A 570,576-nucleotide genomic window follows, 5' to 3' on the forward strand; every position below is an offset into this window, starting at 1 on the left:
CACTGTCCAACATCCTGGCTTACAGTTTTTCCAAGTTGGTATCTTCATAATCGTGCCGGTGGAAAGGCTAAATCCCACCAGAGCTTCATCTTCCCTTCTGGAAAAATCACTTTATTTTCTTTACTAAAGAAACAAAGTTATAGCACAGAGGAAAATCCACAAAAGAAAGAAGGAAATATTTGATGGCTTCAAGGAAAATTAAGTCCGGGTTGATTCACAATTTTATTATTTTTTTTTTGCTGGGCCTCTACTGACTCACTTTCTTAGGAAATATCACTCAAAATCCTTACTTTCTCCACCATGTTTCCAAATTTTTTACTATAAGCTTCTGCACCTGAGCAGAAAAATAAATCACAATGCTTTCAAACAACTCTTTCAGCATAGATTCTCAGGAGTCTTGAGATAGCAAATTCCAAATGAAAACAATGAAGCATCCTGTACTTAGGCATCTGCACACTTTTTGCTTTAGTTTGGCTTTCTTTTCCACCCCTGAATTATAGATCTCCAGGAACATATTAAACATTAATCTTTTTCACTGAGTTACAGGTTCTGAGCTTGACAGACTCAGAAGAACATTCACTTTGACTCTGAAAATTTGATTCCCAATGAAGATGGTAGAGATTTGCTACCAAAGGCACTCAGATACATGTTTCATGCAGATAAAATGACAGAAATCAATATGTGCTATTCTGATTTTGAAACCCTTGCCTCTGGTAGTCTGAACAAAAAAGCAAGGCTTAATCAATCCAGCCTTTTCACTTAGCACTATAGATGGTTACAGAGGGCCTGAGAAGTTGGTGTTTTCAAAATCTTCAATTTATTTATTTATTTATTTATTTTGTTTAGGGTGGTTTCTAATTTTGCAGGTCAGTTTTCTTGGTTACAATAAATAAATGAATAAATAAATAAATGTTCATTTTAAAACCCACAACAGAGTCTCTGCACATAATAGTCATCAGAGCTGGCTCACTGATGGGAGACAAATGGAAAATGTAATTTCAAGATAGTTATTGTTCCAAGTTCTCTTTGCAGTTTTGTCCACTAGGGAAATAATATAACATACTTCCTCCCTTCATATGTTTGCCTGATACAGTGCCTGAAAAGCCATGACTTAATTTCATGTCATTTAATTTTTGTTAAGGTCTCAAAGATGGAACATTTTAGAGAATAAGCACTTAACTAGTTTGCACTTACGTAAATAAACAAAAAAATAAATAAATAATGTTTTTATTACTTTTACAGATTTTATGCTTTAAAATCCTAATTGTAACAGTTTTTGCACCTTTTGAAGTCGACACCTTTGCTTGTGTCTTTTTTTAGATACAAATAATGAGCCAGAAATTATTAAGAAAACACTAAGAGGGGGGTAAAGGCAGAAAGTTGGACAGCTGTCCTCTCCAGCACTGGACGCTGTGAAGTAAAGCAGGCCCTCAGCTCAGCTCTGTCCCTCCTTCCTTCCCTTCCCGGGACAGGGGCAGCCTGCCAGGCACTGAAAGCACAACTTCTCACCACTTGGGGCAGCAAAATCCAGTTCTTGAGCTGCTTTCGTAGTTGAGAATGGCATCTCTTGGTTGCTCCTTGGTTTTCAATGAAGAAAAAATGTAAATCATCTGTCTATACAACTCAAGCAGGTCAGCATTATTTACAGTACTGATTACCTCATGAGAAAACGAAACCAAAAACTGTTTCAGAGAAAACAGCAGTTATGATTAAAGGAATTGAAAATTGAGATGAATAGGGACCGAAAAGTTTGGGAAACGAGCAGAATAAGATGCAATAAAACACATATAAAATAATAAATAGTACAGAAAAGGCAGAATGGGAAGTAATTTTCCTGTAGTTTAACCTGTGAGGATTCATATGAATGCAAAGCCTGCTCAGATCAAACTATGATCAGTATTAGGAGTAACTTTGAAGGAACAAAAAAACCTTGATCACTTATTTTTGTTTCTTGCAGTAGTGAGAATTAGGGATAAAATCTATGACAGAGGTTAAACTGATCCGTAAGTATCTCTCATTGGGGTTTTAGTCCTCACTCTAAGCTGGCCACATGGTCTGAGGGCAGCATGCTGGAGCCTGGACCATGTACCACAAAGTTCCTGTGTTCAGCAGAATAAAATCCGGTCTGCATGAATGGCAGACACTGATTGCAGTGGCCAAAAGATAACGACCACTAGCCCTAGTGGAAAAAGAGCTGTGGTGGCTCCAAGGGTGCTGACAAATGCTGACGAGGGCCTGAGGAATGCCTCTGGTCCTGCTGGGTGGGTGAGTGATGACGAGGCCAGGTCAGCGTGCTGACCTGGAAAATCCTGAAGCCTTGACAGGGAGCTGCCTGAAGCCAAGGTCTTCAGCTGCACAGTCCTGAGCAGCTGCCAGATGTCCCCTGGAAGGAGAATGATGCTTCTCCCTGTATCACCGATGCAGATACTCAGTACTGCTCTGAGTAAATGGCTGCTCCACATTCTGTGCTCAGCTTCAGAAATGGAGGCACAAGCAATATAATGTGAACATGAGCCCATGGGCTGGCCACACAGGAGCTGCTTGTGCAGTGAACTCTGAGGCTCTTGCACTGTTGGAATTGGCTGATTAAAACAGACCTCCAGAGCTAGGCAGATGCAGAGTGCTGGGGGTGACGTGTTAGTCTGGGGTGAACTGATGCATTCAAAAAATGTTAAGCAATGGTACACAAAAGTGCTGGGATAGTATGCCAAATGGGAAAATGGAGGTCAGAATTAAAAAGTGGGCAAAAGCAAAACTCAGGTATCAAACAACGTTAATAACAGTGATCATAGAGTCGCAGAATCATTTGGGTTGCAAAAGGCCTCTAAGATCATCTTGTCCAACCTTTAACCTAGCACTGACAAGTCCAGCACTAAACCATGCTGCTCAGTTCTACATCTACACCTAGTGAAAGCAAGGAGAGGGTCTTGTAGCATTCCAACAAACTGCTCCCAAATGCACACAAATTGTTTGACACAAAGACCTTTGAGAAGTGACAGACTTTGAGCTAAGTCAGAGAAATAAGCTAGAGCTTAGCACCCGGCAGGGTGTTGGAGGGAAAACACAAGGAACTGGAAACCAAATAGGCACACACTGCTTTCCCAGCAGGGTTGAGATGGTCAGCGAGGCACGGCGAAGGGAGGAAGATGGCAGGCAGAAAGGAGCATGCAGGCAGCGTGTGCCACCCTGCCTTTCTTCCACCGGGTAGAAGTTGTGAGGGAAATCTGTGTCCTGGGATCCAGGAGAGGTAAAGGGCCATGGGTGGGGTGTGTGTGAGTGGACAACACCGGACCGGGTGCCACGGGAGTTATGAGGGGAAATGGCCAGGGTGGGAGAAGAAGCGTAGGGATGGGATAGAGGCAGAAGGCAAACAAGGACAGGATGGTCTGATTTTTGAAGAGGGATGTAATACACTTTATTCACGACTAAAACACTGGCTGTAGGTGAGGGCAGCCAGCGGATGGAGCGGTGTGGCGGGGTGCACAGCCCCCTCACCCACACCTCGCCCAGCACCTCAGCACCACACACCTCCCCCTGGCCCCCAAAAGGAGCCTCCGGGCGGCCAGGCGGGCCCGCCAAGCCTGCGGCAGCACCCGCACCCCGCCACCTCCGCCGGGGGCAGCCCCAGCCCCGCGGCCGGCCCGTGGCGGAGGCCGCCAGGGGGCGGGCGGCGAGGGTGGGTGCGGGCCGGGCCCATCGATGGGGGCGGCCGCTCTGCGCTCGGCTCCTCCGCCCTGCCTCTCGGCTCTGGATTAGCGAAACTGGCGACGTGGGACCGGGCCGGCCCCGCCGCGCCCCGCGGGGTGAAGCCGGGACTCGCCGCCCGCCGGCAGCGCCGGGGCTCCGCGGCTCCGCTCCCGCAGCCCCGCTCCGCGCCGCCCCGCACCGCCCCGCACCGCAGCCATGGCGCTGCGGGCCCGGGCGCTGTACGACTTCAGGTCGGAGAACCCCGGCGAGATCTCGCTGCGGGAGCACGAGGTGCTGAGCCTGTGCAGCGAGCAGGACATCGAGGGCTGGCTGGAGGGCGTCAACAGCCGCGGCGACCGCGGCCTCTTCCCGGCCTCCTACGTGCAGGTGATCCGCGCCCCCGCCGCCGAGCCGCCGCCGCCCGCCCGCTACGCCAATGTCCCCGCCGCCGGCTTCGAGCCGCTGCCGCCGCCCGCCGCCTTCAAGCCGGCACAGCAGCAGCAGCACCACCAGCACCAGCAGCAGCAGCAGCAGCAGCAGCAGCAGCAGCCCCCGGCGGCGCAGCAGCCCCCCGAGCCCTTCCCGGTGCCGCCCGCCGCCGGGTACCCCTTCCCTATGGCACCCTACGGCGGCCCCTACCAGCCCAGCCAGGGCAGCGACGACGACTGGGACGATGACTGGGACGACAGCTCGACGGTGGCGGACGAGCCCGGGGCGCTGGGAAGCTCCTACCCCGACTACGAGGCTGCGGGGGGCGGCGGGGCAGCGGGGCGCTACCGCCTGTCCACGCGGTCCGAGCTGTCCCTGGGGTCCCGCGGTGGTGGTGGAGGGGGCGGTGGAGGTGGTGGACACGCAGCCGGACACCCGCACCCGGCTGGTGGAGGAGCCAAGAGCTCGGCCACGGTGAGCCGCAACCTCAACCGGTTCTCCACCTTCGTCAAGTCCGGCGGGGAGGCCTTTGTGCTGGGCGAGGCATCGGGTTTTGTGAAGGATGGGGATAAGCTGTGCGTGGTGCTGGGGCCGCGCGGCCCCGAGTGGCAGGAGAACCCATACCCCTTCCAGTGCTCCATCGAGGACCCCACCAAGCAGACCAAGTTCAAGGGGATGAAGAGCTATATCGCCTACAAGCTGGTGCCCAGCCACACCGGGCAGCAGGTGCACCGCCGCTACAAGCACTTCGACTGGCTCTACGGGCGCCTGGCCGAGAAGTTCCCCGTCATCTCCGTGCCCCACTTGCCCGAGAAGCAGGCCACCGGCCGCTTCGAGGAGGACTTCATCTCCAAGCGTCGCAAAGGCTTGGCCTGGTGGATGGACCACATGTGCAGCCACCCCGTGCTGGCACAGTGCGATGCCTTCCAGCACTTCCTCACCTGTCCCAGCACGGACGAGAAGGCCTGGAAGCAGGGCAAGCGCAAGGCTGAGAAAGACGAGATGGTGGGTGCCAACTTCTTCCTGACCATCAGTGTCCCCGCTGGCCCTGGGGCTGGCCTGGACTTGCAGGAGGTGGAGAGCCAGGTGGACGGCTTCAAAGCCTTCACGAAGAAGATGGACGAGAGCGCCCTGCAGCTCAATCACACCGTCAACGAGTTCGCCCGCAAACAAGTCACTGGCTTCAAGAAGGAATACCAGAAGGTGGGGCACTCCTTCAAGTGCCTCAGCCAGGCGTTTGAGCTGGACCAGCAGGCCTTTTCGGCCGGCCTCAACCAAGCCATAGCCTTCACTGCGGAAGCCTACGATGCCATCGGGGACCTCTTTGCAGATCAGCCCCGACAGGACCTAGATCCCGTGATGGATTTGTTAGCGCTGTATCAGGGGCATTTGGCCAACTTTCCGGACATCATCCACGTCCAGAAAGGTAACACCCTTACTTATTTTCTGAAATTATAGTTTAATGTATCAGTGCCATGCAGGCAGAGGTAGGAACCAGGAGCTAAACTTTCTCCACGTATGGCTTGTTGGCCTTGGGTTAAACTTTTCAGTGTTTACTCAGGTAGTCTGTTGCTAAAAATACACAAAACACATCAGTGACAGCTTTCATTCTGTGCCAAAGGTCTAGACTTTGTTGGGATTTCTGTTCGTCAGAGGTTACTGAGCATGACTGTGTGCCTCTGAAAGAAACCACATCTACCTGTGAGGCTGATACATTAAAGATTAATGAGCTTGTTTACAACCGTCGGAGATCAACTGGTATGAAAACATCTATTACTCTTTTACGTATGTCAGGTATCTTAAATCTCTGATCTAGCAGGTAATAGATAAGTAATCTGAAGATGCAGATACTCCAGCTGACCTTATTGTTGGAAGTGTTACATGCATTTTGCATGTATGATGGACATTCAGATGAGAAGTTTAAAGCTGTTGGTGTTTGTCAGTTTGGCTGTACATTAAACTCCCTTTGCACCTTTGTGAGGACAGTGGTCTGCCGCAGTGTTCCTAGTTGAGGTTTTTCATCCTTTGCCCTTATTATCCTGAAGAGATGTTGCTCATGTGGTACCCTTTCGGCATCTTTCTACCTGAAACATGCTTCTGAGGTTTGCATTGCTGTTTGTTTGGCACTTTCTGATCCATTAGGGGAAAGAAACTCAGAAAATGAAAGAATCATCTGCTGTATAACTAGGGACACTCATTCAGATAAATACAGGTTTGTAGCATTGAATAAGTGTAGATGATTTCCCTGCTGTGAGGTTAATGCTATTCATGCGTTCATCACTGTTGTGAGAAGAATAGCCCATCATTCATCCTTTTTCCTGTTATATCGCTGATCTATGGCTTTCAACTCAAAGATCAGAAGTAAAGAGACCTAGGAAAACTCCACCTACGCTGTACAGAAATTCATGTATGTAACAGTTGTACAACAAAATGCAAGAGCTTCTTCACTGGAAATTATTTTCGAGATTTATAAGTGGTGGTCTGTATCCAGAGAGGCAGAGCCTTATCTGTGACCCACAGTGATTCAGTCTTTCATGCCTTTATCTGCCTTTTTCAAGGCCTTGAACTCTTGAGATTTTTGATGAAATGGTTGGAAGAGTTTTTACAACATATCAAAAAAGGCAGGCTTTCTGTAGGTGCACACTATTGCTAGGAAAATCTGAGGAGGCAGAGTTGATAAAGTGATAAAGTACACAGCTTGTTTAAGAAAGCAAGAGTTTCATTTCAAGTAGAAGCACCAAGTTCAGATGTTCATTCTCTCGAATCTTGAAAATTCTGGGTGGAAACTTAAATAATTGCGATACTATTTTGAAGAGAAAGCTGAAAAGTGCAGTCTGACCTTTGAGAATTTGCTCTGCTAGCTGGTGTGGCATTGTGTTCTGATAACAACTCTCAAGTACTTTAAATTTGGAGAGAGGCGAGACCCTGGCAACATTTCACACTTGGGAAGGAGAAAGATTTTTTTATCAGGTGCAATAAAACAGCAGATGATATACACTATTTAAATGTAGTCTTAAAACTTTAAGATAGACTATAGAGTTTACTCTGAGGAGAGGATTGGGAATAATAAGATATGCGCTTGATTCAACCCGTATTGCCTTTAGCTTGCACATCTCTATTTCACTTTCAGTTGTGTTTGAATTTGCACTTACAAGAAGGCTTACCTTCTTGAACCAGGGAAAATTCATCTAAGCGAGCTTCCACCATAGCAGTGCAGAAGTATGATGACATACATAGAGCTGATGCGGTGCCAGAAGACTGTGCTGGAGCTGGTTGGAGAAATGTACAGCCAGCCTGCCTTCACATGCTAATGCTCCAGCACCTCTGAGCTAATAGAATATTTTTCCTGGTGCATATTTGCAATCAGAAAATGGCTTGGGTTTGAGAGTTTGGTCTCCTGAGTGTCTGTATTCATGACAGGAACAGGGTTAGGGCTGGGTTATGCATTTGCTGCTTTTGTTCCCTGTAAAGAAGAGACAAACTAGAAGAGAAAACTGACTATTTCTTTTTTCTTCTCCATTTTATGGCTGTTTTATTGCTCTTAGCAGTTATTTCTAACATGGTATAACTCTTCAATTCCAAATTGTAAACTTCAGATAAAAACATGAACTGTGTGGTGTTCTTACAACATAAGACCTTTCTTTTAAATTTATAGTCCGGGACAGCTGCCAGTATGTGAGGATTATTATTGTCTGTGCAGACCAAACAAAGATCTGTTGGTGATAATAGATCATCTGAAAACAGAGTGGATGTGTCTTTCTTTCAGTGTTTTATTTTCTAGTGTACAACTTTGTGCAGTAAAATAACCCAAAAGTGCCTTTAGAGGTGGCAGAAACAGCAGCCTTTTGATACATTGCCAGCATGGGCTTGGCTTTAAGAAGAACTCTAAAGTTATGCTTCCTCCATTTTTCTCTACATAGTGCAAATGGATTGTCCACTTGGGGTAAAAAGCGAAGCCGTTTCTAGACTCCATCTCTGTATCCCTCTAGACCTGAGAAGGACCAAAAAAATAAAGGCAGCTATGCCCCAAACATGTATCTGTTGGTAGAACCTTAGACTGCCTTGTCTTGTTAAGGGTTTGATCTACTGCGGATAGTTGAACAGCTGCTTAATGTGACTGGAAGCGTGTTTTGTGCAGGAGACTGAGAAGTCAGCGTGTCTGAGGTTTTTCAATAATTTCTGCAAAGTTTTTTCTGCAAAAAGAAAGCCGAAGAATCTGAACTAGAGGCAAGAATTTTCTTCCATTTGGCTGTTACCTGTTTGTCTAAAGTTATGAATCAAAGACAGGTAAGCCTGCTGTTACGTTGTCTGTATCAGCAGGGAAATGGGTTAAACATGGTGCTTATTCCTGCTCAGGGATCCCGGTCTTTCTGCCTCCCATGCTGAGGGCATCATACGTGATATGGGGGGTGCAGGGAGTGATTGTCATTTTGGTCACTTAGATAAAGACGGAAAGCCACGGGAATATGTTCAACGTGTTTAATAGTACAAGTATGTGATGGAATGGTAATAACTTCGATAGGAGATATAGAGATTCCTCTCTCTCTGCCTTCTTGATGTTGAGCACTGTTCCAAAAGAGACAGAGGAGGGGTTCGAAGTGCTTTTCTCCCACAGTCTAGTTGAGGACCAGCTTGGCAGTAGCGTTGTGAGAAACCTTTCTTGGTTTTGTGTGTGCACCTGTCCAGGTCTGAAGCTTCACTGAAACAAACCCTACAGTGAAGAGCACACCGAGCTGGAAATCCCACGTTTCCATTGGGAAGTGCTTGGCATGAGAGTCCCACTGAGACTGGCAACAGAGCATTTCAGTCCCAAGACATGGTTTCCTTACAAATGGTTGCTCTTTTAGACGTTTTCAAAATAAAACTGAGCACTTAGGGAAAACTGACATTTGTAGAGGTAGGTGATGGCAGAGTAGTGTATCCGAGCCTCTCAGCACCCAAATACTTTTACAAGTCTAGCCCTCATCCACAGGGAAGTGCACATAACACGCTTACATTAAAGCTTTCCTGTGCATACCTGTGTGTTTTGGAATAGAGGATCCAAGTGTGTTAGACAGCTATACTTGTACTTAGTTTTCTTTAGCCTCTGGCAAAACATTTGTAAAAGAGGAGTGTTTAGTTCATGAGGCTTAAAACCAAAACTGCACCTTTACTTGTCTTCTTCTTTTTGCAGAACTGATGTGCCTTTCAAGAAATGCTAGATTCAGTTGCTTTAAGGTTGAGAGAGAAGAAAAGCACCCTTCCATCTTTGTTTCTGTGCATTTTAGGGTCTAGTTGTGGAAATTCCCTAGGCATTCTTGGCAAAATAATTCCTACGTATTAATTGCTAGAGCTTCACTCAAGTGATGAAATCTTCTGACTTCCATAATCTTCAACCTAAATGTTTGCTGCAGGCCCATGCAAGTTCAGGTTTGGGAAGTTTGTGCACATGTGAGAATTTGAAATAGTGTGTGAGTGTATGCTGGTGCTGCAGTTCATGCGTGTCTGGCTATCTTATCTTGATACTTGCTTAGTGAGAGTACAGAAGTTAAGTGTTTTTTTTTTTAATTTGTTTCTGTTTTTGAAGTCTTTCTTGAGGAATTACTATAATTGGCATCTTGTTTTCTGAAAGAGGAAGAAACACTGGCTAACTTGTTTCATCTCTGCTTTCCAAAATTGTTTCTTTATCTTACCATGATGTTGTTAACTTCTGGTACAATTTTTGCAAAACTGACTCAAGAAAGTGTTTTCTAAATGTTTTCTGAGATGTAGGCAGCAATTAATTTCCTTAGCACACCAAGATCTAAAATAATTATTTTAAAAAATCTGAGTGACCTTACCCATTTTCTTCTTAATAAGTTTGTGAAAAATCAAATGGGGCAAATGTCCTTACCTGGAGCAAAGGTCATCCTAGACGTTGGCTATAAAAATGCACTGGGTGTGCTTTTAGAATAACAAAATTTTAGGTGAAAAAACATTCCAGATAGTAATGCATTGGAATTTCAAACATGGAAAAAAAACAAACGGAAAATTGGAGGTCTCCATAACATTTTCAGCAGTTCTTGCAGGGAGGGGAGAAGGAAGAAGTCTCTGTTTGTCCTTGAATGAATGAAACTGGTTGGAATTCACATCTGAGATTGTATAACTCAGTGTAAAAGCAGTGCCTTTCTTGCTTGCTTTCTAACCTCTTAAGTTCAGTGCACAGACTTGTATTCTCTTGTAATCCTTGCCAGATGCCTTCTGTAATGATAAAAAGAGATGGGTACCCACCTTCCATCTATTTAAGATGAAAAAGAACAGATTTCCCTAGGAGGATGACTGTTGTCACCCCTCTCAGCTTTTGCACTGCTGTTACAGGAGTGATGTAGTATTTGTCTACTTGCTCCTGAATCACCCAGTCTGAACCTGGTGGTGTTTGAAAGAAGCCCGAGGGAAACAGACTTTTACATGGCTAAACCGTGAAGGAATCCTCACTTTCAGCAACAGTATAAAATCACAGCTTCCTTGGTCTGTGTAAATCACACAGAGGACAACAATAAGCAAGACTACAATGGAGCAATGCCCTTACTTGAAGGGGATTAAACAGAAAGAAAGAAAGAAAAAAGCTTGTGTGTCTTATCTGCCAAAAAAATGCATGGATCTTGCATGCATTGTTCTTTTCTTTTTCCTCCCACTCCCCAGTCTCTTCTTATCTTATCTTTCTAAGTGAGCAAGATTCATGCAGGTTTGATGTTTCTCTTCCCTGGTACCTTTTGGAACCTCTCTTAGCTTGATATCACACAAACTTTATGATGGCAAGACATTTCATAGGTGGTAAAATCCCAGTGACAGTTTTTCAGCAAACAGCTGGTAGCAGAGGAAGAAGATCGCTGTTCCACCTGTGGGAAGGACTGCATGCAGTGCTGCACACCAGCACGCCTGTATCCACCAGGCATTCACTACCAGCAGGCTGGAGAAGTTTTGACCAGAGCTCACACCTGCATTTTTAACCACAGGCGGTAGACTCCAAGCTCTTGTGTTCTTGCTTGCCACAAGAATTAAGGCTCTGCCTACTGGGAAGACCTCCTGAATGGCAGAGAGAAGAGGGTAGCAGGATGTATATGTATATGTATATGTATATGTATATTTATATATAAAAAATGCCTGTCACCATCTTGATACACGCTCTTGGGAACCACTCTGATGGCAGGGGTAAGAACAGGAGCTGGCCTTTTAGTATCTCAGCACTTCTGTTTTCAACTAATTTTAAAAAGGGAAGAAAAGCCACAAGACTACAAGATAAGAGTGCAGATATTAAAGAAGTAGAAATTATTTTGTAGAAGGAGGAAGCAGTTTTATTTCAAAGACTATGCAATAGCTTTTCAGGTTGAAGTTTCTGAAGAATCTGTATGCTAAGAAAGGGTTCGTTGTCCTCTTATGGCTGGGGAAGTGTAGGTCATGCTAGAAGGACTTCTATCAAAACAGGGATGACCAGAATTGGTAGACTGAAAACAGAAAGCAACTCCTAGAGCTTTTCCACGTATTTGTAAGCACATTATCAAAACCAAACAAGCTGGCTGAATTTTCTATTTTTGCAAGTCACCTTTGAAACAAGGACACGTTTCAGCCTTTCCAACATCTTTTCCATGACTTCATTGTTAGACTTTGTTTGAACAGTTAAAATGCCAATTTAATGTGTGCAGACTGTATAAACTCATCCAGCTGGTACCTTACTTATTTTGATTTGCCTGATTCAAATAGCACAGAAACTGAAATTTTAATTAAAGAAATGAAATCACATTTGGCTGAGCCCCCAAGATATTAGCTTTATCAACAGATTTGAGCAAATAGCAAATGCTTTCTACAGTCTTGTTTATATCTTTCATGAAGGCCACAAGGATTTAAATAAAACAAAACAAAACAAAAGTTAAAAATGCATTTAAAACTTTTGAGTTGGTATTTCATGAAATCAGTAACTATATATATATATATGTATATATGTACATTAAAGGTCTGCTCAGGTCTTGACTATGCTTAGGCCTTGTCTTGGGCTGTTCAGCTTATGCTTTAGATAGGCATGCAGCACATATAAATAACTTCTGTAACAGTGATGAACTGAACCAGCCTTTTTATGCCTGCATGTGATTCTTTCCAAGCAATTGTGAAAGCAGATTAATGCGGTTATTGGGAGTTTACACTGCATTTTCTCCCTGTGATGAAAAACAACTTACTAATCTATTTTTTTCAGAGTTACCATTTCGAATCCTAGGCATGGATAGCTGTTCCAGCCAAGTGACAATATAATGGAGAAAAATCCATTTTACCAAATTTCATGATAATGATGCCATGTTTTCAGTTTGCTTTGAGTTTAGGTAAGTCAAGGTGCTCAGAGGAGTAGATCCCATCCTCCAAAAAGGCAGTCAATTCTCTTCTGCCTCAGTAATTCTATAATTCTTTCTATACATTAGAATATATAAATATATTTATTTACAGTTTTAATTAACATATAATACAATAGTATCTGTTACAGAATTTTTATATATGATGTGTATATAGCATTATACTATGCTATTGTAAAGCTCTGTTTTTATATTAGATTGCAATCGGTTATATTAGTGTTGGTTTGCTTTGGCTGTTTATACTGCAACAAGGAATCTCCTTCCTGTCCTCACAGAGATGCTGCAGCATTCAGGTTTCTAAGGGAGAGCATTTAAGGTGCACTAGGGAAAAAGTGGAGCTGGATCTGCGCTTAATTTGGGTCTCATCTCTTTTCATATGAAGTTACGTGAGGTGGCTCTGCATGTTTTATTGTTTGCTGATCCTAGGACAGTCGTGGAACTATGCAGATGATGGTGAACAGTCAAATACCATAAACTGTGCTCACCTTTCGCATCCCTTCAGTCTTTATGGAGAGCAGCATCCAAAAGCAGGACTTGCGTAGGACCGCAATAAAGCAGGGTTATGAGAGGAGGTGAAAACTGCATTTATACTGGCTTTACTTGACAATGTCATATGGATACTGCTATGCTGTGTAGCCTCTATTCTCATGTACACCCACATCCCATAAATCTCAAGAAATTTTTGAGGTTACTGTTTAGTATTATGAAGCCTACATCCATTTTGATAATTACTTGTATTCATCTTCTATAGATCTAGAGGAGACATTTCTGCTCATATGCTGCTAACCAATTGTACTGAAAATTAATTTCTTATGTGTGTACAACATCGTTTCTGATTGAGGTTGGTTTTTTTTTAATTAGGCATTATGAACAGGGCATTTATAAAAGCTGTTAAGATTTAGTGGCATTGTTCTGGCAGGAAAGTACCTGTTCTGAACATGCTGAAGGGGAGAATCCCATGTTCAGAAACTATGATGATTAAATTGTAAAAGGCATCTTAAATTTTTGGAAAAACAAACATCTATTTGGAAAGCCATCTTGGTGCCACTCTTAAATGCAGGCTTGCATTTAAGACATACTTAAAATCACTGTGAGTTTCCATCTCTGCACTCCTGCCAGTTGCAATCACTTACGTTTTCAAGTGTCCACCCTGAAATAGTTCAGCATGAACTGCTTTTCGAAGGGCAGATGTACTGCCTTTCTAACAACCAGCCTGATCTGTGGGGTCACTCCTTTCTATAGCCTGCTCTGTAGCATCAGCTGAAGTGCTGTCAAACCTCCTTAACTTGTAGGTAGGAGTGCTGAAAATTACAGGCTGCCTTTGAATTGGGCAAAACCTGTGTCACTGAATGTTTGCCTCTCAGGCTGTGATGCACAATGCTATGTTTGTAATAATGGAAAGCCGTGTACACAGTTCAGCTGGATTTTAAAATTAACTCATTGATTTTATGGGCTTTCTTTCAGACATTGCTACAGGTACTTACACAGTCAGTAGAAATACTTGTAAACATATGCTGCAGTGGCTACAGTAAGGTTGTTCATTTGCAGAAAACATTGTCTGCATACAATACATCTAAAATATATTCCTTTTAAAGTTGCTATATTCAGCATTTAGGAGAAGAAAAAAAACCAACACCTTTCAACTGATTTTGCATAATTTTTGCCTTCGGTAGTGTAGCAGTATGGGTTTCCTTTTTTTAATGGTAGGCGTGGCAGGCCTGTTGTTCCGTAGTGTTTCTTCCATTTATTTCGCCACCTTGCTCACACCCCCTGTTGTCAACTGTTTTAAGGGCAAAGTGTGGCTTGCAGCTTGTATAGCAGTGCGCTGTAGCTTGGCTCAGTGAAACGTTCTTGCTGGAGATGCTGGATTTATCTGGAGGACTCTAGAGCTGAAGTATGCATTGCCAATGTGATAACGGAAGTATTTTTTCAGTAGCATAAACATTTTGGAGATTCTGAACATGCCTAGAAATGATTACAGCCCTTGTTTCTCTGGATTAAAAAATGGGCTGTGTATACTCTTCTTATGTGTGTGAACACCAACTTGCTGTTGTACACAGAGTGATCTACAGCAATTTAATCAGACCATAAATAGGGCATTACTTAAAAAAAAAAAAAAAAAGATAGCAGTTAGACATGTATAGTATCCATTAACAGTACTAATTCTTTAAAATAGAGTGGCATTTGACACTGTGCATTCTATCACCATCATTAATCACTTATATAGGAAGTAAATCAATGTCTATGTTTAAAACCACCAGATAAGATCAGCATTTGTCATGTTTCTGAAATCTCTGGCAAAGACTTTTATTTCTGCATTGTGTAGATTAGAAGGTGACTTTATTTTCAACTCTATTTTATCTCTTGAGTGACAGCTTTTGATGAGCTTTGTAACAGGATAGCTGGAAGAACAAATATTTCTGTCTAATAATGCCACAGTCAGTAAGCGTTAACCTGGATGTTAGCAGAGACCTACAATTTGTGAGCCTAGATTTATAGGATAGTACTATTTTATTCTGATTTTTTTTGAGCAATGGGCAAAGAAATAATGAAAAATCCCTGTTTTTTGTTTTTGTTGTTAGGTTGCATATCCTAAAAGCATTATAGCCATGTTCTCATATCTATACAAAAACCTGTAATACTAAAATGGTTGTAATTTTATTTTTGCATTTTTAACTCATTTTCATTATGAAAAGTAGAACTTTCTTCAAATAGTTTAATAGTTTTACATCATCAATAAAAATATCACCATTGAATTAGCTTGGTTTTGAAAATTGTTGATACTTTTAGAAAATACAAGTGACTTCATCCTTTTGCCTTTGATGTTGAAGATTGTTTGCTTTGTTATGTCTGAAACACTAAAATCAGATTTCAAAGTAGTGAGCCATTCCTTCATTAGTTTCAGTAATGCTACATTTTTTCCTGTGACATTCTTTTACACAGTTAAGTCTGCTGGAGAAGCCTTCTGTTTTTAATTTCAGGCAAATTCCCATTATGCTGCACTCCCTTCTAAAACTCAGCCAGAAAATGTAAAGAATTTGCAGAATCTTAACTTAATGTAGGCTTCTTTTGTTAATCTGTGCTCACAGCATTCTTAAGCAAATAATCCATCAGTGTAGTACAACCTCTATTCTGCTACACACATTTCTGTCGTTTCTCTTCGAATGGAGAGAGGGGAAGCTTAGGGGTTTGCTTCAGAGCAGGGTTTCACGTTAGGTGTAATCTTGCGCGGTGCTTCTGATCCTTCCCTTGTGTTGGAGCGAGCAATTGCATAGCCGTGGGCTGAGCTGGATCGAATTGCTAAGCCATCGGTAAAGCCAAGCCCTCCAGGCCCAGAGCAGCGTTAATTGGGTTAGTCATCTGAGTCATCCTGTAACAACATCTCTGCTAGCTGCGGTGCAAGCGGGACGGCCACGTCGATGGCTTCGCTTGGCAGCAGTCAGCTGGGTTACGGAGACGGCTCTGTCTTCCACCGGGTAAATCAAAACTGTGGCTACGTGCACGTGGGCTGCCCGGGGTTTGCCTTTTCAAATCCTTAGGCAAAGAGCTGTAATTAAACAACAAATAAATGCAATGAATAAACATCATCTGGTCTGTGGTAAGAAAAGTGTAAAATCATTTCTAGTTATTTTTTATGCTTTTATGCATCCTTTATGAAAGCTGCTACAAGCCGTGTGATGTGTATTGTTTTCTCACTTCTTTTTAGAGGTGGTGTCTCAGAATAGAAGTAAAGCAAAGGGAATTGTTTACGTTCAAAGTTCTCCCTTCAGTATCGAGTAGCATACTTTAAAGGAGACATCATTGATGCCTACTGCTGGGCAATTTAATATGAAGGGCAGCTGAATGGCATGGAAACACAAGTTATTTTTCTTTCTAGCAAGTGATGCACCAAATCGGATTTCGTAGTTTGCAGATGGTAGGAAGACAAAATGAATTATGTATGTATGTATCACACAGGTAATTTAATTTTCACAGGATCTATCAGGTGAAACTGCTGAACAGTTTTCTTTGTCAAACTTCTGAGTTTCAGTAAAGAACACAATGTTTTCTGACTAGCTTTCTTCCCTCACGAGAGAGCCGTTTTTCAGAGGAACCTTTGTACTTTGACACAAACTCTTCTGGGAGGCTGGCGCACCGAAGCTTATTGGCCAGGGGACTTCTCAAAGGAGGCATTCAGGAGTCTGCTGCCCTTTGTTTTTGCCACGCTTACCACTGACACAAAGGCCAGAACAATCGTCCTCCCCAGATCTTTTCTGCTCTGCCATCTATTGTCTTTTCAGGTATCGTTTCTGAGCAGAGTGGGTACAGATTTGTGTTCAGGGTGGCTGGTGGCCACATGCCGTGTTCCTGTCCCTTGGAGCATCGCCGCTTCTCACCTGTGGCACCAGCAGCCGTCATCATGCAGGGGCAGAGCAGAGCAGAGTGGGGCGGGCACGAGGCTAATGCCTCCCTCCCACATTAAGGACCTGTTCCAAAAAGTAGCCTTCTGCTTAACGTATCAAGGACAACCACAGGAATAACTTCTTTTTTTTTTTGTCTCATGTATCTTCTGCAGTTATTTTGCAATAATTCTGTAACTGGAGGTATAAAGAATAACAAGAATGTGTGTGTTTGAAAGGAAGTCTTGCACTATCATAACAGTTTATGCATGTGTCAGTTATCTCACTACTAGTGGAAGAAGGCTGTTTGCTGCGGTTTAGCGTAATCCATCACTAAAGTGAAGAATGTATTTGAGCATCTGTAGTCAGAAAGGCATTACAAATACAGGATCTAAAAAGCTATGTAAAACTTCTACATGCTAGGTGAGTTTTTCAGTTCAGTATTTCCTGCTGAGGTACTACAGACGGTGATATATGGGTGACTTAGCAGATGATACGCGTTCCTGAGAGCAACAGTGAATTGCAGACCTCCAGACCCCCACAGATCCTCGCTGCTGCTGCAAGTGCCATGTGTAAGTGACACCGAGCTGACAGGCCTTTGTGCTTAATACCATATTGCAAGCCCATACATGTATGCAGTAGTTCTGTATGAAGTTAAGTCATTAGCATTACAGCAATTTTTTAGCTCATTTTCTGAAAAGAGGAATACCTTTCTGAACAGCATCAGTAAGGTCTGCTTGTATTTTTTTAAGAACTGAGCAAGCCCAGCCATGGGGCAGGTGTCTGCTGTACCAAGCACTGTACAAAAGCAGAGCATAAGGGGGGCTGCTGCCCCAGAGATTCCCCTTTCTCTTGCTTTGTCTTCATTTGGATTCATAACTTCAGATGCAGCTGAGGTTTCGCTCCTGAGTACTGCATACAGAACTCCAAAGCTGATGTCCAGGTGCTACTTGGAGGAGAAGAGGAGCTGGGCAGTTGGAAGCTGGTCTTCATGAGCTGAGCCCCGAGTCTTCTGCTTTCTGTTCACGTTGCAGGTTGCAGCATGGGCTGGTGTCATGCACCCTCCGCACCAAGAACCCGGGCAGGGCTGGCTGCTGGCAGGATGATCATGTGCAGTCAGTTGCAATCCATTCCCCATGCATGAATGGGAGCTTGGGGACACACATGCATCTGCATGATGGGATCCACTTTTACATCTGTGTACCTGTACTTACAGGGTGAGGGGAAGTGAGTACAAGCTCATGTGTAGGCTCAAACCCACCCTTGGTTCACTGTTCACACATGCTCAAAGCATTTCTGAATGTAATAAAACTGCAGGTGATAGGAAAATACATTGCTTGACCCAAACTTGAGTGTTCTCAGGTTCAGGACTTTTTTTTTTTGTTTTACTTTCCTGAATGTATTTGATTCTTTCTGCCTCATTGCAACCTCATGCTTGCATGGGAGCTTCCTGACTCAACACACTTCATTTTTTCCTGGTAACTCCTCAGCACCTATTTAAGTTGCTGTTTATACAGCATGTTTCACAGCCTGCAAGTATTTGTTTCTAGCAGGAATTTTATGTTGTCCGTATCTTCTTGGCTGCAAGTATTACTATAAATGTCCCTTATTAAATGTGTTCATGTAACCTAGTGTTGTCTAATCTCAGACTTCAAAACAAGTACTGAAAACTGTGAGTTTCTAAAAGCCCTTGACGGCAGTCATTGAGCACCCCTGTCTGTTTAACATCAGGCTTTGAGCAATGAAAAATAGCATTCACATCTGCTTTTCTCCACCTTTAAGGACAGAAATAGATGTAGCACAGCTTTTTGCAGTGTCTGTGACCCAGGCCTTCTTTGTTGATTGAAAGCTGTCCCTGACCACTGGAACCTGCTCTCCTAACAGAAGGGCTTTTCATCAGACCAGAAGCTTTAAATGCACGGGCAAGTCGTAAGGGAATCTTTAGAAATGGAACAAAACAGAAATAAAATAAAATAAAAAATATATATATATAGAGAGAGAGAGAGACAGGTTTTTTTTGTTTGGTTTGTTTTGTTGTTGTTTTTTTTTAATATTTCATCCCTGTTGGAACAGTTTATTGGCAAGTATTCTCCCAGCAGGAGATATTCAGCAGGATACCTCTTTCTGTGCCTTCTCCTCCACCCTAAAATGTGTGGTATCCTTTTTTTAGGGCTGCCAGAATTCTGTGATAGTGACTGTCCTTCTGTTTGCTTGTCTTTAAATACACCTTGCTTTTTTGGATTATCCAAACCAGAGCTTGACGTTTGGATCTATGAATCCAGGAGCTGGGGGAATGGAGCAGAGCAGCCCAGGTGGAGGGAGCTGCATCCAGCTTCAGGTGCTTCTCCAGGTGTGCCTGGCCGGAGGGGCTTGCTCAGCCTCTGCAGGGTGCGGGGCGGGAGGGAAGGTGCAGAGGTGCCAGGCAGACAGAGGAGAGGGGTGCAGCAGCAGCTGGGAGGACGTTTTGAGAAAATGGGAGATGAAACATGGTGTGTTGCTGTTAGTGAAGGTGCTTGCAAAGTGGTGTGATTTTTTTTTCCTGAGGTTTACTAAACTAAGGCTTGCAAGCTTCAGTAGATGATGAACAAATTAGAAATGGTGTTTTAGAATAAATGATTGCTTACCTTTTAATGTAAAGCATGTGGGTTGTTTTCTGTTTTTTGTTTTATTATTATTATTATTATTATTATTTTCTCTGTGTTTGGGGAAGGTTCGTTGATTGTCCTAAAATAACCTAAATATTTCCCCCTGTGAAGTTATTTCAAGGTTCATTCTTTCACTGTTAATTCAGGACTTCATTTAGGGTACTTGAAAAAAAATAGTAAGAAATTTGTGTTCAAGTATATGTATAAACTCTTGTTATACATCACTGACTTCCAGCTGTAGTCTGCCTAGACTTTATAGTGGAATTTCCTTTAGTACCAGCATGAAAACACGTGCATTACAAGAACAGTGTTAATGGTTGGAAGTTTTCCCCTTGGATTCCTCTCCCTAATTATAAATATTTTTTTAACTTTTTTTTCCAGAAAAAAAAAAAAGTGACAACATATAATATTTATAGTCTCAAGGGGTTTAGTGTGTTTGGTAATGTATGGTTGTATTGATGTAAAATAATTTGAAGATTATGCTCACTCCAGAATCTAGTTATGCATTCAGCTGCTGATGCTGTAAAATTTCAGTATTTTTTCTTCCAGTTTGGTCATTCTAGAAATAACATCTAAAGCTATTTCCACACATCACAACCAAAGAGTTGTCATATTTATTTAACCAGCTCCATCTGGCTACCAGTTAAGTCACAAATTTCTTTTTTTTTTTTCACAGCCCTGTACAGATTCCTGCAATGCAAACAGAATGCAGAGGGAAAAAAAAAATGCCGAGTTGGGTTTTGTTTCCTGAAAGCAATGTCCTTTCTGTAGAACAGAGGATTGACTGTTTTTTTACATCGTATCCTGCCTCCCAGATTATTTGGTCTTTGAAGGGGAAAGCACAGATCTTCTGGCGCGGCCTGCTGTTTGCAGCACTGCCTGTGTTTTTTCAGTTTTGTTTTTTTGGGCCAGGCTGGAGATGATGAGGTCAATCGGTTGTAGCAGCTAGTGCCAAGCTTTCGGCCCTCATGCCTGAGGGCTGTGGCATCGGGAAAGGTGTGTATGGGCCAGGCTGCACCAACCACCCCACATTGCCCAATACCTGTGCTTTCTGTGGAGCAGTCTTTGGTCTAATCTTGTCATGCTCATGACTTCCCTGCTGCCCTAGCAGGAATGGTCCATGTGGTTCGTACAGACCAGAGAGGAGTTTTTGAAGCTCCCAATAGAGAACACATACTGGGACTGAAACAAATTCTTTTTCCCCAGGTCCTCTAAATCTTCTGGTATTTTAACTTGCCTCTAGTAAGAGCACAGTGACACAGTGGTTAGGCATTGGAACTGGCTGAACGGAGAAGTGGCGGAGTCCCCATCCCTGCAGGTATTTAAGTGATGTATGGTTTAGTGGGGAGGCTCAGCAGCTCATGTGGACAGTTGGACTCGGTCATCCTGAAGGTCTTTTCCAGCCTCGATAGTTCTGTGACCTTAGAGATGAGACAAGGGACAACCGCACCAGGCTGTGAGAAATGCCAGGGTGATGGGTGTCCAACTAAACAGGTAAGGAAAAGATAGAAGGTGACATGACTGCTGCTGAACACTTTTTGCTGGTGAACGGTGTTCGTTACAGAGATTCAGGCTGACAAGAAGATGAAATTGGAGGTCGTCCTCCTTAAAGACAGAGGTAGAGAGTCTCCTCTGTTAGCTTGGTTCCTCTGTGAGCTTGCTGTAGGGAGTACAGAAATGCATTTCTTAAGGCAACGTAAAGGGAGTCCTGTTCATGAACTGTAGTCGCTTGTATGATGTGAAGCGTAATGTGAAAGGAGAGAATCATTTGAGACATTGCAAGTAGCTGAAGGAACAAGAAACTTGTGTGATCATAAAAGTTTTGACAAGTGTTGTATCACTAGCATTTTTTTGAGAAGATAAAGATGCATTGATCTGACTGTTCTTATGTATATGAATAAGGTACATTCCCAGGGCGGCAGTGGTCATGGCACCAAGCCTGCCAGAGCTCAAGAAACATTTGGGCAATGCTCTCAGACACATGATCTGATTGATCTGGTTTTACTTATTTATTTATTTGTTTGTTTATTTATTTATTGTGTCATCCTTCGGGGACCCAGGAGTTGGACTCGATGAGACCCTTCCAGCTTGGATATTCTATGAAGATACGTATGTGATATCTAAGGCAAAGAAGTTGCTTTTATGGGAAGCCGAGCTCATGAAAATGAACGTTCAAGATGCTTCTTGGTGTTCTGTGTCACTATACGAGTCTGTTCTGGTGATGTTGTGGTTTTGTAGCGTGTGCTTTAGTCAGCTGTGTGGAGGAGGAAGGCTACCAACCTTTTTGTGTGTTCTTTTTCAGGCTCTTCAAAAACTGCGTTATCTCTATCTGGAGTCTACAACTTTGAAACAAACTCTTAGATTCTCTAGTACTCAGTGTATTTTGGGGTGTCTGTATTGTAGAAGCAGAATGGTATACTGTTATTTTGTGTATTCAGATCTCCTTTTGATGTTTCACAAATGTTGTGAAAGTATATGGTGTTTCACAAAGGTTTCTCAATGATGTTACTTTTCTGGTGTTTATGTAAGCTTAAATCTGACTTGTTTTGTAGTGCTTTTCTCCACTGCTGGTGTATTTATCAGTTATTCTCTGAAGGACACCATCTGATTTCTTAAGATTATGAAATAAGCATGTTTTTCTCTTACTGACCTTTGCAAGCTACTGTCATAAAAATTGCTTTATTTTTTAGCAAGATATTTTGTTCTGTGATTTTATTATTTGAAAGAACTTTTCATTCATATAAACACACATATGACTGCATTCAGAATGAGCCTTATACAAATCCTTGTTGTTGCTAAATGACCTGTTAAAGTGCAGTAAAGTCTAAATTTTTCCTCACAGTTGTACTCTTGTGCTTTCTTCTTTACACAGGAGCCCTTACCAAAGTGAAGGAGAGTAAGCGGCATGTCGAAGAGGGGAAGATGGAGCTCCAAAAAGCAGAGGGCATTCAAGAACGCTGTAACATTATTTCTTTTGCAACCCTAGCAGAAATTAATCATTTCCACAAAATCCGTGTGAGGGACTTTAAATCACAGATGCAGCATTTCTTGCAACAGCAAATACTCTTTTTTCAAAAAGTGACACAAAAGCTAGAAGAAGCTCTTCACAAGTATGACAGTGTTTAATCTCTGAACATTGATTTGTGGACTTTGCTCGATTTGAACATGACTTAAGCAGCAAAGCAAACATCGCTGCTGTTAAAGAGCTATTGCCAGTGGTAGGTGGTGGTACAAGGATGGTTTGTGTTCACCTGGAATCCCGGTTTAATCTCTGATATGTAGGAAGGAAACAGTTATAGGGCTATGTAGTAGAAACAGTACCACACGTTGTAACTAAGTTATACTGTGTATGCCTACACTACCATTGTAACTTTTTTGAAATAATGAGTATACTATTTGCCTTATTGCTTTTTGAAATACGGTATTTTAGTGCATACTTTGTAGACCTCAAAACCCTTTGGGTCTTTAAGGAAGTTGGCTAGATAAGCCTGCTTCAGATGCCTTTTTACTTTCCTAGATTTGGATTTCCTAAATTCAAACAATTCTCTGTTTACAGACTCCTACTAGAGCAGCTATGTGATTCTGTGCCTTTAGACTCTATTTTTCCTTTTCTAGTAAGTCACATTTTTATGATTGAATGAATGAAGGGTTGATGCCTATGACAGGAACTGATAATGAAACCTCATATTAACTGGAAAAAAATCAGCTGCCATCCAGTTTGCACAGCAAGTACTGTCTTATGACAAATGTTGGCTCAAAAAGGAGAAATTAAATCTATTCACACTTTCCTTGAAAATGGAGACTACTTGTTACATGTACTAGGATGTTAAGCACATATACAAATATACACCATTGAATTCCCTTTCTGAAATGAATATTACAGTGAGGGTTTTTTTTAGTATAAAGCATTACTGTGAGTGGAAATTTGAAGAACTAGCCTGATAAAAATGATGTTTATCAAGAGGATATGAATGCAGGCTATGTGGCTAGAACATTTTTTTCTTAAACGTAGAAAAAGATCTGCTCATTGCTCAGTTGCTGATTCAGTTTAACTTCAGACTTGCATCTACATTGCCGGTTGTCTGAGTTGAGACTCCACTGTGATTCATTAGTTTACTCGGTTACAAATTTTCAGGGATGTTCAGTAATACAAATGATCTGAAATAAGTCTTGGCTGAACTGACTTGGAAAACAGGTGGCATTTTTATGTTTATAACACTCAAGAATTAACAATTGTCTTAATTTTTGTATAAATATTTTTGACAAGCAGGGTGCATTTATATGTATGTAAACACTATCTTTTAAGGAGTTTTCTGGCTTATTTCCCTTGAATTAAGTCTGAAGTCTGTGTTTATAACCTATTGGTTCCCTTCTTAGAGGTCAGTATGAAAGAGGGTTTTTATTTATCCTAGTCTTTTTCTCTTAAACAAAAATAACAAAACCTTCAAAGGAAACAAAATGTTTACTTTTTTGTTTTCAATTAAATTAATCAAAGATAGATTAAACAAATTAAAGCCTGGAAAAGGAAGTTAAGCAACAGTTAAGTTTAAGTACAAATCATTCCTCACCTATGCAGCAGAAATGTACAGTTCTTTTACTCAATCATGTGAGATTCTGTAGCTTAATCTCACACCTCTGTTTCAGAGGAATAAATGTAAGAATGTAGTTTTGGGTTTAAGATTTGCCCCCAAATGCTTGGAAGATTGCTATTTTGACCACTTTGCATTCAGCAGTGCTGCTAATACATACCCAAAGAAACGAAATACAGAGTGACGAGGAAGAAAAAACAACAGTGTTTGTAAAAGGACAATCAGTGAGGGAAGAATCCATTTGCAGGCTATTGAAAGAACGCTGCAAACAGCAATGTTGACTGTAAAATAAGGACCATAGTTGTAGGGATGACTTGCTCTTTATCTTCCTCATGGTGTCTTGTTCTACATTCAAAATTCATCACTTCCCATAACAGCTCTTCCCACCAGTGCTCCAACTTCCCACATACTGTTTAATTACCTGAGACAGCAGTGAGCCGGGTTTGAGCTGTTCCGTGGCTTACGTTTGCTTAAGCCAGATAGCATTTTGTTAAATGACTTTGCAGTAATTAAACCAGGCTACAATTGAAGTAATTCTGTATAGAGGTATTAAGACCTGATTGATCTTGGTCCAGTTGAAGTATTTTAGGAGGTTAGTATTAATGAAGTGTACATGCCCAGGGAAAATTAAGCTGTGATATGTATACATAAAACATTATCAGACAGGTACAGTTTTCCCAAATAAACTGTCATGGCCTTCACCTTACTTTCTGATTTGTGAATTTTCGGGGCAGAGGGAGAATAGGGGTGCTAATTTTTTAAACTTGATGTACCAAAATGCTTGACTGCAGTCCTGGATCTGAGGTGTTGCAGAGTTTGAAAAGGTATTAACACATAAGCATCTTGCTTTTATTCTCACTTAGAGAGCATTGGAGTTAGGCAGATGTAGGGAGCCAGAACTCAGTTCATGCTTACTGCACTCTGTGAGATCTACCGTTTTAGTTTTACTTGGAACCAAGTGTCACACTGACCACCCATGCTGACGGACTACTGGATGGTGCGATCTGAGGTCCGAATGTACTCTACAGGAAGGGGAATGTATATTGTGTGGGACTGTGGAGGTATCGAGGGAAATCTAACAAAACCTCTTAAATGAATAAATGTGGAAGAGAGGAAATGAGCTCCATAACATAATGTTAAACGCATTTGTTTTATTCCATTCCTGTAATTTGTGTTTGATGCATTACAATTTTTGTGCTGATAGTAATATGTGTCTGTTATATTTACTGGGAGTTTAGGGGGATTAATTGAAAGCTGCAAAAAGATTCACTGATGTATTGGTTTCTGTGAAAGTGCTGTATCCAATGAAAAATGTAGAATAAACCCATCAGTGGAATATAGCTACTTAAAATCATCAGCAAGTGGTGAGTGAGTAATGTTTCTTTCTAATTAGAGGCTTTACATTTAGAAATTAACAACCTGTGAAAATGATTAGATATGTTTGTGTTGTAGCCCTTATGCTGTGTGATGCTTGCAAAGAAAACGGTTGTCTCTGTATGTGACCTGTGCACATTTTCTAGATATACCCCACCACTTTCATGATCCCATGGCAGAGTACATTTGTTTTAGGAGCATTGCACAACCCAGCTTAGAGAGATCAACAGTAAAATTGTGATGCTGAAACATTCAAGGCAAGCACCAACAAAATCTGGAAAAAAAATCAGTGGAAGTATGTCACATAAAATTCATATGCTTTTATAAGATGCTAATGAACCGTGTACACTGAAAATACCTACATTATTTTGTGAGGCACAGGTATCTTTTTTGTGAATTACAAGACGCTGTTTGCACTACTTTATTATTTTGCCAAACTTTCACAATTCCAGCCAATATCTTCCATGCTGGTTGTCTGCTCCAGCTTGAATTCTTCAGGGAAGCTTAAAACTGTTCAGCTATTTCTGAGAAGGAGATCATAAAAATATAAAAAATTTAAATAGGTTTTTCTTCCTCTTAGACCCTTTGGCTGAAAAGCTTTAGTTCTCTCATACTTTGGAACAAGGACTTGAAATTTGGCAGACTTGTTACCTTTTGCCTCCTCAGATACGCCTTGCTGCACAGTGAAAATTTGCCCAAATATTTCAAAGTTAAACTAAGGTTTCTTCAGACTCACTTCTGCTAAAGTTTGACAGATAATTTTTCTGTAGCTCCCATTTGCTTCAAGCCATTCTTGATGGCTTTGTCTAACCTCAGGCAGCAGCAGCTCCATGAGACTTTCTCTGTCATCGTTTTGTCCCTTCATCTAGAAGGGGCTGAGCCTTCGGAGCAGAAGCTGAGCAAAGAAGCTCTCAGTAGGTCCTGGTGTTGCTGTTCTTGGTACCTGGCTCTGGGAGGAGAGAAGCAGCAGCCTGGTGTGCAGGTTGGCAGCTACAGCAATGTGGACATTGGAGGTGATGTGGGGAACACATGGGGACAAACATCAGGGAAAGGCTACGGCAGAAAGCCTGTTCCTCCAGTCCCTCATTATACCTTGGGCTTCCAAAGTGTCCTGGCCTTTTGCTGTCACCAGTGAGCCATAATAAGCAGATGCAAAATGGGTAACTTAAGTTCTTCTGGGGTTGAGGATGGCAACAGCTTGTTTTTCTCATTGTAAATTACATATAGATAACTTCATTTGTGCAGTGGTCAAAGCTCTGATACGATGGTTGAAAAGTTTTGGCTGTTGATAAATTCTGATAATTTGGGGACTGAAGGATTGTGCTGGAATTCTGAGTATCCATACCACTCTTTATGTTCTAACTAGTTTTAGGAGTCTGCACACAACAAAGTTAAATAACAAACAATGCTAAGTTTGACAAATTATTTAAAAAAAAAAAATAAAAATTACAGTTGCCTGTGTAACTAGTATATCAAGGCACACCTTGATACACAATCACAGGAATGTTTTTCCATCACTTCCCTGCCTGTTTTGAGTGCATAGCATATACAGAGGTCTCCTGGCCAGTGAAGGTCTGTCAGGGAGGGTGTTGTCTGTATCATTCTTAACTTTTTTGCAGCATTAGTTGTACTGTGTGCAGTGAGATAGAAAGGTAAGGGTCTCCTTCAGCCTGCAGAGAGGTGCTCAGAGAGCTAGACTCCATCCCTGCCTGCACCTATTGTATGCAACGTAAGCTGCAAAAATCATATGAAATACCAATTTTTGTGTAAGTTTGAGATTAAACCTAAACCTCAAAAAAGTGCTCAGCATTCACAGTTTTCACTGCAGGTTGTGGACATTCTGCTTTGAGTAGAGAAAATGCTACAAAATGCACAGCTCAAGGATTTGTTCTCTAAGCAGAGCACCACAAGTTAGAGGACGCTTCTACTCTATCAGCTGCAAAAGGGAAAAGTAAACCCAGTTCATTTTTCTGGAATGTTGCTAACAAGTTCCTTGAAATAGTATTTAGACACTGCATTATTAAGTCAAAAAAAAAAAATCAAAACCTCATAAGGAAATTAATACTCAGTCTTCAGAATGAGGTGTGAGTATTATTTGGGATTAAATAAGCCTCTAGAGGAAGCTCACTCAGTTACTATTCATACAGTGAACTGAAAGGAAGGCTTTAACAGGAAAATCCTGTGTGACTGTGTCATTGCAGCACAATTTTGATGCATATCCACAGGAAAGCTGAATTGAGTGGCATGGGTTACCTTGCTTCTGTCATTGCCTTGTTTTTGAGATACTGCTTTTGTAGCTTCAGTAATTTCTAACACAATGCAGTATAGTAAGTATTATACACAAGAACATAAACTGAGTAATATGTGTAATAAATACAAGTAGTTTAAGTTCACTGTATTTGGGACATACACAGTTGGCAGCAGGGCTCAGGCATGCATGAAATTAACACAGAAGACTTTTGGATACAGTAAAAAGCTCTGATTTAAAAGTTAAAAGTCATTCTTATCCAGACTGTCTGATAGCTGTGCTGCTTTGCAACCCCATTTAAAACTAAGCATTTAACATGGTTCCATTTTGAAATCCAGGGGAATTGTTTTTTTCTGCTTGACTCCACTGGGAAGAATATCAGGCTCTCCCTGTCGACACAGTGCAGCGTTCCTCTCCTGTGCTAAGGTACAATTCAATCTAAGCCAAAGATTTTAAAGTTCCCCGTTATAAAGCTCTTTCACATAATTTTAATAAAAATCTGTGGCTGTTTTAGGATGTATGAAATTATCTTTTGAAATAAGGAATCTGAAGGAACAAGGGTTGTTTTTTTTTTTGTCCCCCTTCTCTCCCCCCCCCTACTCCTGTCCCCTTGTAGTTTTAAAAAAGCGTTTCCAAGGAGCAGGAAAACATCCTCTGTCAGAAGATAAAATCGGGAATTTTTAATTTGATCTTTTTTCTTTTTCGATCTGTATGATTGACCCTAACAGCTAGGATTTTATTGATAGAATAACTGCAGGTGAGGAGAGTACACACAAAAAGTTAAAGAGGGGAGGTAGTATAAACTTCTATTTGTAGTGAGTACTTCTCACAGTTGGTATTGATTCACTCCATGCTGTTTTTTAAGATTCTTATTTTCAGGAGGGGGAAAAAAGGCAAGAATAAGTTCTCTTACTAAAAATCTTTGTTTGGGAGGGAGGGAGGAGGGGGATTGGCCACCAGTTCTCAGGTATGAGTTGTAGGAGGTGGTTCTGTTCCTTCTCTGACCTTGAGGAGCTCTCAGCTGTCTCAGGAGGGCGTCTTGGGGATGCAAGCAAAACAGCTTGTTGTTCAGCATCCATAAGGTGAGCTGCACCAGAGGCAACCTGTCTGCTGCCAGTGTGTTGCACCAGTTGGGTAGCTACTGGATTCAGGCAAACAAGACTGAAAGGTGGCTAGACACTAACAAAAGCCTGACTACAAGCTCAAGTGCCTTCTTTAGCAGAGTCTTAAATTTCAAAAATATAGCATATGCCTTATTATTATTATTTATTTATTTATTTATTTATGTCCCCCACTAGTTGAGATGGCACAGGTTGAACCCTGAATAAGGCAGTGGCTTATGCATCCATCTGCACTGTTTGCGCTGGGGCTGTTGCCCTGGCTCTGCCTGTCTCCCCTTCCAGGTGGATGTGGTTTTCCTGGCTTAGCTGTCCATAGTGTAGAGGGATGAAGAAACACACCAGAGTTCACGAATCGATTACTCACACTTTGAAACACAGCTAAAGAATGTGTCTGGCTGACAGGGTTGAGCAACATGCATCCCGTGCCTGGGGGTGGGGAGGGAAGCTCACAGTGGTAACCAGATAAAGGGCAGCCTCTGCATCCGGGAGCATTGCTCTCAGGACTCCGCTGGCCAGAAAAGGCTGGAACTTGTTAGGGCAGGAGGACAGGAAGGAGGAAGCGATTTTCTCTTCCCATGCAGCCCAAGTAGGCAGCAGGCTGGGGAGCAGTGTGCTGATGGCCAGGGAGAGAAGCCGGAGGATGCTGCGGGTTTCCATGTAGGCCGCACTGAGACCACGAGTGCCCACCCAAAGGATGAAGCTTCCTTCAGAAAGCAGTTGTGGCCACTTTCTCGTTAAAATCTATTACTGAATAACCACTTGGTGTAAAATACAAGAGCAGCCCTGGGAGCAGAAACTCCTGGCAGTACATGCTCAGGGCGATGGGCCTCTAGGTCAGGCTCTCAAAAACCAGCCTCCCTTTGCACTCTTCTCTGCACTGGGAGGCAATGAAGGAAGGAAGAGCCCTGGCCAGCTCTTCAATCACAGATATTGCTGCTGAAGGTGCCCACCTGACAGAGAGGACACCAGACTGCGTCCCAAGGTTATAAAAGCATTCATCTGAAGCCATAAAGGAAGGATGTAGGCTCCCAGAGGGGCAGTGCTGGCCATGACCCCAATGCTCAGTCCCTCGTGGGCTGCTTCTAGGTGTCCTTTTGCTTGTCTTCTTTGGGACTGTGAATGCAAAATGTTTTTGGAAGCCAAGTCGCCTGACACAGGGGTCCTCTCCTCAAGCTAGGTACCCCAAGTTAGACTTAAAAATCTGCATTCTTTATGGGATCTGGCCCTAACGAGTTGTCTACTTGGAGGCTCAGGAAAATTTGTCCATATTAGATCTAAAGTAGATTAGCTAAACCTTATTAAAGCCTTGTGTTCATGTTTTCATTCAGAATTAATGTTATTTCCATTTGGCTTAATTTACTCAGCTAATGAATTAAAGCAAATTAAGTGTAATTCAATTCTGAACAAGAATGTCCACAGCTCCAATAACCTAAATTCACATCCCTAGTTGACAACAGCATACTGAAAATTCCTGCATAGAAAAGCCCCCAGATAGTTCACCATATATTCTGGGATTTTTGCAAAATCTGAGCACCTTTTCTAGACTGGGATTGCAGGCTAACCTCTTTCTAAACACCACTTCCTCACATGAAAGGTATGTCCTGCATTCTGCCCTTCCCACCACCATGCCACGCTTCTGCTAATGCCCTGCTGGACTGCATTCCCACAGAGCTGTCACCATCCCCGCAAAACCTGTGGTCTGTGGCTCTTGGCAAAGTGGGCTATGAGTGTGGGCAGAGGTGACTTAAATTTTTCCTAATTATTGGTGCACCGGTGATGTTCTGTCTGTAGCAACTCTGTTTTTGTATAAATTTGCCTTATAAACATCTCTTCTGCATTCACTTTTTTTACTCCAGTTTGGCATGTAACATTCTTAATTGGAACTTACATTAAGTGTTCGTGAAACTTTTTTTTCAAGCTTTTACGTGTCGGATACTATTTTGTGTCTTGTGTATAACTGTCATTGAGATGTTGTTTCAGTGGTGAATCTGAAATCTTTCTGAGTTTATTTTTAATTCGTGCTCAGTGATTGGCAATTTGAAAGCATTTTATTTAATTAGCAGAATCTAATTGCATTTTGATTAGCAGAACCTAATTTCTATCAATAAGAAGGGAGATAACCCAGTTTATATATATATATATATATATATATATATATAATTATTTTATTTTTTTCCCCATCTCAAGGTCCTAATGAACAGCAAGCACCCTAGACCAGAGGTGTGTCCCAGATTGCAGGGCAGTGATGCAGCAAAGCCAACGCACAGGAGTGAGCTGCAGAACTTGAATGTTTGGGACTACATTCAAGGAGGCAATTAGGCACCTAATTCCCAAGTTATGTACTTCAAAAACCTTCATCAGCCAATGCTCAGTCTTGGAAGCACCTAATCCTTAACCATTCACCTTTTCAAGGCTGAAGTACTTTGGGCTGTTGCAGGTGCACTGCGTGCCTCCTTGAATGTTGGCTTGTATGGCCAAGCAGCTCATTGCTTAATGTGAGACTCACCTGACACCCATCAGTGCAGATTAACTGGGTGCTTCTCTGTCAGAGTTCCTTACAGTTATGATGGTTGTGCCTGGTTGTGGCCGTCTAAAAGAAAACAAAGTCTAGATTAAAGGGTACTTAAGTGCTTGCAGTGTGAACTATGCTGCTCCTTTCTTTTTATACATCTGGCTCATAGCATCATAGCAAGCACTTTTATTGATTTTTCACTTCCTTCTCAATTCACCTTCTTCAAGATAGGTCTTAGACTAAAACTTTGTGAAATGATTTCTCAGAGTCTTGGGAGGAAAAAAAAAAATCATGTTTATCAAACTTATTATCAAGTAATTACTAGAACTGCCAAGCACAGTGTGATAACTAGAGTAACACCCATTATTTCACATATGAAATGTGGTGACTTTGCCTCATGCTAACTCAGACAGCAAGTACTTCTGAAACCAGTGACCAAAATTTCAAATGTTTACAAAAGGGAATTTCCTCTAGAAAGGTTTCCAGTCTGTCTGAGGACAATGCATGTTTGAAATGTTCTTACTGAGTACAATAAAATAAAATAAAATAAAATAAAATAAAATAAAATAAAATAAAATAAAATAAAATAAAATAAAATAAAATAAAATAAAATAAAATAAAATAAAATAAAATAATAAAATAAAATAACTGAAGCAAAACAAATTCAAATTCAGGTATACCTGCTTGGTCACTGACATTACACAGAATGAATGAGGGCCATTGAGCTGTTTTCCATCCAGTTTTCCTTTTGATGCTATCATTCAGAGGGGTGCAAATGAGCATCATAGTCTTAACATAGCTATAGACCACCAGAGGTTTTGTTGGCTATCATGTCACAACCATTAGAAAATGGATTAGAGTAAAAGACAGGTTCTAATCTTGTAGGTGTGTATTTATAAGATATTAGAAGGTTAATTATTGGCGTGATTTGAATCGGAGTCTGCCCCTGTGCCAGAGGGGTGTTGATCTGGGGGTCTCTGAGTTCTTGCCGAAGTCCACTGGTGAAAAGGGCTTACTGTCCCTCAGCAGCAGGTAACACCTCTGTTTTAACACTGGATGAAAACAAATGCGATGGACACACTTGCTTAGCTCCTGTGCACATTTGTTTAGCAACATATGTTACAATCATCTGCCAAAATAAAAATAATCAATCCATGTTGACAGCAAGACCTGTCAGCTTGGTTTGTTGGATATTTATTACCCACACTGCCAGCAGGCAGCAGATGTACAGTATGTTTCTATTACTGACTAATCACTGAATAGGAAGACAAAAAGGCTAAATGAAAAGAAAACTAGATGAAGCATCTCCTCAGTTAGGTGGTAACTCCGTGTCTTAACTAGAATTCCATACATTAACAACACCTCCATACATCTATATCCCTCCCTCAGTGCTGAAATTTTAAGTCGCTTAATTGTTCTTTTCTGTTAATTGCTTCGCGACTGACAGGCTTTGAAGCAAGTGGTGCATTTTTCTCTTATCATACAAGCTGGAAAAGCGCCCAGAGCATTAGCTCATCAGCCAGCCATTTGTACCTGCTGCTCTCTGTCTGCTACTACTAAATATATGCTAATGATGCTATCTGAATCTTGGGAGAATCGGGATGAGTTTGTAAATTGTGCTCATGCCAGGAAAATGAATGCTACTTGCAAAGATGACAAAGAAAGCAGCTGCTTTTAGATGAGATGAATCACCACATTTCATATTACTCTGGGGTAATAAATTATATTTTCTCTCTTGAATTCATTTTTTATGGAAGCATGAGTTATGTGGCAAATATAGCATGTGAGAAACCTTTCAAAGCCTTCCGAGATGGAATAAAAATAATCAAATTTATTATTTTTTAATAGACTTGTGTTTAAACACATGCAAGCTTGTTATGTGTTTCTTTTAGAGGTCTTTTCACATATTGCATTCTAATAAGAAAACAAAGGCTTTTAAATATTTTATAAGGTGGGTTTGTTTGTCTCCTGCTCCTTCTTCTAGCTGTTAATTACAGGGGTCTTTTCAGCAACAGAGTTCTGCATGTCTTAAATGCATATGTATAAAATACATTCAAAGCAACTGAATAATATGACAGCAAACCAAACCAATTTGAAATTCTGATGTGATGTAAAGTAATGCAGACTATGTTGTGTGTTTGTTAGGAAAGAACAATTTACGTTAATTGCAATTAAGACAGAGTTAAAGTTTTTTGAAAGACGATTAAGACGTGCAAACAACAGGCTGAAAATATGGGTGCTGCATTTGACAAAAATGCAGAAAAGACTTGGACTGATGAGTAGAAGTGGGGATTATTTTGGGAAACACTGTAATTACACTTTCTGTGGTATTTCTGGGATGCCAGGACAGGCCATGCCCTTCCACAGCGCATTTCCCTTCCCTCACAAGTAAATCTGGGATGGAAAAGGTGAAGAGAAATGCTCAGAGAGGCAGAGCAGGTTTCTGGTCCTTGCTCTGGTCGGTGAGTGGTGGGCAGGCAGATCTGGTGGACCAGCTCCACCTGCCTGGAGCTGGGTGGCACAGGGCACCGGGCTGCCCTCCCACATGATATCCAGCAATTTCAGCTCTAGACATCAAGTCCTGTTCCTGTGAAGAGTCCAAAACGTACTGGGCCAGGCAAGCTGATCATGTGATCTCACAGTAACACTTTTCTCCAAAGTCTTAATGCTTTCTGAGTAAGTCATATGATTTCTTTCATGTGATAAACCACTGGAATTAGAAGCTTTATTTATTTATTTATTTATCCTTGCTAAGGATGGAACAACATGAAAGGGTTTTGAAATATTTATATTTAACCACATGAGACTTCTTCAAAAACAGTGGCCTAGACTATATGCTGAAGGGGTGACTAAAAAAAGCAAGGAACATCCAGAGGGGAAAACTGAGTATGCCAGTTTCTGCAGGGCATATTGCTGCTCCCAGAACTTCCCAGGCCACGCAAGTACCACCACAGCTTATGGTCATCTTAGACCACAGTCATTTTTTGCAAAAATAGCTGAGCTTTACCTCTTAGAGACACAGCACCGCATGGATTTTTTGAGCAACCCATCTGCTTAAAGAAATTAAGAAAAGAAACCAGATATTGGAAAACATGTTTTTGGATTAGAAAATCTGAGCAGAGGACATTCAATTTCATGAAAGTATCACAAATAAGTAAAGCAGGTCTTCATTGGAGATGGCTTTGCTCAGCACCATGAATCCCACTGCTCCACTTCCCTCTCAGCTGTGTCTCCCCCTGTTTTCAGGACATCCGTGCCACCTTGGTGGTCATTGCTCCTGGATGTAGGGTACTCCATCTGCACAGGGCTCTTCCCAAACCAGCATTTCAGAGGGTGATTTCTGCTTCTGTGTTGCAGGATTTGGGTCCTGGCCACCTCTAAGTGAGCTTTTCCAGTTCCTGCACGCACTTCACAGCTGGATGATGATACTCAGAAATGTTTCACAAACTGAGTAAAAGTATTGCTATTGGAGAATTCTTATGGAAACACAAGTACCTCCAGAGACGACCACATTTTGTCTATTTTTTGTGTAGCTACATTTTGTGTAGCCTTGCACTGTAGCACTGCCTTCTAGTAAGAGGCTGTAAGCTTTGCAGTGAATTTGCAAGACCTTCAGGCTGAGGCTTGCCAGGCTTGTTCTGTCTGAACTTCTCTTGACCTGCCCCAACTTGAAGGTCTAGAGGAGCACAGGAAGGGTGACCACACCTCTAAGAAATGGGACAGAAACTGAGAAATATATGTGTTGCAATTTTAATTCTATTACTGCTGTTATTGAGACATTTTCTGTACAGAAATGCTCTAACTGCATTATTAGTCTCCCTGTTTCTGCCATAACTTATTGACTAATAATGATTCATGAATTAGACTGATAAGATTTACATTAAAAAACAATACATTATTCCCATTATTTATATATATGGCATGCTTCCTCTTCGCCCACAAACAAGACTTCAAATGCAGCGGTTTGTTATTTCACACCCACAACATGAAAATTTTATTGGCATTTTGGGAGTGCCTAAGCCGAGACGGACAAGCCCTCTGAGTTCATTGTCCCAGTACCTACAAAGTCTGCATGGCTACACAGAACAATTGTCCTCTAAAAGCTATTTGCCGGGTCTTTTTTGTTGTTGTTGTTGTGTTTTTTGTTGTTGCTGTTTGTTTGTTTTTGTTTTGTTTTGTTTTTGTATGTGTGTTAATTCATTTGTAGACCCTGTTTCCCAAAGAAGCAAAATATTTCCTGTCTTGAACCACCACAGAAAACCACAGCTATTGGTGAGTATGGGGGCTGCAGGTGGAGAAAAAGAGAGATTTGACTTCAGTCTTTTGGGCTGGGGATTCGTAGGCAAGCAAAAAAATGAAAATAATCACATTGATCCTTGTCTGCAGTAATGGGAGGATATGAACTGAACATCCCTGGGAGTTGCCTGGCCGTGACCTTCGAAGACAAAGTATTTTGTCTCTTCCCTGTTTCTGCCCCAGGAGTTGTCATCCACAGGAATACCTCAAGGTCAAAGTACAACTTTCTTACCAGTAAAAACAAGATGCTGAAGTCACAGTGGGGTGACCAACAGGAAATTTTGGCCACGTCTGAAAGAGCTGCACTTCCATTTGGGAAAAGATGTGTTTATATGTTAAACTGAGTTCAACTGCAAGAAATACTGCTGTGCAGCTGGAAACATCAGAGGACCAGAGGTCTGTTTGAAATGTCAGGGAAGAGTGGAAAATTCATTACAGCTTTGGCAGAAGGAGATGGATGTGGGAAGAGAGGGTTTTCATTACAGATACCGTCTGATGGTAGCCTTACCAGGAAATAACTGTATATTTGTATTTTTGAAGGCAGATTTCCAGCCTAATAATGCTACTATTGCTGTCCTTTGAGAGCTGCTATGCCTCTGAGAATGCCACGCGCTGCGCCGCTTGCCATAAAGGCACAATTGTGCTGTCATGCAGAGTGAGGGCTTTGCTCAAACAGAGCACATCACCACGCAGCATGTACGTGGATACAGACACGCATGCAGGGTGTGCAGGCAGAGTGCAGAGCAAGCTTACAGGGAAATGAACCTCTATTTCATATTGCCTTTTATGTTGCATAAAATATCAGGGCCACAGTTTCAAGTTATGAATGCCTACACTGTTATATCCACATGTTCACTTCCATTTGGTGCACTTTGAAAATAGCTACATGTGCAAAATAAATTCTTATGCATAATAATTGTCACCAGCAGATGTTTCGTGCACCATTCTGACTACTGAGCAACAGCTCCCAACAAATGCAGAATCCTACTGCACATCCACCCACTGCACAAGTGCAGTTTTTTTTTCTTTCTTTTTTTCTCCAAGTATGCGTATAATTTATATTTAGTCCTAATTTGTAGTTTCCTAGATTTGAAGTTAATTACTTCATTCCATACATATGCCAGAAGTCCTATACACAGCACTTTGAGAAAGCACCAGATTTGAATACAGTACCTTCAGGATCAGTATTCAATGTGGTGGGTTTAGACGTTTTTCTCAAAAAAAAAAAAAAAAAAAAAAAAAAAATCTGCTTGTATTATGATCTGAAGCAGACATCTAGAATGAATACATGCCATCTAGCCTGAAACACATATTTTCCATCTATATCAACTTTTGAAAGATTGGAAGATTTTGACATACTCGCTAAATTATCATTATCTTTCTCTAAAGCTGAAACTGAGATGTATGCAGGTACAGTGAATGGTATGAAGAAAACAGAGTATGCCTTGCCATTGCACTTAGTTGCACTGCTGAGTTAAATGAGGTTTTTATTTCATAAAGTTGTGCACTAGTCAGATATCTGAGTTAATTTCAAAGAGAGCAAGTTTCAATGGTGACAGATGCAAATATGCATAAACAAAGCATATCTTTAAAAAACAAACAAACAAACACATACACACACAAGTTTTCCAGGCCTGGATCCACAGCTGAGGATTTTTTGGATTGGAAGAAGTCCAAAAAATATTGGGATACTCCTTCAACAATGCAGAAAACTCAGGCTCTGCTCAGTGAGTCTGACTTTGCTCTACCTATGAACCACTAGGTAGCAAGTCTGCTCCTGGTAAGGGAATGGAGCTTGGCATCAGACACAGGTGAGCCACTTCTAGCTCCAGCAACTCAGCAGTTGGGGATGAATCACAGCACTACAACTGCTAGGAAAATACAAACAACAATTTGTAATTTGTAGCAAATGGATCTACCTGCTCTGCATTTCACAGGCCTCATTCCTCACAGCATAATTAAAATTATCAGCAGGTATCTTACTGCACTAAGTGGAGGGTGGCATGCAGAGAAGAAGAAGGAGGTTCTGCTGAAGGCCTACTCATGCTCACTGCAGCACCCACACGGACCTCACCAAAGCTAGTGTAAGAAATCTGCAAGATGCATTTAATGACTAATTTACTAAGTGAAATTTTTGCTTATTGATACTTCTGTTGAGAATATCCATTCTGAATATTTGGTCTCCCCAAAACAGATGTTCCGTGAAGACGTGAACTGCATGAAGTTCAACAAGGCCAAGTGCCGGGTCCTGCACCTGGGGCGCAATAACCCCAAGCAGAGCTACAGGCTGGGAGATGAGTGGTTGGAGAGCTGCCAGGCAGAGAAGGACCTGGGAGTGATGGTGGATAGTCGGCTGAATGTGAGCCAGCAGTGTGCTCAGGTGGCCAAGAAGGCCAACGGCATCCTGGCTTGTATCAGAAACAGTGTGACCAGCAGGGCTAGGGAGGTGATCGTCCCCCTGTACTCAGCTCTGGTGAGGCCGCACCTCGAGTACTGTGTTCAGTTTTGGGCCCCTCGCTACAAGAAGGACATGGAGATGCTTGAGCGGGTTCAGAGAAGGGTGACGAAGCTGGTGAGGGGCCTGGAGAACAAGTCCTACGAGGAGCGGCTGAGGGAGCTGGGCTTGTTCAGCCTGGAGAAGAGGAGGCTCAGGAGGACCTTATCGCTCTCTATGGGTACCTCAAGGGAGGCTGTAGCGAGGTGGGGGTTGGCCTGTTCTCCCACGTGCCTGGTGACAGGATGAGGGGGAATGGGCTTAAGTTGAGCCAGGGGAGTTTTAGGTTAGATGTTAGGAAGAACTTCTTCACTGAAAGGGTTGTGAGGCATTGGAACAGGCTGCCCAGGGAAGTGGTGGAGTCACCATCCCTGGAAGTCTTCAAAAGACGTTTAGACGTAGAGCTTAGGGAAATGGTTTAGTGGGGACTGTTAGTGTTAGGTCAGAGGTTGGACTCGATGATCTTGAGGTCTCTTCCAACCTAGAAAATTCTGTGATTCTGTGATTCTGTGACATCAGTGGCTGCTGTAAGAGGAGCACACCAGGACAAGCAGATATAGCAAGCCAGGACAGAACCTGAGTCATGTAATGCTTTTAGTGTAATCTGTGCTGACAATTAAAATGTGTTCTTTTTCATGGCTACATAAAGAAAAATGTGAGTGTTTTCTCTGGTATTGCAGTTAATGTATGGGGAGTGTTTTAGAGGAGCATGAATATTGCAGGGACTAGCAAATATTAGGTACCAGCTGACCAGTTTCCTGCATTAATGGATTAGCTGCTCTCCAAACTGAACCTCCTGTATGAAAATAGACACATTTGTAAAGAGGTTACTCAGCAAATTCTACATTTTCAACAATGAAATAAACTGTATGGGCAAGAAACACCTTCACAAATCTTTGCAGTGTTTGTGTTGCAATAGCAGACAAATATATGAGGGAAAATTGCATCTACAGACATTGCTAATTCCTAAACTGAGTTCTTGGAAAAATTCAAGGTTATTTCAGATGGCTTTATATTTTGCTTTTTGGATGCTCTAACTTTTGGCCTCAAATAAAGGGGAAAGCCTAAATTGCTTTGTTGTTCATGGAGCATGGATTTAACCTTATATCTTAAAGTGACAATCTGTGCAACTTTGGGGAAAGAACTGCATGGATGGAGGAGGAAAGAGAGAAAAGAACCAGGAGAGAAAAATATTCAGGGGCATGCACTGTTCAAAACCACATTCAAGGACATGGCCATTGCCTATGACGAGGTATTAACAGGCTGATGAATACATTCATTGCTCTGTAGTGCCTGTTCAGAAATCATATTTTGTTCCTGACAGAAGTTTTTTACTTCCCCAAATATATTTTTCCTTGAAGTTTTTCCTCACTTCATAATTACTGAAATAAGACAGGATGGGAAACAGAAGTAGGAACCTTGCTTGGTTAAGGTGGCTGGCAATATCTCTGAAACCACAGAAGTTAAATGCTCAGAAACCTTGGAGGAACAGAGGACTTGAACCCGTTTTTTTTCACTTGGGAGTTCACTAATTAGAACACAAATCTAAACACTTCTCAAACTTTGCACACTTGAAATCTTTCTTTGAATGTCCATAACAAGTTTGGGGATTATTTCAAATTAGATGTGCCAGACTATCATAGTGCTCAGCTGTGCTGTGTGTTAAACAAGATGGTAGAGGGATTAGCACAAGCAAATGCAACCACAACTGTTATAGGTTTCAAACCCTTATATTTGCTCAATAAGGTCACTGTGCCAGTGCTGAAGTTACCAACAGAAAATTTTATACTTTGGCAAGAATAGACATAACTAAATAGAAACAACTCCAACCAAACAAACTCTGCATTAAACAACATTTTGATGAGCTCAAGTTGTCATAAGAAGATATTTTTGGCTGTTTCCTACGTTAGCTGAGGAAAATGAAAAACTCACTCTGTGCTAAATGAAAAAATCTTTGCCTACAGGCAGAGATGCTCTTGGCTCTTCTTTACCCTGGAGGGAGCACAAGCTGCCCTCCCCTTGGCCCTCCATTGACAGGGAAGAAGGAATAACTTCATGATGAGCTAAAACTTGTTGCATCATGGAGCAGAGGGCGTCATTGTGCGGGTGGGGCAGAGGTGGTCAGGGGACAGTAGAGCTCACAGCAAGAAGCAGATCCTCCTGCCTGGGCTGTAGAAGGTCTTTAGTCCTGTAAATTATGTCAGCCTGGTCCTCTGGCCCACTGGTGAAAACCTCATCTTGTATCGGCCAATCTGAAGCTGAGGAGTTTTATAGACCTGACTTATAGGCGTATGGCATGTGTATTGTATGGCATGTAATGTGAGAGATAGGTATGGTTAGATTTCCAGCTGTAGATGGGAGCATTTTCAAGCTTAAAGATGAGTAAACAAACAGGAAAAACAAACAAACACACCAAAAACCACACCAAAGGTCAAGCAAATCAGCTACACAATAAATTCAAATAGGGCCTTTTACGGGAGCACAAGAATGGGAGCTCACCTGGGCAGAGGAATGAAGGGAAAGAGGCTCTAACACCTGCAGGACAATCTGGCTGCCTTCAGGAGCCAGAGCACTTCTGCTCCATCTTGTGCTACAGATGCAATCACATCTCCCCTTACATGCAAGTGCTTGTTTCATGTCGATTAACACATACCTCACTACTTAAACTGTGCCTGGCTGACATGTATACAGTCAGACACTGCAGAGCGTGGGGGGGTTGTGCCTCAATCTCTCTTCTGCTTCTTGTGATTTCCTTTTGGCCCTGTATCCTTCCTGCAGTATCTGCAGCTGGAAGGCTCCTCTGCTTGGAGCAGCATTTCCCCAGCACTAGAGAAGGAAAAGGAAACCAAAATCAGGATTCAGTTTTTTTTTTTTTTCCTCTTGTTTGTTGTGTCCCCGTGACCATCTCAAGTGACCTCAAACTTTGAGGTTGCAATTTCTTATCCTTTATCCAGAACACCTCATTTGGCAGTAACAGAGAGGATGTTTCCAGACTGGTATACAGAGCTAAGCCAGCTCACTGACGGGTCATAGAAACCCCATCACTGCCTGTGAAGAGCTGCACACAGGCAGAAATATCTCCTAGAAACAGCTCTCCTTAGCAAATTACAGCTTCTTTGCAGCCCCAAGAAGTTAGCAGGTCTTTGTTCTGCTCTCTCTGAATGGCTTCTTCCATTTCGGCTCACTGCTGCATGGGAGCACTCTGCCAAGCACCTGAAATTCCTGCCATAACCAGCCCTCTTTGAGATTACCATTATTTTACAAATTCTGGTTTCTATGTCAATATCTTATCACCAGAGCCCTGTCCAGTACCTACAGAAAATGGTGACATGACAAGACTTAAGTAGAACTGAGAAAACATTACCTCATTACTTCCATACAAATCCACCATATTCAGGACTCGTGTAAGTCCATCATATCTAAACACCTTGCCTAGGTGAAGTACATGCAGAAGACTTCAATAAATACATAAATAAGACACCAGCCATTCCAAAATATTTTATTCCTTGAAAATATGAATGCAGCACTGAGAGCACACTGCAAATGAATACTCTTAGTAATGTATATAGCAAGGGTGGGACTATACATATTCACAATGACTATTTCAAAAGAGCTTTAGTATGTTAAGGACATCTGTGGCTGAACACAAGAAAAATGTCAGGAAAGTCTTGACACTAACACTTCTGCCAGGATGAATGAGGGAAGAAGCGAGGCAGTGTAATGGAAGGAGTTAATTTCTTTCCAGGTTCACAGAACTTGACCTTTTTATGTGTAGTTGGCTGTTGGCACGCAATATAAAGTTGGCATGTGAAGAGAACCCTAGGATCCAATCTGAAATTTGATGTTACCTCAACTTAACCTTATTAAAGCAGCTAAATTCACCTAAAGCATATCAGATTTTACCTATAAAGCCAAAACTGCCGTATTTCCTGTGCTCTTCTTTAGTACCTTTGACACTGATTAAATTCTGCCTGGTAGACAAGCAGACCCAGCTGACGGAAGAGCTATCACACTCCCTATGAAACCACGAGAATTTTTCTGGCTGGCCAGCACAGCTAACAAAACATCTGGCACCAGAACAGATCCAACATCTCAGCAAAGACCAGGCGTGTCGCTGCTCAGAGGCAGATGGGATCCATCCCCCTACAGACTGTGAAAGCCCTTTTTCAACAACAATTGGTGGAGATGAGCTCACTTCGCTGACAGAGCACTGGTCCAGACGAACAAGGACCCAACAGCTGGCTTCCATGCCACCCCTGCTGCCAGCTCAGCAGGTACAAAAGTGGCAGGACCACTCTACGGAGGTGAGGGGCACATCTGGAGAACATGGGTCCAGATGCAAAGCTGTGGAGGAGCTTGTTGGCAGGCTGCAGAGCTGCTTGCTCTCTGGAAGCAGGGATGCTGTTGGATCAGGGATCCACAGGCAGCTCTGGACAGCTGAGCTGGGGTTTGTAGTCTAAATCTTGCTGCATTAGTTTTGCCCACACAATGAGGCTACAGTAAGTACCATCTGTAAAAATGGTGAGGCTTTACTACACCCTATTTCTGAATCCTGCCTAACGAGAGGGGGGGTACAGAGACCAAACCCCCACCAGTGTGCACTGAGGCTTCCCCATGGTGGGAAGAGTCAGCTGGTAACACCACTGCTAACACAGGATGCCAAGCTCGTCAAGGACCAAGCCAAAGCCCAACATTCAACTAATTCACACTTCTTTAAAGAATGTTCCATTGTGGTTTTGTCAATGAAGGGAATGAGCTGAGTTTTGAGGAAAGATACTTTAAAAGGAGCCTATTAAGATACTCCTTTTGGATGGGTTTCTATGACAGTTCCCTGAAAAAAAATATTAAATATGAATACATATTTAAATATAACTTTACATACAGATTATTCAAAGAAAGAGTGGCCTATGAACAATAAGGGTTATCAGTTAATGTTAAACAAAGGATAATTCATGTAATTGCTTTTATGGTGTGTGTAATACTTCAGGCAACTGACTAGGAGTCATGATACAGCTGTCTTTTAAATCCATGCTCTAGATAGGAGACAGACACAGGGGATTTGTGATTTGGTCATGCTGTAGAACAGTCAGCTTTTGGCAATTGGATGGTATGTTGTTGATTATGTGCATGATTTGTCAAATGTTTGAGGCATCCAGGGAGGGGAGAGCTTCCAAGTCATTCAGAATATATATTGGGTTGACAATAGAGAAAAAGTCAGAGGAGAAGCAATACCAGCAAAACCAGCACAAACAAGAAGACAGTCTACTGAGGAATATGTTTTTTCTGAACATGTTCAAAAACAAGGTGAATGTGTCCTATTGAAAGGGAGTCTACAGAGAGTAATTTCAAAAGATGTGGGAGAAGTTCATTTCAGTGGAGCCACCTCTAGCAAGCAGAAGGCTTACAAGCACGTTCAGGATGTAACCAGGCATAAACTCAATCAGACAGAGTACCCCATCACATAAACTTGGCTGTGCAGCACTGTGGTAACCTTACTCTGGCACACAGAGATGAATGTTAAAGATTTAGCTGCTTTTTGGGGCTACTATAAGCTACAGCTGCTGCCAGAGGCACCCATGGAGTTGGGATCTCTCCAAGGCACGTAGTCTGGGTTGATTAGTGCAAGGAGTGAGGATGTTGCACATCTTCCTTTTGCATTTGGTTTTGATTGCAATGGTTGATAATAAGCAATAAAAAATAATAGCAATAATAAGCAATTAAAACAATCAGTAAGCTTGCAGGTGAGGTGAATATAGGCGTGTTTTGAAGCATATCTTATCACACAGTGCAATTTGATAAGAGAGCCAGAGGAATTTTTGTTTCCAATAACTTCAGTTAAGAAGGATTTGCATACAGACCCTTTACAAGGAATATTTCTGAATGGGAGAAAAGTGGTGCTGTATGGAATATCTTTGCATATCATCAAGACTGTAACACAAGGCTAGGACCATATAATGGACAAAACCAACGGATTTCATACAGAAAAAAAGATCTGTCAAATTTGTTTTGTCCTTTGAAATACCATGTGGAAACTCTCATAACTGTGGAAGAACAGAGTTTGACATGGCATCTGTGATAGACTTGCTGCTTAAAAAGAATTATGCTCCTTTCTTGCCACATATGTAATACTGACAAAACATTTTTTTCTTTAAACTGACACTGGCTTCCCATTCTGATTTTCCTTCTTTCCACATTCAAGTGGAATTTCCTTGCCAATAGGAAATCAGTACAAAATCTCTCAGCAGCTGGAAAAAGTAATTAGAGAACAGAATTAGGCAATTTTAATGTATGGAAGAACAAACTCTCCTGGAATCTGCCTGCTAAAATCTTAGCTTGCAACTGCTTTCATGTACTGTTCTTGCAGTGTAAGTAGGACACGGAAAATACGACAGTCATATGAAGAACGGAAATTCTAGCTAGAAAAGTTTTTCACATTTTGAAGTTTAACTTCATCTTAAGCTGGATAAAAGCCCAAAAATTCAGGTTTCTTCCTAGCGAAATGCCAAAGCATTTTCCAAGCTGCTAGGTTTCAATATATTTTACTTTTTAAAAAGCTGTTCCAAAAAGACAATGAAAACAACTACGTCTTTTCCATTTTTAAACAATTCCAGTGTACTTCGTTTCCTTTATAAAGGACTTTGTTGCAATTGCACATTTCAGAGCAATGCTATTCCACAAAGTCCCTCCAGTGAGCTCTAAGCAGATCTTTTATGTCTCATTGCTCCGGATTTCCCCAAACTGTTGCTCACTACAACTGGGGCAGGGGGGAGGGGAAAAAAAATGAAAAGAAAAAAGTGGATCCTTACAGTGATTTTAGTATGTGCTTAAGAAGGGTCTTTTCTTAGTGAATACCCGTGTGGTATTTTGAACATTCTGGTTGGCTGAAATATAAATACTCACATAATTCATGTTCCTGCCATACGAAGAAGCTGCCGCCTTGGCAGCCCTGGAGGCAGGAAAAAGAGAGACGGTGCCATTGAATGCTCTCAGCTGGGCTGCAGCCAGTCTGGTCCTCAGCCAGGCACAAAGGAACAACTCCCACCACGGCTGTGAGAGCCCTGCACGGAGCAGAGACCCTGTCCACATTGCAGCCTGCAGCAGCACCATAGATACTGAGGTGTGGTGTTGAGCAATGTGCAGCTGGTAGGCATTATTTATGGACGATTTAGCAAATTAGGCTAACGATGCACATGAATGTTGGTGCAGCAGGAGGGCTTTCCCATCAGAGCTGTAGCCAGTGGCACAGGATAGATGGAGACTTGCAGGGGCCTCCACTGACCTCAGAGGGCTCACAGGGGCAAACAGGGATACCGGAGTACCTGGTTTGGCAGCACTAGCTTCCATGAGTACAACACTCTTTGCTAATAAAACGTTGACAGCAACAATTTCTCTGTTTGCTTTGCATCTGCCACTGGCATTTGATTAGTGGGTATTTGGTCATATGCATCTTTGAGATTTGCCTTGTGTTGATGGAAAAATAGGAAACAGGTCAATCTTTTAAAATACTTCAATATAATAAAACATACATCCATAAAACTGAAACAGCAATATCCCATTGCCATCAGATGGGGGACACTCTAAACGCCTCAGGCAGGCACAGTCTGACAGCACCAGCAGGAGCAGGGCTGCCAAGGGTGAGAACAGCCAACCTTCTGTTCCTAGATGCAAACCTTTTGCTCCTGACACATTCCCCCACGTTGCAATGGTAAGTGTGTAATCTGCTTAGTGACTGTGGTGATCTCACACAGGATTTTAAATGGACTGGGTTGCAGGAAGACTATGACCCAGCAGAGTTTTTACTTTATCCTGTCTGATGGATTGCATGTCCCTGTGAAGTAATCCAGTTTGAGTGAAATCCAGCTGGCTCAGATCTCTTCTCGATTAATGAGTTCAGTTAATATGTCAAATGAGTAAGGTGATATGGAGTTATGCTAGAAAACAAAAGAAAGAGAGGTTTGACACCAGTGGTAACAGAATTAGCTAAATAGCATTGGCCCAGTAAACAGGTTTTGTGATGTTTGTAAAAGTCATTGAAGGAAGCATTTGCTTTCATCACATGCTTTTACAAAACAGCCTAAGTGGTTAACAAATATTTTTCCTGAGGACTTGGGCTTTGGCAGAAGAGGACACCGTCTTGTTACTGGTCACAGGCTTCTTCCTGCAGCATGGGAAATGAATTAGAATCAGGCAGTTTGTAGACAGGCAGCAGTGGGATTGGTCTGGGCTGGCAGCACTGGCATGGCACAAGAGGTGCCCACCCACGTTTGCTTTGCATGCTTGCTTTTGCCCACCTGTCCTGGTGGACACGCAGTGCCCCATACCATTGTGCTGCTAGTTGACCCCAAATAACTTCCTATTCCCTGCATTAGTCTCCAAATAAAACATAAGAATCTTTTCATATCATTTCACTGCCTCAAACAAACAATCCCAAAATACTACATGCTGATCTGGGAGATGCCTAAAATCAATGCATTAAAATTGCTGAGGATAAGAATAGACCTAAGCTTCCAGCGCTCCTCCAGATTTTAGACGTTTGCTCCAGGAATAATTTCTAATGCTGCTGTATCTGAAGAAACCCGATCTCTAATGATGTAGAGAATATAAAGCAGAACTAATATTTCAAGTGGGAAGATTTTTTTTTTTCCCAAGAAGTGTACAGGCTGAGAAACAATCCTTGTCTAGGGAAGTTTGGACTTCCAAAAAAGAACACAGTTAGAGATTAAACAAAGTGTGTCGGTATTCTTATTCTTGAGTTTATTGAAGATTTTATTCTTTGAAATAAAGTAACTTGCAAAGAGTAGATTAAATGTTTGCCAGTATGTATACACATTACACTGAATGTGAAATAAAGACTACACAGTCATCTGCTACATTTAGCTGACAACTGCTGCTTATCTACTCCCAGTTTGCCCCAGTTCAGTCAGTTCTCCTACTGGCTATCCCAAGATATCCAGCTGGACCTGCTGATGGTTCATGCACCCACCAGCAGGAGACATGGCTAAATCAGGCTGGTCAGAAGCCAAGGCAGATATCAGCCTGGGACAGGCACATCCTTACACACAGTTTTCGGTATCCACAGAAAAGTTGAGGTTTCCAGGAAAGATGAGTTTTATCATCAAGTAGAAGTTACAGTATTTGTCCAATGTGTAAGAAAGAGTATCTTCTACTACTAATTCTTTTTAGAGAAGTGTACTTTCAAGATTTCATTCTTAGTTATGCCAGTTAGTTGCAGGATATAGGATATATATATATATATATATACATATATACTATTTTGGCCAGCAGGAATGCTGGAAACATTTAAGACTAGTCTGACTGCCAAAATAAAATGTCTGTTAGTGTTATGAATCACAAAAAGATGCTACACAATCACTGAAGTATGATAGGTTAGCACAAGATTTGATTAGAATGAATCTTACATACGATCTCCCAGTAATAATTATTCGGATTGCGTTTGCTAAAGGTAAGATGATCTGAGCTCACGATTTCTTACTTACAGGCCCCACATTTTTTGTCATTTCCACAAGAATCCTCCCCCCCAAAACAAAACAAAACAAAACAAAACAAAACAAAACAAAACAAAACACTTACTCTATTTCAGAAAACTATTTTACTTGTATTAAGGTCAGCTTGGACTCAAGTTGTGCTTTGTAAAGCAGCTATTGAAGCCCAACAATTCCCCCAAATTGTCAGATTTAGGAAAGAACATTCAACAGAACATAAGTTTTATCAGAGAACTTTTTTTTTTTTTTTAAATGCTTACATAATCTAGTTACTTTAATTAAGGAGGACTCTCTCACAAATTCCTCATTATTAAACTATTTACTCTTTAATCCCTTTGTAAGTTACTAGAAATCTTCTGTTCTGCTTTAAATGGCAAAAAGCACCTTTCAACACCAAGGCAGTAAATAAGTCAAGCTCTCACCCTAAATCAATAAATTGTTCTTTATGGATGTGCAGGACAAACCATACAGCTGCAACAATATCATCAGCTCAATACCCCAGCCACCCCAGCCTTAGGCTGTTGAACCCAGCCAGTGGTGGAGGGAAAATAAAAACGATTAAAGTCAAGTCATCACTCTCTTCATCCTCCCTCACTTTCCTCCTTCAGCTGCTTCTGCATTAAAGCCGACAAAACATTGAGTCATTAGACAGCTGGCATGCAGAGGCCTGTCAGCTTATTACTCGATGTTATATATGTCTACAAGACAAATATGAGGATAAAGCCATATCATCTGCTAAAATTGTCTTCATCTAGCTCCTGTGAAGTCACAGTGACCCATGTTTTAGCTCTTAATAACTACAGGGGCCAAAGGGTTATTTTATTTTCATCGCCAGTACATGTTGAACTGTGTTACCACCTCTCCACTGCCACGGTTACCCACAAAAATGGGCTCAAACTTGCCCATACATTAAATATATATACATTATACATTGTCCATGTATTGCCTACTATCCCTTGTACCTATTCCATTTGTTGGAGCTGTTCACTTAGTGTCAGTTGAGAGGAGGAAAGACCTCTAGCCCTTTGTTACGGGCTTGCTCAGTGCCATGTATGACGCTGGAGCATGTCAGTGCTGCTGCAGTATGAGCAAAGGGGGATTAATTAAGAACCTTAGAACATGACCATGAACAAAACAGCAGCATTGGTTTGGAAACACTCTCAATAGGAAAAACAGAAACTACTAAACAAGACCTTTTCCTGCTGTGAAGCATCTATTGTGTTTCATTTACATCTCTCAAATACTCCAGGGTCTTGGATTTGCTATATAGGATATTTACGCTTGCCAACTGAGCTGAGAAGACTGAGTTTTCAATTTAATGATCATGGGAGAGGGGGTAGTAGAAGGTTTCAGTTCTCCACTCACTCTCATTTAGTGTTTGTGTTTTAAGAAGAGACAGGTTGTGATCAAAATACAACTCAGGGGATCATGCTGATCTCTACTGGTCTACAGAGGACCAAGGTAACAAAGTCTGTAGCAGCAAAGACACCACACTTGCTGTGTAAGTTCATATATCACCACATTTTTTCTGCTTTCTAAATTCCCATGTTGTAATATAAGTTTTGCACTAAGAATTTTAGCAAGGGCATATCAGATGCCCTAATGGCAGAAAATAAATCTGTACACTCTATGTGAATATAACTCAAACTCTGGATCATATTTTTAATGCAGTACAGATAAAACAGGTTTGAAGCTCAAATTTTACAGCCCTCGAGCCTAGTTGTTTTTGTAGTAGGAATACAGAATTAGATACCTCTAAACACACTGATCTGGAAACAGTCCTCATAACAATTCCTTTTACTAGGATATAGGGTTGCTACTAACAGTATGGAATTCCTAAAAAGAACAGTGAGCAGAGACCCAAGAAGCCTGAACTAAATAAATCACTCCTACATAGGAACTAAATCCATGAGGTGTCTTTGCCAAGACATAGTCTAATGTAAAATTTTACTGCTTTGTCCTGTAATAAATTTTAAATGCCTTAACCGTGAGAATAGTGCTACTTAGTCACAAGGTTATTTTTTTAAACAGCATAATAATTTTCAGTGTTATGGAAGATGTGCATCTGGTAAGACTTTCGTTTATTGAAATAGTTGCTAAAACTTCTCAAGACACAACATAACTCAGTCACTTCAGTATGCTCATGAGAAAAAGATCTTTATGGAGCTTCACAGATTTGAAAAACTTCAGAAGAAAATTTGGAGTTTAAAAAAGTTAATTTAAAGGTGAGAAAAAAAATAAAGTGAGATCTATCATTAAATATAAAAATTCATTCATATAATAACAGAATGTTACAGAAAGATTAAAAGACTAATTTGAAATGAGATAAAACTGGTATTGAAGTCATATTGCTAAAATGGCTGGCATCCTAAGTAGATTCACATTCAGCCTGGTAATACCAGCACATTAGATCACTTCTGTTTAGTCATAGCTTCACTGTTATCTTCACCAGTTAATTACACAGAGTAATACTCAGTTTCACTTCATTCAAAAGAAACCCCTCCCATCTTCTGTAATGTTTGTGTGGAAGAAGCCAAGTCTTTCAGGATAGGCATTTTGTTTGTGAAAACATCGTTTATTTTCTGCCCTAGTTCTGGGTAGGTTTTGACTTACCACATTAAGAATATGATCATTGCTGTTACAGAAAGAAGTATTAATTCCTTCTTTATCTCCCCAAATGTACTTATTAGCCTTTCATGAATAATAGACTGTTTAGTAAAGAAAAAATATGCTCATGTGTGTGACTAACTTGGCTGAAAGCACACATTTAGTACTCTTTCTAAAAATACTAAAGTGTTTAGCTAATTGAAGAGTTGGCTTGAAATCTAGAACTTGAAAATTAGTTGTAGATCTATGAAAATACTCCACTGCCCTTGGGAAAAATGCAGAAAAAGCATATGACTGTCATTAAAAATTTTTCTATCCCTGCCCTTTTCCTACAAATGACCACGCTGTTTTAATATCAGAACTAGTCTTCCTAATTCCTACACCTTACTTTTTTTGTGTGAATATCATTCATTATTTTCCCTGTGACTGTCTCTCTGTGTCTGTCAGCTCCTGTTTTAGTTTGGTCCATTACTCCTGGGCACATCATATCCACAGCAGTTCTTTGGTTTACGACCTTCCATGATGACCTTGTAGGCAGCCTGTAAGCTTGTAGTCAGCTTTGGTCCCTAGGCTATTAACTTTTTAAAATGTATGCTCACATGTTAAATCTTTCAAAAGTTTCTAGCTGGAGGAAATTCAAGGAAGAGTAGCAGCAGTACATCTTGTTGCTGCTTCCAGCTTTTGTGAAAAAGCTGCCCCTAATGTTGCCCCTTTCACTTGTGAGCACAACTTTTTGCTGCAGGCATCAGTCAGAGCACAAGCTTGGGAAAGGAAGCCCTGCATGGCTGGTTGCAACACACAACATATCAGAGGAGATGTGGCTTCTCTTCATCCCTCCTTAAAGGATCCTGTAATCTCCTATGAAGAAAGGCTGAGAGAGCTAGGGCTGTTCAGCCTAAAAAAGAGTATGCTCTGGGGTGGCATTATTGCTTTTCAGCATTTAAATGGAGCTCATAAAATAGATGGAGAGCAACTTTTTTGTTCAGTCAAATAATAACAGGACAAGGAGGGATGGTTTTAATCTAAAGAAGGTGAGATTTAGATTAGATGTTATGAGGAAATTCTTCACTCAGAAGGTGGTGAGGTTGTTGAGAGGCTGTGGATGCCCCATCCCTGGAGGTGTTCAAGACCAGGTTGGATGAGGCCCTGGGCAACCTGATCTAGTGGGTGGCATCCCTGCCTCTAGCAGGGGGGATTGGAACTAGATGATCTTTAAGGTCCCTTCCAACCCAAGCCATTTTGTAATTCTATGAAAATTACTTCCTCAACCCAGTGTGGTTGAAAATGCTGTCTGTGGAGAGCAATTCTATCAAAAGGACAGGGAGGAAGAAAAAAAATCTGCAGAATATATACCTAACACCTATTTACAAAACTAAAATACTGAAGTGTTATATCCAGAGTATGTGTATGTAAATAATCTGGATGAGCTCAGCAATGCTGGATGTTTCTCTATTTAAGTATCAGGCTTGTGAACGCACTTCCACACGTGTGACAAATAAGTTAACAAAACTGTAGACTTGTCAGCTCTGTCATCCTCTCCTTGTACATCAGATGCTCTGATTCATTCATCATCTTCATTGCCCCTTGCTGGCCTCACACTGGTAGAGGTCTGCTTTTCTTGTGCTTAGGAGCCCTGAGCTGGACACAGCACTCCAGGTGTGGCCTCTTGCAATACTCTGGCCTATAGCCACTATTCATTTACAATTCAAGGACTTGTGAAGAGTTCAGTCTGAATGAAGTACACAGACTTAATCTTATTAACCTAGTTTTAAGTGTTGGAGCTGTAGAAACAATAAATATAAGCCCTAGGGCATCATTAGAAGATGAGTCAAAGGCTATGCCTATCTGCCAAAGAAAAGAGGGCCAGGAGTGAGTCTGAATGCTGGCAGCCTAATTGTCTACACTGATTAACATCTGGCTCAGCTCAGGGTTCCTCCAGCCAAGTGCCTCCAAAGCAAGATTTGGTCACAGGCAGGGAGATGACTGACTCCAAGGACAACTCCCAAAAGACAAGTCAAATGAAGTGGTACCTCAGAGGCACCAAACAACAGTGTTTGCTCTTCAGTAGGAGACTCTCAAGTGCAAGCACCACTGGCATCTCAACTCACAGTGCGGTTGGGATATTTGTTGGCATCAAATCTGCTACAGGCTGTCAAGAACACCTGACAGGAAAGGAGTGAAGAAGCTCGTACTTCTGAGTCTATCCTAGACATGACTAGCGTGACTCATTCCTTGTTTCTTACCACCTGTTCAATCAGATTACATTTTAAATAATTACCAATTACTAATTACTCTTTTGTAACCAATCATGTTTGTTCTGAGCAGAAATTGGAAATGACCAGAAATTTAATCATTTTTATAGGCCTGTACCCAGATGTTAAGAGTAAAATGATCTAGACACAAATCCCCAGGTATTTGTAGTATGTCTTAAGAAGGTATGACAGGCACAGCAATTAGTTCCTAAAATATCCTTCAGCCAGTTCTTCGTTTTCAAGCTATAGTGTAATACTGAAGTGAGAAGTTAGAATCAAAATAATGTAGCTGTAACTCCAGCCACAACATCTACAACTTCTATTTTCTAAATATGTTTTCAGACTGCAGTGCAGTTCTGGTTATCACATGCCACACCCCAAAGGCAATCACTGTTTTCTAGCACTTGCAAAGTCTGGTAGAAATGCTAACAAGCTTTGAACTCTGAAAAAGCAGCAAGCGTAAACTAAATTAAACAGGAAATTTCCCCAAGAACATGAATATTGGTGGGAAAGGGTTGAGAAAGGGAGAGTAAACTCTTTCATTCTGATCCCTGCAGGGAAGGAGGTGATATTTTCCTAACCAGAAAGCACACATTCACAGAACTTCCATTTCTTTTAAGCCAACTGCTGTTTGAGTCAGGAATTGAAAACTGAAGTTTCAAAGAGCACCAGTATCTACAAGCTCCTTATCCAAAGGAGCAGTGATTTTGAATTCTCAAGGAGTCAGAAAATGGATAGGACAGAGAGATGCTTTTTGGAGGCATTTCAAAGAAAGTTCTGGATCTTGCTGTGGTGTGAAGGCTTCTCCCAAGGGAAAATTCCAAGTCTGTAGGGTAAACAGGAGCAGTGCTGCAAGCTCACAGCATGATGGTTTTAAAGATAACAAGTGTGTCTAGAGATCTTCATTGATAAACATCCTTTCTGCATCTATAGAAGCAACTATTTACCCACTAGCTAGCTGATTGATTGAATCAATCTTTTCCAAAAGTCTTCCCTTTCACATAAGAATACAGCAGGTCACCATTCAGGCCTGCAGTATTTCTCTTTGCTTTCTCCTTGCTTGCTTTTAGACATAACTGTAAGATCCTGCTTGAAAGACCTTCAATCTAATTTGCTTTATCCACGGAGTAATCACTAAGGACACATGGTTATCATGCTGTGGACTGGCAGTCAAAACAATTCAAAAAATAACACCCTCAAAACCATGGCACTTTAACCACCTCGAAACAGAGAACCATGAAGAGGAGGAGGTTTGGGCATCCTTCCAGCAAAGCAGAAGGTCATTCTTAGAGACTGCGCCTATTGCATCATTTGGGCATCATAAACTAAAAATGTGCGTGGGTCTGAATATCAGAAGTTTAGTCTGCATTCAGGAAAGAAAATGACAAGAATTGTTTGCATTTGTAAGCAACAGTATTTTAGAAATGGCCTAAAAAACAATAAAATAGGCAATGATGTGAAAATGGGAGCTGTATGGTGCTATAAACGAACAGGCAGCTAGTCCTGAAAGGTGAGCAAACATTCACTTTTGCAATGAGACTTGGCACTGCATGTACCCAGCCAATAAAAGGGCTCTGTCGATATTGTTTAAAATATGACATGGACAACATTTTGTTTTGTTTTGTTTTTCAAAACTTATAAGAAGTGGAGCTTCTGAAGAACAAAGAAAACAAAGGAAATGGAGAATTTGAGGCAAATGTCTGTGAACCAGCAATGAAGAATAAGGCTTAGGAAATTTCAAGAGGAAATGAAAAATAAGAATGAAGAGGTAGAGTAAAAAAAGTTTGCAAGAATGAGAGGTGAAACCCTGACTTTCCTGCAGGCCAGAGAGCTTACATCATTGGTTTTAGCTGAGCCAGGAGTTCACTGAAGGAACACTGGAGCTGCTAGGAGCCCAGGCAAGATTACCTGATGGAGGAAAAGATCTGAAGCTAACCAGAAAGACTTAGTGTGCTAAAAGCCCTGAGGACAGGAAAAGCATTTTGAGAGAGAATGAAGTTCTGCTGTACAGAAATTTTTAGGACTAAGAATGAGAAAATAACTGCTACTGGCTTCATCTCTATAATCTGCTGTCCTGCTGATGCACTATAGTGATTTGAGGAAGAAGATACCTGGAACTTTTTTTCATCCTGGGTGCTACACACAGACAGTAACAAAATTTCAACCTATGCTTGGGACAGGCTATGATTTTAGAATGTCTCTGAGTAGCAGGTTAGTAGTTGCATCAGTTAGAAACAGCTTGGAAAAAATGCAAAAGGAAAGGGAGCAGGTAGGTCTGAGGTGGTGTCTGGCTGCACACTGTTCTGGCACTTTAGGACAGGCAGAGATATCATTACTTGCAAGGATACCTGCAGAGGTATCATTACTTACACAGCTGAAGCACTTAGGCTTTGCAAATGCAGGTGGCAAATGCACACGTTTCGGGATGTTGAAAAGCACAAGCATATTTGCAGATGGTCACCAATCTGCAAAGGAAGGAAAATTGCAGAAGAATTTATATGATGTTACAAATGTAATTCGTATATTCATGAAAACAAGCAAACAAACAAAAACAATAAAATAAAAAGAAACAAAATCACTGCAAAGACTGGGTAACATGGTAGCCTTGAAAAGTTTGTAATTTGAGCATTTTAGAACTTTTATTTATTTAATTAATTATTTTCCAGCCTGAAACACTTTTTCTGCTGATTTTTTTGTCCATTTCTTTGCTCAGTTAATATTTCCAGAAAACAGTAGCGAATTTAGTTTTATTGTGCAAGTCAGTCGGCATGCAATTTGAAAATATTTTGAAAATATTTTGTCCTTTTATTTCTACTCCTTACTAGGAACAAATATAATAACCTGCTTGGATCTTTGTAGAGTTAAGAGGGTAACATCAGCAGAAAGAACTTGAGCATTTTTTTTTATATATTTTTGCTCTTAAAAAAATCAATACAAGGCATTAACAGGTCATTAACATTAAGGTCATTAACATATAACGAGATGACAGTGATGATATAAGCTTGATTTGAGTAACAAGATGATCTGACCAGATAAAAATGAATTTCAAAAACATTATAACAATAAAAGAAACAGTCATCACAACAATAATAATAACAACAACAAAAACAACCTCTCTGTGTTAAAACAACTGAATTATCATATATACCTTACACTTTCATTAGGTTCACACTCTGATTCAAATGATCTGAGTTTCAAATTCAGAGATTTTGTGATGTAGTGTAAGTGTGGACTGTCCAGTGTTAATTACAAGATATAAATTATATTCCTTCTTGCTATTCTTGTAATTCTCTTGTCAAAAAAATGTTAACAGATTATTTTCCACTCAATTTTATTGATCACAGTCTCTCTGATGCATTATGGAAAATTAATTCATTTTAAAAAGTTACTGTGGTTTGGCTAAGAGAGAGAAAGTGTTTTTCATGGCATCTATCAAACATTTTCCTCTCTGTTTAACAAAAACATTTACTGGAATTTGCACAGAAGGAAAAATGTGCCAAGCTAGAAGATAGATGGTTGGCAGAGTGCTCAGTACATGCATTGATGCAGGAAAGATTGTTCCTTTTGTGAAGTGGTCTAGCTCAGACAGGAAAAAAGAAGAAAGGATGAAAATATCCTAAGGACTTCTCAGAGTTTTAATTTAAAAGGGAATCTGCTTTAAACTTTTCAGTATTTCACATGAGTAAAATTAGCTCTTTGCTTTCTATCAGCCTGTACCCTACCTTTAGTTTCCAGAGTCTCCTCTGGGCACAGGCTGTCAGAGCAGCTCAGCTTTGAGCTGGTAGAGGCTTGGGTCTCTGAAGAACCTGGCAATGGTGGACGTTAGCAGAGGGCAAAAGGTATCTTGGTGGGCAGCAGTGGTGGAACACGAGAGCTGCAGCCAGACTAGAAGCCGGTACAGACTTAAACTGGGACAGGGTTTGCAAGAAGGTTTGGAGGGCAACTGATACAAGTGGTACAGCTTCTAGACTGGGAGAGGTTGCAGAATGGAAACCTGGAGGATTTGAGGAGTAAGGGCCTGGGTCAAGCAAGAGAGAGAATCAAATGTCCTGGACAGCACAGGTGGGACCTGGTTTTGGGGAAGGGATAGACACATTAGAGCTTAGCTTTTCTGATTCTCTTTACCATCTTCCTTCTAGCTTTTGGAAGCACATCAGCCTCCAAAAGAGTGTCTTGTTGCTCTCTGACTTGCAAGTTTTACTAGTTAAAATAAAGCCCATCAAAGAGCCAAAGAGTGTTATATGAAGTTATTGCAAATTCAATGCTTAAATTTAATTACACAAATATGGACTCAGCATGTTTCCAGAAGCACTAAAAATTGCCTATTAAAATATTTTTTTAAACTATTGAAAGTTTTAAAAACTATGTAAGGACAAATTTTAAAAGCATGATGAGTAGCCAAAACCAAGCATCCCAAACACCATCTTTCTTTCCACCCATAGTAACCCTGCGGTGTCCATACGTTTTTGTTTCTGCTCTCAGTCTAACAGCTTCCAGCAGCCTGATGGCTTTGTAATAAAGTATACAGAGTCTTTGCTAGCTCTTGAGGACATCTGTTTGTTCTTTCAGCACCTCTGAGGCTTGGCTGCGGCTTGCTCTTTGCCACAGACAGGGCTCTGTAACTGCTGTAATGTGCTGTGGCCTCCCCAAGCTCTCCATTCCCCCGCTGAACCCTCAGGTCTCAGAGCAGTCACAGTTTCCTCCCCATGGGTTTATCTGACTTCACAAAGAGAAGCCAAAAAGGGCAAGTGCAGCCCTGCTGCTCTGCTGCTCAGATGCACTCTTTTAATGAAAGCCGCCACACATCATACACAGAGTAAGCTGTGAACACACAAAAAGAGTGACAATATATAATTTATCACGTTTACCCTGAGGTGTGGTGTATTTCCAGTATACCAAAGACCCAAGGAAATGATGTGGCTGAAACTCATCAACCACTACAGCAAACTCATACCAAACCAAAAAAAACAGACACACGCTTACCACTCACAGCATTTCTCTTTGAAAAACAGCCATGCCATATCTGATTTCTTGGTCATAATCTTCAAAGGAGGAAGTTGAAATAAGCATCTCAGGTACTAAAATCCTGGATTGTACTGAAAATTATGGACTCAAGAGAGATACTAGTATAAGTATTTGTTATGACCTTCCTGATTTCCCCCCTGTATCACTCAGGATGCAACTGCACATTTTTTCTACTCAGTTGATGTAATTAAATATAACTAACAGCAGTCCTGTAGAGCCTGAATTTAGCTTAGATTTAACTGTTTTCTGCATGTGTCTTAAGGAACCTTGAGTTCAAAAGCCTTTCCCCTTCACTACGACAATTTGAGGCTACAGCAGAGCCAATCCAACAGGTGTAAGGGAAGGGCTTGCTTTGCCATCACTGCTCCTAGACTGAGGCTCTGGTGTTTGTCTGACCCTTCCATAACCGGACTAAACCAATCTGAGGTGTTTTTTTTTTTTTAGTTAGTTTGTTTGTTATTCAATTGTTGAATTTAATTGCTTGGGAAGAATTAGGCACAAGGTGATAGGAGAGGTAGAGCAGCACTTTTTGTGCCAGTGAGATGTTGGGTAGCCTTATTCCATTTCACAGTAGGCTACAATTGGTATCCCAGTCAGATGAAGGATACTGAATCTCTGTACGATCACAGGAGAGAAGAGGGTGATTACCATAGCTGTATAAGACACTGTCAAGACAAGTGGTGATCTGAAATCTTCAGATCAAGAGCAAAACACCCAGAAGATGCTCCCCAGACAAGCATGTCTTTAACAGACAAAAATTCTGTGGTCAAACAAAGTGATGTAAGAGGTCAAAGTGTTCTAGTAGTTATTCTGGTCCTTTAAAAAATGTAAGACAAAAAGAAGTAAACAAAACAGTCCTTTGCTAGGACCCTGGATTTTAATTTGGACTTAAATCTGGTTTTGAAGCATCCCTCCACCTCTGCAGTCTTTTTGAACTGAAAAGACAGAAAATTGTTCCAGAAGTATGGGCTTCTAGGAAAAAAAAAAAAAAAAAGAAAGGCTTTACTCACCATCTTAGATGAGACAAAATGGCTAATACCTTATATTATGTTTCAGGCAGAAGTTGCTGTTCTAGAACTGCTTTTTTCTTCTCCATCCAAAATGGCTATTGGAAAGCTTTTGAGTTTAAATATTGCATCAACAGTGGGTAAACAGAGCAGCTCTTTGGTCCTGGCATGGGACCAGGATGAGGTCAGATTTGCTACAATAACAAAAACTGTCAGAATTTAGAAAATGATTTAACAGTGGCAACAGTATAACTGCTGGCACTGGCTGATTGCATGCAAAGGCAGCTGTACCATAAGAGTCAGGGCATTAATTTTATTGCTCTTTGGCATTTTCTTTCTTCAGCTCTTTATATACCACCATTTCTGTGGAAGATTATTTCAGAGCAGACACTCTGTACTAGACCTAACCACATGGCTAAAGTTATTTCATTCAGGATTTAACTGGAAAACACTTTCTACTCTAAAAGATGATGGGAAATGGGACTTTAAATCATTTTACCCCCAGACCAATATAGCAAAAAGAATCCTGCAGTGTTAAGCTCCTGACTTCATTTTTCTCTGAGTGGTGCTGCTCTAGCTACTACTTAGGGTCCAGAACAGGCTATTCACAGTTGCAATAAAGTCCCTCCCTGTGGCTACAAACAAAGTTATTTGCCCTCCCTCACCTTTGCCAGCCCAACAGGCAAGCACAGTACCAGGGCATTGGACTTTGCACTCTCTAGCAGTCAATACTTTTATTTTTAAAATTTTATGTCTGTTTTTTGAACTGCTTGGGGTCCTTCAAGCTCCCTCCCCCCGTTTCTGTAGGAGTCAAAATGAGCATGTTGTCAGTAGGTATGGACAGGCCTCCAGCTGTTTTCAATTGATGTCCTAGTACAGAATTAAACCTTGAAACAGAGCAGGCAGGACAGCATGAGTCACTGGGAAAGGACAGGAACACGAGGGCAGTTTAAAATAGTTTCTTTCTCCCAAGAGTGGTTCGTTTCAGAGGCCAGCTGCAGCACAGCACTTGTTAGTGTCTTCAACCTGAAAAAGGTTGTGAGCCTTGTCTTTTGGGCCCTGTCTTCATACTCAATATATATTTGCTGTTCTTCATTTTCCCCAGCTCTACATATCACTATCATTTTCCTGGATTTTCCCTTTTCCTCCATTGTTTACTTCCTTACCTGTGTTGTAACAATGAGAAGTGCCTGGAGATGTGTTCTAGCCACATCCAAGCCTGTACTGGGGAGCTATATAGCTGTGCCCCCCTGGCAGGGATCTAAGATGTGCTCTGCAGATGCACTGATGTGGACTCCAGCAAGGGGGTCTTGAGGACTACAGGGGACTACAGAGCACTCTAGACAGACCTATGGTTCTTGCTGACCAAAATGATTGTAGACGGAAACAGCTTCTGTATGAATCATCATGACTTTGTTCTGAAGTACTTTTCCTTAGAAGCAATGATGTATAGTCTAGCTGTGCTCAAAATAAAGCTTAATATACCTATTTCAGTAATTGAACATAACTGAAAAAAAAAAAAATCTGCTGCAAACAAAGTTAAGAAATAGCATTTTAGAGTTTGCTAATATATATATGGATGTCAGTCAATCATAAGATGGCACAATGACAACTGAGTTTGTTGTGTGTATAATTTTGTTATTCTGGATTACATCAAATCTTGACCACATACAGTGAACAAACTTAACACTCCACAGCTAATGCTCTTCCAAACTCTGAACCCAACCACATTCTGATAAGTGTGCTATACACAAGCCACCAGCAAATTCACAGTGTTTTGCACTGGTTTAATTTCAAAACTTTGAAACTGCTGCATGATCAGAGTGAGCACTTCCTACAATGGTTTGAGTAAAATCAAAGTATGATTAGTTCAAACCCAGAGATCCTTTTTTTTTTTTTCTTTTTTTCTTTTCTTTTTTCTCTCTTTTTTTTTTTTTTTTTTAGTTTTTGTTTGTTTGGCTGGTTGGTTGGTTGGTTTGGTTTGGTTTGGTTTGGTTTGGTTTGGTTTGGTTTGGTTTGGTTTGGTTTGGTTTGGTGTGTGTGCATGTGTGAGGATTTCCCACTGCTCACAAGGGCAAAGACTTGAGGTGGAAGAGGAGAAGGATGACACTTCAGCTTTTTAATTTTCAGCCATGGTCACACCAAACACAAAGCTGTGCTCTGCTGGACAGGACAAGTGAGACCTCTGACCATCTTTTGGCCAAGCCCATGAAGGCTGGATGTAGGACTCCCTGGTCCTACCAGCAGCCAGGGAAGAGGACAGGCTGCAGGGCTTGAGCACACTGATTTTCCTGAGCTCTGATGTATGGGAAAGGCACTGTGGAGGCCTTGGGGAGCCTGCTGCTAGCAGGGAGAGGGGAAGCACAATGAAAGAGGAGGACTACACACAGGAGGGTGGAAGGAAGGACTACAGCACCAGGAGGGAAGTGACCTGCCTTCACAGATGGGCCTCGGAGGTAGTAGCAGCAGTGGGCCTGCCTGTGGTGGGTACTGGTAGTATTTAGAGACGAGAGGTTTAAATGAAGCTATTGGGAAAGGGGAGGACTGAGTGAGGCCTACAAAACACCCTGTGAAGGAAATTCAACCAGGATCTCTTGTATTAAAGGAGATGGGAGCAGAGCCCAGCCATGTGGGAAGATTTCTGGGGGAGGCAAACAGCACAGGGCCTTGCCAATTGCAGAGCTGTGGGCGCTGAGGAGGAAGGGTGTCTGTGGGCCTGGGCCCCAGCCACCGCTTCAAATCTGTGTGGAAACGTGGCCAGGTGCAGTGGGACAGCCAAGCAGCTGTAATGTGCTCTGCCTCTTCCTAACAGACCTCAAACGCCGATGCAAGACTTCTCCCCGTGCTAGCTTAAAGCTCTGGTTGAGCCGCTCTGTGCTTATTCAGCCAAACTTTCAAGCATGTGGTTAACTTCTGGGCACATGAGTCAGTCCCTGGGACTCCGGTGGGACTAAATCATGTGCTTAACTTTTAATTTGTGCTCAGGCACTTTGCTGAACAGGAAGGGGATCTCCTATGTACTTGAGGTTAAGCAAAAGCACTTCAGCACTTGGCTGGGACAGGACTAACTCAGGAGTCAGTCTGCCGAAATCAAGACCTCCAGACTCACTGAAAACAGAAAGAAATGAGAGAAGAATTAGGCCCACTCTTTTTATGGAGCTTTTCCTGCTGGTTGTATCTGTTGATGTCAGCAAAAGCTGAGATACCTAAAAAACAAAACAAAACAAAAAACATTCATGCTTGTTTCAACATTATTTAAGGGATAACAGAAACCAGGAAAGGAGACCACCATTATGCAACTTCCTATCTTTAATAATACTGTATAAAAAGGCCAGCTCTGATATTGATCCTGGTTTCCTTCTCTCATTGCTGCAAAATTTTCATAAAAAACATTAATCATCACAAGTATCATAAACTAGAGGTGTCACTGAAGGTGTACACTGATGCAAGAGAAAGGAGAATTTGGACTGATCTTTACAGGCATCTGCTCTGAGCAATTCATGCTGTTGATCACAAGCATCCAAATATTTTTGTTCTATTTATAAATAAACCAAGCCTTTTACAACTTACTTCCTGGTAAAAATGTGGTTTTTAAGCCACAGAAATCCTTTGTATCATGTGTAGAGCTCATTCTTCTGGGAAACTTTGTCCACTGCCTATTGTATACTGAATGCTTTGTTTCAAGCTTGCAGAGGTTCTGGATGCTTCCATCCAGTGTTACTCTGTGTTTAACAAGTATTTAAAACCCAGAGCATGTATTTGTAGCAAGAATGAGAATTTGTGGCTGTATGTCAAGAGCTATTGAAAAACAGAGCCTTCCAAATGCTAGGGGAGGGGAATTGCTGCAATTATCAGCAGGAAACTTATGGAGGCCTGAAATAATAATAGGAATAATAGAAATCTAAGTATGATTTAGAAATGTAAATAGTTTTCCGTTCCAGTTCAGGGCAACTGCAAAATCCTATTTCAGATTTTTTGTTCTAAAGTTCCAAGAACATGGCTATATATTTCAGAGTTTCTAGGAAACTGTAGTCAAATATCTCAAGTGGGATGCAAAATTCTGACTGTTTACATACATGTAAATAGTAAAGCTATTAATGTGAAAGCCACACTCTCTCAAGCAAGTAAGCTTGAATAAAGACCAGCTAGTAGCCATCATGACATTAGTTTTATGCTTTTTGAGGACAGCAGGAATCACTGGGTGTTTTCTAGGGATAGTGTTTTGTGCAGACACACTGCGTATATCACACGCAGAAGCACAAACCATGAAAATTTCAGATCATTCTACTAGTATTCACTCAACAGCTGTCTGGGAATGCACAGACTCCTAGGTACTTCCTTTTCCTCTGTCTTAAACTGGAAGATAAAAATATACTCACTGTGATATGCTCTAAACAAAAGTTTCAGTATGATTTTTTCTTTCACTGGTGTCTAGCAATATCACTATATATGCTGGTGTACTCCTTGTTAGGTTCACAACTGAATATTGTATGTCTGCGTGGTGAACATTATATTGACTCATTTTAGCAGCCATTTGCTGCTCATTTGCACCATTTATAAAAACAAGTCCCTTTCTCCCCCTTTCAGAATTCCCATTAAACATTCAATGATTTGGAGTCCACCACCTTTACTTTCATCATTTCTACAAATGCATTAAAACTGAATTTTGAAATGAGATTCACAGGGCAATTAGAGGACTGTTTCTAGACTGGCAGTGGAACCAATCAGTTGTCTCAGAACAGCATTGACATGAAATTACACTGACATAATTTCCAACAGCAAAAGTTTCATCCTTCTTGAGAAGAAAGTGGGGTATGGTTGCAGCAGTAACCCCCTAAACTTCAACTGAGACAGATGCAGCATTAGACTAGAATGTCCCCGATTACTTGAACCAAATGCCTTGTTTAAATAATTTTGAATCTTTTTCTTCAGGAAGATTACACATCATGGAAAAGCTGGTAGCTGACTGTCCTGGTTTCAGCTGAGGTAATTTTATTCATAGTATGACACTTTGTTTTGGATTTAGGATGAGAATAATGCTGATAACACACAGATGTTTTAGTTATTGCAGAGTAGTACTTACACTAAATAAGGGATGTTTTAGCTCCTTGTGCTGCCTTGCCAGCAAGGAGGCTAGGGGTGCACCAAGAGCTGGGAGGAGACACAGCCAGGACAGCTGGCCCAGGCTGGCCAAAGGGATGTCCCACACCATGTGGTGTCCTACTGAACAGTGTGGGGAGTTGGCTGGGGGTGTGTGAGGGGAAGCTGCTTCTTGATGCCTTGCATCAGTCAGTAGGTGGTGAGCAATTGCATTGTGCATAATTTGTTCTGAATAAGAATAAGAATAAGAATAAGAATAAGAATAAGAATAAGAATAAGAATAAGAATAAGAATAAGAATAAGAATAAGAATAAGAATAAGAATAAGAATAAGAATAAGAATAAGAATAAGAATAAGAATAAGAATAAGAATAAGAATAAGAATAAGAATAAGAATAAGAATAAGAATAAGAATAAGAATAATACCTTCCCTTCCTTTTCTATTCTATTAAACCTTTTTTATCCCAAACCAAGGGTTTTAGCTTTTTCTGATTCTCTTTCCCATCCCACTATAAGGGGTTGAAGTGAATGAATGGCTGTGTGGTGTTTAGCTGCCTGCTGGGTTAAACCACAACATGGAATAATAACTACAAATAGATTTTTTTTCTTTCCTAATCACATGGTCTTACATACAGCACTGCAAAGGTAACATTCAGAGAGTAGTCTTTTCCTACTAGATACATCAAAGCCTATTACTGGATTCACACTCTACCATGACTGCTCCCATTTTTGTTGCACATGCAAGACCTTGAAGTAGACAGGACCATTTGGGGCATACCGTAGCACAGGAAGAATAGTCAAATAATAGCTCAGTTCCCTGAGTTTAATTTCATTCTGTCTTGTCCTGCTTCCTTACTGTGGCTTTTGCTTATAGGCAGGCAGCCCTTTCTCAGTGAGGTTCCTGTACCAGTCACACCACTTGGCAACAGAAGGAGCAGATGCTAGCATTTCCTATTCTATTGTTGGCTTAGATGTGTGAGGCAAAAAGCACGGAGTGTTTTCCAAAGCATTTCTTCAGAATTTAAATTACACTATTAGAGAAATTAATATAAAATATTGGTACAACGTCTTAGGTTTTCCAAATAGCATTCCTCAAGGACAGAGTACTGGTAACAAGTAACAAGTTGCAGTAAACTTATGTGGAAGGTGTTTAGTTTCTTCCTAGGTGAACTTTGCAGCTGCTGTGTATAGCAGTTCTAAAACATGTATTAGAAGGAGAGACTGGTGGAATGTGGTTTGATTTATTGTATTTTGCTGCATATTGTATTTTGCAGTTTGATGTATTTTATTTTGCTGTATATATGTATATTATTTTTTTCTCTATAAGAGAGTTGCCTGTTACTTTGTAAAAAAATATCTTTTGCTATGTAATGTTCCCTCACATTTTTTACAATGACATCCTGACTATCTTCTTTCTACTAATTTATTTATTTATTTATTTTTTTATTTTTTATTGGCAGTGTAAGAATGAGGTAATGAGTTGGTTTAACTTTGACAACTATTATCAGAATGAAATCAAGGGTGCAGAAATAGTGGTTGCTAATATAATTCATAGCAGGTGCTTGCATCCTAACTTTCCTTATCACAGCATCAAAGAAAATGGTTTCAAATTTGGATAAACTTCAGTTACAGAATAAATATCCTTGTTCTCTCTGAAGACCTATAGGCCTATCCCTTTGAGATAATGAGTAAATTCTTTGAGGAAAAGCTTTAAAATTATAAAGGAGAAAAGGACCAACTTCAAAAGGATGTTGCATAGAGGTAGGAAATGCCATCATCCATCCTCTCCAAATTCTGTGTACATTTGGTGCTAACTGTAAAAATTTCTTCCTGTAGTTTAAAGCTGAATAAAATTCCCAGTGAAGTCATTCAATAAGCTCCACAGTGTCAAATCCAAAGCAGTAAAAGTAAATATTATTTCTTCCTGTCCAGGTCAGAGTCTTTTACTTTTAAGATAAGCTGCTTAGGACCTTCATTTTTATTCAAAATTCCCCAATGAAAATCCTTCCAAGCACACTTTTGGCTATTTAATTCAGAGGGAAACGTCATGCATAGCTTAGAGCTGATGCACATTTCCCTTGCTGGTTTCCTGCAAGCCTGTCAGTTCCTTAAGGGATCATTCACTTTACAGCATATTCAACCTCTGGTTTGTTAATCACACAGATAATATGGAAGAACATTAGGATCTATCTGAAATGCAAATATTTTATCAGAGATTCTGAAACACTAATTGAAAAGTTTGCAACCCAACAAAGCATTCAAGTATATATACAGTGGAGAGAGTATGCAAAATTGTGATTAACCACTCGACTAAAGCCTAGAAGTCCTTCTCTGAACAGGTAATGGTACCAGTGACTTCAAGTATCAGGTCTGGCTGCCTCTAAACAGGTGCCTGTCATCACTTCCAGATTTTCTGGCTTTTACACCAAGTTCTTAGAGCACTACCAGTGCACAGCATCACGTCAAGGCTGGAAACAGGCCAACAGCAATTTAGCTTTAAGCTAACAAAGGCAGGAAGCGGGGAACATAGGCTTTATCTAAGCTTGCTGAAACATGCTTCCATCAATGTAGTGTTGAAGAAGGGGAGAATGTTGCCGAAAACACTGAGTGACCTTAAAAGGGAAGTTGGTGTTACTTGTAACAGGAGCTAGAACCCCTCCTTTAAAAATAGAAGTAATGAAATTTGTCCAGTTAATTCTGTAGATGCATTTTTAGGCTGCATTTGTGTTTTGTATCATATCACTGAGATATTCTCGCTTTGCATGCCTGGTATGTAGATGGGATCTGCTTCACTGCTTTTGCTGATTAGATAACAAAACAGACTGTAATGAAAATTATAAAGCTCAAGGCTATTTGTAAGAGCTGGTTGAATTCTTTCCAATGAATATTTCAACAGGATTTAATCTAAGATCCGCTTTATAAATTATTCACAAGCAATGTAATTCTTCAAAAGGATCTAACATGTAAATATCCTAGAAAAAAAGTAATGATTAATAATTAGGAAAAAAAAATAATCTCTCTCTCTTTTTTTTTTTTTTTTACCTTTCCAATTCCATTTCCCTTCTATTTCTGCTCAAAAATGTGCTTAAAATGTGAAATGATTTAATAGCTTTTTATTTTTAAAGGTAAAAAAATCACACAAAGAAGTCTCTGAGTTGATGACGACAAAAATAAGGGGAAACTGTTCCCTTTCCCCACTTTGTTTCTCAAATGAAGCAAATTATTTAAAATCAAAGTTGCTTTTCCTCCACAAAAACAGGAGCACTAAGAGAGTGCAAAGAATTATTTTATTTTATTTTATTCTTTTTTATTTATTTATTTTTTTCCATCAAGATTTAAAATACACACAGAGTTTTTGGATAAATCCAACCTTCCTGTTTAACAAGACATCAGCACAAAAAGAAATCCCTGGTACTGGCTGCATCTGCCGTTCACAGTAATTCACAAGCTCCCTGAGGAAAGAGAAGTCTTTGTATGGCAACCCATAGTTTTCAGAGAAGACATTGATCCAGAAACTGCAGGACTGTACCCAAGCATCTGCCTGGGTCCTTACCTCAATCTATCAGCTTATCCTGAACAAGTGAAGCAGTCACGTTTAGATCTAAATAAAATGATACTAGCAAAATCTCTGAAAATATGTACATGGAATTACTCTGAATGTGTTTTCTCAATTTGGAGACATGTTTTAGTTGCATTTTGTACTTTAAAAATTGATTGTACTGAACTCTATTCAATTTGAAATCGTGGTACCCGTTGGCAACTGTGCTGCATTACATCAGTACCCTCAAAGGAATGTAAATCTAAAGGCAGAGACCACTTTTTGCTGTGGTTGCAAAGCAGCTGTCAGGGACATTGGGAGCTCTGTGCCCTGCCTATTAGACATAAACAACTGCAATAATATGTGCTAGACCTTCCCTTTCTCAAATCTTTATCTACTGGATAGAAGACATTACATACATGACTTTGCAGCCAAATGAGAGGCAGTTTTGAGGTTAATTAAGTGCCTGGTCTTTGAATTATATGTCTTTGAAGGATACTTAGCAGAAAATAAAAAGATTCTACTAAATATAAGTGCATCGTTGCTATTAGGTCATGGATCCTCCCTGTCACCACTCCTTCCTGGAATACTCGTGTCACTGTGAATTCATGATGCAGAACTGGTGTGTCACAGGCTGCTCTTTGCCAAGATAAATGTGTAATCCTATACAAGTGCACAGCTGAGGTGTCTGGGAACTTTCCACAGTAAAATATCTTCTATATGTGATTAATGATTTCTCTAATCATTTCACTCATTTGTCCTCTAATTTGCTGATAAATTACATTACACGAATTGCAAAAGCAAGCATTTTTACTCATCATGCTTTGCGTAATCAACAACCACCAACTTCTCTTTCTTGAGCACGTTTCCTGTCTGTGGAAATTACTATAGGAAACATTCTGTGGAGACTGAAAAAGCCTCAAACGGCAAGTGTTTGCAAAGCCATCAGGAGGCCCTTGCTGCAGCAGGGACCCCTCTTTACAAAGGCTTTGATGGTTTGAGAGCATAACGCACGACTGCTGTGCCATGGTGGTGGCTGACCAAGGATCTGCTGCAGTGCAACAGCTACTGCTCAGTCACTGCTGTGGGTGGTGTTGGAGCAGGGGCTCCATGTTACCTGTCCCTGCTTTTCAGAAGAAAAAAAAAATCCTTGTTCATGCTGATGGTGTATGAATTCAGGAAGACTAGAAGTGTTTGGATGTGTTTGAATTTAACTGAAACATGGAGCTAAACAGTCTAGTAAAAACATATTCTGTTATTCAAACCATTTGTTCATAATCAACATAATCTAACATCTCTCAAGATGCCAGAACTACAGATGACAATAATTAGCTGAAGTCTCTTTCACAGAGGGTTAACTTAGTGCATTTTACTTTTCTTTTGCCATGTAACTCTAACAGAAAATGAATGTATGGGGTATACTGCAATGACATGGTCAACGCATGTTCACATATTACTCTTCTACAGGTTGTTCAAGTGTTTGAAATCTGGTTTCTCTACTGGAAGTTTACCAGAGCTTATCTTCTGCTTGACTATTACAGAATTTGGCCACAAAAACAAGGAGTTCTCTGGGCTGTGAGGGACCTCTGGAGCTCATTTAGTCCACCTCCCAACTCAAAGCAGGGCCAGCTTCAAAGCCAAGGCAGGCTTCTCAGCGCTTTTATCAGCTGAGTTTTAACAGTCTCCAAGGAGGGAGATTCCACAGCCTTTCTGGGAACATGCACCAATGCTTAATAGCACTCATCATGAGATTTTCTTGCCTTAGATCCAACTGAAATTTGGATAGGTGCCTTTTCCCTCTTGTCCATTTGCTGTGCTCTTCAGTGAAGGGTCTTGCTCTGTCTTGCTCTAAAAATTTCCTTTTCATAGCTTTGTAATAAAGACTTTTTTTTTTTCCTTCAGGATGAGTTTTGAAAAAATATTATTTTCTGTACATACTTTTTGATATGCAAATATTGTTAAAATATTTAAGAATACTTTCATATGTTTCATAACTAACCCTATGTTTTTCATTCTGTGATGTGTCTTCTATAGTTATTCTCAAGAAAAATACTTCCTGAGGACTGCTTTTAATTCCACTTTCCTTTGCCTTGCCATCTGTATTTACTTGAAATGCCTAGGGTGAATTGAAATTTATTTGTAATATTGAGGATAGCTCAAGTCTAATTAAAGATTTTAAACTCTTGTTTTTCCATTTTAACTACATTAACTAATGTTTTATCTAAAGAGAAGTTTTTTGCTTTGTCTTCTTAGCTCATATATTTTTTTATTTTTTCTGAGGAATAAGGCTCTTTTTCAGGCCTGTTCTACATGCAATGCTGGAAGTAGCAAAAAAAATGGCAAGAGTTAAGTAGTAAGTAGAGACTGTTCTCTCCACAGCCTCTCTGTAACTTCTATAACTTTGGAAACAGTTTGGAAGCTGGTGTTATTAAAGATTGATAAAACTCCTGGAGTACTAGCATAAAGTTACACCAAAACAAACAAACAAACAAAAACAACAGGAAACAAACAAATAAAAAACACTTTATATTAGCATAAGCTACTCTCTCTTTCTCTCAGAGGTAAAATCTGAGTTCCATACTCCAAAAAAATATTTCTGTCTATCAGGCTGGCTGTTTCACCTCTATGCCTTATCCTCTGTCTATAAAATGAAAATCGTCACACTTCCCTAACATATCTAGCTACAGTATGGAAACATTCATGATATTTCTGGGAACCACAGGTATTATAATTATGTTGGAAATGAGTAATAGGAGAAAGGAAATGATCTGACTCTTTCTTTTTAAGGCCAGAAACAGCAGCAATAATTCTGAAGTTCATTCTAAGACAGCTGAGCTTCTGAATTTCTAAGTGTTTTTCAGACACTGAAATTCACCATCGCAGTTTGATCGCCACCAGATGCCAATGTGCTAACTTTGTCTGGTCAAATTTTACCCAAGGATATTCTTGGACCACAAGACTTCTGTGAGCATTTTGAGCTTTCTGATTCAGGGTCAGTGTCAGTCTTTCAATTTGTAGCTAAACCTGGTCACTGAGGCCTGAAATAAAATCTAAGCTCCTGGAGTTATGGAACTTTATTTATTGAACTACTTCTGTACTATAACTTTCACATTGTATGAAGACTACTGGTATCAGAAATGGCCATGATATATAAGTTGGAGATGAGTTTCTTAGCACAGATATTTCAATCATTATAAATATACAACACAGGAGAAAACAAACAAATAAGTAAAAACAAAAAAAATTAAAAAATTCCAATGCCCAGGGCCAAAATCAAAAGATTACTCAAAACACACCTGATGTGCTGTGGCTGATAATTATTAAGGCAAATTTTTATATAATGTGTCTTACTGTTAAGGTTGTCTCATGCCTCAAATGAAAATGCATATGTTTGAAGTCCTATTGATTTACGCAATAACACTTGCTTCTCAAAATTTCTCTGCTAATGACTCATCAGAGTATGATCTCAGAGAAGAGCAGAGGCAGAAAGAGCATTGTGGCTGCAAAGGTGAAGGCAAGTTACTGAGGGAGATGCAGGGTCATCCATCAGTTGTTAACAAAGTGCTCTTTACATGGGGTACACATGGTGTGTAGGAAAGGATGCAGTGCCTTTTCTCCACCAGGGTATCTTAGAAATGCAATATGGGCAACCAATCAAGCAGTAAAGTATTTTTCCTCCTTCCTAAGCCGTCTTTTATGCAAATAAATTAGTAATCCTCATGATGCATCTGCAAAGCCATAGCTTTGGGCTGCCACTAGGTAAGACACCTCTGACTGCTGAACCACAGCTCTATGTTGCCTCCTTTACGCTGCATGGGAGAGCTGAACTGGGGCATCAGGCAAGTTCGAGGACTGAACAAGGGAAGGGGGATAAGCACCCACCAGCCACACCAAGGACGGAGAGGGGAGTGGGATTTCTTCTTTGACAGGGATGAGCTGTTCAGTCTGCTCAGCCCATTGCATGGAACACTAAGCTGCTGTTCAGCAAAACAACTTAAACTAGTGACAGCTTGAGCATGAGAGGACAGATCTGGTGTCCTCCACTGCTATTTTCAACTATGGCAAGCTTCTAAAAGAGCTAGACTCTTTGACACAAAGTGCTGACAAAATTTTGCCACTTTATATAAGAATTTGTCTTAAATAGAAACTGACTGAGAACATATATTGGAGTCAGAGAACTGAACTTAGCTGGCCTATTTATAGGAATGCTTTGACTTTTAAAAGTGTTGGATTTTGGTAATTGCTCAAAAGGAAGGATGTGTGGATTTTAGGTGTTGTGGATACCAGTTAGCTAAGAAGTGTGTTCACAGCAGGCCATACATCTTCCATTCACCACTGTCATCAACAAGACGATGGAAACTTCAGGATCTGACAATGAACTTCGTTTTTTTTTTTAAGTACAATGACCCTGATCCTAAACCTCCAGGTACCACTGTTCCTTTTTTCCCTCAACTTTAATGATCAAACACTTTCCTTGGAATACACAGTTGTATTTCTAAAAGGTAAATAGTGCAGCTTTCAAAGCTCCAGGCAGAAATACACCTCCATGAACCAAATACCTTGAACTAAACATGCAGGGAGTGCCATGCTTTAGTTTAAGTCTTGCAGGAGCTTGAAAAGATAAGAGCAAATGCAGCTCTGGTCCTGCCTTTCTTTCTTACAAAGACTGGTGAAGTGGTACACTTGTGAACATACACCATGAAGAACCAGCCTGCTAGTGTGTGACGCTTAGGTCAGATTTAATAAAATGTGCTTGCACCACAGGGTGGCTCAGGTGGTGTGCAAAGAATCAAAGAGAATTTCTTTGGGACAACTAGCCCTACTAGCTCAGGGGAGCCAGCCCCAGAAAAGGGGCCCTGAGGCCCCCCAACCCTCCTGCTTCTTCCACGTGAGAGCATCTTCCAGGCTGCTCCCAACACAGCCTCCTCTGGCCATGTGTGGGCCACTCCATCACAGAGGCTCACGGAAGTCACAGTGGCCACCACTGTCCTGCCTTTCCTCTGGGCCCTATAAAACCAGACCCCTACAGCTGGCCCACCATTCGCTGAGTTTTGAGGATCTCTGACAGCCAACTTGTGTGGCAGGAAGAAGAGCCAAAGCAGCAAGGCAAGTGGCAGGCCTCCTCGGTGTGAGGACATCAGTGCAGTCCAAGGAAGCACCGAGAAGGAGTGCACCTAACAAGAAGTGTCATGGGCAGAGGGATCGCGCCTGTGGCACAAAAGACACCAGTGCCCAAGGGACATTTGGTGCCCAGCCCAAAGACACTTACAGGCGGTACCACTGGCACCGCAACGATGCAGGGAACAGGCTGCCCCCACAGCTGTACAGTGACAGGGGGCCGGGGCCTTCCCGTTGGTGCCATGGTGGCATGGAGCGAAGCCAGGAGCATCAGCTGGACGCATGGAGGAGAGACATGCCTATTGTCCAGAGTACAGCGTGGGACCCAGCCACGGCAGTAAACCAGACGGCAGTGTTGAAACCATGCATGGAAATGAAGCAGACAGTGGCATGGGACCTATGCGTGGAACTGTACGACCTCTTGGTTCAGCAACCTGTCCTGAAAACATTCCAGATGCAAGGCATCCCATTTGGGCAGTCCTGGGCAAGGACTGGCTTGTCCTCCTGCCAAACACTGTGGAATCCATGGAGTTGGTTCCACCAGAAGATATGGAGGAACCGATGGAAGTGGATCCACCTCGGCCAGACCAGACCTCTGACTACCCCACCATGTCTTTGCTTTCTGCCATGCAAGTGCACCAACATTGTCGTATGAGTGCCCGGCGAGCTCCTTACTCGTCATGCAGACTCCATCCCAAGCATTAGCTTGGAGCTGCCAAACACCATGGACATCCCACAGGCTTATCTGCAGGATGTCCAGGCAATAAAAAACTCTGTTGCCAATTCTCAGGGGTTGTGTGAGTGCTTCTTTCCCATCCCCCAGCCCTTGTGCAGGAGGCGGCATCCCTTCTGCACAGAGCCTCAAGGAAGAGCACAAGAGAGGACCCAGGTCCCTTTGTGCTGCTGCACTGGGGTGACAGGAGGAGTCCCCAAGGGCCACCATGAGCCTTTAGCATTTGTGAAAATAGAGTGAGGGGTGAAAATAGTAGTGTGTAAGCGATTATAGATGGCTAATTTCTTATATTAGGAGTGAGTTTCTATATCTGAGTAATTGGTAATGACAGACATGGAGAAGGTTGAGGTACTTGACAATCTCAGAGTGCCTCCAACTGCACTGGTCGACAGCCTTCCCAAATCTTTAATTTCCATGAACCCATAGATGGAGGCTGGGTGATCAAAGTCCCACCCACTGTAAGTGAAGAGCAGGTTTGAGACCACCTGACGAATCTAAACAGGTACAAGTCTATGGGACTTGATGACATGAATCCCAGGGTCCTGAGGGAACTGGCTGATGTAGTTGCCAAGCCTCTTTCCATCACAGTTGAAAAGTCCTGGCATTCGGGTGATGTCCCTTGTGAGTGGAAAAATGGAAACATCATGCCCCTACTCTACAACAATTAAAACAAAGAATTGAACTAAGAGCACTCCAACAATTACAACAATTAGGAAACATTTCTTCTCAGAAAGAGTGGTCAGGTTTTGAAACGGGTTGCCCAGTGAAGTGGTTGAGTCACCATCTCTGGGGGTGTTCAAGGAAAGATTGGACCTGGTGTGTAGGGACATGGTTTAGTGGGTGACATTGGTAGTAGGGGGCTAGTTGGACCAGGTGATCTTGAAGGTCTTTTCCAACCTTAATTTTTCAATGATTCTATCATTCTAACTCTGCTGCTTTACTGTATATTTTGGGCACCACTGAGCTAACTGCTATGGCTGAAAATAACCCCTTCCCAAACACACTTAGGAAATACCATCCCTCATCTTATGAGCAGAAAAAAGACATCATCTCTCACAGAAGATTTGCAGGCATACATTACCATGGCTGCTGAATATATCTCAGACTTGCAAGATTTTATAAAATTTAAAATTACCCCAGCAAATTACAGATATTTTTGGAAGATGACAAGAAGTCAGTGCATACAGGTGCAGGTGCAAAGTAACTGTGAAGAGTGGTTGCTGGTTGTTGCCAGCTGGTGAACTGCCAAAGAGTTTGACACATCTTGCACTTGGGAAATATCTACTCCAAATGTGGTGGTACAGACTGCTCTGTTAACTGTGTGAAACAGTCAGCTAACCGATTTTATCACAAGATGGGAGCTTTCAAAGAGCTTTCATTGACATCCATTCCTCTCTCTAGGATTATCTTTGTTACTATAATGCAAATATACTCTGGCTATGATTTGCATGAATCTCTCTTGATGTGGCCTGTTGTTGTGAACAAGATGTTTCTCTGTGCATCATCTAAAGCACAGAATATAGGCCAAGTGTTTCAGAAGTATATTCATTACTTCACATAGGGAATTGCCACAGTAAAATATTAAATACTGTCAGGCCAAAATAATAGCTACATTAAGGTCTCCATTGTGTCATCAATCAAATGCAGATGTCCCAATTAATATTATGCAAACTCATTATTTTGCCTGGAGAATTTCTGGCAGCTAGGGTCATGACAGAAACTGCCTCCTAGGAAATAAAGGATAATCAGGCTAGAAAGGTTCAAAATCTCCTGAAGAAAAATTATAACTGTCAATTTAAAACACAGTGCCATAGCAATCTCTAAAAAAACTTTTATTTAAAAAAAAATGGGGGGAGGGTGGAATACGGGGGGAACGTGGGATAGACTCCAAAAGAGCTTGGCAAATGCAGCCTAATTAATGTGAAACACAAAATAAAATTGAGGTCTAATGTATTCCTATGCTTTTAAATTTCAGAAGTTGCATAATATACAATTCAGAACTGATCAATTTTCTTGTGGAATTAAATAAAAAACATAAAATATGATTAAGATATCTTCCTTGGCTGTTACCAAATTCTGTACATGCTACATAATACACTTAATTAAGAGCGGGGCATGAAAAGCAAACTTCTTCCTCCAGGGCAAGTGGAACAGCAGCAGATCATCTTGCTTGAAGCTTGCAAATGAGCATGTCTGCAGGTGAACAGATAAACCTGGGCTTCTTTTTAGCGCTAAAGAAGAGAAACACATTTTAGATGTAATTCACCTTGTCTATCTGAGGAAATAGGTAAAATAAATCCTATTAAATCCTTACCTCTGTCTTCTCTGTCATCCACGACTATAGTGACAGCTTAGAGACATTAACTTAAACCACAAACGAGGTGAGATAATTTTCATCCACTATGACTAAAATGTTACCAGGTGTTCAAAATAACTATATCAAGTCTTGAAAAATCAAGTCCTAAAATACAAAATATTAAGTATTCAGTAAGGGGTTTGTCTACTTTTACCTAAAAAATATTCCTCTGGCCTCTCAACTTGATGTCAGTAGGTGCTTGTTTGCTCTGCTATCTCTGCAATGTAGGGACATTAGCTACTGGATGATTAGAAGAAACTTCGCTCTTCACATCTAGCTTTCTTTGGGAATAGGAAGAATTCACTGAAGCCAACTATTCTATGTGGACTGAACGCACACAAACCAATGGGTTCAGATGGGATGCATCCACATGTGCTGAGGGAGTTAGTGGGGGTGATTGCTCAACCACACTCTATCATCTTTGAAAGGCCCTGGAGAACAGGAGAGGTGTCTGAAGACTGGAAGATAGCCAGTGTCACTCCAGTCTTCAAGAAGGGCAAGAAGGAGGATTCGGGAAACTACAGGCCACTCAGTCTCACCTCTGTCCCTGGAAAGGTGTTGGGACAGCTTGTTCTGGAAGCCATCTCCAAGCAATTGGAAGAGAAGAAGGTTATGAGGAGTAGTCAGCATGGATTCACCAAGGGGAAGTCATGCTCGACCAACCTCGTTGCCTTCTATGATGGCATCACCAGCTGGGTAGATGGGGGGAGAGCGGTGGATGTCATCTACCTTGACTTCAGCAAGGCTTTGATGCTGTCTCCCATGACATCCTGATAGCAAAGCTGAGACAGTGTGGGATAGAAGAGTGGACAATAAGGTGGGTTGAGAACTGGCTGACTGGCCGAGCTCAGAGGGTGCTGATTGGTGGCACAGAGTCTGGCTGGAGACCTGTAATTAGTGGTGTTCCCCAGGGGTCAGTGCTGGGTCCGGTCTTGTTCAACATCTTCATCAACGACCTTGATGAGGGAATAGTGTCTGCCCTCAGCAGGTACGCTGATGACACAAAGCTGGGAGGAGTGGCTGACATGCCAGAAGGCTGTGCTGCCATTCAGCGAGAGCTGGACCGGCTGGAGAGATGGGCAGGAAGAAACCAAATGAGGTTTAATAGGAGCAAGTGTAGAGTCCTGCACCTGGGAAGGAACAACCACACGTATCAGTACAGGCTGGAGGTGACGTGCTGGAGAGGAGCTCTGAGGAGAAGGACCTGGGGGTCCTGGTGGACGACAGGTTGACCATGAGACAGCAGTGTGCCCTAATGATCAAGAAGGCCAATGGGATCTTGGCGTGCATTAAAAGGAGCATGGCAAGGTCAAGGGAAGTTATCCTCCCCCTCTACTCTGCCCTGGTCAGGCCTCACCTGGAGTACTGTGTCCAGTTCTGGGCTCCCCTGTACAAGAAACACATGGACTTTCTAGAAAGAGTCCAGTGGAGGGCAACAAAGATGATACGGGGCCTGGAGCATCTTTCTTATGAGGAAAGACTGAGTGACCTGAGTCTGTTCAGCCTGGAGAAGAGAAGACTGAGAGGGGATCTCATCAATGTGTATAAATACCTGAGGTGTGGGAGACAGAGGGATTTGGCCAACCTCTTTTCAGGGGTTTGCGGGGACAGTACAAGGGGCAAAGGCCACAAAAATGGATCACGGGAAGTTCTGCACCAACATGCGAAAGAACTTCTTAATGGTGAGGGTGACAGAGCACTGGGACAGGCTGCCCAGGGAGGTTGTAGAGTCTCCTTCTCTGGAGATTTTCAAGGTCCATCTGGATGCCTACTTGGGCAACCTGTTTTAAGGAACCTGCTTTGGCAGGGGAGTTGGACCCGATGATCTTTCAAGGTCCTTTCCAACCCCTACAATGCCGTGATTCTGTGATCCACCTGGACTTCCTATTACAGCTAATGGTACTAGTGCCTTCAGTGTTATTATTTAGACAACTCTGCATTTTCTGTATCTTTAATAAAGGAGACAAGTTCCCAATTTCTTTCACACTGCTCTTCTTTTAAAGTTGTGTGAAGCCAGCTGGCCATGCAATCCACTGACAAAACAACACCTTTACACAGGTCCAGCCTCTTTCATTCACTTATCCTTCTATTTCCCATTGCTGTTCCTCCCAAACCACCTTGATCCCTCCCCTTACATGCCTTTGTTTCCTTCCCTGAATATCCTGTAATCTTCCCCAGCATCCCCTGTCCCCTGGCCATAACCCCTGTCTGTGTCTGGGGAGCCTCTCCCACTGATTCACTGTGTAGGATTTTGGTTTAGGGAGAAGAAAAGAGACATGATCGTGTACTTTTAATTGTCTATGGTTTAAGTAATTAATGTCTTACTTTAAATTAAATCCTTAAAATTTTAATGAAATTTATAAGCATCAGACTCTACAATCATCTTCCAAGTTAAAAGAATTAGAATGGGTTTCCTCCTGCTTCTGAAGCTTAAGACACTGTGTGACTTTGATAGCCAGTTACCAGTCACAAATAGCAAGAGTTTGCATAAATTACCCAAAACCAGACAGAGAAATATCTACACACACTGTATTAGTCATGCAATTACAAATGAGTAATCTACTGTTGAAATAATTTTTGTATGTGTTTAGTCCCCAAACAGGAGTGCTACATGCATAAAAACCTGAATTATTTCAAATGAATAATTATTTGACTAGCTCTAACCACAGCTTAGTGAATGAAACACAGAATGTGATTATCTTTACAACTGGACAATATCATATGCTGTTCCATCAGATGAATTAGTTACTCAAGCCTGTTACAAGAGATGTAAGAAAATGGGGCCATGCTATCAGTCAGTGGCTGAACCACTGGGCTGGTTGCCATTTCACCGCCTTCATAATAAATCCAAATTCTTCTGCTGCTGCTTAGCATAACAATAAAGCCAATCAATTTACCGGCACAGACAACCTTTTTCTAGATTTGAATGTGCAGGTGTCATAAAGTTACTTTAGAGAGACAACTAGCTCAGAAAGTATCTGCTTGCCTTATTTTTGTTAAGCAGAGCCTATTTCTCTAGTGTGTATAGAGGAAGTAGCAGTCTTATTCCCTGTGAAAATTACTGAACCAAACTGTCTTTCCCTTGTGTCTGCATCTCACCCTGCAGCACTGAAAAGGAACAATTAACACAAGTGTCACCTTCAACATCCTCAACAGAGAAGAATTATGCTGTGGCCTCACTTTTCTTTTCCCTCTTCCTGTAGAAAACATGCCCATAATAACATACAAAACTACTGCAAGGTGTGCTCAGATGCAAGACTAAGTAGCCAGGTGGTAACGAAAATGAAAACACCCAGAAATTCACACTGCAGAAACTACAACCAAGGAGGTTACAGCTGCGAGGTCATGCCGATGCCTTTGTATTGGGTTGGGCTGTTTCTTTCCTTTGGGGGTCCACTACCTAGATTCCATAGTCGCACAGAAGAGATTCTGATAAAAGAACTCAGTCTCTTTTTCATTAGGTTTTATATACTGCTTCTTTAAAAGATTTGGAGGTTCAAAAGCTCATCTTGGCTAAATGCCACAGTGGGTGGATTCCCAGCTAAATTCTTCAGGTCTGTAGTGATTTGAGCTATTCCTAATAACCATAATACAGCTCTTGAATTTTCATCTGTTGTCACAGACTTGCTTGTTCTTTGTCAAGACTTACAGTGTCCTAATACCACGGTCAACATCCCTGCTAATGTTTTGTTCTTTGAATGAGGATAATCCTCTTCCATTGTCCCTTCCAATACTTTATTCTGGCATTAGTAATATGCAAATACTAAGTGAAGATTATTATACTCTATTTTTGCTGGCTGTTTCCCTGAGAAATGTATTCTATTTATGGGACATTTAGACACAGCCGGTTCCAATTTTCCTTTTCATGCATAGCAATTTGGGGAAGCCTGCCATATTCCTGTATGTAAAAGCAATCATGCCAGGCTTTTGTTTCAGAGCGCACCCCAGCCTATGGGTCCTTTCTGCTGCCTGGGGAGCTGATTCTTGTGTTCACTTGCCAGATTGTCCTCAGCTTCCTCAGCAGATGTTTCGACCCCTCACTGGGGTCACGGCCAAGGATAATACCAAGAGGGAGACAATACTTCTCAAGCCTAAGGCCTGTTCTCCTCCCACTATTCTGGAATAGGAGTGTCCACACATGGAGTTAATCAAGGGTAAGTCCCAATGCAGACAAGCCCTCACACTAAATGTACCACTCTAAAAGATGCTGAGGCCTCTAACCACATCCTGGGTACGTTGCTACAGGCTTCCTCCGCACCGTGATTTTATGCTGCAATCTAAACCTGAGCATTCAAAGTTAACAAAGATGGAACTGCAGGTACCCAGAGATCTGCTATTAACTTCAAGACCTTATGACAAATATTAATGTGATAGCTGTCATACTTCACATAGCCATATAAAAAAACCTTTGAAAAACTAACTAATTAATCTCCACAATGCTACTGTAGAGAAGATTATCAAATCATAAAGAAGATTATCAGGTGTCTCACACTGCAAATGTTTCAAAACTACATTTAACCTCTATATGTGGATATCAGGAAAATTATGATTTATCTTTTATCTTTCTAGCTAAGCTAACAAAAGAGAAAACAGTAAGTTTTCTGAGTTTGTTTTTTTTTTATTATTATTATTTTTTTTTTTTTTTTTGTGGGGAGGCATGGGGAGAGATTGGGAAAATGATTCAATGTGACGACCCTCTAAATTCCTGTGGGACTCCATGAAAAAAATGATACTTTTTCTACTTTCAAATTTCTTGGACAAAATTAAAGGCAAAGTCCCAATTTCAATTCCCAGTTGCTGCTTTGTAAAACTGGAGTAACTCCACCAAAACCATTGGTATTACACTAGATTTATGCTGCTCTGAGATCAGAATTTGGACTGCAGGCTTTGTGGTCACTGCTTGAATACAAAGCTTTTCAACTTAAGAGTTTTGTAATCCTTTCTCCCAGAATTCTTTTCAGATGAATTTAGGAAGGCACTTCAGACAATGTTGCATTTTTCTTTTAAAAATCTGTGTTTTAGTTAGTGAGCAAGTGTAAGTGTAGTCTTACAAGTACAAAGTAGAATAAAAATAGGAAAAGGAATTAAGAAGTCTGAGTAACTTTCCTTTGTTCTTTCACCAATTGCTAAGATAGCTGGATTTGCTCAGCAAATGCTGGCAGTGGAATTACTACCCAAAAAACAATCAGATAAAGTTCAGATAAACTGTCTTTTTCTGCTCATTTGTCAGCACTTGGCAGGGGTTGCATTGGAGAAGCATTGTCTACAGGAGCATGCTGGGACCTGGCATTTGAAGGTCCTTCAGTTGCATCATCTCTGAAAGCTTGGTCACTCCTGTAGGTCTCCTTTGCCTCTTCCTCCTCCTTGCAGCTTCCCTGTCACACCCCACAGTGGCCACAATCTGGCTGTGCAGGTTATGTCCCACCATGGTGTTCTATTCCAGACCCTCTTTCTGGCACCAGACCTGGTATCTGTCTCTGGCCCAGCCACAGGCATTCTTCCCATGGCAGGTGAAGAACTGTCTTCTAATTCATGGGTACACAATTATCAGGATGTGGTCAAAAGGCATGTAGACTTTCCTGTGGCCCTCCTCTGGATGCCAGCAAAGCAGATGCAATGGAAGAAGACCACGTAGGCTGAGCTGGTGATGGTGCCCAGGCAGAAGGGCCATGAGCAGCCTGCCCTGCCCAGTGCAGCTGGGTCATGTTGTCCATTGCAGCAGAGTCACTGTGCTCCAGAGCTTCCTCAGTGCTTATGCTGCGAACAAAATAACCTTCACACAAGGGATTTTTATTTCATTAGTAACTACTACTACTACCTCACCAACTTCTGAGCTCTGATTTGGGTACTGAAAGTAAAAAACAGAGATCATAAACAATCATTTTTCTCCCAGCTTTCTAGTATCGACTTCCCTTATGTTCACCCCAGAGCACATTCAGATGGACCCAGTACCTTTGGTGAGGTGACAACTGGTACAACAAGTCAAATACAGAAGCCAGAGACACCAAGGGAAACTCTCATGCCTGTACCAGGACAAGGCTGGCATTGGGCAAAGGGGCCTGGGCAGAGGGAGCACTTGTGGCTCTGGGGGTTATGGTATTTTGCAGGTACTTTAAGATTTCTGAGGAGGGAGCAGGACAAAAGTGTTTGGGGCTGATAAATGTTACAAGGGCAAGTTTTTCAGGAGCTTGTGGAAGTGTAAGGCTCATACCACAATGTCCTGGGGAAGGCCTAGATATGGGGAAACGGGATGGGTCCAGCCAGATGAGTGAGGAATCAGTGTAGAAAGAGAGAAGGAAAATCATAGACTCATAAGAAAGTTCAGGCTGCAAAGAACTTCAGGAGGTCCCTCACAGTCCCTGCCCACTTTCTTACACAGGGGGAAGAAGAGTTCTTGTGCTCTAAGGAAAACATCCTTAATGAGTTGCCTGCTCTGTCCAGCTCCTTTGTCCCTAAGGACAAAGCTGGGGATCTCATCCACTAAGTCTTCAAATAGGTCAAATTTCGCTCTTCAGAAGTTCAGGGCACTGACTTTGCTCTTCACCAGGCCCATATTCCTTGAGATCAGAAACTTAACCAGAGAGTGGTCACTGCAGCCCAGACAGCCTCCAGTCTTAACCTTCTTAATGAGTTCATCCACACTGGTGGGCACCAGCTCCAGTAACACTTCTCCTCTCGTTGGTTTGTCTGGTACCTGAATCAGGACTTTATTTTTAATGCATTCTAGAAATCTCCTGCATTGCTTACAGCCTGCTTTGTTGCCTTCCAGCAGACATCTGGGTGGTTGAAGTCCTCCATCAGGATGTGAGCGTGCTGAGCATGATGCTTCTTGTAGCTGAAGCAAGAAGGCCTCATCCACAGGCTCTCTCTTTTTTTTCCTGAAAAAAAGCCTTGCTCCACCTTGTCACTGATCTGCCCATTGGCAAGGGAAGGCTGCTCTGAGGTGCCCCCAAACCCTTCCCTTCTCCAGGCAGAAGCAGTCCCATCCCTCAGGCTTCCCTCAGAGGACAGGTGCTCCGGTCCCCAAACCTCCCAGTGGGCCTCTTCTGGGCTCACACTAGTTTTGCAATGTCCCTCTTTGATCCAGGAACACAAACCAGAGGATGCAGCATCTAGGTATGGCCTAAGAAGTGCCAAGTGAAGGTGTTTATTGGACACAAAATGGAAGTGTGCACTCTCCCCATCATGTCCTCCTTTTTTTCCTATCCCAGAGACACAGGCAGGGTTTCAGTGGGACTCCCCAGCATATAGGTTGACCCAGTGCCATTGCAGGCAATTTACAGCAAAGTGGAGGATGTACCTAATGTCCCTAGGCCTTCAGTATCTACTGAGACAGCAAGATCCTGTTCAGAGTGATCAGATTCAAGAACACCATGGACATCATCACTAACTCCATTTAAATCCACGGGACCAACCACAGGAAAAACAACAATTAATGTTGTGTCAGGGATAATAAAACATCCAAGCATACCAGTGTGCATTAATCATGTATCCACTCATTTCAGGGTGTTCAGATAGGAGAGGATAACTATCAATCCCATTTATTTTTTGAAATCTCACTAGTAGGAAGTCACCTGACTGATACCAATCATTTCATTTCTACTGTGGAGACAAAGTCACAAAGCCCTCAAAAATTCTATCTTGAGACTTCAGCAGCGGCCCAGAAATTATTTATACTTTTTTCTCTCATGTTTGCCCTCTCCCTTACACACACATGCTCCACCCAGATCCCATGAGGCTATCTTTAGACTTACAAGCAGTTTGGATTGTTACTCAAAATCATTGGTTACTGTTGTTTTTATTTTCAAGTCCACCCCAAGAAAACAAACAAACAACAACAACAACAACAACAACAACAAATAAACACTGTAAGATAAACTTCACTTTATCAGAAACTATTAAAAATCTGTAGATGTCAGTGTAGTTTGTAGGCTCGTGAGTTTTCATAAAAGCTCAAGTTGTTTAACATCAAAGTCTTTTTTTCATTATTATTATTATTTATTTTTCTGGAAGTTTTAGTCCCCTGTGGTATCCTGCTATGCAGTAACATACTACAACTGGATGCAACAGAAGATGGATGAATCATGGCAAAGATTGACAAATATCACTAATGAAGAATATGTATGAGCTTGTTTGTACATGGACCCCTAGGTCCACACTGATTACAGGATTTAGGAAAACAGGACCTGTCAGCCTGTCATGATATGACGTGTGTCCATTTGGTAATCATGTCAATTCTTGGGTAGCAAGCATGTTATCAGAGGCTCAAAGGAAAGCAGTCATTGAGCTTTGCAAATTGCCAAAGTTTGAGTTAAGTTTTGCATGTTGATATAATTCAAGATAATTTGAATAAGTCATTTTTCAGATTTTCTGGTATAGATACTATATTCATGCCATGACATAGGCCCTTTTAACCACACAGCTGAGTATTTATGTACACAAAGTGTTTTTTCAGAATAACATATGACTAAGCATTTAAATTTTAGTTTACTAAGCCGAAAATTTAGGTTTTAAAGACCACAGAGTATCTTCCCACATAGTGCAAGCTAAGCTTCAATGGTGTATTTCCTAAATTATGGAAGTTGTCTTGCTGCTTTGCTCGGCTCCATGCATCTTACAAAGAACAACAATATCTCTCCTGTGGAAATAGATGGTCTCTGCACACATTTTAATCTGAGGTGTTCCTGTATGACCCTGTAATTTTAATGACTTTGATAAGAGCTCGATTCCTTCATTATTTTTTTTTATTTTTATTTTTCCCTTGGGAAATCTACACTAGTTTCCAACATCTGTTACCTCTTGACTCCTTGGGAATACTGACTGATATCATTAGTTTGCACACATCAATCTGCCAGTCAATCTGTGCATGTCTCTTCCCCATACTTTCATTCAGTAAAGTGACCTGTTCTGTACTCACCCTGGAGAGTGGGATAAACCCTTCACCTGCACCTAGCACAGGGGCAGCTAGTGCACTTCTTTGTGAGAGGTGATTTTTCAGGTCAGTTCCACAGTGGAGGCCATGGCCCCAACAACTATGAAACAGTTTTTGCCTCCAGGAAAAGTGAATGTGAAGCATCCTACCTTGACCAGTTCTTGCTTATCTCTGATAGCAGATCTGGAGGAAACTGGCTGAATGACAAAAGTTAAATGTATATTAAAAGTATATATACACGTATATCCAAGTCCGTCAAACACAATAGTTTTATTTGCAAGTGGAAGGAAGCTCTTCAGACTCTCATTTTGACAGTGTTTTAAGTGGCCGTGCATTTTACAGAAAAAAAAAAAAAAAAAAAAAAAAAAAAAGAAAAAAGAAAAAAAAAGATCTGTGTGCTGCAACTCATGCCTATTCGATTGGACCAGCTCACTGCCACAACATCCCTTACCAGCTCATTGCCACAAACTTCCTTTCAGAAACTCTTGGGTTTCCTTCACACAATCTTATTCCTGTCATGGAAAATAAGTGCCTCTTAGATGCCAGCATTTAGATATAATGATGATAAATGCTATTCAGAGGATGAAGGCATTCAGAATATACATGATGAGGGAAAAAATTAGGCCCTTGTCAGTTATGGTGATTCAAAGTTTCATAGTACTTTTAAAAAATCATATGTATTCATTCTTCCATGGCCAAAATTCAAGTTAGAAAGCATGTTGTCAGCTTTTCAGACTGGAAATTTTTGCCTTCACTTCCTTTCACTTCCTTTTCTCCCTAGTGTAGTACTTCCAGTACTTGCTCAGTCCCATCCCAGAGGTGGTTGAGGGATGATACCTCGCATAGAGGTGTAGCTTGTAGCTGAGTTATTACTCCTGCAAATGGTAACACAGCTTCAATACAAACCACACCTTCCACCAGATTTACCCCTAATATACCTTCATACATTTTGTATACCAAAGCTTTCTGCCCTAGAACATATCATTGTGTTTGCTCTATCTGCATCTCTAATTCAAAGCCAGGGTAGCAAAGGCACAAATAAATGAAACAGGTCACTAGAATAGGTCACTAGAGGGAGAGGTGGACAGGGTGAGATTCTGTAACACCACATGCCAGTGATGCGCTGGAAACGCCTATGTCCAGTCAGTCTCAAATGGTCTGGAAGAAAAGAAGCACTTTCTCTCATGCTCCTTAGACCTGATTTTTTGTTGCCTTTGCCCTTGTGGTCTCCTTTATATATTGATGTTTGACTGTGAAGTTTATAATAGAAACTCTTAGTTTAGCACTGAGTGCCCATACTACCCCTTAATTTCCCCAAGGACCAAGATAGCTGCTCAGCTCTCCCTTTCATGGTGTAGTAACTCCCAAATTTATCACTGGTATGCACTGCCCTGTGCTCTTCTCATTAGATGCCATTTTTCAGACAAACAATGCCTGTTGCTCCCTCAAGCTGCCCGGATGTGCATTTGTGTAGCCCTGGGAGAGTTTTGCAGGGGGATCTCTATCTAGTGCTACTTCTACAGGGCTCATGTTGCCAGAAATGTCTCAAGCCCTCATCAGCAAAGTGGGGCTTGATGATCTTGAGACTATTTCAGATGCTCATTGAGGTGGGGATTGTAAAGTGTTTTTATTGCTTAAATGGCGTTGCAGTCTGAGAGATGCTAACCCCATTGAAAGCTAATTATAGTTCTCTCAAATATGCAAAGGAAATAGAACTAAAAGAAAAAAACACGATGGTATGTAGATGCTACTGGTAGAACAGCATGCATTTCCCTCTATTGTGATAACATGAATACAAAAAATGACAGTTTGACAGACATCAGCCATAACATGCTTCCACCAGTATCTCCAGGCTTCATGGTTATCTGCTTTTATTTATCGATGCTCAGAGATTACTTCACAGTGACCTTTTTCCACTGCATTTTGGAGTTTGCCTTTTTTCCTGCCATTTTTCTCCTGGTATTATTCTTCCTGTTATTTTATTTATATTTTTTTTTCCTTGAGGCATTCTGCTATCTACTCATTGCTTCATACTTCCTCCTTATTCACCCCCACGCTTAATTTATTTTTTTCCTTCCTCTCTCTTATTTTTCTATCAATTTCCTATGTACTTCTAAGTTTTCTTTGCTTCCCTCCACATTTCAGCCTGTTGTCTACTCATAAACTTTGAATATTTGGCATCATGATATGAACGTGATTCATCAAAAACATCTAGAAACAAAAACAGTTTCATCCTCACAAGCAGTCCCCTCATCTGATTATGACAACAGTTTGCTACTACTCACCACATTTTATTTTCCTGAAATAGAAAATCATTCCAGCTACGAATGCTTAAGTTGACCTAGCACAGTTTCTCTCACCTCGTCCCTCAGCACAGCATCCTTGGCTACTTCCTCCCTCCCCTGAGCTCACGGGGCTGTGCTCTGACCCAGGGAAGATACAACTGAAGCAAAGATTAATTTTGGCCCAAGTCAGTTCTGTGGCTGGGTGCAGCAGACAGTCTTGATAAGCACAAGGGCAGAAGTGGGGCATGAAGAAAGAAAGCCATCAGGAGGGGTGGGTGGCAGTACCTCCCCAGCCAGCTCTGAGGCTGCAGGGGAAACTTGTGCCAGTTGAAACCGATGATGACACCAAGACACTACTAAAAATTACTTTGTGCCTTGTCACCATCAGTAGATATGTGAGGAGACTGAATTCAGGTCCAGGACTCCCATTTCTCACCTAAAAGCTATGGGTATTCATTGCAATGTTTCTACTTTTGTCCAATCCCTAGTCAAGGCTTTCTCCAGTCTCAGTTAGAGTCACAAGCTTCTCCTCTGCTATCAGCAAACCACATTGAACTTATAGTGACTTCTATCAGCCTTGCCATGTTTTCTCTGATATCTCTGTGCATTATATTCTGGCTATTTTCTGTATTTTCCCATTTACTGTCTGCACTAGTACAAAAAGGGACACCTCCACTAAATTCCACAGACTTAATGAAAAAGTATATACAGGCTTAATGTTTGCATTTGAAATCAAGTGAGCAAAACATTTTTATAGTGTATGAGAAATAACTGCTCTAGCAAGCATTTTGTTTTGTTTTACTTGTTATTCTCTCTCTCTCTCTTTTTTTTTTTTTTTTTTTTAATTAGAAATCAAGACATCACACCTGTTTTGTTATCAGCCAGACTTCCAGTGAGTTCACTGGGGTCTAGAGTCCTTGCTACGGACAGATGCAGAGACGTGGCCAACCACAAGCACTCCAACAGTTCACTCAGTAGACCTACTGAAAGTGCCTATAAGACACAATCCATCCCAAACTGCCAACGTCCCAGGACTTGAAAATGTTATATTATTACATCCGCAACCCGAGATATTTTTGCAGCCATCATGTACTGTACAGATGTATACAAATAATATTGCCTAAACCGTCACTATGTCCCAGTAGGTCCAGCAACACAACATGGCACCCGAAGGAGCTTTGGGCAACCACAATGTCAGCAGGATTAGGTCCTTTCAGAATGGAAAACACACTAGAATTATGCTCATATGTCCTTAGTAATCAACAGATACCCAGCAAACAACAGCAGAAAACAGGACAAGCCGGAAAGGAAGGATCACCCTTAATCCACTGCTTTGCAAATGTGCATTGCCATAGACAAAGAAGAGTTCTTTCTCTTACCAAAAAGGACACATAATTTTCAATTACGTGAATGTGTGTGTACTTCTAAGAGGCCATGAAATCACAAATGAAATAGTAAGTCCATATTTATTGTATATGTCTCTACATATATGTGAAATTTGTAAGGGAAACACTGTATCCTTTCAGAAATAGAAGGAGAAAAAAGAAATAAAGGGAAAAAAATGCACTTTCAATGCAAGTCTGTGCATTGAAAAAGACAGAAATAAAGGGACTGGCTAAGATCCCATTAGGGGAAGGGTCATGAGCTGGTCAGGATTTCAAGTGCCATCCAGTGTTCAGCGATTGGCAGTGATACAGTTTTGCTGTTCTGCAGTTGGGATTACAACTGGAACACTTCAATACCTGGTGGTTTAACTTAATTCCAGGTTAAAGCCAATGAGTAAAAATGAGTAAAAAGTCATTTTGCTTTCCCATATTTTGTGACTCGAACCCAAATCACCAAAGGGAATGAATGTATACTGCTACGGCCATTGTAAGATTCATCATGTTTAGACTCAGCTCAATACTGAACAGGTTCAAAGACAGCCTTGTGAAATGATTGCACCAGATCAGGGCTCAGCTGCATTGTTAAAAATATACAAAACACCTCCCTTCACTAAGCATTCTCTATTTCTCCTTTCGGTATGTATAGAAGTTCAGGCTCCAGAGCTGCCCGGTCACATGCACCACATCCAATGGAGTAGGCGTTGTTGGTGGGCACTATTTCAGTGAATGGTTTAAAGGCAGAGATCAACTGTTTAATTTTCCAGTCTTTATTGTTTTAAGTCAAACCTTCTGTAGTATTTTAATCTACATGGTATCTCTTCGTACCATGTAGACTGAAAAATTGGCATGCTTTCAGACACAGCACTATGAAATAACCCATTCTCAGGTGTTATCCGGTGCTTTTAAAAATCATTCATTCCCTTCCCAAAGCTTTGATCTGAACATACATTAATACAATTGGATGAATATTTAGGGAATGTTTGATATATCTGCCAAGTCCCTCTTTACAGAAACCTTGCTTCAGAGATTTGGGGATGGTCGGAACAAGTCTGATGCTTTTTTAATATTTATGTGACACGTAGCTGATAATATTTAGCAGCTCACAGGTAGTTTGCCATAATCAAAATAAATGTGTTTTTCAGAAGACAGCAAAACAGACTCTTCAGAGTATTGCTCTGTGGCCTCATTTAGTTGCCACCTGCATGCAACTTCAATGTTTTAACATATAGCATTTAAATTCTTTCAAACACAATTGTGCAAAACTGTCACTCTGTGAAAGATAAAAGAAGGAAGGAAGGAAGGAAGGAAGGAAGGAAGGAAGGAAGGAAGGAAGGAAGGAAGGAAGGAAGGAAGGAAGGAAGGAAGGAAGGAAGGAAGGAAGGAAGGAAGGAAGGAAGGAAGAGAGAAGAGAGAGAGAAAGAAAGAGAGAAGAGAGAGAAGAGAAGAGAGAAAGAAAGAGAGAAGAGAGAAAGAAGAGAAGAGAGAAAGAGAGGAGAAAGAGAGAAAGAAAGAGAGAAAGAGAGAAAGAAAGAAAGAGAGAAAGAAGAGAGAAAGAAAGAGAGAAAGAGAGAAAGAAAGAGAGAAAGAAAGAAAGAAAGAAAGAAAGAAAGAAAGAAAGAAAGAAAGAAAGAAAGAAAGAAAGAAAGAAAGAAAGAAAGAAAGAAAGAAAGAAAGAAAGAAGGAAAGAAAGAAGGAAAGAAAGAAGGAAAGAAGGAAAAAAGGAAAGAAGGAAAGAAAGAAGGAAAGAAAGAAGGAAAGAAGGAAAAAAGGAAAGAAGGAAGGAAGGAAGGAAGGAAGGAAGGAAGGAAGGAAGGAAGGAAGGAAGGAAGGAAGGAAGGAAGGAAGGAAGGAAGGAAGGAAGGAAGGAAGGAAGGAAGAAGGAAAGAAAGAAAGAAAGAAAGAAAGAAAGAAAGAAAGAAGAAAGAAAGAAAGAAAGAAAGAAAGAAAGAAAGAAAGAAAGAAAGAAAGAAAGAAAGGAAGGAAGGAAGGAAGAAAGAGGACTTAGTAACTTTCCCTATTTTTCTGGAAAAAAAGGTGGGGGGAGGGAGGGGGAGATTAAATGAACTTGCAGATTCTAAAGACTTTCTGATTTGCCATCTAAAAGGTATGTTTACTCCTGTAGGCCAGGATTTCTCTTTTTCACTTCAGACCTTCTAGTAGCCTACTTTAAAATGACCAGCTGAAAACCCCAGAGAATTTTTCTTTCCCCTTTCTGCTGATACATTTTTGAGTTGTGTGTGTTTTCTTTCCACATGGGGAGTTCTAGTATTTAACATTGCATTGACTGAAACTTGATTTACTTAACTTTTTATTTACAAAGGTTATTATTTTCATGTTTCTTATTTGTGTCACTGGAAATAAATGATGCATACATGTCAAGAAATATTAACCAAAACAAATATCACAAAAGTAAAATTAACAAAAATATTAACCAGAACAACTATGCAGAAAGTTTGGATAACATTGTTACCTTGTTAAATACAAACAGCAAATGTTTCTGTGGTAGAAAGCTGGAGCTAACCAACTATGTGTGATAAATGAGGAACTTTATTTTTCTAGCATTCTGGGTGGTAAACATCCTGAGGAAATTGTCAAGAATGGTGTTGTCTAATCATATGAAATGGCAAGTCCTGTGAGTTTGGTGCCTCAGTTCCTCATAGTGAGACAGGAATGCTTGTTGTCTGATTTTACCTCCTACAGGATGTACTCTACCTTCCTTGCTCCTGAACCTTATCGCACACAGGTAGCCTCTGCCCTCATGGCAAGACTTGGCCATAAAAATCTGCCAGCACTGATTGCCTTATAGGACAGGGCCACAACATTTGTAAAGCATGTGGCCAATCTTCCTGAGCCTACAAACTGCATCCCAAACTTTCCTGTGTGGATAAGTGCCACAGAGTCAGAGGTTCAGGAGGACAAGTGACCATACCAGGGAACAAGGATATCCTGGACGGGTTTTGAAGCAGGAGCAATAATCAGGGTTGACAGCTGCTCAAATGTTGTAACTGGAGCCTGGGACAGAGCCAGGTTGCATTGCACTGTGCAGGGTGTGCAGGTGGACTGGGAAGCACTGGCCTCACGACATTCTCAGCCTCACCTTGTTCCATTGCTGAAGACGCAGCTGGGAACTCAAATGAGCTCTAGGTGGCAGTCCCACCTGAACTGCTTGAGAGCTGCCAATGGCTGAAGAGATCACTGTAGGCTTTCCCTTGTTCCTATCTGCTCAGTACCAGAAATAGAAGTAATGTTTATCTTACTACATTAAAAATAGCAGCTGCTAGTTTCATTGAGTCATAAATAGAGTAAAACCCAGGAAGATGCACAGGTTAATGCGCAATGTGAGCCAGATTTCCGTTCAGATTGTATCTTTGCGTGGTCTGGGCTTTTAAGGTCATCGCCATCTGGGAAGCGATATAATTCAATTAGAAGATTCACTTTGACTCAGGACCTCATTTATCTCTTAGAGCTGGCACAATAAATCACAGCTTTGTGAGCAACAGTACAAGACAGTTGCTCTGCCCTCCACCTTGCTCATTGATCTGCCTGAAAAGAATTCATCTGTCTCCAAGATCTGGCACTGGTCTTTGTTCCCCTGGCAGTCTGGCTCCAGGAGCAGAAGTCAGAGCCAAGCAACTGAAGTAGAAATAACACCTAGTAGGAAACAAGTCATTTCCATGCAACTGGAAATGTATGTGCAAGTGACCAACCATGTGTAACCAGAAATTGTGTTTGCGAATAAATAGTTCAGGCACTGTTCTGAGTCTGAGTTTGTTGCTGGTGGTGGGCCTCTGCTGAACAGCGGTGCATTGAAGCTGAGCTTAGTGTTCAAACGTGGTTGAAAAAGCACAGCAGTGTGAGTTTACTGCCAATTCTAAAAAGAGCTTAGTAGCTGAGCATAGAATTCTCTACACACTCTACCTTTTGGGGCTGGAGGGGTTATTTTGTAGAGAAAGTCATGTAGGTGGGATTAGCCTGCAAATCGTCTCTGTCAGCAAGTACATTTTCACTTACAGGGATTCTACATGAGACAAAGCACTTGAATTTAGTTTTTTTTGTGGATTGTTGTGTCTCCATTCCCTTGTCATGGCCAAGACTACCTACTTTGAAGGTTGCATGGCATTCAACATGCCTTTATACAGATCTAATGATGTCTAATAGATAAGGTCCTGAACAGACTCAATTGACTGAAAATATAGAAGGGCAGCATAGACTTGGACTAGAAAGAGGCAAATCAGAAGTGATACTGTAAACACCAATAAACTTACACAATGAGATTTGGGATTAGACTGTTCTCTTTTTCTTTTTCTTATTATCTGAACAAAGTACAGTTGTGGAGCTCCTCACACATTTTCTGGAACAGAAAACCATCACAGGCATTTTTTTTTTTTTTTTTTTTTTTTTTTTTTGGATACAAAAGCACTCCTTTGTCTCTGAAAATCCACATTGTCTCTGAAAATCATCCACAAACTGTTGGAGCACATGGACAAATACCTTATGAGGTTCCTCTCTTGATTTACATTTTCAGTAGTTATCCAAGATCAGCCACTGCTGGACACAGAATAATGGAGTAGATGGATCTTTGTGCCAGTATGTTACATGTCTACATTCTTAAATCACTGTTGCATTGGTGTGTTGGAATTATCCCACTCTTCATAGATATCATGCATCATACATGCACTCAGTGTGGAACATGGCATCTTAGTAAATTGGTGCTAACATGGAAGAAATGGGCAGAATTTTTAATGCTATTGGTGTGAACTGCACACCCAAATGTCTCAAAACAGTCACACAAGAGAGAGTTTTGACATTAACATTGACATGCTATGCCTCTGTCAAGTATTACACATTTTCTCTGTAAATGAGTCTGTTTACTCAGAAGGAAACAGGTTTAGAATAAGAAAGGCCTTGTGAACCTCAGGGATAAATGTGATTTCTGGCATACTTACATTCAAATGGCACTCCCTGCTTTTTCAGTTTGTGTAATGCTTGAAAATCAATATGTCACTTTATCTTGATAAAGGCTAAGTGCAGATAATGGATTAATCAGATTATTGGGCTGTGATGAAAATGGTCCCAGGAGAGCACAGATGCACAAAGATGCATGCAGGTTTTGGGACTGTCCAGCAACAACTGAAAATACTTTGATTTTGTTATGCAAATCATGACTTTTTAATGTAGTGATTCAGCAAATGATTTACAGTGGAGTTTGGGATGCATAATTAATATTGTGTTGGGTTTTTTATTTGTTTGTTTGTTTGTTTTGTGTGTGTGTGTTTTGTTTTGTTTTGTTTTTGAACATCAGTGAAGATAGATAACTACTCAGAGTGCCATTCAGTGTATGAATGTCTCAGCCTTCCTGAATTAGCACTTTAAGCACTACAGGTATATAACAAGAAGCACTCTCTTCATCATTTGAAGCAATTCAGACACTGTGCCCTGTGTATGAAATCAGTGTGCCATACAAACAAAACCACAGAAGTCATTTAAAAGCATTTTCCAACACTGCTTCCTGGTTTACTGTCTTTAGTTTATGATCTGTGAACTCTTTCTATCATACTCACAAACAGAAACAGAAGAGCAAGACAGAAGAAGAGCAAAATTCCCTCTAAATGAACTGCGTGTTCACTGGAAAGACTGGGGAGCTAGGCAAATCAGAAAATCAAGTAGGATTAAATTGTGCCACCTCAGAGAGAATTTACTAAATACACCATTTTCTCCAAAAGCAACCCCTGCTTAATTCAAGGGACCAAGAGAGTGAGTTACCAATTAATTCAATACTACTGCAACTGCACAGAAGCAGGAAGGGGTGCGCTGCGCTTTTGTTAAGCATTGCTCAATAAGGGAAGCTGCATATGGAAATTAATTCCTTCCCTGCATTTTAGCTGTTAATGCATAAACCAGCACAAACATTCATGACCTAACGTCTGGACAAGGAACTTTCATGCTCTCTCACTTCTTTCTTTCAGTTTGGAACTCGTGGCTTTTTTTTTTTGTTCATGCTCCTTCAAAATACCATGACGAATGGAAGAAAGAAAAATAAATTTAGGCAGCTAGTGTAATGTAAAAGTTCTTTGATTTGTACCTTTTAGCATACCAAATGTATGCACAGTCAAATTCTAAGCCTTGATAAATGTGAAGGCAGGTTGAATATTAATTTTAAATTTTTAAAAAATTATGAATAATTTATAGACAGAGAAGTTCCCACATTGGTCAGATGAATGATTCACAATGAATAATTCATCCAACTCCATTAAATAATTTTACATCATTGAAACCCCTATGCCAGGCTCCCAGCTGTCTCTTCAAAAATCTGATCACTCTCAAACAATGCAATAACTGCAGAATTAATTCTGAATATTTAAACCATACTTTTAAACTTCTGTACCTAGTGAAGGACAGAACAGGCTGGTAGGGGATCAGGAACTGTATGTATCAAGTTCTTTCCACTGAAGTGAAATAATCTGAATTCCCCAGGAAACGAAGACGAAACGATAAAGAAGTTCTTCATTATCAAGCATGGGTCAGCTTTACTGTCATCAGAACTGTTAACACTACAGGTGTACCTGGTCATTCAGTTCAGTTGTGTTTAAGTGATCAACCTCTCCTTGTTTCTACAGGAACTCACTTTATCTGTTTTCTTCTACCTGAGAAAAATTACCTTAAGAATAGTACTTCGTGGTATTGAATTCATTGGTAAGTCTGTTTCTTTTTTTTTTTTTTTCTTTTTTTCTCTTTTTGGCAGGTTAATGAGAATGCTGCCAGAAAGCTGAATTTAGTGCAGACAGCCCTAGCAGCACTTGTGACTTGTGGCAACTGGGAGGATCTGGTCTTTATTTTGTCAGAACAACCACTCGCCCCAAGGATTATGACGTTTCATTTAAAAATATATCAGAGCAAAGCCATTAGGTTAGTAAACAGTTCCTGTTTGCTAGCAGAGAAATCTCTTCAACTTTACTCAGCATTTTGCATCAGATGGTGTATGGTCACAATCTCAAATTCCTGTTTATTTTCAGTGACTCAGCCTTTTCTCCTTTTTCTGCCCTGAAAACAAGTAGTTTCACAGGACTCATTTTCCCTAGACAGAGTATTTGTGAGCAACAGGGCACAAGTCACTTGTCTTCCTTGCTCCTCAGATTGTGACAACTACTCTGATCACTCGTTTCTCTTACTTTCTTCACACTTGCTGTCCTTTACTGCATACCTGACTATTCGACTTCACAGATACAAAAAATATGAAGGCCATTTCCTCCTTGTCTTGCATAAGAATTTAGTGTGAGAAATAAGCATCTAGCTCAACATCTTTTAAAGGGAAGCTAAACTGTACATGAGAAGACGTATTTTTGAAACAGCACACTGAAGCAAGCTATTGTCCTGGTTTCAGCTGGGATAAGTTAATTTTCTTCCTAGTTGCTGGCATAGTCTTGTGTTTTGGGTTTAGGATAAGAATAAGGTTGATAACATCCTGATGCTTTAGTTGTTGCAGAGCAGTGCTTATACAAAGCCCATGTCTTTTCAGCTCCTTGTGCTGCCCTGCCAGTGAGGAGGCTGGGGGTGCTCCAGGAGCTGGGAGGGGACACAGCCAGGGCAGCTGACCCAAACTGACCAGAGTGATGTCCCACACCATGTGGCTCAGAAATGAAACTGGGGTGACTGGCTGCGGTGGGGATGGGGCATTGCTCAGGGTCTGGCTGGGCCCTGGTCAGTGGGTGGTGAACATTTGCATTCTGCATCACTTGCTTTGCATATTCTTTTGTTGCTGTTGTTGTTGTTGCTGTTATTCTTATTCTTCTTATTATTATTTCTCTCCCTTTTATTTCCTATGAAACTGTCCTTATCTCAACCCAGATTTTTTTTACTTTTTTTTTTTATTATTATTATTTTTTTCCAGTTCTTTCCGCCATCCCCCTGCAAGGGTATGAGGAGTGAGGAAATGGCTGTGGTGCTAAGGAGCTGCCTGCTGGGATAAACCACAATAACTATACATGTCTGTGAAGCTATTGGTATTTTATATTCTCCTCTATCACAAGTAACCCAGTTTAGACATTTTGTCCCTGTGTTATGTTGATGTGAACGCCCTGTCTCTCTTTCTCTCTCTCTCTCTCTTGTGTGTGTGTGACAATAAACAAAATCCCAGCCTGGTTTTATAAGAGGAGATCTCCTTGGGGACCTTGTACACCAGCAGAAGATGGGGCTATTGTTTTCTGATTCTTGATGACACTAGAGCAGTGCATCACACAGCTTTGAGCCACAGGACTCTGATGTTTCCATGTTGTAACCTCTTATAGTGCCGTTCTCCAGTGCACAGGGGGAAAAATTCTCTTTTCAAAAAGGCTTAGGTATTTGGAGGCTATGTACTTATATATTGGGTCCAGGAACTCAGGCTCACCAAAAAAGTTATGTGAAGGGGATCTGTCTTGTGTTGTACTTGCTATGTGCTGCATTGAAGTATGAGGCAAACACGGTGTTTGCTAGACCAACGCCATGGGATGTTCCCAGGCACTGGCACTTCATGTTGTTACATCACCAGAATTGTCCTCAGCAAGGCTTTGGTGCAAGACAACTAAAAGACTTCCCAAACTTCCTACACATGGCAGTTTCCTAGGCTATGAGCCTTTCCTAGGAGAGTGTCCCAGTTGTGGCCATCGTGTCTGGGAAGGCAAGAGGGGTTAAGAGTATGTGAGCTCTCCTAAGAGAAGTGGCTCCTGTTCCAGGTAGAGATCTCTGTCATGTTTAATTTACCAGAATAGCTGCAACCACTAAGCTGAACTCTTACCTGATTGCTATAATTGAGATCTTCTGATTTTAGTTACAAAATCTGGTGTCTATAGGTGTTACTCTGGCCCCTAAACCTGCTCCAGAGGACTCCCAGAACAGCAGGTTACACCCTATCACTGTACTGCCATGCTGTCTGCAAGTCTCCCCACTTAACACTGGGTTAAACCCAACCTTTCCATCTTCCTTCTGAAGTTGACGCAAATGATGAGAGACCTTCTCTCTCCACCAGCACCTTCCACTGGAACACCAGAACGGCTAACTGCACCAGGGGGATTTGGGAGCCCCAGCACACAGCTTTCTGGGCAGCTAACACAGGAAATTGGGACTTGCCTTTGGAAAAAAAATAGAAACACTGACAAGTTATTGTGCCTTTGGAATGAAACATAAAACTCATTTTTCCTGGATGGGAAGAGAGAACAAATGCAGTCAACAGCAGCATGATCCAGTGAAGCCAATTTTGTTGATTTTTTTTTTTTTTTTTTTTTTATGAGCAGACTGCATATACAAGATGAATAATTCTTAGAAAAACTCAGTGGATGGTTGCTGTTTTTCAAATTTTGCTATACAGCTCTTTAGGTCCAATTGTGGCAAACACTCTTAACAACTTGGCTTAACACAACAATGCTGTGCAACTTTCAGAAAAAGGGAGTAGCATGAAGATAGTCTTCTTTGGTCACTTTCTCATTCACATAAATCATCAAGGATTCTATAGAAATAAATAGATAAAGAAAAAAAATGAGAATAGAAAAGGAGTAATTTATTCTTTGTGCACTTCCAGAGTGCTTTGTTATTTAAACAGCTGGTCATATTTCTTGTCCTGATCATTTCCACTCTCATTTTTTTCCCTCTGTGTTTCCCTTTCATTCTTTAACCCTACATCAGGCAAAGGAAAAATAAAATTGAGAAGGAGAGGTCCTCATGGAACAACTAGGAAAGCAAAACAATATGTGGGTGGAGGATGGAGGGAATGCACAACAGTGGATTCAGCTGTAACTTCATGCAGTTTGTAGCCTTGCCTTTCCAGACTGCCCAGCAAAAGGCCACATTGCCCAACTTGGCTTGTTTCAATGAAAGAAAAACCCATGACTCTTGCAACCAGGAAATGTTGACATAATGGAGTTACTAAGAAAACCTAAACTTAGTCATTCTCCAAACTAGATGCATCACAAGTTAGGTTGCACAAACATTATTCACATTACTACCAACTGTTCTTTTGTCTTGACATGGACTGTGACAATCAGGCACCAATTTTTTGTTGGTGCGTGAAACAAAGCAGTATCTTCCTTGAATACATTGAAAGGAAACATTGGGCCTGTGGTATGGATGTACCCTGTGAAAAGAGAATAGGTTTATGGCAAGGAAGACTGCATTGCAGAGAATTGCCAGGAGAGGTTCAGATATGGATGGATATCTTATTCCTCCAGCTGCTATTGTTAATATGCATCTAAAGAAATTTAAATGACCATGAAGAGACATTAATCTTATATTCAAGAATTCTCTTTTAATATCAAAAGCCTGAACAATTAAATGCCTTTAAGCCTACACCACACTTTGATAACTAAAAGTCATCACTGAAGTAGTAGTAGCTGGATATATGGAAGACTGAATCAGTTAAATGCAATTACATAGTTGGATATATGTTGTATGAGGTCTCTGTGTCATGAACTGAGGAGAGGAAAGGAAGAATGAGCTGCATTATTTGACAAGGATGAACAAGGCAAGGACAGGAATAGAAAAACAGATAACAAATGTGGGACCTTACAGAGTTTTGGTGTTATGGGTAGCTTCTTCCCTTTGTGGTGGGAAAGGAGGGGGTGAGTGTCACTGCGGGCATGGGACCATCTGCGTGCAGCACGTTGGTGTGGTTTGTGTGAGCAGCAGTGGGAGTGAGAGGTGCAAAGGCAGGACAGCTGAGCCTGTACACCTGCCTTTGCATCTCAGCCCAATGCTAAGCCACCTACAGCAACCTCTGCTGTCTGACCAGTTCTATCTGTTAGTTCCCCTATTTTCAGCAATTCATTTTCCATCATCTCACATTTTCCCAAGAAAGGAATATGGCCAAATTACACCACTTTATACAAAATAAATAACTCGAAAAGTTTTTTGTTTTTTGTTTTTTTGTTTTTTTTTGAAAATGTTAACATATAAAGCTTTATAACAATTCAATGAAGATGAAGGTTCTTACTCAGAAGTGAAAAATTTGAGGCAAAGATAAGGTTTTTATTTAACCATTGCTTCTTAACACCTTCATTTCTCAGGCTCATTGCTTTCTTGTAACTTCATTTTTAGGGTCAGAAAATGTGTGCAAATGATCCCCCACTAAAGCACTTTATCTAAAGGCGTGGACTAAGTCAATGCCAGTTAGGATTAGAAGCCAGGATTTCTAAAATTTTGATCTTCCTGTTTAATTATCTCTATTTATCTATTCTCTCCTTTTCAGATCATGCAATCACAGGGGAACCAAACAGCTACACATTTTGCCCATCATGTTAAAACAATGAAATACTTGGGTTCTATATTGAACTGGCATGTGAGGTGTATATGGACAAAATTGGAGTTGCTTCTTTTCTGTTCCTGCATACTGTTAAACTTGAGTCCTTGAATAAAAACATCCTCCATTACTACATCAACTTCAAATGAAGTAAGCATGAATTAAATAGAAGGTATATTCTCCTGTGACAGTAAGTGACCACCAGTAATTTCTGGGTAATGAAAAAGATAGGTTTCACGGTGGAAAGGTCTCGGACAGGACTAACCACAAGCATGTGTCATTCATTATTCACTGTGAAGCTGAAATAATAAGGGGAAAGCTAGTCTGCCTTTAACATTTCAAAGCCAAAGGTCATATTCAAAACATTTTCAGGTTATTAGTAAAACTGAGGTTCTTACATCTGCTATAACCCCCTGAAATATAAATACTTTGCCCTCTCTATATATGTTAAAGTACACAGTTCTGGACATTAGCAATGTAATCCAGGCTCTTCAGAGTGTTGAAAAATATCCCTTTTGGAGTCATTGTCTTTCTAATTGAACTGCAAAAAGGTTTCTTCTGGATAGCATTACCATCAAATGACTCTAAAAAGCATAAAACTACTGAATTACTGAATCTATTTAAACTCCACTCAGAGATCAGTTAGAAAACCCACTACAAATATGTTCTTCCTAAAAATAGGTTTTTGCTTCTAATTTGTGATTTCTGTGTTAAAAGAATTCTCTCAATTGTTTTAATCTCAACAGTTCAACTATCACAATTTAAAATAGCAATGAGGAAGAATAAGTGAGCTTTTTTTAAAAAAGTATCATCTTGCCTATGTAATTTGTGTCCTTTAATTTGACAAGTACATTTATTTCCAGACAAGGAATCTCAGGACAGGCACACAGCACCCATCATGTGAGGTTTAATATTAGAAATACAACAATACCAAAAACTTGGCATTAGGGACACTCAAGATGCTTCTGTTTGCAAATTAAATAAATCAAACAGAAAACCTCCATAGTTTAATGGCCTAAAAAATTAAATTAACCCCATTCATTATGGAAAGGTTACTTACACTGCTTATACCCCAGAGATTCTGGTCTCTTTACCGATTACTCTGGTAATTTCAACGATAGGGACACCTGTTCTCTGGACACATGGTTCAGGCTACCATCCTTATTTCATCTGGGACACTAAACAGCAGCCAGATGGCTGCTTGTTATAAGCCTTTTAGGAATTTGAATCCAAAGTGGGAAACAAAGTATGCTTTTCTGAGTTTCCCCAGAGAGTGAGCTGCATCCATACTGTGAAAATCCAGTACAAAACAGCTTAAAAATTTTCCTCATGTGAAATGGACATTTTTTAGCCTGACTTTGTAGGGTAATAAATAAGTTATTTTGTGAATAAATACCAATGTCATTTCATTTTCAAAAGGATTATTAATTTCTTCTGTTTAGAAGTGGTGAAGCACTTGAATTGTGTCCAACAGGGCAGGAGGAGAAGAGCTGTGCTCTTGAAGTACTGCACTGTGAGTACATTGCTGGACTGTGACACAGGCAAGTGGTTGTAAGCACAAGGCAAATTGACTCTTTCAGTGTAATCATTAATTAACAAAATCCAAAGCAATTATTAGGCAACCTTTCCCATTGTGCTTTTTCCTTTCCAAATCAGAGCCTTAGTAGATCGAGAAAAACATCTGGGATGACACTGACTATGTGCACCAGGGCTCCCATTTAAAACCTAAAGCATCTTCAGTTAGGCATCAAAATCCTTAGCAGGATACCTGGACAGTAGTCAAATTCAAAGATGTGAAGGGCATACTATACCTCTTTTATGAATTCTGGAGAACATCAAGACAATTTTGCTTGTCAGAGCAAGGTGTGAACTAGGCAAGAGCCTCGTGAAAGGCTGCACTTTCATCCTACCACTTCAGAAGTCCATAGTATATTCAGGGAGACGATTCCCGTCATAGGTGAAGTCAGAGGCAGGAGATTGTCAGGGTGGGAGAAATGGCAGATCAGGAAGGAGGGATGTGTTCGGGAACTGAGATATGCCACCCTGTTAATTTCCTCTTCCCCAGACAAATGAGGTGGGCAGGATCCCTTTGCTTGGCTGCCGCCATTCCTTTTTCCAGCTCATTGTATCACTAGGGCACTTCTGTTTGACAAGGCTTATCATGAATTCATAGATTTTAAGTCTCTAAGCCTATTTAAGTCTCTAAGCCTGTTTAAGCCTGTAACTCTCTTGGAGCTACAATACATATTCAAGAAAGACTTTCAGGCTTAATTTGAAGGCTTTTAAGTAGACACAAGCAGGATGACATTCCCAAGTACATTTTTGCAATGGTTAAGTTTTGCACCCAGAAATGTTTCCCATCATTTCTTCACAGTCAGCTTCATATTACTCTGCATTTTTTGTTTTGTTTTGATTCTGTGAAGAGTCACCTGTAGTCAGAAATCTCTTCTCCAGAATTGTAATCTTCTAGGCCATCATCAAAGCAAATGACTTTGGTCACTTTTTGTCTGTGAAGAGAAAGCCTTCTCATAGTCTTCTCATAAGAGCGTGAGGTTTGATTTCCTCAGGTATTCCCCTTCACTAAATCACCCTGTTTTAGATTCCTTTCCTACTTTAACTGTATTACCAAACATGCACAACAGCATTGAAAAATCTGCTCCTTTCTGCTCTTCTTAATCCAGTACTGAGATAATACTTCATCCTTAAGCCACTTCAATGTTCTTCTGCTTATAAGGTCAAGGATTATCCTTGTCTTTGATCTAATGCAAGACATTGCAGACCAGGTTGAACAGCTTTTTTTGCTGTCACCTATAGTCATCTGCAGTTCCTGGTCAATGTCACTACTTTGTAGGAGACAAACTCAACTCTGACTTATAGTCTTCCTTCAAACACAGTTATGTTTGAAGCTGGTTGCAGGTTTTTCAGAAGCTCAGTCTCTCAGTATCAACCTTTATTGTGTTTACATGGCAAGGTTTTGGTAGAGGGCGGCTGCGGGGGTGGCCGCAGTAAGAAGAGCCCAGCAGCTGCCCCATGTTAGATAAGGGCCAGTTCCCTGGGAGAGAGAGGAGTGAGAAGCAGCCCTGCAGCCCCCAGGTGAGTGCAGCAGGAGGGCAGGAGGTTCTGCAGGCAGGCAGCAGCAGTTCCCCTGCGGGCTGTGCAGGGAGAGGCCCCTGGTGGAGCAGGCTGTCCCCCTGCAGCCCATGGGTCCCACATGGAGCAGATCTCCATGCTGCAGCCCGTGGAAGAGCCCCCAGTGGAGCAGGCCCTGGGCTGGAGCTGCAGCCCATGGAGAGGAGCCCACGCAGGAGCAGGGGGTCTGGGGGGAGCTGCCCCCACCCGTGGGGGACCCGTGCTGGAGCAGTTTGCTCCTGGGGGATGGATGGACCCCGTGGGACGGAGCCGTGTGGGAGCAGGTCTTGAAGAGCTGCTGCCTGTGGGCAGCCCCCGCAGGCTCATGTTGGGAAGGATGGCATCCATGGGAGGGACCCCACAGGGAGCAGGGGCAGAGAGGGACCAGGAAGGAGCGGCAGAGATGAAGCATCAGGGGCTGACCACAGCCCCCCTTCCCCATTCCCCTGTGCCACTGGGGGGAGGAAGTAGGAGAGGGTGGATGAGAGGAAGGTGGTTTTGGTTTGCTTCTAGTTTTTCACTTGTTAGTGATAGGCAATAAATGGCATCAGTCTCCCTATGCTGAGTCTGTTTTGCCTGTTAGAGAGCACTGTTAGAGAACTGTTGAGAGATCTCCCTGTCCTTATCTCAACCATTGAGCCCTTTTCATCGTATTTTCTCTCCCTTTCCCTTTGAGGAGGAAGAGTGAGAGTGTGGTTGTGGTGGAGTTCAGCTGCCTAGATGGGTGAAACCACCACCAAGTATCACAGGGAAGAGGAGAAACTGTAGCAGCATGGTAGCAGTTTATCTTTGACAATCACAGAGAACACATTTTAGAACTTAATTCCTCATTCTTCAGCCACCTACAAAACACCATTCTAGCATATTGCTTCTGTGTAGCTGTTTCACACATTTCAGTCTTTCAATATATGCAACACTTGAAAACTTCTTTGAACTACAAATCTCCTTCTTCATTTTTAGCCTGGTTTGCTAAGGGAACAACCCCTGTGCAACTGTGTCATTTACCTGTCTCCCAACTCCAATATCAGTGCTACAGCCAACTTCATCCAACTTTGAAAGGGGTGCAGAGATCTATAAGACACTATGTTCTTGCAAACTCCATGAAAAAGGGCAGCTGAAAGGAGGAAAGAAGCCCTGTTTAGTATCTCCTGGTGAGTGAAACACATGGTCAACTCAGCATCCTCTCTGTTTGAAGAGGCAGCAGCCATCTGGCCAGCACATACACAGATTTTGGCCAATTTGGCAGGATGGGTAGCTCTGTATCAGCCAGAGAATACACCGAAACTTCACTGTGCGAGATACGTAGGAAGAAGCTGCAGGTGAGCCTGCAGAAGAGCAGGGGTCTGTAAAACACAACTCCATGGGAAGCTAGGCCTTGTTCATCTTGCTGTTTGTCATCTTTCAGTTATTCCTTTTAAAGATATGACCATCTTTTTTCATGAGGACAAGGAAAGGAGAACTACTGATAACTTTTGGCTACAATGGCAGATCACCACTGGTTTAGTTAGTTATCATACAACAAAAAAAGGAGTATCAGTACAGATGAGAAACTAGAAAACTCCTTGGGAGCTGACAAAACTCCATGAAAAGATGACAGCATTATACTAATATTCTGTGTCACCTGGCCCAGTGCATACTGTCACCACCTCACACTGTTGTTGCCATATGCAGATGGCTATGCAGCGTGCATGAAATATCTGAACTGACCAAACTTTACAGCAGTTTTCTATTAAATATTGCTCTCATTACACTTGATGAGGGACCTTTCTTTCCTTCTTTGTGCTCAGCAATATTGTCGTTAATCTATTTGTAGCTTTGACACATACAGCTGCTTGTATCACTTCCAAATTAATAGAGAAACAGGTTTTGAAATACCCTGACTAGAGCAAACTGTTGGGAAGTCACAAGGGACTTTGACATTGAAACCAGCATCTTTATAATTCTGTGATTCTATAATATTATTTCTATATTCATAAAAGCAGCTTCTAATAAAAGTTATGTCTGCAGCAAGGACAGGCAGTGTTCTCTTAAGGCTGTCTCCTGTGTTTTTAAAAACAATCCAAAATACCTTCTTATGAAGTGGTCCCAAGGAAGCTCAAAACCAGCATGGATTGAATGAAACTGTGATTTCATACTGCACACATCTGACAGAGAGAATCTGCTGTGGTAGATTCACATCTGCTGCCAGCTGAGCTCTTTTATCGGGTGTTAAAATAACATTAGAAGCTGGAGCAGCAATGGGAAAACAACTTGTCAAGAAAGAAGCAGGCATAGATTAATATAACTCATTAAAACTGGAAAACAAAGTAAGCATTGTTGCAAAAGCAATGGGAAAAACTGTCTGATGGGTAACTGCTGGATGACAGTAAAATGTCAGAAAAAGTGCTTTGCATGAGACCGCAAGGAAAGTTGTGATATGATTTCTGTGAGACTGTTTATCTGAAAGTAGAAAACAAAAACATCAAAAGCTGTAAAACAATGGGTAAAAAAGCCCATTAACATCTAAGGGCAGTTCTCCCGAGAAGAACATTTATGCAATGCCTTTGTGAGAGTGTATTTGAATGCTCAGACACCGCCACTCTGGCAGTTAGCATTTTTTTTTTATAATAAATAATAAATTAATAAAGTCTGCAAGCTAGTGGGTTTTCAGGAGGAGGGGAGGTGACAGTCAGAGAGGAATAAGATTTAAATCCAGATTTCCCCAGTGGTACACGGATGTCCCAGTCACTACATGTATGAAAACCATTCCTACCTGCCATCACCACCACTTTCTTTGAGTGTAGGGAGTTTGCAAACACAGTGGAAAGGGAGTTTGTATTTCACTTCGTTACCCTAGCCAAGGTGCAGACTACATCAAGAGGCCGAGACTTTGCTTATTCTTCAGCTGCTGCATTTATATGCCCAGTAGCAGAAATAGGACTATTGAGAGATTTTGGGACATATTATTGCTGTCTAGCTTCATTGTCACTCTTGCACTGGTGAATAAATTTGCCAGAATGATGAAAAATTCAGGTCATTTTCTACACTGAATTGGTAGTCCTGGGCCCCAGCCCAGAGTCAAGTCTAAGGCAAGCCCAAAGACTGGCCAGTGTGATGGCAGCCTCTGCCCAGAGCTTCATGCATGCTGATGTGTGCCGTGCTGTGCTGCACAGTGATGATGCAGCAGGTGCAGTGACACCCTAGTCCTTTTCCTGATTTGCCTCTAAATGAACCATAGAAATATAGAATCATTATGGTTGAAAAAGGCCTTCAAGATCATCTGGTCCAACCATCACCCTACCACCAATATCACCCACTAAAACATGTCTGTAGGCACCAAGTCCAAACTTTTCTTGAACACCCCCAGGAACAGTGACTCCACCACCTCCCTGGGCAACCCATCCCAGTGCCTGACTGCTCATTCTGAGAAGAAATGTCTCCTCATTTCCAACTTAAACCTCCCCTGGTGCAACTTGAAGCCATTCCCTCTTGTCCTATCCCAAGTTCTCTGCAAAAAGAGGCCGACCCCCAGCTCCCCACACCTTCCTTTCAGGTCACTGTAGAGAGCAATAAGGTCTCCCCTGAGCCTGCTCTTCTCCAGACTAAACAACCCCAGTGCCCTCAGCTGCTCCCCATAGGACTTGTGTTCCAGGCCCTTCACCATCTTTGTAGCCTTTCTCTGGACATGCTCCAGGGCATCAGTGTCCTTCTTGTAGTGAGGGGCCCACAACTGAACAGAGTAAGCAATCGCTAGATGTTTCTCTTTTTTACAGTGTATGTGGTAAACACAGAGCAAAATCCCAGCATTCACTCCTGTTTCACCCCCTGTGACAGACTTCTCTGGGCTGGGTTTGAAAGAGAAACTTGACACAGAGAAGTCACTTCCAACCAGCCAAGCTACCAGTCAGCTGTGTAGCTGCATGAGTTTCAAACACTGTGATTTCCAAAGGATGTACCAGTCCTGTGTGTCTGCCTGGGATGAACAAGAAACCAGGCCCTTTCCTGTGCCTGGGAAGTCTTTAAGGCGGGCTGCAGAGGCCCTGCGTCAGGCGTCTCCTTCGCTCCGAGCCACGTGCTCATACGGAAGCCATTAGTCACTTGTGTCACTTGTTCCAGAGTGGTACAAAAGGTTGAGCTCAGAGCAGTTCTTTGTAAATATAAATGCCTCCTGGTAGAAAAACAAACAAGCAAACAAAACAACAACTTCCGTTCCTCTGTGGAAACTGTAAAAATGGAAATAAAACAGCTTCATGAGATACTTGCTAGATCCACCTTTGGCATTTCTTAAGTATGTGATGTCAGCATAACCAGTAGCATGACTTCCCCATGTGGTACCCAAGGGATATTTCCAGCTCCTCACTTCCCACAGAAGGGCAGTCCCAGTCTCACCAGACTCTCTGGAGGTCACACAAACAACCAGCTTCATCATTTTTGCTTTCATGTATGGATGGTATCAATTGCCAAGAAAGAAATGCATCTATATTTCTCATCATCAGGAAGGAATACAATGAAGGTGGTTATTGCTACTTATTTTAAAAAAACTCCACTGGGAGACAGAGTTGTAGAAGAGTTGGTCTCCTTTTTTCCCAAATGAATAAAGGTTGGAGAAGTTGCCAACAGCAGCCCTGCCATTCCTTGTCAGCCTTGGGGGGATAGCTACAAAGCCTTTCAGTCATCAGAGTATTAGGAACTTACTGTTACAAAATCTGTGCGCTGGAACTGCTTCTCACGGAACTCTTATGTAAGGAAAAGGAACGTGTATTGTGAGCAGTGAATATTAAACCGTGTGACAGATCCATAGTGGAGACATAAATGCTCTCCCTCAGCAGCCAGAACTGTTTGAAGGAAATGGCAGTACCCACAACTGACCAGGGCAGACAGTGTCAGTGAGGTAATGGGCAAAGATGAATTTGGATATGTAGACCTATTAGATCCATAGCTCATATCTCTAACACCTCAGAGGTGACACACAGTTTACAAACAAATTATTACAATTTCTTCTGGCAGAGACTCTGATGTATGTATATGATTATATATTCTTGTTCTGGATTTGTGCTAGACCTTCCTCATAATAAAAAAAGAGAGAATAATAATAATTAAAAGTTTTTAAAAAGCACAAAAAGGAAGTTAAAATCTAAAGCAGGAACTGGGTATGTCTAGGTTTCTTAGCAGAGAACTGCCTTCTGGTCACAGCTGTCAGCCTGAGAATTTCCCAGCAAGGTGGAAGTGGGAAATCTGTGAAACCAGAGTGAAGGAGCTCTGCTACACAACAGCCCCTCCGAGCACCTCCTTCCCCTGCAGCTGTGCTCATTGGGGCACAGGAGGGGACCTCTCCCTGATGCCTGAAGCACTGCAGAGAGGTCTCACAGAGCAAAGACTTTGCCCTTAGTTGCTGCGAGGGACACCCCAAACCCTGTTTTAGAAACTTCAAGGTAGCTTGGAAACCAAAGAAATGGGAATGGGGTATAAAGTGTCTTTAAGTGTAACTTGTGGATTCAGATTAGGGCTGGCCACATCTCCATTCAGAGGTGACCAACAGTTAAAACCACTCTGCTAGCTCTTAGGTGGCACACAGAGCAGTACCGGGCTTCTGAGGCCAGATCCTATACTTGGAGGCAAGAACCACCAAACAGATATCCCAGCATCCCAGGAATTAGCACAAAGGGGAAAGGCTAAATGATCCGAAGTCCTACAACCAGGAGCAAGGTGATTTAGGGTGGGAAAATTGGTAACTTGTCTCACTGATTCTCAAGCTGCAGCATTCCTAGCAGCATATAGGATCTTGGCTGGATAATCCTGTTTGGCCAAGAGATGGTATGAAGTAGGGAGCTATTTGATTTTTCCAGCTAATTTGTACCACTTCTGCTTACTTCTACACCTGATCTAATTTTAGTCCTAGAGCTGATCTTAAACAGCATTTTGTGCAGCCATGTGTAAATGTGAACAGTCCTCAAGCTACTTTCATTTCTTTTGGGGGCAAGTTCAGGTCCATCTCCATCTGCGTTAGTTCAGTGCTCCATGTCAGGACCTTTATCACCACACTTTCAAATACCTTCCAGCATTTACAACTAACAAGAGTTACCACAGTAATTGTGATAACAATCAGTCAAAACCTCAGAAAAGTTCACCCTGTTCCTTTCTGCACTTTGACCAAGACACTGGGAACACTGCAGCTCTATTTTTAAGGCAATATTCATGCCAACAGGCTTTAATATCTGTTATACCCTCTCCGACCCTGCTCAGCAAGACTGGGCAATGGTTATATAAGGAAGGATTTTAGTGATGTGATCTGATGAATCCCCACAACTGGACTTCTTGACAGCCAGACCCCTTTATAAGTCAACATTCTGTATGTTCATGCCATGGCAGGTTTAATTCAGCTAAATCTCATGTAAGCTGCAAAGAGATGCAGAAAAAAGAATAAAAAATAAAAAATAATTTATTTTCTTTCCTTGAATGTCAAGAAAACTTGTCATCTTGATTCTAGGTCTTCTCTGGCAGTGAGGTGACTTCCCCAAGCCCTGTGGCGTGTCGTAGCTCTCTTCCCACAGGCACAGCTCAGCACACCTGCTCTGCCTTTCAGACAAGCCCATGGCTCTGCTGCTAAAAGACCTTCTCTAGTTTTAAAACTTCCCGTCTACCCCAGCAAATGCACTTCTGTCCTGTCCTCCTAGCTACCCAACTTTAATTAACATCTTCCCCAGTGCTCCCTGATAACAAGGCAGCTTCCCCGGTGGCTTTGCATGTCTGAAACCAACTTCCTATGTGTCTCTGCCTTACCGATTCACCCTCATTTATACATATTTGAGATTATCCTTGTATAGAAAATACTTTTGATGCTTCTGATTATTTTTAATTTTCTCTCGAATCTCAGCAATATGTTTTTCTGTGTTATACACAAAAGTTGATATGTAAGATAAAGTTTAATCAGTCATCTGCTAATAATTGAACTTATTTATTCTGATCTATTGCCTCTACTCTTTCAGGAAGCTGTGACGCTCAGTCCGTTCCATACCAGTGCTCAGTCAACTCAGTCTTCTTTTCTCCCCAGTGAATTTATGAGATATGACGCCTCTCTGTGAAGCCATGAAAATGTGATGCAGCTAAAACCTCAGTCTGCAAACAACTTCGTGTTTAGGTAGTGGTTACCAGCACGTAAAAAGCATTACCACAAAAATAACCAAGAAGCAAGACTGGAATTGAGGAAATGAGCGTGCAAAGCAAGCATTTCACCATACCGTCTCCCTACAAACAGATGTGAAACTATAGATTTCACCAGTTGCAATGAAAGAACATTTTGTTCTGGGACTGCATTTGGGATACACAAGCTCTGGCAGGAATGATTGTTTCGAACAAGTGAAGATAAATTAATAGAGTTTCCATTGAATATGCCAGGACAATTATTTTCAGCCCATTTAAAAATATTCACAGAATGTACTTCAACATAACATCACGAGGGCTGACTTGAAAAAAAAAAATGGTGCAGGCAGAATGTAGGCCTGTAGCTTAGGACACTGAAGTGTATTCACTACTGAATTTGGTCTCTCAGGTCTTAACAGGCTATTGCAGCAAACGCTGCAGCTGGTGCTTATGGATCTCTACGTTTGCTGACAGTCAAGGAGCTGCAGCATGGTGCAGGGGAAGCTGCTGTCCGGCTGCCACCAAAATTTCTAACATTTCAAAAAAGAAATTCCTCATCTCAAGTTACAGAAACAACCACAAACCATCTGAGTTCTGATTAAATAAAAATGAGAAACAGCTCAAACAAAGCATTTCATGTGGTAAGTGGGCAATAATATCTTAATTTAGTATCCTGAAGTTGGGATGAGTTTTATTGTAAATTAAGTTTAAAATTGTATAAACCTAAAACACATAATTGTTCAAATTGTCCTTCTTCCTCCAGTTTAACAATCCTGCTCTGGTATAACTGGAGCAGAAGGTTTATTTGAACAATATCAGGCCTCTTCATTGTTGAAGTCAATCAGATCAGCATTTTCTGACCTAAAACATTCGAAGAATGATTTATAATCAGCTCCAGTACTGGGCCAGGACTCTCACAGTGTGAGCTCAGATGCTGAGATCTTCCCCAGAGAGGCAGCCAAGCAAGATGCACACCAGTTTATTCTGTAAGACCAGCTGCTTAAGTTTTCTCAGTATCTGGTTAGACACTGGACCCACAATTAATAGTAAAACAGCTCAGTAATTCAGCACTACTGAGGCAAATGGCTGACAGGTCATGAGAGGCTTCTCTACTGCCTTATGAAAGAGAGACAAGACAGCACTAGCATATTAACATTTAAGAAACTGATATTTTAAGACCTTCTAAACATGTGCATTGAAAGAGAAACAAAAAAAAAAAAAAGGAAAAAAAAAAAAAAACTTTAATCCTGAAATACACCCAACACAGTGCTGCCTGAGCCAGTTCAAACAAATGTGTTAATTTTGATGTTATGTTCATGCCAGTGCTGAATGCAGCCAGGTGGATGCATGATGAGGTTTCTCTCCTTTTCCGGCCATGTGCATTATGTTAGAGGCACAGTGCTGGGCACAGCACAACACAGACCTCAGCATGTGTCTCATTTAAAAAAGAAACATCTGAAAGCACATTAGAGCACTGTTACTGGCAGTGGGATCCTGTTCTCTTCTTGCACCACAGTACTCTGTAGGTCTTCAAAGAACACACAAAAACCTATGTGTGTGGATTATAAACAAAACAATTTATTGATTTTATATATATTTTCAAGGCACTTTTTTGCTGCAATTTAAAACTCCATTTGGTAAGAAAGGGAATCCTTCATAAACCACATTTTCAAGAAATAAAACACACAGCTGCAGGACTAAGGAAACAACCAAAAAATTCAAACCAGATCTTGACCATAAACTAGCTATGTTCCTGGAATCACAAAAGGAATCCATAAGTACAAATCATTTGTTTTCCAGAAGACTTTTTTGATTGATAGTTATTTAGGAAACAGAGGATGAGACTTGCTCATTTAGAGTCAACAAGAAGAGACAGGCACCTCAGAAGAACAGCTCACCTCACCTGTATTAAATATCTACGTTAAAAAAAAGATGAACTCTCCTCTTCCAGAGACTATTCTGTATTGTCCACAGGGAGAGCTTACATGAAGGCACTCAATTTTTTTAATACAGACTCAGGATACAATATTAAAGTAAAAAACATACATAATTATCAAATACATTTTGCAATATAACATTTTATATGAAAGCCAGTAATCACTGATACAATATACTTTTCTATATAGAGTTCTCATCAGAATGTTCCAACGTATGGCAGGTATTATGGCAAAGCTGTATCACAGCAGCACCAACTGAGAGAGCAAACTGGTTGCTGGTACACTTCACTGATGAATTAGGCCTTAACATTGTTTTTAATAATTGGAAAAAAAATTTTTAAAATCTCAGTGCTTTTGAAATTGAGCCAATACTCAAAATACAACTCCATACTGCCTGATTTACTTGAACATCTGTTGACAGGCAAAAGCATTTTTTTGAAATAGAGAACAAGGGTTTAATCAATTACGTTTACATAAAAAAGAGCCAGCACAAAATCTGCAACCTTTTCAGCATTTTTCATGTAAAATTTCTTGCTCTAAACATATAAATACAGACATTCAGCAGGTCCATTCAGTTCTGGAGTTCTAAATCCATTGCTGTTATTTTGATTCACTCAATACTATGTCATGATCTCATTTTTTACCATTATCATCATTACTGCAGACCGATGTTACATCTCCACTGCACAGTAAACACAGCAAGTTTGGGCTTCATTGTCTTTACAGTGATACACACTTAGCAACATATTTCACTTCCACATTTATATTCAGCTTTTCAGGGGGCCACGGGACTTTGTCATCAGACTCCAGCAGCCTTATTTTGGTACAGCGTTGGAAACACATCACTTAGTCTCACGGAGTACGATACCTCTTTTGCTGTTGACAGGAAGGTCTCAGTGGTAGAGAAGTGTTAGACATGCTTCTTTAAGTGTCCAGGAAGTGTTGGATTATAGTTCTTTATTCCTCGTTGTAGTGGAGCCTTGAAGAAGGTACAAAGGGATCGGGTTCCTGCTACCAGCTAAAAGGCTTTGGAGGAAGGGTTTTGCAAATGCTCAGCTGACAGCTGGGATCTGGAGGAAGCTGCTGTTTGCTTGGAGCTAGCAGAAGAGGTCTCAGGAAATGGCTGGAGATGTGCAACTGCACCTCCACAAAGGATGCTGGGGTGTTCTTGCAATAGCTGACAGTACCACCGCTCTGACTGAGAGTTTCTAAAAACAGTCCCAAAGATTTTCTTTGGAAAAGTGGAAAAAGTCTATATATAGAGTTTTGTAACACAGGGCTGCAGCAGTCCATCTGGGACATCTCAACATCCCAGCCTTTTACACTGGCAGTGCTGGGTGAGCTCAAGCCTGCTTACAATGGCACCAAGGAAAAATGGTAATGACAGATAAATAAAATTGTGTATTCAGGTTCAAATGTATTTTAGTCTGAGCATACAAAGGGTTCACATCCTTACTCACTATTGCTGTACTAACTCAACTAGCTGAAGATGTGTCCTGTATATTTCTCATAGACACTGACCTCTCTCCTGGGAGTGGGCTCTGAACAATGCATTGTTTCAAAATGCGCCAACTGAGGCTGCCTGTGGCAGAGGGAAAGATTAGAAGGACTGCCCCCACTGCTTGTGTGTTTTGTTCCTGGGACACAGCAGTAAGCAGTGACTTAGTCTGGCCTTCCTCATGGGTGAAAATTTCCTTCAGCTGAAATATATAAATGTCAAAAACATAATCAAGCAGCAACAACAACAAATAAGTACCATGAAATGAATAGCACCAAGGATGTTCAGTCCCATACATTCACTCTACAAAAGCAAGACCGGCAGTACTTGGGCTCAAATGAAAATGTCATTCCAATGTGAATAATAATAATGCAGCAGTGAGACACCTTGACATTGAGCACAGTGTTTTTACAGGCAAGCTAATTGGAAGCTGTAAAGCAAAGTACAAAAATAGATGAGAAGTTCAGTGGTCAATTTGTCCTCTGAAGTCAACAAGAATTTTGCAGTTTTCAGTGGAAGAAAGAACGGACCTTAACAGGAGGCTGCATATCACTACTGAGGTTGGATTTCCATAAATATAAAAATATCCCCTTTACAGAGAAATTATTGCACATTTTATTAGCAGACCTAAATTAGAGTAGGTAGTACTTGTCACAGGGTATAAGGCACATTTGATCTGCATTCTAGGAGATGAAGGGTAAATTGTGAAACTTCAGAAGGGAGTATGTTTTTAGTCACAGCATTGTTTCTGTCTCTAGTTCCTCAACACATGCTAGTGTGCAGCAAAGGACTTGATGCTGCTGTCATCTAGCTGAACTCACAGACTCCAGAGAGAGTTATGCTTGCTTCACTGAAGGCAGAATTTAGCCCTTAGTCAGGAATATAAAATTTGATACGCACTTCCAGATATAACCTAAGGCTAAAGGTAATGCAGCAGACAGGCTGTCAGATACATTGTTTTTGCCATGTGGATTAGAGGTCATGGATGCATTTTACTAGTCTGCAGACATCAAAGACTAGATTTCAGCAACAAATAAGGAAAACAAAACAAAACAAACAAGAAAAAAGCAACTAACAAAAAAAACCACCTCATAATGTTTTACCAGAACACTTATCCACTGCCACTGCTGTAAATTATTGCTGAGATGAATTCTAGATTTCAAGTTCGCTGACGCAGATGAACACTTGGCGAAATAACACAGCTTTGTTTCTTTAGTACTGGCCTTTGAACAGCCTTCAGGTCAAACCAACATTAAAGAGATTAGCACCTTGACAATTACTTGTAAAAACAGTTGAAAGTTCTTACAACAGAAATGACAGTTCAGGAAAGTACACAAAATCTTTATAGCAAACTTAGTTCTTCAAAATAATTATTATGTTAAAATATACATAATCCACAACAGAAGGTTCTACTTTATCCCTGTCAAGGGAAATAAGAAATATTGTATACACAGGATGCACTCAAAATCTACAGTGACAAATTATGCACTGACTTAGGTAGTAATCTTGCTTAAGTATGAACTGGAAATCTTACTTTATGGCCACTGTAACCAGTAAGATTTTTATTATTATTTTGCAGGTATTTGGGTTTTACCTAATAAACAGTGCATCATTTGACTTATAATAAATAAGCATAATAAAGAACAAATTACATGTCAATAGTGTATACTCTCTTTTCCATGCTACCTCAATTAGCATGACCAAAAGCGGCCATGAACTACACCCAGTACTGATTGCGCTTCAAAGTTGGGTTTGTTCTTCGACAATACTGGATCATTTCAGGATCAAGGTTTAACCAGCTATTTTGCAAAGGCTGTTCTACAGTTGGAGAAACCACCATAGGAAGTAGCTGTTCATGTCTTACTGCCATCGGTGTCGAGGCTGTACTTTGCTCAGCTCCCTTCAAGAGAGGGGTCACCGTAACAGTAGGCACAGTCAAGCTTCGTTCCAGACAACGACCTGGACTACTAAGGATTACATCCATCTGATTTTTGACAAGTGGTTTTGCCTTCTCTTTCTTCTGACACATTAGCAAAATGCACACAGAAATAACAGCAATGATGAGCAGCACAGACACCACGACCAGGGGGATAATGATGTACCAAGAGTTGCTGCTTTCACCTGCTTGCTCTCTGGGACTCTTGGCATCAGCCCAATCTGTGGTCTCAATCCCTGCAGATCCCCTCGTTCCCACTGCTAGGTTTAGCAATGGGCCTTCCTCATGTAGATTTCCCCAGCGATTCTGACCTGGGAACATGATTGGGACGGTCTTCTGTGGTGCTACTGTGGGTTCTTCATTATGGGAGGAAACTGGTGCATCGTCCTTTGAGGTACTGTGGATTTTTAAAGCGGTCGTACTGGTTATGACAGGCACTTCAGCTGTAAAACCCTGCACAAGCAGAGGACTGTATGGCACTATGGAATACTCAAAATGTCCGACAGCAGGCTGAACATCATCTGCCCTGAGCATAAATGTGAATGAGTCATTTAAGAGATCAACACCTGTCATATTTGCATCTATGTCAAGAAGCACAACACCTCTATCAATGTCAGCTTGGGTGAATGTCTGAATATCTTCAAACTCTGCATCATTCACAAACCTTTTTTTTACAATCCTTCCATGAGTTGGGGGCACTAGCACTTCAAATCTAGGATTACTGTTTGTTAAATTAGCTAGCTCAGAAGCATCCAGGTCACTGCTTCTGAATTTATACACAGCTTTATTTGAAATCTGCATGTCAGATACAACTTGCACTAAGGGCTTCATTCTGATGTTCAGTACTTGTCCTGTCAGATTACTTTCTGCAGTGAATATCATAAACTCCAGTACTTCTTCGAACACAGTGAGATTTGTCAGGTGGTACGACAGTCTTCCTGAGTACAAATCTGCTTGCTCAAATTTACTAACCTTCTCGTTTCCAATCATCAGGTGCCCATTCTTTAGAGGCTGAGTTATTTCATACATGATATTAGCGCTCTTTCCATTTGAGACAGCTGAAAGCTGCACATTAGTAATAGTGACAGATGTCTGGCCCTGTGGAAGTGCAACATTGGTAAGGTTGACCAGGACAAGAGCGATTGGTATTACTTCAAGACTGAAAAGTTTGTATAAAGGACGATGTTTACCATCAGTCACACTGAAATAAAACACGCCAGAGGAAGAACTTCCATCCTGTACAAACCAAACCCTACCATTGTCGATATCAGCTTGTGTGAAATCCTGTACAGAAACACTGAGATTGCTCTTCATTGCTAAATAACCATTATTGGGGTTGCTAACTATGGTGTATTTAAGCTCAGCTGGGTTGTTATCTAGGTCTTCAACTTTCAGATTCTCTGACCCCAGCACTGACACATCTCCCTGCAGGACTCTCAAGTGCAGCCTTTTAGTCTTCAGTTCTGGAGCTTGGTCATTCACTGGAACAACAGTGATATTAAATATCTCCTCCAAAACTTCACTATGGGGCTTTGTTGCAGACTTGGTCTTTAGGTTTAACCAAACAGCAAAAGTGAAATTGTCACTAAGTGATTCAGAATTATCGTGCATGTACACAATTCCAAATTTGTCCAGGATGTATTGGGAGAAATTAGGTTTTTCTTTTGTAACATTCCTTTCTCCGACAATAATCACACCATGTAGGGGTAAAGATACAACTTGATACCAGACTTCATACATGGAGCGCTGTACCTCAGGTAGCTTTATCAACAGATTTGAGGCATCTAAATTTGTTTTGTTGATTAACACTCTACCTCCTTCCTGGACTATGGTACCTAGTAGAAACAAAAAGAGATTCTTAGAAACTGACTGTTTCATAGCTGCAACATTTCAGAAATTAGGTAATGTGTTTTAAAAATTCATGATGCTCAAAAAAGAGACTACGGAATCACATATTTCTCTTTAATGGTATCCTCGATTCTCAAATGTCATGGCTAGAAATATATTATCACTGTTCTTAAAATAGACTTGCATATAAGAGATTACATATTCTATTGATCATAGAGCATGATTAAAGAAATATCAGTATCTCAAAGCTCCAGATGACTCTTTCATTATCTCTATTGTTACAGCAAAATGGAGGATACCAACTACAGCAGTAGGAAGAATCTAACGTAGGTGGTTAATCGCATTTTTAAAGACGCAGTGATGCAACTACTATCTACACTATACTCTGTGATGAAAGTATTCCAGTCATTTGCTACCAAAGAAAAATTATCTTTCGTTTTTTCTCATTTGTTCATTGGAATGCTGACAGATCCTAAACAACCAGAAGGCCCAACCAGCACAGCATCTTTACCTGTATTTGCTAGAAGACGACTGTTCCGACCATGCCTGGTAATTTCATACGAAATGACAATATTGAACACCTGGAGGTCCAGAGCTGACGGTGGAGAGGAGACAGTAAACGTAAAGAAATCTTCTGCACTCCAGCCAGCTGACTCTGCATCTAAGTGCTCATACATGATCACACCTTCATTCACCTGTTTTGGGGTAAAGATAGCAATAGGTATACGAGGAGATTAATTTTAAATACAGGAGCATAAGGAGAGAAAAAAATCATAAGACATTGTTCAAGGAAGGGTTTTGTAGCTTAGCTCACACACAATGGCTGTGTATGTAGCTTATATTATGAAGTTATTTTATCCTGCATTTCTCCGTTTGAACACACTCAGTGTTGCCAGACAAGCCTAGTTGAAAAACAGATTTATGCTAGATACAACCACTCATCTGTTCAGACCAAAAACCAAAAGCTAGTATTATCATACGTGATAATCACCAGCTGAAACTACACCAGAAGTTTAAGATCAATACCTTCATACACTGACACTTCAGTAGGATTCCTAAGAGTCACAAGACTAGAACATTTGCTATTTCTCATTCACTATTTCAGCTTTGCTTGATAATTCATTCTCTGACCTCAAGAAAAGACAGCTACCCATTAAACCTTTCGCAGCTTCCCAGGCACCTACTGACCTGGCTTGCCTGTATTAGTTTGTAATTGCCAAAGAGATCCCTGTCTACGATGGTGGCAGTTTTAAGTCTACAACTTGTAACATGGGTTACACAGCTTTGCAAACAAACTGAAGGAACTTATTAGCACATGTTCCCATGACATACGCTTGAAAGGTGTGAAAAAGAAATCCAAAAATCCCTGCTGCTATCAAGGATGAGGCACTTAAGCACTACAGAATCTGTAGCTACAGACAGAGCTAATCCTGAAACCACTGAAACAGCCCCCTCCAAGCTCACCAGGGAACAGGCTTCCAGAGGCAAGTTTTCTCACCAGCTTCAAAACTGTCTGACCATACTGCCCATAGAATTCAGACTGATGTGATAAAATCCTACATGCACGTCAACAGGTTTTCCCTATACTGATTTAATCCTTAATGGTTATTATGGGACAAAACACACAGAAGTGGTATTAAAATGTTGTGCTGCTTCAAGACAACCTTCCAAAGCATGCCTCTAGGTCTTCAATTTGGAGAAAGCAAACTAATGTAACAAGAATAGGCATGACATCCTATAAATTCAGCAGTGTTTAGTTATCAACTGTTAATCTTTCTAGTTTTTATACCTTTTTTTTTTTTTAGTAAGTCGCAAGTCCATGCTAATATCTGCACTGACAAGAAAATGGAATTGGTTAGCATTGCCTTGTTTACCTCTGAAATGACTTTAAATGTAATGATGACATTGTGGCTTGCTGCAAGATGAAAACTCTTCTAAGTTATCATAGAACATACTGTCAGAGAGAAAAAACAACTCATTGAATTTAAAGAACAATTAATTTCCTTATATTGGCTACAAAACAACTGTTCTTGAAAAACTTCACTGGAATGTAATACTGATTTCAGCTTCTTCTTCTTTTTTTTTTTTTTTTTTTGGCCACAAGGCAATAAGACACTGGACATAAGGAAGATGCACCTCAGCAAAAGTAATAAATTTTTTTTTAATCTAGCTGCATACTACTTTTCAGAAGTAAAATTCCAAGTTCTACAATACAGAATGGAGCCAATGAAGACAAACAACAAAACTAACTCAAAAACTTTCAAATTAAATCAGATTTACAAGCCTTTTATTACCAAACAGAAACTGAAATTCTTATTCTCTGTGTAATGGAGAATATACAATGCTTGCAATATCATTGTCATTTTTTCACTGATATTTAACTTCATGTGGCTACAGCACACTAGACAGTGGAAGTTTATTTTGGATCTTTTTTCTTCCCCTTACTCCTCATTCTCTGCCAGAACAAACAGTGAGCTGGTTAGGACACCTTAATTTTACCTGCAATAAATCACTTAGTTCTACTTGTTTGAAGTGAAAGTGGCCAATACAAATACCTCCAACAGAGAAAAGACACACACACATTATTACATCTCAGATCCTTACACAATTTACGAAGTTCAAAGCAAAGTTATCTACACATTAGTAAGAATTAAAGCTATAGAGAAAAAGTGGCATGTTCTGACATGGCACTATCAAATAAACATATGTAGATCATTATCTGTAGGCAAAGAGATCTGAACTTCAAAACTCTACCTGAAAGATCTTGTCTGACATGCCTAACTGTTTCACTTAATGCTCATAAAAACCGTTCATTTTAAGAACAGAAGGAAACAGTGTCATTAGTCAGGTTGTTTCAAAGTTTGGTAGGAACTAATAAGAATGCCAACTTTTTTCTCAGTCTTGTTGGTCAAGTATCTGTTTCTAAACAACAGATTTTCTCATTATTTAATTTACCAGGTCAAACAGTCACTTTTTAAATCTGTAAATGTAGATTAAATCGAAATTGTTTCTTATTTTTTCCTTCTGTAAAGTCAGATGATCGAGCTCCTTTTATCTCCCTTGCTAGGATTTTCTGAGAACAACTTACAGCGTGCAGAGCACACAGCTCCATTAAGACTCAGCGCACAGGCGTAAGTCATCTCAGTTGCAGAAGAATGTTTTCCATCAAGTTACATGAGCTGCCATGTTTTAGCCATTCAAGTGGGGGACCCTGTATCACAGTTAAGATTCTTTAAACACTTAGTATCACAGCCAATCAAGCCAATAAAAGTCCTCTTGGGGACACCCATGAGGACTGTGCACAGCTGAAATGAATCTGTTACTTGGAGTTTTCATACGGCACAAGGCTACTTTTGGCCTTCTGCCAAAAAGTCAAGGCTTCCAACCTCTGACTGCCGGTTAATGGCACCAAAACAGCTCTTCCCAAAAAATACTGTTACAAGCAAAACAGTGGAAATTGCCAAGACTCTGCTAGTATCCAGAGAGAGGGGAACAAAGGCTCTTCTTGCATTCATTACTACATGCCAGATATTTAATGACACAGCAAATCTGGGCAATCGCACTGATGGGTCACATATGCTCAGTTACTAAACAGATATAAATGGACCAGGCAAGGAAAAAGCAATTGGGATGCCCTTTGAAGTAACAATCTACCACTGAACTATCCAGTATAAAGTAAATGCTTACCATAGACTGTGTAAAACTGAGGATTTCCTGAGTGGTATTATCAGAATTTACTCTGATCAGCCTTCCAAGTTTGGGGGAAGTTACAATCATAAAAGTTATAGTTCTGTTTCCTGCATTGGTCACATCACTGGTTACAGCTTTCAGATCATGTTGTGAAATAGGTTTCCTGGAACCTAAAAACCAGCAATTAAAAGTAGATTTGCAACAGCAATTTTTCACAAAATGGTAAAATTTTATATGTACAAATCACCCTTTCATCTAGTTATTCTATTTAGCATTTTAATAATGTTTTGTAAAATCATCAGGTTTACCCTTTTCCAGTTACTTCCAAATCACACAACTCTTCCACAATGAGTTCAATCAAAAAGCACATCAGTATAAAGTATCTTTGTTTTACAGAAATGGAAAGGTACAGTTATCTTCAGCACATGTAATTGGTAAATTCTTGTTTCTGCAAAGGCAACCCGAAGTAAAAAGTAGTGCATATATAAGAAGCCCTGCCCCTTTTTTTACATGTCTAGAACTGAATTTAACTCCAGCTGAAGTGACCGCTGGCAATGTATTTAGCAATCCCAGTTGCCCACAGAAGGCTGGTTGATTTGGCTGAGAAAAGCCTTAACAAAGCACATTTTTTAATGAATGCACCCAAACCAAAATAAATAATTATCAAAAACTTGAACACTTAATTAATACGAAGGACAATTTTCATTGAATGAAGTTTAAAAAGTAAATACTGAATTAAACAAATAAGAAGGACACTGCACAACAGAAATAATGGCCTGAAATAAAGTATTATTAAGATGGATGGAGGACTGAGGGATTCTTTTAATACACAGCACTGCATTAACCAGTGCCTTCTGACTTGAAGATTATAAAGAGCTTTCTGGAATTTAGCCAAACCATGACAATTTTTGACATAGCTGTGACAAAAACATAGTTTCCTATAATAAAATTAATAATAAAATTAAAAATAAAAAAAAAAAAAGACTGGTTTAGTGATTTTTTGATGTACTGTTTCCTGATGATATACACTCAGAAAACTACAAAGGATGTTAACTAATACTTTTAGAAGAGCAATAGATTCACACAGTCCTGTTCCCTCTGAGCCCACTTCTGCCTCCCTTTTTACATTTTTTTTCCTCATCAACAAGCTTTTATAGGTATCAATGCAGAATTTCAGATACTAGCAATACATATCCTTCAGGTTTGTATTATCAGTCTATCTCCACTTAACCTCGGTGTTTATAGATGAGTAAACCAAAATAAGATCTTTCTCCTGTAAAATTTGGAGGTGGGGGAGAAAAATCCTTGAAAAATCCTCTCACGCTATCCAATACAAGGAGTCTCCCTTCTTTTCTCTCTACTGTTCTCCCTCTTCCGTGTGACAGGCAGAAAGGGAAGCATGACCACGTGTTCAGACTACACCAGATGTGATCAGGAATGTAGAACAGAGAGCAAAAGTTCATCAGACCACGCGTATCTGCAAACAGAGTTATTTCTCAATAACTTCATTTATGCAAATCAGGCCCCAGTGCCATAACAAATTGAGACAGAGTAAATCACAAACATGGTTACGCTGTACTGCTGGATATACCTGCTTCGAGTTTTCACAAAGCCCCTGGTCCTTCCCAACGGCCCTGACCTCTCTCAGGAGCTGTGGCTTGACCATGAGGGACTTCACTGTGCAGCAGAGGCTGAGATACCAAGCAGGGCCATGGACACTGGAGTCTCCCACACTCTCCTGTGAAATGGGAACCTCCCCATATATGACTGTCTCCTGTGAGTGGTGAACATCCACACTGAAAATGGGTGAGCACTTTTCTCCTGAGACACCAATAACCTTCTCCAGCACCTGCAGTGGTTCTGCTCTGGTCCAACACCTCACCAGGGAAGCGACAGTTATTTGCCAGCCAGCAGAGTGGGCAAAGCAAAGGGAAGTGAGAGCACAGCCTGCCTCTTCCCCCGCCTAGGAGCTGAGAGGTCACAAAGCAACACCACCCAAATTCTGCAGAAAGGATCAGAGACAGGGGATGGGTGACAGAGTAGGGCTAAGCTAATCTGTACAAGCGGAACACAATAGTGTAAGGCTGTTATTAGTACCTAATAACTTTGGCCTCTGTTTTTTCTGCCAACTTTTACAACTGGGAAACTACTCTGGTATGAGCATTCTGCCTATCACTACTAAATAGTTATGGATCATCATGTGTGCTGACCAGCCTTGGCAGCTCTGCTTCTGAATACCTACAAGTCTTTCCTTCTCTAGGGACAGCTCATCTTATTCCTTCTTCAGTCAATTGCTTCCCTGAAGAGAGAAAATCTTCACGTTCTAGTTATCTAGCATACATAAGACAAACTCATGTATCTACCCGTCAGCTTACTGAGCTCACTGAATAAAATCATCTGCTGTTGGATAGAAGAAATCTCTAAACCATATAAACAAATCTGCTATATTCAATGCGAAAGAAGAGAGCAGTACATGCTTTTATAAAATTGCAAAACAATATGCTTGAGAAAATAGTTTATACCCAGTCATGAAAACATGGCAAATTCTTCAGAAAATATTCAAGTTTTACTTCCCTAGAGGGAAGGTTCTTCAAGTTGTCTCTTAACATTTCCCACAGTGCTATAAAATATAGCTAAACACTGGCTATTGTCTTTATGTGTGGGGGTTAAGCAACCGGCACCATCACTGTTTTAATTGTCATTCCACAGTGAGCAAGTACCACTGAAACCTGTACAGCTCCAGAATGTCTTTAAAAATATCAGAAAGAGAACAGGTACAAAAGCTAGCAGTACTTTTTAAAACCAGTATAGGAATTCTGCTAACTCAAAGCAAGCAACTACTCAGCAGAAAATGTAGGCTTGGATAAATACAGCCTGCAGCGCTGAAGGAAGCACTGTATCTTCCAAGCTGGAGAATGGATAGAAAATCTAGAAACTATTCCCTCTATAGAAGTATCAGGCACACTTTTCTTACAATTATCTTTGCTTTAAGAGGGAATTTCTGTAAATCCCTGTGCCTGAGGCAACCTTACCCACTGAAATCACAGATTAATAAGCCTTTTAAGTGGATTTACGTGAATCTCATTTATATTGACTGAAGAAGATCATGCTGCTACAATCTCATTTTTTGTTGCCGGTGTTTAAATAGCTTTTGCTGCAAGCCTTTGTTTATGCAGTTTATATTCAGGAAGTCTTAGAAAGTGACATGCTCCTCTTCTGCATGAAATTAATGAATCAAGACACAGATTAATACCTACAGAGATTTCCCATCTCCCTGTGGCTTCCAAGAAAAAAGAAGGCAGCACAAACATGAAGTGTGATACAAGATGTTGCTGAGAGAAGGCTAATCTTTCTTTCTCCTTTAATTCTGCAATTAAAGTCAGATTACTAACTCAATGAGGGATTACTCTTGCTAATGCAAAGCAATATATGACTCTGGTGAGAATCTCTGTATTCATCAACTCCTGTAGGAGTACAATTTCTTCAAATATAGTACTTAGCAGCTGACACAGCTTGCTGCAAATGCATGAATACAAATTTAAACTGTTCAATCTTTCTGATCCATCAGTGAGTCTCCGCTGCTCTCCGTAACTCTGCTCAAACAGTAAGAAAGTGAACTAGAAACCTGGTGAGCTTAAGTGTGCTATTCAGAGTTCGGTGGACACAAGCTTCACTGTTTTCTCCAGGCAAAAATCCCAACCACCTAAAACAGCCTGAATACTCTAAGCAGCACTTTGCACCTCTAATTCTATGAATATTATATAGAGCTTTTAAATTAATCTGAATGAGGAATGTTGAGAGCTTAGGCAGACAGTGTTTATTGTCACACTGTGCTTATATATTTTACTGCCAAATTCCATCATCCCAAGCACACAGGCATATCAAAAATGTAAAGACCATAAAATAAAAACATTTGAAACAACATAACTGTTCTTTTAAAAAGCACAGAGATAGTTTTTTTTTTCAAGTACAGCTATATATGGTCACCTATGCAATTTTATCAAGTGGACAAAATCATGATAAGGTGTTAAAAACAGACCTGGAAAGACTCCGAGTCCTTTGTTCACTTCAAGACTAATGACTAGAGTCCGAGCTGTGATGCTAAAGATCTGTCGTGGTGCAAAGTTCAAGCCATCTGTTACCTGAAAATTGAAGCCTCCAGACATGGCTCCTGTAGATAACAAAAGCATAAATTTATTTAATTTTTAATCTTATTTTATTTTTTTCGTAATTATTTTTTTTTATTATTATTTTTCTATTTTTCATCTGAACACACACACACTGGACACCTTTTGCTGTAGGCTACAAGTGAAATAAATGCCAAGTCATTCTAAAGCAGTTTTTGATCAGCAATTTTGTGTCTTAACTAGAATTGCATAAATTCAAAATGCAGAGAACAGCACACAAATGAGGAACTCCTGGCTATTACTTACACTGAAAGCCATATATACCACAGCTACAAATAAGCAGAGTGCCCCTTCCCTATTTCCCTCACTGACCTCAGCAGACATGATACCCAGTTAAACTTGGAGAGACACTAGCTCCCAAATTTTCTCCTCTTTTTACATCTTAGGAAGGACCCAAGCACTTAAACAGTCATTTTTGGCATAGAAGTAATTTTGGGAGAAAAATAGAATACTAGAATACACTTTCATTTCAATTTACATTTAAAGGACTGGATCAAATCACAGGTTGTTTGCTTTGCTTCTTTGCTCTCCTTCAGCTTTGTTGAATAGGATATGTTGTGACAGCTTAAATTATTTCAGAGGTTATGTTTACTCATAATAAATGCACATTTTTTTCTTTAATCTTAAGACCTATATGTACTTTGGCACACAGTAATGGCAAAATATCTCCAGGAGACTGGGCAGATTCCTGTAAAAGTGCATCTTTTAAAACTGACTTACTGAGGTGTATAGTGCTTCCTAAGACTGCCTTTATGTTGACGGTGCCCAGGGTGTTTAACCAGGTAGAAAGAGAGAATGAAAAATTAAAATATTAACTGTTGCAAATGGCTATCATTACCCTCCTGCTTGTTTTGCCTAATGCAGCTATGAGATATTGCTACATGAATATGTATCCTGAAAGTGAAATGTTGCCACGTATTTAAATTTAAAGATCAGAACTCCTTGCCTAACTCTAAATCAACCTATCAGAAGAATCAAATGTGGGTTCTAAGATTATAGTTCACAACTCCCCTAGGCTCCTCTCACAACTCCTCTTATATTCAGCCAGGCACCAAAGCAGCTCTGAAAAATCATGCCATACTGTTTTCTTATTTTAAGTCTTTATTCTCTAATGTTTTATTTTCATAAAAATGCACAAGCAGTTGCACATTTAAAGAGGCACTTAAGAGTCTACTAATTGCCTCAAGTTGGTCGAAAAAGGCTTACTCAGCTTCACTTGTTTTTTTTTGGCTAATGTAGAGCAACTGTCTGATTGACACAATCAGACATTTTGTCATTGACAGAGCCAGGAAGAGAACTAAATCCTGCTGCTACGGCGGAGCATGTATTGTTTTAACACAATTAATTTTTAAAGGGATATCTGATAGAGGTGATAAAAAGGACACCAGAATGAGTGTTGTAAAAACTGCACTGAGAAGACACTGAGGCTTCAGAACTGACAAGAGGTCATTTCAGTCCTGCCCTAAGAAAAAACAGCGGCAGGGCCTAAGGGCAGACCCCAAACCGCAAAAGCTGTGCAGGATCACCCTGGAAGGAAGCGAGGGTGGAAAAGGGAAGGCATTCTCACACGGAAAGAGTGGTACAGAAAAGGAAAGGTACGATCTGGTTCTGCATTATGCAATAGCAAACAAAAGATTTAAGGGGAAAACCTAAGAACAAAGGGGCCGATTTGAAACTCACAGCAGACAATAAGCAGCTTGATGTAATTCACGAGACAGCAAAGATGAAGGGAAAAAGTTATGAAGACTAATGTTAAAGGCATAAAAGCAATCTTTCTTTTGTACTGTAAAAGACCCTGAGGACAGAGAGTCAGTGCCATGTACAGTTAAAAAAACCCTCTTACAGCTGGAGCAAGCAATGCCAGTGGGTGGAAGAGCCAGTTCAGCCGAGAAGATGCTGCTCTTCCCCTTGGAAAGGCTCACGGCGAGTAGGAAAAGTAGAAGCCAGGCTGGGTTCTACTGAACATGAAATGGGCGCACTTCCCAGGAAGCTCATAGGCAACAGAGGACTGAAGATGAGGGACAGAGCAGCTGAAAACGAGGTTAAGAAGCATCGTGACACCAACAGGTAAGGGAAGGCTCCAGGACAAGGCTGGGAATAAGATTAGCATAGCAAGCACACTTAAAACAACAGCCCAGGTTGAAGGAGGAAAGAAAATCTCTTACTGAGGAAGGAAAAGAAGTGAAATGTCAAGAGTACTTTCTGAAACACTGAAGGTGATGATGCTGCCAGAGCAGTTGCAAGAGCTGATGCGTGACCTGGGCAATTTTACATTTCAGATTTACTGTACATCCCACACTCCCACTCACTGAAAAATGAAATTTGCTATTGTTTTTACTTTTGTTAATCACGATTCACTTCCTAAGGCTACAGATGTGCATTCGCCCTTTCTGGAACACAGAGTGAATTCATTTCCTCACACTCAGGCTACCATCTTCCTACCACCACTGAGGTTCTTACATATCAAAGCCTCTGCTGGAACAACATAAACAGCTTGGCTCACTTTTGCTATGTTCTTGACCTTTCATCTCCTGACCAAATTATTTGAGTAGGATAGTAACAGCTCACCAACAACTGGTTGTAAAGCAACTTCAGCAACACATGCACTCAGCAAGATACTGCACTGGAAGAACACTTTAGAGTGCTTTAACCTGCAGCAAGCCTCAAGGAGCCACAACACAGACCTGGAGAGACTGCAGGACCCAAAGGAGCCCTGGAAGTAATTCCACCTCACCCTAGGGCTGGTGAGGCAGTTCTGGACCTCTTCCACCTCCTAGCCCACAGCGGAAGGTTTATTCCTTCTCTAGCACCAACTTTCTTCTTCCAGCTGGTACAATACAGTAATAGAGCTGGGGCAGGAGAATAGCAGCTCCTGCCTCATAAAAGCCCCACGTGTTCCTCAGACTGGAACCCCACTGGGAAGTTAATTCCTGCAGCTTCTCAGCACTGCCACTTAAGGATCCAGGAGGCTGCCCTGACTTCTTTCATATGGCCCACATATTCTTTCTGTAGCAGCAGCATGAATAACCCAATCTCTAGCTCTTACCACTGGCTTAAAAGAGTCAATGGTTAAAGCTGAATTCATTCACAGCCTTAAGGGAGGTTCACATTACCCAGGTGAGCCATGACTTTATTTCACAGAATCACAGAATCACAGAATCACAGAATTTCTAGGTTGGAAGAGACCTCAAGGTCATCGAGTCCAACCTCCAACCTAACGCTAACAGCCCTCCACTAAACCATATCCCTAAGCTCTACATCTAAACGTCTTTTGAAGACTTCCAGGGATGGTGACTCCACCACTTCCCTGGGCAGCCTGTTCCAATGTCTAACAACCCTTTCAGTGAAGAAATTCTTCCTAACATCTAACCTAAAACTCCCCTGGCTCAACTTAAGCCCATTCCCCCTCGTCCTGTCACCAGGCACGTGGGAGAACAGGCCAACCCCCACCTCGCTACAGCCTCCCTTGAGGTACCTAAAAAGAGCGATAAGGTCACCCCTGAGCCTCCTCTTCTCCAGGCTGAACAAGCCTAGCTCCCTCAGCCGCTCCTCGTAGGACTTGTTCTCCAGGCCCCTCACCAGCTTCGTCGCCCTTCTCTGCACCCGCTCAAGCACCTCCATGTCCTTCTTGTAGCGAGGGGCCACATTTGCCCTGAGCTCCTTAGGAACATGAGGGTACTGTGACATGTCTGAGAGACTGCCAGTCCATGAATAACTCAGCAGTGCACCAAGACTAAAAAAAAAAAAATAAAAATTGATTATCAATGACAATGGTCAAAAACATTGATTTTGTATCTCTGCAAGCTGCATGGTGATGTTCCCTTACTGCAAACAAAGGTTTCAGTTAGGAGACTGCTATCAACTGAACCTCTAGTGCTTCTTCCAACAGAACACCAGGCTTTCTTGGTGAGCATACACTTAAGTGTACGGGACCCTTCCTGTCTAGGTTGTGAGACCATGGATCACATAACTAGCCATCTGAGATTTTTGTGACATGAGAAGGAGATTCTCAAAGGATTACCAACACAAATAGACCGAATAGGAGCAGTATACTGTCAACAGGTGGTATTTTTTGAAACTACATACCATTGTGTACAAATAACAGCTGCCCTTCCAGTATATGAGCCTGAGTAAAATTAAGGATGCTTTTGTTTGGTGAATCCTTCAGAGCCAAGTGCCCATTGCTAGGTGGAGTAATTGAATATATCAGTTCTGATGGTGAGGAGTCCTTATCTTCTGCAAAGAGGTCATCAGCAGTTATTTCTGTGACTGAACCCACCCAGACCTAGAAAAACAAAAAGAAATAAAAAATAAAGAATAAGAAATGCATGCATACGAAACACAGAAGATAAAAAAATAAATAAAAATAAAAAAAATAAAGATTTATGCTGTACAGCACTAGCAGCTATGACAGATTTCCTTACTGTCCATCCAAATTTCTGATCCTGGACTGGAATGGTTAATGCTGGCATGTGGTTTTCAAAAAACAAGATCACAAAATAAGACAAGCACAGATATACTCCATCAGTTTTGGTTTTTGAAAGCTGAAGCACAAGTGCTCTATTTGTCAAGCACTACCCAAACTCTTACAAACATAACAAAATTGTATTTTGATAACTGAGTCAAGCAGTTCCCATCCAACACATACACATGAATATTGGAGTCATGTACTTCACAGCAGTCACAGCATTCAATACACTCCACTTTCACTAGAAAAAAGAAGAAAGAAGAAAGAAAAACAGTCCAAGGTCAGCACAATCTCTAATACAATTGGAACACTTGTTGCTGCATTATTTCCTTTTAACAGTGCACTAAAAGCCCTTTTTTAGTGTACCAAACAAAGTGTACCACAGAGATGCTCAGTCTGGTGGCAGAGGAAAGAACCATCACCTCTAACAGCTGCTTAGCACTTTGCAAGGTCATGCAGACAGACAAAATAAATAACTAGTATTTGGGAAGATACTACAAAACCTAGTACTTATTTCTAGTAAATCAACATGCTTGGTGTTTTTTGTTTTTGTTTTTTTTTAGCTTAAGATACATACAAACTGACAGATCCTTTTTTTTGAGCAGAAAGAACTAATGTCTCAGATTCATTCACATCTCACTAGATCATTTATTTGGAAGTGATAAGCAACAGCTCACTTTGCTCTTCATCTCTTCTCTATATAGTTAGAATATAGACAAAAGTACTAACAAAGGACAATACGTATTTATCTCAAAATATAGTGAAATTTCTAAATATTCAGAATATCCATGTCAATTCTTTCCATTTAGAGTTCATATCACAGTGTATAATCTTAAAAGTCTGGGTTTTTAACAAACTTATCCTGAGGTTCAAAACACATATTGCATCATTCCTCTCTGTCTTCCGAGGGCCTCACATAACAAATATTTGGTAGAAACATCATACCAAGTGATTAAAGAGGAAATGTGATCCTTGAAGAACGGGCATTTTACTTCTGTCAGAAACAAAATCATCAGCCAGATTTTTCCTTAAGTATCAATACTACTTTTTACTAAAAACTATGGATGAAACCCGATGGTGGTTTTTTTTTAAAGCCACTGGGATTTTTGCCATGACACTTCAATAGAAGAAAGATTTTGGCCTAGATTGTGTCATAAAACATATTCCACAGGAGAAGAGACACTAAGATGAAACTATATATTTTCTAATTAGGAAAATAAGTTTGGAAATGTATGTGTTACATTTTGTAGTGGAAAACATCTTGCAACCAGGAAATTGTTATTTTCTCCCTTTAAATATGTATTTCTCTGAAATGCAGTTACTAGTATCTAAGTTTGATAGAAGATGCCACCTGTGAAAACACAGGATGAGAACTAAGCAAAGTCTGATTGACCAAAAGCAGCACCAAATGCGTACATCAGTGTCACTGGTTTCATAACGAGACCCTTTTGACTCATGTCAGCAGCACTCAATTCTGCACAGAAAGTAAGATGTCACATACAGAATATGCAAACACATAAGAAAGGACAATGCAAATGTTATTGCATATGACTCGGGTTAAATGGAAGTTCGGAGAAAAAAAAAAAAACTCTTATTAAGGGAAAAAATCAGCTTTTTTACCTATAAAGCCAGTGTTTATTGCAATTGTTCCAGCACACTAACACACAATGCTTTTTAAAGTATTGTACATGCTGAGGTCCTCTGTGACCTGTAACATGATCCTCAAGGAATGAAAGGAGATACAAGAGCTGGAAAGGGCTGGAGGGAAGCGGACACTCAGTGCTGCAAGTACTGTGCAAGTGGCTTACTTTCCACTGCTGGGATCAAGCCCTCCTTGAAGAGCACCATGAAAACTGTATCTGAACTTCTAGGATGTAGCAATACACTAATTGTGCATTTGCCTAACACATTCCACAGACCTGGTCCAAAAAAGGGTTCATGACCCTGCCCGCTGGGAAATAATCCATTCTGCTCTGCTTACAGCATTCAGCTTGTTAGTTATTCCTTCCGTGCTACATACCCCACCAGACAGTCTATATTCACAGCCATTTTAAAACTCCAGTAAGTGAATGATTTAAAGAAAATTAAAAAAAAAAATCAGTGTTTGATTTTTTTAAAAAAAACAAACCTATTGTTAGGAAAATATGGCCCTCTTGTGGCAACGAGATGATGCAGTCATTTCAGAGCATCACTACTGAAAAATATGTTTAAATGCAGAAACAAATGGAGCAAGTAAGGCCAGGATACTGATTATCTTAGTATTGTCACATTACCCTTTCCTGTCCCCGCTACAGCAAACAAACAAACAAAACATAAAAACAACAATAAAACCAACCAGAATTTTAGGAGATGATGCATAAAATACTGTATATGAATCCCATAAGCATTTATTGTTTTAATGGAAAAGCTATAAAATAAATGCAAAGATTACTAGCATGCACAACAAAAGCTTTCACTAGAATAAAACTTTCTGTATCTCACCTGTTATGTTAATGTAAATACTTCAGCATGTCACAAATTCTCAGCCAGAGGTTAATAAATAAATAAATAAATAAATAAATTACTTTCACTTCCTAAAGAAAACCATAAACAACACGAGAAATATTTGGTTGTGTGTCCTTCTGAAACCCTCTGTGGTGTTCATAACCTTCACATACACAATGGACACAGTGGTTTGAATAAGGGATGTTACAGATGCCTCAGAAGTACTGCTTTTTCTAGAGCAATGCACAGGTTATTACTCAACATTCATTCACCACTAGCAGCATCGCTGAGGAGCAGAGTCTGCTTGGTCAGCAAGCACCATCCTACACAGGAATGCCCAGCTCATCTCAGCATTTAGCAGCATCATGAAAAATCCATTTTCTCCCTCCTATTTGGGATGTGTGAGGTTGCTTTGAAGAAGGATGATCTTAGTGTATTCTTCCCAGTACGTAACTCACCTGCCACCTTTATTTCAGCATGTACATGCTGAACATATCCAACATATGTGCATTATTAGTACACACTTGTAACAAAACTAAAGCTTATTTCTCAGCAAAAGCTTACGCACGACCGGCAGACCACAGGCACAAAGGCAACATCACGGCTCTGGATATGCAAACTGCCTGCACAGCAGAGAGGACCAGCTTTGGCTAAGTTCAGCCGTGTTATCATTGTTCTTGTGAAGCTTGGACTTAAAAGCCATTTTTAGAAAAAGTCACGGGATGCACTGCAGTGCACTACCCTGCCTCAGTGCTCTAAACAGACGGCAGTTCAAAGCCTGCACTGTACCAGAGGGGAGACACAGAAAGAGATCAGACTGACATACATCCTCCTTGTCTGCTACTAAACATTACCATGTGCTGTGCTGTTATCTACAGGGTACAAATGTGATTAATTTAAGCAAGGAAGATTTTACTTTACCACTTGAATGCTTGTGAAGACAGTTTGTCCTTCTACCAGCACTGTCTGCATAGGGTAGGGTGCCCTGTGCTGTGGGCACCTGCAGATTATCACAGGTTTGCTGCCATCACTGTGAAGATGGATGGTACTACCACTATCGCTGCTTAAAAATTACAGCTTTTCTCCTGAAAAAATGCTGCATACACAACTCAAGGCTACAGTCACCTCCACAGTAACCCATTCTACCTAAGCAACACATGACTAAACATGTAAAATCAAATGTATGCTTTAGGTGCCACCAATTTTTAAACTGCAGCACTGGGAATGATGCAGCCTCAAAATAACCTGATGGGGAAGCGGGGAGGAAGGGGTATGAGGAAGAATGAGAGGATAAAAGAACAAAAGAACAAAAGAGAAAGCAAAAAACAAAAAGCACTGGAGTGACAGTAGTGACTTTTTTCATCACTGGAAGATTAAAAAGCCAGCTATGGTTATTAAGAGCAAAAAGCATAGCATCAGCCTACAATTTTATAATTTTCTTCAGTAATTGGCAGGGGGAAAGAACTAGAAACAAGTTAACACGTGATTTTTCTACCTCACCATATCGAACAATAATAGCTTCAGTGTCTGCAGTAATACCTCAGTGACCTCTACCAGCCTAGATTTTCACTGACTGCATTGTGTTATTACATAGTTAGGACTTTTTTAAAGGATGTCAAAGTCTTACTAAGGGAACATTCCTGTTCTGTATCAGGAATACCCAACATGTAGTTAATTAGCTAATGATGTGCAAGTGAGAATGCTGGTCCCTTCTCCTGTTCTGTCCTACCGGGGGTTCAGGGAGGAGCAACAGCAGGTTGCACCTCAGCAGGTCTGTCCCTTCAGTATATTTAATAGCAAGATGCACACGAGCTGATAGCCATGAAAAGGCAACAGTAAGATATTTGTACTCATTATCAGTACTCTTGGTACTTTTTTAGCTGTCTTTATTAGCAGCCCTGAAGACACCCTGGCAAAGAACACAGAAACACAGCAGTGCTCAAGGTAGAAGATGCCCAACCCCAAAAGCCCTCTGTTAGCCCAAGAGACTTCATGTATCCATGAAGTTACAAAAAAGCTCAGTGGGCCCTCTAGATAAACTTAGTCTGCTTTACACTACAGCAGCAGAAAACATTCCTCATGACCTCCCCTAAACATTCCTCATTCTTCACCCTAAACACAGATTACCCATGTACTGCATCCCTTTGTTACAACTATTTGATTTAAATCCCAGGACTGCATTCCAAGGAATATTCCAACACTATTGCACTGAATATTCCAATAGACACAAACCTCACATTCTGTTAATGAAAGCAAATTCAATGATACCAGATCAGAAATCAACATTTTAAAATGATGACAAACATACCTGAAGAATTCTGTTAACTTTTATAACAGGAGCTACATCATTTACTGCTTTAACTGTTACAAACACAGTCTGGGGCAAGCTTTGTTTCCACAGTTCTGTATTATTCACCATAACAGTAAAATTGTCTGTCAGTTCCTCACTGTCATCATGAATGTAGTAGATTAATTCTTGTTCCACCTGAAAAACAGAACAAACTGAAAAATGAGGAAGCTAAGAGAAAATAAATGTGATGTTAAAAAATAGAAGCTTGTAAATCTAGTCATGCCCATCTGGATTTATAGCCTTATAACTTTTTATGACTTCCAAGAATTCATTTGCACTCGCCTTCAAGGAAAAATGGAAAACCCAATCCCACTGTATTTACCACAACATTTCCTTGGAGTTAACCAAAAATAGTGAGTAGTAACAGATGGTAACTTATACAGTTTTGCTTCTTAGAACTAACAAACTGCAAATTAGGTTGTCATGCATATACACATTCTCTGTGAGCAAAGAAATAACTTTAAAAATATATGTATTGTTTCCACTTCCCTCCTTGTTCAATCTACATACCATTTCCTCTGGTCAGCTCTTTCCAAGACGTACCCACTGCCTGCCTTAGGTTTCTGCAGTTCCATCTCTTACCTAGAGTGAGTTGCTCATCAGTTTCTTATGATTATAGCACACTGGTATGTGTGACCAGTGGCACACAAGGCAGTGATGCAGTAGGCCACTAAAACTGGCCGCCTACCTCTCTACACAAATTGACAAGAGAGCAACTGCAGCACTAACACTGCTACAAGGCCAGAACAAAGCTCAAACTCATGCATCTCACCACCTCCCACCAAACCCTCCCACTTCAGACAAAAATTCACATTTAGTAATACAAACAAACTAGAATCATTACTACAGTACAGTGAATATAAATGCATTACCTGTTTTCTGGTAAATTTGGTTAACTTTATTCCAGGAACACGAGAATTTTCAATATACCCATGCTTTGGCTGCTCAACTAAAATAAATTCACAGCTGAGTCCTGCAAAGTGTCTACTAGAAATTTTTAGATAGTCTTCCACCAGGGCTTTTGAACCACCTTCAATTACTGTGAAGTTCTGTACTTCCAAGGGAATCACTCTGGGAATGATGTCTACAGAGACTTCTATTCCACTCACTGTTTGGACACCGTTGGTCACATCCAGATAAAAATGGTCGTGTAGTTGGTCAGGAACTGTCTGCACATACTGAACCTTGCCCTCATCAACATCCTGCTGTGTGAAGGTCAGAACTGGCTTTTGGTCAGCACCAAGATAACTTCCTTCTGACGAAAATTTCCGAATGTATCCATGTACTGGAATCTGTCTTACTGTGAACACAATCTCAGATGAAGAGCTGTTTTCATGAGCAACCTAAATTTGAAAAACACACCCCAAGATCATTTAAACAGAAACACAAGAAATTATTTAATTATCTTCTGAATTTCTCATTTTTAACACTGGGATTATCAACCTAATTTTTGGCATCCCTGGTTTGGTTACAGGTATATCTGCACGTTTCTAGTATGTAAAAATTCTTTAAGTACACAAGTGTTAAATGGCATGGGAGTGTTTTGTAACTCTGAATATGGTTTGTAAATTGTAAAAGGACACACTCTGTAGTTAACTAATTGCCTGTAGACTTGTTAACTGTAGACTCCTGCTTGAAATGAAGACTTCAGCCAGCACAGCAATGTGCTGCAGCAGCCCCCTCGTGGTGGTTACTGTAAGGCTACATGCAAACAATAGGGAGGAAGGTATTAACCAACAAAATACAATCTCTTGTTAATGATTTCATGTTTTTAAAGTCTTATATACAATCCTCCATGTTAATGGAGATAGCTCCAAATGGAATGAAATGAAATCCTTTCTTCCTTGGCATATTCCACCAGTTCAACTAATGACCATACATACAAATGGTTGCCACATCTATAGCAAATAGTAAAGCATCTACAAATATTAACTTTCTCAAGCACCAGTATGTAACAGAGTCAAAGACTACAGTCAGTCCTTCTCTTTCTTTAACATAACTGATTTTCTTTCCTAGGAATGGATGTTAGCTAGTGTCAGTGTCCTTACAGAATCAAGCATCCAGAACAAAGACATGCTAGTGAAAACCAAAAAGAGTTAAAAATGAAAGACAGTTTTGGTGAACAGAAAGAGTACAGATGCTGCAATCGCTGAGAAAGCAGAGGTGAACACTCCCTACAAGATTGGAGAAACAGACAACACAATTAACTAACTTAATACAGTTAACTTACCTGCAGCTTTCCTTTACTGATTTTAACTGGTTTTCCTTCTTCAACTAAGAGATTGTTATTGTTCACAATCCTCGGTGGCCACTGATGACTTTCCAAATATATGCGAACATGTACACCAGCATCCAGAAGGACATCTTTAGCACGGACTGTAAAGTTAAATGTGTCAATAAGGTTGTTGCTGTCATCATGCCTGTAAGTCACGTATCCCTTTATCAGATCAAGTTGAGTGAAGGAATCTGTCACTAAATTATTTACAAATATTCTTCCATATTTTGGGAAAGTGGATATCTCGTAGGTAATCTCATGATCATTTCTGATGTCTCGGTTTGTAACAGCACTTAGATTAGCTGTTGTAACAACTTCTTCTTTTCCTTTTTGAACCAGCAGGCCCGTATTATTTGCCAACCTAACAAAAGGATCAGTGGCATTAACTTCTAGGAGGAAAGACGTATAGTGCTTGCCATCTGTCACAAAGAGCACAAAACGCCCAAAATCTGCACCACGGTGTATAAACAGGACTTGCTTTTGCTCCAGGTCTGCTTGCTTGAATTGGTAGAGCCTGTGCAATGTATCATTTGTTAGCACCAAATCCCCATTGGAAATGCCACGTCTAGTGTACAGCAACTGTCCATCGTCAAAGTCAGAATCAGGATCGTGATAGCAGAGGTCTGCCAAAGTTAACAACCGCTGACCATTTCTCACTACGTTAAATACTTTATCGACTACACGTACTGGTTTTTCGTCATTCTTCAGCTGGACAGAAATGTTGAATCTAATTTCTACTGACAAAGATCTTGCTTCTGGATCAAAGTTTGCCCACTCCCCTGGTTCTTCACTGAAAGCTCTGACAAGGAATTCATCAAACACTGTCTCAGAATCATCATGCACATACATAAGGCGCTTATCACTTATATCTTCACTAGTGAAAGAGGTGAGATTGTCATTACTCTCAAATGAACCTGAAAAATTAATGAGTTTTAATTTCCCATGCTTAGGAAACTTTAAAACTTTGTATTGGAAAGTTCTATTATCCAGTGTTTGCACAAACAATTTGGTGCTTGTTATTAATTCTCCTTCACCTTCAGTAACAGTCAAGCCATTGTTAATCAACAAAACATTTCTGAAATCTGATTTGATGCAGACTTCGAATTCGTAGAAATTTGATTCCAGATATTTTGTTGAAATGAGGAATTTAAATGAATCACGTTTGTCTTCATGGTATCTACTGATTAACTCATACGCCACTTTTTGATCAGTAATATCTTTCTGGCTAAAGACTGAATGTTTTTTCAAAGGCTGGTCATTAAGCAGCATTTGTCCACTCTTTGGTAGGGATAGCAGTTTAAAATGAAGCTCGTCTTCAGGTATTTCTAGATCCGCAAGCACAGCAAAAAGATTATCTGAATTCAGGTACTTCTTTCTTGATTTTTCAATTTCTAGAGGAGTATATTTCACTAAGCTGTACCTTAGCCATTTCACTTGGACTGGAAACACATATTCTTCACTGATTCTGTTTCCTATGCTAACTCTGAATTTAAATTGGTCAGTCACATTGTCCTGCTGAATTTCTTTAAAAGTGCTACAGTATCTCACACGGCTGCGCTGAACAGAGCGTTGAGAAAAAGAGCTGACTTGCTTCCATTCCCTGCTTGAATGCTGTCTTTGGACTTCCCCAAACTGGGGCGGCTCTGTGATCTCGTACCTTATCTCCAGCTCCTGCAGGTTGGCATTTGTTTCAACAGCCAGATGGCTAGGTGTGATCAGAGCTGCAGCACCCTGCAACAGTCTTATTCCTGAGCTGCTGACAACTTTGTAATCCAAAGGAACTGCCATGACACGTAACACAACAGTGTTGCTCACTTTCTCACCATCACTTGCCCTCAGAACAATCCTCGAGTTCTTGACACCTGTGTGAACAAAGAAAATATTGCCTTTCCTTAAGTCCTCGTTAGAAAAAGTAGCAATAGCTTTTCCAGGATGCTTTGAGTTTTCTAAAAATCCCACATCTGCATTCATACTTCCAAGAACTGAAAGACTGAGGTCCAGAGGATCTGTATCATTATCTAACACTTTTATCAGGTCACTAGTCAAACGTTTCTTTGAGTTCTCTAACAGAAGAAGTACATTTCCCTCAGGCAGTGTGATCTCAGGAGCATCATTTACTGGAATGATGGTAATGTCAAACACATACTGCTCATTTCCTTGCAAGTACGGGGGCAGGGTGTTTCTGCTGCTGGCAGAAATAGAGAAATTAAAATGATCAGAAGTGTCCTCCGAGCCACCATGGACGTACAGGATCTTCCCTTGCCACAGGTCCTGCACAGTAAATGCATTTACTTCCTGCACAGCTTCAGCATCCAATTTCAAGTTCCCATGTGAGGGTGGTTGCTTTATTTCAAAAAGAACTTGTGACTGATGGATCCCAAGTTTCTGAAAGTCTAAGTTGACTTTAATATGTTTAGATTCAAGTAAAGCTTGTCCACCCTCTTGCACAATCAAGTTACTCAGAACTAAAAGGTGACTTTTATCTCCCTGGCCCAGTGAGACAGAGCTTTGAGAAGACATGGAAAATGTGGGGGCTGCTTTCGCAGTAGGATATTTTAAAGCCATCTGTAAAGAAAGATTTGTATTAAAAGCACTTTCCGTTTCACATCCAGCTGAAATGTCCTTTGTTACCAGAACATTCTTCAGAGATTTCTTTTCTGAATTGACTTTTAGGTCTCTCAAGCAACCTTTGAAGGACCCTCCTCTGGCATACTTTCCAGACACTGAGGGTAGCTCTAACTTAATTGCTTCTGATCGTGTACTGTCATCTACACCACCTACAAAGAGAGACCCCTTCAGAAGCAGCTTGCTTTGTGGAGGGAATGATTTTTTCACAGTTTCTTCATCCAATGTCAGCTGTAAATATTCTGTGCTAAATTTCAGCTTCACATAGTGCCAATGACCATCATTGACTGGCATACGAGAGGAAAGCTGGGTTCTACTTTGATGTCTTCCAATACACGCTTTAATTAATCCATCTTCCATTTCCATTGCAATGAAATTTCCTGCTTGCCCAGGATGATAAAGCAGCAAGCCACGTGCAGCTGAGGTTTGCAGCGCATACTCCACGACTCCCTCACCATCAACATTCCACAATGGGAAAGAAACATAAGATCTGGAACTGAAGAAACTGATGGGTTCATCTTCACCTGCAAAGAATTCATCACTGCATCCCACCGAAACTTCATGAATACTTTTAAAGCCAGGAGAAGGTCTCAGGGGCATCAGGATGTCTAGCTGATTAAATGACACGTCATCAATACATCCTCGGAAGTTGGGCAGTGCTCCAACAAGGTCAGGAATGTCAAGTTCACTAGTACCACCTACATAGAATCCATGATCAATATTTAAGTCGTAGAGAATTCCAGGCATTTTTGCACTTGTTCTATCATGCTTATCAACTACCAAGGCGATGTTATCATGTTCATGATGCAGTTCAACCAGATGCCAAGCTAAATCATTCAGCTGAGATCTTTGCTGAGAACGCAGTACTCGTTCCCCCATGCCAAAGTTAATTCTCAGCTGCAAGAGACAGAATATTAAAAATACATCAAAATCCAATGTCGTATTTTTTACAGTCATATATTCATATAGACTTGAACAGTTACTTTTCATAAATTTTCATATTTATCGTATCGTTTATAAAATGTAATTGGGAAAAAAAAAAATCCCATTAAAATTCAGTCTGGGTTTACCTGTCATCACAACATTGACTTGTATAATTGCAGAAGAGGGAATGAACTACACTCCAGTTCTGCTGAGACCAACAACTCCTGAGAACTCTTGTGACAATAATGTTTCAAGAACTTGCCTTGCAGAATAACTATTATTTGGAACCAACATTTCTAAGATGCTAACAGCATTAAATCTGAAATGTTGCCCTTACTGAACCCTCACGCCTTGAACAGCGATCTTGATCTTAAACCTAGAGATCTAAGAGGCTTCTAGATAACTAGCTTTTTAATAATTATCATTGTGAGAAGCACATACCATGTTTTGAAATTATCAATTATATTATACAAATTTTCCATTCTTTTTAACATAAGCTTCAGGAATTGTTACAGACAACAGCTTAAAGAAAACACTAAATAGAGGCTATGCATTTCTTTTTTACCATAGCCACAAATCTTACCTGCACCCTTCCTGACTGTAGCTCCATCAAACAATAATCTGTCTTTCCAGCTGCAAGAAAGAGCATTCCATGTGGCTTGCTTGTTCGAAACCGCAACTGTAAAGTTGTCTGTGAGGATGTTTCTGCCTTCTTCAATGCCACATAGCTATCACCATAAAATGATACTAAAAGAAAGGAAAACAAGCAGATTTAGGTACACACACAGAATCTCGTCTATACATATATTAAAAACTCATATTAACTCTCTCTATATTTATTTATATATGTATAAAAATAGACCTCATATATTAAATTCATCCAGTTCAAGCAACTGGGTAAGAGCCCTGTGGCCATACCAGTGTGAACAAGAACTGAATATAGCCCATTATAGTGTCTCCAACAATGATCATGGGGAATCATGGCAGAAGCATATTTAACATCTTCCTTCAAACACTGTCCTAGTTTCCAATTATTTTTCATTTCTGATGTTTTCATGAATTTGTCACAGTCTGCCTAAGTGCCACAGGATTTCTCCCTGAAGTACTCCTCTGGTTTCTCTTTGGCCTCATGTAAACATCTTCATCTTTAAGATGTTTCCCCATGTCTCTGTCAGAGACATCCTCTGTCACCTCTGATGAGAAGACCCACAGGTCTCCTAGCGCCTGCAGAACCATATCCTTTCAAATGCTCCCATCTGTCTTTCAGGCTGAAGAGTCCTAGCTTCATCTCTTGGTTCCTATATGCAGCCTTCAACCATCCCTGCTGTCCTGTTGCCCCGTCACTTGGTTTTGTACAGAACTCCTGCAATATTTCACTCTCTTCTCCCCTCTTTACTGCCCTGAAGTACAGTAAAATCAATTAACTTCCTCATTTGACTACTCACTGCCTTTGCCATCTCCTTTATTACTGTACTGAACAGCACAAATTGCAAGAGTGACTCCTGCACAGCTCAGCTGTTAACTTCTCTCCTATGCAAAATATCATTTACCCCTTCTTCCTACCTTTTAATCTAAAACTTATCACTCAGTGCCATTTAGAATAACCAAATATGAAGTTGCAGAGAGACAACATTTTCCAGTGTGACACTGGCCAACAGTTTGGTGTTTAAACTGCACTTCCTTAAAAAGAAAAAAATAAGTGTAAGCTAAAGCTTTTGCCCTCCACAAAACACTTCAGCGTCAGAATCCATCACTGAAGGTGGGACTGGAAACTCAACATCAGCCTAGGCACTGATCCAACACCAAAGGAGATCTTGGGCCAAGACCACCTACTGTGCCTTGGCGTGATTTCTGCTTCAGTACCCACCAAACTAGGCAGCATGTTATTACAATACAGGAATCAAGTTCATCTTTTAGAATGATTTCTGGCTAAAACCACATTATGAGTGACCTCAAAATGACTCCAGTGCCACAGTTTTAGAAAAGGGGACATTATGTCCTGCTCCATCCGATGTCACTTGTACCACCACGGAAAATAGGTGGAGTTCAACCAACAATACCATCCCCGAAAGCTCCCTTGACACCGTAACACATGCATTCAGCATATCATACAGGAAACAATTCCTTCAGACTGCGTGGGCAGACAATCCATTTTGCAATGTCAGTCCATGCCCCAAAGGGAAAAAGAAGGGTGGAAGCAGCTGAGAGTAAGAGTTTGATCTAGCTCAACTATGATTTCCCTTTGTGGGTATTTCTATGTGCTATAGATACAACAGAACAGAACAGCTCAGTTGGAAGGGACCCTCACAGAGCATCGAGTCCAACTGCCTGACCACTTCAGGGCTAACCAAATGTTAAAGCATACTGCTGAGAGCATGGTCCAAACACCTCCTGAGCACAGACAGGCATGGGGCATCAGCCACCTCTCTAGGAAGCCTGTCCCAGTGTTTGACCACCCTCATGGTAAATAATTTTTTCCTAATGTCCAGTCTGCACCTCCCCTGCTGCTGCTCTGTGCCTATCCTGTGCATCCTGCCATCAGGTAGCAGGGGGAGAGACTGGCATCTCCCAGCACAGATACACAAGGCCTCAGAAAACAGAGGTCAAATCATGTGGGACATAAATTTAAAGATCTGCTCAACCTGAGCTACCGGCTAATTTGTGGTCCCCATCTCCCTTCTTTCTCCACTTGAGCACACTCCCAACTCTGATTAGAAAAAACACACAGGGGCTACAAACCCTTCCTAATATTTCTATCACGACAAGTTACACTTACATGAAAACCGTAAGTTTTGAGAATTTTGTTTCAAGTAATTTTACTGAGTATTCCCGAACAGCTCCATCCGTAACAGCTTTCTTAGACGTAAACACAAGAAGCCAGGCCAGACACAGCAGAAGGCTTCAGAATCACACAGCAAGGACTTTACTCTTGTTACCCTGCAGAACCATTAGGCTGGCTCTTTGACCTTTCACTTAGCTTCTTCTCTCTGCTGTTGAAAAGATTACTGAATTCAACTACACTCTGCATTGCTTTTCTCTTGGTTTCTCTCCTCACTGTGCAAAGCAATCAAAGCCTCACCTCTTTTCCATTTCCAAAACTAATAGCCTCCAAAATGTACCTACAAGAAACGACCTCAAACAATCCACACAGTTATTACTTGTGTAGTGCACAAACATCCAAAACCAAAATCAAGACTAAAGACCTAAATGAAATAATGCTTTTTTTTCCACATTTTTCTGTATTGCTCATTTCAGACTCGATTTCATGTCTTCTCAGCAATGTATAAGGACAAACTGATCTTGGAATCGCAATCCAATGCTCACTTCATAACTGGAAGTAATTTAATGCAGGCTTCACATTGCTCAACACCTTTCAGTCTACACTGTTGGCAGGAAACAGCCAAATCCCTGCGTATCTCAACCATATCTTTCCTTACCTTCTACACTCTCGTCCCAAAAAAAGTTGTAAGAGAAGGCTTAGGCTTGGACCTGTAACCCAAAAAGGATTTTATATTCATGCCAGAGGTTTTTCAGTTCACGTCAGTTGAAAAAGAGGGGCATTTAAAAGATGCTTTCCCTGCCACCTTTTGTATGAAAAACTTGAAATACACGATTTGATCTTCAAGCAGGGAAGAAAAAGACAACATTGCCATACAAGAGAGCATTTGGACAATGTTTTTGTCTTCAAAGTGTTCAGGAGGTATCAGTAAAAATACTTCCAGGCTTTATGAAAGTACAGCTTGAAGCCCCATTAAATGCCCTCAGTGATGCAATTTGAGGTAAACAATGAGAGACACCTTCAGACTTAATGTGCTTCTGCTGTAACTAAGATGAAAAAAAAAGGGAATGAAACAACATGAGGGCCTGGCAAGGGACAGCAAGAGAATGGGCAGCAGCAGCATGCAGGGTGTAAAGAACAATGGAGCCTTACTATGTCTAACTGCTTTGTTTTTTCTTCCTGGTACTGGATTGCAGAGTTGTACCAAAGGATGTGATAACCACCAAACGTCCCTAGATGCAGGCTGAACTGCTCCTTCTACACTGTGCAGGTCCCAACTTTTTTTCTGTTAAGCTAGAGGCAAAACAGCATGCAACCTCACGCACAGATATAATAGGAAGGCTCCACCCTGGGAGAGAATTTGAGTGATGGAAGCAAGTGCTCAGAGACTATGAATACCAAATTTAAGCTGATGTGATATTAATAACTTTTAAAAGCTCTGCTTCTTCTGATTGTACAGCACAAGTGAAGACATTGAAAAGGCAGATGCTTTCAGAGAAAGTGTACCAAATTCCATGTATCTAATATAAGAAAATTCTTACAGCTCTCCACCAGAAAACAAAGCAGAATGAAGGATTAAATGCATCTGCAAGTATTGCACGTGGTCTGCACTACAAACATGCCTAAAGCTGGCCCACAGAAACAAACAACCTCTCTAGCCGCTTCCAGGTAACAGAGCTTCACATCCAGGTCCAAGAATCCAGCCAGTGCACCACCAGAAGAGATGTCAGTCCTCCCCAAAGTGAATTCCATAGTGTCCAAAATACCGACTCTACTCCCATAAGATTTTGTAGCATATTTTAGCGTATTTTGTTTGTGCTGAGGTAGCCAGAACCATTTATCAGAACAACTGGAGTGAAGCAATTCATTCACATGCTGCAAGTATCCTTTCCAAAATTTTGTGATTTGTGTGTTTATTTTCATATCCAGTTGTATTTCCTTTCACCTCAAAGCTGCCATTAGTACGTCTCAAATCGCTGTGACTACAGGAGAAGCCTAATACAAGAGTACATAAAAATAATTCAGAGAAATAAATACTGGGCTCCAACACCATTACACAATTATTTAAAAGTTTGTTAGTAATTTATACTAAACCTTTTGAATTATACACCTGCTGAGTGATGTGAAAAAGATGATAAATTAAGATAAAGTGAAGTGTTTGTTAAATGAAGCAATCTTCACTGAAAAATAATCCATTCAGGCAGAATATTCTTACTAACATTCACCAACATGACTAACAACTTCTTGCAACTTTTGGAAAGGTTTACATATAATTTATAATATATCAGTGATAAAAATCACTATTTTTAAAAAATATAATACAAATAGTAAAAGAAATAACCATTACAGTAAACCATAGGTTTCATGGAGTTCTCAAGAGCTGCATCAAGTGATAAGAGAAGAAGAAATGGCCTTAAGTTGCACTAAGGGAGGTTTAGGTTGGGTACTAGGAAACATGTTTTCACTGAAAGGGTTGTAAGGCATTGGAACAGGCTGCCCAGGGAAGCAGCTGAGTCACCATCCCTGGAGGTCTTCAGAAAACGTGTAGACGTAGTGCTTAGTGATATGGTTTAGAGGTGGAGTTGGCAGTGCTAGGTTAAAGGTTGGACTAGATCATCTTAGAGGTTTTTTCCAAACTAGACGATACTCTGATTCTAGATCATTCTGGTTATTCAAAGCTCACTCAAACTACAAGCTGGAAAAATAAAAAATGACAGCAAATACTTTCTTAAAGTAATTTCCCATTTGTTTTTTGCTTCCGATAGGTAATGAAGAAGAATCAGATCAGTAGCTGATTTTTCTCACATTCCTGATTGAAACCTGACCTTATGTTAGAAAAACTTATTGTCTGTGTGTCCGCCCATTAAAACTAGATTGAACAGGCTTAAGAATACCAACCAGAACATCATTAGCCTGATGAAATGAATAATACCCTTACACAGGTGTAATCTGATATTGATGATAATGCTCTTTTACAGTGAATCTCAATGTCTCTCTCTCTTGCAGAGAGAGGAAAATGTGAACCTCTTTCCAGCCTGATTCAGCAGCACTCACTAGTAGTCACCTGGAAAAAAAAATCACAAAACATATCCTCACAATTAAAAATACACTCCTGTCTTCTTCATTTGATCTTACAGCTGGATGGAACCATATTTAAAATATTCCATTTTTAACCAAGAACTTGCTGCATCATAGATATGATCTAATTCAACCAGTGAGATGGAAAAACATTATAGGCACCACTGAATATCTTAGGTCATATGGCTTGCTTACAGATCTTTGGTGGGAAACTGGTTAAAAACCTTGTTCTAAACAAGGGGGAGAGGATATAAACTTTAGTCTCTCAGCATTCAGGTGCACTTCTTCCAAATATGCCTGATGATTAAATTACATGGAGATATTCATTGCTTCCTTCTCTCTTTAGCAAGGTTGCCTGAACGCTTTTGTGGTACTGTGTCTAAAAAGTACAAACATATTTCATTATTAAAATGCTTGTGTTCTGCTCCACTTGAAAGGTATGCAAAGATCACACCTGCACAAGCAGCCCAGGGGTGATCAAAATATTAATCAGGAGAAAAAAAGGAAAAAAAAAAAAAAACACAGAAGCTGTCAAACTGCACTTTGGAGGATGCATTTATTAAAGACCTGAAAGCAGAAGACATTCTGATACTTACAAATACCATGGCATGGGACTGTTGGGTTAATGTTGGAAGTGCCCCTTCCCAGATCACACAGTCTAAACTACATTCTCCAACACACAGTCCTGATACTTCATAGAATGGGAGTTTGGTTAATGAAATCTTGCTATGAGGACAAACAGAAGAAAAAATGCAGCAGAATGACAGAAAGCAAACAGAGGGCCAAAGGATACTTCATAATGGAAAAGTACAACTTCTTTTGCTTCTTATTCAAGCTAGTAGCAGATGACATCGACAGCACTTCAGGGGCACAGGAAGAATGGACATGGAAAAGGACTGCCAGATTTGCTGGGAAAGCCATTTACAGGTAATGTAACCATAGTGCTGAAGTGAATTCTCAGGGCTGATTCACACTTTACCACTGGTAGATTTAGAGTTAGATTTTGTGGGTAAATCAAATGCTAGTAAGAGTCTGCAAACCTCTGATTCTTGCATGTAATGCAAAACGTACACAGTGAGACACATCCCTGTGTTGCATCCACATGTGCTTCACACACCAGATTTCCAGATAAAAGATAGTCCTATAGCTGAAGCGCTGAACATCAAATGAACAAAGGTAAAATGTTAATTTCTGGTTCCATCAAAGAAACATGCCAAAGAATTCTGCGAACCACTTAACAACCTAATTTCAGTTTACTGCCTAAAAGTTGTTAGCGCTTTGTTTTCCTTCCATCCTCAAATTGTTTTTCAGTTCCTCTCTAAGATCTTTGGGACAAGAATCTCTCTACCTCTGAGCATGGCTACAGTTATAACAGCAACTGTAGTAAAAAGACAAGAGCTAGATTTTGACACATGGTCCTGGTACAGATGCCAGCCCACATGGGATGGTAGAGATCTGCACGACAGCTCTGCTGAAGCATCCTACATTGCTGCACTTGGGCTAGCACAAGCAGCAGGCTGTGATTCTGACATCCTACCTTGCAATCTGGAAATGTTCCCTGCAGCCCTGTATTTACCGTGCACTGCCCGGAATGCTGGGCACGGACAGCTCTTACCACACAGTGAGGCATGAAGTGGTTTGTCAACTTCTCAAAGTACTGTTTGCAAAACCATACTGGTTGGCCTGAATTGCTGCCAGTAAAATCACTGACAAACCCTTAGACCATGACATTTATGAAAATGCTACTAGCACTAGAGAAATTTCAGTGGCAATCTGATCTCCCAGACATCTGTGATAACTGAAATAACTGTGAGCAATAAAATATCCTCCCTACTCTGCATACAGACTTCTTGTCCATGAAACCTGCAAGAACACTGTTTAGAGCACCATACATTGAAATCCTCTTGCAAAAAGACAAGGGAGGTATAAGAACTGAAGACTTTTTTAAATTACAATTAAACATTAGGCATTAGTTCCTAACTAGTCTACTGATCTAGAGAAAACATTCACAGTACAGTCATAGACAGTGAGACACTTGTAATTTTTAAGGAAAGGGAGTTATAGCAATTAGTTCCTGTCGCATGGGATTGCAAAGCATACTAGACAGGTCAATTCTGCAACTGTTCACTGGTCAAATATTGAAGTGGATATTTAAATAGCAAATCTGATTATCATTCCTTGGTGCTGTAATTACAGTTCACTGGAAGATGAAAACAAAGAAATTTCAAACTTCAGCTTTTGGCTGTGCCAGTGGTTTTGGTGACAGCTCTAGAGTAGCACATCTATTTGCACCACCGTCAGGAAGAGCGGCGGGCCCTTGGCGTGTGTGGGAAGCCAGACATCAGCTCAATTTGGATGCCAAAACCCGGCACCCGTTGTCACTGCTTGGTAATGAACATCGAGGCTTCTTGCAAGCCAAAACGGGGGAAGGAACCACAGGGCATACCCTTGCACATGCCGTAGAGCTTTTCTCACGGCACGTAACTTCAGTCATACTCACGACTGTTAAAAAAAGAATTTTACGCCAGTTGCTTGCTATTTGTTTGTATTAAAAAAACTCTGGGACTCTGTCAAGTCCCGGCATCAACCCTGCAGCTGGCAAAAAGCGAATCATGCCTCAGCTGGCAGGCTCGGCCTCCCCTTAGCAGAAACACCTTCCCCTCGCCCCCAAAAGCTGCTGCTGTCGAAAACAAAGCTATTTCTGCACGCCTACCGCCAGGTAAGCCCGGCTGCTCCCACCACAGGCCTCACACTCCGGGGGCTGGGTGCGGGGCTCGCCCCGCCGCAGCCCCCGCCCGAGCCTCCAGCCCCGCGGGGCGCCCCTCCATGGGGGCTCCCCTCCCGCAGGCGCAGCCCCCAGCGCCTCCCTCCCCCTCAACCAGCGCCCTGCCGGCCTGCCCGGAGCCCGGCGGCTGCCCGCGGCATGGCGGCAGCCCCTACCTGCGCGGGCCGGCCGGCCGGCGGCCAGCAGCAGCAGCAGCAGGAGCAGCAGCGCCGCCAGCAGCGGGGCGCTGGGCCCGGCCGCCATGCCGCGGACCGGCCGGGCAGCACCGCCCGCCCCGAGTAACCGGGGGCCCGGCACGGAGCTCGCCGCCCTCCCCCTGCCCCCAGTCCCGCCTCCCGCTACAGAAACACGGCGGGGGCGGCACCGGGAGGGTTGGAGGGCCGGCCCCGGGGCTGCCACAGGCGTCCTGTGGAGTAGGGGTGGCTCCTCGCGGTGTGTTCCCATAGTTTTGTTTCACTTCAAGCACTCAGGTGTCGTTGCGGGGCTCGGCGGCGGTGCCCGGGTTGTCCCAGCAGAGCACAGGAGGAGAAGGGTGTGAAGCCCTGTGCAGAGCACTCGGCGTTGTGGTTGTGTCCAACACTTCTCTCAAAGTCTGCTGCCATCACTGCATCCCTCAGGCTGGAAGCACTCACGGTGGTCAGCACACAAGGTGGTCAGCACTCCCACATGTGGCCTTGTCCCCACGCAATTCCAAGCATCTGTTCTGGTGTCCCCTCCAGATCACTTCTAACAAGATCATAGAAGGTTGGAAAAGACCTTCAAGATCATCACGTCCAACCATCACCCTACCACTAATGTCACTGTCACCCACTAAACCACGTCCCTAATCACCATGTCCAACCTTTAGGCCCCCTTGGTTCTCCACCTTTAACCAGCTGTCAGGATATGTGACCCATTAGCCACAGACCTGGGAATAATTAACTATCAGACCCGGGAATGGATGGCACACACAGCCCTGGTGCTGTAGGAGAGTTGTATTAAGCACACCATGTGGCTCAGTAAGCATTTCACCTGTAATTTTTATGGTTTCATTTTGTTTCAAAAATTTAGTTTTGGATTGCTAATTCTCTGATGGCACTGTATGACTCGGATCCTTACATCTAAAATTGATAAACTATGGTTTTTGTACTTCAGAAAACTATTTAAGTATGAATAAATTAAGCCGTACACTGATCAAATACTCTAGTGAGGGTGCTATATGCATACAAGGAAAAGAAGTCTGAAATGGACGTATAACAGGTAATAAACAGCACATCACAGTGCCTTTAAAGTCCCTTCAAAGAACAGAAGGAAGTACTCTAGATATGTTGTACTTGTACCCTTGTAAATACTATTGCCTTTTGTAATTGTGAAATAAGAAGTCTTATCTACAGCTTTCTTACTAATTCTTTTTGTACCAGATACGGGCTATAACTACAATCATACTTGCATAAAGAAGTAAGTCATATTTTGTTTTAGAATGAATATACAGCAGTTAGACAAAACAAAGTGAAATTATTATAAGCTGTACAGAATTTAAACTAGACAGAGGAAATTCTGCATTTTGCACCTTATCAGTGGTGCCCTGTACTTGAAAGCACAAGGTTCTAGTTTAATTTTTTTTTTAAAGCATACTTGAACTACTTGTGTATAAGCCACTTATCATACTTAATTCAAATATGCAGACATACCCTTAGTTGCATACATCATCCATGCCAGGAACAGCCTTGCAGTCATAAAATTTTCTCTGATATAATCAGCTGGCAGGGTGCTTTCTAATGTGTCTCAACAGGTCAGTTGTTTTTTTAACTTGTTACTCCACTTACACATAGAACTGGAATTTGTGAGATGAAATGTTACACTAAATAAGCAGAATAAGTAACCTAGATAATATTCCAAGGCTTCAGAAATAAGAAAAGTTGTGATGGAATGAATCTCTTCTGGGTCAGCCGTCTGGTTCCTCTCTTCCTTTGAGGTTTGTAGTCATCATTTAGTCTAGATTTTCCTTAGAAATTTTTGGCAGGCTTTGCTGTCTTCACAATTTTAGAATAATGTACTTGGGTGGAAGCCATGTCCGGTGGGAAATCATAGGGAGTGATCTTCACCCAGATATTATTTAACAGATTATTAAAAATCTCAAAGGCAGAGACCTGATAAACTTATTTCTTTTCAGACTGGTGCTCTAAGAAGATTTGTGCAAACCTTGAGAAGGAGATTCTAAAAATGTATCAAGAGAGTCCAAGACGCAAACCAGAAGGTCAAAAGCAAAAAGGATATAACATGGAATAAAGATCCATAATGTGTCTGAAGCTGGAAAAGCAGGACTGCAGGTGTGTGTCCGTGAAACTCTGTGCTTCTGATGGAAAACCTTGGGGAAAAAATTGCTTTTGCACTGACCATGTATTGCACAGGTATGACAATGTATCCCCAGTTAGGAATATTTGTCTTCTCTAACTAGGTTAGAAGAAAGGTAGTGCTGAGCAAGACATTTGGATGAGAGGCAAGAGACAGGTAAAATGGCAGTATCCTGTACGTGCAGAGGTGTAGAACTAGACATTATTTTTAAATACTTTGTGATTCGTGTCATAGGATGAAATTGGAGGACATGATACATTTGTTTTAAGGTATGTACAATTTAAAGTCTATTCCACATTGTAGTTACACTGATATAGTCACAAAAATATACTCAGTCAGTTAATGTGGTCTGTACCTCTACTGAGTAACTCTGCAATCACTGAACTAATTTTGTCATTAAATTGACATTTTTTAGTATGCTCATTTTGACATTACTTCTTGTCCAAAGAAAAGTAATCCACTCTGATGTATGAGAAAGTTCAGCCTGGAGAAGAGAAGGCTCAGTGGGAATCTCATCAATGGGTACAAACATCTGATAGCAGCGTGTGCAGAATAAGGAGCCAGACTTAGCGGTATCCAGTGGAAAGATAAAAGGCAAGGGGCAACAAAATGAAATAATGGAAATTCTATTTAAATACAAGAATCTTTCTCACATTGAGGGTGGTCGAACGCTGGAACAGGTTTCCCGGAGAGACTCCATCCTTAGTGATGTTCAAAACTTTGTAGGGCACAGCCCTGAAAAACCTGATGTAGGTGACCCTAGTTTGAGAAGAGGAATCGGACAAGATAGCCTCCAGAAGTGCCTTCCAGCCTCTGCTGTCCTGTGATGCTGTGACTCAGGCAGACACTTCATGGCCATGTAAAACAGGTATTAAGAGACTTCTGAGAAAAGAAAGGCCACATTCTGACAAAGGCCCAAGTGACCTATAGCTTTAATCCACATTTTCTTATGTCCTTCAGGAGTTCCCAAAAAGTCCTACTTGTTTTCAGTGAGACTTGTGTGTTGTGTTTTTTTTTTTTTTTTAAGAAGTGTAAATCTGAATTCTTCTTTGATTTTAAGCCTTGCATCCTTAGTTCCTGAAAAGCTTTTATTTATTTATTTTTGTTTATTGGTAGGTTTGGTTTGTTGGTTTGGTTTGTGTTTTTGTTTATTTGTTTTGTTTTTATCATCTTTGGCATTTATTACTTAGGATTTTTTGTCTTCAAAGTGCAACAGGACTTGTTCTCTAAACGAATTCCTGGTCATGCAGTCAGACGGGCAGAAATCCAGTATGTAATTTTTTCTGTTTTCTGTTTGTTCTTCCTCATCTGTAGGATTGTTACTGTATGCCAAATGGATATCCTGTAGTCTTGACCTCCATGTGGAATATTTCTGTGAAAATACAAAAAATTTTCCAGCTAGTAAATAGATTCTTTCCTGTTAGTATCGGAGGTAAGCTTGCCTGCAGGTGACAGTCAGTCAGTCTATCGGTTAAAGCAGAATGCGTGGTATTACTGAGCTCTATAATACCCTGCACATCATTTCCTTTCTATCAATTCCTTTCTATCAGATTTGGTTGGATAAAGATTTTACTGAGAAGAAAGCAGTTTCACGCCATACCAGAAACTACCTTAGAAATTAGTTTCTATTCAATTTTCAATGAACAATACTCTTTGCAAATTGCTGCTGCAGCCAAGACTTTCTTAGGGTCCTCATAGGTTTTAGACCAATTTCAGAAGCCAAAACTGTCCCCAAATTTTGAAGAAAAAAAAATATATATCAAATTTCGTTGGTTTTGGTTAAATTATGCTGATATGACAGTAGTGTAATTATAACAAACACTGAGAAGACAAATATTAATTATTCTGATGGGAAAGATTGAATGCTGCCTGCAAGCAGTTAGGAGATGTTCTGCCCTAATAACTTCAAGATTTCCTGCTAAACAGAAGAAATTAATAATCTTTAGAAAAAAACAGTGGAAAATGAATAATTTATTGTGTTAAAATGGCTTTTTTATTATTATTTCAGTCTTAATTTTAATTTAACACTGTATCAGGTGGCAAATATTCACTTGGATTTTCTGAGTGAGGGGTCAACACTGTGGACTGAAGCTTTGAGGCATGTTAGACACAAGTTACTGATGTATGCTCCGTAGTCATCAAAAACAGACACAGACACAGAACTCTAGTGGTCCATGCAGTTCCATAAAGAGCTTGGCTGTAAAGACACTAGAGGGAGTCCTGAGGCTGCAATATAATCTTATTCCTGTTATTTCTTAAGTAAATAGTACCTTATAAATAAAAATGTTGTTGAAATACAGCTTCTGGGAAAAATGAAGAGGTGGTTCAATTCAAGTAGGATCAAATGGTATTCAAATTCTAAATTCCAAGTTTTCCAATGATTCATTTACTAAGCCAAGTGAATTTAAAAAGGGCATGGTTAATAAGGACTTTATTTTTCCAGTAAAGAGAATATGTAAAGTCACCATTCAAAATGGAGTAAAAGAATCTCAGATTTTTCTTCTGTGAATTGTCTTACCAGAGATATAAAATCTCTCTACAAAATCTGTGCTCTTCTTGTAATCCCTCATTATCTTGTGATCTTACACAAGTTAGACCATGTAAATTTTCAAGCTGGCAACTGAATTCATATTTACCTTGAAGATCAGGTTACATATTTATAGTAAAAATAATTTTCCAAGAAGTGCATAGGTGAGTTGGGAGCACAAGTTACTGTGGGATGCTGATCCATGCATATTCCTAAACCACTTCAGCAACTTTGACAATTCTGTTTTAGGTGTCTGAAAGAGAAATTTGTGTGCACCCAGAACTGCCTGTCCTCAGTTGCTCAGAATGAAAGTTCATCCTGTGCCAGTGAGATAGCCTAAAGCAAGGCAAGATGCTGTGTTCTGTACAAAGGAAGAGGGTAGTGTTGGCCTTTCTTCCCCTTGGTGGCTCATGCATCAGACCAAGATTTCTTAGCCTGCTTCAGGTATTCTCCATATAATCCCTGCCCTTTCCAAGACATCACAGAGTGCTCAGGTCTTGCTCCTCTCCTGATGTTGGGTGAGCTCTATTAGAGAGATCTGAAGGTATGTTCAGTAATAGATCATCCAGGGAACAAAAATACTCCTCTGTTTCAGCCAGAGTGGCACAACATGAGAGGCTCAGTACAGGAGGCTGCAGCTGCTGTTGGGAGGAAGATGTTTTGCTGTTGCAGGACACACAAAAGTTGGTGGGATGACACTGGTGGGCATTGGTGCCCTTCGTCTGCAAAGCAATAGCATGCCATGGAGAAGTTCTTAATGGTAGTCCTCCCTGGACTGTTTACGTGGTCAGCCCAAAAGAGATGTAGTACTGTTACAAGAGCAAGAGGAAAATCACAGCCACCTAGCAGGCCTGCTGCTGTGCTTTCTCTCTGTTGCTAATCAGGGGTGTGGGCCTAACCATTCTCCTCCTCCCCATTTTTTTCCTGTGGATAATAAGGTCCAAGTAATCAGTTTGATTCTGTGCAACAGGCTGTGTGATGGACCTGCTGTCCTCATGTTCATGCCTAAACTGTTATGGCTGCTTCACTACCCCAATGAAAGATGCACCTCCTGACAGTACACTACAGTTTTAGAAAAAACATGCCATGAAGAAGCATGAGTTTGTATTATGAGGCTGCTATGCTGTAGCCTCTGCTTTAATCCCCGTAGGGTATGTGTCAGTGAACACAGGGTGCTATATATGTGGTCTCTTCTAGTAAAAGATCAACCATAGTGCCAGATTTATTGCAATGGCTGGGTACTGCAGTGGTTTCACCCCTGCGGTAAGGGTTGGGGATGCTCTCCTGACAATCCTGAAGAAGCTCCAAGAGACAGAGCGTGGCTATGAGCAGCTTTGGAATGGAGGACCATTCAGGAGCTAACAGGAAAAGGTACGTGTGTTAGGTGCCTTTCTTTTGGGACACTGGATACCGTGTTTGGACAGAATATCTTTACATCATCGCAGCCCACCCAGCCTACTGGTTCCCAAAATCAGGTCCTTAGAAAATCCGGTATTGCTATCAAAGGGTGGTAGTGATGGCAGCTGAATTTTGGGGAACCAGCTCAAATTAATTAGGCATAAGAATCTGCCCACCCAGAGTTATTTTTTAAAACAGCAGCTTAAAACTGCCTCCTTTTTGTTTTGATTTTGAGTACAACCTCTAGTCATTTCTTAGCAACACGTTTTCTTAATTTACAGGGTACACTGATGAGTATATTAGTTTGCATAATAAGTGTTATTGAAAAATCTGTGATTATTAAAACAGATGTGGGAATTCATTCAGTGTACTGAATGATGCAGCATCTTTAATTTGTGTTGTTTTTCTTGTTTGTTCAGTTTCAGTATGTGGAGATGTGTTTCTGTATCTCAGATAGTTACAGACATAACTGCAGGAGTCTGAACAGTCACACTGGCATAAAGAAAATATTTATTTGCCCCAAGTTCAGTGTTAAGTGTTGTAGTAGAGTGTCCTCTCCTCTGCAGATCCATATGCAAGTCTCAGGTCATTTCTTTTGAGGGAACCTGTGTAAAGCTTCCAACTCCAGCAGTTTCCCCAGAGAGAATCTCTCAGAACTGGGAGTCCTGAACCAGGTCTTCACCCCTGTCTGCCAAAGCAAAACAACCTGCAGCCAGCCAGAAGTCCAGCAAAAGAAAAACAGAAAAATAACTACAGCAAAACTATGCAAATAATCTTAGCACAGGGAGAAGACTAAAACTCAGCCTTTGTGTAGGTCAAAGGAGGGAGAGGAGCTTGAGGGGATGGTGCTGAAGAAAATGCTTTCATTCCCCTGCCTTCAGCACACTGAAAGAGAGAAGCAAATCCCCAGAGAGGGCCTCAGTTCCAGGGCACTGGCACGTGGACTCCCTCAGGACATCTGAGGAAATTAAGTTATTAGGTTTTAGTGAAAAACATCATCTAATTCCATGGCATGGCTGATTTAGTGACTACCTAGGGATCAGACACTGCAGCAGCCCATTTACAAGCAACATGTCAGAATGCTGAATAGAAGTAGTGAAACTGAGAAGAACCTTTCATATAGGTTTTCTTTTAAGTTGTGGGGTTTTTTTCTTTCTTTCTTTCTTTCTTTCTTTCTTTCTTTCTTTCTTTCTTTCTTTCTTTCTTTCTTTCTTTCTTTCTTTCTTTCTTTTTCTTTCTTTCTTTCTTTCTTTCTTTCTTTCTTTCTTTCTTTCTTTCTTTCTTTCTTTCTTTCTTTCTTTCTTTCTTTCTTTCTTTCTTTTCTGATACACTTTGCTTCACTGATTTCTACAGTTTTACTAATCTTTTTGGTTTCTGAAGGTTTTTTATGCTACTCTGGTTGATCAGTAACTTTGTTGTTTGTAACTCTTCAGCCAGACCTTTACTCTCTAGGAAAATCATTTATATTCATCTATACTGACCTGTTTTTCTCATTTGCCTGTGCAAACAATCCAAATTCTTCCAATAATGGTAATGTATCTTTCTTACACCATGTGAATCCTAGATTAGTGAGAATTGTCCTCAGCATCATTGTTATCCTGTCTACACATCTGGTGCCTTTGCAAGCGCTGCTTTTAACATCATTAGAAATGAGTGTTGTATTTACAGCCATTATGCTCTCATACTCGCATGGCTCCCATTCTTGTCGCCTATTTTAAAAAGTGCATTTGCAAATGTATTTTGTATGGCTTTGCTTTTGAAATTACTTACCAAATGGCAGCTGTAGTAGGTTCACACCATTACTATGTAGAAAGCTGTCTCTTTCTGTAAATCAATACCCTCTGTTGATAGTAGCTTTTACATCTGAATTGGGTTCCTGTCGTGCATCCATTTTACACAACTGCTGCTGGGCTTGCTAAATTATCTCTGACTCATGCTAGGTATTTTCACAGTCCTCACAGTTTTGACTGTTTTGCTCTTTTAAAGCACTTGCACTGGAAGTAATGAGGACTGCTCTTTATTCTGTTGGCCATGGGTACAGAATAATGTTGGCTGTGGAAGCATAACAGCATAGGATGGAAAGGACCACCTGGATCATTAAATCCCAATCCCAACTACTGCAGACATTACCTCATGTAATAATCTCTGTTTTTCATTTATTGAGCTCTTTCTTAAAAACATTCAGATGGCTTGGTCTCATCCCTGTCCCAAGCCTGACTCCCCCTCTACAGAACTGCCACATGACATGGTTATCTTCATGGTCTGGAAACTTCTGATTTTAAGTTCCTTACAGGCAGCTGGTATCTCGCTTATGCCAACACTGCTTTTTCATCAGAACAGTTACCAGCCCCTTGGTGTTGAGACCTTTCCTCAATGTATTTGTAGAAAGCAGTGGTTTCCCTCAGCCTGGCTGAGCAAGCCTTGCTCACCTAGCCTCCTCTCGTAAATTTGGCTCCCCGTACCCTTGCCGTTATCACCCTGGTGGCTGTCATCACCCTGCTAACCAGGGGCTGCAGCTTTCTCTCCCTGTGCTGATAGCCATCTCTCCATGGCAGGTCAGCCCGATAGGAATTGCCAGACTACAACCATGCTTCCCTGTGCTGGATGTGTGACGCACCATGGGGACTGGCGTTGGCCTGGTGCCGTGGTAGGATTTAGCACACTTTTTGCAGCAACCTAGAACCCGTTTAGTACACAGTGCATAATGTGCACTATTGTGCCTCTTTATTCCTTAATGTTTGGACATCACCATTTATTTCACATGCATTTTCAAAGCCGTGCTGTTTGCTTTTTGCTGTATCTAAATTAATTGCCTCATTGCAATTTTTTCTCAAGGACTCTGCCAGTTCTCCTCTGTCACTTCATCATAAACATTTATTTACCTTGGGTAACCAAAGTGCTCTGGTAAGCAGTTGAGAAACAACTGTAGCCCAGTGGGTCAGGGAATAGTAAAATAGTAAAATGGCAGACTGAAATGAGGTGTGGGGGACTGAGTTGCAGAGTAGACTGTATGTAGATCAGTATCTAGGTTTTTAATATGCTGGGGATATGTTTGTGCAATGCTTTTTATATATGTTTAGGTTTGCCACAGAAGTGAACTTGGAAGAGTGGGATTTGAAGGTTGGGCTGGTGGCTTGGTGCCAAGGTGTTTGGGAGCAGGTGAGAGGATCCGGGAAAGTACAGGAAGGACTTTGACTGAAGAAGAGATAAGAAGAACATCAAAAAGAAGGTTAAATTAGCATCTTTGATCAAGTAGACACTACAAACTCAGAGATGGATGTCCTTGAGTGGGAAAACAAACAATAGTACTGAACTAAAGGTCTCCTAACACCAGGAAAAGCATTTTCATTGAGATTGACAGGGCTGGGATTTAATCCAGAAAGTTTGAATCTTGTACATACAGAAGCAGGGAGATATAGCAGGTCTTGAGGTGACATGGTCACCAGTAAAAGCTGATTCCAAACAGCTAGAGATTTTGCAGGGTGGAGGGACAAGTACTTTCATAGCTTCAGTTTTTGTCACTTTGTGGCTAACTTGTTATCTGTTCAGGTTTCTCAGTGTTTCCCAGCCAGGTCAGTTCCTCGTACAAAGAAGAATGAGATTGTTTTAATTTTTAATCCCTTAATTTCCTTAAGAAGGAGGAGATCGGTTTTTAAAGCCACCTCTTAACACTTCAAGCATGTTTGACTCATCCTGTCTGGCAGATCCTTCAGTGCCCTAATCAACCCGCTGCGAACACTTCGTTCTGGTGTGTGGTATTCAACCCTGAGAATACACTTTGGAAGCAGCCTGGTTATTGTATCCCACCCCACCGTCCAGACCATCTGAATAGGAGCCAGTTCACTCTGCGTTGTTACTACTGAGGAATGTTTTAGTGGTTTGGGTGGCCCTGCGGGAGCTGGGAGGGAGTAAGACATACTCTGAAACCAGCATGAGTTACAGTTTTGGATAAGCAGAGACTTTCACATCTGTAAATGGTGGCAATGGTACCTACTCCATTTTATGGAATATCTTGAATACTAAAGATAGTGTTCCTGTAGTCTGCTATGGGGGATATACTGGACTCTAAATTCCTTCCCCGCCTTATGTGTAAGCAGTTGATAACCCTAACAATCGCCTGCCCCAGTGTCAGGGCACATAGTTCCACATCTCCTACACACCTGCCCAGCCACCCATTCAGGTAGGGGCTGCATCTGCTCCAGAATCAGTAACACTGTTCTGTTTTTTTTTTCCAGCTGAGTCCGATCACATGCCATTCTGTGCATCTGCTCTAGGCTGATCGCTGATGGAAGCTTATTCCCTTGCTGTTATTCAGCTAGGAAAGTTTGGCACAAAACAATGTATGGCAAAAAGATCTTCTGAGAGACATCAGGTTTCACCCTTGAGAGCTGCCACATAGCCAAATCACCTGTCTGTGTTCACGAAGGACTGCTTGTATAAAAAGAAATGTGAACGCAACCCCTGTCTGATCAGAGGTGATGGCAGGATGAATCTACAATGCCTTTCAGTGTAAAATATTGATCAAATAGAGTGATATTTAGTTTTTCTTTTCATCTTTTACTGGTCGTCTCAGATCTATGTGGTCCTGCTGTTCTTCAACTAGTCCTTCAAGGTTTTAGGAAGACAGGGATTGCTTTTCAGTAGTTTAGAAATGATAGCTCTCATCTGCAGTCTTTTCCACACTTTCCAGCTGTGCTCAACCGATCAGTAGCACCATCAGCATTAGTAAAACCTGTGTCCTAGTTTTAAACTAGGTCTCTAAACTTGCAGTGACAACCTAAACAGTAGGTATGGTCCTCCCAGCCAGAGCAACCTATGGATATGCTTGCTGAAGCAGAAGCCTGGACACCCACCAGCACTCTGGACTGCAGCATCATACCAGTGGACCTGAGTTAGCGCTGAGAACAGAAATAGGGACAGGTGAGCCGAGTGCTAGTATTACATCCTGAACTGTACCCAAGCAGCTTTGAAGATATGTCCACTCCCTGAGACAGTTTCAAATGATAAGATTCTTCAGATCAGCACCACAGGAGTCACAAGCAACCAGAGATGAATTATTTCAAAACAGAGACAGTTGGGTGCTCATGGTCAGTCCAACTTCTGCAAGAATCAGGGAGGTCTGGAAAGGGTTGTGGGTGGTGGGTAATGAAAATAAAGAGAAAGAGTTGTTGACAAGGAAAAAAAAAAAGTGTAAAGGAAAAAGGAGCAGAAGTGAAAGAACTTCTTACTTGCTTGTTTCCTTGCTTCCTTCCTTACCTTCATTCCTGTCTGCCTTGAAGGTACTAGATATGTGTGTGGCTGTGATGTAGATACTGGGAAGAAGAGAAAACAGAAGAGGTTTCACTGATCATTTATTTCTACTGTCTATCAGCATCTTCTTTAAGGCCAGGGTAATACAGAGAGTTTATAATTATTTCCTAGGCATTCACAGTCCTGTCTCCCTTCAAAAGCACGGAAAGTCTGTCTGCTCTTCCTTACATTGCCCATGAAGTATGATTTTCTGAGGCTCTAGATTTGTATTATTTGTATAGAAGAACAAAACTTTTTATTGTAGCATACTCCAGCCATGCTTCTTCTGCAAATACTTTAACTTTTAAGCACAGCATGTCTGGTTTATTTTGGCTTCCTTACACTTTTTTGCCCAGGATATGAGGAAAATAGACATGCATCTCCACTGCGCTCTTCTCAGCTCTGTGTTCTCAGCACACAGCTGTGCAATTTGCTGGAGACAAGGTTGCTTCTTCTGGCAGGGTTGATCTTATGCTGCCAGTGAGACCCCTTTGAGGCAGATATTGACCAAAATGTCACAAAACTAGAACAAGTTTTGTTTTTCCAGTATCGTCCCAATTTTCCCATTAACAGTGGCAGAGGTCAGCCAAATCTAATACGATCCCTGCAAGAACATCTCAAGCCTATCTCCTTGTGTGGGTGTTTCCTACAGGATAGACTGCCCATGAAGACTGCCTGACTCCCGCCTCGCTCGTACTCGTGTGGCACCACTGAATCCAGTCGAATCCCACTGTTCAAAATCCACTGACAACAAGAGCAGCATCCAACCCCCCGCTGCTCTGCGTTTTACAGGTCTGAGTAATTTTTTCCAAACCGCTTCTGACTCCACTTCAGGACTATAAAACTGATGCTCATAAAATAAAATGCTTGATAGATCAAGTGAGATTTTTTTGTAATTCTTAAAGAGTGAAGAGTTTTGAAAGAAAGCAATTGGTTGCTTTCCTTTGTGTGAATGCGGTTTTTCATATGGAAAAAACAGAATTAGTCATTTGATAGCTGACATTTGAATAGTGTTATGTTGCAGATAGTCATTTTTCACTCAAATATGGTGTGGAGGTTTTTTTCATTAAAAAAAAAAAAAAAAAAAAAAAAAAAAAAAAAAGCCACAGCTTTTAGCCCTGTGATCCAATGAAAATAATTAGAAGTAAGAAAGGGAATCCCTATGGATTGTAGCAGTCCAAGTTTCTTTGACTTCACGAGTACCTGCTGTTTTGACCATCAGAATCTATTGTAAAAATGTTCATAACATTTGGTTTTACTCACAGAGGTAGTTTTAATCCTTCACCTGATAGTCAAACAGGGATTTTGCCAGTACAGGCAGAGTTGGAGCTCTATTTTGCAATTGCTCAGAAGCCTCTAAATGCAATGTGACTTCAAAAAAAGACCCAGTGAGAGCATTTCTTTCCCTGATATATAATCTTCTCTGTATGATATTCCCACATCTGTGTAATAGTCCTCAAGAGAAAAGAAAAACAAAGGGAAATGCACTTATTCTATTATTCACGTCTTCCGACAATACCACCATGCAAGGCTTGAAGCTCTCTGTCATCCAGCAGCAGGAAGAATTTCCTTAGCGCTTCCAGCCCTTTTTCCCTAAAGTGTTGAGCATCCACCAGCTCCTTCCAGCTCCAAATCAAACCACTGTGTGCTGAGTTGTTTTCAAAACCCAGGCAATCTGTTCACCTGCTGAGAGAATGGCGTTAGGAGTTGTACACATCGAAACCAAAGGGTATGATGTCTTGGAACTTAATATTCCCTGGCGGCTGCTGTTTCAGATGTCCAGATGAAGCAATTGTGGTATTTTGACTGTTTACCACCTCCCTCCTATGTTAATTTTCAGTGGAAGAACTTGTGTTAAACTTGCAGTTTGTCAAAGACACCACAAAGTCATCCAGTATTTCTGCTTTTAAAATTAAGTAACTGGTAACTGACTGGTGAGGATATGCACAAGCCAGCACAGATGTGGCAGGCACCAAATCAGTATCAGGCAAAGAAACATTTGTAAATGTGAATGGAGATGCTGTGGGGATCATCTAGACTCATGAAAAAGAAAGTCCAATAATTAATCACTGGAATTTGAATATTACAGTGATTTGCTTTTCCTTGCAGAACTTGTGCATCAGACTAATAGGACCCCAAGGCCAGCTGAGATAGAAACTGACTGAGTTTTGCTCCAGCAAATGCAGCAATGCTGATTTATCCCATCTGAACATCTGAGTTGGTGTTGCCATGTGTTACCATGGTGGCAAAGGTTTGATCCAGACAGCTAACTGAATAACATAGCATGCTGGGGTTTAATTCTTATTTTTTCTAGTAGTACTAAGTCAAATTACAGATCCTACCCGTAGAAAAGAAAGAGTTTTCTTTTTCTCTTTGTCTTGTTAATATTACAAGCAACAGCAAGAGTAACATGAAAAAGAGGTACAGAAATACTGAGACAATATTTTATGAGTAACTTCTACAAACTTGCATTTGTTGAGATACAGCCCCACAGCAAGCTGGGATGTTTGGCCACATTTGTCTGCAAATATTTAGGTGTGCTCCAGGATCTGACACCTACAGCTCATGGCAAAAGATCAAAGTCTTAGGGTATTATATACTGTTCATTTACCAATATACGTGTGATTCATTCCTAGTTTTCTGATGACACATTCCCCTCTTCTCCTCATCTTGACTTCTACAGATGTAAATCAGAAAATATATGCAGTCCTTTCTCAGAACTGGTTTGATACCTAGGAGATGTTCACTAGGTGTTTTAAGAAATTCATAGTAAGCATGCAGGGTTGTCACATTGTTTTTCCACTACTGGGGAATAATGCTTAACTTGAAATAGTTTCTCTCTCTTTGCTAATGATTTTCTGAAAAACACTGAAAACAATCAAAGAAGCAGTTTTCTCTGAAGTGTTTGTTTCTTCTACAAATGCTTGCAGAATGGTGTGAACTATTCGAGTTTTCAATTCTGGGACTAAATAAATAAAAAAAATGTGGAAAAGTGTTTTGGGTCTACCTTGAAAAAACAAAAAATGTAAGCATAGTGAAATAGAGTTGGTCTGCTTATAGCATAAGGATGTTGAAGCACTTCTAAATACCAAGCAGATGAGTTTGCAGACTTCATTTACCACAGAAACACTAATTTCTTGTTTCTCAGGGGCAGGAGGGATAACAGGCAGCTTTAAAACATGTTTAATTGCATTTAGCTGAGCTTGACCTTAAGCATGCCTTTCAGCTTTGGTTTTTGATCATGACAAATAATCAATTGAAAGAATACTTTTAAGAACTCAAAAGCCAAAAATAACACCTCTGCTGCCAACACCACCTCCCTTTCCCATCCAGCTCTGAAAAGTACTTCCTTTCCTCTCTTTCTCCTCTATCCAGCCATGTCTTCCACCAAGCCCTGAGGCTGGAGCCTGGAAGCACACAGGAAGGCAGCTGGGGAGGGAAGAGATGAAAGCATTTGAGGTATGGAGAGGATAGAGATGTTTTCTCTTGATCCTTATATACTTTCTAAGCATCCTGCCTGCCTTAGAGGGGAAAGACAGCTTATCTGCCAGCCACTGTTAATTTCTTTTAAACCAATATCCTTTTCCTAGTCCACTATTTGGAAAATGGTGAAATGTCTTGAAGTGCCATTTCAAAAGAACATTTGAAAAATGTAATACGCAAACTTTTTAAAATACGGGTCTTGAATTTTCTAGAAGTATTGAAATCATCTACTTTCTTTCACTCTGAGAATCCACCTAAAATGTGCAGATAGCTCCATCCAGCCCCAGCAGTGCCTTTTTTAACAAACTGGATTTCTGCAGCCTGCTCCAGTGCTTTGTCAGATCCCAAAAGTCATCTGCAGCCTACCAGCCACCAACGTACATCTTGATAAATCGTGTTTTTCATTCCATGTGAACTGGGTTTTGTTCTTGTTTATACCCAGCGGTATAAAACAGCTCCTATTGTCCATTGTTCCCTTATGTACTTTCAGAAAAACCTGTTTGTTGCTGGCAGCCTTCTCTTGGAGGAATGTGATGCAGAGCACAGATAAAAGCACGAGCATCTGTTAAGATGATTGGCATTATCCTGACAACAGTGTAAAAATCATCTGCTTGGGATGGCAAGCAGGCACAAGACAAACAAAATCAACATCAGCTTCAATTTGCAGTGAGTATGATAAAGCATATGGTGTAATTCAAGGAGGCTGTACAAAGCTTGTTGCTTATTTCCTAGACATCCTAGTCATGGCAGTCATGCACACGCTGATTCATTCAGCAGGAGCTGACGCTTACATAGGTGCTAAGCACCAAAATACTTTTGAAGATAATAGCATAGATAAAGGCAAAAAAAATAAGTAATAATAAAAAAATCTTCAAATACTAGTCCATCACTGGGAGCTTTAAGGAATGTCTGTAAGTCCCAGATGCTGGTACTTATCAGGATGAAAGTGTTGATGCTTTATTTCAGCCCTGAGTGATGGAAGAAAGTCTTCCACAGTCACTGGTGCTATTTCAGACAACACTAAGAAAATTCTTGATGTTTTCACATTCAGGCTTTGACCTGACCTGACCCTGCTTAACTTTAAAATCTGACAAGCGTAGTCTGGAATTATGTTTCTGTAACTAAGGATTGAATGCAATTTTAAATGCTTTAAGCCTTTTACTAAAAATGCTAGTCTTCTATTCAAGACTCATTGCTCTGTTTGGGTTTTGCATAGCTGATTTTGCCTTGGCATCCCTAAAAATGTTTCTGTACGGAAAAATTGCTGCAAATTGACATCCTATGTGTTGTTTTTTTTTTTTTTTTTATATATATTTCTCTGTATTTTTAATGAGGAAGTAAGAAGCTTCACTCCTCTCTGCTGAAATTCACTGTGGTGTTTCTGCAATGAGATTTTCTTCTATTTGCTGGCTATATTCAAAAACATAATCTTCCTGAAAGAGACCAACTGTTACTATTCCTTACAATCTCTCCTCCTCACTTAACATAAAGTGTTTTATTTTCGGTTTTGTAATATGAAATGCAACAAATCATTTCAGATGCTTTCAACAAATATATCAAACTCCCTACTGATGTCCCTAAACATCAGTAAGTGCAAATAGCTTTGGAAAGCCTTCTGCAAGAACCCAGTCTCCTGCACCACCATAACTGGATCAAAGTGACATGACTGGCATGCAGAAGAGGGAAAGACTCTCTCCTATCACTGATGTTTCTCTGTGGGCTGCATGGAGATATCAGGTTGATACTTTGATAGATTGCAATCTGTTTTCAGCAGCTGACCCAGACATAACATCATCATTTCCTGATTATATTGATATGTGTTTCTATTATTTGCTTATTTTGCGCCTTGAGAAACAATTCCTTTTTGTTGTTCAACTGTAAACAGCATTGCAAGGCCTCATATTAAATCATAATTATTTACCATGCTGTTCACGCACCTTTGTCCCTGGGGAATGTGGTGACGTGAATTTACAGGAAGATCGGGGTATTTCTCACCAACAGTTTCCTGTTATTGATATGCTTTTGTTTAGTTGTGATCTTTTTTTTACTCTTTCAGGTTCTCAGGGGAAAAATAAACAGGCACACGACATTAATCACACTCCTCGGGTATCGTATTGGAGGTCTCACAAATATTTGCGGTGTGGAATTGTGAACTGGGCTTGGATCTTTCCAAAGCACCAGTGACTGGTTGTTATTCCTTCTTACTGAGTCTGTTATTGTGACAAATGATTCCAATAATTCTTAAAAATTCTTTTGTGATCGTGTTCCCTTTTAGGAGCCAATGAGGTTCAAAAGTTTATGAAGACAACCTTGAAAGTTTTGCAATTGTGTCCTTTTAAGAGATAATACAGGTCGTGTGGAGATACAGAAGTAATTCAAAAGTCTAGAGTTCTTTCAGAAAATACTAGCAAATGTGGCCAAAAAATGTGTTTTTCAAGATGCTTTGCAAACTTCTTTTCTTCATAGATAAATGAAGATTTTAGTTGTGGAGAGCCCATTTACTTTCTACGGAAAGGTAGGATATAAATTATATTCACTAGCATGTCAAAAGGCACAGCATAATAACCAGGGTAGTAGCACACATATAACACATAAATCTTAAATCTTTCTGCACAATTTTTGGCTATCCTACTTTTATTTCTGTCTCTGTGGACCTGTGGTGCACTCCTATCCAGTGACCTTTGTGTAGTATCGTGATTTTGCAATACAGAGTTATAGCACAGCAACCAAGAAATTTAATATCAACCCAGAGTTTGGAAAGTTTAGATTTTTTTTCCTTGAAATGATTGTAGAAATATTGTGGTAAAAGGCAAAATGGCAGTATCTTCCACAGAACCCACACAAGCAAGACCACCGAGGGACAGATAGATCTGCTGGCTTGGCCAGCAGATTCTTTTGAGAAGTCATTCAAGGAATATCACAAGCAGCACAGTAGCTATTCAGGTTCACTACCAAAACCTCAATGTTTTATATTTTTGGTTCATGTCTTGGTAAGTAGCATCTTTCTGAGAAATTGTGTTGTAAGATTCAGAGCAAAATATTGCAATCAAGGCTACAAGTCCATATTCTATTAGTGTCTGCAGATTCATCATGTTTGGTGCTTACTGCTCTGCTTTAAATGAGGGACACTATTATTTTCCTGCACTACTTCTGCTAGCACTACAAACTACTAAGGATCGGCCAACAAAAGCTGTACGTGATAAAATCAGAAGAAAAATCCATGTTACACGATTTCATACATGTTTTTTTTAAGTACATTGCTGTCTCCTTTCAGAGTATTTAACTTCTAGATCACATGTAGATTTTATCTAAATTCTTTGAATACCCACTTTTACTCCTTCCAGAAGTCTAAGTAATGCAAAAGGCTCTGTAAAATGTTCTCTATGGCCATGCACATTAAGAGCACAGTCCTGCTTCCACTGGATTCTTGTGTATTTGTCCTCATCTGTAAGCTCAGCCAAGTGTTATCTGGCCACTTCACAGATGAGGAAATTCTAAGAAATCTCAGGTTAAAAGGTTATTCTAGTTGTGACATCTCATCTGTAATTCCAGGCCTTGAAAACAATTTGTTTCAATTTGTTTCAGACGTATTCTCTCCCAGCAGTGACAGTTTAAGATTTCACAACCTGAGCAAAAGAAACCTTTTTCTTTCTGGAAACTCCCACTCGAAAAAGAAAAAATAAAATAAAATTTTGAAGAAATCCACAACAAAGCTTCCTATCTGTTTTTGTTCTCCAAGCACATTTATCGCTCAAACCATAGGAGCATGCATTCCCACAAATGAAATTCTTTCCATCCTCAGTAAAACTCACCACTGACAGAGGAACTCCCACATGCACCAGCAAGCTCACCTCCTCTCTTTTATATCACACTTGAAGACCTTGTTTGCTTGGAGATACACATGGAGACCTCTAGACGGGTTCTCCTTTTACTTTCTCCAGCATGTTGCCCTTTTATTAGCACCTGTTCAGATTTCTTCTTAGTTCCATGGTCTCGCTATGGGTGAGCAATAGCATGGTCTGCATAAAATTGTGGCTTAGCGTTTGCTTCATACAGTTGAAGTGTCCTTTAACCTGCCATCAGAGCTGATCAACCTGGTGAAGATGGACTGCGTTAAAATGTTTTACAAATGAATGAAATTCCATATTCAGTTGTCATATCCGCAGTTACTCACTCTCTGAACGCTCAGAGTTTTAACACAGTTCTTCCTTCCTCGGTAAGGGTTTAAGATAGGAATCTAGATCTTCTATTTAAGTTCCAGACAGGACGGAAGGAAGTCGGAATTACATTTCATCCAAGAAGTTTCAGGCTCTTCGTTCCTCCTGGACAGAGTGTTTGGGGTTGATATTTGGGCCCAGTCCTCAGTAGAGAGGAAGGGAAAGGTTGCATCATTTCTCTGAGTCACTGACAATTTTGTTGTTGTTCTTGCTCTGCGGTTCTTGTTCTCTGCTAGCTACCTCAGGAGCCGTTGCCACCAAGATGGTGAGACTAGATTGTACTTTGCTATATCTCTACATGGTCTGTGATGTAGGTATTTTTATTGTCTCTCTGGTGATTTTTTGTGATTATTTTTTCCTGCCATGGTCAAAAGTTATTTCTGTTATTGCTAAGTGTCTTTGGGAAGCAGAGACATCAGTTATGATCATGACAGAATCATAGCACCAGAGGGGAATACCTTCCTCTCTGCATAGATGCTCGTGGCCACTTTGGTTGGCTTTGTTTGACCAACTGTTTGCTCTCATACATGTACCTGTCACACTTAGGAGGAAAAATGATCTAGAAAACTGATGAAGGCTAGAAGGTATTTGGAGGGCAATGACAGCTTACTAAAAGCTTACAAGTCTCTCCTGTTTCCACAGTTCATTATCTTGTGGGGAAAGATTAACTTCACACAGGATGTACACTTATCTGTTAAATCAGCTGCTTAAATCAGTGTTGCCCTCATGATATTTCTTCACCATTTCCAACCTTGGTATACCTACAAAAGTTATTTTAACACAGAAATGAAAAGAATATAATGGTATATATCTAAGTTGAAAGTTTTGAATGGTATTCATGTGACCTAGCTCAAACAACTGCAGGGTGTCAACCTATGGCCAATCTATTCTTCTGTTCTGCTGAAAATCGGTAAAGAAGAGTGAGTTCTGAGCTATCATTCCTCTCACCCTCTAGAGGACATAAAAGTAGGTTAGAAGAGCGTGTGTAGATGTCACAGCTCTGATGTGGGTTTAGGAGCATAGAGATATAGCATGAAAGCAAATGAGGTTGTGGCTGCAGCTATATGGAGGTTTTACACACAGAAGTGTTGGGTGGAGGGGACATCTGGAGCACCTGAGTCCCATCCACTCCAGACAAGGCTCACCATCACTAGATCAGGTCATCCATAGCTTTGTGCAGCCATCTGTAGACCTAGGACTAACGCACACAAACTGGACACACCATTGACCTCTCTTAGTCCCTTGGTCTCCATAGCATCTCTCTGTTCAGGGTGTTAAGTCCCACCCTGGTTCCTCTAAGTGTATGTGTTTTCCCTTCCTCTCATTTAAGCAGTTTTTCAGCACTGCTGTTTTTTTGTTTGTTTGTTTGTTTGTTTGTTTTTTGGCATTGTTCAAGTAAGTGTGATTTAGCTGTGAACTCAAGAATACAGAGGTACCCAGCATAGAAACGTGGATATAAATTCATTCTGCTCTGTTTAAGGATTTCAGTGATCTCGGGCCCCCAAAAAATTTCTATGATACTCTGCCAGTTTTAATGCTTAAATGCAGTATTTCCAAATAGCATCAGTTTTAGCTGAGAAAGGAGAACATGGGTCTATTCCAGTCCGAGTGCTGAAGACATTTCAGCTGTGGTGATGTCCTGCCGATTTATTTAGCTAATGAGAGCTGAGCCTTAGCAATTGGGATATTGACATAGAAATGACAGTATTTGTGTGCAGATAATCTGTCCATTGATACCAGAGATGTTAATGGTGCCCCACACTTGTGAGCTGGAAAGTACTCTCGTCTTATGGAGGGAAATGTGCAAATACTTTTTAAAGTTTCTCATTTGAGTAAGGTTTACAATACTACTTATATGCTTAAACCTTAACACACCAGTCAGAGATGGTCCCAATGGAGAGCTGCACTGCCAGCCACTTAGGTCTACCACAGAGAGTCCATTTTTAAAACATAAAAACCCACTCTCTCTTCTCTTGCAAAATATTTATTCTTGCTTTTCCTAAACTTTGTTTTTCTCCAACATTTTTCAGATATTGGTGCCAATGTCATTTTACAATGATTCTGGCTCTGAGTACAATATATTAAACTCTTCCTTTCCACACAAAACAAACAAATGAAAAGAGAAACAGAAAATCCTTTATCTGTTGTCTTTTTTTTTTTTTTTTTTTCAAAAGTAAATAGTTACCCATTGTTTTATAACCACAAATCACTAGTGAATGTTACCAAAAACATTCTGGGAAAAATGAAGGACAATATAGATACCGCTAAACAGATCTTAGTTTAAAAAATATATATGTTATCACAGTAATATGCATTGATTTTATTTATAGAACTTCCCTTTAAAGCACAAAATATAAATTTGCACTTACAGGGAGTTATGTTATGATACATAGATATATGTTTTTCATTATTTTTTCACTGAATTTCACATAAAATTCAGGAAGCCACTACTGAAAAAAAATGCCCAGCAGTATCCAAACCTGCAGTGTTCCCAGAACCCTTTGCTGCTGATTTCAAGGAAAAATAACAAACTGATAAGTCATAATTTCAATGTTGCATCTCTTGTTGATTCTTTGCTTGATCCTACCCACTTTCTCCCATTGTATTTTGGATTCTTGTGATGCCATCCAGCCAAAATCCAACTTAAAGAGGAGATTTAAACCAGCATGAGCTAAGCAATTCATTTCAGCAGAGGTTGTACAGTCCCAGGGAAGTTTGCACAGGTAAATAAATGATTTCATTCTTAATGACAAGAAGAGAGCAGAACACTTGGCTCTTCCCCTTGGAAAACAGGCTTTGTTGGCATTATAATTTGATCAAATTGCCACTCCACAGTGGGCTGGTGCATCATGGTAACATTGGCTCCAAGCCTGAAGAAAATTGCCAATAAAAGCCTTAATAGGTATGCAGTTATTCCGGAAAAAGTCTCCTGTCAGCAGAGCTTATTCCACTTTCAAACGGATTTCAACTATGCCAAGAAAAGTACTCTCTTGCTCAGGTGAAGAGATGGTGCCAGTATTGCTGAAACAAAACACCTCTGAGGTGTAGATAGCCGTGTAGTGTGCATGCATTACATGTCCATGAGGTGAGCCCCATGGGAGGCACACAGCCCAGTCGGTCCCCTGCCAAGAGATGCAGCCTGGATGTGCCTTAAAGCACATCACAGAAATATGGTCATCCCCTGCACCTGCTCTGTCCACAGCCTGATGGCAAAATCTTTACTTAGCTTGGTTGGTTTGTTTTGTCTTAAGAGATGGCTTCAGGTGGACTTCAGAAGGACCCACTTGTCACATCCCTGCCAGGCTGCTCAGATGGGTCCTCACCCCGCAGCCCACATGCACAAGAGCACTGCTGTCTGCGTTCACATCACCCCACAGCAGTGCCCAGACACTGCAGAGGTGGCACCTCCAGCCCAGGAGCAGGCACGTGGGACCGTGGGTTTGTGGCACATAGAGGCAGTATGCTGCGTCTGGACGGTAACACCTCTGCAGCCCTCATAGCTACACCCAAAGCACTTCAGGAGGGTTGTGAATGTGATGCAAGGGGGGAAGCATGGGTACAGGTTTGGGAAGCATATTTGCTTGTTTTTATTTCTCCCCAGAATATCAAGGATGGGTGAGTATTCAGTGGAAGTCCATTTTCTTCCAAACTTGGAAATACTCCACAGGATTGGGGATTTTCCAAAATTCCAACTTGCAAGACACAAAGAAAGTTCTTTTCACAAAATGATGCCTCATTTTAACAAAATAAGAGGTAAATGACAAACCTCAAGCAAAAGAAGACTTGCTGTTTAGTTGGTAATGTGTGTCTGAGTTCAAGCAAGGTGTCTGGCTTTTTTATTTTTATTTTTTTTATGTACTTTATTATTAATAGACTATTTCTCAAATATAACTTTTGACTGAATCATTTATTTCAAACAGGAGGACATCATGGGGCTGATGAAAACATTTGAAAGTGCTAAGTGTAAAATCAGAAAGAAAAATATTTACCTTTCATGAGGACATGATGGCAATGAGAAGATTCTGGAGACATTTTCAGCTGCTGCTTGGAAACTTGGCACCATGGCCAAGGGACTCATTCTTGTAGTCTTTATTCCCCTGATACAAAGCTGCACTCGGCCTTCTGTAAGCACTCATGGGGAAAGCACTGCAGAAACAGACCCATTTGTTCTCAAGAAGAAAAATCCTAACATGTTGGATTCAGTCAAAAAAAAAAAAAAAAAAAAAAAAAAAGACAATTTTCAACATCTCAAGAATTAGCAGGAGACCTGAGTCTGTTTCCAGCTCTCCCACATCCGATGGGTAAACCTGGCTATGATACACCAGGATTTTAGGTCTCACTTTCTTTCTCTTTAAACAGGAAAGGGAAATGTGGTTTAGAGATAAAGATGCAGTTATTATTCAAGAGGTAGATATAGCTATTATTTTTTATTACCAGTGCAGGACACAGTATTTTCATGATACCATTAAAAGCTTTTCAGCTTCAAACACTGGCTCAATATTTTTCTATTTTTTTCTGTTTTCTTTTCTGCATGTTCCAGATCATGGAAGGAAACTTACCCTTATCAGGAAAAATTGGACCAAAATAGAATAAAAAGTAAACATTTTAAATTAAATTAAATTAAGGTAAATAATTTAAACTTGTGGTGTGAGAGTGGAAATAGATAATGATTTTTAGACTATGATGTCTTTCTGTTGTTCGGAATTTGAAGTGAAGGAGACATTTTTTCTGCTGACATTACTTTCTCTGCACCTTGGAAAAACATCTCTGGTGATAAAAATATAAAAGATCTTTTTAGAGCAAGAATTAGAAAAAAATGTCAGGCAGGAAGAAACAAATTAGCATAGTAGAGAGACTGAATTTACTTTAGCACAGCAAGAGGCAAGAAGAGAACATTGAATAGGATCCTGAAGTGCTCCTGCAATACAGACAATAGTAATATAACATTATCCATACATGTGAACATACTGCTAGCCTGATTTTTCTTTTTTTGACAGCTCGTGGTATTGAGTCATGGAGGGAATATCAGGAATATTGAATAAAGATTATGAGCTATAGATGTGATAAATCCCCATTCATGTTAACTTTTCAAGTGTATGTATCCACACATTTGCATGCTCAGCTAATGGGGTTAATTCGTGTGTGCTTTTGTCAGAGAAGCATGGGTTTGAACAGCCCCACACGGGACTGGGACTTCTTTGTACTTCACTCCATAAGCTCACAGGAAGACATGGTCTTTGTCCCAAAGCATTTTAATGTCTACGTAGAAACAATGGCATGAAACAAAAGGAGGGAAGCAGAGAGGGAAAGGGACAATGAGGTCTCGCAGTTACGTGAGTCAACTCCATGTACAATAGAATTGACCTGAATCATCTGAAAGGCTCCTCGGGTAAATAGCTTTACTGTCCTGGGATGTGTCCGGGCAGCTGTTGCTTTTACACAGCTTTGATGGTCTGTCTATTCAGTTTTTGTTCTGATGTGGAGGATGGAGGATGTTGTTTGCCTTGTAGAAGAAGGAGACCTGGTTTTGAAAAGGGAAGTAGGACTTCCAGGTTTCCATGCCACTGCAATGGTTTTGGGAAATAAAGTGAAACATTGGACATAAAGTGTTTTTTGCAGCATGTCTGATGACTACAACAAGAACAGATACTGTTTTTATTATCTGTCCTAGACTTTTCCATCTCTAGAGTCTCAGCAGGCTCAGAGATATATTTGGACAGGGAGGATATATTGGACAGGGATATATTTTGGAGTAGAGAGGATCCTCCTGTGATTTAATTTATATTCCCCAAGAAATCAATAAAATTTAATTGCAGCTGACAATTAGCAAAATTCATGTATACCTTCTGTCTTATCTAAAAGCATATTTGTGTGAAGAAATGCTAGTCCCAAAATATCTATGTGAACAAAAATGTTTTCACATGAATCTTCCTGGAGAAACAGTTGTGTAAATGCACAAGCCTGCTAGAAACAAACTTCTGGCCAGAGCTGAAAAAAGCATTCATGACTCTTTTGCAAACTTACTGAGCCGAAATAAATCAAACCAACATTATCCATGTCTTGCTTAGAGCTTCTTCATTAAAATTGCAAGGCTCTAAGATACAGAATAACTACACATCCTTCACTCTAATCAAGTCCCCCATGCCAAACCATAGAAAACAGAAGTCAGACTAATACACATCCTTCTTATTATTAAAGTATTGGAGGTTTGCCTCACAAATGTTCTGCAAGTACTTCGTGGAAGAGCATAATCCAACACAAAGGTCACCAGCTATAACTATCTGGAGGGAGCCCTTGCTCTGGCACAGGGTACCATGAGTGGAACAGCTGGTCTCCTTCTTCCTCGGTTTGCCATCTGCAATCTGTAGTGCCTTCCTGTCTATGGCAGGAGCAACAGGGAACACTAGCAGTGGTGAGATGCTCATGAAATTTTAAAGGAAGCACCATAACATGGTGAAAGGCTTTTATTAACCATCACACTCCATGCTGTAATTTTCATATGTAAAATGTTCTTGTCTGGTCAGCACAGTCTCATCTGAGTTTCTTTATAAATTACATCGGTGCTTTTTAGAGCGCAAGAGCTACAGGTAGCTCATTTGCTATTTCTCTGTATGTGAGCGCTGCCAGATGAACTCTAAATGCTTCTGTCTCCTTCCTTATTAAGGATGCTATTTATAGCCCCTTTGGCTGCATTCCACCTGAGGATCAGATTGTTTACATAGAGTGAGGATATATTGTGTTTTTCTAAATAGAGAGCACATTTTTTTGATTCATAAAAAAAATTCTTTTCCCTGAATAACATAATGGACAGATCGTACTTCTCACTTCTGGCTGAAATTCCAAGGTGTTCCAGAAAAAAAATGGGATAGTAAGGATATTCAAGTGCACGCGGGAAAATAAAGAGTGTCCAAGTAATAAACACAAATAAATACACATAAATGCAAGTAAAGGTCATTTATCTCAATCAAATGTTTAACACAGGTTTTTGGTTGCATTTCTTGCATCAGGTCCTCTCTTCTACTAACAATATATGAAGTTCTGCACAGTTTCATCTTTCTTAGGCAGTGCTACTGATCCCATTATTTCTTTTTCAGAAATTTTGCTGTTTTCTTTTTTGGATGCAGGATGGAGTTAAGACTTTTGAAGATCTACAAATCCAAATGGAAAAAAAAATGATAGATGGTGTACAACATTAAATGGCAGTTTATGTGGATATATAACCTATTATATCTTTCTTTTTTTCTTCCACAAAGTTCCCCATGTATTACAAAGGTAATCATGTCTTGGAAGAACAAAAGAGTCCCTGTATGTGACATGATATGCTTTTTTCCTTTTTCCATTGTTTTTCAGTTCTTCAGCTTCCCTTCACATCACAGGGAAAAATATTACAAAGGTAAGAGCTATTCTCTCCATCCCAGTGTTTAAAAACAAAACTTTAAAAAAGTAAAATAAAAATAAAAATGAGACATTTTATTACTATGGTATTGCAGCAGTTTCCAGGATAGTAACACATGGAGTGGGCATAAACTCACATGTTTAACCAAGTAGTGAAAACGTATCAGCCAAGAGAGCTGCTTTTGGCATATCAGTTTGATCCTAGGGAATTAAGTGTCCTAAGAAGGAATTCTTATCCAGTATATCGCAAGAAAGGCCAGTGTGTGGTCATTGAGCCAGTTATAGGCTCAGGCTTATGCGGAGAATTAAGTTAATTATCTTCTCACCTCCCATTAATTCCAGCCACTGCTGCATCACACAGTTGCAGCCTGCCCCTGGAATGCAGCCTTTTAGCTGCCTTAAAGCCTGGTCTTTTCTTTCCATTACTGCAAAGTTAAGAGCCTAAAGAAAAGAAATAAAGGTTTAAAAATGAAAAATAGACAGGAAGTTTAAACTGAAGTGGCTAGAAAGGGAGTTTGAGTACCCACCACCCTGAAAAGGCACCCACAAAGCCGAGTGGTGGTGCCGGGCTGGTTGGCAAGGGGGAGCAGGCCAGCTGCAGGCCCCATAGTTGAGTTCACTAATGTGCTGTGGGCAACTGGGAGGCTTACTGGGATCACGTCAAAGAATGAACACTGTGGGGCTGGGGGTTAAGGTTGGGTGGTGCCTCTTTCCCAGATAAATCACGTCAGATACCAGAAAAACAAGGGTTTCCAGGAAGCCATCCTGCCTTGGACTAAAACTTGTGCGAAGCTGCAGGTGGGCCACTGGTTCATGAAGTGATCAGGCTGAGGGCTGCCCAGCCTCTCCTCTCACAGCCAAGTCTTTCAGGGCTGTTTTGGGGCACAGCACAAGCATCTCTGCCATCTCCACTGGTAGGTGCCATGCAGGATGGTTCCCTACCTTCTTGTTTATCTTTTTACCTGGTCACTGGAGAGACTGACCAGTGTACTGGAGAGGTCCTGGGAAGAAGAAAGCAATCTATTTCTGGACTGGACCCATAGGTCTCATTTTTAGTCGTTAGTTTTCTCAATTACTGAACAGTAAGCTACCAATATATTTACTACCTCTTACCTTTTTTTCCCCCCGACGTGTAAAGGCACTAATAAGTATGCTGCAATGCCATATAATACTTTCTATTCCAGCCTGTACCATAGGATGTTGCAGACACCATTATGGTACAAAGAATATACCATTTTAGAGTGTCATCTGAAATTCACAGAGGAATAAAAAGCCTATATCCCTTCCACAATTCAAATAATATATCAAAAATATATTTCCAGCATAGACCAGCTTTTAATGACAAACAGCCTTATCAGCTTAAACTGTGCAAAACATCTTTAATGCACTTTTAAGTTCAATTTCCTTGTACAAATACATTCACACAAGTGTTGTTAGACATATCACTGCCTAATCACCGGAGTGTGATTAACAGTATAAATTTGCCTCTGTGATCTACCCAGACATATGCATTAGAGCAAACACACTAAAGTATATGTTTTAGAGGAAAATATATTTATTATCACCTCTGTACATACTTGATATCTATTTAAATGGACTGTCAGGTCACAGCAGTGTTTTGAAGGTATTTCCTGACACCTGCAGAGTTGGTAAATATTTCCTGTTTTTGTTGTGTCTGTTGAAAATAGGAATTTTACAAGCTGGAACAGATAACTTGACAAGTACCATGATCCCTAGTCTAGCAGGTCTTAGTGTGGTTTCCACTGGGGTTTGTGACTGTTCAAGGGCTGGACAGTCCTTGATTATCCTTGGGCTGACAAAATGGCATGTTGTTGCTTTCTTGCTCTCCCAAAATAGGCACTACTGCTACTCAAGCACAGTCATTTGTGTATCTGTGTCCTGAGCAGCCACCAATGATACAAAACCCAGCTGTGTGGCTTAATTTTTGCAGAATGGGTGAGTATAGCAATTATATAGGTGATAATACAGCAAGATCTCTGAAAGCTGAAGCATTCTTTCCTGTCTCTCAAGCAGTAAGCACGCTGTGCATTTCCGGGTTAGGCAAGATGCTCCGTGTAAACAAAAAAAACTGTGTTTGGACGAAGAACAAGGCAGAGATTTCCTTAACTTTATTAGTATGCTGTGCTCCTGATCCTCCCTGATCCCCTCCCATTCACCATGCTCCCAAACCAGTCGCAGTTCAGACTCACGTGCTGGCTCCCTTCTCACTTTTGAACGCTGTCAAGTAAATACTCAACTGAAATTCAGAGCAGGAGTTAATTGTGCATAAGCTGATCTTCACTATTCTAATGAGACTCAATTGATCTTTTCATGAAACAACAAAATTCACATAGTACTTCTGCTCTCGGCAAACGCCAGGCATATAAAAGTATTATATGATAAATTAGGACAGCCAAAATCATATGAACATTACTTGAAAAAAATCTTTCTTCCTCACAAGAGAAACATCTATTTTTGAAGAACAAATAATGGATTGGAATGCCATTGAAATCCAAACACAATATTAGTATGTTCCTGAAAAAAAAAAAAAGGTACAATACTGAGGGAGAATGCACAAGAGCCCTTGCAGCTGTGTCACACTTTCCTGTTTGTTATTTTTAGTTTTCTATTCCCGCTTTTTATTTTGGGCTTTGCTTTGCTTCCTATGCAGCTTCCCTTTAACTCCTGTATAGCTCTTTCTTACATATTTCAGGCACATGGCTTTTTTTTTCCTATTTTTTTTTCTCTCTTTTTTTTTTTTTTTTTTCAAAGGAAACCCAGGCAGTACTGTCCAGTTTCAGGAACTTATGTTTCTTTTGGCAGGGGTCGAGTTCTTAGTTTTCTGAAGGCATTTAGGAAATTTACATTGCTAGTTTTCAGCTTTGAACGTGATAAGGGTTTATAACCATAAGAAAAACATCAGCTCACAAGGAGAATGCAAGTCTGCACTTTGGTATGTCCTGGTCCACTTTGCACCTGGGAAACTGATGGCATCTGGACCAACATTACAGTTCCAGGACAGCATTTAACAAAAAAAGGAACAAAAATGGGTTCTGGTTTTAAAACACTGTATTATGATTTTTTTTTTCTTTCTTATTTATATATTGAAGTATTTGCAATCTTGTACAGACATATAGCTTGTCTTAGCACAGGAAATGTTATCACCCCTTAACATTGTACTACAAATATCCCATTTCTGAGTAGTTTGCTTTCAGGCCAGGATCTATCCACACAGAATTTGTTAAGAACATCAGTTGATGCCTAAAAAAGATATTTGAGGGGTGGTGGGTGAAGAAAAGACTTTATTTCCCTCACAATAAACTTAATTGCAGGAAAAGGTTTATGAGTGTGCACAAGTAGACTCAGAAATCGGTAGCCACTTGTTAAAACCTGGAAGATTTTGAAATTGGTATCATGATTTCTAGGACTTGGCTCCCAACAGAAACCGAAAGCTTGGGGCTGGCAATATTGATACTGTCCAACAGTAAGTATGAAATCAGAGTACACAGAAAAGAAGTGAAAGTATCTGCTTCCCTCCTGAACCTTTCCTCCCCCTACTTTAGAAAGCTTTTATTGATTGCCAGGGTGGACACAACCTAAGCAGAAGGTGAGATCGGACTCAGCCAACTCATAAAGGCAAATAATGGGACACCAGAAACCTGAAAATTTCACACAGTAGGTGCACAGTAGCTGGTCTCAGTTCCGATATTAGGTAAAGTAGAGCCATCTTTCAATACTGCTGCTCACTTCAGTGAACAGGATAATGCAGGAGCGAGTTAAAATGGTCATACTAGGACAGGCTGAAGATCCGTCTAGCCCCATATCCTCTTCACAATGGCACTTAGCAATCTCACATCCAGACAGACTGCCATTCTTTTTCCCATCCTGGGTGGCACCTACCAGCAAAGGTGGCAGAGATGCTTGTGCTGTGTGGCAAAACAGCCCTGAAAGACTTGGCTGTGGGAGGAGAGGCTGGGCAGCCCTCAGCCTGGTCTTCATGAACTTCATGAACTGGTGGCCCACCAGTGGGGGTTGGTCTGTTCTCCCATGTGCCTGGTGACAGGATGAGGGGGAATGGTCTGAAGTTGTGCCAGGGGAGGTTTAGGTTGGATATTAGGAAGAACTTCTTTACCGAAAGGGTTGTCAGGCATTGGAATGGGCTGCCCATTGAAGTGGTTGAGTCACCATCCCTGGAGGTCTTTAAAAGACGTTTAGGTGTAGAGCTTAGGAATATAGTTCAGTGGAGGACTGGTTAGTGTTAGGTCAGAGGTTGGACTTGGTGATCTTGGAGGTCTCTTCCAACCTAGATGATTCTGTGATTCTGTGGGTGTGCAGTGGGAAGCCAGTACAGATGTGAAAAGAAAGGTCAAAAGATGAAAGAGTAGAAAATAGAGAGGCAGGCTAAGAGCCCATGGTCCCATAATCCTCATTTCATCATTTGCATCATTCCTTCTACGACATTAATTTCACTGCCACTAGTACCAGCAGGTAGAAGTTTCAAATGATAATGGGTACAATTTTCTTCCATTATAATTTCACGTTGGAAGCTATTGTGTGTGGATCAATCTCTCACAAGGGCAGCTGAAGAAATACAAAAGAATTTTATAAATTGGATGGAAAAGAAAAGAAAGCATCCTTAAACGGTTTGCAGATGTCTCCCTCCTTCTCCTTTCATCCTTTATTTGCTACGTGTGAATCTATAGGTTACATCCATACGGTAAATCAAACAATGCCAGGGAATCACAGCCACTGGTCCCTGGCGTGGCAGTGGCCTGACCTGTGAGAGGGCTCCCAGACCTTTCCTGTGCTCGGGGATCAGCCAGGGAGGGACTATTCCCAGCGAGCAGCCTGGGCCCAGACACCTTGTGTCGGAGGTGGAGGTGGTTGAAAGACAGTGACACAAGCCATTCTGGACACAAGCCATTCCCTGCCACTCAGCTTCAGCAAAGAATGGTCCCAAGCAAATTCACTCAAGTAGATGCAGGCAATGTAAAAGTACTTCTATGGATTTGGGAGCAAAACTGTGCTGAGCTTGCATGCGTAGTGGCTCTGCCATCACCAATCTTACTCTGTCATTAATGGATAGACACAACAGTGATGCTTTCAGTCATGTTTGTTTTTTTTTTATTGAACAATAATAACATATACTTTTAAAAATCAACCAGCTTATTAGATTTACATTCAAGAACTCATAATGTCATTTATGACACTTGCAAAATAGTAATAATGTATGCAAATATTTACTACATTCTTTAAATAATTCTCTTCAGTCTGCTGAAGGAACATGGTTTTGATCCTGCTCTCACTGAAATTGAGAAAAGATTACTTTTTATATCAATAGATGAGAAGCAATATCGTTGCCTATAAATATCCCCAGATAATATTATGCTCTCTCTATCTCTCTACAGGTTAAAATGTGGTATATGCTAGTTCAAGATTTGTATTTATGTTTCTTGGACTGTCATGGCAAGAGGACCTGTGCTGCCCTACTGATGTCTGGATGTTCGCTGCTGTTATTGTCCTTTTGTTCTGACACGGCGCGGCTCAGTGCTTCCCTCCCAGGTGAGAGCACACTGCTTTCACTGAAGCTGGCTTTGCATCAGGGTTTGGACTCTTGAAAGTCTTTGGAGTTTCCTGTTCATAGTTTTAAGGTGTGTTTTGAGACTCTGCACCAAACCTTGCCTGTGGTACTGCACGCTCCTTCTCTCACTGAGGTCACTGCCAAAGCTCAGATTGCTTTCAGAGGAAATAATTCAATTTAAACTGCATTTCCAATGAGCTTGCTCTGCCTTAGGTGGCAGTTCATGCAATCCAGGTTCACTCAGATATAGCTGCATTCATTTCCATTGTGTGAGGATCTGGTTGTCTCTAAATGTGTTAGAAAACCCATCAAAGTGTAGATTATTATGTTACAAATTCATAATCCAGTTTGGGCTGAATGATGGACTGACAGTTCCTACAGCACTCTAAAGTAGATAAATTATGGGGCAGGAGCCAGTGACGAGGATGGAAAGTACAAAGACCCACTTGCTGATGTCTGGCTTTGATCCCAGGCTTCCCCAAGGAATGCAAGCATTGCCTTAATGGCACCAAAATAGCTGCTTTATCGAAACATATACATTTAAATAATGCTAAACAGTTTTTTTTCTTTTCAGATCATCCTCTACAAATCTGTATAATTTACTGAGCATCTGTTTCTCTGTACAGAATTTAACTTTAGAAATCTACCTTAATACAATATATGACTGCAGTATCTCAGCTAAGTTTTTCATAATATATAAATTTAAATGCTGTGTGTTTTCTTCCTGAAGAAAGGTGTATTAATCTCCAAGGGATTGTCACCAAATTTAAAAAAAAAAAAAAAAAAAAAAAAAAGGAACAGAAAATTATGGGTGACTAACATTGGCTTATTTCATTCACACTTCTGTGCTCCTACATTGTTATTTATTATTCTTGTCAGTGTGACTCAGGAGGGGCATTGCTTTCTATCCTGGCATTTGTTGATGTGCATTTCTTTTGCAATAGTTGCACACACCCAAACTGTCCACTGAATTCGGTGAGAGCTTTCCTGGCCTGAGGCTGCAAGAATCAGCCTTTGTCATTATTTAAATGAATTGTGTTGTGTCTTTTTTTTTTTTTTTCAATATTACTATACATTCAGCAATCCACAATATGTTTCTCTGCTCAAATACTTATCAAAACAAATATCAAAAATCATATACACTGTACAGTCTATTTTTAAGTAAACATTTTTTCTCATGAAAAACAGAATCACAATTGGCCTTCAGAGGTTACATTTTCATATGATATAGATCTACTTTGTTCTTAAAGTGTGTTGTTGCATATTCAATAATCTGTGAGAAATGCATTCACTTGACAGTCTTATTAGCGTCAGTAAATATCAGCGAGGATTTAGCCATTTCATTACCGGAGACCGAATTGCTTTCTCCTTAACAAATTCCTCTTTTACAGAATTGCCATCCCCTGATGCCATGTCGTTCTCTGAAAATATAATTAAGAAAAAAAATAAATAGTAAATTTCATAATAATGAGAAAAATAGAATATTTTCCTGCAGCAATGTTCCTGTCTTGGGGAACACCTAGAAAAAGGTCAGTTGACAACTCTTCTTGCAGGAATCAAGCTGAATGCCTCCAGTTAGCCGGTCACAAAATTTCTGCTAAATTATGGCACAAGGCAGATGTGTTTTCTAATAGTTTAAGCATAAGGCAGGTGACCTGAGTTCAGTTTCCAGTTCTCACTGTAACACTCACATGTGACATGGGACCAAACCACACATCCTCACAGGGATAGCTACAGCAGTAAATTAAAGATGCCTGCAGCTATTCTCTGGCTGAGGCCAGCTGGCATACAATAGCTTGATCCATGCCATTAAGCCCTCTTGTGCTCCAAAAAAAATAAAAATAAAAAAGTAAAAGATATCCCGTTTGTCTACTGGAAGTGGTTCCTGGCTCACGCTAATTCCTGAGCTGCGGCTGAGGCTGCTTGGCAGGGCTGGCTGGCCTGGGGCAAAGCACGCCAACTGCTGCCCTACTGTTTGACAAAGAAGGTGATCACATTGCAATACACAGGAACACACTTTGGCACTCTTTAATTCACTAGAGCATATGTAGCCACAATGCCTATATAAATTAGTGTCAGAAACTCATCCAATTAAAATACAGAAGCATTCACAGCTGTTTTAATTAGCTGAGAATCTGTTCTGGGTTACAGAGCTGACTCTGAAGACCACAATCAAATCAAATCTTGCATGGTCACCCCATGAACTATAGCACACAGAGGTCCTGGTTCAGTGATGAACTTCTGAGGGACAGATTTCAGCATAAAATCTTTATATGGGTGAAAAAGTTCCGTTTGTTTCCATGGGGTCAGGATTTCATCCTGGCTGCTATCAGGCAACGTGGTGAACACTGAGCATGCTGAAGGCTTGGGAGAAAACTCGAGGAAGAGGAAAGGGGTGGAAGCACCGAGGAAAACAGGCTACCTGGGAAGATCTGGAGTATAGACTAGGCACAGAAAAAAAGCAAGACAGGAATGATTTTCATGATGTCTTAGTGCCTAATAATAAAGGCAAAAGAACACAATCACACAGGAAAATCAGGAAGGATCAGGACTGATCCATCTTGCAAAGCGTTTTTCAGAAATCCTTTTAAAAGTAGTAGGAGCATAGGCTCAAGCAGTTTGTTTCTGTCTAAGCTTTTCTAACTAAAGAGTGGGAGGAAGATAAGTACCAAGGCAACAAACTCTAGATACTTTAATATAACAGGAGAAAATCAAAACAAGGCAAACAAACTGCAGCAGGAGGAGAAATATAATTCAAAAACTTTGGGATGAAATTTTAAAGAAGACAGTAAGATCTAGGATTAAGTCTCTGATATTTATTTAAAATGCTTGTATTTCTTTTCATTTTGATTGTGTTTAAATTTTGGGTAAATACAGTTTGGTTAGATATACCTCAGTGTCATCAAGAAAAAGAGTCAAAAGAGGAAGAAAAATTAATCACAGCTATAAAAAAAAAATATATTCCAGCTTTTCCAGCTTTTCACTTCTTAAAAAAAAAAAAAAAAAAAAAAAAAAAAACTTGAAAAATCTGTTACAGGCTTCACAAACAGTCTTAAACATAATAATTTATTCCAAAGATATTGGAATAATTAAACTAAGGCATTTCATAAAACAGCTCATTGACATCTGAAAAAGTAGAAAACTCTGTCTTCATGAGAAAAAGGTATTATTTTTACTGTATATAGCTGACAGTGGTAAAATAATCTAGTGAAATTGTATTTGGATTTCATCTGAACTGGCTAATGCAAGTCCTAGCGTATCCTCCCTTTGCACAGGTGGCATCACACTGCTAGTACATTCAACAGCTGCAAAGTATTTTGCCCATGTTAGGAGTTCAAAATGCTTTTACCATGTTTTACAGCTCACATAAATCTTTGCCTTATGTTTAGAGAGCTGCCAACAAGGGAAAAGAAAGAAAAAAAAGAAAAGAAAAAAAAAAAGCTATGTAGCTTGTGTTGTTAGCTGTTTGCCTGTTTGCACGGGTCCACCAAAGTACACACCACTCATGCACAGCATGCACAGCGTGCTAATAGATCACATACAAGGCAATTTCTGCTAAAATCACCTGCCCCACCAAGTCTTACCTGTGTGTGAAATTATTTTTCGTCGATTTGGAGGCTTTGAAGCAGACAGCTGAAAAAACGGGAACTTCAAGCACTTCCCAGTTACTCTGTCACAGATGCCAGACGGGCAATTGCAGGTTTTCCTGCACTCCATGCCGTAGGTACCGTAGGGACACTCTGAAAATAAAATTAAAAAATAAAAAAAAATAGAGAAGGCTGTATAGCACTGCAGTCATCAGTGATCCAACTCAGCACTCTCAATAGCTGGCCTGCATATAATAGCTGGCCTGAAACTGCCGTAGTATTAAATTGCAAATATAAAGCAATATGCATATGCGAACATGTAATCACAGAGGATGTCATTAAAGGATTAGCATTGCATTTAGAGAAGAACACTTCCAAAAGTTTCTGAGCCCACTGCTTGGGCACAACATTACCTAACCTGGGGGACCCGCAGGACTTGGAGCTGCCAGCGCCAAGGCTGCCTGCAGCAGGAGCACGGCACCAGCTGGGAGACAGCCACTGGCATGACCCCGAGGAGCTCTCCAGGGTGGCAGTGCATCCTCCTGTTCCCAAACCCCGGCAAGGTGAGGAACGCTCCCAGGGATGTGCAGGGATGTGCATGTATGAAAAGACTACTCAAAGGTCTGCCTTCCGCTGGCCAGCAGCAGCAAGCTCACACACATCTCCAGCCTAGCGAGCAAGTGTGCTCAAAAAGGATCACGGCACTAAAAGGTCTGTCTGCTGATATACTGCATCTGGCCATGTACTGCCCCATTTCTGACCTCCCATCCCTGAGCAAGCTGGCAGAGAAGCGCCAGAAGGCAGATGTCAGGTTGTAAACTAAAGTTACTTGGCAAAGATTAAATCAGGTGCAGAAGGTTTGCCCCATCCCATGACAGATATAGATTGCTTGATAGGGGATGCTTTGCCTGTGCTAGATTGTGTAATGCTTCAGAGTGTTTAAGCCTGGTGTCACAACACTTTTCATCCTCTCTTTTTCTGTTTTCCTCTCTTTTGCTGTTTGTACATTTCCAGGACCCAAGCTTAAATGATGGAGACAAGGAAAATCCAGTTCCAGCATTCTCTTTCCAAACCACCCAAGAAGAGATCATCCCAAGTGGTGTTTGGGGTGTAGCAGGAGAAGGATCTGTATGCTCAAACTATACTTTCCAACCCAGGGTGTATGGTCACCCTAAATGAGAAGCCCCAGAGAGTTTCCCTTTCAAGTCCTAAAAGCAGATGAATTCTGTGTTAGACCAAGGATCCATCTAGCCCATGCTGCCACAAAATACTTCAGAAAAATGATGATCATAGCACATACGATACTTTCCTGTCATGACTTACCACATGTGACACCTCCCTATCACGTCTTCCTTTTCTCTCCCATTTCAAGCTCTGGGAATTCCCAAACCAGACGTGGTTTCTGTGCATTTAACATCCCACAACACAGTTGTCCTTCTCTGCCCAGTTTCCTCTTGAATCAATGCAAATATTTAGTTTTGCTATACAACCTAGACTATCTGGAAGATCAGGCTAATGAGGCCAACATTTGACAGTTCTCTGCATGCCCAATGGGTATACATTTGTAAAGGAAAAGCACTTTAAAAACAGCCAGCTCCCTCCTGGGCACTGTGCAGTGACTCCCTCCAGCCCAGAGGACCTCACTGAGCTTTGCCACCTTCCCCAGCAAGGGGGAAGCATCCCAACAAAGGATGCTCTTTGATCTGCAGTTTGTCCACGTAAAGCAAAACCCAGATCCTGACCAAAAAAAAAAAAAAAAAGTAGTCTGCTTGTGCAGAGTCCTCCCTGAAAGACAAGCTGTGAGGGCTGACAGCATGGGGCATTAATCTGCGTGTTGTGGCTGCTCAGCCACCCAGCTCAGCGATGTGGGTTGCAAAACTGGGCACAACAGAGTGGAAAAAAGCCTGAGTCCACAGTGCTTGGCTCCATGTGCAGTAATCCTGGCATTGATGATGCTTGTCAGGTCTGGTGAAAATGAGAGATCTGAGTCAATTCTGCCATTCAAAGGTTATGTTCAGCAGGAGCCTGCTCCTACGTTAATTAGCAAGTAGCCTACAGTGATTTAAGGGAAACAAGAGCAGACTCTCACTGTGACAGAAATGTCTCAAACTAAGAGTCTATTTACAAATAGAAGGACAGAGTACCTTTCTTTCTTAGTCTGATTTGGATGATAATAACATTGTTACTGATAAGAATACGATACACTCTTATAACACTTTTTAGATAAGAACCACCAAAAATATTAATTAATACTCAGAAAACTGCTCAGACACACACAGGGCATACTCTACACATTCTAGAATTAAGAAATTAAAGAAAAGGTTAACTTAACTTGTAGACAAATAGGTTATTTGTCTACAACTCTAAAGTAAATCAGTCACATGCCATTAGAGAGAATCCAATCACGCTCGCTACATAAATTATTACAAGCATGAAAGTTATTAAAATGAGTGAGTGATCTACTATCATGGTTATAAATGCATACCTAAAATAATAATACTTGGTCTGATGAAGTTCACATAGTTACAGAAAGAGATTGCAGTATCTCAGAGCTGATATCTCAGAGCTGATCAGAGTGAAAATCTGTATATGGGGAATACAAGCTTTAAATACCAACTTAAAGTTTAGCTATGGCTTTATTGAAATCAATGAGAGAGTTTTCATTGACTCACTGGGAGAAAGAATTTTACATTTTCTACAGAGCTTCCAAGACTCAGCTACAGAGATTCGGATCTCATGTCTCTCAGTGTTGCTTTTTTCCCATTTCAAGCTTTCTATTGAAAATACATTTACATGAGGATATTGAAAAGTACAGAATAGTTCAAAAAACTGTTAAAAGAACTAGAGCTGGTACCTTGCACTGCAGCATTTTTAATAAACTGAAGATCAGTCAGCTATCTCTGGAAAATACTATTTTGGTGGGTGCACCAAAGGCACTATCTTTATGCGTAAATTCTAACCTTTAGAGACAAGAGGAGTGTTTCCAGTTTCACCCTCAAACATGCACATTAATACATTTTTACATGTCAATGTAAATAAACGTGTGCTTTATGCAAGTCATCCTGAATGATTTTTGCAGCGTCTGGTCCTAAGTCATGCCTTGTGCTGAGACTATTAATACTCCTAACATTTAACTGCCAAAACGCCTCTGTGTTTAAGGAAGTTATTCAGAGGCATATCTGTATCTGCTTACTGAAGTGGTACACGAACACAGGAAAACTCACTGCTTCCACGCTTTGCAAAGCATCAGCTTTAAAAGCTTTCCTCCTACCTCTCATCAGCTTGATACCCCCTCTCCTTTAGAAGATTCTGCTTTTTGCACAGAACAACAATAGCTCTTAACTGAAAAATGCCGTCATGACAAAAGACATCAGCATGCAGCCTACCTGGCGTCAGCTGGGAGCAGTGGCTGCCTGCTCCTCTCCACTCCAGCTCCTGCTCTTTATCCCTGCCTGTCATGCAGGAGGGTCTCTGCCTCCCCTGACCACATCCCCAGAGCAGCTGGGTACCTCAGAGGCAGGAGTGAATGAGACACGACAACGTCCCGTGGCAAGGTTGGACGTGCAAGATTAAGGTCTCTGCAAGTTACACAAAGGCACCCAGCCGCTCAGCAGAAGGGTCAGGACTAGCACCTGTGTCTCCAAAGTCCCAGTCACAAGCCTTATCTCCGTGCACACCCCATCCAGATTTCCTCACAGGTGTCCCCAGGTCTAAACAACACTCTCCCATCAACAAGGCTGTTCCTTCCTACGTGTAACACCTGTTAATACCAGCAGGTATTTTTCACTTTCTTCTTGGCTAGGGGCCTGTTTCAGACCTTCCAAGCAGGAGGCAAGTCCTACAGGTCGGCTGCTGTCAAACTGCCACAGCGGGTGCATGCAAAGTGAAGGTCGTTACCTTTGCAGATACCAAATTCATCACCAAAGTCATCCTCCTCAGTGTAAAACTGGCACTTCAGCCCCGGGCCACACTTGACACCATCCATACCGGAGACGGTGCGGTAGCAAGTCTCCCCCAGCGCGGCCGCGCACACCCTGCAGCAGCCGCAGTCATCCAGCACCGTCCGCTTACAGCGCAAGGTGCTTTTGCACGCATTGCTCTCACAGGGCTCAGGGCAATCTACTGCATATTTTGCACTCCAAGCGGTTCCAGCGTGCATGGGCGTCAGCAGGAGTGTGAGCAGCAGGAAGACCTTCATGTCTTGCGGGGGTCAATGCTCGGTCCCAAAGAGCAGGTTTTAATGTTCAGCCCGGTGCCTGGTGCTGAGGGAAGCAGCAGTACAGAATCCAAAGCAGTAGCTGCACACATCAGCCTACAAGTTTATGAGCTTTATACAGCGTGTTGCCCACATGCTGCACCGTCGTCAGCTTCCTCAATCCGGCAGCGCTGCTCCTGCCAGCCTCCCCTGTTTCAGTTTATGAAATCCAGGATGAAGGTTGGATTAGCACTCTGCTGCCATCCAGGAATTGAAAAGCCTGAGCTGATGTAATCTGTTATGTTTAGTTGGTTGTTTTGCATGAGGACTGAAAACTCTCTCACATCCGTCTCAAATGCTCAAGGACGTCTGCCAAAAGGAAAGAAAAAAAAAAAAACACACACAACCAAAAAAAAAAAAAAGAGAGAGAGACAAGTAGGTTGCATACCTTCCTTCAGGACAGGGATGGCTCTGAGGCGGGCGCTGCTGACAGCACCGCTCTGCCCTGCACACACAGCTCCTGCGGCCAGAGGAAAATCACACCGACTCGCCTTCCAGCTGAAAGGATAATTTTGCAAAGAGCAAAGCTTTGCTTTCCCCTTCGAGGGGAGGTGGGCAGTTGCTGCAAAGCACAACATGAGATCATGCCATTTAATGTCCGAGTTGAGATATTTCAGCACCGTTTTTCCTGCCTGCTCTGAAATGGTACTTTTTAATAAGTATTTAGGTAGGGATGAATTAAACATTTCACTCAGAGGTTATTGCTAGAAACAGGTCAGACAGAAACCAGGATTTTGTGGGATCTTCCGCAGGAAGTCGAGGAAAATGGTCAATGGGATGCCCCTGACCTCACAACCAAAGGGGGAAATCCCCATCTGTCACCAATACCGGCTGCACAGCCCAAATGTGGATCCAGAGGGACTGATTCTCCCCTCCTTTACACTACCTCTACCCTGACCAAGCTCTGTGGGATGCCCTGGTGTTGCTCCTGAATGAAACTAATGTAAATAAACTGAAAATAAGCCTCAATTTCCCCTCAACCCCTCTTAGACTTCTTTCACGCTGCCAGAGACTTGACAAGAAACAGCAAACAAGCTAGGAGTTCAGCACAACAGACAAGCCACCAGAGAGATGGAAATTTCTGCTCTAGAGAAAGATTTGCAGGAAAGGAGAAAAGGAACAAACCTAATCATAAAGAAATCTCTGAACAGTAAAAATTGCTGCCACCGAAGTTACTGGGAAGAGAGTCAAAGTAAACTTGTAGGTGGCTAGCTTGCCGTTTGGGAATCCTGCATCTTGCGTGGGCTGAGGATGCTGCCAGGAGGCTGCCAAATAGAAGGAAAGGCTGGAAATATGCTGGAAATACAGGGGATCAGGAAAGCCTTTTCTTCATGAATGCAAATGTTTATTGATAGGTCCTAAACAAAATGCTTGACTCTTCTGCCTTGAGAGGAGGCAAAGAAAACCAACATATAGTACATTGCATTTTAGGAAATGTTTCTGGTATATATGGTATATGTGGCCATAAGGGAGAAGAGAGGAGAGGAGAGGAGAGGAGAGGAGAGGAGAGGAGAGGAGAGGAGAGGAGAGGAGAGGAGAGGAGAGGAGAGGAGAGGAGAGGAGAGGAGAGGAGAGGAGAGGAGAGGAGAGGAGAGGAGAGGAGAGGAGAGGAGAGGAGAGGAGAGGAGAGGAGAGGAGAGGAGAGGAGAGGAGAGGAGAGGAGAGGAGAGGAGAGGAGAGGAGAGGAGAGGAGAGGAGAGGAGAGGAGAGGAGAGGAGGAAGTAATAATTCAATAAGTAATAAATAATAATTCAGTACTTCTAGTCACAGTGGGCAGATGTAAGAAGTTTACATGCCTGTTTTCATACATAATTCAAGATGACAAACAGTGAGTTTAAAGTGTAAAATTAAAACATCAGGGCTGAAGTCTCATACAAACTACACGAGTTCTACCGGTAGCCATGAAGAGCAGTAGTAGAAAACCTTATCTTCAAAATTGCATGTAGCTGTCCTCTGGGAAGGGAGGGAAATACTGTAAGCATGGAAGTGAAGACTGCAGCTAAAACTGTGGGGAAACAAAAGTGTAAGATTATAGCAGGGAGATAAATCAGAAATGGATGTACTACCCTTGACCCCGTCACAGTCACAACACAGCCAAAGCAGGGCAGTCGCCATTTCAAGCCTCATGCCTCAAACTCTTTGCAAGGGTGAATTAGCACAAAGCAGCAGGTTGCATACTCAGTGCACAAGACCTTACTAGTCTGGAGCAACCAGGAGCATGAACTGTCTCCCTTAAGTCACTCCCTCAAGTTAATTCACACCTGCCCTTAAATTCAGATCTGCTTGTTCACTAACAGGTAACAGAAGAGTGTGCAGACCCATCCACAAGCGCACTTTGCCATTTATGCCTGGTAATAAACATCAGCTGGTAAAATCCTTTTATGTATGTATGTTTAGGAAATGCTCCTTGCATGAACACCAAATGAGATCTGAAAGGGCAGCATTTCACATTTGGGTTTCTCACAGGGAAAATGTCCTAGGGAGATGATAAATAAAAAAATTACACACAGATGTGGTGAGGAAAAGAAATCGTAAAAGAAATCAGCACACTCCCCTAGCAACAAGCCAATATTATTTGGAATAAAATGGAAACTGCATTCTGTGCTTGGAGCTAGAAGCCAAAGTAAATTATTACAATGGATCAAAAAATACATGTAATGGAAGAAAACAATATGAATAGATAGAGGTCTGGCTAATACATGAGTGTCATAGAGAAAATAATGATCTTCCACACTGTCCACTGAGTTGTGAAATAAATCCTGTGTTCAATCCCTCTGGTATTAGTGTTTCTTTGTTGTTTTACCTGTTCAATCCATTAAGCTTTTCTTTCCAATGAACACCTTGATCCTGTAAAGCCCTGAACTAAGTTCTCCCTTGAAAATTGCTGCGATGGGAATTAATGAAGCTTCCCCAACTATCAACAGCAGAAAAATTGGCACCATTATTTAACTTGTGGTATAAATATACTTAAAATGTGGGAGATTTTCTGGATCAGATCAGATCAGTGCTAGAAATTTTTCAAATTTACAGTACAATTTGTCTTGCTGCCAGTTTACATCATAATTACATCACCATATATAAGGTTTGTCATTCCTGCTGGAAGCAGGAAGGGTTTCAGCCCTTAGGTCTGACAGGGAACTGAGCGACCACAGCTTCAACATCAGTGAGCTGTGAACTGTGGCTCCAGCTGAGTACTTCAGAGCACAATTTTTCTACTTTGCTAATTATCCATTTCTTAAGCAAAAGCAACTTGTGTGGGGGTCTCAAGGTTGTATTTATACCTTATGAGAAGTCTGACCCACTTGTTAAAGATAATCATGAAATGACACACCTTGTGACACATGATTAACCTGTGGCTGATACACAGAAATCTATCCATTAGGCCAATACTCCCAGGCTTAGTTCATTTTACTCTTCAGATCGAGTATCCATCACTTCTAACTTAAGTATTTTGATCGCTGCAGTCATCCAGCCTTTTGAACATGTAAAGTTGGGATAAGCAGGAAGTATTAATACCTCCTTGAACATTGGAAAAGGTTTAACACATGACCCTTGTTGCTGATTTCCAAAAGGCAGTCCCTAAACTAAAAATATGATACCATGCATTCCTGAATGATCCAATGTTTTCCCAGGCTTCCTTTACAAAAAGACATAAGCACAATACTACACCTCAAGCAAAGATTCAAAGGGAAACACCGAAAGGAAGCTGAGCTGCAAAGTCCAAAATAAAAAGCCAGAAATAGGAAGTAAAAGATAAGAATCAGGAAAGTGAGATAGCAGCAAGGACTCCCCTTTGTATGATTTCTTTTCTTGTATCTTTTCAATGAGTTGCTAATTACTCTTTGTTTCGACTGTAGCATGGCAACTGGGCTTCACTCTGGTAAAAATAGATGCTTTGGGACATTTCCTACTTGCTGTCGGCAAGAGGTATTTACATCCTTTCTCCAGGCAGACCAGGTGCTATGCAGAGAACTGGGCAGACTGGACACCTCTACGCAGACCTCAGTAGCTACTACAGAAATGGCTGGATATGGTAGCATTATCTGCAGAGATCCTCAGGAGCTACAGCCATAGCATGTTCAAAGCATATTAAAAGCAAGCCCAGTCTGAGAAATGGAAGCCAAACTGCATGGGGAAGCAACACAGCTCTACATAACTTTTTGTCTTTCTATCAATTAATTTGTGAATTAAGTCAAATAATTCCACTGAGCTTGGAGAACATATTTAAGAGACCAAAAAAGAAGTATATCAGAGATGTGGAAAAGGTCTACTACATGGTAACAGTGGTCAGCATTCTCTGAGGCAGGCATGTCTAGGTTTGTCACACAACATAAATATGCAGTTGAATTGGGAAAAGTTAATGAAAAAATGTGTTGTTATTCTTTCATGCTGAAGTCTTTATTTGCTACTTTAAAACCATCTACATTTCCAGGGGAAGAAAGGCTTCTCAGTACTGACCATTTCTAAGATCTACAATAGTTAGTTTCCTGAAAGTATGAAAAAGTCACATACCTTCCCTACTTCAGAAAATCTACTTCACTGGATATAATGCTAAATTTGATCCTTCACAGCCCAGACTAGAGCCTTACCTTCACTGCCTCACCACCTCATCAAAAGTTTTGTCAGCAGCTTTCTCCTGTGAGAAACAGCTACATGTCCACCTAGGAGACTGTGGCTTTTCCACAAAGAAAAACATCTCTGCTCCTGTTCATAGGAACTGATTTTCAAGCACCTAGGGTAAAAAAAAAAAAAAAAAAAAAAAAAAAAAAAAAAATCTTGGACATGAATTTCAGGTAAAATAAACCAGTATGTCAGTATGTGAATAATGGTTCTTTGCATGTTTTACTTAGGTGCTCAGGTGCATATATTTTGCCCTTATAGTACACAGTTTTAAACATGAGATAATGTGTGAGAGATTTTGCTTCTTGCTATTTCATAGAAGTAGCTGATGTAGGAATATACTGATTGCTGTATTGCCATGCAGGAGTTCACTGTAACACAAGAATAAAACATGAGACTTGAAAAAGTGTTTTAATTAGATTTTTTATGATATAAATGATAACACAATGGTCAACAAAAATGGCATATATCATGAATTTTATTCTTTTCCTACCTGGTATGATCTGTAAATGTATTCTCATTTTACCAGTATCTGACAACTAATCTGAATTCCTGGCTGAAAAATGTTTGTTCTTAGCACCTGTGCAGAATCTCAGTGCAGCACTTGGTTTTCAGGTCCTAGCTATAAATTTCAGAAGCAAACTTTTTAGGATTGGTGGGGCATATCTTTTTACTTGTAGCCCAAGCTGATTTTGGTCTTTGTTCTTTAAGAAAAAAAAGCAACATCTCTGTACACAATGATGGGAATAAAACCATACCTTAGACATTAGTGTGATTTCTGCTTTTCTGTACTAAAACACGTTTTTGAAAATTTTGTTACATTTAAGCAGTGTTATTGTCTTACAACATTAACATTTATGAAAATGATTTAGCTATGCTTTTATTATAGTCGAGACTATGTATATTGACTAAGTAGCTGTTTCCTGTAATGAATGACAAAGCTATTAAAAGCTCAGCTCATGCTGTGCTCCTTGGGATGCCAACAAGAAAGTCTGTGGTCATACGTGTGAGATGTTGTTACTTGTTGTGTTTGGGACAGGTGTCCTCATGAGTTAATATTTCCAGGCAGTATTTGCAATATCACTGGGACCTTTCCACTGGCAGAGAAAAAAAAAAAAAAAAAAGAGCTAATTCATTTAGATAAGCAATACGATGAAATGTTTATCAACCATTTTTTTTTCATTGGGAAGAAATCTCTCTTCCTTTTCATAAGTACCCATCTTTGAAGCATAAGCACTTACAAGAATAATTAGATGATCCCAGAAAGGCCATAAGAGGAAATCAGCATCTCCTAGGTGATAAAATTTCAGGGAAGAGGCAGCCAAAGGCTGAAAGCAGGAAGGACACTGGTGGGAGCTATTAAAGAAATTTCCATTGTGATACATGCACCTTCTTTCCCTAGGATAAGTGGCTGTTTTTATCCCTGCTTCTCTCTGCCTCACAATCTTTTCATCTCACACTTAGCCCTAATTCTCCTGTTTTTCTTCAATGCTGACATTTCCTTCTCTTTATTTAAATGTCCTCTCTCTCTCTGTTTTACAGCTTTATTCTTCACAAGTCTACTTATGCCACATGCAAAATATCCCCTAAACTAAGAGTGGAATAAGAATATGCCCTTTCAGCCCATCTTCACTGTTTTCTCTTGCTCAGTCATCACACTTGTACACATCTTGGCTAGCCATCCTGAAGCTTCTGAGAATTTGGACTACCTGGTGCAGAGCCTTCTTCAAGCAGGAGAACATTGACAGTTGTTCTTCAGGCATTTCCATGTTATATGCAATTGATATCTACTTCAGCAAACAGATTTGGACACAATTTAAATGAAAATCTTGGTTTCCATGAAAAAGGGTGCCAGTCAAGGTCTTGCAGAACAATGCCCTTGGTGGGACCTAGCACCAAGCAGGTCAACAGATCCATTTGTTTCCCCAAAGAGTTAGCAGGATTTTCATGTATGCACATGCTTCCTACATCCTTTGTCTTTTGCCTCTTTAATCACATGTCTGTATTTTCAAATATTTGAATACATTTCCTTTTTTTATTGCAGTGCACATATTGTGGGTGAACACAGATGCTCATGACATAACTGTTCTGCCAACCATTTCACTAGGGCCGTGATTTCACACAACGCTTTCAGCACATTATGATCTCCTCTGCTGCAAAGAATGAAAGCCAGTTCAAAGCTTTTTGTGTGTGTGTGTTTTCCCCTCAAAGGAAAGGAATGTTTGCAAACAAGCTCTAATTAGAAAGCAATGAGGGGTAACAGCTGCACATTGCCTGTGATAAGTTTGTGTTTCATTAAACAACAAAACTGCCAGAAAGCTTAGAATTATAAGCCATAAACCTAAAAATGCCTCATCACTTCCAAGTCTATTTTAGCTCAGATCTCATTATTTTCTACCTTCTTAGTATATTGCTAAAGAAAAAGTCTTATCACTAAGCAGTGTTACAAGTGCAGAACACAACCCTGTGTTCTTTTTCAGACAAACTTGCCTTCTGCTTCAGCTCAGGGAGACCTACTATTCTAAATTTGTGCCTAATTTTAATTAATTAATTAATTAATTAATCAATCAATTAATATTAAATTAGTGCATAAATTCTGGATTGACTTTAAGATGATTTTTTGTTTACGGCTATTTATTTATTTACTTTTATTATTATTTACTTTTATTTATATAAAGAAAAAATTTAATTCAGAGCTGAAAACCTCCTTGAAATGAATTGATTTTCTTTCCTCACTGAAAGAATATACAAAAAACTTAAGCACTGGCCTATTTTAACTACCGTCTAATGGCAGGTAAAATATGTTCAAATGAACCAAAGCAACTTTGAGTGGGACTTCTTAGAAATTTGGTAATTTATACGCATTTATATTCCTGCAACATATTTGAGTGAATGAAATAAAATATTGTGAGTTCATTGCTTTACTTTATTCATAGATCAACTCAAATTATTTAATCAGAAACTTGATGTTAATTTTCAGTCATATAATCAAAAGCCCAGAAGCTTAACCTTTTAAGGCAAATGCTTGGGGAAAAACAAATAAATAGATGGAAAGATAGATAAAATTAATTTTTAAAAAGATTAAATTATTCAAAGCTGCAGCTATTTTCCCAAATTATGAATCTGCCAGGTTGAACATGTGATTTCTGCACAGAGGTATACTCTTCTTTAGCTTTATTTTTTGAATTATCACAGACGACCAGTTAGTTTAGCTTCCCGTTGCTGATAAACTACATAAGCCTGCAGCGTTTCTGAAATATTTTGCAATCAGAAATATCAGAAATTAGATGATTTATACAAAATAGTACAGATACCATTCAGCCCCAAATGCTGTATTCCAGTTGACCCCATGAATCCTTTTCACGGTGCCAGGGGTTGATCTACAATGTGACAGACTGCAGACATTGTCTGGCTGTTGGGTTATCTCATCCTGCCTGTCAAAGGGGACCAGGAGAAGGCCAGCTACTGATGGTTATTGACAGGAGGAAGCAGCCCCAAAGCTGTGGCCCATGAGATATTCCCTGATATGGATCCCATGAGGGCAGCTTGGCCAGAGATTGGCAACAGTATCTTCAGTTCTACCTTAAGTGGTTTATTCTGTATTCTAAAATGTAAAAAGCTTTTCATTTCATAAAGCAACGCTGATAAGAAAATGAGCTTGTTCTCTACAACTAGAGGGAAAGGACATTGTTGTTGTTGTCTACTGCCTGTTGTAAGTGCATGAACCAGGACTCATGAATGAGTGCCCGTGCCCATTGAAACCCACCTACAGTCACCAGCAGTATTTGGCTAGGCAAGTGAATAATTGTGCACTCTCTGTGAACATTTGTTACTTCAACTCTGCTAAGACCAGTGCTAGGACAGGACTGTGGTTTTTGGAACAGGTTGCAAATGCCCTGGGGTGAAAGCCACATCACTGTCAGCATGGTTCACTGCTATTTGAAAATGCCAAGGCTTTTGCATACAAGATAGTCCTCCTTCTTTTCAAACATCTGCTTTTATCTGATACCAAGGGGGCTGAAAAGATGATTTATGTGGCTTTGGTAATGGCAGTTCGAGATATGGATGTTCCAAGAAACCTTGACATCAGATTCTGATAGGTAAAGTCCCCTACATGATTTCAAGATAACCTGAGCAACCACGTGTCATTTATTCATTTAAACAGAAATCGTTAATTAACTACTCATGCTACTCATGACTAATAATCTTGATTACAGTAATTTACGAGTGATTAACATTTTTTTTTCATTTTCTGAATCACGTTAGTTTTGATTATTACTTGTCTTTTCTTTTTTTTTTTTTTAATGTGGCTGTGAAGAGGCTTGATATTTTATCTAAATAAAGGCTTTGTGACAGTGCGTTCATAGGGAAGAATTCTTATTTTTTACAAGCAAATGCGCATATGAATGAGATTTGTGAAAATCAACTACTTATTCATTGAATCTATGTTGTGGTTTAACCCAGCCGGCAGCTAAACACCACACAGCCGTTCGCTCACCCTCTCCCCTCCCTCTATGGGATGGGGGAGAGAAATGGAAAAGTGAAGCCTGTGGGTTGAGATAAAGACAGTTTATTAAGACAGAAAAATATAATAATAATTATAAAAATAATGATGATAATAGTACTACTACTACTAATGTGTATGAAAGAAGTGATGCACAATGCAATTGCTCACCACCCGCTGACCAATGCCCAGCCTAACCCCGAGCAGTCTGGCTCCCCTCACCCCAGCTAGCCCACCCTATATGTTGCTCAGCATGACCCCAAATGGTACGGAATACCCCTTTGGGCAGTTTGGGTCAGCTGTCCTGGCTCTGTCCCCTCCCAGCTCTTGCTGCACCCCCAGCCTGCCCGCTGGCAGGACAGAGCGAGAAGCTGAAAAGTCCTTGGCTTGGTGTAAGCACTGCTCTGCAACAATTAAAACATCAGCGTGTTATCAGCACACTTCTCATCCTAATCCAAAACATAGCACTCTACCAGCTACTAGGAGGAAAATTAGTTCTGTCCTAACTGAAACCAGGATAACATAGTATGTGCATTTGGAAGTTGCTAAGATCTGTTAGTTTCTGTTCTAATTTTGATTAAAAATAAGGTTTTATCTTTCTCATGGAGTTGCACTTTGTTGTGACAAGGATGTGGGTCTTGCTGCAGCTTTTAGGATCAATCACATTTTTTCTAATTGGTGGCTGATTTATAAGGCACATTTCACATCTAATTTCAAAGGCTTTGAAGCAACCTGTTCCATGGTAAATTTAACCTACATGCATTTTGATACATATCTGTTATTACATATTATTAGTAAATCCAAAAAGAATTTCTTCAGAAGTTTGTGAGGTTATAAACATATTGGAATGGAGGTATCTGAAAGATGTGCCAAATCTTTAATAAGATGAGGATAAATTTTGGAAACTGGTAAATCATGACTAAAAGATATTAAGCATTTAAAAATCACTTGCTATAACTTGTCAGCCTATGGTAAACTGACCTATTCAGACTTTGAGTGTCTTCTGGGTTTGTCTTTAATTCTCTTTGGTAAATATCCAAGAAAATTATCTGGAAAATCTGATGGTTTTGTTTGTTTTAATTCTGTTCTCTAAATGTTTCTTCCTGATGCCAGATTAAGGTGCCCAAGATGAAAGTTACTTTTATTAGCTTGCTAGACAGGCAGGTGGTTCTGTAGCCAGAAGATAAAACAAAGACTTAGACTAGAAGCTGTGGAGGCTATCCATGCTCCAAACACATCATGTTTTCAGGAAGCAGCATTTGTTGACAATAGATAATGCCACCCTCTATACTGAGAACTAGAAGTTTGTTTAAAGAAAAAAAAATTATTCCCACAGTAGACATAAAATGCATTAGATGCACAGCCAAAACAAGTACAAAACATCAGTCAGTACTGCCCAGTACAAAGGCAAGGTGGCAGAAGGAGCTATGGACTAAAACTAACTAGTATGCACATCCCTGTGAGATGTGTGAACATGAGTTGTCAGCCCCCTCTGTTGGATAGAGAGCTATTAACCATATAACAGCACAGTGTGCTCTCTGGCAGCGCCATACATCACATGTCAGTGCCATATGTCATGTCATGCATGGTCTGGTCAGCCTTAGGGGCTGCTGTCCATGCCCAGCCATGACTACGTGACAGGTGATGAACAACAGCTCGGATTCCTTAGCACATACTCCTTAAGAAATGCTGCTTAACCTGAAGACCTCAGTAAAAACAGAAACAGTTGCAAATGTAAAAACAAGAGTGAACTCCGGAGAGTCTATGTGTACTCAGACAAAGTTAACTCAGCCTAGACCTTGCTGCAAAGTGCAAGGGAACCTGGTCCTGGCCTAGGGCAGAAGGATTCCTGGGACAGGACTGCTTTAATCCACTGTGAACTTTCCAGTAAAGTTAAAACCAGATAGTATGGGAGACCTCGTCCGATGTAAGCTGGCAAGAAATGTGAAAGGGGACACCTCACAAAAACCTAGAGATTAGTGTTGATTTGTGACAGGTTGAAAGAAACAAGACTGGATTCCTCCTGCTGAAGGAAAGTGGAATTGCAAATGCTGTGCTGGAAACCTGAAATCTTCAGTAATCTCCAGCACAAGCTGCTAAGTATGAGCTCCTCTCAGTTGAATAAGAGCATAAGCTTAATTTCTTCAGGCTTCATGGGTGTTTGCTATTGTTCAACTGGAGCTACTTTCTGTGGCTTTCCTGTTTGCAGCTCAGTTCTGTGAACCACCCAGCAGAGGTTTCAGCAGCAAGTGATACTAGTGGCCAAGCAGTTTAGCCAAAAACTCTCAGCCATCCCTAAACCTTTGCCTACCCTGTGCTGCAGGGTAGTCAGCTTTCTACCATGTGCTTTCACTGTAGTTAATAAAATGCAGAATTGCAGGGCATTTTGCTTCTCTGCTGCAAAACTCCTACCACAGTACCTGGCCCACACTGCACATAACCCAGAGGGGCTTGTGGGCAGGAACTCTAGCAAGCCACGGGGATTTGAGCCCCTATAACGAGGAAGACGTTTATCACCTTGTTTTTTCTTGGGTGTGTTGACACCCCACAAAACTTTTACAAAATTGCATTCAGTTTCAACAACCAAATTGATGGGTGCTTGTGAATATACAGCTTTCTGAATGTGGGATACAAGTACTACGGCATAGGAACATTCAGCCTTGCGCCTGTTACACAAAAAAGATGAGGCACTGATCTATTTATCTGCATGCAACTATGAGCATGAAAGCATTTGTCTTACAAAAGCAAACTGCTTATTGAAAGCAAGACTAGGTCTGATATTATATGTAGACACATTTGAGTGTGTATGCATATAAAACCCAGGTGTACATGTACTACCCAGCCCCTAATCCTCATAAAGCAACCCACAGGGAAATTACATTGATATAACTGCCAGCCAGGGAGTTTTGCTCTGAGAACAGGCAGTAACCTCCAAATTGCAGCCATCAAAGTGTACCATAGACTGCAGTACAACAGTATCCCTCCAGCAGCAATCCCTCCAACTAGGCTATATTGACTTACTCTGTGCATGGCAATGGTAGCCATGTAAGAACTGTCATGTAAAATGAAAAACTATATTGCTCTGAGAGCAATCACTTAGCATAAAATGGAGAATAGTTGTAGAGGCAGCAGGATTTATCTGACTGTGGTGTTACTTGCAGTATAGTCTGTAAGCAAAGCCAGAGAGAAACAGTTTATAAGAAATATCTGTGGGACTATTACTATTTCCGATGTAATTTTAGGTATGCTATTTTTGCTCATTTCCCTCCACTGCCTCAGAGCTTAGTACAGCTTTGCCGCCTATGACTAGTCAAATTACCTAAGCAGCAAGTATGCAATGACCAAAATCCTAGCCAAAAATGAGTGATTTTTCTAATTTCTGCCTTAGCAGATTTCAAGCATTTGCAGGATGGCGGGGTTGGGCTGGCTATAACTTGAGTGAGCCCCACGTTTGGGTGGCTCATGATGTCAGGGGGATTGCTGGTTACACTGTGCTGCCCACAGACATCTCCCTGTGGACTCCAGGACTCTCTCTCCAGGACTTGGACCTGCAGTGGGCCCAGCTCCATGGGACAAATGACCATGGGTAGACTGGGGAGGCCCCAGGGACTGCTTGGGGCAGTTAAGGTCTGCTGGATCCCTCTGGGCCTGGTGGCAATGCCCTTTCACTTGCTAAATTGTATTGGTGTAAATGAAGTAAAGAGATTATAGGGGATCACACATACAGTATCTGAACTGGAATTAACTGCTGGCTTATGGTTTCCACACTGTATCACTTCAGTGAATCTATGACATGGTCCTGGGCCCCTGCTTGAGTAGGAGTATTGGACCAAATGGACTTCAGAGGTCCTTCCAACCTCAGCCTTTCTGATATTACCCATCAGTAGCAGAGATAAGACTACTGTAAGGGAAATCCTTGCCTTTGGGAGATGAAACACCAACATTACTGGGCTGTGGAGTGTGAAGAGTCTCCTGTAGAACAGGAAGTAAGATATCCTTGCTGTCATTTAACTTACAAAGGTAAAAGGGGCCAAATTATTTGCAACCTCCTTTGGGGCCTTCCAGACAAAAAGTGTTAACAGCAGTATGCTATTCTTTGCATTTTAATATCATATGCCTATTTTTTCCATTTTTTCCCAATTTCCATCTGTGTTCAAAGCCTCAGCAAATTCATTGACATCTTTTGACGAGTGTCCATGACCTTCAGTGAGAACTGGATGAAACCCCCATAAAACTTATAGGCAAGTTTCATTACACCATTACAGATCACCAACACGGCTTTGAAATGTCCATTTGCTCCTTTATTTGCATAGCTTTTACAAGACAGCTTTCCTTTGCTCAGCTAAGTGATACAGCTGTTGATCAATAACCAAGGCAACCACACTGAAGTGCTGTAGTTATTTATTTGTGCCTCTGAAAGATCTCAGAGTTTACAGCATTTAATACAATAACCAAAGAACCAGAGAAACCCGGCAGATTGTCACTTCCAAATGCCTGGCAAAAAAAGAGATCTTGAGAATATTTGGAAGGACATGGGAGAACAACAAGCTAACCACAGGCTTATTCAGAAACACACCAGGTACTTCTGGTATCAGAAGTTTACTGAAATCCACATCAAAATCACTGTGCTTTATTTGTTTGTTTCTTTTTTTTTTTTTTTTTTAATAGGTATTATACAAGCACTATATTTTTTTTAGAGAAATATAGTTATGCTCATTACAATGAACAGTAATGCTTTTTTCAACAGACAGTTGTAATTCTTTCTTCAACTGTGAAGAATGGTATCATGAACCAAGATCTGAGAAGAGATGATTTTGTTGATTTGAGCATGAAGAAAGGGAGGAAAAATAACCTAGAAGAAAAATGTAAATTATTTTTTTCACACTAACAATGTAAGATTAGCTGGAAAAAATATTTATCAGCTTATTATTTTAGATCTGAAAATTAAATTAGCTAAATATTTAGTAACAGTTAAAGTATATAGTATTGGAAAAAAAAAAAAGTCAAACTGACGCGTTTGAACATTTCAAGTTTTTTTACTAGTTTTTCTCATTCAGTAGACATTTCATTAACTATCAGTCTGAATTTGAATTTTTCTGTGAATACACATTCAAAAATATTGTTTTATCCCAGTCACAATGGAAAAGATGAGTAGTACTTTCCCATCACACCAAAAAATAGGGTGAAATCCAATACAAATTGTGTTGTCTAAGAGGCAGTTTCCTACTAAAGATTAGTAAACATTTTATTTATACAAAAGGGAATATTTTCAACTTTCTCATAAACCTGTGGTGGTGTTAGTAAAGGAGTAAAGCTAGGACCTACTTTGTAAAGTTGGCAGTGTAAGGCAAAATCTAGTTCTAAAGCACAGCACAGTATCTATTAAATCTAGTAAATGTCTGGCCTTTCTTACGGCACTCTGTTATGGGAAACTGTTTCTTTTATCCAGTCAATATAGTTTTTAGTCAGTCGTGTGTAAACTCCAGGCAAGTGTCCTTTAGGTCTTTTTTTACAATTTTCTCCAAAAGAAACAATCCCACTGTAGTGACCACAACAGATGAGCGGCCCACCAGAGTCTCCCTGAATGAAAAAAAAAAAAAAGAAGAAAAAAAGAAAGAGAGCTATCAATGTGTTTGCTTCTATCAAGAGGAAAAACTGATAAAATAAAATAAAATAAAATTTAATAAAATAAAATAATTTTTATTTTTAATTTAAATTTTTAATGAAATTTTAATTAAAAAATAATATTTAATTTAATAAATTTAAATAAAATAAATTATGTGTAAACACATCATTTTGGAAACATTGCTTCTGACCTGTTCTAACCTATGAAATGCATCAGATGGCGTAGGGCACTTCAGGGGAGTTGGGTGAGGTATGAGGTGTGTGGATGCTTGTAAAGCCTGATGGAGTCTTTGGTGTAAATGTCGTAGACCAGCACAGTGCTATTATAATCTCATTTCATTTTTTTTCAGTTTGTCTTTTTTATTGTTGTTATAAATTGAGTTACACTTCCGTAGCAACTGGCCTTTCTGGATTATCATAGAATCATAAAATCATAGAATTAGGCACAGAAAATGTCAAAAGGAAGATCTAAGCAGAAATTTTGAATGTACAGTTAAATTTGTACTATTTGGATGGGGACATCTGGAAAGGATCAGATGATTCAGACTGAAAGTTCTTCTGTCCATCAGGTACAAGTGGATTCTAAGGAGAACAGCTTGAAGAAATGCACCTGAATTCAACTGAGGTAATTCCCAGGCTCAAAGTCCCATACTCTAGATCTTGTTTTGTACAGTGACCAAAACTACCCAAAGTTTTAACACTGCTTTTTCGCAGCACTAAAATGTCTTATGAATGTTTTTAAATCCTCTATTAATCTGGTCAGTTTGCAAAGTGTCTAATGCTGCTTTGTTCCTGGTGAAAAGGAACAACTGTTAAAAGCACATCCCCTCATCTTTGTAACTGCTTCTTACCTGGCAAGCATCGCTCCTTCGAAACTTCTTTCTCCCTCTAGCACACAACATGTTGCTGGTTATTTTCACTTCTTCTTTAATATACTGTTTTTCACAAATTTTTCTATCAACAATTTTAATAGTTGTTTCCTGAAGACATTCTGATGGCTTTCCTGAAGATGTGACTCCCCATCCAGCCACCGTGCACTCTGTGCCATGTTTGATATCTTCAACACATTCAGGCAGATGCAAAGGTTGCACATATTTATTCAGATTTGCCACACGATCCAGCTGCAGAAAAAACAAATAAATAAATAAATAAATATGCTTTTTCATGCAGAGAGGAAGGAAGATATATATCACTAATTCAGTGGGCTAAATAGTCTATTTTTATATTTTTACCAGCATTTTCTCTCCTAATAAACCACTTTTCAATATTTAGGAACTGATTCTGAACTTGCTTGCACTTCTGTGGATCCAGAAGTACTTTCCTTATGTCTGTATAGCAATTCTGTAACCACGGCAGCATTAATGAGTTCACACCCAGATTTCCCATTGATTACAGCAGGAAATTAAAAAACTATGCAGGTTTCCTTGTTAGATCTGTGTCCTGTTCAAGAACCTAACATGCCACTGAACTGCTGTGTTGAAATCAGAGCCTGGTGTTTTGCTGACATGCAGACAATTGAAATGGACCAAATAACAAAGATGTAAATAAAAGTCATAAGCAATTAGACGCGACAGCAGAGACCTAAACTGTGAAAAAGTAGGTCTTGAAGTCTTTAGACTGACAGGCTTTTCCTCTGAGAGACTCAAAAGCGCTTAAATGATTCAAACCTTATATGTTTTGTTGGCCTTTATGTGACAGATTCATCCTTCAGCATAGGCCAATTAAAGTCTGTAAATGCAAACATAACAAAACATGATCGCATATCCTCAACACATTTACTAAGGACTCGCAGCTACAGAACTAAGCTTATTTTCTGTTTTACACATGATCGCTACACCACGACTGATTTCACAGGTGCTTACATGTTTTGCTGAATGGTTGTCAGTTAAATAATTCTGGCTTTATACATTATTTTTTTCAAAGGAACTACAACAAATCAGATGTTTATCTCCCTCCAAAAACATGGATTATTGTGTCATATGCTGGTGGAAATTTCCAAAGATAGAAAGTTTATCGCTAGTCACTTAACACTCCACCACAGCAGAACTGTAGTAATGGGAGGTGAGCCCTGGTGCTACCACTATCCCTGTTACTATGTCAAATTCAAACCATGGATTTTATGCTATTTTCATCATTCTGGAACAGAGCTGTAACTTTCTGCTCTAGAAATAACATTTTCTAGGGATCCATTTTGGTATAGTGTTCATGCTCATCAAATAACTTGGGGTTTCTGATAAGCTGGTGGTGGACAGAGGCACAGCCAGTGAAATGAAACTGCCTGTCTTTGCACTGAAGTAGATGAAGAATTGTTACTGACATCTGAGGGAAGGGGCTTCTCATACTTGGACAGCGATAAGTCACTGAGGACACAAACGGCTGTAAATGCACCAGCTAGTTTCAGAAAAAGACATTGCTAGTTTCTTTCCTGTGTCATTACACCAAACTGGTAATAACATCTAACTATGAGAAATCAGGTTCAAGTCATCAGATCTTTTTCCATATAATTCCACCAATTATTTCAGAAGAGTGGTAATATTCTTAATATGGTGCACTGTATTAAGAGCTGTAGTACTCTTAGTATCAGTTACTTTAAATATACATCTTGTCTTTCCTGTTAAAATAATTCTTGATTAACAGAACATAATATTAAAACATAGCCTGAATGTAAGTCCATATGTGGTTTCTTAGGCATTGTACAGAAGTCATGACATTTCTAAAGATATAGCAAGATGATCACAGAATCATAGAACAGCTGAGGTTGGAAGGGACCTCTGAAGATTGTCAAGTCCAAATACCCTTCAAGCAGGATCACCTAGAGGACGTTGAGCAGGAACAGCGGGATTTGAGTACCTCCAGAGAAGGAGACTCCACAGCCTTTCTGAGCAACCTGTGCTCTGTCACCCTCACAGTAAAGAAGTGCCCCCCCTTATATTCAGCTGGAACCTCCTGTGCTTCAGTTTGTGCCCATTGCCTCTTGTCCTGTCTCTGGGCACAACTTAAAAGAGTCTAGCCCCATCTACTCAACACCCTCCCCTCAGATATTTATACACTTTGATGAGGTCTCCCCTCAGTCTTCTCTTTTCCAGGCTAAACAGGCCCAGCCCTCTCAGCCTGTCCTTGTCCGACAGGTGCTCTAGTCCACTCATCATCTTCATAGTCCTCCTCTGGACTCTCTCCAGTAGCTCCACGTCCCTCTTGTACTGGGGAGCCCAGAACTGGACACAATACTCCAGGTGGGGCCTCACCAGGACTGCACAAAGGGGCAGGATCACTGCCCTTGGCCTGCTGCCAACACTCTTCCAAATGCAGCCCAGGATCCCATCAGCCTTCTTGGCCACAAGGGCACAGTGCTGGCTCATGGTCAGCCTGCTGTCCACCAGGACTCCCAGGTCTCTCTCTGCAGAGCTGCTCTCCAGCAGGCCAGCCCCCAGCCTGTACTGGTGCTTGGGGTTATTCCTCCCTACATGAAGGACCCTGCACTTGCCTTTACTGAACTTCATGGAGTTCCACTTGGCCCATCTCTCTATCCTGTCCAGGTCCCTCTGAATGGCAGCACAGCCCTCTGGGGTATCAGCCACTCATCCCAGCTTTGTGTTATCATCAAGCTTGCTGAGGGTGCACTCTGTTCCATCATCCAGGTCATAGATGAATAAACTGAACAAGTGTGGACCCAGTACTGACCCCTGGGGGACACCACTAGCCTCCAAGTAGACTTTTCACTGTCCTCCTTGGTGGCTTTGGACTGGCCCTGAAACTGATGGTACAGGAATCCATTCCTCCAGAACCATTTTGACCATCTACAGATTTTCTGTACAGACACTGGACACCCTATTCAAAACACCCATGGCTGACTCCATGTGAATCTGAGTGCTGCATTAATGGAGTTCTCACTGCAGGCACACACGGGGCATGAGCTAGGATGAGCCAGGAGCCGGTACTCAGCAAATCCCTGTTCCACACAGGCATCCAGGATGATGGTGTCAGCTAACACCTTTCCATGCCTCATTCTACAGCATCCTGAGCCTTTTTCACTGTGTGACCACTCTGTGCTCCTAGAACTGAATTCTTCTATGTCTTTATTATCTGGACTTATACTTTATGTGGACACACAAAATAAATAATATGTTTCATCCCCATTTTCACTCAGTCCAGCACAATGTATCCCCTCGGAGTACAGCTGTGGCCCAGACTCTATTGTATACATCACTTCAGTACCGCCTTTGATAACTGACAAAATGTGATTTGGGTTTTCAGAAGGGTTGCGGCAGTGAGTACATAAAAGCGAGTTTTACAACTGAATGATCTTGAAATGTCATTGTTGCTCAGCCTGCCACTGATCCTGTAACCTTATCTAGATTAGTAGAACCAAAAGCAGAGTTTTCTGAGATGTTGTTAAAACAATATACTCTAATATCAAAGAATAGCCAAAATGATCATCAGCAATATTCATTTTGTAATAATAATAAAAAAATAATAATAATTAACAGTACCTTGAGGAGCATTATATCATTTGTCTTGGAAGACTTGTTAAACTGGGGATGACAAAATATATTCATAATCTTAAATATCTGCTGTTCTTTTTCATGTATGGATGCTCGGTGGGCTCCAAGAACAACTCTGGATTCTTCTTTTTTCAATCTAAAACTTAATGAAAGTACAGGAAGATATGGTCACTACTGGAACAGAGAGCAACATCTCTCAAGATAATCAAAAGCTGTGTAACACAATTAACAATTCCATTTTACAACAACTTATTTAAAAATATGGAAAGATACTGTTCATTTTGATAGCTTGACATGAGCTTGTGTTTTCCTCTACAAAGTAGCATTTCTTTACCTTGAATATCATTTAGTAAAATAACTGCATGATAGCTGACCTTCAAAGGATTCCAGAGTTTTGAATTAATGTCACAGAAAAGCTTACTGACTTTTTAGGAAAAGTGTCTTGCACAAGGATTGCTGTGGATTGCCAGTGGATTTATGATCTAATCTTGCAAAGGATTGAAACATGTCTGGCTAATAACACAGAGGTTGTCTTACTGGCATCAGAGTGATGTCAATACACACATCAACACTCAGTATTCATGCTTAACATTATACATGAAGGTAAGTGTGAACATCTTTAATATTAATAATACTTTTGTCCTCAACTTCACCAAATGCAGCTCAGCCCAAGAAGAAGAATGGGTGTTGCCTACTTCAAGACACCCCTGAAGAATATTACAAAGTAAGACTGACAAAACCCACAGAAAGTTATACATCCAGTTTCTGAGGACAGCTAGTAAAAGTCAAGCAACTCATAAATCTCCCTCTCTCCTAAGATCTCTGAGTGTCATCAGAAACCCATTTATGCATGTCTGTCTTTCTTGCTCTTGCCTTTCTCAACTTAATGCAGCCCAGTAAGAAGATGCTGCCAGAAGACACACTACTGGGTTCCTGTGCTTCATTTTCAGAATACAAACTCAGTACACACAGGACAACTCTTTCAAGCCAGAATAAAGACTTTATCAAACCAAAAAAAAAAAAAAAAAAAAAAAGTTATTTTCTTCATTCTAGCTGTATGTCCCAGTGAAAGATATAATTTATTTATTTGTATGTAAATTTTTGCTTGTGAAAATGACTGCAGCCATGGGGTATCCAACCTGGGGAAGGGATGCTTGCACCCACATTTGAATGGTCAAAAGGACACGGCTTCTTGTCATAGTCACAGCTCTGGCATTTAGTTTTTGTGCACCCAGTCAGGGCATTTACAGTGAAGGGAACAGTGGTTACATCTAACTCGGCTTCATCTCAGGGTGTTCTAGGCTTAGTCCCAGGCACAGTGGTAAGTTATATACACTTTGCAATATATCCCCTTCTCTAAGACACTGCTGTTTCAAGTGAATGATGCATTGGGTCTGTTAACAGCACAGTCAGTGTCCTGCAGCACTAGCTAATCTGACTAGAGAAGGAAACAGTCCTCAATGCAGATCAGTAGTTAAGAAACAACTTAAAGCAGGATGGAAAGAGAGAGAATTGCAGCTTTACCAATCCTTCAATATCCACCTTTCATCACTTACAGGCTTGCACACCATGCCCCACCTCTGCGAAGCGTTGTGACTGCCGCAGCATAAGACACTTACGTACAGTGTGCTGCTGTCAAAACCCACTGGTCACCCACCAGAGCTCCTCCACACACAGTTGAATTCTTTCTCTGGATGGCAGCCATGTAGGGCCGGGAATGGGGAGGCACAGGGTGTCCTCCGATAATGTCACTGCAGCCATCTGAAATGCAAACGAAGGGTAATTTATTACTTACGTGTTATCCAGATGAAGTGGGAATCTGGATATTTTTATCCTTAGAGGACCACTTACATCTCAGAGGTAGGATAACAGCAATTAGAGAGAGAAGAAGAGCTAACAGCTGGCTGGTCATAGCTGTTACTTCTTACTCATGAGAGCATTGTAAATTACAGTACTGTCTTTCTATTTAAATGTTCTCTACAGGATATGGTGGTTAGTACGTTTTATAAAAAGCACTCTCTTGAAGTTTCTTTACTTCCTTAATAGTGCATTGTGTTAACTGCAGCTCAGTTTCTTTAGGTTTTTTCTTTGGGTTTCTTTAAAACCTGTATATTCCTTGAATCCCCACCACTCATCAATTCACATCTCACAGGAACTTCAGCAGACCTCCATGTGTCTGACACCAGAAAATAAATTACTAAGACAATTCCTGAGCATTATATGGGATGAATGTGTAATAAAACTGTAGCATGACAGTTAATTCAACAACTCTTGCAACTCTAAAGAAAGGCAAGTGAACAAATGAGAGAACAAACAAAGGGACAACCTGAAAAGGATTCACAGAAACTGAGAGGGAGAACTCAGGACATGTGGAGTACAGAGTTCATTCCCAAGCAGTGGGCAAAGCCAGCAGCAGCAGCAGCCATAATCCTCTACAGAATTATACTGTCCAGGCAACATTTTCAGTTGAAAGGACAATGAGGATTCATACATTAAGTTTAGGAGAGCCACTGAGAACTGTCAGAAATCTGTTGGTTGATAGCTTAGGAATACCTCACACAAAAGACAAGCTACACATATGAAAGGCACAGCAAATTGTTTTTTTCTTAGTAATAATTTCTAAGGGTGCAGGGTTCAGATACAAAAACCCCAAGAGCATCCAAGTGTCAAATGCAGACAAAATATCTAGTCAGTGGTCACAAGAAAAAAGATTAAAAGACACAGTGGTGGGAGAGACTTTACTGTGCTAACCACTCTGTCTGCACCCATGTTTTTCACAGAGTGCTGGTAAACCACTACAAAAATAGCATGTAATCAGATCAAGAACTTAAAAAAAATGAATAAATTAAATAAAATAAAAAATCTGTTATCTTAAGTACCCTAGAAAAGAATCAGAAAGCAATACGTCTAGCTCTCATTGATCTTATTTAATTCAAGAGAATAGCAACTCTGAAGATTGTTGAATGAAATTGATTATAAAATTGAGATGTTTATTTCTATGACATAGAATCTTACTGTAAAAACGGAAAACATGTATACAAGGCAACATTACATATTTTGTATTTCAGAAAACTCTTCCAAAGCTTTTTTTAAAATAAAACACATGACTTTCAGAATTAATCAACTCATAAAAGGACTAGCACTAGTTACCCCAAAGTCATTCTCCATCTTCAAGCTAATCCCAGGACTTATTCACACACCAGAGGCTACCTCTGCAAATCAGTGCTTTGGCCCAGAGGGTCCTAAAGGCATGATTAGGTTCAAGTTTTTTATGGCTTTACCCTCACAGTGGCTTAAGTGGCTGGCTTAAAAAACACTGCAAAACCTACAGCTACAGAGAGACTAAATGGGCAGCAGCCCCATGTTCTCACCAGGCAGGACAAGGCCTGAGCTTCCACAACATAATACCTGATGGTGCTTTATTTCTGTCAGGTACACACAGTTTTATAGGCGTGGTGTTGATTCTCTACAAAGCTTTGAGGACTCTCTAAATTAACTGTGCTACTATTTTTTTTTTTCTGTGATATCACACAGCAAATAGGCAAAAATAAACCTGGAGTATTGCACATAGATGAGACAGATGAGACAACAGAAAAATACTATGACACTGGTATGAAAGAAGAAAGTGAAATAGGAATTCTGAGTAGAAAAGAGTGTTCAGAGCAAGAAATATTGTCAAGTTGAATAAAACTGAAATCAAAATGGGGAGCAAGATGAGAAAAGAGTATTAAGATCAGTAGGTAATGTATGGTTAAACAAGACTAAGACAAGAAAATTTCTAAATGCAAGTCATTTCACCATAACAAACCTTTAATCCCAGATCTTGACCACACTGAATATTCAGTCAGTTCAAAAGATCATCCTATAAAAGTTAATATAAACGTGGTCGTCTTTGCTCATTTGTTCTGGGGACCTGCTGTTCTCAGGTAAACAAACACAGGATGCAAGTGACAACCATTTTTTCCCAACCTCTTCCAGCTAACTTCTTAGCAACTCACTCCCTTAGTTCAACTCCTTTCTTCACATGCAGGACCCCACCTTGCCAAGACCAAGTGCCAAGGCAGGCATGATCACACCACTCATAGCAGTGAAATAGCAGTGGCCCACACTTTACCCTCTTGGAAAAATTTGCAAAAATTAATCAGCTTGCAGAGGGAGCCAATAATACATGGTGGTTACATTGTGAAGTGCTTTGTGTTACAGGAACGTGTCTGCTAGAGTGTGGGTGCAGAATGAAGAAAGCCAGTGTTGCTCATCCCTAGGCATGAGTGACAAGCTCGGGATATGTGCTCATTGGGAATCACAGAATCACAGAACCACAGAACTGAAGGGGTTGGAAGGGAGCTCTAGAGATCATCTAGAGATCATCGGGTCCAACCCCCTGCCAAGGCAGGTTCCTTAGAGCAGGCTGCCCAGGTAGGTGTCCAGATGGGCCTTGAATATCTCCAGAGAAGGAGACTCCACAACCTCCCTGCGCAGCCTGTCCCAGTGCTCCATCACCCTCACCATGAAGTTCTTTTGCATGTTGGTGGGGAAATTCCTGTGCTCCATTTTGTGGCCATTGCCCCTTGCCTTGTCCCCGCAAACCCATGAAAAGAGGTTGGCCAAGTCCTTCTGTCTCCCAAACTTAAGATATTTGTAAACATTAATAAGATCCCCTCTCAGTCTTCTTTTCTCCAGGCTGAACAGACCCAGGTCTCTCAGCCTTTCCACATAGGGAAGATGCTCCAGGTCCTGTATCATCTTTGTGGCCCTCCACTGGACTCTTTCCAGGAGATCCCTGGCTTTTGTACCAGGAAGCCCAGAACTGGACACAGTACTCCAGGTGAGGCCTGACCAGGGCAGAGTAGAGGGGGAGGATCACCACCCTTGACCTGCTGGCCACGCTCCTTTTAATGCACGCCAGGGAAGATGGAGCTGTTTAGTGCAACACTCGTGCTGACATCCTTCAGAAACATGAATGTGCATTGGAGAAATTTAAGATTTCCTCATTTTCTTTCCATACAGAAATTATCCCAGACAAATAAAGGAAGAGATTATTATTATTATTACTTTATTATTTATAAGAATAGCTGGGTTTGAAGCAAAAAGGAAGTAAAATCTCCCATTTATTATGGAAATGCTTTAGCCACTGGGCCATTACATATAAGATGGGTTGTTATTGCATCTGTGCTTCAAGAAGAGCTTGTACACCATGCCCCCCTCTCAGAGTCAGAGAAGACACCCCAGCTCTGCCTCGCTATGCTCCTGGTGGTGTGCCCACTCTGCACTGTTCAACTTGTGCAGCTGGAGGCTCTGAGAGGTATGGAGCTTAGGTATAAATTGGGCTCCTATATTGGTCCCCTAAAGTTGTTCTTGATGTTTGCCTTTAGTGGCACAGGAAGCAGCATGAATGAAAACTAAACACGGTTACCAGGGAAGCAAAATTATCCAAATGACTGTGTATGAGCTAGGAGACAGAGAAGTATTCAACAGTCAGAATGGAGCTGAAAGTGACCCATTGACCCATGCATAATGCCCATGGGAAAATTCCTCAAAGGCAAAGGCTAGAAATAGAAGCTGGAGAGATTTGTTCTTTTGTTCAGGCAGTAGTTTCCACTGAAAGAGTGGCTATGCCTCATGGGCACAGCAGGGGGAAAGAACAGAACATTTTGCTTACATGTTTCAGACTTCTTGAAGTCCAATTGCTTATGCAGCACAAGAACTAATAAAAAATCTTGACTATGCACTCAATGGAGAAAGAAGTTTTGCTCTAAGGTTTCCTGCCATTACACAAAGACTGAGAATATAATCTAAACTTGACCATAAATTAACTTATTGACACGGCCAAAGTAGTCCAGCTGACTTGTTTACCGTACGGAAAAAAATATCAAATTTTCAACCTCATCTAAATGAATTACAAGCTGAAGAGGACACTGACAAAAGCATTTGGGTACAAAAGTAGAGGCTGATTATGTGCTTGTCAATCTGATCTTTAATACGTATGCAGTCAGTCCCAGGAGTATGTGATAGAGGTAACACTCAGAATGAGCTTTCACATCTAGCAGTTATTATTTGTGCAATCCCAAGCACAATACAAGTACAGGCTGGCCGAAGAATGGATTGAGAGCAGCCCTGATGAGAAGGACGTGGTAGTTCTGGTGGATGAAAAGCTCAACATGAGCCAGCAGTGTGTGCTTGCAGCCCAGAAGCCAACTGCGTCCTGGGCTGTATCAAAAGCACCATGCCCAGCAGGGTGAGGAATCAGAGAATGCCAGAATATCCCGACTTGGAAGGAACCCACAAGTATCATCGAGTCCAATCCCTAGGTCCACACAGGTCTACCCAAAAATTCAGATCATAGGGCTAAGAGCACAGTCCAAACACTTCCTAAACTCCAACAGGCTTGGTGCTGTGATAATGTCCCTGGGGAGCCTGTTCCAGTGCGCGACAACCCTCTCAGTGAAGAACCTCTTCCTGATACCCAGCCCAACCCTCCCCTGTCACAGCTTGACTCCATTCCCTCGGGTCCTATCGCTGGTCACTGAGGAGAACAGATCGGCGCCTGCCCTTCCACTGCCCCCTGTGAGGAAGCTGTAGGCCGCAGTGAGGTCTCCCCTCAGCCTCTTTTCGAGGCTCAGCAGGCCAAATGACCTCAGCTGCTCCTCATACGTCTTCCCCTCAAGGCCCTTCACCATCTTCATAGCCCTTCTCTGGACACAATGAATGTGTATGTGGAGGTTGGAACTAGGTGATCTTCAAGGTCCCCTCCAACCTGTGCTATGGCTTTAAACTGAAAGAGAGATTTAAATGAGATAGAAGGAGGAAATTCTTCACTCAGAGGGTGGTGAGGCCCTGGCACAGGCCGCCCAGAGAAGCTGTGGATGCCCCATCCCTGGAGGTGCTCAAGGCCAGGCTGGATGGGGCTTTGGGGCAACCTGGGCTGGTGGGAGGTGTCCCAGCCCATGGCAGGAGGGTGGAACTGGGTGGTCTTTCAGGTCCCTTCCAACCCAAACAATTCAGTGATTATCAAAGAGTAGTCTAGACAGCATATTCATAGTTCTAATCATCAATATAAATGAGGTGTTTAAGAATTAGATAGGATATTTTTAAGGAAAGTGTATACAAACAGCTAAGAAATTACAACAAAATTGTCGTTAGAGATAAATCAGAGTGCATTCAGAGATTGAAAGAATATGGACAGGCCATAAAAAAATTGTGTTTAGATGGTAGGTATAGATTTATCTGACTATCCTGAAAAATGTCTAGGAATACTTGTTAATGTTTTGTTCTGTGTTTCCCAAATAGTCTTTCCCTGAAAACAGACCAGGTAACAAGAAGATGATATATATAAAACCTCATTTCTCTACATATTGCACCTCAAACAAGAATATGTGAGGATTAATCCCTGTAGATGTATGAGTTTAAACAGGTCTGGGTTTAAGAAGGTATTTTAAAACTGCCTATTAAAATGGCATAAAGTCAGACTTTATCACCTAGTTTTAAGTGATGAATGAAAGAATGGTACCTATGTCACTTGGTGATACCATGTTCAGGGTAACACTGAAAAAAGGGATGCTGACAGTGCTTGAACTGCTGATAGTTACCAGGGGTGTACAGGTAGTGAGGAGAAAACTGAAAGAAAATTAAAAGCTTGACATGGGTTGCAGTGTATGGACCTGTCACTGTGTCACATAGCTTACAGTTTCTCCAAAGGGCTACAGCAGTCACAAAAAGCTCTGTTATCTCTAAAACTAGCTCTGCTTCTACCGTCTTCAGAAAAATCACCAACAGCTAGCCTGTGCCCAGGGAAGAAAATAGCAAATTTGAGCCAGCTGTCTGTCCAAGATCATATGTGAGTAAAAAGCACGTCAGGCTGAGCTCAAAGATGTGACACAGCCAACATGCAGAAGCTTTCTGCAGACTGAATGCAGTGCAGCTAAAGTCATCATGAAACCTTCCAGGCTGTGTAGTAATGACAATTCATTGGATTTAGCTAACTATCAGAAATTCCAAATTTTTTTAATATTTTAAATTAAATTTTTGATGGAAGGTATTGCTGTATCTGTGTATATATTTGGAAAGGAAGGAAGTGAGGAGCTGTGAGTCCAATAAGACTTATTGAGTTTTCATCCAGTGGAGATCCAATGGTTGTAGTTAGCAGAGCCTGAGAAGTGATTCAGCTCAGATAAACAGGCCTCTAGCAGCTGATGCACTGAATATCTCTGCAGCATTTCTTCAGTATATTGACTAGGCAGACTTCAGAAATTTCCTTGCAAGCTTAAACTACAGATGATGAGGCCTGTGAGCTGGGGCTGACTGATATGGTCTGTCTCAGATCAGCAGACCCCTATGAATTTTTTATCCTCCAGGTCCTCACTCTAGACTACCCGGAGGTGTCTAGACTGGAACTAAACATCTTCATGTGGGCAACTGAATCAAGCTGAAATTTAGGTAAGACAAGTTCCACTGTGTAACTTGATTTGTAGTGGCTTGCAAAGATTCGCTCTGATGCTCATATTAACTGTCCAGTAATGCTACAGAAGGAATGTGAAAGAAAGGAGATTTTGTCTTCACACCACAACAGATGACGCAACTTCTCACTCGCACCTCCACTGCGAGCTATGTTGTTGGGGAGGCTTTTCTTTTTTTCACAGTTACAAATGTCAAATACCCTTAAGAGGAAAAACAAAACCCACATCCTTTTTGTTTTGCTATATATTGCATAGTGAACAGAGGAGAACAGCAGCTAGTAACCATGGGAGCTTTCTTTACCTTGTCGACCTCTGCTGCTGTCATCCTCCTAGTAATTCCTGGAGGTAAGTACAAGCTTAGACGTTTTTGAAGGCAAATGCTGATGCATGCAGTTCCACTTAAGCAAACGTGCATTAGCATAAAGAAAGTAGTTGCAATTGTTATTGTGGTTCTTACAATAATAGAAACCTTTGTATCTCTTTGAGCTTAAATACAGAGAAATTAACATGATTTTTTTTGATCTTTCTCTCTACAGGCATGCACTTATATGATTTGCTTGGTTTTCTGCTTTTCTGACAAAAACGTTCATGTGATGTTACTTACCATATACAGCCCAGTTCCCAAGAGTCTGTGTAGGACAGATAATGCACAACATTTATCTGGAGTCAGATTTGGGGTTCTTACAATGACAGCTAAGAACTTAACCATTGCCATGAACATCAGGAAAATAAATCTGTGCAAGATCAATAATGTTGTGGTGGGTTTGGGGTTGTTTTTCTTTGTTTGTTTTCTTTTTGTCACAGCACTGACTTAATTTTGGTCCTACTGAAACATACAGAAGTAGCACTGCTGAGCAATCTTAGAAATCTAGCCTGAAGACCAGCATTGTGACACACATACATACCTGTGTGTCTGCGTACTCTGTGATTACATAAAATGTTCTTTTCCAGGAGACTGCAGTGTCTGTCAGTATTTGTTAGCCCAACTGTGTGTATTGTGGCTTATTTTTATTTTTAGGTTTATGTGTGGAAATAATTGGAGGAGATGAAGTAAAACCACACTCAAGACCGTTTATGACCCTAATCATAAGAAACAAAACAGAAGTTATTTGTGGAGGAGCTTTGATCAAGCCAAACTGGGTGTTAACAGCTGCCCACTGTCCTTTGTAAGTTTTTGCTCCGATTTGGCGATTGTCATTAGTGAGTATTTGTTTTCTCTGTTTGAGAAGAAAAGATCATATTGCTGGTGGTTGTGTGCAGGTAGGTTGATCATGATCATGTTCTGACTGCTATGTTTAAAAATTATATTGACAACTGTGCTTAGGTGAGTAAAAAATACTGAAACAAGGTATACTGTTCTTTCTTGTTTCTAAAGAGACATTTCTGAGTTTCTAGCTGCAGGCAAGCACAGAATACCAACACTGAAGTGGTAAATCTGGCGGAAAGACCCATGCCTGTTTTCTCAGTCACTTGGCGAGAGCACTGGCCAGTCTAAATAGCTGCTCAGAAAACAGAAACAAATTCCTGTCATTTTATTCTGCAGAAGACACACTGGGCAGCACAGAAAGACAACATGCAATTACAAAGGAGCAAAACATTCTCCAGACAGATGACAGGAATCACTTAGAAACCTCTGCTTTACTGGATGCGTTGCTCCCTCCTGTCTGACTCACGCCGTACACGGCTATTTGGCCCAGCACATTCTCCCTGCCAGGAGAGATGCGAGGTTCAAATCTCACATCCCACCCATTGCCTCTGCTGGGAGCACTGGAGCTGCTGCTGAGCCAGACCTCACACAGGCTCTGTCAGCAGCCTGCCCAGGAGCAGTGAATTGCTGGGCTCTGCAGACATCAGAGGCTCCTATCCATTTCTCCTGCCACCAGACAAGGAGATCTCTACTACCCAGGCAGCATAGGGCCCAAAATCAGTGGTATCAAGATATGGCCACTGTATGGTGATTCCAAAAGAGATCTCTCTGAAGAAAAAATGCAGGATGTAATCAACATAATGATGCTCAGTGAACAGTCACACAGCCCTTAACAGCTGCAGGAACAGGAGCAACCATGTCCTGAGGGTTTGGGTTGCTGCAGGAAGAGGCATCTGAGGGCCAGCCTGCTCTGACAGGTTTCGCCCATTAGGCAGCTGCAGGCATCCAGCTCCCAAGGGAAACAACAGGGATAGGTTCCCAGTCAAGTACCTGAGCCCTGTCTGCTCTTGGCAAATTGAAGGTAGAATAGCATCAGTTGTGATTCAATGAGACACTTTCATTAACTACTTGTAAAACCGCGTAATTTTTTACATTTTTCTGAATTACTCCTGCTTTTCAGGCATGAGAAAAGAAATTTACAGCACCACATTTATCAGCAACGAATTATGGACTTGCAACAAGTGAATCCAAATAACCATGTTGTCTTTCTCCTCAGGGATAACAGCAAGGATGAAGTTGTTCTTGGAGCTCATTCAAGAAAAAGAAAAGAAAAAGAAAAACAGGTTTTTAAGATTGCAAAACTAATTCGCCATCCATGCTACTGGCCTGAAAGATGGGATCATGACCTTATGCTGCTGCAGGTATGTACTTACTTACACGTCACTCAAGGAATATGCATCTCCTATGATGCACCAGTTTCCTCCTTCTTGTGAGGAAGGGAAATCAAGCACAGGAGTTTCTGATAACTGTTTCTGCAAATCCAGCTGACTGGGGAACTGGGGATGCAATGGGGACTAAGGCACTCAACATTTCCTGCAATGCATGCCAATACTCAAAGCAGAAAAATTCTGCAGCTTGGCCTACATATTGCAATTCCTGGCTTTTCCATGGAATAATAAAGAAGCATGTGAATTTCATTCACAGAAAGCAGCATGCTTCAAATGTAAAAATAAATTGTCTAAAAACCATTATGTTCTGACTAAAAAACCGTTCCATTAAAAATTTCTCAACTCTGATTTTCTTTTTTGCCAGCTTCACTTATTGCTGTTATTTTGCTCTAGGCAAACAGGCCCAGATTCCCTCTTCTTAGGTACCCCCCAATGATATGAGTGCCAGGGAAAGGAAATAAGGTCTTTTCAGATGTAATGTTTCAGCAGACATTGAATGGGTTTTCATAAGACAATATATACTCATTTTCTTCATTATATTACCTCACTGATTACATAAATCCCCTCACAATCAATTGATGTATCTGAAAGACAGGTTGCAGTAATCATTAATTGCCATAATGGGATAGATCTAACTTTCAGGTGTCTCTGTTGAACATAAAAACTATTTGCTATATCTTCCACAGCTTAATAGAAGAGCAAAACTTAATAAAGCCGTGAAACCCATTCGCCTGCCTACCTCAGGTGATGATCCCAAGCCAGGAACTGTTTGTAGAGTAGCAGGATGGGGAAAAGTTACAAATGAATCCAAGGACTTTTCTGAAACCCTGAGGGAAGTCAACGTCACTGTCATTCGCAGAGCAACTTGCAATAGTGCAAAATATTATGGGAACAAGCCTACTATAACGGACAGGATGATATGTGCAGGGTCTGAGAAAGGCAAAACGGACTCATGTCGGGTAAGTATATTTACATATATAATCCCATATACACATAGGTTATATTAAAAATAAAATAAAATACTAGCATCTACAGACATAGGATCTGCCTATCCTCAGCTCAAAAAGGAATGATCCTAAAACTGAGAGAATTTATCAGGGCTTTTTCTTCTAGTTTAAAATCAAAAATTCATCATCACGTATGTTGTTTTAATCCAGGCAAGGCAGATAGCTGTTCTTTTCTGTATTAAAATGTTTTTTGATAGAAAAATCTCTACAAGCCCTTTCTCAAGCAGCTAAATTCAATGGAACAGCTTCTCTGACACCAGAGGGCTTTGGAACAGATTTTGCTAAAAAAAAAAAATAAAATATGACTGGATGCCACGTCAAATGCAAAACTTTGTAAGAACTACCACATTTTAAAAGAATTAAATAAGAATTAAATACTGAAGTAACAATACTACAAAAAAAAAAAAAAAAAAAAAAAAAAAAAAAGAGTAGCAATTTCTAGACATCTTTAAAGGTGTCTTTCAAGAAGAAAGTGTCCATTTTTTTCATTTCCCATTCATTAAGACCCACTATACATTGGCACTGGATTAAATTTATTCCATTTAAATCATACTTGAAAGATCACATTGAATTCTTTTTTTGTTGTTGTTTTGTTTTCCTTTGGCTAATGAAAAATTAAAAGCTTATCTTCTAATGAGAAAACAAGAAAAAGAAAACACTAGCACTGTCTATGATTTTATTTCCACTGTGGAGCTGGACTAAGTTTTATGTAAGGGAAGGATTTTTTCACTTTTATAAGTCTGAATAACAATTTTTGTCCTTTCTTTTCCAGGGGGATTCAGGTGGACCTTTAATATGTAAAAATGTGATGAGAGGCATCACTTCTTTTGGGAAAAAAAATATGTGTGGTGCTATTGGTGCTCCTGGTGTCTACACTCGCCTCACAAAGCAATATGTTCAGTGGATAAAGAAAACCATAGGGGGAGACTTATAGACTGGCTTTTGACCAAGCAAATTCCTACTTCATACTTGCATAGCAAAATCTAGTTTTGAAATATACTTTTAAAACAGGTTCATCTTACTGGTAATAATGATATTCCCATGCAGCTATTCCCATGCTGAATTTCCTAGCTTGATGTCCTTATAGATGAAATAGCATACATTTATTTTCAGGACAGATGTCTTTTTAATAGGACCAGGACACAGAACACTCTGCTAGAACAGCATTTGTAGCTTACACTGCCATAGAGTCTATCTGTGACTCAGGCTTCCAATGTCCTTGTGTTGCATGTTCAAACTGAGCCCTACCTGGATGAGTACATCTGAGCAAGAATCTCATCCAGCCGTTTGTGTCCTCACTGCACATTGAGTATATACTGCTCTCTTCTCTATCTTGACTTCTGCAAATAATCCTAAGTGGTAATGAGATGCTAGGTACAACACCAGACACCTGAAAAACTTGTTAGTTATTTGGCAGAAGATCTCCTGATTATATAGGTATAGAGGACTGACAAATTTCAGAAAATTAATTTTCAGCAACTGTTTAGTTGAACTTCTGACTGCGGGATATAAGAACTATTTCCTAACTTTCATGTATTTTTCTATACCTCATCCCTTCATGTAATCTGCATTTAATAAAGAAACAGCAATAAAACCTATTGTTTGAAGCTGTCCATTTATGTGGAGCACAGTGTCTGCTGCAGTACAGATATTCTGTGCCCATAATGTTTTGGATGTGCACTATGTTCAAAGAATGAAACAAGGTCAGCAAAGTTATACTAAAAGAAAAAAAAAAAATAGCTGAAAAGCCATCTTCTCTTTGTCGTTTCCTTCAATGGCAGAAGGTATCTCAGCTGGAGTATTGATATGATAAAGCACTGTTTGTAGCATTTAAAAACAAAACAAAAAAAGAATCGTACTTTTGTGGTTTCACTACTGCCATTGACAGACATGCAGTGAAATTTCTGAGTGCTTCAGCAACCTCTTGTCAAAAATCAAACAGACCTACTGTGAAAAATGTTTCGCCCTATTTGTATATTAACAATCTTGGGTATTTACAATGCCATGAACACCATAAGTTTGTTTCATTGGAAATAGGCATTAGCTAAAAGAAAGCGGAGCACTTTCAAAATGTGGAGCAATCTTGTATGATTTTAATTTTAAAAATCAGTTGCTGTTTTCAACATGAACGTATACATCACTTATAAACACAACACACAAAGGTAGAGATTAAAACTTTTTACAGGACTGCCTCCACCTCACATCTTGTTGAGAAGAAAAAGCAGTTTTGTCACAGAGAATAAGGAAGGGGAATAAGGGGGAAAGGTTTAAGCTATGGGGATCTCTATTGAAATTTCTGATGCTGAACGTCTTCATCTTCTTTTACGTTTTCTGTCCCTTACAAATATTACACAAACATAATTTCTAACATACCTTACTGTTATTCCTAAAAAGTGATTATGTATGTTTGGCCCATGGGCTGTAAACACAAACAGGCACGTGCACAGACACAGGAGTATGCATAAGCACAGAAACAAGGCAAAGCAGTGAGGAGGTTTCTCAGCCAAGGAAGACTTCATCAGTGAAACTGGGAGTACAACTTGGCCACTGACTCTTACAGAGACCCAAAGTAACACCCAAAAGACTGTTGCCAATTCACAAAAATAAGTCTTACTTCTTTACTTTACACTTCACCCACCTTTTTCACTGTCCTCCTTTCATAATTTTCTTCATCTTACTGCTTCCTCTTTGGTCTCCTTCTACCTCTTGTCTGGAAGTTACTGTAAGCATCCTTTCCAGCAGTGGAAAATCTGAATACAGATCCACCACAATGGGATGCAGCCCATAGGAGTTTATGTATTTCAGTAGTAGTTAAGATCAGATGTAGCAGTTAAGGAAAATCAGCCGATAACTTTTTGACAGGCAAAAATTTCCACTCATTATGAGCTGGGAGAAACTAACAGGTATAAAATGCACTACATAAACCAATGCAGCATTTATCTGAGTATCACAGAATCACAGAATTGAAGGGGTTGGAAAGGACCTCAAAAGATCATCAGGTCCAACCCCCCTGCCAAAGCAGGTTCCCTAGAGCAGGCTGCCCAGGTAGGCATCCAGACAGGCCTTGAATATCTCCAGAGAAGGAGACTCCACAACCTCCCTGCGCAGCCTGTCCCAGTGCTCCGTCACCCTCACCGTGAAGAAGTTCTTTCACATGTTGGTGCGGAACTTCCCGTGCTCCATTTTGTGGCCATTGCCCCTTGCCCTGTCCCCACAAACCACTGAAAAGAGGTTGGCCAAATCCCTCTGTCTCCCACCCCTCAGGTATTTATACACATTGATGAGATCCCCTCTCAGTCTTCTCTTCTCCAGGCTGAACAGACCCAGGTCTCTCAGCCTTTCCACATAGGGAAGATGCTCCAGGCCCTGTTCATCTCTGTGGCCCTCCGCTGGACTCTTTCCAGGAGATCCCTGGCTTTTGTACCGGGAAGCCCAGAACTGGACACAGTACTCCAGGTGTGGCCTGACCAGGGCAGAGTAGAGGGGGAGGATCACCTCCCTTGACCTGCTGGCCATGCTCCTTTTAATGCATGCCAGGATCCCATTAGCCCTCTTGGCCACAAGGGCACAGTGCTGGCTCATGGCCAACCTGTCATCCACCAGGACCCCTAAGCTCGAGGCTCCTCAGAGCTCCTCTCCAGCAGGTCGCCCCCCAGCCTGTACTGATGCATGTGGTTGTTCCTTCCCAGGTGCAGGACTCAACACTTGCTCTTATTAAATCTCATTTAGTTTTTTCCTGCCCATCTCTCCAGCCGGTCCAGGTCTCGCTGAATGGCAGCACAGCCTTCTGGCGTGTCAGCCACTCCTCCCAGCTTTGTGTCATCAGCATACTTGCTGAGGGCAGACACTATTCCTTCGTCAAGGTCATCAATGAGGATGTTGAACAAGACCAGACCCAGCACCGACCCCTGGGGAACACCACTAATTACAGGTCTCCAGCCAGACTCTGTGCCACCAATCAGCACCCTCTGAGCTCGGCCAGTCAGCCAGTTCTCAACCCACCTTATTGTCCACTCTTCTATCCCACACTGTCTCAGCTTTGCTATCAGGATGTCATGGGAGACAGCATCAAAGCCTTGCTGAAGTCAAGGTAGATGACATCCACCGCTCTCCCCTCATCTACCCAGCTGGTGATGCCATCATAGAAGGCAACGAGGTTGGTCGAGCATGACTTCCCCTTGGTGAATCCATGCTGGCTACTCCTCGTAACCTTCTTCTCTTCCAATTGCTTGGAGATGGCTTCCAGAACAAGCTGTCCCAACACCTTTCCAGGGACAGAGGTGAGACTGAGTGGCCTGTAGTTTCCCGGATCCTCTTTCAAGCTCTTCTTGAGGACTGGAGTGACACTGGCTATCCTCCAGACTTCATGCACCTCTCCAGTTCTTCAGGACATTTCAAAGATGATAGAGAGTGGTTTGGCAATCACCTCCACTAACTCCCTTAGCACACGTGGATGCATTCCTTCGGGGCCCATGGATTTGTTTGCACTGATCCCAATCAAATGGTCCCAACTCACTCCCTTGTCAACCAGTGGGAGCTCTCCATTTCCCAGGCCCTTTCTCCTCCCTCCAGGGTCCAGGAGTCCCGGGGGGGAGTCCTTGAAGCAAAGACTGAAGCAAAGAAAGCATTTAGTATCTCTGCCTTCTTGGTGTGTCCCGTTACCAGGACACCCCCCTCATTCAGCCAGGGATCCACATTATCCCTAGTATTCCTTTTACTGTTTATATACTTAGACAAACCCTTTTTACTATCCTTTATCTCTTTTGCAAACTTCACAATTAGTCTTTTCCTGAAAACAGACCAGGTAACAAGAAGATGATATATATAAAACCTCATTTCTCTACATATTGCACCTCATACAAGAATATGTGAGGATTAATCCCTGTAGATGTATGAGTTTAAACAGGTCTGGATTTAAGAAGGTATTTTAAAACTGCCTATTAAAATGGCATAAAGTCAGACTTTATCACCTAGTTTTAAGTGATGAATGAAAGAATGGTACCTATGTCACTTGGTGATACCATGTTCAGGATAACACTGAAAAAAGGAATGCTAACAGTGCTTGAACTGCTGATAGTTACCAGGGGTGTACGGGTAGTGAGGAGAAAACTGAAAGAAAATTAAAAGCTTGACATGGGTTGCAGTGTATGGACCTGTCACTGTGTCACATAGCTTACAGTTTCTCCAAAGGTCTACAGCAGTCAGTTATCTCTAAAACTAGCTCTGCTTCTACCTTCTTCAGAGAAATCACCAACAGCTGGTTTAAGTCCAGTGGAAATTTAATGGTCATAGTTAGCAGAGCCTGAAAAGTGATTCAGCTAAGATAAACAGGCCTCTAGCAGCTGATCCACTGCTGTGGTTTAACCCGGCCAGCAGCTAAACACCACACAGCTGTTCACTCACCTACCCCCCTCCCTCTCAAGGATGGGGGAGAGAAACAAGAAAACTGAAGCCTGTGGGTTGAGATAGAGACAGTTTATTAGGACAGAAAATATAATAATAATAATAATAATAATAATAATAATAATAATAATAATAATAATAATAATAATAATAATAATAATAATAATAATAATAATAATAATAATAATAATAATAATAATAATAATAATATGTACAATAAGAGTGATGCATGATGCAATTGCTCACCACCCGCTGACCAATGCCCAGCCTAATCCTGTGCAGTCCAGCCCTCCTCCCCGCGGCTAGCCACCCCTATATGTTGTTCAGCATGACCCCAAATGGTATGGAATACCCCTTTGGGCAGTTTGGGTCACCTGTCCTGGCTCTGTCCCCTCCCAGCTCTTGCTGCACCCCCAGCCTGCCCGCTGGCAGGACAGAGCGAGAAGCTGAAAAGTCCTTGGCTTGGTGTTATCACTACTCTGAAATAATTAAAACAGCAGCACGTTATCAGCACTCTTCTCAGCCTAAATCCAAAACATAGCACCCTACCAGCTACTAGGAGGAAAATTAATTCTATCCTAGCTAAAACCAGGACATATATCCACCCCTTATTCCGTATGAATTATGTCATGCTCAGGTTACACCCTTTCCAATACATTCCAGTTGACCAACATTTTCATTTATAGTATACAGAATGTCCACTGAGTTTGCATAGTCCATGACTGACTTCAGGCTCCATCTGTCATCACAGTCTTTCAGGGCAGAAGAGATGGTGTGTGACGTTGGATTGTCACACGTTGAAGTCCGTCCTCATTCCATCACATCACTTTGCTTGTCCAATTCTATCAAAATTCATTCATCTGTATCTGCATGGTTGTTACAGCGATACCATTAATAGGAAATTGACATATAGGAATCATGGTAGTGATGACATACCATATTATATAATAATTAACATAATACAATTCTACTCATGGGCTATTCTTACCCAGTATTAAATCCTCTTAAGGTGCACATTGGACCTCCCAATTCTTTTGCATTGCCCACCAAGTGCACCCAGGTCCCTGAGCAAAAGCAATCCCACAAATGGTTTTGCCTTTTCCTGAGGCAGGAGTAGCCCAGACTGTCTTCCCCAGCATGTTTCTTACATGCACTGCAGGATCCTTATCCCCTTCTGCAGTACATAACAGGTTTGGTTGTGCAGGTCCAGCTCGGTTGGCAGATCCCCTAGTATTGACTAACCAGGTGGCCTTTACCAAATGCGTATCCCAATTTTTGAATGTCCCAGCACCCATTGCTTTCAGTGTAGTCTTTAACAGTCCATTGTATCGTTCAACTTTCCCGCAGGCTGGTGCATGATAGGATATGTGATACGCCCACTCAATACCATGCTCTTTGGCCCAAGGGTCTATAAGGTTGTTTCAGAAATGAGTCCCATTGTCTGACTCAATTCTTTCTGGGGTGCCATGTCGCCATAGGACTTGCTTTTCAAGGCCCAGGATAGTGTTCCGGGCGGTGGCATGAGGCACAGGATATGTTTCCAGCCATCCAGTGGTTGCTTCCACCATTGTAATTACATGGCACTTGCTGTTGCGGGTGTGAGGGAGTGGGATGTAATCAATCTGCCAGGCCTCTCCATATTTATATTTCAGCCATCGTCCTCCATACCAAAGAGGCTTTGACTGTTTGGCTTGCTTGATTGCAGCACATGTTTCACAGTCATGAATAACCTGTGCTATAGCGTCCGTGGTCAGGTCCACCCCTCGATCACGAGCCCATCTGTTTGTTGCACCTCTGTCCTGATGGCCCGAGGTGTCATGGGCCCATCGGGCTATAAATAACTCACCTTTATGTTGCCAGTCCAAGTCCACATGAGCCACTTCAATCTTAGCAGCCTGATCCACCTGCCCATTGTTCTGATGTTCTTCAGTAGCCCAATTCTTTGGCACATGAGCATCTATGTGGCATACCTTTACAACCAGGTTCTCCACCCAGGCAGCAATATCTTGCCACAATGCAGCAGCCCAGATGGGTTTGCCCCTGCGCAGCCAGTTGTTCTGCTTCCATTGCTGTAATCACTTCCACAGGGCATTTGCTACCATCCATGAATCAGTGTAAAGATAGAGAACTGGCCACTTTCCTTGTTCAGCAATATCTAAAGCCAGTTGAATGGCTTTCACTTCTGCAAACTGACTCGATTCACCTTCTCCCGCAGTAGCTCCCTCCGTACAAACTTCTGCCACATGGGTCGTGTACACTTGATTTCATCTGGATCTGTGGATGTTTGTCCGAGGTCTGGGTCCTCATAAATCACCTCCCGTACAGCTAATTCCCTCAGGTACTAGATTCCCATCTCCACAGTGGTCCACTTGCCTGGTAGACATACAAGTTCTTCCTTGAAGGGATACCTTTCCCTCACAGCTGACAGGAGATGCCTCCAGAGGCTGTGAGATCGTGCTCCATCTCCATTTGCTTTGTCAATGCCTGCGTCTCTAGCAAGGGATCCCAGCCACCTGGCTTCCCCACTCTCTAATTCCACACAAGTGGCTCCAGTGTCCCAGCACCAGAGAGGCCAGGTGACAAGCTGCTCACCTATACAGTGACTGAAAGCTTTTCATATATCTTGTAGCTCAAACTCGGATAGGTTTTGGCTAGATACTGTTGTTTTTGCGACATCCTCATCTTCATCCTCCTGTTCCTCTGATGGCTCGGCCTCACCTTCTCTACACCTAGACCTAGCAGAAGACTCTCTGTGTTCTCAACGACCTGACTCTCTATACCATTTTTTCACCTTGGTTATGGGTGCAACTGATACTAGTACAGTTTGTTTCCCTGGCTCAGCCGTGGGGCCCATTTTAAGGCTTGGAGTGGCCACTGGGCCTGTCTCAGAAGTTGAAGTGGCCACCAGGTCTATCACTGGGGTTATATTGGCATTGGGTGCAGCTTGGTAAGCATAGGCCAAGCCCCAGCACGTTAGAGTGATTTCTGTATGTCTGGTACTGCCAGGGTGATGCCACACCTTTTTCAAGCACTCTACCACTTTTTTAGGATTTTTCAGTTGTTCGGAGGTAAATTTCCAAAGCACTGCAGGTGCCCACTGCTCTGGATTCCTGCCCATATCCTCCCACTCTCCCTGCGACTCATAACTATCCTGCCTCAGGACAGATCTCTGGATGACACTCTTAAGTATTTGTGTAACCTTGGACAAAACCTGAAGTGCATTCAGGAGACGTAACAGTGAGAACATGCTGGTCTGAACACCCCAAGAATATTCAAAGTTTTGGAAAGCTACCACAACTCTCCTGGAGGAGAAAAAAGGAAGAGTGAACAAACGGGAAAAAACATCTTCCCCTGACCCCTCCATAGATTGGCTCCCTGAAGAAAAAGCATGAAAGGTGTAATTATTAATAGTTTCTGAGGTAGGGTTCCCAAAGTATGGAGTGGATGACAATGCTGAGTACAAATACCAGATTAGTCTCATGGCTGGTAATTTTATCATATCGTAAGCCAGTATTACATACTACAGCAAAATAATAACCCTGTACAAAACCCCAAAAGTGATAATCAACATGACAGGGAACACACACACTAAGTAATGTGCTATATAACTCAATTCAGAAAACAGGCACAGCAGACTTGAGATCACAAAAATCGGCATTGTGATTAGTAACTATTAAACCGAAGTAATGCTTATCAGAATCTTGTTTTAACAAACTCTGGTCAGATCTGTCATTGCCTCAACCCTTCGCGCCCCACGTTGGGTGCCAAAAGGACTGCTGTGGTTTAACCCGGCCAGCAGCTAAACACAACACAGCCGTTCACTCACCTACCCCCCTCCCTCTCAAGGATGGGGGTGTGAAACGAGAAAACTGAAACCTGTGAGTTGAGATAGAGACAGTTTATTAGGACAAATAATAATAATAATAATAATAATAATAATAATAATAATAATAATAATAATAATATGATAAAACAAGTGATGCACAATACACTTGCTCACCACCCACTGACCGAAGCCCAGCCTAACCCCGATCAGCCGGTCCCACCATATCCCAGCTAGCCCCCCCAATATGTTGTTCAGCATGACCCCAAATGGTATGGAATACCCCTTTGGGCAGTTTGGGTCACCTGTCCTGGCTCTGTCCCCTCCCAGCTCTTGCTGCACCCCCAGCCTGCCCGCTGGCAGGACAGAGTGAGAAGCTGAAAAGTCCTTGGCTTGGTGTAAGCACTGCTCTGCAACAATTAAAACATCAGTGCATTATCAATGTTATTCTCATCCTAAATCCAAAACATAGCAAACTACAAGCTCCTAAGAGGAAAATTAACTCTATCCTAACTAAAACCAAGACATCCACTGAATGTCTCTGCAGCATTTCTTCAGTATATTGACTAGGCAGACTTCAGAAATTTCCTTGCAAGCTTAAACTACAGATGATGAGGCCTGTGAGCTGGGGCTGACTGATATGGTCTGTCTCAGATCAGCAGACCCCTATGAATTTTTTATCCTCCAGGTCCTCACTCTAGACTACCCGGAGGTGTCTAGACTGGAACTAAACATCTTCATGTGGGCAACTGAATCAAGCTGAAATTTAGGTAAGACAAGTTCCACTGTGTAACTTGATTTGTAGTGGCTTGCAAAGATTCGCTCTGATGCTCATATTAACTGTCCAGTAATGCTACAGAAGGAACGTGAAAGAAAGGAGATTTTGTCTTCACACCACAACAGATGACGCAACTTCTCACTCGCACCTCCACTGCGAGCTATGTTGTTGGGGAGGCTTTTCTTTTTTTCACAGTTACAAATGTCAAATACCCTTAAGAGGAAAAACAAAACCCACATCCTCTTTGTTTTGCTATATATTGCATAGTGAACAGAGGAGAACAGCAGCTAGTAACCATGGGAGCTTTCTTTACCTTGTCGACCTCTGCTGCTGTCATCCTCCTAGTAATTCCTGGAGGTAAGTACAAACTTAGACGTTTTTGAAGGCAAATGCTGATGCATGCAGTTCCACTTAAGCAAACGTGCATTAGCATAAAGAAAGTAGTTGCAATTGTTATTGTGGTTCTTACAATAATAGAAACCTTTGTATCTCTTTGAGCTTAAATACAGAGAAATTAACATGATTTTTTTTGATCTTTCTCTCTACAGGCATGCACTTATATGATTTGCTTGGTTTTCTGCTTTTCTGACAAAAACGTTCATGTGATGTTACTTACCATATACAGCCCAGTTCCCAAGAGTCTGTGTAGGACAGATAATGCACAACATTTATCTGGAGTCAGATTTGGGGTTCTTACAATGACAGCTAAGAACTTAACCATTGCCATGAACATCAGGAAAATAAATCTGTGCAAGATCAATAATGTTGTGGTGGGTTTGGGGTTGTTTTTCTTTGTTTGTTTTCTTTTTGTCACAGCACTGACTTAATTTTGGTCCTACTGAAACATACAGAAGTAGCACTGCTGAGCAATCTTAGAAATCTAGCCTGAAGACCAGCATTGTGACACACATACATACCTGTGTGTCTGCGTACTCTGTGATTACATAAAATGTTCTTTTCCAGGAGACTGCAGTGTCTGTCAGTATTTGTTAGCCCAACTGTGTGTATTGTGGCTTATTTTTATTTTTAGGTTTATGTGTGGAAATAATTGGAGGAGATGAAGTAAAACCACACTCAAGACCGTTTATGACCCTAATCATAAGAAACAAAACAGAAGTTATTTGTGGAGGAGCTTTGATCAAGCCAAACTGGGTGTTAACAGCTGCCCACTGTCCTTTGTAAGTTTTTGCTCCGATTTGGCGATTGTCATTAGTGAGTATTTGTTTTCTCTGTTTGAGAAGAAAAGATCATATTGCTGGTGGTTGTGTGCAGGTAGGTTGATCATGATCATGTTCTGACTGCTATGTTTAAAAATTATATTGACAACTGTGCTTAGGTGAGTAAAAAATACTGAAACAAGGTATACTGTTCTTTCTTGTTTCTAAAGAGACATTTCTGAGTTTCTAGCTGCAGGCAAGCACAGAATACCAACACTGAAGTGGTAAATCTGGCAGAAAGACCCATGCCTGTTTTCTCAGTCACTTGGCGAGAGCACTGGCCAGTCTAAATAGCTGCTCAGAAAACAGAAACAAATTCCTGTCATTTTATTCCGCAGAAGACACACTGGGCAGCACAGAAAGACAACATGCAATTACAAAGGAGCAAAACATTCTCCAGACAGATGACAGGAATCACTTAGAAACCTCTGCTTTACTGGATGCGTTGCTCCCTCCTGTCTGACTCACGCCGTACACGGCTATTTGGCCCAGCGCATTCTCCCTGCCAGGAGAGATGCGAGGTTCAAATCTCACATCCCACCCATTGCCTCTGCTGGGAGCACTGGAGCTGCTGCTGAGCCAGACCTCACACAGGCTCTGTCAGCAGCCTGCCCAGGAGCAGTGAATTGCTGGGCTCTGCAGACATCAGAGGCTCCTATCCATTTCTCCTGCCACCAGACAAGGAGATCTCTACTACCCAGGCAGCACAGGGCCCAAAATCAGTGGTATCAAGATATGGCCGCTATATGGTGTATACCTCAACCCTGCCTGTTCCTGGCAAATGGAAGGTAGAATAGCATCAGTTGTGATTCAATGAGACACTTTCATTAACTACTTGTAAAACCGCGTAATTTTTTACATTTTTCTGAATTACTCCTGCTTTTCAGGCATGAGAAAAGAGATTTACAGCACCACATTTATCAGCAATGAATTATGGACTTGCAACAAATGAATCCAAATAACCATGTTGTCTTTCTCCTCAGGGATAACAGCAAGGATGAAGTTGTTCTTGGAGCTCATTCAATAAAAAGAAAAGAAAAAGAAAAACAGGTTTTTAAGATTGCAAAACTAATTCGCTATCCATGCTACTGGCCCGATCGTTTGGATCATGACCTTATGCTGCTGCAGGTATGTACTTACTTACACGTCACTCAAGGAATATGCATCTCCTATGATGCACCAGTTTCCTCCTTCTTGTGAGGAAGGGAAATCAAGCACAGGAGTTTCTGATAACTGTTTCTGCAAATCCAGCTGACTGGGGAACTGGGGATGCAATGGGGACTAAGGCACTCAACATTTCCTCCAATACTCAAAGCAGAAAAATTCTGCAGCTTGGCCTACATATTGCAATTCCTGGCTTTTCCATGGAATAATAAAGAAGCATGTGAATTTCATTCACAGAAAGCAGCATGCTTCAAATGTAAAAATAAATTGTCTAAAAACCGTTATGTTCTGACTAAAAAACCGTTCCATTAAAAATTTCTCAACTCTGATTCTCTTTTTTGCCAGCTTCACTTATTGCTGTTATTTTGCTCTAGGCAAACAGGCCCAGATTCCCTCTTCTTAGGTACCCCCCAATGATATGAGTGCCAGGGAAAGGAAATAAGGTCTTTTCAGATGTAATGTTTCAGCAGACATTGAATGGGTTTTCATAAGACAATATATACTCATTTTCTTCATTATATTACCTCACTGATTACATAAATCCCCTCACAATCAATTGATGTATCTGAAAGACAGGTTGCAGTAATCATTAATTGCCATAATGGGATAGATCTAACTTTCAGGTGTCTCTGTTGAACATAAAAACTATTTGCTATATCTTCCACAGCTTAATAGAAGAGCAAAACTTAATAAAGCCGTGAAACCCATTCGCCTGCCTACCTCAGGTGATGATCCCAAGCCAGGAACTGTTTGTAGAGTAGCAGGATGGGGACAAACTCAAAATAATCTCAGAAAGTCTTCTGAAACCCTGAGGGAAGTCAACGTCACTATCATCAGCAGAGAAACTTGCAATAGTGCAAAATATTATGGGAACAAGCCTACTATAACAGACAGGATGATATGTGCAGGGTCTGAGAAAGGCAGAAGGGACTCATGTCGGGTAAGTATATTTACATATATAATCCCATATACACATAGGTTATATTAAAAATAAAATAAAATACTAGCATCTACAGACATAGGATCTGCCTATCCTCAGCTCAAAAAGGAATGATCCTAAAACTGAGAGAATTTATCAGGGCTTTTTCTTCTAGTTTAAAATCAAAAATTCATTGTCACGTATGTTGTTTTAATCCAGGCAAGGCAGATAGCTGTTCTTTTCTGCATTCAAATGTTTTTTTAAAAAAAAGTCTCTACAAGCCATTTCTCAAGCAGCTAAATTCAATGAAACAGCTTCCCTGACACCAGAGGGTTCTGGAACAGATTTTGCTAAAAAAAAAAAAAAAATAATAAAATATGACTGGATGCCACGTCAAATGCAAAACTTTGTAAGAACTACCACATTTTAAAAGAATTAAATAAGAATTAAATACTGAAGTAACAATACTTAAAAAAAAAAAAAAAAAAGTAGCAATTTCTAGACACTTTGTGCCTTTCAAGAGGAAAGTGTCCATTTTTTTCTTTTCGCATTTATTAGGACCTGCTATACCTTGACACTGAATTAAATTTATTCCATATAAATCTCACTTGAAAGATCACATTGAATTCTTTTTTGTTGTTGTTTTGTTTTTGTTTTGTTTTGTTTTCCTTTTGCTAATGAAAAGTGAAAAGCTAATCTTCTAAGGAGAAAACAAGAAAAAGAAAACACTAGCACTGTCTATGTTTTTATTTCCACTGTGGAGCTGGACTAAGTTTTATGTAAGGGAAGGATTTTTTCACTTTTATAAATCTGAATAACAATTTTTGTCCTTTCTTTTCCAGGGGGATTCAGGTGGACCTTTAATATGTAAAAATGTGATGAGAGGCATCACCTCTTTTGGGAAAAAAAATAAGTGTGGTGCCATTGGTGCCCCTGGTGTCTACACTCGCCTCACAAAGGAATATGTTCAGTGGATAAAGAAAACCATAGGGGGAGACTTATAGACTGGCTTTTGACCAAGCAAATTCCTACTTTGTGCTTGCATAGCAAAATCTAGTTTTGAAATATACTTTTAAAACAGCTTCATCTTACTGGTAATAATGATACTCCCACACAGATATTCCCATGCTGAATTTCACTATCTTGATGTCCTTATAGTTGTTAGTTGTTATGTTTTGTTGGCTTCTGACTGCGGGATATAAGAACTATTTCCTAACTTTCATGTATTTGAAACCTCTATACTTCATCCCTTCATGTAATCTGCATTTAATAAAGAAACAGCAATAAAACCTATTGTTTGACGCTGTCCATTTATGTGGAGCACAGTGTCTGCTGCAGTACAGATATTCTGTGCCCATAATGTTTTGGATGTGCACTATGTTCAAAGAATGAAACAAGGTCAGCAAAGTTATACTAAAAGAAAAAAAAAATCAGCTGAAAAGCCATCTTCTCTTTGTCGTTTCCTTCAATGGCAGAAGGTATCTCAGCTGGAGTATTGATATGATAAAGCACTGTTTGTAACATTTAAAAGAAAAGAATCTTACTTTTGTGGTTTCACTACTGCCATTGACAGACATGCAGTGAAATTTTTGAGTGCTTCAGCAACCTCTTGTCAAAAATCAAACAGACCTACTGTGAAAAATGTTTCTCCCCATCTCTTGGGGACAATCTTGGGTTTTTACAATACCATGAACACCATAAAAATGGTTTTTATTTTGCGTTGCTTTCAAGTTTGTTTCATTGGAAATAGGCATTAGCTAAAAGAAAGTGGAATAGACCCCCCTTTAGGTACTGGAAGGCCACTACTAGGTCTCCCTGGAGCCTTCCCTTCTCCAGGCTGAACAACCCGAACTCCCTCGGCCCGTCTGCTCTGGACTCACTCCAACAGGTCCATGTCCTTTTGTTGGGGGCCCTAGACCTGGATGCAGGACTCCAGGTGGGGTCTCAGGAGAACAGAGCAGAGGGGAAGAATCATAGAATTTTCATAGAATTTCACAAAATGTCACAGGTTAGAAGGCACCTTAAAGGTCACCTAGTTCCAACCTCCACATACACATTCATTGTGTCCAGAGAAGGGCTATGAAGATGGTGAAGGGCCTTGAGGGGAAGACGTATGAGGAGCAGCTGAGGTCATTTGGCCTGCTGAGCCTCGAAAAGAGGCTGAGGGGAGACCTCACTGCGGCCTACAGCTTCCTCACAGGGGGCAGTGGAAGGGCAGGCGCCGATCTGTTCTCCTCAGTGACCAGCGATAGGACCCGAGGGAATGGAGTCAAGCTGTGACAGGGGAGGGTTGGGCTGGGTATCAGGAAGAGGTTCTTCACTGAGAGGGTTGTCGCGCACTGGAACAGGCTCCCCGAGGACATTATCACAGCACCAAGCCTGTTGGAGTTTAGGAAGTGTTTGGACTGTGCTCTTAGCCCTATGATCTGAATTTTTGGGTAGACCTGTGTGGACCTAGGGATTGGACTCGATGATACTTGTGGGTTCCTTCCAAGTCGGGATATTCTGGCATTCTCTGATTCCTCACCCTGCTGGGCACGGTGCTTTTGATGCAGCCCAGGACGCAGTTGGCTTCTGGGCTGCAAGCACACACTGCTGGCTCATGTTGAGCTTTTCATCCACCAGAACTACCACGTCCTTCTCATCAGGGCTCCTCCCAACTCCTTCTTCACCATTCTAACCTCTAATCTAAATTCCCCCTCTTTTAGTTTAAAACCATTCCCCCTCATCCTAACATTATCTGATTGGGAAAAGAGTCACTCTCCATCTTTTTATAAGCCCCCTTCAAGTACTGAAAGGCTGCAGTGAGGTCACCCCAAAGCCTTCTCTTCTCCAGGCTGAACATCCCCAGCTCTCTCAGCCTGTCTTCACCGGAGAGGTGCTCCAGCCCTCTGATCATCTCTGTGGCCCTCCCCTAGACCCGTTCTAGCAGATCAACATCCTTCTTGTGCTGGGGGCCCCAGCCCAGGACACAGCACTCCAGGTAGGGCCTCACAAGGGCAGAGCAGAGGGGCACAATCCCCTCCCTCCACCTGCTGCCCACCCCTCTGTTGGCACAGCCCAGGACGCAGTTGGACTGCAGGCACACACTGCTGGCTCGTGTCGAGCTTTCTGTCCACCAGAGCCCCCAAGTCCTTCTCTGCAGGGATGCTCTCACTGGGTTCTTCTCCCAGTCTGTGCTTGTGTCTGGCATTGCCCCAACCCAGGGGCAGCACCTTGCACTGATCTCTGCCTCAGTCTGGGTCTAAACATGAGTCAGCCACATGCCCGTCCTGATCAGAAAGCTAATGGTCTTGTTCTTGGCTGCAGGAGGCAAAGTTGTGCCAGCAGGTCAAGAGAGGAGATCACGCTACTCAGCACTGGTGAGGCCACCTACAGCACTGTGTCCAAAGATGTGGACACACTGAAGAGGGTTCAGTGCAGGGCCACCAAGATGATGAGAGAGGATGAGCCTATGAAGAGAGGCTGAGAGAGCTGGGACTGTGCAGCCTGGAGATGAGGAGGCACAGCGGGGGGATCTCAGTATGTATAAATACCTGAAGGGGGATGGGAGTGTAAAGAGGACGGAGTCAGGCTCTTCCCAGCAGTGTTTAGTGACCAGATGAGACAGTGTGCACAAACCTGTTTCCATCCAAACATCAGGAACTTGCACTTCCTCACTGTGTGCATGAGGGATCTCCTCCTTGGAGATCTCCAAAAGCCACCTGGACGTGGTCCTGGGCAGCCTGCTCTGGGTGTCCCTGCTGGAGCAGGGGCTGGGCCAGATGGACCCAAAGGTCCCTGTCAGCTTCAGCCCTTCTGGGATGCTGTGCTTCTGTGAACCACAGGCTACACACCTAAACAGCAATGAGCTAAAAATATACCCCATTTTACAGGGAAGAAGTCAAGGTTTCACATTTTGCCTGATTTCAGATGTTAAGATCTCAGAATGAGGCAGCCATGCATGAACATTGATCTACCAACTGTGTGTTCTATGCCTGTAAGTATTCAGAAACAAACTAAAAGTTTAGTGAAGCAGAAGCATGCTACCCACTCAAGTCCTCAAATTTCTGTTACAGCAAGATAGATATTGGCCATGTGAAAGGAACTGACAGTAGATGAGACCATTTAGAAAAGAAGCATATCCAGAAAAGGCACCTCAGTATATGTTTAATTTGTCTCAGATTACAGAATCACAGAATGTTAGGGATTGGAAGGGACCTTGAAAGATCATCTAGACCAATCCCCCAGTTAGTCACAGTCTCGAGTTTAAATACATGTTTAAATGCTTTCTTAGGCAGGGTCATAGAACAGAGCTACTGTGCGCATGCACACACACAGTTTCAGATATTTGTTTACTGGCTAGTTCTAGAGAAATCGGTGACTTCTCCCACTTTTAGGTATTGTGTTAAAATATGTCCAGGGCCAACACAGCTTTACAACTCATTAATGAACAAGGATAATTAACTAAGTACTGAGCACTTCTCAGTCTGAAAGTAAGGTAGTTTTTTTTTTATTTTGACAGATGAGCATCCAATAAAATATGCTTGAGTATTAACTAGCTCCTTCTCCACCACAACTCCATCCTCTTTCTTTTGTTTGGCAAACCAATATCATTTATGTACCATCATAGGAAGGAAAGAATTTCTGAGGGCATCCCAGAAATATATGAGTAAAGAACTGAATGTCACTGTTTTTTTTTTTCCCCAATCATAAATGTAAAAAAAAAAAAAATTACTTTTAACCTTAAAAAAAAATGGTGTTTTGAATATTTAATTCATATTCTAAATGTTTGATAAAATCAGCTGCAGGAAACATGCTCATATTAGAAGACAGGCACAGTATAAGTTATTTCCCATTCTTAGACATCTTCATAGTCATTTCTAAATTGATAATCAATGTTCCCATTTTCGAGCCTGTTCTGAAGACCAAGCGAGATGACCACGGAAACCAGTAACTTGGTGGCAGATGTACTGTAAATTAGCAACTTCTTAGGCAAGAAAGATGAGTGGTCTCAACCTTCCAGACCTAAAGTTAGTGACCACGTGACTTATGAACGGCAGATGAGGTTTTAAGAATGATGAGAACTAAAGACATGACAGTTTCACATTCATTTCCAGTGATGCTTATGCCCCTTTAACGTTGCCTGTCTCTTCTCAAGCTTTTTGTCACTGCTTAATTTTCCATTGACTGACACTGTATCTTCCGTTTTCTCCCAGTTCATCTACAAGAAATACTCAAAACATATTTAACACTGGGGAGTGAGGGGAAGGGGACAAAAGCAGTATGGGTTTCTGAGCTCAAAGGGTTTTTAATACACAAAAGTAAGAGTGAATTTTTATGTCTTTGTCCCCTGCTTCTCTTCATTCCCAATAATGAAATCAAAGCTCAAAAGACATCTGTGGTTAGAACATGCTTTCAATAGCACTACTGAGCTGCACCTGAATAGCAATGAAGACCAATCCTGACATCCTTACTTAGCTGTTGACAGTGTACAGGTCTTATGCAGACAAATAAAAGTCCAAAAGGTCTGGTTCTTGTGAGCATTAAATAAAATTCATACAAGAGTAGCAGCTGCCAGGTTTTCTGACACCCAGAATTAAACTGGTACCCTTAAGGGATCAGTGAACTAAGTGCTGTGTTTGATCCAAACAGAATACTTCTTTGGCAATGCCCAGCTGGCTTGTTAGCCAGTTGATTACAACATTATGCATATTAATATAATTATTATGCAGTTATTTATATTTTCAAACATCCATCAGACACAGTAGGTGGGTAAAAGAAAACAATTCAAAATCCAATACAGACAGTATTTCTAGTAAAGTTAGTTATCATTAGCACTATGAAAACAATAAAGAATTCCAAAGAAAATGTTTCTTTTTAGTTAGAGTCATATATTTAGCCAAGATCTCTAGAAATATTTAGACAGATTTTGTACCATGATCTATGTGATATATGGAACAATCCAGTCCCCTGGACTGGTATCTGCTGATCCCAGCCCTTGAATGACGCAAGCCAATTTACACAGCCTGGCATGCAGAGACATTAAAATCATGTAAAATAACTTACAAGAGTTATAGCTAAAGGCAGGACCTAAGACTTTATGTTGGCACTTGACAAATGGTGGATTCCATCCATGCTTGCTAGTTTAATGAAAATAAATGATGTTATTCTTCAGAGTTAGAATATTTTTCCTCTAGGCTAAGAAAGACAAGCTACTAACATTTCATATGATGGATAAAAGCAAAAAATTGCTTTACTCTTGGAAAAAAGAAAAAAAAAAGATACTATCTTTTGCCATGTTTCAATTGGAAGGAACACACATATTTTGAATTTTATTGAATGGATGAAATACATTTAATCATTTGCTTTCAAGGAAAAGAAGTCACAGGAATGAGCTCTAATAACCATTATAAAAAAACTTGCTGTTGTGCTTGCTCTTCCCAGACTCGTGGCATTTCCACAGACAAGCTATCCCATCAGCCGCAACTGAAAAGAGCCTGCTCTGGTCTGGGCTCAGGGCTATATGCAGGACTCTCCCTTTATGACCTGGAAGACAAAATATGTACAAAAAATGCAAGATATAGCACAGTTTTACAGAGAGAATGTCTATCACTTTTATCACACCCATCCACAGCAGAGGTTGTGCTGCTTTTACTGCATCGGGTTGATGTGCTTCACAGGATGTGTAAAGATAGCCTTTTTTATAGAGTACTTTCACATTAAGAAAGAACTGAAGGCGGTATTTTCTTTTTAGGGACCAAGCTTTAACTGCCAGTATTGCATTGCATTGCAAAGTAATTTCTGTCACAGAAAAACATTAAACCTGAACTCATGATTCTCCACTGCATTTACAACATCAGTCTCATCTGTGTTTGGTAATGTCTCTCACTCCTGAGCTTTCCCATCTGGCTGCACATGCTTTGCAGACAGTTTGCAGCTGATCCAACAATCATGAGATAGTGTTTCCAGCTGCTACGTTATTACTGTTAAAAGGATTTTTTAACAGTGATCCCAATGAATAATTTATTGAAATTGAGCACATCTGAGTTTGTCTGCAGTTGTATTAAACTTTGGCAGCTAGATACTGAAAGCCAGAAGCTATCCCAGCCTGGCAGCACAAATAATGTACAAAAGGCATTAACAAGGTTAATGGTTATACATATATATAATAATAACCATATATAATGGTTATTAATAAGGTTATACAAGCATCTCCCTTGGTAGAAGTAACTGACTTTAGAAACAAAGAAAGAAAAACTGTTTGGTATTAAACTGAGACTACTGAGACCTGTATTTACCTCATTACTCTGCCATAAGCCTTTGTGTGATCTTACGCAATGCTAGTGCTAAGGTTTTAGGCACAAAGGGGCATAACGAATCAGAAGCTTTTCTATTTTTACTTATTGGCTTCTTTGGGTTGATGAGTTACTGATGGTCATATAGTTGAGGTCATCCTCCACAGGGGAAAAAAAAAAAAAAGACACTTTTGAGACATAGTGTCTCTCACCTAAAACAGACAAGATGAACCACATCCTAAAAAGAAGTGTGAAGGTGTGAAGAAAGTCCTGGGTGAACAACTTGAAGGAATATAGATGATCTTCGTACCCACATTCTCCATGAACACAATGGGGAAATAATATTAATCCTCAGAATGATATTATGAGGATAAGCATGTGAAGACCTGTAAGGCCCTCTGACACTGTGGAACTTACCACAATGGTACCTGATGAAGATCCACAGGAGTGTTGTAGATGGCCAGTCTGCCCTAACTTTGTGAAGCTGCTGCAATGGCTTTTTGACTGAAAGGAAGTTTCTGCTGTCCTAGTGCTGAGAAATATGTGTCCCACCTAAACTTTGTAATCAGAGTTTCAATACCACTACTAAATTATTCCAGCAGATATTTTTTGAGGCTTTGCTCCTTCTTAAGATATTGAAGAGTACACAATCTTTGTCAATATCAAGGACCAGGAGTTTGCAAGCCAGAAATTTCCTTTCACTGTCTCCATTCAGTGTCTGTAGCAATTCTGAAGGAGCAGTTGCAGATGTGGCCTTTGTAAGCATCCAAAACTATTCACAATACTGACTGAAAACTAATTACTAGTTTCAGTCAAAAAGAAGAGAAGAAGGATCAGAAGAAATCAGAAAAGTTGAAATTATTCATTTCCATATTTTCTGAGTAGAGAAGGCTGGGGTTTTATGTTTCAAGATCACATCCAGGTACTTTTCACAGCAATCACATGTTTTGGTTCCTTATGTGTTTTCTTTGATCTAAAAGAACTGCTCTGAGGGAGGACATTTATATCCAAAATGCATTTTTTTTCTAGTGAAACTAGAAACTCTAATAGTTCTATCAGAAGCATATCAGAGATGGGCTCTGCAACAAGAAGGTTACTATCTTTCACTCATTATTCTGTTCTGAATATGTTCAGCAATAGGAAGTACTAAAGTACTCAGCAGTAGTTTTTGATGCTTCACCTGAGTACTTTCAGGATTTTCAGAATTTGGCAGGATTCAACAATGAAATTCAGTTACAATTTATCTATTAATTTCTTTGGGTGTAAGACTCACGTGTTGAAGAGTGTTTGAGGCTGATTTTGAACCATGTCATAATCATCCATTACAGTGTTTTTTTCTGAACATATTTTGATACATTTTAAATTGTTTCAAGCATTCACTTGCTTACAATAAGTTAGTAAGTCTTCATAAGCAGAAATATATCTGTGTAAGAGCAATCTGGTCTTTTTATTCAATAAAATTATTTTAAAATAAAATTATTTTCTTTTGCAGGTGAAGTAAACTGAATCAGAAACAGGCTGATAACTAACCCTCCAGCATCAAGAAGTTAGCAACATCTTTTACTTATATGGTAAACGTTTTACACCATACACTGTTCTCAAAGGTAGATCTAGGTTTTCTTTGAAAAACTACATTCAAGAAAAACTACACTCAAGAATTGAGAAACCTTAATGCAGCAGTTAAGACTAATGATCATGTCACTTTCCATATTATTTCTTAGAATATCACATGCAATTATCTGCAATTAATTATTGCAAATTATTTGAAATTATCTGCAAATTAATTATCTGCAAATTATATGCAATTGAAAGAGACATAAATATCCCACAAATTAGTAGGGATAAAAAAAAGCAGCACAGATAAGCAGCACAACACAAGGATAATCTGTAACCAGATAAACAAACGTCTTTGCTGACCTCTCTTCCTTTTGTCTTTGTTTTGACTATTCTTTCATTTCCCCTTATAGTCTAGTACTGAAGTCAGGTCACTGGTTCCAAGGACAGCATGCCAGTATAGCACACATCAGAAATTTAATAAATGCCCTCAAATGTAATAATAGGGTATAAAAAGCATTTGTAAATATCAACTATGTCTGTCAGGTTAAAAATGCAAAGCTTCATTTGTTATATCTTGTCGGTGAGTGTGAAAACCAATCATACTTGAGAAAATGCAGCCATGTGCAAATTTGTGCTTTCCTTTTAACTTCAGGTTATCTACTGGATCACTTCAGCTAACACTGGAACAAATAAAACACAATGCATCTGACTGACAGCAAGCACCAGCAACAAAAAAGGCTTAGTGTCAAAAAACAACTGTGATATGTAGCTCTGCAGCTTCATGGACCAATACAGAGTTGTAAGGGAACTCCACTGCATGTCAGCGTGGCACAAGGGAAACATGCTGCATTACATTGCTTCACAGCTAAAATCATTAACTAAAACTCAGACATAGAGATTTATTTCAAACTTCATTTTGAAGCTGGTTCAGTATCCCGGCATGACCAGCTGTAAACCAGAAATCCCACTTCTGGTTTGTTTTATCTAGAAGGCCATCAGCCTACAATATACTGGCAAAAACACTCAGTCCAGGCCCAGAAAACCTTAGGGTGAAGACACCCCCAACATCCTGCACCTGGGGTGGCGTCCTGGTTTCAGTTAGGACAGAGTTAATTTTCCTCCTAGTAGCTGGTGGGGTGCTATGTTTTGGCTTAGGATGAGAAGAGTGCTGATAACACGCTGATGTTTTAATTGTTGCAGAGCAGTGCTTGCACCAAGCTTCTCGCTCTGTCCTGCCAGCAGGCAGGCTGGGGGTGCAGCAAGAGCTGGGAGGGGACAGAGCCAGGACAGGGGACCCAAACTGCCCAAAGGGGTATTCCATACCATTTGGGGTCATGCTGAACAATATATAGGGGGGGCTAGCTGGGGTGAGGGGAACCAGACTGCTCGGGGTTAGGCTGGGCATTGGTCAGCGGGTGGTAAGCAATTGCATTGTGCATCACTTGTTTGTACATATTATTAGTAGTAGTACTATTATCATCATTATTTTTATAATTATTATTATATTTTTCTGTCTTAATAAACTGTCTTTATCTCAACCCACAGGCTTCACTTTTCCATTTCTCTCCCCCATCCCAGAGAGGGAGGGGGGAGGGTGAGCGAACGGCTGTGTGGTGTTTAGCTGCTGGCTGAGTTAAACCACAACAGGTGGCCTTAGAAATGATAAGAGAACCCCATCATTAAAACCAAGGAATTTTACAGAAGCAACTTACACCGTTATCTTAATAAGTCAACCTTTACAATTCCATACATCTGGATTCTGTGAATGAATGTATGCACGTAGGTAGTGACAGGAAGTGTGGGCGACTGCTCTTTTTAACTTTATTTTACTTAAAAGTATAAGGTTTGCATTTGTGAAAACATGTTGATTAGACAGGAAGATAGCTAATTGAAATAGTTAAAACTATTAACTGAAATACTTGCCATAGAGTTCCAATGAATTGACAAGCATGGGATACTCCCACATTTTCATCTGATTTCCAGGAAGGCCTTGTCCAGTCATCAGTTCACTGGTTTTGGGTAACCAGAGCAAGGAACAAATCTATTGCAATGTAAAATAATGTTTTAGTTTTCAGAAAGGCTTCATATACACCATCCAGTAGATCTGAAATGTTTTCTACAGTATTTAAACAAGCTGAGAAGTAGCCCCAACAGAATATTTACTTATTTAGAAGGATCTTTCTATTTCTTGCAATACTTGAAAGCACAGCTGTTTTATTGTCTAAATGTGGTAATAGCCTATCAGTATAAAACCAAAGCCCTTTAAACACATCTTCAGCTAAGTTGTCATAGCTCCAGGAATATCAACAGTTATGCTGCTTTATTCCAGCCGACAATCTGTTCTTCTGTCTCCTAATATGCAAACTCCAGAGACTGATGTTTGCCCTCTGACTCTTAGACTTCTCCCTACACCAGCACTCTGGGATGTTTCCTTCCCACTCAATGTTCTCTCCTCATAAGAGTTTTGGCCAAAACCATCATTGTCACTACGGAAAAGAAGATAAAAAGTGTCTGGCTGTGAGACCACCTCCTCTTCAAGCACTTCTGTGTGGAGACAGAAGTGGTGAATTAAAAACAACAAACTGCTTCTGAGTCCAGCCATACACTGCAGTGCCGAATGTAGCACAATGCTACAAGAAGCAGATCCAGAGAAAATCCTGCTGTTCCTCTGTCCGCAGAACCACCCTCAAAGTCAGTGGGAGTTTGCCAAATGAGCACAGCTATACAAGAAGAGCATAGCCTAAGCATGCAGACATTTCATCATTTCACCTGAGAATCTGTAGCTGCACTTTGGATGATTTTCTCACGGTTTATGTCCCAGACACGCAAAATCCCATCTTTCATTCCACCCCCTGTAGCAAGGACTTTGGACTGCCAAGGACACCAGTTCATAGCCTGAGAAGAAAAGAAAAAAAAAAAAAAAAAAAAAAAAGGAAAAGAAAACATATGCCAGAACAGACTAGGAGGTTAGCTCGAAAAACAGAGAATAGATTTTGCTTAAAAGCCTAACTGGAAAAATGAACTGCAACAAGCACCCAGAATGTATCTTTTCTGTTTTTTTCCACCCTATATCATTCTCCTCCTTCCATATACACGCAGAATGTAGGATCCCAAACCTCCAAGAACTCCTTCCTTTGACATTGCTTCACATTAGCACCCACTCCATCACACAAGCCCATTACACTCTAGCTTCTCTGCTTCCCCTTCACAAGTCACAGAAGTACCAGAAGAAGCCAGCGGAATACAGTCTGACTTACTGTTTGAAAAAGCCATCACAGAAGCTTCAGTAACATGGCCTACAGGACTTAAAAGAAAGATGGCCTCTTCTGAGTTATTTCCTCAATATGCCTAAGGCCAAGTCTCTACCTGAAGAAAAGCTACTAAGAACTGATTTCTACCTATTTCAATAACCTTCTCTAACCCTTTAACATCAGTGCTTCAAGCCAGACACAGAATTTTCTGGGAGGATTAACAGTTCATAAATGCTAGACTCCCCCTTACTGCTGATACCTGTCCTGTCTCCCTCACAGATTGGGACTTTATAAAGTTGGAGAATCTAAATTGTTCCGTTTCCAGTTTCTCAGTTCAGATCCTTTGTTACCAGCAATCATACCCTGAAATGAGAATATGATCAGGATGTCAAAAGAAACCTCACATTTAAAATAATTTCAGCAGAAGGAAGTTCTGAGAGACTTTTCCAGAACTCCTATTATTGAAAGGTCTTGTTTGGTAAATTTTAAGTATTGTGCCACTGAAGTTTTCTGCGCAGGATAGAGAAAGAGGGGAGCAGGCTGTAGGTTTCATTGCTATTTGATATAGTATTTACAAAGGCCTACTGATTTGGTAACATTTCCTAATCAGTCAAAGCACTATCAAACTTATCTGCATGAGAACTGGTCTGAAAATTAACTGCATTGGAGTCAGGAGAAGAAGCCAACAGAAATCCAAAGAAACTGAAATAATCTGAAAAAATCCGTAACTGTTTACATCAACAACATAATTTCATGAGATCAAATACAAAAAAGAAGATGTTCCTCCACCATATACCTTAACTGCTGAAGAGTGAGGTATGGTCTTCAATGGCTGTGACTGCACTTTCACACCAGGGTCACTAGGCCAGATATTCAACGTACCATCATTAGATCCACTTGCGAGCAGCTGGTCGGTTAGCGACCATTTCAGGCTGCAAATGCTTTGTTTGTTTTGGCAAAGAGTCCCAATGTGGTGCTGAGCAACACGAACATCATGATGATGAATAGATCCTAGTCGTGAACCACTGTAAATGAGAAAAAGACAGCTTACATTTGATGTTAACGACAACAATCTACCTCATCATATTCATGTTTCTTCAGTGGTTTCAGAAGCAAACCACATCAGAGCAAAGCATGCATGCAGTACAACAGTACTTTGTCAGGGGTGGCTCACAACAGAAAGCGACAAAGCGGCTGCTCGGAACCAGCCAGGCAAAATACCTGCTCTTCATCATGGTTTTCATTTGCCTGAATCCATATTGCAATGTATGCCTGCTTGTTCAACAGTTAACCACTCAATGTAAACTCTTTCCATTCTTCAAAAGAAATATTTTTGCAACATGAATTTTGCCAAGGCTGGATGCGACTCCACGCCTAACAAAGAGGCAGTGTAAAACTGCACTGGCCTGGGAAAAGGCTTAGGAGTCACTGTGCTCTTCTGTCCTGTCCCCCCTCTTGGCCCCTTTCTCTTTCCCTTTTCCAGGTTGAATGAAAGTCTGCACCAGTCACCTCTACCTGTCACAGCATATTTCCCCTCTTTGTCTGACACTGCTGCACTAGTTACCTGTTAGAAAATGGGTGCATGGTTTTATCTTTCCTGAGGGTCCACTCCCTCAGGCCGTGCTCTCCCACGGGTACCATGGCCAGAAGAGTCAGTCTACCAAAGGAAGGAAGAAATGCCCTGTCTGGAAGCACAGCTACTGTTACAGTTTATCTCCTGGATGTGGGTTTTACTCATCAGTGGTCACTGCCTTTCTAAGGATATTACCTACATTAAACATATACCAAAACCTCCTGCTGGAAATTAACATTTCCTGTTCTGATGACACTGAAAAAATCAGCAAATTCAATACCTACTTTCTGGGTATCCAAGAAACATGTATCTGACATTACTGCAACAGATCCATTTCAGGCAATAACGACTGGAGACCTTCCTGTACCGACTCTTAAAGATTTCTCAGATGCAAGTAGAGTGATTTGGAAGCTCTAAAAATGCACAAAGTGACTGAATGCCACTCTATTGTGCTTGGATTACCTACCTGCCACGCTCTTCAAGTCTACAAAAGTCTGAAAGATTTCAACCAAGCAGTGCACTAGTGAATATTAAGCACATCTTTATGGAAAATATCTGTAAATATACATAGCAGTATATGCATTATATGCAAAGGCATGATCATTTCTCTCCTGAAGCTTTGTATAGATTTTTCCTCCTAAATAATAAGCATTAATTCTAACCAAAAGAGATGAATTGAATGGCCAAATTAAGGTTTTCAGTGACTGTAGTGGCAGGAGTGGGAAGGAGCTTGGCTCCCAAGAATCCTATTTGAAAATAAAGTTTTTGATTTGGTATAATAAAAAATCAGAATTATTTGCTTTTGACAAAGAAGATAGTATCTGTTTTGCTAAAGACAAATAGAAGCTAATAAAAATTTGGGACAAGTTAATTTGTAATACTGAAATTTGTTTAGAGGTTCATTATTTTGAGGATGCAATTTTTAACCACAGGAATTAGTGTGCAATCCCAAAGTATCAACTGTTGATATTGAAGTTTTCTGTAAGAATTGTGCTTTTATTTTAGTTATAATGAATACTAATTCCATGCCTTTTTATTTTTTTTTTAATTTATCATATGGATTATTTTAACTGTGCAGTAATGATATGGTTAGATTCAGACTTAAAAAAAGAGAAATCTGTTATCTGAACCTAGACTATCAACAATAACTGTAGTTCACAGATCCATGTTGAATTTTATACTCATTTTCTACTCAGAGAGATTTGTAATGCTTCTGTTGTTTTCACTCCTTTGGCCAAGCTGAAATGCACACTGAAACTATTCATTACTGTTACAAGGTTATGCCACTTGGCACTGGCAGGTGTTGAAGCTACACCCTTGTAGCTTAGCCCACCACAGTACCTACTTCTGCAAGAGCCACCGCACTTTATTATCTGCTTGATTATCTGGTATCCTTGTACCTCACTCCATCTACCACACCCAAAAGCCACAGCATCATATGAAATCAAAATAAAACTACCTCTAGCGTTCTTATCAAGAGATACTTTCTTGAGGTTAACAACAAAGTTAGTCAACCTTTGCTATTGTTTCCGTGTTGCTATGTAGCTAAAAAGACGGGTGCTGCCATGATATCAATGGAGCCTAAGATACAGGCCCTCTCCCTTGCATTGAGTAGGCTAAGATTTTTGGAGCCCAGACCCGCTGGAGACAACACCATTTAGAGCTCAGGCTTTTCACAAAACTAGAACCATAGTCTCCACATCCTAGTGAGATTCTGCAAGTGCTGACAGTTTTCTAGAAGAGTGAGAAGAAAAGACTGAAGAGGTGGGATAAATTCCTTTTGGCTTCTATCCTGCCATTAAGGAAACCTATATTATTCCTGCAAAGGCTGTTAAGTCACAGGATATATCACCTACAAGCAGAGCCAACAAAAACACCTAAAATGAAAGCTTGACACTTGTCTAAGTGAAAGCATCAGGATTCTTTCTGGGAACATGCTACACCACCCACCTGCTCAGAATATAATGATTCCAGCTCAGAGCACCAACTACAGACAGGTGACCAAACATATTTCTCAACCTCTTTTTGGTTTCAATGTCCCACAGCTGCCAATCCAAAACAAACAAAACAAATACAAATTTAAGAGGAAAAATATACATATATACAAATATATAGTTCTCATAATTTGCATGTAAACCACTGCCCAGTTCTAGTTTGACATAGGGACAACTTCAAGCTCATTTATTTCACAACTAAGACAAGAAGGAGTATTTTCAAATTTTACTGTGAGAGAATGTGCATCTCTGAGATTAAAACTATTTATTTATATGGCAGTGTTTGGAAGTGCATGTTTGAATGCACTGCCCTTCAGTACCTTCAGACTGCTGACTCAGAATTGCAGCAGGTAGATCCCCATATTTTCTAGCATCTCAGTCAAGGTCCAAAAAAACCTTTCAATAAGAGGACTGCTCTGTAACAGCAGCCTGAGGTGTATGGGTATAATCAGACTGAAGTCAAATTCTGCATGTAAGTGTGTGAATCCATAAAGAGAATTTTAGCTGAAGTTCTAAAGGCATCTGTCACTACTGGACAGATCTCTTCGTAAGAGATGTACAAGAAAGAATAGCCTGTGCTGAGAAAAAAATAATTTAGAGTTCCTTTTACTTTTGGAAAAATTCTGACTCTTTGGACAGCTGAGTCATTAGTTCAGTCACCAGCTCTTTAGTAGCTTCAGAGGCTCCATGTAGATAATAGTGGATAGCATCTACTTATTCAATAAAATGCATGATAATATGGGATAAGTGCTAAATATTGTCTCCAGAAGGGTTTTTCTGTATTTCCGCCAATCTTTCTGTTTTGTTTCAATTAAAAAATATATATATATATATATTGTCTTGTGGCTATTTTAGCTAGAAATGGATAAAAGACTAAAAAAGTAAATTATTAAGTACTTGCACTTCTCCATCACTAGTGCCAACTGCAAGGCAAGTTCCTTCTTTTATCCAAGCCAGAGATGAAATGTATTTGGAACAGGAATTCAAACCAATGCTTTCAATGCCTTGAAGAGTTCTTCCATTCAAGATGTGTGCAGCAGGTCCTACAGCAACAGCAATGAGATTTTCAAGGTTCCAGTCCAGTATGTTCAGATCTAGAAGAAAGCTACTAAAAATCACTGCAAGAAGGTTGTAGGTAGGGGATGGGAGAGAGGCGCATGGTTTTGGGGGAGAGGTGTTGTTGTTTTGTTTGTTTTTTAATAGCTATGGGAAAACTTCAGGACATTGTTTCTATGAAACCATTACTAGCTAGTGTTTGATGAAGACACCAAATGAGAACTAAATGAAGGAGAGTATTTCTAACAAGCCAAGGTCTTCATCAGGCTAGTGTCCACAAGCTGGTAGGCTTGTACAGCAGAACATGACTGACAGATTCCTCATCATTTTTTTTGCATCTATCATACTCCATTTTGGATGCTCACATCACTCTAATTTCTGCCACCAGAAATGAGGGTTCTTCATCACTAGCTGTTTGCCAGCTGTTTGATTAGAGTCCTGGTTGCTGCAGTCAGAAATAAATATTACGAAATCATTTCCAAAGACTATTTATGCTTAATCTTGGGACACACTTTGTGCATAATCAGTGTAAATCATCCAGGTAGAAATCCAGCCTCAATCTGCATGCAAATAAACCTTTGTCCTGCTCACAGATTTACATTTAAAGAATATTTGTAAGGACATGTTAAAAGTTGAAATAAAAAAAGCACAGGGACACTTTTTAACACTTTCATATACAGGGTTGTTAGAATGTCAGAAGTGTTAAGACACATATTTGGTGCTTATATTTATTCTATTATTATTATTATTATCATTGTTATTGTTATTATTATTATTATTTTATATTTGGTGCTATATATTTAGACCAGAAATCCATGCATGTTCAGGTGTAACTTGTGTATGCTTAATTTTTGCCTATACATCACCAAACATGTAAGTGAGAATTTAGTTCAGAAGGTATGTGTCATCTAAACTATAGACAACATCAATGATGTCTCCCTAAACCAAGAGATTTCAAAGTCTTCTCAATAAACCTGCTGCTGTATTAACAGTCTGCTAGACATCCAAAGCAGATATCTGAAATGTCCTTAGCTTAATTAATAAGCAGGGATAAGTATATGGGTTTGACTTCAAAGTTGTATTGATACATTGTATTGCTGAAGAAAGCTGCATGAGATCTAGGTGATACTGATTCTTGGGTTTGATCGGTCATCTCTACATCCTGAGTCAGGCAGTTTTCAAAGGTGAAATGTTATTAAAAAAAATTACATTATGCATAAGTCTTGGAGAGTTTCCATTTGATCTGAAGGGGACACACATTTGCCATCTTTCTAGATGCATGTATCAGTATCCCCAACCTCTGCAGAAGCCTTTGAATAGAAGAAAGTAACTTACAGTAATCATCGCGCAAACCAGCAATATGAAGCCTCACTTCTGGCTCCAATGGCATGGGTGACTTCACAGTGGTAACAGCTCTAAACTCATTCTGTGTCCTTTCTTGACATCCTGTATTTGAAGATGCACCATGCACAGTTCAATAATGCAAAATGCCACCAGTTTTTCTCATGCCTAAGCCTTTCACACTGACTATATTAGACTGTCCATTGTCCACAGCATTCCCAAAGGGTTTGATTTATCCTGTGTAGGCCAAAACACTGCACACAAAAGTAGGTGAAAGCTACCTTTTAACAACTCTTTCAAATCTCCATGGATGTAATTTGCTAGAGTGAAGAATAGGGTCCGCTATATTTTATTTAAGTTGTCTCACAGCTCAGTGCAGAACATGGTTCACTTTGTCTTTGGTTAGCTTTCTGTCAGAAGTTGTTATTACCAGTTCATATGGACTCTCCCACCTCAAAACCCCCTCAGACAGCAATTAACCTTTTTGCTTTCTGATGTTAATATCACGTTAAAAGGTCTCTCCCACCAACAGCTAACCACAGGAAAAGGTTTTTAATGCACACCCACTTTGATCACAGCACACCAAGCTTGTGACAATGCAAAAGTGAGAAACAAAAGCAGTAGCAGTAAAAAACAGGTATGAGCAAACAGAAGAGTCAGCCCTTGTGGTCATTGTCTACGGTACGCTGCAACTGTTAAGCATTGTAGGAAAAGATCATTAGCACCATGAATCATTTAATGCTACATTTTTATGAGTAAGAAATTGTCTTTCTGTAATATGCAGAGAAAAGAGCTGGAGACTCATATTTCCGCACTTTCCTCTGTTTTGACTTCATTTTTGAACTATTCTCCAGAGAGGAATACTTAGAAAGAATGCCAAAAGCTTCAAGGGCAGAATAGATTATCTACCTTGACAACTAACCTTTTCTGTTCAAAAAAAAGTCAACACTCACAAGTTTTTGCACTCTTAACACAAATACATGCATTATCATCCCACACAGAAGTCTTATCAATGACAAATTGCGGAGAACATTTCACACAGTCCTTTCCTACTTTGTCCTTAGTCTTCTTCCCTAATCCAAAATGAATTTCTGCCAAACAACTGTTTCTCCTCTCAACTGTAGCACCTCCCCCCTAAATGAAGACTGTAGATTAGCAAGAAGTAGGCCATGGTGATTTTTTTCCAGATCTAAGTCTGTGGAATTAAAATATCAAGCAGGATTGCAGGAACAACTGAGTGTGAGACCTTGCTTGCCCTATGCAATATGTAACACTTCTTCCTAACACTAAAAATGGTCTGATATCACTGAAATGAGATTTGTCTGTGCAGCAATATATATTTCTAATATCTAGATTCTGGGTTATTTTTTGAAAATTTACTGTTTCTGAACCCAGACAAATAGAACAGTTCAGGGAAGCTACAGCACTTAATTATAACAGTTGGAGAATGACAACTTTTGACACAATTTGAAAATGATTTTCTTCTTTAATATTGGTAGCTGGGATTAAGGATTGAGATAAAAAGGATGAAATCATCTGTGTAACTCATTTCAGCTTTCTCTTCTCTCATATGCAATTTATCTACCCCAAACTCGTATTGATACGATTTCAGCTCTATTCACGTGTCCATATGTGGACACGTGAATGTGCATAACAGACTTTCTTATTAGTGGAAATTAAGCTTTATTACACCATTTTGTGTTATTTTGCCTGAGTACTAGAAGATTATCACTGGTTTTTGATAGGATTTCAGGTCTCAAATGCCTATGTCACTTCTCAAAACAAGACTCAGGAAGAGGTAAGTAGTCATCACTGGCATGTAAGACCACTTGATCAACAAGTAGGTATGTGGAATAAAACCCAGTATTCCTGATATCTATATTCATTTGCCATTAAGAAAAAATACTGTGACTATTCCCTATGCTGTTGCTATTGACTGCTATGAAGCAAGTTTTATGTGCATGGAAAAGAGTAACAAATGAATATACACCGGTCTCTCACATGCCCCTGAACTTCTTCCACATGAGCTGAACTCCAGTCATATAGAGGTTGTTTCTCACTATTTTTACATGAGCATGAATCAATCTCTGAATGGAAGGAGTCCAGCACAGAAATAGCCAGATCACCAAAACAAATTACCTAAGACAGAACACAGTAAAATTTTGGTTTGGTATCTCATAAAGTATTGCATACCCAAAAAAACCTCTGGGAATATCTGTATTATTTGACAGATTAGATTCTCACATCTCACCCAGCTTCTAGTCCCCTGATCATTCACACTCTCTGTATGCTCATTCAGTCCTAGGATATTTTTGGAGTGAACTAAACTAATCAACTCCCAGTCAGATGAAACCAGAAGCAATGCTGGGGACAATCTGTTCCAGCTACCTTTCCCTACAGGTAGGTGCAACAAGAGTCCACTATCTCTGTATGTTTTAAACTCTCATGTACCTAGAAGTCCATCTGATACTTATCACATTCCCTATCTGAAACTCAAAAGTCAAAAGGAATTCATGTGTCTGATCGTGCCCAAAGGAGAGCCAGGTAAAATACTAGGTGTTAACCACAATGGAAGAGGTGGGTGCTATTGCTTCAAAGGCAGTGGCAACTGAAGGAGAAGTAGCCTGAAGCTGTGTACATCTTAGCCACTTTGTATTATTTTGCAACACTTTTTGGAACAGATGTTTTTTTTCATGGTAGATGCAGCCTGCTCTATCTTCCTGTTCGGTGTGCATGGGGGTATTTGCTATAGTGGAACACAGGAACATACCTTTCCAGATGCAACTGCTATTTTCACAAACCTTCATGTCTACACTTTTGACCATGCTACATCCAACCTCTTGGACCACTGGAAGCTGAGTAGAACATTTCTGCCAATACGTTGGAGTGAAAAGATGATTGAATGAAGAAATGTAACAAAATGTATATTTAAATATAAAGGAAAGCATAAAAATCAAAAAGACAATATTTTTTACACGAAAGTTTTAGAATGACTTGACTCTTGGATGGAAGGTCAGTTAAAAATACACAATACCACTGTCCAAATCATATGCTCTGGCTAGAGTTATCATTTTTCCTTCCATAAAACACCAATTCACTGCTAACAATCATACAAATTCTAACAAAGCTGTTTGAACAAGGCCATCTTACCAGTAGAAAAGTTCTCAGGCTCTGTATGTGTACATATCACCTACTGAAACTTAGTGCCTTCTTGCCCTCTTTTAATTCGTATCGGCCTAATTTTAGCAGCCTACAATGATAGATTTTCTACATGTAGGCAATATGTCTGATGCCTCAGGCTTGCTGATCAGTTTTGTAATGCATACATTGCAAGGTCCTTGATGCCAACATGAAACCTACTAGAGTCCCCACTCAGGCCAGGGTCCCGGAGTCTGGACACCACGATCCCATTTCTTAAACAAGTATTAAAATTTGAATCCACAGGTGCTAAAAATATAAACAGGGTGTTATTTATATAAATAACAGTTATTTATATAAAAATATAGACAGAGGAATAATAATTTTTTATAAAATTTCCTTGTGTGTCAGAGAAACAGATAATGCAGCAGACAAAGATAAGAAAAGTGAGATCTGACATGTTATTGGAACTCTTCCCTTAAAAAAAAAAATAGATTAGGCCCTAGTTAGGTTTAGGCAAAATCAGGTAAAGGCTCAGATCAGTCCCATGGGATATGAATCCCTACACCAATCTCTAATAATATGCATTTCTTCCCAATGTTGTTTCACTTAATTGAACACTCTGATGTTAGTTGTCTGGTCTGTAATTCATTATTTACAGTCAGGTGGAAGTGCAGCTGATGTTTTTACCAGCCACTCAGTATGCTCTTTCTCCAGTGTCTGTGAAATCTATCTTTCCAAACACATCCAGTGTTACTCTTCTTAAAAACCCTGTTGTAATCATGATAAGAAATGTCTTAAATAAATATAACTGGAAAAAAAGTTTAGATTTTTATACATCCCATCTGTTCTACAGCAAGCCTTCAGCTCTGAGAAGCACTTTTTGCATGATTTATATAGACAGCTTGGCAGAAAGCTAATCAGATTGCTTGGATCTGTGTCCCTCTAAAATAAGTACAGACATTTCTATGGAAAACCTATTGTGTGTACAGGAAAGTAATCTTTTGGCCCACAAGGAGACCACACACATTCACTGGAATGTGAAAAGATTTTATCCCACAATGTTATCTCAAAGACCCCCACATCACACTTACAGGAAGTTATTGTGGTCCTTGATGTAAAACTCTGAATATCTTAGTTCTAACTCAACTTCTGCTGTCAGTCACAGTATAATTCTAGGTACTGTAGAGATGAAAGACTGACACAGAAGAGTGAAAACAACAGCATGCACATACATCTTTAAAAATTCATTGAAATTTAAGAAACGAAGTATGTTTTACAAATATTACTTCATAGAAAGTTTTTACCTTCTTACAAAAAGACTTCACTAAATTTCTTTGTGAAGAAATATTACTTTGTGAAGGAAAGTAATTGCCCTGAAAAACAGGTTTCCCAGAATGATGTAGAAAGCATCGTTCCTTTGCAACATTCAATAACCTTCATGAGTACAAGTATTAAAAGATAACAACCAATAAGCCTGTTAGCCCAGCTATTCTGATACTAATTTTTCTTCTCAGAAGTTGATCTTCACACCCTCACAAAAATTTCTCAATAATATTAATAAAAAATTATAAACCAGTACAAGCAAGGACATTGAGTATGCAGCTATGAAGCATCCTTACTCAACAGTTATAGTCTAAATGTAATCACTTGAAAACAGCTGTCATGGTCTTCAGTACTGATCTTACAACTAGTGCAATCAAGGAGAGGACCAGTCAGAAAAAAGCATTGTGACTGACCATAAGTTTACAACTTAATATACAAATAGTTGCAATCAGATAGGACTAAAATCAGGAGGTAGCTTTGAGGGTAATGTTACGATAATAACTTTTCCTAACACAGATAAGTATCACTGTGATTCACGTGAGAAAACGATTTTCAAGAAGTTAGTTAGCGGAAATGGGTGGGTGTCTGGTGCAGAGGTTTATTAAAGGTGACCAAACAGCAGCAGATATAGCCCACAGAGAAAAAAAAATGTGTGAAAGGTTTGTCAGTGTACACTAGCAAAAATGAATGGATATAGTGCACAGCAATAAAAAGCAGCACCAAAATGGGAGGAGAACTGAAGTCTTTATATCACATGGTAGAGATTTCTTGTGTTCATTCATCTTTGGCCAAGAATCATTAAACATTACTAACTAGCCTTTGAGTTTCTATTGTTGTGATAAAAAACATTATTCACAGAAAGCTATTTTTTGGCAATTTTTTACAGCATCTCACACTGTCTACGTGACCAAAAGAACCGCAACATCCTGCACAATTGAAGAAATTATCTTCTTCATGCATAGTGGTTATTAAGCATGTGAAAAACTGAGTCATTCATGGTCTTTATGCGCATTTTTTATAATATAGGTTTTCCCTCTGAGGTCACAAATGCATCTTGAGGGCTTCATTAACTTGGTTTCAATTTTAGTTTGCAGGACGATAGGCTGACAGAAGGGGACAGAAACTGAATCAAACAAATGATGAAGCTATTGTTCCTGTCATCTTTTTAGCAAACATTTCCTAAATGGATCTCCTCTTGTTAATGTTCTCCATGTTAATAAGGCAGCATCTGCACAACAGGTTCCAGACCAAAGATAGGGTTAAAGAACACATCGGGAAAGCAAATATCCTACCTGTGCATTTTAATGTTGTGTTGCGTACCTGTTTCTTTCCTATTTTAGTTCTCCTGTTATTTCTCCATTCTAAGCCTTCTGCAGTGTGACTGCAGGGTAGAGTCACAGTAGTTTTCCTCATGGAGAGTTTCTTAGGCATCTGAGGTGTCACTGAGAAAAAAATAATTTTAATGGAAACATTTTACTCAAAACCATACATAGGGGTATTGTCTAGAACTTTTCAGAAAAGCATATATTTTCTAGCAGCAATATTCTCAAAGCTGACCGGCACACTAAGTGGGACGATACAAATGCTGGCATTTGAGCTAGTCAGTCTGCTCTCCCTTTCCTTCAGTGTCAAGGAAAAGAAACAGATGCTTCTATAGCACTGTTCATCTTGTCCTAAAAAAGACATCTAAAAAAGATCGGATTGGTCATTCCCTTTATAAACTGTATATATTTACTTCTATAACACATATCTATTGACTGGCTACACCAGAACCTACTCCACACAAAATCAAAGTCTGATTTCCCACAACCATAAAGGCTTTCACCACTGCTGGTGATGCAAGTATGCAGTACTTTCTGTTCTAGAAACCACAAAGCAGGGAAAAATTCAGTTTAGAACATGAATCCAGCTTTCGAACGTGAATTTCCCAGAGCTGGGCATGCACGCATTATGACCACACTGTTGAAGAGTATTCTGCTCAGCGTAAGATAGAATGGCACTTTGTCTCCAACAACCGTGGCCTCATAGGAATACATCTTGTACAGCAACAAGCACCTTTTATTTGTTTTCTAAAGATATCCATGATTAATCACGAAATGTGCCTTGTTTAGTTCCCTTGCCCTTCCAAGAAATTCTTCTAGTACATGCAAGACCCTTCTGGACTTTACCACTGCTGGATGTGGGAGTGAGTTCAAAGGCTTATTTAGTTTTTCTTCAGCTCCCTCTGTTGTTGATGGAGGGAAACTGCCTCTTCCAGAGTCAGTTCTCCAGACCTAAGTCCTGAAAGTACATGTATGATCTGCGCTCTGAATGACAAACATGCCTTACCCTACGGTATGTTGAGAATAAGTGTCTACTGGCAGACAGGACTTTTGTCAATACCTATAGCCTTAGATATTGGAGGGGAAACTAACACAAGGCACACGTCTCCTTCAGTGGGTCATCACAGAGTATACACAACACCACATCCAGGCATGCAGACTGGTCGAAGTTCTGCAATTGTAGACAGGTCTCGGGTAGCCACATGCAAGGCAAAGGGCGACCTTATCGCACTCTACAGGTACCTTAAAGGAGGCTGTAGTGAGGTGGGAGTTGGCCTGTTCTCCCACATGCCTGGTGACAGGACGAGGGGGAATGGTCTAAAGTTGCGCCAGGGGAGGTTTGGGTTGGATATTAGGAAGCACTTCTTTACTGAAAGGGTTGTGAGGCATTGGAATGGGCTGCCCAGGGAAGGGGATGAGTCACCATCCCTGGAGGTCTTTAAAAGACGTTTAGATGTAGAGCTGAGTGATATGGTTTAGTGGAGGACTGGTTAGTGTTAGGTCAGAGGTTGGACTCGGTGATCTTGGAGGTCTCTTCCAACCTAGATGATTCTGTGAAAGGAAAGAAGTATGCAAGAATTCTCCTACTGTCCTGCCAGCTATGGATAGCTTTTTGAGGTGCAAAGGTGCAGCAACAGACTCTGAGCACTGTTACAGCCCAGTGCAATTTAAATCCAGCCACACACACACCCCAGTGTAAAGGCAAAAAGGTTTATCTGTAACAGAAATTACTTGGCTGGGGATGAAGTTTTGTCTTTTCTTTTGTCTTTTCTTTTACCCTCACCCCTGATGTCTACTGTCTACTGTCTGCGTGACCTACCGTCCTAGTCTGCCTGCACACTGCTAACAGCAGGCCTGGCTTTCCTCTCGTTCGCTGTCAGCAGTGTAATTCTGCTGAAAGGAAGCTGGCCCTGAGCTCGCCCTGCCCGGGGAGTGCTACACAGACTGCAGCTGCTGCACGCCACAGCCCTTGTCCATTGGACATGGGGAAACGCCATCCCACAGAATTACCCACATGATGCCATCCTGCGCGTGAAAATAACTCTTTGCCTGACCTGGAGTCTCCCCAGGTGTGTCTGCGGGCTGGGCCCCCCCAGGGGCACTATGGTGGGCCCTGCAGGTCCTGCTGGGCTCCTCAGCGCGGCCTCCTGCGTGCAGCTGCTGCCATCTTGTGACAATGGGGCTGCTCGCCACCGGGCCCCTGGCCACCAGCTGCTTCTTCATGGAGCTCTTAAACCTCGCGTACGTCGTCCTCTCTGAGGCGGCGACCTGCACAAGTGGAGGAAGCCACAACACCAGGGTCAGACATCGCTGAACATTGCTCTGTCCCCTCACGCTGTTGCAAATCTGCGTGGGCTCGGCACAGCTCTGAGCAGCAGGACATGGCGATGGGCATCGGGGTGGCTACACGGTACACAGCAAGTGATGGGATTTACTTTGCCCACATCACACAGGGGATGCAGCAACTCTCAGCTGCAGTAGAGTAACACAGGAGCTGCTCAGGAGCAGTCACAACTTTCAGGTAGCTGATCAGCACAATATTTACCTTTCCACAGAGAAATACTTGTTAAGAACTGGAAGGATCTAAGTATAAGTACATAAGGTGTGAGGAGAAAAAAAAATGGAGAAAGAAAGAAAGAAAAAAAAAAAAGAAAAAAGAAAGAAAAACAGAAGGAAAAGGGAAAGGGGTAAAGGGGAAAAGGGGAAGATGGTGAAAGAGGGAAAGGGGGAAAGGGGGAAAGGGGAAAGTCCTATTTTGGTAAGTAACCCCGAATCATTTGACAGATAGAGACAATATCAGGTAGAGACAATAGATAGAAACCTAAATAAGGGCTGGCAAAAGTTCAGGTAAAATTTGAGATGCAATTCTTGTCACAGTCACATAGAAAGTCTGCAGCACAGAAGAAAATCAAATTTGTATCACTCATGCACTAGGATACAGCACTGACCTTAGAAAGACCCAAGACGTTTTCAGAGGTTCAGTTTAGCATCTTTGGGCTGGTCTCTCATGAGATAAAAGCATTCAGCTAACCTATCTTAGCTGTCTGGTGATTCAAAGATCGAAGCCGAAATTCCTTTAAGTGGTATATTCTTTATTGCAGCGCTGGATGCACGGGGGATCTCTCCACCTATCGTGCATACCCAAAGCAAAAAGCAGTCTTGAATTTATACAATCAATCTATCAATATTCTACAAGCACCTACACATATGCATTACCTATCCCCGCCTTCCCTCGCTTCTCATGCTAATTAGCCTTTTGGCACCTTGCGCCTGCGTAGAGCCTTCCAAGAATTGTGGGCAGGGGTCTTTGGGACGTGGGCAGGGGTCTCTGGGAGGAAGACCCCGAGTCTTCCTCACAGTGTACTTTTCACCTTTGGTCAGGAATCTGCTGAATTGGCATGTTTCTTAATTGCGAGAGCTGGTTGTTGCCAATTCTTCCGTTTGTTGTATCTTTATAATGAATTCCAATGTCCAGTTTTGAGATTTATAGTCCTTACGTTTGTTTCTCTGTCCGTCTGCCGCTTCCTTATCATGAGTTTCAGTGTCTTGTTTCGAGATATACAGTCCATGTCTGGGGATTGTCCTTGCCTCCCCAATGCCTCCCCAATACCTCCTTAATCAATCCCCCCTTTTCTTTTCCCATGCAAATTCTTTTGCATCAGATACTTTCATTATTTACAGTAACACAACAAAGCAGGCATCTAAACAACATGCACACAAATATTCCTAACACTACTAATGTGATTAGAGCAATGAACACTTGTCTCAACCATTGGAAATTGGGCAACCAAGAGGTTAACTTATTCCATATTTCACTAAAACTCCACGAAAGATCATCTTTACTGATATCATGTAGGACCCTTGTCTGCTTCCATATTTCTTCCAGGTCGGTAGAGATCCTTCCACTCTGATCTACATACACACAACAACTTGTGTTTATTACTGTACAGACTCCCCCTTGAGTGGCCAGTAACAAGTCTAGGGCCATCCGATTTTGTAATACTACCTGTGATAAACTAGATATCTCTTCTTGTTGAGCCTTTATAGCATCCAGAGTTTTGTTTTCTAACTTCTCTATAATTGCAGAAATATTAACTATTGCCTTTTCCAATTCACTCACTCCTAACCATGGGATAAACCATCAAACAAAACTATGAAAAGCGGTGTGTCTCTCTATCAATGGATTGTTAATTTTTCGTCTGATTCTCCGCATATGATTTCTCAAGTAACCTCGAGGCACTACATCATGTACTGTCATATTGGGGACTACCGCTCTAAGAGTGCAAGTTCCCTTCCAATTCTCAGGCAAGACCTTACAGGCTGTATCATTGCATAGCCAATACCACCCTTTTCCTTCTGGTACTGGCCAGCTGGTTGAATTTGCCCAACTGCTAGTTGTACTAATATCAATTTTTCAATTACAAGATGTCTGATTCCCCACATAAGTAGTACCTGTATTTATACAATCCTGTTTTCCCATACCCTTAGGCGGGTTACACCTTTGTACACATACATAGTAAGATTCCAACGGCACGAAGCTACTAACTTCTAGTTCCAAAACTTCTTCATATTTTCGACCCCAAGATGTGTTTTCCCACAAATTAGTCCAAGATAAGTTTGCAGGCAAGGGAATCCCGATTAACGATACACCCTTATTCCCATGCTGTGGCAGATGGGTGCATACCCAACAGTTCGTCTTATTAGTTACTTGAGAAATTGTTTGTATTAAGGTCAGGTGTAAGTTCTCATCCCAAGTTGCCCACCCCGAATCCGAGAACCGCACCTCTGCAATCATTAGGATCTGGAAAAACAGAAAACTTTTTCTGGAAAACTTTTGTTGGTCCAATTGGAGTGGTGGTCCATATCCTCGCCAGGGCCTTCTTCACCCTTGAATTGTGGATCCAAGCTGCTTGCTCCTTAGTTTTAATGGCGGTATGTGTTGTCAGTAATACTTGGTATGGTTCCGTCCACTTTCCTTCGATTTTTCCTGTACGGGTTGTCCTGAAAAAGTCTTTATATATATATAATCCCCGAGCTTAAAGGGGTGGATTGGTTGATCCAACCCTCTAGCCCTGATCCCTAAAACAAATTTATGTACTTTATTTAATTGTTTCTGAAGTTCAGTTATATAAGCATATAAATATTCTGATCCTAACTGCGTTAGGTCCTCTCCACTAAATAGAAATTGCTACGGCCTTCCATATAAGATTTTGAAGGGACTCAAATTCCCTTTTATTCTAGGTTTAACTCTAATTCCAAGTAATGCTAAAGGGAGGGATTGAGGCCATGACAAATTAGCTTCTTATCCAATTTTAGTTATTTATTGTTTAATTAAATGGTTCATTTTTTCTACCTGTCCACTTGCCTGTGGTCTATAAGGAGTATGCAGTTGCCAATCTATCTTTAGAATCTTACTTATCTGTTCTACCACTTGTGCACAAAAATGTGAAACTCTATCAGAAGACATTGCTACTAGAATCCCAAAGCATGGTATTATTTCATTTAACAAGACTTTAACCACTTCTCTTGCTTTGTTTGTTCGACAGGGAAAGGCTTCAGGCCTTCCTGAAAACGTGTCAGTCAGAACCAGTAAATAATGATACCCCCCTTTTCTAGGGAGTTCTGAAAAATCAATTTGCCACTGTTGCCCCGAATAATTTCCTTTACCGATTATTCCAAATTTTATTCTATTCTTGGTATTGGGGTTATTGTGTAAGCAAATGCTACATTGTTGAGTTACTTGTTTTATCATATCGTCCCACTAATGTCTGACTCAGGCTCTTATGCAGTGTGCCAGCTCCTCAATGCGTTTTATTGTGTTCTGTAAGAACTATGGGCCATGTCAAACTAGAGGGTATTACTATGTGGTTATCTTTTAAATATACTCATCCATCTGGCTTCATTTTACCTTTCAAATCTTAATTAATTTTAAGTCTTCTTTTGCATAATTTGGATATAGTTTGGATTTTACCGTCTGGTATCAAAGACAATGCCTTCACCTCAGTTATTTCAGCTGCCTGCTTAGCCTCTGCCAATCGATTTCCAATTTCAAAATCGGTGTTCCCCTTTTGGTGTCCCTGACAATGCATGATAGCTACCTTTTCTGGTTGTTTTACAGCCTCTAACAATTTTAAAATTTCTTCAGCATACTTTATGTGTTTTCACTGAGCGGTCAGCAATCCATGTTCTTTCCAAATTGCTCCATGAGCATGTACCACGCCGAATGCATATTTAGAATCTGTCCAAATATTTACCCTTTTTCCAGCTGCCAGTTCCAATGCTCTCGTGAGAGCAACTATCTCCGCCTTTTGAGCTGATGTTCCAGGGGGTAAAGGCTTAGACTCGATTACCTGCTGAGTAGTTGTTATAGCATATCCAGCTTTACGCTGTCTTTGCGTAACAAAACTGCTCCCATCCGTGAACCAAGTTTCTTCCGCATCTTCCATGGGCTCCTCCTTAAGGTCTGGTCGGCTGGAATACACAGTCTCTATAGTTTCTAAACAATCGTGAATCACAGGTTGTGCCGGAGCATCACTAAGAAAAGAGGCTAGATTCACAATATTAGTTATCACAATTTCCACGTTGTCCTGTTCTACCAATATTGCTTGATATTTCAAAATCATCAATTCTTGTTTAAGTTGTTTAAAGACTTTTTGTGCTTCTCCAGTCCAGACTAACTTTGACTGGTTAATCTTTATCAATTCACATAGAGGCTTTACCAATAGTCCATCATTATAAATCCAAAGGCGACACCAACCTGTCGTTCCTAAAAAGGTTTGTAGCTCCTTTACCATTTGAGGTTCTGGAGTTCGGCAAATGACTTCCTTATGTTCAGTTCCTAGTTCTCGTTGTCCTTCCGAAATTTCAAATCCCAGATAGGTCACACTTTGTTGAGCCAGCTGGACTTTCTGTCAAGAGACTTGATATCCATTTAAACCCAGAAAATTAAGACGACTTATAGTCCATTGAATACAACTCCCTTTAGTCTCGGTAGCTATTAAGAGATCATCTACATATTGTAACAAAGCACCTTCAGTGTCCGGAGGTATCCATGTTTCGAGTTTCCTTGCTAATTGGTTTCCAAAAATAGTGGGGCTATTCTTGAATCCTTGAGGTAGTAATGTCTACGTAAGCTGCGTCTTTCTGCCTGAATCGGGATTTTCCCATTCAAAGGCGAATAGGTTTTGGCTTTCTGTGGCTAAGCTAGGCAGAAGAAGGCGTCTTTTAAATCCAGTACGGTAAACCAGACTTGACTATTCTTTAATTTAGTCAGCAAAGTATAAGGGTTTGCCACTACTGGATGTATTTCCTCAGTGATTTTATTTATGGCCCTCAAATCCTGAACTAGCCTATAGCTTTTTCATCTGCCTTTTTAATTGGCAATATGGGTGCATTGTATTCTGATTCGCATTCAATCAATAATCCATACTGTAAAAGTTTATTAATTATCTCTTTAATTCCTTTCCTATCTTCTATCCTCAAAGAATATTACTTAACCTTAACGGGTTTCTGTCCTGGCTTTAATTTAATAATTATTAAGGTCACATTTTTAGCTCTTCCAGGGACTTCAGTAGCCCACACTCCTGGACATACTTGATCTGTGATCTCTAAAGGTATTTCACTTTTAGGGTCAGTTTGTATCAGTGCCAAGCTTAACATATTTATTAGTTGTTTTTCTCCTATTCTTAATTCCATTTTCCCTTTTTCAAAGACAATTTCTGCTCCTACTTGCTCTAATAAATCTCTACCTAAGAGTGCCCATGAGGAGCTAGGCATATATAAAAATCTGTGTATGCCCCATTGTTTCCCTAACTTGTACTTCAAAGGTTCACAAAAATAAGCCTTTTCGGTTACACCTTGTCCTGGTTTCAGTTAGAACAGAGTTAATTTTCTTCCTAGTAGCTGGTAGAATGCTATGTTTTGGCTTAGGATGAGAAGAGTGCTGATAACACCCCGATGTTTTAATTGTCGCAGAGCAGTGCTTATACCAAGCCAAGGACGTCTCAGCTTCTTGCTCTGTCCTGCCAACAGGCAGGCCGGGGGTGCAGTAAGAGCTGGGAGGGGACAGACCCAGGACAGGTGACCCAAACTAGCCAAAGGGGTATTCCATACCATCTGATGTCAGGCTAAACAATACATAGGGGTGGCTAGCCGGGGGGAGGGGGCCGGACTGCTCGGGGTTAGGCTGGGCATCGGTCAGCAGGTGGTGAGCAATTGCATTGTGCATCACTTGTTTGTACACATTATTAGTAGTGGTACTATTATCATCATTGTATTATTATTATTATTATTATTATTATTTTGTCTTATTAAACTGTCTTTATCTCAACTCACGGGCTTCACTTTCCATTTCTCTCCCCCGTCCCAGAGAGGGAGGGGGAGGGTGAGCGAACAGCTGCGTGGTGTTTAGCTGCCGGCCGGGTTAAACCACGACACATCTTTTACCCTAACATAATAATTCTGTGAAGGCATTAATGCTTGATTTAGAACTGAATACGTTGCCCCATATCAATAAGAAATTTCACTTCCATTCCTCCCCTAGCTTCATTATAACCAGTGGAGGATCCGCTAGGGTAGATTCCCCAGGTCCCCGTTATTCCTGTTGAAATCAGGGGTCGATTACCCTAGGAAAAGGCTAGTCAATTTGTCCTCCGAAGCCAGGTCCAAACCGTTTTGTTTTATTTATTTATTTATTTATTTATTTTCATTACATTTCAGAGTTGGTCCAAAAATTCCATAGGGGTTTCTTTTAGACCTTGTTGGAAGCATATTCTCAATTCCCAATTCATCCAGGTTTTAGTATTTACTTAACCGTTCATAATTTTCAGGATGATTCGGGTCTTAGTGGGGGTCGGTCAGGGGAATGCAATTGTCCACAGTTCCCTGAGCGGTCCCATCGGCAATCTGAGCTCGCACATGAACTCAGGTTGTTTTAAGAGTTAACTGTTTTTCTGTTTCTGTGACAACTCTCTCAGACCCATTGTGGTCCCTTTGCCCTAAAGGGCTAACACCCATGATTTTAAGATCTCTGCCTCGGGCAGAGGCAGAACTATTAACATTCCTACATCCTCTTTCCCTGCTCATTCAACTTCAAACACCTTTAACACTTTCAACAACCCTTTTAACACTTCCTTTATCTTTCTCCAGCCTGTACTTCTCTAATGCCATCATCAAAGGCTCAGTCAGGGGCCAACTTAATTCCGTACCTTTTCCCACCAAGATGCTGAAACATCAGTATACAACATTTCATCCTGTTCTGCTTCTCAAAAAAACAACATTAACTGTAGCAAAATATTATAGTTTAAAGTTCCATTTAGGGGCCACTTTTCTCTACATTCCAGCTTATAAAGCGGCCACCACTGATTACGATATTTTATCAATGTTTTCCTGTTCACACTTCCACCGGCAGATCCTCCAATATCCTTCCAGTGACTTAAAACACAACCTAACACACTTTTCTTTAAAATTTCACTGCTTGTTTGCCCCCCCATTTTCCAGTTTACACTTTCAGAATACACATGTTACTTGCAAAAGCGTATCACAAAACGTATCACTCACAAAAATACGGGCACGCATTATCTTTCAGTAGCGATGTCACAAAACTATTACTATTACCAGGAATATTGCCAAAATCACAATAACAATAGTCAGAGTCAAATTCCACATGCGATAAGTCAGAAAACCGAACTGTGTAACACCGTAACGATATCTTTCTTATAACAATGCCACGAACCTACTATTACCACCAGGAAAATAGCCAAAATCGCAGTAACAATAACCAGAGTTAAATACCATACTCCATGAGTCAGAAAACCGAAATAGACAACACAATTCCAGATGGACCTTAAAGCGAGCTCTTTCCTTAAGGTCCCCAAATATACTTATGGTGCTTACCACAAAGTATATACCAAACACTGCCTCGCAGAAGATCACCTTCTGACTTACAGACAGTTCCAGATACAGATAGACCCCAAGGTCCCCAGATATACTTGTGGTACTAACCACAAAGTATATACCAAATACTGTCCTGCAGAAGTCACCTTCCGACTTACTGGACAGTCCCAGATGACCGGTCTACCAGAAAACCAAACCAGAATAAAGAATATACTCACTTACAATGATGGGGTCCTTGTCTGCCTCCGCAGTGATCCGGTGAGTCGAGGAGTCCCTCCGGGAAATCCCGGGGGTACCCTAGGGAGTCCTGTTCCCAGCGGGTCCTGCGGTCCGGCAGAGAGGTTGTCCCATCTGGGATGCCAGATTGATTCAAAGATCGAAGCCGAAATTCCTTTAAGTGGTATATTCTTTATTGCAGCGCTGGATGCACGGGGGATCTCTCCACCTATCGTGCATACCCAAAGCAAAAAGCAGTCTTGAATTTATACAATCAATCTATCAATATTCTACAAGCACCTACACATATGCATTACCTATCCCCGCCTTCCCTCGCTTCTCATGCTAATTAGCCTTTTGGCACCTTGCGCCTGCGTAGAGCCTTCCAAGAATTGTGGGCAGGGGTCTTTGGGACGTGGGCAGGGGTCTCTGGGAGGAAGACCCCGAGTCTTCCTCACAGTGTACTTTTCACCTTTGGTCAGGAATCTGCTGAATTGGCATGTTTCTTAATTGCGAGAGCTGGTTGTTGCCAATTCTTCCGTTTGTTGTATCTTTATAGTGAATTCCAATGTCCAGTTTTGAGATTTATAGTCCTTACGTTTGTTTCTCTGTCCGTCTGCCGCTTCCTTATCATGAGTTTCAGTGTCTTGTTTCGAGATATACAGTCCATGTCTGGGGATTGTCCTTGCCTCCCCAATGCCTCCCCAATACCTCCTTAATCACTGGAACCAGGCTGGTTTTCAGATCTTTTCCCGAAGAAGGATTTAGCACATTTCTGATTTCTGAATCTTCTCATCACCAGCATGACACGCTCATGGTGTTATATTTAATGTTACACTTAATTTATTTAGCCATACTAAATTAAGATCAAATGACAGATTTACATTTCTTACTTTTAAATCCATACGTAAAAGGCAATTCTTAAACAAGAGGGTCAGAGAAACTGAATAATACCGAATACAAGACTGCTTTTCAGTTTAAAGGCAATGTATTAGGGCAACATGTGAAAGTATCAACAATAGTAAGGAAGCACTGCTAGTGTAATAGGCTTCAGAATCATTGTTGGACACTTCTGTGAATATTTATAGTATATTTTGTTATTTTTTCATTATTTCTGACATAATGTTCTGTGCAAATTACAAGCTATCAAGATGTAACTTGAACTCTAGCATCCTGCATGGATTTTCTGAAATCAAACACACTCAGACTTGCTTTTGAAGTCAGCATTAGCAATCTGTGCTTGCTTTCTGACTACAGCTTTTTTCCTTTCATCAGACAAGTCTGCACCTTTTCCGTCCCCTCTACTTTAACTCTGAGGGCTCACTGCCCGGCAGACATCAAGCCTCACATAACCCCTAGGTCAGAAGACACATCCATATAAATACTGAAATTTCATAGTATATCACAAGCATCTCTCTGTATAGAACTGTATGAAACACTTTATAAAGTCTTGTTAAAATAAATGAACATGGACCTTGGCTATTTAGAGAACGTCGTAGAAACTGATGAACGTACCATTATGGTATTGTACAAATCAAAGGTAGTTGAGGTGATATCTAAGCCCACAAAAACCAACAGACACCCAAATTCCAGGTTTCACCTTTGCAAAGTCCTGTTCTATTTTCATCCCTAAAAAGGTACCCTCTGATTGAAGGAAAAAAAAATAAAAAAGGAGTGAAAAGAAAAACAAGAGGCTAAGGCTAGTTCAGACTGGGAGCAAAAGAATGTTAGACAAGCAACAAGGATGTTAGACAAGCAACAAGCAGCAAAGATGGAGATAGCTTAGAAAAGCCCAAGGACAGAAATACTAAGAGAAAAAAAAATGAAAATGAAAGCTGACAGAAAGGCAATAGCAAATGGACAGAAAGAGAGAAAGAAAACCTAAACAAGACATGAACAAAGAAAGAGAAAATTTTGTTTTTTCCACGATTTGTCACCACTACATGTCAATGTACCTTCAGAGACTGACAGCAAGAAGCAAACACCTTTAAAACAGAAAACAATTAAAGGCAGACAGACAAGTCACCAGAGGTGCATGGCTTTTAAGTTGAGAGTGTCTTTCACAATTGCCTCGGCAAAACATCATTGGAGCTGCATGGCCAAGGTCTGAGACTCAGGTAACTCATTTTGCCCTTTTGCATACCTTGCATCTTCTTATCTCCCCATAGCTAGCAGCCAGGTAGGCAGTAGCAGTACAAAAGCAACCTATTTTCCATCATGTTTTGTGTCCCCCCAATTAAATATATATATGTGTGTGTATGTATGTATGTATTTGTGATTTTCTTCCCTTTTGCTAACCTATAAAGAAGGTTTTCTCTCTGCTCATGTGCTGCAAAACAGTTTTACAAAGCTGCCTGTGTCACACAGCATCTCATGCAAACAGGCTTCTTCAATACTGCTCTCCTTGCTAAGGTCAGGGGCACCTGATGGGCCAAGGAGATGTGCTAGAGCTGCATTACAGACACATAAACGAGGCCCCAGGCAGTTCTCAGGACAGTGTACAGGCGAACACCGCAGTTACTCCACACAGCTCAGCCAAACAGAGCAATCTGCATCGCTAGGTGAAGCAGCACACTGTTCATTCAGTTCTTTTTTCCTAGCAGGAGGCATTTCCCTCCTCTACCGAGCGCCCTGGAGCCCAGCAGAGGCACTGTGAAGTGAAACATCTGCTTCGGCAACAGGGACAAAACGAGCAGCGTGTCCTTTTTAGTCTGAGTTGCAAGTTTCGAGTTTCAGCTCCTCCTTCGCATTCCGGGCCTGCCCTGGCTTCTCTCCCAAGTGTTTCGAAAATGGAGCCTCTCACAACTACTTACCCTCTGAAATATTCAGTGCCCAAAGCCAGGGTCTTTGTCGTTTTTCTGTCGATGGTTTTGTGTACTGCAGTTCTCTGCATACTGCAACTCAGATTTTTTAAACCTAAAACCAAAGATTTTTATTCTTTCGAAGTCAAGGATTCACGAGGAAGGATCGTTTCATTGGAGAAGTACAGAGGGAAAGTAAGTTACAACTTCATTTTATCTTTTTCTTGAATCTTTACTGAAAAACTGACATCCATTGGTAAGAAAACAAAAAGGTTGATTGTGGGAATTTACAGCAGAGATTTGTCCTAACTTCCTGTTATGTAAACAGTAAGCTACAGATAATATTATTTTTTTTTAGTCCTGCTTCCAGAATTAACTATTAGAGCTAATAAATGAAGAAAGAATTACTATAAATCAGTATGATATAAGAATGGAATTTGTGCATTTTAATCTTAGTTAAGAATGATGACATGTTGCATTGAATTTTAGACACTGATCTGAGAAATACCATTTTAATGCCTGCTCTAAATATCTGTTGTTGTTTTGTTTTTACATGCTTATATTTAAACAAAGCTGACAGTTTAAGTTTATCCATTTATAGGATGTTTAAAGAAGGATGTCTCAAAGTAAATACCTCCAGCAGCTATCACTCTTATCAGCTTAATGAAATTATGACCAGAGAGTCTAGCTCTCAGGTAGGAATAGTGTGGTAGTGCGCTTTGTCACGTTAAGATTTAATTGAAATCTCTGTGCCATCTCAGGGTTCTTCCTCAATGTTCTGACTTTATTTCTTCAAAGGCAACTTTGGTTGTAAACGTGGCGAGTTACTGCCAGAACACAGACAAAAACTACATCGCCCTGCAAGAGCTACACAGGGAGTTTGGTCCCTCCCACTTCACTGTGCTGGCCTTTCCCTGCAACCAGTTCGGAGAATCAGAGCCCAGCTCAAGCCAGGAAATAGAGGCTTTTGCCAAAGGAAACTATGGAGTAACTTTCCCTGTTTTCCACAAAATCAAGATCCTGGGATCAGAAGCAGAGCCCGCGTTTAAATTTCTAATAGGTAACTATTTTCTTTGGTATATTGAGCTGCCTCTAACCACAGTATTCACCCTCCAGTCCTGTAGGAGTTTGTTTGACAGGCCAGGTCTGAGCACACATCATAGCCTACGGAGAGAAACAGGCACTATGCACACATTTTGCACACATTTGTCTCATTTTAATGTGGATATTGAGGAATACAAAGGTTAGAAGACCCCGAAAGCATCTGTTTCTCCCCACTGAGGATAAAAACAGCTTACTGTGACCAGCCCAGCTAGAAACATCCAATCTGATGGATGTGTAAACCAGAGTGCAAAGACCCCACCTACAAAATTCTGCTTCAGATTATATGACATCTGTTGGAAAACAACTTTTCTTACAGAGAAAAATGTAACTATGGGTGTCTTAATATTACTGGAAGATACAACATAAATGCATACAGATGAGAAGATTCCTTTTTTAGCAAAGAGCAACCAAGAGCATACAGTAGGATATATAACCACTAATTTGCATTAATTTATCTTGTGACCTTAGGGCCCAACTTGTAAAATGGGCTTGCACTGTTGGGAAGCCCTGTTAGAGTAAACATTTACTGAGCCTCATACTCTCATAAGCAAAATGAAATTCTACTTAGCTGACCAAGAAGCTCACAAACCTAAATCTGACTTAAAAAGCCTTCCTGAATTTGCCTCCCTGAATTGAAAGCCTCCCCTGAGCTTTGGCCAGGTATTTGATCCATACTAAACACCAATATTATGAAAGAAAGGATACTTAGGACATAACCATCCTCTATAACATATTTTTAACTAGAAAATGGGGTAGGAGAAGGCCCGAACTTTTATTCCACTTCCCTGCCCCAGACAGGATCACAAGTACCTAACCAATATTATAGGTGCTTCTCCAAACTATTACAGTAGTCCTGTAAAAAACTCCAGAACATCCCAGCCTGTTGCAGTTCTTCACAATCCCTTGTCAGAAAACTCTTTCAACATCTAAATGAAACGTCTCACACCACTTACGCCTATTGCTTCTTGCTGTATTCTCTGTGATACCTTTTATGTTCTTGAAAATGATTATCATGGCCCTCCTCACTTACGAGCCTTTTAAGTGGTCGGCATTATCACTGCCACTGTGTTTCCTCCCACCTCCTCTTAGGCACGTCACCGAAGACGTCAGGTAAAGCCTCATCACCCTGAGTTGCCCTGATGTCCAGGGGAATTTCTGAATGCATTCTGGAGGTGCTTCTCAGTTCATTATAGAAGAGACTAGGGCAAGAAGGTATCAGAGTTGGGTGGGATGAATCCAGGCCTCAGACTCAGATTCTAACTCAAGTGCAGTCAGCGTCAGGCTTTAATACCTACACAGAAACAGGACTGTTACATCCACACATTCAGTTCTTACTTGATACGCTGTTTGCACAAAGGGAGAAGGATCCTCTAGTACTTAAGTATTTTGACATAAGGTCTTTCTTTTCCCGAGTTCCTTTGCTTCATAAGAAATTCCTGTGCATCTTCAATTAAACAAGCAACTGTTTCCTTAATTTGGTTGTCTAGACATTCAGAGGGTTGAACATCTCCATGCTACATCCCCTTCTCACTGTGACTGCTAGCTAGCATTTTTCCAGCACTGTCAGTCTGGTGCAAAAAGAATTCACTGGCAGTGAATACAATGCCAGGGCCTTCACACAACTACTTGTTGCTTTCACAGCAGCAGGGCATTTTGCCATTAAGACCGTGTCCAAACTTCTAGGAAAGAACAAGGTAGGATTGCTTCGAAATAAATAGCTGAAGAATCACTGCAGGATAATGAAACAACTAGAAGAGTAAGGGAGTCACTAAAATGATCCAATACCATTCTTACAGATTCTTCAAAGAAAGAGCCTCGGTGGAATTTCTGGAAGTACTTGGTCAGTCCTGAGGGTAAAGTTGTGAAATTCTGGAGACCTGAAGAGCCCATAGAAAGTATCAAGCCAGAAGTAGCATCATTAATCAGGCAAATCATCATGAAAAAAAGAGAAGACCTTTGAAAAAGCCATTCACTCCATGAATCCATTCAACAATGGATCAAAGCAATCCAACAGCACGGTTGTACAGCCTTACCACATTCCTGAGAAATGCTGCTAGAAGTTAAACCATCAGGTGATTTTTTTTTTTTTTTCTCTTTAGTGTTAGTATTTTCAGCTACACTATGTCAATTAATGTCGGGTTGGCTCCTGCAACAGCCTTGAGAGCAAGCCACTGAGGTCAATGAGGATGGCAAGATACTCGGTACTTTGCAGGCATGGACGTTCAATTTGCATAATGTTTCTGAATGTTTATTTACATTTGCTAACAGCTAATGTCAATTTTCACCAGCAGGAAGATAGCTAAAAGGAAGAGGATTGGTGATAAATTACTCAGTATTTGCACAGAAGACATTTTGTTTCCTATCTACCAGTGACAAATTGGTTTTGAGACAAATGCAAGTGACCATACTAGCTTTACAATATTGACAGAGGAAAATTAATGAACTGTGGAGCTTTCAATTAAGTTGTAAAAACCTGTACATAGAAAGTAATATTATTAAAAGAAAAAGAAAACAAAAAAAAATGCAAAACTGTTTCCTTGCCCACTTTCTGTGTTTTGATTCAGCATGCTTTTCACCCTTACAGCAACACCTTTAACCTCTTTAGCCTTCTCCGTACATAGGCAGTGCAGTACAATGCCTTGACTGTGCGCACATGTCCTGCTGGATTTCCTGTCTTCTGACCTGGATGAAGGCAGGGCTTGTGTGCATAAACATGGCAGCTTACAGCAGGAGCCAAAGGGCAACAAAAATCAGCAGCATGGCTCTCTAACAAACATCCTCAAGCACAGCTTTCTGAGGCTATCCAATACAATGCTCCCGAGCCACCTAATGAACAAAGTCTTCAGGTAGAGACATTTGAAGGGGACAAAGGGTCTTGCCTCAAGCCTTGCTCTTCTCACCTTGCAGTTTCCCCTCTCCAGCATGTAACTGCAATGCCATTCCCAGTTCTATTCCAGTGTTCTAGTTCAAACTGATATTCTGATTGATCTGTCTGATGAAGGGAGAAAATAAATTGGAATGAAGACCCTATGCCAGCTGTCTGAAAGGAGAGCTGAGAGGACAGGAACAAGAGAAATCAGTATCTCCTATATGAAAGTGAACAGGCAGAATTAGTGCTGCTCTGTAAGACTAGCAGTGACTGAAAATAATTGAATTTGTAAAAAAAAAGAAAAACACTTTTGCCTGAGAAAACACTAATTGAATTTCTTACTGCTTGGTCAGAATCTGATATATCTATCTCTATAGAAGTGTGAGTATAGGTACCATTCTATGTAGGTACCTGAATCTGAATTCTATTCTATTCTATTCTATTCTATTCTATGTAGTCCTGAATCTGAACAGAGTTTAATTTTTTCAAGGCTTACTGTTTAATTAGTGTTCCTCCAAAAACTCACTATGTTTGTATTAATTGTTCTTCATGAGACATGCCAACTATTCCAATGCAACATTTAAGGCAGATCACTGGTAAACTAAACACTTCCTTCTTAAAGTTATTCCAAGGTAAAAACAAATCATCTTTAACTGTCAAATTTGCACAGACTTAGAAAGGAGAATAAATAAAAAGAAAATTAGAGCACTGTTATACAAGCACACATTTATCTATGCTCAAAAGTCAGCACAATAATAGATGTATGCATGTTTGTGCCCACTTATAGTTTAAATTGGATACTGCATATAAAATATATGTACTAAACTGAAATCACTATGAACAGATTAAAACCTATTTATTGGACTTTTCAATAATCCCAGCAACTTCAGCTAAAACTGCCTTTACGGTTACCAGAATTCAGTCCACAAATGTTAAAGTTTCTTCAATTCCACTTAAGCATTAACTATTGTAGCCTTGATCCTAATGATTCCTTTATTTCTTTCCCTCACTCTTTAGGTCTCCTCTTTTTCTCCAACAAATACCATTAACCAGCTCCTATTTCCAAAAGTTTACCCAGGAATGCAAATATTCTAAATCTACTTCAGTCACTGGACATGTCCCTGTTAATGCAAGCATTATCAGAAAATATTTGTTTGCTGAGCCCATACATCAATGTTCCAGTAAATAAGAGCAATATAAAGGAACTGTGAAGTCATACGATGACTTCCAAAACAAAATTTATGTCAGACCAGAACCCCTTTTTCTCATGCTCCTGTCTGTGACAAAAGATGATGATGTTACTTGTACTCCCTATGGAGAGCAGTCTACAGACCATGTTATCACCTGACCTGTCTCAGTCATGGTGAAGCCAAAAAAATGCCAAGTGTGCAAACAATTACACAGACAGATTCTGAACTCTGGCTCTGGGCAACATATTTACATGGATGTTGCTCCTGTCATTCTGAAATCCCACGTGAATGACCTGTAGCTCTAGCAGCTTGATTTCTCCATTTAAAAAGCAAAAATAAATGCTATTTCCACATCTGAGCATGTCCCTAGAGCACAATCACTAAGGAAGAAGGGCCCTGCAGAAGTACATCATGTCAGTCCTTGTTACAGCAATACATTTCTTACTGCTGTCTGTGGCTCTAGTTTGGTTCTACTAGTGTGGAATTGACAAACTTCTCAGCACCTATGATTCATGAGAAATTCCTTTCCCTAACCCCCTTTGCTCATTTTAAACTATTTTTTGATCAAAGTAAGCAAGTTTCAGAGAAACAAACGTGCTGCTTTTCTGCCAGCTCCTATTTAAGTCAACTCAGCCTAAGCTGAAGCCACACACCTCTCCTGCAGAAGGACCTGCAGCTGCTAAGAAAAAGCCAAGAGTTTCCAAATCGCTTCTGTGGTTCCACTGCCTGCTTCTTGACAGTGCCCTGAGTGCTCCAAAGGCCTTAGCCTTTGTTTGTAAGGCTCTGTTTAACCTTAGGATCATATTTAGTGGTGGAAGAAAACATACTCACAAGGGGCCCAAACCTGAAACTTTTACTGAAGTTACTGAATTTACATAAATTAGTAATCTCTTTAGAAACCAATTGGATTAGCTCCATAATTGTGTAAAATATACTTAAATATATTTTTATAGATGCACACAGTTTGTGTAACCTAGCACACCTTCTTTCAGTCAGGGGAACTAGTCTAGCACAGGGCCCCACACCAGCTAAGGATGCGATGAGGTATTCATAGCAACAGTCTTAATATTCTTGTCTCAACAGTGATGCAGTGATGTGCTGATGTGGCAGTGTAGTTAGTTGCTGGTGTATGGGGAGCAGCTAACTAACAACACACTGCCTAATCACCACACACAGCACTAGGACCAACCTAATTCTGGAGAGCTTCACAACGTTGTTCCCATTTCTCTTCCTAGAAGGCCTTCATTTAGACGGTTTGCAAGGCACATTACTTGCTTTGTTTGAGTGCTCCTGTAACAAAGAGTTTCTTTTGCATTCCATAAAGAGAAAGTGCAGAGATGAAGACAGAGGTAAGGTTCTGATGCCTGCGGCAGTATGTTTGATAGAAGCTTACAGTGTAATATGAATGAAAAGGATCCATTTCCTTCCAGCCTGTAACCTGCCAAAGAATAATATATGTCCTATTCAAACTCTATTGTCTCCTGGTGAGAATATGTGCAGTTTTTTAGGGCATCCATGTTCACAAATTAAGCCATTAAGCAAGGGGAGAAAAAAAAGCTTTAAAAATTACTTCTGTTTTATAGAATGGAAAGGTAATTATTGTTCAGTTATAGCCTTCAGGCAGTTAGTGAAATGTGATTTTAAGCCTTTCCAACTTCTAATTACTCAATGCAAAAAAAAATCATTTAATTAAATTTAAAAATTAAATAAATAACGTTTTTAATTGTTCTTTTAAGAAAACTTCCAGAGAAATTTAAGTGGTTTGATTTTTTTTTTCAAACCTGAAATAATTATTGAATTAAGTACCTGCCTGTTTCAAGCATTTATAAACTTCCTACTACCTTGGTATATAAAAGCAGACACACAAAAAAAAAATCGAAACCAACCAAAAATTCTCTCAATTCTTTGGATAAGGGGAATACAACATACAACTATAATACTGAAAATGAGCCTGACAGTCAAAAAACAGTAATAATCAAATGGACCCAAAAGTTTCCATATACAAAACTAGCAGCTCTCCAGTTTGATGCTAAAAGTATGTGTATCAGGATAGCAACTGCATGTTAGCTGATGTCAGAATTTCAACCAGCTAACATACACTGCCATCCCGTCACACACAGGTGCACCACCTCTCTTACTGGAAATTAGATTCAACATCAACAGCGATGGACTGGCCCTGCAGCTGGTGACAGTGCAGTAGTGACTGCTACACTCAAATACAGCAGCCACCGAACAACACACTGCCTACAAGCCACAGAGTTCATGCAGACTGAGATTCCTCCTGAAATGCACGTACCTGGAGACATCTACCTAAATTCAGCTTTGTGTACCTGTTTCAAGTTTCATGTTTCATATACATATAAATACACACGTATGCATGTTCAAGCAGTAAATACTTACATGCAATGGATGACACAGATAAGTTTCCGATTCAGTAAGACTTGAATTAAATTAATTGTACAAAACCCACATGGAATGTGAGAAGTATCAGACTCCAGACTACCAAAAAGGAATGGGAAATTGTTGTAAACAATTTCTTGCCTTGCCTTGTACCAGCACCAGTGTAGTATGTTGTCTCCACAAGTAAATTAGTATCATACATACTTACTCCAGTCCTTTTCTTCCTTAAGCATCCATATTGGTCATTGTGGGAGCCCAGGCCTGGGACTAGATGAGCCAGGAGTTTAACTCAGTGTAGTTGATTTTCTTATTTTGAAATACGAATCATTACTGATTACTTCATAGCACAAATTGACTTCAGGTGATGAGGCTCACTGTACCTCCCTTTACAGAAAGATGCATAAGGACTCTAAGATTCAAGCTCATGGATTTAGGCTGGATGGAGGTAAAATTTTACCTACAACATCCATTTTGAAAGAAAGCCCTTTGAAGTCATGCTGAAGTCAGTCACTGAGTTAAATGTCTTGGATCAAAGCAAATTAGTACCAAAAATTAATATCAAATTTGAAGACTTCTCTTTGTTCTTAAAAGCAAGGCTTAGGTCACTGAAAATAAATCTCACCAACCCTGCATTCTCAATACAAAACAAAAGACTAAGACATTCACTTGTCGGAATGCTGCTGTTAGCAGCTTCAGAGTAGTGTTGGCTAATTGCTTTCTGGTTTGTCCCACAGCAAGAGGAGGCCACCTCTGAGTTTTCCCCGATGCTTGTGAATGCAACAATATGGAGTGCAGCTAGCAGCTGTTCACACCTCTGAGACAACAGCCAGCTAACAGGCACTGCCAGACTGCTACAATCTGCTGTTTTGGCCATTGGCTTCCCCTCAGCCCCCAGTCAAACCTTCTTCTCCTCGAGCCCAGACATTGCTCATTATAACAACACAGCTTTTCCCGTGGGGTCACTTACAGAACATTTTTATTTTGGAGTGCCATTCTCAGCATGCTGGCGGCAAAATTTATTTTGCTGTCATATCTAAGGGTGCACTGCTTATCTCCTGCTTCGTCACTTCCAATACGGTCATTTCCTTTTACACCTTCACCCAGTCCATCACTTTATGCATTCCATTCTCACTAGGTTTTGTGATATTTGTCAAATCCATAAGGTGCAAGCTGCCTGTTATTTTGCATTTTGCTTACTGTCAAGCATACTGTTGGTGAATATCATGTTAGGTAAACTATGTACCTACCGTATACATGAGTTCCGTGTGGTCCTTCTTATCTTTACCACGCTCTAAATGTGGACAAGTCAGCTTGAAGTGCCAGTAAAGACAACACAGTAAATCTGCAGAATCTCTTCAATCAAATCAAGCAGTGCTTGCTTTTAAACAGCAAGCAGTCCCCCTAGTGCCAAGAGAGAATGCCACGTGTTTCTGAATCCTTCCCTCAACAGATGTCACCATCATAACCTGTGTCTTTCAAACATTTCAGATCTTGAAGTTAAGAAAGCGTGGTAAGGATTAACAGGAAAGGAAAATATATCATTCCTTTTCTCAAAATCGCTGATTTTCCACAGCCTCCTCCTCCTTTCCCTCCCTCCACAATCATAAAGAGCAACACCAGCGCAACACAGACAGCGAAGGTCTGTGCCTGCCCTTACCTCAGTCACCTGCTGCAGGCTTTGCTCTCTGCTCCGCTTCAGGTCTTTTCCGAGCGTCCCCATCACCTTCTCCTTCAAAGGAACAGAGGCACAACGCTTAACACAGACACCTAACTCAGCAGGGCCGCAGTTCCCTCACCCCGCATCGCCTGTGGCCAAGCCCGGCCACTTGTGAGGCTTCACCACCCACGGAAGGGGCTGGTGGTGGCCACCCACCAGCTCCTTGGACATGACCGCCCCAGGCCACCAGCAGCCCCCCATGTCCCTACAGGGCACCCAGAACACAGTTACCCATAGCAAATCCTCATCCGTCCTCATCCTCCTCGCAGCAGATTTCTCTAATTTCCACTCCATCTCTGCCGGGCCCGCCTGAACCCGCCAGCTGGTGGCTGACACACAGGATGGGGGACAGCAGCGGTGTGGGGAAGGCACGCCGGGTGGCAACTTGTGGGCACCGAAACTTGTGGGGACGGCGACTTGTGGGCTCGGCGACTTGTGGGCACAACGACCTGCCTCCAAGCCTTAGGCCAGCCGTCCGGCAGTCTGGTCCTCCCCTCCATTTAAGCACAGGCCGGCGTCCCTCCCTGTCCCTCCCCCCCCGCCCTGCGCTGCCCGCCGGCGGGACGCGGCGCTCCCGGGCTGAGCGGCGGCGCCAAGGAGCGGCGGCGGCGGCGGGGAGAAGCGGGGCAGGGGCGGGAGGGCGGCCGCCACCCCGGGACGGGACCCGCTTAGGGCCCGCGGGGGGCTGAGGTTTTGTGGTGTGGCTCCCCAAAGCCGAAGCTGAGCGGAGGCTGAAGGGGCTGTAACGTGAAATCAGTTTGCTGTAATGTCAGAGGTAGAAATCAGCGAGAAGCCGCGCAGGAGCGTGTTCTCCCAGCAGGTGAGTTGCTGACTCACTTGTTTTACAGTCACCCCTAGTCACTTAGTCACTCGTTTCACCCCCAACTACAGATTTGGTGGGAAAGATGTCAAAAGTGTTTGCTGGAAGACAGGTTTAGTTAAATCCAAAGAAACAGGAGCAGGAGAAACAAAACAAAACACGAGTTACCACTATGTATACGTTCCATATGTTACTCAAAATAAGTTCAGAACAGTACTTTTTCAGCCTTTGTAACATGTATGTATGAAATTTTGGAGTTACGCCACTTGAGTTTTCACAACTGAGAACCACACAGCATGTAAAAGAGCCCGTTTTCCCCCATTCTAGTTTTTGTGTCTTAGAATCAATGTTAGAGTATGAAGTGCGATGCCAGTTACAGAAATGTGGCCAGTTTCCTTCTCTTATGATTTCACTCTTTTCCCCCGGGAGAAGAGCAATTTTTCTGACTTCCCAGTTGGGAACATCCTGTTTGACAAAAGAGCTCTCCTGCAAAATTCTGCTCCTGTAAAGTCCCGTTTTCCCAGTCAATTCAATTCCTATAGCTGCCCATGTAACACCTGGAAAAAATACAAGCAGGATACAAGCATCATACAAGCAGGATAATGGAGGGGAAAAATTTTATTAATACCTTAGTTGTAGGCAAAACTTAAATATCAGAGGTAGAGCTATTATGCCAAATCAATGTGAAACGTTCAAAAGTATCATTTTATTATCTCACTGTTTATTGGTAAGGACAGAGCTAAGGACACCCGGGCTACAAAGTGGCTGAGTCACTCAAGATCATTTTAATGCTTGCTGTGAAACAAACAATACACACAGCACTGCAGGACTTCCATCACAAAGGCTTGTTTGCAATGCTTCAGGTGTTCGTTTAACTGAACATGAACTCTTCCTACAAGAGTAACGTTCAACAAACATTGCCAGAGAGTGTTCCTCTGCACAGCCACTGCCTAACAGCAGCTGCTGGCATGCACTGCAAAACCACCTCCTTTTAATACACAGTGAATCAGCAAAACTCAAACGAAGTATATCAAACAGTTACCTATTAGACCAGTGTCTGGGCCTCTGGTGAAGCTTTTGCTTAGTGAAACTTACTGAGAAGCTTCTTTCAGATGAGCAAATCTGTAGCAATGCAATTTTACATGGGACTAATTTGTCTCACAGTGCAAGGAGAGGGTTTGCAGTCTGAGAACTATATGGTTGCAAACTGGAATAAAAGCCAGAAGTCTTTCAAAATCAACAAGCTTTTGTTTCAGCAAAGTAGAATTAGGATTAATCAAACTTCAGCGGAGAGAATGTTAAAAAATATTTCACAACCTTTATCCAAAATAATTATTATAAAGCAGTTTTCCAGTTGTCATAGTCAAGTCCAATATGTTCCTAATTTTATTAAAAAGTGAGAGCTTTAACCTGATGGGAAGGTGTGTAGTTCAGTTTTCTAGAAACAGAAGTCCCTTGTTGAATATGATTCTGTTAACCCCACTTGCTGATGCTTTCAGTATGCTTTGTCCTGTGGAAGCAACTCTAAGTTCTGTTGAGAGCCTGTTTGTGTTCATCCCCTGCACACAGACCTGGTGAATGAATCATGGACCAACACACACATAGGCCTTAGTCATTTTTTCTGTGCGTCATCTTCGTTACACCAGGCCTGAATTTACTCATCTTGTAGCTCGAACTCTTCTCCTTGCAGCTTGAGAAAAATAAATGAGTTGCAGACGAAGGGCAGTGCACAAACTATTCCCAGCGACTGGGTGACACCTGGTAACTTGTTAGGACTCTTGATGATAATGTGGCTGCTACCTGAGAATCCAAGAGGGAAGAGGTGAGATTAGCAGAGGAAGGCATTAAAGAATAAGTAATGTGACCCACTGCAACTGATTTTACAAGCAGCGATTCCTGCCCGTCAACCTTCAACTCATGCATACAGATACTGTGAACAAATTTTAAGAAAAGATTTGGAGGTTTTTCTACAAAAGCTTCTGAACACTGATTAATAAGTGGAAAACACACCAAGATATTCTGTATTTGCCAATAGCTTTAAAATAACTAAGTCCTGAAATAAGTGGATAGTAGAAGAAAATCCAAACATAAGCAGCAGTGCTGTAGTGTGGCACATTCACACCTGCAATTGTGAATTGCTTTGTGTTTGTTAAAATTGATGTATTGGAATGTTGGGTAGGTTTTGTAACATGAAGGATATCCTTAAAACTCACTTCTTCACCTCAAGTGCCTGCCATTTAGGAAATGACGTGATAGGTGAGAGCTCTGTTGTCACGTAGGGACTTGACCTGAATTTTAAAAAATACAGTTTTGTTTTCAGACAGCTGTTCATAGCTGAGCATATAGCTTCTGAAGTGTTTCCAGCACTTCACTAAAGTTTCTTCAAAGTGAAATAGAAATATAGAATCATTAGGGTTAAAAAAGACCTCCAGGATCATCTGTTTCAACCATCCCCCTACCACCAATGTCACCACTAAACCATGTCCCTAAGCACCACGTCCAACCTTTCCTTGAACACCCCCAGGAACGGTGACTCCACCACCTCCCTGGGCAACCCGTCCCAACGCCTGACTGCTCTTTCTGAGCAGAAATGTCTCCTCATTTCCAACCTAAATACCCCCTAGCACAGCTTGAGGCCATTCCCTCTAGTCCTATCACTAGTTACCTGTGAGAAGAGGCCGACCCCCAGCTCCCCACACCTTCCTTTCAGGGAGCTGTAGAGAGCAATGAGGTCTCCCCTGAGCCTCCTTTTCTCCAGACCAAACACCCCCAGTGCCCTCAGCTGCTCCTCACAGGACTTGTGTTTCAGGCCCCTCACCAGCTTCATAGCCCTTCTCTGGACACGCTTCAGGGCCTCGATGTCGTTCTTTTAGCAAGGGACCCAAAACTGAACACAGCACTCGAGGTACAGCCTCACCAGAGCAAAGTACGGGGGGACGATCACCTCCCTGGTTGTGGAAAGGTCATCATGATTAAATATCTTCATTTAATATCATCATCATGCAGACTCATTTTAGGCTCCACATTGTGGAACATAGGCAGACAATTGCTAAGTTATTTCACTTACATACTGGAAATGTAGATTTCCAGTGTGTAAGTGAAATAACTTAGCAATTAATTAATTAATTAAGCAATTAATTAATTAATTAATTAATAACTTAGCATACTGGAAATGTAGATTTCCAGTGCTCAGTTTTGCAGTTCATTGTAAAAGCATTCCCTTCACAAACTGTGTAATTTGTCTCTGATGGCAGTAGATGGTGCTAATATGTTGCACTTTGTACATCCTTGAAAGAAAGGATCATCAAATCACCATCTCAATCACATATTAATTTATGTTTTTTTTCTCATCTTCTTATCCTTGAGGTGTCTGCATTCTAATTTGTCATCAGTATCAGCAGACTCAGAATTTACTGAGGTAAAATACCAGTTTACAGTTTGATGGTGAGATGTGGACATCAACAGCAAGCTTCACATGGTTCTCAGAGAATTAAGCAGTGGCTGAAACAAGACTTCAGGAAAAGTTGGATTCCTCACACACAGACTGCTGACCAAGCAGTGGAAGTTCAGGTATGTGGTAGTGAGGGTGCTCTTTGCTAAATGCTTGCTGACAAGAAGTGATGCTAGCCTATGCTGAGCTCTGACAACTAGAAAGATCACAAGAAGTCATAGAAAATTGTCTTAAAGCAACTGAATCACAGAATATCCTGAGGTGGAAGGAACCCACAAGGATCACTGAGTCCAACTTCTGGCTCCACACAGGACCACACAAACATCAGACCTTTTGTCTGAGAGCATTGTCCAAATGCTTCTTCAACTCTGAAAAGGAGGCCCCAGCTTTGTCTGGATCTCACAGAGCAGAGGTCTTGAGATATGGACATTTCTTATTTTTTCTTCCTATATTTATTCACTGTTCTCTCTAGTGTTCAGCCAGTGTCCCAGAAAGATCCCAGTCTTGTTGCCTGCTCAGTTATTTCAGTGCTGAGATACCTGTGAGTGGATTAGAGGAACGGTTCTTACAGTGGTGCAGAGCAAACTCTAAAGACTGGCAGTAGTCATAGACAGTGGTTTCCATTTGCAAAAGGCACCTTTGACCTTCAGGTGTTTCTGACGGTTGTGGTAAGGAGAGAAAGGGTGAGGAAGTAAGGAAGTCAGGAAAGGGAAGGGATTTGCTTCAGTTCACATGGCCATTCTCTTCCCATCATTTCACACTTCATGAGCAATCATTGTTTAGGTTCCAGTATGAAACGTTGTTGACTAGGCAACTGGAATATTCTGGCAGTGAACTCACAGCTTTGTTTTAGTGTACAAATCATGGGTTATTAAGATGTCCTTGAGAGTACAAGGATGACAAAAGTTCCTGTTTCTTTGCTGGGGCTTACCTTAAGCCATGCACTTAACACCTCAGTCTGAGAGGTTGCTCATCAGACACTTCCTTTCACTTACCTTCGCCAGCACAGTGAAAGTGGATGGGAACATATGGAGAGTGAGCTCTGGAAATGACTGTCCACTGTGCCACCTCAGTTGACCCTTAACACCTCAGACACTGAGGAAAATTTCTTCTCCTATGCAGACAAGCAAGAAAACAAATAGAGCTATTCCTTATATGCTGCAAGTGTGCTGCATTTTCTGGATGTCCTGACATGAGAATGATGGAGCACCATCTTTACATTCTTCTGTCCTTTGTGCGTTTGTACCACATCTTCCCATTACTTAAACTTCTGTTATTTCCAGTGTTAAATTCAGTGGTAAACACTAGCCTACTTGACAAGTGTGCATAAGTAGACTAAAGATCTCTTTATTTCAAGGAGGAATTTGTGTCAGCTCTTAAGGGTTCTCATTGGTATAAAAACAAGAAAACAAGCGTACCAAGTGATAACTGCTGGGAGGGAGGCATTTTAATAAACTGTTTGACTTCTAATGCAACATCCCGTTGACTTCTAGGATTGTTGCTTTTAATGTCACCTTTACCTTTCTTAAAACAATACATTTAACAATCAGTTCTTCAGTGTCAGAATATAGTAATTTCTTCTCTCTGTTCAGCTGGCAGATCAAGAGCTTTCTTTCTAGGTCATCCTTCTCTGTGCCTTCCTGATAAGTTTCTCTCTTCAGTGTACACCCACTTTTTCTGTTTCTATGCACATTAAGAATCCGTTTTGGCAAGGCACTGCTACAAAGACTGTCTAAGGTAGGGCTCCCAGCACGGCAGAATCCCGCGCTTGCCCTGCGGGCTGCGCACAGCATACTGCAGTTTGTTTGCCTTGGCTGCACGCCAGCCCAACTACTGAACCTCTGGGTCTGTTGCCAGCTGCCAGCTGTGTGTCTAAATGGTATTTCGACCTGGAATCCAGACATTCTGGATTAACAAACTGCCAAAATGCTGCCAAGACACAGTTCTTTCCAAAGCTTCTCTAGCAACTTCTGTTGGTAGCACAGGACCTAGTCCATTACTGGTACCAAACCCCTGTAAGTCACAACAAAATTACATTAGGTAAAAGCTAATTATGTGTTTGAATAATTATGGATTGCAATATCTCTGAGGCTTGAGGAACTTGTAGATAATTCTTCTCAGGTTATCTTCTGAGACAGGGCAAGGATTCTAATATCATTTCCTGTGTAAGGGCAATTAAATATACACACTTAAAAATGACTATCATCTCTCTTTGCAAACATGTTTCAATTAAATCATTGCTGAGAGCTTCAGCTCCAACACCTGTGAATATCTGGCTACTTTTTTTTTTTTCAATCTCTTTTATTATGATGACTCAATTTACAAAGATCAAACTGAGGAATAGAAAGCCAGAGGTCAAAGTGATTTATTAATAATTGGCAACTTTAACATCAGTTTTGAAAGGGTGTGCTTACTCCCATTTGTGCCCTTGTTACCACTAGCTTATTCGTGTGTGCTCATCTGATTTTCAGTAACATATGGGATATTGCTCTCTTATAACTTTTTGAAAGCATGGTTATTGAAGGAACATGGAAACCTGTATGGTCACATCTCATTTTCTAGTGCAGGGATGCATATGGAGAAAAAAAGTGCTGATTACTGTCATTGTCAAACATTTTAAACTAAACTGATAAAAAAATAATATTAATCTTCAGGGAAGTGTATTTACAAGCCTTTAAAAAGATCTTTGTTTTGAAACATGGGCATTTACTGTTTATATTCAGTGAAGGTTAATGTACTACCATTGTGAAACGGAGATGAGTGGTGAGCTTCTATTCCATGATGGACAGCTGTACCCTCTAAGGAACTGTCTGAGGACTCACTAGATTGGATCAGAAACTCAAAACTGACTGTGCATTACAAATGAGCTGTGAAGAAAACAGTTCCATGAAAGTGAGATAAGTTAATTGAAGCAATTCTCCATCCAAAACTGAATTTATTTTGTTAACTATTTTGTTAAATATTCCTGAAATTCTGTCACACCTCTATGCCACTTCACATGGAGAAAAGTCTCCAGTTTCCATTCAAGAAAACAGTATTCAGGGCATTCAGACAGCCTATATTTTAAGCAAAGTTTTAAATTACAATATATTTCACTGTTTCTGTTGTTGTCATTCACTTGTTCCCTTGTTTGTTTGCTAGCTTTGGTTGTTTTGGTTGGGTGGTTGGGTCTCTTTGAAGACAGTCAAGACACTGACCTTACCTTACTATAGATGTTCATCTGTTTCAGCTCTTCCAGCTTTCTAAGCTTCCAAAACCCTTTCTTGATATTCAAGGTGTGGTTATAGGTAAAATATCTCTGTCCACCCACAATGTGTGAAAGTCTCTCACTTCATAGTAGATACAAGTCCATTCCGGATCATCTTAGAGGGCCTGTTTTCTCCAGTTCTGCAAAGACTTCAGCACTGCTGGATTCCCGAGCCCACTCAAAGAGCCTCTGAGATAAAGGAGGTGTATGAATTTTGCCAGGAAAAACAAACTGGCTAACAAAAGAAGAGAGGAACACAACACCAAAGTACGTACAAATTGAGCTATATTGGGGGCTATCAGACCAGACAAGATGATAGAAATGATAGAAAACATTTATCAATAAATGTACCTGCAGCTGCATGTATTATTAGTAACACCTTTCACACAAGCAACCTACTGTAAGGGGTTCATCTATTTTTAGCCTCATCTTTTCCTTTCTTCTTCAGTTTCCTAAACACACTTGTTCTGCACTGCACACCCCTGGATATCCTGGAGCACATGCTGCCCGTTACTGTGATATGTGATAGCTCTACCTAGAGTTCTGAAGAATCCTTTATAGACTTGCCAGTTACATGTCTCTTACCACCTGTGCAGTCATCTGTAGGAAACCAATGATTGCAACCAAAATGATAGGATTCTCCTAAGAGCAGAAATAACTGATTCAGGGCTTTAAGATCCCTGGTACATCACAGGTTGGATAGTGCCTTTGTAGCATTGTTTACCTCTCACTACACAAAAGGATGCAAAATGCCCCAAGGATGTAAACAACAAAATGAAATGTGTTAGAAAGCTTCCTTCATCTATTTATTTCTACCTGAGAACAGTCTGAGTTAGAGAATAACAAAAAATACTGCTTTGTTGCTGTACAGTGGGATGCATTAAGCACAGAGGAGCTAACCCACTGTACAATTTATTTCCATTAGAGAATGACAATATAGACCGGTTTCAAGGGAAAACTTGTCAAGTCATGTAATGTTTTCAGGCATTCAGCATCGGTCTATATTAATAAACAGTCCTATGAACTTTTCCCAGGATTCATTTAAAGTTAGAAGCACCAATACTTGAAGCGGAGAACTGATCTGCTCATTTTGAGTTAGAGTGATATTTTTCTGTGAATGTTATAATTTCTTTTTTCCTGCCAGTACCAAACGACCATCCACTGACACATATGAACAGCTACAGACCACTCCTGCCAGCACAGAGACCAGGTGGGACAGTGCTTGACTTTCTGCCCTGCGCTGAGTACACACAGCGACACGCACTGGGATCACCTACACAGGGCCAGAGGGAGAAAGAGGAGCACCTCAGAGGAGATACAAGGCAAAAATTCCCCATGCTAAGCTGCCTGAGGGGTGCATTAAGCACAGGGGGCTAACCCAGTATTTCAGCCTTGAAACAGCCACCTCTAAATAAATAAGATCATAAGATGAAGATCCAGGACCCTTCCTGAGGTCTTTTCCAGCTGCTCCTTGAAAAGGCTGAGAAAGACTTGCTGTTTCTTGTCTTAGCACACTCAGGTTGGTGCTGCTTTCCACTACCTACATTTTATACAGGAGCCTGTTAAAGCAATTCCCCCAGGAAAATGGGGAGATTTAGGTCCTGCACCCTAAACTGAAGCTAAGAGATGCCTCAGCCCCCACTGCCCTGACGAGTGTCTAACCTTGCCTGTGGGGGCTGGTTCCTGCTGCAGGAATGTGGGATGTCTTCCTGTCCCCAGGGACATAATCACTGCTTAGTTTTACCCAAACTAGGTACAAAGCGAAACTATGCCCCTGTGCAACCCTGATGCTTTGATTCTGGTTGTTAGCTCTGTGGTTATGTTTTGGGACATGGATGTCTGTGGTCTGACCTCTTTACCAGTGGAGCTGCAAAAGCAGGATTGCTGGCCCTCAGCTGCCAAATGGTCTTTCATGAAGCAGTTTCATCCATTTACTATTACCTGCAGACCTCTGAATGGTGGTTGCTTCATGACACGCTGTTGGCTTCTTGCAGTTCTTTCATTAATTCTTGCTCATTAGACCCACTGATTCTTCAGAACGTGCATTCTTGAAATGAAACTCCTATTATCCTGAGCAGATTTGTTTCTGCTTTGTGCCTGCTCCCTTTTTGTTTTAATTCTCTCAGCAAGTTCTTTCTTTCCAGCCTGGATGATTACCCCTCTGATTGATTGTGGTCTGAAAATAGTCCATTGTGTAACCTAAAAGTCCCATTATTAACGAATATTTGGTAAATGTGGTACGGTCTGTCTGTTTGCAATATTCTTTGCTGGCATAAATTGGATATGAGCTGGAATAAAATCTATTTACAACAATGGAGAACTTTGCAAAAAGTACAAAAAAAAAGTGTCATTGAAATACAAATACAGCTCGTAGATTTAGACATATATTTGGATAATTAGATACCTGCAAGTTAGACTCTTATACAATTCTTTTGGTATCAAAAGCAGTTGAAACAGATTCCATGGAGGCAAATGAGCAGGCTGGTGCCTGTAGAAAGTGCGTGCACCACTTCATCCCAGAAATACCAGAGCAGACGCTCCAAAACCCAGGATGCTGCTTTGCAGCACCAATCCCTGCAGCTGTGTTCCTCCTTTCTGTTTGTGCAAAAACAGAGGTATCTGATGGATCACACTGCTAATCCCTTTCAACCCAACTGAAAGACCTGCATTTCTCCAGGAGGAAGCTCCAAAGGTATCCCCGTAACAAGCAGGACTGCTTTCTGTGATGGGTAGTCCCTAACTCATCCTATGTCCTGAGAAAAGTCCTGTGAGCATGAAGTATCAACATCTGTAGCAGCAGCAGAAGTAGCTGCCAGCCAGGCATTTGTGCAAAGATTCATAAACTCAGTCCTTTTTTTCTAAGTCAAGGTTGTGTAAGAGTTCACACAAAAGCAACAAAAGCAGCAGCACAGTGTTTATAAATGTTTTCCACGGGTCATGGTTATTCTTGAAGGTGTTGGTTTTGGCCTTAACCCAGAACCCCAAAATGAGGTGCAAAACCATTTAATTTTGAGGATGTTGAATCCATTCCTGACAGGGAATTCTACTTACAGCAAATATTTAAGGTAAAACAAATACCTAGCTGCAGATCCTGATTCCATCTGCTCTGAGATTTGCTAACATTTAAATGGGATTTTTCTGTGATATGTGAAGAAGCAGACATGCTGTTCTAGTTGATCTTTTTGAAAGGTAGCACAGTACTTCAGAGGCTAAAGCGAGTGTTATAATCACCTACTGCCTCGGTTTTAATGCCATACATACTGAAAACAACAGAAAGCTTTACTGTTTGTAGATATTCCACTCATTTTTGTTTCCCTCTTTGCTTTACTTCTTCCATCAGCTGGCCCCCCACCACACTGGGGCTGTGGCAGGAGTGTGCAGGAGCTGAACGTGGGGTTACGGTGTCTGAACACGGGGTTACGGTGCCTGACACGACTCTTCTGGTGCTAGCCTGTGTCCTGGTGGAAGAACAAGGTGAGATGGGATGACCAGAGAGGCAGAGGTGGCTACCTGAGACTACTTGTTAGCTCACAAGGACTGAAGGCCTAGAAAAAAAGGGAGAAACTTTGCCGCAATGGATGGCAAGCAAAATACATTAGAAACTCTTCAACTCACCTTCCTGGTATCCTGCATTCAGAAAATGTTTCTACAGGGCTTCTCTCTGGTGCTGTGATGCCACGCTTCTGCCCCAGCCTGTGAGCATAGGGCCCTGCAAAAAAGGAATGGCCATCGCATTTGGTTAAAGGAGGAAAGTGTCTCTAGCAGGTCTCCGTCTACCTTTCCTCAGCACTATCATAAATGGAAACTCACACGATGTCTGGGACAACTTGGGTTTCGGGGCAAATCCTCAAGCGTTAGCCATTTGTGCTGCAAAGCACTGACAAAAGGGCTGCTGTGCGGTGCTAACGAGCTCTGCTTAGAAAAGAGGATGTTTCTCTGTTGAAGGATATTAAAGAGCGAGGATTTAGTCACAGTAAATGCCTTCCAAGAGAATCAGCCTGCAGATTTCCAGCTACCCTGTTACAGCAAGCCACCCAGGCAAGAGATCCCGAGGCTTTACCAAGGGTGGTCACCACGTGTGAATAAACCTGAAGACACTTCTTAATTTTATTTTCATAGTGTTTCCTTGAAAAGTATAAAGTAAATATTGAAAAGAAATAGTCACTTGCTATCAAAGTTTGAACAGGTGCTGGCTGTGAAGCAGACTGTAAGACTGCTTCTGAAACACGTATGAAACAGCTGTGCCAAAGCAAACCACAGCCTCTTCTGACCTCACTAGCTTTATTTTTTTTGTTAAGACTGTACAATGCAAAATGTAAATAATGGCCACTGACCAGAAATTGTTTAGAAAAGATGAGGAGGGCTGCGGCTGTCATATAAAACTGACTGCAAAATACTTGTCTTCTCCCTCAAGTTAGACATAGGTGTAACTGTCTTTATAAAAATATTCAGGAAAGCAAGGTTAGAAGTGTCAGTAAAATTCCATTTCCACAATCACTGGACAGAAGGGCCAAGCCCAACAGTGTTGGCTCATTCCTAGTGCCGTAGCACCATAGCTGCATTGCGACCTGACTTCTACAAGACTACAAAGCCTCCGTGCCACCCACCAACACCCAGGGGCTGTGGAAAACCCGTGGGAGCACCTGGCGAATATTTCTGTGGAACTCAGCTCTGTATGAATGATGGTTGTAGGAATGCTTCCGAAATGGTAGCCAGACTAATTGAATTGTAGAATGGCTCAAGTTGGAAGGGACCTTAAAGACCACCCAGTTCCAACCCCTGGTGTCTGCAGCTCTGCACCACCACATACCCAGAGCCACCCATCCCCAGGTCTGGCAGGGCAGGGATAAACTCACAACATGTCACTATGTCTGTGTTGGCCGTGCTGCTGCTGTCTTTCCATCCCACACGTGACTTGTCAGCATTGCCACTAGGGTCAAGCCACTTTTTAATTTCTTTTTCCTAGGCAACCACAAAGTGCCCAAGGTAGGCAGGCTTCTGCTGAAGGCTTGACCAGCTCCGTTCAACCACTGCATGGATGAGGCACCTCCCTGGAGAGCGTGAGGAAAGGAGATTGAAGACAAACCACATATCACTGTGCTGTTCGGTGCACCATGCCTGCATTTAGTGGCCTTGCCCCGTGCATTGCACCACATATCCCACCCCATGCACTAAAGCTCTTTGGGCATGAGGTTTCTTAAGTATATGTGAATCTACACCCAGTGGTGGTGGCCATCCAGCTTCTCTGGGGAATTGAGGCACAGCGGGAGCACGTGGGAAGGGGCTGAGCTCCATCCCCTCTCCCCAAACCAGCTCCCACCTGATGGGAAGGCAGAGCACAGGTAAAGTCATTGTGGAGGTGCTTTAACCTGTGCAAGAGGCTTGGGCACTTATTTTGGAGTTCCTGTATAGGAGCGGATGGGTAGGTGTGAATGTAAAATAATACCTTGGTAGTTTAAAGGAAAAGTTGATATTTTAACACAAATATGTTGTGGTGTTGCATACCACGTGATGTTACATACCAAACACCTCCTCCCTTTCCCCATTATTTGTCTGTGTCTGATGATGCTCCCCTGAGTCTCAGCGAGAAGCACTTTGGCCTCGTTAGCCAATTAGCAGCCTGTCCGACTAACAAGGATGAAGATAAAAACAGCCAGATGACACCTATGATCATTTTATATTACTGCTCAGAATTAGTCCAGAATATCTTTAACATGGAAGCACTGCAAATAAAAGTAGCCAGCAGAAACTTTTAACAGGTTAACTGCAATAATAAGAGAGTAAGCATGTCCCTGTAATTCTCAAAAGATGGAATAGCAGCAAAAACAATGCTAGCAATGATCAAACTGTGATTATTTTTGCATCCTACTAGAATTGTGCAGTTCCCGTGTGTCACTATTTCTGAAGAATTAATACACTTACAAGAATTATGAAGTTGTTTGCACTACACATGTTGAGTTTAACTTCCTAAAACACATGGGGAAGAGCTGTACATTTCCGTACAAGCTGTCTTATGTTATCAGTTTAGTCCCTGATAAATTTAATGCAGCCTGGTGCAGGTTTTTCCTCTCCTGTCTGCTGTTTTCACGCAGCATTTGTGCCAGCGTGGCAAAGGTCTTTTGCAAAATGAATGGCTCTGGATTTGTCTCAGGATGAGCCTCAGCATCCCTCGCCAGCACCATCCCTGCTAGAAGGTGCCACGGCTGCAGGCGGGGGGGATCACAGCTAGTGCTGGACCCCAGATGTGAAGGATCCCAGTTGTGAGGGGCCAAAAATACAAAGGACCACAGGCACTCAGCCCTTTGCAGTTTCCTAGGAGCCACGTACCAACACATCGTGCTGACGAGAGGAGCCATTCCCCATCCTACTGCTGCCTCTGCTTGCCAGAAGCACAGCACTGAGGATGGGGTCACGGCTGCCCTACGAAACCTCCCACTGAGGCCATGGCGTGGTGCTTGCACCTTAACTGACACACACACGGGTGTCAAATGGTTTGCTGTTAGTGTGCATGGGCCTGTACAGGAATACTGGGGAATCTGAGCATTGAAAAAGGGAAAAATTGGTCTTTTCACAGGTACCAGGTCTCCTTCCGGGGCAGAGCACAGTGCCTTCATTCATTGATGTGCTGCAGAAGTAAGACACCTCTGGCAGCATTTCACACGTGGCATTGGTGTCTCAACTTTCAAGCCAGTGGGTGTGAGTGAAATGTGTCTGCCTAGAAAGCCTTTAATTAATGTCATCCACGCTTCTCTTTGCTTGAGATAACATCACTGCACAGTAACAGCAGCATGTTGCACTGTGAAGTTTCCTGCTTGAGCACCTCGAGCAAGGAGAGGTTTGCACGGACACTCAGCTTTCTGCTGGTTTTGCTCCGATGAAAGCACACGTCCATACCCGGTGCAGAACGCTGTGCTTGCGTTACACCAGTACAAACCAGTGGTCGTTTTATGCACGATTTAATCATCACACTGAGTGCACATACACATCGACAGCAGCACATGACTGACACACGTGCAGCTTGTAAACACTGTGGGTTTAACCACCACGACTGGGAGGCCGTGCTCCTTCCGACACAGCCGCCCAGGATCCCCATTTGCCTTGCAGTTCAAGTTTCCACTGAGAGTTTTCTCTCCCCGCGGCAGCTCGGTGAGCAAGCCGGGCAGGATCTCGTGTGAAGGTAGCTCTGAATTCACCGTGCTCCTCAGCAAGCCACCAGTGGCGGGTCCCCAGCTGCAAAATCTCCGTCCTCCCTGACACCCAGCGCTCGGTGCGAGGATGTGCAGAGCCTTCCTCTCCGCTCCCCCAGCCGGGAGAAGACCCTTTGCAATGCCTCCAGCACCGGTGAGACGAAATAAAAATAATAATAAAAATATTAAAAAATTTAAAAAAGCATTCGCGCGCCATCCCGGGAGGAAACCCGGCTCAGCGCGGCACCCATCGGAAGCGGTACCCTCCGGCGGCCGTGCGCAGGGTGAAGGCGTTTCCCTGCGGGAAGGACAGCGTGCGGATGCCGCCCTCCTCCCCGAGGGCCGCCCGCAGGCTGCCGGCCCCCGGCAGCTCCCCCCCGCCGCCGCCGGAGGGGCGCGGAGCGGCGCGGTCGGGGCGCAGCCCGCGGCAGGCGCCGCGCAGGCGGGGCCGCTTGGCCGGGGGGCTGCCCGCCAGGCTGCGCAGCGCGGCGCGGCACTGCTCCGACACCGAGCGCAGCATCGGGCCCACCCCCGCCGCCCCCTCGCTGCTGGCGGCGGGAGGAGGAGGAGGAGGAGGAGGAGGAGGAGGAAGGGCCGCCCCGTCGGGGCACTGCGGGAGCATCAGCTTCTGGCGGGGAGAGAAAGAGACGGCGCGGCTTCAGGGGGCTGTCCCACTCCGCCGCCACCCTGCTCGGCCCCGACGCCCCCCAGCACGGCCCCGACCCGGCTCCCCTCTGCCCCGCGGCGGCAGCACTCACGTCGAGGACGGCGGCCAGCTGCCGGGCCTGGCTCGCCAGCTCCTTCAGCTGCACGTTGCTCTCCCGCAGCGTCGCCAGCTCCTCCTGCCTCTGCGCCAGCGTCTCCTGCAGCTGCGGGCACAAGATGGGGACACCCCGCTCGGGGCGCCGCGCGGCCTCCCCGTCGGGGGGACAAAGGGCAGGGAAAGCCCCCTGGGCCCTACCTGGCTGTTCTCCTCCAGAGCCTCCCCCAGCGCCCGCTGGTGCCGCTCGGCCGCGTCCTGCCAGCACGGCTCGGGGGGCTCCGGGCACGTCGGGGGGCACCGCGGCGCCGCCCCGATCCCCATCTGCGGGGCGCAGGGGCCGCACGTCGCCTCCTCGCCCAGGGACAGGTCGAAGTCGGGGCAGTCCAGCGGCGGCGGCATCAGGGCGGAGGCTTCCAGGGGGAAAACCCGAGGGTGTTAGCGCGGGGAAGGTGGTCCCGGCCCGCTTTGCCCCGATCCCACCGCGCCCTCCCCGTCCCGAGCATCTCTCTCGCCCCGTCGCTGTGTCTCCAAAGCACTTCTGCGCCACCGCGGGAGCTGAACCCGCTAGGATTTCGCTGCCACCCCCGCGACGACAGCACAGGTGTGACCCCCCCCCGGCCAGGGCTGGGTGAGCGTGCACCCAAAAATCAGATACACCAAAAGCAGGAGGAGACCGAGCGTGGGGGCCGGGCAGGGAACGAGCCCAGATGCGCGCATCCCAGATGAGTTAAAAGCAGCCACTTGCCAGATATGAAATCGTCGACGGCATCTCTGAGCTCCTGGAAGTCAAACTCGGGCTCATCCCTCAGCAGCAGCCCCTGGGGTGCAAAAGAGACGTGAGCAGGGCCGGGGCTGTCCCCGCAGCGCTCTCGCACCGACGGCTGCCCATGCCCCGGGGGCCCTGCGGTGCTGCCCCGCGACCCCCGGCCCCCGTCCCTGTCTCCCCCGGGCCCCGTCCCGCTGCCCCCGGCCGGGGGTTACCTGCAGCGGGGCGGCGGGGGCGGCCGGACCGACGGGGAGGACGGGGCCTCGGGCTGCCAGCTCCTGCCAGTCGCGGGTGCTGAGCGCTGGGGACAGCGAGAGAGGGCGGTGAGGACGAGACGGGGGCCGGGGGCAGCGGGGCCGGGACGCTGCGGGCGGACTCACCGGGGGCCGGGCCGTCGGGGGCCGTCGGGGCGGCGGCGACGGGGCCGCGGCGGGGCCGGGGCGCGGCCGGGGGGATCCGCGCCGGCTTTTTGGCCAGGCGGGCGGCCGGGCCCTGCAGCCGGTTGGGGCAGATGCTGCCGAAAGCCCGGCGGCCGCCCGGCTCCATCGCGGCCGCTCAGCCGACGGCCGGCCCGGGCTCCGCGCCCCGCTCGGCGCCGCCCCGAGGGTGCGGGCGGGCCGCGGGGGCGCGGGGGGACGGGGCCGGGCCGCGGGGTGCCCGCCCGGCCGCCCGCCTTCCCTCGGGCCCGGCGCGGAAACCTCCCGCGGCCCCGCAGCCCCCCCGGCCCGGCCCCTCCCGGCCCCCCCACTCCCGTCCCGCCGCCGCTCCCGCGCCCGCGGAGCCGCCCGGCACCGGCACCGGCACCGACAGCATCACCCCGCCGGGCTGCGCCGCGCTTGTTGGACGGCGCGGCCGGGGCTGCGCGCCCCAAACGGCGGAGGAGGGGCAGGGAAAAGGCGAGCGGAGCGCGGCGGGAAGGCATCCTGCGGCCCTTTGGTGCGGGACAGGCGATAAAATAAAAAAAACGGGGTGTTTGGGGGCTCTACGTCTCTTCTCTTGGTGCCCCTCCACCCCGTGTCACAGTGCCTGCCTGGTTAAGTACGAATAGAGACCGACTGGAGCAAGGAACTGCTTTTGCTACTTGCTTTATTTTGCAGTGTTTTCCTTTCTTACACTGTGATGAGTGGACCTTTTTTTCTCTTTTTTTTTTTTTCTTTTTTCTTTTTTTTTCTTTTTCGTTTCTTTCTGTCGTGGTTTAACCCGGCTGGCAGCTAAACACCACGCAGCCGTTCGCTCACCCTCCCCCCTCCCTCTCTGGGACGGAGGAGAGAAATGGAAAGTGAAGCCCGTGAGTTGAGATAAAGACAGTTTAATAAGACAGGAAAATAATAATAATAATAATAATAATAATAATAATACAATGATGATAATAGTACTACTAATAATAATATGTACAAACAAGTGATGCACAATGCAATTGCTCACCACCCGCTGACCGATGCCCAGCTTAACCCCGAGCAGTCCGGCCCCCTCCCCCCGGCTAGCCACCCCTATATATTGTTTAGCATGACATCAGATGGTATGGAATACCCCTTTGGCTAGTTCGGGTCACCTGTCCTGGGTCTGTCCCCTCCCAGCTCTTACTGCACCCCCAGCCTGCCTGTTGGCAGGACAGAGCAAAAGTCTGAGGTGTCCTTGGCTTGGTATAAGCACTGCTCTGCAACAATTAAAACATCGGGGTGTTATCAGCACTCTTCTCATCCTGAGCCAAAACACAGCATTCCACCAGCTACTAGGAAGAAAATTAATTCTGTTCTAACTGAAACCAGGACACTTTCTTTTCTTTTTTTTTTTCCTTCTTTTCTTTTCCTTTTCCCTTTTTTCTTTTCCTTTTCCTTTTTTTATTTTCCTTTTCCTTTTTTATTTTTCCTTTCCTTTTTTATTTTTTTTTATTTTCCTTTTCCCTTTTATTTTTCTTTTTCCTTTTTTATTTTTTTTTATTTTCCTTTTCCCTTTTATTTTTCTTTTTCCTTTTTTATTTTTTTTTCTTTTCCTTTTCCTTTTTTATTCCCTTTTTTCTTTTTTTTTTCCCTTTTCCTTTTTTTTTCTTTTCCAACCCCCCTTTCTTTTCTTTTTTCTTTCTTTTCTTTTTTTCTTTTTTTCCTAGAACCATTACCAAGCCAGCGCACACCGTATGAAAGGGAGAGTGATGCCAGCGGGCTTAACTGCTAATTAACTGCAGGGAACTGATTGCTGGGTTGATCTTTCCCTGTGCCCACGTATTTCCACACACACACCCCAGAAGCGCACGCACCCCGCGAGCAGACAAACAGCCGCAGGAGGTAAGTGGGAGAGGAGTTTATTTCGCGTCCCTGCGGCTCTCCCCCCGCAGCCAGGGGCACTTCTGCGCCACGTCGGGCGGCAGCACCATGGGCAGGGACTGCCCGTTGAGGGCCACCAGGAGCTGCAGCTCGGCCATGCAGCCCCGCAGCAGCCCCTCCCGGTAGCCGCTGACCCGCAGGTCCAGCGGGCGGCGGTGCCGCAGCAGGCGGTCGGCCAGCCCCAGGCTGCCGGCGGCCAGCAGCGACGGGGCGTACTTGGTGAAGGCGTAGTCGGCCAGGCTCAGCTCCGCCACCCCCCGGGCCAAAATCCCGGCGTCGGAGGCTTCCCCGGCGTCGGCCCCCGGCTCCTCCATCCGCACCCGGGTGAAGTGCTCCAGGAAGAAGCTGACGGTGGGCGCCGCCAGGCTGAAGCCCAGCTTGTGCAGGACGATGCACTCCAGGTTGCAGAGCTGCTGGCGGCTGAAGGCGTCGCAGCAGAGGGCGAGGAGCTGCTTGACGCTGGGCGGGTGCACCTCCACCTGCGGGGGGACGGGAGAGGGGCTGCCGGGGGGCGAAGGGGCGGCCGGGACCCCCCCCCCAAAAAAAAAAAAAATAGTCTGGGGCTCTGCGCCGTACCTGCTTGCAGGCGATGAGCAGCGCCGTCACCCCCAGGAGCTGGAAGCAGTCGGCGGCCACCGGGGTGGTGGCGAGGAAGCGGTCAAGGGTGTTGACGGCCAGGCAGAGCGCCTCGAAGGAGACCCCCAGGTGGCGGTGCACGGGGATGAGCCAGCTCACCAGCTTGCAGCGAGCCTCCGCCGTCACCTGCCGCGACCGGGAGAGACAAGAGGGGACGGGATGGATGGGACGGGACGGGATGAAGGGGATGGAAGGGACGGGATGGGACGGGATGGATGGGATGGGATGGGATGGGACGGGACGGGACGGACGACCCCCACCTGCGGCTGCCGGGCGAGAGGCTCCCGGGGCTGGAAGCGGCTCTCCAGCCCCTTTCGGGAGCGGTACCAGCTCTCCCCGTAGTCGCGGAAAGCCTGCAGCTCCAGCCGGCTCTCCCCGGCCGCCTCCTTCTCCTCCGCCGCCTCCGCCCGCCGCCGCCGCCGCCTGCGGTCGGGTCTCGGCGGGCAGGAGCCGAGCCCGGAGCCGAGCCCGAGCTGCGGGGTCCCCCCGCGCCCCCCGCCCGCCGCTTCCACCATGGGGGCGGCCGCGCTGCCGCCGCCGGGCCGGTATTTGAGCCAAGGGGGCGGCGGGGGCGGCGCCGGTCTCCAAAACACAACGATCGCACCGCGGGGATGCGGCGGGGCCGGGAGGAGCAGGGCAGCGGCTGGAGCCAGCCCCAGCCCCTTTGGCCCCTTTGGCACTTTGTGCTTGGGCCCTACCGAAAGGGACGGTCTCACGGGGAGCTGTGGCTGCTGCTTCAGGTCACGCTGCACTGGAAGCAAATGAATGGGATGAGACCAGGAAGCACAGCACAAATGAAAAAGGAGAAAAATAAAAAGTAAGAGTGCTGCAGTTCTCGATTCTGCACCCAGCTGCTGACTACTTATATCAGGGAGCACTATTTTAGAAAGGTGAAGGGAGGGAAATCAAAGCGTTCCTCTAGTCTGACCGCTAGTTTCCACAGCAGAGCTGAGGCCAGACATGGCAATTTTATCAGATATGGGCACACGATTCAGTGATTGCAAAGGGTAAGTAGAAGGAAACGCCCCTGGGTGAAAGCAGACTGAAGAAGTCAATAGGAAATGGTAAAGAGGGACTCAAGCAGCCCACAAACCCAAGGGCAAAAGGGAAGAGAAGATAGGAGCAATGCAGCTTACGGGACCGGAGCAGGAAACACTCAGAGGACGTACCCAGACCAAGAGGACTTGGTGCCTCTGACACAAAGCACATTCCCCAGAGCACTGCAGCAAGAAACAGCCACTGATACCAGCTCTGTGTCCAACACGCTTCAAGAAGAGTGACACAAGTGTATTACAAGAAGTGTTTATTAAATAAAGGGAACAGAGGAGAAAGTTCATCTGTCCAGGAGAATACAGGCACAAAAGCTGCTCGCATACACTGCAGAAACAGAAAGCCACTGTGGTCTTTTTCTATCCCCATGTAAATTTTATGATAACTGTGCTTATCTATACACCACAGTTTGACCTGTTTCATCAGTTTTGCAGAAAACTGTTGGCCACTTAGGATAGTAACCAGTGCTCTAGTTACTACAATAAAACCCTTAGAAAATTAAAAAAAAAAGATACTTCTGTAAAAAATTACAGAGCAGGGCATGCTGCAGAAACACAAAGAATACCTCTGAACTTCAACATTAACATACATCTATGAAATTGAAAAAATATATTCACCATGGTTAAGTAAGGGAGAAAATCCTCAAGGAAAATCAATGCTCTCATCACTAGGATTTAGCCATTTTATAACACTGATTTATGTGTGAAATTCAAATCCAAAAGAAACAGGAGCCCAACAGTTCTCCAACTACTGAAACCTATCTCCAATTCATATTTCTAAGGACAGAAAAAAATACCTCAACTAGAACAAGAACTAGGAAATCATTCACTTTAAATTTGGCTAGCTGGGATGCAGATTTATTTTTCATCTTCCAGGAATGCAATTTATTTATTCTTTTTTATTTTTATTATTTTTAGTATCTGCACCTCTACTACAAAAGAAAAACATGTCTAGGAATGGTGTATAAAATTGAGGTTTTAAGATCAAACTTATCTGTTTAAGTGCTTCCTCTCTAAGTGCTGGATACTTTGCAATTAAAAAAAAAGCACTCCCCCTCTTTTCTAGGTAAGCTGGACTATGACTAGTTTATCACAATTCTTAAAACGATAGCAGATGTGATTATTACTTTTCCCTCAGAGGCCCTAGGAAACTATTAGAAGAACTTGCCTCCTTGCCGTGTCGAGCGTAGGCTAGCATTCACAGGCTAGTTTTACTTTCATCTTACGGTTTCCTTTTGGTGCAGCAGTACTGGTTCTGCTATTAATCGTTTAACTGGGTATCTCCATATGTTTTGCTTGGTATCTTTCAAGATCATGCAGTTCCCTCATTGTCCTTTTTGTACACTACTCACCTCTGCTGCACAGTATTTGTTCTTTCCAGATGAAAAAATCTTCTGCACTATGTCTGTACATACGGAATTTCTCTGCTTGACTGCGATTGTTGCATGGCAAAAAAGTAAGAAAAACAACTTCCCCATTCTGAAAGCTGTTTGTGATCTGAAAATTTCAATTCATTGTTGTAAACAGTGTAAGAGAACCTTACACTGTTCATTAAGTTACCTGGTTATGAGCTACTCATTATAAAAAAAATAATAAAGGTAGTGGTGAGTTAAACACACAGATGCACAAACAATAAGGAGCAAGTGATACAGAGAATAAAGAAGATGTGGAATCTTCAGCTACTGATTTTACAGCCATTTAAGGAACTGCTCCAATATAACTGTGAGGAGAGTCAACCTGAACTTTAAGGAGTGAGGGGTAAACACAATCAGCGTGAATAGTATGAGATAGTTGAGGGGGCTTGTGAGACTGTGCAAAGCTTATGACAGGATGCGTGAGGAGGCTCATGGGAGAGCAAAGCTTATTGCAGTACCCCTGGGTGAAGGGTCTAAGGCAGGAAAAAACAAGATCAGGGTGAATGGAGAGAAGCAAGTGTGAAAAGACACAGAGAAGGGGGAGGACAGGCTGCTGGTCAGTACTCATGTTTGGCTTAGCCCTGCACCTGGTCAGGGTAGTCTGTTCTATCCTCTTATTACAGCATTTTCTTAATGTAAACCATACAGAAAAATTAAGATATCTGTAAGATGTATTGCTTCCATACTGCAAATTCATAGCTCAAAAAAAGCACACTTCAGAAACCAACATGATGAATGTCTTCTGTTTGCACCTATCTTACAGAGCTCTACCCCACTGAGATTCAGGATCCAGTCTTGAACTATCAGAACAGTCTGCATCACCATTAATGGTATGATTAGTACATTAAGCAGAAACAAAGAAAACTGGATTTGGCCACAACCATTTTTATATTGAAAATAAACTACTTCCATCATTTATACATTCAGACAAATGGCACTGATGTAAAGGCTAAACATATTCCACATTCATATTTCAAAATGATATAGGAAGGTAAATCATATCCAGAAATCATGCAGTCTTCCTTTGTCACGGCTGGTATCAACCACACTAAGCATTCAGATACTTTCAGTTAGTGTTGGAGTGTGTGTTTCTCCTGACATTACCAAAGCTACGGTTTGTTGCTGATGTCCAGTATCAGTTACCATTCTCTGTTTTTATCAGTTCTTTGATGATATGTAAGACCTTATCATCTAGGAAAGAGAACACAAACACAACAGTAAGCCAAAAAGAGTGAGCGTAAAAACAGATTCCCTCACATATCCAAGAAAAATCAAAAGATTAATCAATCTAGCTATCAGCAAATTATGGTGGACTCCAAAGTAACACAAGTAATAACCATTTGTGGAGCAAAAGAGCAAATTATGTCCAAAGCATGTGATTAGAAAGTCTGTGAAAATATTCCGTGAGCTGTTTTTGGCAATTTCAGTATTTCACAGAAGAAATGGAGAAAATGACAGTGTGACCTGCAGACATATTAGGATATTGGAACTCGCTGCCTTTTGTTCAGTGTTGTGTTCAAAGCTTTAACTGTGCTCCTCCACCCTTTACTGCAGGGGGCCAACATGAAGCTCCCCATTGTTATTCTAAATTGTGAGACTAACACTTTAATTCATCCGTACCTGAGGCTCGCCATTATACCATGTTATTTCGGATTTGGGAAGTTACCTCACCATTTACTACCACTACCTTGGATGTTATTATCAGGGTTATGTTTAAAACCAAAGTTGTGCACATCATCATACATCTGGGATGAGCTGTATAGTATCAGTAATGACCTTTCCAAATTATTTCTCTCAAGATAATGGAATTACAGTCAAGTTACACTAATCCTGCTGAGTGTGGATGCAGCATACTAATACTTTCTTCAGTCAACCACAACGTTCATGTAACAAATACTACATCAGCAATGCAGCAATAAAGTTACCTTCAAGTGACATTTTAGGATTTTCAAGCTTCTTCTTTAAAACAGACTCAATGAGAACTCTCAGTTGTTTGAAAATTACTGCAATCTTTACAGGAGCCTGTAAAGAACAGAGAAGAAACATTTTCACTGCTCTTGAAGACATCTTATACAAAAACATAGATTAAAACTTTACCTCTTATATAAACTAATGTTTGTAGAAATATAGCTTTAAACCTCAGCTATATAGAATCATAGAATCATAGAATATCCTGAGTTGGAAGGGACCCTTAAGGATCATCAAGTCCAACTCTTGACACCGCACAGGTCTACCCAAAAGTTCAGACCATGTGACTAAGTGCACAGTCCAATATGCAAGAGTGCAGAGAAGGGCAATATATAATAGCACACTCATCTGCTTTCAGTACCAGCTCCATGAAAGCAAGGTTTAGCTTACACCCATTTCAAATACCTTCTCTGAAAGAACACTGACCGTTTTCCTGAAAAGAGGGAGCTGACATGTGCAGCTTGTAACATGTCTAGACAATTCTTTCTAGAGTGACTCGCAAAGATTTTATTGTATGTATATAAAACTCCCATCGTTCCCTTAAATTCTCATTCATCCCACATGAATAGTGTTCTAAAGCAAGGCAGGATATTAACTGTGTAACACAAAAGTCCATAAAAGGCAGCTACCACTCCAACGCACCTGAAAATGGATCCAGCCATCAACCATCAGGAGACGCTCCCGATGCTGGACTTCTATATCCCCACCAAAAAGCAAAATGGGAAAGGGGGATATCAAAGTAGTCTCTCTCAAATACACCTTAGCATACCTCACCTGTGTATAAACAAATATGAGCATTAAAAACAAACAAAAAATCCCTAAGATCTACAACATCAAATTTCAGTGCTGCTTTTAAAAGCAGGAATTATTTTTTTTTCCTTTAATAACCAGGTCAAACCAAATTATTGTACACAGAACAGCTAGTAGCAATTTGTCTGCCCTATACCCCAGATGACATCACATTTAAACCCTACTAAGTGACAGGCTATCAGTGACATACTATCAGGAAATTAGCTAAAGACATATATTCTTGCTTAAATTTAAGTTTCATCTCTCTCTTCTGGTTAAGACTAGAAGCACTGGGATAACATTTTCTTTCTATTTAATAAACCAAATAAAATAAAAAGCAGGTAAAACTCTCCATCAGACATTCTTCTCAGCAGCAGCTGACTTGCCATTCTGTCTATATCCACATATATACATGCATAAATGAGAGTACATGGGTGGACACATACAGAAAGTAAACAATGGGGCTAGACTCAGTGTGTGTTATTTCTGGCTTTGGAGCCTCTTGCAAACCAACACGGAATGTGATGGGAAGGAAGCTCTAATATGACAAATAGAAACAAAAGGGTGCACCTTCACACAGAAGAGTAAACTTTGTTCATTCCCCTGTTCATGGAATAACTGATTAGCCTTAGCTGCTGCCTTGCCTTGAACTACAAGGTTCTTGGAGGCACGAAATACTTTCAGCTTATCAAAAAAAATACGATTACTTCGTATATACCAAGAATTCCAATGTAATGTCCCGCTCCCCTACAATGAAGCTGGCCATTAGGCAACTGCTATCACGTTTAACTCACTTCAGCAAAGAGATGACAAAATTTTGAGTTGGAATGTGGAAGAAAGTGGCAGGGGAAAAAAAAAAAAAAAAAACCTGCAATTCAGTTAGGAAGTTCAGCAGTCAATTACAGAATTAGCTATTTCATTTTACGTTGTTATTGAGGATGAGTCAGACCTGTAGCAAGCTTCAACACCTTTGAGTCTGCTTAGAACAGTGCAAAGCACACTGTGAAGTGCACCACAAGCATATGAGTGCGTCAAAGTGTTCATATTTAAGTTAACGGTACAGCGTCAAAGATTGTCAATGATACTGTTAAATGACACACAGAAAGGTTCTTTCATTTATAGCTGTGAGTTTCACTATGAACAGACTTGTTCAAGATGTTCAGCCTTCACATTTTAGTTCAGTACCCAGCTGATTCATCTTTATGGACATACATGTAAGGAACCTTACATACTAAGGACTCTTAAGATGAGTCAGATATTAAAGCATACTTTACACTGGCGTACCTTACTTCTCCTTAAAGGCATTATGTCACCTTTACACAAAATATCAGCTACATTCACTATTTTCCCCTAGTTATCCCTTTGACAGAGTCAAAACCTTACCTTCTCCTGGTAAAGAAGCCATCCATGTATCTGTAAGTCTCTGTTTACAGAGGAGGGATGCACTTGTGCTTTACCCTGAGCAGTTTCTACCATGCATGCCAGCTTCTCTGTGATATCCACGGATTTTGTATATATTATTTTTCCTATGTTGTCATACAGCCCTGCGGTCAACACAGCTTTAAGAAGAGCTATTTCATGGAGAGAAAGGCATTGTGTGGCTCCACTTCCATCCCATTTATGCTGAGTTGTAGGTGCTGCAAATCCTGCTGCTCTGACCACCCTTATGAGTTCTTGCTTCACATCCTGAAATCAGGTAAGCAAAACACAGTTTAAAAATGCTCCATGTCCATCAGTTCCACCTGATGGACATGCTCCAGTCCACCAATTCCACCCCATCTCAATTAGTTGTGCTTTCCAGTGGATAACCTATTTCTTAGAAAAAACACTTGTGTTTTCTGTGGCCAACTTGGAATACTGGCTGTTTTTTTACAAGGAAAGCATTATCTGGAATATAGGATTCGATATACAGTATTGGATATACAGCAAACACCAAATCTCCCAGTTCTACTTTAACTAAAAAGAAAACACACATTTATATCAAGTATTCACTTCTGCTTTGGACATCTCAGGCATTCAAACTTAACTAGAAGAGATTAATCAGAATATTTTCTTAGTAAAAATAAAAGGTCCTTTATGTAAGATTGTGGCTCATCTCTCTAACTATGAAACAGATCTATTCTTACATATCTAAGAATGACAATCTAAGTATTTTAATTCATAAATTTTGGTTCTCTGGTTGAAGTAAGGAGTGGCTTCTCCAATGCAGATAACTGCAAAGACATACCAACAAAGCATGCATATACAAGTGTGCCAGTGTACACACAGCTACCTGAATTGATGGTATGTTTCACCAGTTCCTAGTAAGTCCACTCATTTTGGTCCCATCTAAATAGGAACTGTGACAGGTCATCACTTAAAAACAGCAGGATGTTTTCACAGGAAAATTTTAACAGCTAGTTTTTGAGCACAGAGCGTAATTATTCGGTTTACCTCCAGAGTTAACAGTGAAGTCCTATTAAGGAAGTTTCTTCTGCAATAAGTCATTTCAGCATGATACCCTCCTTCTTGTCGAGCCTTCTTCCACCTAAGGAAAAAAAAAATCCCATCTTACTACAGCAAAAATAATCACATCTAGAATAAAACAGCACAAAAGAGGTAATAAGTCAAAAGACAATACAGTTGTTTTGGTCAGCATTCTCCACTCAAAACCAGAAACAAATGACATTAACAAAGATAAATGCTGCTGGTCTGATACCACTCAGGAGAACACATCTGTAACATATTTTACAGATACATACAAAAATATAAGGTAATTTTCTCCCAAAATTACACCTATGTCTTGACAGTTGAGATGGAAGTCAGATGTGTTTTTAAGACTGTGTATTGTTTTATTAATGAGGAAGAAACATGTATCTTATTCTCTAATATAGAATCATACAATCATAGAATATCCCGAGTAGGAAGGGACCCATAAGGATCATTGTGTCCCAACTCCTGGCACCACACAGGTCTACCCAAAATTTTAGACCATGTGACTAAGAGCACAGTCCAAATGCTTCTTGAACTCTGACAGGCTCAGTGCAGAGACTACTTCCCAGCAGAGCCTGTTCTGGTGTGCAACAACCCCCTCAGTGAAGAGCCTCTTCCTGATGTCTAGCCTAAACCTCCCATGTTACAGCTTGACACCATTCCCTCAGGTCCTATCACTAGTCACTAAAGAGCCTGCCCCTCCACTCCACCTCGTGAGGAAGCTGTATATATTTTTATTTTCCATCTGGTACATGTGCAAGCATATTTTAAAAGGATAAGGTACCAAATGAGGTATCTTTTTGTGCTACAGTATTTGATAATCTGCTGTTAGTCTGAGGAGAAAAGCTTCCAGGGCAAGCAATTCAAGGAAAGGTACTTCATAAGGATTCTTTCAAGAACCATATTACTTGTGCATGCTTTTAGCTATAAGGACAACAAAACATTATTTACCCTAGATAAGCTTTGTAGATTGTTATGTGGTCTGAAACTGCCATTGCTAGAGATGATTTTGCAAGATCTGCTTCATCTTTTCGACCTATTGGTGTGGTAAATGGTGATTTTTCTGTCATAACTGCAGCCAAAGTTGCCTGCAATTAATAAAGCATACATCAATATTTTGTTGTAAGATTATGAGTTTACTACGCAAAAAACTTTGCATTTTGTTTTGTAAAACAATACTATTGTAACAGTATTTAACAATTTCTGATTAATTCAGATCTTTCTTACGTTGAAGACATTGCTTACATGCTGCCTTACTACACTGATGAAAACTTTAAAAAGTATCAAATCTCAAAACTCATCTGAAATGGTTTGTTACATGACAGAGGGATACCCAATATGATACTGTGAATATCAACAGATTAAGCAACTGCTGCTTTGAGTTATACCACATTACCAGGAGAAACTGAGAATGCAATGATTTTGATTTTCAGTTTCAGCAGCTAACATACCCATGCATCCTCGTAACTCGCATTTAGTATCAGCTGGAAGTGTAAGCCACTCCACAGCCCTCATGTAATAAATTACCAAATCAGTTAATTTGCAATAACTTTCCATCAGCATCTTCTTAGTCTGCATCAACTGCAAGGTAACCCTGATTGGTCTCACCAAAATGCAAAAGGGCTTTTTCTACAAGTTCCATACACCCTGGGATCATAACAGAGAGAACTGCAGTCCAAGTATGGCTACCCTCTTGTCAATAATAGCTGGGAGTTTACAAACAGTTACATAATTCTGTCCACCATGATATCCTGGAGTCTTCACCTTAAAGTACACTTTTTAACATCTTATATCATCTTTTCAAAACAATGTTTTGCAAGAAATCAGATCAATTTTAATATTTAGCTGTTTCTATACTACTACTTTTTAGAAAATATTCAGATAAAGATGGCAGTATTTGTTTACTTACCACAGGATCCAAGCAGCCAAATATAGCTCCAAATATAAGCATTTTTCCAATCTTTACATTGACAGGGAGGGCTGCAAGGTGCTGGCCCAATGGAGTCAGTTTGGGCTCAGTTAACTGGCAAGCCCCTATCTTCCTTAACAGGTTCATGGCATTACCAATGACTTGTGGCTGTGGCGGGTCCAATGCTCTGGAAAGGAAATCTTCAGGAGAACCAAGGTTGCATTTCTACAGAGTGAATGGGCATATATTTTAGTATAAAATCTATTATATCAAAGACCAGGTGAAAACAAAGACAGAAATTTAGTAAACTTTTACAGTAGCTACAAAAGAAACTGGACAGTTGTTTTTGCAACCAGAAGCACACATTCCCCACCCTCTGCACCAGCCTCTTCATTGATGGAATAGATATGCCCATAACTTCATTTTTCAGAGGGGGCTTAAAATAGCATGAACACTGATCAGAGAAGTGTCACCAATTGTCACAGGTGAGCAGGAGACAAACCTGCTGAGATGTTGTTCAACACCTGGGCACTAATTCACAACCAAAGTTAAACAGTTTGTTTGCTACAACCCAGCACTTAAAATACAAGCACATTACAAATGCCTCACAATACAGATCTTGAAATGCAGAAGGGTGAAAAACCATCCTTATACAACAGTTTTCCCATGCATATCTTACTCAGGATGAGGGAACAGGACACTGAATTGCTCCTTTAAGCAGACAACAGTTTGAAGGATATTTAACTGAGCTTGAACTCTCATTCAGGGGTAAACTGGAACACTATAGGTTCCTATTCTCACTCACCAGCATGCTTTGGATTTTCCATGACACATGTACTGGATTTCCCCCACTGTAGTGGAAGAAACTCTAACTACACTGGATTAAGGCAATCCTTGCAATCCCCTTTTTAGCTAACAAGGTCAGAAATTCCATAACAAAAACCATACCATAATATGAAGGCATAATTCCTCCAAAGGCACACGTAGTATTTCTGGAACTGAATATTCCATGAAACTTTCAAATCTGTAACATCATAAAAAAGAGAATTACTGTATATGGTTTACTTGGCAAGGCAGAAAGAAGGCAGGAGGTGCTCCAGGCAGGCAGCAGCAGTTCCCCTGCGGGCTGTGCAGGGAGAGGCCCCTGGTGGAGCAGGCTGTCCCCCTGCAGCCCATGGGTCCCACATGGAGCAGATCTCCACGCTGCAGCCCCCCCATGGGTGGAGGAGCCCCCGGTGGAGCAGGTGGATGTGGCCTGGAGGAGGCTGCGGCCCATGGAGAGCCCCCACAGGAGCAGGCCCCGGGCCGGAGCTGCAGCCCGTGGAGAGGAGCCCACGCAGGAGCAGGGGGTCTGGGGGGAGCTGCCCCCACCCGTGGGGGACCCGTGCTGGAGCAGTTTGCTCCTGGGGGATGGATGGACCCCGTGGGACGGAGCCGTGTGGGAGCAGTGCTTGAAGAGCTGCTGCCTGTGGGCAGCCCCCACAGGCTCGTTTTGGGAAGGATGGCATCCATGGGAGGGACCCCACGGGGAGCAGGGGCAGAGAGGGAGCGGCAGAGATGAAGCATCAGGGACTGACCACAGCCCTCCTTCCCCCATGCTGCTTGGGGGGAGGAGGGAGAAGAGGGTGTTTTTAGTTTGCTTTTAGTTTCTCACTGCTCTATTCTGGTAGCAATAGGCAGTAAATTATATTAATCTCCCTACTATGAGTGTGTTTTGCCCATGACAGTAATTGTCGAGCGATCTTCCTGTCCTCATCTCAACCTTTGAGCCTTTTCCATCATATTTTCTCTCCCTTTCCCTTTGAGGAGGGGGGGGTGAGAGAACAGCTGTGGTGGAGTTCAGCTGCCCAGCTGCGTAAAATCACCACAAATCACAGATACGCAATTTAACATCCAAATTGAAGTTATAACCTCATGTTTCACACGCTCATTCATTGAGAATGTTCTCTTGGGTGGTGTATTTTAATGCATGGGTGAACTGACCATTACATTAAGGCACACGTGGTAGCTTGGAAAGCAGAACTTTAAAGAAAGAGAGGGAAAGGCAGTAAGATTCCAACTTTCAAAACAGATTCTTAAAATGTATAGCTCTTAAATTGAAATGGAAGTTTTACATACTGCTCAAATGCACACTTTGTTGATTATTTCAAAATACTTTCAACTGAGATGGAGGCTAAGGTAAGGGTCCTGTTGCTCCAGACAAGCAGGAAAAAGGTTATTCTACTGCAGTAACAGACACTGCATCTTGACTTAATCTTTTCACATTTCTTATCCACAGAGACACCGTTTCAGAAACTTACAGATCTGTCTGATTAAAAGATCTAAAAGATTAAGATCTTTTAATCTGTAAAATTAAAAGATTCAATGTTGTTGAAAACATTATTTCCACAATTTCATAATGCAGCACTTTTCCTTTCATTTTGAAAAAGGTTAAGAAAACATTTACATTGGAGATAATGAATACAGCTCAAAAAATCATGAAACCAAAATTAACACTACTTTAAAACTTTATGAATAAGGCATTCAGATTACATTTTTACATTTGAATCTTTATAGTTTGCATAACTAAAATTAATTTAAATGAGATTTGTTTTCCACAGAATTAATATAATGGCATTTGTTTCATTTACAAAAACAAGTTTACAGTACCTGTCTCTTGTGTACATTCGGAAGCAGAATCCATCCCTAACGCGCCCAGCTCTTCCTTGTCGTTGCAGAGCACTAGCTTTACTGACAAAAGTCTCCTCCAAGGAGCTCATCTGACTACTTTCATGGTACCTTAAAAATTATAAAGTGAGTGTCACTCAATTTCAGAATAAAAATGTATGTATATTTAGTTATTAATTTTAAAGCATATATACAAATACTGTATTTAAATAGTAGTAGTTTGAGAATATGATGTTTAGTTTTGAAAACTAAGCATACCTGGGGAAAATGGTACATCACAGAACCTTGGATACAACTGATTAATGAAAGTGTAAAAATTGGAAAAGGAAAGAGTTATGACAATAGCTCATCAAGCCCACCTCCCTGACAATTCAGAATTGGTCCTTCTAGCATTTTATAGGGTTTTATACATTTGAAGTAGACAAAGAGCAACTGCTAAAATGTACAATAGTATATATATATATATAAAAATCTACTTTACTTTTAAACCAGTGCTTAATCAAGATAATTCTTATCTATAAAGAACTCCCTTATTGTTCGTCACATCATTTGAAAATCCCAAGATTCATCCCAGGCTTGAACCTGAATTTCAAGTTATTCTTGAGTTCAGTGCATTTTTTGTCTGGAACTGTAGGTTAATAAGGATACTACAGAACTCCTGTAGTACTAGCCTGCAAGCATGCACAGTAATCACAATGTGAATTATGAGATTCAAACTCTCACCTATTTTCTTTTGTTCTCCCAGTATCAATTACGAAGACAACATCGGGTATTGTAATACCCGTCTCTGCTATATTCGTTGCCAAAACAATCTGAAATGAAGTAACACAGCAGAAATAAAAGAATTACGGAATGTCAGTTTTTGTCCTTGTAATCACTGAACAGTTGAGGTTGGAAGGGACCTCTGGAGATCAACTAGTCCATAGTTCTATGATTCTATGATTAGTCCACCTCCCTGCCAAGAAGGATCACCTAGAGCACATTGCACAGGATGGCATCCAGGCAGGTTTTGGATATCTCCAGAGAAGACGACTCCACAACCTCTCTGGGCAACCTGTCCCAGTGCTCTGTCACCCTCACAGTAAAGAAGTGCCCCCTCATATTCAGCTGGGACCTCCTGTGCTTCAGTTTGTGCCCACTGCCTCTTGTCCTGTCGCCGGGCACAACTTAAAAGTGACTGCCCCCCCCGACGTGCTCCCTTCAGATGTTTATGCGCACTGATGAGATTACCCACTCAGTCTTCTCTTCTCTCCCAGGCTAAACACGCCCAGCTCTCTCAGCCTCTCCTCATGTGACAGATGCTCCTCACCATCCTAGTTAACCCTTTGCTGGACTCTCTCCAGTAGCTCCATGTCCCTCTTGTACTGGGGAGCCCAGAACTGGACACAGTACTCCAGGTGGGGCCTCACCAGGGCTGAATAGAGGGGGAGGATCATCTCCCTTGGCCTGCTGGCAGCACTCTTCCAAATGCAGCCCAGAGTACCTACCATTGGCCTTCTTGGCCACAAGGGCACAGTGCTGGCTCATGGTCAGCCTGCTGTCCACCAGGACTCCCAGGTCTCTCTCTGCAGAGCTGCTCTCCAGCAGGCCAGCCCCCAGCCTGTACTGGTGCTTGGGGTTATTCCTCCCTACATGAAGGACCCTGCACTTGCCTTTGGTGAACTTGCCCAACTCTCCAGCCTGTCCAGGTCCCTCTGAATGGCAGCCCTCTGGGGTTATCAGCCACTCCTCCCAGCTTTGTGTTATCAGCAAACTTGCTGAGGGTGCACTCTGTTCCATCATCCAGGTCATAGATGAATAAATTGAACAAGTCTGGACCCAGTACTGACCCCTGGGGGACACCGCTAGCTACAGGCCTCCAACTAGGCTGCTCACTGAGCACAACCCTTGGAGCTCTGCCATCCAGCCAGCTCTCAGTCTGTCCACTCATCCATCCCACACTTCCTCAGCTTGCCTATGAGGATGTTATGGCAGGCAGCGTCAAAAGCCTGGCTGAAGTCAAGGTAGATAACATCCACTGCTCTCCCCTCATCCGCCCTGCCATCCCATCACAGAAGGCTATCAGATTGGTTAAGCGTAATTTCCCCTTGGTGAATGCATGCAGACTATTCCTGATCATCTTCTCCTCCACATGCTTAGGGATGACATCCAGGATGAGCTGTTCCATCACATTTAGGGGACAGAGGTGAAGCTGACTGGCCTGTAGTTTCCTGGATCCTTCTTGTCTTTTTTGAAGACTGGAGTGATACCGGCTTTCTTCCAGTCCTTGGGTACTTTCCTGTTCTCAACATCCTTTCAAAGATGATGGAGAGTGGATGGCCAATAACATCTGCCAGCTCCCTCGACACTTGTGGGTGCGCCTCATTGGGGACACCCATAAATCCATGGGCAAGTTCACCTAAACGATCTCTAACACAATCCTTCTTGACCAAGGGAAAGTCCTTTCTCCAGACCTCCTCTCTTGTCTCTAGGATCTGAGATCCATGAGCGATGGTCTTAGCCGTGAAGACAGAAGCAAAAGCGGCATTCAGTAACTCTGCCTTCTCTGTATCCTTTGTCACCAGGGCACCCACCCCATTCAGCAGCAGGCCCACATCTTCCCTGGTCTTCCTTTTGCCACTGATATATTTGAAGAAGTTCTTCTTGTTGTCCGTGACACCCCTTGCCAGACTTAATTCTAAATGGGCCTTGGCCTTCCTCGTTGCATCCCTGAGTACCCCAACAATGTCCCTGTATTTCTGCCAAGGGACTTGTCCCTTTTTCCATATGCTGAATACTTCCTTTTTCTGTTTGAATTTTGCCAGGATCTCCTTGCTCATCCATGCAGGTCTCCTGTCCATTTTGCTTGCCTTCTTGCTCACAGGAATATATCAATCTTGGGCTTGAAGGAAGTGATCCTTGAATGCTGACCAGCCGTCCTGGACCCCCCCCATTCCTTCTAGGGCCCTAACCCATGGGATTCCTCCAAGCAGGTCCCTGAAGAGGCTTAGTCCAGGAGAGCAAATCAATGTTTAGAAAAAAAAAATGGCTAAAGGTTTTTGTTGTTGTTGTTGTTGTTGTTTTTTAAACTCAGAATTATTTTCCTAAACAAGCTGACAAAGCATTAAAAATGCTATGAGCTGGAAAACGATTTAGTTTTCCCCAATTACTCAGGAGTCTAAATTTGTGAGAATTTCACATTCATGTTTGCTATTACAATCCATCAAAATTGCTATTATAATCCATCAAAATTACTAATAGCTAGTATTTGCCAAAACTAGTCTATTTAAATAGTCTGGAAGTAAGTAAAATACTAATTCTGAAATAAAAAACTGCAATTACTAGTAAAATCATAGGAAAGCAATAATTAAAGTAGCTCTTAGAAAAATACTAGGTTTAAGAGTTTGTCTGATTACTGTCAAGATTTCACAGCACACTAACTTCCATCTCTTACAGAGCACCAAGTTAGAAGAACTGTTTCTTTCCAGTGAGAAAATTCCAGGAACAACTGATTGTCATGTAATTATGTATGATTTGATTTTTAAAAATTCATAGTTGCACACTCATAAAAAAATTCTTCAGTGGTGTAATTTGCTTAACATACCTTTCTAACGCCAAGTGGAGGTACTGTAAATGCAGCTGCTTGATCTTGAGTTGAAAGAACAGAATGCAAGGCTATCAATCTGTGCCTAGAGTAAGAAATTATACTAATCAATATGTATATCAAGATACAGTTAAAATGAGAGCAGAAATACAACAGCAAGTTGGAGAAAGCAAGTAGAATGCACACTGGAAAGAGCAAAAGTTGGCATGACTGGTTTCAGCTAGGATAGAGTTAATTTTCCTCCTTCTAGATGGTATGGTGCTGTGTTTTGGATTAGGATGAGAATAATGTTGGTAACACACAGATATTTTAATTGTTGCAGAGCAGCGCTTCCACCAAGCCAAGGACTTTTCAGGTTCTTGCTGTCCTGCCATTGGGCAGGCTGGGGGTGCATCAGGAGCTGGGAGGGGACAGACCCAGGACAGCTGACCCAGACTGGCCGAAGGGGTATTCCATACCATCTGATGTCATGCTGAACAGTTAATATGGGGGGGCTGGCGGGGTGGGGGATTTAGGCATCCATGAAGCTGAGTTCTTTACATTATTCTTCTGAGATAAGGACTGTCACTGAAGCTTTGTACACAGCTATAAACACAGGCAACTTTTAGCCTGAGTGAGAAAAGCCTTCAGAGAAGAAAGAGTCACCGAAATTTATAACTTCCTTTTCTTCTAAACCTTGACACCTAAGGCCATCTACAAGTCTTTAGAATTTGACTGAAAATACTCCTTTTATGCCACAGCATTGCTACCTTTTAGTTACCCATAAAATAAATTTCAAAACTGTCACTACAACCCTGTGCCACTTCTCTTAACAGATTACTCTTTGTGGATCTCTTCTCAGTAAGCAGTCATTTCTATATAAACAGTATACCATGAAAAGCTATTGCCCAAACATACAAGCCCCCATGCCCTAAGAAGTGGAAACAAAGTAGTTGAGTATTTTGTGATTAAGTATGTTTGTTCAAATCAAAAGAAAAGGGACAGTTATGACTATACCATTTCTAAGCACCTGTCATCTTTTAAAAATGGATTTGCAGTAAAACCAGCTCAAAGGTATAACTCAACTTCACATTTCAAGAATAGCAGGCTTTAACAATCAAGAAGGACATATTCATCAAGTTAATCAATTAACTATAGAAAATATCTGTGTTACCTGTCACGCAAGCTAAATCTCCTGTCAGTTGAAATGAGATCATACAACTGTTGGATATGAGCAAGGCCTGGTAAGAAGATCAGCACAGCACCTTCGACGTTCTTGAACTGGGGACTTCTATCTGGAAAGCGACAATACAGACACACAGTTAAAACAAACATGGATTTGCAGACAGCCTAAATTGAGAACACAAACTAATTCTTGAGTCCTGTGGTAAATACTTTTTTATGATGTTTCATATAAAATTAAGTCAAGAATCCTTATCACTAGCTAACTCTGGGAGATAATCCAAAGGGCAGTCACAAGTATATAAACTGAGGAAGCAGAATGTACCTAAGTATGCAAGCAACTCCAAAATAAGTTCAAGGTTGATCTTGTAAGGATTCATATAGAAGACTGCTTGCTGTGTACGACTGCTATACTTCTCATAGTAAGGAGACAAATCAATACCAGATCCAGACTGGACTGGGACATACTCCTAGAAAGGAAAAAAGAGGAAAAATCATATGCTCAGTGTTTTATAACAAAGAGGTCGATTTGTCGTTCACTTTAGGCTTCTTAAAACATAGTAAGTGACCTTTAATTGATGAACTTCCCATGGAAAACAGTGAGAGTTAGATTAAATTACAGACATTTACATAACCTATCTATAGATAACTGCTACTACTATATCCCAGATGAAAAAAGGAATAAAAGTCTATGCAAGCAGTACTACACATTATGTTTTACGAATTAAAGCAATTCACATGTCCAAAATCAAGCATCTAATTAGGAGAATTTCAGAATTCAAATTCTGTACTATAAGCAAACAGCTTTCCTTCTCTCCCTAACATTCCCCTTCTCAACTAATGGTTGAAAAGAAAGTTCAGAGTCAATTATGTGACAGCTCCTACAGTGTTCTGGGGAAGGAGGAAAGAGGGAGGAAAATAAATATTAGTTCTAATAATTATATATTTTCTATAAGTATCTCGGACATACATACATAGCATAAGGCTTCTGTGTTAAGTGGAACCATTATAAATTATTTCACTGTAAAAGCACTTCAGAAGGAAGCTTTCCACCACATATCCTTCTGTACTGGAATCTCAACAGAAATAAATCATAAAGATGGAGCAGCACTGTGGAGAGCACTTTGGCTTCAACCAAAATGTGCTGTTGCGATGTACGGAGTAACCATCACTCCAGGAAAAATCTGCAAATCACACAGTAGCATGCTTTGAACATGTGTACACCAGTGTTTGATCACAACAAACTAACTGGTCTTGCAGAAACCTCAAGGGAACAAGTGAGTAGACAGGTGTCTACCCAAAATATACACAGCCTAGAGCTGAACAGTCTATAGTTGCCTGCAGTCTGAGGCATTAAAACTCTTGAAGAGTATGAATTCAAAAACATGTCCAGCTGTCACTGTAGAATAGTTTAGATTTAATAGTGTAGATTAACCATAGCCGGTCAATCCAAAAAGCTCTACAATCTTAACATAAATTATCCCATTTGGCATGCCAAGTTAGAGGATCTTGGGAACTGTTTTGTTAAGAGATGTGGCCTTGCCTTTTCTGTTCTTCTTAGTTCAATACTGAGGATAATTCATTGGGAGAATTTATTTAAATGCTTTTCCCTGTTGCTGCATACAGGATTAGAACTAGGATTTTGCGAAAGGGAAACAGCAGATCTCAGTGCCAAAGATATCAAAATTATGGCAGCAATAAGAGAGCTGAGACAAACATAAGGACATGGCGTTAGTAAATATTTGATTTCCACTGTAGAAGTGCCATTGTATCTTGTGTCAACTGCTGAAAGAACACTGGATATACAAACCAATTGCATTTAATTAACAGAGTTAAAGGTAATAAAATAAAAATAAAACTCCTAAATTGAAATTAGAAATGCCTATTTTACCTGGTACTTTGTAGTGCCTCCTCCTTTGGTAGTAACATTTATTACTACTTCCTCCTCCTCCTCCAAGAACTTCTGACAATATTCGGAGTCTTTCTCCAGAACATAGCCAGTTGCTTCAATTACGTCTTCAACATGGAATATCTTTATTGAAAATTCACACACAAAAAAAAAGCATGTCAAAAACTAATTGGCAGATTTTTTTGCGTTTTTTTGTTAATGCAATGTTGAACAGGCCATCCCTTTCCATGTCAATGGTCTAACAGATCTTGCAAACTTCAGCTTAATCTTCCTCATGCTTTCTGAAAACCCAAGACTTGCTATGAATTTGTTAAAAGACCTTAAAAGATCTCTCCATATGATCACTGATGTTACCTTTAGTATAAGCCATGAGAAACGTGCCTGAGAAACATGCAACTTTTTCACTGCGTTTTTTTGTATGTGGAGAGAGACAGGAGAATTCAATACTTTCCTTTCCTTACTACCTACATTTAATAGAGAAAAATCAAAATGTCACTGTCTTCAGATGAGACTGATCTTAATCAACTGATAATATACCATGAAAAAAAAAAAACACAGTACAATTCTGTAGTTCAAAGTGGAAAAAGGCTAGAAGTCTCTGACATAAATACTTAAGGTATTTTTCTGACCAATAATATACAATATAATTATATTTATTTCAAATACTAACTAAGCAAACACGGTATAGGTGCAAAGTGCCTTTTAAAGTCAGAGAAACATTTGCCTACCTCAACAGGATAACTCCTCCCTGAAATCCTTAAAATGGGACAGTGCGAGAAATAGCTGGAAAACTTCTCACTGTCTACAGTAGCACTCATTAAAATCAGATGCAGGTCTGAACGTTTATGCAAGATCTCTTTCAGGATAACTAGCAAGAAGTCAGACTGGACACTCCTTTCATGCACCTAGAATTGGAAAAAAAACATATAACAACTTCTTAATAAAGATGGTAAGTCTGGGCCCAGAATAACTATAGTTTCTGCAGAAAATAAAGAGCTGATAACCTCGTCTACAATAACATGAGATACACTTGAAAGAAGACCATCTTCTTGAAGTTTCCGAAGCAGAACACCTGTTGTACAGTATAGCAGTCTGGTGGCTTCTCCCGTTCTAGACTCCATACGAATTTGATAACCGCACAGGGAGTTCTTTAAAAGAAATAACATGACATTAAAAATATGAGAATAACTTAAAATAGTAGACAAGCAACAGATTCAAGATTAAATTAGATTTAAGCACTGTTAGAACCCAACACTGCACCAGTTGGTGACTGAATAGTATAGTAAATGACTGCCACATTGTTTTTGAATAGCTACCTTTGATTTTGTTAAGAAAGGGAAACATATATTGAAATATAGCAACGCAAGTTTCTCCAGAGCAGGAAAGAGCCAATAACCTTGGTATTCTTTTTAAGGGTTCTTGGTAGTCCTCAAAAATATTTTTGCAGTGGAGGTATGGAATCCCCCTAGGGACTTCACACAGACTACCATAAAACATACATGACCTTGCTTTTCTTCAAATAACAGAGAACTTTGCTGGAAGGGACCTCTCTCAAAGCTGGGCCAGGCTTCAAGTCGGATTAGATTACTCAGCCTTATATCCAGGGCAATTTTCCCTTACTGATGGGGACCTCCTACTAATAGGGATGTCAAACTCTCTCGGCAATCTTCTCCAATGTTTGACAATCCCCATTATTAAACACCTGCTCTTAGTCACCCTTGGTAAATTTTTTTAGAAATCACACATTGATACCCAGACATTCAGAGCTGACAATTTATAAAAGCAGCTGACATAGCAAGAAGCCTTTTTCAAGAAAAAAAAAATATCTAATTTGGTTGTGTAAGGAATAATAATGTTTTCACTTTGTACCAAGAATACACCTTCCTAAAATCTGATCAAGATTAGAAACAGGAATGAAGATGCATCTTACCTTCCCTCCTGGTCCAGATTCACAGCCTAGCTCTTCACAAACCCTCGTAGCCAAGCTCACTGCTGAGATTCTCCGTGGTTGCGTGCAAACAATATTACACTTACTCGACCCCTCATCCAGCAACAAGTCTTCTAACAAGAAATGGGGCACTTGGGTACTTTTCCCACTGCCTGTTTCACCAGCTACAACAACTACTCGATGTTTTTTAAGAGTTTCCACAATTGAGTATCTGTGCTTAAACACAGGTAACTCCTGTCTCTCTTTCAAAAGCCTCTGGTATTTGGGGGAACTTTGCAGCTTTTTGAACAAAATCCTGGAAGGTTCCAAATTATCTGTTTCTGGCGTCTCAAGTGAAAGACTGCTGAAGTCTTCATCAGAAACTAAATTTTCCCAGGAATCTTCAGGACCTTCAGATACTTTTGGTTGATTTTCAGATTGTAGCTGTTGCTGTTGCTTTAGTTTGTTTAATAATTTAGCAATAAAGTTATCACGAGGTTTGTTAGTTTCTATCTTGTTTTCTTCTTCCTTTTTCTTTTCAATATCACTCCATTCTAGCCAGACATCTCGATAGGTAGGAGGCAGCAACTGATGAACTGACTTAGGGAGAAAAACAGAAAAAAAACTACTCTGTATACTATTCAGTAACGTAACTAACATTTTATGTGAAAATGAGCTTGTGTTGCAGAAGATACGATAAGATTTGAGATACGGAACTACTTGTAAATACAGAAGCTCTGAAATCAGTTATATTAACATCAACAAGACATTTTATTCTCAACTGTCTTGCTTTCTTTGCAGCACTGAAAGAACAGTTTTACTACAGAAGAGTTTCCTCCCCATATGCTGCAATGCCTGTGATTGTCAATAAAAGCAAATTATTATATCTTTCAAGCAAAGAGCTTAATGGATAACACTTGAATAAACTGTTTTTAAAATTTAATTACAGGAGACTACAATATAAAAAACAAAGGGAAATTCCAAGCTAAAAAAAGTAATATTGGTGAAAGCCTTACCTGCCCCTTGGTTAGATGATAGAGTGCCAAAGTAGCAGCTAGATGTTGTGCTTGCATACTATCTTCTGTTACAATTGTAGGACACATTGTCATTACATCATCTGATGACTTGATAACCCTGACCCTTAAAAACAGATTCACACAGGCATTACTCTTAATTTTTGTTACCTATATAAACGGCACACCTATTAATGTTTTTTAAAACATGAGTGAAAATCAAATATAGGATCTAAAAAAAAAAAAGTTTTTCAAAAATCTTTTGTGAACACACAGTTGATCACATTTGACTGAATGGCAGAAAAATTTCAGCAGATTACAGCAGCACATTTGTAGGGTGAAGTGGGTTCTCCCCCCTCCCTCTTCCTTCTCCTGAAGCATTACTTCTCCAGAGCTATCCAGAATGAAATACTTCCCTGCTGGACTGAAATCACTCAAATTAAACACGCTACATTCATTTAAACCCGAACCGACATGTCAAAACGGAAGTTTTGAGCATTTTTATTTTTAAATAAACCAAAAGGAACATGTAAACGTCATGGGAAATACATACCTACATTTCCAGTATCTTCCAACTGGAACCTTTTCAAAGGCAGGATTTGGACTCTTGGGAAAATTCTTCCTGCACCAGTCAATCAAAAATTGTTTGGGAGATTTACCAGTCCAGCTTCGAGCACTATAATCAAAATTTCTTACATCTAGTGGTTCTTTCTTTTTGGCTACAAGAGTAGAATGACACATACTTTAATTCTTCTAAAACTTTTTGTTTGTTTGTTTTTTCCTTACATTCAGAAATGTTTTATCTGTTCTACAAGTGCGTTTTCACCAGAGAGTACTGTTTTCTGAAGTGTTCTGCAGCTCTACTAAATGAATAGAAAATACTGGTGCTGAGAAATGATAGAAATTCCTGCTTTTTCAAGAAAGGAAATTAATTCCTAGCAGGAAATTCATTACAATATTCTGTTTACAATATTTGATCATTGAGTAATTCAAGAGCTTTTACTAATATTCCGTCGTTAGGAAAACATTGACAGTTTGAAGGTTTACAATGAAAACAGTTTAGAAAGACGTGAGGGTGACAATTAATGGGAACAGTCACTAGCCCTGTAGCAATGAAAAAACAAACACAAGATTTTAGACATGGCAGCATGGCAAAAATAGCTTTTAGCATCATGTGCTAAAACAAATGTGGATCTTGTCAAGTCAGCTTGGTCAGCAAGACAGCCCACCTACCATTCCCACAATGAAAAGCTGACAACTCCACACTGAAATGCTGTACAACCCTTAAAAAAAGAACTGATACTGTAAATACATGGTATGTGCCAGGCTCATATTGAACAAGTTCCACCACACCTTTCTCTTCCTTTGCAGCACCTTCAGGTTTTTCAAGCAAACTCAGATTCAAAGTGGTTTCTTGAGGTACGGGAGTTTGAGGTAAGGGAGCTTTTTTCTTTTCATTTTGTTGTTGGCTTGAAGTTTTTACAGATGGATCAAATACAGGATGCTCTTCAAGCGTTGCCATTTCTGTCAAAGAGAATAAATACATAACTTATTTCTACTAATTGCTGAGCATTTTGGTCCTTAAAAAGAGAAGAATAATTGCATTAATTACTGAGCACTGAGAAAAACTGAGCACTGAAAACCCAAAAGTGAAATGTTACTGACTTTTTACAGTTTGACCCACATGAAAAGAGTAAGTTCAGGAAAGCCTGCCGTTCACACTGTGAGTGGCATGACGGATGATGAAATCAACTCAACCTGACTCATGAGACCTACTCGCCTAACAAATATGCAAGTCGCAAAATGAAACACGGGTAATCTGCAGGGCTTTACCTTGCTGAATTCTTCTTATTTTCTCCTGTGCCACCTTCTGCCCTTGCTTGTCTTTGTCTTGCTTGGAGATGCTTGCTTGTTCTTTTGCTTCTGAAAGTTTTGCAGCCAGGTGTATATACCTCTCATTCTGTTTCATATAGAATTATTAAATACAAGTTTAATATTGTATTCTTGTCATCATTAATATCCTACATAATAAAAAAGTCATCCTTTACACTAAGCTTAAAAAATATTTATTTCTCATTTGTGCAAGTAATGAACAATTAAAACCTCTCAAAATTTTATAACCACCTTCCTAATCTCACTGAGATGTGTTTCAAAAATTCTTCCTTCCCAGAAAAATGCATTCAATATTTTGAACTCATTATTAAAAAAAGAGGAAAAACAACTGAGGAAAAGAAAAATGCCAGCATATTTCCATGCAGTTGCCTGATGCCAAGTCTTAATTTAAGGAAGAAAAAAAAAAAAAAAAGCATGCTGACTATTCAACCCTCAATTTTTAACAAACCGACCAACTAGTTGCAGATGTGCCAGACATATCTTTAAGACAAGAAGAAAAGGCCTTAAGTTGTGCCAGGGAAGGTTTAGGTTGGATATTAGGATAAATATCTTCACTGAAAGGATTGTAAGGTATTGAAGAACAGGCTGCCCATGGAAGTGGTTGAGTGGTTGACCCATTCCTATGGGTCTTCAAAAAAAGCATGTAAATGTGGTGCTTGGTGACATGGTTTAATGGTGGTCTTGGCAGTGCTGGTCCAACCTTTAAACTAGATGGTCTTACAGAATCATTTAGGCTGCAAAAGATCTCTATTGATTTTTGAAACTTTTTGAATGTTTCTCAAGAAACACTACTCTGTCTTACTGGATCAAACTTTTCTTCATCTGTGTCTTTCACAGACTCATTTTTCTCTTCATCACTCTGTTGCTCTGCATATCGCAAAATCCACTCCTTCATGCTCACTTCTTTCTGTTTTTCTGCATTTGTCTCCTGGAAGAGCAACCAAATTAAACATAATGATAGCAGTAAGTGAAACCACCAGTGTTTTTCCTCAGTAAGGGTTTAGGAACTACTGCTTAAAGTTTCACATAAATTAAGTTATATGACAGAGTGCTACCTGTAAATAAATGGAACAAACCCACTTTAGGAGAAAATAAAGATATGACTTACTAAAAGTTACCACAAACAACAAGTTACAGAGTCTTTTAGACTTCACATGGAAAAAGATTTGCTTTCAAGTGACTGTTCCACTGTAGTTAAAACACTGTGGATGACAATATTATTTAAGCATATTATATTTTCAGAAGTTTTCCATGTCACTGTTGAAGTTTATGCAAATTCTGTATTTTGGAAAATTTCATGCTCTCTTCCCACCAATACATACAAGTTATTTTCTCAAATTACCTTAGTTTCAGGGCCATTCTCTTTCTTTTTCTTATTTACTAAGCGAGGTGGAGGTTCAGATTTTGACACAGGAGAACAAAATTTTGCTCTAGGTTTCTGTTGTTGTTCTTCAAACTGCTGGCTAAAGCCTTCAGGCAAGGCATCTTCAAAACAAAAAACCCATGTCATAGAATATGCCAATAATGATTACTGAAAAATCTTTTTAAGTGTTTTAGGAACCAACTGGAGGAACATAAAACAACAACAGTATGCCTGAAATAAAAATCAGGCTATAACATTTAAGTAAGTCAGCATTTGCTGGTTGACTTTGATAAAACTCTAGGAATAGGAAGAAGAAGATTGTAAGACTATCAAAAAATAGTAACAAGAACAGTCAGCAGCACAGCTAGGAAAAATGTGATGACTATTGGTCTAAGTGAAACAACATATTTGACTGCTACTTTCACATATTCCCATATCAGAGTTGGACCTAGTGTTCTTCAGTTATAAACTGTAGTCAATTCTCTGTCACTATACTTACCATCAGGAAGGTTTAAACAAAGCCAATCAAGTGCAGAGTGAAGATCACCACCATATAAAAGTGTTTTTTTCATTGCTTCCTCTATGTGTTCAGTCTTAAAAGAAAACCTTTGCAAAGCCATGTATACATCCTACAAATAAAAAAAGTAAGATTTAAGATTTAACCTAAAAGTTTGAACCTTTATTAAATTGCTATTTCCCACATATCACATAATTGAGATTAAACAGATAAAAAAGCATAAATTAACATATCAGAAGGCAGAGTAGAAAATCCTGTTCTGAAAACAAAGCTCATAAAATTTTGAATGTAAACATATATACATAAGTAAAGCCACATCCAAGTGAATATGAATAGAGTGTGTATTTTTTGGGTAGAAAGATAAATCTGCAGTTTTCCAACTAGGATATGGAACTAAAAACGTAGGAAACAATGTCCTTAAAACATTGAGGTTAACTTCTATCCCTCTATCTATTTGATTAGACACTCTGATTGTGGTTACTGAATGCATGGAGACGTGTCTTTCCTGATAAACATGCTAACTGATTCCACCGGCTAATCATTAATGCAATTACTGGAAAATAAGGTACACTGGCTTGCACTACACACAGAAATATGTATAACAAAAAAAAAAAAAAAAAAAAAAAAAAAAAAAAAAAAAAAAACTGTTTACTCTAAATCAACAATGGTCAGAGGACAACATTTTAAACCCTACCTGCAGTTTCTTAGCAGTTAGTCTTTTGGAAATCATTCCTTTGTCATCATTTTGTTTTTTATGGTCGTTGATTAGATCAATAATCCTTTTCTCCAAATTACTGTTTATTGTTACCTGCAAAAAGACAAATAGTTGAAACAAAGCAGAACACTACACCTTTTTATGATATATCAATGTTCTTCCTGCCTAAGGAAATTAGAATGCAGAAATCTTTCTGCCATTCAAATCTTTGCTTTTCCAGTTTTACTTAAGTTTAGCAAAACTTTCTTATGAAAGGTACAGATTATTTAAGTTGTATGCTGCTGTATTTTTTTTTTTTAACTTGAAATAGAAAAAATCATTCCCTATTACAGAGAAGGCCCATTTATATCTTAAAAAATACAGGAATTCCCTTGACATAATGTAAGGAAAAAGTAATTAAATATATATATATATACTGGAAAGAACAAGGCCTCTCTTCTCAGCTCACTAGAACTAACCTAAAATAATTTGATCATTAAGACAATCTTGTGAGAATCTCTTTCTTATCTGGATTAGGAAAAAAAATCCAGACACAATTTTAGTATTCTTAACATCTTTAAAACATGAACGAAGCTTTAGTTGTCAATGATATTGCCATGTAAGATCTGTATTCTTCCTCTGACGGGAAGAAAAATATACGTGCACAACAGAAGCCCAAACACTGCTTTTCATAGCCCTGCATGTAACGTATAATTTGTTACTTAAAGACAGATGTTCCGCCCTACTAGTTTATCCCATTTCTCAAAGCACGCTCAGAACCCCAGAGAGCTCAAGCTCATGAGACGAGGTCTAACACACGAACGTAGTTCACACGTGCAACATAACACATATAGCTGAAGAAATATTTACTCGGGTAAAAGAGTACCATGAATCCCAAAGTTCTTTTACCTAAAGAAGATACTCACCTTAAGAATAGACTTATCTAGATTTGCAGCAGCAGCAGCACTGGAATCTACTGGTGAACTAAAACTGTAAGTTTTTGGACCTGCAAATTGCAAACAACCATCAATTACACAAGTAGAGTACAGAGAACACTCTATGATTTTTAAAGCAGGTCCAACAGGAGGCAAGTGTTACACTAATATGCCAGTAACATGCATGCACATAAGAAGCTATACGAGCACTCAATGGTGTGGAAAGGCCATTTACCAAGGAATAGTAAAGAAACAAATGACTCAGGAGACAAAATATAAAATTCCTGAGTGGCACAGTGAGGAAAAGCGATTGACTGCTTACTATCCATACAGGAACAGGGAATAGCACTCCCCAAACAGGGAAGCAAATGGCAAGTTCAAAGTAAGTAAGGGTGATGGTTTGTTTGTTACTTTTAACTACAAAATGCACAGCTCCATAGCAGAGCTCTGCCACTGAGGCTGTGGGTGTTGGACATTTGTGTAAGCCCAAGAGCAGGCAAGATGCATAATTAAATTTATTTTTTTGGAAGGATGTTGGATAGAAATGTGATGTGGCACAGCAAGTCCCTTCGCCACAGCTGGGGGAGGATGTAAGAGCACTCTCCGAAAGTGTTCCCACCTGGGTACCTGCGTTTGGAGCCAGCCTAGGGGAGGGCGCTGGGTGACACAGGTCTGTGGTCTGACCTGCTGCAGGCGTTCCTACTTTTCATTTACCAGCAGCTAGTGAAAAAACATCTCTTCGCAACATTATTTACCACCACTGAACCAGTTTAGCTCCTCACAACAGCCAGCCTGATGCTGGCTGCCGCCCTCTGCGAGCACACAAGCGCTGTTTTCGGTACGACGTGGCTGAAAAGGAGCCTCCAGCCCCGTGGCTGTGCTGGCAGTGTCCCCACGCAACCCACGCCTCGTTACCCACCCCCAGCCCCAGCCGCAGCCGCAGCCGCAGCCCCGCTGCCCCTCACCCTGCTTGACGCGCGGCTCCTTGCAGGCGGGCACCGGCCGCGGGGCCGCTCGGCCGCCCGGCGCCTCAGCAGCAGCGGCGGCAGCACCGGCCTCGGCGGCGGCGGCTGCCCGCGCCCGGGCGGCGGCGGTGGCGGCGGCGGCGGTGGAGGCGGCGTGGGCCGAGCCCCCGGCGCGGTGCCTCTTGTTGCGGCCGCCCATGGCGCCCCGTGCCCGCAGCGGATGCGGAACCGGCCGAAGCCCCGGGGCGGGCAGAAAGGGGAGAGGAAGGAGGCGGAGCGGGGAGGAGCGGAGCGGAGCGGGGAGCGCAGAAGATGGCGGACGCCTTCGGGGACGAGCTCTTCAGCGTGTTCGAGGCGGAGCCGGCGGCCGCCAGGGGCAAGGCGGCGGCTGCTGAGGCCGCCAGGAGGACGGGGTGAGGGGGGCTGAGGGGGAGCCCGGGTGGCGGGGAGGGCGCCGTGAGGGGTTTTTGGGAAGGTGCCCGTGAAAGGCGAGCCTCGAGGTGTGTGTGTGTGTGTGTGTGTGTTCGCAGAAAGCGACCGGAGGAAGCGGCGCCAGGGAAGGCCAAAAGGGAGGCTGAGGGTGACGGGAGAGAAGATGCGGGCTCGGGGAAGAAACCCAAACTGGAGGATGTGGTATCGGAAGACACGAAGTAAGTACACAGCCTGCTGCGTGAGGGGATAAAAAACAGCGCGCCAGGCGTGCTGCTTAGCTGGATGTCACCTGCGAGTAGCCAACAGATGCACCCCGCCAGTGTTTCCATGTGGAGATGGGTTTGCCTGCTTATTTTAAACTACCTTTGTGTAGTGAGGATGTGCGGGTAGCACGGCTTCACCGGCGACGAGCTCTGGAGGAGGTTAAAATCACACCGCAGACAGCAGCTAACCATCGCCCAGCGCTGGTGTGGTGCTGCTGCACGTGGGTGAGGGGCTGTTGGTGGCAGCCTGGTGCTGGTGGCAGGCATGCGGCGGGCCACAGGCAGTGAGGAGGCAGGCTGGCGGCGTGCCACCTCTCGGGAGGACACGGTCGGCCTCGGACACGGGAGCATGAATTTGACGAAAGGGACAGGAAAAAAGACTTCTGAGGCACGTAAGATTATAATTGCAGGGTGTATTTGTGATGGAAGCGTAGGCATGCTTTTAAATTTGGACACAATCGGAAGGTACCTGACGTGGAGAAGAGGGAAAGCCTGGACGTGTTGAAAGCTGGGGAGATAAGGCAACCAAAGGGCAGCCAGAGTGCTGTTTTTGTGCTTTAGGATCTGTGTACCTGTCTTTTCTTTCTAGAATTTCCTGACAGGTATTTTGAGGGGTTGTGAAAAAACAGACAGTGCAGGAGCTTTGTCAGCGTAGTCTATCCTAAGAGATTGTTTGAAACTTGGACGATGATGTGGGTTCAGAAGCAATTAGGCAAGTTCATGGAATAAAACTTTATCTGGAGCTACCAAGCATAGATGTGTACCTCCTAGTTCAAGGTGTAAAAGACTCAACTACAGAAATAAATACTGTGTGCTTGCTGAGTACTTGTACTTTTCTCTGGGTGACATATCACTTAGTTCTGTCAGACAGAATTCATTGCTCTTATGTAGTCTTTTTTTTTTCAAGTTCAAGGTAAGATTTTCTGTGAGAACAGTCATGAGAAGACTTTTCAGAACTTTGCAATCATAGGGTACTTGTGCAGAAGCAAAGCAGAACCAGAGTTACCATTTTAAATAATTTTTTTTTATGTGAGTGGTCTCAATAAAATGTGTACTTGCCCACTGTAGCTTCCTAAAGTATGCTAATACTGTGTGAGAAAACAACTGTTACATGCTGTGAGATACTAGCTGCTTGTGGCCATGAGAGAAGTGTAAAGAAAAAGAGGGTTCTTGTCGTAAGACAGCTCCTTGGGTTGTTTCAGGCTGCTGTTGTTCAGTACCACAAATACAGGTCTTGAATTTTGCTTTTGTATACTGAGAAAAAAAAAATCCACATGTAACTGGCAAACTCCATATGAACATACTTTTATAAATGTGACCCTAGAGTAATTTTGTGATGCAAGTTTTTAAAATACTAAAAATCCTAAAGTAATAGCTAAAGTACACTTACAAAATAGCAAAACGTTAACTTACAGACGTGCTTAGTACGGGTAGGCACCTCTACCAAATGTCCAGTTTAAATTTGCACATCATTTTTTAAGTGCTGCAGTTAAAGTAGAGGTGAAGTTTGACATTTTCCATTTTATAAAGAAAACGGGATTCTTACATATATTCTTTGGCAATCCTAACTTATATTTCTTTAGTCTGGCAGACCTGATGCCTCACGTAAAGGTGCAAGCTGTGGAAACTGTTGAAGGTTGCACACATGAGGTGAGTGCAGTGCAACTGAACGTGGGAAGTCTAGTTTTTTTGTAGAAGTACATGCACTACTGTTAGTATTATAATATTGTTTACCTTTATTAATATACTAATTATGTGTCATTTGATAGTATATTTAAGATTGAACAGGCCTATGCATAGTTTGACGTATGCACCTGACACTGTCCATGCACAAAATACACTTTAAAACTCAACAGGATATCTTACTAGAAGCAGTTTGCGTGATACTTGCAATAAAGTGAGTGGCTGTGGAAAACTCAATGATAATACTGATATATTTTTGTATTTGAAAAGTACTGAGCACATTCTGAGTGCTGTTCTTGTTATTGAAATAAGTCTGTACTCATGGTACAACGTTACTGTTCAGCAGTGCATGGAAGTATTTTCCTAATCTTTTTCAAGAAAGAAAGGCTTTCATGTCAAGCTGTTTAGTGTTTCAAAGGACATTTTGGTAAAATGGGAAAAGAGACTGTATGTGAGAGCAAGAAAATGAGAATTATCTATTTTCAGATTATGTTAATGGAAATGATACAATTATAAAATGAAAAATAAGAAGCATTAATGCTGATTTTTATTTTATTACGTTTAATCGTACTTCTTCTCAAGGTGATTGTTAAAAAGAGTTTCTATGAGTATTAAATATGTCAATTTTAACTTCCCTGTACTTACATGCTCAGTTTGTTTTTCCTTCTGTCTTAGAATCATAGAATAGTTTGGGTTGGAAGGGAACTTAAAGATCATCTAATTCCAACCCCCCTGCCATGGGTAGGGACACCTCCCACCAGCCCAGGTTTCCCAAAGCCCCATCCAGCCTGGCCTTAAGCACCTCCAGGGATGGGGCAGCCACAGCTGCTCTGGGCAAAATGTGCCTGTGCTAGAGCCTCACCACCCTCTCTGAATGAAGAATTTCTTCTTTATATCTAATCTAAACCTATCCTCTTTTCGTTTCAAGCCATTACTCATTGTCCTATCACTACACTCCCTGACTTTCCTGTAATGCTTCCCCAGCTTTTCTGTAGGACCCTTTTAGGCACTGGAAAGCTGCTACAAGGTCTTCCTGGAGCCTTCTTTTCTCCAGGTTGAACAACCCCAACTCCCTCAGCCTGTCCTTGTAGGAGAGGTGCTCCAGCCCCTTGATCATTCTTGTGGCTCTCATCTGGACATGTTCTATCAGTTCCACATCTTTCTTGTGCTGGGGGCCCCAGAGCTGAATGCAGGGCTCCAGGCAGAGTCTCACAAGAGCAGAGCAGAGGGACACAATCCCCTCCGTCGCCCTGCTGGCCACACTGCTTTTGATGCAGCCCAGGATACAGTTGGCTTTCTGGTCTGCAAGCGCGTGTTGCTGGCTCATGCTGAGCTTCTCATCAACCAGCACACCCAGGTCCTCCTCCTTAGGGCTGTTCTCAATCTGTTCTCTGCCCAGCCTGAATTTGCGCTTATCTGTCTTCCAGAACTAACCCATGCTAATTAGGGTCACATTAAAGGACCCTGTATGATGATGCATTTTTAGTACAGAAACCGTCTGTACAATTGATGTTACAGGTTTTAAAGCCAATGCATCTGCACAGTCTTTGTTATGTAGAGATGTCTGATAGAGGTTTGTCATCACTTAGTAACTGAAGAGGGCTTAAATACTTAGTATGAATGAATATTAGATATTAGTCAGGAACAGGAACTTAACCTCTATAAGCAGGTCCCTGGAAAGGGAGTGTGATCAATGTGAACTGTGCAATTGCTTTTAACCTCCGTTGGCCAGAAATTGTGACTGCATCTTGGCCAAAAGAGTTTATGTTTTAAGTTAGGTAGTACCAGAAATATTTCACATCAGACAACAAGAAGTGTCAGAGAAATGGGAAAAGGGGTACTGTGTCAGGAGGGTAAAGATAGTGAGAGAAAGGACACTTTGACACATGAGCTCATAGAACCAGGATAATAGAAAGTAATGTAAGTTTTCATGCATTTTGCATTTCCTTCTTCAGCTTTTCATAGCTTGATATGTCACTGGAATGGACACACAGAATTCTGCAATTGTTTTTGTTTAAAATATATTTTATAGGTTGCACTTCCAGCAAATGAAGAGTTCAAAGGTCTAAAGCCAAGAACCGGAAAACCTGCAAAAGTATGTGATAGATTCCGTTAATTTTTCTTCTTGCATATGCTTTAGTTAGTAGGTAAGGGTAGAGGAAAAGTGTTGTACTTTGCCAGTAAGACTTGACAAAGGTTTAAAAAGATGACCTGTCATAAGGAAGATTGATATTCGTATTTTAAATGTGGTAGAGTAAAATAAAGCGGTTGAATGGAGTGGAGAGGCTTTTGTGGTTTTGTTTCTACTCTACAACATTGGGCAAAGGCTTTGGTGCTGTGTGATAATTTCTGTCCTGACTTAGAAAATTAGAGAAAATCCAGTCGTCTGGGTCAGATTTTCACTCCATACAACAACAAGATATCAGCAAAGATCTTAGGTGTGTGCGTGTTAGATAATTTTATGTAAATAACAAGCCACTGCAAAATACTGGATTAAGGTTAATTGAAATTACAAATGTCTATGTGCATGATTTAATTTCTGCCTGTAATTTGCATGCTCGTTCAGTCAGAGAATAATCAATGTAGGTAGTAGTCTATGTTAAAAATATGTAATGTTTTTTTCTTTCTTTTTAGGAATATCCATTTAGTCTTGATGCCTTTCAGAGAGAAGCAATTCTTTGTGTAGATAATAACCAGTCTGTGTTAGTGTCAGCTCATACATCAGCTGGTAAAACTGTATGTGCAGAGTAAGTAATTTTCTGACAGGTTCTTAATAAGAAAACGTGTGATGCTTTTACTGGCATTTTGTTGAACCATCAGTCGCTGTTGTGCATCAATTCCTAGATTAAACAGCTTGGAATTGAATTGACTGCACTAAAATATAAATAACTATTTCTTTCATCTAGCTGAGTGGGTATTGAAATGCTTGAGTAATGTTTAAGCTTTTATTTTATTTTTAAACAATCTGTCCTTATTGAGACGTTTTTCTACAGACTGAGAGAAAAATTTCTGCAATACAGATTTACATGAATTTAGAAAAAATACCTTTGTGTCCTAGCCCATTTTTGTAGCTAATGAAGAAGGTCATTTTTGTTTGTTTGTTTTTTAACTTTTATGTCAGAAGTATCAGTTTGATTTATTTAGCATCTTGGTGTTTATCAGGCAAGAAATGTTTAAACAAGCACATACATTTTTGCCAGGGTTTGGAGTGACTTTGCCAACCTGAGATGAGAAGTGAGATCTACATGAAAATATGTAACATTGGATCAAAGAGTAGTAGTTTGACACAAAGCATTTATGATTAGATTTTTAGTTAAAATTAGATGTGTTCTGAAGTCTATCTACATCAGTTATTTTTTGGGCCATTTGTCACTCTCCAAAGAGACACAAGTAGTTAAGCTTAGACTGCACTGAACTTAAACAGATAGGAAGTGCTTTGTATCATTCTACTGGTGTTTTGAATTACATTTCTTTTTTCAACAAAAAGGTAAGAGGAAAATAAATAGTTGTGTATATCTTCCTGGCAACTGTAATATGTTCAATGTTTGAATACAGGTATGCAATTGCCTTGGCTTTGAGGGAGAAACAGCGTGTGATATTTACGAGTCCAATTAAAGCTTTGAGTAATCAGAAGTACCGTGAGATGTATGAAGAGTTTCAGGATGTTGGTTTGATGACTGGGGATGTCACCATTAATCCTACAGCTTCTTGTCTGGTGATGACAACAGAGGTAAGATCAGACACAAGTTCTTGACCTATCTGTGGTTTTGTACCTTATTTTTGGAACGGTCTGATACTAATAAAAATTATCATAAAAATCCCAGTTAGGGTAAAAAAAAAAAAAAAAATTTTGAAAGTTCATTATTTCTCCCTTGCGCTTGATTTAACTTCAGATTATTGAAAAAATAGGTAAATCTCTATAAATTCATGCTTTTGGAATCTCTGTCAGGAACTTTAAATCTCAGTTTGTGACAGATCCTTTTTCTTTGTTTTCTAGATCCTGAGAAGTATGCTCTACAGAGGTTCTGAGGTTATGCGAGAAGTTGCGTGGGTTATTTTTGATGAAATCCACTACATGAGAGATTCAGGTAACTTTAATACAATTTTGCGTTTCATATCCATTTTTTTGAAGAGCAAAGATTGCTTCCTTTATTAAATCTCTATTTTCTCTTGAAATCAGGTATCTTTGTGCATAAATCATACAGAATATGTTTTCTAGTGAATTTTGTGAAATAGCTATTGTGCGTAGCAGTCTGCATTATCTTTGCTGAGACAAAAGCAACTTTGAGGACGTGTGTGTACTTATATATGAGGCATTTGTTAGTTTTTCTTTTATTTTGTCTTTAAGTATGCCGTTCTTTGGTTTCAGAGCTGAAAAACAGACTTGAATAACATTTCCCATATGATTTTTCCATTTTCAGAACGTGGTGTAGTTTGGGAAGAGACAATTATTTTGCTCCCTGACAATGTTCACTATGTATTCCTTTCCGCGACTATTCCAAATGCTCGTCAGTTTGCTGAATGGATCTGTCATCTTCACAAACAGGTAATTTTGATGTGAGAGGCCTCTATCCTTGTGATCTTGCGGCATAATACTGCGTCTTTGTTTCGAAAAAAAACCCTAGACCTACAAGCCTCTCTTTAGCCATGTTATTATAGCTTCTAACTGATGGTGTAGATCACTCCTTTGATAGTACACTTAGCCTTTGTGCCTGTATGGATTGTTAGTTCTACATACAACTTTAACGTTTCTTTCTTTAATAGTTTATTTTTACCATTTATTTAGACATCAGCTTGATTTCAAGAAACACTGAATTATGAAACACTGTGAAAATACTATGATCTTCAGAGGCAGGCCTTTCAGGACACAGAGGCTTCAAAGGGCCTGTTTGCAATCCGTAAACATTATATTCATCTCTGTTTCAACAAAGACAAACTTTTATTTTATTGTTTGCATTAAAATAGGTGTGTGATTGTCAGTGGGCTGCCAGCAGCATGACAAGTAGTTGTCAACCATTTTTATGAGCTTTCAGTTGTATCTTGGATATGCTTGCTAAGTTCACACTAATTTGTAATTATTTCTCTTCCTGTTTTCGTACTGTCCCCAGAGAGCAGAGCTCAGCGCCTGCCCCTCCGCTCCCCTCGTGAGGGAGCTGCAGACCGCCATGAGGCCTCCCCTCAGCCTGCTCTGCTCTGGGCTGAACAAACCAAGGGACCTCAGCCACTCCTCATTCATCTTCTCTAGACCCTTTGACATGTTTGTAGCCCTCCTTTGGACTCTCTAGTAGTTTTAAGTCCTCCTTAAATTGTGGCACCCAGAACTGCACACACTTGACTAGCACATCATGGTTCCTGAAACAGGCTTGAAGAGAGAGGCAAAGCTGAACTTCATGAGGCAGCCAGATTGAGGAGCTGGGTCCTGGAAGCAGGCAGGCAGGGCAGAAGAAGGCAGAGATTCACAGCATAGGTCCTTGGAACTGGCACGGAGAGCAGATGTCCCTCCTAGAGTGATTCCACAGCAGTGATTCTTATGATAATAGCCTTTTCTTAACAGAAGATCTTGTCTTGCAATGAATTCTTCAGTGTCTGGGTGTTTTTTGGCCCATGGACTACATTGTGCACAATTCCAGAAGATAATATTATCGCAGGCTGAAAGTAGGTGCCTTTTCCTGCTGCTCAGATCTTTTTCTTAGCTTCTGCTTGTTTTCTTCCTTATGTTTACAGCTTTTTTTTTTTTATTATTATTATTTTTTACCAGCTGTCAAAGCTGCATGTCTTCTTTGACTGACCGTCAGTGGAGATCATAGTTCTGGGACCTCTTGTTTTCAAACTATGCCCGTATGCAGGGCCTGTGCTGTTATCCCGGGCTTAAACTGCACTTAGCAAGTATTGCGCTGTTTCACATAGAGGATTCTCATAATGAGCTTAAGGACAGGACCGCTGCCTTGCTCAGTTAGCACAGCACGGTTCATATGAGTGATATGTGCTGCTACTAGAACGCAAGAATGAAAAGTAAACCATAAATTCCTAGGAAATATATATGGAATATGATGAGTATGTCCTGTTCCAGAACCTTTCAGTTAATTTTTATTCTGTGTTTTTTTTTTTTCAGTGACAGTTTTGCAGCAAAGAATATATGAATTAGAATTGGGGAAGGAACTTCCACAAGAGGTTGCTCTGATTTTAAAAATAACCCCCAGCTTTGTTTCTCATGTGGCTTGTGATGAAAGGAGCATAGCATAAGAGATGTTTACTCAAACTTGGCACAAAGCTTTGACTTTGTTTTGCAGAGCACTTGGCTGATCTTTTTTTTAAAGCAGATTTATATAAGATTTAATATTTTTAAGGAAGTGTTTCATTTATTTTTTTCTAAACAAGCGTTACTCACATGTTAAAACTTGTAATGTTTTAAAAAATATACAATGCCTTTTTTAGGTGGTGCAAGAAATACTGCAGGCTTTTTTACAAAATAGAAATTAATAGTTCTTCCTTTGATTTTAAAAGATATGAGGATATTTCAAGTCTGTTTAATAATATAAAAGAGACCATTACCTATCTTTGCTTTTTCTTTTTTATAAGAGATTGTTGTCAGCTTGTGTTACACTGAAGGATTAGCAAGCTTTCACATTTTTAAGCAACATCATTAGTACAAAATCCATATTCAGGGAAGAAAACTTAACTATATTTCTTTAAGTCTTAGATTCTGGCTTTTAGAAGGATATATTTTAAAACAAATGCGTTGGATTTTCCCTCAAGCCAGTATTTTTCCAGTTCATTTAGAAATATGAAATAACTTACGTATATGCTGTTCTTTTTTATAGCCCTGCCATGTGATTTACACAGACTATCGACCTACTCCACTGCAGCACTATATATTCCCAGCAGGAGGAGATGGATTGCGTCTTGTCGTTGATGAAAATGTAAGGCATAGTCAGTTAGTTTGAAATTTCTTTTTCCTCACATATCAGTAATGAGTTTCATCTTTTGCAGAACTTGGATTGACTGTGCAAAGGATGTTTATGTTAAAATAAAATGAGGTACAAATGGGTAACAGTGATCTCTGCGATGTTGATTTTGGAGTCATATAGAAGACACTGATTTTATTCTCTAATGTCATGTACTCAGATGAGCAGTGCTTTGCTGAGATGTGTTAAGCACCCTCATCCTTGCTTTCTGAGGTTGCTGGTACTGTTTCTCGCTTAATTTTCTTTTTTTTTTTTTTTTTTTTTTTTTTTTAAAGGTAGCATTTAAACTTTCCTTGAGGGGGGCGTAATGTTTTTGTGTCTTTAGGTGATTCAGAAGTAACAGTGTTTACAATTCATTATTGAATTATAGCTTATGCTGTAAACAGCAATATTGCACTTAATTGGGCAGAATATGTAGACATTCCTGTAAGTCAGTTTTGCTATTGTGCCATTGTGTTGGGTTTACATGGCAAGGTTTTGGTAGCAGGGGGCTGCACAAGTGTCCTCTGAGAGCAGCACCCAGCAGCTGCTCTATGTCAGAGCAGAGCCAGCTCCAGAAAAGACCCACTGCTGGCCGAAGTTGAGCCAGTGATCAACACTGGTTGCACATCTGAGAGAGGATGCTTAACAAACAGAAAAAAATACTGCACAACAGCAGCTGGGAGAGTGAATAGTGAGAGCCAGTCATGCAGGCCTCAAGGTCAGTGCAGAAGGAGGGCAGGAGGTGAGGTGCTGCAGGTACTGAACAGAAGTGCCCCTGCAACCCATGGAGAGGAGCCCACGAAGAATGAGTTCACCTGAACTGCTCTGGGGGACGAGATAGAGGAGAGTGTGTGGGGAGGGGAAGGGATTTTTAGTTAGCTTCTATTTTTTCACTGTTCTAGTCTGCTAGTGATAAGCAATAAATGATACTAAACTAATGCTGGATCTTCGCCTGTGGTAATTACTGAGTGATCTCCCTGTCCTTATTACAACCCTTGAGCCCTTTATAATGGTATTTTTCCCCCTTTTACTTTGAGGATTAAGAAAGTGGTGTGTTGGAGATGTCTGTCAGTGTGAAACCACCACAGTCACTGAGCATGTCTAACTTAGTTGATGGTATAGTAGATAAAACGATAAACAATAACTTCAGAGACACAAATAAAATTCTGAGCTGCGACACTCAACCTAATAATGTCGTTTGTAAGCTTATGCATTGTTTTTTTGTCCTTCTGCATGTAAATGTGTGGTAATAGTACTGGATATATAAATTAGTATGTATTTTTCAGTGGGCTATGTAAGAAGTAATTGTTTACAAAGGTTGTGTTTTATATCTAGGGAGACTTCAGAGAAGATAATTTTAACACAGCAATGCAAGTGCTTAGAGATGCAGGAGACTTAGCAAAAGGGGACCAGAAAGGCAGGAAAGGAGGAACAAAAGGTGAGTTTGAATCTCATTCTCATGTAACTTCTTGCATTATATAACCTTTCTTTAAAAAAAAAAAAAAAAAAAAAGTTGCAGCTAAGTTGTGCTTCTATTTTAATTATTACTTAACAGAATAATTTTCTGCTAAAATAACTTTGAAATTTGTGTGATCTCTCTACAGGTCCTTCAAATGTTTTTAAGATTGTGAAGATGATCATGGAAAGGAATTTCCAACCTGTAATTATTTTCAGCTTCAGTAAAAAAGATTGTGAAGCCTATGCACTTCAGATGACAAAGTTAGACTTCAATACAGGTACTGATAAGTAACATATAGTTTTATTCAACAAAAATTGTAATTTGAAATGAAATATTATTCTGGGTAGTTATTTCATTTGAGTCCTTTTGTGTAAAAACAAATGTAAAATATTTACCACTTTTTGAATTGGTACTTATTTACCATTCCAGTACATCAGCCTATTTTCAGTAGGAAACTGTGGGTACACAGAGTATTTGATCATCACAATGTTTAACTGTTCCTCTATAATAAATTTTTCTTTCTCCAAAATCCTGTTCACCGTGATAATACCAGAAGAATTTATAGAAAAGTCCATCTAGAAATCTGAGCATTTTCTTCAAGTTAAAACAGCTGTAAAACAAACCACTAGACTGTTCTTGCTCAACTGTTCAGTCCACTTTTCTTTCCTTACTTCATCTCCCATCTCATCAAAGAAAAACCGTAACAGTAAACAATGAAGATTTTTTTTTTCATTTTGGATTAAGACCAAGCTTGGAAAATGGGCTTAAGTTCCTGGCTTCCTGGAATGTTAAGAGTAGTAACAAAAGTAAGGGCTCTGTTGTAAGTCACAATACTATTTCTTGTTTGAGAACTCTTCAGGGTTCTTGCTTGCTCACTTGCTCCCCAGTCGTTGCACGCTGTGGTTCAGTGTATGGAAAGTGTGTAAGTATTAACGGAGAAGTGTGCAGATGGGCACTGTCAGATAGAAGACAAACGTGGAGGTTTATGAAATAGGTAGAAAATACATGAAGCTGAAAAATACCAAGCTTAATGGTAGCTGAAATTTTGATGATTATTACAGGTTTGTGCTATTCTTCCTCTTCCCTAAGCATACAGTCACTGTTAGGCTCTTTAAGGCCCACACTGATTGATTGTCTGACCACAGTGTAGGTGGTTTTGTGTAGGTTTCACAGCCTTCTACACTATTTTAAAATTTTACAAACCTGAGAATGTAATAACGCTTTATTTACACAAGTTATTACAAAATCTAAAAGGCTAATAAATTACAAATTGCCTTTTCAGATGAAGAGAAAAAGATGGTTGAAGAAGTATTCAATAATGCAATTGACTGTTTGTCAGATGAAGACAAAAAGCTTCCTCAGGTGAGTGTAGACTAAATGAGGGTAGCTACTGGTCTCTTGTTTTCTGCGTCTTTCGAGACTGGGGGTCGTGTGTAGTGGGTACAGAAATCATAAATTGGATGTTTTCATTGATCTTTCTGAGGTTTTCTGTCTCTTGCATTGTGAACAGGATTCAGTGACTAGGATTCCTTCTAGTTGTGATTCCAGCAAATCACATGTGATAAAATTAACCAGGGAGTTCCTACCCTGTATTTCTGTTTTGTGTTTTTTTTTTTCCAAGTATGTTTTTAAGTACACATGAAAGCTTATACTGGGGCTGAAACTGTCTGGAAACAGTTCAAATGTGAATTCAGTATGCATTTTATCAGATACTGACTGCTGAGCCTTTCAAAAATTGCAGTGATCCTTCTGCATTGTAATTTAATCTGCAATCACTAAGTATAGTAACTTCATCTTTACAGTAGAAAAATACAGTCTCCTAAATGAACAGAATATTATGGCATTCAGTACGTCTGAAAACTGTAGTTTCTTCTGCACCCCTCCCCATTACTTGCATCCATCAATCATTACTATAGCAATCTTTATTATGAGCATGGCAATTCCTCCTTGAAGAAGACAACCACTTAATTTTTGGCTGTGCCTGCTCACTTCAGATTCAAAATGTCTGTTCTGTTTTTGAACTTGAGAAGAACTGACAATAGGAAACCGATGTATAATGTTTCAAGTGTACTGAAAAAGCAGCACATATAACAGAGGGATTGTACCTGTATGATCTGTTTTGGTCTCTCTAGGCATTGACATCTGAAAAGCATATTCTCAGAATTAGGTGCGAGGTGGTAACCAAATGTTCATAGTTACATTGTTAATGACAATCTTACCTTTGTCTCTGTTTTTCCTTTGTTGAAGATAAAACTTACAAAGCTATCTTAAAGTGTAAAGTTTTTAGAAATACAGAGATTAATTCCATCATTGGCGGCACCAAGTTCCCTTTGCAGCATTCGTAGGTGCTCAATTCACTGTTACTACACAGATCAATAAATGAAATCACTGCATTCAATACAATATCAATACAAAATACACATGCAAATCACTGGAAAAAAATAGAGAGATTATTTTAAATATTATCTGCATTCGCAAATTAGCATGTAGCTTCACAGTAGGCCTAACCCTACTGCTGAAAAAGTTGGTTGTTGGCTTTACCGTTCTTACCATTCCTAGTTTTAGTAGAAAGTAATACTGAAGTGGCATATTTTTACTTGATTTGTCTAGGATAGAGTTAATTTTCTTCCTAGTAGGTGGCATGATGCGGTGGTTTGAATTTAGAATAACACTGATACCGCACTGATGTCTTAGCTGTTGCAGAGTAGGACTTACACGCAGTCCAGAATTTTTCAGCTGCTCACACTGCCCTGCAGGAAGAGGCTGGGGGTGCACCAGGAGCTGGGAGGGGACACAGCCAGGACAGCTGGCCTAGGCGAGCCAAAGGGGTGTCCCACACCGTGTGGTGTTATGCTGAACATCTAATGTGCGGTGGCTGGCTGTAGTGGGCTTTTACCCGTGAGCTTTTACTTCTTTTTCCCTTCGATTCTCTCCCCCATCCCACTGTGGCGGGGGATGGTGGGAATAAGCGAATGGCATTGTGGTGTTGAGCTGCCTGCTGGTTTAAACCACAACATTACTGTAATCCACCATTTCCTGATTATAAATACATGTATGCTAAGAGCAGAGGTTTTATATTTCTGGAAAGAATATTAAAATTTCTTTACTGGTCTTGTGTTTCTTCCCAGGTTGAGCACGTACTTCCTCTTCTGAAGCGTGGAATTGGTATCCATCACGGCGGTCTGCTTCCTATCTTGAAAGAAACTATAGAAATTCTTTTCTCTGAGGGCCTAATAAAGGTATAGTTTTGTGTTCACATTTGGGTTTTAATCTGTTCTGAATACGCTGTCAGTAATCCTGACAAACCGAATGAGTTTATCTTAGCTCAGAAGGCGTTCTAGGATATAGTGAAGATCTGCTTCTTGGATGAAAAAGGGGAAAGAAAGACTTACTGCAAATGCCATTCTGAAAAATGCTTTGGGGTTTGAGTGTACTTCTATTCAGGATTAGTGTTTACCAAAAGCTTTTTTAAAACATTGTATAGACTAGTAAGTAGGCAGTCATAAAAAGAACTACGTACATATAAGGGGCAGGGTTCTGTTTTGTGGATCTAGATACTGGGTTCTGCAAATGCGTACATCCCCTCTGGAGGTCTTTAAGTCTTCCAGTGACACAGGTTATTTGATGTAATTAGTTGCAGCTCCCTTTCCCTGAGAAGTGTGTGTGCATAATTATCTCCATCTTTATGTGGGAAAAAAAAACCTCTTGAAGCTGTTTTTTACCACGTAGTCTAAAATGTGTTGCCTTAAATATCTTATGATAGTACATAATCACAGCTCTAGTTTTAAGTGTTCAGATTTTATTTGGAAGTATTAAAACTTATATTGTGCAATTTCAAAATTTTCAACTGTTGTATGATATATGGTTATGAAAAAGCAGACTCGAGGGGCAAAAGTGTTTTCTGAAATCTTGCAAGTGCTTCTAGCATTTATTGCATTTGCAGGGCTTGTGTTTACTTCTGGCACATGGTCCCATATGACTAACCTTGTTTTCCTAGAAGAAATGAGGGGAGGGGGAAAGAATGGTTTTGTTCCAGTTTTTAAACATTTAATGTGCCTGTGTTGTTATGTTGACAGTACATAAGTAGTAAAATCTGGAGTTTTGTGCAATCTTTGACTATGTACATGTTTTCTTAGTCTTTGTTTTTGCTTGCTTAACTTTAGTCTGTTTATTTAGGCCTTATTTGCAACAGAGACTTTTGCTATGGGAATTAATATGCCAGCCAGGACTGTGCTGTTTACGAGTGCCTGCAAGTTTGATGGGAAAGATTTCCGATGGGTATGTGAAAAAGAGGTTGTGCGTGGGAATGACTCAATTACATTATTTAAACTCTTACTAAGATAAGATTTACTGTTGACATATGCACTTCGGTGTCATAGAAAATATTTTTTTCTTTCAAAAAATCTTTCTGGTTGTTTACTAATCAATTTATAATTAGCCTACAAATTCCAAAGACAAGATTCCTCAGAGTATGCATGAAATTATTTAATAGTGGGTTTACATGGCAAGGGGGCTGCAGGGATAGTGAAAAGAATCCAGCAGCTGCCCCACATTAGATAAAGGCCAGCTTCAATTAGCTCTGAAGGGACCTGCTGCTGCCCAGAGCCAAGCCAGTAAGAGATGCTGTTTGCTCCTCTGTGAGAGCAGATTGAAGAAAGGGAAAAAGTCTGCACAACAGCAGCTGGGAGAGTGAGGAGCGGGAACCAGCAGGACGGCTGGAGATGGGCACGCAACAGAAGGCACAGCAGAGAGTGACCATGAAGGAGCAGCAGAGAAGAAGCATCAGGGACTGACCGCAGCCCCTGTTCCTCATTCCCTTGCACTGCTTGGGGAGGGGAGATAGAAGAGGGTGGATGGTGGGAAGGCGTTTTTAGTTTGAATTTTTAGTTTCTCACTGCTCTAGCTTGTTAGTAATGGGTAATAAAATAAATTAATCTTCCTACCATGGATCTGTTTTGACCGTGATGATAATTGGTGAGTGATCTCCCTGTTCTTATCTCAACCCGTGAGCCCTTTCCATTGCATTTTCTCCTCTTTTCCCTTTGAGGAGGGAAGTGGGAGAGTAGTTGTGGAGTTCAGCATACCATATGGGTAAAAACACCACAGATAGATACAGCAAAAGGGCATCAAACAGGTTAGTGCTGAATAAGCCTAAGTGCTGATTAGCCTAAGACTTCTTGCAGTTTGTCCTGAACTGTGAGACCAAGTATTTTCTTTCATGTCAGAGGGATCTGGAGAGTAAGTGGGCTCAGTACTCTCATGATGATCACCAAATTGAGGTTTTGACACACCTGAGAGAAGAGATGATCTACTTTAGGAGAATATTGATTGTTCTGTTATAGCAGAGTGTTTTGGGTAGCCCATGGAATGACAGGGATGTGAGAAGGAAGGGTTGGGTTCTTAAATAGTTGGAACATAAACAATTTAAACATTTTTAAATGTTAAAACAAGATCTGTAATTCACATGTAAATAATAATAAGGGTGTACAAATCATCGCAAAAGCTTTATAAGTGTTGATTCCTCTGAATGATTCCTCTTTCAGAGATGGGAAAATAAGGTAAATGGGACATGTAACAACATATGTTTTGCAACAAACATCTCTTCAATCTCAGTTTGGGCTGTTCAGCTTCACAAGTCATTCAGTCTGATTGGATGTCCTTAAGAAATATGAAAGAAAGAATTAGCTACCTTTTTGATATCAGCTATGTGGAACTCCTGCTTTTAAATTGACATAGTTTTTGTGACTGGATGTTGCAGATGCAATATATTGTAATGATCTCCACCATGCACTTCAAACTTAAGATTTACAAGTGTGAGCCATGAGTAAAAAGGGGTTAGCACGTATTGAGATGGTGTTAGGGAAATCACTGTAGTAATGTATCAATAAATGTAGCTATGAAAGCACTGGTTAAATCATCCTTTTGACAAAGAGTATTCATAAGCATGGATTTTTATGTTAGATCCTTAGTGATCAGTTATAATGAATTTGATCTGTGATGACTGTGTTTTATACAACTCTTCTGTTAATTTTTATAGGTCATGATCATGTACTATATAATCATAAATGGCACTTCATAAGTTCTTGCTGTCTTTCTAGTGTTTGTTACATTTTTCCCTTTTATCTTAGATATCCTCTGGTGAATACATTCAAATGTCAGGTCGTGCAGGACGCCGAGGTATGGATGACAGAGGAATAGTAATTCTCATGGTGGATGAAAAAATGAGTCCAACAATTGGCAAACAGCTTTTGAAGGTAAGAGAGAGAGAAAAGCTGTTTTGTTGCTTTTTCTTTTGTTTTGCTTCCAGTTTCTCAGGGATCTCAGTCAGGAGAGCCAGAATTTTATCCTCTTTCTTTAATGATGCTCTAATACTACAGTGATCTGTTTGTTCCTTGCTGATGGCAGTCAATTCAAGAATATTGGTGCATAAGAAAAGTTTTGCTGAGCTCTCACAAGGGTAATTAAAATGTTGGTTCTGTGGTAAAATAAAGGCTTGTTAATGGTCTTTTCAATGTAATAGACTGAAAAATGAGGTTCAGTAAGATAACTCAAAAAACAAGATTACCGTCAATGACCTAAAAATGACTGGAGAAATTCATAGGGCCTGCAGGAAAATTTTAGAAGTTTGTGAATCAAAAGTGTCCAAAACTACTCTTGTGGTTGAAATCAGTATTAGATTATAGGGCTTCCCCAAACTATAATGGAAGTTGTTACAGAGTATTACGATCTTTTTTCTTTATATTTCAAATATGAGACATTGCACTCATTGTCGCTTTTATTTAAATTCTGTGGCAAAAAATATCATATTGATGCAAAATACTGTACTGTGTGCATAGACCATCTCAGGCTGCTTACAGTCATTATGAAAATATCTAAAAAACCGAACACTTGAGGGACTGCTCAATACATTACTCAGTAGCTTGTACCATTGGTAAAAAAAATAGTAGGTCATTTGTGGTCAAACTGCATTTATAATATTTTTAGGGTTTGCATAATTTGTGGGAATCATTTTAAAGTCAGTATCAGGATATGTTAATAAAAATACGTATTTGCAGGTCTTGTGGCAAAAAAATCAGGAGCCGGTGTTTCTCTGTTTTGTTAAGATAAATTTAAGAAGGAGGAAAAATACGTACATGGCTGCGGTTACTTACTGTCCGTGCTATTTGTTCACTCATAATAGACCTGTGCGTTAGATCCATCTTATATGCAAACAGTGTTTGCCATCTTGAAGTCAAAGTTTTCATGAATTTTTGCTAGTAAAAAGAAATTTGAAAAATACTGGAGCTCGTTTAACAGCAGGAGATACAAAATGAGAGAACAAAAAAAGGCTTGTTTTGAAGTCTTAAATTTTGTGTACTTCTAATCTCTATTTCTATAAAGAATATTTTTTTTAAGTTAATTTATTTGAAATGAATATAAATAGTTTAAGAAAAGCGAATATTTAATTTTTTTGTCTCAACCATTTAAAAGGTATTTTTGCATTTGTAATTTCACTAGTTTGAGAATCATAGGACTCGATCTGCATGAATTAAGACAGAAGAGGGAAATAATAAATCACTTATATTTTTTGGATATCAGTCCAGCGGAGGGCCACAAAGATGATACGGGGCCTGGAGCATCTTCCCTATGAGGAAAGGCTGAGAGACCTGGGTCTGTTCAGCCTGGAGAAGAGAAGACTGAGAGGGGATCTCATCAATGTGTATAAATACCTGAGGGGTGGGAGACAGAGGGATTTGGCCAACCTCTTTTCAGTGGTTTGTGGGGACAGGGCAAGGGGCAATGGCCTCAAGATGGATCACGGGAAGTTCTGCACCAACACGTGAAAGAACTTCATGGTGAGGGTGACGGAGCACTGGGACAGGCTGCCCAGGGAGGTTGTGAAGTCTCCTTCTCTGGAGATACTCAAGGCCTGTCTGGACGCCTACCTGGGCAGCCTGCTCTAAGGAAACTGCTTTGGCAGGGGTCTTGGACCAAAATGATCTTTTGAGGTCCCTTCCAACCCCTTCAGTTCCGTGGTTCTGTGATCTATATTTTTTGTCTAGATTTTGAGGGGAAAGTAAAGAATATTTCCTTCATGGAAACTGTAAGCCCTTTGTTTTTTCTTTTGAAATATAAGGAAACAAAAAGGAAAGAATAATGGAAACCTTTTAATTTTTTGTTATTTCTTGTTTCTTCTCCACTGATCTAAATAAGTTAATGTATTTAATTAATTTGTCACACTACTTTACTGGGGAGCAAGGACTGAATTTAAGATTTCTTTTAAGAAGATTGGAAAGGACTCTAATGAAAATATTTATGCTTCTGAAGCTTCTCTAGCTATTCAGCCAGTTGCTGAAAAGGCAGTAAACAGAATCATTATGAGATGAACAGTATAATATAAAAATACTAATTTTCCTTTTTAAATACAAAACATTTAGAGGATATTTCATGTGAAAATAGGCCAAGAATGCATGCAAACCAATGACTCTTCACAGTCTGTACTCATCCTTAAGTGTGTTTAAATTAGACTTTAGTTGCTGACTGACAGTGTTTATCTGTGGCAAGACCACGATTGTGTCTTGTGGTAGTATTCTGCTGCCACATCAAGTATTGGCTTTGCTCCAGGACAAGCTAACAATTTATAGGGAAAATTCAAAAGAAATAATTTAAAGAACCATATTGGGAATAATAGGACACTTCTTATGTAAGGATACTTACATTGTAGCTCTTCAAACCTCATGCAGGTCTGATCCAAAGCATTTCATGAACACTGGAGTGAAACATCTAAGAAATGCTGTGATCAGCTGCCTGGCAGTGTGATCAGTGAAGTGAGGGCTTTGTATACGTCTCAGTACCAGCAGTGATACTGCAGCTGTGCTTGTTGGCTATGACACTGTTTATTGCGACATTGTGTACAGTGCTTCAAACTTAAAATTCAAAGTTCACATCTTAAATGGAGTTCTTATGTGGGATATTTGTAAATATTTCTTAAACTCAGTGACATGCATTTGTCTTCTGCAGTGTATCTAGGTTTTCTGTTTACCCTTAGCATTTGTTTGACTGCTGCATATTTAGTAAACTGGTGAATTGCATAAATCTATGAATTTATAAAAACTGAATGCTTATAATACTGTTAGCTTCCTGAAGACAATAAATTAAAGTCTTACATTTGCATGTAAATAAATATTTTATAAGAATTGGCTGGGGTGGGGGCGAATTTTAAACTGCATCACATTAGTTTAGGTGGGAAGTGAAAAGCTTCTCCTGGACGCTAGATGGCCTTTGAAACTGGAGCAGCATGTCTCTAGTTGGCCACATTACAAAGCAAGTATTCTTACAGAGACAATTGGGATGCTGAACAGTGGTAATCTGTTATCTCTCTAAAAGTCGAAAATCTTAAGCTAATTATATTATGGAAATGAATAATTTTATAATGAAAGAAAACATGCTAGTGAAGTATGTTTTAGAGACTTGCATTTGAGTGTATCAGTGCTTTGCATTTTACTTATTCCTTCACAGGAGAAGTTAGATGGGACTGAAAAATTGAAAGAGAACATTCATCTAGCCAGATAAAATATACAATATTATGCTTTCCTTGTCACTTGCACATGTAACATAAATAGCCCCAATGCCAAGCTGCAGGAGGTATTCCGCTACCTACATCTGGCTCCTTGGCAGGGCCTTCATTTATAGAGCTGGGATTGCTGTGGTTATTTGGCCTGTATGCTGCTGTTAGAAATCTGTCTGGTCTTTTTGTGCTTTATTTTGATTCTTAGGTTTTATTATAGTAGCCAAATGGGTATGATAGGAATTCAGGGAGTTTAATATGTTTCATTTACCTTCCTGCCTGTTGTATGACCATGATGCAGTTACATGTTGGAAAGTTCCTTAATTTTGCAAGCACGTGAATTGTCATTCCATAATAATTGAGGCAGCATCATTAGGCTTTATGTTCTCATCGTTTGTTCTGTACCACGTATAGCTCAGTTCCTTTCAGATTCCAAGTTACAAGGAAAATTATGTTCAATGTGCAAAGCAATATTTACATAAAAATAAGGAGATTTGTAGTGATCAGGAATAAATGTATGAATGGAAATGGTGAGGAGGTGATGTGGAGTTTCAAATATTAGAAAGTCTCTGGAATACGAGTGATCTGATGAATTTTGGAGTGTTACTAGTTTTACAAAGCAAAGCTACCTGTCTGCAGAAAGGGTTAAAAAGCTTTTGCCACCAGTGTCATTTTATGTGGATTTTTAACTTCAGAAAGTGTAGCAAACAACTATAACTCTTCTGTGAGTTGTGAGATAATCTGAAATTACAAGATACTGTAAAGACTATGATAAATTGGAATTAGACAAAAACAGTAGCTAATGTATGGGAAAGAAAAAAACTTACGCATTAGTAATTCATGTAGTCTTTGTGTTTTTTTGTTGTTGTTGTTGTTGTTGTTCCTTCTTTGGGCTCATATGGTGTTGACCAGGGGAATTTTAGGCTGGATGTTAGGAAGAACTTCTTCACCGAAAGGGTTGTGAGGCATTGGAACAGGCTGCCCAGGGAAGTGGTGGAGTCACCATCCCTGGAAGTCTTCAAAAGACGTTTAGATGTAGAGCTTAGGGATATGGTTTAGTGGGGACTGCTAGCGTTAGGTCAGAGGTTGGACTCGATGATCTTGAGGTCTCTTCCAACCTAGAAATTCTGTGATTCTGTGACTGATAGGCCATGCAGCTGCTCCTATATTCTGTTCTCTGTTTTAAAATAAACAAGTGTATGTACTTAGTTGGGTTGAAAAATAGTAAAATTTCAAAAATTGCCTAGTGCGAAAGTATGGATTCTATTGTTTGAGGGGGTTGTTTTTTCTTACTGTTGCGTTGTTGTTAGAGAAATTTAGGGCGGTCCTAAACTGTCGTTCGTCTTTGTTACTGCTTTAAATTATCCATACACATTAGCATTATGCTGGTTTTGTTCAGGTGACCTCTTTTGAGCAACATACAGAAAACCTTTCTAACAAGTGGGAGTTTTTTCAGCTGGTAAGATTTACTCAATTGCAGTGAGTTTTCACTTTGCATTTATTAGCTGTACCAACTTTTTGCTGTATGATCAGGCAGTGAGCCCAGAATTAAAGCATCAGACAAGGTCCTTTTTGGAAGTGAAATGCTTAGCACTGTCTAAAGTGAAGAAGCTGAGGTTGGTAGCTGTGCATGGTTGCCTCTGAAGGCAGATGAAGCGCTGTGGACAGTCTCTATCAGGAGGCTCAGGGTACAGTCAAATACAGGCAGGAACCTATGTCTGAGCAGTTGTTTAAGTGCAGCATTCAGCAAAATCACAGCACACGCTTGGTTGGTGAGAGAAGGATATCCTGATAGCAGAATGTGTGAATAATGTCTCGGGGCAAAATGCGGTGGCCTGTATTGAAATTGGGATAGAATGATAAAGCTTACTAATATGTTTTTTTTTTTTTGAAAAAGATTGCACAGAATCTTTAGTACTGCTGGCAAAAATAAATAAAAGGCAGCAGGTTAAGCACTCCAGTCAGACTGTCATTGCATCAACATACATTGCTTTGGCTAGTATCAGCTTAATGCTTCATCTTAAGAATAGTATTTTACTTTGATTTGACTTAAAGGTTACTGGGCAAGAGGCACAGTCCAGGGGATGCATCAGGATTTGAAAAACTTAATGAAGCTTAGTTTGGAAGAGAAACAGACTTCAGCTGGGGGTTGGCACTAACCCTTGTTGGAAAAGCCATTGCAAAATCTGAAGAAATACGTTGTCACTGGTACTATAAGGACAGTGTAAATTGATTTGTAATCCAGAGTTATGGCATAGATGAGGATCTCAATGAAACAAACAGTTTTTAGATACTTTATCAAAATTTAGTTAAAAATAATTTTAATATGTTTCTATGATTATTTTGCATTTTAAACTGGCAAACTCATCTTGTTCTTACAAAGCTTGGACTGCAGAAATTTTCCAGGCTTCAATTCAGGAAGATACTTAACATCCAACATTAATTTAAAGTCTGCTTAAAGTCAACAAGACTTCATTGTGAAATTGTGGAGGCATTCAGCTGTTCGAAGGCAGACAGATTTTCAAATGCCATCCTGAACAGGCTCATGATTTTTTAGACAGCTAATACTAGCCAGCAGATAGAACTGAAAAGCAAATAGATCTTCCTGAGATTTGCAACCAAAATGTGGCAAGATGGGTTACATCAGATGGCACGTAAATGGTTAGTCACTCTTGGACTTCATTTCAGGTTTTTTCTGGATCCAGGAGGATTAAGCTAACTGGTATTATTTATTAATTGTGGTTGCTTGCATGTTAATACCACAAGTTACTTGAAGTTTTATTAGACCTGTCTGTGGAAAGCAGCTTTTCCCCCAGCTGACTGTACTGGGTTTACGTGGCAAGGTTTTGGTAGCAGGGGGGCTGCAGGGGTGGCCTCTGTGAGCAGAGCCCAGCAGCTGCCCCATGTCAGATCAGAGCCAGCTCCAGATCCTCCAAAAGGGACCCACTGATGGCCAGACACCAGCCAGGGAATGAGGCTGGTTGGGCCACTGGGAGAGCAGATTGAAGAAAAGGAAAAAGCAAACAAAACAAAAACCCTGCTGTGCAACAGCAGCTGGGAGAGAGCAGTGAGAAGCTGCCCTGCAGCCCCCCAGGTGAGTGCAGCATGAGGGCAGGAGGTGCTGCAGGCAGGCAGCAGCAGTTCCCCTGCGGGCTGTGCAGGGAGAGGCCCCTGGTGGAGCAGGCTGTCCCCCTGCAGCCCATGGGTCCCACATGGAGCAGATCTCCACGCTGCAGCCCCCCCATGGGTGGAGGAGCCCCCGGTGGAGCAGGTGGATGTGGCCTGGAGGAGGCTGCGGCCCATGGAGAGCCCCCGCAGGAGCAGGCCCCGGGCTGGAGCTGCAGCCCGTGGAGAGGAGCCCACGCAGGAGCAGGGGGTCTGGGGGGAGCTGCCCCCACCCGTGGGGGACCCGTGCTGGAGCAGTTTGCTCCTGGGGGATGGATGGACCCCGTGGGACGGAGCCGTGTGGGAGCAGAGCTTGAAGAGCTGCTGCCTGTGGGAGGGAAAAGAGGGTAGTTGGGGGGAAGGTGTTTTTAGTTTGCTTCTACTTTTTCACTGCTCTAGCCTGATAGTGATAAGCAATAAATTATATTAATCTCGTTATTTCAAGTTTTTTTTTTACCCATGACAATAATTATTGAGTGAGTCCTTATCTCAGCCCTTGATCCACTTTTCAACATACTTTCTCCCCCTTTCCATTCGAGGAGGGGGAGTGAGAGAGCAGTTGTGGTGGAGTTCAACTGCCCAGCTGGGTAAAACCACCCACAGTGACATATTTTGGAAATTTGCTTTTACTTTAGTAAACTCGTCACTGCAGTGTTACAAATTTAACTACATTTCAAATTATTAAGCTAGACTTTTTGCTTTGACTTTGCCTTATGCTTAAAACAAGATATGTGAGATATGACGAACAGACAAGATTCCCTGAACATGTTTTTATGCTATTTTTTGGGTTAGAAATTTACATCCTTTGTTAAGGCACACTTTAAATCAAAAATGTACTGTGTATTTACTGACCTGATAGTAGTCTGTAGTAGCGAATCTGAAACCAGTGTTTTGAGTAACTAAATTAGCTTCTGAGTGTAGATACGGATACTATTTGCTGTTTTCCATTTCAGCTTCCTTTGAATACATTCAGCTTGGATGGAACAAAATTACTCAGACATTATGCAAATACAGTTAGTATTACCAAGCCAGATCCAAAAGAATTGGTGCTGAACACATTAAATGACTATGCCTCTCCACTCCCAGCTCCCCCAGTTTGTTTGTATTCTGGGCAGAACAATTAATGATCCTTTATAGAGAGGGTCAATATTTAAATTTTTCAAGTTATAGTAAAATATTTGTATAAAATACTTGTAGTTATAAATATTTGCTTGAAAGTTTAAATACTACTTTGTTAAATAAGGATGGTTTGGTACAAGTGCATAGGATTATTTTTTTTTTTTTTCTGTGACAAGTTCAGAATGATGATAAAATGTGGAGTGGAAGAACAGAATTTGGAGTGACCAGCCTGAGGTAAAACAAAGGATATGACGGCAAGAGTTACTGTCTTAGTGAAAGTAAATGACTGAAATGTCGAGTCATTCAGAACTAGTTTTCGATGGTTGCATGTAAGAGAAATCAAGATACATTGCATGGAAGAGAAACCAAGATAGGGTCTTGGGTTTTTTAAGTCTTGTTAGAACTGAAATTTTTGTGGAACCAAAATCTGGGTGTTTTTCATCAGCAAAGCCTGCAGAAAGCAGTCATTTGCCACCCGTAGTGGCTTCTGTTTGTGTTGGTGTAACTGTTTTTGAGATAAAGCGGTGAGCCAGATTGGTAATAAATGTATGCTTAAAATAGCTGCTTAGTATTGTTTATTAAAAAATAACCCTGCAGGAGGGGGTTTTATAGTTCTTGCAGTCCTGCTAATGTAGCTCAGGACTATCTTGGTATCAGTATAACTACAGAGTCTTTTTTGGTATTTCTGAGAGATCTGTTTATGCAAACGGTACCTACATAACTGATATGTGGAAAAAAGTGCACTGATAGTATTTCTCGTAAAGATATTTGTCTTACAGATGTATCAAGCTGCCACTTGTGTCTTTAATGAAATCTTTCTTTTCCTGCAAACTAGTAATAATGACTATTGCAGACAGTTAAGTGTTCTTATTTCCACCTTAATGAGGAAAAAAAGTGAGAGTCTTCTTAAATATCATCAACTTATTGTGTTATTTGCTCTCTTTGTAAAGCTGTTCTTTATTTCTTTATTGGAAACTAAATCATTCAGCTTGTTTCTAGAAATTTTGATGAGCAAATTAAATTATCAGTTGGACAAATGGCCTAAAATATGATCTGTGTAATTATGAAAGACACTTTTTTTGTTGCTTAAAAGAAACTGTTTGTGTATATATAGAGAGGGTGTTGCCTCTTTCATCTTTGTTAGCTCTCAGTGTCCCCGTAAGTTAGGTTCAGACAGTATTTGCCATCGTACATTCCCTGTGAAAGCTTTGCACATGTTTTCCGTGAGAGACTGGAGAGCAAGAAAGTGCTATGTAAAATTTGTTTCTGTCTCTGCATGGGAACAATTTTGAAAGCGTAAATATTTTTACCCACTATGAGAGAGAACAGAGAGAGTAACCCTTACCAAATGTAAGTCTCGCTCAACACTACGTGCCATGATGCAGCAACGACAGCCTCGCATCTCCAGTTAGGCAAGGTTTCCTATTTTTAACAGCAACAGGGGAAAAAAAAAATCTGAAAAAGCTGTGAATATCAAATCCAGACACTAGTCTGCCTCCTCCCCAATTGTTTTATGTTTCTAATTGATGTGGGCAAGAAATAGTAGGGCTAGTAAATGCTCAGTGGCCTGCTTGATGATTCAATTCAGAGATTCCCTTCTGCCATCATTGACAGATAAAGAAGGCACAGCGTATAGCTGCTGTAATTTTCAGTTAATTCTTGACTAAATTATTTCTGTAGTGAATTGTTTATGCCAGTGTTCTTGGCTTTTAAAATTATTATCTGAAACCTATCGTTCTGTTCCGATGCAAATCTTAAAAGGGTGCTCATGTTAAGTTGACTTCAGACTTCTGAAATGGGGTGATTGCAGGAACACCAAGTAGGTCATTAATTTGTGAGAACTGCAGTTTGTGTATCCAGGCTGTTCTCATCTGGAGAGATAAAAATCATTCCAAAATCATTCCTCTGTCTGCCCTCTCCTCCCCCCTTTTTTTTTTAATTATTCAGAAATAAATCTGTTGTTACTGCCTGTTGAAGGGTCGAAGCAGTGGACCGTTCTCTTTGAAGAGGGGATTTAACTTGTAGAGAGGGGTTAGGAGTACTTGGATGGTACAGCAGCAATAAAGTGATGGACACAGCATGTACTTGAAGGTGACTGTACATGGCAGTTTTTCTCATCAAAGTTCATTGCAGCTCTAAGCAGTTAGGCTTTTGCGTGGGTGGTTCTTTCTTTTCTGGTGGCTCTTTCTTTTTGTAATACAGAACCTTTTCTCTGGAAACAAGGAATAGGCTTCCACAGACCAAGAGAACTAACTAGAGGCAGGTGATTGTGAACTCTGGCCTGAAGAGGAGAAAGCTGATTAACTGTGACAGGAGGATCTATGGTAGAGGGTGAGCTAAATGTGTCAGGCACATGCTTCACACTATTTTTAAGAAACTAATAATAGTGATACAGGGCTTGAGCAGAGAAAGGGATTGCAGGAGGAGCTAGAACTGGACAGAGAAAAGATAAGTTAAACAGATCTGCCTCCTGTTATACCTTAGCTCCAAGGAAACCCAGGTTGGTTAACCCTTTACACTGCATAAACTCTTGAGTAGCAAGTTAGGAAGGGAAGGGCTACCTTATCCATTTTCCCATTATGAATGCATCTCATTTTTCTTCCTCTCCCATTCTCCTTTCCTTTCACCATATGTACATGACAAGTGTCTTTATGTAACCAACTTCCTCTTCAGGAATCATGCCTGTCTTTGTTATTTGACAAGGGCTGCTTCTTTAATCATGTTTAGTGAGTATTTAGTACGTAAGGGTAACTGTATTTTGATTTTAGCTTTCCTAATGCAGCTGCATTGCTATTAGGTACTTGATTCAAAGGCATCTGGATGATTGCTGTATGCTGGATGTGAATCTGTTCATAGCCTGGGATGGTCAGAAAAGAGTAGTGCCCTAGCAGAATACTCTGGCTGTGCTAAAGGTGAAGTAGAGTAAAGCTATTTCAGTTGTGTTTAGTTTGGAGAAGTTACAATTCTAGTTTCCAGAAAGGAAAAAAAAAAAAAAAAAATCTTTTTTTGACTTTTGATTCTGATTTCAAACATAAAATTGCCTAGGGATCAACAGTGAGAAAACAGGAATTTCTGAAACTCAGAGAAAAATCTGTGAGATGAACAGAAACAATTCACAATTTTTGCCAAAAAAAAGAATTCTTATTTTTAAGTGCTTTGTCTTTGTCTTTGTATGGTCTTATTCTCAAATTGTAAAATGCTGGTCATGTGTTTAAAATAAAAGTTGCCACATCAGCAGCTGGCTCAAATGCTGCCTTTCAAATACGTCCGCTTTTTGTGATCTTTGAAGTAGCTAGCTTTCTTTTTCATTTGTTTTTAAATCACCGTTTCTTCACAGACTCCAAAGTGAATCTGCTGGATTCGTTTGGTCTTTCCTGGAATGTTTTGTGCGTATGTTGTGCTTGTGGAAAGAATGTTGTTTTCTCACTTTATGGTAGTACGAGTGTGATATGTCGATTTTATTATTTCAAATAGCTGATAATCTTGCTAACTGATAATAACTGATAATCTTGCTGATAATCTAACACAGCTAAATTAAGCTTTAAAGCAACGTAGCACTGTGAGGATGGATGGTGGGGTTCACAGAGTGATTTTGGCGGCATTTTGTCAGATCTCTGCTGCTCTGTAGATAGGGCAGTGACCGCAGCGAGCTGGCGGGTGGGATCCAGCTGCTTTGGTTGATGCCTCGCTAGAGCCATAAATGTTGGTGTTGGGAAGAATCTGTCCCCCTCTGAACTGGTACTGGCATAATCGCTGTGTCGTAAATGCCATTCTTTAAATGGCGTTCTCCGTTTCAGAGAAGCAAGCTTCTTAGGGAGTGGCAATTTCTCTTGCCTAGAACAACTGATATATTTAGAATAATGGACAAGAGCATTGGGCACGAATCCTTGTTTCAGGTTTAAGGAAAAAGTTGTGCATTGGTTAGCATCAGCAATGGAAGTTGTCTGGCCTTCAAAAATCTGTAGAAACTTCAGATTTCCTGAACACACTGCAGCTCGGCTGTTGATCTTGCCCCTATTGACACAAGTCTGTTTTATCAGAATCCCATTTGAGGTAATTTCAGAACTGATGGGATTAATTTAAATGTATGTTTCATTATTTAATTAAAGAGATATTTTTGTTCTCTGGTGCATCTATTGATTAAAAAAAAAAACACACCTACTTGTGTATTTATCACCTACACATAAATACAATATAGAATCATTGAGTGAGTCTCTAGCTACAGAAAGCAAAATGTTAGATTATTTGTTTTATCTTACACTTGTTTTACATGCAATTATTTTGTTACTTCCTTGATACAAACATTCAGTAAAGGGTTCTCTGTAACAGCTGTTTTTTTGTTTTGTTTTGTTTTTCTATTTTTTTGGTGTGGGGGTTGTTGTTTTTTTTGTGCTGCTTTAGTCGAAGCATTAAACACCACAGTTGGTGATTTCATACTTGAGAAGTTTTTGGTCTCTGTCATCTGGTCACAGTGACTTCTTACTCATTTTATCAGTACGGACTTCTGTGCTGATGCTTGAGTTTGTTTCTGCTTAGGCTGTAGTGTGGCAGTCTTCTGCCTCGGTTCTGCTGTGTGTTCTTTGAATAGCTGGTTGGTTTCATTATTATTATTATTGTTATTATTATTATTATTATTATTATTATTATTGTTATAAACATTTAATTGGTTTAATTAAATATCCCTATTGGTTAAGAACATAAGTAAGCTGTGGTACTTCTGTCAAGTCCAGTACCTGTTTTTTGACAGAGGATGGAAGTAAATTTTCTTAGAAGATAAGAACGGGGAAAGGAAGTAGCAAGGGGATACCTCTGCAGAATAATTCCTCAGCATCTTTTAATGTTAAAAATGTGATTTATGCTATTTATGTTATTTAATGTTATTTAAAATACCTGTAAACAGGAGCTTATTTTAAATAAATAGATGAAGTCAAACTTCATAGAATCCTTGAACAGAGGTTGGATGGGACCTCTGGAGGTCACCTGGTCCTGAGGCAGGGCCACCTAGAGGAGGTTGTCCAGAACCATATCCAGACAGCTTTTGTGTGTCTTCACAAGTGGAGAGTCCACAGCCTCTGTGGCATAACCTGTAAACTAATTTTAAAATGAGACATTGGTTAAGTTAAAGAAGCTGCAGGCTACTTATTCTTGAACAAACTTTCCAAGATATGAGTAAGCCTTACTCCTAGAGAGAAAAAAAGGTATGGAAATAAGTTTTTACAGTCTGTTAAAACAATGGATTTAATAGTTAATAACTATTATTTTAAGGTTAAAGTAATTGAACAAAATAATGAATTATGAGAAATGTTAAATGTTTCTTTTGAACTTTTCATAGAATCATAGAACCATAGAATATCCTGAGTTGGAAGGGACCCTTAAGGATCTTCAAGTCCAACTCTTGACACCGCACAGGTCTACCCAAAAGTTCAGACCATGTGACTAAGTGCACAGTCCAATCTCTTCTTAAATTCAGACAGGCTCGGTGCAGTGACCACTTCCCTGGGGAGCCTGTTCCAGTGTGCAACCACCCTCTCTGTGAAGAACCCCCTCCTGACGTCTAGCCTAAATTTCCCCTGCCTCAGCTTAACCCCGTTCCCGCGGGTCCTGTCACTGGTGTTAATGGAGAAAAGGTCTCCTGCCTCTCGACACCCCCTTACAAGGAAGTTGTAGACTGTGATGAGGTCTCCCCTCAGCCTCCTCTTCTCCAGGCTGAACAGGCCCAGTGACCTCAGCCGTTCTTCCTACGTCTTCCCCTCCAGGCCTTTCACCATCTTCGTAGCCCTCCTCTGGACACTTTCCAACAGTTTCATGTCCTTTTTATACTGTGGTGCCCAGAACTGCACACAGTACTCGAGGTGAGGCCGCACCAGCGCAGAGTAGAGCGGGACAATCACCTCCCTTGACCTACTAGCGATGCCGTGCTTGATGCACCCCAGGACACGGTTGGCCCTCCTGGCTGCCAGGGCACACTGCTGGCTCATATTCAACTTGCTGTCTACCACGACCCCCAGATCCCTCTCTTCTAGGCTGCTCTCCAGCGTCTCATCGCCCAGTCTGTACGTGCAGCCAGGGTTTCCCCGTCCCAGGTGCAGGACCCGGCACTTGCTCTTATTGAACTTCATGCGGTTGGTGATCGCCCAGCTCTCCAACCTATCCAGATCCCTCTGTAAGGCCTTTACGCCCTCATTTGAGTCCACAACTCCTCCAAGTTTGGTGTCATCAGCAAACTTGCTCAAAATGCCTTCTATTCCTACATCCAGATCGTTTATAAAAATATTGAAAAGTACCGGCCCTAAAATGGAGCCTTGAGGGACCCCACTGGTGACTGCCCGCCAGCCTGACGCAGCCCCATTTACCATAACCCTTTGGGCCCTGCCCGTTAGCCAATTGCTCACCCATCGTATGATGTTCATGTATATATGTTTTCATGTATACCACTGTAGAATGAATATAGATACAATGAGACATAAATGCTGTTACATGTAGGGCATAAGAAAGTGGCTTAGGATTTTATGAGAGAAATAATCTAAATTCAAGACAAGTTATATTACCCATCAAAGCAGTTGCTTGTATAAAACACTACATCATAACTTGCTTGATATGCTCTTGTATGCTGAAATTACATTTTTTTTAACTGAACAATGTTCTTGGATCTTTTTCAGGGTTCAGCTGATCCTCTAAACAGTGCATTCCACCTCACATACAACATGGTATTGAACTTGCTTCGAGTGGAGGAAATTAACCCTGAATATATGTTAGAAAAATCATTCTATCAGTTCCAACATTACAGAGCTATTCCGGGAGTAGTAGAAAGTAAGTATTGCATGTTATACTGCATGTTATACTCACTCACCAGAGTCAGTATAAAAGATACAGTGACTGTGAAGTAATCAATGCTTCTTTGTGCTTGTAAGGGGTGTGTACCTGGGTAGTTCTTGTTTTGCCTGTGAATTATTGCCAATGCATTGTTTGCTATTTTATTACAATTTCAGGAAGAGTAATTTCCTCTCCTTAGAATCTATGTTCATCTGCACTGTCAGTATATGACAAGAGATTTCCCCTGAGAGATAGACAAGAATGGTTATCCCACTGCTATTCTGTAGGACAGGAAGAGGGAGAATAATTTAAAAATTCTTGCAGCTTGTATGAGGTGCAGAGAAGAAAAGTCTTATTGTTTAACGATATATAGGACTCAGCTAAAAGAAGTATAATTCTATTGTCTCATTACAATCACACAAAAAACATAAGGCATCAGGAGTAGTAGAAGGAAAAAAAAAGTTCAGTTGAAATACAAAGCAAAATTCAGAGAGGACGGAGACACTGTTTGCATTCAAAAATCTGAGCCATGATCTTTAAATAGTGTGTTTTCATGAGCCAAAGGCAGTTTCCAAAGAACTCAGCCAATGTTTGAGAATGAGGCCTCTCTGAAAATTTAACCCAGAAGAATCTTAAGAATATAAGAGGTAGCTACTTCCTTTGCCACCAATGAACAAGCAGTTCATCTGTTCGATTGTTAACTGAATGTCAAGAGACAGTGTGCACACGTGTACATACATGTGTAGGGTTGGTAGATGAGCAGAGCTGCGTTTTTGTCCTGATTCTCTTAGCAGGGTTTCTGTCAGCTTGCAGGTGTGTTATTTAAGACAGTAGTAGTCAAATAGACTATGTATTTCCTGAGGACCTGCCTGTTCCAATTGGCATGCCTAGATCTTCATTCTTTTTCTGGCATTCCAGCACTAAAATTGAAATAAAGAAACTAAAAAATAACTTTTCAAAATTATTTTCTTGGATTTTTTTTTTAGTTTAGGCACTGTATCGGGCATTAGAATTTTGTAGTCATTTCAGCTTAAATCTAGAATACAAAGTAGAGAAGTGGCTGTTTGGGTCAATGTGCAAATTATGCCACGAGTATGAATTGCTAGCTTTTTCCTTAAAAAGCTGGCAGCTAAAAATAGGGAACACTTTCCTGAGTGGTGTCTTTAGTAGCCCTAGTGCAGTGGGATTTCTGAGTCACCCATATGCATTCAAATAGCTTGCAAGAGGGTGAGTTGGTAGAGAGGACAGAGATCTTAATAATGTGGCCTTTGTTTATGGTGACCAGTGGTGCGACCAGTGTGAGAGAAGGAAGCATGTTGCTTATAAGAGCTGATTTGCCTAAATAGGGTGTGAAAACACCGTATTTGAAGAAAAAAATTTCAAAGTTTCAAACTGGTGAAATCAGAGCCTAAAACAGGTTACAAACTACATTGATTCTCTTGAGGGAAGTTGTCAGAAGATGTCTTTGCACAACATTTGTTTCATAGGAGAAAGTTGAAGAGTGCTGGCACACAGTGAATACCCTCTCACAGATCCTTGCAAGGCTTTACGGGACTTCTGTGCAACCCTACAACAGCGATTCCTGAGCAGTGGAGGACCCAACTTACAGGGGAGGGTCAGGCTGGGTGTTAGGAAAAGGTTCTTCACCCTGAGGGTGGTTGGGCACAGGGACAGGCTCCCCAGGGCAGTGGGCACAGGACCGGGCCTACCAGAGTTCAGGAAGTGCTTGGAGAATGCTCTCAGACACGTGGTCTGAATTTTATTTTTTTATTTTTCCTGGGTGGTCCTTAGGGAATCCAGGAGTTGAACCTTGATGATTCTTGTGGGTCCCTTCCAACTTGGATATTTTACAATTCTATTACTTCTATGTTTTTCCAAGCTTTTTAATAAATTGAATGTTTATTTTATTTTTATTTTTTTTTAACTTCCAGTATATAATGCTTAATTTACTATAATATTTAACAGGCACAGATTTCTAGATTTCCAGAAAATGCATTATTGTACACAGAAAATGTGTGTTGAAATGGGTCACAAAATACTGGTTATGTAAATCTGAAAGAGAAACCTTGACTTTTAATTCTGTAGTTATTCATGTCCATGAGATTTTACTTTATATTACAGAGGTGAATAAACTGGAAGAACAGTACAACAAAATAGCAATCCCCAATGAAGAAAACGTGGTCATATACTACAAAATCCGACAGCAACTTGCAAAACTGGGTAGAGAGATAGAAGAATACATTCACAAACCGAAGTATTGCTTGCCATTTCTACAGCCAGGAAGACTGGTAAAGGTAAACTGATTTTTCTTTTTGGGGGATTTTGTTTTGTTTTTTTTTGTTTCCAGTCTCTGTCTCCCTGTGACATTTGCCAGCTTAATTTGTCTTTGCCAGTTTACCATCTTAAGCAGTTACATGTGTCCCACTAAGCAACTATTTTTACTTTTATTACATCTTTATTAAACATTCAACAGTGAAAGAAAAATAAGTAGTGTTTTCAAGGTGAATAGTAGCCCATGACTGCTATTGTAAATATCAGAAATACAAAAAGATGTGCTTGTTGAGATGTAATTGTGTGTCAGTTATATATAACAATTTCTAATACTTTCAGGTGAAGAACGAAGATGATGACTTCGGATGGGGAGTGGTTGTTAACTTCTCTAAGAAATCAAATGTTAAGGTAAAATATGCATTCACTCTGTTAGAAAAATATGTATCTTACCAGTTTTGTCTTATTTTCAGAAAGTTAAATTTCCTCTTTTCTTTGTGGTTTTGCAAGACAAAAAATCTGCCCTTTCACCCTAAATTTAGGGAAAAAAAAAAAAGAAAAAAAAACCTCAGGCCTCCCCAGAGTCAAATGAAACACGGAAGATAGGACAAGCCCTAAGTCCTGTGTTTATTTTTTAATTTTGGTGTATTTATTGAAGAGATGCTTGCTTGAATCTGGGATAATTAGTTCAAAATTGACACTACAAGGTTTCAAAATGGTTTGTTTCTGAGACATCCACAGCAGTGCTGTCCTGTGATGTGCTATGTTGTTTAATCTCAGAAAAACTATGGAAGCTGTGAAGGTTGAGAGCACAGGGAGATTGACATTTGGCCCTGTGATAAACTGAAGAATTGTATCTTGAGTCCTAAGAGAGTGCCTGAGACAGGAGATTGCTTGTCCCCTGACTTACTGCTGTGGAGTTGAAGGTTGGCAAGTTAAAATTCAAAGAAAGCAAAACAATAGAAATGTGGAAGTAACTACAGAATGCAGTGATGCAATTTAAGCCAGATTTGTTTTTCCTTCCCCAAATCCATTTTTATAGTTGGTCTCTGCATAACCCCAGAGATCATGTTCTGGTCCCCATGTCAAAATTGTTTTAATAGGCTACTCTACTGGCTAAACTAAAAACTAAGTTTAATGTATATTTTTCTGTGGTAGCATGTCTGCTGTAATTTTTGGCAGTAGAGCTTTGGCATTAATTATTAGAGCTAAATGAGAAGTAGTCTTCATCAAGTTCTGGTGGTGCCTGTATTGTGTGGCACCTTTTGGTGCTTCTCTAATATATGTTCATCAAAGAGGACATGAGAAAAATGTGTCCATACAGAGCTTATTAAAAGAGATACTGTTTTGTATTTCCATCTTACCTTTGGAAAGGCAGATTTCTCTCTTCCTCGGGTTGGAAATCTAGACTGTTACTGCTGATGCTCAAATGTTTCTTCCAGACTGCTTTTTTCGTAGAACCACATGAGAAAGAAAACAGATTTCTCCCTCACCCCAGCCTTTTTTTTGTAAAATTGCCAACTTCAGTGTCACTGAAGGCGTTTCTACCTGTCACATGTTACCCACATACATATTTTGCCTTCCCTATCTAGCCTGTCTCGCTGTAGTATAAGGCCTTTAGATTTGAACATTAGCTTTGGAATTACAGTATGTTCTGGAGGTGACGGCTCTGGCTCCAGCAGTACTTTTTTAGTTAAGCCACGCTACACTAGCAGCTGGATTGAATTTTTCCTTCTGAGTTCTGTGGAAAGAATGACAATAGGTGTTGAAAATCATGGAACTGACTTAAAGCTGTGTAACTTTAAAATCAGTATGGAAAAATGGTTTCTATGAGCAGAGGCAAAACAATGACTGCTTAAAAAAATCTGTTATTTCCTTATTCTAATAAGTCTATTCATTCATACGTCCTGGAACATAGATGCATTTTCCTGTTACTGTTTAATGTAGTAGTTCAGTTTACTTAATGATTATTGGAAATATGTCACTATTATGCTGTATCATTAAACTTTCATCCACTTTTAAGATGTGACAGTTCTTTGGGTTTGCTTTCACAAATGATGTTGAATTCAGTCTGTACTTCAGTTGTCTATTTTTCTAACGTAGTCTTTTTTCTAGTGAGGAATACGCAAAAATTAAGGGGCACGGTGTATCATTTCACTGATTAATTCTTCATTGCAATGTGAAAGCAAAAGCACTTGTCAGTTCAGGTTTAATCATATTTACATGTCTTTTCTAGCATAATTTCAAGATGCAGTATTCCACAAAATTGCAAATGGCACATTATTCTGAATTTCTTTGTGTAGAAAAAAAAAAGAGTTCTAGATTAAATTGTCTGACCAGCATAATTAAATCTGTTGCTGTAGCTAAACTTACAGAGAGCAGTATTGACAGTAAACGTGAGTGACACTTACACTCCTCATTTATTAGTAGGTTTGCAGCACAGTTACTGACAATAACTTTCTGTACATGTCCAGTTTGAGTATGTTCTGTAGCACATTATGTGCTTGTGTTGGTTCAGTCTCTTCGTTCAAGTCAGTATTGTGCTTCCCGTGGCGTTGGCTGGATGCTGATGGTATCTGTGTGGATATTGCTTTCAAGCACCAATTCAGGGAGCAGCAGTGGACTCTGCATCTTGTACGTGGCTGCAGTGAGCGCCTTCTGCAAATGTAGGGCACAGTTCAGAGGAACAGTTTCTTCCTCAGCAAGTAAATGTGTTTTTTGAAGAAATGACCTAGCTTGTAGAACAGGATAACCCCATTTTTCTGTTTAACTTACTACGACAGTTTCTTGCAGTACTTCTGAAAACCTCTTTTAAATGTTGGATGGCTCCATCCTGTTTTGCGTGCAGTGAAAGCAAAATCGTGTGTTGTAGATTTGGAATGAAAAATAGTCCGCAGGAAAACTGAACTTAGTGAACACAGGATTTCATGAAGATTTTTCATCTCTTCCTCCCCAACCTGTATTTGGAAGGGGAAGAGCTTTTGTGTAATTGTTTAAAAGATGATGCCTGTCCTCAGTTCCACGTCTGTAATTCGTTTCTACTGGAAATCATAAAAATATTTTCTGATAGTAGGAGTTTATTGGAACTACTTCATTCCATGTCAATTTAGTCAAATAAATAACATGCATTTTTTTCTTCAATGCAGTGTATAACTAAGGCTACAACTTTACAAACTATACTCTTTTGCCACCATATCTGCATGTTTATATTCTTTAAATAGATGTCGGGTGGTACGTGTACAGTTCGGGGTGTATAAAGACTTGGCAAGATGCAACTTCCTGGCTCCTGCAGATAAAATCTGCTGTTTGAAATATCTTTAAGTGATCCTTGTTGTGGGAAAAAAAAAAAAAAAACTTGAATTTGTAAACCTGTAGATGAAACAGACCTCCCTTCCTAAAAAACAGCAAAGTTCAGTACTGAGAGCATGATGCAAATACTTTGTGTTATGGTTACAGACTATGTAGCTCTTTATTAGTAAGCCAACATCTAGAAAAAAAGGCAGAAGCACCTAAAGCAGCAGTTACAGTTTAGGTTACATTGGGATGGAGGGACAGGAGAGAAGTCATGTTTTTTCAAGTATATTTTTCTATGTGAGGGATCTGTTAATCCATACATAATCTGTACATATTCAGTAGATTTTATAATATACTGCATCCTTGAACTGATGCTCTGCAAAGACCAGTACCTCATGTTATGCCTTTAATAGTGAATAAAATCATGCTTTTTTCTTCTGTTCTCATTGATATCTTAAAATAATTGTTCTTCTTTTTCCTCAACAGCCTAACTCAGGTGAATTGGACCCATTATATGTAGTTGAAGTGCTACTGCACTGCAGCAAGGAGAGTTTGAAAAATTCTGCTACTGAGGCTGCAAAGCCAGCCAAACCCGATGAGAAAGGAGAGATGCAGGTTTGCTATTAATGTTTATTCTCAATATCTTATTATAAATTACTCTAAAAGATTTTATTTCCAAAGCATTTGCAAACTGTGGTAAAAGAGGGATAGATGCATCAAGAGAAAAGAATGCAGAGTTAGGTGTACAGCTCCTAAATGCTTGCTGACTTCACTGAAGAGTGAGCCATTATTCATATTGAAGAAGTTACCTTAGCCACATTTGATACCATATCAGAAATGCTTTGAAACTTAGCTTCTGTCACATCAAATACTTGAAACTGGAAGGTGATGATAACTGCTGTGTGAATATAGTTATAAAAATGACCTGTGTTTTATCTGCAGATAGTAAACATTTATAAGCTGTTTTCTGTCAGATACCTGTGCAGGGTTTTGTGGGCAGTGTACCTTTTCTATATTAAATTTGAGAATTTAGTTGGAATTCTGGTAATCCTTGAAGAGTCAATTTTAGCAGTGATATTTGACAGACAGTTTTTTAAGATACCTTTCCATCCCTTGGAACAGAAGAAGAAATATTTTTTGGTTTCTTTTCTTTCTCTTTTTTCCCTTATTCAGGCCCATTAGCTTTGTGAGTCTATTTCAGTCAAAAATAAAATGGAAATTTTTAGTTAAAAAGATTGTATTATTTAAAGTTTTCAGTTTGAAACCCTATCATTATCATTGTCAGATCAGACACAGTTATTCAATAATTCAGTTTTTTCAGATGCTTTTTCCACAAATTCTGTTTTAAGCTTGAAATACAGTACTGAGTATACTCAAATATATACTGAGTATATATTTGATTATTGTTAATCATCCTCAATTGTTAATATTCCCAGTTATGTTTATGACAATAATTTTCTGGTTTGGATTGTAAGAGTGATACGTTCGAGTCGAAAAGAGGCAAGGAAAGAATTGTCAAAAGTGATTAGAAATCATCATCTTGTAAAAGCTAAATATACCCATGGAGTCTCCTCAAGTGTTTCATTGCAGGACAGTTCAGTGCTTCATTGTGTATTTCAGTGGAATACAGTTAAGGAGTAAGTTCAAATCCAGTCTTAGTTGATATAAATACTGAGTGAGAGTACATTTTCACTAGTTATACCTACTTATTGCATTGGACTACAAGCAGTAGAAAAAATTAAATGTTTTTTTCCACTGACAGCCTTTCTCCAGACTTAACTGAATGAATACTGAGTTTTCATATTTGGCCAAACTGACTTTTATTCTGTATTAACTTTACCTCGTTACTCACATTTTTCTGCTTCCCCATGCTCCTTTATCCGCTGCTGTGTCCTTGTTTACTCTGTTTCCCTTTTCCTTTGCGAATTTTTGCAATGGAGCAGTAATAATTTACTGGTTGGATACTGCATTCTTTTTGACAGGTTGTTCCAGTTTTGGTACATCTTCTCTCAGCTATCAGCAGTGTCCGACTTTATATACCAAAAGACTTGAGGCCTATTGACAACAGGCAAAGTGTCTTAAAATCTATACAAGTAAGTTCCATTGGACTGTTAAAGCTGTCTGATTTGATTAGTGTGGTACACTTGAATACGTGACAACTATTTCTAAACAAATTTGTCTAAAGTTTGAGTCATTAAAGGTTTTAGAAGGGGTTGGAAACCATGGATGTATGTCAGCTGTTTCTCCTTGTAAACAGTCATTTTAAATTAATTTTGAAAACTGCTGGAGTATCACGTACCAGACTCTCACCTCTGCCTTTCATGTTCATATAACTGTAAAAGTTGATTTTTAAAAGCGTATTTTATTTTAGCATTACAGTCTTACTAAAAATAAACTTTTTTCCTGTTTTAGGAAGTACAGAAGAGATTTCCTGATGGAGTACCATTACTAGACCCTATTGATGACATGGGTATCAAAGATCAAGGACTCAAAAAAGTCATCCAGAAAGTAGAGGCATTTGAGCATAGGATGTATTCACATCCTCTTCACAACGATCCCAATTTGGAAACTGTATACAAACTTTGTGAAAGAAAAGCACAGGTACAAATACAAAACAAGAAGCTGTAGCTATAGCTGTATCTTGCTGAAGAGAGAGGCAGTAGTAGTTCCCTTTCTTGTTTTTCTTTTATTTTTGCAAAGCACAATTTTGTTCCTTTTTAAATCAAGTAAAAATTAATGAATCTTAACAACAAACTGTCCAAATCTGTGATATGCCCTTCGTTGATAAAGCTGGGAAGTTCACCTGAAAAGGTTCTTCAGAATAAGTCATCAGGGACTAGAAAGTTACGGAAGTGCTACTAGAGTCCTTTTCACTCCATAGGCATGGCACGAACGTGGTGTAGATAAAATGCTCACAGATAATTGAAACTGATCATTTTTAATTTGCCTGTGCAGAGCTTTGTTGAGGTGACAGGGCCTGCTAGCTTGGGGAGAGTACTATATAAACAAACCACTGTGCAGCTCCTTCCTCACTCCCAGCCTGGAAGCATACTTTTATAGAGTTGTACCCTACTGGAGTGAAACCAGTTACACACTAAAACAGCTCCTTTTTTCTGTGCTGCTCCAGAAGGCAAGTTCTCTGGGAGTCTTTCTACAGAAGTGACGTTAGTTATGTTATGGGCAGCACAGAGTTGTTTGTGGCAAGACTCGATGGACCAAGCAGCCTTCCGTGAGGGTATCTGGGCAGTACACACTGCTGTCAGGATGTTGACAATGACTTGATGAACTATAAGACACTGGAGAAGCTGTAATTGCAGGAAATAATGTATTTGGTTTATATCTGATGGAGTAGTTCATGAGTAAGATGTAGTACTTGTTTCAGACAGTCATTGAGACCAAAGTTTCAACCAAAGATTTTTTTCTGTCACTTTTTTTCATTTTTTTTTCATTCCCCTCCTGGGTAAGTATCTTAACTTCCCAAGCTTACCAAATTGCCGATGGATGAATGGATACAGTTGTGGATTTTTTTGTTGTTATTTTGTTTTGTGTTTTAACTTCATTTTAAACCTTATTCTCAACAGAGTTACAAAGTCCGTATATGTCCATCTACTGTAGTTCTGAGGCTTTACTGTATATTAAACAATGTCTTTAAACAGTTGAATCTGTTAATCAAGCAACATTTATGTTCTCTCCTTCTGACCCACCTCTAGATTGCTATGGATATCAAAGCAGCAAAGCGAGAGCTGAAAAAAGCCAGAACTGTCCTACAAATGGATGAACTCAAATGCCGCAAGCGTGTTTTGAGAAGGCTGGGGTTTGCCACATCTTCAGATGTTATTGAGATGAAAGGACGGGTTGCTTGTGAAATCAGCAGGTAAATGGTTGCTGTGCAAGGTGCTTATTGTCATGCGTACACACTCTGCTGTCCTTGCTGGAATTACTGTTTCATGTTTATGTTTTAATGTTATTAGACCATTAGAAGAAAGATTCTTATTAGACTACCCAATCTGTGTCACAAAAGGAATGTACTGATTAAAGCAATAAAGATGACACCTAAAGGACAAAATACAATAAATATTAAAACGTGGATGTTAAAGTGCCAGAAAAATGGCTATTTTCTTACAGAATTCAGGCAGTAGTATGTGTTGTTTAGTGTTACATGTTACGTGAGAGAATCATCTCAGTTTCTATGGTCCCACTTGCTGGTACTGTTAACAGAGTCACTCACAAATATGGGTGTAACAGTGATTGTCAGTAATTACCAAGTCACTGACAGGTTTAAATACAGCTTAATTGGTTCCATAGGGCTGTTGGAACAAATCCATGGAAGTGATGCATTTCGCTGTAATGCATTTAGCAGGTATATATATGTATTGAAACATATAATAAAGGTTCCATGGAAACTCATGAATTGGACTCAGTACTTCAGGACGTAACTCAGATATCGAGAGAATTGTGTATTTTTATAAGTTACAATGACTACTCTACTGCTTGTCTTATAGATAGTCTAGAGAGGTGCTACCTATATATCTGGCAAACTTTTCCCTGCAAAATTTGGTAGCAAATGGGTGAGGTGCATCAGGATTTTATCAAGTTCCTCACCTTCAAGGACTGTTTGCTAATGAGTTATGTATTTATTCATTTAAAAAAGAAAGCAAAAAAACAAAATATGTTTTTCCCCATCCCGTGCGTTGTCTGAAACTCCAAAAATAAAGGTGCAGTTGTATCAACAATTCAATGCATTATCCAAATAGTAGGTTTGGATTTTGTATCAGCATCATGCATTTCCTTTTTAGAATTTATGAAGAAGTCTTTTATTCTACAAGGAAATTGGAACAAATTTGTTCCTCTTACATATCTTGGAAATATCCAGTTGAATCTCTTTGATCAGCAGCATTACCAATTTTAGTCCTTTTCATAAACTGCCTAATTATCTCCTCTGTTCTTTTCAATTTCTTGATGTCCTATCTGATAAAAGCTGTCTAAAGCAACTGTTAGTATTAACTTTTATGAAGTATTAAGAGAGATTATTTGTAGTCTAGATTCATTGACATCACTCTGAAAAAGCTAATATATCTATATTTGGTGTTCCATTAAGTAAAATTGAGAAGCTGTTGATTTTTACCTGTAGTCAGTTGCTTCACAAAACAGTCAATAGTACTTGATTTAAAAATTACAATTTGTTAGGTCTTTCCTCTAAGCTTCCTTCTCTTTATTTTAGTGCTGATGAACTTCTCCTGACCGAAATGATGTTCAATGGTCTCTTCAATGACTTATCCGCAGAACAGGCAACTGCACTGCTAAGCTGTTTTGTGTTTCAAGAGAACGTGAGTTACTTCTTGAGTTTGTGAATTCTAGACATTGCTGTCTACCGACAGTAGTACTTTTAAGTCAGTTCCAGCAATTGATCACAGTGGTACAAGCCATTGCATATTTTATCATTTCCAAGGGGCTTCTGACATAAATAAAAGCATTGCAACCTTAGGGCCAAAATCTCTTTCCTTGACAAGTGATGTGCTAACGGTTGTGTAAGAAAGCAGCAGTCTTTGTAACAAATCTGCAGCTGTTTCTCCTTCAAGCACTGAAGCAATATTAACAGTAGATTCTCAGCATACAACATGTGCTTGTGTGCCTGCCTACACACACACATACACCCAACAACCCACCCTTGTCTTTTAACAGATTGGATAATGTCAAGAAAATAATTAAGTGGTATCTGCTCCTTCTGCTCTGGTGTGAGGGTATTTCTAATTGAGACATGCCTGTGCTGTTATTTGGATATTGCCCTTGATCTATTGAAGGAAATGGCAATATTAGATGGAATTGATTAGATGGACATTTAACATCTGATGCCTTAGTTTTCCCACCTGCAAGCTATATAGAAATTTACTGGCATCAGGAAAATTCAGTAGAAATAAACTTCTGTATAGAATTTCCATGCAGATGGCTAGCAAGTTGTATCACTCAGGTTGATTTCAAAGATGAAAAGTAGTAATGCTAACAAATAAATCTTGTTAGCAGAAGGGATGCTAAGGTAAGCCATTGTTCATAAGCAACAGAAAGTTTAAGTATCAGAACAAAATACTGTGGTTCACACAGCAGTAGTACTCAAGTCTAAATAGGTAGAACATTAAAACGTTGCTGTACTTGAATAGTTGCATTTTCTTACATAATCATTCATGTTTAAGTTATTAAAATAAGTTGCTTTTTATATTCTGAACAAAAAGCTAGCAACACAGATAAAGTAGTAAATGCTGAGCATTTTGGCAATTCAAAGCTATTGAACAGCAAATAGGGGGAATTCTTGCAGTGTTCAGAAAGCAAGTACTTTTTTTCTTCTCACTGATATGTTCATGAATGATTTGTTTCCTGGTATAATTTGAGAAACAAGCACTTAAGGGATTCAGTAGATTTAAGAGTGTTTGATAATAGGCTTGAGAAGTCACAGGAATAATTTAAGATGGCATTAGCATAGATTGTAACTTTTGTTTTTGCACCTGATTTGATTTAGGACAAATGTATGGGAGTGTGTGATGTTATTTAATTAAATATCTTCTTTTTCAGTCCAGTGAAATGCCAAAATTGACAGAGCAGTTGGCAGGACCACTTCGGCAAATGCAGGTAATCTGCCTATTAGAAATCTGCCTCAGCTCAAGGTTAATGCTAACGTGTTTGAAGTTCATTGTACAAAAAGCGCATGATGAGGACTTGGTTTTGGACTTGGCTGCCACTGATTGCATGTGGTTTTGCTGTGTGTAATAATAAGTTGTCTTGTTCACAACAAATCTTAATTCTAATTTAGAACGTGCCTTTAAAAACTGTATAAACTTGCTTACAGCACTGTAGCTGTTAGTGCAGGCACATCTAAATAGTGATGTGATCAGTGGTTTATTTTTTGGAATAATTTCACACTAGAAAGGAAACTTTGTCTTGTGTACAGTATCTAATACTGTGCAAACATTTCTGTTGGTTAAACGCTTAATGTGTTGAAGCTTATCGTAAATTTTAAATATTTTATTTTAAAGGAGTGTGCAAAAAGAATTGCCAAGGTATCAGCAGAAGCAAAACTGGAAATTGATGAAGAAAATTACTTAAATTCTTTCAAACCCAACCTCATGGATGTTGTGTATACGTGGGCAAATGGAGCTAGCTTTGCTCACATCTGCAAGATGACTGATGTCTTTGAAGGTATGTTAATCAGTTCTTCTTTGGGGGGATGACAGATACACAAAAATGTCTGAGTTCCAAGTAGCCTTATAATAGATCACAGACTTTCTTAATTCTGATATATTGAAGTGTCTGCATGGCTAAAACCAAGTGGGAAATTTGTTTACTATATATTAAAATTTATAGTTGCACTGCTGGTAAATTAGAACCTGCAGAAGACTTAAGGTATCTTAAATCTTTTTTTAATTGTCCATAAAACTCAGAAATTCTCACCATTGCAACAAATGGTAAAGGTTACCTTTGCTAGTTAGAGCAAAAATACCACACTCCAAGTGCTTGCCATTAAGAAAGAAGTACAGCTCTTACACTTCTCATTACGTTCAAAGTATTTATTTGCTTATTAAGTTGAAAGTTCCTCCTGTTGTCATAACACTGACAGAAGTGAGAGGTGGCAACCGATTCTGTTTTGGATGGGTCATAGCAGCAGTGCAGAGCAGGTATTTGAAAAGCCTGGATGTAAGCTGTCACCTGGGCTAATTTTGTTCCTAAAATCGGAGAACTAGAAACTGTCCCTTCAGGAGGGGTACTCAGGATTTCCCATTATGTTAAAAGTAGAGTGACTTAAAGCCCAGGTGCTTCCTTAAAACACAGACCGTTCAAGTGAAGGTCCCACCAGAACAAAAACCTAATTTCTTCTTCTATCAAGTATGTTGAAAGTTGTGAAGGGTAGGATTGGTTCCCCACTCTTACAATTCTGTGTGTAGTGACCGATGCTGGAAATCCCTTGTGAAGTTACTCCTGTCACCATTGCCTTGCTTCTCTCCGATGCTGTGTACATGGTTACACCGGGGAGGCCTTAACACAACTGCATTCGTGTGTTTAGAAATCCACTTCCTAGACCCAGGAACCTCCTAAACCTGGCTGCCTGAGACCAGCAGGAATCCTGGCAGTCTTCTGATGCTGCATTCTGCAAGTGCCTCGTGGAAATTAATGTCTGAGCCTTACATCTGCTGCCAATGCATCTTGAGCGAGGGGAACACAAGAACAGCAGTAGCTGCCTTGTGTTTTTGTATGTCTGCTCTTGACTGTTTAGAATATGCAGGGCAGTGACATTTCCTATTTATCCTGTTTTGGTTAAGGCTAGTCAGTCCACTTTGTCCTAGTCTTTTGGCATGCCTGATTAGAACAGTGCAGGCTCCTTCAAAATTAAATCCTAAGGGTACATTTTGAGGTCAGTTCTTGTGGCAGGAATTGATGCGTGAGTCTTCCCTCCACCCTGTAATGGACTGATTTGTCTCTGCATTGTCCAGAAGGATGGGAAGTATTCGGACATCCCTTGTCACTTCCCTAAATGCAGTGTGGTATTACTGAATCACAAGAGTTGGCACAGGTTACCCAAGTTGTCACAGTGAATTAAGAAACAAAAATAAAAACAAATGCAGGTCTTTATTTTGATAAAAATCCTTATATAAAGTATCAGTGTTTCCTGACTTAATTTCCACAGGGCTTGTTCCCCTGTTGTATAGGATTACAGTGCTCTTCTCCTCTTTGCCTTCCGGGCAATGTGAAATGAGCAGGGATGAGTTGCTGAGCACAGGGAGCCCCGGCTTCACTGCTGTGCGCTGATTTCAGTAAGGAGGCAGAAAATGGACCGGGCAATTAGAGCTCACTGGAAGCCACCCACCACTTCTGCTTTTTTAACTTGGCTTTTCAGGAGCTCCCGAACCCAATAAAAAATGTTTTTCTGGATGTCTGTGTTCTTCATGGGCGAGAGACCTGTGCTTTGTGCTGCCACCCAGGCTAAGGGGCCGTAGCAGAACTTTCTGCACGGGAACCTGGAGTTCATGGGTTAATGAAAACGAGCTGTCATTAAATAGAAACGTGTTGGGAAGAAATGGAGATCACTGCATGAGAGTGGGAGAGAAGACTGGCTGAACTGAGCCAAGTGCCCTGTTAATCAGGTCCAGATTGACGGTTTTGGGGAAGCAAGTGTAGACAACAGGTATTCATGGTAGTGGTCCACGCATCTGGCGAGCACAGCTGCCTAAGGCAGACAGTTTACTGTCTCTAACATCAAAACAACTCAGACTAATTTAAAAAAATAAGTGGGAACCTAGTTCAGGATGACTAACGTGGTGGTCCTTAAACAGCAGACCTGTGCAAGTAGCATGTGTGAGGGAGGTCTTGACAAATACTTGCAAGAAAAATCTACTGCAAATTACCAAACCAAGAGTTAGAGGCTGCACAAGCATTAAAACAAAACAAAATCAGGACAGGACAAACAGTAACTTCAAGCAGCTGCCTGATGGGAAAGGGTACAAAACAAAGTGAGCGAGGACTACGCATGGCTTAAGCCACATGGCTCTTCTTGCACATTTGTCCAGGTGAGTTCTGAACAGGGCTGGAGAAAGGTGTATTGCTTTGTGTCAAGGGGGGGCTGAAGGAGGAGGGGAGGGGGGCTCAAGGAGCTGAATCCTTCAGTGAGGTGCAAAGTAGTCAGTCTGTAACTCTTTTCACACAGGGAGCATCATTCGTTGTATGAGAAGGCTGGAGGAACTGCTGCGGCAGATGTGCCAGGCTGCAAAAGCTATTGGAAACACAGAGCTGGAAAACAAGTTTGCAGAGGGTAGGTATTTAAATCCCGCAATGTAAGTTATTCTATAAAGCACAAGAAAGGCAAGCCTTGGGGTTGCATTTTTTTTGACTAATTGACTTCATGGTAAGGAAGTCTTGCTCTCTGTATAAGGTAACAGGTGTTAGAAAGCTTTTACCTAGATAAGTAGTTAAGTAGTGTTGTTTCTGTGTATGTAGCAAATGCGTGACTGGAAATTTAAGTACAATGACTTTCATTTAAGGCTTACAACTTATTACAGGCGTACTTGTAACAAAATAGAATTGTAGATACTAATTTTTTTCTCTTTTTTGTTTTACAGGTATTACAAAAATCAAGAGAGATATCGTTTTTGCTGCAAGCCTTTACCTGTAACAGAAGGTGTATTCTGAGGACGATACAAAATCAACTCCCACTTCACAGCTTCAGTCAAGACATTGGTTTAATTGTGTGTATTTAAACCACAATAATTTCAACAAGGCATGTACAAACAGCAGTGTATGTCGTAGAAGTGTTACCACATTTTTAATAAAAATTTACAGTTTGAATACCTTTTGTTTGTTTTTTTCTAAGCAAGAGCTTGAACCAACAGCAATTTAAATTTTAGATATACATAACTGTAGTAAGTGTTACTATATACAGGAAAAGTGAGCATCCAAGAGCAGCAGCAGTCCCTTAAAGGCATTTACTTATATTACATAGTTGACTGATGAATTTGTTTTCCTTTCAGAGACCAAGACAGGTGAAGTGATCATTCTTCATGGTTGATGATTGCTGCCAAAGTGATTTCCATTTGTTGGCGTCTCATGCAGGGTTGTATGGGAATCTTCCTTTGGTTGAAACGTGCATCCTCTCACTTTGAAGAAGTCAGACACATACACCACCTAAATGAACAGATTAGCGTTAAGCTCTTCCTCTTGCAAACAATGGGTAAATGCTTGTACAGGAAACTATCTTTCATACTCTAACCTAAATTAACAAAATCTAAACAGATTAAACCACCAGAAAATTGCTGGAAGAGCTTCTGCTTTCAGCTGAGCAAGTGTTCAGTTTCTCATAAGCATCACTTATTTGCAGTTCTGTAAAAGCTGGTGGCCTTGATCTGATTCTGCAGCTTGCTGTTCCCCCACCCCCCACATCCTCCTTCTCCAAGTCATACCAGTACAGGTGCTGGGTACAGCGCTGCATCCAGTATAAGAAACCTTCTCCTGTGATCCTTTCCCTCCCTACAGGGCCTCTTCCCCTCCCACTGCACACCTGAGACCTGCTGAAGGTGGCTGAGGCAGCCACATTCCATACTGGGGGCTGATTTACCACCCACGTGCTGCTTTAAAAGCAGCACACTCGGTGCCTTTCAGCTTCCACTTCAGTGCTGAATTCACTCCGTTCAGTGCGCCATTCCCAGTTCTCCAACACGCTCATTTTCTGCTTCTGGAGGTGAACACTTCTTTCAGATTTTTTTTTTTTTTTTTAAATTTCCCTTATCTTTCAACTCCTCTTTGTTCACAGTAATGCCACGTTCTACTCATTCTTGCATAATCGAGCATCTTTTTAAAAATATCCTTTTAATCCCCAATACCTTTTCCATAATAGAAGTGCCCTGCACCTCTTTGGTCTGTGGCATTTCTCACTGCCTGCAACTCTTCTTAGAATTTGGGGTTGTATCAAAACCCTCCTTAACATGAAGTCATTAAATAACAGATAGCGAAGCCATAGCAGGCCTGGGAGACCATACAACCTGCACCAATTCATTCTAGCAATCCAAACAAACAAACAGAAAAATCAGTCTGAAAACAAACTATCCCTTCCAGGTAAGCCCCAGTTCTTGGTAACTTCACTGATTTCAACTAGTTCGTGTCTCTGGACCAGAAATCTCCTTAATCTGACCCTTCCCCCAGGCTGCACAGGCTCTGCCCTTTTCCTTAGAAGAGGTGCCTTGGCTTTTTTTTTTTTTCCCTGCTTACCTCATATACACAGTTTTCCTGTTATTATACTTGGGATTTAGAACTTGTCTAGAAACAAAAGGCGTTTTATAGAGCCCCAGGTGTTTTTGTACTTGGCTGTTTCCATCTCAGTTACTTGCAAAGCTCGTGTCCTGGCACAATTTTATTTTGTCTAACAGGGAAAAGAGCCCCTCCTGCATCACTGGCCCAGAGTCTGCCTCACTGCCTGCAGTAGTGTTACTGCACCCAGCTCGAGGAGCTGCTCTCCCCACTCCTGAGCAATTTTCAAAACAATAGGAAGACAGAACAAAGCCCGGTTCTGCCATTTTGTTTAGAGAAGCAGCATTCAGGACACGTGCAGGCACTCCAGGAGCTACTTACAATGAGTATAGCTACCAGCGCTCCCTGGATGAGTCCTGTTAGAACATCGCTCCAGTGGTGTTTGTAGTCAGAAACACGTGACAGGCCCACGTAGATGGATGCAGCAATCAGACCAAACTGTATGGTGGGACGTACAAGCCTTGCCCAGTCACCTTTCATCCTGGCCTGAAGGTAAAGCTAAAGCAAAAAAAAAAAAAAAAAAGTTGTTATAAGATGCTGTAAGTACAAAGCAGTTACATTAAATTGCCTTCAGTCTGCTCAGAGTTGAGTTGAAATCTGTGTTCAGAGACATGACAACATCCAGAAATGTACCTCTTACAAACGCAGAGCCCCGTCTTGCTCTAGGCAGGAAGCACCTGAGTAAAATCCACAGCCTATGCACAGAGCTGGCCAACTTCTAAGCCAGCTTTTTAAGCCTTATTCCCAGTTCCAGTTACCTTTAGTACCACCAAAGGTCTAGCACAGCATTCCAGCTGTAGTTACGTGCTAAAACCAACAAGTGTCATGATCTAGATCTAGGATCACATTCCTCAGCTGTCTGTGGTTTATCTCACTTAACCTATTCCCAGTCCTTTCCAGCTGGGTACTAACCATGTTACCTGTCTGGTACGCAGAAGGATGGATGCAGTTTCTATGCAGTTTCCGTTCTTTTTCTCGCCCCCTTGGCTCTATCTTAGATATATATACACACCTGTGATTTTGATGTGTTGCCCCTCATTCCATGACACAAAAAAAAAACACAGGATCTCCAGTGTGTGTCCCCTCTGTCCTATCTACGACAGAGACCTCTTATTTCAGCCATAAGAGGAGCTTCTAACTGTCCACCCTGTAAACATCATTGGGTTTGCTCTGGAACTTGATCTTGTTAAAAGAGGCAGCATGGTTACTGAACTTACTGGGGAGAACAATGCAGATGGAGGTTATATTTAACATCGAGTACATCTCTCAATACCATCTAGGAACTCCAGGTCTAGTACAAAACCTTAATTGACAGTCTCGCAAAATCACAGAAGCAAACTAAGACGCAGGCATCAGGCACTGAGACAACACACTGAGCTCCTGGCAAATCCCTCCGCTGCCAGCCCCAAAAGCCATGGCTAGCTTTAGAGGCACCGCATTTACAGTGTCAATATGGGCACAGAGCACGCTCTGTAGGGGCAGAGGTGCTACTTTCCAAAGTTAAACATTTGAGGAATGTTTGGTTGGTTTCTCTGAGTAACTTGCATCATGGCTTTGACATGCTGACTTTTTCAGCTATAAATGGACCGTCAAAAAGATCAACACTATCCATAACTGCTCCTCTTTAATAGCAAGGTCAGGATGAAATCAGACTCTGAAGGAGCTTCGGCTCAGCCTGAACTGGAAAATATTTTCCTTTAAGTAGCACTCTGCATATTTCTGGGGACCTTAATTTTACCACGAGGAAAAAGGGGAAACTGTTGAGGCACTTTGTAAGTTATCTGTCACACAGTTCTTCTAACGAAGGGTGTTACGCTGCTCTTACATTAATGCTACTTCTGGATGTACTTCAAGCAGACCAGGTGTCAGAGAGCCGAGGTGGGCCCTCAGAGCACATGCTGGTAGTCTACAAAGAGCTGGCTGATGGTTTGATACTGGCTGTTCTTTCCCCTTTCCCTATTCCCACTGAATTCTGCTGAAGGCAGCTAAAAATACCTTGCTATAATAAAGTTTTTTCCATGTAAGCATTTCTGGTAGTTGGCAGAAGCACGCAGTCAGATTAAGAAAAAGGGTTATGCAACTGCAGATAGGTGGGAAAACTGAGTTTCCTTCTGAAGGAAGAAAATGAGGCAAGCCTCCCAAAAAGCGAGCTCTTAGAAACCGTACCAGTCCGCACGACACCAAATTACCAATGAAGTACTTTGGATCTCCCCTAAGCAGCATGTATTCAGGGCAAGTTTCTGATTTTCTTTTTGCATTACAAAGCTGCAAGCTGGCTCTAACATTTACACGGAGGTCTCATTTGCAATGGGAGCAGTCTCTAGTCATAATTAAGACCTGGAGCTGCTTCACCACCTGTAGGAGATGCACGGTTAGCTACAGGCTTCCACCAGTTCTCGGCACTTCTTGCAAAGGCTTGCACAGCTCCAGCTGCAGAAGCTGTAAGGAAAACCCTCAGAGTCCTTCTCGCACCCCCTGCTAGGGGATGGATTTATGTTGCTCCAGAACCCAGCCTGTGAAGGGTGAGAACTCGCACCGCAGAGAAGCATCCGTGCGGCTGAGGGCGGCTGTGTTTAATTTCAGAAGCAGCAGCTGCTCCTCTGGTTACAATTGTGCTTTCTGGTCCTGCTCGTTAGGCGTGGAGTCATTTCTCCTACAAGCCAGCTGCTGCAGTGGCAGATCCCGTGTTATTTTTGAACAGGTAACCTCACGTTCACGTTACTTTTAATGGGCTCGGGCAGTGGTGCCCTCCCCAAAGATTGTTCCTCCTACCCTGACTCAGACAACAGCAACAGATTGGGGCTGAAACAGGTCAGTAATGTTCAGGAAAACAAAGCACTCCGATGAAGAAGGAGCTTCTGCTTTCTGATTCCATCAAATATAAAATAACACAAGCTTGATACCAGAAGTGTGCCCGAGAGCCCTGTACATAGCATTACGTGCATCATGTACTATGCCCTGGCTTTGAACTGCATTCACACCGACTGCTGTTCTGACCCTGATGACTTCTTCCACAGAAGCAGCAGCAGGAAATGTTAGGAAACTGCACCTTTAGGAAACTTCATCTGGCTAACATGCCTGCAGTGCCTCTCACCAGTGTTTCACTTGTGGCTGAGAAATTTCCGTGAGCCCACGGATGCAGCGCAAGCATCCAGAGCTGTTCTGGCTGCAACATGCTCCCATCAGTTCGGTTACATTACCGCTGCTTCTTCCCTGCTATCCTGTTTCTGAGTATCTGCTCTTCCAGAAACACCGTTCAGCTGTGAGCTATTTCTCCTCCCTGCTCCAGTTCCTCCTGTTTTTGTTTTTTCGAAGTGCACAAATAGATTTCACAGAAACACTCTTGTGATAGGATTAAATAATCACCAGCATTTCTTTCACTAGCTAATGCTTACTCTATAATGAAAATATGTTCTCTACACCACACACATCCTGAACACAAGTTTCTTCTTAATCTATGGTCTAGTACTTCATTTCTAAAAATACACACAGGAATGAAGAGAAACTCACAGCCACTTTGTGGCTTCTTGCAAGAAGCCGCAGACATGAATGGAAGGGTCTCTGCAACTGGAGAATTATTTGCTACTCAACATTTCTGGCATAATTTTCAACTATTTGCTCTTCCACCGAAGCAGTATTAATACACATACGCACGCCTGCCTGCCTAATTTTAAAGTACGGTGACTATTTCCTAGACAGACTTCGGGGCTGTAATCTGCGGCTCCACGAGAGACTTTCCGAGCAGCTGACACCTCGCGGCCCTGCCTTCAGGGCACAACGCTCTGATATCTGCTAAAACCTACTCATTCCACCAGGGTCGTTTATAAAATACCAAAACTAAATATCTGAAAATTTCTAGGCCATCTTTCATTTAGTATCTTCTCAGCTTTTTTTTTTTTTTGTCCAGAAACCTATTACATACATGTTGCAGTACAAAGGTACAGAAGATCCCCCTGCACTGCCAGTCCTCCTATGAGTACAGGAGGAGCAGAGAAAGTTTGGGGTTCTTTTGGGGACCTTTCCTCCACTCACTCAGGACGATTCAGTGCCTGCACATACTGAGTTGCCCTGTCACTGACTGAAAGTTGTTCTCTTTGACAGGATTTTCTATTTCCTGGTATGAAGAGGCCTTGTTAATCGCACTCCCTACAGGTGCCTTGTTGTGATAAAGAGCTGGGGGAAAAAGAAGAAAGTTGCAGAAGATCAGTTTTCCTATGAAATTAGTCCCACTTCGAGACCACAATAGTCCAATATAAACTTGATAAAAGCAAGTAAATAGAGCACTAGTCATGGTTAATCTTTGTCGTCATGGTATCTCCCAGAGCACTAAGAAACAGCCCCATTTGCTATTAATTTATTTGCCCTGTTAGCGGGCACAAGGTTCTACTGCAGTTGTAATAACTCTCTGGCTCCACGACTGACGACAGGTAGAAAAGCTTCTTGAAAGCAAATCAGCCGGCCCGAGAAGTCCCAAGAGCCACAAGGAGTAACCGGAGTTGTGGAAACCCACCGTGAGGATTTTTTCCCAAACCAAGCAGCTCTGAAATAGCTACACATAAGCCACCTCGAGTGTGTGTACACATGCATGCGGTCGGCTTTGGGATTTCTGGGGCGAGGAGAGGGGGTAAAGAGGTAGCGTGTTTTGGGTTTGTGCTGCTAATGATGAAGGGATGGAAGGAAGAAGAGAAAGCACAGGAGGCAATAGTGCTGCCCTTTAGACTTAGAAAAAGAGAACCAGCAGCCTCAGTAATTATGATTAAACATAAAGATTTGGGGATAAGAACGTAAGAATAAACACTGACAATCCAGGCACATTTGTAGGATGGGAGGAACTGTGTTTCTATGGACACCCCAAGGACAGCATCCTCCCTCCATCCCCTGATGGACAGGGTTTTCCATCAGGAAGCTTTGTGGATGCACGGACAGCCAAAGCAGCAGTCCACCTTCAGCTGCCTTTCTGTAAGGGGAGGGTACCCCAATAACCTCCTTACTACCAGCTTACACACGACAGCTTGCAGCCCAGCATTTTCAGTGCAAGCTGTTGCTCACACGCAGTCCTCCAAGAGAATGGAAAAGACAACACATGCACCTGGGTCCTTGCACAACCATAAATAAGAAGCAACAAAGTGTTCACGGACACGTGGATGGCCTGCTGTCTTCCTGTCCCACGCCTGCTCGATAATCCAGATAATAAGACCTCTACCCTGCCTGCACTAGACAACACCAGGGTAAAAGTTCCCCCCCTAGGTCACATCTTCCAGGCTTTCCACTTCTGTGGAGGTTTGCAGAATAGCCCTTCCCTTTTGCTTGTTACAGGAAACTCAGATTTTCCTTTGCATGAAAGCTGTTTTGTACAGGAGCTATTATTCATATTTCAGCTAGCACAAACCCTGGAAATCAGAGCAGTATAAGAAATCCAGGAAACTTGAGTAAAAAAATCGCCATTCTCAGCACAAAAGTGTCCCAACAGAAACAAGATGTGCTGAGAAACACTGCAACTGCCACAGAGAGAGGCGTGCGGTTATGTGAGGGCACCGCATGCGAGTGCGACAGCTCCCTCCGTACCCAGGGCACTGACACGGACACAGAGCCCCAGGCACCAACCAGCAAGACCCTGCCTGCAAACCAGGAGTCACACTGCAGCCTGTCTGATGCAAAGCTTGGATTAACACGGACAGCACCTATCTCCTGTAGTTCTAAGCAGGAGACACAACGCAAACGGTTTTTATTATTTATAGCACCCCAGAGATGTCGCAGAATTCATGGATCATTTGTGAGTTGGGGCTTTTGCTTATTTGCTTTAAAACAAAACCTTAAGAGACTTCATGGTTTATTTTGCCTTTTTAGTAAGAACTCATTTTCTTAAAAATACACATTTATGACCTCTGGCTTACCTGCTCCAGCATTTTATTTTGAGTGTGCAGAAATGAAGGAGAAAGAACTCAGAATTATTTCTCCCCTTCCAGAGAAGGAAAAGGACACAGGTCTGCACTTCCTTCAACGCAGGGATATACCTGGGCTGCTGTTGGCCCACCCCTCTTACCTTTAACCACGTTTTCCATGCTGACACACCAGCAACAGCTCTGATGTTCAGAGCATGGTGAGCTGGTCAGGGGGCTGACCCATGGGACAGATGAATTCAGGAGCTAAACTTGGCCAGATTAGATAGAAAAGGCAACGTCTGTACTAACCTGGCTGGTCTCAGACAGCTGCACGCTGCCATCAAAAGGCATTTGATACTGAGAGCTGCCTCCCGTGCAGTGGGGAAACATCCTGTCATTTACCAGTTCAAAAGCCACGCTCATCTACTTTACGGAGATACTTCCCAGCAGATAAGTGATAGCACCAGTAGTAGTAATCCTCCAGCCTCAGCTTGGCTGTATGCTGCAGAAATCACTGTTTGCTGATACCATTTTTACCATAAAGCAGGGTAAATGGTAACTTTTTGTTCTGCTGTAAATACTAACACTTGGCCCTTTTATTAGGAAAGAAATTGAAACAAGTGTTTTTCTGCTGTACCTACCAAGTTATGGAAGCCTCAGTGGAAGGAAAGCACTGCAATGCTTTTATCTCTGTCCCACAGGAGCCACTTCACAGCAGCCTCGGCACTGCCAACAGCCAGTTTCCAAGCACACAATGGAGAAGGCATTTGGCTTCATTCGCTTACCACAGAAGAGCCTAAGTACTGACATTAAGCGTGTGCTGGAAGGGCATAGGAGTAGAAGCACGAGTGCCTTCATACTTGAGCCTTGCAGCACGAACAGTTGTCCTTTATTTCTTCATCTCTGCTTTGAGCAGCATGCTAGGCTCAGCCCAAAGCAGCAGCCAAAATGCTCTTGGTAGGAAATGCCTCTCCGTTAGCTGCTGAAGACTGGGTAGTGCTCAGCTTTCATGTGGGCAGGAACATATTAGGGACATTCATGGCTCTGTTCAGCCGCGTTTGGGAAAGTGAAGAAACGCTGCTAAGCAAACAGACATACCTACAACGCCGTGTTAACATGCAAGCAGGGCTCGGGAGCCTTTGTTTCACTCAGCCTCCAGTCCCAACACAAACAAGATTTCAAGCCCAAAGTTTGACTGGCTCATTTAGTAGCATAAGTACAAAAAATAAAAATAAAAACAGAACAGCCTAAACCCTGCTTCCATTTGTGTTTAGCACACGTCCCCTCTCTGCTAAAGCAGTGAGCTGCGAGCCCGGGTCACTGAAATGCCAGTCACTCTCCAGCTCTTCTACAATTTCCCCTTTCCCTGGGCACACAGGATGTTCTTTCCCAGCGAGCTGCGGGAGAGCTCGCAAGCAACTCGAGTTACCTTCTGCAGAGACCCCTCACCGCCTCCACCCTGGGCAAGGCAAACACGCTGCCCTCCCAGGAATAGCACAGCATTTCGGCCAGGTCCCTGCAGCAGGGCTCCACTCCTTATGCTGACAAAAATACAGAAGAAAACAGGAGCCTATCCTAGAAGCGGGCTGAAAACTGAGGCCAGATTGCTGTCAGGGACACGGCATCATAATATCCAGTTTAAAAAAAAGAAGCAGCAGTGATCTATAACAAAGATAGGAGTGATGCATGCTATTTAAGCAGGCAGATTAGAGTTATTTAACATTCCCTGAAGTTACTCAGAACCCACATTTCCGTGTTGCCATTCTTTCATAAAGCATTTATTACATAAATGCTTTATGAAATAACAGGTAAGCTCTAAAGCAGGATGACCACGTCCCTCCTCCTCCTCGCCCCGCAGGTGAGCGGGTTTCCTTTCTCAGGGCCAGGTGCCCAGCTCTGGTTTGCCACAGGCAATGCCCCTGCGTCTGTTTTCATGCCAGATGGTCACACGCAGCGAGCTACACGAGATCAGTTCACGTAGACTCTGTGCACCAACACTGAGTACAGAGAAGGTAGCAAAGCCCGTGCTCATTGCCAGTTCCTGGAAAAGGCTTTAAGCTCCATGAAGCTGCTCTCAGTTAGGGGGGGTGTTAGTTGACGTGGTATGAGGCAGTCACTGCTTTTACTCAGACAACCCTTTAGAAGCCCACCTGCCGCACGTACAAAAGGCAAGCAGTGTGAAGGTAAGGAGTTAGGAAAGGAATATTAAGTAACTGCAAATACTGGGGAGCAAAGCTTCCCAAGGGTCAGGAGCCCAAATTACATACAAGGAAACATTTCCATTCCTCAAGTTCAAAGTTTAGCTCTGCTCTCTAAGCCTGCCCCACAAACCAAAAGACAAACTTAGGAAAAATGCTGTGAATTCTCAGATGCGTCTTGCCTAAGACTGTTCATGGGACACGAGATTCTTCCACATCTCCTCACCTCATCCTAAGCGTAAATCACATATGCCCAGTTTGGAATTTTAGACCCTCCAGCTCCTTCCTATCCTTCCTTCCCTGCAGTTCAGATTACCATCTTTTTCAGCTAGCACTCTTCCCAGCAATCCCCTGAGCACGATTCCCTACAGATGCTCAGATCATACATTTTTCTGCTATAGATACCTGACGCAAGACGATGAGACCATCTAGTTAACAGGCTTGCTTCTGGGGAAAGCCTCTAGGGCACAAAAGTCTCAAGATGCCTAAGAGATCTTTAAAACCACCACCATCACCACAAAATCCTTCCCTTAAGGATAAAGACTGAGCTGCAGGGTATTTCCAAGTACCCTGCCCTCACTTTGGGACGGGATTTTCACCACAGGAGTCTGCTTAAAGCTGCAGTTTTCCCTTCTGACACCAGGGGAGCCGTGTGGTCACAGCTCAAATACCGGAGCTGCCACTGACCTGCATTTTTCAATTATTTTTTTTCATGTCAGCAATGGTTTGACCAGGGCTCCCTGCAGAGTACTATGCCCCTGTAACCAGCACAGCACAACTCGTGCCAGTCCCTGTGCTGCCTTATGGCTGGGCTCCCCACCAGCCCAAAAGGCATTGAACTTTTCCTCAGGAGAGGAAGCACACAGGTTATGGCAACAGAGATGTTTCTAAGGCCCACTCAGGTATTACCAAAAATAAGCACTTCAGAGATGTGGTAATGGAAACTACCTGTTAGCTAAGGAAAAAGCTGCCTGAAGCAACTGCAGCATTTTGAGTTGTGCTAATATTGAATAATCTTTTTTTCCTCCAAAGATCAAAACCAGCATGGTTATCTCCATGAGAAGCAGAAACAATGCAAAGAGTAAAGCAGAGAATAAACACTCAATAGGAAGTCAAGCATAAATAAACACCTCCTGATTTTTTTTTTAATCATTCTGATATAGTTGCAGGAGGATAAACTTCCTCCTTAATTCAATCCTCAAAGCAACAAGACATCCTGCAAAGTAGGAAATAAGACCCAGAAGGATTATTACTCCACAGACACTGCCGTAGCTGTTCACAAATCAAGGCATCTAAAATATTTGAAAATTAATAATGAATGACCTCATCATGTTCATTTCTAACCAGTCTGTTCAGGTGCACAGAACAGAAAGTGCAGCTACAATTTGATTTATTCGTAGCACATCCATTCTGTTTTAAGTACCTGAAGCTGCAGAAGCATTTCATACCTTTGCCTAGCGTTTTGCAAGGTGGCTTGATTCAAACCACATACTTTCAGCATCTGCCATCTCACGGCTGCAGCACCTGTGCTATCTGTGGCAGAGACCATTTCCCATTTTATCCCCCCCCCCCCCCCCCCCCCCCCCCCCAAAGCGCTCCCTCCTTTCTGAAATGCGTAACCTGACAAAGTACACGTGTTCAGCAACATTCAGCAGCATGCTCACAAGGCAGATTCTTCTCGTCCTTAGGCAACCAGCATGCGTGCATCTGGTTGTGATTAACGCCGCCGATGAGTAATGCCACATGTTCACGGCCCTGTCCCACTCATGACTCAGTCCGCAGCTGGAGTAAGTGTGCAGGGAGCAGCTGAAGCCAGCGTGAGAGGTCAGCTAACAAGCAGGTTATCAAATGCCACAGGTCTGGTGTACAGCCAGGGGCAGCACTCTGCCTCGCCACGCGGGCAAGGTGGAGGGTGAGAAAGCAAGTTTGTCCCACCTTCCTGCAGCTGCTACCTGCTTGAATACACCTGTTTTGTCTTTTATTGAAAGGCCTGCATTCAGTGCAGAGGTTGGTATGCAGCAGTACTGTATCAATCAGTGGAAAAAACATCCTGCACAGGAGCTGTTAACCCTCTTCAGATGTCTCTCTGAAGAAAGTAGAAGTCTAAAGTCTAACCTCCTCAAAACCTCTTACTACTTGTACTCAACCATAGCTCTTTCAGCGACACAAGACAAGAAACTGAGGTGCAGGAAAAGGAGGAGAGCACCCATCATCCACCTCTGGCCAGGGTCTGGATACTAGAGAAAAAAAAGTTGACCGAAATCAGACCCTGTGTGAATTCAGTACATAGTTCAGGAGGGAACATGTGAGAAGGTAAACTCTTTTGGTGAGTGAGCATACAAGAAACACAAAATTGAGGGCTACAACAGCATTTTCTTGCACCATCTCCCACATCCCAGTATTGCAGCACCAGCCACCATGCGGATGACTGCACGGCTGGATGGGTCCAACCCAGGCCTTCTGAAGGGGAGCACACTTGGGAATTAGGTTCCTTCTTGTGCCTGTGATTTCAAAACTGCTCTCACTAATCTTTAGCTCTGTTCTGAACATTTGGCTGCCACACCTGAGTGACAAACTAATCTATGATAAATCCCTGTTAAATAAATGTTATGTTAAGAGAGTTAAGGGTATTTGTACCTCTACTTTTTAAGGGTGCTGACACAAACTCTGGATTTTCAGCCTTTCCAAGTGGCATACAGAGGAAGGACTTGACCCCTAGCATCCCACCTCTTTCCCCATACAGAAGGTTGCTGAAGAGTGAAGGATGCATAGACACACAAACCCCGCAGTTGCCTGTAACTCAGCGCAGGAGTTCAGCAACTCTCCACACAAGCTTCCTGCATGGATTTAAAAGAACAAAAACAAAAACACCCAGTGCCACAGGCAACTGTAGAAAAGATTATTCAACCCACATGGAGAAATTAGCATCCTCAAAAGAAATAATAAAAACACCTTTTTGCCAAAGGCTGCTTTTTTTAAAAAAAAAAAAAAAAAAAAAATCCTAGTAGGTTAAACAAACAAGGTCTGAAGTCACAGAATCACAGAATTATCTAGGTTGGAAGAGACCTCCAAGAGTCCAACCTCTGACCTAACACTAACAAGTTCTCAGACCCCATCACATCAGACCCAGAAACAATCAGTGTTACCTGGTGCATTTGTCAATTTTCACTTTGTCTAATATATTTTGGGGAGATTTAATCTTTGCTCCTTGGCATCATGGAAAGCCAAAGTTGCAGAACACTGTTTAAAACTAAAGGGTCTCTCAGTGTTACAGCACATAATTGAGGCATGGGGGGAGTTCTCATTACCAGATGCAAGGTTTCAAAATAGCAACTTCCTTTCTTCTCGGTCTATACTGGCTGAGAAGTCCTCCTGACCACAACCTCCTTTCCCACAAGCTGCAGCAAGCAGGGCTCGTTATTCATACACATGACAGAGATAAAAGTTCAGACAGATTGAAATCCTCGACCAATGACTGTAATCCAGTTAGTATAGATTATAAACCATATTCATAATACACCTATTAAGTTCTCATCTCAGAGTTTGTGCTTCAGAAAGGATGCAATGCCACATTTTCACATTGCTCAAGAAAAACCATGCAAGGATAAGTTATATCAGACACACATAATCAAACAATGGAGGAAATCAGTATTAGGTTGCTACACAGCAGGAACTGTTTCACCATATCGTTGACACAGTGATTTTGATCTGTTTTCTGGTTTGTTTGGTCTTTTTTTTGAAATCACCTAACAGATGGACCTATACAATTTTGGAGACTGCCAATGACAATGAACAAGTAAAAACACTTGCCTTTTTTAAAAAATAGTTGACAGATGAGAATCCTGTGCCATCCTGTATATATGTATAAACTTCTCAGTTACAAAATTTATTCTAGGGTTGATGAGTTACCCTAGCCGACTTGGACTGAAATGTACTGAAGATCAATACTGAAGATCAGCACTCAAAGAAGCACTCACTGAAAAAGCACTGGATAATCATACATAAACAATATCAAACAATACAACACTCAAAATAATTTGCCAACAGTTTAAGGCCACGTGTGTGTTTGTTTCTTTAAGTAGGCTTTGCATATTTCATTGTCAGACATTTATTATTTTAGTGTCCCTTGCACAAAACAGCTCAAGCAAATATTTCTATTTTGTGGTCAATAAGACTTTTTGTTGGCATGTAGATGGAAAGAGTATACTTACTGCTAGGAAAAGCATGCAGTACATGGAGAATGACGAATGGCCAGAGTAAAACGAGAGTCTGGAAGAAAAGAGATCAGACATTTCATTATTTTTCCATTTGCAACAGTCTACAATGATACTAAGTTATTTTACACAAGTGAACAAGGAAAATGCAAACATCCCCATGCTATTACTTCAAGGATGCTATCTGTGCACAGAAGTCATCACTAACGTCTGACGACAGTTTTTGACAAAAGAGGGCTGATTTCACTATTGAGAAGCTATCCTACTTCAATGTTAAATTGATTTCAACATCTGGTAATAACTGCCTGTCTTTTGACTAAAGCTTGACTAGCAAGTGAGCGCATCCTTAAAACTAGAAATCAAGTGTGTATTAAAGCAGTATATTTGTGTTGTGTTCTTGATAAACACCAGAACTAAAAAAGTGTAAATATCATCAATTTAAGAGTGCCTATCTGATAGTCACAGTATGGTTATGAGAACAAATAGCATACTCACCCAAAATGAATATTCATAAATGAATATTGTTAAATATTGCCTGATAGTGACTGCTCGTGTTTAGCTGTTTGTACTACATATTTGTGAAACATACCACTTCGTACAGACTGACCACTGACCCACTGAAGGGGACAGGCAGGAAGACAGTTCACCAGCCAGCCAAGTGCAAAAGGTGACACCCCATCCCACATTTATGGAAACAGTTTTATACTCAGTTATTTCGTTTAAGAAGTAGCAATATTGCCTCTAACTTCTTCTAAAGGGAGCTTCTAGGCTGAGAGGTGTGGGCAGCCGGCAGCAACAGCCCCAGGACACCGAGGAGGCCTTGAGAGGGCCCTCACGTCAGGGGCTGCGGGTAATGGCAGAGGCCTGACAGGGCTCCCGAACCTGAGGCAAACCACACACAGGACAAACCCCTGCCACTTCTTTGTCAACAAGGGCTGGTAAAATGGAAGGAGGTTTCTGATTCGATCTTCAATCAAGAGATGAAATTATATTTCAATTTTTTTTTCCTACCTTATGTGGAGCACCTACAACTGTTTGGCCATTTCACAGGCTATCCACCAGGCCTCTGACAGGCGTCTGTGTGATTTAGCTGTGTAACCCACTTAAAATCTTACATACACAAACAAGGACAACTTAAAGAGTTTTCATAGCTCCCCTGGTGGCCCTCTGCCACCTCACGACTTCAGGAGCTGAGCCAGCTGGAGAGCCTGGATCAAGGGAAATCCCTGGTGAAGGAAACATCTCTGCTGTTCCCACCAAGAGTAATGATGTGCAGTAAGATAATTGGGTTCAACACTCAACACTAACTGATTGCCTTCTTGAGAGTATTTCAATCTCATGCACAAGGGAAACTCAATTTGCACGCACAATATTAAGAAACTGCATCAGACAGTGGAAAGAAAAATGCATGCTAAGTGTCCTGTGTAGGCAGGAAGAGCTCTTGGTTTACATTTGGTTTAAAGCACTATCAATAGCCTTCATCTTCAGAGACCCTAAACAAGCCCTCTGAAAAGAGCAAGATGAGTATTGTGTATATGGAGATACCACACACACTTCCAATTCAGAAAAACTGTACTGACAGCATTATCTTCAGATACTTGAAATTCAAATCCAGGTTCTGCAGCAAAACTGCAGTCTCACCATCTCCACTGCAGTAGTCCTTACTCCTCACCAGCTGATCTCAGGATAGCAGCTTGCTGTGAAATCCTGTATGACAAGAACTTGGAAGCATTATCTTTCAGACAAGACATGTCTGAGCCACAAAGGAGCACTCAAAAAAAAAAATCACAATAATGAATTCCTGAGCCCTGTGCCAATATTTTTTTTTTTTTTATCTTCGGGGCTATCGCTGTTGTCTGTAAGACAAAACTTCCTGCAACTCCTTAGGGCAACATACTGCCAACTGTAGGCATTCAGAAGGGTGTTGAATGAGAGAAGGAATAAATGCAACTCTTTTCATTCATTTTGGAATCCCTATGCCATTTTAAATGTGTTATTAGGTATGTCCAAAACCAAGAATGCCAGCAGCTAATGTAACATTAAGAATGTCTTGTTCCAAGTTGAAGATTACAAAATTTAAGTACAGCCTCATCAGGAATAGATAAATATGCTGTGCATGACTTAAAACTTTGTGTTTAGCACATGAAGTATTGCCAGAAATACAACTGGGACAAAATATCGATCCAACTTGTACATTGTGCAATCCCAGTGAAATTTCTTTGGTATTACTGCCATCCCTACACTTCCCTAGACTTTAATTATGAAAACTTTAAGATTCTTTCAAATCTTTAAACTGAAACAATGCAGAAGTTTTCTGACTATTCCTCAGCATGATTGCCATGCGCCAGCATTTAAAATTAAATGATTAAAAATAAAATCAGAATTTACTAGTTCCAAGAACACAGGAGTTCTAGATCAAATTACATTTGTAAATAAAGTGCTATAGGCAGCATTCAAAAGCCCTGCTTCTGGCTAATGAAGGAAGGGGTAAATTATCTCAGCAGCAATATCTCAGCCAGCTGCATTACCTACAGGAGCTGCACAGAGCCATGTCTACAAATTTGCTAAGGTCTTTACTATGTTCACAGAAATACAGAAAGGCAAACAAGAAAAGTTTTCCCAAGAGACAGAAACAAGTCAGAGGTGGGAGACAAACACAAACCCCCAACTCTCTCAAAACATTAGAGTTTGGATTTTGACTTGTGAAAGCTGCATTGCATTTTTACCTGCTCCCAAGCAGAGTCACTACCTACTTTCAGCACACAAAATAAACTGCTAACCTTTCTTCATTTAAACAGCTTAACACTCTGTTTAAACTGCTCTTAAAAGTGTGGCTTCTTATATGCTCGTAGGAACTACTGAAGGTGCAGAAGCATTAAGCAAAGTGCACTTCTCTGCAACAGTCTGATAGAGGAATGAATAGCCTTAGTGAAGCAAGAGATTAGGAAAGAGTTGGATAAGTACAAGACAATGAAATATTAAACAGCAAGAAGTTAAAAATCTTTTAAAAGATTTAGAAGTGACAGTAAAATGGAATAGCCCAGAAGCAAGGCTATCTTGTGCCACAAAAACATGATAGAGACTTGGCTGTGGGTATTGTCTCAGCTTAACTGTTGGATTTTGTATGGTAATATTTATGAACAGAAAACGGGATATCCAACAAAACATTATGCCTGTTTCTGTATCATCAACACAAAAATAATCACCCACTGGATTAGCCTGCAAAACTCTTCTATCCTCAGGTTCTCCAGATTCTTCACATCTGACTCAAAGCTTCCCTTGACATTCACGTTACAGATTTCATTGATCTGGTGGGGAATAAAGTATCCAACGAACTGCAGGCCAGCACGTCCATTTCAAGTGTGCCAGACTGCTCTGCACGCTTGGCAGGGAATTATTCCTAGAATTAACACACTGAGGACCTGGTTTAATAAGGTGATAGTCCTACACACAAGCTGAACACCACATTCTTTAAAGACAACCAGCTCTGCGCTCAGCAATCAACATGTTTTCACAGGACCCACTCTCTTCTCGAGGTGTCAGACTTCTACGAGAACAAGTTCCAAGGATATCAGTGAGGACTCAAAGTTCTGAGTACTTTGCGCTTCACTGCAAAGAAACGGTCAATTAATTGCACAAGCAAGTCATGTATATTTAACAACATCCACAACTAAGAAGTCAGAAATCCATTTTCAAAAGACGGTATTATTTACAGTTACTCCACCTTCTTCCTTCCCTGCCAGTAGTTAAATTCATACTGAAGTACAGAGCATTACATTCAGAGGGAAGAGCTGCCAGGCTTCCCAATTTTACTGACAAAGGTGTTTCTACGTGAGGTTTCTGTTAAGTGTCTTGTACAATTCCCTAATCATACTTGGGGCAGGAGAGCAGAGCCACTCAGCTCTGCTTTAAGTAGAGGCAGATACTAAGCAAACTTTGCCAGCACTGAGACAAAACATGCCAAGACTAGGTTAGTAAAAAGAAAAATGTGTAATTACCCATCTTCAAAAAGCAGAGCAATCTCACCGTTTTCTTATCTTACACAAATGAAAGTTCCCTGCTTGTCCTACTGACGAAAAACAGAACTAGCAGGTTCGAGGAAGAAAGAGGCAGTCCTTCTAATTTGCAATCACCTTCTTCTCTCCCCCACCTCTATTATTCTTCTGCAACAAGCCCTGCAGATAGTGCAAGAGGCAGGGGAAGAAAGTAACCTTTTCCTGAGGTCAGGGAGAACACGGAGTGGTTTCACTCAGCTCTGAGTGCCAGGAGGCTCGTCTTCACCGAGGTCAAGCGGGCTCTTAGACTCAAACCTCTGCTGGCATAGGCTGTTGGGTTCCACTAACCCACCACCCCGGGAACTGGAGAAATATAGCACAACACATGCAAGCAGGCATGGACTTTGTTGTTTTTACAGAGAGATTACACACTGGTGGAACAATCTAATTGGGCAATTTCTAGTTAGCTAGCTGTTCTGCAGCTGTCATTGTGGCTTGTACAGGTGGCTACCAGGAGAATGAACTTTACTGTAAAGATAACCAGTAGAGAAGAAGTTTTATTAGCCTGCTGTTTTTTCTTTTCAAATGAGCAAAAATTCACCTGTGTCCTGAACTGACTAATATTCTCTCTTCAACATTTCATCCAGGGAGCAAGAAGTTACTCAAACTCCCAACATTTTCACCATGCACAAGCACATACGCTCTGAATTCAGCATTACCAAGTCCAATCTACTGGCACGTGGCAATGGCATTCCATGCTCACATTGCAAAACCACCACAGTTTTCCTGTGTTGTGTTTTACTTTGACACTCAGTTTAGCTTTACGTCCAAAGGGAAATTTGATTTTCCCCTGTATTTCTAGTTTACCTCCTCCAAATAGAAAAAAATTGCAACCTTGTTTACTTCTTTCATAATAATTCTCTCAGGAAAAAGTAAGAGTGAAAACAGCGAGTGAGACTCAAACCAGTATTTCTAAAGGCTGGTTTGCTCTCACACGCATCAGATTACAAACCTCTGTTCAATTAGCCATGTCTGCACAGGTTATCCACGTACTTTCCTGACTCACAGGAGTGCTACCATCATTTTACATAAAGGGAATGAGAACAAAAAAAGAGTAATCCCTGTTAAATCACAGATTTGATTAATGATCCCTCTTTAACAAACTGCTTTGGAAACAAAGCACCTGGAAAGCATGCAGAACCTTATCTCCAGTCCACCCCCCACCCCAAAGTTTGTAATCCTCAGCAATTAGGGGGCAAGAAAGCTGTCAGCACTAAGTGGATTTCTTGCAGTACTGCTTGAGCTTTGAGCAACATACAGATACACTCATGTCCATTTCGAAGTAGTCCCTTTCTATTGATTTGGGCATAGGCTGTGCAAGTCAAAAAAGTTCTGCCAAAGGAAAAGATGCATCTACCTGCTCCATTAGCCATAGCTAAATTACAAAAAAAAAAAAATCAGCATCACAAACTACACACTTTGATTGCTAATGAACTGAACGGTGACAATAAGTAACTGAACTAACAGATAAAATTTAAGTAAGCATATTTTTCAGGCTGACATTTGTGTCTTCTTAAGCCTAATAATACATTTAATAAACCAGTTCAGGTGCACGTGAGATGCAGTGCCTTAGCTTACACGACTTGACCAATAGATAGGAAGAGATGCCCTTGGAATAAAGATACAGGCTCTTTGCCACACAGTGATTCAGTGGAGCGCTGTATGCCCAGATCAAACTAACACCAAAAACAGCAGGGACAGCTATTTCTGAGAACTGTAAAGAGTGAGGAGCCATATTTTCAGTTATGAAAATTAATGCTATCCATCACCACGTAGAAGGGCCAAGTCACATCAGGACAAAGAGATGGAAGATCAGAAATCTGATCCGGACCACAGAATTGCTTCTCAGTTGCTTACAGCAAGTTTATCTTTCAGATCCGGTGCTCCCTGTTGACAATTACTTTCTATTAGAGAGGCAGCTTTTTGTGCTCTCTAGATCAAGTACAGCCCCCTTTCATCATTCACCATGGACCAGCAGCAACTTCTGAAGTTTAATTATTTAAGAGGTTCATTGACCACCGTGTTTAGTGTTTTCCTTCCATGTAACCTTCCCACAAGCGTTAAGTGTGGGTACCCTGATTTAGGCTCCAGCTCTCAGGAGTGGAGGATTATTTGGATAGGACTGGATGTGTTCACAAATCAGCTGTGCTGCATCTTGGCTAACAGTAATGACAAAGGGGTGAGAAGCAGTGGTAAAGGGAACAGTTGCATCATTTGATTAATAGCAAAAATGTATCTGGCATTCAGTCCATTCAACCTTTCAACTGCTTCGGTATCCAGACTTCCTCAGAACGTTTTGGCAGGCATCTTTCCAGAACTGAAACATACTGAATAGGTTCTGATGAAGACTCCTGAACCTTTAAGCTTCCGCACAGTGACAGCGTAACAGCTCAAAGGTTAAAAGCTCTGTAACAGAAATAATCAGATTGCTATACACAACATACCAGTAGTACCCAAGCAAACGTGTAGTTAACAAGTCTGTATAAACTCTAGAGACATTTCTGATTCATGATGTTATTGGAAACTGCCAGATTAGATAAGTAAACTATTTAGTTATGTTTGAATGAGTAAGTGCATTTTGTTTTTTTTCCACAAAGCTTAGTTTCAAAACAAAGCTTTTATGAAATACTCCAGTATAACATTATTTTAACACACAATAGTGCTTCATCTTAGAAATACCACCAGTACCAAGAGAGAACTATGAAAACTAGGAACAATTGTGTAATAAAGACAGGTTAGTGTGAAGCAAATGTCCAGTCTTTTGGGTTACATTTAACAAAATCCAGAGCAAATAAACTGCAAAGGCTATCTAATGACACAGGAAAAAAAAAAAAGAAAAAACAATACTGATTAAAATCCAAGCAAGTTATGTCTGATTTTTATTTTATTTTTTAAACACTGAGTTTTAAAGGAGTTTTCCCTACGTAGAAGGGACAACATATGAGTTTCCACCTTTATTTTGAAGTTCAACCAAACCTTTATGCAGGCTTAGCCCCATGCCAGCTGTCTGACATGGGTACTTAGCTCCTGGGAACTGCTCTAAGGGAATTAACCACACTCACTGGCACGCATGTGCACTGCCTGTGAAAGAGCTTGAACAGACAACTCTAAACAAAGCTAAAGTAAAATTCCTGGCAAATGATTAGTCAAGGGCACCACCTTGGCAATTGTGCTGAAATAAATTATCGAGGTCAAAACAGTCAGCTCTAATTTCCTAAAGACTTCTTTGAAGATTACATTTTGTTTGCAATGGCAGACTACACATCTTGTTCTGAGTGCAGGCAGCATGACAGCAATATATCAACTGAAGTAGGGAACTGTTTTTTTCCACAGACATCTGAGTTGTGATATAAATCAGTACATTAGTAATACAATTATAGTTATGAACCTTCACAGCTGTGTTATCTGTTACCACAAATGGAGCAGAGTGACAGACTGAAATTAGAGACCTTCAACAATCCTCTGGTAAACTGAACTTTATAGAGAAAGCTTTTCTCACACACAGGCATCCCTGCTAGCCTCAAGTCCTCTTTTGAGTCTAACAGAGTTCAGATTGCATAGAGAGCCTTTCAAGTAGCTTGATTAGTGCAGCATGGCTTAATATTTACCACCTAAGGTTCAAAGGTTTTAGTTGCGTGTGTGCGTTCAGTTCAGTGAGCTGAAGAATAAGCCAGCAAGGATGGCTGCTTGGATCTGCACAGTCATCAGGTTTTCCTGTTCCTCCAAACCCAGGACTCTGACCTTACAGATCCCAGCCCATCACCATTCCCTCTTTATTTTTTTTTTTAAACTGACAAAAATGTTTAGAAGTCAGTAGTTAGAATACCGGGAGAAACTTGAACTGCTCATCTAAAACGCAATAAAAAACACGTCCAGAAGAGCTTGGAGTGAGCACAGAAAGCCTGAGCAGGCAGGCTAAGAGCCCTTTAGCACACACCCAGGACAATTACATGTGGGGGTGAACTTCACACTGTACAAGAAGGTGTGCTGATGGGAACTAGTTTAACCAGTGGTAAACCCAGAGAGTAAGCCAACAAACTGCACTGCACACTGCCACCAAGTTTAGTACTGCTGTAAGAGGTGGGGCATTAGCAGCCTAAACAAGTGTGCTGGTGTCCAGCTCATCTTTTAAATACCTACAACACTGCTCCCTTCCCCCTCTCCTCTATATTCAGCCACTCTGTTAAGGGAGAGCGCAGACTTCAGGAACAATTGCTGAAAATGTTTTGTTCTAGTTTGAATAAGTTTCCTGAAAACTGAAAAGAACTCTGAAAAAGCTAACAGGTGCTCAGAACTGCTTTCCAACATGATTAAGATTCAACTACAAAAAAAAAGTCTTAGCAGAGTACTTTCAGTATGCACAGCAGAAATATGGCAACAATTCTGTGCAGAATCAGTTCACCACTGTCCTTACTCAGACAGATCACCTGCACTGCCTTCTGTTTGCACAGAAGCAGAGGTTGTGCAAGACACTCTTTATGCATCTGCATATTACACACATGCACTTAGTTGGTTAGTTAGGAACCGGCAACCACAGCCAATTTTATTTATTTATTTATTTATTTTTTGCTTGAAGGACTAGTCTGTCAGAAGACTGTTTACAATTACATTCTCACAACTTTCCAGCAAAGGAGCTGAATGCCCACTGTCTGTTCCCACCGTTGCAGTGTTTACCAAGGACGAGCAGGTTATGTTTATGCCTTCCCATCTGCAGAAGGGAAGCAACTGTTCCGTATCTGATACCAACAGCATGGCAATGTTTACAGCCCTGGAGTGGAAGGGAGCAGCTTGGTTTATATGATGACGACAGTGCACTGCCACATGTGTGCAGGACCTCTGCTTTCTCCATTTTTAAGGCTACGAAGAAGAGCAAGTTCCTTGCCGTATGCATCTCTGGCTCTTAAATACTGACCCCTTCATTCTCAGCATTCAGAAACCTGAACCATCTCCCTCTGCAACTCTCAAATTGCTTTGAAATATTATTGCTAATTTCATAAGTTTCAAAAATTTTAAAGTTTTTGAACTGCATTCAAGCAAACTAAGTATGTATACATATACATAGATGGGTATATATATAATTAAAAAAAAAAAAACTGAGCCCAGCATTTACCTAGGTTTGCAATTCAATCCGGTTTTTCAGATGCAATCCACTAGGACAACAAAGTTTCATCACGAAAGGACACATCTGGCAATTATGAAATCCAGTTCAAAACACATTTAACACACAAACAAGATTTTTCTCCATCTCTCTTTAAGAGAACAAAAATAAGCCATCCCAAATGCAGACGGTGTACGAAACAAGATGACTGGGACACCTCCAAATCTATACCTTAACCAAGAGCTCAGAATATGAGTAAAAGCTAATGAATCAAAGGGCTCAGGAAACCACACCATGTGTTAGCCCTTCTCCTTTTACAACCCTCCATAAGGTAGGTGCAGCTGGAGACACACAAAAGGAAAAGCAAAGTCATGAGAGCATCTCAAATAGGAAGCTTGCTCAGATGTTTAGAGGCCAGTGATCAACTCTTTCCTAAGGCTGAGGAAATGTGAAGAGTTGCTGAAGTCTTCTTTTGAGGCTTAATAAGTAATTTAGCGTTAGATACAAAATACCAAACCCAAGACATCTCAGAACCCACTAGTCTGACCAGGCAACTAGCAAACATTTTCAAAGTCCTGTAAGGATCAGAGGCATAGGAACCCAGATGCTTCGTATCCAGAAGGGCTTCGCCCAGGGAACTTTTTTGCTCCTTTGCCAGGGAACTTCATCAGCCTCAAAATCTGCTGGAAGAGCAACGTGGCAGGGTACAAGCAACTCAACAGCTTTTTTTTTTTTTTTTTTTTTTTTTTGTTTTTGTTTTTGTTTTGACACTGCTGCTGGACAGGCCAAACAAGAAAGGTGCTTTGCTGAATCTATTACTCAGCAGCAAGGCTGAACTAGTTGGACACATCAGCATCACTGCATGCAGCAGCCAGGAGATATTAGGAATGCAGAGACAACCTCGCAGCACCAGAACATCCCACGCCCTTGTGCAAGGAAACGAGTAGGAATAGCAAAAGGCCATCCTGATTCAGTGAGCACCATTTAAATTCAGATAGAAAAAAAGCATGAGATATAAATGGACTGCCTACCCAGGACAAGTGTTGATGCATCACCCAAGCATGCTGCAAAGGAATTCGGAAGGCCAAGGATGGAGCTGAAGTGCTGAATTCAACAGCTAAAATTCAGTGAAAGCTTCAGAAGACAAGGATCCATATTACTTTATAAACACAGATCTCTAATGTATAATTTAAATGGCGGAGTTTGTCAGCTTTTAAAAGAAGCCAGCACATTCATTTTCTGAAGTGACAGTACTTTAGGTGAGATTTTACCCTCTGAAAAAAAGTTTACACTGTCATTCACAAAAACGGTCATACTAAAATACATAAAATAATTTTCTACATCCAAAATACAGAATTGCATTAACTTCATAAACCAGTTGCCAGGTATTCTTTATAGTTTGGGATGATCTCTTAAGCTTCTATTCACTAAATTGATTAGTCCTGTATAGATTTCAGAGATTTTTGTGACCACTCTGGCACAGCAAGCAGATCAGGTACACTGAACAGGTGAGAAAACTGATGAAGTTAGAGCAAGCATGCCAGTTAAAGGCTCTTTGCTTTCAAAGGCTGTAAATTCAGAGTAACATTAGCAACACTGTTTCACACTCCTTATTGTTTTTTGGTGTTACAAACGGACTTTTCCTTCTACATTTTTGCAGGAAGTGATTTTTAAAAACAGTAAATTCAAGGGAAATAAGTATAATTTAAATTTGAAGTTCTAGGGAGACACCATTTACGCCGGCTGTGATGAGAACTTACTTTTCTTACCTCCATAGCCTATCATTTTCCCTGTGATCCAATTCAGAAGGCAGAGTAGTTGTACTACATATTTTGTGCTACACCGTTTATTCTTAACACTTTGTGGATAACATGTAAGCCTAAATAGCATCAGATTCAATACACCTGACCTTTCTACAAGGCTTAAATGTGCTGTTTGTGCTGCCAAGTTTAACATGATACACAGGACTGACCGCATAATCCTCACTTAAAATCTAAAAATACTGTAAACTGTATATAGCACCTGCTACATTGTTCAAGAATTTAAAGTGTTCTTTAGATTACACACAGCTTTTCGATACCGTAAGTTCTTTGTTTTCTTTGTGTGTGCTTTGTTTCTAAATTTATTTGGAGATTTTACTGGCTTGTAGAAAGAAGGGATAAAAATTTGAAAGAAAAGCCCATAGCCACACTAATTTCCCACCTTCCAAAGAGTATTGCAAGAAGCTTTGTGTAAGGTATACATTCTGTCTTTGGGATTGGACACTACATGCAAGAAAAAATACCCATTCTTAGCCTAAAGCGATACTCAGTTAAAAGGCCAACCTGTTCCATGTTCAGCTGTCCTGATCAAACTTGTCTGCTGGATTCCAGATCCTGTTACCTAGGGGTTACCAATGCTCTTCTGCACAAAGGCAATCAAAATGCAATTACCAGCTCCTGACTGCCAAAAGGCGCCAGAAGCAACCAGTTAACATCTTCAGTCAAGGTGTCACTGCAATCTGACACTACAGTTAGAAGGCCACCACCCTGAAGCCACAAAGCACCATACATCTAAGCACAGTAACTTTTGAAGTTTCCCTTTTACCCCTAGCAGAAGCCTCAAAGTTTTTGCAAGAGCAACCAAGTGTTAAATACACTTAATAATAAAGTGTTTTTTCGTTTTGAGGGTGTTTTTTTGAGGGTTCCATAATTCATATACTAGAAGAAAACAGAAGCACTTTGTGTTCATTACTACACCAGACATTCATGCTTACAAACTCATTTCAGACAGGCTGAACCAGCAAGTACAATAAAATATACTTGAGAGGACAGTAAAATACTCATCCACATCTCCTGCTGGTGAATATCTGTGGTTTCTATTAACTCCTTCCAATACAAGGAAGCTAACCAGCAGGACGCAAGGACAGCCTGCCACAGACGAGTTAGAGCAGACTGGTTTGAGAAGTGAGCCTTGCAACCAGCAAGGAATGAAGAAGTCATAATCTGTCCTTTGAGTCCTCAATGCGTACTCCTCTGAGGAATTCAGGTATCTTGGAAACCAACTCAAAGCCAGGTAAAAGTAAGTTGTAGCAAGCCAGAAGAGAAGGAAAAAATTGATCAGAAAAGGAAATCTGCGAAAGAATCCAGAGATATCTGAGAACAGCATAGACTGCTCACTCACTTCCCCCCTCTACCGTGTTCACAGCCCAGCATACCTACTCCATCCTACCGGGCCTTACTTTGCCAGAGTTGAAAGATAAGATGGCCTTTAGGCAAGTCACTGCCTTTACATATCCTAAAGAAAGTACCTGAAAGGCAATTCAGCAGCATTACAGTATATACAGAAATATACGAAGTAATATGATAATTACTAGCTGCAGTGACAGGAGAACAACTTGTTTTTTTCTTTGAGACTTAATTTCCTAAAACATTAAAACAAGCAGTGCCTCCCAATAAAGAACCAACATGATGTGGTGCCCTCCTCCACAGTGCAATTACATTTAAAAATCCATACGCCTTACTCATCCAGGTTATGTATGTCATTGACTAAAGAAAATTTTACTGTTTTTGATACCAAAGGGAAAAAAAAATCCCCTTCATATGCCAAATATTCTATTTAGTTATTCTTTGTAACCTTCTATTTTAATGTAAGTATTAGAAGCTCTGCACATGACTACTGGGAATTAAGCATAGCAATACCTTTAAAAAAAGCTTCAGAATACAGCTCTGTACGAATCATTCACTCAGAAAACTGCTGTGAATTAGCTCATACCAGCTTCCTTATCTAGCTTAAATTAAATGCCAGAGAATGCCTGAAGAAAGGGCTATCCTACAAACAGGTAGGAGAGAACACCGATTTCTAACACTAATAGTTTTCAATTTAACTAGAAATTTTTAAAGTAGCTATTCCCATACGTATTTTAGAGATCTGGAACTACTATATACTTTCATGCAATACATCTCAACTCTTATGTGCAGCTTTCAACAAATACGAATGAGATTTACTAAGCACACAACTGTTATTGTGATCCTCAGCTTGGTTTAACCGCCGGTAGTACTGGAAGTGCAAATAGGCTACAAAAGTTGTCAAGGAGAAGCTAAAGCTATCTAAAGCTGAAGAGGACTCTTTTCAGAGTAAACAAGATACTGGAATCAACAAGAATTAACTTATCAGGTTCAGGTTTGAGAGGAAAACCTTACTGAAACTCACCAAAATCCACTGCTACTTTACTAGTGTAAGCAACCAAAAGTCCATTGCTTTACTTTCACGCTAACACACACAGAGGAAATATTTTATAGTTGGAGTTCAGGGGATCAAAGAAGGACGGAATAGAACAGCCCAAGATGCATAATTTAAGCACACCATGGATTTTTCACCCTAGAAGTGGTTTTCCTGGTATCATTTAAGGAAGAAACAGTAAATAAAGATGAGATATGTCTTTGGCTGTATAACTGAGCATGAATCTCTGAAAATATTCCAGAACTACCTCAAGCTCTGTCACAACCCAGGAATGGTGTGCTCAGTTCAGAACCTATGATTTTGTATGTGACATTTGCCTTGTCTTCACTCTCTCCGTACTTCTAACTGCATGTTTATTTTACGCAAATGTGAAGGTAAATGGTAGTTAACTCTACCTCTAATAACACCTAATTGATACAGAAATTCACCTTTCAGTTACAGCTCAAGAGCTTATCAATGTCCTCCAAATTCTTGGGAAACTCATTGCCAAGCTCCCTTCACCTTTGGTGGCTTATCAACCCTCAGGTGTGAGAGCGCCTGCCTGCAGAACACAAACCACTCTCAGAAGTCAGGCCCAATTTCTTTGGGAAACAGCAAGTGAACTATTCTGTTGCCACATCTTTCTGGACACTGCTGGTGCTCCTGAGTACAAATACGAGATTAGTCTCACAGCCCATAATCCTATCATATCATAAGCCAGCATTACACAGAACAGCAAAATTACAACCTTAAACCAGCTCCCAGAAGTGATGAACAGCATAACAGGGGGCTTAGACAGCAGGTAAGGTGTTACCCAAGAATTCTGGCAACAAGCACAGCTGCAAGGGCAAGCACATCATTATTGTGACCAGCAACCATTAAACTAATGTAACACTTGCACTAAGTTTGCTCTAAAATGCTCTGGTCAGACCTGTTATGTCTTGCGCTTTCCCCCCACCCAACAGGGGGATAGAGAAGAGAACTAAAAAAAAAAAAAAAAAAAAAAAAAAAAGCAAAAACTCGTAGGTTGAGATAAAGATGGTGTAATAGGCCAGAAAATGAAGGGAAACAAATATAATAAAGACTGCTACTAATAACAACAATAACAGAATACACAAAGCAAGTGAGGCACAATGCAATTGCTCACCAGCCACCAACCAATGCCCAGCCTGTCCCCGAGCAGCAGCATCCCCCCAGCCAGCTCCTCCCAGCTCAGATGGCATCTTGCTTAGCAATAAGGCATGGGACATCCCTCTGGCCAGCCTGGGCCAGCTGTCCTGGCTGTGTCCTCTCCCAGCTCCCGGGGCATCCCAGCCCCCTCGCTGGCAGGGCAGCACGAGGAGCTGAAACATCCTGGGCTCTGTGTGACACTGCTCTGCAACAGCTAACACTTCTGTGTGTTATCAGAGTTATTCTCATCCCAAATCCAAAATGCTGCACCATAGCAATGACTAGGAAGAAAATTAACTCTATCCCAGACAAAAATCAGGACAGCACCTCATCTAGGATCACATTACACAAGACCTTAGTCTCCTCTAAGAAGTTATGGTGTTCCTAAAACAATGGACAATCCTCCCCCTAAATCGTGAAAAAATATCTCAGCACCATTTCAGGCATTACAATCAGTTAATGTTGTCTCCTTTTATGCTTTACATTTGAGAGTCCTTTCAGACTCATGCAGAAATTATACTGAAGACTCACACCTCTAGCAAAGTTGATTTTTGACCCCACTGATTCGTCAATGCCATTCTGTTCCACAAACACCTGAGAAAGTACAGCTTAAGAGACCCATTTTGTGCAAAACTTAGACAAGTACCTTCTTGCTTTTTGCACAGTAGAAGAATAAAACAAAATAGCACATTTAGTGAGTTGAAGTGAAAAAGTAACAGCATTTTACACCTACAAAACCAGCTCAGATTGAAAGGATCAAAAGAATGTAGCTTTGTGATATTTCAACAGTTTGTAATATTCAAAGACTTATCCTCCTTGCCTCAATACTATATGCAATGTCAAAGTAATTTATAAATGTATGTAGGGGTAAATAGATCTTTATCTTCTTTTAATCTCAAAAGAATTCATTTCTGGCAATTAATTCTACTAACTTACCACATAAAATTTGCAAAGCTGACAAAATACCAAGACAAAAAATACCAAACCACACATCCTGCCAAGATCTTGCTTCATTTCTAATCAGGCTTGACTTTGCTAGTAAATTAAGTGCTAACAAAGGACTAAGGTTTGTTGCAGGCTCATTTGTTGGTTTGTGGCTGTTTTTTTTTTAGTGCTCTTGTTTCAGAGAGGTGGGGCAAGGAGTCAGAGAAACACGCTATTTAGAAATTCTTCGCTTGATATACTTAACAAAAATTCTGCTTTTTAATCTGACTTCTTCCAAGTTGAGGCTGACAGTCACACAGGAAGTGGCCACCACAAGTTCTATTTCCTGGAACCGAAATTCGGAAGGTATATCTTATTAGTGGATATTCTTAACTCTGCAGGGCTACTCACAGGCAAGAGAAGTTCATGCAGCGATCAGTGTCTAGAGTAGCTCAGAGTAAATAAATGAAGCCTTCTGAGCACAAACAAGGCCATTAATAATAATTAAAAAGCTGTGCATGAAGCATACTCTTCTACTTAGAACTCCCACTGGACAACCCCCGATTTGTCTACGTAGTACCAGTATGAAGTTCTGCTCATTTTAAGATTACTTACTATTCTGCCTCACTACTTATTCTGGTGCATTTTCTCCTGTGTTACCAACAGCTCTCTGAAACAAGCTGCTCCTGAAACCTTTAAGCACCTTCTGTGCATGGCCTGGAACTACACCTGGTCCTTAGACTAAATCAACACGCAGCACGTTCCTATGGCTGCTACTGAAGAATAATACTGCTAAGAATATCATGTATGCTACTGGAAGATCTGTAGCAGACATGCTACAGAAGTTATTCTGAACCTGCTTTAGCATTTCCAACAGTACTCAAACATCGTTGTTTATACCAGTCATAAATGTGAGGTGTGTCAGATGCTTCCCCCTTTTTAGTTCAATTTCAGCAAGGTAACAAAGAAACATCAGTTAAGTATTAAAGGGAGTGAAGTGACTAATAATGATAAAACTGAATTGATCTATTCCTTTAACAGTCCTCCATATTTTCTAAATGGATATACTCAATTTTGATTAGCTTCCATCCTAAGCCTGAACTATTTTTTCTTGCTATTCCACACTCTTTCTTGAAGGAGATTTCAAATTTTTCTCCTCGCTAGGTTATGCGGACATTTTAGAAACAAAAGCCAGACAAAGTTGTGTGCATCACCCATTTCTGTTAAAAATGGAACTAAGTACGTAGTAATTTACACGTTCTTCTGTATATCAATAAAACTGATTTCCACAAAGTAGAAAAAAATTCTAGTGTCAAACCCTAGTTTTGCAAATTCATCACAAGTTTACCCTAGCAGAAGCACAAAGCATGCAGAAGACACCAAACCCACCACCCCAAGGCTTTCCAGGCTAAGCAACGTGTCTCACAGCCAGGTCTGCGAGGTTGTTAGTCACTCACCTTCCCTCATTGATCTTTGCCTTTTCTCCTTGGCAAGGGAAGTTCTCAATGTAACCCAGACTGCAGTTGATCCGCGTCCAGTCAGGCTGGCACACAGCGAGGAAGTGAGGGCGCAGTCTGCCTATGGCGTACTTGGCAATGTCCGTCAGCGACTGGCTAGCAGCTGCTCCAAAAATGAAGGTCCCAATGGCTTTGTAAATAGTGGCTATGTAGTTATTTCTGACAAATGAATTTGAGTGCAAATTGTTATAAAAGACAGAGAGAGTCTCTCCTAGGATTATCTGAAAGAAAAAGAAGGACAGCAGTTAAAGGAAGACAGTGACTTGAGAGAAAAAGATTACTCTTGTTACTACTTCATTATGTAGTTTCAAAAAAAATTGATTCAGCTCCAGAATTAATTTTCCCAGGAACTGGCAGTAACCATTCATAAAGCTTTAAAAAACATTTTTATATAAAAGTTAAAAGAACATTTTGCCTTACCCTGCTTTATGCCGAGCTTTATACAAATATGCTGATTGTCAAGATTTACTAAAACAAAGCCTTCTCAGAGGAAGATTCAACCATACTATTTAACATGGCTCTGATCAGAAGCATTTCCTCTAGCTTTAGGTTTTATCCTACACTGAGTCTTCCTTAGCTAAGTTTCCACTAGGCTTTTTTTTTTTCCTGTCAGAAAGTTTGGTGTTTTTTTGGTGAAGCCAGGAACTATTCTGAAGGATCAAAATCTGATTTCTAGATGTGAAAGGACAGTTATTTAAGCAAAGAAACCTCTATATCTCAAGAAAATTTTATCTTTAGGGGAGAAAAAAGCTAATGACAAATATTACCAAGGGCTTTCAAGGTATAAGCATCACAAATATATTAAGTGTTGATAAGAAAATAGATATAATTTTATTTTCCAATAACTTCTGTCTTTTGCAGAAAGCATATTTTTCTTAAACTAAGCGTACAAAACCTCAGCGTCACTTGATAGAGTTAATGCTCCACGCCAGGGAGGCTGGGCATGAGCCAGCCAGTCCCATTTGATACAGAAGGGCTCTCCTCACACAGGTGATAAAATGGAAGCAAGGCTGCATGCAGTTAGGCAGGTATCATTAGAAATCCTGTAAGGATTAAATGATGGCTCCATCTGTCACTTGAGAGAGTGACATGTCCACAACCCCAGAGAGGCAGAGCTTGAGCAAATAAGGCTGTCATTAGACACTGGCACCTGGGCAAACGAGGCAGCTGTTAGTAGCTTTGCACACTTCAGGCAGGCAGACAAGCCAATGAGGGTATGACACTGATAGCTTTTGGGTTCTGCACGCTACCAAAACATGGACCGAAACAGAGGAACGATGAAACATGGACTAAAGCTGAAGAAGTTACATTTCAGGCACAGCAGAAATCAAAGCTCTCAGACAGAATCTACCCATCCCACAGAGTGTCCTCTTAGCAAGGATAGCTGAAATGAAGCGTCACGGCCATGACCATGTATTGACTCGTAAAGAACTAATCCCTTTCAGAGAACACGGCTGAAAAAGTTGGAAGGCCACTCATCTCAGCTGAGGCGATTACAGAAACAAGTTATGTCAGTGGTATCTGGGCTCAGAGCATTTGTCTTCAGTGATCTGTATAGGCATTAAGACACCAATGTTTGCTTCTTTCTACCATCTGACTTGAAATAAGCTAGATGGACCTCAGCTGTTACCCAGCATGGCTGCTCCTTGGCAATTCTGACTGCCGGGTTTGAGCATAAACATGTAAAATAAAGGGGGGGAGGATTTAAAAAATCTGCTGCATTTATGTTCTAAAGCACAGCTTTTCCTGTAAAAGGAAAGTAAGTCAGTTCTGGTTCCCAACCCCACATTTCTACAGGTAAGGATAAAAAATTCACTTCAAGAGCACACATCAGCTACAGGTTGAGCTATATGTTGGAACCTCGATAAAAATCCATACCTACAGTATCTATACAAGAGACTCAGACTGCCATGATATTTCCTGCTTTTAATCCATTTGCCCAGAAAAACAGCCAGCTGACATTCTGCTTTAGCTGCTCATTATCCTGCTCTAATTTCTGACATATTCCTGGATAAGTAGTTAAACGCCTAAAAATCTTGTTTGGCATAAAAAGTTTCAACACTGCTGAAACTGTAGCTGCTGTCAAATTTGATGTCACCCAGCACAAAGGCATGAGTGGAATCTGAAGTTTTTTGGTAGATCTGGACAGAAACGAAGCCCCTGTTGAGGGGCCATTGTGGGAATTTAAGTACAGTCCCACAAGACATAAAACAAAGTAACTGGTGAGATCCAGCTTTCCACTCCACCCATGCTCAATGGCATGGTCCTGCCACTTCTTGCATGAGCTGTGAGGAGAAGGGAAGGGGGTGACAGTCCCCTGCCCCACAGAGCACAGCTGAACCACATTAGGTGCAGCAAAGTGAAACCCAGCATTAACTCAGACAGCTGGACACTGTTTTATTCTCACCTTCAGAGTAAGTTCAGGAAAAAAAAAACTCCCTAGCTCCTTATTCTTTGTGTTCTAAAGCTATGGTTGTGCTACGTTCTGATTTGAAGTCATAATATTATGTTTTGTCTTATTCCAGAACTTTTTACCTCCAGCGTATTTCCAGTGGCTCTGTGGCAAATAGAAATATTTACTTAATAGGTTATGATAACTCGCCTCCTGAGCAGTAGCTCCCAAAAGAGGAAAGCTTTAAACAGACATTTAACACACGAGTCTTATTCTTAACCCATAAAAGCTCTCTTCATTCCTGTATCTTACAAACTGTAGAATTAAGTCACCTAAAAACCAAAATATGCCACTATAGTTCTGTGGTGTTCTTTTCCTGTTCTTCACTTATATTTGTTTGGCTTCAAATGAAAGCTTTTTAGTTATCCTTACCAGAACACCATTTCTCCTGCTTTAGCAGCAAAGCTAAGGGCACTACTTTAAAGTTTGAGAAATCCTATAGAAAAATGTTTTAGAGATCTGTATTACAGACTGCCCCTCCTTCCCACCCCCCATTGAAATCAAAATGCAATGAAAAAAAAAAAAGTTTAACTTACAACAATTATACTGAAAGGAACAATTATTCCTGCTAACAACTTATAAGAAATGGTGTCCTCTTTGTATGGATACTGGATGGATTCGTCACTACAGAAAAATCCTCTCTGGAAGGGGATACGTCTTGAATTGAGAATTGCAAAAGGCAAGCCAGCTAGCAAAAAGGAATAAAAAATACATTACAAAAGCAACATTTAAACTCTGGTGATTATTACACCCCCGCATTTCCAAGGAGCAGTGCATGAAGAGGAAGGGACATGCAGCAGGTGGGAAGGCTGTGCGCTCTGCCCAAGGGCTGCCTCCTCCCGGGAGAGGCTGCTGAGCCACGTGCACAGGTTTGAGGAAGGAGAGAGAGGACAGGATTTCCTTCACCTTCACGTTCGTGGCACACGAAGCATGAAAGCATGCCGAAACCATGACTGAGTAAACAGTTTAGTGACAGCCACCGAGTGGCTCAATTTGCTGCTGCTGCCACAATTACCCACTCCTCCTTTACGTTGCAGTGAGCAGCAGCTGCCCCTGGCCAGCTTTGGAAAGCAGGAGAGCAGAAACTGCATTTCGTGAAAGCAGAAGAGGGGTGGCTCCTCGGGGAGTGCAAGTGCAGAGGGAGATTTCAGGAAGGAGCAGGGGAAGGATGACAAGGTGAGCATGCAGCCTCCTCACTCCAGGCACACTGGTTAGGTCCCAGGAATAACGTGGTCACTGCACACACCCAACAGCCTCGGGGCTTGGAGGTTTCGTTCCCGTTTTCCATCAAAAGGAGTTTCTGTCATCTTAAGGACAAGATGAAGGCACACCATGGACTGTGCACCAGGAGACCTGCAACACTAATTGAAGCTAGGCATTTGAATGGCAGAGTTTAAGAGAAGTTCACAAGAGGATACAAACTCTTACCAAGGCATTTTTAAAACCCTGATCCTCTGTCTGAAGCTCAAAGATTGCAGGCACTGCTCCTACAGGGATGAATAACCTCAGAAGGATGTGACTGTATGGAAGAAGAGAAATGGGAGACCACCAAGAACCTTCACTAAGTCTTCAACTTAGGGATTTACAAGCTGAAGAGAACTTGATTTTGTGCTCGAAATACGGTAGCATCACACAAAATGCATACCAGATGAGAGCTGGACAAAGAAAAAGTCATTTTGGGGAAGACCCTCCTCCTTATATACCAGTTAGGGATCACAAGGATGAAAGACGGGCTCCGTCCTGCCTACAGGAGAGATGCCACCGTGATCACACTTCCCTCCTCAGGACCTTTGTGTCAGGGCACAGCCCAGCTTTCTCTTCCCACATACATACCAGCCACCCCCAGGTAAGTGTCTACAAACAAAGATAATATAGAAAGGACAGAGAAGATGACATCGGGAAGAAAAAATATCAAATGCTGCAAAAAATTAGGGAGTAGGGAAGGAGTAGAGCTCAGAGTTATAGCCAAACTTCACAAAAGTGAAAGAGAAAACACTGGACACTTCCCAAACTCCTTCCCCCTTGAATCTCCACTCGGGAAGCCCTCCAAACAAAGTCCAACTCGTGGTGCAGACACAGATGAGGAACACGGTGGTTACGCCAATGTTTCGCTCCAGCTTTTGCTGTTTACGTCACAGAGAAGTGACTTTTAAACAAACGCTTCAGTTTCAAAACTGAGAGGGAAGAATGAATGACAAGCCAGTGACTCATGAGGTGAAAACTTCCTCGAGGCAACCTGAGAGTGACGCAGTGCTGGGACACAGCTGAGTAGCTCGGGGCTTGTTGCAGTGCCCATCACTCAGAATCAAACACGCGCTGCACTGCTCCACTTACACAAATCCAAGCTTCCTGCCACTTCCAGGGAGGAGAAAAGCCCTGCCATTGTGAAGAGGGGTTGTTTCCAGATCCATGCCAGGGGGACTACAACTGATCTGGCTCTGGAAGCCATCCAGGCACACCGACCGAGCAGAGGAGGGACAGCAGGACGGGCTGAGAGCCAAGCCAGAGCCTCTCCAAAACACTGAGCCATTCAGACAGCAGCCAGCACGCTGCCCCGGGAGCTGGGCTGTGCAGGACAGTGCAAAAGCAGCCCTTCTTCCAGGGAAAGAAAAAGAAAACATAACAAAACAACAAAAAAATACTAGCGTTCCTTGATCCTAATAGCAAGGATAGCAGGGATTTGGAAGACATCACAGCCCAGCTCTCACTTCTGCCTTGCTCCGTGGTGGTGTTACAGCAGCACGCCTGCACATCAGCTGCAGATCAGTGTTTAGCTGCCTTGTGCGAGGGAGGAGGCAGAAGTAGCGTGCAGCCACGAGGGAAGGTGCTGCTTGTCAACACGAGGCCATGATGCATTTCCAACACCATTTATTCCATAGAAGTATGATGGAACAAGGGGTGTTTTTGCCCTAGACACACACTAACAAAAAGATTCAAGACTTCTTTAGATCTCAAGGTTAAAAATGAGGACTGATATGTGACTGATAAAATGGACTGATAAAATAAGGCTGATTTTTTACAGGATTTTCTCTTTCAAAGTTGGTAGTTTCCAATCATCCCTGTAAAGCAGTCACTCACACAATTAAGCTCAGCCTACAAACACAAACCACAGCATCCCAGAATTGCTGAGGCTGGCAGGGGCCTCTGGGTCCATTCAGCCCAACCCCTGCCCAAGCAGGGACACCCAGAGCAGGTTGCCCAGGACCACGTCCAGGCAGCTACCAAAACCCAACACCTCTGCTCTCCTAGGCGTTGTCACTGGCATGTCACCAGCTGTGTATCATCCCTTTTAAAGACCTGCTTTATGATTAATGGCATGAAGGTGGCTTCATCCCCACTTCCTCCTACCCCCACCTTACTGCTCCAAATTCTCATGGCTGGAAAGGAGGCAAGTTTCTGGAGGGCTCGGGTTATGTTTTAAAAGTGTTTGTTTTTTTTCCTTGCAAAGAGAAGTTGTTTGAAATGTGTGCTCACTCTTCAGCAATACTGAGATTCTGCTCTGATTAGTCTGTAATGGCTTGCAGCACTGTCCTGTATCAAGAGCATGCAAACAGAATAGTTAAATAAACAACAAACTTGGTGTTTGCTTTGCATTTTAAGCTACTAGGAACCAGCTAAAATAAGTTAGACTGCCCTTTTTCACAGCTTCTCTCCATCACTCAAGTGCTGAGGTGCATCTTCATCTGTCTGATGTTCCACTGCTCGTGTTTGTTAGACCAAGAGTCGCGTAATAAAGCAATGAAGAGCATGGTAAAAGAACTCACATTTCACCCTAGCACTCAGAACGTCTCCCCAGGCTTAAGAGAGAGAAGGACTCTGATCTTCCTGAGCTATAATCCTTCAAGCAGTATTACCGAGACAACATATGAAGTATTACGCAGTCATTTGTGTCCAGCAGTGGACTACTGACAGACCAGCACTAGGTATGAAAGCATATAATGGGTTGCTCCATGGAGCTTTGAGGGAAGTACTACACCTACACCTGAAGGCCACTGAGTATGGGGAAGAACATCCATTAATTATGGGAGTCACAGACAGTTTCCTGAAGTCATAACCAGCAACGCTCAAATAAGAAAGCCAGTAGCTTTGAGTCAGAAAGCACGATTTCGTTGAGACAGTCTTAAAAAGTTTGATATTTACCTACAATTAATCCAAAGAGCTATGCTGTGTAACATAACGCTGTTAAAAATTTTATACAGTTTGTTACATGCAATATTTTTTTTTCCAGTTTCTTCCAGTTGTAACTGATTAAAGAAACAATTGCAACAGACTTATCTTCTTGTTCTGAGCATGTCTCAGTGCTGAAAGGAGACATGTTCCATTAAAAGCTGGCGCAGAAGTTTTAGTTTCCAAAAGCCAGCTTACTGGCAGTTTTATCAGATTGATCTAATACTATCAAACTGAAACCTTCAGTCAACAGAACTACATTTGCTATTTACCATTCGCACAGTCCAAGGCAGTTGCTAATCAGTAACCAAAAAGACATCAAGAGCCAGTAAAGCACTCTCCCGGGGTCTACAGCTACCCCCTCAAAACACGCTCCATACAGCAGGTTTAATTTACTTCTTTTAAATACACATTGATTGGTTTCACTGTTAGCTGGTTTAGAGGGGAAGGGAGCAAAGGAGAAGTCAGAATAGGGAGACAACAGCAACCCCTGTTTCTGGCAAGCAAAACCATTGAGAAAATGCACCGTAACTGAGGGTTTTGCTGTTTTAAGTGACTGAGTTTGTTTAGAAAAATAAACAAATCCCACATAAACAAGCCTGACACTTAGATCGAAATCCCTTCAAACACAGACCTTTAGTACTTCTGCAGTATAAGTACACATCCCTCCAAGATAAAAGACAGAAATACACAGTTCAGCTTTCATACAAACACAAAAATACAAGCAACACAACTGGCATAATGTCTGAACAAGGCAAAGCCTCTCACTGTAATAAGCACAAAGTTAGTTAGCCCTATATTGTGATGGACTTTTTTTTTAAAAAAAACCTGAAAGATACCATCATTTCAGAGGACAGGCATAACAAAAATTAACAGAATTTTACACCTGTTGCAGGATAAGCCTACCTAGACATGAGATGTATCCACCTGGAAGTATCAAGGTTATTTATCAAGGAATAGTAGTAAAAAATCAGCAGCAAATCACTGGGCAGTAGGGGTGAATGCTACATCTTGCACAATCACACTGCCACACTATGTTAAAAGAAAGGCCCTGCTTTTTCTACAAATACCCATTTCCCCCTAACCAAGCTTCAAAGTGCAGAGTCTGGCAAACAAACGGGAGAATTACTAAAAACCAGCTGGACTCCGTTTTAGACAAAAGTAAGAAAAGTAATTGGATTTGTCTCTTTAGTAAGAAGTAGAGATGGCAAAGGGTCATTAAAGGCTCTCTACTGAGTACTTCTCAGATGACAATACCAAAAAAGCATCCCTGATGCGTACTTGTAAAGGTTTACAAGTCAACTGCAGCAGGGTGAAGAAATTGCCTAAAGGGAAAATGACAACAGGTATGTTAAGAGGAACTATAAGGTTGGGAGAAGGTTACTGGCAGGGTAATCTCAGGGATCAAGTCACGGAGCTAGCACTACGCAGTGTATAATTTATTAATGATTCTGGCATAACTAGCAGATGTACTGCTGACAAAGCTGGCAACTCTTTGACACACTAGAAGATCAAGGTCATCCAGTTTTGCCTGCAAAACCACTTTAAGGACAAGAGAGATGGAGATTTGTCCATTAATGAGTTCAGAGTTATGCACTTGGAGGTTAAGCTACGCAGATGAGCTCGTCATTTCAGCGTACAAGAGGGGGAAAATCGTTTCCTATGGCTGCTGTACATCAATAGAGCAGCCATTAGACAAGGCTTTTCCAAAGCACTTCTTCATGGAGCTAAAAGCTGACCGTTACCACGCAGGCTGAAAGAACATCACACTAGGATTGCATAGGGTTATTATCCCTCCTACTCTCCTCAGGAGGGACATCACTTTACATTCATCTACACTGTATGTCAGTAGCCAGATATATTGCTGTCCTGTCTTGACCCCTCAGGTTTTCTGCATGATATTTTGGTGAGACGATCATTTGGACCTAAAGAAAAAAAATTTTGCTGGTTGGTTTACATTGTTTTATTTTTTAAATGCTGCTTTGTTGTCTGAGAACTTCATCTTCCAAGTCTAATTTCCAATTATTAATTGATCAACTACTGATAGAGACCTCCTTAATTCTAGGAGAGGATTAATAGGATTATAGAGGAATTATTAAGAGGAATAATAGGATTAGGAGAACAGGTGGTTGACACCAGGAAACAGTGAATACATTTCTGACAGAACAGACTTATACCTCAGTGCTTCACTAGTGGGTAGCAATAATCTAGAAAGACAAAGTTAAGGCTCTTCTTGAAGAGCTGAGAGAATAGCAGACAGCAAAGCCATCACCACTTTCAACTTATTAGCTAATGTCAACTTCATTAGAACTGCTTTAAACTAGGGAAGACCTAGATTTCCAATGGAAAAAGCGTGGTATTTGGTAAGTGGTATTTTGAGATTAAGTCCTCTTACACCAGAAATTCAAGACAGTCAAGGCAGAAGCCAAGTTAATGCTTCTCCTGTATGTTCTGTAGAGACCTGCTACTACGTTCATCAGCAAAAGCATTCATAGTATTCATCTGTACAACACTAGAAAACATGCCTGGAAACATTCATTTTACAATGACTTAGCTGAAATTTCCAAGACTTTGTTATTACCCCATGTAGCTACCTGCATTCTGGGCAGGCTGCTACTGGTCTCTCACAGCTCCTTACAGACAAGTTAGATTTTTGCTTCTCTTCTTCAGTTTTATAACAGCTCCACTTTCCATTTATGTAAAGAACTTTAAAGTTCATGAGAGCACCTAGGAAGAGCCATCAATCTTTGGTTCACCAAGAGCAACTGCTGCTTTTTGTCAATCAATTTTTGCCAGAAAAAAAGCTGTGTAAGCCATTTACTGCCTAGGGCACAGCAAATGAAAGTGTGAGCAGGTGAGCCAGAGGACAGAAGACAGACTGATCGTTATTTAAAGTAATTTAAGCAGAAGTTTCAACTCTCTCTCCCTACATCTCCCCCTATTCCTTTTTACTCTTTCATATACTTTGTCAACTAAAACCTTCAAGAACAGCTCAAACACACTGACAGCTTGGTCTTCTCATAGTTGTGACCAAACTTATCCTACAAGTTTAAAAACCCTTGCCTGAAGCTCTGTCTACTATTAGGCTGCCAATTATTTTACTCTGGTTCTTACATGGCATCTTCATCGCTGTATTAATAATTGCATCTGAAGGATTGAGAAAAGAAGTACAACCCAAAGTCTACACACTTAATAGGCAAGCTGCCACAATTTAAGATTTGCATCTGGTACAGGTGACTCATTCAAGCACAGAATGTGCTTGGTGCTCCTCTGGTATTGTTGCATCCAACTGCTCTGCAGGGCAGCCGTGCAACAGAAGGGGCTGAAGCTGGTGCAGAGGCTCAGAAGTGGCAGGTGTTGCATCCAATCTCACTCAAGACTGATCTTTTAATTAAAGTACATCACCCTACACATTACCCCTTCACACAGGGTTATTATGCTGGGTTTAAGCACAGTATTCCTCAGAATAAGCATGGTTTCAAAGACAATACTCATTTGGAGTATAGGAGGTGAGAAGTTAGTGTCAAGCAGAACTCATACCAGAAATGAAATTCATCAGCACTGCCCGAAAAGGTTTCCAGTGCAATGGAAATTATGAGAGTAGCACATTTTCCTATTTGAAAGGTTTCCTATAGTAGAGAAACTCCTGTTTAATAAATAATAAATCTATTAGTTTTAATAACTAGAGACCTAAAAATGAGAAAAGGGATGCTAATGTGCGCTCTAGTGTCAAAATGAAATTTAATTTCAATCAGTTGCAAAAGTATCAGCAGTGGGCCATAAAAAAAGTTATCACAGCAAAAAATGAAACACGTATCTCCACCAATCTGAGTCTTACAATGGCTTAATTTCAGTTCCCTGCTTTATCAGTCTTTACCACAATTGTAACTACATTTGTCCCTTGAGAAACATGAGTTAGCCCAGTAAGTGCTTGTATCATTAATCAGATAGGAACTCTCAATTGAAGTTTCACTGAAAAATGGATCCCTTTCATAAACACAGCAAAGTTTCACTTCTTTTGTCAGAAAAGAAATCAATAGGTGGCCTCCAAACCTCCAAAACTTTCCTTTGTAGGAAGGAAAACTGACAGCCAGATACTGATGCATATGGTGGAAGGACATATTTCTGAAAACTTTAAGTCTAATTGGTCAAAGAAACAAAACTAAGTGGCTTCCTTTTGGGAAGGCTTTGTGATACTGAAAACAGCAACCTCTGCCAAACCAAACAAAGACTTTGTTCTGTTTTATGAAGTAAAAGACTAAGTGATGTGGCAGGGGGCATTGGAGTTAGGTGACCTTTAAGGTCCCTTCCAATCCAAACCGTTCTGTGACACAACTTGAGTGCACGTCTTCAAGGAGGATAAATTGAGTTCCAGACCCACGACATTCCTTTCACTCAAAGGAAGGAGTCCCAAGCAGCGGATTTAAGAAAAGCTGCATAAGTGCCCCTGAAGGCAGCGGGTCTAAGAATGAGGACTGGGGGAAGAGAAAATTGATTTGTAGGTCAGGTCACCAGAAAAGACCAACTGATGGAGCACATGCAAATGGGCATGGTTAGAGCTTACCACAAGAGAGACATTGACACACTTTGTCATTGTTCCTTCTACATAAAACTAGACTTCTTAACGATGGAATATCTATGCCCTACTCATTATTGTACATTTGGTGGTTTTTTTGGTTGTTGGGTTGCACGCACACGCCTTTGAAGTTATTTTATGTTCCACTACAGGCCTATCCTACCAACTGAAACAGACAAGACCTCTCATTATTATTATGCAAGAAAGATGTTGAGGCCATTTCTTACTGGATTCTGAAGATAAGCAATCTTTTAGTGCAGCAAGGAACATACTCATAATATTTCAAGCTATTCTGCTTAGATTTCTTGAGGCTTTGGTGGCTAAAGACTAAATAACTGGATCAGGGATACCTCTACATTGTTGAGTGCTAGAGGGAAGGCCTATAACCACTTTACTCCTCAATTAACCATTCATTTTTCACATTTCAGATATGTTTCCCTTTACTTCCCTCAACTTCTTACCACAAGTTCTTCTTTCTTGTAATGAGACAAAGCTGAGATTAAGTCCAATGTAGGAACAAGAGTCTGATGTGAGAACAAAGTTTGCACAAAAGACCTATTTATGAACTCTCTTTGCACGGTACTAGACCCTACTTTTAGCATCAACTCCTTTATTAAAAAGCCTGGTCCTTCCACAAGACTCTCATCTCAGGATAACATTTGGACTAGATGTGGGATAATGAGAACTACTGTTCAATAAGCTCTCATGAACCAGCTTTGACCCTGTTGAAGGTATTGATTCAAAACATACCACTTCCAAAAACTTTAGCTGCCCTGAAAACAGGTCTCAAGCCTCCATTGAGACAGTCAATGGAGGCAGCAAGAATCCTCCATTGAGACAGCAAGAATCAGCCTGGATATCTGATTCTCCTGTTCTCTGCCTTGTCAACTTTTTCCTTCCATTCTGACTAAAAGCAATATTGAAGTTAGAAAGCATTCAGCTGGAATCCACTTGAAATTCAGTAATTGATAAAAACCTATTTCTTTGGCTCCCTAGTTCTACAGCTCACCCTAGTCCTTAAGTTCTCAGTAAGCACAAAGGCTGTTTTTCACCCTTTGCAAGGGGCTGAAGAACTGCCTACAGACATTTCCAGAACTGTTTCCACAACCCGATTCTCCTCCCCTTCCAAGTTTCAGCAGTGAAGTACAATTACAATTTAAATATCCATTGTTCTGACAGGGTCCCAGCCGTTTCAGAGGCAGATTCTTTTTTACTCAGTGCAGAGTAGTTTAATTTTGGTTTTATCCTACAGTAACTTCCATCATTCTCAGAAAGAGGTGTTTTACAAGGAGCTCATCAGCTACAGAACTTGGAAGCATCACAAACTTAATCCAAGCCAACTAATAGGCATCAGTTAAGACTTCTTGCATTAGTAGACCAACACTTAAGAGAACAAGGTGGGGGAATCTAAAACCAGAACTAATAAAACCAGTTAGGTTACTGCGTTACCTACACACAGCAGTAATATACCTCTGCTACAAAGACTGCCTTTCTCTCACTAGATCACAGGAAACCTGTGTTACTTTATGGTTTGTACATGTTCAAATTGAAACAGAATCAATCTGGATAACAGGTATTGTTGTTGCAAACCTAAAAATGCTTTAGATTTTGACAGTCTTTCTCCCCCTTCCCTCCCCCCCCCCAAAAAAAAAAAACAAACACAAACCATAGGCCAGAAATGATGGATACAGTTATATATTCTAATTCCCTGCACCAAGGCACTGTAAGTTTGCTGTGCAAATCCTACACATGTACATTAGAGGACTTAACTGAAAAGCTTCAGACAACTATTTTCCTCAAAAATTGAACTAAATACTAATGGTAACAATTGTTGTGTTGACCTTACTTTTACTGAAGAGGAACAAACCTTTAACAAACAAACATTGAAAGCAAAATTTGAGTAAAAAAAGCACATGTATAGGTTCTACAGATATCTGGTGACTTGTTTTAAATGGCTACTTCTACCTTCTAACCAGTTTAATATGTGCAGAGACAAGATGAAACTCCAGGCCAGAGACTTCTGAATAGTTAGATTTTGGCTCTCTAAACCAGCTCAAACCTTACTAAAATTTGGATACAATCAGGCTTAAAGTATTGTTAACAGAACTACCGCAGAGTTGAATTCTTCTTTATTAAAATCATGTGGTCTTGAAAACAGAGCCTCTTTTCTGTAAGCATCTGGATTTTCAGCCTCTGTATCCCACTTTTGAAGGTTTAAGGAATTGTTACACTTTTTAAACAACAAAAAAACACCACCGAGTTCAAATTAGACTTATTTCTGTAGAAAGCATACAGAACCAACACTTGCTAATTGCAGGTTTGCATGCTCTGCTAAAGTGGAAGTCTTATCACCATAAATATTTATCAGAGTAACCCATTCTGAACAGAAGACAGATGTATTCATTTCTTAGCAATATGGAACCTGTCGTGTTTTTCTCCCCAAAGATAACAATCGAGGCTCACTAAGATGCAGCAAATCCTCATCTCCAATTTTTCTGTTCCTGAGGCAAATGAGATTATACAGACACTGCTAGTTAGAAATTAGCTCCAGATTTTCTGTGCAAACAGAAAGTAGCCAACTGCACCTTTCACATGTATACGACTATACATACATTTGGGACTTTGCCTTTATAACCTCTCCTCCTGGCTTCAGCTCAGTCACAGTGCTGTAATCCTAGAAGGCATACATTTTACTCCCATCACCAAAGCTCCCTATATATTAGCTACTTACAGAGAAAATGGGCAGGGTGAACCCCACTGTGTAGAGGACAGTGGATGTGATGGTACTGTCATGGAACGGATACTTGATGCTGTCATCATTACAGAAAAAGCCTCTCTGATACGGTTTTATTTTGGCCAAGTTTAGAACACCAAGGGGTAAGCCAGCTGTTGGGGGAAGGAAAACAAAAAACACAAGAAAAGAAATACATATGGTTAAATCAAAAAAAAAAAAAAAAAAAAAACAAAAACATTCTTAAACATGCATGGAGGAAACTAGGAAACTACCAAACATGCAAAACTCAAGTTTCCCAGGTCAGAGCAAATTATCATGCAGCATACACACTTAGAAAACGATTTTTACAGAAATTTTATACATCTGCTTCAGAAAGACCTTGATATTACCCCACCAGATAGAGAAGTTAAGCACAGAACTCCAAGTCCTTTCATCAGACAGAGTTGCCACACACACTGAACCAAGATTATGCTTAAGGACAGCATTTGCCACTCACATGACCAGCTAGTTAGCGAGGGCAGTCTGTGCCCTTCTGTGCCCTCTCCACCCCATGACATTGGCTCATATCTGAATTACCAGCCTTGTTCTACACACTAATCTGGTCAGTGCTTACAGAAAACAAGGGGGAAAAAAAAAGTATTTTTCTTTTGAGTAGGGGAGTTAAAGATTTCATGCAAGTGTTTTTCCATGCAGGTAAGGAGAGCAAGAGAACTTCAGAGACATCAGCAGGAAACATGGGCACTTTGAATGGACTGCGTCTAACAGCAATGAGGTTTTTAATTTTACAAGGTGCATTTACATGAATTTGGTTCACTTCAGAAGACTTCTGCATGCACATAACAATGAATTTTAACATGAAAACAGAGACTCGGGTCCGAATGACAGCTGAACTTACTCTGAACTTACTCTGCACATATAACGCATTAACTTATGTCCTCTCCTAAATTCACTCCCAGCATGCTAGCAGTCATACCCTAAAGAAGCCATCAAGATGTCTGAAAGATACATTTGTCTGGACTTGATTTCTGCCAAAGTAAGAATTAGCTGGAGAATAGGCTTCGCAGGAGCAGTCAGCTTAGGAAGCTCAAGTTTGCCGTCTTACTTCCAAGTTTCCCCCTTTCCCTTGGTCCCCTGAAAAAGTAGTGGATCACCAGTGTATAATGAAGAACTGTTAAAAGCCCAAACCAAAAAAAAGCTAGACTTTTTGCTTAAAAGAAGATGAAAGAGGTAAACTAAGCTTTCCATGTTAAGTGAATGGTGGGGAAAATACAAGTCTTGTCTATTGCAACCTCCATGTAAACTAGGAGTGCAACTACAGAAGCAGCAAAGACTACTTGTGATATAAACAAGCCTCAGAACAAAAACACCTCAAGACGTTCACTTCAGTAGAGTCTGCTTTGATTTTGGTGGCACTCATTATGGCAACAGTATCAGGGAAATCGCCTCTTAAAGGCCTTTTAAATAAACTTACTCCTATATGCTTCATTAGAAGGAAAGGTATCAAGAGTGGAGAAATCTGTTCCACAAAGCACCTGAAATCCTGAGGACTGTCACACTTCACTTGAAAGGCAGAGGCCCTGGTGCAGCAGATCACTTCAGCAGATGCTTTAACATCTCATAAGATGGAAGCACTTCTTGAAGCTGAAGCACCAGCCTTTTGGTGAAGTATGATACCTCCTAATCAATCGCATCTAGAGCCCTCTCCCTCCTCTGCTCGGACAGCTGAGCAAGAAGCAGTGCAAGCAGACTCAGCCCGTTGAGCACAAAGGAAGTCACACTGAAGAACTCAAGAGTTCGCTCAGAGTGGATCAAAGGAGGTTGCTGCATGGCAGTCTGGAGCCCATTTTCAGCTCTCCGAGGCCGTGGCAAGATTCCACTGATGTAAGTCAGAGCCCACGTTTCCTGTCCTCGTCTCTGGCGCGCCGTACCCAGAGTCAAGCCACGGCTTTGCCGGCTCGCTGTCCTAGTTCATGCAGTCCTATCTTCTCAAATAGGCCGCACCAAAATACCACCAAAGAGGTCGTGTGTGGAAGTGTCACAACCTCATCGTCTATTTAAGCAGCAGCTTGTGGTCTTCAGAAGCTGACTACTATAGACACAAGGATGCATTTTGTGAGAAAAGCTGCTATAACTTAACACCCAGAAGTAGTTACTCCTTTACCACACGATTTCTGTCCGTTACATTTCTAGATCAAACTTTTTTAAGCCACTGTTGTCAGCTTTTTACTTTTTTTTTTTTTTGCCTTTGGTTTTGTTTCTGGGTGTTTGGGTTTAGCCTGTCTTAGTGAACTTATCACCTTTGTCAGCTGCCGAAATATGTTCTCCAAGTGCTCTCGTCAGAAGCTAGAAGCCCCTCCAGCAGAGCTCACTTACGAACACGGCAGGATCCTTAGCTCACCGATTCCAGGTTTCGTGCCACCAGCGCTCACAGTTTTACGGTTCTGGGTCATGGTGGTTTGCTTGTTTTTAACAAAAAAAATCTTTAGGAATTGGAAGAGAGACATTACATGAGTGTACGTAAGAAGGGACCTGAACAGTTTGACAAGCAGTGTTTTAAGCCTTCCAGCAAAACAAACTTTCTTTTGAATAGTTTTTTTGTTGTTGTTGTGTAATTGCAGTAGGAGAGAATTACTCACTCTGTAACCTAGTTAAGACAGAAGCTTGAGGGCTTTTTATTGTTTAGTTTTTTTCCAATTAAGGCGAATTCCTGACAGTGTTATTAATTTTTATTGAGCTAAGAGAAGTTCAGTTTTCATTAAACTACAAGGAAAGGAACTCAAAATTCAGCTCTCTTCATCTGAAGAAATAACTTTATGTTAAATCTGTTTGTAAGAACTCATTTGTCAGAACTACTTTTGCTTGACAAGAGTCATCCGAATTTTTCTGATGCTCCTACATTCAGCCATTCCTTCTGACATTTCTAGGTTTGCGTAGTGGTTAAATCAAAGTGATTAAGTTACATTGTTAGAAGTGTTTTTAAGTACTAAATAAACTATGTCATCTAGAGTTGACATTAAGAAATAATTTCTTATTTTCAGCCAGGAAACACTGGGAAGTGGCAGGGTGGGGAGGAAGGGCAGTGAACGAGGGGCACAGCTTCACAATGGTGACTGCAAAATTTGTTTGTGCAGTCCAGAGCAAGAGAACATGAGGAACCCGAAGCTGGGTGGGCTTCCTACACTGACTGCCCATGGGAAAGGAACAGCAGCATTTTTCCCATTGCTCATTCTGAAGCGTGGGAAGATCCCACCGGGTACACACAGACAAAGAGCCCTGCAGTTTCCACACCAGAAGCAAACAGTAGTGTACGTGGCAGACCAGTATCACCATGGCAGGTGCCAAGCTGCCCCACGACCTTTATGCAGGCTGACTGAAGCTGAACTTTGAGGAATGCACATCCGTGAGGGTCCATTAGCTGTTTCCTCCAGTTGGTAAGGATCACCAAGATCTAAGGAAAGATTAGAAGGCTACGAGGCAGTATCATACACCAGCCCTCGTGCCCTGCCCTCTTTACAAGGTTCCTCTTCCTCTTTACCTAGCCAGAAGCAGCAACCTCTGAGGGTGCTCTTCTGAGCTAGGCAACCCACACCTTTCTTACGGGATCCTAATGGCTGGGTTATTATCCACCTCCCCCAAAACACAGCCTTCAGAGGAAGAGGATTGCTTCCCAAAGCTCTTCAGGCTCAGAAGTGGAGTTTCTCTTCTCTGCTACTTTGCTTAATTGATCTGGTCAACTGCTTGTCACCAACAGACCCCAGAGGTTGCTCTGCGAGCTAGCAGCAAGAAACAGGGGCAGCTCTGAATTGCTCACCTGGTTCTAACACACGTGCTGTGGCTGACCCTCAAAAGCTTCAGAAGTAGCAGCAAAGTTGAATAGGAAAAAGGCCTGTAGAGATCTGAAGCTTTTAACTAATGGCAAAAGACCTCAGACGCATGGACCAGAGCAGAAAAGGGCACAGGATGGAGTTTGAAAGAGGCAAAACTCAGGACTGGAATGAGCAAGCAGGGGCTGGGGGAAGAAACAGCTCTAAGTTTTTGGCTGGAGCTATTAAGAACAGGGCAACACAAAGTTGAGCTAGCAACAGACGTTATATCAGGCTGCTCTGAGACCACAAGGAAGTTCAACTCCAGCCAGTTACAGCCTGTTTCCATTGTGAACCTAGATAATTCACAGCAGTATCAATAGCCATCAGTGAACTCTTATTTATCCATATCTGGCTGGACAACATGGTGTGACACAAAATCCTATAAGGAAGGAAGAAAGGGAAGTACAGGGTGGGAGACCAGAAAGGAAGTTACTGTTAGATTAGTTTTCCACCCACAGAAAATGAATGTCAGGAAGAAAACATGGAACGGGGAAGGTGGAGTCCTTATCTGGAAAAAAAAAATATATTGTTTAATGTAGAGAAGTGTTCTTGTATGTGTTTTATTAAGCAGCAATTCCTTCTGTTTTTATCTGTTTAAATGAAGTTCCACCATTTATCCTACATAAAAGAAGAATGATAAGCTATATTTTCATGGTATGTACTGCTGCATTGTTATTCAGACGCGTGGTATCTGCCACACTTGTGATTTTAGAGTGAAGTACCTAAGCTTAAAAGCACAGCACGGCACACTTTGGCTTTGCCAGCAAGCTACACAGGATATCACAGAGCCCCCGAAGGGCTGAGGCTGACAGGGACCCCTGGGTCCATCTGGCCCAACCCCTGCCCAAGCAGGGACACCCAGAGCAGGCTTCTCAAGGACACGTCCTGGCGTTTTTGGATATCCCCAAGGAGGAGACCCCACAGCCTGTCTGGGCAGCCTGTGCCAGGGCTCCCTCACCCGCACAGCACAGAAGGGCCCGTGGTGCTCAGATGGAGCCTCCTGTGTGCAGGGTTGTGCCCACTGCCTCCCATCCTGCCCATCACTGAGCACTTGGGAAGAGCCTGGACCTGCTGGCAGTGCCTTGCCTGATGCAGCCAAGACAGCCATTAGCTTTCTTAGCAGCAAGGGCACCTTGCTGACTCAGGTATCTTTAGACAAAGAGATGAAAAATATGCTAGCATTTATAGGCCTCTCTTACAGCTGACAGTTGCCATAACATGTAAGACCAGCAAAGAATACTGTGTGACAGCAGGTGGCTTCAGAGTCACAAAAACAGTCTTTGCATTCTGCTTATACTCCAAGAACCTTTTCCTAATAAAGGCTGTGGACACAGTTTAGAGCAGTCATGCATATTAAAGCTATTTTTTACTTTTGCTCATTACAGACTACGCATTATGTTATCCTACACCATTATCTACACCATACTATCTAGTTGGGAATCAGCTGTGGTACTATCAAAACTCCTAAAGTTTCTGGCCATGTTTTTAAGAGCAACTCAAGCCAGCCTAGACTGACCTCCCCTCCTCCTACCTCTGGCCATTTACTGTCTTACCCTGTCCTCGTAATGGTTGTAATAGCTTCTGACATTACCCTGCCTTAAAAAAAAAAAAAAAAATTTAGAAAATTCAGAGAACATAGATTTTTTCTGGAGATCTTGCTCATCTGTCTGAGTACATGACTTAAAGGTAGTAGAAAGCGTAGAACAGGAACAAGTAGCCAAGGGTGTGGAGGAAAAAAAGACTGGCCATAGCCTCAGGTCAATTTAAATGCCTCATGAAATAGCATCCCTAGCTATAAGACATTCTCCTCCCCAGTTTTAAGCAGTTCGAAGTAATTAACTACTTTTTGTAAACATCTTTTAATTAACCCAATGACCTCCTTATCTTTGGAGGTGACAACCTTCATTTGAGGCTTAGCACCACGTTGAAAGCTTTCCTGAGCTGTTGATTCCAGTTCCCCGTGGCACACGAGACCCCCACCCAGCCTTCCATCAGAAAGTTCTTCTCATTTAAGCTAACGAGTTGTCCTAGCAGCTGGGGGAAAGGCAGTTAACCTTCAAGTAACTATGGAAAATTAGAATATTCTAGCTTGATCATTAACCAAAGTCTTCCATCACGCTAATCTGAGCTCAGAAGTGCTAGTTAAGAGAAACTGGACTGGACTAAAGTGAGACTGATGTTTGTATTTCTCCACGTTTATTCTGGAGAAAAGGATCGTTAGGTTCTGCAGATGATGTTCTGACACAAAGTGAACTTTGGCCTTTGAAAAGAAATCCCCAGTTTACAACTAAACTGGGAGAAGGAAGGTGTCAAACAGGAACTAAAGCCGTACTGGAAAAATCTGTATGAAATATACCGAAAGCCAGCCTCATAACAGACCGGTAATTGGCTGCTTATTAAAAAAAATGAGTTTTCATACCATACATACTTATTTAAGAGATGATATTGTGAAATAACTCTGCATCCATACAGATGGTGTCATTCTGAGCTGAACCTCACCTAGTAACCCAGCTGGTAACTTCTACTCAGGGTGAGGGAGAACTGAGATTTTTCCTGCTCTTACACGTGTTTTTGTCGTTATTTTCAGCCAGGACAAACACGTTTGTGCATTCTAAAATGAGCAGGAAAGCAATCTGGGGCAAAGGAGGTGTGTGAGAGATGTAAAGAAACAGACAGGTCAATGTCATGCTGCTGTAGTGAATTTTGGAGAATCTGTAAAAAATAAATAAATAAATAAATAAATAAATAAAGTTCTTTGCTGAAGATTTTCTTCCATGTGCAGTGAAGAGAAAGAAATAGTCAATAGCTCTTAGGTAGGAGGCTACGGGTGTAGCAAAAACTCCCCCCAAAAAAGGAAGACAACAACTTTAAGAAGTGTTTTGACTTTTGACACTTTTGAGGGATGGACAAATGGAAGGTCAATGTTATTTTCAGCAGCTGAGATGAGGGAGTACCCTACAACTCACCTCCCAGTCAAAGCTGTCACGAACCTTCCCAGCAGAGTTTCTTAGTTCGCTACCCTGAGGAATGCAGAATGTTTCTAATACCAGCACACTGATTGCTCTGACAGTGCCTGAAGCTGCTGTACTAGGCTTCAGCAAACAAGGGAGACACGTTTCACAGACCAGACTACATCTGAATCTCACAAATAAACCCGCAGCTATAGATTAGCTGCATTTTGAGTCTTTCTGTTCACTTGCAGAAAAGCCAGGTGAGCAGCCTGGGTCAGCTAACAATTTTCACCAAATGATTCCCTACCCACACCTGATGCTTTTGGGTAAGGAAAGGCAAGGCTGGTAGAGATAGAAGGCAAGGGAAGCTTTCCTCTGAGCTGGGACAGCCTAAGCACTGAATAATTTCTAGTCCACTCATTTATTAGCAGAAATCTACACCCAGTTCTGTAGTTTTTCTGCATCCAACAGCAGAATTACTACATGGGGACACTAGTTCAAATACCTGTATGATTGACCTGTTAGAATAAGCCACAACACTTGTTTAAAAAAGAATTGGATGGACAAGTGAGGTGTGCTCCCTCACTTCTACATTTCAATGGCGTTATAACAAGATGACACAGTCAGCTTGAAGGAGCTTTTAGAAGCACCTGCTGGAGCCCAGAACCCCACAGCTGTCTCTCCTGTGAGCATCTTGGGAAGTACAAACACAAGGTGAGTGCGAGGATGTATTACTGTCTCATCTCACCCCTGTCCTATTCCTTGCACCACAAAAACCACGTGGTGCAAGAGAGCCCACTGCAGGTCAGAAGCTAAGGCCGTGTGCCCTCTGCTCGGCGCCTGGTCAGCAGGTGGAGGAGGTCCAAGCCAAACAAGCCCACAGACAACCCCCGGGAATTCAGCAGCAGCTCACCCAGCAGGGCAGAGGCCACTTGCTCTTACTCCTGACACCCAACAGAGATTTAAGACCAATGTACTAACCACTAAGCAATTAGGGGCAGAGGGGAGAAAGGATGGAAAGGGAAGTAAGTGTGGGCAGCTCCTTGCATTGCAATGCTCGAAGCAAGCTGGCTGCAGCCCGAGCAAGAGAGAGCAGGTTCTCCCACTGAAACCCTCCCTGTTTAGAAGTTAAATATTTATCACCGCCTGTACTGCGTGCCTTGTAAAAGGCTTTGACCATGTTGTGTAAAGAATTTAGAAGCCCATACGTGCACACCAAGTACACACAGCCTAAGAGAGCTTTCCTACAAACATTCCACCTATAACTGCACTTACAGACACGGAGCACAGTGCAGTGAAGGAAACCAAGCCATTAACTCTGGCAACACGGGTAAGCAATTTTTAAAAAATAATTAAATAAATGAACCGAAGTTGGTGTCAATTATAAGGCCAGTGTTCTTTCACAAAGTTATAAAGACTGAAATGGCAAGACAATTATTTCTCCACTCACTCCCACAAGATTTTTCAGATGGCTTCACTTACAGTTACACACCCTGACCTGAAGTAACAGTCAAGCCCCCCAAAAATAGGGAATTATTAGTTCAAAGGGCATCTGCCCTTTTCCCACTGAGGCCTAAGAGCACAGCAGTATTCAAACATGCTTTAAGAAAGTCGAGTCCTACAATGGCAGTGCTACAGAGGCACTCAGAACACCCATTAAGTTGTACACCTTGTTGCCTACCAGGACATCTCACACACAGCTGCATGCCACTGTGCTTACAAGGAGTATTTCTGGTATTGGGGCATTGTTTTTTCACTGCACACTGAAGTTTGTAGGGTGTAGCCACTCTGAGAACATAACCTCTGTATTAAGCTAGATCTAAATAGAATTTAGAAGAGAAATTATGCCCAATATACTTTACAGCTATCACAGCCATTGTTTCGTACTGATTCGGGGGAAGAATGTGAAGTTCTCAAGAATTTGTAAACACTGCTCGATATGTAGGTATGATGAATAATGTTGGTGTAGAAAGTCTTCTGTGCTCATGTAATAGAGCAGGGGTAGCTTGCCAGTTCTGTCAAGAATTGCCACTATTTGATCTGTGGTCTTAGCACCTACGTATTGATGGTCAGATTTCGTTTTCCAGGGCTGATCAGTGGAGTCCTAGGATTAACGAAGAGATCGGAAGCAAGTGTGCAAGCAGAATTAACAATTGTACTTCCATTCCTCAAGAATCTCATTAGCCTCAGGGCCAGCCACCACATTGGGCAGGAATATTTTATCTGGACACCAGCACTGCAGTGAAGACTCACCTAATGAAACGAAACTGAAGACTTCGATTTTACTGACTCAGGGAAGTGTTACAAACACACATGGGAGAAGCTGACGTGAGAAGTCGCTTGTGGCTGTTCTATGGGAGCAGTTCCTGACTGAAGGTATTCTCTCACCCTCTAGCTGCTGAAACTGCCCCTTCAGCCTGTGGTAAGATGAACCCATTACCCTTTGGACACCTGAAAATAAGGCAGATGCAGTTAGGAACACATACTCTTCATCATCCTAAGTACCAGGATTGCAGGGAATGCTGCACATACAGTTAAGCGTTAGTGACTCAGTCATCCAAGACTCAGCTGTGGCCTTACTACAGCAGTAATCAGCAACAAAAGAACCAGATTACAAAGGGATAATAATGTACTAACTTGAGGAAGAAATTCCATCTTATTTGAACAGAAAGGCAGATGGTGACTGAAGTGCTGAAATTTGGTATATAATCCCTTCTACGCTTAGGGCAAAGCTCTTGCTCAGTACAGATACTGCTTCCTCCTTCCCTAGGAAAGGGATCATGTAGCAAAAAGCTATGCCCTCTCTTCTATACCAGGGATGGCAAGGTAACATCTCACAGCTATTGTACGAGACCTGTTCTAAGTAATTAGGCCCTAGGAAAGAGAAGCTTCCTCTGGGGGGATATGGGATAAGGAGAAAGCCCTCCAAAGAGCAGACACAGCAGCAGTGAAGCCCATACCAGTGAATCCCTGACAAAAATCACAGCCACACTTTTCTGGCTAGCACCAGAGCAGCTACAAGATGAGGCAGGACCTCTTCAGCTATGAGGGATGTCATTTAGCTGTAGAAATTTCATATTCTACAGAAAATGCATCTTCCCTCCCCATCTCTTAAACAGAAGGCACCAGCGCACTGCAAGAGCCCTTATTATGTCTATTTATGATTTAAAAAACAGGACTGAAGCATTTGGTAAGGAGGCTCACTGCTGAGAAGCATCTTCCCCTGCTCTGCCAAGAACAAGGAGTGTAGTGCTGAGTTCACGATCTGGTTCATGGGAAGATACTGGAAGGTGGACCAGGATTTACACAGAGCTGTAAAAGGCAAGTGCAAGAACTTTTTGTGAGCAGGGGTTAGCCAGAGGACAAGATATGCTTAAGAGTAACACCAGGCAAAGCAAGAACCTGACTGCTGGCTTTGAGGCATTCATTAGCTAGTCAGGCTCTAACCTGGGGCTCCAGGGAAGGGACAAGGGAACAGTGTCACAACTGGAATATTCACTCCCACGTCTTCAAGAAAGCAGTGTCAGAGGGAAGACCTTCTGGGTTTGAGGTGACAGAAGTTTTTGGGGAACCTAGAGCCAACCTAGTGAGTACTACCTTGCGGTCCCTGGTGGACAGTGTCATCTGTAGGCAAGTGGCTTTGACATGAACCTGCTACAGCTTAACCACGGACTCAGGCACGAGAGAGAAGAGAGTAAGAGCATCCACATGATGTGGAAAATAAGGATGGTGACACAAGTACCCGTGAGTCAGAAGTAAGAGGGGAGGAGGTCTTACTTGAATGAGGGCAATCAGGAAGTGCTAACCCATATAGAGCAGGCCTTCCCTCACTGCACGGCAATCCCTCACCATCGTACAGGCTTCTGCCTTCACCGACAGACCAAACTCTGCCAGATGGGAATAACAGCACCTAAAACAGAAATGTTGTATGGGGTGCACGAAGCGGCCTGGCCATCGCACTCCCCCACTACACAAACTGTGTAGGACATGTGGATTTGCTTGTAAGGTGTCTGCTATTTAGCACACTGCCCTGTACCACAACACATTCCTGTAGTCTCAGCTATCTTGTTAAAAACACCCCATCTTATGTAAGCAATTGGTACTTGGTTTTAGTTCTCACGTTGTTCTCTTTGGAAGACTACAGCTTCCCCTTCCCCTACTGAAGGGAATGTCATGAAACTGCCTTTGTGAGAAGAAAAGAAATCCCTATATATACACCAAACGAATTTAAAACTGCTGTAAAACATGGCTACATAAGTAACCCCATACTATTTTCCAACTTATTGCAGAAGGCTAAGGTTTTTTTTACACAAAAAATAATAATTTTAGGATGCAGATATTCTAACATTATGCCAAGCAATCACACTGACAAGCACACTCCTTACAAACAATATCTGTACCATCACTGACAAGGCAGAGAAGATCCTAAGTTCTTGTTTTACCTCAACCTTGCATTCAAATTAGACATGAACTGCAACAAGCATAGACCAGAACTAAGTTGCCTAGGGCCTTGCTTCACAGAAAACGTTTTCCTTCTCTAGTCACCTCTGCAGTACTTAATTTAGAAAAGTTTAAAAAAAAAAAAAATTTTTTCCCCTAAATACACCCTGACCTAGTCTTAATGAGAATTTGGACTAGAGGTAGGTGTATTTAGCTCTTGCATTCATTCTAGGATGTAACCAGGTGTTTCCCGGCTTTTTTTCTTTTACTTGCCTTTCTGAAGGAGCCTGATCTGCAGCCAAACAATAGACCTGCAGGAACAGCAGGGTGCACATGTATAGTGCCTAACGAGGACATCAGACAAAGCCTATCAAGTTATTCTCACAAGCTGTTGTTTTCCTGCATGAAACATTAAAACAATACCAACAATAAGAAATAATCCAAGTCTTGGTATCGATATAAAACCATTTGACTTTTGTTTAAATGCAGCGACAGTCCCAGACATCTGAGCCATGCTGTAAGAGCTGTCTCTCCATCAGTAAAGTAAGGAGGGACCAGTAATAACGTAAGGATGCAGAGGAAAGAAACCCTGCAGCCCAGGGCATTCACGCTTTCCACCAAAGGGAGAAGATGTTGGCTGATGCCCACCGGGCCACACAGACGGGAGCTTTTGTCCGTGGTGCTGCAGACCTGGGCGCAGCCATGCAGCACCCACCCACCAGCACTGCAGCACGCAGGCACAGCCTCGCTGCTCTGCTCCTACTGACAGAGGCTGCAGAAGTCTGCAGCTTGTGTGTGTTTGTTTTTCCTAATGTTATCTAGTGTTCTGGTGCTTACTAGGAAGGAATTATCATTCTGATAAGAGAAAGAGCATGTTTCTTTTCTTAGGGCACTGAAGACTGCTTTCCCAGAATTATCTCTCCCTCACCAGTTAAAAAGGTGGACAGGGAGGGAGTTTCTTTAAAGGCCAGGTAAGAGTAACTCTAGATCAGTTTAACTGCCTGAAACCTGAGTCTAATAGCTTGACACTACATTAACCAGGAGACACCGCTCCAACCTACTCTTTTGTGATCTTAACTTAGCGATTCTGTCTCTTTCCTCTGTACCATCTTCAGCATTTGCCAGACCTTTCAATAAACACACTTAAAATCACGCACACAATCTCACAAGAAAGCTCTTTCTCTCCTTCTCCCCTTTCAGAAAACTCAGAGAGGTTGGCAGAGTTGAACCTGCACAAAGAACAGTTCGAGGAACAAGCAAAAGTCACACAGACATGCAGTCAGTCATCCACTTTCATAGCAGGGAAATTACAAGTCAGGTCGCCAAAACTTGAAGCATCACTAGGTGATACTAAGTAGCCTTAGTTTTTTTTTCTGTCCAACTCTGCTGAGACAATAAAATTTATTGTTTGGGGCTTTTTTTTGCCACCTTCACATACTACAGAGGTGGCAGGATCAGGAGAGAGAAGAGAAGAGAAGAAAAGAGAAGAAAAAAAGGAAGCCAAACTGCTCTGCATCAAGAGTTACCTCAGGGATCACAAGCATCATATGTGGTAGCCCTTTTTGTGGCAGAAAGGGCGATCACGCCAGGACTGAGACTTTGGTCCCTAACCAAAGCTGGTCTACAGAGCCTTAAACTTTCAGTATGACACTGTTAAAGAAGTTTTATCAGAGAAGTTTCATGGTCTCTCCAGCAGAGATATTAGATATCAGGTTAGCTGCAAGACACTTTATCTGAGCAGTTACCTAGGTCACTTGAACAGATATCAAAGTGCACATGCAGGGGGGAGGCAGAGTTAAGAAAAAAAATCCAAATCAACAGGAATTAGTTTTCTTGATAGAAGAAAAACAGAACAGATTCCCCCTCCAGAAGCACAGGCTTAAATTCTGTGTTCTTCTAAGGTCCTGTCTCAATCCTGTGGGAGCCAGGGAGAAGATGAAGAGATGAGAATTTTCTCCTGTTTATAATATCTATCCCATTCCTATATTTCTGTATTTTGTCTCAAGTATAGAGTTTGTAACTCGATGTGTTGCAGGTGTTAGGATGCTTTATACAATGCACTGGCTGCAATTCCTCCCCTGCCAGTAAGAAGCAAGCAAGGCAAGGAGGAAAAGTCTGTCAACCACGGCTTTTGTTACTGAATGCCGTTCAGTTGCAGGTACACAGCATCGCTGTTTAAGCACCCAGAAGCTATCAGCAGCCTACCTAAGCAAGCTAGAGCACTGCTCGGATGTTGATGCTGGCAGTAGGGATGCCTCCGACCAAGACAGATGTCACGTTCGGTGTGTGCTGTTCACACAGCTCTGGCCCGTGACAAGAGCATGCCCGGGTTTATCACTGAAGCTCTGCACTTGTTTGAGCAAGAAGAAAGCTACCAAAAAACCAAGACCACGTAACACCCCCTGGGTCCCCAAGCAGATAGTGAAGGTGCTTCCCTGGCTCCCAGCGCCTCGAGGAGCTTTGTCTTCCCCAACCCTCATCTGACCAGCACCTACCCCGTGTCCCCTGCACCCTGTGACAGCTCACACTACGGGCTGTACTTTTTTTAGGGGGGACTGATGGAGAATATAAAGATGACAAGAAGCGAGAGCCGCGGTCCCGGAGCTGCCTGAGGGGAGCACCGCCGCGTGTGGGGCACAGCCCGCAGCCACCCCGCGGGGCCGGGACGGGCTGTGAGGGGCCCCGGGGAGCAGCTGCAGCCCAGGGGCAGGGCCCAGGGTGGCAGTGAAGTGAGGAGGAGGAGTGAGGAGGAGGAGGAAGAGCGAGGAGGCGAAGCAGCCGCAGGCAGAGGCGAGAGGCAGGCAGGGGGAGCCCCGCGCCGGGGGCTGTGCATGCGGGGAGGCGAGGGGCAGGGGGGGCTCCTCTCCCCCGCTCCCCCGCGGCCAAGCCCGGGTCCCCCACGGCCGCAGACCTACCCAGCACCACGCAGACCACGTCCAGCGCCACGAAGGGCAGCCGCGTCCTGTCAAACATGCTGGCGGCGCCCCGCGGCAGCCCCGGCACCGGCTCCTCCTCAGGCGGTGACAGCCCGGGCCCGAGGGGCGGGAGCGCCTCAGCCGCGCCCGAGCAAATGGCGCCCGCCCCCCCCCGCCGGCAGCCGCCTCCCGCACTGCGCTACTGACACGGCCGCGCCGGCTTTAAGGGAGGGAGGGAGGGAGGGAGGCGGGCAGGGGGACGGACAGACAGACACAGACAGACGGGGAGGGAAAGAGGGAGGGAAGGAGGGAGGGAAGGAGAAGCGCGGTCCCCGCCCGCCGCCGGGACGCCACACCCCGCATGGCGCCGCCTGCCTCAGCCGGCATGGGCAGCGCCGCCACGGGACGGGGACGGGGATGGGGCTGGGATCCCGGGAGGGAGAAGGGAAGGGAAGGGGAAAAGAAAGGGAAGGGGAAGGGGAACGGGGAGGCCGCCGCTGCCTGGGAGTGGGGAGCTGGGTCTCCAGCCCCGAGCCAGGCTTCCCGTTGAAAGGTGTTTTCTGACAGGAGATGCTGTGGGCAGCATGGAAAAATAAAAGCTTGAATACACACGTTGTTATTTTAGGATCAAAGCATCATTCAGGTTGGAAAAGCCCTCCGAGATCATCTGTTCCAACCATCCTCCTACCACCAGTGTCACCCACTAAACCATGTCCCCAAGCATCACGTCAACCTTTCCTTGAACACCCCCAGGGACGGTGACTCCACCACCTCCCTGGGCAACCCGTCCCAGTGCCTGACTGCTCTTTCTGAGAAGAAACATCTCATTTCCAACCTAAATACCCCCTGGCACAGCTTGAGGCCATTCCCTCTAGCCCTATCACTAGTTATCTGTGAGAAGAGGCCGACCCCCTGCTCCCCACACCTTCCTTTCAGGGAGCTGTAGAGAGCAATGAGGTCTCCCCTGAGCCTCCCCTTCTCCAGACCAAACACCCCCAGTGCCCTCAGCCACCCCTCAAAGGACTTGCTGTTTCTGTCACCTTTGTTACCGTTGTGGGGCACAAACTCTCCAGTCCTGCCACCAGGCACGGTTCTGCTGTTTTGGGAATTTTTTCCCAAATGTTTTGTGTTTTTCACAAATGTTTTTGTCTGGTGGGCGGCACGTCCCATGTTCCAAGCACCGGGCTTTGTGCAGCTCCTTTTTCTGCACTTTCTCACCTATTCCGCCCTCTAATTCTGTCAAAGGGTCCGCTTTGTGTTACATCCTAAAGGCTGAATAACAGGTTCAGGGGATCCACAAGGGAAATGAGCTCCTGGGATGGAAACATCTCTCTGAATGTACTGTATCTTCAGTTCAAGCATGCTCTCCAAATAAGTTACATAAGTAGTTCCCTATAGAGCATCTATATATAAAGAGCTTATAATTAGCAGACTGTGAGGGACTTCCTGATTTCACCTCAACATCCAGGAAGGAAGCCATCTACAAACCGAAATGTGCAGCTCTAGAAATTAAGGCCACCCTTGATTTATGCAAGTGTAGTGTTATTTGCAGAAATCACTCTCCTGTGCAGGTATTCCTGGATGGTCTCATGGAGGTAGAAACCCCAGTGTTGCCTTAAAATACAGAAAGTAATAGAATAAACTGTAGCACAACATGGCACTGGCAAACCCCTGTTTTATCTTTGTGAGAACTGTTTCTGAAGGGAAGCGTGCAATCTGCTCCTCTCCTCCCAAAGGAGGGGTATTGTTCACAGGGTCTGCTGATCCTGAAATCAGTAGATAAGTTTCCAACAGTTGCAAGACAGTTAGGAAAAGAGGGGGGAAGAAAATAGACAAAACAATGCAAACATTCCGTGCACAATTGCCGTAATTGCTTCCTTCAACCAAAGCATCACCTTAATCTTGCTCAGGCTAAACACCAAATGGCTCTCCTGCTCCACACCCCTACACAGTAAATTAGACACCAAAGAGATTGCACTGGCTGATTTAAATGGAACACTTCCCAGAAGACTGTAGGCAAGGTAGTTATGACACTTAAAAACACCTGAAAATTGGGCTGTAGCAGAACAGCATTCACAAGCAAGAGAAATTAATCACATTGTATTGTCTCGTAGTTTCTACATCCCTGTTTCACCCTTGAGACAGCTTGCCTGAGGGAAGAGGCATCTCTGCAATCTTCTGACAGAATTCAGAAACTAAATTGGTCACACGGTTCCCCTCCAAACTTTCCATTGCACAAGGGATATATTCCTTGCTGTCGCAACCGTATTCCCACCACCAGGCTTGCTGATGTCTTGGAAACCCCCATCTGACCACAATTTAAGGGATCAGTTTAGCTCTCTCTGTGGCAGGCATTCAGAAATCTTTTCTGGGCCTTCAGATACAGACAAGTATCAGCTGTGGAAGCACACCAACACTTTCTGACAGAACTGCTACCCTGTAGGGGTAAAGGTACACAAAGCCCCCTTGTCACGCCAGGGTTGTGTCGGTATAAGTACTGTATCTGCAGGCCTGTTACTGGTTCTGCATCTTCAGATACATTGCTGATTATTTTACACAAATAAAATGTTTTGTGTAACTAACAAACAAACAAATAAACACAGACACCTTTAATATAAAATATTATATAGTCTCCAGAGCAGCAGATGCTTGTCCCTAGCAGCAAGGCCCTTAGATGCCCACCCAGTCCACCATAAACCACTGATGTCAGATCAGAACTACCCATATGTTTGGCAAAATCTATGCGAGAGAGCATTCTTGAACTGGGACCTGAGTAAAATTAAGGCAACAGATGAAAGTCAGAAGTGACATTTTATCCCTACATTAAATATTTTAATATTATTCTCTCGAGTTTAGACTCTCATAAATATCTTAATTTCTCACCTCTTGTTTGGAAAGGTTACATATTTTCTTTCTTTCCTTTTTTATCTTTTTTTTTTTTTTATTGTCTCCTTTTTTTTTTCTCTTATTATTTTATTTTATTATTTTTTTTTTTCTGTTTAATTGGGAGAACATTAAGACCAGGTTGAAGCCCTGTTCTCTTCTTTGTTTTCGCCTGGTTCTTCTATAAATCACAGTCTGCAGTATTTTGCCCGTCCTCCTTAAAAGTTTTGTGTATACTAGGATTAATCTCAGGAAGTTTATCGTTAGCCAGCGGTGGTACTTGTATGCTAATTGAATAGTGCCGGCACAACAGGACCTTTAACTGCAATTAACATTCATATAGACCAGTAACCTCAGTAAACGACGGGACTTTCCCGAGCTAGTTTCAATGTAGCTTGATCTGGGGTGGGAGTCGATGGCTCTGAGTGGGCTGTTATCATTCAGGAAGAAGATCAGAGGGTGATCGTGGATGGTTCTTGGAAGCCGTCGTCTCAGCGCCCAGCGGAGGGCTCACCGGGTCAGGCAGCAGGCGGAGCTGCGAGGGAAGGCTGATAGCAATCCGTACGGTGTCATCGTGACACATTCCTGAATACCGCCAGCACCACACCAGGATGCCTGTAGCAGGGGCTGAGAAAGCACAAAGGCAGGCAAAAGGGATCATTAGGACGCCGACACAACAGCATCAGTGTAAGAGAAATAGAAGTAAAACAGGATTTTTCAACATGGGAAGTGATGAGAGGGGAAAAGACTTTACAAAGTACAGTTCTATAAAATCATGAAATGGGTGATGATAAACATAAGACAAGTATTCACTATTCCGTATCAGGAAAGAGCTAGGGAGAGCCTAAACAAGGTGTCAACAGGACTCCTTTTAACATGAGAATATGGTGGAATTCATTGCCTCAGGTTGCTGTCGGGCACAAAATCACAAAGGGGACAAAAGGCAGGAGGGAAGTTTGCAAAGGATAGGACCACTGCTAAGCAGTGGATCTTGGTAGCCTAGGAAGTGCCAGAACTGCTAAATTCCCAAATTTAGAGTGGTATGCTGGGGACAAGCCCCACATGGGCTGTTTCTTGACCTTCTTCCCTAAAACTCTGCTGCTGGGCCCTGTTAGACGGTATTGGGCCGGGTGGACTTGATCTGAGCCAGGTTTTAGCTATGTTCTTAGCCAGTGCAATGCTGCAGAACACAGTACAAGTAATTAGTAGAGACGGAATAGTTTAGGCTTGTTGGTAATGTTCTGTCAGGCTGACATACGTCTGTGTGGTTATTTATAATTCAACTGCCAAAACCCCACTCATGCAGTAAGACCTAGAGAAATGAGTCGGGGAAGAAAGTGTGCCAAGAAGGCTCTCCTGAACTCTTATCCCATTTGTCCAGGGCATGGGATTTACCCTCATGTTAAATTAAACGTGGTCCTACAGCTGGTTTTGAGACCCGGACCTCTGGAGTCAGTTGACATGCTTTGCATGGGAAGCTTCAGAAAGCAGAATTTAGGTTCCACCTGCACATCTTAGCTTCACATCTCTTCTTTTGTTTGGTCTGGTCATTTAGTTGTTTTCTTTCTTTTGCTCCCATGTCTCATGTTTGTTTTTTAACCAGGGAGCAGTGAGCAATAAAGAACCTTTGTATTCCTAATGAGCAAAGCAAGAGGAGTTTCCTGCCTTCTCTCCCTTAATTCTTTTTCCTTTAAATACAGATGAAAGTAGTTTGGGCACTTCACCCCCACATTTCTATTGAATTGTGTTCTCTTCACCAAAAAACTCCTGCTCTCAGGCCAATGACTTGAGATGGTCACCTGTGGTACTCCACTCCCTCCCGGGCAAGTTCAGATCCTGCTGGGTTCTGCTGCCCTCAGTTTTATATCAGTGTTACAAGAGCATTTCTACAAAAGCGATAAGATCTGTTCTAGTAGAAAAGACAGGTTGTTTCTAAAGATTAGCCGCAGAAATAACGAATCAAGTAGATGTCACCAGGCAGCATAGCAATAGGAAATTAGTATTCATATTCGTGTAATGAATGAAAATTCTTTAAACCCCAAGTACATACCTTCGTTTATATATATTTAATAGGAAGTGCCGTGCAGCCTCAGATCATACAGCATACTCCGGAAAAACACTTCAGGCTGTGTCTTTGCACAAGTTCATTAAGCAGGGCCAGCACACGCCGAACAGGTACTGCCACATGATTGTCCACACCGTTTATTTGTTAGCTCACAAACAGCGTTGCTCAGAAATAAGTAGCACTCTCCCAAACAATTCCTGGGCCTGGGTCAGGGGTTAGCACAGGCCAGGGACCATTCCCAATGGCAAGCTCGCATGCAGCCATGCTGATTTTGAGAGGAACAACATTTAGCTCTGTGGACACCAGCTACGCTGTACTAATTGGCCTCAGGGCTAGCCATCCCCATTCTCTCTTTATTGGATTTTATTTCAATTTGTTTCAATTACAAATATTGCTCTGGAGCAGTAATAGATTCTGAAGGAAAGAATCTGAAGGAAGTCTCCAGGGCACTCACAAAATGTCCATGGCTAAGAAAAATACATATATATGTATTATATATATATATATATATATAAAATCTTTAGATGATTCTTCTCTTCTTGGTCATGCTTTGCAGTTACACCAGTGACCACAGCAGAGTTACCTCTAGCAGCCATAGGAATTTCAAGAGATGAGCTTCAACAGGATACACCAGTTGTATGGTAAAGAATTTTCCAGTGATGTATCAAGAGCATGCAGTTTTGACCCATGACACACCTAAAGCCTCAAGCCTCAACCTCTTGTGGCTCATTCCATATATTTTTGGATGTGGATGCCCCATCCCTGGAAGTGCTCAAGGCAAGGCTGGATGGGGCTTTGGGCAACCTGGTCTGGTGGGAGGTGTCCCTGCCCATGGCAGGGGGTTGGAACTGGGTGGTCCATAAGGTCCCTTCCAACCCATTCTGTGATTCTATGATCCGTGTATCCACTTCAACAGGAACAAGAAAATAAACTCGAAGGAATATATGCATCATTGTACCTCTTCCAGGTACCTCTTCACGTGCTTCACTGGCTGACCAAAGCTGTGCATTTGGAGTGCACGCGCTGAAGCGTCTGCTCCTGCTGCTCACCCCTGCTTGGCCACAACAGCCCCACCTCTTTTACCCTGGATGTTAAATCAGGCAGCAATCCCAGTCCCTTACCAGTCCGAAATGGCTTGGAACAGCGCAGAAGAGACAAAAGTAGACAGATGCCTGGAGGAGCAGAGCTGAGCTTTTTTCCTGGCCCAGTTGTTTTACTCCTGCTAGGTGGCTGATCAGCCTGACTGCTGCCCCTCCAGTTCTACACGTCCTGCTTATTTTTGTTGGAAAGCCTTCCAAACGGCAGCGGTCCCTGACTATGTAGGTTACCTAACACGACAGATTGTGCCTGCAGATGTTACCGCAATGCTCGTAACTCACAGTCATGCAAAACTACACTCCAGAACTAAGACAAAGTTAATATAACCAGGATGGCTATGGAAATATGTCTGTAGGGGGCCTTTTGCAACATTTCTAGTAATGGTATTGTGCAGTTACAGTTGTCAGTGTTGTTTTTCTTTGAGATCCACAAATCTGTGTATGTTTTTTGTTTTTTTTTCCTAGTCTTATAGAACCAAAGGAATTTATTCATTAGTTCATAACATTTCATTGTTGTTGTTTTCTTAAGACATTATAGATACAATAAATAAAATTCAGCATTTGGCACATCTCCCTGCACTAATATAATGCAATTACAATACCCTAGCAAACATTAATAATTGCAACTACAAGAATAAATTACAAGGGGGCTTTGAAAGTGAAATAACAATAGGCAAAATGTCACCAAAAACCTCAAGCTGGCAGAATCAAGTAAAGCAAAAAGAAACCCGCTTCAGTATCAATTGTTGAACATGTTTGTTTCTTGCATCTCTGAATTATTCTCCACAGAACATAATCAGGAGCAGTTCCTGCTCAAAACAAAATTAAGGGTAGGGGAGAATAAATCAACAGATAATTGTAACATTTATTATTTAGCATTCCTCTTCAAAGAATTATGTGAGGATTTGGGTCTTAATGCAATCATTATCTAATGAAAGCTTTTGCCTCTCCATCTTCTATAAAATATTACTTAACTCCTTGAAAGTCGTCAGAGTTCAACACAAAAAGCCACAGCTGGAGTTTTTCCCACATGCAAAGAGCTCAGTTACTGAAATCACTTCCTCTTTGCTTGCGTCCTACACGCAGGGCAGGAAACGTGGGATTTCACTTTGCTGTCTTGTCCCTTTACATGGATCCATCCCTCTGCCAGCGGTGGATTCAGTGCCTTGAGGTACAAGTCGATGGCTCCTGTAATCTATTGCCAGAGTACAGAATGTCCAGATTATAATTAAGCCCTGACCGCTTGGTATTTACTTTTATTGCACTAATACCGAGAGGCCCCAGTGAGATTGGAGCCAATTGTGCTGTGTGCTGTGCACACTCGCAGCCATTGCCTCAAAGACCTCACAGAGCAGGGTGAGAGAAAGAAAGTATTATTTTCCACAGCAGCACAAAGAGCCTTAATTTTCCTGCTGTTCTCCTAGAGGCACTCATCCTGGGAGACACAAGGAATGAACCTGTCCTGTATGAGTAATCAGCACAGATGAAAGCATACAAATATCCTCTTATCTCCTGGTTTATCTTTCGACATTGTGCTTCTTTCCCAATGAGAATAATAGCTGTGAAAATAAGAGTGAAGTCAGCACTGGGCAGGGATGCTGTAGTGTCTGGAGCACCAGAAGCACTGGAAGCAGGCAGGAGTCTTGCCTGATGTGCTCTGGCTCCTGCCAGAGCAAGCACTTGGCAAAAGTGAGGAGAAGGATTATATCTGTCAGAGTAACTTTTATGGGACCCAACTCTTCCAGGGATTGTTTCAAATCCACATAACGCTCTCGAGTGTTAATACTAGCACTGGGACGTTTGCATTAGCAGATAAATGTGCAAGAACACGCTTCCAGACATCTGCCTTGTGACTGCACAACTGAGCAGTCTGCTGAAACTTGGTCCAAGGTCCACGAGGTCCTTGGGCTCCTGAAATGACTTCCAAGGTTTGTAATAAATTGTGCTGCTGAACTGCACTGCAGTTAAGCAACTCTCACATGATAGAAACAATGTGTGGTGTACTGCACTAAAACCACCCGATGTTATTTTAACTTTTCAGCCTTTGAATGTGTTCAGAAGGGAACAGAGACATTTTGCTAAAGAAATTCATACCTACAAATGTTGTGGAAAAAAAAAAAAAAGATGGGATTATGCCCCATGTCTATCCACCTCATTACTCAAGACTAGTGGATAATTCTGGTCTTTGCTGTGCTTTATGTCAGCCCAAAGTGGGGAAGACGAGTGTCGTTAAGGTGTAAGCACTCCCTGAGATTTCTAGGGAGCCCACTGCTTACGTCTCTCCAGCTATGGCTGTGGTTTTTTGGCCATGTCAGGTTGAGGTCTTGGATGTGCAATGCCAGGGGCTGGAAGTGGTGGTGTCGAGGAGGGAGGGGTTCATTTGCAAGCAAGCCCAAAAAGCTTTGCAGTGTGTTCAAGTTTCCCTTCCTGGTGCACACACTGGCTTGCGTCAGTGTGTGAGTCAACAAGCAGGCGGTATGGGCTTTCAGGGAGCTGGGGCTGGAGCAGGAGGACCAGCCGTGAGCCTGCGTACACCACACGCCTCTGTTCCCTCCTGCCAGGTGGGGACGATAACGCTGCTGTGCTGCGGGTGGGTGTTGTGGAGGCAAACCTCACAGAAAGGGCAAGGGGCTCAGATACCGCTGCCACGGGTATGGGTTTATGGCACAGATTTACTTCGTTCCTTTCTCTAACACAGTTCTTATTATTATAAAATTCACCAGTAATAATCTGTTTTTTGGCTTAGATAGGAGTGGTTTTTTTTGTTGTTTTGTTTTGTTTTGTTTTTCAGTCATAATTGGGAAGATCACAACTGCTAGATTTCGGATGTAAGTTCAAACTATTTCAGATAAGATCCACTAAGGCACATCAGCAATAAACAGCTGGGGTGGTTCCTCCTGTAAATAGCTTCTTACACATAAATGGTGCAGATCCTGCAAGCATAAGCCAGTGTGGTAGCTATCTTGTGCAGTACTGGATATCTGGAAACAAAAGCAAAAGCAGGACAGCCTGCTTGTAGAACCTTTACCCAAATCAATAGGGCAAAATCTGGCTCGCTGCATGCGTACTTGGTATGACTGAGGCAATTAAAAGCATAAAAAGGGCACACTGTTGCTAAAAATAGGCCACTGGGGAGTATCCCATCTCAGACTCAGCACTTGGCAAGAGGGTAGGTGCTGCAGTCATTTGTTATGAACCTGGCCTTTGTTTTGCTTAAGGACCCATGAAGCGTGTGGTAAATAAACATATACTGCAGCGGCTGCCGCAGGTTGACAAAAGTACCCAGGACTGAACCTGCTTTTTATTGCCTAGCCACCTGAAATCTTAAAAAACCTGCTAACCACAAATCAATACAGCAAACCAATGCAGTGGCATTTCACCACTGCGTTATTCTGCTTCTAGAATAAAAGCTGAAAGGAAAGCTATACATGAAAGTGGGAGGGGACACGGTATGGCCAGATAAATGCACACCGACACAGCGTGTTAGACTCCGGTGAAGTGATGCCTGTGTGATGCAATGCAGTTGTAGGATTACGTCTGCTAAGCATAGGCTTGTTTTCTATCCAGCATCTTGTGCTATCCTTGCTTTAAAAGATTAACTAGATTTATAAAATTTAAAAGTAAAATAAATTAAGAACTGTTTATAAATGAGAGATCAGCTCGGCGTGGTAAAGAACCCGCTTGGCTTAATCACATTTTACGATAATTGAAAGAAGTGGTTCTGTGGGGCTGCTGAGTAAGAAAATCTCTGAGAGATCAGAGCTTTTGCTAAAAGTCTGCTCCTCCTGTGGAAAAGTCTGTTCCTCTGCTCCTCTGCTGTGGAAAAGAAGGGGGAATTCAGCTTCCCCTCTTTCCCACCTCCCAGCTGAGTGCTTTTACTGCCAGAGGTGCGCGGCGCATAATCCACCTGCTTCCTGGTTCTCTTTCAAGGGAGAGGTTTGCCTGCTCTGGCTGTTCCTGATAGACAAGGATCAAAAGCTGACAGGGGCTGGAGAACTCCTCCTTTTTGCATGGTCCTGATGTGCGAGGCAGGTGCTGAGCACTCTCTGACTCCAGGGGTGACTCCAGCTGCCTGCAGGGCCAGATCACAACTGGTCACACAGACATTGCCAATGTGCCTACGTGCCAGCGCCCAAAAAGTCTGATAGGAATCTAAGACTTCAAGAACATGAATCATGATGGATACCTGAGAGGGCTCTAAGTCTCCAGTCCTGACCTTTCCTCAATTCATTTCTTTAATTTTACTCATTGCTGAGACTTGTTTGCTGAAATGCTCAAACCGACACACGCAGTTCCTCGCAGCATGGGAAGCCTCACCCTGCTCTGCAGCCTGTTTCTAGCCAAAACACGTTGTTGACTTTTCTCGTAGCTTGAACATTTGGAACACATCTGTATTTGAATCTCATAAAACATGTGTGCACACATACCTGTATTTATCAGATTAAATCAAACTATTTTAATTGTGATTCAGTTCAGAGCTAGATTTTAGGTTGAGTAGCAGAAAAATAAAGCCAAGGTGTTGTAGAGAAATTACCATGTTGGAGAGACCTTCTGCCATCAGTGCAGCTCAAAACTACATAGATCCTAAGCCTGCAGAGTTGGGGGTGCAGCTCTGGAGACCATAACAAAGCTGTCAGCAGGAGGAGAAAGTAAGCAAAAGAAATACAGAGGCATCCCCTGGCATGTTTAGTTAATGAAGAGCATGTATGTGATTTTATCGGTGTTGTTAGTGTTTGGTCTTGTAAGAAATGTTTAGAAATAAGAGGGTGAGGGAATGCTGTATGCATGGAAGTCAGAAGACGTGGAGGAACCCCATCTGAAAACAATCAGAGGAGACAAGAGCCGAGGTGAAAGGCTCAATGGATTACTCTAAAGAAGGAGATTAGTGTCAATTACAAAAACATTCTGATTAATATTTCACAGCGGAAGAAAGCTGTGCATTGCATTCTGTTTTTATGGAAACAGGAAGAAAGATGACACAGACAGATTACAGGATTCCTATATGAAGATCCTGGGTAAACTAACTCAGCATCGGTCCTTCAGGCTTTCTCTAAAGGCATGAGAGAGTATCTAGAACAAAAACATGCTGAGAAAGGTTTGGATTCCAGAAACACGGTGACTCATGCATTTCCAAAACAGTCTTATAACGAGTTGCTGTCCAAATTTCCTACTATATTATATGTAATGCACATTCAGTGGTGCTGCTGGCATGCTTCCCTCTGAGTCAGTATTGAACCAATGCCCCAGCTCAGTTAGGCGACCACTGTGCTGCTGGAGCTTCTGTTGGTACGAATAGATGTAAAACAAATGTCCTAATTCCTTCTTAGTCATTAGCATCGACTTGCAGACAGTGGGGACTCATTCATCACTAGCCTGATGACCACATACAGAGACGGGTAGCTACCTTCAGCATCGCTGTGCCCGTCCAGTTGGCTATGGTAATTTTCACTTGAGTTAACATTTAGCATTGTTCTGGGGAGCTGGGCTCTTAAGTTACATAAAGAGAACAGGAAACTGGGAGGGAGAATTACTCTATGGATGTTTTCTCCTTTTTTTGAAGTACCTGATGCAAAGGTATTATGTCCTAATGCTACGTGACCTTTCCTGTGGATCAGATCCTCCTCACACAGTTTGCCTGGACCTCGGAGGCACAGGGAACCATGGGGTGTGGTGGGAGGATGGTAAACGAGAGAAAATTAAAAGTATTGGCACTGGCCTTACCCATACAGACACAAAGGGATTCCGAGATGCCAGGAGCAAGGTAACTTGCTTACTCCACAAACCCTGCAATAGTCTTCCATGGGAATTTCTCCGTTTCCCTCTTCTTTCTACACTGAGTTTTACTGCTAATAAGAGAGCAGCATTTCGGCCTCTGGGAATTATTGACCTGTCTGTGAGAAGTTCAGTACAGCTTGGAAATGAAGTAGAGGGTGGGTCACTAATAAAGTATTAACAGCATTGAGCTTCAACTGAAGCAATCGTATCCAAATCTGTTGAAAGTGCACAAAGACATCAGACAACAATACAAAATATGGGCCTTTCTCTATGTATTAGATGCCATCACAGAAATAAGGAAAGAATACCCTTCCCTTCCCTTCCCTTCCCTTCCCTTCCCTTCCCTTCCCTTCCCTTCCCTTCCCTTCCCTTCCCTTCCCTTCCCTTCCCTTCCCTTCCCTTCCCTTCCCTTCCCTTCCCTTCCCTTCCCTTCCCTTCCCTTCCCTTCCCTTCCCTTCCCTTCCCTTCCCTTCCCTTCCCTTCCCTTCCCTTCCCTTCCCTTCCCTTCCCTTCCCTTCCCTTCCCTTCCCTTCCCTTCTTCCCTTCCCTTCCCTTCCCTTCTTCCCTTCCCTTCCCTTCCCTTCCCTTCCCTTCCCTTCCCTTCCCTTCCCTTCCCTTCCCTTCCCTTCCCTTCCCTTCCCTTCCCTTCCCTTCCCTTCCCTTCCCTTCCCTTCCCTTCCCTTCCCTTCCCTTCCCTTCCCTTCCCTTCCCTTCCCTTCCCTTCCCTTCCCTTCCCTTCCCTTCCCTTCCCTTCCCTTCCCTTCCCTTCCCTTCCCTTCCCTTTTTTCTCCTTTTCCTCTTTTCCCCCTTTCCCCCTTTCTCCCTTTCTCCCTTTCACCCTTTTCCCTTTCCCCTTTCCCCTTTCCTTTCTTTTCCTTTTCTGTTAATGTACTGGTAGTTTCCTTGAAAGAAAGAGATCCTGAGGCTCTACATACCTTCCTAGCAAAACTTCTGCCCTCTGTAAATCTGTCTGCTTTATACCACGTGATAATCTGGAAATAAGAAATTATATCCTAAAGGCAATTTAATTGAATTGATAGTCTGGTCTTAAGGAGTCATGTTTGAATTTTTCCCAGAGCATGTTACTTGTCTGCTGAAATAGAGTGAATTTTTAAGGGTTAGGTGTTGCCTAATGCGTGCTGGAAAACCACCTTTGTAGATTTGCACTGAGGCAAGTTGGTATTTGAATTTGCTGGAATGCTTTGCATATTCGTATGGCCCAAGGGCTGGAAACTTTTTATCACCAGCAGAGTAGCACAGATGACAGTAAAGATAGAGTTCAGGCAATGGAAAATGAGATGAAAACAATTGTTGAGACTCAAGTTTTCGTCAAAACAGTTTTTTTGAATGCAGAAGTCCAGATGTCTCTTGTAGAGATGTACTGATTTGCAATTATGCTCTACTGGATCCCAGAGACAGCTCAGATAAGTACAGCTTGGTCCTCAGATGGACTCTAGAAGTAAATATGGCAAACACAGCAGCTTTTCTTGGCTGTAATAAGAATGACATGCCATGTCCCTGCAGCTCGCAGTAAGGTGAATAACTCCCTTCCTACAGCATTTCCTTCCCTACAGCAGTCTTGCTGGCGAGGTCACAATTCATTTTTCAGCAATGATGGTTTCCACAAATCTTGCTCTTGGGGATACAACTCTCCTTCCAAGAACCTCTCCTGAATGGCAGGACAGTAAAAATTAGACATTGTAATGAACAGCAGCCTGAATCTGGTGTCTTTTTGAACGTAGTGCTAAGAAGTTTATTATCTGCTTCAGTGCTCTCTGAAACAATCCAGAGAGACATCTCACAGTTGTCCTTTTTTTTTTTTTTTTTTTTTTTTTTTTTTTCCAATGTCCATTTTATGACACCACTCTTAGAAACATTTAGTTGTAAAAATAAGTCAAGAACAGGGCTACTGAAAGATGAGGGAAGCCCACGGGTGGCTCTCATGCTACCAGTTAGTTTCTGGTTCTGCAGCTGACAGGATCCATAAGCCTTCCTGATGTCTGGAGATCTCTGGGTGTGTGCAGACAGATTCCAGTGCATACAATAGCTGGAAAAAATGCTGCTGCAGCTTTGGAAAACATGTTTTTTCTTCACGATTAAGATTCATTTGTGTAACAGCAAGATGCAAACCTAAGACTGCAGTTGGCAGCACAGCAAATAATTAGGGATGCTTTACCTTGTGGAATATATTAATGAGTCATATTAAATAAAGTGTTGTGTACTCACATTAATTGGGAATGTTCATGTACTCCATTACATGACAAGTGAAAAAAAAAAAAAAAAAGTGAAAAGAAAGAAAAAAACACCAGAGAACAATGCAACATGCACACACCCAAGAAAGGGAAAGAAAGAAAACCTGTTGAATAAGTATCGCTATAAAAAGCAGTGAAACGTTTGCCAGAGACCTTGTAGTCTTTTACATGGATTTACAATTGCGTTTGATCCTCCTCCTCCAATTTCTCATGAGACCCTTGTCTAGCTTTGTCATTCTTTATTATGAGACTGACATCAGTCAGCTGGTTTGTAGCCAATTGCACTAATAATAAACTGGCAGAGAGATCAGGAATTACTGGAACTATTTGGTCATCTTGAAGCCGAAAAAGGAGGCCTACTCCAAAACTCTTAAAGTCAAAAAAGGAACACTCTTAAATGCCATTTCTGTAATAGTTGTCTTGCAGCAGAAAAAAAGTCCATGAAGTTCAAACTGTTTCAGTTCATTTAATACTCTGCTGACCTTAGGGCTGTGAGGAAGGCCTGGACACAGAATCTTTCTCCCCCAGGAGGGACTCATTTAATATTAGCAAACAAAAATACATACGGTTGAGGAAGCAAACATTTAAAAGCATAGAAATAAGACGTTAAGAATGACTTTCCACCCCGTATTGCCTACAGCTTTGTAAATAATGTGCTCCGTTTGTTTCACAAGGTTTGCAGTTGACGATGTGACATTTAGACCACGTAGGCTCTTGCATCAGCTGCAGAGCACACCGGTGGATTTGCATGTGTGACTGCCTCACTTGTGCAGTTTTTTGAAGACATTCAGCTCTCCTGGGCTGAGATCATTCACTTACAGCTTTATAGTGCTAATCTGACTCAATGGAGTAGGGTTTCTTTGGGATATCTGGCTGATTGCTTCTGAGTATCTGGCTGAAGGGAGAGCTTGGTGGAGCTCAGAAGTATCTTACTAACACTCCTGTGAATGGTAAGAAGATGGAAGCAATCACACAATGCTCCCTCTGTCTACCTCTTTAGTTTTTTGGGGTGGAACTCCACACATCCTGAAGAAGCTTTTGCCATTAGATGCCATTTTTACATCCATCTCCTATTATCTCTTCTACAGCCTTGGAGTGCTACAGAAAGACACCACAACACATTTTATCCCCTTTGAAAGTTCCTGAGGAACAGCACAGCCATCCACAGAGTTACACCAGGCTTGGCAGTGAGGAAACCTGCCAGCTGCAGGGCACCTCCCTGGGTGCGAATGGCCGGGAGCTGGATATAGCCTGGGGCAGCTGCAGCTGCTCGTACCTGTATTACACCCAGCTCCTTAAATACTCCCTCCCCTTTTACTGCCAGTAAAGGGAAATGAGCCTCTGGAGCTCACTCACATCACCATAGCTGGTGGATAACATAAAACCAAAATCCTTAGAGCTAAAAGCGTGGCCTTTTATTGTTGCTGTGCGCCAGGCTGTCAGGCAGGCCGCTGCCATGCGCCCGTCCTCTCAAGCACCTCTGGAGATCGATGTGCAGGCACGGTGCAGCTGGGCACAGTCCTACATGGCCAAATTTCATGGCAAAAGCGGGCAATGTGTGCTTCAGGCGTTCAAGCAGCAGCATACAAATGCCTGTTATTTGTGTGGGGCCTACCAGCAGTGCCCGCTCTCAACAGGTCAGTACCAAGGTGGGGGTGCTTAGGCCTCTAGATCCCCAAAACAGCTTTTTTCTATTCCAGTCACACACTCAGTGGTTCCTTTGTAGCCCAGTCACCGGCAGAGGAATTGGTACCTGCTACACCTATTCATCAGCTATAGACAAACTCTCATCAGGGGCTGCTTGTTGGTGGGTTAAGCAAGACTGGATTAGTTGCTCTAAAAAGCAGTATACAATGGGTAGGTGCTGATGCCAACACGGAAATACAAGCCAGAAAACTCAGTTCTGGGTCTTCTCCGACTTTATATATACTTCGGCTTAACATTTTAAAATAAATGTGGTCAGAAAAGTTCACAGTCTCCCCTCCAGCTGTCTGCTAGGTTGAGGTTTGTGGCTCTAGTCAGTAATGAAGGTAGGGAACTGCATGGAAATTCACACAACACTTTGAAAAGGGAGGATCTTCTGCAGGTCTCGGACCATTCCTTACAAGTGTTGTTGAAGAGGACAGAGCACCCTTAGTGTTTTTTTTCATCCCCAGAAATACATGACAACATGTACACACAACGGATTATTCACCAAATGTAGAGGGTGCAGCTTGGTGCATACTTTCCGTGTGGTTCAAGTGCTATAAAATACTCCGCAGAGAAATGCTGCTGACAAATAACTAACACTGAACAAGCGCAGAGGGGAGCAACAGTGCAACTATACACAAGTCACAGAGACCTTATGTATTTTTGCCCAAAGATTCAGAGAAAAGCAAGATACATCCTGGGATTAAACAGCCAGTGGAGGGTATGTTAAAGGTATTATGGTTCTGCACCTATGGGTTGTCATTGCACAGGAATTAAAAAAAAAAAAAAAGGTATAAAAAATTTCAGATTATGTCAGATTGTGCTTCCTGCTTATTCTGTGTTTCAGTCTGGTATTCACTTTTCCAGTGTTTTATTGTAGGTAATCCTGTTATATTACATTCTGCAATATAACACGTAAACTGTGCTGCAGGTCTGACTGCACCTGAATGAAAGCTGCTGAAGTACGCCCAGCTCCCTGTGTGGAAAGCCGAGTCCTGCTGTTCCTGATGGAATCTTCCTGCCACTGCCAGACTCTTTTCAAGAGCAATTTCTCCAAGGCCTGAATCCGTGCCCATTGAAAGCAAAGGGAAAGATTCCTATTGATGGCAGCAGGCCCAAATAAGCCAGAGGTCCAGGCTGTCTTTGCCAGAAAATTTTGTTTATGTGCATTTTGATGACTTCTAAAGCTTCTCTTTTGTAGTTGACTTTCTTATGGAGCTTACTTTCCAGCGAATTTTTTCCAGACATTTCACATACTGTATAAAGTGGGGTTGACATGTTTCTGTTCCTGATTCAGCACAGAAGATCATTTTATCAGATTAATTTTTTAGAGACCTGCTTTAGGCAGGGTTCACTGTGAAGTACATGCAATATTAAAACATTCTGCTGTCCAATGGCGTGATTTTCTCTGTATAAACACACAGGATGAAGGTAAAAGACTCAGTCATGTGCTAAAGAAAACGGTACACTGCCTTCACAATAAAACCATAGAAGCCAGGTTTTTAACAAGTTTACTCAATGGCTGAATTTTTCTTGCATTTTGGCTTGGGAGGTAAGTATAGACATTCCAGAGCGGATGGGGATCGAGGGCAGATTTCACAGTGGAAAGAACTGGGACAGTCCCATAAACTCCCAGGGAAGGCGTGGGAGCCTGTGGTCACATACATCCTCCTTTGACGCCACTAAATGGCAATTTATTGCCAAGGTGCAAATCAGGTGAACAAACCTGACTGAAAGGGGCTTGTTGGGGCACCTGAGTTATCTACAAAAATGTACAGGAAGGGCATGAAATACTGTGCACCTTGTAGGTAAGAGTTTATTTCTGGAGATCTGGCCTACCATTTAATGCAATCGCTATGCTGAGGTAACTGCCACCTGCAGAAAGGAAGAGCTTGTCTGTGGTATAAACAAGTGCACTCCGAGTGCAAAGACTGTCTTCTCCTGCCTTTAACTCAACTTGCCTTCTTCTGTTGGGGCAGGAACAGTACTCACAGTTGCAACTCACTTTTCATGGATGAAACTAGTTGAAATATTGTTTCAGGCCAGACACCAACTAGTTCAACTGGTAACTGAAAAATTAGTTCAATTCAATTAATTCAATAAATGAAAAACAAAAAAATAATAAAACAGAATTAAAAAAAAAATACCCTCCCCCAGTATTAAGAATATAGGTTTTTTTTTGTTTGTTTTGTTTTTGTTTTTGTTTTTTTACATCTTCAATATCCTAGCTAATATTTCAGAGAAGAAATCACAACTGGATGGAGTTTGGCTAACAGAGCTTACTCTTCACCCTCTCACTCTCCTCACTTATCAAGAGGAGACAAGATAACGTTTAAACTTGAAACACCACTGAAAAACTAGTTAGGAATTTGCTGGAACCATAAAGACGTGATTTCAAGAGCTCAATAAAACTAGTTTCAGGAAGAAGACAGCAGTTTCCTAAGCAAGAGTAAATGGCTCACGGTAACTTTCAGAGGGGCAGGATCTGATCTTTTGCCCAGTGTTGTTAATGGGGCTGCACCCATAAATAGCAGCCATATTTCCATAATAGAGGAGGAAATTAGTGATGCAACTTCTGCCTCTCCAGCTAAATGACAGCAGGCAGGATAAGCGAGATCCAGCATTCAGCTGGTGCAGAGTGTTGCAGTCCAGGATGAAGACGTGCCCCGTGAACACCTCTGCCAAATCCCAGACGCTCAGTGCCAGCATGAGTTAGCAGGAGTCATCTTCAAAGCTTCAGCCACCCTGCACCAGCCCTGAATGCTTCAGGTCTTACACTGGAAGGTGGAGGGACCTCCCTGAGCTTGCTTATGTCCACCTGACAATGTGCATCTAGGCTCTTATTGCACATCTGTATGCAGACAACCAGATATTCACTGAAGAAATCAAAAAAACAAGTTTCAGTGCAAAACAGCTTCCTCTCTGCTCCTGTAACTGTCCTGTAATTTGACCCCCCTGCAGTAATTTTGTAATACAGCCTCATTTTCCTCTAAGAGATGGAGCTTGCTGGAAAGCAGGGACAATGTCTCCGTTTTGTGTGGCATTTAGTATCTAGCCTGGAACTCAAATGTGTAGGCATTTCTTCTCCCCTCATATTGCAGCTGAATGACTCTGTTGTGTTGATTTGAAATGACCTGACTAATCTCAACTTCCTCTAACAGTTTAATGAAATGTCAGAAGTGAACAAGGTCTGTGGAATTGAAAAAAGACCATTCAAACAATGATGAAAAGAAACACATGGACAGCAGTTTTTAAACAGTCTTTGGGTTATTGGAAATAATTCAATGAGCTTTAGCCAAGCTGCAATATAAACATACTAAGAAGGGACCGAAAAATGTTTTATATAAAGCTGCATTTTTCATCTGGACTGTTTAATCCACTTCAGGATTACAGAAATAAGGTACATGGGAAAAGCCACAATTAGGTAAGTTCAAAAACAGAAAAAGACCCTCTCTGCCCCCCTCAGATCGGCTGGTGTTTGGAAATACGTCCTGCAGAGCAACAGTTGCGCAGCCCTGGTTCCAGCATCTGAAATTACAGGAGTGAGAAGTAGTGAGGGTCTGGCAAACTGAGTCCCGTCCCTTTCCAAGGAAAGCTTAATGGCATTCTCAACTGCAGAAGAAATTAAATACAGTGATCGTGGCTCCGTCCCCACTGAATACCAGCTCAGAGCGAAAAGCTTACACTGTACCCTCCCGCCAAGCACAGTACGAGGAGCTAAAACCAACAAGTCGATGCTTTGCATATTGTTCACATTGTATTTCCTTTGAGGAAGTAAAATGTCCTGAGAGGCAAAAATAGGCTTTCCAGAGGTTACGCTATCTCCCACCTCCCCGTGTCACTGCAGCACATCGCAACTGCAGCTGCAGCCTGACTGCACGCGGGAGGCTCTGGGAGCTCCCAGAACACAGACTGTATCTCACAGAATCACAGAATTTCTAGGTTGGAAGAGACCTCAAGATCATCGAGTCCAACCTCTGACCTAACGCTAGCAGTCCCCACTAAACCATATCCCTAAGCTCTACATCTAAACGTCTTTTAAAGACCTCCAGGGATGGTGACTCCACCACTTCCCTGGGCAGCCTGTTCCAATGTCCAACAACCCTTTTGGTAAAGAAGTTCTTCCTAACATCCAACCTGTTAGGAAGGAGGAATCTCGAGGACCAGGGTGTCACAAATCCTCTGGGATGCCTCTCCCACCTGTAGCAGCTCTAGCATTCAAACACTCTCACTGCCTCCCAGCATTGCTCTGCTGTGCCAGGTTGGAGGGGCATTCGTAAATGAGGGCCACAAAGGAGTTACACACAACCTGAGGGATGACTGCACGTTCTTGCATGTTAATTAACAATTGCCCCAAGTCCAGGAGCCAAAGCTAGGAGGTGCCAAGTCTGAGTAATGATAGAAAGCTGATCAGCACGGCAACCTTCGCATTCTCAAGCTGATACCTTACGGAAAAAGTGACGTGATCGTGTAATCAAAAGCCAACCTTTGTGCAGAAGCCTGGTGGAGAAGGGAGCAATCTGCAGGTTGGGTGAGCAAACTGTCAAGCTGACAAAACCTTTTACTTTGCGACCAAATGTCTTTATCTTTGTATATTTTTTGTTTGAAAGTTTGAACTTTTTAAGAAAAAAAAAAAAAAAAAAAAGTTACCTAAAATGCCTTTCCTAAGCTCCTCTGTCTAAATGATGAAACGTTTGAATCCTGAATGACCATTTTTGCTGCACAGATCATTTGAACTACAGGATTTAATATATTAACTGGCATCCAGGCATGTATTAACCCAGACAGAACAAGAAAAACTGATATGTAGAAGCAGATGCAGCTGCATGTGACTGGCAAGAGCGAGAGAAAACTGAGAGCTAATCCTGTAGGACAGATTTTTGAAGACTGCTAGAAACTCAGAGGAAGACTCTGGACCATGACAACACTAAGCAAGTAGAACAGACAATGCTAGGCCACAGTGAAAGCAATGAAGTTGAACAAGCTTGGATATGGAGAGTAATTTTCTATCTCATCACGGCAGAAGCCCCATCATCTGTCCTTGTCCTTAGAAAGTAAGACCATTTCTGTTCAAAACAAGTTCTTGCACTGAAAAACTAATCCCTTGGTCCAGGTGCTCAGACCATGCGTAATCACCCAGACTGCACCACACAGATATCTCCACTTGGAGCTTCCTGGGAACTTTCCTAACTACTCGTGCTTTGGCAATGCCTACAGGTCACACTGGGTTAATTTCTTGTATTGCTTGAGATCTGGATTTGGGCTTGATGATATCAGCCAGACGATTGCAGCTGCTCAAGCCTCATGCAATGCAAACTTCAGTTTGCACCACAGAGTTACCACATAATATGGAAGGCTGGATTTTCAGTGCAATTAGGTAGGGGTGATGCCAAACAAAGAGCCAGTGGTATTATGGAGAAAACTTTTGACTCTTAATGCACAGCTCTTGCCAGAGCTGACAGCCTTTCATCTTTCAGCTTACCCTAACGAAGCGCAAATGTAAAGACAGAATTCAATATTTCCAGCAGAATTTATTTTTTCTTCTTTGATAAGGTAATAAATGTCATTTCACAGTGCACTGTTGGGTCAATATACTATTTTTTTTTTCTGCTCTGTTAAATCTCATGATGATTTTCTGGAACAGGACATGTAAGGAATTGGAATTAGCTGGCCATCACTGCAGGTCTCGTGAGCAAGCAGGATGAAGTGTGTGTGCATGAAGAGCAACATTTTGTGCTTGTAGGAAAAGAGACAAAACAATCCACTTCTGTTTTGGGGGGGGACATTTAACTCACCATTAACTTTTAGAATACTATCTTTTAATTTAGGTTGTTGACTGTAGTCAAAGTAAAAACAAACAAACAAACAAACAAAACAAACCTTCATTCTTACGTCCAGATTGATTCTGGCACATGTGAATAACCCAACTGCATGTAGTAAAATGAAAAAATATATACCGTCTTATAATAGAGCGTACTTCAGATGATGACAGTGTAATGAAATATTTCCTATCACTTTAATATTTATCAATTCGAATCTTAGGTGTTAAGGGCCTGTAGAGGCAAGCAGGGAAGCAAGAACCTCCATCTGCAACCCAGAGTTAAAACACGCTTTTATAAAGGTAAAAAGAAGTTTAATTGTAAATATTAACTGAATTAGATTACTGTGCATTGTGAAACTGGGAAGGAGGAAAAGAGAAGATGAAATTAAGATACATCACCATGAACTCTGTCTTACCTGGGAATTCCTGTTAAACTACCAGATACTAAGAGAAATTAACTCTGCTGAAATCAAGGAAAATCAACTATCAGCTTCAATAGCAAGGATTTATTTAACTCATGGGATGAAATTAAGATGGAACATGGGAAAATATAATAAAATTGAAGTACCTGCATTAATTACAGATTGTACCTAGATTAAACACTGAATTGATAATAAACAAGCATGAGTTTCATGCAAATCGGGCCAATGATTCTTGAAATCTCGCATCTTTTGTGTTCTCATTGTTATGTTTGAGAGCTCTTCTATACCAAAAAACTGTGGAGGTTTAGCAACATTAAAGGTGTGGAACAGTTAATTTGTAAAATTTGTCAGAAGGAAGGAGAGGTTTGTTGGGAAGGAAAAAAAGGATTTAATCTGTGACATACACTAGTGAGAACACTGAAGGAACACAGCCATCAACTTACATACAGTGCTGACTGCCTAGACATTCAAGTGAAAAGCTTCACTCAGATTTTGTGGAAGAGGTCAGACCCGGTCCTTGCACAGCAGATGAGTAGGCCAGTAATGATGGGGTCAGCACTGCCAGATATGAGGCCATGAGGCACTGAAAAGCGTGGACAGATATGCCCTACAGAATAGGGAAACCTAGGAGTGGAAGACAAGAATACACAGGGAAGATAACCAGGATGGTGCAGATAGTTCTCTCTAATAGACAACACGTGGTGGGTGTATTCTCCAGTTCTGATTCAAAGGCTGAGTCATGGTTTTGGTTGAGATAATTTTCATCCTAGAGGAGAAAAATTCTTCCTTGCATGATGTTGTGCTTTGGACTTACAATGGAAACAGTGGTGATAACACACAGATGTGTTAGCTGTTGCAGAGCAGTGTCGCACAGAGCCCAGGACGTTTCAACTCCTTGTGCTGCCCTGCACAAGGTGCCCCAGGAGCTGGGAGGGGACACAGCCAGGACAGCTGGCCCAGGATGGCCACAGCGATGTCCCCACACCGTGTGGTGCTGTGATCAGCAATAACAGCTGCAGTAAAAAGGAGGAAGGGGGGACATTTAGAGTGATGGTGTTTGTCTTCCCAATAAACCGCTGAGCGTGGTGGGCCCTGCTTTCCTGGGAGCACCTGGACACCTGCCTGCGGGTGGGGAGCAGTGAATGGATCCCTTGTTTTGCTTTGCTTGCATGCACAGCTTTTGCTTTACCTCGTGAACCGCCGTTATCTCAGGCCACAGGTTCTCACACAATCACCTTTCTGATTCTCTCCCCATCCATCCCACCTGTGAAGACGGAGTGAGTGGCTGTGTGGTGCTGAGCTGCCTGCCAGGGCTAAACCACAGTCCTTTTTGGTGCCCAACATGGGGCCTGAAGGTTTCAGATTTGACTGGAGCACGGAGCACATTAGACCAAACTTGTGGCTGTTGCAGATTAACTGGAATTTGGCAGGCTCCCATGCTTGCCATGGGGCTTTCTTGCCTTCCTGTACGTTAAGAGCCCAGTGTTGTTAGTGGCTGCTTTTTCTTTTGCCCTTTGCTCTGTTCTTTATCGCCTTGCTTAGCTGTGCCTGGGAACGTTTTGATAACAGCTATGGCCATGAGCCTGCGCTGGCAGCGGGCCAGGGCATGGCTGCTTTCCCTGTGCTGCTGCACTGGACAGGCCGGGACCAAACACTGAACGCCAGTCAGAGGGACTGCGGCCTGGGGGCGAGTCCACGAGGGAGAACGCAGGCCCCTGCAGCACCTGTGGCCATGGAGAAGTCCCTGCTGCAGCAGGGACACCTTGCAGTGTCCGTGTCCGTGGGTAAGGCCATGCCAGAACACCTCGAAGCATCAATCTGTGGGTAACACCACAGGCACGCCCTGAAGCAACTGTGTCGGTGGCAAGTCCATGCTGCAGCAGGGACACACCTGAAGAAGCTGCGGGCTGTTGGTAAGTCCACACCAGAACGGACAGACCTTGGAGCATCTGTGGCTGTGGGTCAATCCATCACGCAGCAGGCAGACCTCTGCAGGGATGGTGGCGCGTGGATGAGGCCATGCCAGAGCAGCTACACCTCTGTGGGACTCTGGCCAATGGACAAGCCCAGGCTGGAGCAGGTGCAAGGGGAGGAGTTGATGGCAGCATTTAACACTATGGTCTGAAAGGACCAGGAGTGGAGATTGTGATGGATACGCCTTTAAACTGCTGTAAAGCATGATCCGAGTCGCATGTTATAGGAAGTCCTACAGCAGAAACCTCCTGAACCATCAGAGGATGACCCCACAAGAAGCAGTGCACATACAGCAGTGACACAACCTGAGCTGGCTTTGGTGTCCAGAAAGTCCCTGTGACACACTGCTTCTGTCCCGAGCAACCACCGTCACAGATCTAAGTCACGGACTAAAAGAACTCAGTGGACATCTTATGAACATCTCACAGGGGTAGTCCACAAACTAAACAAACGATACCTGTGTATTAATTGAAGGGCGGTGGTTAATGAGGATGTATTGGAAATTGTGGGACTTAGGATGACGTGAGTGGTATGGAATGAGGAGTGGGTATTGTCATGGGTTTGGCTGGTACAGAGTTAACTTTTTTCCTAGAGTCTTGTATGCTGCTGTGTTTTGATTTTTGATGGAAATAGTGGAGATAACAAACAAATGTTTTTAATTGTTGCAGAGCAGTGCTTGCACAGAGCCCAGGACTTTTCTACTTCTTGTGTGGCCCTGCCAGGGAGGAGGCTGTGGGTGCACAAGAAGTTGGGAGGGACACAGCCAGGGCAGCTGACCCCGGCTGGCCAAAGGGGTGCCCCACACTGCGTGGTGTCATGCTGAACAACAAAACTGGGGTAAAGGAGAGCAGCCATTAGGAGTGATTGTGTTTGTCTTCCCAAGAAACTGCTCCACACGATGAGCCTGCTTTCCTGGGAGTGCCTGAACACGTCCTGACAATGGGAAGTTGTGAATGGATCCCTTGTTTTGCTCTGCTTGTACATGCAGCTTTCTCTTTACCTAGTAAACTGTCTTTATATCAGGCCACGAGTTCTTGCACTTTCACCTTTCCGATTACCCCTCCATCCATCCCACCTGTGAAGAGTGGCTCTGTGGTGCTGAGCTGCCTGCTGGGGCTAAGCCACAACAAAGGAATGAGAAGCTCCACAGCACAAAAGGAAGAGAATCTGAAATAATTGTTTATATTTCACACAAAACAAAAGTCCCTTATGCAAGCCAGCGTCTTTGAAAAGTCAAAAAAGTCTAAGTTATACAAATGGATCTGCATTATCACTCTAAAAATTCACATTATTTCCCAGAGAAGCATGGTAGGTTATGCTTTTCTAGGTTATGCTTTTCATTGTCTTTCTGACAAAGACAGGAATTCTTACCCTGCAAAGTAATTCTCCTCCCCAACTCAACTCCTACTTCACAACCATTGCATCACTTTTCAACTTTTTTCTTCTTTTACTTTCTTCAGTATGTAGCATTGCTGAGACATCTCTTTTAATTATTCTGCATTTGCTGATTACTTTAATACACTGAAATTCTGTACAAAGAAGGTTTTTTTTACTCTCTCTCCCATCTCAACAGATGACATTCCACTAGCGTCCAACAGGTCCAGCATTAATGTATGATTTGGATTAAGACTCATAGACTTGCAGGTGAAGGAAGGTGTCTACATGCATACACATGCACACCCTCTTAGCAAACAACAAGTTAAACATAAAAAAAAAAAAAAACACCCAGATTTTCCAGATTATTACAGCTTCTTCTAAGATCCATCTAAAACTTAAATTATTTCATTTAGTACGCATCTCTGAAGTGGCTAGCTTTGCATGTATTGTCTCTCTGGTCTGAAGTAATGAAGTTGAAGAGCACAGTGAGAGATCACCAGATTAAGACCCTACAAGGGAGTAAAGAACCGAGCCTGCAATGCACACTGCATCCATAAGAGCACATAATAATTCCTGACATGACAACCTCACAGCACATAAACAGCTCAGTTAACAGAGTTGAAGCGAGGTCAAGCCTGGAATTCTAATTTTGAGTCTTGTTCTAATTTTTTTTTTAATCCTCCTCATGTTTTTCATTTTAAGATCACCAACAACTTGTATACATATTCATTCTGAATTAAAACACTGAGACATGAGTTTATTGTTTCTCTTAGTTGGAATTCTTTAGAGGAAAAATGTTGCCAAAACAATTTCATACCATATTTAAAATTAAGAGTGCATTTTGACCCAAATGACTATAAATTAATCTTAAAAAAAAGAAGGGAAGACAATAATTTCTTCATTTTTCAAACAGAACAGTAAAACAATTGCAATAAAAGAGCATTTCAAACAGCCACTGAACAATACTGTAAAAAGCATGTTTGGATTAAAGGTAGGGACAGTCGTTTTAGAGGACAGAGGAGTTCTACAGCCCATGGCTGAAAGCTGAGTGTTTTGAGAATCGAACTGTAAAAAATTAGTATTTTGGAGCTTCATTAAACCTTGATGTACATTTGACAAAAAGAGCAGAACTATCCCACTTGTATTTGAACTGTTTCACTTATCTCAAAATGGTGTTTTTAGAGAAGCATAGTAGGTTTCCTCTCAAGTGCCTGGCAGATGTGCTTTGAATTTGTTTCAAAGGTGCAGCTTTCCTCAAGAAGATTGTATTGAGGACTGTTCGGATCTCATGTGTGACTGTGTTGCTCAAGCCTGTTGCCAAATGTCATAGTACCACTTGTGACAGCCACAGGGAGAAGGGGGAGTTTTCACAATAGGAATTGTGCAATCAGATTAGCCAGTCCAAGGACGATTATAAAGATGTGAATGATCAATACTGGCCATGTCAGCTGCCCAGCACGATGCAGGGAGATCACATAGATGAGGGATGGATACACGAATACAAAGGCCAGACCACACGTTGCTCCAGAGTATCTGAGGAAAGAGGGGAGAGAGGAGAAGAAATTTAAAAAAAAAAAGGGAAAACAGAACGCTTTGTGTTAACTCTTACTTCTTCTTGTCATTTTTTTCCACTCAAACTTGTGAACAGTCTAACTGAACAATGGTTAGTTGCAGTCACTAACCATTGATTCCTGTTTCTTGCTGTCCTTCACTGGCATGTGATTGCCTCCCTCTCTTTCCCTCAGCACTCTGATTCTGCATACCTGCACTCTGACATGCCTCTGGTGTTCCAGCCATGTTCTCAGATGCTTCTGGGGACTGGCTCCCTATTTTTGACTTGATGTTTTGACTCTCTTTGGGGAAAGTTGTTGACATTCAGCAAAGAAAGACTGGACAATGCTTCACTCATTAGGCATCCTTTACTGTCAGAACTGCCATCTCATTGGATCCCAGCCATCTGAGTTTCATGCTAACGCATATAAACATGGAAATGCTACTGAATCCACACCTTTTATTTTAGATTATTTAATGAAATTCTAACAAACCATTCTCCAGACCCAAAAAAGATCAACATGCCCTCCTGGAAACACGATCAACTACAGCAACTGAAATATTTAACTTCTTTTTCTAACCACTCCCTTGCTTACCAAAACCTTTCTCATTATTTTCTCATACTGTGAGTTTCCACCTACTGAGCTATACTGTAGCCAAACATGAATTATTAACTAACAACACATTTTATTTCATGTATTTGAATATTCTCTTTAGGCAGTGGAAATACCACTGTGTAGAATACACCTGCACAAACTACACACACACTAAATATGCAAGTTAGATTGTATACAGACGGTTTATCAGATGGAAATTCTCTGCTCCAAATGCTTGACCGCAATGCACAGTGAGCAAGCACATCAGCAGAAGTCAGGATCAGTTTGCAAACAGAGAAATGTATTGCATGATATTTATTTTCAGTTCACAACTAAACCATCTCTCTTACTGGAATAAGAAAAGTTTCACTAAAATGAGAATTATAAAAAAAGACATGGAAAAACAAAAACAAAAACCCTACACCCCAATGATTAGCTACTGAGCAAAAGTAAGTTATTTTGCTACACTGGTCAGACCCAAGCTTGTCATTCTGGTTTTCTAATTGCTGATTCCTATATATTTTAAACACCTCCCTCTCCTGGTTGCTGTAGGAAAAATGAAAACTAGGAATTAATGTCGATAATTACATATATATTCATGTTATATGTAGAAAACAAAAGTGGTTAGATAATTTCCTCTAATCTTTCTCAATTACAAAAATCCTAGGTGTTTATTAACATGGTAAATTTAAGATGTAATATAGAAGTACAATTTTTATGTCAGTTTTACCTTTGAAGTTATTTGCTTTCTTGGATTTTTATCACAGACTTTCAAAACATCTTTAAATGGTCTTAACACAAGACAAAAACAGATAAACCACACAATAACCAAGCAACTTTTATACTGACATAACATTCTTTGATGTGGATATTTACGAAGTCTTCAGATAGGGCTCCACTGAAACCTGGGGAATCATCCCATACACCTCAAATACAAAGGCACAATTACGGATACTTGCTTGTCAGAACTTTAAAAAAACAGAATGTTGACACTTTTAAATTGTTATTTACAACTTATAAAAGCACACACTCTCACAGTTCCTTTTCAAAATCAAGAGGTAAACACGTAGTAACACCACACGCAAGCTCAGTGTGCAGAGCAGCACTTACCTTATGATACCTCCTATATTTGGATAAAATCTTGCCATTAATACTCCAGCTCCGACAATCGCTATGTTCAGGATGAGCACATGGAAAACACTACAGGGAAATGAGGAAAGAATATTAAAATCTATGATGTATTTATTACAAAATATCATAATCTTTCATTTATACTAACATTTAACTGGTATATGGATGGTGTTTCAATTTGCATGACTCACTCTATTAAAGCTAATTGATTTCACAGTAAACATAACATCTACTGAATATCCTGAGTGCCAAACTCTAAATATCTGGTGTTTTGACTCAAAATATTCTTAATGAGTAAGTATGTGTAATTTGGCAATTCTTCTGAAAACACCATATGCAGTACTCAGCACTCAAGTATTTCAGATGGATATTCAAATACCAAGGAAACAATACTATATAACTTAATTCCCACAAGAAAGAATTAGCTTGTTCAGAAAAAGATCTGAATTGCTCAAAATGAACTAATGGAAACCAAAAGAAAAGAAAAGATATATAATGGAATGGAAAACATTAGACAGAATACTAGGGAAAAACTACCAACACTACCATCATCAAAAACATGCCACCTTAATACTTGACCTCTAATGTATTTTGATAGAGAACAAATGTTGGATATAATTTAATACAAGACCTCTGTACTGCTTACACTAGATTTTAATTGATGTTGTTTTTACAAATAATTTCCTGTTACTTTCCTTTTTGCATTAAGGATTTAAAAAAATGAAGTTTTTCTGTTTTACAAAAGCAGCTTTTAATGCATGAGACTAATGCAGTGTAGGCATTATGAACACAGCTCAGACTCAGGAGAGTATCACTTTTCTATAGAGAATATAAAATGTTGGCATATTTCAATATAAAGTAAAGTCAGGAAATACAAGAAAAAAAACACTAGGGTATTTTGGTCACACAGCTGTTTCTGTGAAGGAAAAGGAGAAACTGCACAGAAAACATACACAGAGTTTTCGTTTATTCTTCAGGATGACTTGATGTCTTAAACTGTAAACTGATGCTAATTTTCCCCCTTTTATTTTTTTTTTTAACTGTAGAAAGTATCTGCCATATGTAGGATGTTACTAACAATCTTTTAAAGGTTACACCTGAAATGGTAGTAGTCATCACTTTCATGGCTGAAAGGCCGTGGCTGCTAGTTTTCAGGTTAGGAAGACAGATGAGGCTGTAGAGGAGCCTCATTAAAGTTTAGGGGAATTGTAGTAATTTACATGCAAAGAAATAATTGAAGATACAGACTATTTCTAACAATTGCTCTTAAAAATTGTTTGTTTGTTTGTTTTAATCAAAAGGACAGAAATAACATCCTTAATTCTGTTTGTGGCGTTTTAACTGTGCTACAAAAACAGGTACACTTCAGAGACAGAAGACAGCAGTGGGAATACAGAAGCTGAAATTATAACAAAAATATCATCTGATATGAAACTGGTAAAACTCTAATGATCAAATTAAACCTCTAGAGTCAGACTATTAGGGAAAGATGGACCAAACATTCACTGCTCCTCTAATATTGCTAAAGATATCTCATTAATTGAACTGTTCACAAAAGCATATGCCATTAAAATTTACTTCCTCTCACCCCGTACATATGACAGATTACAAATCTTACTGTCAGATAACACGAATGAAGCCAAACATTTATAAGCACAGAAAATGATGGCAATTCCTTCTTTTTTTTTCTTGTTTTTTCTTTTTTTTTTTTTTTTTTTTCTGAGATTAATTCTCAGCAAGCAAGAAAATGAGTCCAGCCTTCACAATTCAGAAACGTTCTTCAAATTTGAGTCAGTTCAGAAAATTTTAGAAGAAAAAAAAAAAAAAAGTCAGAAATATGTGATTCTGACATGCTTTAAAACAGAAGTGACTTTGTAGTTCAAAGTTGCTTTTCTAAAAAATAATTCAGGTTTCTTATAACTTCAAAAGTGTGTGTGTGTGTATTGTGAAGAAGTGTTTTTCAAGCTCTTCATCTGGGAAAAAAATCAGGGCGGGGTGAGGGGGATGGGGCAGTGATGTGTTTTAGCTCAATTGAAAACAATTGTCTCAAAATGCTGGAGCCTCCAAAACAATGCAGTGCTTGCGCAGAACTGCTTTGCAGTTTTAATTTATTTTTTTTTAACTGCTTTGCAGCACCCTCAAGAATAATAACAAAATCAAAAAGCCTGAAAAGGATTTAAATCCATCTGTTTCAGGGCTAAAGGTTGCACTGTATTTATCCTTAGGACGTCTTTGCACCTTTTTCTACATTTTGCACCATTGTCTACATTTCTACATTTTAGCAGCTCAGATTAGACCATAAGGAAAGCAAGGAAATTAAAAGTGCGGCAGTAAGTGTGTAGTCAAAGGGTGAACTCCCACTTTTAAACAACAGGGGAAGCAAGAAGGCAAAGCAAAAAAAAAAAAAATAAAAAAAAAAAATTAAGTAAGGATTTTTGAAAGGTTACTTAATCTGAAAATGCATTTCTTCCTGGAAATCTCACTCAAGTGACATCAGTCAAAAGACTGAATTACAGCAGTTTAGATGCCAGGCAGAAGCTAGGTGAATAGAAGATAACTAAGCATGCATGTAAACAGCAGAAATGTGTTTCATTGCATCAGAAGACACACATCTGTGGGAGAACTGGCAGGTCTGCTGGGCTACCATGGAGTAAAGGGAGGACAATCGTTTGGGAAAGCCAAGTGATTTCTGTCCATCAGTTTATTTAACCTCTCAGAATAAGAAAGATGTTTTAAGAAGTTCTAAAAAATGATTAGATGTACAAAGTATTTTATGCACAACATATAATTAATCAAGGGAATTCTGTCACAACTATTACTGTAGCCAAGAGCCAATAACAACACTAACAAAAATTAGCTTTCTATACATCCGAGAAGATCCAGAATCTCATGAGACAGCAGATAAACCACATGCCTCTGGCTCTAAGTCACCCATTAAATTATGCCATTGCAAACATATCTCACTTTAGGAAAGAAAGTAATTTCCCAACCCATGGCATCTTGGCCTTGTTTTACACCACCAAGGAGAGAAGAGAATAAACAGTTTCTTGGGTTTTGTTCCAGTATGTCCCTTTCTGTGACGTAGTCTGTATACTAGCATCCATTTTCCTTAATGAAAGAAGAAATTAGGAACCATTCTCCTGTTTCTAGATCTTTCATTGGAAGCACAAAAAGGCTCAAGACTTTGTGATGATGCTTGTCAGAAGACCATTGTATCCAGCACATCTACATATGTATTTAAGACAGGCAGAGATGCAGGTGTCAGGCTGGTACAGAAGAGGAAGGAGAATTCTCCATCTTAGAAGCAAGGGGGGTTTAGCTCTCATAAGAGAAAGCTGATTCTTTGTCAGGAGGTAGAATTTAGACCAGTTGGGCTCTCAGAAAACATCATCACAGGCTTAGTGTCAGAGGATATATGATGCTAATTACTTCCCCTTTATGCTTCAGACAAGCAAGCTGTCACTGTTCAGTTGATCCGTGTGAAACCTGGCAGTAGAAAAAGGTACCTGTCATATGCCTAACCTTTGAAGTTTGGAGAGGATGAGCTTGTTTGTCATGCAAAACCACAGATAAGTAGGCTACACCATGGCTAAGCACAATAAAGCACTGTCAACAGAGAAACAGTAGCACTGCAAGATATCTAAAAAGCACATGGGGGTCGGTCTTCGGACAAAAAACTCCTCTAAAGTTGATTAAATGGTTCCTCATTACAATTTAGTCATAATCCACGGCCCACCAGCAAAAGCCAGGATATGAAAAAGATGCTGCTTTTGGTAGAAATTGGATGATAACCAATCGTCAAGGCTAAAAACTACAAAGCAGCAAACTAATACTTTGGTGCTTCATCATATCCAGTGAAAGACAAACAGTAAAGAAAAAAAGGAATTATAGCAAAGAATCAATTTGTTCTGGGCGATAGTCACTGCTAGCAAGTAAAAATTATCTGGTAGCCCTGTAACACGTGTGGTCACATGTGTGTATTCAGTCAACAGACAGCTTTAAGAGGCATCCATCCAGACTTCAAGTGCATCAGGTATCCACACGTTCCTGTGAGGAAGTTCAGCTTTTAAGATCAGGGAGCTTGTGGTTCACGTGAAACATGCAGCACTTCTATAGGCAACCCAGATCTTAAAAACGAAGACAGGAAAATTTGCAGTGGGGACTGGGACCAAGGAAGGGGCTGTTTGTTTTGTTTTGTTTTTTTGAGAAAAATAGGACAATTGCAGACAGAAGGCAGATTTATATACAACTCTCTCAGCTGCAAATACAGAAAGGATGTAATTTAATATAGAAAGGATGTAACAATGGAAATACATGTGATTCAGTGTATTGAATCACAGTGGGGTTAACCAAGGCTAGGTGGCCAACACAGATCCTCAAATGCACAAACAGCATGATTCAGCACACTGACAAATCTGCTGTATATACAGACACATGGATATACCATCAGTGAACGCTCCTGAACGCTATTTCCACAACCCTTCTTCCTGCAAAATCAGTCACAAAAAGACAAATTAAGTTTTTTTTTTTTTTTTTTTTTAATCTTTCTAGAAGAATGGCACAAAACCTTGCCTTCTCCTCTTTTTCTTCTGCTTCACCCTTTTGCTTCCTTATTTACAAATTTTCACCAGTCAAGTGACTGGAAATATTTCTCTCCATATACACACCTTATGTATATATCTAAGAACTAAAGCTTGAATCTCTGCAGGTCAGCCTCCTTATTGCCTGAGAACCATTAGCCTTTGAGACTGAAGATTTTGATGCAAGCCAAGTATATACAATAATTAGGGGAGTGATTGTTTTCCTATGCAAAAGCCATGCCACTTAATATCTCTAGCTAAGTTCTTCAGGGTGGATCTACAAGCTTCACAGAGAAACATCAGTGTACATCAATAAGAGCTAATTCTTTGTATTTCCAAAATATGTCCCCCCAGACCAGCTCTCCCATTGCTCTTAGTTTAACTACAGATCTGTTTATAAGCATGACAGAACAGCAGAGTGATCGCAGAAATATGAAAACATGTCCCAAGTCCTGGAAGAAATGACATGGGACTGTCACAAGGCCCACCAAAGCTCTGGAACGGGCACAGTAGGGTTTCTATGGTGACAGATGATGATGTGTTGAGTACTGCGTGTTCATACACAGGCTTTCACTACACTGGGACCATGGTCCGGTTTTTCCAGAGTAGCTGGTGGTAGCAAAACCAAGAATACTGAAATTCTTGGAAAAGCGATATGGAAATGGTGCTACTGAAGAAGGATCATCAGTTTTTGCTGCTGGTGAGAACCAGTCATCAAGAGGTATTTCACAGGCTGGTCACAGGTCTTTACCATCCTTCTAGAGACAGATCCTGTGCTTGTTACCAGTCTTCAGTTAGTCCCCATTGCACAGAAAAATAAAGGGTTGACCTTGTCAGCTATAAATATACAGAAGCTGGAGCCTGGATGTCATTTAAGTGACATTTGTGCTATGTTTGATAGCTGGGATACTACAGAGAGACACATACAGACAGAATGTACTACTTCATCTCCATTAGTGGGCTAGCTACACAAGTAGCTTCATAGAAACTATTTCTGACTTCTCAGAAATTTAAAATACCTCCCTCTAAAAAGTCTTTAAAAAAAAAGAGAGATAAAAGAAAGAAAAGAGTGAAGCTACCCACAGGATATCCTGGAGATGAGAACGATGTATTTGCATCATCACATTCGTCATACCACAAAGGCTTAAAACAGCAAGCTTGAGCTAACCCAAGCAGAGGCTGGTATAAAGGTGTAGATTTTTGGAGAGGGCAGGAGGGAAATGACAACTATTCTGGTCAGGGAGTAACTGAGGGTAGGAGATGGGAAGAGGCACATCTACGTAATATAAAGGACATGGCTGTTTCCCAATGGCTGTGAAATCCATGTTTAGCACTTAAATCAGTTGTTTCCAATAGTAGTAGCTTGCAGCAGTTCCTAAAAGTCTCTTTAACTTTGAACTAAGTAAAATTTAGCATCAAAAAAGCAGGCACTTATTTCACTACCTAATTTTAGGCATCCAATTTCTAGATCTTTTCATATCTATTTTAGGACCCAGAAGAAACCTGAAACTTTTAACAATGTCTTCCCAGACCTATATGCTACTGCTTATGCCACAGAGGAAACGCACATTGCTTCCTGGGATATTTTTTCCCTTCCCTCCATCAACAGTAATTCACAATATAAAATAAGAAACTCTGAGATAAATACCAACTTCTCAGCTGTGACAAATTCAGACAACACCACAAATATAAGCATCCTAGGTTTTATTTAAAACAAAAACAAAAAAACACACCACTAAAATTGAAATCTGGATCAGCTCTTCCCTGGAGCTTAGGCAGTGTACAAATGTAAGGGTGTGGCTCATCTCTGAAATTAGCATGTGAAAAGTTATTTTTATAAGCACAGCAGTACTCTAGATACCAGGGCTAACAACTCACTTAGCTATTAGCTGTTTAAAAACAGCCAGATGATTACTACCTATGAACAATCAAAACTCGTGCTGTGCTGTGAAAGGTTAATATGCAGAACACATGTCCTTCAGAACTTAAAGACTGCTCGATATGTTTCTGAACTGAAAAAAAGTTTATTTTTTCCTGTACAAAAATGCACGACAAAGGAACTGTGTTGACAAAATTCCTCTGTTTATTGACAAACTGAAGAGCTAAAACAAAACATCCCTCCCCCCTCCTTCTGCTCTGCCAAGCTGTAGCAGTCTGTAGTGTTAGCAGGCAAGAGTTTACTTTGCATGCCTATTCAAACTTTGCCTCAACAAACATTGTGAAATTAGCTTTTGAAATGTACCTAATGCACCAAAGGAAACTCCGGAAAGCTCAGCCAACTTTCTGACAACGAACACAAAAGGTTAGTTAAGTAAAATGTGCCAAGGTCTTGTCAAAGGGTAGTCTTCTTACCTTGGGTAAGCATTTCCAAAAAGCTGTCTTAATAGCTGGACCCGTGCCAGATAGCCCAAGAGTGGGTATACAGTCATCATCTGGAACAGCAGGAATATTCTTGCAATAAATGACATGATGTCGTTGCTGGGAAAGTTATCTAGAAAATTCTAAAAAAAGGAATAACATTACATTTATCAATGGTGGCTTGATTATCTTTACATGTTGATTTTAATACCTGTGTGCAAGAAAGAAATGGGTAAAAGTCATTATAACTGCATAAACAACTCCCTAGCACAGAGTACTCTTTTCCCCTTTTACAACTGTTACACCACCAAATACCACCTAATATTTTAATATTGAAGGACTGATGCCAGCTTTCTTATTAACAGTATATTTTCTAATCTTGGAAACATCTTAAAACAATCAAGGTATGAAACAGCTACCTGAATTGTTATGTAAATAAATTCATATGCTCCTCTCACCTGTCATATCGTATCTAGACACTAAAAATAGGTATTGAACATGTAAAATTAGATCACAAACAAATAAGGAAAGGATCATATACTGTAAGTGTAAACACCTGAAAAACAGAGTAGTATAAGACTTATATATGGAAATATATAAGTGGCTTTATAACATTTAGGATAACTACAGAAAATAAACTTAAAAATGAATCAAACAAAACACTTATAATTTATTAACTGTAGACTTTACTCCATGAAGTTACTTCAAATGGTTCAAAAAAAAATAAATTCCTGATTAAACAGCAGTACCAGTTCTAATTAACATACAATCTCAGGAAGCCTTTCAAAGCTCCTTCACTGGTAAACACTATGCAGGAGACATAGAACACCTTGCATAAAATGGATCACCAGTTGACAACTCTTATCTTTGAAGTAGTTGAGGGTAAGGGAATCAGCCTTGCCTATAGGTAGAGAAGAGTTAAATAGCCTTCACAGCAACAATTGCAAGTGGTGCTGTTATCTGAAGAACTTTGTTGGCAAGGCCCACCACAGTGTTAGCCTCCAAACCTATCAATACAAAGGGCTCCTATATGAATACACTTGCATTCCCTTTCATGTTTATTATTTTTTATTTTTTGGGGGGCGGGGTGGAGCTAGTACCCGAAACTAGCCCCAATGAGTGGGACCTGCCACTGCACACACAATTACACATAATACTTTTCAGGATTGAAGAATCTAAAGCAATTGAAGCCTGTACTGTTCATTTTGGTCTTTTCTTCATCACTTTCACAGAGCATTTATTTAATGTTTGTTTTTAGAGAACTGCTGGCAACCAGACATGAATACTAATGAGATAGCATAAGCATTACTCATCTGCTTGTGGTAGTGCCCATGAAGCATTAGCCAACTGACCAGAGTGAAGAACAGATGTGTCCGCTGGGGTGAATCATAGAATCACAGAATCACAGAATTTCTAGGTTGGAAGAGACCTCAAGATCATCGAGTCCAACCTCTGACCTAACGCTAGCAGTGCCCACTAAACCATATCCCTAAGCTCTACATCTAAACGTCTTTTGAAGACTTCCAGGGATGGTGACTCCACCACTTCCCTGGGCAGCCTGTTCCAATGCCTCACAACCCCTTCAGTGAAGAAGTTCTTCCAAACATCTAACCTAAAACTCCCCTGGCGCAACTTAAGCCCATTCCCCCTCGTCCTGTCACCAGGCACGTGGGAGAATAGACCAACCCCCACCTCGCTACAGCCTCCCTTGAGGTACCTATAGAGAGCGATAAGGTCGCCCCTGAGCCTCCTCTTCTCCAGGCTGAACAAGCCCAGCTCCCTCAGCCGCTCCTCGTAGGACTTGTTCTCCAGGCCCCTCACCAGCTTTGTTGCCCTTCTCTGCACCCGCTCAAGCACCTCGATGTCCTTCTTGTAGCGAGGGGCCCAAAACTGAACACAGTACTCGAGGTGCGGCCTCACCAGAGCTGAGTACAGGGGGACGATCACCTCCCTAGCCCTGCTGGTCACACTGTTCCTGATACAAGCCAGGATGCCGTTGGCCTTCTTGGCCACCTGAGCGCACTGCTGGCTCATATTCAGCCGACTATCCACCAATACTCCCAGGTCCTTCTCTGCCTGGCAGCTCTCCAACCACTCATCTCCCAGCCTGTAGCTCTGCTTGGGGTTATTGCGCCCCAGGTGCAAGACTCGGCACTTGGCCTTGTTAAACTTCATGCAGTTGACCTCAGCCCATCGGTGCAGCCTATCCAGATCCTCCTGCAGAGCTTTCCTACCTTCGAGCAGATCGACACACGCACCTAGCTTGGTGTCATCTGCAAACTTACTGAGGGTGCACTCAATGCCCTCGTCCAGATCATCGATGAAGATATTAAAGAGGACCGGCCCCAGCACCGAGCCCTGGGGGACGCCACTAGTGACTGGCCTCCAGCTGGACTTGACTCCATTCACCACGACTCTTCGTGCCCGGCTATCCAGCCAGTTTCTAACCCAACGAAGCGTGCGCCAGTCCAAGCCAAGAGCAGCCAGTTTCTTGAGGAGAATGCTGTGGGAGACGGTGTCAAAAGCCTTGCTGAAGTCAAGGTAGACCACATCCACAGCCTTTCCCTCGTCCACCCAGCGCGTCACTTTGTCATAGAAGGAGATCAGGTTCGTCAAGCACGACCTGCCTTTCATAAAGCCATGCTGACTGGGCCTGATCGCCTGCTTGCCCTGCAAGTGCTGCGTGATGACTCTCAGGAGGATCTGCTCCATGAGCTTCCCTGGCACTGAGGTCAAACTGACAGGCCTGTAGTTTCCTGGGTCTGCCCTCCGGCCCTTCTTGTAGATGGGCGTCACATTTGCTAGCCGCCAGTCAACTGGGACCTCCCCCGATAGCCAGGACTGTTGATAAATGATGGACAGTGGCTTGGCCAGCTCCTCTGCCAGTTCTCTCAGTACCCTTGGGTGGATCCCATCTGGCCCCATCGATTTGTGCACATCCAAGTGCCGTAGCAGGTCACCAACCAGTTCTTCATGGATAGTGAGGGCCACATTCTGCTCCCCATCCCCTTCCACCAGCTCAGGGTACTGGGTATCCAGAGAACAACTGGTATTGCCGCTAAAGACTGAGGCAAAGAAGGCATTGAGCACCTCCGCCTTTTCCTCATCTCTTGTAACTAGGTTTCCCCCCGCATCCAGTAAAGGATGGAGATTCTCCTTAGTCCTCCTTTTTGTGTAGATGTATTTATAGAAACGTTTTTTGTTATCTTTAACGGCAGTAGCCAGATTGAGCTCCAGATGAGCTTTGGCCTTCCTAATTTTGTCCCTGCACAGCCTCGCTACATCCTTATAGTCCTCCCTAGTGGCCTGACCACTTATCCAAAGATTATAAACCCTCTTTTTTCTCCTAAGCTCAAGCCACAATTCTCTGTTGAGCCAGGCTGGTCTTCTTCCCCAATCATGAAGCAAGGGGTAGTAGTTTTTTTTAAACATTCTTATTTAAAAGTCAAGGGTGAATATATAGTACAGTAAAACATCTCACCTGTTCAATACATTCTTTGGATAGTGGTGGAGAAGGAAAAGATGCAAAAATTATCACTCCAACATATAGATATGTTAATCCCACCAGTAAGTAAGCAATGGAGAGGTCTCTCACCTGAGGAAAAATAAAATGTTATTTTGGCCAGCACTGACACACCAAAACAGGTAACATAAAAAAAAATAAATTACTTAACGATTTCTATTGCATTTGCTAATTACTTTTATATTTTATCATACAATCATAGAATATCCCAACTTGGAAGGGACCCATAAGGATCATCAAGTCCAACTCCTGGCACCCCACAGGTCTACCCAAAAGTTTAGACCATGTGACTAAGTGCACAGTCCAATCGCTTCTTAAATTCAGACAGGCTTGGTGCAGCGACTATGTGCCTGGGGAGCCTGTTCCAGTGTGCAACCACCCTCTTGGTGAAGAACCTCTTCCTGATGTCCAGCCTAAACTTCCCCTGCCTCAGCTTAACACCATTCCCACGGGTCCTATCACTGGTGTTTACAGAGAATAAGACACCTGCCTCTCCACTCTCCCTCGTGAGGAAGTTGCAGACCATGATGAGGTCCCCCCTCAGCCTCCTCTTCTCCAGGCTGAACAGGCCCAGTGCCCTCAGCCACTCCTCATAGGTCAATGTTTTATGTTTGTTATTTTTTATTACTTTTACATTTTTACTTTTGCTTATTATTTCTTGAATGGGGACTTCAAATCTGGATCAGACCAGAAAGCTGCAAGATAATTCAAATTTGAGCTAGATAAGTCTTACACGTCTACGTAAATATGGAAAGGATACAAGAAAAAGATATTTCAATAGATGTAGTATGTTATTGCCAGATGTACAAACATACACATATTATTTAAACATACATATTATTAAAACAAAAAGCTCCTCTCCTTTCTTGTGCTCAGCTATTACTACTAAGAACCATGGGGCACAGTGACAGTTGTTAAAGACAAAGCCCATCAATGCCGTAAAAGTCTTTTGTCCAGACTAAAATTTTACAGTTAAAGACATGCATACCCAGCTGCATATATAACAGAGGATGATGCACAGACTCCAAAATAGAAATTAATACATCAAGCATTTGCATGAATGCTGTGATAATGGAAGACACAGCTGATATATCATTACATAAAAATTACAAATATAACCAAAATAAAGCAAAGGCATATGTATGCAGAGAGGTATATATGTCCTTTAGCTTATTACTGTATTATATAATGCCTCTGGGCATTATATAAAATTTGCCTATCTGCTTTGTTACTAAATGTCTATAAATGTTCCAGATAAGTTCACTAAGTAATTGTCAAAGATTTTTAGGAGACAGTGCTGAAGCTAGGCTGATAAACCCATTTTTAAATGTGTTACATATGTTCACTTCTGAAAACTTTGACAATATTTATAATGCATCTAATATGTAAAAAGTATTGAACTACACAAAATTTAGTGGAAGTTTGTTAGCTACATTTAGTATTGGAATTTAAGTAGCAAAACTCCTCAAATATTTTATAAAATTGCAGAATTCACGTATATATTTGCCTAACCTAACAGCAGTGTACTTATAGTGTTACCTTTCTACATTGATTTATTTTTAGTAATAAATAAAGGCAGACCTTTTTTATAGTCATAAACTATATTCTATATAAGCTTATGCTATGCTACAAGACACTCATTACCTTACAGCAAACCATTTGTTCAGAGGCTGCTAACAATCAGCTTCTTAAAGGATTACTACTAATGCTTCAAAATATGACCCTATTTTCCTATGACTAAGAAGCAAATCCTATTAGCACAGGCACAGCACCAACTTTATTAGGTCTATATGTCTTCCAGACCAGGATTTTATGGCATCCGGCCAGCTCACAGAGCATGGGCTTGCTCACATCTCTGCATGGAAATGTTTCCCTGAAGTGTTTATTCACACTATCTCCTTCAGAAAAGAAGCTTATTTTACACCTTTCTGGGATCTTCTGAAAGCAGGCAGTCCCTCACGAAAATACATACAGGGTAGATTACAAGTTTCTAGAAGCTTTCTGAACTGAAAACTGGAATCTCCTGCTCATTTTGCCAGTGCAAAGAAGATCAACGCCTTTTTCCCTATCAGTCCACAAGAGGCCAATGATCTTTCTGATCAGACATCAAGGCGCTGCTGATGCATAACCCCAGGGTGGCCCTTGTACGCCCTGACAGCTACACATTTCCAGCTGCAACCTTTTCCTGTTGCTGATCAGTTATATACAGCTGGAACATGCTTCTATAGTCCACTCTCCTTGCACTGGTCACTGAGTAAGGACTACAAGCTCCATCAGAGGTTGCGCAATAAAATTTTCTTTAAATTATTCCCAGAATTCCTCCACATTGCTATGACAAATACTTGCAGTTGTGAGGTCAAGAAATCTCAAAAGAAATTCATGCTACTTCTTTTGGACTGCACTTGATTAAGAGTTGCTAGTTGGTGTGTTGTTACCACTATTACCTGTGATTATACTAGCCAGTCTGTGTTCCAACAGTTTCTCGAGAGTGTCTGCTTTAATCTGTACTAAAACTAAATGCTGACTTGATTTTGATAATGTACTTTTATAGCACATGACCCAATGTAGCCTTGACTCAGGTGCTGTAACAACATACAAAATATCCAGATTTTGATTTCCATAAGCAACAAAAAAATAGTAGTGAAAACTCAAAACCAGTATTTATTTCTTCTCACACTTCAGCTGCATTGCAAATATCTGTTTCTAAGTAAGAAAAAAAGCCACTAAGAGGGTTATTTTCATAGGAGTACATGTTTGCATGTAACTGGAACACCTTTTGATTACTGTTCAGGAGACTTGGGTTCACTCCCTAAGGACCTTGACTACAAATACTGTTTAGACAGCGTAATTACAGATAAAACTAAAGGACACATGGGGAGAGGTAAAAGGATTATTTTTAAATAACAGAGCAATAATCACATTTGTCCATTTTAAATTTAATATTGATACATATATAGTTGTTCTTCTTCCGCTCTGGTGGAAGCTGCCTAAGCATATAGAATACAGCAGCCCTTGCACCTAGACTTTATAATCTAAAAATCAAATGTAGAACAGATGGTTGCAAGAAGGAAGTATATGGGGGGATCAGGGTGGAAGGGAAGTATCGCAAACAACATGTGGGTCACAGTCCATAAAGACTGACAGCTTGCCACCTGCCAAGCCCTTCTCAATACACCTGAAATAACAAGCAGCTTTTGAGATGGAAACTGGACAATGCTTTAGCCACAGTTACTGCTGATCAGGAGCTTTTCTGGTCAGACTCATGGGATGAAGCATTAAAAGCGTCTCTGGAGGAACACAAAATTGGGCAACTGGGGCTGGCAACAGCTGCAGAACAGAGGCAGAAATTGGCCTTTAAAAAAAAGGATGAGCGATAAATCAGGTGAAGCTAACTTTAAAAGAGCTCTGAAAGTACAAGATGTTATATTACTAGCCACAGATGAGTACCCAGGCACAGGCTGGACGTGTAGCACAGGGCTGGATGCAGCACAAAGGCTCTGTGGCTCCACAGGTCTTTCCTCTGAAATGCTAAAAAGAGCAGACAACTTTCAGTTCTTGTTTTCCCTGTTCTATGCCATGGGAAAACAGCTCATTTTTTCTTCAGTACCACAGTGAATGCAAGTTCATATACTCAGCTTTTGCATAGGGAAGCCCATATTGGAATCAACTCATTTTAGATGGGTAACCTCTCAAAAGGCAGGTGCTGCCTCTGCAATATCTCACCTAGACTCTGATCTGTATCATAAAAACAGACATGACCTGTTCAAGTGCCAAGGGCAAGTGATAACACATAACAGGATGACAAAAGTACTTCACCAAGATCCGTAATGCTGGACACAGTCCTGGCTGGAAAGAGAAACTGATGGCAAAGTAGCACCAATGGAAGCTCACTCCGTACATGGGTAATAAGAAATGTTCCAATATTGCAGAAAATAAGCAGAACCCACAGCTCCATGCCTTCTGCAGCTGCTATGTGAACAAAACCCAGTCTTCTGCTTCCAGCCTTTCCCCCTGGTAGGTCCACAAACAATGGTTAGGAGACAGCACTAGTACACAGAGCATGCTCCCCTGTAGCTCCTGCACAGGGCTTGTACAGATGCTCAGAGAACCAGATCACAGAAGTGAATCAGATGGAAGTTATCAAACCAGCTCACTGTGCAGTTGCACAAACATGCTGATAGATACAACGGGGAAACAGCGTGAGACAGGAGCAGGGAGAACATTGTGTGGCCAGCAGGACTGCTCAACACTGAGCTGCAGATGAAAAACCATGCTCACAGGGCTTCTCCAGGCCTTGCTGTTGACATTTGGTTTACTCCAATGCACCGCTCCTCTCACACCCACCACTGTATGGGAATAGCAGTCAGAGGAATCCTCCCCCACATGTGTTTTAAACTTGGGGCAGTTATGCACGCCTCTTACCAGAATGGAAGCTGCAATTGTTTTGGATTTCTGACGACATAAAAGGAATGTTACTGTTTTTCTTACTTTTTTTTTCCACCTCACCAAAGAGCGGTTCTTATGACCACTAGTTTCAGCAAGTTGTACTTTCCCAGCTTGTCAAGTTCTGTGCCTTCTCACAGAACTCTGGTGGAAGTGACACGATAGTGTGTTGATCCATTAAGCAGCAGTCTCCATCCGATCTCCATGAGATACTGATGTAAGAAGACATCTTGTTGATGGAAATGTGTAGGAAGAAGTACCCTTTATCTGTGACCAATCACAGAGGCTGAGAGCCATATACATATGTAAACTTCCCACTTAGTCCAGCAGACCAGTGAAATAATCACAAAACAGCTCTTCAGGAACATCAGTGCTTCATTAACATTTGCAAAGCACTTTGCAGGCATAGGTGAAAAGCTCCTGTACAGCTACATAAAGCAAGAAACATGCCAAGACATCTCTAGCCAAATAAAACTCCTAGAAAAACTATGTACAGATTTAGCTCCCATTGCAAATCTTTCCTGCCATACCAAAGGGTGTTCCTCCTGTGCAATTTCAACGCTCTTCTGCAGTGCAACAGTCTTGTTGAGGGCTGGGAATCCATGTAGGGCTGACCTCGATACCCAGCTTAAACCCCAGAGAGGGCGTTTAGAAAAGCTGATTCAAATGCAGGCAGCAGTTTCTTCCTCCTTAACACAGGAAACACAAACTGGAGAAGACTGCAGATACTACTCTTTGCTGCTCTTATTGCTTCCTCCAATATAAATGGAGGGGGTATGGCCACAGGAAAAAGTCTTGGAAGTGGCACGGAGGCAGTAGTCCTTCTCTGCATAAAAAGCTAACTGCAGAAGTGACAGTGCCTTTAAAATGTGAAAACCACAGCTAAGAAAAAAACGTATTTCCTTCTTCCATATTGTAATATTTTATCAGGAAAACTCACTGAGAAGAATTTGCTTAGTTTTCTTTCTCCAGAGCACTGCTAACCCACTCTTTAGTTGTTAAACTACTTTCAGAATTGTCTGTAAAACACAAGAAGCCTTCCTGGAGGAGAATTCCTTACTCCTTTTCGGAGGGGCATCACTATCATCTGACCTTGTTTCACAGGGACAGTCATCTCATTGCATTGGCACATAATCTGAACTTTGCCTCTGAGTAATCAAAACAGATGGACCAGTCTTTGGCCCAGCTATTACTTAAAAATCTTTCTATGTTATTGCAGTTACCTTTCCAACTAAGATTTTAATGAAGCTGGACAAGAATCCTGGAAAGTACTGGAAGAAAAAAAAATCTAAGCAATTACTGCAGGTAGGGACTTAAACCACTGTATCATGCTTACTCCATTTTGTATTTTTAAGATGGGAAGATACTAAGAACGTAGTATCTTCTCTTCACCTGGGTGAGCAGTACGTAACATTTTCAAGGGACAAAGGATCAGTGCAAAGCCTAGGTATTGCATTAGTTCCCAACCCAGGTTTCCAACCTTGGGGATTTCCTAAATAAGTTCATGTTTCTCTACAAACTTTGAGTTGTTACACAAACCTACTACAGCAGCTCTCAGAAAATATGTTATCTAGAACTCAACATTGTTTTTCAGTACTCCACCAGAATCAGTTCTGTGCTCCAGATTCTCCTCTATTTTTTGTCTTAAAGTAGGTAACTTTTTCCACACCACCTTTGTCAGTCTTTCTGCCTGTTATGTGTAATTTGGCCATTTAATGCCAACATGACCACAAATAAGCCTGGGATTCTCCTCATGGCTTCATTCATAATGCATGTGTAACTGATTGGCAGCCAGTGAAAAGTGTGTATAGCTGGTTTCTTATCAGATCACAAGAATGATTTGCATTTTCTGAAACTATTCTAGTTCCTGGATCAATTTCAAGAGAAGCAGACAGGAAAAAAATAGTGTCACCTGGCAATATATATACAAATCAGCAAAGTCGTGTGAAATTACTTACATTGTTTTCTTGATTCTTGTTGTTTTGAAGGAGAGTGATGACACAATTGTGGATGAAGAAGGCAAGTGTCAGAACTCCCGTAAGCTGGGGGAACAGAATTCTAAACTCTAAGGAGGGGGAGAAAACAGTGTTAATAACTTGCTTCTGTGAAACAAACAATGCCAAAATTCAGAGGACATCTAATGTCGTGGAGTCTACTGGCAAAAACATGAACAGTCAAGTTGAAATGGGAAAATCTGTCTTTGAACATAACCAACACAGTATTTAATTATTACAAAATGCATGAAGACAGTGGTTACTGTATAACATACTCTCCAGGAAAGCTTCTCACATGTCCCCAACCATCAAAATTCATCAGGTAATCTAGGACTTACACATATAAACTTTTTTGCTTCTCAACATTGTAACTCCAAAGCATTTCTGAGGTGGGAATTGGTTTCACTGAAGCTGTATATATATTGGTCCCCAAAAAGGGAGATAGACAGCAATCATATGTTCTGTGAGCATCCTCTGTTTATAGAAAGGCCATGATTAGCAAATAAGTTATGCTATCAGAGGAAAACTGACATCTGCAGATACTTAGGATGTGCTTCTTTGCTTCTTCCAAAAGACAGCACAAAGAAAGGTAGCGTGACTTCTTCCCTTACCATACCCTTTTACAGCAGCTATGGTGCCCTTTTTTTTTCTTTTCTTTTTTTTGGTCTCCATGGAAATAGCATTGTTCTGCTTCTTTCCATACTTGAATGTTAACATCCTCTAGAGTTTTTTCTGGAAGTGCTGCAGCTGGTCTATGAATTTACCAATGCCACAACATTTATTATAAAATTTATTATAAAGCACCATTTATTATACAAGGGTATATGTACATATTAGAGTATTACAGTAATTGAAGATCGCTGAGCTAGCTCAGCTTTTGGAAAACATCCAATAATATAGCAAAACACTCATCAGAGGCTCACTAACCCTTATAGATCAAATCACACAGAGCTCCATGCAAACACATCTAAACCAGGTTTCTCTAAATTGCTTTGAAGTTAGCCAGGTAAACACACCCCAGGCAATTAACAAAGGACTCATCCAGGTTGCCAGAATATGCCTTCCCTAGGGCTGGATTCACTGTATCTTCAATACCTACTTAGCATGATGTGTTATCAGTAGAATTCAGAGTGTAATCAAGTTTTGGGCATCTTTTCCAAGCACTACTTGAACTTCAATAATAAAAATCAGACCAACGGATTCAGAATTTCTCTCAGTGCTGTGTTTTCCTCACCGCTGTGTTTTTCCTCACAACTAGTTTTAGCTGGACTTGAATGTATTTAGCTACATACTTTGTCTATTTTCTAGCCATACTAGCGATATTGCCAAAACAATTACACCACTGGGTGCTCCACTTTGTAGTGACCATCAACACACGTGATACTGTAATTCATTTTATACTAGGACTGATGAATAGATCTTTAGACCTGAACTTCAAGATGCTTAAAACCTGCTTTTTTAGACTTTGTTTGGTTTCTGGCTTACATGGGTTAGTGAACCATGGTTTGGTTGAATTTTCTCCAGCATAATAAAGAGTTTGTAAATACGAGTCTATTGCAAGTATTCAAGGACTGTCTGTTGTGGCAGCTCAGGTTAAAATTCTGTTTTCAGAGAAAGCTCATATTGGGTTGCTCAGAGAGGTGTGTTGGCAGTGTAACCTACCTGTTATATACATATTGACCCCTGAAATTATTCACAGCAGTTCTCCTTGTCTAAATAAATCTTACACTGGAGCAAGACCAAACCTTTTTTTCTGTATACTGACTTTGAGCAGCGCAAATTAGAGTATTATTTCTATTTACATGTAGCATTAAGAATAATGTCATACAAAATAAATCAGGTCATTAATGTAGACACTAATCACCCAGTGCTTTAAAACCCAAACAGTTACATTACAGACAGAAGTAGTTTGTTAGTTCATAAAACACTGACTGTAAAGTATGGAGTGATGCAGTGATGGAGGAAAACAGTACACACAGCACTGTTTCAGAAGTACCTACATCTGTTCATACCTATTTAAGTTCATATTCATGCTGCAGTAGTCAGAAGGATTCTTAGGGAATTAAGGAGATTAATAATTCATCCTCAAAGCATCTGCTCTGGCCTTGCACACAGGCATACTCGGCAAAAATTGCCTGGTTTTGAAGACTCAGCCAGAAAGGATGATCCTTTCTCCTCTTAGTGATAAGACAAAGTTGAAGAAACTGTTCAGCACAGAATTTCACCTGTTTCTTGGCATTCAGATCTTTAAATAGGTTTCTAGATGCCTGGCTCAGATGAGGAAGGAATGATACTCAGCAGTTATGGAAAAATGAACAAACAGATCTGATGATAGTCAGGGACTGGGGGGACAGGGAAGGGGAGTACTGGGTTTTAAGCAGATATCTTGGGCAAAAATACATGGAATGCACTAGCTAAGCTGTTTATTCTGCTCATTATTGTGCCAGATCAATTTCAACTGCAGAGCTGAATTGACCCCAAGGGAATGGTAGGAGAAGAACAAGAATAAGTAGCTGAAAGATTACTTCAACTATCATGTGAACACACTTAAACCAGTCGATTTTTATATGAAGAATTTTACTCAGTTAATTACAATCTGTATTTTACCCACTGAGCTGTTACTCATGTTGCCACAGGGCATTACCATCATTTCAAAGATTAGGTCAGATTCTACTAGAAATGTGGAACAACACTGAAGTTTCTTTTTTGATCCCCATGTCGTTTCAGCAATTCAAAACTCATTCTAATGTTTCAAATTATCCTTGTTATCTTCTGCAATCCTACATTCTTGGTTCTAACAACAGTTTGCATCTCATCTATAAAACTGTTGGTACAGAGTTTATTGTGACTGGGAAATTAAAAATGCAGAAATCCACTTTGTTAATATATTTTAACTATCTCACCTGGTACAAAAAACTCATCTTCTGTAAACCAGTTGTATTCTAGGTGGATTCCTAGGTGAGCAGCCTTTACAGTAACCAAAAGAATTAAGTAGATAACTGAAACCGTACCTAGAAAAGAGTAAACAAACATAGAAAGTATTTTTGTTGTATTTATTCTTGCTCCATCCAACTAGTTACCAGTAGCCTAAACTCTTACAGTTGCTATTCATTCTTAAAAACACTATAGTGTTCTAAACTTTCTTTTTCTTTCCCTCTACCTGTAAAAGAAAGAGAGCAATGCGCTTGCACCCAATGCAGGTTTTCAGTATGTGTTATGTTCTCCAGATACTGTACTAGTCAGAGAGGAAGAAGTATCCAGCAGTCACTGGTGCTGCGTAGGTAGGGAGATCTCTAGACAGTAACAGATGAATTACAGTTTCATCTGTCAGGATTTTAATCTGACATGGGACACAGCTGGCCACAGAAGCACAGCTATTACAATGTCCATTCGGTCCTCAACTGTGTAAACCAAATAGACCAGGGAGAGATAATTAATGCTTACTGCAGTTGTCAACTTTACGCTGGGATCTCAAAGCTTGATAACAACATTTCATAATTACTGATTGAAACCTTGTCATGATCATAAACTTGGAGAACCTTGATCAGGTTCTCCAAGGATTTGCAGGATTTGCGTTCCCTCTTTTTGGTCCAGTCATCCAGCAATACTCTAAACAACTACAGACTCCAGACAAGATCATGCATGGGTATAAATGTCTTGCTGTGTCTGCATGTGGGATGTAGAGCATATGATGCATTTAAAAGAGAGGGGCAGAAGAATGACAGAATGACTACTCTGAAGGAAATACTGAAGGAAACCATGCACCAGCAATTAAGACTACTGTGATGCAACCTCCAGGCTAATAATACTGCGTTATCTCCAAGGCTGCAAAACAAATCCAAGGAAATCATCATTTGATTACACAGAGAGCATAGTCAAGGAATTAAGTAGAGAAAAGGTTCTGTACTTGAGGATCTGCTTAACAGCTAAAATATTCCATAGTTTCAAGACTTAGATTTCTGTAAGTGTGAAGATAAGTAAGAGTTTTCTATTGAGATTAATTCCAGTACCTCAAAAATAGCTTTCCAGCTCTTGTCTTATAAAAACCAAAGTTTACAAAAACTAAAGAAAACCAACACCTTCTGCATTAGATAACAATCTACTGAAGTTATGAGAAAATTTATGCTTTAATCCTCATGTTAGTTCTCAAATAAAAAATAGCTACCCATGATATGGTGCTTATTTTAAAAGCAGACACAATTATAGCTAGGTCTCACTTGATAAAATATTTTCTTATCCCTAATGTTGTATCACAGATTGACAGTCTATTTAAAAGCCTTATTTTCTACACAGAAGCACTACCACTTACTCAAGGTTCTGTGTTGTGTTTTCATGTAGCAGTTCTAGCAACAGCAGATCCAAGCTCTAATTAAGAGTCACACTGGAACAGAGGACAAATAAAGCCCTCAATTACATGTAATGGAGGTCCATTATCTCCTTTACAATACACGTCCATCTTTTTCTAACTGTTCTATGCTCCACATTTTTTTCCCCCTATCTCTTCAGTATAGGGTTCCACTGTTTTCTATACATTTTTTTATATATATATATATATATATATATATGATATCTATCTATCTATATAAATGGAGTAACTTCCACTGTTTTCTATATATTTTAGCCACAATGAACCAGTGCTTTATCAGTATTTGTTACCTACCCAGCACGTTAAACTTTGCAAAGAAGGATGGAGACTTCAGATTTAGCAGGGGCAGAAGAACGGCAATCAGATAAAATGGTACCGTTTGTGATTTGTTCCACCACTCCTCAAAGAGCTCAAAGCCTGTACTGTTGCCAGAAGAGAACACCATACTCCCGTTTTGTGGTGGGTGGTCACCAGCAGCGCTTGGGCAAATGACTGGAAAGGAAAAGAAAAATATCCCCATATGAAAAGGATTTTACCCGCATGGAATTTTCACAGCTAAGATCCCATAATTTCTGGAGTGTGTTTAACCCCTTAGAATAGGATCACTCAAAAGTAATGTTCAACAACTCAGATCCTAACTTCTAGTTGTTTCTTTATTAGGGGTTCAGTGCTAAGATTTCACTTCTAGGCACCTTGTACTTTAGGCTGACAAATGCCACTGTTCTTTCAGCCGAGCACAACAGAGACATACATTTCTTTGAAGCCTGAACTGTAGCACAGAGTAAGCCTTCAGGGTCACAAACCCTCCTCACCTGTATCCAGTGCCTGCAGGCACCTGAGCAAATTGAGTCATAGCAGCGCATCTCCTCATTTGGCTATATACTTAGCATTGTGATCTGTCCTTGCACACTGAAGTAAGATTAGATGAACCAATGCAAGAGCATCTGTCTACAGAAGAGCCTACATCAATGCATTGTGCCCTGGGAACACATGAACAGGATGACAAGAAATCTACAACTACCAATGGCAGGTCTAAAACTCATGTCCCAAAGCAAAACACCCCATCATCTTGGTGCCATGCCAGTTGCAAGTAAGTCACAGCTGGAAAATACAGCAGAAGCAATTTAAGATGGACACCCATAATGCTGCCAAAAGGGAATGCCACAATTGTTACACAGTGGCTGATCAATGGCAGCACCTGGACAAGTGACTGGAACAAAACCAACCAACCAAAACATCCCCTGATGAAAATGTGCTTATTTGCTTTTTGTTAAAATAAGCAGTTCTTTCTAACACATGTCTATAGAGTTATGTGGTGAAATATGAACTTGTCTTATGCTTTTAATTTCTTCTTTCAAATCTTGGCATTCCATGAAACTTTAAATCCTCCCTCCCACACGGGCTTCATGCTTGTTCTATTGCAAAGGCAAAGGTGTATTAAGTGTTTTATCAAGATTACTGAGACCATTACGTTATTTCCAGTTTTCTTATTTGCTTTCTCTCCTTTGCTTGTAAGGGGATTGTTTCACAGACCTTGCAAAATGTTTTGTTCTTTGTCATTTCCCTGGTATCCCCAGATGCCCTGCCATGAGTAATTTCAGCATCCAGCAGCCCTTTATTTTGTGCAGCAGCTGCATTAAATCTTCTAGTCACTGGAGGATGCTGTGGAATACGGTTGTCTACTTTGTCTCTAACTTACACCCCTGCTGCCTAAGAACAGGACAGAATAGCTGAAGCAGGAGAGAGCACAAGAGAAAGAACACAGCAGCAGCTACTGGTGCCTTGCTGGTAAGGACTGTAGGAGAAACAGGATTCAACTTTAGCTTAAATGCAAATCAACTGGTTTGTCTGACTCCAAACAGCTGCTCTCCAGAAACACTGCTACAGCTAGTGTGATGCATAGCTGTATGGCTAGTTGTGAAATGTTTCCCTATTCTCACAACTGCCTACGACAGAGAAAATTTTCTGCTTTATAACAAAGAACTACACATCCAGTTTCTACAGAAAGGCAAAAAGATCAGATACTGACAATGTCCAAGCTCCTGCCTTCACTGTGCTTTATTTTCTGCCTACTTGAGAACTCTCAGCAGCTCTTTCTTCAAACTTGACTGTAGTTTCTTGCCCTAGTTGTGCATGTCAGACTTTCCACAAAAAAAACAAGTGGACACTCATGCAGTTAGACAGTTGTTTCTTTCTGTGTTCAGCAGTTAAAAAAAAAAAATGCTTACAGCTTTTTTAAAATAAAAATGTTCTTGCAGAGCTAGTGAAGAGAAAAGACATCCCAGTCAAGAATTTTCTACAGGATGCAAATCTGCTGTGCCCCAGTTTCAGGGTGCAAAAGTTAAAATTCCTTAAGGCAAGGCCTCACTGTGCAACAGCTAAGAAGTTTTTAGGAGTACCTACCTGGGTATACACAAACTTGTAATTTGCTTTTTAAGTCTTGCCTCCCTCCTCCCCTGCTGTTTTGTTTTGTTTTAATTATTAACCTTTTTACCTGTGTGGTTATGTGTGGAAGTAAAAACCCCAGATGGAAAATACTAGTTTTTAAAAACAAAGCTATAACTTATGCTATACACTTTATAACTGGAACATGGTTAAAATCTGCACATGAAAATTAGTAGAGTAGCCTTTAAACTCCCTCCTCCCCAAACCCGGAAGCACAGTACTAATGAATGTGTCTTACCTTTGTTACTTCCATTTGTGCCAGGAACAATATCTGTTACATTAATATCATGAACATAGTCTAAAAAGAAAAAAAAAAAAAGGAAAATTCTATTATCAGTCTCAGTTTTCCTATCAGGCTCTTAGCTGTTGTCTTAAAAAAACATTTGTTAAGGAAACATTTTTGAAAATGACATAGAGATGCAATTACAACAATTAGTACTCCCTACCAACTCAGGTGGATATTTTAAGACTTTCTTTTAAAAGTGTTTTGAAGTAGCCCCTCACTGTACTACTTCTTTCTCAGCAGCCCTGTCCGTCTATGAAGTACCCTTGCATTCGCTCTCAGCTGTGAACTCCTGTTCCTCCAGCACACTTTTACATGTCCCAGATCTTGCACAGTAAGTTAGTGAGCAGATGCAACTTGCAATCAGTTTCCTTCAGAACAGAAAAAAAAAAAAATTCATACAACTTATCCTTCACACCCTTAGTTTCCATACAATACAGCATGGAAAAAACTTCCCCTACTCATTTTGTTCTAATCTTTTTTTCAGAAGAGGCTCTGAGGGATGTTTTTTCCATATTGTATTTTATGAAAGGGCTTCTCTGGAAAAAGTTTCACTGTCTACACTCACTTCTCATAGTATTTGGTTTCAAGAATACTTCTGTGCTACTATACTGCTCTGCCACATCAGATATTTTAAAGTTTCTGCAACTTGGCTAGTATGAGAGCGTTGGACAGTAGTTTTCTTTTATTTACATATATACACACATGCAAACAGAAAATGCCCATCAGCCTGGAAATTTAATTAGTGTCTCTCTGGTTAAAATTTGCTTCTGCTGCATGTGGGTGTATTGTGTACACAGAAAATCATTAGGGGAAGTAGGCCTCAAATTTTTAATGCAATTAAGAGCAGATTGTTTCTCATAACGAAAGCAAAAAGCCTTGTGGGAAGAAAATAATTTTATGTTTCTTCATTTTGATTTACGATGCCCTGAATCACTACTGAGTCTCATACTTATTGATATCAGTTCGGTGTACAAAACAAAGAGAAGATGTAATTAAAAACACTCCTCATCTCATCACTTCACCACTGTTTTGTGTTGCTACTTAAAGAAAGTAACTAGTGTGAAGCCATCAAAAGAAAGGACAATTCTTACAGAATTAGAGCACTTTAAAATTAGTTATAGATAGATACATTATGTTTCCTCTGTACATAAAAGTGTTTTAGAACTAACAATTGCATTTGTGATTTTACTTCTATTTCATAAAACAAAAACAGAACAGAAAAATTGGTCACCACTGTAAGAAGACAAAAAAAAAAAAAAAAAAAAAGCATACCATATTTGGCTTACTGTCCTTGCTTTCTATACACAGTACCAATTTCTAGACCATCCTACCTCAGGATATCCATTTGTTCACGTAAATTTTTGGAAAAGCCACCTGAATGTACTAGAATCAAATACAGCATCCTGCTTAGGACAGCTTAGAAACACATGGTGGGACGATGCCATTGGATCAAACCTCCAGACTATTACCCATTCTACAGCTTAGTAACTGAATAGCCACAATGAAAGTTAAGACAAAAATCCAATGGTTAAGGTTGTCACAGAGCAAGCAACTTGAGCAAAAACACTATAACAAATATCTTTAAGCGATAAAACATGCCAGACTCATGGAATAGAAGATTTTATTATTATTATTTAGTTTAGACTAATTTAGGATTAAAATGTTAGCCTTGTTAAAGAAAAACAAACTCTACAATGGAATGGCCTTAAGAATGTATGAATTAGGTCAGCAGTAATATAAACTAGTTATTAACCAATAAAGTAATGTGTGTCCTTCAGGGATGGTGGGAACTCTAATTAAACTCTGCTTAGGGGGAATAAGTATCTGCGCAGTTATTTGCCTCAAAAGAGATTTGTTAATTACCTTCAAAACAGAAACTCTTAAATCTTAGTTGTGCTATTCAACACCATGAGTCAGACTTTCAAAGCTCTCAATTCCATCATTTTATTCCCACAACTCTACATACCTAATTGATTGTATCCACAAAAGCTTGTGTGTCTGTGCATGTACAAGGGTGTAACTAACCAATGTTTTCTTTTTTAGCAATGCCAGAATAAAAATTTTCTTTCGTTGTCTTACAGATCATCATCCCTTCAGGGATGATTGCAGAAATGGTCTATATGGTAGCATTGTAACTGCATTTGCTGAAATCTAGAATGAAACTAGATTTTCTTAGGTGGAGATCTTTTTCATTAACCTGGATCATTTCAGCATGCCATCATATGGCTCATCTGTCATATGGCTGTTCAAATAGTTACAGCAGTGCAAACAAGGAGGGGGTGAAAATACAGAGTGGAAACATGCAAGCTGATTTGAGTTTGGAAATTTCAATTTTAAGCCCACCAACGAACACACATTATAGAAACTGTATCAGAAAGCCTGATTACTCACTTGGATGCCAGATAACTGGTACTTTGTCCTTCATTACAAGCACACTTCAAGAGAGATTGAGAGACTGGCTTTGAAACCATACCTGCTTATGCCGGTAACTCCACACACAGTTACTTATTTTCACTTGGCTTTTCACAAAAAGTAACGAAATCAAGATTAAGTAAACTGGACAATCCTTTCTCAGAATAAAGCAAGGTCTTGATCTTTAAATGAGACAGCTGTAAACATTAATCACACATTAGTACTTACTGTATATAAACTTTCCTGTGTTGAACAGAAAGTTGGACATAAGCACCCAATAAACAACCATGGCTCCAACAAGCGATACCATAGAAAATAAGAGGCTTGTCCATTGACCAAAAGATCCAAAATAATACTTGCAAACATCTGGAAATTCCCAGTTTGAGGTATCTATTAAAGCTGAGGAAGATCAAAAGAAGATACAAATTAAACGAAATGTTTTATTAGGGTCACTGGAACTATTCATTAAAAGACGTAACTTTTTCAGAATAGTCTGACAAATTCACAGTGCTTCTATGGGCTAAGAAGATTGCTATTAAATTGCAAGTATAACACTCATTAGGAAACACTGTTCTGCTTCAAACAGGCTACTACATTAATATTGCTTGTTCTACACAGGGCTGCCATACGACTATTCTGAGTACTTTCAGAAGCACTGGAATAAGACACAAAATGCATGCATGCATTTACAACTAAAGCTTTTTGGAGGAGTTACAGCAGAGTAGGCCAGACCATGAAGTGGTCCTAAACAATATCCTAAAATGAGCTGTCACAAGCTGAGTAGATGATCTTAACTGCCATTATTCAAGCAAATAAGATGGTAGTTTATGCAAAAAAGCACTAAGTACAAAAGCTGCTAGATGATCTATGAACAATAAAAGCACACTCAAAGTAGAACTGCTGTCAATGAGGCAATCATACATAAATTGCAACCAACACAGAATGCAGAGTACCACATGCATTCAGTTGTGCACATTTTAGAGACAGCAGTATTGCAGCTTTCAGATGGCTAAATGATAATAAGAACCTCATTCCATTCTAAGCAGAAACAGACCTGGAAAGTTGATTTTTATATACAAACATTAGGGTATTACAGACATACAAGACATATGCAGCTACAGCCCATGTTGTTCCAGTGTAGAACACAATCAAAAACACAAGCAGAGAACTGGTCAGTGTTTATGGAGAGGCAGGTGAGCCTCTAGTTCCACAAGTCCCTAAACAATAAATAAGCATCTGAAATTTTGCTTGCTAAGAGTTTGGGTTTGGTTATAAAACCTACGTCCCAAGGAACTGAAGAAAAATCTATTAAAAATACTTTACAGAGCTTAGATTCAGATTCCAAAAGGAGGGACATTCAAAGGAATAGCTTTTCATTGCTGGTCAGATCTAATGAATAGCAGTGGTACAGAAAAACTAAAAATCTATTAGATCTGTTTATTTCACACTTCATAGAAATATTTGCATTATGATACTTGGCATTTCTTACGTATCATTTTCCGTGACTTCACTACTCTGTAACAGCAATAAAGTGTCAAAAGGCCCATCAGTAAGATAAGAATGATTCCAGAAGTAAATCCTGCCTGTTAAGAGGGAAAAATAGTTTACTATAATAGTTTAATAGTTTATATAACTATAAATAGTTTCTATAACACTATAGAAAAATGAAGAGCAAGCCATGTTACCAAAAGCATTTTCATGAGCATATGTTTTTCATAGCTTTACCTGTTTTATCCCCCATGGAATACTTAATATAGATGTACCCATCATTGTATTCCATATCACAAATCTAAGAAGAAAAGAAAAAAGCCAGTGAATGATTTTAAAAGAACTCTTATTCCATATTATCCTCTAAGATAAAATTGTTATGCATACTGTACAAAGCATTCACAAAAATGCATTTTCTGGCTACTGTATGGGAAGGTGCTTAACATACATTGTCACTATACTGGAGTTTTTACCATAGCCATCTGTGCAACTGTCAACTCTAAAAGCAGTTCCTAATGGACTGTAGACATAGATTTCATCTGGAGCTGGAAGTACATGATCAGGAGCAATCTAACAAATGGATGAAAAATAACAATTATTAGTAGCACCAAAATAACTATTAACCAAAATACAGCAAGTCAACTGTTACAGAACAAAATATTTCCATTAAAGTGCATTTTTAAGGAAAAAAAATGTGGACCACATTATTTTTTTCAGCCCACTAATAGAGATCTTTGGAATCTAACTATGTAACAGAAAAATAGTTTTTCTTCTGCAAAACATCCATAACATACAGAGAGCGATAGCTTAATCACTGCCTCAGTCCACTCTTTAAATCCCCTCATAGACCAGTACACATCTGGGCAGCCTGGACCGCTCTTCCGAAATTCATACCGTTCGTATCTTTTCTTGGATGGTAAAGACATCACATAACAAGTTGATCATGACTTGTGATAACACAAGACCTTGTTAAGGCACTCATCTACTAGGTATTTACTTTAAAACAAGCTACAGAGTGATTCTCCCCCTACATTTACTTGTGCTTCTTTTATAAAACTAGGTTGTGGAAGAACCAACATGCTGGAGACCACTCAGTTAATGTGACCCCGTGTTTTCCTTACCAATGCCCTGTCTGTAGGAGATGTGAGCCTGCTATAATAATGAATCCGCTTATTCATTGCTGAAGCTTCGTCAGTGACTCGTTGCATGTCATCGTTCACGCTGACTATGTTTTTAGGCTCCACATGAAATGGTCTAAAGGAGAGAAAAAAAACAAAAACAAAACAAAACAGGAAGGAGATGAAAAACCTTAACAACCTTGTAATATGAGAGGTAACATGTAATTCAGAGCACAGCTTAGGATCACTCTGGATTGACCTGTCACTCACTGAAACAAAGCACATGCGAATCCATCACTGCCATGAGAGAAACTGCTATACATGAAAGAACCATGCCTTTATATTATCCATATTAAAATGGCGTCCTGCACAGGTTCTACATGGCAAACTAACATCAAAATTCAGACCTAATATCCAGTGCATTAGTTCTCAACAATGAGTCTCAGTAGAACTACATGTTAATAAGCTTGGCCAAGCTTATTAGTGTTTATAGCTTGTGTTGCCAGAACTAGTGATGAGGAATAGAGCTAGAAACAGAAGGCGTGAGAATTCAGAAATAGAAAGAAGACAGAGAAAAAGAGGAATGAGCAGTGCTAATGAGGACAAACTAAAAAAAGGCTGGAAGTAATAACCTAGCCAAAAAACACTGTATAAAATTGTGTTTAATGGGGAAGGAACCAAGCCCAAATCAGCCAATATGATCATAATTATTTTTAAACCAAAGCAACCAGGAATGGAATTTGTCAGAGACACTGAACAGCAGATGTCCATTTTCAGCTCTGAATCACCTCAGGATTTCCTTTTAAATTCAATTAGATTAATTACAGAGAACAGGATTTTCACTCAGCAAGAAAAGTCCTACAGTTCAGAGATACACTCTCACAGAGATGTGCAGCATGCAGATGGTCTCCCTGCCCTCTTCTCTATTTACATGTTAGACTGCAGGAATGGTCCTAGCCACTGAAGAAGGATGCAGCCTCATGTCCCAATTTTTTCTTTGCATACATATAGGTATGGAGCAAGCAGAGTGAAAGCTTCAGTTCCTCCTGCACTGCTCCCGAAGTTACAACACGGAGCTATATAACCTAATCAAAATACTGCAAAGATTGCAAGGGATATTGGTGACCTGCAAGCCTTGCTGCAGGTTTTTTGGGTTTTGTTTTTCCTTTCACCTTTTCATTCCCAAAGGCATATCAACATCATCCTGATCTTCCTCCAGGTTAAATGACTTAGAAACAAACAAACAAAACACCAAACCAGAACCCACAAAAGTAGGTATTTCAACATGTTTCATGCTACCAATGGCAAAAATCAAGTCAACAATAAATCCAGCCATTTTATCTGTAATACCACCACCTATTTGAATTGACTGTTTGGAAGTATGCATTTCTGGCTCAGACTACTAAAGAACTTTGTCAGCCCCTCCTGCCATACATCTCAGTAAAGTGACAAAGATCCCATTCTCCTTTCCTGTGAATCATTAAGCATTTGCACCATGACACTATCTTTTAGCTGGGAAGAAGACAAGAAATACAGCTCTGAAATCAGTTTTGATATCTCTGAAAGAGATGATGGTGGGTCCTCAACTTTTAGCATGACTTCATCCCTGTATGCTTAATAGGTATTGCAGGTATGAATAACGGGAAAAATACAAACTAACAGAAGCAGAAAACAAAGAAAAATAAATTTATTCTCTACAAATTATAGTAAATAAGTATTTCCTTTATCTTAGACATCACTAATTCTTACATCTTCCTTCATCATGGAAAAAATTTCTTAGACTTGCTAAATCATTTCCGACATACTGAAATGAAAGTGAACAGTCTACATTTTGCTTCAAAGCAGGCCAACCCCTGGCAAAGATTTCTTTCAGCATGGTGATTGTTATATATGGAGTGGTAATTCGTGTCAAGAAAATGGTTGATATTAATAAAGAAGGGGGAGATTTGGGAATGTGGCCATAGGGGTTGGAAAGCCACATGGTTGAGATAACATTAGACTCTTAACGACGAGGCCATCGGGAATATAAAAGAATTTAGAGGGAACAAAGAAGGGTGATTCAGGAGACTCCATGCAGTCTCCTGTTTCTTGTTCTCCAGCCATTAGGGCATGGAAGTTTCTGGGTGTTTGCTGTTGTTGTTACGTTCAAAATTGTTTGACCAATGGAAAGTTGTTTTGAAAAGAACTGCTGTGGAGAGAAGGGTATAAGAGGGGAGCCTGCCCTCAAGATAAAAAAGGCAACACGATGAAGTTACGTCAATAAAGAAGCAGGAAAAAGAAGAGGAACAGGTTGGCAGAATGGAGATCAGGACAGGAACAGGCACATTGATCGCCTCATGAAGATAGGTTCGGCCACACTCAGCAAACTGCTCAGAGAAGCTCGTACAGAAAGTCGCTGGAAATAGGCACACCGGAGCTGGAGAGAAGCTCGAGCTGAGGGAAGCAGACCTGCGCACACAACTGCCCCTCGCTGGTAAGCAGTTGCACATTATGGGGAATCATACGTCCTTAGGAACAAAGACTGTCCTGGTAACCTTACAGCTCATTCTCCTTATTAATAATCGGACAGTTTATGAGCCTGAAATATGGGACCAAATTGAGGTCAAGGTGTGGGACTCTGCAAATAAAAACGACAAGGTTGCAGTGGGATTGCTGAGCATCTGGCGAGCAGTCTCTGAGGCCTTAAAGAGCCATGTGGGGCCACAGTCAGACACGTGTGGTTTGCCAGACAGTGAGGGAGCTGCGGGCTCCTTTACTGATCCGACTGCTACGCCATCGCTGCTGCTACAGCCATCGAAGGATTTTGCTGTTTTGCCCCCTGCTGACCTGGACGTGCCTTTTGATCCAGGCCTCACTGGCCTTGAAAAGTACATAAGGCCTGAAGACCGAGTTGCTTGACAACTTAAAGCGAGACATATTGTTCAAAAGGAATGGAAAATGGAGACTGTTAAGTCATGGAACTGAAAGGATTGTTTGTTACCTTTTCTGATCGTGAATATGTATAGGCGTACTCGATTTTAGTAAGCTATGGAACTTAAAGGATTGTTTGTTACCTTTCCTGATCGTACATATGTATAGGCATACTCGGGTTTAGTATGCAAAGCAATGTTCTGTATATTTGGAAAGTTTGATGTTCGTGTGTGCGTGTTGGTGGAGCATAGACTCCCCGCACACCCAGCGCTGTTTACTTGCCTTTTATAATTTTTAGAAATATTTGTTTTATAAATATTACAAAATTCAGATTGAATTCAGACCTCATTTATAACAGTGATCAACACCTGTTGACATGGCTATCAAAGAAAATTCTTCCGGACTGGGAGACAGTGAGTGATTATTTTCTAAAGCAAGTTAAAGCCACAGAAAATTTTGAAGGTGAAACAACATAAAACGTGAATATGACATTCTATTTTATGGTGAAAGCACTACTGTTTGTCAATAACCAAGTATCAGGAAAAAAAAGAAAAAGATATGTAGCAAAGATGTATCTGTCAGTAGGTAAGAAATTATTCAGAGAAAGAGCATAGTCTGGATTGAACAAGCAATTTGGGATGCGATCTTCCTCTCTGACCTCCACTAGGAGTTGGTAGTGCTCTCTCTAGGATCAAGGCCACTTCCCAGCCCCAGTTATCTCCAGATCAAAGACTGGCTGTACTACAAACTCAGACATGTCTGGGAAGCTCTCAAAGATTACTGTGAGATTTTCTAGGTCCAAGGTAGGCAGGATACAAGCTGGGCTCTGGCAAACTCTGTCTAGGGACCTTAAGTCTAGCACTGAAGCGGTCTGTGCACGTAGGCTTCAGCAGCTGCAATAGGTTCCTAGAAAACTTTCTGATTTATACATGCAATCACACTATGTCACTCGTGGCAAAATGAATATGAAAAGGCTGAGGGACAATGTGATCTGGGGGAAAGGAAGAGGTTACATGACTGGAGGCTGTGACTATTAATGCAGAACAGTGCAGACAATTACAATGCACTGAGATAGACTACAGTATCCAATGAATTTACTATATTCACACCAACAAACACAATAACTTACATTTCAATAGCTAGCCTAAAAAACAATGCTCTTTTTAGCAGGACAAACACATCAGTAAAACACAGCTGTTTTCCACAACAGAATGAGTACAGACAAGAAGCGGGATCCCATGCAGGAGGTCCACACCTCCCAAACATTAGCCCCTGCACATGTACTTCAGAAACCATCCCCAGCAAACCTGCAACTACACTCATCTGCTAGTTATTTCTTACACAAAGGAACACAGTTAATGAGAATCCAATGCTGGTCCATGAAAGAGAGGAGAGGGCTCTTATCCAAACTTCCCCACAATATGATCTTTGGTAGCAATTCCTGCTAGCAAAGATAATGAAAAAAGGCACTCATAATTAAGACTGTTTCCAAATACTGTGCTGTGTAAACTTCCAGTGTTGGATTTTGAAGGTTGGGAAAGAACACAATAGGATTTTTTTTTTTTTTGGCAAGCCACATACAATCTTGCAACTACTAGCACATCTAAGGGTGCTACATCTCATTTCTAGACATTTTCAGAAATGTATTTTGCAGAGCAATGAAGGAGTAGAGCAAATACCTACCTTACTCTGTCATTGAAATATTCCTAAACATCAAACAACTGTTTCTGGGCATCTGATCAAAAGCAGTTTTCTGAGTATTAAGCCCTTATAACATAATTTTTTATGTCAGTGTGTTTTTTAGCTCTACATGATGGTACTAATACCTTCAAATTAGGCAAACTTTTCATACCTGAACAAATAGGGAAAAAATATATAAAATAAAATAAAAACGCATTAGAGGATGCAACTTCTTTCCACTCCTCCAAAAAGACCAAAAGAATCTACTTCAGCTTATTACACTGATTTCTATGACTACACAGTATCAAAAATCTATCAGTTATTTTCATGGATTTGAACGGTTTATTGTACTGAGATAAAGCTGGCAAATTCCTCTGTCTGTTGTTTTACTTAGTCACCGAATTATTACAGGAACTTTATACATGGCACAGAAGAAACTAATGAATAGAACTGGTACCATCATGAAAATTAAAGTAAGTGTAATGAGTAAAAGGCTATATTCATCGATTGCTATTTCTTCCTTAATCAGGAATCACCTCCTACCTGTGTAAGAACACTAGATATGTTAGTGCACTTACTTTGAGGAAACCAATTAAAAGAACACCATTGACTTGATTTCTGCCATTCTAAGCTGTCTGATTTGTAAACCGTATGCTCATGGTGTATTCTATAAGGTCTTTACTCTTTTGGAAAAAATCAGCTTTTTCCAGGTTCTTAATACCACTGTCATTATAATGATCAGCACATGACCGTGCAACTACCTGAAAGTATTGGATGGCAGTGGAACCAAAATAACCCTTCAGAACACAATACTAAGTCATCTTGCTCAGAGGATATACATTCTAGTTTAACAAATAAGGAATTACAAGCTTTTCCATATCACATTGCAAGCACTGTTATGTCTTCTCTGGCAAAGGTTACCTACACATTCTACACTGCTCTTACAAGTGAGAAGTTTCATAATGAGGTCTTGTTGGAAAGTAGTAAAATTAGGAATTAGTAAAAGTGTTAGCAATAGAGAAAAACAAAAAGCATGAAATGGAATAAAAAGATCACACGGGTTTGGAGAAGTAAACTTATGAATGCAGAAACAGTAGCTTTGCAGAGGGTAGTACCTAATACTGTATAACTTTTTGTCAGCTAAGAGAAATTTCAAGATGAAAAGGGAAGACTTTTGCATGAGAAAAAGCTTCTCTGACTGCCACCTACAGACACTGTTTAATTTGTAACAATTTAATTTCACCTACTCATCTTTCCTACATTGTGGGAAAACGTTATGGGACTTCAAAAAGGATTGAAAAATAAACCAACAGGGACGAAGCCTTGATCTTCTCTTATCAGAGGCATTCTTACTTTCTTCATATGTAAAAAAAGCTTTTTCATATGCAAAACAATAGATTGACAATAAGTAGGTTTGAAAAGCAGTAAGAAGAAAAAAGAAACTCCTGTCCCTTGAATACAATAAGCATCAATACGCCATTGCAATGGAATTCGGCCTTTTAAAGGGCCCTAAAAAATGGCCAAACACACCTAATAGATCTGAGCAATTCAGGTCATTGTGAAGAATAGTAACACCCTCTTTAAGAGGATTAAATGTAGCTTTGTATTTTCACCAAAATACTAGAAGAATACTATACAAAATAATTTACAACTCTAATAAACAATTAGTTTATTATTCTTATGTAAACAGTGAAAAGCATGTCTTTCAAAAATCCAACGTCCTCCAAGCTATTAGGAAAACCAAACTGTGTAAATGCAGTCAAACCTAAAACAACCCAAGCAAACAATGAGAATAGAATCCAGAAAGTCAAACAGTGATTATAAGCAAATCACACAAAACACTTCAATATCAACCTCAATCAAAGCAAAAATAAGGACCCTGAAAATTGGTGGTAGGGGACCACACAACTATGTCTGATCACAGTTTCTGAACAGCAAGTTTAAAAAAGGAGCAAACTAAGCAGAGAACATCATGTACTACTATTGAATTTGCACTGTTTGATGCTCTTATGGATGATAAACCTCTCTCCCTCGAGCTGCAATTCCTTGAAGCTCTAATGAGTAAGCCCTTCCAGTCACACTCCCAAGACTACAAAGCCCCATTCACTGCTCTGATTGTGCCCAAGGCACACCCTGAAGGCCTATTCTTCCCCATTCCTTTCTCAAAAGATTGTGCCACCTCTTCTAATATGCAGAAATGAAATTCAGCACTGTTCGACACCACAATGATTTCCAGGCCCTTCTGATATCCCAGGTCTCACGCCCTTTATTTCTTGTGCCTCTGCATGCTCGGAAGACAAAAGATCAGGCTGTACTAAATAGGAGAAAGGACTTTCAGGAGGCACAATAAGGACAAAGAGGATGGATCTGCAAAGCTGGAGGTTGTAGAGCTGGGAATGTAATACAAGAATACTTTACTGCTTTTGGGGAGGAAACTAAATGCCAGGTGCTACAACCTTTTATGAAGTTGAGCCTCCAAACTTAAGAAATAACACGGAAAGTAAAACACATAACAAGGAATCAACACCAAACCTCACTGTTGAAAAGTGGATCTTGGCATTTCTATATATTGCAAAGGCGCAAACTTCTCCTTTTACTCTGACATCACTACACCACCTGAAACCCTTTGCTCCTCCAACACAACAAATGGCTGCTTTAACATGAGGAGCTCCCAAAATACATATAAATTGGCAATCTTCCAATTCTGGGTGGGCTATGAGGGGCTCTGACACTCCACAGGAAGAAGATAAACCAAGAATTCATTTTTCACAATTCCTTTTCCATCTTGAAAGTACCCTACTATTTTCTCATCTTTACATACACTATTCTGTACTTGCACACACCTGTATTTCACTCTTCCTCGGTGCTAACCCCTTGTCCTCCTCCCCTCCTCCTTCCTTTGCTCCCAGAGAAACAAGAGATGGTTTAGTCCCTGGCTAACACAGGTATAGGCTCTTACAGCATTCTAAAGCTACCCACTCAGGCTGACACAGCAGGAAATCACTATCCTCAAGTACTCTTTTGCTGAAGTGGACACCAGTAAAAGGATTTTGTATACAACAGTGCCATCTTCAGCTTCTTCAGGAAGACTGCACTACTGAAATATGACACTGGATGCAAATACAAAATAAGAGGCAGAAGAGCATAAACAGGGTCCAAAAGGTAGCATGGCGATATTCCGTTCCATTATGCAAAAACGTGGAGCTGGTATGTCCAGCAAACTTATGAAAGGCAGTTCCCACCCTGATTTCAGTTTTGGTTCCAGGACCAGCAACAACTCACAGAACTATTAACAGCAACAACAGCGGAAGTCTCCCACTTTGAGCCCCTTTGGGGAATAGAGCTGTTAAATTATATAAAACCATGCAAAATTACTGCTTAGCTAGATAATACTGTTTTTGTTGTTGTTGTTGTTGTTTTGTTTTGTAGGCATGCCAAAAAGGACGGGCTGCTTTATTTTTCATATTTGCTCAATCTCAAGAAATTCTATAGCTTTCCTAAAAACAATAGTCACCACTATTTCCTCAATACAAGCAAATAATGTATTCCTCTAGTATTACCTGTGGAATGCACACAGAGCCATTTACACATATCAACAGCTATTTATCTACAGCATCTGGCAAGCTGTCTTGTGTAGTCTCAACATTTCACTTTGTTGTGCTAAATACAAACCACCACACTGTATTCATTCAGTTATTGAAAAGCATTTTACAAACCACATGCAAAATTCTAATTGAGGCACCCTCCCTGAAGTAACATCAATTGAAAAGTCTTATTAACAAAACAATAAGCACATCTCTTCATCCAGTGCTTGGAGGTAATGTCATATAGAGACGAAATAGGAACTGTTGGTATTCAGACACTGAATTCCAAATGTTAGTTTTCTGTCTTAACAGGATTCAGTTGCTAGAAGCAAAGATTAAACAACTCTTTACTACACAATCATTCTGTTGCTCAGTATTTGTCATACCTTTTGCATTTAAAATCTTCTGGATTAAACTGTATATTCATGATTCCATAATTGCTTTCATCGCCTCCAACAGGAATCAAGAGAGGTTTGGTGTCCTCTTCCATATTTGATGGATTCACTTCTTTTTTTTTCTAGATTCTGAGAGTTATTCTAATCTAAAGAAAGGAAAACAGAAAAACACAGTTAAGTAAAACTGTGTACCTGTTATGAATTTAACAATGGCAGAGTCCCACAGAAGCTTCAGGAGATCCTGAGATGAAAACAAACAGAAAGTCCGTTTAATTTGTTGCTTAAGAGTTCTTATTTCATAATGCAAACATCCCAGGTTAAGTAGAGCAGTCACAATATTTTTATAACATACTACCCATTTAAGTGGTCAATATACCATTGTGCTCTCAATCTCTGTTACTACCACAACAGGCAATATTAACTGAAGCATTATGATGGACACTGTCTTTATGTTGGGACTGAAACAGATTTGTAAAAACAACATTCAGAATCTGAATTTCTTTTGAGCTACCATTGCTAAGAATCAAGCACACCACGTGGAAAGTAATGTTAAGTGTATTTATATGTAGGTCGTATTCCATGATTTTCGTGAGACTCCTCAGTCCTTACTGCTCCACTTTAAGACCACTGTGATTTTTAAGAGTTGTATTTCCGATTTGTAACCGAACAGCTGAGAAAAATTTATTACAGTTATTAGAGCTATTGTTTCAATAATTTACTTCAGACTTTACAGCAAATACATATGCAGTTTTTTGGTGTACTTCCCATAACAATAATAAAGATCAGATTATAACAGTCTATCATGTTCAGGCTCTTTGAATTAAAGGCAATGAGTGGTTTAATAATGCATTAATAATTAGGTGTTATATGCATTCAGAGTGGTCCTAAAAAGCAGACTGCTTTTAAGCAAATGGAATTCTATTTGCTTAAACTGAATTGCAGTCCTCACAAGGGACTTGCCGTGGTCTCATGTTCAGCTGAACAAACATAATGGCTTTAACAGCTGTCATCCCTGCTACTGCCTGAAGAATTCCCCACATATGAAGAAAAACAGTAGAGGTATCTGCTTTTTTAGGGGGACTGTTCCCTGATGCTTTAGTATGTTAGGCAGGCTGGTGGAAAGATGGATGGGAACTAGAGCTGGCAGAAGGAAGGATGGCACAGGATGGTAAGATAGAATGAGGTAGGTATCATCCTTCTACATCTGAAGGAGAGGATGAAGAACAAAGGAGAGGTAGCAGTTTTCTACTGAGTTGACATTCGGGGGCCCAAGAGCTGCCATTGCTAAAGGAGGTGTGCAAAGATGGTGAAGGAGAACACGGGGTGTTGGGGGGATGCAAAAGCACCAACATGGGTTCAAACTGCCTGGAAGCGCATTTTAGAGAACAGGCTTCTGTTGTGTGCAGAGCACAGGTGACAGCTCTCTATTGTCAACTGGAGGTAACTACTGGAGGCTCCAGTTTCACAGAATTGCTGCTGAAAACACTAGTCCTGCCCTTGACTGCACAAAGGCATTTGTGTGGTCCCAATATTTAACTGGACTGGGAAAACTGATCTAAATGAAAATTAACCATTCTTTCCTGTGTTTTACATTTAGATCAGTTTTAAGCCTGGGGGTTGTTGTCCAGCTGCACACACATACATGCTTGTACAAAGTAAGGGGCTCATGCCATTTCATCTGGAAGGGCTGACACCTCCCTCATGCCTTCAGCATACATGACACTACAGCCCAAGATATGAGAGACTTGAATGAAGTTTTAGTTTAAATGCATTACTTTGGCTCGTTCATTTTAGCTCTGTAAGAGGTTGTAAAGAGTGATCAGTGATAATAAGACAACTGTGCAAGCCTTCTTTGCAGTCCCTGGTAGCATCACCTTTTTCCATTTTTGTCGCACTCTAGTTTACGCTGAAGTCCTTACCTTCTACAGCAGTGCTGGCTTTAATTTGAATGTCTTACATTCTCTTTTTCTTCTAAACTCTTCTGGTGACTCTCAGTTTTCACATTCCTGCTCATTTCTTCTCTATTTTCTGCCTCCTCTACACACTGTCAAAATCGCTTTCCAAACCTGTCTTTACCAACCACTGTTTTCAAAGAGATTTCTTAATTGAAAGCAATATTCTGATTTCCTTTTATGTCACATACTGTTCCTTTCCAAACCCCATTTACAGCTTCCCTCTTGTTTATTTATTTCCTATTGTTTTCCCATATTTTTCTGTAGCTTTTAGTCACCTCCTTCCTCTCTGCTGATTACCTTTTATGCCTTGCACACTCCCACAGTTTAATTCATCTCAGTGCACATCTACTTCCTCCAGCTAACTATTTCTGAAAGAAAAGTGTGGGCCCCAGAGATTTCATCCACTGCTACAACTATCCACCTGTTCCTCTGCCATTCCCAAGCCCTTCCATATCCTTCTGACTGAACCTCAAGGCAACAGTTTTTATGGCTTTATTTTTTGGCTTTATTGGTCATCTCTAGAGTTTACAGCTTCTTTCTTACTAAGACAGTAAGCATCAGGTGGAAGATGGATAATCCTGCATGTTTTTTTTATTCCATTCTATTGTCTTTTCCAGCTCAACATTCTGCATGCTTTTTATGAAGAGGCACACACCCCCATCTCTCAGAAGCTGAGATCCCTCACTCCTGCATTCTGCAGCCTCTTCATTTGAGTTTAAATCACACTCTGGATTTAGCTATAAGAATGCAGATGAAAATTTTAAGTCCCTAGTGGCTCAACTGAAATTGGAAATAAACTCAAATCTCAAACTCTCATTAATGTTTTTAGCCGGAACTGTTCAGGAGACTGTGTTACTGAAATCCCTTCTTTCCACAGGGCCTGGTTTATGGCGTGGATTAAGAAGACATTAAAGGCTAATACAAAAACAGCTTTGAATTAAGACACTGCTTCCTTAAAATGTCCCTTAAACAATGTCTTTGTGCTTTGCAATTCAATCTGACATATGCTGAAAACACTGATCAGCAGTCTAACTTCCTCTGTGCTGTGACTATAAAGAACCCACAACATTTTGTAATATTCCATAAAGAAAAACAGTCCTTCCAAGACACAACATGCAATAACTTAGGCTTGAAAGCACTATTTTGGGTTAAAACATTGTTTCTTATTTGTCTCTTAAGGACCTACTTAAAAGCTGGATTGGTGAAAAGTGCTTATTGTTGAGAACAGATAGGTGAAGCTTATGACTAGCAAATTAATTACTTCACAAATAGATACAGGTACCTTATGTGAGGACTGTAGCTGGAACCAATGTAGCTTTAAAGAAAACTGCAGGCAGAAGAGTAATATGCAGAAAAATGAACCCGATAAACTTCTTTTTATCTAATTATCTAATTTTTAACCAACAACTCCTTTGGGCTGGATTGCATTCTCAATAAATATTTTTAATACACAGGACAGAGCCAGTTATGCTGTCTGGACTTACTGCTTGACACTTTTCTTTTCAATAACCACTTCTCATCTGATTACTTCGCTAGTGTCCTAGTTACCTATCTAAAGCTTTTTATACTAGATATGTGATCTCAACTAGTTCTGGAGGCTTATCTTTTAAAAACTTGTTATATGACAGGTTCTGTACACAGTCTTCAAATCCTATAAGGAAGACTGGGAAATAAAGTATAAAGAATTATTGCTAAAAATCAAAACTGCAGGACAAACTTCATCCTGTTTGTGTATCTTATGGTACACTGTGGTCACAGTTTTCACGTGGCCACTGCTGCATTCTAAGAATTATAATGGACCTCTGGGAATTACTGTATAGCTGCTTGGAAATGGAGACAATAGCTTTAAGGTCACCTGACTTATTTGTTATCACACTGGAAGGGGTAAGAGATAGTCTTTGGCTAGCTCCATGCTGAAGAGGCAAAACAAGTTTTAGGCTTGACGCTGCCCTGAAGCTTTTGTGCTATTAAGCCATACAAACTAAGATTTTTGTGCAAATAGGAAAAAGGTTTCTGCTAATGGTAATGTACCTAGCGTGAGTGATACGAATTCATGACACAAAGTCTTCAGCAGTGCTGAGTTAAAGGTGGCGTTGCTCTCTGTTGCTCATTCTCGCAATCCTACCTCTCATCCTGTTTGTGGTGGCACAGCTATTTGTTTTCTTTCTCATCTTGGTGCAACAGACAGAACCAGGGAATAGATTTGGATAAAAAAAAAAGTAAATCCAGAAAGGAAGATTACTGCTTTGGATCTAGACTAGGATTGTGTGGGCTGTAGTTCTACAGAACCAGAAGTTTCACTGTACGGTTAAAGAGATACAAATACAGTTTGCTAGGAAAGACAATACTGCTGCAAGCATCGGTAAAAACAAAGCCCAAAGGACAAGCTGTGTCTGACAGTATGTTCCCCATTTTTTATCTCCCCTGCTTAGGTCCTACTTTGTATAACTGCAAAATGAAGGTATGCTAGTGCTGTGCACTGCTGAATGATATTAAATATTTGGAAAGCAACAAATTAACTCTCAAACTGAGCATTCACAATAGTACTGTTTTTGTTGTTGTTGTTGTTGTTTGTTTGCGGGGAAGTGGGGGGAGCTTATTCCCTATCCCTAAAGTAAGAATGGTAATACAAGCTGAGTCTCATACACGTGTTGTGAACAGGAAGTAACTTCCAAGGAAGACTCAACTGTAATTCATACTAAGCACTGCAAAAACTTCCACAAGGAACAGTTACAGTCTGTTGAACAACAAGTAAGGAAGATAGTCTTATTCAAAAGTGGACTGAACACTATCACTTTGCTGCTCTGCTGCTGCTCAGACAAAACCGTTTCAACTCTGAGAACTGCTCAGCTTCAAAAAAAAATAATGATCAGGTAACTGAATATTTCTGATCCTCCGAGGACAGGCAGATGACACTTGGGTTCTCCAGCCTGGAGAAAAGGAGGCTCAGAGGTGGCCTTACTGCTCTCTGCAACTTCCTGAGGAGGGGAAGTGGAGAGCGAGGTGCTGGGCTCTGCTTCCTGGGAACTGATCACAGAACATGGAAACAGCACAAAGCAGCACCAGGGGAGGTTCAGACTGCACATTAGTAAAAAATTCTTTACCATGAGGGTGGTCAAACAATGAAATAGGCTTCCCAGAGAGGAGTTGATGCCTGTCTGTATTTCAAGGAGCATTTGGAAAAAACCCTTATTATGCTTTCATAGGATCAAAGAATCATTTAGGATGAAAAAGACCTCTAAGATGAAGTCCAGCTGTTAACCTAGCGCTTTCAAGTCTACCACTAAGCTATATCCCTAAGCACCACATCTACAAATCTTTTGAAGACCTCCACAAATGGTAACTTAACTGCTTTCCTGGGCAGGCTGTTCAAATGCCTCACAATCCCTTCAGTGAAGAAGGGTTTGCATATTTCCTTTATTTTAGGTTGCATATTAGGAACAGCAGAGCTGAATGATGACCTCCAGGTAGGGTTTCACAAGAGCAGAGCAGAGGGGGAGAATCACCTCCCTCCACCAGCTGGCCATGCTGCTTACGATGCAGCCCAGGATATGCACCTCTCCTGGTGCAACCTGATGCCATTTTTTCTTTCCCATCACTTGATGCTTGGGAGAAAGGAGAAAAGATGAACCCACTGCACCTCACTACAACCTCATTTGAGGTAGTTGTAGAGAGCAATAAGGTCTCCTCCAAACCTCCTTTTCTCCAGGCTAAACAACCCGTTCCTTAGCTGCTCCTTGTAAGACTTGTTCTCTAGGCCCTTCACCAGCTTCACAGGCCTTCTTTGGACATGCTCCAGCACCTCAATGTCCTTCTTGTAGTGAGGGGCCTAAAACTGAACACAGTATTCAAGGTGCAGCCTCCCCAGAGCCAAATATAGGAGGACAATCACTTCCCTAGTCCTGCTGGCCAAGCTAATTCTGTTCCAAGCCCTGATGCTGCTGGCCTTGGCCACCTGAGCACACTGCTGGCTCATATGCAGCTGGCTGCTGACCAATACCCCTAGGTCCCTTTCTGCTGGGCAGCTTTCCAGCCACTCCTCTTCCAGCCTGTAGCTCTGCTTGGGGTTGTTGTGCTCCAGGTGCAGGACCCAGCACTTGGCCTTGCTGAATTTCATACAGTTGGCCTCAGCCCTTGGTCTGGCCTATCCAGATCCCTCTGCACAGCCCTGCTACTCTTGAGCAGATTGACACTCCTGCCCAAGTTGGTGTTGTGTACAAACATATTGAGGGTGCATTCGCTCCCCTTGTCCTGATTATTGATAAATACATTAAAGAGGACTAGCCCCAGTACTGAGCCCTGGGGGACACCACTGGTGACAGGCCTCCAGATGGATTTAACTCCATTCACCACAATTCTCTGGGCCCAGCCACCCAGACATTTCTTTTACCCAGTGAAGCATATGTCCATCCAAGCCATGAGCAATCAGTTTACCCAGAAGAATGAATGCTATGGGAAACAGTGTCAAAACCCTTACTAAAGTCTGGTAAATTTAAGTTTTGGTTAGCCTTGAAGAGGTCAGGCAGTTGGACTAGATAAGCTTTGAAGGTCCCTTCCAACAGACCCATTCTGTTCTAATCCATATGTACCAAGAAAACTATTATTACCTAGACAATTCTAATCTTCATTAAATGCAGCCAGGTTTAATACTCCAACTTTTGAGTATTTCAACTTTGCAAACTTTGTCCTCTAAAATACAGGTTTCTATGTTTAATTATCTAACTCTAGTTTCACTTAAAAATGTATTTGGTAATGAATAAAATATCCTTCTACGATGGGATTATAGTGTTGGTAGATAACAGACAGCAATTGATGTAAGCCACCTACACCTGTGCCAAGTCTGTGACACTGTCCTGCATGCCATCCTTGTCTCTGAACTGGAGAGACATGGATTTGATGGATGGACCACTTGGTGGCTAAGGAATTGGCTGGATGGTCACCCTCAAAGAGTTGCGGTTGATGGCTTGATGTACAGGTGGAGATCCAGTGATAAGTGGTGTTCATCAGGGGTCAGTACTGAGATCAGTGCTGTTTAACATCTTTGTCAGTAACATGGACAGAGGGATCAAGTGCACCCTCAGTTTGCCAATGACACCAAGCTGTGTGGTGCAGTCGATACGCTGGAGGGAAGGGATGCCATCCAGAGGGACTTGGACAGGCTTAAGAGGTGGGCTTCATGAAGTTCAACAAGGTCAAGCACTAGGTCCTTAAACGGAGTCAGGGTAATCCCAAGCACAAATAGAGGCAGGGTGGAGAATGGATTGAGAGCAGGATGAGAAGGACCTGGGGGTGTTGGTTGATGAAAAATAGGACATGAGCCTGCAATGTGCACTTGCACCAGAAAGCCAACCATATCCTGGGCTGCATCATAAGCAGCATGGCCAGCTGGTGGAGGGAGGTGATTCTCCCCCTCTGCTCTGCTCTTGTGAAACCCTACCTGGAGGTCATCATTCAGCTCTGCTGTTCCTTTTCAGGATATAACTTCACTGGTTGCCTGTGATGAAGCTGTCTTAGAATGTCCTCTCGACCTATTTATAATTCTCCCACAAACATTTGAAGTTCTGTATCAGAAAAGTGGTAAGAGGTAACAGTGAATGAGAACTTACTAATCCAGGTTTTCTGCTGCTGGTGTTTCACAAAACTGTGAAACAACACAGGTGTGAAAGGTGCTTTTCCCAGTCCCACTTTGGGCTACACTCTACAAGACTTTCAGGTGGTATTGAAAACAGGGCTGAACCTTTTTTAATACTCACTTCTCTGTCCCTTTGCTTCAGCTTTTACTGCCTTGCAGGTTCTCTCTTTCTTAGTTAAAAAGACTTAAAAGTTTCAGGGAGTGAAGACAAGGACCCAGCAGACTGATAACCTTCAATTTAGCCTGGAGGCTGTGTTGTGACTTGGTGTTCTTTGCACTGGAGGACAAAACCACATTACAGTTTGCTTGTATTGTGAACCTAAGCTTGTATCTGGTATGTCTACAGGCACGTGTATCATTGTTTTAAGGTGAGAACCCACCTGGACAGGTTAGTACAGACTTACAGCCCAGGCTACAGAAGAAGGTTACCAAACAGGTTTATACCACAGCCCTCACAAAACTTCTTTGTTAGTCAGTTATCCTAGTCATCCCACAAGCACAGGCTGCGCTCTGCTGGGTTGTAGGACTGCTGTTCACCAAAGAACTCTTCACGCAGGGCAGGTGGAAGAAGGCAGAAAGGGGAGCTACCATCACAGCCTCTAGAGTTCCACCGGGGTGCCAGTGCAGCTGGAAATCCTGGCAGAACAGCACCTGCAGGTCTGAGAGCTATTTCTACAACAGCTCCATGTCAGTAAAGGTGAAGTCGCTACACAGATGCTAGCACTGGTTCTGCAATAATTTCTTAGTGTAGGAAGAAGACCCAATGGACAAGTCATCATAGACAAAGTCTTAATTTGGAAGTCATGCATCTTAAATTATCACAGACTTAAATCAACTTTAACTTGTTACTTTTTAACTTGCTTAATTACAACTACAGCCTTACAGAAGCAATTTTGCCACCAAAAACTGTTCTTATGTGCAACAGTAGTTTCCTTTTCTTTGAGATATCTGGTGGTTCCTTTACGCATAGCTCCCTGTCAACTAGATTTCACAAATCAAACTGTGACAAGTTAACCTGTTTCATTCTTATTTAAACTCATCACTCTCATAACCCCACCTCACAATCATGATTTAAATACTAGGATCCACTAATACTAGCATTTACTTCAAATAAGGAAAATGATTTTTAAAAGTTCTACTTGGCGTGACCTGGTCTTCTCTTAAATTCTGAGCTGATGAATGGATGAATAAAGGTCATGGCATAAATCTAAAGTAAACTGCAGGCTATGCACATAGAAACTGTGAGAAACAAGCATATTCTACATTGAAAAACAGGAACTCCAAAGACAGAAGAGTTCCTTGGTTCCTTTTTTGGGGCAATAGACCCTAGCTTGTTAGGGACTGAAGAATGCTATAGTGCTTGTAAGACTATTAGCATATATTCAGAGCTCCTTAAAACTGGCACAGCTTGCCACAAGTTAGCTTGTCCCTACTCTCCTAGATCCGTATTGGTTGAAGATGACTAAAATGCATAACAAGTGTAAGTTAATAACCGCTTCAGTAGAAAGCACTCTTGTCGATACAAACTGCACTGCTGTTGAGCTCCTACGTACCTTGGGCAGAACCAATGGGTACGTGGTCACTGACAAATGATACCTACGTAAAATTAAAAAGAAATGGAACAATAACTTGTCTTCAACAGCTGAAGCCTTTGTTACTTGCATATAGGTGTTGGTGTGAATCCCATTGCATATTTGTGTGAATCCTAAAGACACAGGTATAGGTATGGGAACAATGTTAGCACCTTCGTCCTTATGCTATGGTTTTACCACCACCCTTTAAAAGGGCCCGGGCCCCACGGGCTGGTTAGGACCGATTTAAGCCTTTCCCTGATTTACGAACCCCCTGAAAGGCCTCCACGCCCCGCACAACGCCCGCTGCCCGGTTAAGTTTCCCCCCCGCGGTACTTGGCGCTGCAGCCGGGCGGCTCCCCCGTGCCCCCCGCCCCGCTCCCTCCTCCCGGCACCCGCCGCTCCCCTACCTGCGGCGGCGGCGGCAGGAAGCGGGCCGGGGCCGTGCCGGGGCTGCCGGCGTGCCGGGGAGCGCAGTTCCGCGGGCGGGCCCGCGGCCGGGAGGAGGGCGCGGGGCGGTGCTGCTGCGGGGCGGCGCTGCGCTGCGCTGCGGGGCCGGCCGGGGAGCGGCAGCAGCGGGCTGTGGCTCAGCGTGTCCTGCGCCGGGCCGCCCGCTGGGGCGGGTAAGCGGGGTGTGGCTGCACGTGGAGGCTCCAAACAGCCCTGAAAAAAAAATAGAATTGGACTTGTTAGTGACAGTTGGTCGTTGTGTAGTCTGTCTACAGCTTGTGTAGGTTTAGCTGAGAAAATAAGGAAGCAGAGAGGCAGGTGCATTTAATACTGATTCCAAACGCAGTGGTTGTCTATCACAGAGCACTGCTGCTCACAGAAATTCGCTGTTTTAAAATCGCTTTGTTGTTGTGGCTCCTAGTTAACTCAAGTGTCATATGTCCTTTCCGTAGTTCAGACACTGGTTAAAGTAAAACTGAAGGGATTTTTATAGCTCATGGTAAGGGAAACTGCTGAATTGCATTGCATGCAAGGAAAACAGCAAAGATAGCTTTCCCACGTGAGAAAGATATTTCAAAACAAGCTAGACACCAATCCCCGCCTGTACTCCTTCCTCAAGTACAGCCCAAGACAGATTGCATGGACAGCAGGACTATTCCTGTGAGAAAACCGCTGTGTAATCTGAATTTCAGACTGCGGGAGGAAATGAGGCAGCAGAGACTACCACCATCCATCATCACCCTGAAATTCGGCTACATGCGTGCAAGCTGAGTCAGACCAAAACTTCTACTTTGTGTAATGCAGAAAACTCACTGTCATCTTCTGCACCTGAGCCACCCTTAGAATGCAAGAACCTTTCTCTTTCTGGGTATTTGAAGATTTTGGTCAGGGAGTCAGGAAGTCCAGCCACCTGCTGCACAAGTCTGAAACGCAGTACAAACACCACATGCTGGCACTATAAAGTGAATAAAACAAAAACACACAGAAGCAGAGATGTAATTTTTCCAGCATGCGAGAAGCTACTCTTACTCTTCCAGTGTCACTCTAGTCTTCAAGAAGGGCAAGAAGGAGGATCCAGGAAACTACAGGCCAGTCAGTCTCACCTCTGTCCCTGGAAAGGTGTTGGGACAGCTTGTTCTGGAAGCCATCTCCAAGCAATTTTAAGAGAAGAAGGTTACGAGGAGTAGCCAGCATGGATTCAGCAAGGGGAAGTCATGTTCGACCCACCTCGTTGCCTTCTATGTTGGCATCACCAGCTGGGTAGATGGGGGGAGAGCGGTGGATGTCATCTACCTTGACTTCAGCAAGGCTTTGATGCTGTCTCCCATGACATCCTGATAGCAAAGCTGAGACAGTGTGGGATAGAGGAGTGGACAGTAAGGTGGGTTGAGAACTGGCTGACTGGCCGAGCTCAGAGGGTGCTGATTGGTGGCACAGAGTCTGGCTGGAGACCTGTAATTAGTGGTGTTCCCCAGGGGTCGGTGCTGGGTCTGGTCTTGTTCAACATCCTCATTGATGACCTTGACGAAGGAATAGTGTCTGCCCTCAGCAAGTACGCCGATGACACAAAGCTGGGAGGAGTGGCTGACACGCCAGGAGGCCGTGCTGCCATTCAGCGAGACCTGGACCGGCTGGAGAGATGGGCAGGAAGAAACCAATAGGTTGACCATGAGCCAGCACTGTGCCCTCGTGGCCAAGAGGGCCAATGGGATCCTGGCATGCATTAAAAGGAGCGTGGCCAGCAGGTCAAGGGAGGTGATCCTCCCCCTCTACTCTGCCCTGGTCAGGCCTCACCTGGAGTACTGTGTCCAGTTCTGGGCTCCTCAGTACAAGAAAGCCAGGGATCTCCTGGAAAGAGTCCAGCGGAGGGCCACAAAGATGATACGGGACATGGAGCACCTTCCCTGTGAGGAAAGGCTGAGAGACCTGGGTCTGTTCAGCCTGGAGAAGAGAAGACTGAGAGGGGATCTCATCAATGTGTATAAATACCTGAGGGGTGGGAGACAGAGAGATTTGGCCAACCTCTTTTCATGGGTTTGTGGGGACAGGGCAAGGGGCAATGGCTGCAAGTTAGAGCACAGGAAGTTCTGCACCAACATGTGAAGGAACTTCTTCACGGTGAGGGTGACGGAGCACTGGGACAGGCTGCCCAGGGAGGTTGTGGAGTCTCCTTCTCTGGAGATATTCAAGGCCTGTCTGGACGCCTACTTGGGCAACCTGTTCTAAGGAATCTGCTTTGGCAGGGGGTTGGACCTGATGATCTCTTGAGGTCCCTTCCAACCCCTTCAATTCTGTGATTCTGTGATACTCTTGCAAGCCTGCCTACTGTGTCCTGTGCTATGAGAGACTTAGATGATTATAACCATAGAAGATACATGGCTTGCATTCTTGGTCATTAATTAGTCATTGAGTTCTGCTGGGAAAAATGTTTTATTGCAAGAAATGATTTGCCAGCAAGCAAGCCTGAGAGAAGTCTTGTGATTCTCCTGCTCCCTCATAAAAAAATGCTGCCAAAAGCTGTCTTTACAAGTGTATTCCATAACTGCCCTGCAGTATTTATGTCGGGGCTTTCTGTTCTGGTGACACATGACCTTTTGGGCAAAGCATGTCTTTTGCTTCATGTCTGGGTAGCGTCTAGGAAAATGGGAACTTAAATTCATTTAGTACCTCTTGATACATCTGTAAGACAAAGAGAATATTAAATATAGCTATTAAGAAGAATTCTGTCAAGCACTATGTTGAATCACCTATTGATTTAGCTTTAAGGCATACTTTGCAACTGTAGTTGTAATATAACTGTAATATGCACAAATTCATAAATTGAGGCATTACAGAACTTTATAGTACATGAATAAAGATTTTTTTTTCCATTGTTGCAATCATAGTGATCATCTGGCTAAGAAAATTACTGCTTTTTTGTTGTTGTTGGTGTTTTTTTTTTAATTATTATTATTATTAGATATTTATATTTCTCCAAATGTCTTTCTAGAAAAAAAAAAAGTAATAGCACATCAGGATATCTATATTAAACACCGTAAACTCTGTTAAATGTTAACTTTTTTTTTTTTTTTTTTTTTTTTTTTTTTTTTTTTAACGGGGTAAAGAGAAAGCATGTCTTGTATATAAATAAAACCAAGGATTTAATGTTAGTATAATTTAAATCTTAAGAACCTAATCGTTATTAGTACAGGCCTAATTTTAACACATAAAGAAAGAAGGAAATTGTTATGCACACACTTACTTTCCACCTAACCCTTTTCCTGGTGTCATTAGAAGAGTGTATCCAAATCTCCCATTCAGAGAATTACAGAGACAGTGTAGCTTCTCTACAACAGAAGACATTAAAGTTCTCAGACAGGCATACAGTTTTTCAAACAGTCTTTCAGACTTGAGGGAAATAAATTGAACGTGGTATAATAGGCTAATGAGGATATATCACATTCATGGAATGGTTTTAAGCTTTTCAGGGTAAGTACTAGTAGAGTATTCCACAGCTATACCGTTCAACTCTGAAGAAGTTACAGAGATGTGTACTGCATCAGCAGCTGAGAAACATGAGCAGAAATGCTGGAGAACGCGCTCAGATTTTTAGAAGATGTGGTGCACTGATACGAATTCTATCTGTGCTCCTCAGTACTTCAACAGGCAGACAGCTCCTGAGACAGGGTTTCAGCCCTTCTGGCCTCTGCAAGTCTGGTGTAATGACAAAACTTTGGGAATGGGATCTTCTTCTTCATGTTTTACTTTGAAAACGCACAGCGTGTCTAACCCAATTTTAGCTTAAATTGGGTAATTTAAGTATTCCATTCTAGCCAAGGGGCACGTTGCCGATTAGCTGTTGTTTCATACCAACCAACCCCCAGGCACAGGGGACAACCCATCCCCCTGTACCCCCCATCCCCATCGGGGGCAGCTCCTGCCACCTCAGCGACCTAACGACCCCTGCTAACGCCCGCCCCTAACGGTCCTAACGGCTCACCCTCCCCATCGCCCCCCCGGCCCGCCTTGCCGGAGTGGGGCGTGCGCGCATGCGCGGGGGTAGCCGCCCGGCTCCCCGATTGGCCAGCGGGCGAGGCACGTGACGCGCCAGCACGTGGCGGCGGCGTTATCGGGGGTATCGGCGGCCGCCGCCATTTCCTTTAGGCGCGGAGCGGGCGGGGGTGAGGGCGGGAGGGGGCTGCGCGGCGCCGGGGCCCTCGGTGGGGCTCGTGGGGGTCTGGGGGGGGCCGTGGGGTTTTTTGGGGGGCTGGTGGGGGTGTGTGGGGCCGGTGGGGTCCGCTAACGTGTGTGTTCTCCCGCAGGCAGGCTCGGCAGCGCACGCCATGCACCAGGAGGACTGGGAGGCTGAGATCGGGGAGGAGGCAGCGCCTCGCCTGCCGCCCTCGGGGGAGACGGTACGGGGCGGGGGGCGAGGGTAAAGCCATAAAAATGGTAAAATGGTAAAAATGTTTGGAAGTGCTTCGGGGAGGGCAGGCAGGGCTGAAGGCGTGTCCCGAGGACAGGCGGAGGACGCTGGGGTTGTCCCCTCTGGAGAAAAGGAGGCTGAGAGGTGATTTCAGTGCAGTTTCCTGAGGAGGGCAAGCAGAGAGGGATGAGCTGGGCTCTGCTCCCTGGGAATTGATGTCAGGACACAAGGAAAAAGCATAAAGGGCCACCAAGGGAGATTTAGGCTGGACACCAGACCTGTATGCAGTGAATGTGGCCAAAAGTGGGGCAGGCTTCCTAGCAAAGTGGCTGATGCCCCATGCCTGTCTGTGTTAAAGAAGCATTTGGTTAATAAGCCCATAGTAGTGCTCTTTAATTTCTGGTTACCATGAAGCAGTCAGGCAGTTAGACTTCTGGTTGGCCGTGAAACAGGCAGTTGGATGAGATGATTTTTGACTTCCAACTGAACTATTCCGAATTCTAGATGGGTGCTACCTGTTTCGTCCACCCTGCAGTCTAAGCGGCTGCCAGGCTGTCACCATTACCGTGTTCCTGAAGAATCAGGAAGTAGCTGTCCTTAAATCATTTTTTGAGAAGACTGTGGTTTTGTAAGAAGTGGCAGCAATTTCAGTCTCTCAAAACTTAGAGGTGCCGTGCCTCCCTGGAGACTCCGGGGCCTGGTGTAGAAGTCAGCGTTAACTCTCCTGTGTGCTTAATGTTGCTTCCTCACATTGGGTTGTGAAAGGATGCCTACTACAGTTAGGTCTTGTTCTTAAAAAAAAAAAAAAAAAAAAAAAAAAGTGGCATAAAAGTGACACATGTACTTGTTCAGTAGCTCACTAATTCTAATAAATGGGCTAGGAATTGAGGACCTGAGTGTATATGCTAATGGATCTGCACAGCCTGGAGGGGAAATAGCCAAAAACTTAGTTGAGTAGAGACTTGAAGTTGCAAATTAGTTATGGTGAGAAGTCTTCGTAAACTTCTGTATCGCTTGAAAGGGAAATTTTCTGTTGCCTGCCCTTGTGCCTCTTGTAATGCCTTTCTGTTCCATTCTGTATGTCAGATATAGTGTCTGAGGTTGTAAGATAAATAGAAAAGATCACTGTTTTTTGGGTTTTGGTAGGTTATATTTTGTTCAAGTCAGATCGGTTTGATGGCCCTTATTGCTGTCTTGAATAATGAAAGAGCAGAGGTGAGAGGTGGACCTGTATTACTCAGGAATAGCACAATTATGTCTTACTCTGAGCTGTGCATAGAAAAACATGCTGTGAGAGAAAACTAATTTCTCTCAGCTCAGTTGATGCCCTTTGGTATTTGCTGTCCTTTTCTGCTGACAGTCACTGAATCACTGATTTATTCACTGCAGCAAATGGAATGTGAGTCTCTTGCAGCTGATCTTTGTTAATACTTCATTTTGTGTTGTTGCCAGCTGTATGACCTTAAATGCACAGGTGCAATAATAAAGGTGGGGAGTTGCCCTGTATGAGGATTGGAGATAGGACTTGGTATAACCTTTACAGTATGTTTTTGCAAATGTAGAAGGCTGCTTTAGAAGCTGACTGCCTAAGAGAGGTTTCCTCCCCATCAGCTGTTCACTTGCTGCTGTCTTGTCCAAGTACCTGTGCTTGTTCAGTGCTTCTCTGTGGACTTTTAACCTTCTAAACTGAGGACCCCTCTGTGTGTTGTTGAGGGGAAAATAGCTGAGAGGGACTCTACCAGCAAAGCTGGTAAAGGAATCAGTGGAACCTTATTTCTCCATGGTAGCACTATGAGAGCTATGTTGACTCAATTTGCTAGGAAAACTACAGTGTAACAAGATGGGAGCGTGCACTTTCAAGCAGCCTTAAACACATATAAACCAAGTTTTCATTGTATTTGTAGCTGCATATATGTAAGGGGTCCCACGGTCATTGTCTTCTAAGATTAGCATGGTCTCTATTCTGTGAAGGGATTCAATGCTCTTGGTATTTTAGAACTTAATACCTGGCTTTTTAGGGAAGAAGGACAAAGACATGTGCATCCTGTCTGGGCTTACGTAGAAGCTGTATTTCCAGACCCTTCCAGATGTATTTCCCAGTCTTTCCAAGAGTATTTCCCACTGTTTCCCAGAGTTTCCAAGCTCTTGAGAATCTGTCATATATCCAGAAATAAGTGGAGTGTTTACTTCTTTTCAGTCTTCTGTTTAAGTTGCTTCTTTGAATTGTCCCTACTGCTTTTTGCCCTAAATGAGCTGGACTATTAATTCCAGAGTTTGCAAACATGGTTCACTTAGATTGAAACTGGAGAACGATGCTCCTAGAGTTCAATCTGAATTAGATTCCTGGCAGCAGAAAAGCTGTGGTAAGGTCTGCATGTAGTACGTTTAAGTTGGTGAACTGTGTGCAGCTTAATGGCCTCATGAGTTTGGGAGCTGGTGAGAAGAACTCTTAAAATACAGTTCTGGAGTTGTTACCTCAGTAGGGTGATCGTAGGTACCTGCTGTAGGGTGTAGTTCTGAGTGAAATTTTGTGTATAAATTCCTCCTATTAAATCTTGCTGTTTTATTACATAGCAAAATCTTTTAAAAGAGTGAAATTACATAGTGAAATGAAGGATAAGATCCAGGAGCGTAATGGGACAACTAAAGAATAATGTTTTGCTAGTTGTGGTATCAGAAGAGACTGCAGTAAATTTGAGGAGGATCTATAGTGATAGTTGGCATTGCTATTAATGATCTTACAGGTTGAGCCTTGAGGAGTAGGGAGGGTGATGAGAGATGAATTGCCTATCCAGATAGATGTATGAGGCTGAAAGTAAGGTTGCTAAAGGAGGAATAGTAACATGCTTTCAGAATAATAATTTTACTATTTGGATTTAGTTTCCTGTAATGGTTTGCATAAAGAGAAGTATGAAAGCTATTAGTAAAATCAGAAAAGCTTAAGATCGAAGTTAAAGCTTTGGTAGTTCTGTGATGTTCCTGAGTCAGATGGTGTTTTGGCTTACTAGTGTATGTCTAGCTTTTATTAAACAGGAGAAATTTTAACATGGCCTTTGCTGGAAATAAAACTAACCTTAATGGTATAATGTGAGTGTTAGAGTTGTTCTGAACTGTTTCAAATGGAGTATGTGAATCTTTGAAGAGTTGAAGAGGGATGGGCATCTTCCAGATACTCCTGTTAAGATCATATGTAAGCATCCTTGAGAGAAACGCTGGAAAAGCTGTTGTGAAGCTGATAAAAACAGAATTTTATTTGTGGTGCTAACAGTCTGAAGCCTTCCTGAACTTACATTGATGAAAATAAAAAACTTTAAAAGGTAGTGGTATTGCTTTGGACAATAAATGTTTCTTTATTTGTATTTCCATTTTATGTTTGTTAGCAAGGGGATGGTTCTTGCCTTCATAAATCTGATGAGGCAAGATAAACTTTTCCCCATGTCAGCCATGTACAACTTGATTTTGGTGACATTTATGTGTGAACAGTATGCATTTTGTGTGCTGAAGTTTAAGAAACTTTTAAGAGAAATATCCAGAAAACTTGCATGTGAGTGCAGAAAGCAATTTGTTTCAAATGCAAGACATAGGAACGAACTGCATCTGTAGCTGTGTACTTCTGCTTGGTGTGAGGTTAACATCGTGCTGTCTTTTTTCTATCTGTAGGCTGGCTTCTCTGGCAGACCCAATGGCCCGCCGCCTGGCTTCTGTGCCAGACCCAATGTCCGACCGCCTAGCTCCTCTGGCAGACCCAACGGCCCCCCGTCCGGCTTTTCTGGCAGACCCGATGGCCCCCCGTCTGGCTTTTCTGGCAGACCCGATGGCCCCCCATCTGGGTTCTCTGGCAGACCTGATGGCCCCCCATCTGGGTTCTCTGGCAGACCCGATGGTCCCCCGTCTGGCTTCTCTGGCAGACCTGACGGCCCCCCGTCTGGATTTGGTCAAACTATAAGCTCATCTGGTATGTTAAGGACACTTGAGATTTTACTGATACCTGTGGGAGCTATCGTGAACAGTTCAGGAGACTAAAGAAAACTGCAATATTAACATACTGTGATATTTTGATGTATCCCCATGCAGTAAGCTGCATTAAACTGTACAGATAATATAATGAGTAGGCTTTCCTTTTGACCCTCACTCCTTTTTTTTCCTGCAGTTGTACTGAATACAGTGTATGACTTGTAAAGAGTGAATAGCTGCCAGATGGAAAACCATTTTTACTACTGGCTGTGCTAAATGTGAACAGTATTAAAAATGAATATATACTATATGCAATGTTGCACAGTCCTGTCTTGACAAGACTCTAACAGCTATGTTGAAAATAAAAGGTCCGTGAAGCTGTTGAGCGGAAACTTATATCTGCATTTAAAAAAGAACACAAGATAAAACATTGATGTTTTGGCAAGTTTCCGTAAAATGCTCATTTCAATTAAGACTATGCCTTTATAAACTTGAACAGAAGCTGTAGTTTAAATAAGCCATGCTGAGGTTGTTGTTGGATGTAGTTTGTCCCAGGCTGTACTTAGTGTGCCTTTACAGTAGCCAGATCAGGAAACAAATTTTGCTTAGAACTGACAGAATGTGGGATAGGGCAGCCAGAATTCTCAATGTAGTTTCTATACTTAGCAATGATCTTCACTGAAACTGCTTGGGGATATTTTAACTTACTCAAATAATGTCTGGGGTAAAAATAGCTCATGTTTAGTTGACACAACTGTGGAAGTACAACCTAAACTTTTAACAAGTTATATTTAGCACAAATTAGGTTAATATTGCTTAAGAGCAATTAGAACAGGGCAGTATGTTTACTGTTGATTTGTCGTTCTCCTACCTCTTTGTATAAGTGAAAAAGCAGACCTACCTTTACCTAGTTCCATGTCCCCAGGATATTGGGAAATTAGGAAGGGTAGGAACCAGTTATTACTGGTGTTACTTGGACTCCAAATTTGAACAGTTAGAGGAAGTAAAGAATTGAAGATAGGTGTTGCTTTCATTCTAGTACTGAAGAATTGCTTTATGAGAGCTTCAGGTTACTAACTTCAGTAATGGTTTGAAGAGCAAACAGGAAGGGCAGTGTTCATGAAGAATGGTTGTGTGATGCATGCTAGGTGGAAGTGAATGTAGCTTCATGGGTTTTGTAGCTCTTTCTGACTGAACTCTGCCTGTTAACTTTTCCATTGCACATGACAAAAATAACTAGAAATTCTCTCATCTGTACTGAATTCTCTCATTGTACTGAATTCATGGCATGGAAGGCTTTTCTTGATGAAGACCATGCTTCCACTGTCATCATTAACCATTATTCCTTTACTGAGCTAGGCACGTGTTATTTTGTATCAGTGTAAGCAGGTTGTGTTAGGCTGAAACAGGTAATTTCAATCTTTCTGGCTACTTCTAGTTGGTAGGGAACTCAACCCATACTTTCAAGCACAAGTTATATTACTGAGGTTGCATACTTGTAGGCTAGATACAAGCAAACCTTATTTGATGTTCAAATAAGCACTTTTAAAGAACTGAAACTGGTCAGGAAGTCCGGAGGTGAGACACTTAGCTGGTAAGATCATGCACCTATTCTCAAGCTTGTTTAAAAGCGTTCATTAGTGTTAATTATTCTTCCCCTACAACATTACGGAAGAAACTGTCCTTTTTTTTCTTTCAGGCTTCCAACTGATTCTTAAAGCTCATGGGCTGCTGTATTGTCTGCAGTGCACTTCTAGGCTTTATATGAATTATTGTTAATAATATAGCTCACTTGTTTGACATGAAATGGCATGAGTAGAACTAGTATGTGCAGGTTAAACTTACATTTTGACTTTTTGAATCAATATCTAGGTTTAGTACTTGGGTAAAGTCTTGTAATGAGTATAAGTTTAAAAGTATTGCATAACTGCAACTTAGTTTTTATAAAGTTTTGCTTTGACTTAAATCGCTGAATTGGTTCTAGTTTCTTTTTTTGCTGTAGTTTCTTGTAACCAATCATAATTGGTTGGTTGGAAAATAATGGTGCAGTGTGGTCTGTTGGTGAATGTGCTAAGCATATCATGAAAGCAAGTTACTTGATTATCAGTTCTGTCATCTTAGCTGTATAAACCTGATTTTGTCCATCTTTTTTAAGAAGAGGCAGAAATTTTGGAGGACAGAATGGCTGAGGGAACAAAAAGTACAAAACAAAGTACATGTTTTACTGATTAAGTATTTTGTTGGCGCAGAATTGTTGATACCAGATGGGACCTCTGGAGATTATCTGGTCGAAATGCCCTGCCAAGCAAGGTCACCTAGCACACATTGCACAGGACGGCATCCAGGCGGGTTTTGAGTATCTCCAGAGAAGGAGACTCCACAACCTTTCTGGGCACATGATGTGCTTTTCAAAATTTTGAATTAGCTGTGTATTTAAGGTGTAGATATCTCAGTGGAAGAGGAGTGATGATATAAGAAAGGATGAGGAACAAGAGTTAAAGGGTCCTCACATCTCTACAGGCAAATTGCTTTGGTCAAAGGAAGGCATTTTACTGTGTGATGAATGCTAGAATACAGATTCAATGATTGGCTAGGGATTTTGTTTCTTGCTACATTGATGTTTATATTGCTGTGGACTACCCACATAAATCTTCAAGTGAACATCAATTTTGAACATTCTTCAGGCCACAGAAACAGCAGTTTAACACTTTGGAATTTTAGAAGCAAAGTCTCCTAACAGAGTAACTTGGTAGGGTACCAAACATAATGTTTGTTCTTTTTTTCCTTTATGACAGCCTCTTCTTGCATGCAGGTGACCTCTTCATTAACTAGTATGTTTGTACTGGGGAAAGCACAAGTGCTTAGTTTTTTTCAGTGGTAGCTTTGATTATGTTAAGCTGTTTTAACTTGGAAGGAAAAGAGTATTAGTGTTTCCTTAGTGTGGCATATGCTCATAAATTTGTCTAAAAGCTTACAGAATCATTGTTTTGATTTTAGGTGTCATATCTTTATAATGGTTGTTGTGTAATCTGATCTTGAGTTTGATACTGCAGAATAGGGAACTTTGCTGCTACAGAATTGTTTGGGTTGGAAGGCACCTCTGAAGGTGGGACAGTCCAAATGGAGAAGGGTAAATTGTAGCAAGCTGTTCAGGACCTTGTCCAACGAAGTTTTGAATTTCTCTGAGGATGGAGTTTATATAGGCTGTCTGGGTGACTTGTCCAGTGTTTAACTACTGTGAGAATAACATTTTTTTATGTTTAATTGGAGTTTCTTATATTTCAATTTATGTCCATTTCCCATTATCCTTTTGGTGTATACCACTGAAAAGAATCTGACAGTGTTGTCTTCATTCCTTCCTGTTAAGATATAAGAGGCCCTGAGACTTCTTGCTTCCAGGTGGACCAGTCCCAGCTCTCAGTCTGCTTGTATGACACAGTCCAGTCCTTTATCTTTGTGGTCCTTTGCTGGACATTAGTATGTTGATATTTCTTTGGTAATGGGTAGCACAGAACCACATACAGCATTGTAGGTGTGGTTTCATTAGAGGGCAACCTCCCTTCACTACCTAGCAGCATTCTTCGTAATGCAGCCTGGAAGGCTGTTGACTTCCTTTACTGCAAGGACACGTTGTTGGCTTGTATTCAGCTTGTTATCCACCACAGCTCCCAGGCTTTTCTCTGCAAAGATTCTTCCCAGCTGGCTGGCCAGTCTGATTGTGTACTGCTGCCTGGGGTTACTCCTTCCCAGGTGCAGGACTTTGCATTTCTCTTTGTTGAACATAGAGGTTTCTGCATCCCATCATCTCCAGTGTGCTTGAGGTCTCTCTGAGTGAAGCACAGCCCTGTGTTATATCCAAGTTTTGTCTATAAACTTGCTGAGTGTGCATTCTATCCCGTGATCCGGGTCATGAAAGAAGAAAACTGTGCCCAGAAGTTCAGCCTGCTTTTAGTCTTCCTTACTGTCCAGTTATGTAGGATGAATTCCATTGCTTTGTATACAAGAATGTTACAGGAGGCAGTGTCAAAAGCCGTATTTTCTTCCTGTCCTTTTCCAGGTGCTGGTGAAAGACCCAACAGAAGTCAGCACATGAAGCATGATTTTGGAGGACATTCTAGGAGCAGAGGTAGGATTTAACTTCTGTAAATTGTACTTGACTGGCTTGGGGTGGGGATGAGTTGAGGGGGTAGTTTACAGCAGTAAATTCTTCCAGTGTTCTGGATCTATTAACAGGAAGACAGTTGATCAAGGGAAATTATTATTAACATCTACTCAACACTTAACAGATCATGCCTAGAATACTGTGTTCAGTTTTGGGCACCCAGTAGAGAGAAAAAAATGTCAAGCTGGATGAGGTTCAGCAGAGGGCAAGCAGGGGTGGGCAGGGGCAGGAGCATTTGTCCTGCAAAGCTGAAAGATTTTTCACTTGTTCTCTCCCTTGGGGAAAGGAAGGCTTCAGGTTGACCTTGCAGCTGCTTTTCTCTCCCTATGAGATTACCAGGAATGTGTGCCCATGCTCTTTACTGATCTGCAGAACAGGAGAACTATCTTAACATTCAAAACTATCTTTGAATTTAAGTTGATTCTGTTTCTTAATTGTAGATACTGGTGAACGTCTGGACAGAGATCAACCAGTGCCTAGACCTGGTAGTGAAAGGCGTTTTGGGAACAGAGGTAACTTTCTGGAGGGTCCCTGATTCTAGTGGCAATTTGTATTTGATACATTGTTTTTGATCTTCATAGATGTTATTTTGTTGTGCCAGAGCCAAATGAGTGCTTGTGTTTTGAAAGCTAATCCCAACCCTTGTTTCTGTGTGATGTGGGCAGCAGTATCACCCCTTAGTTTTGACTGCACAGAATAAAATACCCCCACCATATTTGCCTGAAGGCAGGGCCTTGTGTTAAAGGAAGTGTTTTGTTTAGCTCTGCATTTGGTTCTGTTCTCCCTGGAGGGAGTTATTTTCTGTTTTTATTTTGGGTCATGATGTAGTACAGAAGGCAGTTGAACATTAGTATTCACACACACCAGGTGCTCTTCTGTGCAAGACATAAAGGTCTTCTCCCTGTAGTATCCATAAAGTAGTATTAAATCCCCATCCTCTTCTTACTTACAGTGGTGAATGCTGTTCTCATAAGTGGTGCACACTGAAGAGATTAGTAATTGCCAGTTTGTAGTACTACCCCATACACTCCCACCGGGTACTGTTGGAAGCACGTTGGGTGGTGGAAGCTCACCTGCAGAACAGCTGTGCAGCACAGCATCTTCAGTCTGTGCAGACACTTGGAGTTACATCTACTTCTTAAAGTTCTACATGATTTATCCATCTGTTGGATTGATGCCTGTTGTGGTAGGGGAATGGTAGACTTGTTTGACTAAGCAATGCTTTGCCAGTGTTGTGGGATGATGTTCAGTGGTTCTGCTGCAGTTCCTTCAGCTGTTGCAAAGTAATTCACAACCTGTATTTAAGGTCTGTGATAACTCATGAATGCTTATACTTAGCCTGTGTCTCACATGGAAGCCTTTAAGTTGGATTTTTTTTGCATTTGGAAAAACACAAATGATGGGCTATATATGTACATGTGCACCAAGCATGGGTGAATGAGCTATGGATGCCATGGTAGGAGAACTTGTAGCAGAAGGTGGTCTTTGTTATTACAAGATAGAACAAATGTTCAGTTGAAGAATAGCTATTAACAAGTAAATAGTGGTACATGCGTGTGCCTGGAACTTAGGCAATGCCTACAACTGTTCCAGCTGAAATGAGGAATAGATTGTGTATGGCTGTTTCTTCCTCTCCTTTTGCATTAGGAGGGTGAATAGGAAAGAGTAAGAAATGAAAAAGCATGAAATTGTTGGTGCTGCCTGCCCAAGCAACTGAATAAGCAATTTTGAGTAATAACAAAATAGAAATAGGCAATCCTGAAAGACAGAGGATACTCGAAGGAATCCAGAGATTTAAATACTTGGGCTGAGTTACTAAATTTGCTTTTGAAAGTCTCTCAAATTTATTACTGACTTACACTAGTACTACTAAGTTTTATGACACAGTCTTGTGTAACTCCCAAGAACCAAGTAAAGTTTTTTTCCTCTCTCCTCATGTGGTGGTTTTACCGTGCTGGGCAGCTAAACCCCACAACCGCTCTCTCACTCCCCCTCCCTTAGATAAGGAGGGGGAGAAGTAAAGCAAAGAACAACTCACGGGTTGAGATAAGGATAATTTAATTAAAGGGAAATAATTATAATAATTAAATAAAGACTACCATGAACTAAACAATTTAACTAAGGGGAAATAAAAGGGAAAGGGGAAAAAGGGAGGAAAACAAACAAACAAAATAAATGAAAGCGATATGGAAGTGTAGAGGAAAGAAATTATTCTCTACTTCCCACAAATGAGCGATGATTGACCACATCCTTGAAGCAAGGCCTCAACGCACGCAGCCGGTGTTCGAGAGGAGGACCGACGTCTTCTCAACGAGAGCCCACCCCTCCCCTCTTCTTCCTGTTTCCACCTTTTATTGCTGAGTGTGACACCACATGGTATGGAATATCCCTTTGATTGGTTTAGGTCAGCTGCCCTAGTGATGTTTCTCTCCTCACTTTTTTTGCCCACCCCCTAGGAGGGTTAGAGAAAGGCCCAATGCTGTGCCACTGCTGCTCAGCAGTAGACACAACACTGGTGTGATAACACTGCTGTTCCAGCTACAAGTACAGAGTACGGCACTGAATGGGCTGCTGCCGGGAAAGTTAACATTCCAGCCAGACCCAGTACACCTCATAGGTTTGCAAAAGTCAAAAACATTCTGCCAACAAAGTAGGGATATCTGGATTAATGTGAGGCTTACAGATTGTGAGAAATAGAGTTACGTAAAGTATTTCAAATCTTGTTTGCAAATTCTCAGTCCGTACTAGGCAGAAACTACAATACTACCTCACTTTGGTACTGGTTATGAAAACTGAGAATGCAGAAATGGTATCAGTTTTTCTGTGGCTTAACCAGAGGCGTGAGCATCAAAACCAAAGATGTGCTTAACAGAAACCTAATTTGCAAGTGTGTTAAATCATATACTTCAAGATTTAATGTTGGATTTTATTCTAGCAAAAATCCAGATGGACAGTAGACTTCTCTTCATGTTTTTTGGCAAATCTTACATGCTTAGGCAAATAGCTTAGTTTTATTGTACTTAATGGAATTCATAAAACAAGGACTGTACAGATAAATAAAAGGCACTTGGTTTGTACATGCAGAATTGGACAAACTAAAGTGTTGTGTGCTATGATGTACTACAGATTTTCAAGAAAGGGACATTGAAGAAGGCCATGGTGCACAAAAAGGAGGTTTTAGAGGAGTTCCTGGTGTCTTTGGGCAAGAAAAGAGTAAGTTTTTTATATTGACTGATTTGTGTGGAAATGTACCTTTGGTCATTCTTTTTGATTTTCTGAGAGCTCAAATATAAAAGCTGTGAAAACCTAGAATCGTCTGGGTTGGAAGAGACCTCCAAGATCACAGAGTCCAACCTCTGACCTAACACTAACCAGTCCTCCACTAAACCGTATCACTAAACTCTACATCTAAACATCTTTCAGAGACCTCTAGGGACCTCAACCACTTCCCCGGGCGGCCCATTCCAATGCTTCACAGCGATTCTGGTGAAGAAGGCTGTGTTGTATTTCCAGGATATGTCTGGGAAGGTGAAGTCCCCCATGAGAACAAGTGCTGACAATTTTGCAACTTCTGCCAGCTGCCTGTAGAAGTCCTCATCCATCTCCTCATCCTGGTTCAGCGGTCTATAACAGACCCCCACCAGGATGCTTGCCTTGTTGGCCTTCCTGCTGATCCTAACCCAAAGGGACTCAATAGCTCTCTTCAACCATGTTATAGGATATAGATACCTTCTTTGCAAGATGGTGTTGCTGGGAAGAATACAGCATAGGTGGGAGTTACGAAGAACCTCTTGAAATTGTTACACCGTAGGGTTTATCAGGAGTATTACTGGGAGATTATTCTCACAGCAGAAGCAGAGGGGCAGGCGCTGAGCTCTGCTCTCTGGGGACAGTGACAGGACCCGAGGGAACAGCATGGAGCTGGGACAGGGGAGGGGTCAGGCTGGGGGTTAGGGAAAGGGTCTGCACCCAGAGGGTGGTCGGGCACTGGAACCGGCTCCCCAGGGCAGTGGCCACATCACTGAGCTGCTGGAGTTCGAGAAGCATTTGGACAACGCTCTCAGGCACATGGCCTGGTTTTTGGGTGATCCTGTGTGCAGCCAGGACTTGGGCTTAATGGTCCTTGTGGGTCCCTTCCAACTTGGGATATTCTGTGATTGTATTTTACTAGCTTTAAGCATAGTTCTTCATATGACTTAATGTTGGATGCTATATCCACTATACTGTATATTATTTACAGGTGTTAGAAATGAGTATAGAGACAAGCCTCCACAGGGCAACTTTCTTGGTCCTAGAGGAAGGGGAGCAATTGGAGGTCATTCAGGTAAAGACTGTTTAGTAGTGTGGTGAATATTTTTGATTTCTTCATTGCTGATTTCTAGCAATGCAGTACCTTCATAGCTTTGCTAAATGCTGTTAGCTTAATTTTTCTGCCAGAGAAGAACCTATTGTCATGCTAGATGGCCTGCTTGCATGCCCAAACTAAACATGTTTGTAATGTAGATAAATTTCAGCAATTAGATTTTCAAAGCTGTTGTCTTCTGTATTTTTTTGTCCTCTTATTGCTGTGTAAGTTAATGCACAAAGAAGCAGAAATGCTAAACAGAAAACTCAAAGCAAGCCTTTAAGAACTTCAGCTTTGCTATTGTCATTCTAGATTTCTGTCCCCTCTCACCTCCGAGGACAAGATTTACATTTGTCCAGGCTGAGAATGTGTAAGTTCTGTAGCCTGTGAGGCCACATCTTCCTGCTGACATTATTTTTTTTTTTTCCATCTACAAAAGCACTTTCCCTTATGGTCCTATCATTTGCCACTGATGCCAGTTGCAGCCTGTGTGTTTTGCTACCTAGTAGTCCATTGGTCACAAAAGTCTTGTAATTCAGACTATAAATACTGTTAAACTAGTGTAATGGGTAGTGTGGATGATGAATACTCTTAACATAAGAACATTTTCTGTGATACTGGCAAAAGTAGGATTTTTCACTGTAGAAAAGATGCAATGATTAGTATGTGTTTTCAGATGTGCTCGTTAATATCGTGAAAGCAATTGAGTTGCCTTTGTGGCTTAATTCAAATTAGGTTTGTTCAGATTAAATTTAGTTCAGTTCATGATTTTTAGGAACCCAACTATTTGCTTATTAACATGTCTCTGTAGTGGACACACTGCATCCTTAGTTCAGGATAGTAATTCATTCCTTTTTCAGTATTATTGTGTAAAGTGTTAGTACTTAATGATTGTTAAGGAAATTGGCAGGTAGCAATTTTTCTTGTCATGTGAAAAGATTTGTTTGGTAGTTGCATGGGAAAGTGTTCATTGTATAGTAAGAGAACATTTCCATATCTAATGAAAAGAACTCCGCTGACGTTAGGTGAGCTTCTTATTTTAACAGTTGTGTTCTGTGGCTGGACAGCAGGAGTGCTATTAGGTGGTTATGCTTCCTCCCTCTGAATGGGGGTAAGGCCATTATAATAGAGGTGGTAGAGGTAATGAAGATTGGGCTGTGCTGACTTTTCTTAAATAGTTTTGTGCATTTTGTTACTAGATACTGTGTAAGCAAAGAAGATCTTGTGATGGAAAAATAAGTCTATTAAAAAGTGATTACATGCATTGAATGTTGCATCTTTGATTGTCTTCCCTGTCACCACCTCCATGCAGCTGTGATTTCACAGAATAAATAGTTCAAGTCCTGATGTGGAACAGAGTATTCTTGGTCCAGGTAACAATCCTGACTGCCTCTCTGGAGCTAGTATTTATGTCCAGAGTTGATACTTCAATCTTGTTCAGAACACGCGATCAGATTAATAAAATGGCCTGATCCTATTCTTCTGTGCTTGTGGTGGTGCAGGGAGGAAGAATTTAAATGGAGTCAAAGGAGGTACTGCAGCATCACCATACCTCTGTGGTACCACTTGTAAAATTCAGGCTTCAAATATTTTTATGAATGGTTTGAGAAAAATATTTCTCAAAGTAGTTTAAGAAAAATAGTATTAACAGCTTTTGCCATTGTCCTTCCTCTTCACTCAGTCTTGCATCTCTTACCTATAATTCTAGCCCCTTTTCTTTTGTTGAAGGGCCTTGTATTAAAGTTTTCTTTTTTACTATTCTTTAAAATGAGCAATACAACTGCTTGCATAGCATAGCTGGAGGCAGCCACTTAGGGTTGAGACTCTTTATGTTTTGTGAATAGCAAGGTTAAGGACTGAAAAAGGATTGTGTGTGCTGTTGTAATAGCTCAACATTAATACACTTTTTTTCATCTGTTAAAACCTGCATTTCCTCACTGTAAGAATAAATGTCTTTGCTTTTCAGGTGACCGTGATCATGAAAACAACATGCATGCCATGGATGAATGCCAAGGTAAGAACCTTCATGGACTGGATGTTAAAAATGTGTGGCTATTGAAATAACAGGGTAGTGTTTTCTGATTTAAATATTCCCTAACACTTGAGAAATTACAATGATGATGCTAAAGTTTGACTTTTCATGTATGTAGAAGTTGGCTGTGTAGCACAAAATGCATCTGATTTTGTGAAGGGGTTGAGTTTCTTAAAACAAAGGTGCTGTAACCATAAGCATGTGTGAATTTCTTGTTACTCACAACATTTTACTTTATTTTAGGGGGAAAAAAAAAAGCTGGCCTTGGAGGAAACAATGCAAGATTTTAAAACTGACATTAGTTTCTTGCTAGAGATTTCTTTTTTCCCAAGATTGTCCTGAAGCGATGTCCTCGTTTTGGCTTGGTTAGAGCTATTTTTCTTCCTAGTAGCTGATGTGGTGTTGTGCTTTGGATTTAGGATGAGAATAATGCTCATAGGACACCGATGTTTTAGTTGTTTCAGAGCAGGGCTTGCACAGAGCCCAGGATGTTTCAGCTCCTCGTGCTGCCCTGCCAGCGACTGAGGGTGTCCCAGGAGCAGGGAGGGGACACAGCCAGGACAGAGGGCCCAGGCTGGCCAAAGGGATGTCCAATAACTTGTGGTGTCATGCTTAGTAATAAAATAGGGTGGGGGTAATTGGCTGTCAGGGTAAGGCTGCTGCAGCTCAGATGCTGCTGGGCATCAGTCAGCTGATAGTGAGCAATTGCACTGTGCATTACTTGTTTTGAATATTCTTTTGTTGGTATTATTATTTTGCTTTTCTGTCCTGTTAAACTCTCTTTATTAGCCTACAAGTTTCACTGTTTTTTTCCCCAGTTCTGTCTCTCATTGCTCTGGGACAAAAGGGAGTGAGCATACAGCTGTGTTGTGTTGAGCTGCCTGCTTGGTTAAACCACCACAGTCCTTTTGGCATCAATGGTGGGGCTTCATGGGTTGAGTTAATGACAGATACAATCAGATCCACATCTGATCTGGTTTTGTCTTTCTGGGCAGCTGAAGTTCACTACAATTGCTCTCTCACTCCCCCTTCTCAGAAGAAGAGAGTGGGGAGAAGAAAGTAGGCTGGAAGAAAGGCTCACGGGTTGAGATAAGGTTAATTCAATTAAAGGGAAAAGAAAGGGGACAAAAAACAAAGTCTGTGCAGAATTCTCTCCTTCCCATCAATGAGTGATGTTTGGTCATGCTCTGGGAAGAAGGGCCTCAATATGCGTGGCAGTTGTTCAAGAGGACAGACATCTTCACGATGAGATCCCCTCCTCCCCCTTCCCCACCTTTTATTGCAGTGTGCCATCACATGATACGGAACATCCCTTGGTTGGTTTAGGTCAGCTGCCCTGGAGATGTCCCCTCTCCACTTCTTGCCTTCCCCCAGCCTGCCGGCTCTGGGGGGGTTTGGAGGCAGTATTGGTGCTGTGCCAGCACCACTCAGCAACAGACACAACACCGGTGTGATACCAGGGCTGTTCTAGCTGCAGGTGCAGAGCACAGCACTGTGTGGGCTGCTGTGGGGAAAGGGAACTCCATCCCAGCCAGACACAGCACACCACAGCATGTTACAACAAACTGTTTAAAAAACATTATGATAGTTTAATTGTTGCTGGTGACTACAATGATCATTTTGCTCTGAGTTGTGTTTGTTCCCAAAGTGCTTGTGTAACACCTTTTTTTGCTGTCTAGGCTTCCTGTAATGCTGTTTATCACTTCTGGGAGCTGGTTTAGGGTTGTAGTTCACTGTGCTATGTCACACTGGCTTATGATATGATAGAATTAGTGGTTGTGGGACTAATTGGGTGTTTGTACTCACCATTGCTGTCAGTCCTGTACTTTGGGAACCATCTCTTGGAAACTATAAATTACACACACTACTTTTTCTCCTTTGGGAGCCAATCTGTGGGAGAAATGAGGGGAGACACTTCCCCTGCTTCTTCCCCTTTTCTTTCTCCTCCATTGTCCCGTTTTTCTCCAGGTTAGTTACAGTAGCTCTTGAGAAATCAATATCCTCGGGATGTTTAAATGAACATGTTCCTATTGCCGTGTCTCCTGAATGTGTTTCAGGTTGCTAAACTTCTAAGAACACCACCCAGGTGTCTGCCCTGAGGCAGGATAGTTGAGTGGCAGGGAGTGTGGGAGGATATGGGCAGGCACCTAGGACAGTGAGTGCCTCCAGTGTTTTGGAACTTCACCCCTGAACAAGTGCAGAATCCTGAAAAAGTGGTAAAATGTTTTAAAAAAAAGTTATGCCATTGCCCTGGCACTTCCAAACAGACACAGATCACTGCAATGTGTGGGGGTCTGGCCACACTCAGTGCTGATCCAACTCCTGTGACAGAGCCAACCTGTGCTGGTGTCAGTTGCCCTTATTTACAAGAAGAAACAATGGGTGAGAATACTTGAGTGAAGGAAGAAGTGTCTACTAAGAAGGGGAAGGAAGATGAAGTAGGCAAGGCAGGTGACTGACTTCAAAGCAGGCTATCAAGGTTTTGGCAGGGATGGAGTTAATTTTCTTCCTAGAGGCTCGTATGGTGCTGTGTTTTGGATTTTTGATGGAAATAGTGGTGACAACACAGCAGTGTTTTTAATTGTTGCATAATTGTGCTTGCACAGAGTCAAAGACTCTCCTACTTTGCTTTGCCAGCAAGGAGGATGGGGATGTGCTAAAAGCTGAGAGGGAACAGAGCCAGGACAGCTGACCCAGACTGACCAGAGGAGGGATATCCCACACAGTATGACATCGTGCTCAGCAGTAAAATACAGAGGAAAGAAGGACAGGGTGTAGGGAGGGAGGCATTTGGAATGATGGTGTCTGTTTTCCCAAGAAACCATTACACATGATGAGCACCGTTTCCCTGGAAGTGGCTGAACATCTGCCTGCCATTGGAAGTAGCAGATGAATTCCTTCATTCCTTGTTTTTACTTTTCCTTTACCTAGCAGACTGTCCCTATCTCAAGCCATGGGAGTTCTTGCACTTTTCTGATACTCCCTCCATTCCACCTGGGGAGGGTGAGCAGTTGTGTGGTGCTGAGCTGCCTGCTGGGGTCAGCACTGGGCCATCCTGAGAACAAACGGAGGGAGAAGTAGATCTCATAAACGTGATAGCAACCACCTGATCCCTATACCTGAGAGAGTTGTGAGATATGTGAAAAGTTCCTATCTGTTAGACAGGAGAGCACATTGCCACCTGGCTGCTCTGATGCAGGTCCGGTGGCATGGAATGAGAGGGCAGGGAAGCCAAGCAGCTGGGATCCTTCTTTACGAAGGGGGCATTGACAAAGTGATTGGAAAACAGGCACAAGCCCTCAGCTTCTAGAGGGGACTCCTGTTGGGTGTGAAGGATGTGCCTTCAAGGAAGATTTTGTATGTCACCCAGGCAAGTGGGCCAGCAGGGACAGAGCTATCCAGTACCTGAGGGAGCTAGCAATGCTGGAAGTGATTTTTGGTGACCTGAACAAATAGCAGTTTCTCAAAGATTGAGACAAAGCCAGGTGCACATCCACCTGTGTGGCAGAAGTTTGTACAGAGTGCACCATTGTTGTATGCCAACTCATTGACAGTAATGATCTGGAAAGACAGAGGGACAAATGGGTGATGAACTGGCGGGCAACTCCAGCAACATGGAGAAAGTCTTCCTTCCTCCCTGTGGGCCTTTGTCTCGACAGGTGCAGCAACCCTAAGAGAATTCCTTTCTCTCCACTTCTATGAACCAATCTCATCTCTTAGGAGTAGGCATTCATCTGCTCAAGAGAGGGGATGTAGTGGGAACACTCACCACGTGCCACTCTGTGTGGTGTTACCTGCATGACCATGGAGAGGACATGAGGAAATGGGATGGAAAATACACCTCAGCTCTAAAGGCATAGGTGTGGGAGTTGCAAGGAAAAACAATCATAAAAGGAGATTCTTCAGGCAAATATCTCCTCCAGTTGGCAGTTCCCCACAGTAGAAGGGCTCTTTTTAATTTTGATCTTAATAAAGGGTCTTCTGGTTTGTATTTGAAAGTGAGTAATGAACAGTGTGACCAAGACTGGAGGGACCCTGCTTCCTGTGAAAAGTGTTCTATTGGTAACCTTTAGTGAATATCAAATAATTCATTATACGTCCGTGTTTATTAGCTTGAAAAGTACCTTCCAGAATACAGAAGTGTAAATGTACTGCCATGACAAATGAATTATCCTTGCTTATTAACAATTTATAGTGTAATGAGTTTTTGTTGTAGAACTGTAGAGCCTAATTTTCTGTGAGTCACTTTTAAACAAAGATCCTTGAGCAAATGTGAGATGAGTGCTTTTTAAAAATGCTTTACAAAAGTCTGACTACCCATGCAAGTAAGTTTTAGGTCTAGTAGTATAAAACTAAATTTTAATTGAATTAGTGTATGAAATTTCTTTTTTACCTAGAAAGTGGAGGAAAGAGCAAATGACGTACCACTTAACTGCCTTTCAATAGCTCCATACTTAAAATAGTCTGTTTAAATTTTCTTTCTGTTCATCAACTTATGTTCTTGTATTCTTAAGGTCCAAAGGTGACGTACATTCCCCCTCCTCCACCTGATGATGAGGAAACAATCTTTGCACGTTATCAAACAGGAATTAATTTTGACAAGTATGATGAAAACATCGTTGAAGTGTCAGGACTTGACCCTCCAGCACCATTAATGGTTAGTAAACTCTTAGTCTTGGAGATTGTGTTACATAATTCTGCAAGGATGTATCCTGAGTGTAGTATACAGTCCTAATGAAAATACAGATTTTGAATATTGGAAACAATACTGTGCTGGAAGGTGATGCCACCTTCCTGGAAGATACAAATTTGAGTTCAAGATTACGTTGACAAATGACAGAAATGGCTTAAAAAGAAGTAATGCTGGATGAACAGGAAGTATGTATATTAAGTTACAGAAAACACCAGTTTACGGCTTGTGAGAAAAAGGTCTTGGGCAGCAATTTCTAGGAAGGTTGATAATCATCTTGTTGAAGTTGGTTGCTGGGGAATCTTTAAGATTGTGAATGAATACCTGTTGGAATACTTTTCATTTGGATAAAGGTGGTTTTGAACATCTGTAGCCCCATTTTCTCTTATCTGCAGTTTATTCTTTAAAAGCTCTCTGTAACTTTACTTCCACAATGCCAGTTGGCTAGCTTGAACAACAACAAAAAAAAGACAGACTCATTTTTAGGAAGCAGGATGAGGAAGAATGGCAGAGGCAGGGATGGTAGTAACACGTAGAGTTGATCCCCTTCCCACTCCTACAAAGGTTCTCTCACTGAAGTTAAAATTGTGTTGTCACGTATGCTGCTTTTTGTTCCTGAATAGTGATGTTGATTTAACTCCCCTTAGTAGTTTTAGCACAGAGACTGAATATATCCACTACATTGTAACAAAACAGAGTTCTAGTTCATTTTCATAGTGTGTCGTGGTGCAAATGTTTGAATCCAGATGTAATACACAGCTTCTATGCAGTTCTCCAAATCCTTTACTGACACACAAATAACACTACTTTGCAGGGCATGAGTGGGTTTGAAGAAAACCTTGGGTCCTTCACTTGTGAGAATCTTGACAGTCTAGATGACTGGTGAACCCCCTCATAATTTCACAGAATCACAGAATTTTCTAGGTTGGAAGAGACCTCAAGGTCATCGAGTCCAACCTCCAACCTAACGCTAACAGCCCTCCACTAAACCATATCCCTAAGCTCTACATCTAAACGTCTTTTGAAGACTTCCAGGGATGGTGACTCCACCACTTCCCTGGGCAGCCTGTTCCAATGTCTAACAACCCTTTCAGTGAAGAAATTCTTCCTAACATCTAACCTAAAACTCCCCTGGCTCAACTTAAGCCCATTCCCCCTCGTCCTGTCACCAGGCACGTGGGAGAACAGACCAACCCCCACCTCGCTACAGCCTCCCTTGAGGTACCTATAGAGAGCGATAAGGTCGCCCCTGAGCCTCCTCTTCTCCAGGCTGAACAAGCCCAGCTCCCTCAGCCACTCCTCGTAGGACTTGTTCTCCAGGCCCCTCACCAGCTTCGTCGCCCTCCTCTGCACCCGCTCAAGCACCTCGATGTCCTTCTTGTAGCGAGGGGCCCAAAACTGAACACAGTCCTCGAGGTGCGGCCTCACCAGAGCTGAGTACAGGGGGACGATCACCTCCCTCGCCCTGCTGGTCACGCTGTTCCTGATACAAGCCAGGATGCCGTTGGCCTTCTTGGCCACCTGAGCACACTGCTGGCTCATATTCTATCCACCATCACTCCCAGGTCCTTCTCTGCCTGGCAGCTTTCCAACCATTCCTCTCCCAGCCTGTAGCTCTGCTTGGGGTAACACACTTGCAGTGTTCAGATGTCTGTATCATATAAACATCTCACTTTTAAAACTCTAACTTAGGTAGTTGTATAATGTAAAATGCACATTTTTTTCCTTCTACAGTCTTTTGAAGAAGCTAGCCTCTGTCAGACTTTAAACAAGAACATTGCTAGAGCTGGATATTCTAAACTTACGCCAGTGCAGAAGTACAGCATTCCTATTATACTGGCAGGGCGGGATTTAATGGCATGTGCTCAGACAGGATCAGGAAAAACTGTAAGCATTTTGTATAACATTTGTTTATACTGGAAATGTGACTTTGAAGTTTTAGGTAAATGCCTGTCTTCTTAATGACCATTCTTTTATTGGAAAGCATCTAATATATTTTTTTTGTGTTGAATGATTTACTTTGCACAGAAATGGCAAGTATACTGTTCTTCACAGATACAAAGGATGGGTGAATATTCACATTCTCAGGCTTATTACCTTTTTAAATACATCGGTGAACTAATTACTAGGCACAGCAGGCCAGTCTCCAGGTCTGCAGATACTGAAATAGACGTACAGGCCATCATGGAAAAAATGCAGTAGTTGGAAGGTTTTTTTTTTTGTTTTTTTTTTTTTTTACACTCATGCCATATTGTAATAGTGTCCTGGTGTGTTGTCTTGGTTTTACCAGGTCTGATCAGTCTGATGCTTAGTTTCAGGTGATCTGATCTTAATAATGGAACAGTAACTAGAGTTATGAAGGTGACAGTTGTCTCAACTTCTTAAACTCTATATATACTAAATATACTATATAAATATAATAAAACCATACATAAAACATTGACAGCTCCATACGAGAATATTTGGCTATTAAGCATAGCTATTTGAAGTTCAGTGTAATGTAGAACTCCAGCTGTGTTATGTAGCTTATTAATGTTTTGAAAAACCTCTCCTGTTTATGGAAAGGAGGTATAGTGTCCAAGTCTTATGCTAGAAATATTCTGAATGCTTTTGGGACAACTGTTAAATGTTCTATTTTGGGGGATAATTAGTCTTACTGGTAACTAAGAGTGCTGATGCAGATGTCACAAACTGATGTACTATTGTAATAATCTAGAGATTAGTGATACGTTGTTACCTTACAAATCCGTTAATGGTAATGTAAAGCTTCTAAGTGCATGTTCTAGAAGGGCATTTGATGCCAGGGTTATCAATTACCAGTGTGCATCAGGAGGATGTGTAGAACTGCCCAAAGAACTCAGAAGTAAGGCATGATGGTGTTCCTGCATTATTAGACTCTGAAGGTCCAGAGGTGCTTTTGTACTTCATGAATAGGGAGAAATAAGTTTTGTTGTTCTGTGGTGTGTTCAGGTCAATCCTTTTGCAGTGTGTTTTGCTTGAAGTTGATAGTGTGCTGTAGCACTCCAGCTTTTTAAGATTGATACACAGCATTTAGTGTAACTGATTAATGCTTTAAGGCTGAACATATATTAATGCTTTTTTTTTAGGCAGCTTTTCTTCTACCAATTGTGGCCCAGATGATGAGAGATGGCGTAACTGCCAGTAGCTTTAAAAAGCAGCAAGAGCCAGAATGTATTATTGTTGCCCCAACTAGAGAACTGATAAATCAGATCTTCCTAGAAGCAAGGAAATTTGTCTATGGGTAAGGTTGTGCACTGCTGCCTGGTATTGCTTGTTACTTAATCTGCAAGCCTGCGTTCTTTCAGAAGCTTTCAAAATTTTTTTCTGTGCCAGTCAAATGGAATGATTACAGACACTTGCACTTAGGTGGTTAGGAAGTTATTACCATATGGTTAGAAATTTAAACTTGTCATCTTCACATTGGCAAGGGTGGGGAGGCTTACTTCGGCTTGTAGAGGAGTACTAAAACTGTCACATCATCTTTAGTGATCAGATAATTGAAGAGCTTAAATTGAAGAGCTTAAAGAGCTTAAATTTAGCTTGCTTTATTGGTTACTTGCTGTTACTTTCATCTTGACAGAATTGTGTTAGGGGTTTCAGTGATGGTTTGTAGTACCTCTATACTTTCCAGTGTTTCTGGTCTTGAACAGAAATACTTCCCAGTTCGGGGAAGTTTTTCTTCAGTTCTGCTTCTTCAAAACAAAAGGTTTTAACTTGTCGTTGCGCCCTTGGATGTTGCATGATAGATGAGATTACATTTATGCTAGATTGCTAGTGATCTTTCTGCTGTTCAGTGATAGGTTCACCAGTGAATGGAGGAAATACATCAATTATCTGTAATGACTTCTTACTCTTAGAAGGTGGAATGGAGAGCATCACTTTCAGTGCAAAGTCTGGTGGACTTGCCTTTGGTTGTTCAAGCAAACTTTGGCTTGGTGGCTGTTTTTTGCTCTTGGAGGTAGTACATAGCTATTGACTCAGCATAGTACTAAGAGTAGTGTCTTAATACCTAAAACTGTTTTACTCATGTAGCTAGTTCTACTAATTAATGCTCTTTTAAACTACGTACAGACTACTTCACAATAAACTACCTTTTGAATTCAGAAAGCTGCTGCTGCAGCTGCCTGGCAGTAAAAGCAACATACAACGTAAGCCAGTTAAACAATGTCAGGTTGTGAGCCTGTTGCCTCTTCAGTATTGTGTGTGTATTGCTCAGTTCAGATCTGTTATTTTCTTAAGCTCTTCACTTTAGCTCACAAACAGGAATATAAAATATCAACTGGTAACATAAATGCTGATATGTTACCAGTCCAACCTACTTATATTTATGATCAAAGTTTTCTGAAAACTTACAGATAAACAGTAAAAATATACCAGTTGTGATTCGGCCTTGTTATGTATGAAGCTGAATAGTATCTTCAAGAACAGACATCTAGAATTTGAATGTGGAAATGCTCATTGCATGAATGTAGAAGCCTAGCAAGTGGCTGAATAAGGTAGTTCATGGTTATAGGGTTGTTCTTTCTACAGAAGGAAATCTGATGCAGTTTTACTTTGTTGATCTAGACAAAAACCTTATGAGAGAGAGTACTAAATGATCCAGTGATGGAAGGTGCTTGCAGTCTTGTGCTTGAGTGTTGTGCTGCTTTCTCCATGTGACTAGTTGCTTTACAAAGATACACTTTGGTATATGTACTGCACTGTTCTTTTGACATGTGAGAAGCCTCTGAATGGCATATTTTTTGATCCTCTTCCTTCTAAGTCTTCAGTATGAAAGGGAACAATGTCTAACACATTTCAGTTCTTACTGCAGTGCTCTATCTCAGTTGAAGGATGAGGGAAGAATGCAGGTGAAATGCAGTGTTCATTCCTAGAAAGCCACTTGTGCATCCTCTGAAATGGTAGTATGAATGGGAACCTTGAGCTTATAGTGAGTGCGTTTTTGGACTTGGGTCCTGCTTTTGGTAATAGGCTGTGCTGTATGGTGAAGGAATTAAACAAGTCAGTTTAAGTTGGTTTGTGGTAAATCTGATCATATGTTTTTCTGTAATAATGCAATTTATCTACATGGCAAATTAATCACACTTCTTTCCTGTATGATAGAACTTGTATAAGGCCTGTTGTGATCTATGGAGGCACACAAACAGGCCATTCAATTCGCCAGATAATGCAAGGCTGTAATATATTATGTGCCACTCCAGGAAGGCTTCTAGACATTATTGGAAAAGAGAAGGTAAGATTGTGAAACTTAGCCTGAATTCCCTTAAGCACTCTTAGTCTTGCATATATTGGTGTTCATTATTCAGATTTGCTAGAAGCAAATACAGAGCCACGAACACCATGCAGTATGCTGTCTTTGTACTGGCACTTAATCCAAGTGACCTTTTCTTGGAATTACTGAATACCACGAGGATTTTGAAAGTGTACTGTGAGCCCAGATCTCTTCACTCCTTTTCAGGGCATGCTGACAAATACCAGTCTAGATCAGATTGGCTGCAGTATTCAGCTACATTTTATAGTTAAATAAGTGGAATGTGTTGTCTTAGTTTTCATGGAAAATTCCATAGCAGATTTTCTTTTCATGTCCTGCTTGTTTTGCTATAGAACAGCTTTTATTTGCTGGTAGAACTGTGCTGATGTTAATTCTTCGAACTTTTTCATACTGGTTTTGTTCAAAATATAATAAATTCAGGTGTAACGTATTTGAATTTTTATTCCTCAAGCCATTATAAATTCAAATTAAAATTGCTTTATAGTGGTGTCCCAGTGACGTTGCACTGGATAAATAATATAGAAAAAAACACCTTAGTAATACAGTAGAGAGATTGGCTTTCTGTGATTCTTGGGCTTCTAGTCACAATGAGTCTTCATCAGCAAAGGGAAGTTGTGATGTCCTTTACGTGTCTTCTGATGTTTAATTTTTACATAACAAGGAGTTTTCTGAGACCATGTGAGGGAGAGAACCTAAGACTTGAACACAATTTCATTTCAAATAAAAGAAAATGCATGATAAGGACTGATCTTGTTTGTCAATAATTAAATTCTACTTGAAAGGAGTAAAAGATGTATTTTGGCAGCTAAGACATTATTTTAAGTGTGTGCTGTCACTGAATCAATGCAATTTTTCTTTCACCGAAATATTTACAGATTGGTTTGTGTGAATTGAAATACTTGGTGCTAGATGAAGCAGACCGCATGCTTGATATGGGTTTTGGCTTAGATATGAAGAAGCTGATTTCTTCCCCAGACATGCCATCAAAAGAAAAACGCCAAACACTGATGTTTAGTGCCACTTTCCCTGAAGAAGTTCAGAGGTAAGCTAAATAAAAATGGAAATAGAGCTGAAGGTGTACTTTTGTAGAGCTGAATGTCAGAAGAGTTAAGTATATTAATTATTTTTAAAACTTAGAAACTTGCTAGAGTATACTGAAAAGCTATACAGTTAACATTCCTTGCTGAAGACTTGTCTTTTTTTCTAAACAACAGGTCTCCTAACTTGTATAGATGAAAGATGAATTGCTTAATTTAGCTGGGGAGTCTCAGGGAAGCTGTGAAATTTGTCTGAAAGATCTTGAATTCTACTACTTCTGCAGCAATCCTCATACTGCCTCTATTTGTCTCCTGCCCTTATTGCTCCATATTTTTGTGCAAGCACAAAAGCAGTGATTCTGCTGTGCTCAACAGGCAGCACCGGTACTTCTATTTTTGTTGTCAGGGTGAAGTTTAAACAAACAGCTCAATGGTTGCTCAACTCACCAGCCTTTCTGACATACCGTTCTTTATATGCACGAGTGCTCTTTGGTTTTGGTAATTCTGAAACTTCTCTAATGTGTTTTAGATGTATGTTAAGCTGTATCATTCACTACCCTTAAGGTTCTACGTCCCAGGCAGAGATGAAATTTCAGCAGATGGTAATGGTGTTGCTGAGCCTGGCAAACCATGGGAGGAATCCTTGGTCTCTGGTTATCTTCATAATTTGTTTTGGCTAATAGTCTTGCTACATGTTTCTGCTGCATAATGAGGGATGAGTGTAATTAACAACCTCAGAAAAGAGTCTTTAACTGTGCAAGACATACACTGACTGCTTCTTTTTAAAACAAAGCAAGACACTATCTTGCTGCTGTCAATCCTGCGGGATTTGCAAATGCTGATAAAAGACTTCAGAAACTTGAGTGTTTATATCACAGTTCAGAAATCTGATATTTTTGTCACCTTTTGAAATCGGAATGCCTAAAAGTGGTCTTGTCAGTTTAGAGAGTGAAAAGCTCCTTTTCTGGAATTGATTTTTTTTTCCATGGATTTACTGCTTTTCTGATTCTGGAATCAGAAAACCTATTTTTTTCTTTATTCTACTTTCAAAACAACTTCGAGTAGTGTAGGTAGGGCATGGTGCTCTCTTTGCTCCTGTTAATTTCACGCTCTCCTGCGCTTTCATTCAGTCCTTTTAGAGTGTAGTCAGATTTAGTTTAAGCATACCTTTTGACTTTATTCCTGAACTTGGGTAATTAAGACTTTCTAGGTAGAGGAGTTGAGAGCTGTGGTTTTCCTATTTTTTTCAACAGTCATTAAGGTTGGTGCTGTCTCTCAAAGGTCAGTTTCAAATTCTGGACTTCCAGACAGTGATGAAATAGTGTCCCAAGAAAGGTTCTGTGAGCATCTGTGTCAATAAACCATTTTACTTCAAGTATATATGTGGTTTTCTTAATTTTTTTGTATAGCTCTTCAGAAAACAATAGACTTCTAGCTTTTTTTAAAATTGCATATATGGTTTTATAATCTCTGCCATCTGAGGAATGGTGTAAGTAATTGTGATGCTTACAACACATGAAGTAGCTTGATCTTAAAGCAAAAATAAGCTACACAATAGACTTCAAATTGCTCAATTCTCTTTCTTTTCAAGGCTGGCTGGTGAATTTTTGAAAATGGACTATCTATTTGTTGTTGTTGGACATGTGGGTGGAGCCTGCAGTGATGTTCAGCAAAGTATTCTTTTGGTTCCCCAGTATTCCAAGAGGGATAAGCTGATAGAAATTCTGCATATGACAGGTAGCTTTCCTTACTACTAATTGTCTTCCAGGGAATACAATCCCTTCTAAATCTGTGCTTTTGCTTTTAAATGGGTCATAGTTTAATTTACAAGATTATTGACTGAAGCTTTTTCAATCATTTTTCAGGGAGTTACAGGTTTTAGACTTGTTAGTGTTACCACTATTTGTCAGAGTCTCACCTCTGAGTGGTGGCAGAGAAGCTTCCCAGATGGGTAGTTTCTTTGCATGGACATGTAGTAACTGCTTTAGAACCTGGTGGTATTACCTCCAGAGTGTGGGCTTACTAAATGAAAATGAACCTCTGGGCCTGTCCCAGGTGCCATGGCTGGGATGTTTACAGTGATGATCTGAATGTATCATATGTTTTAATGCTCAAAACTGGGAGCGAGTTTGGTGCTCCCTTTGGTGTACCTTAGTGGTGTTCAGTATTCAGAATTGTGTGTCGTGTCAATCTACGTGCTATAGAAAGAGACTTCACACTGAGACTTACCACAGAGCAGAATCTGTATTTCATCTCTCTGCTTAAGGGAAACATGATGCACTAGTGTTCATCTGAGTTTGTGTTGATCGGGAAATTGATGGATTGAATTAGCTCAACACAGTCAAGAAATTGTATCTATTAGCTAAAGCCTTTATTCAAAGCCATTTCTAACACTAGATGTTAGAAGTAATTGTAGCTGTGAATAGTGAAACTGCATCAGGTTTCAAACTGCAATAGATCTGAACTCTTGTTCAACATAGGTAATGAACGAACCATGGTGTTTGTGGAGACAAAGAAAAAAGCAGACTACATTGCAGCCTTTCTTTGTCAAGAAAACATACCAACCACTAGCATCCATGGGTAAGTATTAAGTGAAAGTTGGTTAAGTATTTTTTCAGTGAAAGCTGGTAGTAATCTTAGAAGTTTTTTCTTGAACTTTCATGTTTGTGACTTAGCTTTTATTGGCTCAGATTGCCTTGTAATCTTCAGCACCTGAACCGTGTTGAAAATGCAGTGTTTCTGAAGGCCAGTTCTCACTGCATATGCTGAGTATCCATCTTCATGGTTTACCAGACTTCAAATGCTCTGTAAGAGCTGGAAATATAATAAATGACATACATTATCATTCTCCTTTACACTGGAAACATTTATGGGTGTGCAAAGCCTAATGTTGTAGTAGTTGATAGCACTTTTGCAAAGAAAACTTGACAGTGCTGCTCTGTAATACTTATCACTGTCTAATGTTGTAGGTGCGGGATCAATCTTTGTGGTTGAGCACACTTCAAATGCTCTGTAAGAGCTGAAGAATCTTATACCTGCTGCTAAACAATAAAATTATGATATAATAAATTGGGTAGAATCAAAAGTTGTTTATATGTAGATTCTGTCATAATTTGCATGACCAAAAAAGATCTCTTGATGTTAGTGGCAAGATGGTGTTCATGAACTAAAGTGGCAGTTGTGGATCTTCCAGTCTGTCTTACAGGTTTCCTAAAGTCTTAAGTCCAGTCATATCCTGTACAGGCTTCTGATGCTATTGTTTTCCTTCTTGATGTGTTCATGGACTTCTAACACTAGAGTTTGGTGTAAAGAGAAGGTTCTTCTAATTTGTATTTGCATTCTAATCCATCAGTGTTGTGTTTCTGAACAAATGCTGAGAAACGAGGTGGGATGCTCACTAATTTGAGGTCTAAGGCAATCTGTCTTTCACATAATGAGGTGGAACATAGTATTTTTATGTCCAAATCTAGGCTAGCTAACTGAATCTTAAGATTCATGGTGAGCTGCAAAATGTCAAAGTAATTGTGTTATTTTTTCATCTTGTAATTTAGAGGAATGGTCTTGGATGTCTTCTGTTTTGGATGATGTTTTGACAAACATCAGAATACCAAGGCCGTAGATAGGTTAAAATAACCTTCATAGGACTGATAAAAAAAAGTCTGTATCCTATGTACTGTCATTTTCACAAACATGAAAGATCTTTTTGAGAAGATCAGGCCTGTGCTTGGCTGGCCTGAATTGTGATTATACAGCCTGTCTTGTGTGGAAGGAGTTCCTTAATGCATTCTGGTAGAATTATTATGCAGTGAATTAAAGTACAATTACAAATAGAATATCTAGTTTCATGGAATCTGCTGACTTGTCAGAGCTACTTGAGCTCTTTGAGTTGAAGTGTGTTATAATAGTTGGCTCTTCTCTGGGATAGTGTCCTACCAGGCTTAAAGAAATGGCACACACACACAGGATTAAACAGAGCACTGGAGTTTTTAGCTTTCTAATTTGTTCTTTCAGTTAGACAACAAAGAATATGAGTTAAACTCAGATCTATGGTATTATAGATAATCTATAAACACTCTTCAAAAAATGCAAAACCCAGAGCAAAGCTAATTTTCTTCTGGTGATTAAAAAAAAAAAAAAAAAGACCTATACTTTTGGCTCCTATAGTGGCTCCTATGCAAGAAGCTACATGGAATCCATCTTTAATAATCTGGCTTAATGCAGAGTAGTGGGAAAAGCACTTTTAGCTACGGCATGAAGAAACAGTTGAACAAATGGATCATAAGGGAGACAATGAGTTTGATATGGTTCTTTTGTAATGGCGTGAATTACTAATGACTAACTAAAATGCTTATCTCTGTGACAGAGCATTCTATAGAGATGAACTCTGAATTTGTGGCTTAAAACACATAACTAATTTGTATGCTTGAGAATGAAGTTCTGTCTTTTCCTTCTTTCAACATTTATGGTTGCCATAACATCCTTCTTTTCTGCTTTGTATGCTCAACTTTGAGAGTGTTTTGTTTACCTCTAACTGGACTTTAGATGCACTGATGAAATGGTTCTAATACATGTTATTCTCTCAAAAAAATGTAATTTCTCTGGAGGCATAAGTTGCTGTGTCGTACTGCTGTGTTACTTAAAAAAAAAAAAAAACAAATCTTAAACTGGTAGGATATTGGGGTTGTTTTTTCAGGAACTACTTCTGTCTTTGAGTCATGGCCTTTTAACTTGTATCTTAAATAATACTGCAGATTTTAGAGACACCCATTCTAACAATTTTTCTTTTTGGCAGAGATAGGGAACAGAGAGAGAGAGAGGTAGCTCTTCAGGATTTTCGCTCTGGCAAATGTCCAGTTCTGGTGGCAACTTCAGTGGCAGCAAGAGGCCTGGATATTGAAAATGTTCAGCATGTTATTAATTTTGATCTTCCTTCGACAATTGAAGTGTATGTACACCGAATTGGACGAACTGGTCGTTGTGGAAATACTGGCAAAGCAATTTCATTTTTTGATAATGGTTCAGATGGCCATCTTGCGCAACCTCTAGTTAAAGTGCTCTCAGACGTAAGTTTCAAATCGTAGTGCTCAACTTTACTTTTTTTTTTAGGATCTCACTTTAACATACTAAGCAAGTATTATTTCTTTGCTTATAGAAACTCTTAATATGAATTCGCAAAGCCAGTGGAAGACTCTAAATTTACTTTTCTAATTATGTAGGCTCATCAGGAAGTTCCTGTTTGGTTGGAAGAACTTGCTTTTAGTGTTCAAAGAACAAATCCCGTTATGTCTGTTAATACCCAAAAGGTAAGTCTGAAAATGAAGTGGGAGCCTTGGCTTTTGGAATTCTGTGTAAATATAAAAGTGTGGTTAGCAATGTATATACCAAGTATACATTGCTGAAACTTTGGGCTGTAATTGTGTCCCTTATCTTAGTTGTGCATCTTCAAAATACTCAGTACTTCTGAAATTCATGTTGGATAACTTGTTTAACTTTTTAAGAGTTAGACTTCAGAGACTGTTTAGACTGGAGCCTTGCTAGCTGCATTAGTCTTGATCTGCATTGTCAAGTGACTCTGGAAGAAAAGGTTTGTGCAGACATGCACAAAGGCTGTAGTTTCAAAAACTTCGCTACTACATACATTGGAACAAAGAGTTGATAGTTACACAGTCACTGCTTATTATGAATCACTCAGTCGAGTAATTCATTTGACTGAAAACTTCAAAGCAGTTACAGCTAGATTCATGTCCTAATCTGATCTGTGTTATAATTGTTCATAATGTCTGTGATAAAGAATCTTCTGGTTTCTTAGGGTTGATGTTACCAGGTGTTAAAATACAGCTTGAGTAAATGAGTCAGTCTGGGTGGCGTAGCTCCCAAATCCCTTTTTAGTTCTATGCATGTTCCTACTTGGAATGTTTTTTTTTTTTTCAATTGGTGTTTAATATTTTTTGCTGTTATGTACTTGAATATTGATGCCTTCAGTAAAAGCCTTTCCTTGATCTCTTGCTTACATAACTGCATTGCATTTCAGTTGCATCCCAAATGTCAATATTGTTAGAGACCTCAGAAATAATTACTTGGTCTATGCTCACACGGTATATGAAGCTAGAGTTATTCAAGTTTAGATCTTGCTTTTGTGAGTGATCTTTTTGTGTCCCATAACTAGTGAAAATAAAGGGTGTTTAATCTGTATCTACCTTCCTGTCCAGCTCCCTAATCAGATCTGTTTTTTCCTTCGGGTCTTCATTGGCACCTCAGTTACACACTTAAACTTCTGCTTCTTTCTCTTGATTGCAGCCTCAGTGGACCTTTCTTCTGATTTGTGTAAAAGGATGTTTTATTTGTTTAGATCACTACCAAAGGCATATCTCATCAGTCTTAATCTAGTTTGCTTCCAAAAAGTTAGGGGAGGCAAGTTGGAAATTAGGAGAAATTGCTTCTCAGGAAGAGTGATTCAGCATTGGAACGGGTTGGAGTCACCGTCACTGGGGGTGTTCAAAGAAGGTGTTGAGTTAAGGGGTGCAGCTGATTCTGTTACAGGCCCGGTTGGATTCAGGGTTCTGAACTATCACAATCACAGGTTCACCAGTAACACATTAACCCTTAGGGGTCTGGTTGGATTCAGAGCACTGAACTACCATGGTCACGGATTCACCAATAATGTATAACCGCCCTTGCTCTAGTCATGTTTAATGAGAGCTATCACGGCTAGGAACAATGCAATCAAGTGTGATTTATTACAGCAACAGGTACACAGGTTCCTTGAATTGCCGGTGATAGTGACTGTCTGCAAAAGCAAGCTAGCATGCGTGAAATACACAGGTGACACAGGTGTGCAGCCTGGAAATTAACGTGTTAAAAGGCACAAAGACTCTAGAGAGATTTCTAAGTTTCAGCGGAGACACCCAGTATAACCAAGTGTTCAAATCTCACCCAAAGGCATCCCAGTGGGGGGGGGGGGGGAAGAGAGGCTCAGCCCGTCGACTGATCCCAGGGGTCAGGAAGTCCTCGGGATGGTATCTCCCCTGATGGTGGTATCTTCCCTAACATCCCCTCTCTTATTCAGCATGATAGCATCTGAGGTTGGAAGCCTAGGGAACGCTCAGGTAATGCAGCTGTGCCCTACCCTGAAAGCCTCTTCAATGCTGTACATTTTCTTTAAAATGTGAATGTTAGTTTTATTTTCCTAGTTACTTTAGGCAATTGCACCACAAAAGGTTGGACGTGGTGCTTAGGGACATACTGGTGGTACTTACTGGGTAATACTGGTGGTAGGGGGAGGGTTGGACCAGATGATCTTGGAGGTGTTTTCCAAACTTTGTGATTCTATGAAATCTTAGACTTGTAGAACTGAGTCAGTCTTTCATGTCCTTTGCGACCTCTGAATTACAAAATCTGATACTGACTTCTGTTCCACACACATGAGTTTCAGAGAAAATCTAATTGCTGTTCATGAAGCCTTGGGAATGCTGCCTTCTTAATAATACATATTCAGTGCATGAACTCTGGAGTTGGGGATCATCAAATTCTAATGCCTTCTTTACAAGTCTTTCTAAAAATGGTCATTCCTGAAAACTGTGCCTTCCTAATGTCCTGCCCATCAGGCAGCTTATCTGCTTTGCAAATAAAACATTGGTGTGATATCACCAATTTCCATCAAAAATCCAAAACACAGCCTTTTATGAGCCTCTAGGAAGAAAATTAACCCTGTCTCAGACAAAACCACAACACCTAATGAGCTCTTTTTCCACTGAAATAAACTAGTAATGCTGTTTTTTTCCTACTGCTGTATTATTGAGAGACCTGTATCTGATGTTCTGTAGTGGTGCTAATAAATCCATCACCTGCAGTAGGCTTCTGCTGTAATGTGGGCGTAATAAGGATGCTGATGATCTCTTTCCTGGGGAAAGAAGATTCCATCTTAATTTGTGTGCAATATTCACTTTCTCTTTCAACTGGAATGGATGCAAGGGTAATTTGATGATGAAATGATGAATTTGAAACTGGACTCTGTTGGAGGCTTTTATCTGACTATTTTGGAACTATCTTTTAGGTGACAGGCTTAATCAACTTCCCAAAGGAAAAGGGTTTTACTGATGTGATGTGACTTGACTTTAGTGATGGAGGCAGAGAGCCTTAAGAAAGAGAAGGAAGTTTTGCCCCAAGGTTCTGTTAATTGATTTGTATTGGATAAGGGAAGAAGTTAGGATTTAATCTTGGGGAAGGATTATTCCCACTCCTGACTAAAACTGAGGTTGATAAAAGTGCATTAATTTCAGACCGGGGTCTGAAAAAAAAAACACATATGGAAGGTTAATGATAAAGCACTTACTTAAAGAAAAATGTTCAGATGACATTGAGAGTCATGAACGCAAACTGCTTAAAACAATTGTAAATGATTCTAAACTAGTACCTCTTCTGTTTTCTAGAGTTATGAAGGCAGCAGCAGCATGAACCCAGAAAGAGAGAGGATGTCAAGTTCTGCAAATTCATTTGAGTCATGGGATTAAAACCAATTTAGTTTACCAAACTGTTGTATTCTGTTGTGTTTTAAGTGAGCTGTTTTTCTTAATGCTCATTACTGTTAAGGTTTATGGAACATCTGATATTTACAACCTAGCTTGTATCTTACAAGCATATATCTTATGCTTTTGTCAATGTATGCATACTCAGTTATGATGAACCCAGGGTTGTTTATAATAATATGAAATGGCTCTTGCCTTCCTACATACAGGAAAAAAAAAATAAGGTATTTCTTAAGTGTTAAATGGTTCAGTATGTTGCTATAATAGGTGGGATGTTCAGTATGTTGCTGTAACAGGTGGGGTGTTTGGTATGTTGCTATAATAGGTGGGATGTATTGCTATAACAGGTGGGATGTGATACCTGTTTTGTTTGCAAGTGGAATTTAGGAGATCCCTTGAACTTACTGCTTTGTTACCAGAATTTTGCCTGAGAACATAGTTCTCTGAAGTTCTCTGTTTTGGGAGAGAGCTTTATGTAAAGAGTGCATCTAAACTTATTGTCCCTGCATTTTCAACAGGTCAGTTTTGAAATCTGTGCCAAATGATGAGGTGACAATCTTAAGGAGCTGTTAAACATGTTGTAAACAATTACTTAATAAAAACTTCATCTTTTTTAAAATTTTTTTTCAAACTTTTAAGCCTTTGTATTGATGGCTGCTTCTACATCAGATACACACAAACAAAAAAAAAAAAACATGTATTATTGCAGCTTTGTGAGCCGGTACTTTTTCAACATGCATGAAATACGTGGTCTTGGTATGGAACTAAAGATAAATGACTGCATTCACAACTCATTTGAAATACACTGTGATACCAAGCAGCCTTTTGAGAAGGATGGAAACCAGATTTGTGTGGTATGTTTTTGCCTTTGACAGACATGTAATGTACTCTTCTGGTATCTCTTGTGGAAAAGTTTCCTTCAGAGCAAGCTTGGTGGCTTGTCTGTAAGAGTTTCCCAGACTTACAGAAGCTATGTAAACAGACATTAAGAGTTTTACAAAGAGATTTTCATAAAGTTGCCTTTTCCTTGATTTTTTTTTTTATTTACCAGCTACAAGGATGTGTGTCACTGCCCCATAGGAAAATGGTACATAGTAATCTGTAATGCCTTGAACAGCTGAACAAGCTTACAAGCTTCTCTTGTTTGCAGGTATTCAGCACACGATGCCAACTGCTATTTTTTGTATGGTCTTCCCTCTTAGTATAGGGAAATAATACTTACCATCTGCGCTTGCAGGACTGAAAGTTTAATGTGAGTATCAGAACTGACTGGGCAGTACTATGCAATTTGTTATTGTGGTTGAGCACGCTGCTGTTCTTTCTGTATTTCTTTGAAAAATATTTACTTAAATACCTATTTAAAAATACTTTTTGTGGACTGTGGTTTTACTGCTACATATTGTACAGAAAAGTAAGTTTTAATTGTAGATACACCTTCACTTAACTTACTGTAAGCAGTGGATGTCTGTTAACTTGAAGTCTTGAGTACAATGTCCTGGGTGGCACAACTCCTTTTTCTGACAAGTCTTCTTGAGGATCTGTGTATCCATTCTGAATTTCAGGTAAGAAATCGGGGGTGCTTTTGATTTGTTGGTAGGAAATGCATATGAACAGTAACTTCTGGAGGAAACTGTACAGTTGTTTGCTTTTCAGAGAAGTAGAAGACAAAGTAACTATAGTCATGGGTCACATTTATCCTAGAGCAAACCTATGAAGGGAACTAACTTAGCCTTAGTTCTAGACCTGTTGTTCAGGCTTACATTTTATGTGTAGCTTCTGAAGTAATTATTAGAACAGCTTTTAGTACATATTACAATTCATCAAATACAGTGTCTCAGATTACTCCTACAAGAAACAGGTGTATGGAACTCACAAGCTTTTCTTAATTTTTTTAAAGCAAGAGTATTCATCTTTTTTTAATTCAGCATGGGTGGAAAGAGGGGGAGGGAATAGAAAAATCAGTCTTTTTTTTTTATTATTTAAATAAACCTTTATGTAGTTAAAAACTGAAAAATGAGAATGTGTGCACACTTTTACTATGTTTACAAGACAAATGGTTGCCAATCTGTGTCAGTTCTGTCCTTCCGTAGATTATTTTGCATCTTGTCATTCCATGCAGTAGCTTTCTTGGTTAATTTTCTCATGTTTCTGGTTTAAAAAAAGAATAAAAGGTTGAACAGAACAACTGCTTGAACTTGCTGGCATGTGGTCCTGAAGTAGTGTGTCTGTGTTTTTTGAAAGATTATACATTGAGCTACGTTATTCCCTTTTCTTCTGCTTTAGGTGGATGTAGATGTTCCATAGGGTAACTAAAATATTAACCAAAATAATTCATATAAGGCAAAAAAGTTCTAACCAGCTAACTCTACCAGGGTAACAGTTCGTAGTTTATTAAATACTGTGTGCATAAATTTAGAGCCAGTTGTAAAGTCTCTTGGGAACACTTGAAGACATAATTTTTGCAAACATTTAGATGTTTAGAATGCACTTCTATAACTGTAAATAAGCTTAAATAGTATTCTTCAGCAGAGACCATCTCACTGTGGGCAAGTCAGACTTTTTTGCATATTTTTTGTGAAACAATTTTTCTTACCTGTACTTCCTTCAACTTGAATCCCTGCATGTTCAGAACTATCTGTTTCATAAGGAGATGTTTCTTCTAAGGCTGTTTCTTCCATTTAAGTAGCTTTTGGAGGTGGCAGGAGTTGCCACAAGAAAACGCTTTGTTTTGCAGTGTGTTTTTTTTTGCCTGCCACGTCATGTAAAAAATGTTCTGTTCATTTTTTTTGGCTCAGTGTTGATACAGCGTTTGTCATCTAGGGTCAGTTTATTCTATGTGGTTCTGAAGTTGAAGGCATGACTCCTGTTTACAGATCTTGCTGCTGCTTGGGTTACATGAAAGGATCATGTTGCTTCTCTTGTATGAGAAGTGGTATTTTGGGGTGTGAGTGCTTGCTATGGGGAGCTCAGAAATGATAGGTAAGCCTTCAAAGACTTCAAATTCTCTCAACAGAAGTATATTGGGGAAGGCTGGCTTATGCCAAACCTTGATAGAGACAGGTATTTTCAGCCCCTTAGCCTCAAGTTACTATTTTCTCAAGCAAGCTACATGGTCTGTTTTGAAAGTCGTAGGACTCATTTAAAAAAAAAAAAAATATTCATGAGAATAGAACAAATGAGTAGAATTTTTCAAGGTAGCACCCTTCCGCATCTACACACTGCTGCCAATGAATTTTCCAGTATTCGTACACCTCCAGGAATGCCTGGACCGGAATGCTGTTTTGCTCCCTCATCACGGCCTCTTGAAGCGCCTCTACCGATGCGTGATGCTTCCCCTTGAGCATTGATTTTATTCTTGGGAATAGAAAAAAGTCTGGTGGGGCCAAGTCAGGGCCGTAGGGGGGCTGAGGCAGCGTTGCCACCTTGTGCTGGGCAAGATACTCCACTACGCGTACCGCTGTGTGGCTCGGCGCGGTGTCATGCTGCAGCCGCCAATTGTTGACGATGGCTGGGCGGACATGAGCCATGTGTTTTCGCAGTCTTGTGAGGACTTCCACGTAAATTTTTCACTCGCGACACATTTTCGTTGGTCTTGCTGGTCGAAGGGCATCCGGAGGGGTCGTTGTCTTCCACTCTTTCCCTCCCTTCTCAGAACAGCTTGTGCCACTCAAAAACACCCAATCTACCCATGGCAGCATCACCGTAGGCCTCCTTAATCATGTCGTGAGTCTCTTCGTCTGTTTTACCAAGCTTTACACAAAATTTGATCGCGTATCGCTGCTCCAGTAAACGCTCCATGATTCTCCGTGACGAGGTGTTTCGACAGGTGTTCACAGTACAAGCAACCTGCTCTCTTCAACAGCCGATAGCCGACTGCTGATTTTTCCCAGTGTTCCCAATATCCTCTCCACCGATCCTGCACATGCAGACCGCCCGTTCGCCCAGGAAGAAGCCAGTCCTACTACTTTCAGAACAGACCATGTATCTTTTCCCTCATTTTGCTCCTGTAGGAAGAGCAAGTGGCATGGGTATCATGAGGTGTCAAAGTTTTAGTGTGTAGGGGAGAGTCCAGTTGCCCTCCAGGTGGCAGTCAGGATGAATGCTCTTTAAATATTTCACTGAACTGATTGAAACCTGAGAACAATGTAGTTACAATTCCTTTTAGTTGCATCTGCTCTTGGCAATGATACCATTACCTCAGATATTTGTACAATTTTTCCCTGGCATTAGCTCCATACTTGCATAAAAAAATGCTCCTTCATAGGAGCATAGTAGTTCAAGATTAAGCTGGAGGCATTTGACAAAGTGTTGCAAAGGGCCATCAAACCTTCCCTTCAGGAACTTTGAATACAGTTTATTCTTAATTCTATCAAATTGTCCCTTATTAATGTGGTGCCTGAACTTTTTTCTCTGTGAGATGACTTTCTCAGTCTGAGAGGACTGCAGTCATGAGGGTGAATATGAAGAAAAGGCTGTAGAGGTGACTTGTGAGAAATGTGTTTCGACTGTGGATCCCAGTCAGAACATCAGTTCTAGAAGTGGGAATCAACAGGTGGAGTTTCTTTGTAGAGCTGCAGAGTGAAAGGGAAGCAGCAGTAGAGAGAGCTTTGCACAAGAGCTAGCTGTGATCAACAGGACTCACTTTCTATCTTTTCTGAAACAAGTACTGGCTCTATATCTGGTATAAATAACAGTCCCTGTAGACAGTTTCTATTCAGCTGTTTGACAGCTACGGGTGAGGATGTTGGATATCCTGTGAAGCAGTCTGTGAACTCCTAGAAAGGCGGTGGGCTGGGACACAGATATGTGATCTGGTCCTTTAAATGTTGAAAAGGTTACGATGTACGCATGTTCTTTGTTTCTGGTCAGTCTGTGATGATTGGTGTCATTAAGTGACTTTCCAAATGTGACCCCGTTAATCAAGCTCCTGCTTTTTCATTGCTGCTTTTTGTTTGTTTGTTTTCTGGGATGCCTGGAATGATTCGTACAATTGTATTTTATGTGGTTAAAAAAGCAGTACAAAACAGATGACTGCACAGCACTGTCTTGCTTCTGCATTCTGCTGCTTTGCAGTAGGAACAGATGAAGAGTCCTGCATCCAACGATAAAATATATTTTCAGGGTTCAGCTCTTGGACTTACACCCTAGACATGCTTGAGTGCTCTACTGATAAAAAGTCTTGCTTTTCACAATGTGGACTCTACAGTGATACAACACTGGAATCTGAACCTCGCTGGTGTACAGCTGTGGTTGCAGCCAGTACTGTCCATGTGTTATGAGTGGTCTGTCAGTACCCAGTAACTCAACTACATCCCCCCCAGTTCTCTGTAATCAGGGTGCAGATTTACAAACTAAGATAAGGAATGGTATCTTAAAAGTAGCAGGCACAATGTTTTTGGGAATTAATGATCGTGACTCAAAATGGTATGAGGCAGTGAAGTATCCAGGCAGGGTAGAGCCCTGAGCCACATGGTCCACTCTGAAGTATTGCTTTGAGCAAGACATAGAACTGGGATGTCATGACATGCTCTCCAATGTAAATGGAGAGAGGAGGGCCCAAGATGACACATTTTCCTGCTCTGTAACCTAAGCTTGGCTAAGAAAATGAGAGAAACATTGCCTCTGAATCGACGGAGGTTAGTGACCTAGCTTCTGCCTGCTTGGACTATGTTCCTGTTCAGCCCTGCTCTGGATTTTCCATGCAGGACCTTCCTGGCCTATCTCTGAAAGCTGTAGCTCCCAGATGGAGCATTTTGCACAGCTTTGGCTCTGCTGGTTGGGAAACATCAGGACACTTCTGAACCTTCTGTGGTTGGGGTCCGGGAGCACTGGGAAATGTCTAGCAGCCCTCTGAGGAACCTGAGCATGCCTGTTAGTGAGTCTGTCCTGGTGCCCGACCACTGCGTGCAGAGCCTTTCCCTAACCCCCAGCCTGACCCTCCCCTGTCCCAGCTCCATGCCGTTCCCTCGGGTCCTGTCGCTGTCCCCAGAGAGCAGAGCTCAGCGCCTGCCCCTCCGCTCCCCTTGTGAAGGAGCTGCAGGCCGTCATGAGGCCTCCCCTCAGCCTGCTCTGCTCGGGGCTGAGCAAATCAAGGGACCTCAGCTGCTCCTCGTATCTCTTAGCCTCCAGACCCTTCACTATCTTTATTGCCCTCTGGATGCTCTCTAGCAGCTTTCTTACATCCTGGCACCCAGAACTGCACCCAGTGCTGGAGGTGAGGCTGCACCAGAGCAGAGCAGGACAATCCCTTCCCCCGACTGGCCATGCTGGGCCTGATGCACCCCAGGGCATGGCTGGCCCTGGCTGCCAGGGCACGCTGCTGGCTCATGTTCAGCTCGCTGTCAATTAAAACCCTCAGGTACCTTTCTGCGGGGCTGCTCTCCAGCATCTTGTGCCCCAGTCTGTACGTATAGCCAGGGTTGCCCCGTCCCAGGTGCAGAATCCTGCACTTGCTTTTGCTAAGCTTCATGTGGTTGGTGATTGCCCAGCTCTCCAGTCTGTCAAGAGGGACACAGAACTGCTCCCCAGTACAAGAGGGGCGTGGAACTTGTAGGCAGGGTTCAGCACAGAGCCGTGGAGATGATGAAGGAATTGGAGCATCTGTGTTAATGTGGAAAGACTGAGCTGGGCCTGGTTAGCCTGGAGAAGAGGAGATTGAGAGGGGATCTTACCAACCTCTTTAAGTACCTGAGGGAACAATGTAGAGAGGATGGGGCCAAACTCTTCTCAGTGGTGGCCAGTGATAGGACGAGGGGCTACGTGTATAAACAAAACCACAGAAGGTTTCATCACTGCATGAGGAAGAACTTCTTTATGGTTTGGGTGACAGAGCACTGGAACAGGCTGCCCAGAGAGGTGGTGGAGTCTCCTTCTCTGGAGATAATCAGAACCTGCCTGGATGCCAGACTGTGTAACATGCTCTAAGTGACCCTGCTTGAGCAGATCTCTGAAGGTCCCTTCCAACCTCAAACATTGTGATCCTGTGATGAATTATTACCTTATGACCCCTGCAATTTCCAGTAACAACAGAAGTGAAGAAGAGTAGGGAGAGACTCCTCTGAGTTGAGGATATGCTTGTAGTCTTCAAGTTCAATTGAAGTGGTGCATCCAGCAAAGGATTTTTAGGGCAGTCAGAGAGACAGAGCAGGTAACAGTAGTCCGGAGAAGTGTAGTTTGGATTTTGTTTTCTAAATTAAGGTAAGATTTGCTTTTTATGGAAAAACAAAACATTAAAAACCAAACAAAATTGACAGCATGTGTTCTTCAGATGGTAATGGAATGCCAGCTTAAGTATGAATTATGTCCAATTCTTATCACTAACAGAAAATGTAAATTAGTGCTTTACAGCCTTTGATCTGTAGCTTCTGTGGACTATTATCTGCAAATTCTTTAGACCTAGTCCATAGCTGGGAAAAGCAGGCCTTCTGACAGTATGTTAAAATTTGATGATGAAGGACTGCATCTCTGCTAAGGGTATAGGAATTGAAGGATTGAAAGCTGCTGTGTAGCAGTTCAGACTGCTGGATAGTTATAATAGTCTATCCTTGAAAGTACAGATTATTTCAAGTCCTTCATAATATTTTGGGACATAAAAAGCAAACCATAATAAGCACTTTATAAGTACTCAGTTCCAAAAAATGCCTTTTAAATTACTTTGTTTTCTTGCAAAGTTTTTTTAATTAAAAATATTAAAATTTAATATAATTTTATTTAACATTTTTTTTCCCAGTTTTTATTTGCAAACTTTTTTTTTATTTAAAAAATACTAGAAAATGGAAATGCCTTCACTGATCTCAGTCAGGGGCAGAAAGTAAAAAGCAAACTTGTCAGACACGTTGACCTGGTTTCAGCTGGGATAGAGTTAATTTTTCTTCCTAGTAGCTGGTACAGGGCTGTATTTTGGATTTAGGGTGAGAACAACACTGATAACACTGACATTTTAACTGTTGCAGAGCAGTGCTTACAGAGCTGAGGATGTTTCAGCTCCTTTTGCTGCCCTGCCAGCAAGGAGGCTGGGGGTGCCCTAGGAGCTGTGAGGGGACACAGCCAGGACAGCTGGCCCAGGATGACCAGAGGGATGTCCCACACCGTGTGGTGCTGTGATCAGCAATATGAGCGAGAGCTGGCCAGGGGTACATTTTGTGCAGAGACCTGCTAGGCATTGCACAATGGTTGGTGAGCAGTCGCTTTGTGCATGACTTGTTTTTTTCCTTATTAAACTGTCTTTATCTCAACTCACAAGTTCTTGTACTTTGTTATTATCAGTGTTCTCCCCCATCCCACGTGGGGAGAGAACAGTTGTGTGGTGCTGCTGGGCAGCTGAACCCCACCACACTGCTCTCACTCCCCCTCCTCAAAGGGATGGGGAGAAAATAAAGTGGGGATGGAAAAAAAAAGGCTCACAGGTTGAGATAAGGTCAGCTTAAATAAAGGAAGAAGTTAAACAAACAAAAAAAAACAAAAAAAAACAAGACTGTGCAAAAATAAAAGAGAAAATAATTATTGTCTACATCCCATCAGTGAGTGATGTTTTGCCATGTCCTGGGAAGCAGGGCCTCAATACACATGGCAGTTGTTCAGGAGGACAGACATCTTCACGACAAGGTTGAAAAAGCCCTCCAAGATCATCTGTTCCAACCATCCCCTTACCACCAATATCACCCACTAAACCACAGCCCTCAGCACCACATCCATCCTCTCCTTGAACACCCCCAGGGATGGTGACTGCACCACCTCCCTGGGCAACCCACCCCAATGCCTGACTGCTCTTTCTGAGAAGAAATGTCTCCTAGTTTTCAACCTAAACCTCCCCTAACTTTTTGGAACTACAAGTTCAGTAGTACTGGAAAAAAAAATACTGCTTTCCATTTTGATGCTCTTTATTTTCAAAGTAACCCTATGGCCTTTAGCACCTCTGAATGTAGTGAGTTTGGCTTTTCATTAAGCAGAAGTGAAAATGTTATGATGAGGAAGTAGTATTTACAGGAAATGCTTTGTTTTTAAGGGATTCGGTTCTCTGTTTAGACAGTTAACTGGACAAATCATTTAGGAGCCAGACACCAATTAAAATGTCTGTCTTCCTCTTAAGCTAAGTAGTTTTAGAAATCTGACTCATCTGTCAGAACTTGATTTCCATACATAAAGTGAAGAAGAGTGTTTTCTTTGGAACTTGGCTCTAGAGGGACCAGTTGCCTGCTAATGTTGTTTAAGAAAACAACGGACAGCTACTGTAGTTAAACAATTTGAGTACTAGCTTGTCATCTTCCTCTACTCTTCTAACTGAAAGATGGACATATTTACAGAAAATGGGATGATTACTTAAACTGTGTTTTTTTTTTTTTTTCCCCCTTGGAAAGATGAATGAGGTTTGAACTGAAAAAGCGAACTTTGATTTTGGCGTTGTTTTTGTTCTCATTTACCGCTAGCTAGTGGGGAGCTGGTTTACCAAATAATTCTTTGTCTTGATAAATCTTAAACTCAGCAACAACAAATATCAGAAACAAACAGCTGTCCCCTTCAGTTCAAAATTACATTTTTTGTCCCTTAAGGCTGTCGCCATACACCAGTTAAAACCGTATAGAGGCAGATACTGTCCTTGCAGCTCCATTCCATGGGCTTCTCAGTTTACACCTGCCTGTCATATAATAAGCTGAATTATGGAATAATTGTGTATGGAATAAAGGAAGGACACGGTTTTAATTTAAGGAATTTTGCCTTCAAGGTCCCATTGACCATGAAAAGGTCTAAGTTATTCTAAGTTACTTTTCCCTGGAGTTTTCTGAGCCTGTACTATAAGCTTTTTCTGTAGTGGTTTAATTGTCTCTTCAGAGATCACTTCTAGAACTCAAATATACTTTTTATCCACGTGTACTGTCATCTAGGCTGATGAATTTGTATCAGATGCTAGCAGAACCACTTTTCTTTGGGAATTTTTCCTGTGTACAAAGACTGCAAGCACAGTATATACAACTTAAGAGCATGAAACGTTTGTTGGAAAGTGTGTGCACTAGATAACAAGAGGCATGCTAATCATTGCTAAATGTTGGTGTGCCCCTAGTGAGACACCAGTCTGTGCTCATTAGGCAGTTGGCAAGTCGGTGAAGAAGTCTCTTTACCCCTAGGAACAGGCTGATCTGTTTTGCTGAGTTACCTCCTGCTGATTCTCATTTCTTAGCATTTCATAGGTTTTTGTCCTGCCGGTGTTCTCCCTCAGTAATCCTTGAGCTGCTAACTACTGCTTTCTCAGCAACTGCATTTTGGCATCCTTCAAACTTCCTTATCTTGTGTGACTTTCACATACATTTAACGAGATTTCTCAGTAATGGTAAGCTGTGCGTCAGTTCAACTCCAGGCTGGGAATTAAACACTCCTGAATGCAAGTGCTGCCTAAAGTTAGCAGACAGCAAAGCCCAAAATAAGCAGCAGTGTGACCTAGTGCAAAAAGCAGTATACAAGCAGATACAAGTACTTGTGTTTGAAAGCTTAAGGTGAAGATTGTCTGCAATGCTCAATGGTTCAGTGCTGTCCTTTCAGGTGGACTGCATTATAGCTCTGAAAGAAGACAAAAAGAAAGCTGTCTGCTGTCTGGACAATTGCCCACCCAGCCTGAGCCTTACAGATGTGCTAGGTAGCCACAGCACGAAACATTTTGAGGCACTTTTAGGTATTCTTGGTAGGATTTTATTTAGTCCCTATCCTGATACTGATAAGGCTGCATGTAATTGCTCAGCTCCCTGAGAGTACCTAGTGCTTCTGCACCTCCGTGTGTGCTTCTGCTGCTGCTCTTTTAGATGTGAGGATAGCGTCTGAGAGACCTACTGCTGCAGTCTTACCTGTCATCTCAATGGGAATAACACTAAACTGAATAAATAGTTTGCTTAGTACTATGGATACTGTATGGTACCATAATTTTATGGAGCTTGTTGCAACTCACTAAAATGCTGCTCTGACAGACCATGGAGACCGCCATGAGGAAGAATGGCAACAAAAATACCTGGTCTCACCAGAAAGATTTTGTCCTGACTCCTATTATCAGTATCCATACAGGGGGACGTGAGCTCAGATTTTTCCAAGAATTCTCTGAGAACTACAGATAGATAAAAATAAGTCATTCATATCAGACACTTCTGAAACTGGACTGTTCCAGTAATGTGATGTTGGGGAGTGCCTGTACTGTCTCAGACAATTTAGGTTGGTCACGCTTGTTTCTGTAATCCCACCTCACAGTTTATTTTTATGAAGACTAGTTGTACTTCCATTTCCTGTTCGTTGGTCACCAGGATGTACCCCAGACTTTTGCAGGATCAGAAATTGATTATTTAAGCGTCTTTACTACTTCATGTTTTCCACTCCGAAGAGTTTCACAAAGTGCTTTGGAGCAGTGCCAGCGTACAGCAGCTAAGGTCAGAATACAAGGTTTTCTCTTCCCTAATCCTTCTTTCTCCCACCTTTCCTCGGCCCCAAGCTCAGGTTGCCCACGGGCTTTAGAGACCTTCTGCTCCTGTACAGGTTCTCAGTGGGCTGCTGGGAAAATCTCGTCTGCCACAGAGGAGTTCCTCCTTTGGGCCTCGATGTTTCTTATGCTGCTTCTCACTCTTTTTGTTCCCTATTCTGCCTGCACGATGTTTTTGTCCTTTCTTAACTGTGCTTACCCAGAGGTGCCACCAGCTTGGCTGATGGGCTCAGCTGTGTGCCCCTAATGTCATCGTGCCCTTGCAGCCCCCCACTACCAAAACCTCGGTGTTGCAGAATACATCCTGGCCTGAAATAGAATAGTGAAACCAGGAGTCACATCATTTCAGGGGAACAAAACTGCTGCCTTTTAGTGCCAGCTGAGCAAAGAGCTTTGCTTCACAAAGATTCAAGAGTTTGCAAATCTGGTAAGTATCAGAACTCGCCTTTTAGGAATCTATTGTGGCGCTTGGAAATTGTTTATATCTTGTCTGTGTGATACTGTGCTTTCTACCATTTAATCTGGAAAACTGAAGCTCAATAGTTCATGTTCCCTTTGAAAGATGCTAGCTCTGGAGATAACATACGTGTCTATTCTGACGCCAGGCATGGTGTGTAGAGAGGAATATCTGCATAACAAGCTGTTCTCGGCTATGAACCCTTTTCATTTTTTGGCCTTTGAAATGTGTGTTTTTGAGAACCTTGCTTTTAATGCTGGAGGCTGTTACTTGTAGTTGGGCTGCCTTTGCTGGGAGTAATTTTTGTTCATTGTGGTCCTCAGGAATCTGAGCTTGTTGTGGTCTCACTAGGGGAAAATCAGAGGAAATGGAGTCTTGTAATCCTGCCATGAAAGTCACACGAGATTCTCAGTAATTCCCTTAGTCTGCTTGTACAAATGGGTGTAATTATATTTCTCCACCTTGGTAATTGTAGTAAAAGGTTTGGGAAACCTGAATTACTGTAGGATGAAAACATTTAAAACATTTCTGTAGTAAGCCCCCAAAGGCAGGACTCTGGAAATAAAACGCCCCTTCTTTGCCAGCATTTTAACAGAATGCAGTTACAGCTGATGTTATGGTGTTGCAATACTGTAAAGGAAGATGTGACGGGAAGGAAGTATTGCAAAGTTCCTTATTCTGAAATGGATAACGGCTTTGCGGCCTTCTTAGGAAAACACCTGATTCTTTTCTTGAGGAATGAATCTTCTCTAGAACACAGATTAAGAACATTTGCAAATAATTAAATTCATCTAGAATTGTAAAATCTTTCAGCATGAGTTCAATACGGGCAGTTGATAGTTGTCATAGCAATTATCGTTTCCTATCCATCCTGTTAGGTTTGGACAACTTACATATCTCCTGCTAAATGTAAGTCAAAGTAAAATGTTACAGGTGTGTATATTGTTGTTGCTTAATCAAAATTAAATCCAAGGACATCACTAACTCTTCACTCCTTAAATGTAGCCTTACATCAGAAAACAGCTGTCATCAGTACTGTGTGATGACAGTAGATTTCTGATAATGAATGAGATATTTACTGAAAAACAGTTTGTAATCAACTGAAGTACACCACATTTGACTGCTTTCAGTGAGTTTTCATCCTCCACACGAGTTAAATCAGTGGGGAATAGACGGGCACTCATGGTTTTTATGCCACTGCAGAGCCACACACAAATAAGACAATAAAGTCAGTACCCAGCCCTTCCTCTTTACGTTTAGGGGAATGAGGCATCAGCCAAGGAGAAAATCACCCTAACGAGTGATTCAGCAGAGAATTGGCTTGTACAGGATCTCCTACCGACATCAAAGGCAAGTCAGGAATGTCGGTGAGGCAGAGAAGGAACTGGGACAGTGCCATCTTCTGTGGGCTTGCACTGCCGTGGAGGTGGATAAGCTTTTATAAAATGATAGTATAAGCTGTATAAACTTTTATAAATTAAAAATGTGCATCTTCATATGCAGCAGAAAGCTTTATCCTACTCCTGTCAGGAACAAAAGTCTTAAAATGATCCTTTCCGTCATACAATACAGCCATGCGTCTGTGTGTAATTGGGGATCTCATTGTAAAGTATCACAACCACAGAAGGGTTTGGGTTGGAAGGGACCTTAAAGACCACCCAGATCCCCCCCTGCCATGTGCAGGGACACCTCCCACCAGACCAGGTTGCCCAAAGCCCCATCCAGCCTGGCCTTGAGCACCTCCAGGGATGGGGCATCCACAGCTTCCCAGGGCAACCTGTGCCAGGGCCTCACCATCCTATGAGTGAAGAATTTCCTCCTAACATCTAGTCTAAATCTCCCCTCTTTCAGTTTAAAACCATTCCCTCTTGTCCTGTCATTGTCTGCATGAGAAAAAAAGTTTCTTGCCATCTTTTTTATAAGCACTCTTTAACTATTGAAAAGCTGTAGTGAGGTCACCCCAGAGCCTTCTGTTCTCCAGGCTGAACATCCCCAGCTCTCTCAGCCTGTCTCTATAGGAGGGGTGCTCCAGCCCTCTGATCATCCCTGTGGCCCTCCCCTGGACCCGCTCCAACAGCCCCACACCCTGCTTGTGCTGGGGGCCCCAGCCCAGGACGCAGCACTCCAGGAAGGGCCTCACAAGGGCAGAGCAGAGGGGCACAGTCCCCTCCCTCCACCTGCTGCCCACCCCTCTGTTGGCACAGCCCAGGATGCAGTTGGACCTCTGGGCTGCAGGCACACACTGCTGGCTTGTGTTGAGCTTTTTGTCCACCAGAGCCCCCAAGTCCTTCTCTGCAGGGCTGCTCTCAGTGGGTTCTTCTCCCAGTCTGTGTTCTTGTCTGGGATTGCCCCAACCCAGGTGCAGCACCTTGCACGTGGACTTGTTGAACCTCATTAGGTTCACATGGGCCTACTGCCTGTCCAGGTCCCTCTGGATGGCGTCCCTTTCTTCTGGTGTATTGATTGAACCACTCAGCTTGGTGGCATCTGCAAGCTTGCAGAGGGTGCACTCGATCCCACTGTTTGTGTCACTGATGAAGATATAAACAGCACTGGACCCAGGACAGACCCCTGAGAGACACCACTTGTCACTGGTCTCCACCTGGACATAGAGACATTGACCACCACTGTCTGGGTGTGACCTTCAAGGCAATTCCTTATCCTTGGAATTGTCCACCCATGAAATTCATCTCCTTCCAATTTGGAGATCAAGATGCTGTGTGAGACCATCTCAAAGGCCTTACAGAAGTCCAGGTAGATGACATTGGTCGTCCTTCCCTTGTCAACTGATGTGGTCACACTATCACAGAAGGCCAATAGATTGGTCAGGCATGATTTGCCCTTGGTGTAGCATTGATGGCTGTCTGAGATCACCTCCTCATCTTACATGTGCTTTGACGTTGCTTCTGGGAAGATCTGCTCCATGATCTTGACAGGCACAGAGGTGAGGCTCACTCGTCTGTAGCTCTCTGTGTCCTCCTTTCTACTCTTAAAAACGGGATTGATGTTTTCCTTTTTTCAGTCATTGGGGACTTCACCTCCCTGTCAGGACTTTTCAGATAAGATGGAGAGAGGCTTGGCATCTCCACCAGCAAGTTCCCGCAGGACCCCGGGATGCATGGCACCAGCCCCACAGACTTGTACCTGTTCAGTTTCAGCAGCTGGTCTCAGACCTGCTGTTTGCTCACAGTGGGAGGCACTTTGCTTCCCCAGCCCCTGCCCATAGGTTCAGGGACTCAGGGGAAGCCTGACTGGCAGTGAAGGCTGAGGCGAAGAAGTTGCTGAGTACCCCAGCCTTCCCCGTGTCTGTTGTTACCAGTCCTCCCTTCCCGTTTATCAGAGGGGGCACACTCTCCTTGGCCTTTCTTTCCTGGCCCATGTATCTGCAGAATCCTTTCCTGTTATTCTGCTCAGCTCTGTCTGTCCCTTGGCTTTCCTGATCCCATCCCTGCACACCCAGACAGCATCCCTGTGCTCCCCAGGCCACGTGTCCCTGCTTCCACTGCCTGGGCATTCCCTTCGTGTGCCTCAGTCTGACCAGCAGGGCCTTGCTTAGCCATGCTGGTTTTCTGCCCTTTCTGCCCACTTTCTTACACAGGAGGCTGAAGAGTTCTTGCGCTCTAAGGAGAGTGTCCTAAAAGAGATGCCGGCTCTGCCCAGCTCCTTTGTCCCTAAGGACAGTGCTCCAGGGGAGCTCACCCCATAGCTCTTCAAATAGCTCACGGTCACTCTTTGGAAGTTCAGGGTCCTGACTGATTTTTGCCAGTGCTCAGAATGTGGCTCAGTCTTTACTGTAACTTTAAAACCATGCTACCTGACTCTTATTACATTAATCTGCTGTATCTGAAATTATATTCCTTGTAACGTTACTGTGCAATGAAGCTGTGGATTCAGAAGCAGATAGAATTTCCCGGTGTAAGTACAAGCTATTAATTCTGTTTGCTGCTGTGAAAGCCTTTTTTCAAATAAGTGCGCTGCTGTCCTTCCAGTAGTTAGAAACATGAGATAGGTAGCACTTAAGAACTATGTCTCTGTAATAAATAAAGTAAAAAGTAAAATAGAAAGTTAGAGTGATTTATTTTTTTTTCCAGTTACACAACCTGTCCACAAAGAATGTGGTATTCTATAAAAATAAATTAATGTCTTGGTTAACTGGATTTTACTAACATGCTGTAATTACAGTTGGCTTAATGTAAACAAAGATTCCTGTATTAACCAAAGATGTTGCGTTTTTCTACATCCTTCTGCAATGAAATTATAATTACAATTTAATAGGGAAATAAAGCTATGGCTTTGGTATTTGAATTAGCCAATACTTTGCCTCAAGTGTTGGGAAAGTGTGGTTTTCAGGAGAACGGCTCATCGAGATTTTATGGATTCTCTCACAGCAGCATAAGAGAAAGTATTGCTGGGGAACCAGGAGAGCTGTGGGCAGAGTGGGAGTATATGGAAAGGGCAGAGTTAAGAGGAGAGTTAGGATTGATTTCACTTTTGCTAGAGATTTGTGAGGCAGAGTAGCATCTTGGTGCTGTCTTCTCAAAACGTTTTGCTACCATGTGCACTTTGACTTCTCCCTTGCTAACAGCAGTGAGCAATGGCTTTTTCTCTGGATATTGGTGAAGAAGCTAACATGGACATGGCCATTCTGCTTTTCCTGGTCATTACTATCTGTTTTGCCCATTGATACAGTTCTTTCTGAAATTTTGAAATGTTTTGGTTCTCTTCTTAAACAGCTCAGCGCTGAGGTGTCTTTGATTTTACAAGTTTTGCATCCCAACTGGAGGGATCAAACAAAGGTGTGCATGCAACTTGGTGTGACGTAGGTTGAGTGCTTCTCAGAATTACACTTCTGAATGCTTGCAGGTTTCCTGGATATTTGGGTTATTTTCAGAAAAAGTTATGTTTCAGTTGTCACCCTCTCTCACACACTTCTCTTAAGAGATCACAGAGTCTTCAACCATTTCACAGTAAAAAAAAAAAACAAACAACAAACAACAACAAAACAAAACAAAACAAAACAAAAACAAGAAACACACTTTGCTAAAGTTCTGTTTCTCATCCAAGCTGCTTTCATCAAGACTGCACAATTAAATTCTGCAAAGTCAAATTACAGACTGACCAGTGAAAATGCATCTAATTTTTCCACTTCATTACACAATTCTCTGTTCCCTGCCAAAGTGTTAATTTATACCGATTCACTGTAATTGTACACTGATTAGTAACTTTATAATGTGTGGTCATAGATAATACAGAAGATAAATTTTTCTCAGAACTGTGCTACTGTGATCTAACAAATGAGTGATCAGGGTCAGATTTTAGCAATAGTTCTTCAGTGTCCTGTCTCATCCTACCCGTAGGGAGAGCACAAATTCCTTCCTTCAGGGAGTAGCATGCGAGATCTTCAGGTCCCTGAGGCAGCCGTCCACGAATCACCACCCACAGGGATCATAGGTACAGAAGATAGGGCAATGAAAAGAGTCTTCCTTTTGAGGGTATTTTCTTCCCTGAAGTTCCAAGAACAGCCTGACTCTTTGCCACTCAAAGTAGAAGTTTTGTCCTTTTAGAGCATTCTAGTGCAAAGTGGATATAAGCACCCCTAAGTGTGGATGTGATGACATATTTTTGGCATGATTTCTATTACACCCTAAGGGTTTCCAGTCTTCTATGGTTAATCATTTTTGGTTAGTCACATAATCATTTATAGTAAGACGGTTTTTCCTTACCTACTAATCATTACAGAGAGTGGTAAGTGGAAGAGTTATTTCTGCTTTCCTGAAATGTCCTCTGCATCCTGGAATGGTTTAAGTGCAACAAGTCCACCAACGCATTTACAACTATGGGAGCTTTAATTAGAGCTTGTGCCTAGTCCAGAGGGATGACTTGAGATTTTAAAAAGTTAAGCAAGTGCTTAAGTTGTACCAGACCTAGCAAAAGTAGTTTTCATCACTTTAAAAGATTGAGACATCTTTCATCAAGTTGATTAAAACAATGTACTGTGTTAATCTGTTATTACAGGTGGCAATAGATCAAGTCCAGGATACAGCTGCCAGCAACAACAAAGCCTGACCATTTCTTTAAGAAGAAATTCTAGTGTATCAAGGAAAGCTTAGTTTACAGTTCAGGTCTGTTTGTTTAATCACAGTTCTGTTTTTTGTTATCTAATAATAAAATAAATGGAAGTTATCTAATAATAAATGGAAGTTTTCAAAACACTGCTGTCATACTAACATCATAAAATACTTCTAAATAGGAGAGAGAATCTAGAAACATCAGTGCAATGCAGCCTTATACTGACAGCATAGATCGTGGGGGGGTTGCAACATCATTTGAAAAATAAAAAGGGGATCAGCAGGCTACCTGGCTGAATTAGTTGGTGAAGGGAAGGGGGCTAGCTAAAGAGATGAAGACTCAAGGGTGCTCTGAAAGTTGGAGTGGCTGCTGAGGTCGTGGGTGTAAAGGGCTGCCCTGTGGGAAGGAGGCAAGCAAATAGGAGCTGGACAAGTACAGGCAGGAGAAACCAGTCAATGAAGTGGGTGTCCGAATTGATGGCTCCAGGTGCAAAGTGTGCAGGCACAACGCCAGCTTGGCCTGAGGGGTAGGGTTTGTGCTTGGGGCATTCTGGTCTGTCAGCCAGCCTGCTCATTTACAGACTGGGATCAGCAGTGGGGTTGGGTAGTTGTAGGCAGAAAGCAGTTCAAATTGTGAGTGCTCTCAGGTAGCAAATTGTGGGTGCATGTGCAGGGTAAATGTCTGAAACTGCTCTTTGGAACTCTTGAGCACGGCTCTGCTGCTTGTTTGCGACCGCTGTATGGGCTGGTTGTGGCTTCTTGAAACACTCGAGCTAAACAAAAAGGGCATTTCTTGAGTCCTCCCAGGAGTGAACAGGTATGAGATTCTGGAGACGGGACAGATGCAATGGAGACATGCCGGAGGGGCCAGGGGACCTCGGCTGCCAACAGTGGGCAGCTGTGGAGCAGAGAGGCAGCGTGACCTTCCCCACCAGCGCCCATCTCCCCAGTGAAAGAGGCGATGGGCCTGAGTGAGGGGTGAGATAATTGATTAGGGGTGACAGCTCTAACCTCACTGGTTTTACCAGAGGTTTTTCACATAAATTTGTTGCTTATTCTTCCCTGTGAAGATAGTGTAGCATAAACACTCTAAACCAGTGTGGATTTCCTGCTGGATCGGGAACAAGATCCCTGGATGATATCTGTATTAAGACACTGGGGTGTGTTATCTGTTCTCAGAGACTGTCTGCTCAGAAAGGTCCCATTGGTGCTTAAGAGGCACTTTGCTGGGGACTTTGCATCTCCATTTGCTGACTTCACAGTATCCCTCTTAATTGCAATGTTCCTCCTGATACTTTTTCCTTTTATTCCGCTGTTGCTGATGGCTGCCATTAGCCGGCACACAGCTTTAAAAGGGACCATAACTTCGGCTGATCCTAATGGTGCTGATGCCCTGAATAATGCATGAGGCGTGCTGCCTATTAACCTAACCCACGCGCTCCCCTCTGGAGGTCTGCGCCTCTCACAGGCACCGCTGAATCACCCCATCTGTACCCAAAAAAAACACCAGACGGGTCTCAGCGTGCCCACAGCGGGCGAGGCCCCTCTCCCCACCCTCCCTTTGGGCTCGGGGCCGCCGCCATGCCCCTCTGCCTGACCGCGCCACGGCCGGCCCCAGAACATGGCGGGCGGGCCGTGAGGGGCCGGGACCCGGCCCTAAAGGTGGGGTGGCCGGGTAGGGCCGGGCAGGGAGGCAGAGAGGCGGCCCCGGGGCTCGGAGCAGGGACACGGGGCGGGCGGTGGGGCCGGGCCTCCGCGCTCGGGGCGTGCCGGGCAGCGGGCGGGCTGCTCGCACTGCAGCTCCCTGGCAGCTGCCGGCCGCTGTGAGCTCCGCTGCGGAGGGGCTAAATGCCGGGTATCGGGATCAATGCTGCGGCCCCGTGCCTCTCCTGCCCTGCCTGCACAGCTCCTGCCCCCAGCGAGGTGCAGTAATTGCTGCGAGCTCCGTGCCTGCCGCAGGTATCGCCCTACACGACGAGCCCGGTGCTTGAGCTGCATGGGGAGGCTGCATGGGGCTGCGCGTCCTTACGGGCTGTCCCCTGCGGGTGGGTGTCCGCAACAGCTGAAACCAAACTTCTGAGAGCTGAGGCACTGGGGAAAAAGGGTGGCTTTGTGCTCGGGGAAAGCGCCGTGCATCAGGCTGAAGGAGCGGAGCGGTCAGTGCGGGTCCCTCGGTCACAGACTGACCACTAGCACCAGGCTTCAAAATGGGAGAGGGGAGGGAAAGAGGAGAAAAAACCCCTCTAGGTTTGTGTCATAAAGTATTGAACGTTACAGTGTTGATTTATATACAGTGACAATGTGGATCTGTTTCTTTTTCTTTTTCTTTTTCTTTTTTTTTTTTTTTTGGCGGTATTTGGGACTTGCAGGGAACATTTTTAATTGAAAAATGTCGTGCCGGCAGATCTCAAAATCTGTTTGTTTTAGTAGGTCCCGTAATTGCAATTAGTTTCACACCACAGTTCTGTCTGAGCCAGCAGTTTTGACCGAGGTACAAAAATATTGCTAGTACGAGTTTACGCTATGGGCAGTAAATGGAAGACCGGACACGCAACCTCTACGAGATGATCGGTGTCAGCAGGGTGAAACGTGTCACTTGTCGCCTGCAGGCTTATAGTGAGATAAATACATCTGGATCAAAGAATACAGACCATGCTCAGCAGGACAAAAAACTGTCTTGGAAAGACTGCCTCCTCTGTTGGGGAAAAAGGGCTTATGCTGTGCTTAGACGTGCGGTAGGAGGAATTAGCAGGTAGGAGTCCTGGTAGTGATCTTAAGTTCCTTTAACAACCTGAGCGAGGAGTTTCACTGGCATCCCGCAGTGAAAACTGAAGGAACTGGGGAAGGTGGGCTGTGTAGAGGCTTCCCTGCAATGTTACACATTAACTGCATTAATGCAATGGAGCTGTAACCCACTCCTGTAAACCCAGCGCTAATTATTCAGATACTGTGTCCGCACGTTAGGAAGGGTATGAAGCAATAGCGAACCTTCAAAAGAGGATATAGAAAAATAACCAAAGGAAATGGAAAACAAACCTGTTGAAGAGTATGATACTTCCATTTGTATAAACTTGAGATGAGTACGTTTAGGTGTTTGCATATAGAGAAGCAGAAGGATATTCAGGCCATGCAGAGTGACCTTCTTAATCATTGAGAAAGATACGAGACAAAATATTGCATAGTTATTGCCAGTATTACCAACTAACTACTAAACCCAAGAATAAATATTACAACAGTTGTGTAAGTGCAAAACTCATTATCAGCCGTGACTGTAAGATGGGTTTTTAATGTGATCCAGGATAGATGATTATGTTTCTTTTTCAGAATGGCTGTTGTGTGGGCATGTAAAGTGCATGGTCGCAGTCATCTTTTTTGACTGATAGTGATATTTCGTGTTCATGTTGTTTCCTTTGATTCTTGTCTTTGGGAGACCGGCATTACCTGCGTTGTTACCCCTATTCTCCTAACACCGGCAGCACTGTGGAAGGATCTGCAACTGGGCTGTAGCTGATCCTCTGAACGTTCCAGGAAAATTTTGTCTTTTTTGTAAAACAGTTGCAAACGTTACTTAAGTGGATGTGGGTTTTACTCTGGAGCACCTAGAACTGATCTTAATTCATGAGGTGAAGCTGGACAGGTGAACAAATGCTCTGAAGAAGTACAGGAAATCTTCCCTCTTACTGTCTGACAGGTGCATATTCCTTATGAACTTGAGGTTAAAACAATTGCCAGGTTTGGGAGGTAAGGAAGGGTTTTGGTTGTGGATTAGGTGGGAAAAAAAAAGAACTCAAACCTCTCTTAATAAGAGTTATACCTTCCTTTAAAGCACAGTGCATGGATCCTTCTGCAGGGACCATCCAGATTCCTCATCTGGTTGCTTACTATGGCACAGGCATCTTAGTCTGTCTTGTTCTCCGTTTTTCTTTGGGTCATCCTTCTTTTCTCAAGGAGGGGGCACAGAGGTAACCACCCTACCTAATAATGTCCTACCAAGGTGTGACACAAAATCATGTTTCAAAGTATACTCTAACATTTGTGGTTCCCAAAAAGCTCACGCTAAGAAGGAAAGCCCGGGATCAGACCTGTGCATGATTCCTACTTAAGCCCTTGCTCCGCTGTTTCTTCTTTCCCACAGGTAAAACAAAAACAAGGAATGACTGTGCGGCTACTAGATCTGCAGTTGTCTCTAGTAGTGGCCAACATTCAGTTCTGGTAGCATTGATGTCTTGACCTTTCTTTTAGTAAGCATTATCAAGTCAGATCTGATTATGTACTTAAAATGAAAAAAAAAAAAAGGGACCCTTATATGTAAAATAGAGAAATTAAATCTTGTTTTGTGTTTGTAGCTTTAAGCTTTTCCACTAAAATTAAAGTATTTATTATGAGGTTTCATATATTAATATACTGGCAAACAGATACTTGTTCTGCAGCTGTTTTATTTAGCTTGGCATCTGTACCAAAAGATAAATTTAAAGGCCTATCTGTTATATTTGTATTTGTTTAGAGAATAGTGAATTCTGTTCTACTTACTAGACACATTTTTCTTTTATTAGTATCAAGCTGTATTTAGGTGAAATTTGGAATTTAAAGATAATGTATAGCATTTTATATCAGAATGTGTTAATATTTAATACGCTGCTAAATAACGTTCTGTACAAAAGGAAAGGGTTTATCAAGACAAGTTTTGCATCTGTAACCTCGATGTGTCGTAAACAATAAATGTTATCAGTAGTTTTTAGCTGAACTGACCTTTCCTTGTCACTATGTCCTTCAGGATTTTAGGACAAAAGTATCTTATCCTGTTGTGCCTTTTTGTTTATTATTATTATTATTTAGAGGCTGAAAGAGGAAAATGTCTTTCCTGCTTTTTCAGTTTCTAGTTAACTTGCAGTTTGTAAATTAACAAGTCATTGAACTTAATGATTACAGCCTTTGTTTCTATTCTTTTTTTTCCCACTATGACATATGTAGAACAAGTTTCTGCCGTCACAAGTTGGCACGGAGCTTCAAGAGGCTCTTCTCCATGTTGCTTCTTCAGATGTCTCTGGAAACTTACTGGTTTCTATTTTCTCAATAAAGCTGTATTATTTGAATAATACTCTGAGTTTATTTCAGTAATAAGTAGTAATTTTAATGATGGGTTTTAAGGCAAGTTGCCATAATTTCAAATTTAAATAAGTTTGTTTTTGATGTAAGCACATCAGAAAATGTGCTTAATTACTGTTCAAGTGAAATTTTATTTAAATGTCAAAGTTGTAAGTTTTATTTTTCCTGGACTAAGGTTCAGCTAACAGTATTTTTAGCTCAGTTGACTACTGCAGGTCACAAAACCGGTGTGCTCAGGATCATTTACTACAGTGTTTGCCATTTTTCCCATGAATGGGCTTGCCAAAGTATGATTTGTAGGGATTAGAGAATTCAGAGAGGAAATTGACTGTCCCTCACTTCTGCTGCTTCCTCCAGTATGCTTGCATGTCACTCTCTGCTCTGACCTGTGCAGAGAAATCTATTCTTTTCCTCTTCTGATATCCACTGGTACTCACCCTTGGAACGGGTCCTGGAAGCCGATGCTTCTGCAGCCTGTTTTATAGGAACAAGACTGAAGTTCACATTGGGTTTATTTGCCTCAAAATGCCCTCCTTCCCTTCAGGATTTCTGTAAACACTGATAGATTTGAATAGTAGAGTTCAGGACACCTGTGCTTACACCTTTTCCAAATGAATCTCATTCTT

At 41.3% G+C, this 570,576-nt stretch overlaps 14 protein-coding genes across 16 annotated transcripts; 6 read left to right on the top strand and 8 right to left on the bottom strand.

Annotated features, from left to right (window-relative positions):
• The first annotated feature begins 3,839 nt into the window (after nucleotides 1–3,839).
• SNX18 (sorting nexin 18) lies at nucleotides 3,840–25,399 on the top strand. The gene is made up of 2 exons (XM_084305541.1): nucleotides 3,840–5,542; nucleotides 22,370–25,399. Exons 1-2 carry the CDS (start codon nucleotides 3,904–3,906, stop codon nucleotides 22,621–22,623), a joined length of 1,893 nt encoding a protein of 630 aa, XP_084161667.1. The 5' UTR covers nucleotides 3,840–3,903; the 3' UTR covers nucleotides 22,624–25,399.
• Nucleotides 25,400–111,094: 85,695 nt separating this feature from the next.
• LOC311221021 (chondroitin sulfate proteoglycan 4-like) lies at nucleotides 111,095–148,612 on the bottom strand. The gene is made up of 10 exons (XM_084304744.1): nucleotides 148,505–148,612; nucleotides 140,291–140,454; nucleotides 136,114–139,680; nucleotides 134,756–135,226; nucleotides 133,842–134,018; nucleotides 128,668–128,866; nucleotides 124,434–124,565; nucleotides 120,392–120,564; nucleotides 117,216–117,399; nucleotides 111,095–116,691 (listed from the first exon to the last, which is right to left on the bottom strand). The coding sequence occupies exons 1-10, from the start codon at nucleotides 148,590–148,592 to the stop codon at nucleotides 114,638–114,640; spliced, it is 7,209 nt and encodes a 2,402-aa protein (XP_084160870.1). The 5' UTR covers nucleotides 148,593–148,612; the 3' UTR covers nucleotides 111,095–114,637.
• A 33,249-nt stretch (nucleotides 148,613–181,861) lies between these two features.
• On the bottom strand, nucleotides 181,862–188,513 carry ESM1 (endothelial cell specific molecule 1; the record flags this gene model as incomplete). 2 transcript variants are annotated; one of them, XM_084304696.1, is made up of 3 exons in its annotated part: nucleotides 188,058–188,513; nucleotides 184,158–184,313; nucleotides 181,862–181,994 (listed from the first exon to the last, which is right to left on the bottom strand). In XM_084304696.1, exons 1-3 carry the CDS (start codon nucleotides 188,356–188,358, stop codon nucleotides 181,894–181,896), a joined length of 558 nt encoding a protein of 185 aa, XP_084160822.1. In that variant the 5' UTR covers nucleotides 188,359–188,513. The 2 variants fall into 2 exon arrangements, with proteins under 2 accessions (XP_084160822.1, XP_084160823.1); XM_084304697.1 differs by lacking the exon at nucleotides 184,158–184,313 and having other exon boundaries at nucleotides 181,894–181,994.
• Nucleotides 188,514–202,948: 14,435 nt separating this feature from the next.
• Nucleotides 202,949–209,578, bottom strand: LOC311221267 (granzyme K-like; the record flags this gene model as incomplete). Its single annotated transcript, XM_084305133.1, has 5 exons — nucleotides 202,949–203,119; nucleotides 204,016–204,285; nucleotides 207,655–207,802; nucleotides 209,286–209,427; nucleotides 209,518–209,578. The coding sequence occupies 5 exons, from the start codon at nucleotides 209,576–209,578 to the stop codon at nucleotides 202,949–202,951; spliced, it is 792 nt and encodes a 263-aa protein (XP_084161259.1).
• A 6,825-nt stretch (nucleotides 209,579–216,403) lies between these two features.
• On the top strand, nucleotides 216,404–220,655 carry LOC311221268 (granzyme A-like; the record flags this gene model as incomplete). Its single annotated transcript, XM_084305134.1, has 5 exons — nucleotides 216,404–216,464; nucleotides 217,138–217,285; nucleotides 218,447–218,687; nucleotides 219,401–219,673; nucleotides 220,494–220,655. The coding sequence occupies 5 exons, from the start codon at nucleotides 216,404–216,406 to the stop codon at nucleotides 220,653–220,655; spliced, it is 885 nt and encodes a 294-aa protein (XP_084161260.1).
• A 9,366-nt stretch (nucleotides 220,656–230,021) lies between these two features.
• Nucleotides 230,022–234,029, top strand: LOC311221269 (granzyme A-like; the record flags this gene model as incomplete). Its single annotated transcript, XM_084305135.1, has 5 exons — nucleotides 230,022–230,082; nucleotides 230,756–230,903; nucleotides 231,926–232,070; nucleotides 232,774–233,046; nucleotides 233,868–234,029. 5 exons carry the CDS (start codon nucleotides 230,022–230,024, stop codon nucleotides 234,027–234,029), a joined length of 789 nt encoding a protein of 262 aa, XP_084161261.1.
• Nucleotides 234,030–239,404: 5,375 nt separating this feature from the next.
• CDC20B (cell division cycle 20B) lies at nucleotides 239,405–279,345 on the bottom strand (the record flags this gene model as incomplete). The annotated part of the gene is made up of 11 exons (XM_084305136.1): nucleotides 239,405–239,553; nucleotides 243,783–243,900; nucleotides 244,629–244,754; nucleotides 245,907–246,135; nucleotides 248,634–248,728; nucleotides 249,575–249,771; nucleotides 251,069–251,179; nucleotides 254,435–254,521; nucleotides 258,915–259,128; nucleotides 278,992–279,063; nucleotides 279,283–279,345. The coding sequence occupies 11 exons, from the start codon at nucleotides 279,343–279,345 to the stop codon at nucleotides 239,405–239,407; spliced, it is 1,461 nt and encodes a 486-aa protein (XP_084161262.1).
• Nucleotides 269,760–273,320, top strand: GPX8 (glutathione peroxidase 8 (putative); the record flags this gene model as incomplete). The annotated part of the gene is made up of 3 exons (XM_084305046.1): nucleotides 269,760–269,966; nucleotides 270,570–270,831; nucleotides 272,672–273,320. The coding sequence occupies 3 exons, from the start codon at nucleotides 269,760–269,762 to the stop codon at nucleotides 272,833–272,835; spliced, it is 633 nt and encodes a 210-aa protein (XP_084161172.1). The 3' UTR covers nucleotides 272,836–273,320.
• An 18,239-nt stretch (nucleotides 279,346–297,584) lies between the features above and the next one.
• Nucleotides 297,585–298,757, bottom strand: CCNO (cyclin O; the record flags this gene model as incomplete). The annotated part of the gene is made up of 3 exons (XM_084305137.1): nucleotides 297,585–298,085; nucleotides 298,183–298,368; nucleotides 298,503–298,757. 3 exons carry the CDS (start codon nucleotides 298,755–298,757, stop codon nucleotides 297,585–297,587), a joined length of 942 nt encoding a protein of 313 aa, XP_084161263.1.
• Nucleotides 298,758–301,571: 2,814 nt separating this feature from the next.
• Nucleotides 301,572–326,670, bottom strand: DHX29 (DExH-box helicase 29; the record flags this gene model as incomplete). Its single annotated transcript, XM_084305010.1, has 27 exons — nucleotides 301,572–301,897; nucleotides 302,632–302,728; nucleotides 303,317–303,448; nucleotides 304,847–305,149; nucleotides 305,897–305,990; nucleotides 306,887–307,023; nucleotides 307,845–308,069; nucleotides 308,793–308,868; nucleotides 310,494–310,622; nucleotides 311,235–311,323; nucleotides 314,095–314,179; nucleotides 315,248–315,368; nucleotides 315,581–315,725; nucleotides 317,147–317,287; nucleotides 317,893–318,069; nucleotides 318,169–318,312; nucleotides 319,095–319,691; nucleotides 320,108–320,231; nucleotides 320,658–320,823; nucleotides 321,458–321,628; nucleotides 321,938–322,064; nucleotides 322,800–322,925; nucleotides 323,340–323,482; nucleotides 323,860–323,989; nucleotides 324,572–324,685; nucleotides 325,498–325,577; nucleotides 326,472–326,670. 27 exons carry the CDS (start codon nucleotides 326,668–326,670, stop codon nucleotides 301,842–301,844), a joined length of 4,128 nt encoding a protein of 1,375 aa, XP_084161136.1. The 3' UTR covers nucleotides 301,572–301,841.
• A 77-nt stretch (nucleotides 326,671–326,747) lies between these two features.
• Nucleotides 326,748–373,701, top strand: MTREX (Mtr4 exosome RNA helicase). The gene is made up of 27 exons (XM_084305487.1): nucleotides 326,748–326,884; nucleotides 327,002–327,121; nucleotides 328,750–328,816; nucleotides 330,882–330,944; nucleotides 331,484–331,596; nucleotides 332,405–332,579; nucleotides 332,847–332,937; nucleotides 333,271–333,395; nucleotides 335,671–335,769; nucleotides 337,132–337,234; nucleotides 337,401–337,532; nucleotides 338,538–338,617; nucleotides 340,384–340,494; nucleotides 341,432–341,533; nucleotides 343,384–343,509; nucleotides 357,746–357,896; nucleotides 360,021–360,193; nucleotides 360,510–360,578; nucleotides 363,948–364,076; nucleotides 365,444–365,554; nucleotides 365,874–366,062; nucleotides 367,172–367,335; nucleotides 368,683–368,788; nucleotides 370,026–370,082; nucleotides 370,487–370,649; nucleotides 373,150–373,254; nucleotides 373,562–373,701. Exons 1-27 carry the CDS (start codon nucleotides 326,784–326,786, stop codon nucleotides 373,612–373,614), a joined length of 3,078 nt encoding a protein of 1,025 aa, XP_084161613.1. The 5' UTR covers nucleotides 326,748–326,783; the 3' UTR covers nucleotides 373,615–373,701.
• On the bottom strand, nucleotides 373,664–432,788 carry PLPP1 (phospholipid phosphatase 1). 2 transcript variants are annotated; one of them, XM_084305490.1, is made up of 6 exons: nucleotides 432,602–432,788; nucleotides 407,489–407,640; nucleotides 404,441–404,721; nucleotides 387,534–387,591; nucleotides 375,564–375,740; nucleotides 373,664–374,123 (listed from the first exon to the last, which is right to left on the bottom strand). In XM_084305490.1, exons 1-6 carry the CDS (start codon nucleotides 432,657–432,659, stop codon nucleotides 373,998–374,000), a joined length of 852 nt encoding a protein of 283 aa, XP_084161616.1. In that variant the 5' UTR covers nucleotides 432,660–432,788; the 3' UTR covers nucleotides 373,664–373,997. The 2 variants fall into 2 exon arrangements, with proteins under 2 accessions (XP_084161616.1, XP_084161615.1); XM_084305489.1 differs by lacking the exon at nucleotides 407,489–407,640 and adding an exon at nucleotides 418,427–418,581.
• A 24,999-nt stretch (nucleotides 432,789–457,787) lies between these two features.
• On the bottom strand, nucleotides 457,788–508,488 carry SLC38A9 (solute carrier family 38 member 9). The gene is made up of 15 exons (XM_084304924.1): nucleotides 508,385–508,488; nucleotides 498,808–498,962; nucleotides 490,251–490,383; nucleotides 489,578–489,699; nucleotides 489,367–489,430; nucleotides 489,131–489,224; nucleotides 487,870–488,040; nucleotides 485,182–485,241; nucleotides 482,793–482,990; nucleotides 481,036–481,143; nucleotides 478,097–478,203; nucleotides 471,654–471,767; nucleotides 468,167–468,315; nucleotides 461,214–461,303; nucleotides 457,788–459,489 (listed from the first exon to the last, which is right to left on the bottom strand). Exons 2-15 carry the CDS (start codon nucleotides 498,909–498,911, stop codon nucleotides 459,324–459,326), a joined length of 1,680 nt encoding a protein of 559 aa, XP_084161050.1. The 5' UTR covers nucleotides 498,912–498,962; nucleotides 508,385–508,488; the 3' UTR covers nucleotides 457,788–459,323.
• A 4,258-nt stretch (nucleotides 508,489–512,746) lies between these two features.
• Nucleotides 512,747–546,852, top strand: DDX4 (DEAD-box helicase 4; the record flags this gene model as incomplete). Its single annotated transcript, XM_084305138.1, has 17 exons — nucleotides 512,747–512,818; nucleotides 516,490–516,784; nucleotides 520,841–520,909; nucleotides 521,386–521,457; nucleotides 524,072–524,158; nucleotides 525,186–525,269; nucleotides 527,257–527,304; nucleotides 531,837–531,979; nucleotides 533,747–533,899; nucleotides 535,120–535,274; nucleotides 537,137–537,266; nucleotides 538,181–538,347; nucleotides 539,934–540,079; nucleotides 540,823–540,922; nucleotides 543,135–543,405; nucleotides 543,559–543,645; nucleotides 546,772–546,852. 17 exons carry the CDS (start codon nucleotides 512,747–512,749, stop codon nucleotides 546,850–546,852), a joined length of 2,160 nt encoding a protein of 719 aa, XP_084161264.1.
• Nucleotides 546,853–570,576: the final 23,724 nt, after the last annotated feature.

This window comes from Netta rufina, assembly GCF_964035555.1.
Source record: "Netta rufina genome assembly, chromosome: Z".
Lineage (NCBI taxonomy): Eukaryota > Metazoa > Chordata > Aves > Anseriformes > Anatidae > Netta > Netta rufina.

Excerpts from the sequence above, each read along its gene's own strand:
- LOC311221021 (XM_084304744.1), bottom strand. The coding sequence starts at position 148,592 with ATGGCGGCCGGGCCCAGCGCCCCGCTGCTGGCGGCGCTGCTGCTCCTG. Across the intron at positions 134,019-134,755 it reads CCAAATTTACCAGAAAACAG|GTGGAACAAGAATTAATCTA; the intron begins GTAATGCATTTA and ends TCTGTTTTTCAG. Across the intron at positions 124,566-128,667 it reads GCTGTTATTTGTACACAATG|GAGCCATGTCTGGAGGCTTC; the intron begins GTATGTAGTTTC and ends TGTTATCTACAG.
- MTREX (XM_084305487.1), top strand. The coding sequence starts at position 326,784 with ATGGCGGACGCCTTCGGGGACGAGCTCTTCAGCGTGTTCGAGGCGGAG. Across the intron at positions 328,817-330,881 it reads TTGAAGGTTGCACACATGAG|GTTGCACTTCCAGCAAATGA; the intron begins GTGAGTGCAGTG and ends TATATTTTATAG. Across the intron at positions 360,194-360,509 it reads AGCCAGGAAGACTGGTAAAG|GTGAAGAACGAAGATGATGA; the intron begins GTAAACTGATTT and ends TAATACTTTCAG.
- SNX18 (XM_084305541.1), top strand. The coding sequence starts at position 3,904 with ATGGCGCTGCGGGCCCGGGCGCTGTACGACTTCAGGTCGGAGAACCCC. Across the intron at positions 5,543-22,369 it reads CATCATCCACGTCCAGAAAG|GAGCCCTTACCAAAGTGAAG; the intron begins GTAACACCCTTA and ends TTCTTTACACAG.
- PLPP1 (XM_084305489.1), bottom strand. The coding sequence starts at position 432,659 with ATGTTTGACAGGACGCGGCTGCCCTTCGTGGCGCTGGACGTGGTCTGC. Across the intron at positions 418,582-432,601 it reads CGTGGTCTGCGTGGTGCTGG|CTGGCTTACCCCTTGGTGTT; the intron begins GTAGGTCTGCGG and ends TTCCCCCAACAG. Across the intron at positions 404,722-418,426 it reads TCACCCTGCCCATTTTCTCT|ATAATCCTAGGAGAGACTCT; the intron begins GTAAGTAGCTAA and ends TTTTTCTTTCAG.
- SLC38A9 (XM_084304924.1), bottom strand. The coding sequence starts at position 498,911 with ATGGAAGAGGACACCAAACCTCTCTTGATTCCTGTTGGAGGCGATGAA. Across the intron at positions 490,384-498,807 it reads GAAGATTTTAAATGCAAAAG|ACCATTTCATGTGGAGCCTA; the intron begins GTATGACAAATA and ends TCTCTCCTTTAG. Across the intron at positions 488,041-489,130 it reads GAAGTCACGGAAAATGATAC|CTTTAATAGATACCTCAAAC; the intron begins GTAAGAAATGCC and ends GATCTTCCTCAG.